Below are 410,031 nucleotides of genomic sequence, written 5' to 3'. Positions count from 1 at the left end.
GTGAGTGAATGAATGAACGAGCGGTCTGGAACCCCGATACAAAGAGGCGTGGCTGTCCCTGCTTGTAAGCCAAGTCCCAGCCCAGAAGTCGCCTCCAAATCTGTCACTCAGTTTATGTGCTTCACTGCCCGTGTCAGTCGCCAGAATTGCTTTGCTCACTTCCTGCTGACTTTCTCTCCCTGACTAGCGGGTGCCCCCCACACCAGGGGCAGGGACCTGGATCCTCTTGTTCACTCTGCGTCGCCTGCACCTAGAACAGGGCCTGGCAAGTAGTAACGCTCAGTAAATGTTTGTGGAGTGAAGGAAGGGAGCAGTCAATACTCAGGTGCTGGGGAGGGCGGCCCGAGATGTGGTCCCAGGTGCTGGAGAAATCAGAGTGGGGATTTCTTCACAGAAGATCTTCACAGAAGATCACATGGCATCAGCGTCCGTTTTCTGGGGGCTGATGATGGAATATATCCTGTTCTTAGGAGACACGGTCTGATGTATTGAGGGAAGCAGGTTAGAATGTCTTCAGCTTACCTTCGAGTGGCTCAGAAAAATGCATATATGCAACACCCCAACCCCCCTCATGCAGGACCTCCCAGCAGTGTCCTGTGTCCCCTGGAGTGAAAGGCAGGGACTGAGTCCCTGTGTGTCCCAGCACCTCATCCGGAGACTTACTGACTGAATGAGGGAGCCCTGAGTTCGCCTCTCACTCTAGCCTGAGTGTCCACCCTGTAAAATCCCCCATCTGTCCCTTTGCTCCTCTGGCGGGTGACTGGTGCCAGGTGTGGAGGGATTCAGACAGGGACAGAGAGTTTGTTCCTAAGCGTGGCCTTGAGTGATGTGGTCAGTGTGGACCCGAGCAGGTGCTGCCCAGCTCCCTGGAGAGGCCCAAGGGGGCCAGCATCTCCGCCTTGAGCTAATTCTCCCCCAGGTGCAGCCGGAGCCGCCGCTGCCCTCCAGCTCCACGGATGGTTCTCTGACCGTCACCGAGCAAAATCTTTCCCAACCAATTTCAAGGGGTTAATGGGAGGGCTGAGTGGAATTTACTTAAACATCAGCTCCACTTAAAATAGCTTTTTCAGGCATTTAGCGGCAAAGTCCTTTGATTTCCCCATCCACATCCTTTCTCGCTGTTATTAAATACCAAGATATTCTAGTCCAAGTTCCGACTCCCCCAAGCCCTGATTCATGCAGTTGTACATGCCGGGAGTATGAGACATTGTCACCTGCCACCCGTGAACTTGGATGGGCGGTGACACAGACAAGGGTGCCAGCAAGCGGCTGGCATTTGGGCTTAGAACAGCTCGGTCTGCAGACGTGGCCAGCACCCCAAGTTAAAACATCAGAAGCCAGACATGTGACCAATGACAGCACCCCCTGTTTAAACTACTTCTTGGATTTTCTTTCTCTTACCTCGATTTACATGCATTTCTAAATTCTGGCTCCTGGGCTATTAAGAGTCTCAGCCACTTTGAGGGCAGGTGCTCCGAGCCCCTCTCCTGGACAGGACTTTTTGCCTGCTCTTTGGACATTTCACTTTGTTTTGGCCACTGGTTTCTCATTTCCACCCAATTTTGAACTTATCTACTTGTCTTTCAACCTGATACTTGGATTGGGGTAGGCATGATGATGAGGCTGATGATGGTGATGGTGGTGGTGGTGATGGTGATGTGACAGGACTAATAGGACACTCAGGGAGGCTCGCCGTGTGCCTGGCACGGTGCAAAGCCCTACTGTGGCTTGGGTTCTGGAAGCAGGATCTGAGATGGATGCAAGATGTTTCTTAGCGATCAGCACCTGCGAAGGGGAGAGAACAGAAGCAGGACTGGGCGGAGGGAGTGGCTGAATGGTGGCACTGGCCCTGTGAGGACTCAGCCAGCCCGGGGGGAGCTCAGACGAGCACTGTCTTTCCAAGGGTCCCACGCTGGTCCCAAACAGCCAGACCTGTACGCCTGCCTCTCTCCGTCACTGGATGCCGACTGTCCCCAAGAACACAGCCTGGGGTGGAGAGGCAGGTCTCTGCAGCCCAGGCCCCCATGAAGAGCCGGGCCCTTCTGGTGACCACACTGCAGCAGCTGGGCAGCAGGTCCTTCCTGAAGATGACACGGGCAGCGCCTTTCCATGTCCGCCACAGGCCCTTTGTCTGCGTGATCCAACTCTGCCATCAGAACAGAACCCTGAGGTGCTTTTGCAGATGAGGCAGCAGGCTCAGAGAGGTTAAGTCACTTGCCCAAGGTCACACAGCTCGCATGCTGCCGGACATCTTCCTGGCTGCAGGGCCCAAGTTCATAACCACCATCGCACTGCCTCTCAGGCTGAATAGTAGGATTTTAAAGATGAAATTGAGGTGACCGGCCCCTCCTCATCCTAAGGAGCAGACACCATGCTCTGTCTGACCACCTGGCTCCCTCCTGGGAAAGGGGTTATCATGTTCTGGGTTTCCCTTTCCACAGGTTGGCCAGCCGGTGATTCCACCTTTCTTCCTGTGCCACGTCTTCATTCTACAGTGAAGCTGGGATCTTGGCTCCTCCCTGCTGGGTGACTTCTAGGACAGATGTCACATGGGTCTTTATCTTCTCTCTTGGTTCCAGACCTCTAGAAGGAGCGAAAGGCAGTCATTCAGGCCCTCCTTCGTACCAAGATGTTGGGTTTGCTGCGACCACTGGGAAACATGAGGCCAAAACCATGAGAAACAATCCTGAGACAAAACCCCCAGGGAAGCCGGGGCAGGCAGCACATTGACAGGCTCTTTTCCTGCCCCTCCAGATAACCCGCTGCTTATTTCAGCATGTGTATTGTTCTAGTGATGGAAGGAGGCTGTGTCTGGGGAGAAGGGTGTCACGTAAAACTTGGTCCGACTTGACCCTCTGGCCTGGGCTGTGGTGAGGCCAGTAGTTGCCTGGGAGCCCGAGTTCACCCATCCTGCTCGGGGTTCCCAGCGTGTGAGTCCTAGAAGGACGCCGGCTCTTCCTGTCACCTCCCGCCCCCTCTTCCCCACCTCCCGCCCCACTAACAGCTGGGCCAGGCATGGGCCTGGCTCAGCCAGTCGGAGGCTTCGGATTCTGGGAGAATGGAATGAAGATTCAGGGACAGTTGAGTGCCCATCCGGTGGCCTTGGTGCCAGCCCAGGTGCCGGCAGCAGCAGCAGCCTGCCCGGCTGTGGTTCCAGCTGCCCCGCCAGCCTCGGCTCCTGCCGTTCTCTGCTTCTCCTATTGATTCTGGAAGCTTCCGACATCCCTCCAGTCCCACCCTTTCCTGTATGAGATGCCGAAGTCCATTTAGGCTGTTGCGACCAGGAGCCCTGCTGTCTGAAAGCAAAAGCGATGCAGCATCTGCCAGCACCCCCGGAAGACACTGGGCGCACGCGCCTGGAATCCTCTAAACTCAGTGGCTCGCGGTAGTAAGTTCCCTCTTGAGAGAGGCAAACAAGCACAGCCTGGAGGCCGCTTTGACAGGAATGATACCTCGATTTTGTGCAGATTCAACAAACATGTTAGATAAAAGTCAGCTGCTGCTGTTGTTTTGTTGTTACTGTTGGTCGTGGCTATGACAGTAATTTGGGATCAGTTTAAAGCAAAGCACTTGGATTCTTAGCCCAGCCACATGTTTGGTTTCCAGGCTGAAAATGGAACGTCCTTCAGAGGGAAAGAAAAGGGTAGGTCTGTCCTTAGCAAAATCAGCCTCATTTTACGCAGTGAGCTGGGACAATGCTCCAGTGAGTTCGGGACTGGCTCCATCCCAAACAACCAGAGGACCCAGGCTTTTGAGATGTGTGGACGTGCTGTTTTCTTAAAGAAGAGAAAGTGGGGGGAATAGGAAGTGAAATTGCAGATCTGTTTTGGCCCCCGGATCATCAGTTGTAATAAAAGCCGGAATTTTTCATGAATGTGTTTTTCAGTGTGAATGTGTTTCCCCTTTCAAGGCCAGTGTTCATAACGGAACCGCCTCCTAGTCCTCGGCTGGCTAGTACAGGGAGGGGGATGGTGAGGGGGAGGGCAGTGATACGACCTCTGAGGTCGCAGGTCGAGGGTGTGAAGGAAATGAGACACAGAGACACCGGGGCCTGACAACTTCCAGTGAGGTGTCATCACCAGAAGCACCATCCATGGGGAACTAGAAGTGGGGGGCAGGCCCCCCAAAGCTGTACCTGTCCCTCCTCCCCAAGCTCAGCTCCAGCCTGGGTCAGGGCAGGATCCTGGGCTCGGCTGCCCACCAGCTTCCCCCTTCCCTCTCTAGGGGAACCTTCCCCCTGCCCACAGTCTCACTGCCCACCAGCAGATAAGGGACTTGCCCTAGGTCACAAGCTATAAGGTAGAGGAGGTAGGGTTTCACCCCAGAGCTGTGTGCGCCAAAGCTTTGCCACTTCTGGGGCTCGGGCCCTTCCCTCTGGATGCATGCAGTCCGGGGGGGGGGGGGTCACAAGGCCCTCAGGAAAGAACAGACAAAGGCTACGGGGAATTGAGAAAAGGGTCCTGGGTATCCAGGAGGGCTTCCTGGAGGTGGTGGCGTTTGAAATGAGCCTGGAAGTACAGGTGGATTTTGAGCAAGAGGCGCTGGGGTTGTGAGCATCTGTGGGAAACCTTCAGGCTGGTCCAGAAAACTGGGACAGGAGCTGCCATCACTGAGAGCCTGGCTCACCCAGCACCTCCTACCAGAGGCCGAGTCCCACAGCTAGAATTCAAAAAGCCCTGCCTTCCCCCTACCCTAGGAGAGAGGTAGGGTAGCAGGGAAGCCCCGTGTCCAGTGCCCCGTAGAGTAGGGAGGCCATCTGAATCGGGGATCCGTGGACCCCAGGGGTCTCTCCCAGCTCCAGGGCCCCATGACAGACAAGTTGACTTCATTGGCAAACTTGCACGAGATGGGGGGTAAGGTCTACAACCTCCATCAAAGGGGGCCAGGACCCAGAAGGTTCCACAACTCTGGGATGAGAGAAGGGCCCCAGACACTTTGGATCATTTCCCACTAAAGAGAAAACACAGCTAATTGAGCAGAAAGGTTCACTCTCACACTTTGGAAAGCTGAAGGTCGGGAATTGCGAATCCCTTAGTCACCAAGCACTTTCGCATGGTCTTCAGAAGTTCTGGGAGGGGACACCACCCCCAGGAGCAGGGGCTCTTCAAGCCTGCATGGGACTTCTCCCCTCTTTCCAGAGGAGCCTCGGCCGCGATGGACGACAGGCCCTCTCAGGCCTGACACAGCCTTTCTTCTCATAAAATTTCCGGCTGAAAATACCTTCGTCTTTAAGGGCTGCCTCTCCCGGTGGAGCCCGAGTTTCTCGCCAGGCTCCCTCTGACAAGTCTGCCAGCTGCGTGGATAGTTTGTATCGATTCTGCTCTGTGCAGGGAGAGGGCGGGGGTGGGGGGGGGCACCCTTCATCTGCCCCCAGGCCAGTGGGCCTGCAATGGGGAGGGTCAGTCTGGCAGGACTGGAAATCTTCGGCGACCAAAGGCTGCTCGCACCTGCAAGGGGGACAGAACAAGCCGAGGGGGAGAAGAGGGCCGCCCGGCCCAGGGGCTTGGGAAGAAGGGTGCTCCAGAGCCCCCAGGGACTGGGGAGAGGACCCACAGCTCACCTCCCCCAGGGGACAAGAACTCTCAATGTCAAAATGTGGACAGAGGACAAAATACCCAAGATGGGCTGAGGCTGTCGCACAAGGACTGAAGTATTAAGCCTCGGCGCTCCAGGCCGTGTTTCCTTTAGGCTAAAGTCGCCTCCTCCTCGTCTTCCCGTCCAGCCGGACTTCAGCCTCCTGGGATGCATTGAATTATTGGTCCCGATCCTCTCCTCCCTGCAGCAGTGCATCCTCACCCCTTGCTGTGGCCTCCCAGTGGGCGAAGTGGACTTCCTCCACCCCTTGACCCTGGGCATGGCCTTGGGACCGGCTTGGGCCCGTGAAGATAAGCAGATTCACCACAAGCACCGGCTAGCATTTTGCTTGCGCAGCAGGGCTTGCCTCTTGCGTTCGGGTGACGCACCTTGCGAAGAGCCGCCCCAGAATGAACACGGATAGAGCAGACCTGGATCTACCCAGCAGTCAAGCCCAGCCAGATCAGCCAGGAGCAGAGTCGGCCAACTGAGCCAGCCCAGATCAGCCGGTCCGGAGCCGCTGCCCCGCTGTGCCGCTTACCACCTATCCATCAGCTTGGGCAAGACATCCTGTGCCTCACCTGGAATGTGGGCCTGATAATAGCATCTCCCAAATTAGTTAAGGGAACACCAGCACCCACACAAACCCCAAAATGTCAATGACGTAACATAATAGAAATTTATTTCTCATTCATAGTTCTAGTTATCTACCACTTTATTTAAAACAAAAAACAAAAAACTACTTTGAAAACTGTGGCTTACAACAGCAACCATTTTATTAAATCTCATGATTTCGGGGGCCAGGGATTCAGGCAAAGCTTGGCTGCGTGAGCTTGTGTTCCATGTGGCATTGACTGAGATCACTGGTGGCCGAGCTTGTCTGGAGGGTCCAAGGTGGCTTCACTTGCCAGCCATCTGGTGCCTTGGCATAGACGCCGGAAGGCTGGCCTCTACTGGTCCTCTCCCTCTCCGTTGTAGTAGTCTCTGGGCCTCTCCTTATGGTCTTGGGGCCTCTCCCTGTGGTCTCTCCAGCAGGGTAGACCCTCTTCACACAGCAGCTCAGCCCCGAGAGCCTGTGCTCCAAGAAACAGGATTGGAGCCAGAAATAGACATGGTATCATTTCCACTGTATTCTGTTGGTTGAAGCAGTTAGCAGGCCCACTCATTTCAGGGGAGGGAATATAGACCCCTCCTTTCAATGGGAAAAGTTCACAGAATTTGTGACCATCTTTAATCTACTACGTTCGTGAAAAGTGCAGTCAGCAGCCAGGAAGAGCTCTGTTCCAAACAGTGACTCAGGGACCCAGACCAGGAGGGTCTCCACTCCATACAGTGACTCAGAGACCCAAGCTTAAAGGCACTCTGGCATTTTCTACATGTAGCTTCCAAGGTTGCCCTGGTGTCAACGTCCAGCTGGCAGATGCTGGCAAAGAGAAAGCAGGGAGTTGACACAGGAGGATTTTATGAGCCAGCCCTGGAAGTGGCATCTACCACTTCCACGCATGTTCCATGGCCTGAATTCAGCATGTGGCTCCACCAAACTGCAAAGGAAGCTAGGAAATGTCGTCCAGCTATGTGCCTGGGAGGAAAGGGAGACAGGCTTGGCCAGCCCACTGGTCTCCCTCTCAAGGTTTTATGAGTAAATGGCCCAGTACGTGGAAAGGGTGCCTGGCACACGCTCAGCAGCCCTGCACGGCCCTCCTCCATGCCTCTGAATGCATCGCAACGTGTGCAGGATTTGCATCGCTGGTCTGCGTCACTCCGTGGTTTCCTTGGACATGGTGGTATCTGCCAACCCCCCAGCATCTTCAAAGGGAAACATCTCCCTGTGCATGGGCAGCTGTAGGTGTCCATGCCGTGTATCTCATGGCTCCCCCGCCCCGGCCATGCTGAGGGGACCAAGAGTGGCTAGACCCTTACTGGTCACTGGCCCACAAGGGGACCTGGTGTAAGAAGCTTTGCCTAGATAGGCTGGACCAACCAGAGAGCCGAGCTGAGAAGATGCAGGGAGAGAGGGTCATGAGATGGAGCGAGGGCCTGGAAAGGGCCAGGAGCAAGCTGGGACGATGAGGAATCAGAAACTGCGAGAAAGCAAAAACCCAGAGCTACGGAGAAAAGCTCTAGAGAAGACAGTAGAGAAGCAGGTGGGTAGCAGAAGCTCTGATGAGATGCAGGATGAGAAGCAGAGGCCAGGAGACACACCTGAGACATGCTCAAAGCAGCTCAACGTGAGGACCCGGAGCCCGTCTCTGAGAAGCCGTCTTACATCCTGCCTGGGCATGAGCCCCAGAAGGTCCCATGGTCCTTACGAACGAGAACAACGAACAGGGTATGGCTGTGGCTGGAGGGAATCATCGTTCTGGGTCAGGGGTCAGCAAACTTTCCATAAAGAGCCTGATTGTAGATATTTACAACTTTGCTCATCCCTGTTGAAGTTGCCATCGTCGTGCAAAAGCAGCCATGGACAATATGTGATGTGGCCGTGTGCCAATAAAACTTTATAGACACTGAAATTATCCTTTCATTACATTGTCACATGTCCAGAAATACTATTTTTCTTTTAATTGTTTTTTTACTACTGTATTTAAAAATGTAAAGCAATTCTTAGCTCACGAGCTATACAAAAACGGGCTTTGGGCTGGATTCAGCCCACGGGCCATAGTTTGCTGACCCTGTTCTTGGTTCATAAGGACCGAGGATGCCATTCTGTTTGGTCACCAACACCTGAAATGCCTTCCTGGGTCTGCGGAGGCCTCCCCCTTCTACTGTGAAAGCTGAACACGGCGGATGTGCCCCAGACTCAGCCCATCAGCGGCACCCACCCCGACCTTGACCAGAGGCGAGCGGTGAGGACCTTGCGGAATCAGTCCTGGTGACAGGTGATGGCGCCCTGGGGGCAGCGGTAGTCAGAGCGCCCACGGCATCTTGTGCCCAGCGTCTTCACTAACCCATCCTGTTGGCTTTGGTTCTTCCCTCCTGGCTTCAGGGGCTCTGAGCTGGGTCCTCGGCCTCTTCCGGAGAGTCTGTGAGCCCTGCACCCTTCTAATGAATCCATGTTCTGCTTAAATCAGCTAGAAACTAGTTCTATTGCTTACAAATAAGAACACTGTCAGTTGTTGGAATTTCTCTTCGTGATTTTCTCTAGTGAATTCCCAGGGCAATAAAATGTGCTATAAAGTTCTTCTTTAATAAGTTTTTTAAAAGTTATTACATAAATAATACATGTTCATTATTTTTTTTAATTTTATTTATTTATTTATTTATTTATTTATTTATTTATTTATTTATGGCTGTGTTGGGTCTTCATTTCTGTGCGAGGGCTTTCTGTAGTTGTGGCAAGCGGGGACCACTCTTCATCGCAGTGCGCGGGCCTCTCACTATCGCGGCCTCTCTTGTTGCGGAGCACAGGCTCCAGACGTGCAGGCTCAGTAGTTGTGGCTCACGGGCCCAGTTGCTCCGCGGCATGTGGGATCTTCCTGGACCAGGGCTCAAACCCGTGTCCCCTGCATTGGCAGGCAGATTCTCAACCACTGTGCCACCAGGGAAGCCCCGTTCATTATTTTTAAAGGCAAGAAATAGAAAATATCACAAAGAAGAAATAAAAATTCCTCATAAGCACGACACTCAGAAAGAAGCACAGTTACTATGGGGATACAAACCCTTCGAGATATAGATACAAATTTTTTTCTTAACAAATATCAGGTTATACTACTATATGCCATAGTGTAACTACCTCTTTTACTCACGAGCATCGTGTGAGCATCTTTAAACATTAATAAGCATACGTTTCTGTCTTTTCAAATAACTACCTAGTGTTCCATCACATGCGTGCCCCCCAGTTCACTCCACCAATCCCCCATTAGTGGACACATAGGTTGTTTTCAGTTTTTCATTACTAGAGACAATGCTTGGATAAGATAATGTGGGCTGAATTATGTCCCCCCCTCCCCAAATTCATGTGTTGAAATCCTAACCCTCAATTCCTCAGCATGTGGCTATTTGGAGACAGGGCCTTTAAAGAGGTAATTAGGTAAAATGAGGTCACATGGATGGGCTCTAAGTCAATATAAGTGCTGTCCTTATAAAGAGGAGATTGGGACACAAACAACACAGACTGATGGAGGGCCATGTGAGGACACAGCAAGGAAGTGGCCGTCTGCAAGCCAAGGATAGAGGCCTCAGAAGATACCGATCCTGCCCACACCTTGATCTTGGACTTCTGGCCTCCAGAACTGTGAGAAAATGAATTTGTGTTATTAAAGCCACCCAGTCTATGGTTTTTTGTTATGGCAGTCCTAGCACAAAAATATAGTATCCTTTAAACCTTTGAGTACGTTTTAATTTTTTCTTAGGCTGGAATCACAAAAACAGGATTACTAAATCAAAGGGTGTACACTTTTTAAAGACTTTTTATTTTGAAATCATGATGACTCACAGGAAGTTGCAGAAATAGCAGAGAGAGTCCTGTGTACCCTTCCCCCGAGATTCCCACAATGGTGACATCTTACGTAATTACACTACAATATCCAAACCAGGAAATGGGCATCAGTACAATGCTGTTAAATAGACTACAGGCTTGTAGTGGCAGGTCTTGTATGTCTTTCCATAGATTGATTACTCAGTATTTTATTTTTTATTTTATGGTAAATGTTATTTTCCATTTCATTTCTTTTTTGTTTGTTTCTAGAATAAGGAAAGTGAGTATTCTGACATTGTTTCCAGAATCTTGCTAAATTCACTTATGAATTCTGGTAGTTTGTTGTAAATTCTGTTGGAATTTCAATGTATATGGTGATATCATCTATAACTAATGACAAGTGTGCATTTTTTTCCTTCACTCCTTATATTTTTTTTTCTTGTTTTACTGCATTGTTTAGAATTGCCAGTACAATGTAGAATAAAGGTGATAGTAATGGGAAACCTTGTTTCACTTCCAGTCTCAGGATTGGGGTTAGGGGAAGTGGAAGTTTCTGTAATCTACCATTAAGTATGCTGTTTGCTGTAGATTTTTAATATATATCATTTATCAAGTTAAGGACGTCCTCTTCTATTTCTAGTTTGCTAAGAGCTTTCTTTTCATGGGTGGTATCGAATTCCATCAAATAATTTTTTAGCATCAATGAAGATGATCATGTATTTTTTTCCTTTATTATATTATGATTGATTTTTGAATGTTAAGCCAACCTTGCATTCCTAAAATAAATTCCACTTGGTTTTGATATTGTTTTATTTGATATGGTAATATTTTGTTAAGCATTTTTGCCTCTATTTTCTTGAAAATAATTGATCCATAATATTCCTTCATTGTAATGTCCTTGTCAGGATTTAGTATTAAGGTTATGCTAGCCTCATAAAATGACTTGGAAGTATCCCTTCTTTCTGTACTCTCTGGGAGATTTTGTGTAAAATTGGGCTTATTTCTTCCTTAAATGTTTAGTAGAATTCACCAGTGAAGCCATACGGAAATTTCTTTGTCAGATAGTTTTAATTTTGGATTTAATTTCTTTAATAGATAGGTATTTTTCTTGTGATAGTTTTGATAAGTTGTGTTTTTAAAATATTTTGTCTATTTCGTTCACTTTTCAAATTTATCTGCATAAAGCTATTCCTGATATCTTCCCCAAATCAGTTTAAACATTAGATCTCCATATGATCACAGTAGGTTTCTGTGTGATTATCAATATTACTCCATAATACCCCTATCATAGCACTCAACAAATTATATCTGCATGTTCTGTGCATGTGTCTATCTTTGTCCCCTTCTTCCCCCCCACTGAGCCGTGAGCTGCCCCCTTCCTAGAGCAGGAACCAGATGGAACTCCCTGACTAGACAGGACACATCACGGGCACTGCTGAACTGGGGCCAAAGTGAATGATTGCACTTCAGCATTTCAGGGGCAGCCCCCCACTGCCGCTGAAGCAATTGACTGCTATTGAATGAGTCTCAGACATCTTTGAAATGAAGCTTTAAAATGTTGTTTGCATGGAAATATCTAAGGGCTCCCCAGGTCCACCGAGCCCGAGAAAGTCATTGATAGATTAGTTTGAATGAAGATTAATCAATAATTTATGCTGATGTTTTTCCTCCTGCAGCAGGGAGACCTGCTTTGATATGATTTGACAGGGTCAGGCACGCCTTGGTTTAATTAAACCTGATACAGAAAATTAAAAGGAAAAGAAAATGCCCAGCAACGCACCAGCAATTGGTTACCCAAGATGGACTCAATCTACAACTGATGAAGAGGGCTGGAGGAGCAGACGGGGATGTGGACGAAAGTCCGGACTCAGCAGATGCTCCTACACGGCTGCCCTGGTGGAGCAAGGGCGAATGTAAATACGCTTATTGGCGTCTTCTCGTAATGTGGCCTTCAGGAGGCAAGCCGTTTGCACACGATGATGGATGATTTTGCTGGCAGGAGTGAACGCCACGTCTAGAAACCAATATCGCTTAGTCCTCCCTTGGAGGAGCCAGAATGCTGAAACCGGCATCCTCAGAGCAGCCATCAAAAGGAACATGCAGAAATTGATGATCGTTGTCTTCCCAGCAAAAGGGAGGCAGTCCTGAAACCCGGTGGGGAAGCATCATCAGGGGGAGCTTCTTGGTGGGACTTTCCGAGTTTTCTACCCTCCAAGCTCAGCAGGATCTCCTCGCTTTTTGTCACGTTCTGTTAGAGAGATCTCAGTGGATTCTTTCAGTTTTCAACCATATCCTCCCCGTCCTCTGGACATGGGTGTGAATCTTTGAGGAGGTAGGCCTGGGGTAAACTCAAGTAACTGTCCAATTCAGGATGGTATCTCCACCTGGGGACACTGAGGTTTGTTGCTCCATCAGGCTAGTCACCCGACGCCCTCTCCCCAGAGGACAGCTTCTCACTCAGGGGTCCTCGGTCCCACCCAACATTTGCTAGACATGGCCAGACATGTCTCAGAGCCAGACGTGGATAAGCCCCAGGTGGCAAATGAGTAGCACACAGACCTGCCTCCTCACTGCCTTGTCCATGGCAGACATTACCAATCCATCCCTGCATGCTCTCTTGATGGAGAGGAAGTGGGAAACCTGAAGCCCAGCCCTTCCTGCCCATGCAAACTAGAGGAAGTTCCAAGTAGACAGGGAAGGGCAGGAAGTGGAGAAATGCAGAGGAGAGGTAGGAGGGGAGCACATGTGTCCCCGTGCCCCCTCTCCAGACTTTGGCCCAAAGGGATGCTACATTGGTCCAGAGGAAAACTGGGAGCAGGGAGGTTTCTGTCCAAGTTCACATTTGAGACTCTGGGAAAAGATCACTTCCCAGGCTGCCCGCAGCCAACCTGGGAAACCTGCAGCTCCCCTATGGCCTGGATGGGTTGCAGCGACCCCACATGGCTGGAAGCAGCTGAGAGTCTGTGGGACCAGCTCGCAAAGCGGTGAGGACCCTGCAGCTGAGGCTGCGGTGGTTGATAAGAGGCCAGGGGTCACTTGGAGCACACGGGGGAGACACAGAGGGGCTGGGAAGGGGGACCGGGCCAGCCAGAGAGCAAGCACCCCAGGGCCCAGGCAAGAGGGACCGCCGGGACATTACCTGAAGCCTCACCAGCAGTGCTCAGTCCTGAGGGCTCCTGGGCAGCCACTGCCAGCGGAGAGGGGTGAGGATGGAGCTGCTCTGCACCCACAGGCCCCTGCGCTCAGCCGCCATCCCATTTCCTGCACCACAAGCAGCCAGGTTGGGAAGGAGTAGGGCCGTGTGGGACTCGGAAAGTTCGTTTGCCCAAAGCGACTGGTTGATTGTTGGATGAGGTTGGGTCTATCTGATTGGAGCTCCCGATTCCCACTCACAGAGTGAGCAGAGGAGAAGTGTCTCAGTTTCCGTACAGCAGGCAGAGGCGGCCAAATAGGAGGTCCAACCAGCAGTTCACCCAGCTCCAGCTCCCAGGCAACTCGTGCAGCTGGCCTTGCACACGTCCCTGGAGCCACAGCTGGTGTCCCCGAGTTCAGACTCTGCGGTGACGGTCGGCAGGCTTCCAAGTGCTGCTCGTCCTCTCCCGGCACAGCCCTGCTCGTTTCTGCTGGCCCAGCATCTGTCCCACCTTATTTGGAGGCAGCACTCCGAGGTGACCTTGGGAGCCCCCAACCCAGGCCAGACACACGTATGCTGCCTTGGAAGGGCTGTCATTGGAGGCGCCCCCTTCCCCTGAACAAGGGATGGACACAAGACTCTGACCAAGCCAGCTGACCCCCGCGCCCTGGGATGCTGACCCCTGAGCCGAGTGATCCGAGGGCTGGACGCCGGCTGGAGCCTCTTCTCCCTCAGAGCCAAGAAGAGCCTGGCCTCGCTCTTGTTCCTCTCGCCCCTGAGCTGCCTCCCACCTGCCCTTTCCACCACCGACTTCTTCACCTTTGCTTTGTATTTTTCAGTTTAATTTTTCTTACTGTAGCAAAATATACATAACATGAGATTTACCATTTTAACCATTGTTTAAATGTTTTTTTAATTATTTTATTTATTTTTTTATTTTTTTAAATTTTTTTAAAAATTATTTGTTTATTTATTTATTTTTTTTTTGGCTGTGTTGGGTCTTCGTTTCTGTGCAAGGGCTTTCTCCAGTTGCGGAGAGCGGGGGCCACTCTTCATCGCGGTGCGCGGGCCTCTCACTGTTGCGGCCTCTCCCGTTGCGGAGCACAGGCTCCAGACGCGCAGGCTCAGTACTTGTGGCTCACGGGCCTAGTTGCTCCGCGGCATGTGGGATCTTCCCAGACCAGAGCTTGAACCCGTGTCCCCTGCATCAGCAGGCAGATTCTAAACCACTGCGCCACCAGGGAAGCCCCCTATTTTATTTATTTATTTTTGGCTGTGTTGGGTTTTCGTTGCTGCGTGTGGGCTTTCTCTAGTTGCGGCGAGTGGGGGCTACTCTTCGTTGCAGTGCGCGGGCTTCTCATTGCAGTGGCTTCTCTTGTTGCAGAGCACGGGCTCTAGGCACACAGGCTTCAGCAGTTGTGGCACACGGGCTTCAGTAGTTGTGGCTCGCGGGCTCGAGAGCGTAGGCTCAGTAGTTGTGGTGCACGGGCTTAGTTGCTCCGCGGCATGTGGGATCTCCCCAGACCAGGGATCGAGCCCGTGTCCCCTGCATTGGCAGGCGGATTCTTAACCACTGCGCCACCAGGGAAGCCCAATTTTAACCATTTTTAAGTGCACAGTTCAGTGGCATTAAGTACATTCACGGTGCTGTGCAACCGTCACCACGATACATCCACAGAACTTTCCATCTTCCCAAACTGAAACTCTGCCCGCATGAAACACTAATTCCCCATCCCCCTCCCCCCAGCCCGTGCACCCACCATTCTACTTCCTGTCTCTGAGAATTGGGCCACTCTCGGTACTCCACATCAGTAAAATCATACAGTATTTGTCCTTTTGTGTCTGGCTTATTTCACTTACATAATGTCTTTAAGGTTCATGCACGTTGCAGCTTGTGTTGGGATTTCCTTCCTTTTTAAGACTGAGTAACATTCCGTTGTGTGGATGGACCGCGTTTTGTTTATCTATCATCCATCAAGGGACATTTACGTTGTGTCCGCCTCTTGGCTGTTGTGAATAATGCTGCTGTGAACACGGGTGTACAAATATCTGTTCAAGTCCCTGTTTTCGATTCTTTTGAGAATATACCCAGGATGGAATGACTGGATCAAATGGCAATTCTACGTTTAATTTTTTGAGGACCCCTCCACAGAGGCTGCACCATTTTACATTCCCACCAGCAGCGCACAAGGGTTCATGGTTGTCCACACCCTCACCACACCTGCTGTATTCTGGCTTTTTGATCATTGCCGTCCTGGTGGGTGTGAGACGTTTACTGCTGCTTTGGATTCTGTGAGCCCCATTTCCTTCCACAAATCCTTCTTTATTCTTCCTGATATTAGCCAGAGTCACTTTCTGTTGCTTAGACCCTAGTCACCCTGACTGATCCAGGAGGGGAGACTGTCACGTGTGTCCGAACCACGGGACCACGCGGAGCTCATCGGAGCCAGCCCCGTGTCAGCTGCAGTAGGCCCCCCTGTGTGCAGGGCCCTGGGGGCGCGGGGAGGGGCTACACCCGTGCTCAGAGGACTCGCCTGCTCGCCAGGAGCACGGGGCTGTTTGGAGGGTGAACTCTGTGCCGGAAAGCACACACCCCACTCTCTTCAATCGGAATTGCCAGGGCTGGGAACCCGAATGTACGGTAGCGTTGAGAGCCATGGACCACAAAGAGGTGGCGGTGGCTGGCCCGGAGGGTGTGGCTGAGGGAGGGCAGACGAGGCGGGGGGATGGGCACGGCTAGAAGCTGCATCACAGATGATGTCCCAGGACGATGGAGCACAGAGGGCCCGGAGCACAGCTGGGCGGCCCAGAACGGGAGAAGGTAGTCCCCAGGTCACCCAGACGCCGGCCGTGACCCAGCAGCCACTCCCTGGCCTGGGTCTCCGGGAAAGTCACTTCCTCTGAGTTTCACAGCCCTCGTTTGCTAAGTGGTAATAAAACATCCCGTCCCAGCCAGAGCAGCTGGAACCTGGGCGCGGCGGGCTGCCGCGGGGAGCTAGGCCAGCAGCGGCTCCCAGAGGTTTCCTTGCGGGGTCCTGGGACTCCATCCCAGGCGGGGCTTGGGGCCCAGCTGTGCCCTGAGAGGAGGAGGTCACGGCAGGCGGCTCTGGCCCTGTTGTACCTTGTGCTGCTGTGTCTCTCGCTGAAGTGGGTTGAATGGTGGCCCCACCCCCCCGCCCCGCAAAGATGCGTCCACCCAGAACCTCAGCTCAACCTTATTTGGAATAAGAGGCTTTGCAGCTGTAATTAAGGTAAGGATCTTGAGGTCATCTTGAATTAGGGTTGGCCCTAAATCCAGTGACAGGTGTCCTTATAGAAGGGAGAGACACAGATACAGAAACACAAAGGAGAACACAGCGTGTGAAGGTGGAGGCAGAGATCGCAGTGATGTGTCCACAAACCAAGGACGGCTGGGGCGTGCCGGAGCCTCCAGGCGCTAGGAGAGGGGAAGCAACAGATTCTCCCGCGGAGCCTCCGTCTGCTGACACTTTGGACGCTGGCCTCCTGAACTATGAGAAGACTGTCGTCTTGAGCCACGCGGTCTGTTGGCATCTGCTATGAATACATCGCCCTCCCAGCTCCATCTCCAGCTTCTCCGAGGGCAGGGGTGCCCAGCGGCCGCCCACCCACCTCCGCTGCCCTGCTTTGGCTCTGCCCTGCCCTCTGCTTATCCAGCTGTTGAGGCCTGGACGGAGCAACTCAGGACCTCCTGTTCAGGAGCCAGACCACCCGCCGCTGGGACGGGGGGCGTGGGCCGGGAGTGGCCGTCTCGTCGGCTCCACAGGAAGCTTGTGATGCGGCTGAAACTATCCCCACCCAAGGTGACCGTCTCATGACAAGCCTGGCGCTGGCGTCAATTATTCACAAGGAGCATCTTGGAACGCGCTCAAAACACACGGGCCGGGGTTTTTTGCTGTTACCCCCTCCCCTGCCTTTAAAGACATTTGTCAGATCTGCGCCTGGCAGAGAAACAGAGAGACGGGGCACTGGGGAGGGGCGGGAGCAGAGCGCCCAGGGCTCCGCCGGCGCGGGCAGAGGGCTCTCACGGCGGCCCCACGGTGGGCCTCGAAAGCCACGTCGCTGCTCCTCCGCGCAGAGAGAGCTGTCGGCCCGCCGCCGGGGGCCTTTGATTCCTCTCTGACAGGGCGCTGACAGATTGATCTGGCGCCCGTACATAATTCATGAGCCCCTTAGCAGCTGTGAATTCTGAGCAGACCTCTTCCACCGCGAAGCTGGGCTGGAGCAAGGGCTTTGGGGAGTGGGTATGGGTGGGGAGACGGGACCTGCCCCTGCCTGTCCCTCTGCTGGTCCCCCCACTGCTGTCGCCCCCAGAGGTTTCTCCAGGAGGTGGGGAAGAGCTAAAGCGGGGTCCCGGGGCTGGGAGAGGGCGGTCCTCGGAAAAGCGCTCCAGGGTCTGCCGTCTCAGAGACAAGGGCCACGGGACACAGCCCGCTCCCTCCATGTCAGCCTGACCCCTCAGTCCTGCAGACCCACTAGCTGGATGACCTTGGACAGGTCACACGGGCTGCCTGAGCCCCGCCCTCTCCCTGGTAGAATCCCAGTGACAATGTGGGGTGAGGCGCTTTCCCTCCACGGGCGAGCACCTTGGGCCATCGCTGTTAGAGGTGATGGATTCTTCTAGCACATCCCATCTTTCCCACTTGGCTCCCTGGGGGTGACAGTGCCACTTCCTGGGGTCTGGCCACAGACAGGCTTTAAGGACCCAGTTCACACTCGGATCAGGATCCAAACCAAACAGGAATAGAGCCACAGCAGGTGAAAGAGGCCTTTGCAAACGCAGCGTCAAGGAGCCTAGAGACAGGGGTTCCCAAGCCCAGTGTACCGTCAGAACCACCTGGAATTTTTACAGTGCAGCACCCGGGCCCCTAGGGATTCCGAGTCGGAGGTCTGGGTGGCCAGGAACCCACACAATCCTCCCAATCGTGACCCCGGTGGCCACTGCCCGGCCAGAAACGGGTTCCTCAGAAGAGGCCCCGGCACGTTCCACAGAGTATTTTCCAATTGGAGTATGGCTTGAGGTGTTTTTGCGAAACAAGTAGGTTGTCCTTATTTTTCCAATATTTCTTTTTTTTTAATAAATTTATTTATTTATTTATTTTTGGCTGTTGGGTCTTTGTTGCTGCGTGCGGGCTTTCTCTAGTTGCAGTGAGCGAGGGGTTACTCTTCATTGCGGTGCACGGGCTTCTCATTGCAGTGGCTTCTCTTGTTGTGGAGCACGGGCTCTAGGCACGCGAGCTTCAGTAGTTGCGGCACGTGGGCTCAGTAGTTGTGGCTTGCAGGCTCTAGAGTGCAGGCTCCGTAGTTGTGGCACACGGGCTTAGTTGCTCCGCGGCATGTGGGATCTTCCCGGACCAGGGCTCGAACCTGCCTCCCCTGCATTGGCAGGCGGATTCTTAACCACCGCGCCACCAGGGAAGCCCCCTCCAATATTTATGTTTGGTTGAGGACATTGATTTTTTTCCCCCTTTATAGTATTTATTGTTAATAGAATTTTTTTCCATATTACAAAAGTAATATGTACATAAATGTTTGTTTTATTTTTCTCCACGCTTCTCTGTATTTGATATTTTTCACATTAAAAAAGCAATATATATCCCATGCAAAAAAAAAAAGTGGGAAATAGAAAAGCAGAAAGAGAACTATCTCCCACAATCCCTTCACCCGGAGGTGACGGCCATGAATGAGCGGGTCGGTCTGCACCTTTCTAGGACTGTGACCGTGTGAACACAGGGACATCCTATTTTATTGCATTCTTTTTTTTTTTTTTTTTTTTTAACTGTGGTAAAATATACATAGCACAAAATTTACCATTCTAAGCATTTTTAAGCGTACAGTTCAGAGGCATTAAGTACATTCACATTGCTGTGCAACCATCACCCCCATCCATCTCCAGACCTTTTCATCTCCCCAAACTGAAACTCTGCCCCACTAAACACTAATTCCCCGTTTCCCCTCCCCCAGCCCCTGACAACCACCATTCTACTTCCTGTCTCTGTGGATTCGATTTCTCTAGGGACCTCATACACTTGGAATCATACAGTGTTTGTCCTTCTGTGTCTGGCTTGTTTCACGTAGCAAAATATCCTCCAGGTTCATCCAAGCTGTAGCATGAGTCAGGATTTCCTTACTTTTTAATGCTGAGACATCCTATTTATGAAATGAAATTATGTCGTGTGGTACAGACTGCTCTGTACCCACTTCTTTTTCTCACAGCGTTAGATTGCAAACATTCTCCCGTCAGAAAGTGAAATGTAACTTGCTTCCTCCTACCTCTTCTCCCACCAGTTACACCCTCCTGGAAGCAGCCCTGGCCCAGGAGCAGCAAGCTCTGATCCTCTGTGTCGGGAGTCCTCAAGGCCACCCCCAGGACAGGTGATTCACTGAAAGGCTGGCAGGACTCAGCATATCGTTGTATCACAGCTATGACTTATTACAGCAAAAGGACACAAAGCAAAATCAGCAAAGGGGAAGGCGGATGGGACAAAATCCAGAGGAAGCCAGGTGCGAGCTTCCAAGAGTCTTCTCCCAGTGGAGTCATGCAGGATGCTCTTGTAGTGTTGTCCCCCAGGGAAGCTCCTTAGAGACTCAGCACCCAGAGTTTTTCTTGGCAGCTGGTAACGTAGCCACCTTCTGCCCAGCACGTGCCAGAAATCCAGATTCCCCGGGACTTCCCTGGTGGTCCAGCAGTTAAGACTCCACGCTCCCAGTGCAGGGGGCCCGGGTTTGATCCCTAGTCAGGGAACTAGATCCCGCATGTTGGTGCAAAACACATGGTTTGCACCAACAATTTGGGCACAGTGAGCCACTCTTATACATTAGGGAGTGGTGGGCACTCTCCCAAAATCGAGGTTCCCAGATGCCAGTCCAAGGCCCACCTTGCATGCAGGCCTTTCAAAGGGTAGCTGTCCCAGGCCTGCTATGACACAGCTACCTCTTTCCTGCACACACACCAAAGTCTAGGGTTTTTAAAGTCCAAGATTTAAAACAAAATTGAAGACCATCTGGCCATGATGGGCCCCTCTCCCACAGGCCGACTCAGCTGGGGCAGAACAGCTATATCTTTAGGGCAGGTGGGCAAGGTTTAGAATTGCCATTATTTTATTCTTGTGAATTAGCTGTAAATTTGAAAGTTGGAAGAAGTCTAATGAAGACACCCAAGACCTTTACACTGAAACATACAAAATGTTATTGAGAGAAATTAATGAGGTTATAGAGGAATATACTATGTTCATGGATTGGAAAACTACAATACTGTAAATATGCTTTCCCCCTGATTAAGACCTAAACTCAATGCAATGCCAACCAAAATCCCAGTGGGTTTCTTTTTGGTAGAAATTGACAAGCTGATGTAAAATTTTATATGGAAAAGCAAAGAGCCAAGAACAAACAAGAAGATCTTGAAAACAGAGCAAGATGGCACCTATTATGAGGCCGTGGTAATTAGGACAGCATGGGATTGGCACAAGGATAGACATTCTGACCAATGGAACACAGAGAGATTCCAAAAACAGAAACTCCCCCCGCCCCCACCCAACACAGTCAGCAGGGGCACCCCTACAGGATAATGGTGAAAGGAAGTCACCTCGAAAACATACCTCACAAATTACAAAAAACACACTCCACACGGATCACAGCTCTACATGTGAAAGGTAAAGCAATAAAGCATTTAGAGGATACATCTTTGTGACCTCAGAATAGGCAAAGATGTCTTAAACATGGCAAAAAAAAAAAAAAGCACTAACCATAAATTTAAAAAATTAATAGATTGGACTGTTGTAAGAATATCTACTGAACAGAAGAACCTACTAAGAGAAGGAAAAGGTAATCCACAGAATAGAAGTTATTTGCAGTAAAAGGACTTGTATTTAAAACATGCCTATAAACCAGTAAGAAAAAGACAAACATACCAGGAGAAAAAAGGGCCAGAACCATGGCCCAGAAAAATGGTCAATAACCATATAACAAGGGGCTCAACCTCACTGGCCATCGGGGAAATGCAAAGAGCAGCCATGGTGTGATCCCACTACACACCCCCCGGAACAGCTAAAATGAAAAGATGGAGAATACCAAGAAGTTGGCAAGGATGTGGAACTGCTGCTGTCATGCATTGCTGGTGGAAGGTAGATTGGAACAACACTTTGGAAAACTGTGTGGCAAATCTAATAAAGCTGAACATATGCATACCCAATGACCCAGCAATTCTGCTCCAACCAGAAATGCATAAACATGTTCAGGAAAGACATGCCTCAGACCATTCATAGCATGTTTATAATTACCCAGAGGCCCAATAACAGTAGCATGGGTAAAATGTCGTATTCTCACCCAAAGAATACTATACAGCAATGAGAATGAGTCATCTACCATGACAGGCAACAACATGGGTGAATCTCCCAGGCATGATTTTGAGTGATACGGGCCAGACACAAAGAGGACATGCTGTACGATTTCACTTACAAGAAATGCACACATAGATGGGAGGGGCCTTCTGGGGTGCTGGTTACACGGGCGTCCAGTGTGTGTAAATTCATACACTCGTGGGCACTCATTCACATACTCACGTATGCTCTGGGCACTTTTCTATGTGTGTTATACTTAAAGGCAAACAAAAACTGGGGGGGAAAAAAGTGGGGCATGCTCTGGGTTACCATACCCCACCAGGAGCCTTCTTCCTTGACATTGTGACCTCTGACCTGGGTGACCTCTGAGGTGCCTTCACCTTGTCCCTGGAGGCCTCCAGTAGAATGTATTTGTTCCCAGCTGCAGTCCAGACTCATGCCAACAAGCCAGTGGATCAAAGTGTCATCATTTTTTGCTACATTCTAAAGGTTCTGGCAGTCCAGAAAGTTCTAAAACCTCCTGGGTGAGACCCAGCCCTGGCTCAGGGTCCAGTTCCAAGACTAGGAGTCCAAGAGGGACCAAGGGAAGGAATTGGGAAGACCCCACCTATACCTCCCCTGGGATAGAGGCTCCAGCTCCCTCCTGACCCGGGGCTGGCCCTATAGCCTTACACACCAAAGCCAGGGCAGCCCAATCCCACCACAGATGCATCTAGTAGCAGAAGCTTTAGAAGCCAGCAGCAATAATCCCAGCCCTGCCTCTTACTGACTGTGTGACCCCTGGCAAGTCACGTACCCTCTCTGGACTTCCATCCCCTCATCTGTGACTAGTAACACCACCCACTGATGGGGCTGCTGCTGAAATTAACCTGAATCACTTAGCACAGAGCCTGGCACGAGGTCAGCCCCTGGCACGTGGCACCTGGCACGTCACTGTGATTACCATCACCATTGCCTTTCTTACTCTCCTGTTCATTTCCACTTCCAGATTCCTCTGCTCTGGATGAGGACCGTGAGCTCCCGTTTCCTGAGCCCTGTAAGGTAGGACAAACAAAGGCGGAAAACCGATTTCCGAGACGAACTCTTTTTAGCCAATATGGTCAGCGCAGCTAAGCAGGTCCAGTGCCGTACTTGCACACTTGTTCCTTCCTTTCTCTGACACACATAATATACCCTCGATGTCGCAAGGACCTGCGCTGCCTCCCAACACCCACAGCGGGTCGGGGAAATGCACCTCTGCACGCTTCACGGAGGAAGATTTATTATTGCAGCATTGAGATGCAGAAGCAGCCCGAGGCCGTGGTTTGGGAGCCAAAGGCAGCTGGAGCTTGCATTTCATTTGGCTCTTATGAAAATGGTGCAGTAGATTCCGAATGGCCCTCCTCGTCTTCAGATCCCAGGGCAGTTCTTCTATGATAATACAGACCAGCTCCAAAAGCTGTTCTCTGGAAAGGTTTATTAAAACCCCCAGCATTCTCCCTGCTGTGGCTCAGGCTAAAACCCAAAGTGCAGAAAGCCTTGGGCACCAGGGCATCACCGCTAATGCCCGGTGGATGCGCCAGCTCAGGTTCTCAAAGGCTGTCACAGTCCCCTAAGTCCCTCCATGAAGCCCCCAGACTGTAGCTCTAGGACCGATGGGCCTGTAAGGCCCCCAGGGAAATCAAATTGACTTCTTGACTGCCAGGGTAGAAAGGCGTCCGTCAGCTCAGGGCTAGCAGGGTATAATCCAGCAGGGCAACGTGTGACAGGCAGGCCACTGCTCCCCCGCCCACACCCTTGGCAGACATTGCTAATCAACCCTAGTGCCCTTTCCCACTGGGCCCAAACATGGCTTCTGAATCCTTCTTAGCCCAGGGCTCCAGGCAGCCAGATCGACGCGTGGCAGGCAGCCAGTGAAATGTCTGCCATGCCCGGTCAGGAGGAAGAACCCCAGGCTCTTGATCTACCCGATTACCCGTGATACCTCGAGGTGGTCATTGAACTCACTGGCCTCTATTTTCTGGTCTCTAAAACGGGGATGAATTCAGGGGCGGGGCTGGTCATTCAGCTGGCTTCGAACGCTCCCCATTGGCTAAGAGCCAGTTCCTGCCATGGCTGTGAGGCCCTGGGCCACTCCCAGGCCTCTGTTTCGTAAGGTGGGGACAGTGTCAGGCCCATCTCAGAGGTGCATGCGTAGGAGGCACTTAGCCTGGTCCCTGCAAGTAAGAAGTGCTGAAAAAACGGGGGACAGCATTGCTGTTTCCTTACTCAGGTACTGAAGGGCGATCTTGCATCATTCGTGCCACTAAATCAGCCTAAGAAAAAGAGTCAAAGCCTCTTCCTCCCTTCCCCCTCCTTCCCTGCCCCCAGTGTGTCCGACACACGCAGAGGAAAGACTGGTCCATCTCAGGATGCTGACCAGGAACTTGGGAAGCTGCTTGGACCCCGTCAGGCCCTCAGAACCGGATGGTTCACTGTGAAGGGTCCACTATTCCATGGATGTGAAATGACCCACGCCCCCTCCACCCCTCCATATGCCTCATGGCAACTGCTTGTAGTGTGGCAGGGCCCAGAGGGGTAAAGGTGCTCAGTGGAGCTGAGGGCAATCCAGGAAGGCTTCCTGGGGGAGGAGAGGTGGGCCCCACCTGGGACAGGGTCATAGGAGTGTGACCCTTGGAGTGGCCACCATAGTGGCCACTTGGTCTCCTAATTACTTCTTCTACCAGGATGGTGTCAAACCCCAGAAGAAGATGGCATTGAGGGAGGGGAGGAAACCCTGGCCATTTCACGGGAAAAGCACTGCTCCCGGGCCGTGACAGCGTGTGATGACATCCATGGGGACACAGCCAGGCCACCTCCCTCACTCCTGCTTAATGGCCAAGGAGGCCCCCCCTACCTTGCCTCTCTTTCCCCTCCCCCTCTCCATCTCCCTGCTTTCCCTCCTCATCTTGCCCTTCTGCTTGTCTGTAGGAAAGGGAAACAGGGGCAGAGATGCCTGTCACCCAGCTGTGCCCTCGCTATCTCCCTCTCCACGCCAGGCCCTGGTCAGCCTTCCCCCTCCGCCTTCTGGGCAGAGACAGGCGGCTCCCCTCCCGGGTATCGGGGGAGCCTGGGCCACCTCCCAGTGCCCTCCGCCTAAGAATGTTTGAAAGCTGCCTCTGGGTCGGTGCCAGGAGCTCTGCACAGACTGGCAGATTGGCCAGGGTCGCTGCTCCTGCAGGCAGGTCCTGGAAAATTCCACCCGTCCCATGGCCTCAAGATGCTGGCTGTCCAGAGCTCCCCCCTCCCCAGCGCTCTCACCGGCCAGGCCCTCCGGAACACCAGCCGCACCGGGAGAAGGCAGCTTGGCTTGTGGAGAAACATAGGTTCTGGGGCACAGTGACCTTGGCCGAGTCCCTCGGCCTCGCTGGACCTCCACTCCCTCTAGAAGCCAGTCCAGCCGTGAGCACGGTTGGCCAGTCCAAGGTCAAAAAGTTAGGTATTTTCTCAAAGCAGCCAGGTTGGTAGGAGTCTGGAAATGTCTGCCCCTCCCCAGGCCTCGAGCTGTGTTCCCGTAGCCCTCCTGCTGCTGCTGGGGAGACGAGGTTTTGGAGCTGATGAATTTTTCGAACACTCTGCCAGCTCCTGGAATAGAAAATAAGCGCAGCAGCAGCAGCAGCAACTAGGAAGGGCAGGGCGTGCCACATGCCGGGCACCACCCTAAAGGCTTCACCTGTGGAGCCCATGTGGTCCTCAGAGCAGTCCTGGGGGATAGGAATCGGCACCAGTTACCACCCAGATTTCACAGAGGAGGAAGCTCAGAGAGGTCAAGAGGCTTATCCAAGGTCACACAGCCAGGGAGTGGAGAAGCTGGGATTTCACGCCTTATCTTGGGGAACACCAGCCCCTCCTCACTCTCCCTCCCCCCACCCCCTCATTCGTCACATTCAGCCTGAAAATCTCTTGCCCCAAGAGCCAGTCCTGAAATGTCACCGTTACTGCCCAGTTCCCATGGCTAATGGCAAAGTCTTTCTCATCAACGCTGCCTCCTGCTGGGGAGAAGCCGTTCTGTGCCTGAAGTCTGCCGTCGGAAGGGGATTGGGATCCTCTCCTAAGACCAGAGAGAGGGACCCTGCTTCTAGGATGGAGGTGAGGGGACAGGAGCACAGTGCAGGGAAGCTGTGGGCTGAGAGTCGGGAACCGAGACTATTAAGGACCTGTTTCGTGCCAGGCAGTTTTGTGCGTGTCTTCTCATTGCGCGCGGTAGGGATTTCCACCCCCAACCCACAGATGAGGAAACTGAGCCTCCAGAGGTTAAGTGAGCCCCTCGAGATTGTGCTGCTGGCTTCCGTCCCAGCTGGGCATCTCCTGGGGTCTGAGCAGCTCTGGGGAAGCCATGGGCTCCCGGGGGCAGCGGGTCCGGGCAGGCATAGGTAGCCGGCTTCCTGCAGGGCGCCCAGCCCCCCTTGTTCTTCCCAAAGGCTCCGCTGGCCCGCCCTGGACACAGAGGGGCCGGTGGTGAGTGCCAGTAGCTCCTCTCAGAGTCATCGGGCTGGACTGGAGCCACTGCCACCGACTGTGCCTGCAGCCCGGAGCCTTCCAGGTCTCCACAGGGCCCCGCCTGCCCGGCCAGCTCAGGGCAGCTGCCGCTTGGCATGGCTCCGGGGCAGCCAGAGGAGGTCCCCTGCTCCCACCCTGGGGCAAGAGTAAACAGCATCCAGGCCTGCAGAGAGAGAGACTGGCAGAATCGCTGGCCCCACTGCCAGCCAAGCCCGCCCCATGCCAGGCCCTGCACCCAGGGCTCCTTGTCCTGTATATTCTCACTGACTCCTCCCACTGCCCTGTTCAGGGAACAGGTGACACCACCTCTCAGAGAGAGAGGTTACCTGACTTACCTGAAACCACCACTAAGTCAGTCAATGGCAGAATGGAAATTTGAACCCAGGGCCGGGTCTAGGAACACTCTCTAAACCACTGAACCCCCTTGTCAGGAATTCTGGCCACTCCAAGGAGCACGGGCTCCTGCTCTGGTGGCATCACTCTTTCCTTTGAGAAAGCCTGTGAGCCAAGCCTGTGCTGGCCTCTGGGGATAAAACAGTGACCAAGTAAGACAACGTCCCCTCTCCCAGGAATCCTACAGCCAGGCAGGCACATGGCACATGATTCAGAGTGTGGCATCAAGCTGGGAGTCCTGCTCTGAGGGAAAGTGGTGAGGTTTGGTGAGAACCCAGGACGAAGGGCCCTGGGCCAGCCTAGGAGTCAGGGAAGGCAGGAAAGGAAGGCTCGATTTGACATCTGATCATGTCGGCATCAAAAGACAGAGGTCGGCAGCTGGGGGAAGGGAGGAGAGAGCCCTGGAGCAGAGGGAACCGTGTGTGCAAAGGCCCTGTGGTGAGGGGTCACGGACATGGAGGATTCAGGGAACCACAGGCCAGGGCAGCTGGAGGGCAGGGCCGGGCTCTGATAGGACGTGGTGAGGGTCCTAAAAACAGCAGGGTTTGTTGGAGATTTGTTGAGCACATTAACAAGTCGACTGTCCTGCGAGGTGTCTCCCCTGCAGAAATGGCCCCCAGTGTAGTGTCCTCTGCCCGCTTCCTTTGCTGACAGATGTTGTCTCTCTGCTACTGGGGGCCGCCCACTCTCACAGGAGCCGAGGCCTTCTCTGCTCAGCTGCGGGCCGGGCACAGACCCCTTCGTGTCTGCCTGTTGCTGGAAGAGCTCTGTCTGAGCAAGACGTCTGGTTTTCGCAGCCACTCTTCTGACCCCCACGAGGGATTCTGCTTACTCTTTGCTGGAGCCTGGCCTCTGGGTGGCGCCTGCCCTCGTGAGCTCCCGTCTTTAGGCACACACCCTCTCACAGAGAAGTCAGGTGACGGCCCAGCAGCAAGCATCCCCCACCCCCACCCCCTACCACCGCTCCACACACACCCCCTCCAGCAGCGTGTCCGGCCTTGGGGAATCCCAGGGCGCTGCCATCCGCCAGCTGCCGTGTGGATGTCCTCCCAGGGTCCCACCAAGAGATTGAACACCCATAGGCGACCAGTCCTGGTGACGCCCTGGCTCCCTCCCTGGGCGCTTGTTCAGCATCCCACAGTTAATGACAAGTTATTAATTATTAATGACAAGCGTCGAGTACTGTGCTCAAGGGGCCCGTGGGCGAGACGTCCAGGTGAAGAAAAGCTCACACGACCATGGACCAAGTGCTAAACCTGAAACAGGCCCGGAGTGCTGTGGGTCCTCCGTTCCAACCTTGAGCAACGTGGTGGAAAACGCCTTCCTTGCATTTAGCTGACAGCCGTCTCCTTTTCGCTTTCCGCCTCCTGATACTAATTCAAACGCCATCCAGGCTCCTTGGCTGCAGGATCCTAGATTCATTCTGGAGGCAGGACCCAGAAGGGCAGTCAAGAGGCCTCTCTTCCACCGAGGGAAAACAGAACACTCACAAAACTAGTTGTCAAGCAGATTCATGCTAAGCTGGTTTGGTTTTTTTAATTGGCCAGGGGCCTAGAATCCGACTGGCAGCAATGGAGCGGACAGATGGGATCCTATATGAAGCTACTGACGCATTCAACTTAGAAAGAGAAGAAAACCTTATTAGTCAAGGTTTCAAAGGCTGTGACTTCACAGGAAGCCTTCTCCGGCCCAGCCAGCTGGGCCTGCATCCCTGGCTGGTACCGCCCGGCTTTGCCAGGCCCTGCTCGAGGCTCCCAGCGTCTCAGCCCGGTGCCAGCAGCCGAAAGCCGGCCCCATTCTTGTCCCCCAAGAACTGCTGCTTCCTGAGTCCCCGGGGGCTTCTGTCTGCCCTCCCGCGGGCTGGACCAGGCAGGAAGCTCTCCACAGCCACTCTCACTGTCCCATCCTTGCTCTGAGCTCAGAGTCACCTGTTCTAGGTTGAAGTGTGTCCCCCACCCAAATTCATATTTTTTTGGAGGGGACACCGAAATCTCTTTTATTGCGGCGGGGAGTGGAGTGGCCTCTCACTGCACGGGTTGTTCATTGGCGCGGCTTCCTGAGTCCCGCGGCTGCGTCACAGCCAGAAGCTCGCGTGCGCTGGAGAAGGGCTTGATGCGCAGGGCCTCAAAGGCTTCGTGTGCCCTGAAGGCTAGCCCCGCAGCGGCCGGGGCCCGAGGCTGTGCCGTCTGGCTGGTGAAGCCACACTCGCCCAGTGTCTTGCCATCGTCCAGAAACCGGTTGTCCTAGTACAGCCGCTGCTCGTCTGGCGGCCGCTTGAGGATGCCCTCGACGGCGCGTTTCAGCTCAGACACGGCGCTCGATTCCCTGGCGTCCGTGAAGATGGTGGTCTTGGGGCGCCGGATCATGAGGCACACGTCCATCGCGGCCGCTGCCGCTTCCCCTCGATGCGCCGGCGCGGCCGCACTTCCGGATTCATATGTTGAAGTCCTAACCCCGAGTATCTCAGAGTGTGACCTTGTTTGGAGACAAGGTCTTTGTAGAGGTCATAGTTAAAGTGAGGTCCTTAGGGCGGGCTCTACTCCAAGATGATGTCCTTACAAAAGGGGGACACGTGGACACAGACACACGCACAGAGAGAAGAGACTCAGGTAGAAGGCGGCCGTCCACAAGCCAAGGAGAGAGGCCTGGGGCAGATCCTTTCCTCGGGGCCCTCGGGAGGAACCAGTCCTGCCGACACACTGATCTCAAGCTTCTGGCCTCCAGACAAATGTCAGTTGTTTAAGCCGCCCGGTTTCCAGTACTGTGTCAGAGCAGCCCTGGCAAAGGAATACATGACCTTACCCAAGAGGCCTCCCATCTCATGGGCTCCACCCCCCAGGATCCCAGCATGTGGCCTGGACACGGACATCTGCCCAGCCCAGGGATGCTCACCAGGCCTGCTCTCCTGTCACGCCCACCCGGCCCCCGCCACGGCCATCCACTGGTCCGTGGATCCCCTCGCTGTGGCCAGGTGGAAATCTCCCTTCCGAGGAGCTGGAGGAGTGGTCTGGGCTTGACTTCATCGTCACCTTCTGAGAGCCCTGGAGGAGGCGTCCCAACCCGCAGGGCTGAGCCAGGCACCCTGGGGCGGAGCCTGGGAGCACCCTGAGTCCCAGATGCCTCACCTCGCCCGACATCTGCACACCTGCAGTGTTCCAGGTACTGGGCAGCACTACCGATGACGTTAGGATGGATGAGACTGGGCTTCCCCGTGGTTGCAGAACTCACAGTAATCCTTTACGTTTGTTTTCAAGGCACACGTTTGTTTTCAAGGCACATGCTTTCAGGAGGTCAGTAAGCAAAGCGTATTATACGTTGTATCCTCGCTCACCAGGGTGAAAACTACCAAGTCAGTCGTCCTTCTACGGCTCATCGTGAGGGCCCACTCCACGCCACACGTCAGCGATCTCGCTTCAGCCCTTCAAAGATCCTTTCAGGGTAGTTAATGTCATCCCACGTCACAGGTGAGGAAGGCGATGCTCAGGGAGGCTGTGAGCTTGCAGAAGGTGACAGAGTTGCTAAGGGACCCACTTGGGGTTCAAACTGGACCCCAAAGTTTGTGCTGAGACCACCCTGGCATGCTCCCTCTCCAGGCTCGGCCCACATGCTGTGCACAGGGTGTCATTCTGAGGACCAGGAGGGACAGTTCCACCAGGCCGTGGGCTCTGGGGTCACCCCCTACCCCCAACCTCTCTCAGAGCACCTGGCGTTGCCGAATTTTGCTTTATGAAAAAGTTTCGAGTCGCACAGCCACTGAGCAAATAGAAGAGTGGCTTCGTCTTACAGTGTATGGAGCTAGTTTTCCGTACTCTTGACAGCTTCAAATCATTCTCCTCCGGGAGTTGGGAGGGGGGACAGGCAGCCCTCGTCCCACTACACAGTGTTTGTGCTGGACCACAGGTGTGGATAAACCAGGGACCCCGCCCTCAGCCCCCCGATGGCTGTTTGACAGCCGTCACACAAAACTCTCAGGTCCTGTGTGGGTGCATATCAAGGTCTGTGGGCGCCCCAGGGGTGGGCCTGGACCTTCCAGCCACGCCCGGCTTTTCCGTCGCCCACACCCCAGCAGCTGCCGCTCTTCTCTGCGGGACAATGCGGGTGAAAGTACTTGGAAAGAGGAAGGAGAGTTCAGCTTAAGGGGGCTTCCAATCCAGGTGGGCAGAGGGGCTGGGAGGGTGGGGGAGATGATGAAGAGTTTGGGGAGGCAAGGGCCCCCCTCTTTTCTGACTCGGACAAAGCTTTCTTAGGAAACACTGCACTGAATCTCCCCATTTAGAAGCGAGGAAAACTGAGGTCCACTGGTCACAGTGGAAGGTCCTGGGCCAAGCCAGGTAAGGGGTCTCCCCCTACACTCCCCCAGTCCCGGCCCACTTGGGCACTGGGAAGCCTCAGCTCCCCCTGACCCTTGCCCTGCCCCTCCTCTCCCCAGGTTCCCATTTCCCGTCAGGCTCGCTGATCCATTCAGGTCAGAGCCACCGGCCAGAGGCCAGGCAGAGAGGTCACTGCTAACTGTATGCTAATGACAGCAGGGACCAATCAATCTCCCCCTTAATCAGGCAATCAATGTGCACTGCAGGTGTGTCCGATCCAGGCCTGCAACTGAGGAGTAGGGAAGGGGGAGGGAGGGGAGGGAGGGGAAGAGGAGGAAAGGGAGGGGGAGAGGAGGCTGGGTAGTCGGGGAGCTCGCTCCCCGCCCCGTCCTCTTCTCCATCCCGGAGAGAGTCAGCTGCAAATTGAAATCACTGCTCAGGAAAGTACTGAGGGGGGAAAGAGAAAGGGAAAAAAAAGATGGCATCTTTTTAATCAGGCTCAGAGCTGCAGTCGCTAATGAATTCAAGGTTCTCCGGAATCCCAGGGCAAGTCAGGGTGGATGGAAGCCAAAACACTTCCTCCTTCCCCTCCCCTGCGTCCCCTCAGCAGGAGGGACGGTGGGACAGGAGGACCAGGAGGTTCCCCACGTCCTCCTGCCTTTTAGAGTTGGAAGGGTCACCCAAGGTCACGGCCAGGCCCCTCCCGCCCAGGACTTCTCTGTCAGGGTCCCTCTCAGCCTTGCTTTAGGAGGGACTGTTCTTAGGAGAGGTGCCAACAGGCTGTTTCCTGGTTCTTTCTCTGAACAGCCCTCCTCTGCACCCGCTGGAGTTTTCAACCTTTACCACTGATTGCGTACCTACTGTGCACCGGCTTTAGATACAACAGCGCCCTGAGTTCTCACAACCCCCTCATGTATGTAACCTAGTTGCTAAGATTATCCCATTTTACAGATGAGAAAACCAAGGCTCAGTCAGGATCATGGAATCTGCCGCCATTTCAGCCCAGGTGGGAGGGTGGGGACACGGCCCCCTGGCCTCCAAATTCCCTTCCCAGGAGCCCCACAGTCACTCCGGCTCCAAGATCCTGGTTAGGATCATGGCACCCCCCCACCCCCCATGCTCTGAGGTGCCCTGATGCTGCCCCCCAGCTCTGCAGCTCCTCAGCCCCCCATCACCTGCCTCAGCTTTGCCCCTTTTACAGATTAGCCTAGGATTCAGATCTAATTGTCTGTGGAGTTCCTTCATTTCCAAAGTGTGAAGGTACCGAATTATGGCAGTTGGCACTTAGGCTGTGTTTGTTCCTTAGCGGCTGTGTGCTTATAAGCAGGTTGCTGGCTGTCTCTGGGCTCAGCAGGCAATGTGTGGCGTGACCCAGCTACCAGGCCCTGGCCCACTGTAAGGCCTTCCCTGTGCCTCACTTCCCCATCTCGACAGATGAGTCACCTGAGACCCAGAGAGGTTAACTAACTTGCCCAGGGTCACCCAGCAAACCCAGGGCAGCACAGGCGCTGAGCCCGTCTCTGTGCCCAGAAAACCCGAGAACCTTCCACTCCCACCTCTTCTCTTCGCCGCCCCCAGAGCTGTCAGATGGAGGGGCAGAATGAAGAACTGGCCAGAGAAGGAAAGGGGTAAATGATGCTGGTTAAGGAATTCATGGCCTGGGAGACGTATTCCCAGGGCAGCTCCCTTCAAAAGTTCTGTCGTTAAGGGCTCTACGCAGGGAAACTACGCAAAAACTGAGGTTCCAGGCCACGCCCATGAGGGGAGAAGGTGGGCCTCATCTGCTTCTCCATCAGGCCTGCCTGGCCTGACCTCCCTCCCCGAGTGGCATGCTCTCCCACCGTGCACAGACTCACACGCACGCAGCTATAGCCTTGGGAGGCCCTGGCCCCCAGCCTGAGAAACCCCACCCGGGGCAGCTTAACCGCGGTGGCAGGGGTCGCTCCCGGCCCCTCTACCCAGGAAAGACCTCGGCCTGGGGGGACGGCAGCGAGGCACTAGAGCTTCGCTGTCCGAGGTGACCGCCAGCTGCCGCATTTGAATTAGAACTAACTTAACGAAATAAATGTGAGCAGAGTTTACGTTTCTGTCACGTAACTGAAGCGCACCGTCCATTGGCTCAGCTGCACTTGTCACACCTCAGGTGGTCAGTAGCCACACGTTATAACCGAGGCTGAGCCTGAGAGCCGCCGCCCGCCCCGGCCGGCCGTGCAGACACAGCACATCAGAAGGTGCTACTGGACAGACTGTCTCCTAGAGACGTGGCTTTTCGTCTTCCTGAGTCTGCTTCACTCTTCTCTCTCGTTGGATAGTCCTCTGTTTGCTCCTCTGGTACGTGGTCCAACATGACCGTCAGCAGCACTTCATCACGCCCTCTCCGCTAACACGTCACCCCAGTCCCTCCTAGGTCAGAATCCCAGGAGAGAAAGGCGGATGGCTCAGCCCCATCTGCAGATGAGCACGGGCTCCCCGGTGCAGGCAGCGGTGCCCAGGGTGTCAGGGCTGTGCCTGGGAACCCAGGGCTGCGGGCAGGGTCTCCTCAGAAGGGATAGGGCTCCAGGGGCCAAAGCACTGAGAAGACGAGCGAGCGAGAAGGGACACCATATGTAAATGCCGCTGGGGAGGGGGAGGAGGAGGGGGGGACATGCCTCCCTGCCGAAGGTCCCATATTACCAGCAACTCTAGGAGAGAGGTCCTCTTGATCACGTTTTACAGATAAGAAAACTGAAGCTTGGGGAGGGAGAGTTAAGTAATTTATCCAGCATCACACAGCCAGTAATTGACAAACCCTCAAGGTCACGTTCCCTAAGATGATCGTCCTGAGAACAAGGTTGCCTCTCCAAGACCAACAGGCTGGCACCAGTACGGGCTGCCCATGGGCTTCCCTCTCCCCACACTCAGGTCTTCTTCCTATTTTATCTCCCATGAGGAGAGAAGGGTCCCCACCACTCTGTAAAAGTAACCTCACCCAGACCACACTTCAAGGTCACCAGGCCTAAGTGACTGTGGTCCTGCAGGAGCCCTGGCCTGGAGACAAGCCTCCTTCCCAGGGTGTGCAGGGCACAGGGTGAGAGGACAGACTGGCAGCCGTGTTTCTGCTGCTGCCAGAACCGGAGCTCCGGGCAGTGTGTATTCACGACCCCCAACCTCGGTAACTCAACACACTGAAGGTTTCTTTCCTGTTTGTGGCACATTCCAATGAAGCTTATTGCAGGAGGGGAGCCTGTGCTCCGCAGTCATCCAGGGACCCAGGCTTCTTCCAACTAGTGGCTCCACCATCCCCCAGAGCAGGAGCCAGCAAGCTTTTTCTGTAAAGGGCTAGATAGCAAATATTTTAGGCTTTGCAGGCCATACAGTGGCAACTACTCAATTCTGCCATTGTGGTATGAAAGCAGACATAGACAACACACAAAGGAATGAGCATGACCATGTTCCAATAAAACTTTATTTACAAAAACAGAGGGAGGGTCATAGCTTTCCCACCTCTGCCCTAGAGCCTTGGAGTCCCTCATTGGGCCCTCTGTATCTGATGAGGAGACCAAGAAAGAGAAAGCTATGGGGGATCATACAGGAGGCTTTGGGGGCCAGGCCTGGAAGTGGCATACATTACTTCCACCCACAGAAATAAGTGCTTATTTTTGCATGCCACTGAGATTTGGGGGTTGTTTGTTATGCAGCATTATTGTAGCAATAAATGATACACTCTTTTTTTTTTTTTTTTGGCTTCTTTGGGTCTTCATTGTTGGGTCTTCGTTGCTGCACACGGGCTTTCTCTAGTTGTGGTGAGCGGGGGCTTCTCTTCATTGAGGTGCGTGGGCTTTCTCATTGCGGTAGCTTCTCTTGTTTTGGAGCTCGGGCTCTAGGCACGCAGGCTTCATTAGTTGTGGCACACGGGCTCAGTACTTGTGGCTCGCGGGCTCCAGATCGCAGGCTCAGTAGTTGTGGCACACGGGCTTAGTTGCTCCACGGCATGTGGGATCTTCCCAGACCAGGGCTTGAACCTGTATTCCCTGCATTGGCAGATGGATTCTTAACCACTGCGCCACCAGGAAAGTCCCGACGATACACTCTTGTTCTCTCCATTTTGAAGATGGAAAAAAGGAGGTTATTTGCTCAAGGTCTGACAGCTGGTAAATGGCAAAGCCACTCCAGGAGAGCCAAAGATTTTGTCTAAAGATTCGACATCTACTTGATCCCCTCAACTATAATGGTGTCTAGTATACAGTAGGCACTAATATTTGTGGAGTGATAGAATCCTGCTTTTGAGTGATCGTGACTGAGAGGCCCTTCTCACTCTCAAGGACAACATGGGGGCATTGACTTCCCCACAGCGGGGAGAGGAGGAGGCCACTGAGCCAGCAATCGAAACTCCCCCCATCGACAGGAGCCTGAAATGAAGGCTGGCACGAGGGACCCGTTCCATTCCCGCTCACTCATGCACTTTGTTCTCTAGCAGACCCGGGGAAAAAAGGGGCAGAATCAAAGGATGAGGAGAGAAAGGCTTTTTTAAAAGCCCTGGGCTTCTGACATGATGACAGCCCCTTTGGGAAGGATACAGAGAAGAGGGTGCAAGGGGCAGGGGAGGCTCAGAGCAGGAAGGAACTGCCCAGAGGTCCATGTTGGGGGATAATGGAGGGAGAGAAGCTTGACCAGGCCCCTTCACAAGCATCTTACTGGCCCCTGTTCACCCCAACCTTGCAACTCCAAGAGCTCCCCAGATAGCCCCTGCTCGGCTCAGCATCAGCTCTGAGAGCAGCCGAAGCAGCATTTTCTCATTGGCTGGATATTTTACACACACACACACACACACACACACACACACACACAGGGAAGTGATTTTCACTTATCTTATTTTCCCCATCATGCACCCATGCTCCAATAACCTTATGATTTCATCGTGTTCCTGCACCTGTTCCTTGTCAGGATTGGTGTATCTCCAACTGAAAAGAAATGCAGAAGTGCACAGGCACGCGTGTGCACCTCTCACCACACAGACACCCCCCCACACACAGAAACCCATCCTGATGGACCGGCTTGGCTCCCTGGCTGGTTTGATGTTATCCAACAGCCTGACAATGCAAAGCAGCCACCAGATAAGGCGTATCTATGGTTCACTGTCTCCTGAAAACTCCAGAGCCCCCGTCCCAAATGTCCCTCTTGTCTCTCCAGGAGTCCATGCAATTTTCAGAATACTCCAAGGTCTCTCTGAAAGCAGAGAAGCTGGTGCCACCTATTGGCTGGGCCTCCAGGAGAAAGATGGGGCTGGGCCACCGACTCCTTTCCTGATTCTCTAAAATCTTCTGTCACAGGCTGACAGTGTCAGCATGTGTTGTATTTATGACCATCTGACTCAGTACACATCATACTGCATAATGCATGGCATGCAATGGGGACTCCATAAATATGTGTAGAAATTAGTGCAACTCTTAGAGGCAGGGGAAGATTGTAGTGCTCTGCTCCATCCCGGTAAAAAACGGTACTCTCTCTGATTCTTCTAGCGCTGATTCCCTGGGGGGTAGAGTTTCACCGTAAGTAAAGAGCAGAGCCGAGCTGGTTTCAGTGTGTGTTTCAGTTACGGGTCATTGCTGTGAATCTGATGCACTGGCGGTTAAGAGCTGGTCTCCGAGGTCAGACAGACCTTCTCTTGAACCCTGGCTCTGGTGCATCTATGGCTTCCGGCAAGTTACTCGATCCCTCTGAGCCTCCCGTTATAATGACGATAATAACTGGACCTGCTTCAAAGAGTTATTCTGAGTTTTCAGTGAGATAAAGCGTGAAAAGTGCCAGCACGGCCATTGCACGGTGTTAGCGCTCATTCATGGCGGTCGATGGTCTGCTGATGGTGATGATGGTGATGATGATGAGGATATTCTCGCCCAGTCCCGGCTCGGCTCTTCTGGACAAGAATCAGGTCCTCTGAGAGCCCACGGCTGGGTGGTGAGAAAGAGAAAGCTCACGGGGAACAGCTAGAGAAGCACCGCTTGCTAAACTTGGCTCTAAGTTCAGTAGGAGGTCAGAAGAGCAAGAGGGCAGAGTGGGCTGAAGTGGTCAAGAGGGGCTTCCTGGGGGAGGCTACACTGAGCATGGGCCTGGAAGGATGTAAGGGGTGGATAGATGAGACAGTGCGAAGGTGAGCAAAAGGCCTGGGCTGAAAGGAACAGAGTGAGTGCAATGGCCTGCAAAGAGCCGGCGGGCAAGGGGAAGGGGTGTGAGCCCAGATCCTAGGTCTGGACACATGGGATGGGTTTGCTTTTCACCATAAAGGCGTTGTCGGAGCACAGTGGGTGGGGGAGAAGTGCCCAAGTTTCCCACAGTGGGGAGTTATTGCTTAGGGGTTGCAGTAATGTAAAAAGAAAAGTCCCACCCTCCAGTAGTCCGGCATTGGTTGTGTCTGACCAGCAGCCTTTGTCTGGTGTCACCTCTCACTCTCTATCCTCCCTTCGCCACCCCGCCACTTCTTGTCTCCCCTGGCTCAGAATTCCTGAAAGAAGGCGGAGAGGCTTCAACTGAGCCCAGGCAGAGGCGAGGCTGCTGGGCCCCTGGTCCAAGGTGGTGGTTCAGCACCACGGAGAGTACCCAGGGGGCAAGCCCCGCCTAGACGGTGGGCTCGAAATGCCAGTGATTTCCATGCCCCCATAAAAGCCCCATCTCCTCTGACTGCTGGTTACCGCTCTCCTACCATGCCCACTCTCAGACCTCCACTCCTGGCGTGTGTGTGTGTGTGTGTGTGTATCTCACACTCACAAAGCCTAGTTCTCAGTCTCCCAAGAGGTCAACAGAAACATCTGCCCATCCATTCCGCAAGCATTTGCCGAGTATCCTGTGTGTGTCAGGCAATGTACTGATGCGAGGCCTCGGCTTACCTGCCAATGGCAGTGGGCCACAGAGGACCTCTCTGGTATCAGCTGATGCGCATTTTCCCCAAAGTCTCTGGAAGCTCCGGGGTGCCTTTACCAGCAAAGCAACTCTGAAGAAGCGAGTGCTGGGCAAGCCAGCAGGAGAGCCACACCCTCCCAGTGCCCCTGTGAGTTGCTAGTTAATGCTGCTGAAACAGCTGCTGTTGACTGCGCCCTGCTTCTGCGGTGACCACCGCGGCAGGTGGTGATGCATTCGGGTGCAGGGAAGCTGCGTGCCCTCCCTGGGAGGCGGTGCCATGATTACTCGTGCTCAACAAGCAGGCGCAGAGCAATGAGGCCAAGCTCCCTAAGCCGCCCAGCTGACCAGTAGTAGAGCAGGACCGGACCTGGTTTCTGACTCCTTTCTCCTCCTCCTGCCCTCCCTCTCTATAGGAGCAACTTAGATGGTCCTATTAGGTTGAAATGCCATTTTCCTGAGTCGACAAATGGCTGAATATCAGAAATATCATATGGCTCGTCTTAATATCTTCTCCTGTGAGAACATCCCACCCCCTGCCAGGTATCTGCTTCCCGCCACAGATTCCAGGCCACTGGGTCTGGCCAGTAGTGACCTTCCAGTCACTCCCCACTCTCCCAGTGGGCAGGCTTGGGAGAGCTTCCCTCCAGGGGGACTGTGTGCTCAGAGGTGGCCTCTCTGAACCAGCGAAACTGTGCGACCCTTGCAGCAGCTAATGAACACGAGTCACAGGGGAAAGCAGCTTTGTGAAATAATCCTTGATCTGGGAGGCTGCCTGGCTCAAGCACGCGGCTTCATCAGAACGTTGCTGGAGGAGAATTGATCGTGAAACTCGCTGGAGTCACCAGCGGTGGAGAGGCGTGAGGAAGGTGGCAGAGTTTGGGGTGGGGGGCTGTTCCATCTCAGCAATCAACACTAGAAAGGATTCTGTGAATATCAGTTGTCCCAACGCAGTCAGGAGGCTGGTCGAGGACACCAGAAAGCAGGAAGAGCCAGTCGAGTGAGAAATAACCCATCGTCCTCTGCAGCTGGAGAACAGAAGGGTTGCTGGCATTCATTTATTCATTCATTCAACTTCTAGTCAATTAAACAGTATTTATGGAGGTCCTTCACGCGCTGGAGCCTTGCTGGGTGCTGGGACGGTTACACGGGTGACCGGACAGGCATGGCCCGGCCTTCAAGACTGAATGGAAGAGCCATTTAGAATCCAGCTCGGAGATTTTGAACCTATTTACAACGCCCTGAGTTCCCCCACCTCTCCCCTGACCGCTGTTGTGTTTCATCATCATGATGTATTGAGCCCGTACCCTGTGCCAGGCACAGTGCGGTGCTCTCGGTACATCCTGTCGATGCATTTTGGGAGGAGACACAATTATTCTGCTGTTACAGTTCGGAGAACAAGGCTCTGAGAGGCTAAAGAACTCACCCAAGTTCCCCGACTTAGCAAGTGGCGATCTGGGTTCCAAACCCAGGCCAGTCTAAGTCCAGAGCCCACTCTCTTAGCCACGCTGACCTGCTGCCTCCTGGAGGGAACAAAACTTTTTAATGCTGTGACCAGACTCTCCATTTCCCTCGGCCTCTGCATCCCCACATCCTCGCCTCTTCCAGCTCACAGCCCTGAGGTAAGTTTCTCTTGGCCCCCCTTAACCCTTTGTGTCCTCTCACTTACTGTTCACCTGGACGATAATTAAGCAAAATGAAAAGATTTAGAGGAAAACCGAAGTTCTTTGAAGACACGGAGAGGAAACTCCTGATGTCTAAGCGTGTGGGAGTGCCTCTGGCCTGTGGTACCCTCTCCTTGGCACCCCCATCTGAGAGCCCCTCGGGGCCCCCCGCCTGTGCCCTCCCATCCTGTCCTGAGGACTTGCCGACAGCCAGCCAATCTGCAGGAACCCTTCTAGCTCTTACTATCTGTGGGACCTCCTGGACACTCCTCACTCTGGGATCCGAAGACGCAGCACAAGGCAGGGGTGGCCCTGGCTGTGCCCTTTCTCACCTCCTTTCCAAGAGCCTGCCAGCCTCAACATTCATTCTGCAGACAGTCACAGTGTGCCTGCCCTGGCTGGACACCGCAGAGGCAGCAGGAGTAGCCCAATCCAGTCTTTGTTCTCATAGACCTGCAAGTCCAACCAGAAAGACAGGCATCCGACAGATAATTACACCAATAACGGATTATTTCCAGTTGTGATGAATTTTCTACAGCCAGGGGATGAGTTGAATAGCGTCCTCCCAAACACCGTGTCCACCTGGAACCTCAGAATGTGACCTTATTTGGAATAAGGGCCTTTGCAGGTGTAATAGGGTAAGGATCTTGGATTGAGAACACCCTGGATTAGGGTGGGCCCTAAAGCCAATGACAGTGTCCTTATAAGAGACTGAAAAGAAGACCCAGACACACAGAGGAAAGGGTGATGTGAAGATGGGGGCAGAGATTGGAGTGATTCGGCCAAAAGCCAAGGAACGCCAGTGATTTCCAGAAGCCACCAGAAGCTGGGAGAGAGGCGTGGAACAGATTAAGTCAGAGCCTCCAGAGGGAACCAGCCCTGTAGGAGTCAGGGGCAGTCCCTTGAGGAGGTGACGTTTGAGCAGAGACCTGAGGCTGTATGGGAGCTAACAGCAGAGAGCACGCCAGGCAGCAGAAATAGCAGGTGCAAAGGCCCGGAGCCCGGAGGGAGGAGCTGAAGGAAGGACCCAGGAGGCCGGTGCCCCAGGGAGGGAGGAGGTCATGCCAGACATGTCCGGAGAGGGGGCAGAGACAGCCCCGGAGGAGCGCGGGCTTCCTGCCGAGAGAAGCAGGATGGTGCTTCAAGCTGGGAGTCTGACAGATCTCGGCCCCGTGGGATCCGAGCCTTACTGGTCTCTGCCCTTTGCACACATGAGGTGCTGGAAAAATATTAGTTGACGGGTTTCATCGTGTGTTTGAGTGTGTCTGCAGTGTGCATGCCACGCCACCTCCCAGGACAGCAAGTCACACCTATCCCCGAGCTCTGGCTTCACCCTGTGGGCTGCAGCTTCATTCCACCCTTTCAAACACGTTTCCTGGAAGCCCCCTCGAGGTCCCTGCATCCCTGCATCCATCCTGGGTCCTTTGTCCGTGTTAGACAAGTTCTGAGTTCCTGTCACCCCCTCCAAATTCCTGTCCCCCAAGCTCATCGTGTTAACAGGGGACTTTCTCTCCTTTGGTCATCCTCAGACTGAATTAAAATAGCGTCGCCACGGAGCCGAGTCAGATGTGCCCAAGGAATTCCGAGTCTCCGGTGACTTCATTAGCTCCAGTGCCTTGAGAAACTGAGCCACAGTGCTTTCTTGTCCCAGCCCCTCCCTCCTGTAGAGGGGGCCTCATTAGCTGGGAAAGATGAACCACTAAATAGTTCCATTAACTTGGTGCTTCCAACACGTTTCATCTCTGCCTTTCTTCCCGCTCTGCCCTGTCACCTGTGGTTCTCTGCCTCTCTGCTCATTAGCCAGAGGTGCCTCTGAATGACGACTCCCCCCTCGCTCTCCCTGTCTCTCTTCCCCTTCCCCTCCTGATTCCCCATCCATTTCAAACCTGAACACTTGGACATCTTGAACCAGCACCTTCTCCCGTAGTGAATCTAAAATGCCCACTGGCTGGGGGGTTCAGAGTTTGGGATGTGGGGAGTGGGGTCTGGGTCAGAAAGGCCTCCGCTACCATTTTGTCTCTGCCGCTTCCAGGCTGTGTGACCCTGGGTAAGTTGCTTCACCTCTCCGGGCCTCAGTTTTGTCATCTGTAAAATGGGGGGTAGCAATGACCCCGTGTAGTTGTAAGAATGAGATGAGGTGGCTTGTTCAGGACCACTGCTCAGTGCCCAGCACTCAGTTAGCACCTCACAAAGGTCTGTTGCGGCCGCTGCCCTCACAAGGGCGTACGTGGATGTGGGAGTAGAAGCGTGGACGTGGACGTGAAGGAGGGTAACGTTCTGACCGGCGCTTGAGCTGAGCCTAAGAGGACCCGGACGTTCCATTAGGTGAGAAGCATTTGTGTGCCGGGTCCACGGATCAGCCAGGAGGGTCAGCGAGTCTGAGTGTGGCAGCTTGAGCATCCCTCCTCGGTGGCACATCTACTGAGCTCCTGATTCATGCAGGGACCAGCCCTGCCAAGGTGCACAAGCCCAAGGGGCACCGTTCCCACACAGCCCGAGGTGATGGGCACCCCCTGGGGTTGTGCCACATGGCAGTCCTGCACTGGCTGTGCTGGCTGGGCACTGGGACGCCTGCGATGGGCAGAGCAGCTCCTACACTCACGAGAGCCAAGGCTATGCGGGAAGGAGACGGGAGACCCGTGACATGGAGCCCCAGCCGTGACTCGGAGCTTCCCCACCATTTCCCAGGTGTCGGGCCCCCAGCGTCCCCGCAGAGGCGGCTGTTCTTCCTGCGTTTCAGTTGCGTGGTCCCCGTGGGTCAGGAAAGTAGCAAGCAAGCTTGCCCTCCCCTCACTTAGCCCACGGCTCTGTGAAGCCAATTAAAGCGCATACTAATCACCTACACAGGGAAGAGCAGACCTGGGGTCAGTTGAAGCAAAAATATCCACATGCTTCATTGTGGGGAGGGGAGTTGTCACCCTAAATCCGGCTCTCACACCCGTGCCTTCTGGGCAGGTTTCCTTTGCAGGAACTCGGGCAGCTGAGCCTCGCAAGGGGTCTCTATGGTGCTGCAGGATGCAAACACCCCCCCACCCAGCCACCCATCCATCCACCCACCCATCCACCCAGCCATCCACCCAGCCATCCACCCACCCATCCACCCATCCACCCAGCCATCCATCCACCCACCCAGCCACCCACCCACCCATCCACCCACCCATCCATCCACCCACCCAGCCACCCAGCCATCCACCCAGCCATCCACCCACCCATCCACCCATCCACCCACCCATCCATCCACCCAGCCATCCACCCACCCATCCACCCACCCATCCACCCATCCACCCAGCCATCCATCCACCCACCCAGCCACCCACCCACCCATCCATCCACCCACCCAGCCACCCACCCACCCAGCCATCCACCCACCCACCCACCCAGCCATTCATTCAGCAGATACTGATGGGGGCTCCTCTGTGCCAGATGCTGGGGACCCAGCCCTGCCATGAGGTGCTCGCTCCTAGGAGGAGGCAAGCATCAGTAAGGACATTAGAGAGAGTGTTGAGAGATGATTCACTCCAGGGAGAGGAATAAAGCAGGGCCACTGGGTCAGGAGTTGGGGGGTGGGTGCTATCAAAGAGGTGAGTGGGGAAGGTGTCTGAGAATCGAGGTTCTAGCAAAGTCTTGAAGGAGGTGAGGGAGCTGGCTGGTGGGATCTGGGTTGAAGGCATCAGGCAGAGGGGGCAGTGGCCCTCCTGGCTTCACGTATTAGTGCCCTAGGACCGCTGCGACAAAGTACCACAAACTGGGTAGCTTAACACGACAGAAAATTATTCTCAGTCCAGGAAGCCAGAAGTCCAAAGTCAAGGTGTTGGCAGGGTTGGTTCCTCCTGCAGGCTCTGAGGGAGGATCTGGTCCAGGCCTCTCTCCTGGCTTCTGGGGGCTCCGGACAGCCCATGTCTTATGGACGCGTCACTCCACTCTCTAACGCCGTCTTTCTGGGGCCTCCCCCACATGGCTCTGTGTCTCTTCTCCTCTTGTTATAAGGATGCCAGTTTTTGGATTCAGGGCCCACCCTCATCCAGCAGGACCTCTTCTGAGCTAATTACATCTGCAAAGACCTTATTTCCAAAAGAGGTCATATCCACGCGTGCCTGGGGGTTAGGACTCACGCATACCTTTTGGGGGACACAGTTCAACCCACAGCACTTTGGTTTTCTTGAGTGTGGCTTCAGCCCAAGACTGGCTTTGGACACACTGAGCATCCTGACCCCGGTCACGAGGAGATGGTAAGGATGAGGACGATAACGAATTCCCGTGCCTGGCACCCTCCCCCCAGGCCAGGCCCTGTGCTAAGCTGCCCATCAGACTCACCCAGAGTTCACAACAGCCCATGAGGCAGGGCAGGGGGACCCACTGTACACAGCTGCCCGTTCCTGCACCCACAGAGCTTGGGGGAGGGGGGTCCCTGCCTTTTCTCCCCTCCACCCCGTGCCCTGTGGTCCCCCTCAGCCAGGGACAGCCTTGGTCTCAGGGGGTCACAGGGGCCACAGTGCCCAGCATGGAACCCGCCTCCTCGGGCATCTGTCACGGTTCCCAGTTCGGGTCCCAGGGCGGGTCTCGGTGAGGTAGAAGGAAGCAGCCACTGCTGTCACCTGGACCTGGTGGCCCTGGGGACAGAGCTGTGAGGGAGGGCTGGGGAGAGCCCTGGCTGACTGCGTGCATTATGGCACCGAATCCTCTCAGTGGCCACGAGTCAGGGATTGGGGTTACCCGGCTCTGCAGAAGAGGGAGCCGAGGCCCAGGGCGGCAGCACCGCACCCCCAGCGTTTCTGCTCCCGGCCTGCAGCCACACCCCCTCTGTCGTGGTCACAGCCCCCGCTCGCACATCAGCCCAGCGCCTGGCACGTAGGACTCAGGTGGTAAACGGAAGCTACGGTTATTACTATCATCACCTCTGGTTCTCCTGTTCATTGGTATCTGGTGTTTTAGCTCCTCGGCAGCGTGAGGGCGGATCTGACTGGTCCCCCGCTGACCCCCAGTGCCCAGGGCAGGACCTGACTCCTGGTGGGCCCTCGGACACATCTGTCACTCCCCGGAATGGTTTCATCCGGGCTGCCTACCTTGGAAGCTCCTAGAGGGCAGGACCCTGGTTCTAGCCTCACCGGTCTCCCCAGGGAGCCCAGGACAGCGTGGAATATTCGGGGAGCCCCAGAGAGCGCCGCGTGGAGCAGGAGGCGCCTCGGTGGGAGCTGCAGAGCTGGTGGCGGCGCCTCCCCTACAAGTGGGGCAGCGTCCCTGCCTGCCCGGCTCGCCCGGCGGGGACCGAGTGAGACAGCGACCTGCCGAATGAGCCCAAACCACTGGGCTGCCTCGGGGTCCTCCACGTGGGTAACCACCACAGGTTGCAGTCCTTGGCCTGGCCGGACACGAGGCCCTGCTGGGTGCTGCTGCCGCCTGCCGACCCCCACCCGCCTCTACGCCCCGCTTCCCCGGCGGCCTGGCCTGGTGCAGGTACCACGCCCACCCAGGGCTTCTCACCTCCACGCCCGCGCTGCCCTCCTTCCAGCCCCTCTCTGTCTCCTGGGAAGCCCCAAGTCGTGCTCTGTGACCCACTCAGCACCCAGCGGAGCGGCTAAAGGCCAGGAGGCTGACAACACCAAGTGCTGGCGAGGCTGCAGAGTGGCTGAAAGTGGCGTGTGTTCCCACAGGAGCACGAGATGCCCCCTCATGGGAGGGCTGACCACCGTTTCCTGCAACATCCAGCATCCACCTGCCCTGGGACCGGCAGTTCCACTCCTGCGAACTCACCCAAGAGACTGGAAGACACGTGTTCACAAAAGACGTGCTTGAGAGTGTCCACAACAGCCTGCTTCATAACGGCCAGAAATGTCCACCAACAGGTGAAAGGCTAGACGTCCTCATTACCGGATGCTGCTCAGCTACGAAAAGGAAGGAACTGCTGGCTCGCAAGCATCACAGACAGCTCTGGAGACAAGCCCAGTGAGTGTGGGGGGGGTACGTTTAAAGAAACCCTAGATCAGGCAGAAGTGGTTTACGGTGACAGAAATCAGAACAGTGGAGGCGGGGGCGTTGACTAGAAGGGCTGATGGGGACGGTTGGTATCTTGCTCTGGCTGCCAGTCACATAGGCGTAGAAACTTACCCAAGTGAATGTGTAAGATCTGGTACACTTTACTGTACCTGAATTATTCCTCACGTACCTATCTGTATGTATCTATGTGTGTGTGCAGGTGTGTAAAGACCCCCCTCCTCAGGCCTCACCCTCCCAGGGCTGCTTCCCCGATGTCCCCCCCCACCGCCAGCTGAGGCAGGAGCCCCTCCTTCGTGCTCCCCCGTCAGCACCTCTGTCTCGTCTTTGCTCCGTTGTAATCATGGGTCTGGCTGCTCAGCAGCCCCAGCCCTCAGGGCGCCCCTGGTGGACACTGGTGGTGCTGCATCCTTTTCACCCGTGCGTCCCCCTGAGCCCAGCATCACCCCTGCTGCCTCTGGGGGCTCAGTAGGCGTTTACTGAACAGACAGATGAGGAAATGATTGCTGTGTCTTTATATTTATGGTTTAGCTACAGTCTAGATACATGTTTATATCCATAACCTCCATTTCCTGTTTGTATCGATCTCTACTAAATCCATATAGAGCCATAAACTCAATTTCCAGTGCATCTGTGTCACTAACTCTCTCTGTGAACCTAACTAAGCTCCTGGGATGGTATAGGCACCAGTCAACCCACGGGTCCTCAGGGTCCCCGTGGGCTGACAGATCAGCAGCCTCTGCCAGCCCCTCCACCCAGGCTGGCCTGCTTCCAAAGACCCTCTGCCACCTCCCCCTTCTCGCCTTTCTTGTCCCCTGCCAGTGTGGGTGTCTGCCCCCTGCTCTAACGTATTGCATAGAGCTCAGGGATTCTGAGGTCAGGCTCTGAGCTGAAGAGTGCTCGGTTTGATTTCTGGCTCTGCTGTGTGACCTTGAGCAAGTCACTTATTCTCCAGGCCTCAGTTTACTCATCTGCGAAATAGGACAGTATCAGCACCAGCCTCGTAGGGATGTCAGGGGGACCAGGTGAGGTTTTGCTCGTAAAGCTCTGAGCTGGGTGCATGAGGGGAACTGGCCAGCCAGGCAGCCCCTGTGTGCCCCCCAGGGGTTGTGTGAGTTGAGGGGGGTCTCCAGATGCAGAGTGATGCCAGCCTTGCCCCACCCCTGCACCCGGGCAGCCTCCGGTGCCTTCTCAGCACAAAGAGTGTTTTCAGCTCAGACCAAATAGCCCTAAGCTAGTTTTAAAATAAGGCTTGCATGGTGGCTACAATTAATAATACTGCTATATACTTGAAGGCTGCTACGAGAGTAGATCTTAAATGTTCGCACCACAAAAAAAGAGATGGCAATTATGAGAGGTGATGGAGGTGTTAGCTAACGCTATGGTGATAATCATTCTGCAATGTGTAAGTGTATCAAATCAACACATTGTACATCTTAAACCTATACAATGTTATATGTCAATTATATCTCAATAAAGCTGAGGAAAAACATTTTAGTACAAAAAATTAGAAGGACAAAGGTTTTTAATAAGTCTGTCATTTAAATTAAAAGAAAATTAACAAAGTGATTTATATTTTAAAAAAAAATTGTGGGGCTTCCCTGGTGGCGCAGTGGTTAAGAATCCGCCTGCCAATGCAGGGGACACGGGTTCAAAGCCCTGGTCAAGAAAGATCCCACATGCTGCGGAGCAACTAAGCCCGCGAGCCACAACTACTGAAGCCCGTGCGCCTAGAACCCGTGCTCAGCAACAAAGACAAGCCACCACAATGAGAAGCCCGCACACCGCAAGGAAGAGTAGCCCCCACTCGCCGCAACTAGAGAAAGCCCACGCACAGCAACGAAGACCCACCGCAGCCAAAGTAAAAAAATAAAAAAATAAAAAATAAATTGGGAATTCCCTGGCAGTCCAGTGGTTAAGACTCTGCGCTTCCACTGCAGGGGGCATGGGTTGGGTTCAATCTCTGGTCGGTGAGCTAAGATCCTGTGGGCCATGAGGCTCAGCCCCCCCCAAAAAAAGAAGGCGGATTGGAGACCGCAGACCGCCCACCCCCACCCAACTACAAGAGAAAAAGCAGAAATGAAAACTTTGAAAAAATAGTGGCCAAATGCTGGTGTGAAACTCGGTTCTGGGCAGAAGGGGGAACCTGTCCTGAACGTGGCGAAGCTCATTTCTCTTTTGTGGTGGAGGCAGCAACCAAAGGCCATTTACCTGAGGAAGGACAGAGAGGCAGGGCCATGTAATCAGCCCACAAAGCTGGGACCTGGGTTGTTGCCCGGGCTCCACCCCTTCCTCAAAGCTGTGTGACCTCTAGTAAGTCACTGAACCTCTCTGAAGTGTTTGTGTGTTTCGGTCCCAGGTCCCTCCGCAGGGCTGGGCGTAAGTGGGATACTTGATACAGACTCGGTAGAGAATGAAGGACAGTCTGAGCTGGGGGGGAAACTGAGGCATGGAGGAGTTGCTTAGGGTGACTGCAGAGGAGCATGGAGATGCAATGCCAGATGTCACCCCAGACGCTGAAGGCAAAGTCCCTGTGGGCATGTGTCTTCCCTCTCCTGTGTACTCTTACAGCCCTGATAATCACACAAGAAATATATGTCCAGGAGAAATTAGGAACTATAGGAAAATACAAAGAAAAGAAAAATCGCCCAAATCCCACCACCCCAAGCCAGGAAGAGGTGAGACTGCAATGCACCTTCTCGGCCCTTCGACGCATGTGTTCACATATGCCCTGGTGGGCACAATTTTATATACATGGGATCAATCTCCTCCGGCTTCAGGCCCAGCATTGTTCACACAATGATAATTGTGCACATCTTTTTACATCAATAAAAACGTACCTCTGGCATCATTTTTACTGGCTGTGTAATACTCTGTAGTGTGGACAGATCCTAATTTAATCAGTAAATCCCCAGTTGGGGTAGAGATCCCTCAGTGGTGTTTGTTTGTTTTCAGATATAAACACTGGAAGTAGGTGCCCCTGGCAGGTGGACATCCTTCTCTGAATCACCCCAGGTGACAGATGCTTGCTATTCCCAAGGCAGCCTCATTCCATTGTCAGGTGGCCCCAGGGCTGGGGAATCCTTCCTGAAGTGGACCCCAAATCTGTCTCCCAAGAACCTCCACAAGCTGGTGTCAATTCTGCATTGGGGTGACTCGGACTGTCCACCCCTTGGCCTCGGCCTTGGCCTCCTCCTCCCCACCCGAAGACAGCCAGCATTTTCCCAGCTCACCGCACACCCGTCCTTTTCTCTCACTCAGTTCCAGGGAAGGATGCCTTCCCCACAGGCCTTGGGAAGCCTCCCAGGTGGGTGTGAGGTTTGCAGGTTTAGAGGTCCCTGTCTTTAGAGCCAGGCAGAGCTGAATTCAAACCCAGCTCCACCACTTCCTGGCTCTGTGACCTGGGGAAAGCCCTTGACCTGCCTGAGCCTCACTTTCCTCATCTGTAAAATGGGTTTAATAACAGTGCTGACCTCATGGGGCTATTGCAAGGATTTCACAGTGCCATCCTCGTAAACCACTTGGTTCTGGACCAGCTCCTGGTAAGGACTTAATAAACAGTGGATAATGATGCCCTAGACAGCGGGAGTTCCTGTCCACGAGAATCCTGGGTGGGCGGGCTCAGCCGGGCTGTGGGGTGTCCCTGAGACACGCAGCACTGCCCCCTGCCCTCTGGCTGTCAAAGGCCAGTGATGAGCTCATCTCTCATATTGGGGAGGACCCCAGTGCGGCTCAGGGGCAGGGGAGGGCTGCAGACACGGAAAGCGATCAATACATTATTTAACAGCGAGAATGCAAATGAGGAGAAATTAATGAAGGCACTTCCTCCGCCCCCGCCCCCCAGCCTCCACTCTTCCTCGACTCTGCGATTGCTGACAAATTCTCTAGAAAATATCAAAACAGCCTCCGGCTGGAGCCTGCCACAACGATGCACCGTTATCTATTATTGATGTAAACCCTGACAAGTTCTCTTTTTGAGGAAGGGGAGCTGGGGAGAGACCTGCTAATCCGTGTTTAAAGGGAGAGGCTCTCGTTTCCCCCTCCCCAGGGCCACAGGAGCAGCTGCAAACTGCAGCCTCCGCCATCTGCCCCCTCGTCCTAGCCAGGCAGGGAGGAGGAGAGGGGTGGGGACCTGGAGAGAGCAACAGGTAGGCAGGGCTCTTGCCTCTCACCAACTTTCCCTTGGCTGTGCCTCAGTTTCCCTTTGTGTGCATTTGCCAAGGCCAGCAGTTAACGGCATGGCCTGGGGACAGTGGCGGGTGGGGGAGAGCTGCGGGGGTCCTGCGAGAAGCCGGACAGCTCTGACTCTCGCCTCTGGGCAGTGGAGGAGGGGCATGCCCGGGGCAGAGGACTGTCTGCGGTGCTCCAGCATCTCACTCTAAGGACCGAGGACCCTAAGGTCCATTCGGCAAGATGGAGTCCATCCAAAGCTGGTGATTTTTAAATGTTTAATATTAGAAATACCTCAGTCATCCAGAAATCACTGGATGAACAACTCGAGTGGTCTGGAATATTGAAAAGAATCCAAAAAGGAAGCTGAAAAATCCTCCAACGGGGCCATTTCAAGGTTGCAAAACCCAAGAGTTCAAGTACGTGCCCTTGACCCACAAGTGAGTTCCTCGGGCCCCATCAGTCTTATCTCAGACTCGTTTCTAACAAGCATGGGATTTTCTTCTCGTTTTTTCTCGTGGGTGTGAAACGGCGATACTTGGAAAGGCAGAAGGGGGCCGTTGTGGAGATCAGACGCTATAAACAAGCACAACTCGACAAGAGGCAGCCAGACCAGAAGGAGGGGAGAGGGTGTGTAAGAGATGGAGGCCAGAGGTGAAGAAGCAGGGCCAGCCGGGGCCACTTACGGGGCCCAGTGCCCTTGCAGGACCTCTGGTTTCACAAAGGAGTTGGGTATTAAGCAAGTCTGACTTGCTTGAATTTAAAGCAGTTAGAAAAAGAGCTCCAGAGACCTCACTGCTGTCTTATAGCAGAGGGATCACAGGAGGCAAAAGGAGAGAATTTGACTCACAAACTCGAGTGCCTTTGTGGGACCAGCCAGGTCATATAAGTGAAAGGAACAGGAGGGGTGTGGTCACAGGGAGGAAGGGTGACTGTCACAAGCTGGGGACCACAGGCCTGGTCTCAAAAGGGCAGCTGGCCCTGAGCTCTGGTCACCCCCGCAGTGGAAGAACTGGGCCCATTTCTTCAAAAGAAGGTAGAAATAGAATTTTAAGATGCGATTCCCAATTTTCAAACCTGGACAACTCATTTTTATTTTCTAAACACTGAGCAGGCTAAATAAAGCCTGTCTGTAGGCTGAGCCCAGCCTGAGAGCCGGGTCTGCAGTGTCCCATCTTCACAGACAAGGAAAGTGAGGCCTGGAGAGGGTTGATGACATCTGTGGCCAGCTGCCCAGCCTGGTGCCCTTTAAACAGTTTGGTACCTTTTCCAAATTAAGCAAGAGGAGCTTGGGCCTGGGGCACCTCATACGAACATCAACGCGTCAGGCCTGTGCTGCGGCCCGTACACATTCTACCTTGTGAAACCTCCACAAGGGCCCTGTGGGGTGGGGATTACTCTTCTCCTTTTACTGATGAGAAAAACAGGCCCAGAGGAGTCAAGCGGCTTCCTAAGGTCACATAGCTACGGGGTATCACTTCACTATAAAATGGAAATCAGGAACTTCCCTGGTGGTCCAGTGGTTAAGGCTCTGCACTCCTAATGCAGGGGGCCCAGGTTCGATCCCTGGTCAGGGAACTAGATCCCGCATGCTGAAACTAAAAGATTCCTCATGCCGCAACTAAAGATCCCGCATGCCACAACTAAAGATCCCTCACACGGCAACAAAGATCCCGTGTGCTGCAGCTAAGACCGGGTACAGCCAAATATGCAAATAAATATTAAAATGGAAATCAAGGGTGGGGGGGGGGCGAATACAAAATTGCACAGTTGTTATATATATTAGTTGCCCAGAGGTGCTCTGACAAATTACCACAGCCGTGGTGGCTTGAAACAACACATGTTTGTTGCCCTCCAGTTCTGGAGGTCAGAAGTCCCCAAATCAAGGTGTCAGCAGGGCTGGTTCCTTCTGGAGACTCCAGAGAGACTCTGTCCCTTGCCTTTTTCAGCTTCTAGAGGCTTCCTTGGCTCCCGGCCCCTTCCTCCACGTTCAAAGTCAATCTCTGTCTCTGACCTCTGCTTCTATCATCACATCTTCTTTCTCTGACTCTGACCCTCCCGCCTCCCTCTTACAAGGACCTCTGTGATCACATCGGGCCTACCCACATGATCCAGGATAATCCTTAACCTTAATCCCATCTGCAACGTCGCTTTGCCGTGTTAGGTAACATACTCACAGGTTCCAGGGATTAGGATGTGGCCTTCTTGGGGGTAGCGCTGCTCTGTCCCCCACAACTGTCTTCCCTGCAGAGTAGAGAGGTGGGGAAGAGACCAACGGTGGAGGGTTCCTTTAGAAAGCTCGGGCTGCAGTTTGAGGGCAGGCAGATCCCCCTGAGAGGGTGTGGGAAGCCTGCAGGGGGCCAGTCCCCGACGACCCCAGGAGCAGCTCAGGGAAAGCTGGGGCAGAGGTGCTGCCACCTCGTCCTGCCAGCCCCGCACCCCAGGTTGGAGCGATAGTTACCCAGTGTCAGGTGAGGCCTTTATCACCTTTTACCCCCCCCCCGTCAGCCCTGATGCGTCACTCCCTGGGGAGAGGGGCTGGGACCTGAATCCCACATTCTCTGTTCCAGTACCCGCCCTGGGCTCGAGGCCTCATCTGAGCCCGGCTTCATGGTCCTGGAGAGCTCGGGAAGTCCAGGGGTGGGCAGGGAGCGCCAGGTCATTTCACCCAGGGATGAGGCTGTAATCAAGGCAGATGGGGCCCAGGCCCACGTAGAGCTGTCGGTTTGGCAAGAGAGATGGGTATTAAGCACGCAGTCATTTAATCGCAGATATGAAAAGGTGGTTGGGGACATGGAATATTTGAGAAGTGAGAGCCCTCATGTGCATTTTCTGGAGAACTGGAGGTCCCTCCTTGAAGGAATAATACAGGCAGTTGGAGAAGGAAGAGGAGAAGGAGAAGAGGTGAAATCTCTCTGAAATGCACCCCTCCCCTTCCCCATCCCACAGCTCCCATCCCAGCCAGTACAGCTGTCAGCACTGTGGTCTGGCCTTTAACCTCTGATTCACACTTGTTCTGGGCTGTGAGGTGCTGACTCCCTTCTCTCGTTTTGGGTTTCTCCCGTTTTTTGCTTCTACATCCCTTTCCTGACTGCTAACCCCACTTCTCCCAGGGGAAGGGCTTTTGGAGCGTCACCTCCACTGCTCTGCTGCTAGTGTCCAGGGGACCAGGTGGGGGACCTGCATGCAAGTCCCCCCAGCCGGGGTACACCAGGCCCGAGCTTCTCCAGGAGCCCAGGGCCCTGGAACTCACGAAGGCCCCGTATCACTCACAGCCCGAGAGCCATGTCCCAAGTCTGCCTGGTGGTGGACAATGGCCCTGGGCAAGTCTCACCCCATCTCTGAGCCCCAGGGTCCCCATCTGAAAAGTGGGGAAAATGGATCAGCCGGTGCCCAGGGCCCCTTGTAGAGCCCTTTCTTGTATCATAAAAGGGACCTCGTGGGTGTCGGGCTGTCTTCCTGGACTGGACTGCAGGCTCTTCGGGCAGAGGGTGGCCGCCCCCCAGGAACACTGGCATGAACAGCCTGCGAGCTGCTGCGGGGAGCTCGGCCTCCCGACGTCCGATGATGCTCGCGGTAGGGCTGGCACCGCCCCCGTGGCTTTGGCCCAAGGCTGCAGGCACCCCGCGGGGATGTGCCATCCTGCCACTCCATGGGGAACTGCAGACACTGTGTCCTTGTCTGTGGCAGGGAGAGAGCCAAGGCCAGCTTGGGACTCCCAGGGCTGGCGCATTCCCTGAATTCCTAAAGGGCTCCCAACCCGGCTGCACGATCTCACCCCCTCCTGCCCAGAGGAGAGTGGTCTGAGCGGGGCAGCCTTCAAAGCTGGCACTTGGGAATCTAACAGCTCTGGGTTCAAGTCCTGCTCTCTCTCTTGCTAACAAGCAACCTTGGGCAAGTGGCATAACCTCCTACAGCCTCCGTTTTCTCATCTGCAGAAAGAGAGATGAGAACCCCCTCTCAGGGTCCTTGTGGGGCTAAATGAGACAGTAAGGTGCGGTAGAGTGTTTAGCATGTAGTAAGTGCTCAGTAAGTAAACGGTGCCTATTAAAATGATTAAACTGATCAATCAGCCTACTGGTTTCAAGGCTAGGCTGCTACTGACTCACTCGGTGACCTTGGGGAAGTCCTTCCTCCTTGGGGAGTGGGAGAGGGGCAGCGGTCCTAACAGTCTCTCCGTCCCTTTCAAGCTCACATTCTGTGACCTGTACCAGCAGTTACTCCCCTGTCACTCCTCTCTAGCACTAGATTGTGGCCTTCGAAAGCCAGGACCACCTTGCCCCTGGCTGCCCAGCAAACAGTCAGTGCCCAGTAAGGACTGGTGGGCAGAAGCGGGCAGAGCCACTGGGGGAAGTGAGCGATGGCTTAGCCGGGGTGGTAGAGGCAGGCGAGGCCACCCACAGCAAAGGGAGGGGGCGACAGGGGGAAGCCCCGCAGCTCCTGAACAAAGGTCACCCTTTCCCCCATCAGAGGTCATCCCTCTCTAAATATCAGAGCCCAACTTTCAGATGAGCCAAAAAAGCTCCCTGGATTTAAGAGCTTATGGAGAGTTTAATTAAAGAACCTCGTTGTTACTTTTGGAAAAAAAAAACCCTGCCTGCATTGATCCTTTTTTGAAAGGTGTTTTCTCCAGCAGAGCATCAGGGGAAGCGGAGGGCGAGAGGAGGAAGGGGCCGCCCGTGACCTGCATGGGCAAGAGGCCCGGCTCCCTAGGCGCCCAGGCCCTGCCGTCTGGGAGGGGTTTGCCTCCTGGAAAGATGACTCTGGGTTCAAAGAGGGCTGGAAACCTCCCCGCCCCGCCCCCAGGGCCCGGCTGGCCCCATTGCCATTCTGTCTGTCCTCTCCCTCCTGGAGAGGCTGGGTGTGGCCGCAGTGACACAGCAGATGGTCTGGGACCTGGGCACGGAGCTCAGGGGCAGCGAGCTCTTTCCAGCGGGGAGTCTCCTGAGACCGCACAGACGGCCCCCAGCTCCCCTCCGCACGGCGGGAATCTGGCTCAGCGAGGCCCTGAGTTACCGCAGCCCCTGCCTGACCCCTCCTTTGGAGCCCCTCTCCCCACGGCCACTGGGGCCCCCAAACCCTGGGGCTGGCCGTTAGACCCCTCCGTGTCTCAGGGGATGGAGTCGTCTGTAAAATGGGGGCTTTCACAAACCGCGGCAAGAGGCAGCGAGGCACCGGGGTACCGCGGAGGACTTCGCATGCAAAGAGCGGAACCCTTGGGCACACGGGGATGCTGGGAGTCACCGCGCATCTCCGGGAAATCAGGGGCAGGAGGCTGCCAGGCCTGTGGACAGGGCAGGGCCTGAGACCCGCAAACCAAGCCGCCCGCCCACTGGCTCCTTTCTTTGCCGAGCCTCCCTCTGGAGGGGCTGCCCTCTTCCCTCTTGTGTTCTTCAAACCACAGGGAGGAAAATGGCCGCTCACCAACCCCAAGTGGACCTAGTGCCCTTTCTTGGTCCCGCCTCCAAGCCCCTGGGAAAGCAAGTTGGATTGGTCCTCCTTGGGTCACGTGCCCACCTGGCCCAATCAGCCACACACACACAGGCTGATTGCTCCCCTGAGAACCCAACCCTGAGATGAGGGAAGAGGGGTTCCCAGAGTCCCTCATCCTCCAGCAAGGAAGTCGCTCCCAAGGGGTCCCTGACAAGTGGCCTGTGGCCATGGTCTGGGAGTCTGGAAGGGCTGGGGTGGGGGTGGGGGGGAGTCTAGCGCAGTTCAGCACCTTGGACAAGACACCCCAGTTTCTTACTTGGCAAAAGGGAGTGTGATACCACCTGCCCTGCTGCCCTGCCTTCCTCACAGTGAGGCCAGCAAGGGGCCACTGAATGGCCAGAAGTAGACTCACATCCTAAACTCCTTACCCAGGGCGTGGACAAGAGCGGAGTGTCTATCCAAGGTAGAGACTGATGCAGGCGTTCATGTGGGAGAGTGTTCTAAAATGTAAGTTTTCTGATTATTCAGGTGTGGTTAGGCCAACAGATCAGGAGACAACTGCCATTGAAAAGATGGTTTGTTATACTCACAGATGGGAAGAGGAAGGACATGCCACACCGTGCAGGGCCACACCAGGAAGCACCAGCGTTGCTCAGAAGGCAGAAGGAGTGAGGGGAAAACATGGGCAAGGGTCTTTTTGTGGTTTCTATGGGAAGGAACGGGTGAGGCAGCATAAACAGGCTTAGGATTGGATAGTTTGAATAATTTCAGTATGCTATGGGGCATATGGGGCTATGTTAGCTGGCACCTGGCCCTGGGGAGATTAGGGCAGGTGGACAGAGGCCCAGAATATGAGAGCCCCATAAAGGAGGTTGAGGGTGTGGACTCTGGGTTGGGTGGCTGCATATGTAAGGTGTGCTCACAGGTGAGTCCTTTACTGTCTCTAGGAATTGGCTAACCCTGGAAGGGGCAGTCCCTCCAGAGTCATCAAGGCCCCAAGATGTCAAATTATCAAAAATACAGACAATACAAAGACATGATTAATACAAAAGTGTGGATGTCTGGGCAGAGAAACCCCAGGGTCCAAACTCCTGAGCAGTGACTGGCCCCTCAGAGGGTCCCATCTGCCCAGCTGAGGAAAGACTGAGGTGCCCTAAGGAAGGGTGCTGGCGTGGGATGACTCAGCCCCGCTGTCCATCCCCAGGGCCCACGTTATCCTGCCTGACATGCTCTTATTCAACTCTCCACACCCAGCCTTGTTCTTCCTCACCATAGTGGCCTGGTCCAGCAGCACCCAGGCCAGTGCTAGGTGGGGGCTGGCAGGGGCGGCTCTCTGGTTTGACTTCATATAGCCTGGCTGGTGAAAGCAAGGGTTCAGGAGTCAGACTGGGGGTAGAGACTAGGGTGGGGAACCTAACCTCTTCAGACCTCAGTTTCCCATCTGCAAAATGGGGCTAATGACATCTAATCACTGAGTACTAGGGGTGTGCTGTGGGTGAAATGAGATGGTGCTTGCAAAACTCTTAGCACAGGGCATGGCACAGAGCAAGCCCTCGGTAAGAGGTAGTTAGTAATAAGATTATTTTAAAGGCTCTTTATGGCCTGTCTGCCTCACCGGCCTCATCTCTCTTTGCTGCCCACTCACTCACCCCTCTGCTCACATGGACATCCTAGAGTTTCTTCATGTAATATGCTATCATTTGCCTCCCAACCTTTGCACATGCTGTCCTCTTTGCCCAGAATGCTCTTCCCTCCTCTGCTCCCGACTCCTTCCCTAGCTCACTCCTGCTCTAGCTCAGATATTCTCCTCTTCAGAATGTCTTCTCTGACCCCAATTCCTCACCTTGGGAGATACCCCTCTCACAGGAACCCAGAGCACTCTGTCCCCATCCCCTGACTCGGCACTGACCACAAAGGATTGTAACCACATGCCCTCCTCCTAGACCAACTAGACTGAGAGCTCCCAAATTTGTATTAGTTTCCTGTGGCTGCCATAACAAATTACTCCAAACTGGGTAGCTTATGATAAGCCCACAGCTAACATCATTCTCAATAGTGAAAACCTGAAAGCATTTTCTTTAAGATCAGGAACAAGACAAGGATTCCCACTTTAGCCACTTTTATTCAACATAGTATTGGAAGTCCTAGCCACAGCAATCAGACAAGAAAAAGAAATAAAAGGAACGCAAATTGGAAAGGAAGAAATAAAACTGTTACTGTTTGCAGATGATATGATACTATACATAGAAAATCCTAAAGATGCCACCAAAAAACTACTACAGCTTGTCAATGAATTTGGTAAATTTTCAGGATACAAAATTAATATATGTAAGTCTGTTGCATTTCTATACACTAACCACAAGGAATCAGAAAGAGAAATTAAGAAAACAGTCCCATCTACCATCACATCAAAAAGGATAAAACACCTAGGAATAAACCTACCTAAGGAGGTAAAAGATCTGTACTCAGAAAACTATAAAACACTGATGAGAGAAATTGAAAATGATGCAAATATATGTGAAGATATACCATGTTCATGGATTGGAAGAATTAATATTGTTTAAATGACCATACCATCCAACGCGATCTACAGATTCAGTGCAATCCTTATCAAAATATCAACAGCATTTTTCACAGAACTAGAACTAATAATTCTAAAATTTGTATGAAAACCCAGCCAAAACAATTTGAGAAAGAATAACAGAGCTGTAGATATCATTCTCTCTGACTTCAGACTATACTACAAAGCTACAGTAATTAAAACCATATGGTACTGGCACAAAAACAGACACATAGATCAATGGAACAGAATAGAGAACCCAGAAGTAAATCCACGCACTTATAGTCAATTAACCTACAACAAAGGAGGCAAGAATATACAATGGAAAAAAGACAGTCTCTTCAATAAATGGTGCTGGGAAAATTGGACAGCTACATGTAAAAGAATGAAATTAGAATACTTCCTAATGCCATACACAAAAATAAACTCAAAATGGATTAAAGACCTAAATGTAAGACCGGACACTATAAAACTCTTAGAGGAAAACATAGGCAGAACACTCTATGACATAAATCACAGCAAGATCCTTTCTGACCCACTTCCTAGAGTAATGGAAATAAAAACAAAAGTAAACAAATGGGACCTAATGAAACTTAAAAGCTTTTGCACAACAAAGGAAACCAATAAACAAGACGAAAAGACAACCCTCAGAATGGGAGAAAATATTTGCAAACAAATCAACCGACAAAGGATTAATCTCCAAAATATACAAGCAGCTCATGCAGCTCAATATCAGAAAAACAAACAACCCAATCCAAAAATGGGCAGAAGACCTAAATAGACATTTCTCCAAAGAAGACATACAGATTGCCAACAAATACATGAAAAGGTGCTCAACATCACTCATCATTAGAGAAATGCAAATCAAAACCTCAGTGAGGTATCACCTCACACCAGTCAGAATGGCCATCATCAAAAAATCTACAAACAATAAATGCTGGAGAGGGTGTGGAGAAAAGGGAATCCTCCTGCACTGTTGGTGGGAATGTAAATTGATACAGCCACTATGGAGGACAGTATGGAGGTTCCTTAGAAAACTAAAAATAGAATTACCATATGACCCAGCAATCCCACTACTGGGCATATACCCAGAGAAAACCATAATTCAAAAAGACACATGCACCCCAGTGTTCATTGCAGCACTATTTACAATATCCAGGTCATGGAAGCAATCTAAATGCCCATCAACAGATGAATGGATAAAGAAGATGTGGTACATCTCTATAATGGAATATTACTCAGTCATTAAAAGGAACGAAATTGGGTCATTTGTAGAGACGTGGATGGATCTAGAGACTGTCATACAGACTGAAGTAAGTCAGAAAGAGAAAAACAAATATCGTATATTAACGCATATATATGGAACCTAGAAAAATGGTACAGATGAACCAGTTTGCAGGGCAGAAATAGAGACACACATGTAGAGAACAAACGTATGGACACCAAGGGGAGAAAGTGGTGGGGGGGGGTGATGGTAGTGGGATGAATTGGGAGATTGGGATTGACATATATACACTAATATGTATAAAATAGATAACTAATAAGAACTGCTGTATAAAAAAATTAATAAAATAAAATTCAAAAGAAAACCAAAAACACTAAAAATAGAACTACCATATGACCCAGCAATCCCACTACTGGGCATATACCCTGAGAAAACCATAATTCAAAAAGAGACATGGACCACAATGTTCATTGCAGCACTATTTATAATAGCTAGGACATGGAAGCAAACTAAGTGTCCATTGACAGATGAATGGATAAAGAAGATGTGGCACATATATACAATGGAATATTACTGAGCCATAAAAAGGAATGAAATTGAGTTACTTGTAATGAGGTGGATGGACCTAGAGACTGTCATACAGAGTGAAGTAAGTCAGAAAGAGAAAAACAAATACCATATGCTAACACACATATGTGGAATCTAAAAAAACGGTACTGATGAACCTAGTGGCATGGCAAGAATAAAGACACAGATGTAGAGAACGGACTTGAGGACACAGGGCAGGGAGGGGAAGCTGGGACAAAGTGAGAGAGTAGCATTGGCATATATACACTACCAAATGTGAAATGGATGGCTAGTGGGAAGCTGCTGCATAGCACAGGGAGATCAGCTTGATGCTTTGTGACCACCTAGAGGGGTGGGATAGGGAGTGTGTGAGGGAGGCTCAAGAGGGAGGGGATATGGGGTTATATGTATACACATAACTGATTCACTTTGTTGTACAGCAGAAACTAACACAACATTGTAAAGCAATTATACTCCAATAAAGACATAAAAAATTTTTTTTAATTTTAAAAATGAAAACAAGTAAGTGTGCTGGGAAAACTGGACAGCTACATGTATAAGAGTGAAATTAAAACTTCTTTTCGCACCAGACACAAAAATAAATTCAAAATGGATTAAAGACCTAAATGCATTCTCTTTAAATTTACAACTATAAAACTATAAAACTCCTTGAAGAAAACATAGGCAAAACACTCTGACATAAATCATAGCAATATTTTTTTGGATCTGTCCCCTAAAGCAAAGGAAACAAAAGCAAAAATAAATGGGACCTTATTAAACTTAAAAGCTTTTGCACAGCAAAGGAAATCGCTGACAAAACAAAAAGACAACTTACTGAATGGGAAAATATATTTGCAAATGATATGACTGATAAGAGGTTAATATCATATATAAACAGCTCATACAACTCAATATCAATTAAAAACTGGGCAGAAGAACTGAATAGACATTTTTTCCAAAGAAGACATACCGAAGATGACCAACAGGCACACGAAAAGCTGCTCAGCATCACTAATCATCAGAGAAAGGCAAATCAGAACCACAATGAGATATCACCTCACACCTGTCAGAATAGCTGTCATCAAAAAGACCGCAAGTAACAAGTGTTGGCAAGGACGTAGAGAAAAGGGAACCCTTGTACACCGCTGGTGGGAGTGTAAATTGGTGCAGCCCCTATGGAAAACAGTATGGAGGTTCCTCAAAAGACTGAAAATAGAACTATCATATGATCCAGCAATTCCACACTCCTGGGTATATATCCAAAGAAAATAAAAACACTAATTCAGAAAGATACATGCACCCCAATGTTCTCAGCATTATCTGCAATAGGAAAGACATGAAAGCAACCTAAGTGTCCATCAACAGATGAATGGATAAAGTTGTGGTATATGTATATGATGGAATATTATTCAGCCATAAAAAAGAATGAAATTTTGCCATTTACAACAACATGGATAGACCTGGAGGGTATTATGCTAAGTGAAACAAATCAGATAGAGAAAGACAAATACTGTATGTTATCACTTATATGTGGAATCTAAAAAATAAAACAAACAAATAAATAGAAACAAAAAAGGAAAAAAAAAAGGACACGTGATGCATTTAGGGCCCACCTAGAGAGTCCAGGATGATCTCCTCATTTCATGATCCTTAACTTAATCACATCTACAAAGACCCTTTTCCCCCCAAAAATCAGTATTTGCTCTTTTGCCATATAAGGCAATATTCACAGGTCCTGGAGACTGGGAAGTGAATATATCTTCAGGGACCATTTTTTTCACCTGACCACAGGGCCCATGTCTAGTTCACAGCTGGAATGCCAGTGCTTATCGCAGTGCCTGGCACATCGTTGGTGCTCAGTAAACACCCGTTGCTGGAACGAGTAGGGTCGATGGTAGACAGGGTGGAAGAGGGCTTTTTCCCCTTGGTCAGGCTGGACGGGGCAGGAATCATAGGCTCAAAGCTGGAAAGAGCGTTTGATTCAACCTCTCCATTTTTTCTCCTCTTTTGAAGCCCAGAGAAGTAGAAACAGGCCAAGGCTGCAGAGCTAATTTGTGCCCTAGACACTGGGGAGCATGTTTCCAATGCCAGGGTCCCCATCATTGGCACCAGCCTCACAGTTTCGCCGGCCAAAAGTGACACAGGCCTCGTCCACCGGCCCCCAGGGGCACTGCTGACTCCTGCCTACACAGGAGGGATGGGCAGGGCTTTCCACCACCACTCATGCTGGCCCCCTGGCCGCCCTGCCTTCTGAACCCCATTTTTGTGGCTTGACTTTGGAATACGGACTGTACGCCCTGCTGGCTTTCCTATTTGTTAGTCAGGCTTTTGGTCGGACACATCCTCCTGGAAGCAGCCTGGGGTCACCTTCACATCCCGCCCGCCCCCACCAGAGGGTCTCCTGGCCACAGAGAAAGACGGGGAAGAAAGGCAGGACCCTGGGGAGACCCCGATCGATGGGGGTCTTTCTTCTGGCGCAGCAGCGGCCCAGCAGTGCCCGGCTTCCAGGCTGCCTGTGTGCAGCCGTGGCTCTGCTGGCTGGAAGAGAAAAGCTGGACCCCGCAGAGGGACTGAGCCATTGTGGAGAGCCTGGGCGGAGCTCACGGTGCCACAGAAGTTCAGCACAGGCCAAGCTGGTGTGGGGAACAGGCCTGGGCCAGGGGTCCGAAGGCTGGGCGTGCGGCCTCCAAGGGGCGTACACTTGCTGCCCAGTGCCCTCTGGATAAAGCCAGGCCCCTGGGACACCAGGCTGTTCTGGAGTCAGGCAGGCCTGGGCTAAACCCTTGGGCGACGTATTCCACCCCTGGGTCTCAGTTACCACATCTGTAAAATGGGGATAATAACAGTACTTCCTTATAGGCCACAGGAGGAAGGAATGAGGTGAATACACCTGACTCATTGTAAGGGCCCAATTATCAGGCATTCCCATTACAATAACACCCCCAGGTTTCTTGCTACTCTCCCACTCCACACTCTAGCCAGACTGAACTGTTTTTGCTTTTGGAAGCTTCCACACTCTCTCTCCTGCAGGCTTGTGTATGTGGAATACTCTGCCAGCTCCTCTTACCCAGCTTCTAGGTCTCAATCTCCATGTCACCTCCTCCAGGAAGCCCCTGTGTTAGGCACTCTTGCTGTGTGCCTGTGCTTTCTGCATCCCAGAGCTCCTCACGGTCATGGTGGCGTCTCTGTTCGATTGTCTGTCTCCTCCTCTAGGCTGTCAGCCCGCTGGGGCTGGAAGCATCTGAACGGTGCGCCCCTGTGTCTCCAGCACCAGGTACCTGAACGTAGTTACACGTCGCAAATGAATGTGCTTAGCACAGCGGGGAGCTCCGTCTCCAGTGTCGGGGGTTGTTACGACCGAGTTGGGCTGACAGGGGATGAAGTAATGAGACTGAAAAGTCCCAGGTGTCTGGGAGGGGTGGAGGGAGTGATGCTACCTTATTTACTTGGAGTTTTCAGCGGAAGGTGAGATACTTCCTAGGAAATAGGGTCATTCCCCACGAGGCTCAAGAGACCGCCTCACACATGGGAAAGATGTGGATTCCAATCCAGATCCCTCCTCTCCCACTTCCTCCTCCAAGGCCGATGGACTCCCCTTTGATAAAAAGCACACACCACAGAGGACTTTTGGGAGAGTTAAATGTAATGTTCGAGTACCTAGCGCAGAGTCTGGTGTGGAGCAGGTGATAAATTTTTTAAAAGCAACAAATGTTAATTTTTTAAAAGACACCATAACTCAGAATCGTGTTTTACATCTTCTCCCTCTGATTTCTTTTCGCCGATCCCCAATACGCAGTTCATAATTCCTTCCCCATGACATTATCTTCAAGAAAATGTTTTCAATTTATAATTTATTGGGGTTTTTTTCCCCCTGAGACAGACATCTTCTAGTTTTGATCTAAAGGATACAATCAATGAAATTAATATTTAAATCTAGAAAAATCTAAATTTAGTGACTGATCTCAGGGATTTGAATTAACAGGAAGATTTTTAAGACCTTCCAGGCTCTGCACATTTTCTGTGATTCTCCTGGGCCAAGGAGGGCAGGAAAACTGCCCCGCTCCCACTGCCCCAACCTCACAGCCAGAAAGCTCAGCGAGGAAAGGGGCTGTTAGTGATTACACGGGGACGACAGCCATGAGCCAGGACAGTTGTGGCAGACAGGGAGCCCTGGTACCCCTCCTGACAGCTGTCATCGCTAAAGACTCACAGCCTCCTCCCCACAGAGCCCCACCAGCCTCAGAATCCTCTCCAGTCCCAGGCTGCCTGTCTCAATGCACCTTCCAGACCGCTAGACGGGACGCTCCACGCGGTCAGCAAGTATGTCCATTTTGTTCGAAGCGTATCCCCAGAACGTGGTCTAGAACGGTGCCTGGGTGTGGTCGGTGCTTAGTAAATGCATGTGGAATAAATGAACGAGTCAGGGTTGGCACGCAAGATGAAGCCCTTTGCCTAGCCTGCAGCAAACAGCGGTGACTTCTGCTTTAAAATCATCATTACCTCCAATAAACTCTGTATTTCTTCACTTTGGGTCTTCCTACACACGCCTTTGAATTCATTGATGAAAACTGATGTTTGAAAAAATCCTTAGCAACCAAGAGGCCCTTCGGTAGATGACTGGATGAACAAACTGTGGTACATCCATACGGTGGAGTATTACGCTGAGCCGTCCAGCCTGGAAAGTTAAATGCATATCACTCAGTGAAAGAAGCCAATCTGAAAAGGCTACATATTATATGATTCCAAGTATATGACATTCTGGAAAAGGCAAAACTATGCAGACAGTAAAAAGTTCAGTGTTTGCCAGGTGTTGTGCAGAGGAAGGAAAGAATAGGCAGACACAGGATTTTTAGGGCAGTGAAAATACTCTATATGGGTACATGTCATTATACCTTTGTCCAAACCCACAGACTGTACAACACCGGGAGTGAACCCTCATGTAAAATAAACTATGGACTCTGGGTGACAATGATGTGTCAGTGTAGGTGCATTGATTGTAACAAATGTACCATCTGGTGGGGATGTTGATAGTGGGGAGGAGGTATACGGGAAATCTCTGTACTTTCTGCTCAGTTTTACTGTGAACCTAAAACAGCTCTAAAAATATAAAGTCTATTTAAAAAAAAAAAATTCAGTTCTTACGCTTGTTTTCTAGCCAAAATTGGAATGACTGTAAGAACACTTACCACATCTGAACTAATTACTGAAGTCTCCTGGCATTTAGAGAAACCTCTACTCCCCTACCAGGATGCCCTGAGACTGGCCCCTCTCCCCCTTTTAAAGTGCTTCTTATCATTCAAAATATGGAACAATATAAATGCAGAATCAATCTCCAATGTGTGTCTCCAGCTCTGCCCTCTCCCAGGGGGGCTCCCCCATCCTGGCTTCTTTCCAGCTCTGTGCAGCGGGTCCTCACCACCCCCCCTGCCACCCTGCGGGCTCTCCCCCCTCACGGCACATATCACCCCCTAAGTGTGACATATTTGTTTACTTGTTTTTCTAACGGCTCTCTGGAGGAGTAATTGACATACACATATTTAAAGTGTTCAATTTGATACTTTTTATGCCTGTGAAGTCATCACTACCATAAAGATAGTGACCATACTTGTTATGGGCTGAACTGTGTCCTTCTAAAAATTCATATGTCGGTGTCCTAACCCTCAGGACCTCAGAATGTGACCATATTTGGAGATGGCGTCTTTGTAGAGGTGATTACGTTAAAATGAGGGCACTAGGAAGGGCACTAATCCAACATGACTGGTGTCCTTATAAGAAGAGGAGATTAGGACACAGACAGGCACAGAGGGGAGACCACGTGAGGACACAGGGAGAAGACGGCCGTCTGCAAGCCAAGGAGAGAGGCCTCAGAAGGAACCAACCCTGCCAACACCTTGATCTCAGACTTCCAGCCTCAAAGACAGAAAATAGACTTCTGTTGTTTCAGCCACCTGGCCTGTGGTGCTTTATTACAGCAGCCCAGCAAACTAATATGCCACCCCTCACCCCCCAAAAGTTCTCTCGTGCCCCTGTGTGGTCCCTCCCAGCCCCCAACGTCCCCGCACAACCACTGGCCTACTTTCTTTCACTATTAGTCTGCATTTTCTAGAATTGTATATAATGAAATTCTCTAATAATACTCTTTTTTTTTTTAATCTAACTTCTTTCATTCAGCATCATTGTGTGGTTGTGTGTATCGGTAATTCTTTCCATTTGTTTGCTGAGCACTAGTCTAGTGAATTGATATGCCGTACCTTTTAAATTCGTGACAGCCAAAAACTGGGGGGAATCCGAATGTCCATTAACAGATGAATGGACATGTACTTGGTTTAATCTCTTTCTCCACTTGGAGTGGACACTCCATGATGTCAGGGACTTGGTTTATGGCTATACCCATAGCACCCAGGAACCCGTGCTGGCACATAGTAGGCCCTCAATAACTAGCAATTGCATTCATCATTTAAAGGCTCATTCCCGTGGAGAGGACATGCCCTCCCCCCTACCCCCCGCAGCCGGGCTGACCTCTCTCCCTGGACGACAGCCCCACTGGCACACCAGCCTGAGCCATCTCTGGGCTGCCTTGCACCGTCTCCTGCCCGTGTCCTCATGCCCCAGATGGCAGGTTCATCTCATCCCCTGTCTGCCCACCATCGCCCCCCACCCCCAGAGGGCCTGGTCCTGGGCTAGGCACAGGGTGTAGCCCCCCGGGGAGCGTTCCTGTCAGCTCCTGCCCACGAGGATGCCCCTTTCGCTCGTGCTCCGCCCCTGTGGCCCAGCTGCTCAGTTAGCTCAGCTGCTGATGTTTGCATTTATTCACCAAACAATCACTGGGCACCTGTTGTGAGCCCTGGGCTGGAGGCTGGGGCAGACAGACGCCGAAGTCACGGTCCAGTCTGGGAAGCCAGGATTGAACAAATAATACATAATCACCATCTTCGAGCTGCTGTCCTGTGCCACGAAGGATGAGGGTCCTGAGAGGGGATGATGGCAGTGGAGGAACTTAATTTCCTTTGGGGGTTCTCTGATGGGTGACGGTCAGGCCAGCGAGGGTTGAGGGGAGACTGGGGGCGTGGGGTCCACGTGGGTAGGGCTGGAGGGTACCAGAGGTTGGCCCATTGCCATCGCTGAAGGAGAGTCCGTGTGGCCAGAGAACAGTGAGCAGAGGTGAGGGGGCCCCCAGGGAGGACGGGAGCTCAGGCATGGCCTTGAGGGTTGGGGCAAAGATGTGGCTTTTGTTCTAAACACCCCCTCTCTTAGCATTCATGCTGCATTTCATGCTGTGCCCAAAGCCAAGGCCGTGTCCCTCTCAAGCCACAATTCCGTCTTGCGTGTTGAGACCCTCAGTTTTCTTACAGCTCCTAACACTACGAGGTCCACGTGAGGCAGACGACGTGCACTTCTGGACTGATCAATGGCTGATGTGATTGATCATCTCATTCTCGTGCTGGGGAAGGGGAGACTGTCGTGAAGGACGCTGTGTCCTTCAGAGGACGGTGATGTCTGTAGAAAGGGTGAGACTCTCCTTCAGAGCTGGGCTGTGGGTTAGGCTGGAAGAGAGTTTATTTACAGGTGAAGTGGGCTTTCTAACCACGTTACTTTATTCCCCAGCAGAATAGGAGCCATTAAAATGCTCTCAGAAGTTCTAGGGTCAAAATTCACCCTCTTTCTCATATATCCTGAAAACTGCTTAAAATGTGGAATTTATTCAAGTAAAATGGATTCACCTCTGCATTCAAAAGAGAAGGTTGGAAGCATAGATCAGAAAATGATGATGAAAAAAAATGTGCATGTATATGTGAGCCTCTTTTTCCTTTGTTTCGTTTTCCTTTTTCCTCTTTCCGGTCTCACTTGTTAATAGCAAATTCTCTTCCACCAGACCCTGGTGCCCCGTCCCTGGAACGCCACGTGGGCTTCTAGTAGCTGTTCTGTGAGAAATATCGCAGATTTGGGCTAGGAGAGGGCCAGATCGATTATGTTAAAGGTTGGTCTTGTGAAGAACCCCAGAGGGGAAGGTTAGGCTTCCAATCCAGAATGAGAAAACAGGAGTGTGGCTGGAGCCAGTGAGGTCATGAAAATAGAGCCAGAAACAGGGTAGAATAGAGACTTCATAGAAAAGCTGGGGCCTCCAAAACTGGATGTGTGGGTTGGGAGTGCCTGCAATGCAAGAAGGAAAATTTCAAGATTAAAAAAAAAACAAAACAAGACAAAAAAAGAAGTCTGCACTCAGTAGGGAAAAGGTAAATGGAACTTACCAGCTAAAAATAGAAATAGGTTCAAGAAAGGTTTTCATAAAATATTTAGAACTCAGAGGGACCTCAGGAATCATCTAGTCTAGTGGTTTTAAACATTTTGGGGGTTAATTTTAGCATCAGAACTCTTTTTCCAGAATAAAATATACAAAGCCTGTAAGAGCTGCTCTGGCAGGAAGTGGGGAGGAGGGCGTGACACCACGGGACTCCTCACCTACCCCCGGTCCCTCTGACCTGCAGGACCTTTGGGGCACCTCCAAGGGGCATTGATCGAAAAGCACTGATTCTGGGCTTCCCTGGTTGTGCAGTGGTCAGGAATCCGCCTGCCAATGCAGGGGACACGGGTTCGAGCCCTGGTCCGGGAAGATTCCACATGCCGCGGAGCAACTAAGCCCGTGCGCCACAGCTACTGAGACTGTGCTCTAGAGCCCTCGAGCCACAACTACTGAAGCCCATGTGCCTAGAGCCCGCAACAAGAGAAGCCACTGCAATGAGAAGCCCGCGCACCGCAGCGAAGACCACTCACTGCAACTAGAGAAAGCCTGCATGCAGCAGCGAAGACCCAACGCAGCCAAAAATAATACATAAATTAAATAAGTAAATTTATTTAAAAAAAAAAAAAAGAAAAGAAAAGCACCGATTCTCCTCTAGCTCCTCACACTGCGGGGAGAGAAGCAAGGTTGGGGGTTGTGGGTGCAGCGAGCCCCGGGAAGCCAGCTCTGGGTTTGCAGCTGCCCTTGCTGCCCGACATCACGATAACAGTAGTACCGATGCCACCTGGGGAGGTGACAGCCACGTATGCACACGATGCCTCAGGCCCCACAAACGACCCAGCGACTCTGATCAGGGGCTCTGTGGCCAGACTGCGTGGGTGGAGTCGGGGAACCCCAGCCTGGCTCCTACGACTCGGTGGGTCAGTTTGCCCCTCTGTTTCCCCCTCTGTGCAGTGGCGATCATTACAGCCCCCATCATGGTGGGCTGTGGGGTAAAGGAAGGAGCTGAGTGCATGTCCAGCAAGGAGCAGGGCACCTAGCATGGGCTTGCGGGGGGTGGGGAGGCGTGTAGATGTGGCTGCTGCCGTGGCTCCTCGCCCCCCTCCCCTCCCAGGTCCTCCGAGGGCAGAGGTGAGGATTCTAGGGGAGAATGCTTCAAAGCACCAGCCCGAAGTGCCGCACAGGCTCCAGCTGAGAGTAAGCACCTGACACATCATAGACGTTACCAATGATTATTACTGGCACTAAGCCTCACAATAGACCCACAAAGTGAGCAAGACGTTATTATTGCCATTTTACAGGTGTGGAAACTGAGGCACAGAGGAATTGAATGATCCTCCCAAATCCCAAAGCTGGTGAGGGGCAGGAGCCAAGCGGGCCTTGGATCTCCTGCCCAGGGCCCAGTGCACCACCCCAGGGTGGGAGGCGGGGAGAAAGGCGGGTCCCTGAGGAGTGAGAAGCAAGGTCGGCCACTGCCCGCCCAGCTCCTCTCCGTGTGCCCGGCCGATGCGTGGAGCCAGGCCGTACGGTCCTTCTGCGGGGCTGTGTCGCCCCCTAGTGGTTCCACACAGGACTGGCCACAGCCAGGCCGTCCAGAGGGACACTCGCCCTTGCCCTTCACACCCTAGAGCTGCAGAGACTTCTCGCGTTGCCCGGTCCTGTGCGGGCAGGACCACTCAGTGACCCCCATCCAGGACATAAGTCAGCCGCCCCCGGAGCAGCCTGCAAGACCTCACCAGGCGCTGGGGAGAGTATGTGACTACAAATTGGGCTGGATCAGGTGCCTTGGCTCAGGTGTGCGTGGGTGTGTGCGTGTGCGTGTGTGTGTGGACCACGTGGAGGCGGTGTACATAGGTGAGAAGGAAAATGGAAAGACAGAACTCCAGTGCATATGGTGTTCACTCTAGTGCATTTAAGGTGTCACCTTAAATGGAGTTTAGGGAAATAGTGGGACTCCTTGCAGGTGTGTGTTTTGCGATTACCTACATCATCACAGCACGTTCTAAGAGCCAAGAGACAGGCAGGAGTGTAAACTGACGCAACCACTTGGGGAAAATGTTTGGCAGTACCTACTGAAGCTAAGGGTACATACACCCTAAGACCCAGCAACGCCGTTCACTGGGTATGTACCTGGACTCAGGAAACACACACACTCTGTCCACCAAAAGACAGGTACAAGGTCCGTGACTGCTTTAGTGGTAATGGCCCGAACCTGGAAACAACCCAAATATCCATCAATGGTAAAACAGATGCACAAATGGTGGTAGTTGTGCACATTTCCTGTAATGGAATATTAGGCAGCAATGTAAAAGGGCTACATGCACAGCATACATGAATGTCATAGGCATAGTGTTAAGCAATGGAAAGACCCAAACTTCCCATTTATATGAAATTCAAAACGAGGCTAAGTGAATCTATGGTGGGAGAGGCCGAAGTAGCGGTTGCCTCCAGGAGGTTGGCGGGGGACCTGTGTGTGCACTTAAATGTTGTAGATTTCATTCTGGATGATGCCTATACAGGTGTGCACCCGTGTAAAACATCATCAAGCTGTACGCTTAAGATCATCCTGCTTTACTGTATGTGTGTTAAACCTTTAAAAACTCTAGCAATAAAATGAAAGCCAAGAGACATGGCGGGAAGGGGGGAGTGATAAGCACGTGGCAGCGCAGGGCAGTGGTGGGTAGGACTCTGAGGCCTGATGGGCCTGAGGACTGCTCTGGGTTCCTTCTGGGGCAATTCATGTGAAGCACGGACAAGTTCCCAGGGATGTTGGCTTTTGTTCACTGTTTTCAAAACCCCAAAGCATCCTGCTAGATGGCTTCCTTTCTTGAAATGTACTTAGTTGATTTCCTAGTTCAAAGCTATAGGATAGGGTTGTGGCTTTTTGCCCCTTTCTTTTTGCTTCTCTGTATTTTTACCTTTTTTTCCCCCCTATATTGAAAGTGTTATAGCTTTTGAAATATGAAAAAAAAAAGCCAATAAAAGCTATCTTAATTAGAGGAAAAAAGCTGTGAGTGCAGATTCAGGTTTGTGGATTTTACACGAAGGCACATTTGGTAGCAGGGCCAGACTCTAAGAGCATTCAAGTCACGTGGGTTGGGAAAAGGGTGGGGGATTTTGAGCCTTTTGGCCAAAGCTGCCTCTACCTGCTTCATCTGTCTTTGAGGTAGCAGGCTTTTTATGGACACAAATGCAAAAACATGGCATGCCTCCATGAATCGCCATGCTACGTCGTTTCTTGAGCGCTTACTCAACTAAGTCACTTTTCCTCCCTTAGGTTTACAACAAGGTAGATGGCTCAGAGTGGCTTTGGTGACAGTGGGCTTTGATGGCCATGGGTGGGAGTCAGGAGCGCTCTCTACCAGTCCTGACCTCTCCCTTGACAAGTTGATATCCTGTGAATCACCTCCTTTCCTTGGACCTCCCTGTCTCCATCCTTCCTGTGAAGGCATCGAGCTATAGTATCATTCCCCGCCTTACAAGAATGGTCACTATTATTATATCCATTTTACACTCAAGGACACAGATTTTAAAACATTTAAATAACTTGACCAAGACCTCCCAATCCATAAGTGACAGCATAGGGAGTCACAGGTAGAACTCTTTGGCCCGGTACTGACTTCGCCAACCCAAGCCGATGGTCCCTCCGGTTCTGACCTTCGGGTTGTCTTATTCTACCTTTCTGGGTAAGGAAAACTGTGAAAATTAATGTTTCCCCCCCCTCTAGCAAATGAGAGGTTACACAGTTTGTTTTTCAGAGCAGCAAAAGTGAGAGTAGAAAGGATTTCAAGAAGACTTCTCAGATAAAGACTAAAGGAAATGTTATATCAAAGCTAGCAATGGTGGATTTTTTTTTAAAACGTCTTTATTGGAATATAATTGTTTTACACTGTTGTGTTAGTTGCTGCTGTATAACAAAGTGAATCATCTATATGTATACTTACATCTCCATATCCCCTCCCTCTTGTTTTCAAAACCTAGAGCATCGTCTTTTCATTTTAAAAAACAGTCTAAGTGATGAGTTGGTGCATTTGCCTCGTAGGAATTTGTAAATAAGGAAAGTGTGCCTCTGTTTTTCATTCTGACACCCTGGGTTGTATGTAATATAGAAATAAAGTTTATCCAGGATGTTTGTTGGCTATGCCCTTTCTTAATTTAAAGTGTGGATTAGTAAGGAGAGAAAGGGATTGTTAGAGTCAGAGGATGAATCCGTCAAGTGAAAGTATAAATTGATACAGTCTTTCTAGAGGACAATATGGCAACATGTATCAGTGTTTCATTTATGCATACTTCCTGACCCAGAAATGTCGCTTCTAGCAAAGATATATACACAAGGATGCTCATAGTAACATGGCTTGTAATGGTAAAAATTAGGAACAATGTAACTCTAACAATATGGAATTGGTCCAATAAAATATGGCACATCCAGCCAATGAGATACAGCACAACTGTTAGAAACAGAGGTGCAGAAACTGATCAGTGGGTGTTTCCCCGGAGGGGGGGGGGGACGACCTACTTTTCATTGTCTAAATACATTTGTGATTTTTTTTTTAATGCTTTATTTTGAGACAACTAGATTCACACGTAGTTGTAAGAAATAATACAGAGAGATCCCAGGTATCCTTTATCAAATGGTTAACATCTTGCAGGACTCTAATACGATAGCTCAACCACCTTACTGACATCTACGCAGCCAAGATACAGGGCATCCCCATCGCCACAACGTTCCTACCTGTTTTCCTTTTATAGTTACACCTGCTTCCCTCCTGCTCCCACCCCCTCTTTAACTGCTGGCAATCACTAATCTGTTCTTCACCCTTATAATTATTTTATTCCGCAAACTTCATATACATGGAATCATACAATATATAGCTTTGCGGGACTGGCTTTTTTTAATTCAATGTAGTTCTCTGGAAATCTATACAGCTGGTGTATCAAGAGTTGATTCCTTTTTATTGCTGAGTTGTTTTCGATGGTGTACAGGTTTTTGTGTGAACACAAGTTTTCATTTTTCTGGGACATATGCCCAGGGGTGTAACTGCTGGATATGACGGTTGCATGTTTAGTTTTGTAAGAAACTGCCCAACTGTTTTCTAGAGGGCTGTACCCTGTTCCATTCCCACCAGCAATGTATGAGTGAGCCAGTTTCTCTGCAGCCTCACCAGAATTTGGTGTTCTCACTTTTGTCATTTTCACCATTCTGATAGGCATGCCATGATATCTCATCGCGGTTTTAATTTTCATTTCCCTAATGGCTAATGGTGTTGAACATCTTTTCATGTGCGTTCTTGTCATTTGTATATCCTCCTTAGTGAAATGTGTTTTCATGTCTTTTGCCCATTTTCTAATTGGATTGTTCATTTTTTAACTTTTTTTTAAACTTTTAAAAAATTTTCTATTTATTTTTTGGCTGCGTTGGGTCTTTGCTGCTGTGCGCGGGCTTTCTCTAGTTGTGGCGAGAGGGGGCTACTCTTCATTGTGGTGCTTCTCATTCCATGGCTTCTCTTGTTGTGGAGCACGGGCTCTAGGTGCATGGGCTTCAGTAGTTGCAGCACGTAGGCTCAGTAGTTGTGGCACACGGGCTTAGTTGCTCCGCGACATGTGGGTTCTTCCCGGACCAGGGATCGAACCCATGTCCCCTGCATTCGCAGGCGGATTCTTAACTACTGTGCGACCAGAGAAGTCCTGTTCATTTTTATTTAAATGTTGAGTTTAGAGAGTTGTGTATTCTGCATACTACTCATTTATCAGATATGTAGTTTGCAAATATTTTCTCGCAGTATATAGCTTGTCTTTTCATTCTCTTAAAAGGGCCTTTAGATCCGAATGGTTTTCCCTTTTTTTTCCTCTAAAAGTTTTATAGTTTTACATTTTACATTTAAGTCTGAGATTCATTTTGAGCTAATTTTTGTACAAAGTATGAGACTTAAGGTGATGTTCATATTTTTGCATATGGATGGCCACTTGCTCCAGGACTATTTGTTTAAAAGGCTCTATTTCCTCCACTGAATTCTTTTTTTGCACCTTTGTCAAAAATCAGTTGGGCATACTTGTGGGATCTATTTCTGGGTTCTCAATTCATGTGCATTTATCATCTATTAAAATTCATTTTAAAATTGCATTGATGATATATCCTTATTAATATGGGAAAATGTAAGATAAAATCTTACCAAAGGGCAATTTAGTATATTCTGATTTTTGTAAAGCTTTTTTTAAAGAGTGCTTTTATGCCTGTACATGGGGTCAACTCATTAGAAAGACCCTGAAATAATGTTTTCCAATCTGGGTTCCTGGGGTTACTCTCAAGGGTTTTAAGAAAGCCGAATTCAGCGCCTTTACCTTGCTTATTAGCTGTGATGTTCCGTGAGTATAATGTAGCTCTTCCTGGGGACTTTTTTGACTATGGAATCCCTTTCTTTCCCTAAGAAGCTTTTCTCAGGGCTGTCGTTCAAAGGAATACACTTTCAGAAACAGGTTTGAAAGGTTCCCTGCCAAAATATTAATAGTGATTATCACAGAATTGTGGGATTTAGGGTGGTTTTTCCTTTTCCCTTTCTCCTTTCTAAGTTCGGTTAGCTGAAAAAAAAAGTTACAACAAACGTGTTCATTTTATAAACCAGAAAGATAATAAAGATGTTTGGGGGTGGAGGGGGAGCAACTAGGTGCCAGAGGACTAGAAGGGAAGGCAGATGTGAGCTGGTTTGCAGAAGCTGGAAAGAAAGCCAGGCTGGCAAAAATCCCTGGGAGGATGGGAGAAGCAGAGAACACAGAGGGCGCACTGCCAGTTCACCTACAGGAGGGAGAGAGAGGGAGATGGGGGCTCAGATCCACACAGATCACAGCAGTGCTGCGTGGTGATGGAGAATGTTGTCATACACGAACACTCCCAGCATGCCCTTGGGAAGACCTTGCAGGGGGCCACTGGGAAGGGCTGGTCCTGACGCCACCTGCACGGGGGGGGGGGGGGGGCATGAGTATGAAGGTATGTGCGATGCTGGGGGCTGTTACGTCTCTGAGACTTCATAGCAGAGTATTTTGATGAAGTCAGCTTAAAATGAGACTCCTGCCAATTGTATCCATAGACCACTCTTTTTTCAATTTCTCATTTATTTATTTATACCCTGCCTTGTTCTGGGGGAAAAAAAACAATTAAGAATGGCTCACAGGGTTCATAAAATAAGACTGAATAGTGTAAAATTAAAAGCAGATGGAAGAAGACAGGAGAACAAGGATGGGTGCCAAGAGGATCCAGCAAGGAGGCTTCTTCTTGGTCCTCTTCTCATTGTCCAGGTGAATAAGATGGCGCAGTGGAATTCCTTAGGGTGCAGGCAAGGGGACGGCCACCCTGAGCTGGGGTATCAGGTCCCGCCATGGGCCCAGGCCCTGTCCGAGATATGCTCTCAATACATATCTATTGAATGAATACGCACATTTGACATCAAAAAGTCAAAACTGCCTCAGGATTCCATTGGTGACTCTCAGGTTGTGGAACCACTGTTGGGACAGAGCTGAGATTTCCCAGGATTAAGATTTGTGTGGCTTGGAGACCAGGGTTCTCTCAGGAGAAGACCTTGAAGAGGGAACAAACCAGCCCTCAGAAGTGGACTTTCCCTCATATCCATTAGGATGGCTATTATGAAAAGAAAAAAGAAAAAAACAAAACAGAAAATGACAAGTGTTGGTGAGGATGTGGAGAAACAGGAAGCCTTGTGCACTGTTGGTGGGGATGCCAAATGGTCCAGCCACTGTGGAAAACAGTATAGTGGTTCCTCAAAAGATTAAAAATAGAATTACCATATGATCCAGCCATTCTACTTCTGGGTATGTACCCAAAAGAGTTGAAAGCAGAGACTCTGAGAGATATTTGTACACCCACATTCACAGCAGCATTATTCACAATAGCCAAAAGGTGGAAGCAACCCAAGTGTCCATTGATGGATGAATGGATAAACAAACAACAAAGGAACAAAAAATATATATATATAATAATTATTATTATTATTCAACATCAAAAAGGAAGGAAATTAGTTAGATGCTACACATGCTACGACTTGGATGAACCAACCTTGAGGACATTATGCAAAGTGAAACAAGCCAGACACAAAAAGACAATGCTGTATGATTCCACTTATATGAGAGACCTAGAGTAGTCAAATTCATAGAGACAGAAAGTAGAATGGTGTTTGCCAAGGACTGGGGGTGGGGGCGGAGGGTGGACTGGGAAATTAGTGTTTAATAGGTACAGAGTTTCAGTTTTGCAAGATGAAAGAGTTCTGGAAATGGAATGTGGTGATGGTTGCACAACAAGGTGAATGTACTTAATGCCCCTGAACTGTACACTTAAACGTGGTTAAGATGGTAAATTTTATACTGTGTGTATTTTACCACAAAAATAATTAAAGAAAAAAAGAAGGTGATTTCCAAAAGGAGGCTGTGAGCCGGGAACTATGGGTCTACCAGCTGTCACATCTAGGGGGTGTGGGAGAGCAAGGGGTGCCAGAGAAGGCTAGGGACTTCCAAGAAGACAATTTTAGCAAGGTCCCTGCTCTCCTGGTTGGCTAGAGAGACTCAAGGTCTCCCTGATCAGCATAGCTCCTGGGACTTCCCTGGTGGTGCAGCGGATAAGACTGCGCTCCCAATGCAGGGGGCCCAGGTTCCATTCCTGGTCAGGGAACTAGATCCCACATGCATGCCACAACTAAGAGTTTCCATGCCACAACTAAGGAGTCCTGGAGCTGCAACTAAGACCAGGCTCAACCAAATAAATTAAATAAATAAATAAATATATTTTTAAAAAACAAATAAACATAGCTCCTGCCCCAGAGAAACTACCTAAGGTCATAGTGTTTATTGATTTAGTCAACAAGTATTCATGGGGCACCTACTATGTGCCAGGCATCATGACACAAACCCTGTCCTTGTGTATCTTGCACTCTTTTAGGGGGAGATGCCCCCAAAGCAAACAAGAAAGTATAAAATTGAGATAGGAACCAAAAATACACAACAGTATGATTCCATTAGATAGCATTCTGGAAAATGCAAAAGAATCTAGAGTGACAGGAAGCAGATCGGTGGTTGCCTGGGGCTGGTGGTGGATGAAAGGGTCAAGTGCCAAGGGCACGAGGAAAGCTTTGGGAGTGATAGAAATGTTCTGTATCTTGATTGTTGATGGTGATTTCATGGGTGTGTGCATCTGTCAAAACTCATCCCACTGTACACTTTAAATGTATGCTGTTTACTGTGCATACATTCTATTTTGCTTGATAAAATATTGTTTTAGTTGAGTGATAAGCTACAAAATAGTGGGTTTCTCAAAGTTCACATTTCAAGTGAGGCCTGCAGGAAGAGATGGGGCCATCTCGACAAGGATGGAAGGAGGGGAGGAGGGGGGGAGAAGTGTCCTAGGTGAAGGGAGCAGGATTTGCCAAGGTCCAGAGATGTCAGGAGAGCCCAGCACATCCAGAAAGCTCGAGTGGCTGAGGATGACCAGGGGTCCTGGTTGTGTCTGGTGGGCCTCGTGAAGGAGAGATGAGGTTGAAGATGAGAGTGGATGGTTGTACTTTGTGCTGAGGGTGATGGGGCATAGCTTAGGCTTTTTAATTTGGAGATTGACACAATCAGGTTAGCATGGGGAAGATTTCTCTGGCCGCAGTGTAGAGAACGAATTGCCAGAAGGGCAAGAATGAAGGTTGGGGCCCATTAGGGCGCTGTTGGCATAACACAGGTGTGAGATGGAGGCCCAGATGAAGAGCAAGGAGAGTGGCGGTGGGGTCGGAGTGGAGAGGAAAGCCTCGGTGCATTTGTAATTGAGTAAGTGGGGGTTGAAAGAAGGCAGAGGCAAGATGGACGCCCAGGCTTCTGAACTGGGCAACCCATGGAAGGAGGTGGCATTTCCTGAATAGGAAACCCTGGAGGAGAAGCAGTTTTAGGGGCTGAAAGGCTGGGTCCAGGTTTGGACATTTGAGTCTGAGCTGCCTACAAGACAGGCTGGGCAGGTGTTCAGCAGGCCGTGGACACTCAGGAGAAAGTCTGAGCTGGAGACTCCAGGAGGCATACACATGGGGTTGGAAGCAGGGGCTAGGGCAGATTAACCTCCCAAAGATGTTCACAACATCATCTTCCATCCCAGGTGGTCCTTTTTAGTGACCTTGGCAACCCCCACCAAGCAGTGCAGTCCATTGCTCCACCCCCTTGAATCTGGGCGGATCCTGTGACTGCTTTGACCAGTAGGATGTGGGGATGGAAGGTTTGACCAATGGGACATAGGGATGAAAAGTTTGACCAATAGGATATAGGGATGAAAAGTTTGACCAATAGTACATAGGGATGAAAAGTTTGACCAATAGTACATAGGGATGGAAGGCTTGACCAATAGAACACAGGGATGGAAGGCTTAACCAATAGAATGCAGGGATGGAAGTCTTGACCAATAGAACGCAGGGATGGAAGGCTTGACCAATAGAATGCAGGAATGGAAGGCATGCCCAGCCAGGTCCAGGAGTGGCCCTTAACTGTCCTGGTAGCTTCTGCTTCCAGGCTCTCAGAGGCCAGCCACCATGTTCCAAGTGCATGTTTTCCAAGACCACTGTTCTGCAAGAAACCCAAGCCATGTGGAGACAAAGAGAGTGGTCGAGGAGCACTGAGGCCCAGCACATTCCTGAAGAAGCCACTTTGTAAGTGAATCCTCCAAACCCTGACCCTGACTGATGCCACTGAGATCAGATGCAGGCTTTCTAGGCGAACTCTTGCTGGTACCCAAGAGCTGCACAGATTTAAGTTATTAAATCCGGAGATAGTTTGTTATTCAGCAAGATAAATAATCAACCAAGACAATAGCAAATGGTCCACTGAGCGAGCGGATCCTGCGACAGGGGGACAGGTAGAGGAACGGAGGGTCCAGACTCACCTCTCAGAATAATCCCAGAGCCAGGAGGAGAGCTTTGAGGTATGATTGTCGACAGTATTGCTTCTTCTTCATTTTTACACCACTCTTTCCTTCTAGATGGAGAGAGCTCAGATAACATAACACTCGTAGCCTCTCTCTGCTCCTGCACCAACTCCCACCCCCCACCCCCAGGAGGAGTTGCCCAATCTGGTTGGTCAGTTTAGAAGGAGAAAGTGGACACGTGTGACTAAGCCCTTTCCCGTCTCTTCCCCTGCTCTGTTCCCCCCACACCAAGTTTTACAAGGTAACCCTGCAGTTCCCTGTGCATCTCCCCTCTGTCCTGTGAACTCTGGCTACCTTATTCTCCCCAGACTCTCAACATTGTCTCCTCAACTCAGGGAGTCTGCCAGGCTCTGCCTGGGTCGCCCTTCCCTGCACTGCGGCCTGGAAACTCTCTCCAGGCATTAAGCTGGAACAATCTTAAGGCTCACTTCATTTGTATCCATCCTTCAGGGGTCACTGTCCTTCCTTCCTTCCTTCATCATTGAACCTTGATCAGTTTATGAGGTAGGTACTCATATCCCCATTTTATTATCCCCATTTTACAGATACACCGATATGAGGCAGGCACCAGCATCACCCTCATTTCACAGATGAGTAAACTGAGGCTTAGAGAGGTTAAGTGACTTGTACAAGGTTACTTAATAAGGAGCAGGACCAGAACTTGGACCTGGTTCTTTCTTTCTTCCAGGATCTGAAACACCGCACTCTACTACCTCTCCAAATGCATGCCATAACCAAATGTAACTATTCCAGGTCATTCTCCACTGCCCAGGTTGTTGTACTTCTGTGTCCTTATCTAAAACAATAGGGAATAAGAACCTGCCCTGCAGAAATAATAACATGAATGAGCAAGATATACTGACCTTGATATTTATTGCAGTTTTGTTTATAATTTTAAAAAATTGGAAACATGTGCCCATCAAGAAGAGGATGCTTAGGGACTTCCCAGGTGGTCCAGTGGTTAAGACTCCACACTTCCAATGCAAGGGGCGTGGGTTTGATCCCTGGTCAGGGAACTAAGATCCCACATGCCCTGAGGTGCTGCCAAAAAAAAAAAAAAAAAGAAGAGGATGCTTAAATACATTCTGATACATCCATACAATGGAGTGCTGCACAGCTGTTAAAAAGTATCAAGAAGATTTATATGTATTGGGTATTAAAGATGTTCAATCTCTCTCTGTATATATATACACACATACATATATATGTAAAATGATAGTACGTTGCTTTTTAAAAAAAAAAATCTATCTATTGATACCTCCAGTCCCATGCAGGTCCATGAGGAGGAACATTGCTCTGCTCCAGGCAGCTATTCAGGGACCCAGACTCCTTCTATCTTCCATATTTCATCACAGCAGGAAGAGAAGAGAGAGAGTAGAGGATCAGGTGTGGGAGATTTTTATGGACTGGGCATGGAAGTGGCAGTCATTACTTCGACCATATTCCATTGTCCACCCTTGAGCATATGGCCACTCCTCACCACAGGGGAGGCTGGGAGATGTCGTCTAGCTGTATGCCAGTAGGTGGGCTTGGTGAGCATCTAGCCAGCCTCGGTTGCACCAACTGATGTACCTTTTAAACCAATTCATATAAAAAAACATAAGTATGTGCATGGATATATTTTTAATATGGAAAAGTCTGGAGGGATGTACATTAAGCCGTTCCCTCTCATGAGTGAAAGGGAGACTTTGACTTTATATGTCTGTATGTTATTTTTCAAAATGATGGCACTTATTTTCTGTGATTAACACTTAAAGATTTGTATGGGACTTCCCTGGTGGTCTAGTAAGACTTTGTGCTCCCAGTGGAGGGGGCCAGGATTCGATCCTTGATTGGGGAACTAGATCCCACATGCATGCCGCAACTAAGAGTCTGCATGTCGCAACTAAAGATCCCGCATGCCACAACTAAGACCAAGCACAGCCTAAATAAATAAATAAATAAATATTTTTTAAAAAACACACACACACTTAAAGATTTGTAAAATGATATTACGTTGCTTTTCTTAAAAATGGCTTTGAGCTACAGTAATCAAGACAGCATGGTACTGGCACAAAAACAGAAATATAGATCAATGGAACAAGATAGAAAGCCCAGAGATGAACCCACACACAAATGGTCACCTTATCTTTGATAAAGGAGGCAAGAATATACAATGGAGAAAAGACAGCCTCTTCAATAAGTGGTGCTGGGAAAACTGGACAGCTACATGTAAAAGAATGAAATTAGAACACTCCCTAACACCATACACAAAAATAAACTCAAAATGGATTAAAGACCTAAATGTAAGACCGGACACTATAAAACTCTTAGAGGAAAACATAGGCAGAACACTCCATGACATAAATCACAGCAAGATCCTTTATGACCCACCTCCTAGAGAAATGGAAATAAAAACAAAAATAAACAAATGGGACCTAATGAAACGTAAAAGCTTTTGCACAGCAAAGGAAACCATAAACAAGACGAAAAGACAACCCTCAGAATGGGAGAAAATATTTTCAAACGAAGCAACTGACAAAGGATTAATCTCCAAAATATACAAGCAGCTCATGCAGCTCAATATCAAAAAAACAAACAACCCAGTCCAAAAATGGGCAGAAGACCTAAATAGACATTTCTCCAAAGAAGATATACAGATTGCCAACAAATACATGAAAGGATGCTCAACATCACTAATCATTAGAGAAATGCAAATCAAAACTACAGTGAGGTATCACCTCACACCAGTCAGAATGGCCATCATCAAAAAATCTACAAACAATAAATGCTGGAGAGGGTGTGGAGAAAAGGGAACCCTCTTGCACTGTTGGTGGAAATGTAAATTGATACAGCCACTATGGAGAACAGTATGGAGGTTCCCAAAAAAACTACAAATAGAACTACCATACGACCCAGCAATCCCACTACTGGGCATATACCCTGAGAAAACCATAATTCAAAAAGAGACATGGACCACAATGTTCATTGCAGCTCTATTTACAATAGCCAGGACATGGAAGCAACCTAAGTGTCCATCGACAGATGAATGGATAAAGAAGATGTGGCACATATATACAATGGAATATTAGCCATAAAAAGAAATGAAATTGAGTTATTTGTAGTGAGGTGGATGGACCTAGAGACTGTCATACAGAGTGAAGTAAGTCAGAAAGAGAAAAACAAATACCGTATGCCGTATGCTAACACATATATATGGAATCTAAAAATAAAATAAATAAAAAGGTTCTGAAGAACCTAGGGGTAGGGCAGGAATAAAGATGCAGACATAGAGAATGGACTTGAGGACACAGGGAGGGGGAAGGGTAAGCTGGGACGAAGTGAGAGAGTGGCATGGGCATATATACACTACCAATTGTAAAACAGATAGCTAGTGGGAAGCAGCCGAATAGCACAGGGAGATCAGCTCTGTGCTCTGTGACCCCCTAGAGGGGTGGGATAGGGAGGGTGGGAGGGAGCCGCAAGAGGGAGGAGATATGGGGATATATGTATACGTATAGCTGATTCACTTTGTTATACAGCAGAAACTAACACAACATTGTAAAGCAATTACACTCCAATAAAGATGTTTTTAAAAAAATGGCTTTGAGCCAACGAAGTTTAGAATTTTAAATGTTCACTAGGGGGCAGGAGAGATGTGCGTTTTGTGTGCTTCTACTATTTGCTAATCGCCATTTACCACATTTCTTGCATAATTTCCTCCTTCAGCAGGCCATCTGTAACGTTTGCTGAACTGTTTAAGAAAATGACAGCATGGCTTCCCTGGTGGCTCAGTGGTTAAGAATCCGCCTACCAATGCAGGGGACACGGGTTCGAGCCCTGGTCCGGGAAGATCCCACGTGCTGTGGAGCAACTAAGCCCGTGCGCCACAACTACTGAGCCTGTGCTCTAGAGCCCACGAGCCACAGCTACTGAGCCTGCGTGCCACACCTACTGAAGCCCACGCACGTAGAGCCCATGCTCCACCACAAGAGAAGCCACCGCAATGAGAAACCTGTGCACCACAACGAAGAGTAGCCCCTGCTCGCCACAACTAGAGAAAGCCCGTGTGCAGCAACGAAGACCCAACACAGCCAAAAATAAATAAAGCCAAAAATAAATAAATAAATAAAATAAATTTTTTTTAAAAAGAAAGAAAATGACAGCACCCAGGCCTTGCACACTAGCGGGCTTCAGCTATGGGCTCAACCATCCCATTTTAATCGGATCTTCAAGGCTGTGGTTACCTTGTGTCAGGATTGAAAATGCGTGTGTTTCATACTAGCTTTCGAGCACCCAGAGCAAGAAGTCTGTTAACTTGCCCGAGAAAAGGCCAAAGTACCGTGAAGCCAATGTACTGCCTGCTCTGCTGGGATCAGTCTGGGAGATGCCACATTTAGATCATGGAGTGATGACCCAGACATCTGTCCCCACCTTTTTGAGGAGGTATGTGGACACTTCCCCAGTCTCCTGAGCACGGCAACCAGATCGGGGACTAAACCATTTGGGGGGGCATGGGGGAATGTGGGGGAACTCATGCTCACAGGAATGAATAATGAGCAAAATTTCAATGAAAACAAAATCACTAATGTCATCTAAAGTCACTAAAACATTTGTCTCCTCTGTTTGGACTTTCCTGATGCTCCGAATCGGGATGAATACCCTCACACCCAGACAACATGGTGGGCACCCCCGCTGGAATGTTCATCATAGCCAGTCTCATAGAAGAGTTTGCTGGGGACTGTGAGTTCCACCCCCAATTCCCTTGCAGCTCCTGGAGACGAGGAACCAGGTCTTGTTTGTCTTTGTTTTTCTCATGAGGCCAGTACGCTGAGGACATGCAATCTATGTGAATGGAATGGAACTGAACTGAACAAATACGGAGCATCATGTAAAATACTGCGGGGTATCTAAAGAGAAGTCTGAGTTAGGGAAGTTGTAGCGCAGTGGTTAAAACATGAGCCTGGGGGGAATAAAGTTAAAAAAAAAAAAAAAGAGTGTGGAGCAGACTGACTACTTACTAGAAGTGTGTCTCTGTGTAACCCACTCAGCCAAGGGAGGGGAGAAGATGGACGTGGCTGCCCTCCTTCACCAGACCAGGAGGGTTAGACCCTAGCAGCTGTTTGGACTGTGTAACCCTATCCACCTGGCCAGCCCCGATTGGACCGGGGGTGAGCCTCTGACTGGAGCTGGGCCAATCAGATCATCTCTCTTGGAACTCAGGTTTGGGAATGAGCATCCTTCATGGGTCTGGTCTGTTAGCTGAGGTGGGAGAGGAAGGGACCTGGGGGTGGGTGGATAAGGGGCCGTGTGGGCAGTTCAGGTGCCAGTGAGGTATTGCACTTCCTGCCCTTCGGTTCTACTCATGAGACACCCGCGTGCTTTCTAATAAATTCTTCTTTTTGCCAAGCCATTATTAAATTGGTATCTGTAACATGTGACCAAACAAATACTCCCTGATCTAGATCCCACCCTCCCAGGATTACTGTGAGGGTTGAAGCAATGACCAGCCGCAAGCAGCCCTCATACCATTGCTACTATTATTAATGGACTCCACCTCCCCTTCTGATCTGCAATAATGATATAGTGAAGAGATCATCTCTGTCCTCAGGGAACTGACGGTGTGGTTGGGGAGTTCAGGCAGGGACATGTGACGTGATTATCAACAATCCAATCTGAGATGAGCCCTGGAGCCACCAGTCTCACTTTGGCTGGTTTTATTTATTTATTTATCTATTTATTTATTTATTTTTGGCTGCGTTGGGTCTTCATTGCTGCACGTGGGCTTTCTCTAGTTGTGGCGAGCGGGGGCTACTCTTGGTTGCGGTGCACGGGCTTCTCGTTGTCGTGCCTTCTCTTGTTGCGGAGCACGGGCTGTAGGCACGCGGGCTTCAGTAGTTGCAGCACGCGGGCTCTAGAGCGCAGGCTCAGTCGTTGTGGCTCACGGGCTTAGTTGCTCCGCGACATGTGGGATCTTCCTGGACCGGGGCTCGAACCCGTGTCCCCTGCATCGGCAGGCAGATTCTTAAGCACTGCGCCGCCAGCAAAGCCCCGTCTTAAAAAGGCTCTCTTAGCAGGCTCCTGGCCACCTCGCTGTTCCTTCCACTGTGGATTCTGCAGAGCTGTGTAGTGGTCATCTGGTTCATCCTTCCCTGGACTGTTGGGAGAGGGCCCAGAAGCACCCTCGCAGGTACTGATTGAGTTCCTTCCCTGTGTTGCTGCCACGTACATAAGCCAGACATGGTCCTAGTACTAATAATGTTTTTCATTTTCTGTATCTTATGATGTGTTTTTTTTTTACATTGAAATTTTATTTTTATATTTACTTATTTATTTATTTTTAATTGAAGTATAGGTGATTTACAATGTTGTGTTAGTTTCAGATGTGCAGCAAAGTGATTCAGTTATGCGCGCGCACACACACACACACACGCACACACACACACACACACACACACATATATATTGAGTATAGTTCCCTGGGCTATACAGTAGGTCCTTGTTGGTTATTTATTGTATATATAGTAGTGTATATATGTTAATCCAAACTCCTAATTTATCCCTCCCTCTCCCTGTCCCCTTTGGTAACCATAAGTTTGTTTTCCATGTCTGTCTCATGAAGTTTTGACATCTTAAAAGTCTTGCTGGCTTGGGAGAGACTAGCCAATTCTTAGAGATAGGAAAGGGAGCACACTTTCATATGCAAACCAACGCATCCCGGATCACCTTATGAGAGGACATGCCTGCCTTCATATGGTTCTCTAATTTCTTGTATCTGTTATGTTACTCTCACACACCACACCAATATTTCCTCTGCCCTAAGTTATCCCAGGGCCAGGCAACTAGAGTGCACCCCTTTTTCCAGAGCCCATTGGAATTATTCACACTAGTCAATCCTAAACTGTTTACCCTGCCCTGCCTTGCCTTTCCTGAAAAAAAACCCAATAAAGACTCTGTCCTAAGCTTTCCTCTCACCCCTGCTTCTGCCTCCTGACCACCCTGGTGCTCCCCATGTGGTCCTGCATGGTATGGTGTGCCGCCTTCTCTCAGGAAATGTAAGTAATAAATTCTCAACGGCATTGGCCTCTCCTTGTTGTCACTCAGTCACCTCCATAAATTAAAATCCCATGGGTGCAAATGAGACAGTCCCTGCTTGTAGGAGCTCACAGTGTCCTGAAGGGGACAGACATTAAACAGATACAAGAAATTAAAGAACTATATGGAGGTGTGTGCTATCAAGGAGACATATAAGATGCTGCAAGGCTCTTAACCCTCCAAGATGCCAAGATGAATGTCCATGGATTTTGCCTCATCAGCATCTCTTCCCCAGATATTGCTTTGAGCATCACCCGTCCCCACTCCCAGTTGCTGGTTCTGTGGCATCCACTCCCAAGCTTTCTTGCATTTGGTGCAATTCTCAGGCCTGGCCGATTTATGCACCCTACCCCCCCCCCCACCCCCTGCCTGCAGTCATTGGCTCAGGGACAGGCATGTGACTCAAACTAGGCTAAGGAGAGTCAGCTGGTGCCCAACTCAGCCACTGCACAGAGAGAGATCACTTGGGAATAGAGCCAACCCAGAGGAGTAATGTCGTAGTTTGAGAGCCTAGAGGTAGCTGTTGGTCCTGGCTGTAACCCTGGTTTGCTAGTTATGATGTCCAACAAACTCCTTTTTTGCCCTAACCGAGCTGAACTGGGTTTCTGACAGTGAAATCAAGCATCTTGACCAGTACAGGGAACTGGCCCTAATGGGGGGGGGGGGTCAGGGGAGGGTTTCCCGTGGAAGTGGCAGTTAAACTGAGAAGTGAAAGATGACTAGGAATTAGCCAGGTAGAGAGGAGGGAGAGAGAATATTCTAGACAAAAAGAGCAGCATGAGAGAAGGCTGTAAGGTAGGAAGAACAAAGCTGTAGGAATTTGTTTGCTTTCACTACCTTGCATGTGTTCTCTTATAGCTATAAACACCTTTGATGAATAACCTTTATTAAATAAGCTCCATGACCCTTATTAACAGTAATGTCCATTTATAAAGTACTTTTAAAAAAATTATTATTATTTATTTTATTTATTTATTTTGGTTGTGCTGGGTCTTAGCTGCGGCAGGCGGGCTCCTTAGTTGCGGCTCACCGGCTTCTTAAGTTGCGGCATGTGTGCTCTTTAGCTGTAACTCACCGGCTCCTTAGTTGTGGCATGCATGTGGGATCTAGTTCCCTGACCAGGGATCGAACCTGCATCTTCTGCATTGCAAGGTGGATTCTTAACCACTGCGCCACCAGGAAAGTCCCTATAAAGTACTTTATTGTTTGAAAATGTCTTGTCATTTGATATGTCATGATTTATTGAATATATTTGGTTCCACTCTCACGAACCCCTGACTGGGCCTACTATTCAGACTGATTTTCTGCTTTGCACCCAGACATTTGGACCTAAAAGACTGACTCGGAAGCCTAGAAGGACTGGGGACAGCTTTGGGAGTGGGGGGGGCGGTCTGGGGCCAAGGGCCAGTTTTGCCTGACGATGCAGCTGCCACGAGAGCTGAGCAGTGCGGCTCTGGCTCAGAGCAGCCATTCATCAGCTCGAAAAGAGAGATGAATTTGTCAATCTTTGGCTTTGCCTTTGACCCCTAGAGAGCTGGAACTGAGGACTCTGGAAATTTGGCCACCACCCAGGGCCAGCTCTCAGTTACAGAATCAGCGAGCCCGCCAGAGTGTGCCGGCAGATGCGAACAGGAATCTCTGCAACGTCAATTACCTTTCCTTCTCCCTCCACCTCTTCCAAACCCTTTTCCCATCACCAGATTATTTAATTTATCTGAGGGAAACAGGAGGGAAAACCGAGTTCGTTTTGTGTTACTTCTTTGTACTCCATCTTGGGCCAACAATAGCGAGCAGGGGGCAGGATGTGAACATCCCTTGTGTTACTAAAATTTGTTGTTATTTATACTTGCATTATATGATTTAACTTTGACTCCCCAAGTTACAAACTCTTTGGAGGGAAGAACCGATCGTGCACATTTTTGTAGGACCCATAGCAGCTCACACAGTGCCTAGCCCTAAGTAGGATCTTTGATTCTTAAACCAATGACTTTTTCTGAACTCATCGCCGTGCTAGAAAAGGCCCACAGCTGAGACCCAGGCTGGAGGATAGCCTGGTCCCCATTTGGGGGTCAAATGAGTAGAGCAGGCAGGGGTCGCTGTGTCCTAATGGGTTGGGCCCAGACGTTGGCAGGGAGACTCTGGGCCTCTGGGGACACTGAACCTTCAGGGGAGTCTGGCCCAGACCTAGCCAGGTGGCTCCTGCCCTCAGGGGCTGCTGAGTCTCAGGTAAGGGGACAGGTCAGGTCAGGCTGAACCCCTGGTCAGGTCAGTCCCCGGCCTGGAGCCTCTGGGAGGGCAGGGCGCACTGGCCAGGTGACTCAGCCAGCAGGGGCTGCCGAGACCCAGATGGAGGGAGGGGGGATTGGTCCCAGGCCTTGGCATGAACTATGGGCCATCGAGGGGCTCTGAATCCCGGGTGGTGTCAGTCATAGGCCTGGCATGGAGGCTAGAGTTCGGGTGGGAGCTCTGTGTTCCAAGTTGTGAGGGGGCATGCCAGGCCCTGGGCAGGGGAGGGCGCTGAACCCTGGATTGGGGTGTCAGTCCCAAGCCATGGTATGGAGACTACAGGCCAGCAGCGGGGGGTTGAGGGGGTGGGTGTCTGAGTCTCGGGAGAGAGGGTCACGATAGCCTTTCAGCCAGCAGGGCAAGCTGAGTCCTGGTTGGTATCAGACTCAGGCTTTGAGCTGGAGACTCTGGTTCCACGGCAGAGGATGCTGAGTCTGGGGTGGTGTCCAACTCCAGGCCTTGGCGTGGAGGCTCCGCGCGGGCAGGGGACGCTGAGTCCCAGGTGCAGGCGGGGTTGGGGGGGGGGGTGGTTGTCGAGGGGGTGGGTCCCTCGCCCTGGCTTGGAGACTCCGGGCCGGCAGGGGGCGCTGAGCTCGCGGCGGCGCGGCAGCCGCCCGGCAGGTGGCGCTCTGGCCGCGGCCGAGGCTGGCGGGCGGGCGGCGGCGGCGCGGCGCTGCGGCCGGCTCGCGGGCCCGGGGAAGCGGCGGCGGCGACGGCGACGGCGGGAGCGGAGGAGGCGGAGCGGCGGCGGCTGGCGGCGGGAGCGGCGGCGGCCCCGGGCGGGCTGGGGTGCCGCTGGCCGAGCGCACAGGCCGCGGCCCGCAGAGCCCGCCATGCCGGCGCGGGTCTGAGGCGCGGCGAGCCAGGGCCGAGGCGAGCGGCGGCCGCGCCGGCCTGTGGCCCCGCAGCGGCCCGGCGCGGGCCCGATGAGCGGCGGCCTCGGCCTCCGGCGCAGCCCGGAAATGTCCGGCAAGATCGAGAAAGCAGGTGAGGCGCGCGGCCGGCGCGGGGCGGCCCGTGCCCGGGGCGGACGGGCGGCCGGGCTCCCGGGGGGGCGCGGGCCCGTCGCCGCGCCGGGAGCAGAAGTGAAAGCGCCGCCGGGCCTGCCGGGGCGCGTCTCGGGCGGGCGGCGGGCCGGGCCGCGCGGCGCTCCCCGGGGCGCACGGCCGGCGGGGGCCGGGGTGCGGGTGCGGGCGCAGGGCCCCGCGGCCGGGCCGGTCGGTGCCCGCCGCTCGGCCCACGGCGTGAACTTTGAGACAACGGCGGCGACCGGGGACTGGGCAGGGACCGCGGCCGCGTGCCCGAGTGGCTCGGCGGCGGGCGGTTGTCTTTCAGGCAGTGAACAGAGCAGAGCCATAAAATGTGTCATTTCTGATGAGCCTCGAGTTTATATTTAACCAGAAGTATCCACTTCGGAGGCTTCAAAGGAAGTGGGCAGGATGTGTCTAGGCGTTTTCAGGGCGCGGGCGAGCTCTCCTCTGGTATCAAGCTGAGCCCTGGAAGCGGGGCTTGTGGGGAGCCGGTTGGGTTGGGGGTGGGTTGGAAGTCTTGATGCCAACCCCATCCCTTTGTGTGCGCCTGGAAATCCCAGAGCCTCGCCTTCCGGTTAGCTGGGTTTTGCCCGGACGGGGAATAGAGTCTCCAAAGATTCTACTCGGGCCGTGCACCTGGGGCCCAGGGCTTAATTAGCGACACCTTGCAGGGCGCATCCTTGAGTCGCAGGTGAGGGAAGCGGGCGGTCCTGGGCTCCCTAGCGGGGACATCACTGGTTGTCATAACCTGGTACCTTGTCATCACCTTGGCAGCCAAGCTATGGAAGGTGGGAGCTTAGGGGAATGGATAGGGGGAAGGTTACACTGATTTTGGAAGTTGCTGGTTTCCCAGGTTGAACCAGGACACTTTTCGGAGAGGCGCCTCGGAAGTGGACCGACCCGGCCGTGTAACTTGCAGGCTGTGGCTTGAGCACAGGAAGGAAATTTTCGTCGCCTTCTTTGAGGGTTTTCTGTGTATCCGGCTCTGTGCTGAGCACCTTAAACGTATGGCTTACTAAATCTTCGTAGATTCTCTGTGACAGAGAACGTGGTCCCGGTTTGACAGGCTTGGGGGCTCAATGGCTTCTCGTAGGCCGCCCGGCCAGACGACAGCGGGCCGGGCCCTGATGCCCTGCTCTCTGAGTGGAAGCCTGGGTGCCTTCCTTGGGGGCAGGGCCCTTGGCTTCAGGTGCTGCTTCTTGGGTATTTCTGTCACTGTTCTTCAGGGCCAGGGCCGTGCCCAGTGACCAGGAGTTTCCTCCCAGCACACATGCCGTTCCAGAAATAACCTCTGGTTAATATATGCAGTGTTTCTCAGGATGCGTCGCATCTCTGAATGGTATTGATGGGAAACTTGGCTGGTTTATTTTCAAAATAGCATTAACAGGGTTTTGTCTAATTATAAGGATAATTGAAAAATTTGTCAATCACGGAAAGCCAAAAGAGCACAGTGAAAAGCACCTGCCACCCCACGGGCTGCTTTCCACAGCTCAGCCCTCTCAGAGGAGCTGCCACGTGCATCCTCTACTCCCTGGAGAAAGGAGGCCTGAGGCCAGTTCTTTTCGGCCCAGGTTATGCCTGGGCACCTCCATCGGCCAGGGGCTGTAGCAGATGCAGAATCCAGTGGTACCTGCCTTCGGAGAAGCTTGTCTGTGGGTGGGAGAGCTGGCCCCAGCATCACCCCTGGGCTGCCAGGCCTCGGGAACTGTGGGGCAGCAGGAGGCGGGGCCCGTGGGCACAGGTGAGGGGTGGCCTGTGCGCTGAGGGCATGGGGAAGGCTCTGGAGGAGGGCGAGGGTGCCCCACGTGGAGGTGGGGGAAGAGGCCAAGCAGGGGTTGTGGAAATCTCAGGAGGAAGATGCATGTGGTGGGAGGCGGCTGAGCTGAAAGTGCTGAGGTTGGCAAGACCAGAGATGGCAGCTCACGTGGAGCTAGCGGGAGTTCTGTCCTTCTAGTGTAAGGTCTTCTGCTGCGATTCACACACAACTGTCGAGGAAGCCTGGGACACTCTGGAATGAGGGGTACACCTTCTCGGTGGTTTCTGCTGGTCATTGTGGGTGGCTTTCAACTTTGCATTTTGATGAGATTTCCCGTTCGGTTTCTAAATGGACCTACTGTGAAGTCACCCGCAAAGTGTTTCCTGAAGGAAGGGTCCTTAGGTGAAGTGGCGCCTCCTGTTAGCAGGTGAACAGTCTCTGGGAAATTACAGAGCCTGACACCCAGTCAGTGCTCATTGTTGTTAGGTTTTGCTGTTTTCTGTTGACTTGAGCAGAAGAGTTGCTTACATGTGTTCATAATCTCTTCTCTCTGATAATAGGACCAGTGCTTTCACTTCTCAGGGCTTAAGGGAACCAAGGTTTCTTGAGTGTAAAAGAAAACTTTGTGTATCCCTTACAGCCCCGAGACTCTTGCCCATCCTTCCCACCTGATACCTCTCGTGAGCCGCAGCCTCTTCAGCCTCTGGGGGAGATCTTTTTGAATCTGTCTGTGCTGCTTTTCAACCTGTTTACTTACTGAGCAGTGCCTGCCTGGGATGGGGGTGTCATACATACTGCCCTCCTAGGAGGGCCTACCCTTCTGTAGGGACCAGATTGGCTGTCTTCAGTTATCTGCTCTGGGCCCAGTGGGGGATGAAGACAGTCTGGGTTCCAGAGGGTGGCACAGGATCAGCTTGCTAGCTGGTTGGGCCAGTCCAGTTAGGCTTGGTGGAGAAGGGTTGAATTTGGAAGGCCAGGAAGAACGCTGGAGTGGAGGGGGAGGCTCCTTGGTGTCTTCCAGAGATAATGGGGAGGCGGGGAGTGAGTGGAGCCAGACAGATTAGGGCACTCCCGGGGTGAGCTTTCGGGCAGGCCTGGCAAGGAGAAGAGGCGCTTCCCTGGGAACTAAGAGGGACTTGTTCTGGAGGACCCACACTGGCGGGAGATGTGTGCAGTGCTGAGGCCACTTTGGGGGACCAGTGAACCTGGTTCTGGCGTGTACGCGTTACGGTGGGTCTCAGCGTGCTCATGCTTACTCCCAGCAAATGCACTAAGCGGAGGGAATTGAAGCCTTAATGCTTCTGGAGCTGAAACACCTCTCTGGCCTGGTGAGCAGAGGTGACAGACTGGTGGCTGTGGGCTGGATTCAGGCAATGGATGTGTTGTGTGTGATCCATACATGTTCTTGGAGAAAAAGGAAAGAATTGATGGTCGGTATTTAACAATCAGGAAATGACTCACAAATCTCAGGTTTCTGGTTCTTTTGGAAAAGGAGCAGCTCTAGTAACCCTGGGCGCTTGTTCCTACGAGGCCACTGTGGCGGGGACCTCCCACTCCTGCTGCCAGCCCCAGCGCTGATTCCTGCTTCCCACTTGGACTGTTGACGTTTGAGTTTGCATCCCTCTCCTTGCAGAAATCACTCGTGTTTGTTTGCTTTTTATCTGGACTTTGAAGTCTTTGCCCCATTCCTTCATGGATTTATTCTTTGATCCCCTTGCTTGGCACTGATCGAGGTCCTGTCCGGCGCTGTGCAAGGCTCTGGGGAGCCAGCGGTGAACTCGGCGAGCATCATGCCGCCACACAGGCCTTACCTCTCTGGCAGTGTGGGGAGCGCTGGGGGGGGGTTACAAGGGATCCCATCAGACTCACGGTGGGAACTGCCTCTGTGAGGGGCTGAGATTTCAGGTGAGCCGTTAGTTGGGTGCAGCAGGGCGGGTAGGGAAGAAGGTGGCCTCAGTTTCACCTGTTGTACTCATCAGAGAGTCTTAGGTGCTCATTCCTCAGTTCATTTATCAAATAGTTTATCCAGAACCTCCCAAAGGCCCAGAGTTTCTAGTGTTTGGGATACAAGAAAGATTTGTTCTTCCTGGGCCATACCATCCAACTGGGGCAGACAATAAAAGTAGACGTCATAAAGATATAAATTACGCAGGTTTTTCTATTTGTTTGTTTGTTTGGGGGGGCTCTTTCCCTGCTGTGTATTTCCAGCAGACCACTGGGAGTCTGTCTAGGAGTTTCATCAATTACCGAACCCTCTGGCCACCCTCTAGGCCCCCTGTGGCCTCGGGCTACTCCGAGGGGCTGCTGAAGTGGCAGCAGACTCAGCCAGTGCCCTGCCCAAGGACTGAATAAATACGGTGTCTCAGACTCAGGTGTTGTGTATTTCAAATGTGTGAAGATGCTTTCATTATAAATTAAAATGAAAAATTCACACTGTCTGCTGTCATAGTAACTTTTTGTCATTATGTATTTTCTCAGAACAGATGAAAAGTACAAGTGCAGTCTGTCACATGAGGCTGCACATTTTTGGCCTAGGAAAGAGTCCTTGTAGATCAGCGGTCACTGTATTTTGATCAATTTTAAACTCCTCTCAAATTTTACACTTCCTTTTTTTCCCCACAATTATCAATCTTTGCGCTCAAAATGTATCCAATCAATAAATACAACACTCTTATGGCACCTGCTAGTCATTCATTCCCTCACTCCTGTGGCACTTACTGCGACCCTCCACCCTCCTCGTTGGCAAACACTGTGCCGCCTTGTGGTGGCCCGGAGCCAGCAGGAGCCTGGCCCGCCCGGGCTCTCGGTCCAGGGGTAACATCAAGATGGTCTTGAATATTTGTGCAGTTTCTATAGTTTCCGCCCGGAGTGCATTGACAGATGACCTCATTTCAGTTGATCCCTACAACAAGTCCTGAGGACTAGAGCAGGGCCAGTTATCCCCGTTTTACCCTGAGGGCAGTTCCGGCCCGGGAAGGTTGGTGATTTGCCCAGGGTCACAACCCTGGTGTGGTGCAGGGCAGCGGGGCGCCCACCTCTGCTCCGACTCCTCCAGCCCTTTTCCAGAGCACTGCTTAGAGCTTCCCACGTTGCTGGAGACACAGTAACTTTATCTTAATTATTGTTCATGTTTCTAAGTTTCTTTTCTGGTGTTACAAAAAAAAAAAAATCGCCGTTAAATTAGGGTAGGCCAAATGCAGTCTTTAGGCTGCATATGATACTAATATCACCGGCAGTACTGTACGGAGGTAAAAAATAGCACAGATGCAGAGGCTAAATACATCTTAAAAAATCAACCACAGCAACCCCAGTGTTTCCTGGTCTCCTGAGCAGCTGTTGGCAGAGGTGGTTTGAATGGGATTCCTTGTAGCCAGCAGACCTGATAGGAGGCCTGTAAAGATGAGTCATGTATGAGTTTGCAGAAAAATCATCTCCCAAACCAGCCCGGATTGGAGAATGCCTTGAGCACAGGGCTGGGGCTTACCTCAGTCCAGCTGAATGTGTTCCCGTTGCCATAATAAGATGACGCGCTGGAAGGAGTAGCGGCCTGGCAGGCCGCTCCGCTACCGCACCCACATGGCCCCGACTGGGCGCCCGGCTGCCGGGACAGGTGTTCCTCTGACTTGTCATCCACCCTGCCCCAGAGGCTGTTTTATGATTTAAAAACAAACAAACAAACAAAAAAACCAGTTTGTGAATTATTAAGGGATCTGTCATCTTAGGTTGTGGTCATTTGTTTTAGACCATTTGACCATGTACGGAATTGTGACCTTGGGAGATTCGTTCCCTTTTCTGGGTCTCATTTTCTCCATCAGTGCCAAGAAGCGGGGAGAGGGAGAATCTAAAATTAGTGCTTCCTTGTTTTGTTTTGTTTTAAAGCATCAGGCCTTTTATAACATATAGGAAAGCTCTTAGCCAACCATCAATGGGGAGCACTTTGGACACAGCAAGTCCTTACCACTCAGCTGTGGCCCCTGAGGCCCCTCCTTGGATCCTCCACCAACACAGTGTGGAGACCCACTTCCTGGATGCGCTCAGCCTCCTCTTCCAAATCCGCCTTCCTTTAGGCTCTTCGTGCCTTCTCTTCCTCTAGCAGATAGTGAATTCCGTGCGAAGACCCCAGATAAACCCTTTGGATAGAACGATATCGTTTAGCTCTTTCAGAAACCAAAGCCCCAGATTCCTTTCCTCAAGTTAAAAATCAACAAATACAGTTTTAAATAGACCGTTAGCCCCTCGAGGGAGTGTGCCTGTCTGGTCCACCACGGGGTTGCCACCACTGTACCTACAACGTAGTAGGTGCTCAGAAACTATTTACTAGTGAATTTAATTAATGTTGTCAAAGAATGAACTTAGGTTTCTGATTCCAAGTCTCAAAATCAACTTTAAATGGAGCTTCTTCTGGGTTTTGAATTGCCAACTGAGATGTTTCTTGGTGAGTTAGTAGGACTAATACTCTGATAAGGGTATGCAGTTGGTTGGGGTTCTGTGTTAACCATATACATTGATCAGTGTTCTGGTGTATTCTTCCGAAAATTGATGAGGGGGCTGAGATGAAATTCCCAGCACACTCTTGGGGGGGGGGAGAGCTCTAGGGAGTGACGAGAGGCCGAGGCCCGTGCAGCCCGGACAGTCTGGAGCTCCCGTTTGTGGTGACTGTGCGTGGTTCTGGGGCTGCACAGGAGCGAAGTACTCTTAGGCAGCGCTCATTCGCGTCGAGCAGTTGTGATTTTGCCTTTCATTTACAAACCACAGCACATGCCAGCTCTGTTCTGCCTGCCAGTGTGACCAGCGCCATGATGGGAGGCCCTGTCTGTACTTGTTACTTTTTTCATTTGGCCTCTGAGCGTTATTTCGGACCAGCTCCCTGCACCATCAGCTCTCTGTTTATGGAGTGGTCGTACAGTACACGCTGTCTTCGAGGGGCTGGAGAGGCAGGCTGTTGGTGTTCTGTTGGCGCCCCCTTTCTTCTATATCAGGGGGTTTAAGCAGAGTCTCTCTTGCCACTTCTTCCTCTTTGTGAGTGAAGATGCAGTGGAGAGACTTACCTAAATGGATTAGAAATCTGGCATCAGATGGTCACAATTCCTCTTTCTCCCCACTTCTTTTTCCAGGCTGTGGGGTGGAAGATAGACGATAGTTCTCTGAGCCTGTCCTGTCCTGCAGTCTGGACTGTGTCTTCCTAAAGTACTGTTACTATGTCATAACAGCTCAGACCCTTTGTTCCCATTGGTCCCTTAAAGATGCTCTTTCTCCTTGCTTTTCATTGGCTTGCTGGCTCCACACAGTCATTTTACTGCAAATTAAGTTTCAGGATCAGGAAACTCTACCCTGCTTTTACAGTGTAGACGAAATGGAGCTGTCAAACCCAGGATGGTGTGTGGTGCCTCCTGGGCCGGGCACAAAAGGGCGGAGTTCAGGCATTTGGTGTGGACTTGACTGGACGCACACTGTGCTGTTAAGGATGGGAGCAGCCCGTGGGCCCCCTGAGCAGAAGTGTGGTGCTTGTAGTCTTTGGAAGAAGGAAGGCGCGGACATGGAATGAGAAGACAGGACAGCGGAAGTTCAGTGGAATGAGATGGCACCGCATAGCCACTTAGTTGGCCCAAAACAAGCAAACAGAAAAACAAACAAAACCTCTGGCTTGCAAACAATGGTTGTATTTATTTGCTGGGTCTGGATGATCACGTGTGCCCTCTGTCCTTCAAGTGACTATGAATAAATAGACGGATGGTTGTGCATGGGTCATGGATTTGGCTGCTCTCAACCTCTCCTTTCAATGATAAATACAAATAAGAGTAGTAGCTAACATTCATTAAGCACTTACCACGTGCTGGTACCAGGCTCTGTTCTGTGTATTTTACACACATGGTCTCCTTCAATGCTCACAACAGGAGAAAGGTACTGTTACGTTCTCCTTCTACAGAGGACAAAACTCCGACACAGAGCTTTTCTTTTGTGCGTGGGATCCTGAGATCCAAAATAGCTGAGACTTGCCTATGGTCATACCAAGTTGAGGCCAAGACAGGACTAAAGCCCATTTGACTATGTCCCATTTATCCATATTTTCATTGGCTGTGATGACATTGGACATTGTTCTCTTGGCTTTTGTGACTTGGCTCAAAATGAGCATCCACATTTCCAGGGACTTTTCCATCACTGAGGTGGCTGCTACACTGAAAGGGCCACCTGATAATGTTGGAGAGGATGCTTGAGATGACATTGGTCCCCTGGCTATCCTGCTCCAGCTCTCAGGGGGCCAGGAAGCCCTGCTTCTTGCTGGGTGACCTTGGGCAAATTGCTTAATCTTTCTGAGCCTCTGGTGCCTCTGTTGTAACCTGATGAGGGGGACAAACCCATCTCCAAGCCCTTTCTAATGCTGATTCTTTGTGAGTCTAGTCTGCAGTTTAAAGGGGAGTGTGTGTTAGGGTTGTTTTGTTGGTTTTTACTGACACTAGTGTTGCATGGCATGTAACTATTCATCATCATGATAAAACTTACATGATCCTTTGTAGCTTTCAAAACACTATTATAGGCATCAGTTTTTTTGCTCTTGTTTTAGGTTTTGTTTGTCTGTTTGTTTTGTTATTAAAAGGTGTTAGAGTAACACAGCATTTTTCCCAGATGAGAAGGGTGACTGCTCACGATTGTTGAGTACTTCCTGTGTCCTTGGGAGTTTTACCTTTTTATTTTTTAATTTTTTTTAATTTATTTATTTGGCTGCAGCAGGATCTAGTTCCTGGACCAGGGATCAAACCTGGGCCCCCTGCATTGGGAGTGGGAGTCTTCTTCTTTTTTTAAGATTTATTTTATTGTTTATTTATTTATTTAATTTATTTTTGGCTGCATCGGGTCTTAGTTGCAGCACGCGGGCCCTTTGTTGCAGCACGCGGGCTTCTCTCTAGTTGTGGAGTGCGGGTTTTCTCTTCTCTAGTTGTGGCGCGTAGGCTCCAGGGCACGTGGGCTCCATAGTCTGTGGCACGCGGGCTCTCTAGTTGAGGCGGGCGAGCTCAGTAGTTGTGTCGCACATGGGCTTAGTTGCCCCGTGGCATGTGGGATCTTAGTTCCCTGACCAGGGATCGAACCCGCATCCCCTGCAGTGTAAGGCGGATTCTTTACCACTGGACCACCAGGGAAGTCCCTCAGAGCTTTACCTTCTGATACTTGTATGATTTAATTAGGTCTATTGTTATAAAGAGAGAAATGGCAAGTATTGTGCCATCTGACAGCTGAAGAAAGGGAGGCAGGTGACAAGTTGAGTGAGAGGTAGAACTGGTTGGGGAACTTGGGTTTCCTTCATCCCTTGTCTTCCTGCCTTCGTGTGTGCTCCTCTGGTCCCACTGAGAGTCTGGATCTGGGGTCTGCTGCTCTTCTACCACAGAGCCACAGGGAGGCTGGCTGGAAGGCACTGTCATTGTCTTTGGTTGGAACCTGCTCTGGGATTCCCCTGGGGCTTCCCAGCCTCTCTGCAGGACTGTTAAGGTGGCTTCACATCTGCCTACAGATTTATGAAGCAGCTCCTGCTTTTTCCGTTATAGAGGTGGCTTAAAAAGTGCATTTGCTGAAAATATCACAAGGGCATCTACTTTGGATGTATACCAGTGGAAAGTAGCTCTTAGTCGACATAGCTCTATCCACCCACCTACACACTCACCCACCCATCCATCCACCCACACACCCATGCATACATGCACCCAACACCTCTTCATCCATACAGCATTGGCTGAATGCTCACCAAGTGTCCAGCAGCCCTCCAAGGCAATGGGGGTACTGAGAAGTTTGGAGGCATCTGTGCCCTTAGGGAGTTGAGAATCTGGCCACCGCATGTGCTGTGTGCAGGAGACTTTTGATCTAGGCTTTCATACTTTTCTTAACACTCATCCATGTTAGAGGCAGCATGAGCCTGGGCTGGAGGTCAGGAGACCTGCTTCATGGCTCCTGGGTCTGCAGCAGTGGCCTGGATCAGTGTCCCTCTGAGCCCTCGGTCTCCGCATCTGTGAAGTGAGAGGGTGGCCTCATAGAGCAGCGATGGGGAGCTTCGACTGAGTCCTAAAGCTGTAGTTTCGGATCCCGGCTCTCCCTGGAACAGTGGAATCCTGGGCAAGTTGCTTTGCGTGTCTGAGCCTCAGTTCCTTTTCTGTAAAATGGAAAAAAGTTATAACAGTGCCTACCTGATGGTGTTGAGAGAGGATTAAACGAGGTGATGTACAATAAAGCATGTTAGCAGAGTCTTGACACAGTAAACATTAGCTTTTGTTCCTACCTCATGTCCCCTTCTGCTCTAAAATTACCGTTTCCTTTAAAATGGTCATATGGTAAGTGAAGTTCGGACCTCAGCACTCACAGAAGAAGGGGAGGTCTTTGGGTATTGAGGTATTTCCTTGCAGGGTGTCTGTCTGTCTGTCTGTCCGTCTCTCTCTCTCAAGTTGAATTCCAGGGAATAGGTTTTTAGAACTAGTAATAAACCTCCAACGAGATAATTTATGGGAAGAGTTGATGGCATTTCATTTCAGCTGCACGCGTGGTCCCAGCACGTGCAGTAGATGGAGGAAAAGTCCTGATTATATCCTTTTGTAAGTCTGTCTGAAAGGAACGGGCCTGTGCTCGTGGGCAGCGGCTTATCTCAGAGCCAGAGCAGGGCTGAGCAGGTCACCAGCAGGTAGGCTTTTGCTCCATCCCTAGAGACACCACCTCAGTTTCTCCTTGTAGGGGTGACTCTCAGGATTAACTAAACCATCTTTGTTCAACACTGAACGTGAAATTATCACAAGATGTTGCTTTTGTTTTGTGACAGCTAAAACACCACAAGCCATTCAAGGGCCTTGTGTACAGGTAACTTACAAATTGCATTGAACGTGGCAAGTGGGGTGGTTTCATACCCTATATTCCCCTTCCTTGATTAATTTTCACAGTTAAGATAAATGCAGAAATTCTAGTGTATTGTTCTGAGTCTTCCTTAACCTGTGCTCTCTTGGGCCTTTCTGATAAGAGAAAGTAAATGTGTGTAGTCTGCTTGCAGTTTTGTCAGTTCAACAAGCTCAAAGCACACAGCTATTTGCAGAGAGACCAAAGCCCAGTCAACCCTTTTCACTTGCTTCAGTCACTTGGTCCTGGACCTCTCATTTAATTACCATAACCACACCAATTTGTGCTTCTGCCTCAGCTTGTCAAGAGTACCTTGCAAATACTAATTCTCTGAGGTCATCAGAAAACCAAAGGTGCAGATCAAAAGCATGCTTTCCTGCATGAGCTATCCTTGTTTTATTCTGTTTATGGGGAGCTGTCTATTACTTACCTTAAATGTGCAAGATTGTAGAATGAAGTTTTTATATTTGACCAAGATAGGAATTGGACTAGGAACCTGGGCTCTGTTTCAGGCCTGTGTTGCAGGGAGGCCAAAGTACTGGTCCCAGCTTGGTAGTGAAAAGCACCTACTACTGGGGAAGTTGTGTAGACTAAAATCATCTCGGGGAACATATGAAGTCACAGTCACCAGAAATGCTTGGAACTGTGGCATTTTTTGGATGATGGAGAGAGAACCAGCCTGAGTGTCTGGAGCCTTCCCTTCTGGCCTGGCACTGTCGCAGATGTGCTGTGTCCTCTGGGGCAGGCCACAGCCCCTCCCTGGACCTTGAACGGGAACGGTGGTTCTTGAGCTTTTTAAGATCCTAAGTGCTGCTAAGGATCTGATAGAAGCCCTGTGGACCCCATCCCCAGGGAGAAAGATTATGTGTGGATGTGGTTCTACCAACACTAAATTCCTCCTACTGTATGATAGATAGTAATTTACAAACACCCCAGGTCTTGGAAAGATCGAATGGAATCTAGGGTATCTGAATAATCAGGACTTAGTTTCTCCTAGTTCAGTCAGACCTGGGCTCAAGTGACAGTCAATATTTATACATTTCTGAAGTTTTGTAAGGATTCCATGAGATGATGCTTATAAGCTGCTTAGCATAATGCCTGTGTGGTTGAAGGAGAACCCTTTCCCCTTCTGCATGAGAATGTCTTAGAATTGTACGTGTAGTAAAATTGACCCTTTTTTGGGTGTACAGTTCTCTGAGTTTTAACTCATGTGTAGATTTGTGTAACCACTACCACAGTCAGGATTGAGAACAATTCCAACACCCCGCTTTTTGCTGTCCCTTTGTTGTCAAACCCTTCCTCCACCTCCGGCTCCTGGCAACCATTGATCTGTTTTCCATCCCTATAGTTTTGTCTTTTCTAGAATATCCTATAGCATGTAACTTTTGGGAATTGGCTTCTTTTACTCAGCATACTGACTTTGAGATTCATGAAGTTATTGTTTTTATGAGTAGTTTATTGCTTTTTATAGCTGAGTAGTATTCCATTGTATGGATATAATCATCGTTTATCTGCATAGAATTTGACTTTGGTTAACTAGCTCTGTTTCCTAGAAATAAAGATGGCATTTGACCAACAAAAAATCAAACAACTCAATTTAAAAACTTGAGTAGACATCTCCAAAGATATGCAAATGGCCAATAAACACATGAAAAGATGCTCAGCATGACTAACCATTAGTGATGTGCACATCAAAACCACAGTGAGATACCACCTCACACCCATTAGGATGTCTGCTTTCAAAAAATCAGACAGTAGCAAGTGTTGGCAAGGATGTGTAGAAATCGGAACCCCTGTGCATTGTTGGTGAGAATGTAAAATGGGGCAGCCATTATGGAAAACAGTGGCAGTTCCTCAAAAAATTAAAAATAGAATCACCATATGATTCAGCAGTTCTCCTTATATACCCAAAAGAAATGAAAGAAGGGACTCAAAAAGATATTTGTATATCCAGTTTCATAGCAGCATTAGTCACACAATAGCCAAAAGGTACCCATCATCAGATGATGGATAAACAACAATGTGGTATGTACACACAATGAAACATTATCCAGCCTTAAAAGGAAGGACATTCTGACACACATTTCAACATGGATGAACCTTGAGGACATTATGCTAAGTGGAAGAAGTCAGACACAAAAGGACAAATATCGTATGCTTCCACTTGTATGAGATACCTAAGAGTAATCGAATCATAGAGACAGAAAGTAAGTGGAATGGTGGTTGCCAGGGGCTGGGAGAAGGGAGAATGGGGAATTATTGTTTAACATTTAATTAATGTTTAAATTCAGTTTTACAGGACAAAAAGAGTCCTGTGACCTCAGCAGTCCCCAACCTTTTTGGCACCAGGGACAGGTTTTGTGGAAGCCAGTTTTTCCACCGGGGTGGGGGGCAGGGATGGTTTGGGCGGTCACGTGAGTGACGGGGAGCGGCGGGTGAAGTTTTCTCGCCTGCCGCTCACCTCCTGCCCTGCTGTGACTGGATAGTAGCACAACAGCATGAATGTACTTATTACCACTGAACTGTGGTAACACTTAAAAATGGTTAAGGTGGTAAATTTTATGTATATTTTACCACAGTTTGTTAAAAAAAAATACTGTGGATACCAATTATTTTTCAATATTTATTTGTGTAATAGTTATTTAATCTTAAATGTCTTATAATAAGTTATATTAAAAACATTTAAAAAGTGATGGCATAAGCCAAGTATATTCCTAGGGAGCAGTGCTTATGGTAAAAATGACCTCTGGTTTAATGAATTACATCTGGGCTGGGAGGACCTCTAGGTGAACGATAAACACTTGGTGGGACACAACACCCTGGGCTCCCTGAGTGCGGTGGCTCTCGTAACTGGGTGTGCTGCTTTTTTTTTTTTTGCTGCGTTGGGTCTTCCTTGCTGTGCACGGACTTTCTCTAGTTGCAGTGGGCAGGGGCTACTCTTCACTGCGGTGCGTGGGCTTCTCATTTCGGTGGTGGTGGCTTCTCTTGTTGTGGAGCATGGGCTCTAGGCACGTGGGCTCAGTAGTTGTGGCTCGTGGGCTCTAGGCGCGCGGACTTCAGTAGTTGCGGCACACAGGCTTAGTTGCTCCGTGGCATGTGGGATCTTCCCGGACCAGGGCTCAAACCCTGCATTGGCAGGTGGACTCTTAGCCACTGCGCCACCAGGGAAGTCCTTGGGCGTGCTTCTTGAGAGAGCCTGTGAGATTATGAGACGTGGGCTCCTGTGGAGCGGGAAGCTTTTAAGCCAGGGTGGATCCCCTCCCCACCGGATGTGGCACTTCTCAGCTGTGCTGGGCTCCTCGAGGACCCTGACAGAGGGAATTTGTCCAGTGCTGCCCTCTGGCAACCTTTGGTTCCCGTCGTTTATTCTTCTGAGTAGAACGTTGCCAGGAGTGGAAGAGAAGTCCAGGAACCTCAATGTCTAGTTGAGCCCCAGAGCCTGGGGGTGCTATAGCCTGGCGCACAGTGAGTGCTCAGTGCATGTCAGCTCTTAGTAAAGACCCTCACAAGCCTCTCAGTGGCTTCCTTCTGAGACTGCCTGGGTACCATCGTCGGCACTTACTCTGGGTTGACAGCACAGATGGCATTCAATCTAGCGCTGTTCGGCAGGATTCCAGGCTACTGGCCACATTCATGAGAAGGTATCACTGACTTGGGGGAGGGGAAGAGAGAGGACGATCTATGGAAGCAAGATCAAGGCTTTCTCTGAGAGTTTTAAGGCCAGGAAACTCTGTTAGATGGAATGGTGCCTCCATTTGGGAATTGTCGCCTCGAGATTGTCACAATAAGGTCTCTGGTCCCATGAGTATCATTAACACATCTCCGCAAATCTGTGATGATAGGCAGTCGCTGTTGTTTTTTGATACTATGGCACCAACACATGTAAGACATTTTAGTGATACAGTAACATTCTCAGGAAACAAAGAAAAATAAAATACATTAGCAGGGTTGATTATAAAACAACATATCCTGATTTTAAAAGTTAAACTGTGAAGAAGTATACATTTTAGAATCAAGGAAATACAACAGGAAGCATTGCTTCATTCTTTCAGCTGCTTTCTTGAGCAGCTGCTGCCTTTAGTTCGTGAAGGTAGATGCTGGGGACACAGTGATAAATGAGCCAGGCTGCTCTCGTGGAGCTCACTGTGCCTGTCCAGGTCTCCCCTCTAGGCCAGGTCTAGCCTTTGATTGAAGAGTCAGACTCTAGAGTTTTGCTTGTAAATGTAGCTCTCATCTAGCCTCACAGTTAGGTGTCTGGACACCAGAGGAAAATTACTTTGAGGATCACTGGGCTCATGCAGACATGACAGATGGGGTAATGATCACACATCCCGGCTTACACCTGCTGTCCTGGCATAATTATTAATAGCGCCGTCCCTGTCACTCTCAGAAGTGTCCTGATTTGGATGGGAAAACACTGAGGGAGGAATCATTTACAACTACTGAGTTCCACACATTTGTGTTGGAGAGGGTCTTGCTTTTGCAGTGAGAGAACTATTTCAGAAATATGGCCTATTCCAAGGCGGGATCAGTCCCATGGAGTCCACAGGAGGGTCAGCTGAATTCGGTTTTCGTCCCCTACTCCCTGTGGGCATCTGCCACTTCGTATGTTCCAATCACTCAACTCATGGAAGCATCAAAATCTGGGACAATTTGGTTTCTAAAAACAATAAACGTGTACATAAAACAACCAGAGCATGTTTTCCTTATGAGAAAAATTAGATTAACCAGATCTTAAATTCATATTCTTTGGAATGGATGGAAAGGATCTTAGTGTTCATGTCAAGAGAATTGGAAAAATAATTATATAATAATTACATAATTATATAATAATTATAAATATGTAGTATATAACATATAGTAATATATATTATTACTTATATATAATATAATGATATATATAATTATATAGTAATTATATAGGAACAGTAATCTGGGTTAAGTTAGAGATTTTCTTTTCCCTGTTGCTATAGAAAGGAGGGTAGGGATTGAATTTTTATAAGAAGTTTTATTTTTATTCAAGTGATATAGTTGATGTTTAAAGAAAACAGCCAGAAAGGTAGGAAGCTTTGTGTTTATAACAGATTGGCAGCCTGCAGCCTGTTATATTAGCAGGTATTGATGACAGGATCGTCTGGGTCAGGTGGTCCCTGTCCTGAGGACCTGCTGGGTGTCCCAGAATGCCGCCCGCCTTCTCCAGTAGGTCTCAGATTTTAGCACCTGGAGGTTGCTGTGCTCCAACCCCCGGTTTCTACTTCAGTAGGTCTGGAGTTGGGCTGAGAATTGGCATTTCTAACAAGTTCCCAGATGATGTCGATGCTCCTGGTGGGGTAGGTGTTTGGGGGTGGGGGCACCCTTTGGAATCACTGCTTAAAGTTAAGTATGGAGAGGAACGGAAAAGCTCCTAGGGATTCGACCTGAAAAGTTGCTCTTGGCGGGGGAGGAGGGATATAAAAAACAACTTACATGCATTGATGCCAGGAGCTGTGCTGAATATATTTAATGCCTTCAACAACACTGCAGGGAGGTGATAGTGGCTTCATTTTACAGATGAGAAAACTGAGGTTTATATGACTTGCCCAGTTGGCATGTGGAAGAGCTGGATTGAACCATTGCCCGGGACTGAAACAAACCCTTTTTAAATGGATAAGTGGCAAAGACACCACAGATTGAAGAAGATTCTAATAATACACGCACAGGTGAACAGCAAGAGAAAGACGATGTTCACAGTTCCTCTACTCCCAGTACCTGCTTTTGTCAGCAGCTTTGTGAGGTAAAGAACAGCAGTCTAATTAGCTCTGACAAGAGGATGGCCAGGAGATTGGCAGCTGTGAAGAAAACTCTTTGATGAATACCACACTAAATGTATATTTTTCCTTGGGATATCAGCTAATTCATTGGTTTGATATATTAGTCGTCATGATTAGCAAGACAGTTTAAAACTAGTATCTAGGACTCGAGAACCAAACTCTAAAATTTAAATTATGTTTAAAGTCAGTACTTTAAAAACATCGTGGTCAATGTTTACAAGCTTCTTCTGAATTGTCTTAATGTGTAAGTGTTCTGGTAGCACGTAGACACGTCCATCTCAGCCCTCCTTTTCTGTATCCTCTGCTCTTCCAGACTCTCAATTTTGGAATATCCTAGGGCTGAGCCCTCCAGTCTCTTCCTAGGCAATCTAGTCCCATGTCTAAATGCCATCTAAATACTGGTCATTCCCAAGTGTATGTGTCCAGACCCCATCTCTTCCCTGAACTGCAGACTGCCCACTTAACATCTCCACTCGGATGTCTTGTAAGCGTCAGACTTGATGTGCCTAAACCAGGGCTCTTGGTTCACCACCTAACCTCCTGCCCAACTGGCTCCTCCCTGGGTGCCCATGACGGTAAATAATGCCATTTTTGACCTAGTTGTTCAGGCTCAGAAATCTTGGAGTCCTCCCCAACTCCTCTCTTGTAGCCCGTATCTGATCCATCAGCAGATCCTCTTGGGCTTACTTCAAATATATCCTGCCTCCGGTCCCTCTTGCCAGCTGCTCTGCTGACTCAGGCTCCAGGCCACCGCCGTCTCTCCCTGTACTGCCGTGGTGCCCTCCTAACTGGCCTCTTGGTTCCCACTTTGCCTCACAGCTCTCTAGTCTTCCTTCATTCAGCAGCCAGAGCGTAAATTAGATGAAATCAGGCCTGATCAGGATTGTCCCGTGGCTTCCCTTTACACTGTGAATAAAACCCAAAGTCCTTACCACGGCCTGCGTGTGGCACCCTGTACTCTGGCGCCTGGCTCGCTCGTACCACTGTCCCTTGCTGCTCTGTCCCAGCCGCTCGGGTTTTTGAGCTTTTCCTTCGAGTGTTCTTGGAAGATACCAAGCCTACTCCTGCCTCAGAACCTGCACTTGCTCTTCCCTCTGCCTGTTCATCCCCCCAGGCATTGGGGTTAATGGCTGCCGAGAGCCTGTGGTCAGAAGCCACTTGCTGGTTATGTGACCTTGGGAAGGTCGCTCACGCCTCTTCCTCTTAAAAATCTTCCTCATGGAGAAAATGGAGCCAGTGGTGGGGTCCTTATGAGTTCGCGCACAGGAAGCACTTAGGTCCTGAGTCTCGGGAAACGTGAGCTGCCTTTCTGGGTGTGTTTGCTCCCTAACTCCTTTCGGCTCTTTGTTCATGTGTCACCCCCGAGCGGCCCCCTCTAGCCACGGGGGTCCAAAGTAGTACTCCCATCACATTATCCCCTCACTGTCCCCTAACCCTGCCTTTGCTTTTTTTTTTTTTTTTTTTAATATAGTGCTTATTTGCTTCTTTTTTATGATCTTTCTCTCTCATTAGGAGGTAAGCTCCTTGTCAGCTGCTGTTTCACCAGAGCTCAAAAGGCACACAGGTGAAGCTCACAAATTCTTGTTGAATGAGTGGATAAAAGCACACTTTGGCTGTGGGCTCAGCTTCGTAGTGGAGAAGGTTGTGCGGCTTTAAAAGCCTGGAGAGCGTTAACTTGAGGGCACTGCTGTGACTCCCGCGCCGGCCCCGCCCCAAATAGAGGCCGCTTAGTCCATGTGGAGGACCGCGTCTGCAAGTCGGGTGCTGTAAAGGGCAGGAGGCCACAGACCCTGGGGGCTTAGTGGGCTAGCGGAAGGTGATGGGGGCCTGTCCCCAGTGAGGGCGTTGCCTCTTCTGACCCCGCCATGTTCCAGGCAAAGCAGAGAATGTGCTTCCCCTTGATGGTTGCCCATTGAGAGTCTGCTGGGTGTTGACTCTTAGGTTTCATCTGCTTTGCTGGGGAGGAAGGAGGTGGGATTCAGTGCAGGCAGGAGCAGGTTCACACAGGGTATTGAGTCTTTAGCCAAAGTAAAAGCCCCTGAGGGGGGATGTGGGAGATGGAGGTGGGAAAGGTAGTTCAGGGGCTGGACTCCCAAAGGCCTCAAATGGCCGTCTGGGCACTTGACTTCCTCCTTTGGTTATTCCAGGAAGCATCAAGAGCTTAAGAAATGTTCTCCACACATATTTAGATTTTTCCCTGAGTATTCCAAACAGTATGAAATAAATGGCAGAGGAGAAAATTACTATTTTTGTTCACTTAAAAAAAAAAATAGTTCCTTTCTCTCAATCCCAGGTGGAATTAATAAAGTTGAGGGTGTGGGCTTTCTCCCTTTCATGTCCTGCAGGCTAGTTCCTGGCCCAGTCCTGACTTTATGTATGTATGTATGTATGTATGTATGTATGTATGTATGTATGTATGTATGTATGGCTGCGTTGGGTCTTCGTTGCTGCGCACGGGCTTTCTCTAGTTGCCATGAGCGGGGGCTACTCTTCATTGCGGTGAGCGGGTGTCTCATTGCGGTGGCTTCTTTTGTTGCGGAACACGGGCTCTAGGCGCATGGGCTTCAATAGTTGCGGCTCGCGGGCTCCAGAGCGCAGGCTCAGTAGTTGTGGAGCACGGGCTTAGTTTCTCTGTGGCATGTGGAACCCTCCCGGACCAGAGCTCGAACCTGTGTCCCCTGCATCGGCAGGTGGATTCTTAACCACTGCGCCACCAGGGAAATCCCCAGTCCTGACTTTAGAAAGAACAAAAAATAAGCAGCTTCTTTAAAAGTCTGGATGCTGATTTAGCAGCAAGGACTCTGCCTTAATTGCCCTTCCTTTAGTGAACCAGCATCATCTGCCAGGGTCCCTGAAAACCCAGAAGCTTTCTCATGGGGGTGCCTTGGAATTGGAGGTTCTGCCCCCTGTATTTTGCAGGTTAGGTCACACCCCAAGAAAGATGGACTGGCCGACTTTACAGTTCATTCTGTAGAGTGTCAGTTCTGGGGCTGCCTGGACAGAAACAGAGTAGCCTTGTGTGGGATACAGTATCAGTATTCAGTGAGGATTAGCACTTTGTTGTTGTTGACACACCCCTGCCAGAAGTAAGGCAGCCGGCTAGCTGTGGAAGAACACCAGACTGGGATCCAGTGATTAGGGTTCTCTGGCTGTCTGTGAAACCGTGGGGAAATGTCTTTCCCTCAAAATGAGAAACCTCAGTTTCCTTGTTTTGGAATGAGAGGGTTGGACTAGCTCTGTGGATCTTAACCTTTTGGAACTCTTTGAGACTTTAATGAAAGCCATGGACTTCTCTTCCCAGAAAAATGAACACACATGATTTGGTCAACACTTTAGGCACCCCCTGAAGCCCATGAGGTGAAACCCTGGACCTCTAAGGCTCTGCTTCATCTGACCCCCATCCACCTCCCCCCGTTCTCATACCTCCAGCTGCACAGGGCCTTTGCACGTGCTGCTCGTGCCCAGAATGCTTTTCACCCATTTGCTTGGTCAGCTCCTGCTCATCCTTTGAGTCTCACCCTTCCCTGACCTCCCAGATTAGATTACGTTGCCCTGCTAGACATGTTTCCCCTCCCGGAACTTCTCAGCACTGATTACAGTGGTAACTAAGTGATTCTTTGCTCATGTTGTCTGATTCTCCCTAAACTCCACGTCGACATTTGTCGGATGAATCTGAGGCCACTGAGGCCGTGACATTCTGAGACTGATCTGTGAGTGTGCAAGTGTGTCGTAAGAGAACCCCGGTCTCTGTTTCCTGTGATGCACTACTCGAGCTGTGCATTCTCCTTCAGTGATTTCCGCAGCGCTGGGCAGGAATGTCACTTCAAAGCAGGGACTAGGGCACCCAGAAGAGTGGCTCCCAGACTTTTTGCCTCAGTGCTCTGCTGGCCTGACCTCCAGGCTGGTCATTCCCCTTTGTTTATACTCTGGACTGAGCTGGAACTCCCACTTTGGAACATTCCCACAGTGCTTGGTGCTTCCTTGTATTGTTGTATTTTTCTCTGGAGGGGAAGTGACCAACATCAGACTTTCCTCCCAACAGACAAATTCCATGCACAAAGCTTCAAGTCAGCTACTGGGCACCGGCTCCAGAGCCCAGCTTCCATCTCCCGCCCGCACACCTGGGGGCGGGGGTGGGGAGGAGGTGGTGAAGGTGCACATTACAGCGATCACTGGCCTTTCCCTTCTGAGCAGTGAGCGGCGCCTTGCAGGACTCCCTGACGCAGGTTTCTTTTGAATCCAGTTGCATCTTGCATTGAGGACAGGACTCCGTAAAATGTTTCAAACTTCAGTAACCACAGTGTTACCTCCCTGGTTTATGTCACTTGCATTCCATAATCAAAAAAGTATTCTGATGATACAAGTGTTTGGAAGTGAAATTTTATTTTATTTGCGCTAAGGGAATGAGTTATTTACCAGAATATTGCAATGGATCTTACTGGGATATTTAAGAAAACAAAAAAATCTCTGTGACGGTAAATAATTTTTCTTTAATGTATTGTCTCTAAAGCTGGATGTTCATAGATAATGAAATTAAAAAGGAAAAAAACAGCAATGGTAACTATTCTTTAAGTGTGCCAAGCACCTTTAAAACATCATATTTAAGCTTTAGACTGCCCTATGAAGTAGGCAGCATATTAGTACATATTTTACAGAGGTGAAAAAATCAGGTCCAGGGAGGTGAAATTCCTATCTCAAAGTCACCCTGATGGGAAGTGCCCACATAAAGATTCAAACCGGCTCAGCTCTCCTCCAGAGCCAGCACTTTCCACTCCTCCCCTACCTCGTCCCTCTGGTCAGGAGGAAGAGGTAGCAGGTTTCCCGGCTAAGAATTAAAATTCTTGGGCTGGATCTGGCTCTCTCATTAAGTGTGTAACCTTGACCCCTGCCCTGCCCTGCCCCAAGCTCTTAGGAGGAGATGATTTTGTCAGTCTGTGTCCTTAGGCCCTACCCTTCTTTGAGTCCGTGATTTGGGGCTTGCAGTAGTAACACCTCAGGAGTAACTTGGTAACACGCGGTCAAACACGGTCTGATTGGAAGCAGTCCATGCACCCACAGCACCCTTGGAGGATTTGCGCAGGACGTGGAGACACATAATACTGGCCGTGCAGTGAGCTTTCCACTTCTGGTGGCCTTTCACTTGTGATTCGTCTCATCTGCTTGAGTCCCATGTTGTCTCCCTAAGGTGTGGACGGGATGGGTCACTTGCCCATCTTGGATGGTGAGCATATTCACCCTTGGGGACGACTCTGGGAGACATTCTTTCTGAGATGAGAATTAGGGAGGAATTCTTAAGAACAGGCTGTTCGATTTGTCTTCCCCAACCCCCCCAGCCCCCATCCAGTTCACACGGAATCATTTTGGGAGGCCGTGGTTACCCGAGAAGCAGTTGAACCACAGGGTCCTCACTTAAGAGCTGCTCTCAAGGAAATTTCTAGTTTGTTTGGAAGGTTCATCAGAAAATTAGCTGTTAGAATGTGGCAGCCCCTAGCTGAGAAATGGCAGCGTCGGCCTCGAGCCCAGGTTTCCCTGGTGACCTGTTGTCCTGTGCGCATGCAGGCACATGGGAACTGACCCAAACCCAGTGCCTGACTTCAAAGGCTTTACAGACTAGTGGGGATAAAAAAGATACGGATGAAACTCCAAGTTGGGGACTTTGCCTGAGCTGAGGGGTGGGGAAGGTGGATGAAACAGTGCTCTGGTGGGCCCACGCCCCTGGCGCTTGCAGGAAGGAGAGTTCATTTATGGATTAGAAACTCCGGTTGGGCTTCTCTGGTGGCAAAGTGGTTAAGAATCCGCCTGCCAATGCCGGGGACACGGGTTTGAGCCCTGGTCCGGGAAGATCCCACATGCCGCGGAGCAACTAAGCCCGTGCGCCACAACTACTGAGCCTGCACTCTAGAGCCCACGAGCCACAACTACCGAGCCCGCACGCCTAGAACCGGTGCTCTGCAACAAGAGAAGCCACCATGATGAGAAGCCTGCGCACCACAACGAAGAGCAGCCCCCGCTCGCCACAACTAGAGAAAGCCCACGCACAGCAATGAGGACCCAATGCAGCCAAAAATAAAATAAAAATAAAAAATAAATAAATGTATTAAAAAAAAAAGGAACTCCGGTTAACACATTGTAGGGTGTGTTTGCGGGGGGGCGGGGAGCCTTCATTTGTTCATCCATTTGTTTATTCCTTCATCTGTCTGCCCATTTATTCAAAAATTATTAAGCACCTACTGTGCGTGGGTATTCTGCTGGTGCTGGGCGGCATCTTGTGCAGAGCATTTGACAAGTTAAAACTTTCTTTAGGTGAAAAGAGACATTAAGATGCAGGTTCAAAAGTAGAGCCTTTTTGATCTATTATGCTTTTGTAGATATTTTGAACTAAATGTCTTCTGGAAGAAATGAGGTCAGATATAATATCTGGCATTGAAAACTTGCCTAAGGAAAATTGTTACGGTTTTTGGAAAGAAACTGAAGTCTCTTCAGAGTGTATCGAAAGGGTGGGGTGGTTGTTGATGAGTTGGGGTGGGTGCTGAATTTGAACTGGATCTTTTACCAGCTCTTAGGTTTCAGCGGCCCCCTCTGGCGCGGTTGGGGTGCAGGCCTTTGCTCTTTTCCGGTTTGTGGTTGCAGTTTGATTGGAAGGTGAGTTCAGCGTACAGTGTGAGGGAAGCGGGGTTGGCCGTGGCCTTCACTGAAGCATTTGCTCTCTTTCCTGCCTGTCATTGGAGGAGTGAAACGGACACGTGCTATTTGCTTTAAGAAGTTTGGAATCTCAGGCTGTGATTTTGTAAAAATGATTTCTGTATTGGTAGATCAAAATAGGAAACCTTAAGATCTTGTAGAGATTTGGATTTGGCTTCGTTCATTTTGCATACATTGGCAGGATTATTTGTGTTTCCCTCAGAATGGGCAGTGGCTGGTGCAGCACGCTGGCCATGGCCCTGGGAGTGGTAACAGAGCACACTGAACACTTGGAGCACTAGTGCATTTAGTGCCTCTCCAACTCCATTTCTTTGGTTCTGTGGGTCTTTTTTGGAATATTGTCTTTAAATTTTACTCTGGCTCCCACCTTGTACCCTCCAACCCCAATAGAACGAAATTCACTGTGATTATGTGCCTTTGGCTAAATTGCCTGAAGCCAGATATCGGCCATCTGAGCTAATACAGTTTCACAGTCAGAGTATAACAGTGTTGGTGATAACGATTTACCAAGGGATTCCTAAGTGTCCCTTTTTTTTGATCCTCATTATGTTGCAGGAAGGGGGACCCCTTCCAGGGCCCGAGAGTGGGCTCTTGCCTAACACTCGGAAATGAACTGTCCGAGGAGACACATGTGCTGACAAAGCAAGAGACTTTATTGGGAAGGGGTGCCCGGGGCGGAGAGCAGCAGGGTAAGGGAGCCCAGGAAGACTGCTCTGCCATGTGGCTCGCAGTCTCGGGGTTTATGGTGATGGGGTGAGTTTCAGGGTTGTCTCTGGCCAATCATTCTGACTGAGGGTCCTTTCTGGTGGCACGCGCAACCGCTCAGCCAAGATGGATTCCAGCGAGGAGGATTCTGGGAGGTTGGTAGGACGTGTGGACTGGCGTCTCCTCTCTCCTTTTGACCTTTCCCCTATTCTTCTGGTTGGTTGTAGCTTGTTAGTTCCCTGTTCCTTACCAGGATCTCCTGTGGTAAAATAACTTATGCACATTGTTACTGTCTTTGCCTGGCCAGGGCGGGCGGTTTCAGTCAGTGTTTCCCCTAACGATTACAGCCGGGGAGGTGGGACTACTGGCATTATGCCCAATTAACAGATAAGGAAACTGAGATGGCTGTGCTCTGTTGGCAGAGGCAGAATTTGAACCCAGGTGGTTGGTCCTGCAGCCGGTCTCACCCACTGCATGTGCTCCAGGGATTCTTTAAGAGCTTTTCTACCCTCAAACTCTGGTATCTAAATCAATGAAATCTTTCCATGTACCTTGCCATTTTCTTTGTTTTTACCAAAAAGCATATGAATTCATGCCCTTCTTTCTTCCAGGAAACCTGTTGTTCAGAATTTAGGTGGTGCCACATTTTCTCCAGAAAAATTAATTCCAAAATAGAGTGTAAGATTGGAGCTTGAGGTTACAAACTCCTAGCTCCTTGTCCTCTGAGGCCTTTTCTTCTTTGGAAACTAAAGTGCAGCTTGCATTTTGATGTTTGTTTGTTTTTCCCTTGGAAACACAGGATTAATGAAGTCAGCTTGTTTTCTCTCTGATGGAACTTGTCACCTGATGCACACTGGTCTGAGGGCCAGAACCTTAAAAAGTGTGAAAATGTTTCTTGTGGCACACCCCCAAATTGGTCTATTTTTAACTTTCAGCTTTTTGATCATCTCATTTCCCACTCCTCCCCCCAAAGAAAAGCAGTGTCCAAAGTGTTTGGAAATTAATCTGAGGCTGCTGTGCCAGTGAGTAACAGAGTGTCAAAGGAGGGCGGAGGAAGAGCTTCCTAGTATAGACGGTACCGAGACCCACCGCCAGGGCGATAACAAGCCTTTTATTCTGATTTCCTTCCTGGGAGTGAAGGGAGTTTGAAAGGCAGAGGCAAGGACCTTCCAGAGTAGAGTTCAGGTTTTTCTTGTGAGGGTTTGCCAGGGCTCGCCGCTGGGTGATTGGGATGTCTGAGAGATGAATCCCCTTCCAGCTAGTGACTTGGTCCGTATTCGCTGTTCAACAAAGACACCTGGGCTTGGAAGGGCCCTGTGATCCTCTGGCTTTAGAATGGGAAATGCTATTGAAAAACAGAAGCCCCTGAAACGAAGCCATCTGTGCCCCTGGAAACAAGGTAAGAAGGCCCTGCGCTTCATCTCCAGGAAGAGGGAAGGAGGCAGCCTTCTGTTGGGAAACTTTGGTTTAAAACCAGAGCTGAAACTGCTTGGGGAAATACCTTTCACCAGAAAATGCTTGCAGTTCAGCATATTTTAAAGAAAATTAACAGGCACTTCCCCTAAGGAATAAAACGATTTGCATCTCAATGTGATGGCCTGGTTTGGCTGAGAACTTAGTTCAGTTTGAGATTTTTATTTAATACAGCGCACGTCCGTTGGTTGAAAATTTTCAGCTTTAAAAAATACCCCAAGTAAAAATTTTGATATCCAGGAGTTTGAATCTTTTGTGACAGTTTGGTTTAGAGAATGTTATTAATAGCTTTCAAATATATAGCGCCTTTCTTCCAAAGAGTTCAAAGTACCTTCTATTAAAAAAAAAAATAAGTCTCATATTTATCCATCCTAGATGTCTGTGACACGGGACAGCAACACCTGTTAAAACCTACTCGGTGTCACTCAGGCTTGTGTTAGCGTCAGCGTTGAGGAGGAGGAAGCCAGAGGGGCCACACGGCGGTGCGCTGTGGTGTGCCTGGAACTGGAGGACCCTTCAGCAGCCCCAGGGCCTTTGGGTCTCCCAGTGCACTCGGCTGCCCTTTTCACTGGTACTAACCTAGCAGACCAGCAGTTCGCAGACCTGGCAGGCACCAAAATACCAAAGATGGTGCCCACAGGACTTCATCAGGTATCGGCTCTTTTTTTTTTTTTTTTTTTTTATAAGTTTATTTATGTATGTATTTATTTGCTGCGTTGGGTCTTTGTTGCAGTGCGCGGGCTTCTCATGGTGGTGGCTTCTCTTGTTGTGGAGCACAGGCTCTAGGCGCGCACGTTTCAGTAGTTGTGGCACATGGGCTCAGTAGTTGTGGCGCACGGGCCTAGTTGCCCCGCGGCATGTGGGATCCTCCCGGACCAGGGCTTGAACCCATGTCCCCTGCATTGGCAGGCGGATTCTTAACCACTGCGCCACCAGGGAAGCCCCAGGTATTGGCTCTTTTATCTCCACTTGCCAAAAAGAGGGGAGATAGCACCTGACCTGTAGCAAGACAGTTTGAGCGCAAGCGTATGTATGGGTGTGTGTTTATGAACAGAAAAAATAAACTGGAAGAAAATGCATGGAAATGTTAATAATAGTTGTCTTTTGTGGTCAGATTATATATAATTTTTTTTTCTTCTTAATAGGGAAAAGTAGGTCGGATGCTAATTTACTCTTCGGTTCCAGCCCCTCTGACTTTCCATCAGTCATTCATTCTTTGTCCAACAAGTTACTTTGAAAAAGGTACTCCTTACTGGTCCTTGATCAAATCCTGGTGTGAACAAAACAGTAATAAAAGACATTTGGGGGACAGTTCAGGAAATTTGAGTATGAACTGCGTGGTAGATGATATTTGGGAACTGTTGCTTATGTTATTACGTGTGATGATGGTAATGAGTCATGTAGGAGAATGTCCTTTTTGGGGTTGTCATGCTGAAGTATTCAGAGCTAAAGGGTTATGCTGGCCATAATTTTACTCTAAAATGGTTCAGGTGACTGAATGAACACATACATACAGATAAGAAAAACAGGATCATTTTAACAACTGTTAGAATCCAGGTAATGCATATATGAGGTTTGTTATATTTTCTCTAATGTACTTTACTCATTTGGGGGAGAAAAACATTAAAAAAAAAAAAAAGCAGTTGCTGCTTACATCATAGTACCTTGTCCTTCAGAAGAATGAATCTCAGCAGACATGGGTATTTACTGGTGGGTCAGGATGTAACACTCTTTCAGTGCCATGTGGCCTGGTATCTCCAACCACCAAGAAGAAAATTGGCATTGATCCAATAACTCAAATCACTTTTATAACAGGAATTTAATATTTTACTTACTTTTAAGTTGTCTCTGGTTTTCCTTAGAAAAATGTGTGAGTTAAAACTTCTTAATACTTCCATAGGAAGCAGCTGGGCTTACAGACAAAATTTAAAGCTTTTGTGTTTTGTTGTGTTGTTTAGTTGTGTTCAGAAATTTAAACGAGAGGAGTTGATAGTAGGGATTTCAGGATCCACAGTGAATTGGGGATAAAGAGAAGAGCAGTTAATTGACACTGATTTCTAAGTCTTCACAGATCCCATTTACCAGGGCTGTGTCTCTCCCAGTGTAAGATTTGTTGGTTTGAGCAGCGTAGACCCTGGACCCGCAGTTTGTTCTCCAGTCCAAGGATCCGCGATAACAATGGTGTGTTTATTTATTCTTCACAGTTTGTCTGTTTGTCTTTGTCTTTAAAGTTGTTTATATTTTGGAACTGGGATTTTGGAACAGTGGTTAGGAATGATTTAGTGCAGGGGTCCCCAGCCCCTGGGCCACGGACCAGTGTCGGTCCTCGGCCTGTTAGGAACCGGGCCGCACAGCAGGAGGTGAGTGGTAGGCGGTTGAAGCTTCATCTGCCGCTCCCCATCGCTCACATTACTGCCTCAACCATCCCCCCTCACCCCCCGCCCCCCGCCCCAGTCTGTGGAAAAATTGTCTTCCGTGAAACTGGTCCCTGGTGCCAAAAAGGTTGGGGACCGCTGATTTAGTGGATCCCAGCCACCACCCTGACCCTGATCTGAGTGCATTTTTCAAAGTCCAAGCTCAGTGGATGACTGATGGCACCAGGCTCTAGAGCAAGCAGCGTGGTATCTGTGTCTGCTTTAGGGGCGAGTGAAACTGGGGCACGTCCTTGTGTGCATTTGCTGCAGGGAGCTGGAACTGCCCAGCCTGCCCCTGACTTCTGTCCGGTCTGTGTGTTGACCTGCGATGGCAGACTTTAACCAGAGCCAGACAGTCGTGATTAGGAAGGTCAAATGCAGAATAAATTCTGAAGGGACATTTAAAGGAAATCATTATCTGCCTTTTGGATCATTTATGTTTCTGTTTCCATGTTGTAGACCTGGAAAGTTGAAAAACTGAGGTGACAGAATACTAGTTTGAGAAACATGAATCTCACTTCTGCTTGCTGTCACCCTAAAGAGCATTTTACACCTAGTAGAGAAATGTCTCTCTAATGATTTTAAACAGTGTGGGACGTGCACCCTTTGAAGGGACCAACATTATATACTCTCTGACTCTTATGGTTCTAGTTTTCCTTATAGCTCTCAGAACCCAAAACATAAGAAAGAAACGGTACTGCCTTTTTGGTTTTTACAATAATGAATGCTTGCAGTGGTTGATAAATTTAAGTCATTTGCATTACCATAGTGAGTTCTAGCAGGCCCTGTCCAAAAAAATAGGATGGGAGGTAGGATAAGGCAGTGGCTTCCTGTGATCCCGAGTGGTCCATCCAGCCAGAGCTCTGCTGCACCTGACTTTCTGTCTGACCCTGAACAAGTGAATTTTGTAATCGCAAATCGTTTCCCCACTGTCCTTACCTCCAGTGGCCTTCCAATGACTGCATTACAGCCCTCACCACAGGGATGGGCCGGTGGAGGGCCGGCGGAGGAAGGGGAGGTCTGTTTACTACAGTACCTGACCAGAAACCTGAGGGCTGTCTCTTGGGATCATTGTTCTGTCCTCCATACTAGCACAGCGTATGGCACTTGGTGCCCTCCGTGAGTGCACTCAGTAACCAAACTGAGTGCTGCCTGGCCTCCAGTGCTGCCGCGGGTATACGTGAGGTACGAAGGGTGCAGCGTGGTTCCTGGTGCACGGTAGGTGCTCAGTAAATGGTGTCTACCAGTGCTGGCGGGCGTGTGGTGGCAACGTTCCTTCTTTGCCTTTCTCTGCCCAGAGTAGAGGCGTCGGGGGGTGAAAACAGGTACACCCTCCTCTATCCCACAGTAGTTCTGAATTTACGAAGACTAAGTAAATTCATTGATGATTGTTCACACTGCAAAAGATTGCTTCACAAAAGGCACTTAAATCACAGTCGGCATTTCGTTATTGATTCATTGACCCAGGCATCTGGGGAAACCTTCATTTTAGAGCTAAATCGAACTGCTCTGAAATATACCTACTATCCCGTCCAGTGCTCTCAGAAGAATTCTTTGTTTCTTCTGGTCTTTTTTTTTTTCATGAATAACTTGAAGGGCTGCTTACAGTGGTCATTTTGGCTTTTGGGAATATAACACGGGCAGAAGTTTCCTTGGGGATTAAAAATTGCAGCCGTAGTTGCAAATAGAATTGTTATCTCCTTCAGAAATCCCAGCAGCTCAAGGCCATACCGGCCTGGTAAATGGAAATGTTAATGATTTGCATGTTTGTGCACAGTTGGGTGTGAGCAAATGAAATTAACACCCTCCGTGGAAGAGCTGAGGCTGAAGTGTCTTTCCCAGGCCTGGGCTGACTATGGGCTTAGCAAGGCTGGGAAGGAGATTGCCTGGCTGGGCGGGAGTGGGGACTCAAGGATTTGCATAAATTCCACATGCTCTCTGGTTCCTGTGCTGTGGGGGCAGATTTATAATTGTTTGGATTCCAGTCAGCAAGGGCGCTTAGACTTGCCTCTACAAGCTTGTACCTAGCTAGGTAGGTAGTCAAGAAGCATCTGGGGCCGCTGGATGCCTGTGTGCCAGATAATTAATATTGATGGCTTTTCTGGCCAGAGCTGGAGCCGGCCTACCTACCCCCATGCACTCACTGTGTGGTCTTATTCCATTGCTTTGGGGCTGCAGTGCTCCAGAATGTGCAAGGGCTGGGTGCTGCACTCCGGTCACCTGAATCAGGGCCTTCTAGCTGAGTGAGGCGAGCCACACGACTCCACGTTTCCAAGCCTGTTTCCTAGTCTCCACGTGAGATTAATAATAATGCCTACCTCGAAGGACTGTGGCGCAAAATTAAATAATTGACGCGAAGGGGTTATAGCCCTTAGCGTACACAAGCACTTAATGAATCATAGTCATTCTTGTTATCACATGTTGCATAATAGAAAGAAAGAACCCGGGTTTTACCAGGTCCACGGGCATGGATCATGGGCCTGGATCTGTCCCAATCCCAGCTAGCAGTGTGAGTTTGGCTAATTCTACCCATTTCCTTCCCTCAGTTGAAGGGATCCCATGCCAGATGATCTCAGAGGTGCCTTGTGGGCTGTGAATCAGTGACCATCAGCACTCATCACTGCTGTTCACATCTGCAAGCTCCCCTGGTGTTCAGTACCTGCAGAAAGCATCAGTTCTGCTGAACAGCATGGTCACAGGGGCGTTTTTATGGTGTTGAATTTCTTTGAAAATAGTTACTGCAGGACCAGACATAGTTGAGCTATTCCTAGTTAACTAGAATATTGAACTAAGCAGGACAGTCCATTTTCCCATCCTGAGTAATGCTGAAATGTTTTTTCATAATTACATAGTGGTTAAGAGCCTGTACACTGGAGCCCAGATGCCACGGTTGACTCCTTGCTTCCCTACTTCTAGCTGGCTGATGGTTGGCGAGTTACTTAACTTCTGGACCTCAGTTTTCTCACTTGTAGATAGTACCTACCTCATGGGGAGGTGTGAGGGTCAAGGGGTTTATACATGTAAAGTGCTTAGAACAGTACCTGGCACGTAGTATATGTCCAGTAAGTGTTTATTAGTGTTGTTATTTTTAGGCTAAGTACAGAGAAATTTCATTTTATTTTAGTCAAAAAGATGTTGTTATTAAAGAAGAAATTGGAAAAAAATTGGCAAAATGCGAAGAAGAAAATGCATATTGAGTGACTAGATCTAAAGGGCCTAAAACCTAGTGAGTGAGCAGAAGAATTAGCTGTTACTGTTAATTTTTTCCAGAGCTGCTGCACATGCGTGCATATTTTTCATATGTGGTCTTCAGAGCTACTGTAATGACTGTGACATTCTATCATGTTGCTGTCCCATAACTTATTAAGTCATTCACCTGCTGCTGGATATTGAAATTATTTCCCCTTTTTGCTGTTACAGGTAAGGTAACAATAAGTAGCTGTATTCATATATATTTGTGATTTGCTGGATGATTTCCTTAGGATAAGTTCCCAGTCCAGGAACCTGCCGTGGACTATTGCCATGTTGTTTTCCAAAAGGGATGTATCTGTTAACATTTTCCTGAGTGATGCATAAATTTATCAGTTAGCCATAAGCACGTCAGTGTTGAGCATTATCATTTTGAAATTGCTTTTCTTGTGAAACTTAAACTGTATTTACTAGTGCCATCGTGATGAGTTACCTAAAGGCATGGGGCTCAGAGAAGGGAATGGGAAGTTCAAAAACCATTATTAGGGCCGAGAATCTATTTTTGTTTCAAAATTCTATTTTCCCATGGTCTTTTGCATTGGACTTGGCTCAGTCTCTTTCAAGTGCTGAGTTTCACATAAAAAAAGGCATGAGAAGACTTTATTTAAGGATACTCATTTACCATCACAACTTTTTGTCTTCTGTCTCCCAGGGAGCAATGATTATTAAATACTTTAATTTCCTCACATCAAAGGGACAGAGTGAGCCCAGAAGTGTTATTAACATTTTTAGTGTAATGCTTACTGTTCGGCGGCATGACTAATGACCCAGCGTGACTAATGACCCAACTCTTCCTCTTTACTGTTTCTGTTGAGGGATGATTCGTTACCATTTTCCCCAGATGTTTGTACATCATGGGGCACCAACCCAGTTGTTATTAAAATAGATAAACTGCTATTAAACAGCTTGCTTCAAACCTTGCTGCGAGGGCGGCTTGAATCAACAAGTGCATAGCATCAAGATGTTGATGTAATGAACGAAGATGATTCCCATGCCTGTCCATTGTGGGGTTCCAAGCCGTGATTGGGTGTGACCATGCATAGGCTTCAGGGTAGGAGAAGAAGTTTTCAAAGGAAAGGTTATTTAGCATGCTTTTGGCGTTAGTCTTGAGCTGGAAGAGAGCGGTAAAAACCTAAAATGATTACCTAATTTTACCAGTGAAGAATTGAGGCTTAGAAAGAAGTGAAGTGACTTGTCTGAAGTCTCACAGCTAGTTTGTGGCTTAGTATCCCCTGTGTTAGGATAGTAATATAACAATGATATATAATAATGTGTGTAACAATGATATAAAACAATACAGCATATTGTATATATAATGATTATATATTTTATATTTATATTATATATTTACATGTTATAGAATATAACATGTTCAATATGTTGTGTTACAGTACATTATATATTGTGTCTACCATACTAAAGTATGCAATGTGATACAATAACAGATGTAATAATAATACAACAATAATATGTTGGGTATACTATTAAAAGAATGCTGATAGCTTCCTATATGCCAGGCGTGGTACTAAAAGATCTGTATACATCATGGGCTTCCATTAGTCATTTTTTTTGTTAAGTGAAAGATCAAATGTAGGAAATGGAAACCATAAGTGTGAAGGAATTTTTCTCATGAGAAAGGTAGGGTGTTGTTTTGGGTGTGGTAAGAAAAGGGAAGGAAACTTCGCTTTGTCATCGGATATTTCCAAATTTAGAACAATATCTATCCCTAGCCATTGGTTTTAGGATATGCTTTACCCTGGGAACGTGCGTAAAATACATTTCCGTATTTGGCTGTTTCTTTTCCAGCTGTATAGAGGGTGTCACCGATATGGAAGATAATAGCAGTGGCCACTGGCCACTTTATATCTAATTACCTTTTGGCAGTTGCTTATAGGGCACTTGGTTTTGGAAGTCACTTCATGCTGAAATACCCAGGTGACTGTTTCTGGGGATTTTGTGGTCTTCAGCTGAGGAATTGGCCCCAGGATGGCACATCTGTGTCAGGGGTGGGTACACTTCTTAAAGAGCCAGATAGTGAATATTGTAGGCTTTGCAGGGCCAGGAGGCACAATCAAGACTATTATGTAGGTACTTACATTACCAGCTAAAATGAAACCATTTAAAAATGGGAAAACCATTCTTCACTTGCAGGCTATAAACAAGGAATCTGAACAAACAACCAGGAGGCTGGCGGGATTTAGGCTTCAGGCACAAGTTTGCCAACCTCTGACCTATGGGGTCTTTTTGGTTTGGTGCTCTCTGCCATCGTTACTTGGGAACTCAGAAGCAGGTCACTCATCAGTTACCAAAAATATTCACATTTTCAAGCCAGAAAAAGGACTTAAATACCACCCTCCAGGTGACTCGTTTTAAAAATTGGGGTTACTTAACCTGAGCCTTCTGGTTTGTAGTCTGTCACACACCATTCAGGTCTTTATCTGTAAGAATACTTCTCATCACTACAGTGATAAGAAAGGAGATCATGGAAGGTTTGAAGAACCCGGTGCTTTGCATATAAAGGCCTTAAATAGTCTTCCTTTCCCATTGAAGGGGGCACTATCCTAAAAACATCCCAAGTTTCTATACTTTCATTCATTCATTGATTGATGGATTTTCATTCGTTCAACAACATTCATTGAATGGGTCCTATGTCAGGCACTATTCTAGGCACAGGGGGTACCTAATGAAAAATTAAGACATCATTGCCCTCTGAAGTGTATAGTTTAATATAAACAGTAAAATATATAGTCTGTTAGATGACAGGCATCATAGAAAGAGGACAGGGGAGGGGATGGGAAGTCCAGGACTAGGAGGGGGATTGTTAGTTTTACAGAGGCAGGAAAGGGAGAGTGCTCAGCTGTGAGGAATTGGGGCGGAAGTGCTGAGCCTTCCGGACAAGCGCACTCCAGGAGAATGGGGAGCTGGTGCAGGGGGCCTGAGCCGACGGGAGGACGTGAGGTCAGCATGGCTGGAGCAGAGGGACCCGGGAGAGACTGGTAACGCACGAGGCCAGGGAGAAGCAAATCACGTAGGGCCTTGTAGGTGATGGTAAGGAATTTGAAGGGAGAGCCAGTGGGATTTGCTAAGGGGTAAAGTATCGGGTGTGAGAGAAAAAGAGGTGTTTTGGCTTGAGCATTTTGTCTGTTAAAAACAGAAGAGTGCCAGAGGAGCAGATGGGGGCGAGGGGGGAGATCGGGAGCTGTGTTTGGCACAGGTTGAGTTTGAGATGCCTATTAGAGATCTAAAAGGAGGTGGCCGTTAGGCAGGGTGAGTGTCAGAATCTGGATTTCAGAGAAAATCTAGGCCTTCTTCTTGAGTTTTTGAGTTTTGAGACTGGATGAGATTACCAAGGAAGTGAGTTAGAGAAGAGAAGAGGCCAAGGACTGACCTCAGGGCACTCCAGCATCGGGAGGTTGAGGTGACCAGAAAGGCCCTCTGGTGAGGTAGGAAGAAAACTCGGAGACTGTGGCGTCCCAGGAGCCAGGTGCACAAAGTGTTGGAGCAGAGGGACCAGTGGTGACAGATGATGCTGATTTGAGCCAAATCACATAAGGACTGAGACTTGTCCACGGGATTTAGTAACATGGTGTTCACTGGGGACCTTGACGAGACGTTTCAGTGCGGTGTTGGAGGTGAAAGAGGATGTGAAAGCGAAGGGGCAAAGGGGAATTAGACGCAGTGAGCTTGGGCGGTTCTTTGAGGAGTTTTGCTGCAAGACAGCAAAGACAAGGTGGTAGTTATTGAGGGTAGTGGGGTCAAGGGAGAGCTTTTTTTAAAGGGAGAAGTAATGGCATGATTGAATGCAGATGTGAATGATCCAGTAGAGAAGGAAGAATTGAGGACTGGGGGGATTACTGGCGAAGAGAAGCTCTAATAGCTTCGTGTTGTGAGTGCTGCTGTAGCAGTCAGTCAGTGCTAACACATCACCCCAGTATTTAGTGACCTAACAACGGTTAATTTAGTTCACGCTTCTGCAAGTGGCAGTTTAGGCTGGAGTCCTGGTCTCAGCTGGGGTCCCTCCTGTGTCTGCCGTCAGCTGCCAGGAGGGCTCAGCTCTGCCTCTGGCAGGCAGCCGGGATCACTCACCTGGCAGCTGTCGGCTTCCTAGAGAGCGAGGCGCACACGGCCTCCCGAGGCCCAGGGTCGGAACTGGCACAGTGTTGCCTCCGCTTCATTTCGTTGGTAAAAGCAAGTCCCAAGCCAACCCAGATTCAAGACGGGAGAGAGACCCCATCTCTTGGTGGAAGGTCCCTGAAGTCAAGGGTCGGGGTGGTTATACTGCGGCCATTTTTGCAGACGGGCGGCCACAGCTGTCTGTGAGCCGAGCATATTGCATTGGAGCCTCACAGGAGTTTTGTGTGGTAGGTAGTGTTTTATCTTCATTTCACAGACGGGGAAACAGGGTCATTGAGGGTCTGCCATCTTGCTCAGTGTCACATAGCTAGTCAGTGGCAGAGTTGGGACCCAAACCTTGGTCTCTCTGATGTCAGAATCCCTTGCACTCTGTTCTACATTCCTGATAGTGTGGGTTTACAAGCAGACCAGAGTGTTGCTTCCTCTCTTTCCTTGTTAGGCAAGGGAATAATATTTTTGAAGATGACTGTTATCTCATAATTAGAATGGACTGAGGGAGGCGATTATCTTTTGATTTGCATGTTTACTGTGGGGATTGGACAGCTGTATTTATTAGAATCCCAGTGAGGTCACAGTTGTGTATGTAATTAGGGCCATTATTGACACAAATTCATATCTCCACTGCCAGCTGGACCCTCAGTGCCCTCTGACAGTCTCTGTGCGTGTCCTTGGTCAGGTGACTGTCCTGTTCCTTGTAGCAGCCTGTGCAGATAGTCACCACTGTCTACAAGACCCGATTCAAGCCCCCTTTGCCTCCAGGCCTTCTGACTTTCTATGTCTGCCTTTATCCCTGCCTCTCTCTTTCTGTCCCTGACACAGACACCCTGCCTCTCTAGTCCAAGGTCAACTCCCTCTGCTCAGGTCCTCCTCCCTCTAGAACCTGTTGTAATCAACATCTGTCTCCTCAAGCAGCTGGACTTCAAGCTTTCCAAGAGCAGAGTCCAAAAGGTGGAAAAATTAGCCTTAGCATCAGGGAACTTTGGCCCTTCCACTGGTTGAATAGCCTCGGGCAGTTATTTCTCCTAACGTTCATGAATCTGAGTGGACAAGCTGAGCTATCTCAAAGACCACTCAGGGAGAGTGAGGTCTGCTTATGTTCACGTAGGAAGCCCTTGGCCTAGAGCTCAATTCTCTCTGCAGTGGCTACCAGTGTGTCCTGAGCCCCGTGTGTATCTGACAGCCCTTCTGTTTGCTGCAGGAGCTGCAGCGTTCTCTTTGCCCTGTCATCATTCCAGTGTCAAAACTTTGTTGGCCCCGGGGCTCGAGCAGCTGCCCTCCACTTAGCTCATTAGGGAAGCAGCTGGAGAGAGGGCTGGTCTGGGTGCTGATTCCACAGTGTCAGAAAAGATATTTGGTTGGAAAGCAAAGACCATGGTGAAAACATTTTTTAAAGCTCTCTTTGGATAAAGGGAGCACATAAATGAGTAATTAGGTTAAATCTAGCATTTCAGGTCTCTATAACCTCGCTTATAGGGAGCCCAGGAGCTTCGCTCTTCTGTGAAGTCCTTGGGTTGGGATCCCAGCAAGCTGGGCTGGAGGCAGAGCTTCCCTGGAGGAGAAGCCTGGGGCCAGTGGGGAGGGCTCCGTGTGTCGGCTGTGCCCTCAGCAGGCTGCAGCTGAGGCATGAAGCTTCAGGAGGAAGTTGGTCTTTATACTTACATACTTTGCTGTAAGAGTAAATCGTCCTGCTGTTTATTTATCATGTAACCTTGGGGAAATTACATAATTTCTGTCAGCTCTCACTTGCTCATCTGTAAAAATGGAGGCAGCTAATAACCCCTACCTCATAGGGCGTGAGGATGCGCGAATGAGGGAGTATTTGGCAGGGAGTTAGCTATGCTTGTAACTACTGTGTAAAATTCACCTTTGGTCTTATGTTATAAGTCACTGACTAAAGATTTTTCATACTTTCGTGGTTACTCTACACTTTCAAGATGTGTCCTTATAGTATTTCTTATTTCTTTAGTCATTCATTCACTGAGTTTACATTTATCAATCTTCTTCTTACGGGCAAGGTGTGGTTGATTGTTTTCTCTCTGCTCAGGTTACGATGGTGAGCTGATGGTGAGCTGTCCGTTTCTTAGTGGCTGACGTTACAGTGACGTTCAGAGCTGCGGTTGGCGGAGTACCTACTTCAGTAGGGTTGCTTACCTAGGAGTTAGCTTCTAAAGTCAGGGCATAAGGGAAACATTGCCTATAGTCAAAATAACCCTTGAAAACCCCTTAAGTCATCTATAATAAACAGTCTGCATTGGGGCAGGGTCATCAAACTTTTTCTATAAAGAGCCGTATAGTAAATAATTTGGGCTTTGCAGGCCATGTATGGTCTCTGTCACATATTCTTCTTCATTTTCTCTTTTACAGCCCTTTAAAATATAAAAAACCATCTTAGCTCTGGGCCCTTTAAAAACAGGCCTTGGTCTGCATGAATAACCTGTGGTTGGTTAGCAGCCTCCAAGATGGCCCCAGAGGCCCCCCCCGCCCCCCCCCACCCCCAGTAGTCACAAGCCCAGGTGCAGCCCCTCCCCTTTTGTATCAGGGTTGGTCGCATGACCAGTAGAAGAACGTGGCAGAAGCGATGGATGAGTTGTCACTTCTGACTGTGTGTGGGTGCTGCCTTCCTGCTTCTCTCTTGAATCTGCTGCTCTGGGGAGACCAGCTGCCCTGTCGTGAGGAGAGGCTCACAAGGTGAGGACCTGAGGCCTGCTGCCGCCAGCACGGGGTGGGGGGTGAGCTTGGAAATGGCTCCTCCAGCCCTGGTCAAGCCTCAGATGATGCCGCCCTGGCCACACCTGAGACCCTGAGCCAGAACCACCTGGCTCATTTAAATCATTCTGTCTTTAGGTAATTGTAAAATCCTCAGCAGCGCAAGGGGGAACAGTGAGAAATTCTAAAAAATGCCTGCTTGCCTGCAGAGTTTAATCCATTCATTTTTAATATTAAGTGTTTTTTACCAATTCTCCATGTCAACAAATCTGTTTATGGCTGGGATAGTTAAGTTATCTGAGAGTACGATGAAGCTCCTCTGGGTGGGCCAGACATTGAAATGCACCACTTAATCCCCACAACAACTCTTGCTAAGGTCAGTGTTGGGAGCTCAACATCTACTCTGATCTGACCCCTTCTAGGCTTTCTCTGACATTCATGATGGCACTCTGCTATAATACAGCAGTGCTCTTGTGATCTATGGAGAGCTTGTGCTCCCACAACGAATAGCTCCAGATGACTTTGCTCTTTTTCAGTTTTGCCCAGAGGACCTTCTCTACTTAATGGCTCTTCCTCAGGCAGCTGGCCTTTGACCTATGTCATGTGGCCTGCCTTAGAAAGATGAGCTGGGCCAATTGGTTCTGGCTCAGGAATTTGAACCAGCACTCAGAGAGACAGTCTAAGCACTGGTGGGCACTGGAGCTAAAGAGTCTTAAAGAATTGCAGAGTTAAATAGGGCGGACAGGGGTGGCCTCGTTGGGAAGGCGAGATTTGCGTCAAGACTTGGAGGAAGGGAGTTGGCCCAGCAGGTATCTGAGGGACAGACATTCCAGGAGGTGGAATGTCAGGTAGGTGTGTTCAGGGAATAGTGAGGAGGCTGGGATGACTGGAACAGAGAGAGAAGATCCTCTCAGGCCTTGAGGATCATTATAAGGACTTTGACTTTTATCATGAGAGAAATGGGCAGGTGTTGCAGAGTTTTGAGCCGAGTTTTGAGCCGAGTGAAACCATCTGACTTAAGTTTTCCTAGGATCACTCTATTGTGTGTATAGGGGAATAAAGGGGCGCCGGAGCACAGGTAGGCAGCCCTGCTAGAAGCTGCTGCAGTGATCCAGGGAGGCGCAGTGCAAATGATGCAAAGTGATTGGATCTGAAGGATTTTGAAGATTAGGGCCAACAGGGTTTCCAGACTGCTTGGATAAGGATTGTAGCATATAAAGAGGAGTCAAGGATGACTTCAAGGTTTCTGGCCTGAGCATCTAACTTTAAGAATGGAGTTGCCATCCACTCGGATGGAGAAGGCTGTGGCAGTGATCAGGAGTTCAGTTAGACGTGCCTTCTAGATCTCCACATGGAAGTACTGAGTGGACAGTTAAGTATATGCCTTGAAAGGAGAAAGATCTGGATTAGAGGTGTAAACTTGGGAGTCTTGGTATAAAGATTGTATTTAAAGTCGCGAGAGTGGACGAGCTCCCTAAGGGAGTGAGCCTGGATGAGGCGTGGAGCCGGCGCAGAGGCACCGCAGCAGAGAGAGATGATGGACGCTGCTTCTGAGCCGCCTTCTTGGTTCTTACCCTTCCTGACGGTTGGATGTTGAGCTTTCCTTGGATTCCCAGGAGTCTCATTACACTCATACTTACCTTAAGCCTTCCTTTTTACTTGAACATGATTCATGAGGCTTCTGTCCCTTGCTACCAAAGAGCCATGGCTGAAATGGTGGTATCAGCCCCCTTTACTGGAAGGAAACAGATTCAGAAGTTAAACTTACTTAAGGTTTTACCCAGTGGCCTAACTGGGATTGGTGTCTACATCCCTCTGGCTCCAGTATGTGCAAAGTGTGTGGGATCCCATTGTCGTTCCCTGGCTGTGGATGACTGTTGGGCTGTGGGCAGTGATTAGTGTAATTTGAATGGTTTAAATTATCTCGTGCAAATTAGGAGGCAGGGCAAGTCCACCCCCACCCCCACCCCCAGCCCCCGTGCTGAGACTGTCATTGGCTTGAGTTTTAAATCTCAGGGGTCCCAATGCAGTGAAAGGAATCGAAGCATGGGTGGGGAGTTCATTGATTAATTTATTTCTTCATTTTCTATCGACAAATATTTGAGCACCTGCTATGTGAGATACTGTTAGGCACAAATCTTTCCAAACCTGAATTTTTCATCTGAACCACAGAACACAGAATTATTTGAGTGACTGTTTTCTCAGATATTCCAGGATGGTACATAGCTAGAGTCATTCTGGATGCATAGGAGAATTCAGTTCATCCAGTATGCCTTAGGGTCTTAGACTTCATTCTCTCCTCTCAGTTGAGAAAGGCAGAAACCAAAATAGTCCCCAGGTAGATACTAATTACAGACTGACAAATACTGTGAAAGAGCAGAGCTGAAGTTGGAAGGGTTAAGTCAGAGTTAAGCAGGTGAAATGAGGTGGGCCTTTGGGTGGGGGTGAGCGGGGACACACCACTGTCTGATGAGGAAACACCGTGTAAAGGCCCCGAGGGCAAGGTCTGGGGGTGGTGAGAGGGCCACTCAGTGGCGGATGACATGTACCTATCCAGTCAAAGCCTTGAGTTTAAGAGCACTGACAAGCTGAAAAGACACTCGGTGTTTTAAGTGGTATGTGTGTGTATTTGCGAAAGAGATTGAGAGAGGTGAGATTTGTGCTTTGAAGATTACCCTGACTTCAGTGGGAGAATGTACTGGAAAGGGCAAGAATGGACTCGGAGGCTGAGTTAGTCATCCCTGCAGGTGATGGCTGCATGGATGAGGGTGGTGGCAGTGGGACAGATTCGCTGATAATTTGGAAGGTGAAATGGACAGGACTTGGCAATGGAAAGGATTTGGGGATAACAGGGTTGAAGCAGGTCAAAGATGACAGCCGGGTTTTTGGCTTATGTTCACGAGTGGTCACCATCCACTGAAATAAGAAGTACAGGAGGAAACCCATTGCTGTTTATTTGGTTTACATATAAACAGTGAATTGTGGTTCTTTTAGGGCTTTTTCTGTTTTTATTAACCACAGGAGTTACAACCATTGGTTGCAAGTGTTTGCAAACTCAGACTAATTGACTGAGTTCTCCCTGAAATTCCTTTATTTATTTTATTTTATTTTATCTTATTATTTTTTTGGCTGTGTTGGGTCTTCATTGCTGTGCGCGGGCTTTCTCTAGTTGCAGTGAGCGGGGGCTACTCTTCGTTGCGGTGCGCGGGCTTCTCATTGCGGTGGCTTCTCTTGCGGAGCACAGGCTCTAGGCGCACAGGCTTCAGTAGCTGTGGCTCGTGGGCTCAATAGTTGTGGTGCGCGGGCTTAGTTGCTCCGTGGCATGTGGGATCTTCCCAGACCGGGGCTCGAACCCGTGTCCCCTGAATTGGCAGGTGGGTTCTTAACCACTGTGCCACCAGGGAAGTCCCCTGAAGTTCTTAACTTATGGGATTTGGGAGCTTTTAAAGGGAGTGACTTAGAGGGACAGTGTCCCAAGTCCATCTTGAAAGGTCTTCCTTTTGCCTGGCATGGCATCTCTAGCACCATCTCCTCAAGGTAACTCTTCCCCGGGGAGATAACCGCACACATCCTGACCTTCAAAAGGGAGAAGAGACCTGGCTGTGGCTCATTTTTATTTCTTTTCATGGGCAGTTGGGCTCCTAATGAGAATGTTTTCCATTAGGAGGTCCCAGGAAACCTCCATGCATGAGTGACTCCCATGACTATTGGGAGAACTGCTGTGTCGGATGTGCTCTTGTGGGTAGCTAACACTTGTACAAGCAGCCAGAAGGGTGTTGTCGTCCAGCAGTTGGGACCTGTGATGATGGAGTATCAAGATGGACAAGTTAATTTTCTATTTATATGAAAACTCACTTCTTTTAAGGCTTGGGGATGGAGAGTCCTGGGCTGGATGGCACGGAGGGAGAGAAGACAGGGTCTCCTACTTGGCGTTAAGTATTTGCCAACTACATTTAAGCTTGTTATCCTTGGCACCAACCCAGGGGCTGGGCAAGCTCTGAGTTCTAAATAGGAAGGCGGTTGTGCAAATGGCTGAAGTCCTTTTATGTGTCTCCTTTCCTTCTTCCAATTAAGAAAAATCTGAGGACCACCTCACTCTTGAGACATTTTAAAAAATGAATTCTAAAGAGAACATACTCAGTTGAGAACAGGCTTGTGGGGAGGGGTGAATAGAATTCCCTCTGTAAGTTACTCAATTGGCCACTCAAAAATAATTGGTTATTAATTGAATCCTTTGTTCGGGCTTGCCTTCTCAAATTTTCCAGTATTGGTAAGAAGCCAGCGGCTAGCAATTTGCTTTAACATAACTGATACTGTTGGTAATTTTATTTTTGTATGATTTTGAACCTCAGCAGTTGAAATGTTCAGTTTATTTTGTATCTTCCTTTTCACCCCCATTCATACTCCATTCACACCCCATTCATAGTTCGACTAAATAATTATAGTACAACTATGTAATTACATTCAAGTGCTGTGAATGAAAAGTATCTGGGGCTGAGGAGGCATGTAATGGGCCCTAATCTTTTACTTCATTCAGCGTTTGTTAATGAGGACTTCGCACGTGTCCAGCACAGTGCAGGGCCCTGGGAATACAGTCACGAGCAGGCGAGACACTGCCGTGCCTCTCACGGCCTAGTGAAAGAGAGGGGTGGTCAACGTACCCTGCAGTACAGAGCATTGAGCTTCATGCATGGCCTCTAACTGAGTCACCTGGTCTAGGAGGTCAAGGAAGGTCAGTGAGAAACAACAATTATTTAAACAGGAGCCGAGCGTATTGTATGTAGGTAGTCTGGGTGGTGACTTTACTTGGATTTCAGGGCTGATTTGACAGCTCTGTGTGTTGATGCTCAGTTATATAGTGGAGTTGCATTTTATACAGAGGAGTTGGGTTTGAATAAAAGTACGTAAAACGACAGTTACGTATAGCCAAATTACCCTTGAGAATCCCTGTTGGAGACCAACAAAGTGAGCTGTCCTTTCGGCATTGATACAGAATGCTGTTTCTTTAGACCAGGGGAGTGCAAACCACCACCCCTGGGGCCAAATCCACTTGGCTGCCTGTTTCTGTAAATAGTTTTATTGGAACACAGCCACACCCATTCATTTACACATCATCTGTGCTGCTTTCCCATTAAAATGGCAGTCAAGTAGTTTGACAGACTGTATGCCCCACAAAACCAAAAATATTTACTCTACTGCCCTTTAAAGAAAAACTTTGCTGACCCCTGCTTAGAGCAAATGTAGGAATTAGTTTTATATTTGGGCACCACATGGTAAAAAGAAAATTGTTATCTTTAAATACCAGAATCCTGTTAGTGAGGTGAGATGTTCACACCACAGAAGGCATGAAGGAACTGAGGAAACAGTCATTTCACCTCTCCTATGTTACTTTCACCTGAGGTCATGCGCTCATTAACAGAAATGGAGAGTGATTTGCCTAAAATATGTATCCTCCTTTTCCCGTCCTCCCTCCCTCTTTCTGTCTGTTTTTCAAGTGTACATAATTGAATTCATCTGAGGTTAATGGAGTCCATCATATCCTCTTTGTGCTTCAGTTGTGCGGGCTGAGGAGAAAAGAACAGGTAGACTTAGTATGTAGATGGTGCGTTTCTACGACCTGAAAAGCTAAATGATGTCAAAGCTAAAATGATGTCATCATGATTTCACTGGAGAGAAGTGGTAAGAATGAGTCATCAATTTGACATAGTTAAGCATCTTGAACCCAAAACACTATCGTGCAGCTTTCCACACTGTGTCTACATTGTAACTGGTGATGTAGTCTCAAGAAACCATTGTCCATGGGTTTAACCAATATTCTTAAATGTTTTGAATTATAAATTTAATTTGATTTTATAATTGTATGGGAGCTATAAGCATGTGGCAGACAAACTTTCAGGTGGCCCTCATGATTGTTACCTCCTGGTGTTCACACCTTTGTCTAATCCCGAAGTGTGAACGGACCTGTGACTCACTTCTAACCGAGAAAGTATGGCAGAGGTGATGGGATGTCTCTTCCTGATTATGTTCTGTGATAGCAGACCCACTAGAGGCATCCTCCCTTGCAAGCTTTAGAGAAGTCAGAGGCGATGTGTGTCAAGGAGCTGAGGGTGGCCTCCAGCCTACAATCAGTAAGAAGCTGGGGCCCTTAATCTGATGGCTGCAAGGAAATTAAGTCTGCTAGCTGGGCTGCCTGAGGGAGCTTGGACACAGAGCGTTCCCGGGTCAGGCCTCCGGATGAGGTCTCAGCCTGCCGACACCTTGACCACAGCCTTGGCAGAGGGTGCGTCTGAGCCGTGCCTGGGCCCTGACCAGCAGAGACCTCGTAACAATAACATGCGCATGTTTTTCGTTACATGGCGCTGGAGAACTACGACAAAACATAAGCAGTTTAGAGCAGCTTTTACTGGTTCATACTTAACATTGTAAGAATCCAGGCTAACCCTGGGAATCTGCAGTAGGTTTTTTTCCTCCTCAGAGCTTGTCCTTAAATTATTGGGCCGCTTGACAAAATTGTAATATGAATGGTAGCTTAGATAACAGTATTGTGTCAGTGTTAAATCTTATGAAGCTGATTACTGCACTGCAGTGATGCAGAGTATCCCTATTCTTAGGAACTACTCAGTGAAGTGTTTTAGGGAACCCACTGACTCTCATCTGGTTCAGAAAAAATCTGCACGTGTGTCAAATAAATAAATGTGTTTGTGTAGTATTTCTCCCCTGCTTTTTAAATGTGAAGTCAGAGAAGGTCTAGAAGGTCTTCCCTCTTAGGGTAGAGCATTTTACCTTTTGATTTTGCTTTTGCATTTCCTGTATGTAATACCTCCTGAAGCAAAATGGGCAGCCAAGAATGTCACTTGGCGTTTGTTATTGTTTTGCCTAAGCAAAAGAGGCTAGCGGTTGTAGGACCCCTATCTGATATGGTTACTTGTGTAAAAAAGCTTAATTCTCAGGTAAATACATATTCTGTCATTTATTACTCACAGTAGCCCTTTGTAGTGGGTGCTATTGTTTGTCTACATTTTGCTAATGAGGATGTTAAATTAACGTCCGAGTTTTCAGAGCTAGTTAGTGGTGGAGCCAGGCTTGACCGCAGCCCTGTCCCTGCCTGGTTACCACAGAACTTCAGCCCAGGAGGGCTGTTCCTGCTCCTTCCCTTCTAAACTGGCCCTGGGAAGAGGCGGACCGCTCACACGATGCTGAGTCCACAGCAGTTCACCTCCAACAGCACGTCTGATCCCAGCCTGGTGGGCTTTCGTTCTTTAGTCCCTTTCTTTCTTTTATTTATTTATTTATTTTGTTTATTATTTTTGGCTGCATTGGGTCTTCGTTGCTGCACGCGGGCTTTCTGTAGTTGCGGCGAGCCGGGGCAACTCTTCATTGCGGTGCACGGGCTTCTCATTGCGGTGGCTTCTCTTGTTACGGAACATGGGCTCTAGGCACGTGGGCTTCAGTAGTTGTGGCTTGCGGGCTCTAGAGCGCAGGCTCAGTAGCTGTGGCGCACGGGCTTAGTTGTTCTGCGGCACGTGGGATCTTCCCGGACCAGGGCTCGAACCCGTGTCCCCTGCATCAGCGGGCGGATTCTTAACCACTGCGCCACCAGGGAAGTCCTAGTCCCTTTCTCGTCTCGCCTGGCAAATCCAGAAGCGGCTCCTGTGGTCATTTCTACGGTCCTGACAAGGTATCTCTGGCAAGGAGCTAATGAGAGATGCCCTGGTCATGATGTTGCCGTGGTCATGGTGGAGGAGATGGGCACCTCACACTGGCTAGCCCAGTGTTCTTCGGCCAGGGGACACACGGAGGATGGGCCTGTCCTCGTGCGTGTCCTCCCCAGAGTCAGTCTCAGCTTCCAAGGTGTTGGTACCTGGAGACTTCATAATCCATCCTTCACACAGCTGCCTGGGTGCCCTCTTCTTGTCAGTGATGAGGTTTCGGCCTGACTTCTTCCCTTGAGTTTCAGTGGGGCCCCTGCTTCCCACACTTGGGGGCCATGTTGGTGACGGCCTTCTTGTTCACCCCTTAACCTCAGTGCCGCTTCTCCAGTCTGACGGATTGCTGACTTCTTGATCTGTCTTATGCCTGCTGTCCTCTTTGTCATTCTACTGCCCTTCTAGACCTTATCCATTTTACTCACAAAAAGCTGCGGGAAGTGGTAAAAGCAAACCTCCAGCCTCCCTGTGTAATCTTGGCTGCCTGTGTGAATGTGGGGCTCTTTGAAGAAAGATTCTCTGAGAAGGAAGTGGGCTGCTGGTTCTCCTTCCCCAGCCCATCTCCCTCCCCCCGGTGGGGGCCGGCTCGCAGGTGCACCATTTGATTGGTTTTTCTTTTGCACCCAAAGTCCCCGCTAGTGCCAGGAGTGCCTGATAGTCCTGTGGGTGCGGACGTGGGCCAGGTCATCAGTACTTCAACCGCACCGAGTTTAGGCCTCCGAGTGACATCTCATTTCTGCCAAAAATAGGTGGGGAAAGACCACATTTCCATTAAGTTCTTTAAGGGTTATTTCTATATTAAGCCGGAGCTCCTGGAAACAACACACCAAGGCTATATTAGTAGCTTACATTCCTAAGAAATGTCTTCCCTGATAAAGTTATTGGGTTATTGATTTTTTAATATATAGCAGATATTAACTGGCTATATGAAGAACATTGTAGATCTTGTAAAGCCAAGATTGAAGACTCAATTCACAGTGTTACTTCACATCCTACTTGAAATTTCTTTCTAGAATGTTGTATCCGGAAAAGTTTCCCTCTTCTGTTGAGTTCATATATTTTCTTTGGATGGTCCAAAATTAACCTGTCTTTTTGCCCTTTTACCTTTGCTACGAGGAAATTTAAGAACTGAATGATCATGGCTCAGTCACAGTAAATATTGTGTTCCAAGCTTTTGGTTATGTTCTCTTTTAAACTGTCTTATTAGTTATGTGTTTAGTGTTGCCTAAATAAATACCTACCTAGGGGAAGAGTTGCTTTGTTCCTGCTTCTGAGTAGAAGCAGCTGTGAGGGTGTTACATTAATTATTAGGTACGTGTTTTAACTAATGTAGACAAGAGCTTGTTGACTTGTGCTCTGGGTGAGATCTCTGATTTCTGCTTCTGCTCTAGGGGTCAAATCCCATGATGTAATTTTGCTTGAGGAGAATTCCATTCTGACCTGGAGTGTATCTGTGGGCTTGGTGCAGACCAAGGCTCTCTTCTGCAGCCAGCGTTGAAGACAAGGTCTGCAGCAGCCGGGCTGTTTGTTTGCCTTCTGGCCACGTTTCATTCACCCTCCCTGGTCACTTGGACCGAGGGGGGAGGAGGAAAAGCTCTTGGCTCAAGCTTTTAGCAGGACCCTTAGGCGTAAGGGAGGAAGCTAATTTTAGTTGTTTTTAATGTTATGGTAGTTGGGTTGCATCTTACCTCTTAAGAGTAGAGCATTTTAGCTTTTGTTTTTGCTTTTGCATTTCCTGTGTGTATACCTCCTGAAGCAAAATGGACTGCTAAAAATGTCACTTGGTGTTTATTTTGTGCCTAGAATAACAGTCAAGACTTGTAAACACTGTGAGCCACTAAAATAGTTTCAGGAGGAAAGAAATGTTATCTGTGTTACTCTTTTCTATATGGAAATTTTCCAGTAGATTTTTCTATGCTTATTTTAATTGCATAATCTAGTTCTTTCATCAGTAGCCATACAGTAACATTTTATTTGCTGGCACCTTGCATCTCTGCTTGTATGCAAAACACCTTATTTTTAAAAGTGAAGCAAGTTTTGGAGGAAGATTGTGGTTAGAGAGGCAAGTTGCTGGAAAACGGGGTTGTGCTGCCGATCCAACAACCAGGAACAAGCCACGTGCGCATCCATTGTCATCAGAGCGCGCTCACCCGCCTGCTTTCCACAAAGTGCACTTGGCCTTGTTCACCAGGTGTCCCCTAGCACACAGTAGAGGCTGCGTAAGTATTTGTTGAGTAAATGAAGTCAGTAGCACGGCAGGTAGGGAGAGGGTAAAGAATAGTGGACTTATAAAACAATGAAGAAAGAAGGGAAATCAGCTAGGCCAGTGGTTCTCAAACTTGGTGTGTAACAGGATCACTTGGAAGGAAGGCTGGTTAAAGCAGAGCGCTGGGCCCCAGCCCCAGAGTCTCCCATCCAGTTAGGCGTGGCGCGGGGCCCAAGAGATTGCACTTCAGACCAGTCCCTCCTGGGTGAGGCTGCCACTGCTGGTGGTTCAGGGCCGCGCTCTGAGAGCCAGTGATCTATGCTTATTGCCCTTGTTTTCCAGCTGAGACGACAGGCTTGGAGAAGTTGCGCCGGGCCTAACTGACGAAACTCATTAGTGGCAGGACTGACACTAAATGCCGGACCTTTCCAACTGCTTTCTGGAAAGAGAAATGTACAGGAAGTCCCCTGTATACGAACAAGTTCCCTTCTGAGAGCACGTTCATAAGTCCAGTTTGTTCGTAAGTCCAGCAAAGTTAGCCTAGGTACCCAACTAACACAATCGGCCATATAATACTGTGATAGGTTTATAATACTTTTCACACAAATAATACATAACAAACAAACACAAAAAATAAAGAAGACATTTAAAATCTTACAGTACCTTGAAAAGTCCAGTAGTACAGTACAATAGCTGGTATACAGGGGCTGGCATCGAGTGAACAGGCAAGAAGAGCTACTGACTGGAGGAGGGAGAGGAGGTGGGAGATGGTAGCATACTACTGTACTCTGTACAGTACTGTACAGTAAAGTACCCAAAAGCACAACCACTTGTAGAGGATGCACGCACGTGACAGTGTATATGCCAGACACGTGAACTAACTTACATGATTGGACATGCGAACGCACATTCACATCTTTGAAAGTTCGCAACTTGAAAGTTGGTATGTAGGGGACTTACTGTATTCTGATGTCTGTAAATTGGCAAACTGCTATGGTGACCACATTCCCCAGTTTCTTTCTTGGGAAGAAAGACAACTTGGGACAGAATAAGAGGATAAGAGGTGTTGTTCCATATATTGGTTAGTTACTCCTGCAAAAGTGCCCTATAGCAACTGCCCGTTTGTGACCGGATGGTATCCGCCACCCAGCAAAGGGAGTGGTTTGTTTGGGAGCTGAGTAGTGTCCTCGCATTGTTGCCAGTTCCTCCCTCATGTCTCTTGACTGTCTGGGAGATGTTAGCACCTCCCTCGTGCTTGGTCAGCTGTGGATGGGACGCTGCCTCGAGGGAAAGTCAGCCACCTGCACAGGTGATTTCTGCGCTGTGCTGTTGGTACTGAAGTTGGAGTGGAGGAGCACCCTTTTTTTTCTTTTTGGTAATTTATTTTTTTGAAGTATAGTTGATTTACAAAGTTGTGTTAATTTCTGCTGTGCAGCTAACTGATTCAGTTATACATATTTCTCTTTTTTAAAGATTTTATTTATTTATTTTTTTATTTTTGGCTGTGTCGGGTCTTAGTTGCGGCACGCGGGATCTTTCGCTGTGGTGTGTGGTGCGTGGTGTTGTGGCGTGTGGGTTTTCTCTTCTCTAGTTGTGGCGCGCAGGCTCCAGGGCACACGGGCTCTGTAGTTGTGGTGTGGGGGTTCCAGAACGCGTGGGCTCTGTAGTTTGCGGCCCGCAGGCTCTCTTGTTGAGGCACGCGAGCTCAGTAGTTGTGGTGCACGGGCTTACTTGCCCCAGGGCATGCGGGATCTTAGTTCCCTGACCAGGGATCGAACCCTCGTCCCCTGCATTGCAAGGCGGATTCTTTACCACTGGACCACCAGGGAAGTCCCCCATACTTCTTTTTATGTACATTCTTTTTCATCTTCTTTTCCATTATGGTTTATCACAGGGTATTGAATATAGTTCTCTGTGCTATACGGTAGGACCTTGTTGTCTATCCATTCTCTGTATAATAGTTTGCATCTGTTAGTCCCAAACTCCCAGTCCATCCCTCCCTCACCGTCTCCTCCTTGGCAACCGCAAGTCTGTTCTCTATTCTGTAAGTCTGTTTCTGTTTCATAGCTAAGTTCATTTCTGTCATATTTTAGGTTCCACAAATATGTGGACAAATAATGGTATTTGTCTTTCTCTGTCTGATTTACTTCAGTTAGTGTGATCATCTCTAGGACCATCCGTGTTGCTGCAAATGGCATTATTTCATTCCTTTTATGGTTGAGTGATACTCCATTGTATATGTGTACCACACTTTCTTTACCCATTCCTCTGTTGATGGGCATTTAGGTTGTTTCCACGTCTTGGCTGTTGTGAATAGTGCTGCTGTGAACATCGGGGTGCACGTATCTTTTCAAATTAATAGTTTTTTCCAGATACACGCCCAGGAATGGGATTGCTGCATCATATGGCAACTCTATTTTTAGTTTCTTGAGGAACCTCCAGACTGTTCTCCATAGTGGCTGCACCAATTTACATTCCCACCGACAGTGTAGGAGGGTTCCCTTTTCTGGAGGAGCACTCTTGTTGGACCTCTGAGTTCCATGGCTCTTTGACTCACAGCCCTTCTCTCTTTCCTCTGGCTGGGATGGTGAGGATCCCTGATGGGCAGCCAGGCTTGGAGCAAAAGCTGTTCAGTGTAGGCAGAAACAGGTTATTGTAGGCGTTTCCTGTGCACACTTTTTCATTTTCCATCACCCTGGTGCCACCTTCCCAGCACCTTCCCACTTGAAAAGACACAGTCACTGATAATGCTTAAAGAAGACACTTTCATGCATGATTGAGTCAGCTTGCAGCAAGATGAGCAGAGTCTGAGTTCAGGCTATTTCCCCAATTGCTGAGTGACTTTGAGCCTAGTTATTTTCTCTGAGCCTTAGTTTCTTCATCTATAAAATGGATTTTACATTAGTTTCTGGCATAGTAAGTGCTCAATAAATTATGGGCTGTTTTAAGGAGAATGTGATGTGGAACAGGTTGCGTTATAGGCAATACATGACTAACAGTTGCCTTAAATTCCTGTTTACTCTTCCTGTGGTCTCTGCTGGCCTAAGGACAAGACAGGTGTGCCTGCACACTTGGATTTTGCCTTATGGCAATTTGCGTTAAGACGGGGTTGGGGGAATTCACTTTGTCTAAACAGCAAGACCACCGGTACATTCGTAATGAATCTCCTTGTTGAAAGGAAGATGGCTTCAGACTGGTTGGCTTCTCACCCTGTTGTGGACCATATTTAGATTTCTGTAGCAAGTGAAGAAAGCACATGCTGGACCCTGTGCTGTGTCACCCGCTGTAAAACGCACTTCCCAGCACCCTCAGGGGCTTCAGGCTCCCTGATCCAGCAGGGCCCATCTCCCCGGCCTCGGCTGCCATACTGACCTCCTGTCAGGTCTCCTGATTCACCTTGACCCTGCTGACCCTGGCCTTCTAAACCTGCCCTTCCCTCTGCCAGGAACACTTTTCCCCAGTCCACTCCTCTAGCCCCACCAGAAAGAAAATGAAAATCTGGCCAACCGCTGTGAATCTTTCAGGCTTCAGTTTAAACCGGCTTCCTTGCAGGGCTGCGTGTGGTTGCCCACCGTGAAAGAGGGCTTTAAAGCGCGCCTTTTAGTGGCTGTCTTTCCTTCCCTGTCTTCTGCCCCACTCCCCTGCCAGCACCTCCCACATAAGCGACTTGCACCTGAACCCTGTCTCAGCCTGCCTCTGGGGAAACCCAGGCCAAAGTTCAGGCATTCACCACCCTCCCCTGATTTGGTTAGTGGGCTTTGGCCCCCCTTTTGTAGCAGTTGTCATCCTTGTAATGGTGTGTTTCAGGTTTTCCTTCCCTGTTCCTTTTAAGTATTGGTGCCATGTCTGTCTGACTCACTGCTGCATCCTGGGCACTGAGTACTTAGGGGTTTGAAAAGTGCTGTGTTAACCTCACGCAGTCATCCATCTACACAGGGTTCCTTCTCCTCTGAGGAGGAGTGAGGGGAATGTGACAGAGGATCTTCCTTGGCAGGCAGCCAGCTTGGATTGGACTTTGCTTACAGGGCACTCTCTTCAGCTTGGGGCCTTATGGAACAGGTGGGGCAACATCAGGGGACATTTACGTTCACCAGACGGATGCCGTCAGTTTACACCTCTCCAAGCTCCTGCCACGCCCAAGCCAGCAGAGTTACGTAAGTGCCATGGGCCTCGCGTAGCTATAGCCCTGAAAGAGGGAAATCACGCAGGAGAAAAGTTTTTTCCTGAACCAAGTGTGGAGCTCTAGATTTCTTCGTGCCTGGGGAGAGGCCCAGAGTGGGACCTCTCATGCTTTGGGGAATTGGCCCAGGGCCAGTTGTATAGCACAGAGGTGTGAGCTGAGTTTTATGAGGTTGACTTCTTTAAGTAGGAGATCAGAATTTTAAAGCCAAACAGTGCTTCATGAGACTGGATAGAAGAGGCTGCCTGTTTCAGCATTTCAGAACTGGCTTCTCCGTGGTTGGATTTGGTTCATCGCCTCAGAAATGAATGTTGAAGATAAAGTGGGGGAACCCCATACAGACGGACTTTAACCAAGCTTCAGGACACACAGTTGTGTGCTAATATTTTTGTTTTGATGAAAAATTTAAACACACTACTCTCACCTCTCTTGCCTTCTGAGATGGCCCACACTCTGTAGAGTGTGTTTCTCTCTAAATAAATCCACTTCTTACCTATCACTTTGTCTCTTACTGAATTCTTTCTGCGATGAGACATCAAGAACCTGAGCTTCGGGGCTTCCCTGGTGGCTCAGTGGTTAAAAATCTGCCTGCCAATGCAGGGGACATGGATTTGAGCCCTGGACTGGGAAGATCCCACTGCCGCGGAGCAACTAAGCCTGTGCGCCACAGCTACTGAGCCTGCGCTCTAGAGCCCGAGAGCCACAACTACTGAGCCCGCACGCCTAGAGCCTGTGTACCGCAATAAGAGAAGACACCACAATAATAAGCCTGCACACTGCAACAAAGAGTAGCCCCTGCTCGCCACAACTGGAGAAAGCCCGTGCACAGCAATGAAGACGCAATGCAGCCAAAAACAAACAAATAAATAAATAAATAAAATTGAAAATAAAAACACTACTCTCAACTTCTACCACAAAGAATACAAAAATATTATTACAAAGAAACTAAATTTCTTTTGATCCCTGCTCTGTGGTGATGTTTCAGTTTGTAAAGAAAGTTCGAACCAAAAATGTTTGAAAAGGTGGCCTTAAAAAAATGTGCCAAGCTTTCTGCAGAACGTAGACCCATTTACAGATTCAATCCACTGATTTTCATGCATTTTTCAAACATATCCATGAGCTTTTTGGAAGCTGCATATTTTATTATTAAGGTGCCCTTAGTTCTGAGGACACCAGTGGCTGGCGGACACCAGTTGCAGAACAAAAACTATCTTTTAGCAGATTTAAGTCATGATGAGTACATGACGGGCCCACGCTTCCTGGAAGAAATGAAGTGACATGTTTTTCTCTATGGCCGCTTGGTGGCTCTTGGAAGCTTTGGTTGAATACCACCAGACTTTCTTCTGCCATACCCTTTCCTCCAAGGAAGGGGTCTTTGTAGACCCCACACAGACTAGGTGACAGGAACATACTGCTAGCTGTCACATCTGGGGGGACCTGTGCTTGGGGAGTCTGGGTCCTGGGCAAATTCATTTCCTTCCCGGTTGATTTTGTTTTCCTCTTTACGAAATATAAGATTTCCCATCTTGAATGTGAAATGTGGTTTTCATCTTAGAATGTGCTTGAATTTTAAAGATACTTTAAGGACTTTAAAGATACTTCATTCTCCGTGGAGGAAACAGTTCATTCATGGTTGGGGTCAGTGTGGTGACCTCTCACCCCCGCCGCCCTAACTGTGGTCGTTTGGACACCTCAGCCCTTCCCCTTTCAGCTTCTGTCTGTTTTGTCCAGGTTTGCTTTCTTCTGACTGCAAATGGGAATGTGTTGTATAGGTGTCTTGTTTATGCTTTTTTAGACCAAAACCTTGTCATTACCCACCTCTCTACCCTCTTGAGAATCACTGTCTTAGAGCAATTACTTGAGGGCAAAAATCACAGATTTTTCTAGCACAAAGTAGATGCCAAATATAAGTAAGCATGGCATTAAGCTGAAGGAAGAGCAATGATTGATCGCTTTGGTCCACCGGTTCTGGGTGAAATACGTTGTCCCAAGAACTCTGCACATGGTAGGTCCTGTTTTATTTATCAGTTTACTTGTGCTCTGAGCCTTGTAGCTAAAGATTCTTGCTTGGGGTGGCTGATTGGAATTTGTCAGCTGAGACTGGTGGTCACCCCTTTCCCCCAGGCCCCCCGGCTGTGCTAATGCAGGTCTGTTCTAGGTACAGCGTTTACAAATCCATCTCCCCGTCAGGAGGGGCTTATCCTGAGGAATGTTCTGATCTGAGATGAGACCCTCCCCTTCGGTCAGAGTCAAAGGATCCGCCTGCCTATCACTTCATGTGTGCACTTGGCTCTGCTGGGCTTGCAGTCAGCCCCTCCCCCTCTTTGGCCCAAGATTTGGAGTTTCTTATCAGTTTCACTGCTTTCCCCCAGATCTTTGTCTTCCAAAACAGAGCTTCTCAAACTTGAGTGTGCTGCAGAGTTACCCGGAGGACTAGTTAAAGCCCCACTTCCTGGGTCCCTTCCCCATAGACCTCAATTCATTAGGTCCAGGTTGGGTGGAGAGCCAGCACTCTGACCAGCTCCAGGTCACGGTGATGCTGCCATCGGCCACACAGTTCCTCCCCCTGCTCCTTACTCTCCGTCAGGGGAGGGATTCAAACACTGTTTGGTCGTAGAATCAACTCAGTGGATTAAAAAGTGAAAAAGAATTTAAAACTTGTAGATTCTTGATGTATTCTGTGTACTTGATTGCAAAATAAAATACATTTCTTACTGTGGTCAGAAAAGGTTTGAAAGCTACTGATAAGCCTCCACCTTAGAAATGACCCACCTATTGGCGCTACACCTGTGCATGATTCTTAGTTCCAGACCCAGGTCAGGAAGCTCAACCAATGTCCTGGTGACTTCGGGTAAAGGCTAGATTTGCAGTCTTGATTGCCCCGACAGGACCCCTGACCTGTAGCTCCTCTTTGTCCTAGTGAGAGGGTTTCTCTACCCCGTGCTCCCCAGGGAGAAGGGTCTTCAGCGTGTCAAGTTGGTCGTAAGTGAAATAAGTTTCATGAAATATTTAGCCTTACTATCTGCAGTGCCCTCTGGTATTTTGTATTCTGTTTCATGTTTTGATCCAGGAAATTGATCTGGGGACCTACTAGTGGGTTGTGACTTGCAGTAAACGTTAGCAGGAGGAGTAGACCACACATCTGCCCCACTGGGTAGCCAAGGCCCATTCAGCTTCGTCTCTCAAGGATGCCTTTTCACCCAAGTCAACCCTCATCCCTTTGCATTTTTCACAGCTGGATTCTGCAGTGTCTGCTTGGCTTACAACTCCAGGGCTTCCTTCATGAATGTTTTGTGGCTATGTCAGGAAGTAAACCCTTTAATTCTTCAGCAGCTGTCTCGCTCTGCTGTGTGTTGGAGCCCTGGGTGTACGGCTTTACTTCGTTGTTAGCTGATAAACCACTTGAGGGCAGGACCTACATTCCTGTTCAACCACAGACCCTCTATGGTTCCAAATGCCTAGCATCTGGCTGGTGGAAGGGGCCACGTTGTGCCCCATGGCCAGGTCCTGAACTCGGTTTTTAATAATGTTCCAGTGGAAAAGTGAATTCTGACCGCAGACAGCTGACTTTGAGAAGACATGTCTCTGCCTTCCCCTCGCCATGTGGCCTGTGCGTGTTCTTCCTCCTTGGCTTGCCGAGATGGAGGCCTTTAGACAATCGGCAGGAAGCTGCCTCCTGTGCAAATATTTGGTCCTTTAAAAAGAACTTCAATTCTAGGACACTTAAAGGATACGGCTGCTGAGGGAGAACAAGGGAAAATGAGATGTCTTCTCAAAAAATGCACACTGTTTCCTGCTCTGAGGATTCTAGAATGAGACAATTGGATTTTTACTAAAGGCACTCACTGGGGTGGGGTGGGTTTTCGGAGAGTTCTGAACAAGAGAGAGGATTTGGAGGGAGTTAGAGGAATGTTGTTTGGCTGAGTCCAAGATCCAGGAAAGGGGCTGGCCGCCACTGAAGAACTGTCTTTTAAAAATACATATTGTGAGGCCATTTGTTATTTATCACAGACTGTAAAGGTATAAATTCCTTGAGAACTGAGAGGCCTTTTTGACTTCAGAAAATCCCCTTCCAATCCTTTCTAGCCAAATGTTGGCAACTCCAGCAGTCACCAAAATATGTATTCTTCAGCGACCTGTTGTTTAAAAATAGTGTCTCGGTTCCATCCATAATCCCACCTCCGAAATTGAAAGAGTCAGTGTATAACTTTGGCCTCTCTCCCGTAGGCTAAGGGACTGTGCCTGAGATTTCATCACTGAGGGTATTTTTAGCCCAGGTGCTAGCACGGCCAGGAGGTGGCCACATCTTTGATGTGATGCTGTGAGTGAGCCATCTTGGTCTTGGACTTTTCCAGAAGGGCGTGATTCACTTTTACAAGCAGTACTGGCCTGAAAGTCTTTTCTTCTACTCTTGTGGTGACTTGCTTCCCTGGTGATCAAAGTTGTGAACACATCTAATAAACGGCATATTTGCTAGGCTCTGGCTTAAAAAAGAGGAAGAGGAGCCCACGCTGAGATGTGCCGTCTGAGTCGGAAGCCGGGGTGGGGGCAGGGCAGTGGTGCTCGTAGGCGAGCACAGGGCCCTGCGCCCATGGGCACTGGATTGTTATGAGTGGGACACACGAGCCCTCCTTCCTCTGAACCTGTACTCTGCTTCATTTGAGCCATCTTTAGGGTACTTAACTCACTTCTCTCTCTACTAAGTTTGGAGACTGCGCGGCTGGCGTGTGAAGCTGCACTGGGCTCAGATCCAGTCTGTCCCTTGTTCCTCAGCCTCAGTTTCCCTGCCCTGGAGGGTCACCGTGAGGATTGACTGAGACAGACCCACAGAGTGCCGGGGTGGCGCTGGGTGCTCCCTGCAAGCGGCGGCCCCAGCGGCTGCTGTGTTGCTGTTGTCGGCTTCACGTGGTGTGTGCAGCACCTTGTGCACGGGGGGCCCATGCTTCTGACTGGAAACAAATTGTATTGGATTTCAGGCTGTAAGCTAATGAAATTCTGGCTTTGACTAAACCAGCCTGACGTCAGATTTTCGAGGCCGCTCAGAGCCTCTGGTGGGCGGTTAGACCATCTGTGGCTGAAGTAATTCATGAGCAGAGAGTAGGTGGTGTCCCCAGCACTGGAGCGGCTGTCTCACTTTCTGTCTTCTTTGCATTTTTACTTACTATGCTGAAGTTGTCCCATGAGGAAGAGAAATGACTGGAAGCTGGTTAATACTTCTCAGCCATTACTGAGGAGGGAGCCCTGGACCGGCTTTGCTCAGGAGGCCTGGGTCCTAGGCTGGCGGGAAATCAGTTCCCAGCGCCTCGGCTTCCTCTGTCAGTAGACTCAGATCCTTTCAAGTTCCCACACTTCATGGAAGCTGAGAGCCCACCACTCACTTGGCACCTGGTGGGGAGTGGGGCCTCTGAAGCCGGGCAACCAGGACCACCTTGGTCCTTACCCTGGAGTGACTGGGATTGATCAGCGCTTGATTCTGAATGTATAGAGCAGAGTGGGGTTTGTTTTTTACCCCATGCATGTATGAACCGACATGATGGACGTTCTTGTGAGAACAGAGCCCTGGCCACAGATGTATTTGAGGGACAGGAGCAGAGGGCCAGGGTCTGTCAAGAAACGCTCGTCAAGGAGCAGCCGAGTAGCCTTTGCTCATTTTGTTCCGGAGAAAATGCGCTGCCTCTGGTTGGGTGAGAGCAAAGGCTGCCTCTCCTGCATACCTGCCCCCTCCCACTCCCGCCCCCATGCCTGGGAAGCCAGAAGCGCGTCTTTGGAGAAGTGGTCATTTTCAGATACCTCTGTGTCCTTCAGAGTTTTTTGCAGCCTTTTCCAAACCAGCTCCTGTTTGCCAACTCTGATGTTTTTCATTGGTCCCCATGTGAAACGTCCAAAGCCTGGAGTCTCAGCCCTTTTTCCTGCCCTGAGGAGCAGGCTGGGTTTTCACTCAAAGACCGTGGGTTCCAGGGTGCTTCCACCGGCACCCGGAACCGTCCTCCTCCTGAGCGGGCTGTGAGCAGCTGGAAGGGTCCTGCCTTTACTCAGCACGTCTCCATCCCAGGAGTCCTTGCTGCATCAGGACTGAGGATTTTCCTGTGTCTCCCCCACAAGATTAGGGGCTCCTTGGAGGGAGGCTCCTCTTTCTGACACCAGCACTTTGCAAATGCTTGGCATATAAATATGTATGGAACGAACGAGTGAGTGAATGAATGAGGGCGCCGTTTGTGCCTGCCCTGCATTATCGGATGCACCCTGTTTCTCTGAGGTGATAGGGAAGGGAGGGGAGTTTACAGGTGACCCTTGTCCCTTCGCTTTCTTCGATCTTTGCCCAGCGAGAAATTCCAGCAGTGTCCCAAACTGCTGGGGATTGTGACTCCCAGCTGCTTCTCCTGTTGCCTGGGAAATAAATAAGTGAACGTGTGCTCACTGACAAATGCAAATGTTGTTTTTCCTCTGGAAGCCCAGAGGGTGGCCTGACAAATCATGCGTTCTCGGGGGTCCCTTAGCTGGGCCTAGAGCAGCCGAGGTGGATGGAGCCGCCGTCTGCTGCGGCCGTGGTGCTGCGGTGCCCCGTGCTGGGCCTGGCGCCTCACAAACACGACTTCCTGCCCCCAACTCGGGCTGCTGGGCGGGCAACACCATGCTACACAGTAGGCTCAGCTGCCCTTGAGGAACGTTGTTTGAATTCTGAACTGGCACCAGTCCTAACATACAAGTTCCTCTGAGGGACAGAGGCTGCTCCAGACAGCTCCACCTAAAGGGCAAAGGTTAGGGTGGACCTGCTTCCTGCTGTAGCTGGGATCCTGATGATGTGATGCGCTTTGGCCCTGCCTGCTTTCTGCCCAGCGTGTTGGTATGTTTACTCGGAATAAACTGATCTCTCTCCCTCTCTCTCTCCTCTCTCCTCTCTCGTCTCTAGAAATAACACTCTGGAGAAATGACTAATTTATATCTCTGGACATCTGTGAAGCCTGTGGCCTTAAGAATCTCTGGGTCAATTCCAAACAGTCATAGAAAAAAAATCCTTCCTTGGGAGTAGGCCACCCTGGGGACAGGCTGACCTTGAGTGGTTCACAGCACGTGTTAGGGCTACAGTTGCCTTGTCTGCGATGTGTGTGTGCATGTTCTGGGGGTGGGAGGTGGGGGATTAGGCCCCTGTGACTTGGTTTCCTCATTTGCCAAAGGGTGCTAAGAATCCTTCCCGTCCAGTGTTGATGTGAGCGTGGCCCTGGGCAGGGCCTGGCTTCCAATAGGGTGTTTAAACACACAAGCTGCTGATTTAGCCACTTGATTGGGCTCCAGGAGGGAAGCAGCTCTCAATCCCAGAGGGTCCCCTTTCATCTCATGGGATATCTGTTCGTTATTTGACGAATTTTTTATAATAGGAGTAAGTGTTGGGAAAACTCTTTGTTCAGCGCCCTCTCTGACAGGTAGCGGGTGGGAGGCTCCCCAGGAGGTCATCTCCAGGCTTTGTTCACATCAGAAGTTTACCTGGTGGAGGCTGTGGCTTCTATTTAAATCCTACAGGGTACTTTAGTTACTGGATTCTCCTCTTTTTCTACTTTTTTTCTTTTTTTTTTCAAGTTGCTGGCAGTTGAGAGGCAGTTGAGCCTCAGACAAGTAAAACTGTATCTAACAGCCCAGACAGCATCACCAAGAGTCCAGCTCCTCTCATCTCTGCTCTACCTTTTTTTTTTTACTACAACTTTTTTTAAGTTAAAGTAAAACACACATGTAGAAAAATGCTCAAATCATAAGAGCACTGGCTCAATGAATTATCTCCTCTATTTAAAAATTCTACAGTGTTAAAAAATAATAATTGCCCATTCAAAATGGTGGCAGTTATCTCAGAACATTTGGGTAACAGCAGATAACATTTATTTAATGTTTACAAAGTGCCAGTACTGTGCTAAGTGACTTTACTTGGAGTACTTTATTACATCCTTATAACAGCACCATGAGGTGAGGTAAGGATCATCATTCCCATTTTATAAATGAGAAAAGTGAGGCCCCATTGGGCAGCTTACTCAGAGTCACACACATTGAGAGTGTTTCACTTATATCTGAGCTGCAGGTGGGGTGGGAATGAGTTCACAGGGCTGTCCTTGGCCATGTGTGGAGGTCAGTGTCACTCCTTTTGCCCCCAAATCATAGCAGAGGACATGATGTCACTGCCAGCATGAATGTCCTTGGTCCCTGCTGCCAAAGAAAATCGGTTTGCATTGTTGGGAAGCGATGATTGTCAGAAATTCCTTCTGTTCAAACAGAGTCTACCTCCTTTGCCCTACACCTCCTGCCTTGCACAGCAAGTTTCCTCACTCTCTGTCCCTGTACCACGTGGTGGCTAGAATGAGATCCTGCAGTACCTCCACGTAGGCAGTGGTTAGTGGAGGGTCTCAGAGCCTGGAACTCACGTGCTGCCCTGGAGCCCAGCCTGGGGGTGAGGGGTCCTCCTGTGGTGGGCCCTTCTGCAGCTGCACACTGTCTGCCTTTCCGGGGGAGGCGAAGCACCCTTAAAGACCTCAGCGGCACAGCCCAGAAGCACTGGAATCCAACCAGCCCAAGGCGCTTTCTTTCAAGAGACCAGTGGGCCAGCCTTCCTCACAGGGACGGGGAGGGCCAGCCACTCCCAGGGCCTCGAGCTGCAGCAGTGCTGGAAATGTGTCTGGTCCCGCTGGAGACTGGATTCTGAAGACTTAGCATGAAAGAAAAAGAAGAGTAAAATGTCTCGTTGATGGTTTTTATTTAATTGCATATTGAAATTATAATATTATGGATAATTTAGGTTAATTTAAAATCATATGTGGCTCTTGTTGTATTTCTGTTAGATAGTACTGGCCCAGGGAGTCCGTTGTCCTCTGGAGACCTAGACGGGGAGAGGGAAGGGTATGGTTTCTCTCTTGTCTTCTCCCTGGAAGTGGCTTGAACAACATTCTCTTAACCCAGATGACCCAAACTGAACCACCACAGCAGAGAAAGTTCTTGATTGAGTTGTCTCTGACTCACGTGTTGGCATTCCTCAGAGAATTGTATTAAAAATCAGTATAAACCGTCCCATCTGCATCACTAATCAGATACTACTCTCTGGTTTTGGTTGAATGTAGTAGTTGTTAGTTGTTGCAGAATTCATTCATTGATTCTTTTGTCTTTGTGTTCACTAACAATCATTTATTTATTTTCACTGTGTGCCGGTTTTGGGGCTAAGTGCCGGATTCCAAAATGAGTAAGATTTAATCCTGGGCCTCCAGGAAGCGTGTGCTCAGCTCTCGTCCTGCCTTGCCCTCTGCAGCAGTGGAGAGAGGGTGCCCGTTCCTCTTCATCCTCACCAATGCTTAGTGTTTCCTCTTTTTTCTTTTCATCCATTCTGGTATGTGTGTAGTAGTATTGCTTCATGGTTTTAATTTATTGTTTCCTGATGACAAATGGAACTGAGCACCTTGTCGTCTGTTTATTGGCCATTTGGATTTCATCTTTTGTGAAGTGTCTGTTCAGTTCTGAATCTGCTTTTAATCCTTACCAGTTATGCAAGTAAAGCGAAACTGGTAGCTCTGTCCGAGTTGAGCCCAGATCCACAGTGAAGCCTGGGTTCTTCTGTAGGTGGCAGGGGCCCCCAGGCCTGGTCTCTTTCCTGCACCCCACCTCTTCTGCTTGCACCCCGAGTCTCGCTCTCTGGCACAGTCCCTGCTGGCCTGCCTCCAGCTCAAGGCAGCTGCGCGGTCTCTCAGCAGGTTTTCAGTGCTCATGCCGTTTGGCCTAACAGTTGCATTTCTAGGAGCCTGTCTCAGACAGGTGCTCAGAGGGCTAAGCCTGAGGGGCTTCTTCCATGTGCTGTTGTTTGAAGGGCAGGGGCTAGGAACCGGAACCATCAGTCAGGAGACTGGTGGACTGTGTGTGGTTGGCCTTTCAGCAGAACATGATTCACCCGTTAACTGTGCTCACGTGGGAAAATGCCCACCGCATATCGCTCAGGTGAAAAGAGCAAGTCAGGGAAATATTTCAGCTCTGCCATACGTGGAGTTATGAGGGATTTTCACTTTCTATACTATATATTTTTACAGTGCTTGGATTTTTATAATGAGGTTGTTTTACTTTTGTTACTGAAAAAAAAAAAAGGATATGCTTAATATTTCCATTAGCACCCACAGCAGCATCGTAGCGATCAGTCGACTTCCTGAACCAATGGGTAACATGAAAAGATGTTCATGTCAAAGAGCCTTTGGTGTTGCAGAACTAGAGAAATTGTTTTCCCTAACACGAATAGTTCTATATTAAGAAAGAAGATCTTTTAATATGGAAATTGTTGGAAAAAATGAAACATCAGGTTACTTTGCGCTCTACTAGGCTGGGATTATTTTTAGCCTTTGCCATACTGAGTGTCGGCAGAGGCTTGGCGGTGTTACCCCGTAACAGTAACGGGTGCCGTGTGCTGAGCATTTGCTGTATATCGGGTCCTTTGCTAAATGCTTCACACACAGGATCACGTGTAACCCTCGCAACAGCAACCCAGGCAGGTCGGTCCTGTGGTTATGCTTGCTCCACAGGCGAGGCACCTTCAGCTCAGAGAGGCCAAGCGCAAGTGAGAACACCAGCTGCCTGCTTCCAGAGCCCGCGGGCCGCCTGCCGTGCCCGCGACCCGCTCACTCTCACGCTGCCTCCGTCTTTACATTACAGTCTGTACGATTCTAGATAAGCAAACACACCTTTAAAAATCTGAAGTCCTTATGTTTAAAATAGTTCTTCCTAAGGTTCTCGTGTCACTTCTCCACTCTAGTTGTCCTTTTAACACATTTGGGAAATGGTGTGGATGAAGGAAGCGGAAGTGTGCAACCAGAGCTCGTGCGCGGATGAGCGGGAGTCCTTCCAGTGCCCAGCTCTGCGCCCTGCACGCCGTCGGTACGAAGAATGAGCAGCCGCCGTGTCTCCCAAGGCACTGCCTCAGAGTGTTATCCACCCTGACCCTGACTTTGTGGTCCCTTGTATGGTTGATGTGTAGAGACTCCCCCCATCCAAGGCGAAATTAAGCCCTGACAGAAACCACTGCTAAGTTGGGATCCCAGCTGCTGCTACAAATGACGTCTGAAAGGCCAGTTGATGTGTACATTTGTCAGCACCAAGCAGAGATCGTTGTTAAGCCTGGCCAAGGGGCAAATTGAAAATTTAAGAACGAAATATTGAACACCTGGCAGACTACTTGGAAGAAACTGGTTTGGCTTTGGTGTGTTTGGTTTTGGCTGAGACGTGATTTTGTGAGCAGGCTACGTGCCTCTCCTCCGCCCGTTCTCTCTCCCTCTGGGTGGAGAAGGCCGTTCAGCTGACAGCCTGTCTGCAGCCTGTGACGGCTGCCCAGGAGAGTGCTGCTCTTGGCGACATCGCGGCCATCTCCACAGAAACTGATTGTGAGGTCAGGTACGCTGTCCTCCTCTGGCAGAAGTGACTAGCAGATTGGTCATTGGGAGTTCCAGACCTCCTTGGTATAAATGCCATACTAAGTGGCGGCTGAGGGTTTTTCTTAAGTTCTATCCATGAGCTTTGAAGTTGTTCTGGCAGATTTGATAGAACACAGTAAGATACACCAATTTATAGCATTTCCATGGGAAGGAGGGCTTTTGTTTCCTTTGTTTAGGTATGGCCCTATCGAAAAGTGTGCAAGTCTGGCAAGCCCAGGTGTTGGGAGAGCAGCTGGGACTCAACCTTGCCCTTGGGGCTGCAGAGTGGCACAGACCCTTTGGAGAGTCATCTGGCAACATCCATGGAATGAGATGTGGTGTGTACTCTGTAGCCCAGCGGTTCTAGTCACAGAAAGCTCTTGCATGTGCTCCAGAAGGCAAGTATGAGAAGGTCCATCGCCGTGTTGTTTGTAAAAGCAAAAACGCTGAAAATGACCCAGTATTCACTGGCAGGGAGGGGGTAAGTAAAACTGCTATATGTGGAACTTCACAGCACTGAAAACAAAAGCACTTATATACACTTCACCTGGCCAAACGTCAGACCTACCACTAAGTGAAAAAGCAAGAACATAGGAATATTTACAATGAAATTCCATTTAAGTTAACTTCACAAACCTATACATTAAACTATACTTATAGATATAAACTATGACAAAATATAAGGGATGAGGGACTTCCCTGGTGGCGCAGTGGTTAAGAATCCGCCTGCCAATGCAGGGGACACGGGTTCAAGCCCTGGTCCGGGAAGATCCCACATGCCACGTAGCAACTAAGCCTATGCGCCACAACTACTGAGCCTGCACTCTAGAGCCCGTGAGCCACAACTACTGAGCCTGTGTGCCACAACTACTGAACCCACGCTCTAGAGCCCGTGAGCCATAACTACTGAGCCCATGTGCCACAACTACTGAACCCACGCTCTAGAGCCCGTGAGCCACAACTACTGAGCCCACGTGCTACAACTACCGAGCCTGTGCGCTCTAGAGCCCACGAGCCACAACTACTGAAGTCCATGGGCCACAACTACAGAGCCTGCGCTCTAGGGCCCGTGAGCCATAACAACTGAGCCCGCGCTCTACAGCCCATGAGCCGCAACTACTGAGCCCACGTGCCACAACTACTGAGCCTGCGCTCTAGAGCCCGTGTTCCTCAGTTACTTAGCCCGCGTGCCAAAACTACCAAGCCTGCGCCCTAGAGCCCGTGAACCACAACTACTGAGCCTGTGCTCTAGAGCCCGTGAGCCATAACTACTGAGCCTGCGCTCTACAGCCCATGAGCCACAACTACTGAGCCCACGTGCCACAACTACTGAGCCTGCGCTCTAGAGCCTGCACGCCACAACTACTGAGCCCGTGCTCCAGAGCCCGTGCGCCACAACTACTGAGCCCATGTGCCACAACTACTGAGCCTGTGCTCTAGAGCCCACGAGCCATAACTACTGAAGCCTGCGCACCTAGAGCCCGTGCTCCGCAACAAGAGAAGCCACTGCAGTGAGAAGCCCGTGCACCGCAACGAAGAGTAGACCCTGCTCGCTGTAACTAGAGAAAGCCCCTGCGCATCAACAAAGACCCAACGCAGCCATAAATAAATAAATAAATAAATTTTTTTTAAAAATAAGGAATGATAAGCACAAAAATCAAAATCACAGTTACCCATCGTGGGGAAGAAAGATATGATTATGATGGAGCATGCGGTGGCAGCAGTGAGATTGCTAACATTCTGCTTCTAGAGCCGTGCTGTCCAGTACGGCAGCCACCAGTCTCGTGTGGCTGTTTAATTACATTTCAATAAAAAGTCAGTTTCTCGGTCACACTAGCACATTTCAAGTGCTTAATAGCCTCCAGTGGCGGCCACGTTGGGTAGTGCAGATATTCTATCATTGCTCACGGTTCTCTTTGATAGTCTGGGCTGGTGGATGCATGGATTTGATGAATTCTCTGTACGTTGTACATGTGTATGTATGAAATCTTTCAAAATTTTGTTTTAATTTCAGTACTGGAAAATATCTAAACACATACATTTACAACTTCCCAAGTGAAAAGTCAGAGAGTGGTCATTAAAGTCACCTGAAACTCTGCAGTAGTGTGAGAGCATCTCTTTAGCATTGCCCTCTACCCAAGATGATTGATACACATGAGGAATGTGAGAAGAGGGGCAGGAAGTGTGTGTGTGGGGGGGTACTGTTGGCAAGATTACCCCAACATAGCTGCCACCTTTGCTTCCTTCCACTCTGCTGTCACTGGTCGTTATAGTGCTTTATCAGCACTGAAATGCATAGTTTGAGTGACCTTGCAAGTCTCCTGAAACCTGTGTTGAAGTCTGTGTTGCTAAGCTGTTGTTTCAAGGAAAAGGTGACAAGCAGCCTCCAAGTCAAAATCTGCCCTAGTTAGTGCTGTCCTTGATTTCCAGGCTTGAGGAGGTTGGCTGTCATTACAAAGAACCTGCTTCCTCCACTTGATTTATCACATCTTGTGCTAGAGCTGGCTGCTTTGAGGCTGTTAAATACTACAAGGAGAGAGATTTATTGGTAGATATAACACTTTCTTTAAATGCTGATGTGGGTTCCCAGCTGTGCCCTAAGACAGACCAGAGTCTCAGGCTGTGCTTGGCAAAGCAGAGGTTGAGAGAGTATGTTGTGATATATTTCCTGGGCTCTGTTTGCTCTCAGGCGGAGGTGTCCTTACTTGACCCCTGGGTCATGATCAGGGGTTTTGGGGAGCCCCCATACCTTGTTTGCCTACCCTAGTTCTACCCTGGTCATGATGGCAGAGATGTGAACCTGGGCAGTCCCTCAGCCCCCTGCCTACCCATATAGCAACTCGGGGCAGCAGACCAGAGGAGGCAGAAGTTGGCTCGCCCAGCCCATGTCTCTGAACATTTTTGACCACCAAAGAAACCGTGCATCCTGCCTTTACTTCCCCATTTGTGTCTGCTTTTCTTGCCCCGCTTTCAGTCTTGCTTGCCAGGGTGGAAGTCACACCCTAACATCTGACTTGGGAACCTGTCTGGTGAGGGATGTGCTGAGGCCAGCATCCGAAGGAGGAGGATGGGGGCAGCAATAAGGGCAATATGGAAGGAGGCACCAGAGAGGGGCACAGATGAACTTCTGGTCAGGACTAAAGGAAGAGGAGAGGGGCATGTGTAAGGCCCGCAGTTCCTCGGGATCGTGGGTCAGATGTTCAGTGCTGCAGAGTATCCTGATTCAGATCTGTTAGCAGTTGGGAAATAAGAATTCAAAGTTTGGTCAGACTTGCTACCCATCCAAATCATATAGTTAGGTTGATTAGCTCCCTGTATTGAGCAGGTACCGTGTGCCCAGCACGTGGCTGAGTACCTCACCACGTCGTCCACAAGCAGCATCTCATTTAACCTACGTCACATCAGCCATTTCTAGAACAATGTTATCAGCCCCATTTTCCAGACAAAGAGACTTAGACTTGGAGAGGTGCCGCTGAAGTCTGTTAACTCAAACAGACTGACTGCAAAGCTCACCCTCTTAATTACCACATGAATTATTACACTGGTCACATCATTTCGAAGTATAAAGAAGGAAGTATAAACTGTACATGGGGCCCACGCTGCTTGGGTGGGGAAGGGGAAGGAGGGGAGCTGGAGCAATCAAACCATCCCAGTTTACCTGCTTTGAATCCCAGGGGTGATGCAGCGTTTGAGGACTGGTGCTGAGAGCCCCTCCGACCCTGCGCTGAGCCGTTCCAGGTGAGGAGAGAGGTGTCTGAGCTTCCTGTGGACTTGTGTCCACACTGGGGCTCTAAGAAGGGCTTTCTGCAGTTCTGGCCAGCAGACAGACAGCTGTGAAGCTGTGTTTGGTTTGACTCCACTTGTGAACGAAGGTCAGACCCTGGCTTTTTCTCTTTGGTCCAGAGTGCAGTGGGTTCCTAGATAATTGCAAAGGGCAGATCATTTATCTGATCCTGCCTGCCACCTGGAAGGTCTTTGACAAAAGAATTGAACTTTGGCCCTATTAAGTCATATGCAACACTAATAGACACAGTGACATGCCTGTAATACAAGATGCTGTGTCATTTATTTGGAAGGTTTTTTGTTATTTGTTTTTTTAGTACTTAATTGCTGGGAAAATTGAAAGGGAGTGTATTTTTTATTTTAAAGATACAGATAGGGGACTTCCCTGGTGGCGCAGTAGTTAAGAATCTGCCTGCCGATGCAGGGAACATGGGTTTGAGCCCTGGTCTGGGAAGATCCACATGTCGCGGAGCAGCTAAGCCCGTGAGCCACAACTGCTGAGCCCACACTCCACAACTACTGAGCCCACGCACTGCAACTCCTGAAGCCCGCGTGCTGCAACCGCGGAAGCCCACACGCCTAGAGCCCATGCTCCACAACAAGAGAAGCCACCGCAATGAGAAGCCCGCACACCACAACGAAGAGTAGGCCCCGCTCACCACAACTAGAGAAAGCTTGCGCGCAGCAACGAAGACGCAACGCAGCCAAAAAACAAATACAGATACTTCTTTTTCCATTGCATAGGATCACGTTCTCCCTAATTTTCAACCAATTTCAAGTATTTCCTGTGAATTTCTGACATTACCTAAAGAAGCAGTCCTTTTCGTGGGTTTTTTTTTTTTTTGGCTGCATTGGGTCTTTGTTGCTGTGCGTGGGCTTTCTCTAGTTGCAGCAAGCAGGGACTACTCTTCGTTGTGGTGCACGGGCTTCTCATTGCGGTGGCTTCTCTTGTTGTGGAGCGTGGGCTCTAGGTGCGTGGGCTTCAGTAGTTGTGGCACACAGGCTTCAGTAGTTGTGGCTCGAGGGCTCTAGAGTGCAGGCTCAGTAGTTGTGGCGCACGGGCTTAGTTGCTCCGCAGCATGTGGGATCTTCCCAGACCAGGGCTCGAACCCGTGTCCCCTGCAGTGGCAGGCAGATTCTTAACCGCTGCACCACCAGGGAAGCCCTCGTGGGGTATTTTTTCATTGGTTGATTTGTTCATTTGTTGAATTAATGTTTCCTGAGCATCTTCTGTGGGCCAGGTACCATGTTAGCACTGGAGATGCAGGCTTGAACAAGGCAGGTACAGCCTTCAGCGAGTTTGCATTCTTGTGAGGAGATAAACACATAAGTAAATAATTTAATAAGATGGTTTCAAACACTGGAAAGTGCTGTGGTAAATGGCGGGTGGTAAATGAAGGAAGGCTGCTTATTGGGTTAGTTTTTTTTAACAGCTTCATTGAGATATAATTCACATACATGACTCCTTTAAAGTGTAGAATTCAAGTTTTTTTTTTTATAGTAATTCACTGGGTTGTATAATCATCACCAGATTCTAATTTTAGAACACTTTTATCCCCCACCAAAAAAAACCTCTTACTCACTAGCAGCCCCTCTCCGTCCCTCTCCGCTCTCTTCAGTCTTAGGCAACCATTAATCTACTTTCTGTCTCTATAGATTTGCCTGTTCTGGACATTTCAGATACATGGAGTCATACACTGTGTGGTCTTTGTGACTGGCCTCTTTCACTTAGCATAATGTTTTCAAGATTCATCCATGGTATAGCATATCAGTACTTCACTTAAGTGTAATTTTATGCCTAAGTATTTTATTCTTTTTGATGATTGTGAATGGAAGCTTTTTAGACATTCGTTTTGAATGTTCCTTGCTAATGTATAGAAATATTGATTTTTGTATATGATCTTGCATATGATTTTGTATATCATCTTGTATCCTGTGAGCCCACTAAATTTGTTTATTAGTACTAGTAGTTTCTTAGTGGATTGCTTGGGATTTTTCATATACAGGATTATGTCATCTACAAATAGAGATAGTTTTATATCTTCCTTTCCAATCTGGTTGGCTTTTAGTGGAGTAAGAGAGTACAAAATTGAATAACAGTAGTAAGAACGGACACCCTCATCTTGTTCCTGACCTTGGCGAGAAACCACTTAGTCTTTCACTGTGTCCCCGAGGGTTTCAAACACCTTAGTTCTGTTTCAGTCTCCACTACCAGCTCTGAGGCCTTACCCATGTCACTTGTTGCAGTTCCCTAAACCAGAAAACGTGAAGGTTGATTCAAAAGGGCCTTCCTTTCCAGTTCTTACATCCAGCACTTCTGTGATTCTACTTTGGTATTCTTTCATCTTAGTCAGTTCCCTTGGACATTGGTTAGATCATCAGACAAACTCTATAAGGTCACTTGGAAATATTTGCACGTTCGTTTTCCAAACCCATTTTGACTGCGTTCAACCTAGACTAGATGGAAATGGCAAAAATTGAAACATGCAAGCAGAGATGTTTAATGGATCCATATTTCCTTTTCTTTGTAACCCTGAACAGCTAGGGGGAGAGATTTGTTTGAGGACGATGCTCACTTCCACAGAAGGTCAAAGAACCACAGCTTCTTCCCACTCTACCTCTAAAAATCATTACCTTCTTTGTTTTCAGACTCTCAGCGTTCTCATCTCTCCTCCTTCACCATGAAGCTGATGGACAAATTCCACTCACCCAAAATCAAGAGAACGCCATCGAAGAAGGGAAAACCAGCTGAGGTGTCTGTGAAGATTCCAGAGAAGCCTGTGAACAAAGTAAGCTGACTCTCTAGGTGTTTCTCCTGGCCTTCACCTGCTTTGAGCAGTGAGTTTGTGCTGTTTTTCAAGTTTATTCCCTGGGGATTGAACTTTCAGTACAGAACACCTATTCCATAGCATTCCACGGTTCCAGGCGGGGCCTTCATTGTCCCTGTGAAATATGAACCTTTAGGTTGGTGAGTGTTTCTCCTGTTAATCAGAGTCAAGCTTGGTTGGCTAGAACAGTTCTTTTCCAGCTGTGTCATCCTCTGGGCATTTAAAACAGCTCAGCTCGTCATGTTCACACTCCAGGGTGCTGCCTCTGCCCCAGAGAGGCCCACATTGCCCACACATTCTCTCTCTCTCTCTCTCTCTCTCACACACACACACACACACACACACACACACACACACACACACGGAAATTTGTGATGTCCAGAACATCCATCATTCGGCTTTAGGGCCCATGCTCTGAAACTTGCTAAACCCTTGAAACCCAGCCAAAGATGTCCTCAAACACCAGTAACCTCAGCAGGGCCAGTCAAGCCAGATGTGTTGGAACAGCTGTTGGTTTTCATCAACCTCTCCCTTCAGCCTAAAACGGCCATTTCAAGCTCTGTAGGAATCCAGGTTTCCTCTCTTCCAGGAGGCAACAGACAGATTTCTACCAGAGGGCTACCCTATCCCCTTGGATCTGGAGCAGCAGGCAGTAGCATTTATGTCCACCAGTGCTGTGGCTTCCAGGTCTCAAAGGCAGAAGGTCAGTGTGATGTTAAGAACAATTGGGTTTGCCTTGCCTTCTACTGCAGAATCCTGGCCCATGGTTTTGGGGATGGAAAAAAAATCTATTGCAATATCATTGTGTTCAGCTGGGTGGCAACTGTGGGCTTAATTGTTCAGGAGACAGTCCAAGGAGCCTTGAATAAATGTAAGAGTTTATCCAAGCCCCCATGGCCTTTGGAGAGAGCTCAGTACTCCATGTCGAAAGCTCCGGGATTTTTGGGATTGGTTTGGGTGTGCTGCTTGGGTCCAACGGGTTCGGGGGAAGCGGGTGAGTCTCATCTCTTAAGACCAGCTGTTCTTTCCTTGAGTTGCTAAGATGATCTGGATAGTTGAGAAAAGGAAGGGCATCTAAAGTGTAAGGTACTCTGTTAACCATCTCCCGAGACTCGTGAGTGTGATGATACTGTGCAGAACCAGCGCTCTCAGAGCCAGGGACACCTTTTGTGCCGCTAACATGTACCAAGCCTTTTCTTAGCCCCATGCTATGTGCTTTACACTCGTTCTCTCACTTAATTCTCATTATAACCCTGGGAGGTGGAAACTTATCTTGCAGAAAAGGAAACTGGGACTATGGAGATATTAAATGTTTGGGCAAAGTCACACAAAGAGTGGTGACACTGAGATTTGAACACAGGCCATCTGACATCAAGTCGAAACTCTCTCGATGCTACAGTTACTCTTTATGAAAGTCAATTTCTTTTTTAATATCTAACAAATCTAATGTTAGCTCCCACACGTAACTGAACATGAAAACAAAATTAAACTCAGCAGTGTAAAATAAAGACAAGCCTCACAGTTAAGTAGATTCTGAACCCTTCAGTGACTGTCCACAGCGTAGTTTGTAGAACTGTTGTCACAGCTGTCAATTTAATGCCACTAGCAAACACTACCCTGTTATATAAACACATAACTCTTGAATTTTGCAGTGCATCTACTTTTGTTTTTATGTTGACCAGCAGAATATCTTAAAAGTCTAGTTAAAAGTGGAGAAAATAAAGGTTTTAAGTCCAAAGTCTTTGTTGAATAATCGTTTTTCCTGCCCCATCTGTTAAGAAAAAGAGGCTAGAGAGCAAGAATGAAATACACGGTGTTTGCCAGATTGATCTAAATTCCAGATTGAAGAAGAGTAATAAAGTGGAAGATTTGGTCTGTACCGCAATTATTTTTTATTGCAATCTGTTTAGCAACCCCTTGGAACTGGGTTTTATATTAAACGCCAAGAAGAGTGCCACTTGTCATCTGACACTAGTCCAGGCGGCCCGGAGTGAAATGATTTACTAACCACTGTGTTTTGCTAGTGAACTCTGATAAGGGACTGTTTCAGCCGCTCACTTCTTGGAACTTTTCCCCCTTTCTTCATCACTCCAAGAGAGGTCATAGGGGAAATTTGATGCTAAAGTACCCTTTCCTTAGTGGGGGTTTCTGCAAACTCCAGGGGACATTTGGCAATGTCTGGAGACATTTTTGCTTGTCACAACTAGGAGACTGAAGCAGGTGCTACTGGCATCTGTTGGCTGGAGGCCAGGGATGCTGGTAAACATCGTACAATACAGAGGACAGCAACCCCGCCTCACCCCACCCCACAAAGGATTTTCTGTCCTAAAATGTCAGTGCCATGGCTGAGAAACTCTGTTCTCTGGGAAGGAGCTATAGATGTGATCTTCGCCCAAGGAAGAGTGTTACCCTGGTTTCTGGTCATTGCCCTTTAAGAAGGGTTGAATTACTGTGCTCTGCCCCAGGTCACCTGCATGAGTCAAAGTGAGTGTAAACCCATGGTGGGGGCCCACAGTCAGAACAGGAAGTGTTGGGGAATCTGCCAGGGTGTGTGAACTTAGCTGACTCTGTCATTTGCCATCATCCTTAATTATTACTTACTAGCTGTCTTACGACTTAGTATTTCCATATATATTCTCATTTTTCCCAGGTTATTACATGGGAAATTGCAACTCAGGTAGACAGAAATAGATTTGGATCCATCTACAACTTAACTGCAGGTCTCTCTTTGCCCGGGCCCTATCCTGGGTGATTTCACACACCGTCTTACTTACTCCTCACCTTGACCATGTGCACAAGCTTTCACTCTTCCCAGTATACAGAGAGTGTGGGCTCTGGCCCAAGTTTTCTTACTCAAAATCTCTTTCTCCCTTAATTTTATGAAGCACTTCCATATGCATTCTCACCCAGCCCCCGACACGAACCTCTTTAGATCACCCAGGGCAGGCATTATTCTCCCCATTTTGCAGATGAGGAGCCTGAAGCCCAGCAGTGCCTTTGGATCGAGGCCCTTCCCCAGCACCGCTGGCCTCATGTAGTTTCCAGCTTTGTTGGCACCAGTGGTGGCATCTAACCCCTGACGCAGGAGCCGTGTGCAGCTGCCTCTCTGAGGCCTCGGCCTCAGCTTCCCTGTTCCTGGGGGCGTTCGGTCTGGGTGTCTCGTTGTAAACTCTTCCCACTGCTGGCTGTGTTTTGCGAGAAGCCATAGTTTAACAGCTGATGGGCTAGGGGAATGCACAGCGTTCAGAGGCCATTAATTCTGGGAGTGGAATTTGCTGGAGAGTTAATGGATGAAACCTGACTCTGCTAGGTTGTCGGCTCCTTTATTAGGAGCCCAGGGCAGCCCGGCTCTTCAGTGGCTCATTTGATCTCTCTGCAAATGACAGGAGAGTTCTCTTTTTTTCCGTGAAGTGCCTTGCCGCTTTTGGACGGCTCCCATCTCCAGATTAGCCCCTTTCTCCCTAGCAAACCTCGTGACACATTTTCTTAAAATGTTTCCTGCTTCCTGCCCACGTTTTGTCTCTGCTGGCTCCTGATGTGCTGAGATGGCAGTGCTGGAGCCATAGTCCTCTTGCTCAGCTGGCCAAAGCGGTCTTAGTCACATTTGATGTCTGCAAGGCACCATGAGTTCCTTCATGCTGAGGTTCCTCTCAGCCCCGTGTAGGCCATGGTGAAACAGAGCACTCTGGGCCACGAGGTGGAGAAGCAAGTGCCTGGCTCTTGGAAACAGACAGTAAATAAACAAACGTGTCAGGTAGTGAGAAGAGAAAAATAAGTGACGGCAAAGAGGCCACAGTGATGGGGATGGGGAAGGGGTGTTTTTTTCCTCCCTTGGAGAAATGTATCATGGTGGTCTACAGAATACCTTTTGGGAAGTACCCCCATTGAGAGAAGTTAAATCGGGTTTTTGAAAGTTGTCTGACGAAAGGAGGTAATTACTTCTTGATTCCATTTATTTGTTTTTCCTTTGATATTCCCGTGAAATCCACTATTGAGATTTTTTATTTAAAATGACATTCCTCATTATTTTAAAGGAGCTGGTGTTCAGAATCATAATCACTTTTTATTGTGTATCACTTTTTTATATATTTATATAGTTTTAAATCTACTTTTCCTAGAAATTATCTTCTTGTTCTCGGTGGTTTTTATTTGAATATTCTCTGGACCTCACAGAGCCCACAGGTGGCAGTTTTCCTCATATGTACCACTCTTAATTTGCCCTGGACATGTAATCGATTCTACTTGAGTAGATTATGCATTTTTGGATTTATCCATTTTATAGATTATTCTTCATCTCCCTTTCCCTGCCAGCCAGCTGGGACCTGGCTTGTTGACATTAGGGTCAGTATAAGGAGAGGTTGGAGAAAGAAGCCAAAGGGGTGTGTTTACCCACTGTCTGTGGATTCAAGGTATCCCACAGTCAAGGAGAAAAGATTTGGGTGTGGGAATGTGAGTGCTGGGAAGTACAGGGCTCTGTGTTTTATTTTCCTCCTAGGCGGGCTTTCCTCAGGGGCAGAGGGACCCTGCGTGCTGTTAGCACACGCTGCAGGAGTAGTGATTGAATCATTGCCATCTGTCCAGCTTCTTCACCTTTTCACCCCAGCACATCCCGCCCCTTCTAACCCTAGGGTTTCCAGGTCCTTTGGGAGAGCCATATCATTTCATTGAGAGGGGCTGCGTCTTTGGTCAAATGTGGGAATCTAGTGAAGAGTCCTGGGAGAGTGGGTTTTGAGCACTAATGCCTCTGACCAGTCTTACACAGCCCCTAGGACCTTGAAAGGCCTGGGGTTTCTTGATTTGATTTACTGGATAGATATACACGTTGGGACTTAACTGTTGGTTCTGTAAGCATCCTGCAGCCATCAGCAAATTAGTCCTCACTACACTTACTGAGATTAGTGGTGATATCTCAGTGTGGTTGAGGCAGAGACCCCAGGGCAAATCTGTCTCTGTCCGGGAAGGGAATTAGGAATATCTGAACAACCTTTCTCAGTCAGCCCCTTCTTCTTCCTTCAAGTCTAGCCTCTGTATCCTGATTGCAATCCTTAGAAAAACAATTTGGCTTGCTTTCTGCAGCAAGAAGCCTTTTCCATTGGTGTCAATCTCAAACTAGTTTGCAGGAAATTTTATTTTATTTATTTATTTTAAAATTGCTCCCTTTAATCTCTCTCCTCCCTCCTTATGCTTAACATTTCCTTTCAGAACCTGAGCTGGCTGGAAGAGAAAGAGAAGGAAGTTGTCAGTGCCTTGCGCTACTTTAAGACCATTGTGGACAAAATGGCTATTGATAAGAAGGTACTGGAGATGCTTCCAGGGTCTGCCAGCAAGGTGCTGGAGGCCATCTTACCCCTGGTGCAGAGCGACCCTCGAATTCAACACAGGTGAGTTGCTCTGGGCTGTGTCAGAGCAGTGGAGGCCTAGTGGCACCTTGGTTCGGGGGCATTTCACACTCAGTGTTTCTAGGACCAGTGAGGAATGCCAGGAGGAAAAGGAGCCCTCCCACGCCCTGCCCCCACCCCTACCCCATGGCTATCACTTGGTATTCTTCCAAGGTTGAGGTCATTGTTACTCATGAGGCCTCAACACTGAGGAAGATCGCCACCATTGCTAGGGGTGTATCCACAGCGTAAGTCTGTGGTTATTTTTTCGTACTAGCTAGCTCATTGGCAATAATCGCATTGATTTGGACACATTTTTCCCAGTACCCTATGTTAACCATAGTTTATTATGACATTAAATCCTGCCAATATCTAACCTATTGGAGACCTTGGCTGCTTAGATTATTAGGCCAAAAGAGGTAGAGAAGAATCCCATTAGAGCATGGATTAGTGAAACATTTAATTGTATCAAGCCAGGTCCTCCCAAATAGCACCTGGATTCATTGGAAGCCAGGTATGGAAGTGTAGTCAGCTTTTGTGGGGTAATGCTTTTATTGCTAGAGTTCGTTTTCCTCTGAAAGGTTAGTGAGCGGCTTGCCCCTATGTTTGTTGTTAAATACAGAAAGGAAAGCAGTATTAAAAGTAATCTTCAGTGAGAGCGTATCAGGAGCTTCTTCTTGAGAGGCTGTCAGATGCCTGCTGGCTTTGTTTTTCTTCCCTGGTACCTGTTCAGGATAAACATCTCTCTGTTTCAGTTCCTCAAGATGATTTAGTGTCCTCGTAGCCCCATGAGGCTAAGCTTTTGTGAAGTGCTTTCAGAACTTGACAGTGAAGTGCATAGTTTTCTTCTTCTGGGAGATAAAACAGTATCTTTATTTCCAAGAAGCTCTCTGCCCTGGAGCTTCTGCTGACCCCTGTAGATGGTGGTCTTTTGGCTGGAAGCGCACTGAGGCCACTTGGCGGGGAAGGATAAGCCGTTGGTAGGGCTTTGCTCTGCTCTGTCTTCACTTGCCAGGCCAGGCTGCTGTCATGTGCAAGAGGCCTCTGAGGAAGCGAGTCCCTCTGGGGCCTTGTTCAGTTGCTCCATATGGAGGACTCTGTGAGACCAAGCACCATGCTTTTCCAGTAGGTAGCCCAGTGCCCAGCTCGTAGACAGGCCCGGTGCTGTTCTCCTTTGAGGGAACGTGCTTAACAGTGTGCTGGGTCTCAGACGCACAGGTAGCTTTTATGAAATGCTCTCATACGCTTCTTCTCATGGGATGGGCCTACCGGGGGAGAGTTAAGATCTGAGAAAATCAGCTCCCCCACTGTATGACAGTGCTGATTTGATGGTACCGAGTGGGAGCTCTGTTGGACTTTGAAGGAGGGAGAGTTACAGGAGAGTTGCACTTCCTGGGGGAGGATACGCTGCAGCTGCGCCTGCAGGAAGGGCAGGCTTTGGGTGGGCAGTGGGGGCAGGAGAAGGAGAAGAGCAGAGGAGCTGAGGCCAGCGGGCACAGTGTGCCCGGCAGGGACGAGACCCGCAGTCCTGTGAGCAGAGTGTGGTCACACCAGGGCGCCGACGGGCGGCGCTGTGGGAGACGAGGGCGCATCCCCTCACGTGCCAGGCCTCTTTGGGAGAGTCCAGGACAGTCAGCTTCACTGAGCCCTGTAACAGCGTTGACGGGGCGCTGCTGCTAGGACTGTCGCTTCCTGCAGTGTCAGCCAGCAACTCTGCTTGCGAAGTTACTTTCTAGACATGCAGGCTCTGGAAGAATTGACCAAGTAATAGGACAATGGTGTGGGGCATTTTTTGTCCGTGGGGAGGTTTTGTAATTACTTTATAGTTGACAAAAATTACTTACTGTCTATAACAGTTTCCTAGAGGGGAAAAGAGAAATGCCTGGGTGTGGCCATAAGGAATAATGATTTCTTTTTTTTTCTTTGTAGTCCTTTGGCTAATACCATTTAAGGGATTTTTTCCTCCTGAAATTCTTCCAAAGCCCATTGATGATACTTTATTGATCTCCCTGAGATGATCTGAAATGCTCCTCAAATGTTTCTTTTAGCTTCCTTCCATCATCTCATCCTCCTGTGCATTTGTTAGCTGGGAGGATGTTTTCCTGCCTCTTCTCTGTGGGTTGGGCCCTAGCGGGTAGGCTCTTCGCCACGCTCCCCTAGGTTCCGAGGGCAGTGGTGACGGGCCTGTGAACAGGCGGCTGGCTGTTCAGTGTGGGCAATGAATGGAGGCTTTTCCTGACGGTGGAACATTCAGAGATGTTTGAGAGCAGGATCCCTGCTTGCCCTCAGTGCAGACAGCTTTGCTCCATTTCAGAAACAGACCAACGACTGGTCCACTGGACATTTTTATGGTACAAGACCCTCCTTCCTTTTTTAATGTCCTTCCCGTGACATTAAGACACAGGAATATTCTTCTTGCAAGCTCACAGTGTGAAGGGTGGACACAATTACCAACATTTTTAGGTGCTTTCAGGGAAATGTTAACATCCAGTGCAGGTAGGAATTAAGTATCATGTAAAAGTGACCCCTCCCACCTCTTTCATTTAATTATCGCGGGCGGGAGGCCACAGTCTTTGTTTCAAGAGGCCTAGCCTGGCCTTGCCAGGGAGGAGGAGCAGAGCTGCTAGAAGCACGCCCCCCTTCAGGACGACGCCATCTATGGTCCGGCCCCCCGGCAGGTCTGCAAGTTTTGTTTTATTCTCTCAGTCCTCCTTCCGAAGAGAATAGGTCTGACACCGAACACTTTTCATTTGTATCATCCTCTAAAGCAGCCAAACCCTGGCTTTCTTGTGGCTCCTTTTGTAAAGTTTTCTTGTTTGTAATGGGGCTTGAGGAGCTGCTTTCATTCTTTCTGACTCTTCTTTCCTCTGCCTGAACATGCACGGAGCCGAGTGAATGGCTAAGTGGAGACTTCAGACCTCCTGGAAATTCTCTTCCTCCTTACCTGATTCTGAAGAGCTTCTCATTAGAGCATTGTTTGGTTCAGGCTTCTTTTTTTTTTAAATGTCTTTGTTTTTAGAACCTGTTTTAATCATATCTTACAATATTATATATTTTTCTCAAAATTATATCTTTGGGGAAAAAGTATATCTTTGGCTCCTAAATGTCTGCCTCATTCTTTTTTTTTTTTTTTTTTTAGTGGAGGAGGTAGCATCCCACAAATTTTCTACATTTTTGCTCTACCTCTGTTGTAATACAAATATTTAAAATGGAAAAATAATCCTTTCCATAAATCCTAGGGAAAATTATCTTTAGTTGTTTAAAAATATGTGGAAGATATAAAACTTCTTCATTTTGGCCTCCACTCTACAATCATTGGGGCCTCCAGGTGTGCTCAGGGCTTCTGTTTTGAGTTCTTGGCATCACGGTGAAGTTAGTACCTCCTCCCCCCACCTACCATCACCACAGGTCACCTCGCCTCTGACTTGTCCTCCTTAAAATACTCCTCATTAGTGCGTTCCTCTGACAGCTCAGCCATGGTTTATTGCAGGCAATGGTGAAGCTGAGCCCATGTTAGAAGGAATTCTAGTAAATTTCAGATCTCTTTGAGCTCATGTTTAAAGACTGTTCCTTGGGACTTCCCTGGCAGTCCAGTGGTTAAGGCTCCGCGCTTCCACGGCAGAGGGTGCAGATTCGATCCCTGGTCAGGGAACTAAGATCCAAAAAAAATTTTTTAATAAAAATAAAGGCTGTTCCTTTAAAGGATCCTGCCTGCTAAAATTCCACAAACCTGTTGACTCCTTGTGACGCAATATAACATGAATTTTTATCTAATTCAGAACAAGAAGTGTACAACAGTCTGATCTACTAGGAGGAGAGGAAGATGAGGCGCTCCTTGAGAGATGTTATCAGAATCTCATGGAGGATGTGAAGTTTGAAAAAGCATATTAACTATCATGGTGGAATTTTTCTACCTTATATATGAGAAATGCAAAAAAATTTGTAACAGACTGGAAGATAAAGCTCCACAAAATCTTCATTGGACGTAAGGAAATAGATTCAGGGAGGAAAAGTTTATTAAAAGGAGGTGCAGATCTTATAGAAAGAAGGATTGAGAAACCCTAGTCACTGAGAAACTAGTTCTCTGCTAAACAGATGATGTAAAGTGATGGTCATGCTTTAGATTTTTAATATTCTTTTAAAAATCTTCTCCTACCTCTAGCTCAGCCCTCTCCTCCTGCTATAGCCGAGTGTACCAAAGTCTCGCCAACCTCATTCGTTGGTCTGACCAAGTGATGCTAGAAGGTGTGAACTCAGAAGATAAAGAGATGGTGACAACTGTGAAGGGGGTCATCAAAGCCGTGCTGGATGGAGTGAAGGTACGTGCAGGTTCCAGACGGTCCTCATCAGGGACTTGGAGCACCCTCCCTGCTGGGTGTTTGTCACATGAGAACTTGTTCCTAAACTTTGTACATTAGAGTGAACGTCTTCCAGTGTTTCTGCTGTTGGATGCTGCTCTGTCCCACAGCTGTTTCTCTGTGGTACAAATGACTCTTACAGGAATATAACCTTTGGAGTACTCGTCCTGATAGTTAGAAAAGCTGCCAGAAGCAGTCAGCCTTTACTGGGCCTTGTATTAAATCTACAGGTAGTGTTTATACTACAGCTCTGGCTGTGCACGCTTGCCGGCTAGACGAAGTCCAGTGGAAATTGTTTTTGCACTGACTTTTAGCAAAACTCCCAGCATGTCAACTGCTACCTTTTCATGTTCTAAGAACTTCTGGGATTCTTAGTAGAAAAGCAGGATTGACATGAGTAAGAGATGAAACTAACTGTACTTGAAATCCATGATGTGGTCTGTGAATTTACTACCCAGGGAAGTCAGAAATGGCATAATAGGAAATTATGAATCATTGTTACGGTGGAAAGTGAAGTCCTTGGAGGTCCTGGAATTGAGGTCCAAGGGACAAACTCTAATTGAGAAAATAAGTCCCAGTGGATGAGGAGCAAGGCAGAATGCAGGGCGTGAAACAGGTGAGATCCTGTGGGTTGGGACGAGGGCTGTGAGCAGTGGGAACGTGAGGCCGTATAATGTAGTAGAAAGAGGGCTAGACTAGAGTAGAGCCCAGCTAGATTTGAATCCCAAGTTCACCACTTACTAGTCTGTGAACTTGAGCAATTTACTCAAGTGCTCTGTACCTTAGTTAACTCACCTACAAAATACATGCAGTTGTTGTACCCTGTGTCATGGGGTTGTAGGAAGGATTAAATTAGTTAATACATATAAAGCTTTTAGAACTATGCTGGGCATACTAAACACTCAGATCTTAGCTGCTGTTTATTATTAATTATGTGGTGCTAGATGTATGCTTTGCAAACAGGTCTCTTGGCTTGAAAAACTGTGTTGTCTTCCTTTCTAGACCCTCCAGTACAAAACTGTAACCAAGGTACTTACCCTAGGTCCAAAAAATTCCTTACCCACTCAACCATGCCATTAGACTCCTGAATGCTGCCTCCTTGGATTGACATTCCCCAGAAGCTCTGGAGAGTAGAATAAGGACCCCCAACGGGTAAAAATTACAGATGGGAGGCTAAGACAGCATTGCTGGACGTTATACACGGCTCCGGAATGAAGCGTGTTGGCGGGGGCTGTCTGGGTGGCTCCCCACCTCCAATACTGTGTCAGCAGGGCTGCTGTGTCTGCTGGGCTTTATGGAGCTCATTCGGAGGGAGGCTTGACGAGACGGCATCACAGTGTCCTCCGACAGCTCCCAGTTCTCTTCACTCCCCACAGTTACCAGGTCCTGCACGATCGGTTTCGGCTGGTGAGACTTAAGGATGTAGCCCAGGGTGGCTGCTGTGTGGGACCTGATGTTGCTTCCGGGCCTGGCGCCCAGTCACACATTCTCCCATTCCAGCCTCCCGCTCGCTGTCTGAGGTCGGCAGGGCAAGCGAGACGCGACCCGGGTCACACTTCACCATCGGGGTGTGTGCGCTTCGGGCTCGCCTCGCCTTGCTCTTCCTGTCCGGGCTTCTGGAGATGCTGTTATTGACAAGTGTTATTTTTCAGGTGACATCGTTAAGGTTTCCTTCTACCAAATTGATTATAATTAGATGTTTGGAAACAAGTCAGAACATCCAAAATAGAAGAGAGAGAGTTAAGTGTAAAGCTTTGTAACATTCCCGAGTGGATTTCCTTTATGGAATCATTAAAGTGCCACTGTATCAGTTGAAAAATTGTCTAAAAGAAAAGTTTCTCAGATTTTTCAAATTGACCAGGATAAGAGAGGGGGAGGGCGAGAGAAAGCGAGAGACACCTATTGATTATGAACCTGTCAGCGTCTGAACTTTTCCATAATTGTTTTTAAAATATTTTAACCAGAACAAAGATTCTCTAGGTGAGGAGCTCTGTACATTAAATTTTGTTTCATTTATTCAAGAAGCGTTTATTGAGAAACTCCTGTGTGCTGGGTAGTGTGATAGAATTGGGAATATCACGATAAACAAAACTGGCACCGTCCCTGACCTGATGGAGCTTAGAATCTAAAGGCGGAAAAGGACAGCAATCAAAAACTTGTAATTGTATAATTATAACCAGGACTGGTGCTATAAAGGAAGAATGGCGTGTGGTCTTACTTGGGTGTAGGGGGGACCTTCAATTTACAGAGTGATCAGAGACACTTCCGCAGAGAGAGACAGGCAGGCGAAAGCGTAAAGGATGAGCAGGAGCTGGCCTGTGTCGCTAGAAGTTTTTCATAGTTGGAGTCAGTCAAGGCCACAGGGACGATTTAGACACTGTAATGCTGGCGTTTGCTGTTAAGGTCTCAACTGTAATCATAGCTAACGTGTATTACCCACTTAATGCTTATAACGACCTCCAAGGTGGGTGTGATCCCCTCCTTCACAGGTGTGGAAACAGTCTCAGGCAGACCAGTAGTCAGTGGCAAGGGCATGATTCACACCCAGGCCTGCTGGACCCCAGACCCTGTGTTCTCACCGTCACCCTCAGCTGCCTCCCACAAGGAGGAAGATTCATGGTTCGGCCCAAGGGCTTCAGTGTGTCTCCCCTCCAGGCCAGCTGGCCCCCATCCTTTCTCACTGTCCCCATCAGGCTTAGGACACCTTATAAGCTCCTGTCCTCATGGTGTGAGGGAGCCTCGGTGGGCTGGGAGGGACAGGACTGTGCAGAGGTGAACTACATCCACGAGGGTGTCGTCATCCCACTTGGAGGGAAAGTGTTGGCATGTCCTGTAAACTGACTCACCATCTTCCAAGTTACTCATTCACTTGTTAAATGGAATTTTGCTTTTGAGGGTAGAAAAAGTGTTGTAAAGCAGGATTACTTTGTTTTTGTCCCTGAATGTGCAGTACCGTCTATCATTTAAACCTCCATGTAAATGCCACTTGTTAGCTCTGTAACCTTGGGCAGCTTAACTCAGGTCGAAGGATGGACCTCTCTTATTATCTAATCTGACCCAGGCAAGTGCTTTACCAATGGGAGCCTGAGACTCAGATGGTCATGGCTCTCTGGAAGGAATTCAAAGGCCCTCACTTTCCCTTTGCTATAGGAACCACCTCCAGCCTAGGTCTTGGCTGTTGGAGGACTGAGCTTCTCAAGGTCAAACAGATACACGAGTTTGTCCTTTCAAAACCAAGACCCCAACTCTTCCTAATTTCACCTTTTCAGCTTTTCTTCTTATCTCAGATGTACAGCTTCTTACCCATCTCTCTGGACTCTGCTTTACCATCTCTGCAGACCTTCTTGGATCTCCCTTCTAAGACCTCCAGCCTCTTCCCCTGACCTCCAGCCTCTTCCCCCACAACACACACGCACACACACACACACACACATTTTTTAATTGGAAGAAAAAAAAACACTGATCTGGGAGGAAACTTTGGAATACTTGCAGTTCTGTCATTTAACCATCACCATCCAAAAATTGGGCTTGTATACCAGATTCACCTTGAATAGCAGGAATATTTTGAAAGAAATATTTTCCTGACTGTATCAGTTAGGGTTAGACTTGACTGCAAGAAAATCCAGCATAATACTGGCTTCAAAAGATAGAACTTTATTTCTCCTTCACGTGTAAGAAGCCTACAGATAGGCAGGCAGTCCAAGGCTAGCATGGCATTTTCACAAAATGGCCAGGGATGTGGTCTCCTATCCTGCTTTCCCACCATCTTAACACATGGATTCCACCTCATGGTCCAAAATGGCTGTTACAGTCTCCATGAATTATGACTACATTCCACCTAGCCAGGAAGAAAAGAGAGTAGGAAGTTGTGGCTTCTCCATTTAGGGGTGCTTCCTCAAAGGCCTCACAGAACTTTCACTTAATATTTTATTGGCCAGAACTTGGTCATATGCCCAAGTAAAATTCTGTTAATAAAGAAGAGCAGATACTGTGGGGCAGCTAGCTATCTCTACCACACTGACATTTCAGATGAGCCACCTCTTTTATTCCTTTATCAGCCTATTTTAAAATTTTATTGACGACGAATTTCAGACATTTGCAAAAAGGAGAACAGTATAATGAAGCCCCATCACAGAACTTCCACAGGTGGCCAGCCTTGTTTCTTCCAGACCTCTTCCTACTCCCCTGGATTATTTGGAAGCGAATTCCAGGCATTACGTCCATTCATCTGTAAATACCTTAGTGCATATCTCTAGAACAAGGCGAACTTTTCCTGTAAAGGGCCGGATAGTAAATATTTTAGGCTTCTGGGGCTACACATAGTCTCTGCTGCATATTGGTCTGTTGCATATTCTTTGTTTGTTTTAATTTAATTTTTTTAAACAAAGCATTCTTACTTTGAGGGCCTTACAGAAGCAAGCCCTGGGCTGGATTTGGCCTGCAGGGTATATATATAGTTTGCTGTTTTCAAACAGTTTGGTTTTCAATTTCAGATCCAAATAAAGTCCAAACACTATAACTCATTAATATTTGTCCAAAGTTCTCCCTTCTCTGTATTTTTCTCCTTGCAACTTATTTGTTTGTTTGTTTTTTAAGGAAAGGTTGTTTCTCTGAGAAGTCTCCCACAGTCTGGTTTTGCTGATTACATCTATGCGGTGTTATTTAACATGTTCCTCTGTCCCTTGAATTTCCTGCAAAACTAGGCTGAATCAGGTTCATGTTTTTGTATCTAAAAGAATGTTTCCTAGGTGCTGCCCTGCACTTCCATCTAGAGGCATCTTTCCTTTTTTGATATTAATAGCCGTTGATGGTTATTGCCTAGATCGGTTAATTCCTTGGAGTTGCAAAATGATGACATTATAATTCTTTCTGCCATCCCTTCCTCATTCCTTAGCCGGAATACACTAAAAGAGACCTCCCCTTGTCAATCAAGGTTATCCTGTGTTATAATTCTCAGGGGAAAGGCAGGATCAGTGCTTAATTCCTTCCTTCATTTACCAGTTATCAAAATGAGTGTTTCTTAGCATCATCTAACATGAGCATTGGATTGAGGTTTTGGTTTTTTAAAAAATTTATTTATTTGTATTTATTTATTTTTGGCTTGTGTTGGGTCTTCGTTGCTACGCACAGGCTTTCTCTAGTTGCGTCGAGCGGGGGCTACTCTTCGTTGGGGTGCGCGGGCTTCTCATTGCGGGGGCTTTTCTTGTTGCAGAGCGCAGGCTCTAGGCACGCAGGCTTCAGTAGTTGTGGCACACGGGCTTAGCTGCTCCACGGCATGTGGGATCTTCCCGGACCAGGGCTCGAACCCGTGTCCCCTGCATTGGCAGGCGGATTCTTAACCACTGAGCCACCAGGGAAGCCCTGGATTGAGTCTTTTAATATAGCATTCTGAACTCAGGGATGTAAATAAACATAGTTTATATGTCCAGTCCATTGCAGTTATTATCCTTAGTGATGCTCAAGTCCCATCTTTGAACAGTGACAGCTTCTTCACATTGTTTCCTGAGTTCATTTTGACATGACCCCAAAAGTCTTTGATCGTTTTCTCACTTGGGGATATGAAAAGGTGTTCCAGGTTCACCTTGTACTTACTTGTGTGTGTTTGCGGTAATAGCTTTATTGAGATATAACGCCCATACCATACAGTTCCCCCGGTTTAAAGCAATTTAGTGATTTTTAGTATATTCACAGAATTGTGCAGCCATCACCACAGTCAACTTTAGAACATTTTCATTGCCTCAGAAAGTAACCCCATACCCTTTGTACTCTCCCCATACCCTGCCCTCATTTCTCTCCATTCCCCCAGCCTTAGGCAGCCACTAATCTAACTTTCTGTCTCTATAAATTTGCGCCTTTCTTTTTTTTTTGACCATGTCACGCAGCATGCGGGATCTTAGTTCCCTGACCAGGGATCGAACCCGTGTCCCCTGCAGAAGCGCAGAGTCTTAACCACTGAACCGCCAGGGAAGTCCCTAAATTTGCCTCTTCTAGACACTTCATATAAATGGAATCATATACTATGGGTCCTTTTGTGACTGACTCCTGTCACTCAGCATAATGTGTTCAAAGTTCATCCATGTTGTAGCATGTATCAGTACTTCATTTCTTTTTATTGCCAAATAACATTCCATTACATGGATATACCACATGTTATTTATTCATGGACATTTGGACATCTCAGTTGTTTCCACATTTTGACAATCTTGAGTAATGCTGCTGCAAACACTCAGGTACAAGTTTTTGTGTGGATGTATGTTTTCATTTCTCTTGGGTATACGCCTAGGACTGCAATTGCTGGGTCATATAATATCTCTGTGTTTGATCTCGTAACAAACTACCAGACTATTTTCTAAAGCAACTGCACTGTTTTACATCCCTACCAACAGTACATGAGGGTTCCAATTTCTCTACATCCTCACCAGCACTTGTTATCACTGGCTTTTTTTGACGCAGCCATCCTAGTGGGTATGAAGTAGTATCTCACTATGGTTTTTGATTTTCGTTTCCCTGATGGCTAATGATGCTGAACATCTTTTCATGTGCTTATTGGCCATTTGTATATCTTATTTAGAGAAATGTTTATTCAAGTCTTTTGCTTACTTTTAAATTGTGTTATTTATCTTTTTTTTGTTATTGAGTTATAATTACCTTGTACATTTCTTACCACCGACCTGGAATCAGCCATTCCTTTAAGGAGCTCTGGTTCCCTTTATTGGGGAATGATGTTTAGAGACCTCACTCCAGGGTTCCTCATTGCTACTCATTGATCACATGTTTAGTTTCTTTAAGAGAAAATACATCTTGAGTTTATACTGGTTTTTACTTAACCTCATCAAGCTTATATCTTAATTTTCTTCCTCTCACACTGAAAATCCCTGTTTTAAAAAATATCAACATTTGTTTTTGACTCATTTGTTTCTTCACAATACAAACACAACAGTCTCGGAATAACACTAACCACCTCCATCAGTATGATTATTAGAAAGTATTAAAGACGTTTCAAAGTTATTTTTGACCTGCAGGTTACCCATCATTTTGCAGTCATTTGAAATAGTTCTTCTTGGTGTGTCTGCATGGTCCATCTTATGTGGCATGTATTTGAGTATTTCCTGTGTGCAGTGGTCTGAGTATTCCACTGCTTTACAAAGGAGGAGAAGGAGAGGGAAGAAGAAAGGGGGAAGAGACAGCGGGTTATGTGTAGTAGGAAATTGCCATGTAGGAATGTTGTGGATATACTTTCATAAGTCAGAGAAATCATCATGCTTCTATTCCAGCTTCATACGCTCAGGGTTTAGGGGTACTTTTGTTGTTAACGTTTTTTCAAAATAATAAGGTGGCTTAAACGAAGATAAGCCCTCCCCAGCCTACTTTCTGAGCAGTTCACTAAGTATTTTTTCTAGTAAATCTGCTAACCTGAAGAACTGCACCGAACATTTACTGCTTTTTCATTCTCAAGGGTGTTGGGAGTAGAAGGACATCTTGTCCAGCTAGGATTTGTAGCAGCGGCATCTCCTTTCTGGGCCTACACGTGTTCTGCTTAGTTACAAATGTCAAGAGAAGGTCTTTCAATAATCTATAAGCTTGTTTAGGGCCTTTTTTGGGGTGAACCCTGAAAACTTTTATTGTTCGAGTTGTAGTGTTTGGCCCCAACTCGTTATTTTGAAGACACAAGTGCCCAGTTTTAAAATTATGCCCCTCTCCCCATGCCAACCGGGCCTGGCACTGCTTCTGGGCTGGTCTCTTCAGCATCTTTCAGTGTGGAATTCGAGATCTCCTCTGGCTGCCTTGTTTTTAGGCTGCTGTGAGCCTCCAGGAGCTGACTTGAGGAGTCACCCGCCAGGCCCGTGCACTCTGGCACCTTGTCTGCTTAGTGCTGTGTCTCCTCCTGAGCACATGTGAGAAGGAAGGCACTTCCTCTGCTCTGTCGCTGCCTCACCCCCGCTTAGGATGTGGGCAGGGAAGGTCCCCTGTTGTCACCATAAAGGTCACACTGGGGCTGGACAGTCCTGTGACTGCATTATGCCACTTCAGTTACAGGAAACTCCCCACTGGCCTGTACCCAGTGTCTTTGGTGAAGAACTTGTCTTAGGACCGCTCACCGGTAGAGGGGCTGTGTCATGGCCACGAGCACAGGACCCCATGGTGATAGAGGGTAGACGGTGGCAGGTCGGGACGCGGCCTGAGCAGGAGCAGCGGGCCCAGGCTGCAGGGTGGGGCGCTTCCAGTTAAAGTATGTGAACCTGGAGGACTCGGGCCTCTCCTCGTGCAGCCCGTGTCCCCTCTGCCTGGCAGGGGCCGAGGAGGCAGAAACAGATAGGACCGTTTCTTACCTGAGCACCGAGCTGTGCTTTGACTGGATGAAGGTCATCTAAGATGGAAGTGTCTCTGTGATTACTCTCAGTATGAATGAAATGAACATGGAAATAAAGTATTGTGTATTTAGAAAGGTACTCTTCCTGGTACCTTTCGGGCTTTTGAAAACTGCTTTTCGGTGAACCGGCAGTTGTGTGGTTTACAGCTGCCGGCTCTGGACAGAGTCTCACGTGCCGTCTCTCTCAGTCCTTCCGAACCTGTGCCTCAGGAGGACTGGAAAGTCTGACATCCTCTCAGAAATCTAACTTCAGTAGGGGGGGTTGGGCTCTGGCCAGGTTACAGACGGTGGGCTCTGAAGGAGATGAGGGTGCTGGCACGGTCGCCGCGTACGTGCACATTCTAAGGGTGCCCTTCTGCCTGTGAGCGAGAAGCCAGGTTGAGAGTGAAGACCTTCTGGCCGGTGTGTTTGTGTTTGGGCTGGAAGGTCGTGGTGCATATGGAAAGCTGCCCCCTCCTGTGATGGTCTTGTTGGGCCTGGGGGGAAGGAGGGTAAGTGCTGGGATCTGACTTCGTCTTGGAATTCGGGTGCACACTTGCACATGTGTGCCTGTCATTGCGTGGTTCTTTTGCCATTGTTCTTTAGTTGAGTTCACACAGCTGCCTCTCCAGAAAGATGGCATTCTAATTATAATTGCTCAGGACTCAATGAAGAATTAGTGGAATTTTGTCCTGCCTCAGCAGATGCACGCGTCCAGGCTCCTCCCTTTTGCTTTGCCCTGCTTGTAAGGAGAGTGAGCTGAGTGTGGCGCTTCCAAGACACTTTGACTCCCTCTGATGCCGCGATGCTCTTCTGTGTGGCCTGGTGATGGGCTGGATGGACGGCCTTCCCCACCCTGCTCCAGGTGATGGGGTGCAGGGGGCCTGCCTCCACGCCACTTGCTCTCTCTTCTAATTACGTCGTCTCTTGTCTCTCCACCTTGTCTGTAATCACCAGCTAGTTAGCTGTTCCTTACATATTTGCGAGATTATGTTTAACTCCTGGATGGTGATAACAGGAAAATGCCAACCTTCTCCTTTCTTCTTCCAGTACTTGATTCTTGGCGATCTCAACCCTCCACGTTTCTCCAGGAATAGGCATCGAAACTATTACAGAGTGGGGTGACACTGATTCTGATTATATGGAGTATGCCTTCTTTTTCTTTTAATTAGTATTTCAGAAGTAATACATGTTCATTGTAGCAAAGTAAGAAAAAGCAGAGAAGCAAAAACAAGAAAATAAGGGGTGTTTCATAGCCATATTTTTTCCTATACGTGTGTTCTTGGTTTTGTTTTGTTTCCAAAACATACTGTGTATACACCAGTGTACCATCTGGGCTGTTTTTCCACTTAACATTGTGTTGTCTTTCCACGCTATCATATATTCTTGTTGTGAGGTTTTTTTAATGGTAATATAATGCTCCATTGTTTAATTCTATCTTAATTTATGTAATCAGTACCTAGTATTGAATATTTAATTATGGAATATTGAGTAGTCTGATTTTACCTGTTACACATAATGCTGTGGTGACCATTCTTTGTGGCTTAATTTTTGTACACATCCGTGTCATTTTCCTTGGGCTAAATTATTATAAAATGTATGCAAATATTTAAAGCTTTTTATGTATACTGACAAGTCATCTTTTAGAAGGCTATCCAAAGCATTACTTCCATCCATCATATTAACTCTTTGCCTTACCACACTTGTCAGGGTTCCTGTGTGGGGTGTTTTGAGTTGGGAGAGGCTTTGCAGTCCGATTTGGGGGCACACTGCTGTATTACCCACCTTCTTCCATTGCTGCCTCCTCTGTAACTTTAGAAATAGACGTTCATACTGAAAGCCTGAACTTCTCATGTGACACATGTAGGTCCTACCCAGGTGTGCATCAACAGGACAACGAGTGAAGAAATTGTGGGTTTATCCGTATACTGGAATACAACTCAGCAACATCAAGGAACACTACTCATGCACACAGAGACGTGGGTGTTTACACTGAGCAAAAGAGGATCGACGAATAGAGATAGAGAGGGGATTAGTGGTTGTGGGTCCGGGAGGGCTGGGGAGACATGAGGAGGGACCATTGAAAGGTCCAGAGTTTGTTTTGGAAGTAATAATGAGTCCTAAAATTGATTGTGTTGATGGTTGCACAGCACTGTGAACAGACTAAAAACCATTGCATTGCACGCTTTAAATGGCTGAACTTTATGGCATAGAGCTGTTCAGAAAAGGAAGAGGGACACCAAAGAGTACATGCTGTATGGTTCCACTTATTTCAAGTTCTAGGCAGAAGTGATCCAAGAAGCAGAAGTGGAAAGTGGTTGCGGGGGGGCAGATTGACTGGAGAGGGCGGTGGGAACGTTCTGTATTTCTGAGTGATTCTTATATGGTGTATGCAATCACCAGAGCTCATCAAACTGGGGGAAAATGCATTCTAGTTGAAAAAACCAAGTAGGCCCTAATCACCTCTTTTTTTTTCCTGTTTAAAAAAATATTTTCTAAAGTCATTTCTCTGCTGGGTAATGTGCCCTAAACTTTCTGTCCATTGACAAAGATTCCCACCAGTCATTTCAGGACACCAGCTGCTGCCACACCCACGGCCGGCTCGCTCTGGGAAACCACCTCCCCCAGGACCAGAGGTTTGATTGTTAGTAGGCAGCACCCTGCACGTCGTGTAATGGCTTCAGAGAACTAAAGGGTAGTACTTCTTCCTCCACAAACCGACTGGCGGTTGTTCTGCCAGGAGTTTGATCTGTGTGATGAACTTAGTCATTCTGAGACAGTGGGGCTTCTCATTTCCCCCTTCCAAAAGGAAGTGCCTTTATGCACTTGAAACTTTCGACATGCTGTGCAGGTATTTTTGGAGGGTAGGGGACGTTTTGGGAAGTCAGGCAGATTACCTAAGTCAAATCATACTCGCACTTATGGTGAGTGAGGAATCTGTGGGCAGTGGAGGACAGACAGCTGACCCACCTGGTTGGGAACATTCACGGTGAGGAACCTTCCTCGTGTCTCACTGCTTTTTTCTTGTGTGGCGTGTAGGAGCTGGTCAGACTTACCATCGAGAAGCAAGGGCATCCGTCTCCAACAAGCCCAGTGAAACCCAGTTCCCCAGCCTGCAAACCCGACGGGTGAGTGCTGACCAGACCCTCCAGTATCTGGGGTCACGGTTGATCTACACTTGAGAAAGAAGGGGAGCCAGGTCCGGAGCCCACATCAAGCAGGCCCTGTGAGGCCCACATTCCCTTCTCAGTGAATTCTGGGTAAGACCCTGCATTACTTTAAAGTGTGTGTAGCTCACACCCATTTTGAAGAATTGCCTGGTCTCCAGGTTAATAGTCAGCATGACCTTTTCTAAGGATAGTGTGTGATGTCAAAACCCACCTGCACTTTTCTTGACCAGCTTCCTCCCATAATTAGAAAGAACTTTGAAGGGTTGAGTTTTAGGGGTTTGACTTGAGAGCATTTAGCTTTATCAAGAAAGGAAACTGAGGGTAATGTGGACAGTTATAAGGCCTTGCAGTAATTTCTAGTACAAGCCCCTAGTAAAAACATAAAACCTACACTTGGAGCATTTTAGAACATCGTCTAGTCCAGAGATTCCTCTTACAGATGAGGAAACTGAGGTGCAGAGGCAGGGGGACTTGGCCAAGCTTCCGCTGTTTGTGGGTGATCGAACCAGACTTGAAACCCCATCTCTGCCTTGGAGCCCAGGGCACAGTGTCTGCTCTGTGTCCAGGGCACCTCCGTCCCTGTCCCCCCATGACTTCCCTGCCCTGGTCACATCCTCACGCTCTCAGGACCTTCTCTGTGGCCTTCTGTAACCCCGAGTTCTCTTCAACTCTCCAGCCAGTCTGAGCTCCCCCTGACAGATCGAGAGATGGAGATTCTAAACAAGACGACCGGCCTGTCGCAGTCGGCCGAGGGGCTCCCAGATTCCACGGATGAAGAGGTCGCGCCCCCCAAACCCCCCTTACCTGGCATTCGTGTGGTTGATAATAGGTAATTTTCTGTTTTTCTAGCACCCTCCTCTGTTTATGTCATAAGTTCATGAATGGATGGGTAGGATGAGCCAAAAAGAAGACGGTGCCATTAGGGTCAGCACCTGCTCTGTAGGCACCTTGGCGGGTTGACCTTCCTCCGGAGGGGCGTCTCCGGAGGACACAAGCCTGGCCCAGCGCCCTCCCTTGCCCCACACCCTGAGAACTCCCAACCGCTTGCCTTTAGCCTTAGCCAAGCAAAAACTGGTACCATTTGTTACGAAAAGAAAAGCAAGGACTTTGGATACTAGTTTTTTGGCACTGATGGGATGGGAGCTGAAAGTGTGAAAAGCAGGTGTGAAGTGTCTGATAATGAAAGAACCCACCTCCCATACCCCAGTATCTGTTTAAAGCATTTTGTGGGGTGTCTGGTTTGATAGGGTTCCTTGCTCTGTTTCAGTCCTCCACCAGCATTGCCACCGAAGAAGAGACAGTCGGCTCCATCCCCTACCCGAGTGGCCGTCGTGGCCCCCATGAGTCGAGCCACCAGTGGCTCCAGTTTGCCTGTTGGAATTAATAGGCAGGTAATTAGCCCCATCTAGAAAGGCAGAGGAAGGCTTCAGGTTTGGGGATTTGGTTCCTGAAGCTGAGAGAAACCCAGTGGTCTTCAGTCCCTGGCGTTGGTCACAGGAGGAGCTCTCCCCCCTGGGGTGGAAGTTCCCTCACGGGGTGGGGAAGCTGAGACCGGCCCCAGGGCCTCCCTCGCACTGAGCTCCGAGCGCTTGCAGAGGCCCTCTTTCTCGGAAGGCACGGAAGTGGGGCCTTTCCAGCGGGTTGCTGAGCTTGCCAGTATTTCCTTCTCCGAGTAAACGTACCGGCTCCCTCCCCTGGTCTCTGCCACCATTTCCCAGGAGTGACTTGGTTTGTTTTCGTTTTTGCCCGGGAGGATTTTGACGTGGACTGTTACGCACAGAGACGACTGTCGGGAGGCAGCCACTCATATGGCGGCGAGTCGCCCCGCCTGTCCCCCTGCAGCAGCATAGGCAAGCTCAGCAAGTCGGACGAGCAGCTGTCCTCTCTGGACAGGGACAGCGGGCAGTGCTCCCGGAACACAAGCTGTGAAACACTAGGTGAGCTGCCGGCGCCTCCATCACCATTGCTGGCTCGTCGTCTCTCGGTGGCTTTTTGGGCTCAGACAGTGATGCCAGTCACTGGCTCTGTTGACCTTGGCCAAGTCATTCAAAATCCGAACCTCAGTTTCCTCGTCTGCAAAATGAGGATACCAGTGTCTGTCTGTGAAGGGGGTTGAAAGTTTAAATGGAGTAGCAGTGTGAAACCCCATGGGAGCTACTGAAATGGTAGCTGTCACTTCGATTAGCCTGTCCGTGTGTCATTTGACTCCCTTTGCCAGAATTCAGAGCCATCTGTGCTCAGAGCCCCTGACCACTTTTGACGGAGGGCGAAGGCGAGTGAACAGCACGTGCTGACCTCGGGCGGTGGGGCCCGATGAGGGTCTGGCATGCACTTTGGCAGGAGGCTTACAGAGCACTGAGCTGTTCATGTCCCGCGAACTAGATACTTCACTTCTGAGAGTTTATCTTAAGAACATAGTCAGAGATTTATGGCAAGATTTCTGTCCAAAGACATTAATCTCAGCATTATTAAGAGTAATGATGATAAACTGGAAAGAATCTACTACTCAGTGGTAGGAAATCAGGAGACTTAAGATACATCCATTTGGTGGAATAATACATAGCTGTATTAAAAACCAATTATGATATAGTGATCAGCGGACAAAATCCAAGACCACTTATATAGTATTTTCTCAGAGTTTAAAAAAAAAAAAAACAAAAGAATCCAAGGGAAAAAAGACTTTTAAGGAAATGCATCCAATGGTAAGCAGAGATTATAGTTAGATTATGGGATTGTGGGTGATTTTTATTTTCTCAATAGGGTTTTTTGGCCACCTTTTCTACAGTGGTCATGCATTTTTCTTTTTTTAAGTAAGAAACTTTTAAAAATCCAAGGAAGTACAAAGAATTGGATAGCAAACAGTCAAATTCCCATCTGGTTTTACTTTTATAAGCAGGAGAAAAATGAAGAATATAAAGTAAAGTGAGAGTCTTTGCGGATGAGACAGGAGATGTGTTTTGGTCACTCTCTAATGAGCAGCATTGGGTCAAGGAAGAAGGGTGGGATCTTTTCTTTCTGTGGGGGCTGGTGGCTCACAGTATGTTTCTCCTGTTGTGAATGCAGATCATTACGACCCTGACTACGAATTCCTCCAGCAAGACCTCTCTAACGCAGACCAGATACCTCAGCAAGTGGCCTGTAACCTCAGCCCGTTGCCAGAGTCCTTGGGGGAGTCTGGGTCTCCATTTCTTGGCCATCCTTTCCAGTTGCCTCTGGGCAGCTGTCCCCAGCCAGAGGGGCCCTCGGCCCCAGGGCAGCAGATGGACGTGCCGCCTGCTCTTCCCGAGAAGAAGCGCAGGAGCGCGGCCTCCCAGACGGCGGACAGCTCTGGCTGCAGGGCGTCCTACGAGCGGCACCCCTCGCAGTACGACAACATCTCCGAGGAGGACCTGCAGAACCCGGCCTCGGTCCAGTCCGTCCCCTTCACGCCCTTTGCTGCTATCCTTCCCTTTCAGCAAGGAGGTTCCTCAGCCTCTGTCGAATTTGTGGGTGATTTCACTGTTCCTGAATCAACGGGTGACCCAGAAAAACCTCCTCCTCTACCAGAGAAGAAAAACAAACACAGTAAGCTTTTGTTGAGCTGTTGTCGGGAAGCACCTTTTGTAACCTAAAATGGTGTTTTATTGAAACGTTAGATCAGAATCAAACCAGTGGCCTCGTAATTTCATAAAAGGTGGAACCACAGGTATGTGGACACTTACAGGAGCCTTGTGTTGTCAATACTGGGGATCATTTTTAAAGCCTGATAAGCTGACCTCTCCTTTTGGTCTCGACAGAACCTCAGGTCTGGTCTCCACAGAGTATTTGGCCTCTTGTAGATGGCAGCCAGTTGACCTTCTGGCCCGAACACGTGGTGACAAAGAGAAACAAATATCACGGCATTATATCTGGGTAAAGCAGAACAGACATTTGAATTAAAATAGCCTTGATCGCACCCACAGGGGTTTTCTAATGCTCCGTGAAATGCAGGCGACTGTTTAGAGAGAACCCTGGTACCGCTCTGTCTTCTGTGTGCAGACACTGAAATGTCACATAGCGACTTGGAATCTGGGATTGCCTGGTTGGAGTTGCTGAGGACACTTCTTGGACCAGATATTATGATATATGATGTCATTAGGGCCCAGGGGTAGAGCTGAAATTTTGGATTTTTGTATTTTGAATATTTTCCAAGGTCCTAAGTAGAGTTCTGCAGGGATTTGCTTTTCTGCTGGCTCCCTGACTGCTCTGTGTTGCCTGTCTCTCTGCCCCACCCTCTCCCCGCGTCACTCGCGCAGCTCGGCCTCATCTTCCTTGGGCAGACAGGCTGTCAGTGTTCCAATACGTGTGTGGCCACATCAGCCCACAGCCCCAGGATTCCCTGGCCTCAGTGGAAACATCCATCAGATGACTTCTGTGACCTGGAAGTTGAGTATCCATTCCAAATTCCCAAGTGAGAGCGTCTCATTGGCCCTGCCGAGAGCGGCCCGTTCTCAGAAGGGGAGACCTGGCCTTAGTTACTGCACTGGGTGTCGCCCAGCTTGTATAATGGCCTCGGTGGTATGGTCCCCCAGCTGGAGGGAGAGCTGGCTCTGTAAGGCTAATGATGTCATTCCCATCTGTCATGTAAGTTCACTCACTGGAAAGCAGGCCGCTAGCAGAGGGAGCTGCAAACAGCAAGGCCAGGAACGTCTCCTTCTGCGCCTCTCTGTCTACACGCACAGGTGTCTAAAGAGCTATGGGCCTCTCCCCTGCACCCACCTGGCCTTGACTTGAGCAGCGTGCCCTTGAGGGCTCGCACCCTTTCCTGTCCTTTCCTAGGAATCTTCTGGACCTAGACCAAGAGCAGGCTTGTACCCGTGCAAACCACAGCAGATTTGTGGTGTCGCCTGGCTGGGGAGCCAGGAGCCTCGCGTCTGAGCTCTTAGACCAGGTGTGGGCAGCCGGCTTCAGGCAGAAAAGAAAAGGAAAGGGGGAGGCGTCCACTGTTGCCTTTTGACTAGCCTCAAGTCTCCTGTGGCTAAAAATACTTCCTATTAATTTAGGCATCCATTTTTAGGCTCTGTGTCATCCGTCAATGTCTGTAGCTCTTGTGCCTGCAAACCTTTAAAATCTACTGAGCGCCTCCGGTGTGGCACCCTGGGCTGAAGCTTGACATACTCTGACGTACTCTGTCGTATTCGTCCTTACCAACCTCCTGGCTGGCCAGGTGTCATTAGCCCCCTTTTTATAGCTGAAGAAACTGGAGCTCAAAGGAACTGAGCCTCTGCCCAAGATCAGATCAGCAAGGAAGTGGGTGGCAGATGTGGGCTTCTGAGCAGTGTTTTCCTAGCTCAGCTCACTGCCTCCCAGGCTGAGGAGGAAGGCCTCCCCCCACCTCCCTGAGCCCTGTGCCAGCTTACAGTTGTAACCCCTGCGCAGCCGGTGGTCTCCTCAGTGCCCTGTGAAAGGACCCCTGACTTGAGGCTCCCCGAGGCTTAGTCCTAGTCTCAGCTCTGCTCTTCGCTTCCCGAGGGGACCCTTGAAGAGCTCCAATCTGCAACCCCGTGGAACACTCCTCACAGAGTTGCTTTGAAGGAAAGGAGGAGGCCATCATCATCTTTATACTTGGCTAGTGCTGGACAAAGCTTGTGCGCGCGCAGCCTCGCGTCAGAGCGCATCCCCGTCCTTCGGGTTGCTCTGGGGGTCCCCGGCCCTGTGAGCCCCTTGTGCCAGACGAGCTTCCTCATCACCGTCTGCCCACAGCCCCCGGTGCCCACTCGGCACTCCCAGTGATGCCGGCCGCTGTAGTCTCTGGGCCCTTGTGCTGGGCTGCCTTTGAAATGGACTGGTCCTCCTTGTTTCTAGAAGGTGGTGACCATCGCTGCTGCTTCTCTGTGCTTGGTTAGCAGTTCTCTACAAGGACTTCAACATCAAGGAGTTCATGGAGCTCCTGAAAAGATCGCAGCCTTACTGAAGCTTTCCATTTTGGTCAGGCAGAGGTGGTTGCATTCAGGCTCCTTAGGGAGAAATTTGTGGACATTTGGGATCGTCTTCATGGTTTGCATCTTCCCCTGGAACCCAGTGGTGTTGCTTGTGCAGTGTTAGAGAAGAGGTGATGTGGGGTTCCAGGGGGACTGCAAGCTGTGCTTCTCTTTGAGAAGCACCGATTTTATGGGGGAAATCACCTTTTACGGCCAAGCTCCACTCTGTGCTTTTTGGAGCTGAGATGTTCTTACTGATTCCTTTAAATAAAGAAGGTAACGTTGAACCCCCTCTTTCAGTGAAGGGTGCTAGAAAGACGTATTTGGAGAAAGGCATTTCCTGTCTACCTTGACCCCCAGTGAGGTGCAGAGAAGAAAAAGACCATCTCCCTACCTTCATGGCTGCCTTCCCCAGCAAAGTGTCTCTGTCCTTTCATTTCTGACTGGTTTAGGTCTCCAGTTAAGCCCAACTTTCTGGTTATTTGAAAATACAAAGTTAAGCCCTGCAAACTTGTCCTTGCTATGGTTTCTTGGTATCTGAACTTTGGCTTCACCTAGCAGGTGCTCGCATCCCTTCACCTCCCTCTTAGTTCATGCGCGGTCACTCTAAATAAGTTAGTACTTATTCCTGACGCAGGTATTGAGGGGCGCAACGGTGCCTTTCCCTCCAAACACGCGTCTGTATAGGGGATGCCCTAACACCCAGGAGCTTCCTTCGCTACCTAGAGAAGGGGAAGAGCGGAGCAGTTTGGGCCTGCCTTGAACTCGACTTTGCGACAGGGAGTGTAAAGTGCGAGATCCCGTCCACACAGGTAGTTTGGGGTTGGAGAAAGGGCTTCTGCTCCAGTCCAGCCCTCACAGCTACGGACGCCAGATGACGGCTCTGTCAGGTCCAGACTGTCACTTCTCCCAGAGCCCTCTGGAGTCTTCAGAAAGGCCTGGCTCAGAAGATGGGGCTTGGATCACTAACCACCAGAAGTCAGAAATAAAGTATACGCTGGTGCCCTCACATGAGGGCTGAGGGCTTCACACCTGCCGCGGAGCCGCCGTCTGCGGCCGAGGGCTCCGTCGGTGATGCCACACTGCCGGTGAGGGCGCCTGCCCGCCGTGCGTGCCCTGTAGGTGCAGGCAGCTCCGCCGTGAGGCCACGGCTCCGCGACACATGGCCGCGGTGGCAAGGGCTAGGGCTGCTTTTTTTTTTTTTTTTTTTTAACATCTTTATTGGAGTATAATTGCTTTACAGTGGTGTGTTAGTTTCTGCTTTATAACAAAGTGAATCAGCTATACATATATCCCCATATCCCCTCCTCCTTGCGTCTCCCTCCCACCCTCCCTATCCCACCCCTCTAGGTGGTCACAAAGCACCAGGGCTAGGGCTTCTTCAAGGGCTTTTAGAGAGGAGAGGATCCTTATGTTTCAGTGTGAGCACTTCTTTTCTCTCTGTTCGTCCCTCTGTACAGAGGATGTTCCATACAGCCTCTGGGCTTGGAGGGGGAGAGCTTAGTGACTGTTATTTCTTGCCTACCCAGCGGGTGCTCTGCAAGACCCGCCCCCGGGGCTGCAGCCTGGTTCAGCAAGTCACTGAGCAGGGACAGATGCTGGGGGGACATGCGTTCTCTTCATTCATTCATTCTGTAAATATGTGTGGATGCCTGCTGTGTGTTCGGCACCGGTGAGACAGCAGTGGACAGGACAGACAAGGTCCCTGCCCTCCTGCAGCTTCCGCTCTTGAGTGAGAGGCAGTAAGTCCTGCTGCACCTGCTTTGGAGATTCTTCCTGAACCAAACCACTCTCACCCCCCCACCACCCCCCACCCCCCCCGTGGCCTTTCACCTGAGCAAGCACAGCCGCCCAGAACTGTCTTCCCAAGACGAAGCAGCTCCGGGCACACTGGGGGGGGGGGTGGGGGGGCGCCCTTCTGTGGGTTCCCGCCAACTCAGCATCAAGCCCGCTTCCTTGCCCCATTCACACAGCCCCATGCGACCTCCTGGGTCGTCCCTCTCCCCTCACCGGCTGTGCTCTGCCCACCGGACCTTCGTCCTGCCTGTGGGCCTCTGCCTGGCCGGGAAGACTCTTCCACCCGTCCTCACCCTTATTCTAGAGAAGCACCCCCATCGCCACCCCATTTCACTGTCCTCCATGGGACACACATACCCCACCTCGGCCTGTTTTCTGTCTCCCTGGGGAGGGTGTGAGCGCCATGCAGGCGAAGGATTCGCTTTGCTGGGCCCTGTGTAGTCCCAGCACCTGGGTCAGTGCCTAACACATAGTAGGTGCTCAGAAAAATCAGACGAATGAAAAAAACCCAGCTAGCTCGTGACACGCTGTGGGAAAGCCTCCAAAGGAAGGGAACGTGGGGCCAAGGAGGGGCTGCTGGGGCAGGGCCGGGGGTGAGAGGCCTCGATGGAAGTCAGGGGACCTGAGCCCGAGGCCCAAAGGAGGGAAAGAGTCGGGCCTTGCAGCGTAGCAGCAGGGTTGTGGGAAGAGCAGCCGGAACAGCACTGCGGAAAGCCCCGAGCGTGGTCCGGGAACTGAGAGAGCCAGAGGAACGGGCCGCGTGCGCTGGGCGCCCGGGCCACGGCCCTGGAGAGGCTGGAAAGCCCCAAGGGCTTCTCAGCAAGGAGTGGAGTGCCCCCTACGCCTTTCTAAAAACAGACTATTGCCTCGAGCGGTTCTAGGTTCCCAGGGACATTGAGCGGAAAGTACAGGGAGTTCCCGTAGGTCCTTGCCCTCCCCTCCCCCCCACACACGGCTCCCCCACCCCGGTCACCACCTCCGCTGTGACCCCGCGTGACACGCCATGGTCGCCGAGTCAGGGTTCACGTCGCCTTGACATGGGTGTCCGCGTGGTAGTGTCATACAGGGTGGGCTCTCCGGGCCCTCACCCCGGCCGCCGTGAGGGGGCAGGGTGGGGGTCTGGACACGGCGGTCCCCAGCCCAGTGCCCCGTCTGTGTCCGCAGTGCTGGCCTACATGCAGCTGCTCGAGGACTACTCGGAGCCGCAGCCCTCCGTGTTCTACCAGACGCCGCAGAAGGAGCACGTCTACCAGCAGAAGAACAAGCTTCTCATGGAGGTGTACGGCTTCAGCGACTCCTTCAGCGCCGGGGACGCCCCGCAGGAGCTCGCCCCGCCCCCTGCCCTGCCCCCCAAGCAGCGGCAGCTGGTAAGCGGCCCCCCCCCGCCAGGGTGGCCCTCGCTGTTCCACCCCCAGCGACCAGTCTCTCATCCTCACGGGTCTCTAGCAACTGGGATGGTCCTGGGGCAGGTTTCGGCGCCTCTCCTTCCGGGCCAGGGCTCTGGACCGTGCTCCTGTGCCCTCACTGTGGCCTGTCTCCTGCTGCACCATCTCCCCACCCTGGGGGGTGGCGCCTTTCTTTTCCAGAGCAGCCCCTGCAGCTGGGGCTGGCTTGTACTCAGAATGTTTGCTTTCTCTGTTGACGGTCCTTTTTCTCTCTTCTTTGGCTCCAATATAGACCTCCCAGAAAGGAGGGACTCAATCAGAGCACAGGGCACTGTCTGTGTAGGGCCATCTGTGGACTTGATTTACATAATGGGCCTCACTCTGCCCAGTGATTTAACACCCCGCCCTGGCCGGGGATGACCCAGTGAGAACCAGCTCTATTGAAGCAGGATGGCTTTGCACAGAGCCGCTTTGTGTTTCAGGCATGGCGCACCGTTCCTCCTTCAAAATCCCCTCCTGTGTAAGGACTCCGTGTAGGTGGCACAGAGGCAGGCTGTCCAGCCGTGGGCAGGCTGTGAGGCTCGGGGACCAGACGAGGGGCACGGCGGGTGCGCCTCTCAACCCGTTTCTCTTTGCCACCAGTTTACTAACCGAGTGGGCTCTGGTCAGGTTGTGGAATCCAAATGTCCCATCCAGCCGTGTTCTCCAGGAGAGGAGTCCCGACTTTATCAGAGCTGCATGTGCTGTCTTGCTCTTACGCTGGTAGTGATTTAACCAGCGAGGGGCCCAGCGTGGCTGGCCAGGCCACCTTTTATCCATTGCGAGAGGACGTGAGGTGCTGCCCCAACTTTTCTGGGAGGCAGCTGCCGACCGGACGACAAAGGCCCCTGGGTGACTCCTCGAAACTGTCTGGGCCTCAGCAGTGCTGTGATTGGGCCTCGAGCATGCCTGGCCCCAGGCGTCCCCGAGCCTTCCTACACTCAGCGGGCTCTGGGGCTGGCCCCGCAGAGCCACAGCCAGCCTCTTGGGGGACAGCCTGGTCTAGTAGAGGAAAGGCCAGGCTCGGGCTGGGGGTCATGGGTCGCAGTTCTGCCACCAGCTAGCTGTGTCTCAGCAGTTGTGCTCAGGGTCTCAGCTTTTCACCTGTCCTGCTCACCCCACAGACACCTGAACATGCCCGAATATGAACAAAAATTGAAAATTGATTCTAGGATTTCAAGAAGGAGTTGTCACCACAGAAATATAAATGCCTGCCCCCGGGACCTCTGACCTAAAATGTTTGGTTGGACAGCTGGGCCAGTTAGGTTGAAATGTGAAGTTTTCTCATCCCCTCCTGCTGGAGTGCACGCGTGCCTCTCGGCCGGCCTTGGGCATCTTCTCTGTACCGTGTAGCCCGTAGGCGTCAGAGCACTGGGGAGAGATCCCTAAGGAGCGCACGCGAGTCCCAGCCCACGTGAGAGAGCTGTCAGACGGCCTCACCTGTGGCAGGGCGGCGGTGAGGGCAGCTCTGGGGAAGAGACCTGCCAGGGGGCTCGGGAGGTGGGCCGACACCCTGTTGAACACCGCCCTGTGTGAGCACCGGGGCTTTCGTATGGTGTCGCACGATCCTCCCCACGGCCCCCGGCACCCCCATTTTAAGTCAACTGAGGCTGAGAGAGCTGGAGAGACTGACTCAAAGCCCACTGCCAGAAGTGGAAGATGGGGAGCCACGCCCAGCTCTGACTGAAGCCCGGGCACACACGTGCCATGCCCTGTGCCGGCTGCTTGGCATCCCTTCTCCAGCGCAGACGCAAGAAGTGTGACCCCATTTTTCCAGACAAAAGTGAGAGTGCTGGTTACACCTGCTGGCCCGCGTGCGCTGAGGGAGGCTGGTTCTAAGTGCTTTCCACGCATACCGCCCCGCACCGTGTTCCCCACCTCCTACGGATGACAACCTGGGGCACAGAGAGCTTTGAGTAACGCCCGGGGCCAAGCAGGTCACGAGTGGCGGGGCTCAGATTAAGCCCAGGCAGCCTGGCTCCCGCTCTGCGCTCTGCCGGAGCACGGCCACCCCACAGAGGGGGTCTGGGGGCCGAAATCAGCGGAAGAGCAGGGGCTCACCCAGGTCTGCGTGGCTCCTCCCACCTTACCGCCACTTCCAGCGGACCCAGAAGTGAAGAGGGTGCCCGCTCACCCAGGTCGCCTTTGGCAGGCATCCTTAACCCCTGAGCTGGGCCGGGAAGCCATCCCTCTCCAGAATGTCCCAGCAGAGTCGGGTAGCAGCCTGTTTAGCCTTTATGTGTACATGCCTGACTATTCTCTGCTTTTCTCCCTCCTTCCCTGTCTTCTCTCTCCTTCCTCTGTCCAGCAGGCCTCCTATGCTGCTGCTTCCTTCTCCTCTGTCTCCTACTGTGTCCAGCAAACTAAAGTGGCCTTCACTCCCGAGGACGGCAGTGCCACTCAGGGCATCAGTGTGTCCGTCTCTAACTCCTTTCTCAGCCGGCACGGCAACTTACCTGTGCCCTCGGTGAGTCGCTCCCTGCTGCTCGCTACTGGGAAACTGGGGAGCGAGATCTCTCCCTTGTCGCTCCTGCCTCCCGCCGTGTGTGCTGCTGCCCAGCGCCGGCTCTGTCTCTCCGCAGGCCCCGGCACTAGATGGGAAAGGGTACGCGTGGTTGGCTGGCTGTGGCCCGAAGGACTGTGGGAGCGGGTGGGGCGGGGAACGTGAGCGGCCACGCTTGGAACGCCATCACCCAGGCATAAACGGGCAGGGATGTTTTGGCCTTTTTATTCCATTGCTCACACTGGGCCTGGGGTCAGCCCTGTGGTGCTCTGTGTTTAAAAAGGAGTAGTCCTCACGTAGGAAGCAAAGCCCCGGAGAGCAGGTTATACCCGGCATGACGGAGTTTGAGTTTGGGAGCTGTATCAGTTAGCTTTTGCTAACCCTTGCTACGTAACATACCACCCCAAAACCTTGTGGCTTAAAACAACAGTAACTGTTTGTCATTGCCTAGGACACAGCTTAGTAGTGTTGCTGTGCTGACCCAATTAATCTGTTCCAGTGAAACTCTGGATGTCAGGGGAAAGAACTTGGCAAGGGGGCACCTTTGGGCTCCACTTAAAATCGGTGTATCCTCCCCAGGCCTCAATTTCTGTCCTTTGGGATTGTACTTTTCCTTGCTTCTTACAATAGTTCGTGAATGGGAGGATTAAGTAAAATCATAGGAGACTTCCAGGCACGTAGTAAGCTTAGAAAGTTTATTACTATTGCTCTTTCTCTTAGAGTTCTGGATTCTGGTCTGGGCTCTGCTCTAATTCTGTACAGGAGAGCTTGGGCAAGTGGCTTAACCTGCTTGCACTTACCTTTCCCTCTGTGAATGACGAGGTTGACCTGGTGACTTTTGGAGACCTCTCCAAGCTTGGGTTCCCAGTGTGGTCTTGTCCGGTTTCCGTATTTGGGAGCCATCCAGCGCCCGGTTTAAGCTGGGCCTGCCCGTTGTGAGGCCCTTGGGACGCAGTCCTCCCTTCAGTGCTAGGGCCTAGCTTTGTAGAGCCTGCGCCAAGCATACGTGCTGTAGAAAGGCTAAACACCACTCGCCCCACCCCCACCCAGCCCTGCCCTGCCGCACAGACGCCCTCTGTTTCCTCAGCGTGCACCTCTGGCAAGCTCCTTTCACAAATCTTGCAAAACTTGGCCTGTAGACAATCCCAGCTCTTGACAGTTTTTCCCCCTCTGTGAACAGAAAGTAAGTGTGAGTTTTCCTAAGAGTGTCTACAATATCCCTTTTGAGTAGTTTGGGGTAGAAGACTGTCAATGCATTGGACTGTTTACTAGAGAATTAAAGAAGATTTGAGGGCATTTTAATTAAGTTTGGGTATGAGTACGTCATGGTTTTCACCCCTGGCATGTAGGGGAGTCTTACGGCATCTTGCAGCAGAAATGTTGTGTTCTCAGCGGCAGCTCCACAAAGGAGCCTGAGGGGAGTGAGCTAAGAAAGGTGCTTTATTTCACTTAAAGGAAAGTCCCTCCAGGCCTCAAGAGCTGTTAGTAATGGCCTAAATGTATGCAACACTTGACATTTGAAATGCTGAAACCCCGGAGAAATGATTTAGTGTAATACCAGCGTATTCTTCGTATATTCTCTACTACGTTGGAAGATGAGCCCCAGACAGAGGGCTTTGACATGCTCTCAGAGCAGCCCTTTATTCCCGAATGTCCCTAGGCCCGTGTCGTCAGTCCAGCATGGAATTCCCAAGGGCTGCCTCGTAGGAATACAACAGGTGCCAAATCTGAAGACACCTCACACAGTTCTTGGTCCAGTGACCTGTTACTTCTGCCATGTAACAGGAAGACTGAAAACCTTGCCAAGGGAATTGTAGAGCAGTAAACCTGCCTTGATCAACATAAAATGAAGTAGGTGCTGAAAAAGCATTCTTGTTCACTCTTCCCAGGATCCCAGGATAAGTTTAATCCAATAAGCACGGAGCCTCCCCTAGTGCGGGTCAGGCAGCAAGAAGGATCCAGAGCGAGTAGGATGGCCCCATCATCCTTGAGAAGCCCTTGCAATTGAGTAGGCAGAATAAGTTGAGCATAAAGGAGACTCGGGCCCGGGCAGAGTGCGAGTAACAGCGTGAGAGTCGCAGATGGTCTGCGGAGCGAGGACAGCGTCAGGCAGCGCTTCGTGGGGAAGGGGCGCTTGAGTGGTGGTGTGAAGGACAGTTAGGATCTCAGGGAGATAAAGGTCAGGGAAGTCTAGTCAGAGTTGCTCACACCGAGGGCCCTGCCTGAACATGAGGCCGGGAAGGCCTGGCGTACACTCTGGAAGGTTGTCTCCAGTATAAGCACGCGGGACTGAGGTCCTGGGCGAGCGGGCTGGAGGGTAGCGGCAGCGGCCAGCCCTTCCACGTGTCTTGCCTCTTCGCCCAGACCAGCTTGCCCCCCGAGCTGCTCCCTTCTGGGCGTGGCCCTCTGGGCCTCAGGCCCCGTCTCGAGCTCTTTCCCCACTTGTCCGCCAGACGCGTTCCTGCCCCCGTCCCTGCCTGGCGCCCACCCTCCTCTTCGCGGTCTCCGGCTGGGCCTGCTTAGCCCCCAAGCCCGCAGACTCCCCCCTCCTTCCCGCCACGCGCTGCGATCCTAGGAGACGCGCAGCCGGACTGGCGTGTGGTGTCCAGGGTATTAAGACCAGTTTGATAGGAGAAGGTGTTGAGGGCAACGATGAGTGACCGTGAGGCCAGAATGACGTGGAGAGCTAGGTGCAGCCTCCCCCGGGCTGGGAGGCCGACGCCCTCGTTCCTGTTCTGATTCTGCCGGGCCTTGCAATGGGCCTGCCCCTTGGTGACACTGGTAAGGGTTTGAGTGACGGGCCCTCTTAGAAACAGCTCTCAGACGTGGTGCTGGCGTCTGCTCCTGTCCCTGGATTCTCCTCCATCACTTGTAGCCCCTGGGCTGCCTGCCCTGTTCTCACTGCGGCCGAGCCCGTGCTCCTGCCCGCCTTCCACCTCCACCCGCTTCTCGGCCCTCCAGCACCAGCCCTTCCCCCCACACTGAAGTCCCACGTGCTGGTTCCTCACCATCTCCCTCCTCTGGCTTGCGTTTTCTGTCATTCTGAACCCTAGTGGTGCCAATCTTGAAAGTTTTGGGTTGGGTCCATATTCACCTTACCCTTGACCAAGGTGTTACTGAGAGTCTGTCAGTAACTGTTGGGGTTGCCAGTGCCCTCCAGGTATCGCAACGGCAACGTTAGAAAAATCACTTTCCGCCATCTCCTGAACTATTTTCTGGTACATCCTTTCTTTGCCAACTGATATTTACTATCACCAAGAGATCTATCTGGGTGCTAGGAATCTGTTGAAATACTTTCTTTACCATCTTGGCTTCCGAAATGATTCTGGAGAAGTAAAACTACTAGAAGACCCAGGTTTTAAGAAGAACTTCAGAAATACCCATAATAACTGTCATCTGTTTTTAAAAATCTTTCGTGTAACAAAGTCAAGGGTGTGTCATGTTGAGGGCTTCAGTCTAAAGGGGGGAGACGTGTGGAGCCGCTGACAGTGACCCTCTGAGGGCTGGGCGCAGGCTCTTGTGCCGCAGCACGCGTGCCCTTCAGGGCCCACCCGGGGGAGACTCGCTCTGTCCGGCCCCCTCCTCGACCTCCCGTCACAGGCATCCCGGAGACCGGGGCACCCTGACAGGTCTGGAGGCCGGACGGGGAAGGGGGAGGAGACGGGAAAGCAGAGAGGACGGAGCCGGGTGAGAAAGGGATTGTGGGCTGGAGTCACGAGGGGGCCGGCCGCTCGGCACAGCACAGCATGTGCCCTCCTGCTGGGAAAAATGTGTTCCTGCCTCCCGTGCCTGCCTCTTGTTTCTTCCTGATGCCACCTTCTCCTTACGGTTCCTGCCCTGCTTAGAGAGAACTCACTCTGAGAGAAGAGGGAGTGTCCGTGGGCAGCACTGGGGCCCAGGGACGGGCAGGTGTGTCTCCAAGCTGACCTCTCCTGGGGGGCGTTGTTCCGTCGGCCTGCCCGACTCTGCGGGCTTTCCTGCAGAGCAGCCCCGGTGCCATCGGCATCGGGCAAGCCAGGGCCGTGCTGCCGCCCGCCAGGGAGTCTCTGCGGACCCCTCTGCGACCTGCTGCGGCCCAGGCAGCCCGGGGGCCACTCAGGTGCCCGGAAGCCGTGGACTCTCAGGCTCTGCCCCATTCTTGGGGGCCAAACCACAGAGCGTAGTGGGCGGGTGCCGGCGTCTCCTCGCTAGACTCTGGGCCCCCTGGGATTAGGGATCCACCCCCCCACACACACGCCTGCCGCGCGGGACGGGCCAAAGCCCTCGGCCCCCCGTCCCGGTGATTTCCGTGCGTGTTCCCCCTGTCCACTGAGTTGCCCAGGCGAGAACTGAGCTCATCGTGTCCCCCCAGCCCCACGTACACACCTCGTTTTCACGGGGCACGTGCACGCCCAGTCAGCAAGCCCTGTGGCCCGGCCCGTCGCCCACCCCACGCTGGTCCTTCTCTCCACCCCATCGCTGCCCCCGGTGTGGCCACCGTGGCCTCCTTTCCAGCCTTGCCGCCACAGCCGGCCACCCTCCTTCCCCACAAAGCAGCACAGGCAGACTGAAGTGTCACCCCGTCCCTGCAGAGCCAGGCCTTCCGAGGCCTGGCCGGCCCGTCCGCCCACCTGTCCCGGGCCCCGCCTTCCCTCCGCTTTCTCCTGCCCCGGCTCCTCATCACTGCCTGCCCCCCTCCCACCCCACCCCCGGGCTTCTCTCCTCTGCCCCGGCCCTTTCCCACTTCCCCCAGTCCCTTCCCCACTTCCCCCAGTCCCTTCCCCACTTCCCCCAGTCCCTTCCCCACTTCCCCCAGTCCCTTCCCCACTTCCCCCAATCCCTTCCCCACTTACCCCAGTCCCTTCCCCACTTCCCCCAGTCCCTTCCCCACTTCCCCCAGTCCCTTCCCCACTTCCCCCAATCCCTTCCCCACCAGGCTGTCTCCTTACTTGCTGCATGGACCTGAGCATACCACCCCAGCTCCGCTTCCTCCTCTGTCACTGGGGGCGTGAAGTTGTCGGGAGGATTAAAGGGAAAACCCACATAAAGAGCGTAATGTAGTGCAAGATGCACACTGGCATTCAGTAAAAAGGGAGGAATTATCTCGGTATTGCCGCATTGGGTGGTTTTTCTTTCTTCTGCAATGTTCAGGCTCTTTTTCTCTGCGAGTAAGGACTGGGCTTTTTATGTTCTTGCACCTTGTACCTGGGTCAGGGCCCAGCAGCGAGTCGCAGGTGCTCTGTGACGCTGACCTGACTGGGAGCGGTGACAGGGAGGCGTCCAGCTCGCCCGCACCCGACCATCCCGGCCGTCTTTTCCTGCTTCCGAGCATTTCATCAGAACAACCTGAGCGGACTCATCACGGGAGAGCCTCTCTGTTCCCATGAATCAGAGGCACTGATCCCAGGCTGTGGCCGAGAACCCTCTTTCTTCCTCTTCTTCCTTCTCTGCTGACCCAGGAGGCTCTGGCTGCTGGCTCTCTGGCCTGAGAGATTCACAGGCACTTCTTGTCTGCTGGGCCCTTGAAATATGATTTGGCTCCTCTGGGAAGTTCACCCTGTGCTTTTCCGCCCTTCCTCAGTGACCCGGGGTGCTTGTGTGGCCGTCGCTTCCCTGAAGTGTGACGCCCAAGTTCACTGCCCCTCCGAGCCTAGACACGGCCTTGAGGCAGGAGGCACGGGCAGCCAAACACCCGCCGCGTTTCTGCTGCCCGCAGGGGGCGGTAGAAGCCCGGCTCCGTGCCGAGCCCCCGCCCTGGAGGAGATGGTCACCGCCTGAGTCCAGGAGAGAGCCTGGCGCACCTGCCGTGGACAGCAAGGGCCGAGCGAGGAAGCGGGACTGGTCATAGCCCAGAAGCAGGACCGGGGCTTGGGGATCCTTGCGGCAGCAGCCGCTCCAGCCAGCTGTTTCTGCCCCTCCTTCTGAAGACTCCCTGACTCTGTTGTTGGTGCTCACGGCATTGTGGATGGTCAGCGCCCGCAGGCTGCTTCACACACAGGAACTTCCCTGCAGCCCCTCACTGCACGTGTACATCTGACTCAGTCCGTGACAGTCGACTGGTCAGGTACCAAAAGGAGCCCCTGGTCCTCGTGAAGGTCCTGTGTGACGTGAACCCTAAGGGTGCTGTTCCTGCATTGACAGTTGCCTTTACATTCATGTTGTCAAGCTGCTTGTCGACTTGTCAAGGGCCCTTCCTTCCTGCTCTGTGACGGAATGTTTACCCCTGTTCTGGAGATGGAGGCACCAGAATAGAGAAGCTGAACCATTTGATCAGAGTTTTAAGTCAGAGCTAGGGTTAGAATCCAGATCCCCATCCTGTGAAATACAGTGTCAAGTTGACGTTTATGAATTGCTTAATGGCCAGTAAGCATTGAGACCCAATGAGGCTCAGTAGAAAGAAAAGCCCATGCACGGGCTAGACGTTGAGAGGCGTGCTTTTGTCCTGTGTGTTCTGACACAGAGTGTAGCTACAGGCTCTACATAGTGCTAAAGATAAGTATAAGTTAGAGCCCTTGTCGTGCTGTTTAAATCCAAACTGAGTAAAAAATAGTTGAGTCAGATTTCTAGAACTAAGTTCAGATCATTTTGGAATCTATACTGAATTTTCTTATGAAGAGTTGATATTATTAAGGTTAATATTTAATGAATATACAGAGCATCCTAAAACATATTGGAGGTTCTTACAAGAATATAATTAGCCACAAAACCATGGGCCAAAAATGTAGTGTTTTCAAGGAAGATCTTGTGATTCAGCTTGCAAAAATATGGAACATGAGAAGAAACATAGTAAATTTCTATTATATCTGTCCTAAAATTCTCCTGAGCAGAACATTTTTGTTCTTTTACATCCTTTGTTATAAAATTACAGATTGGAATTTTGAAATGAGTTTAAAAAATAGACTCCACCAAGAAGTTTGTGCAGAAAGAGAGAAGGTGTGTTTTGAATCCAGCATGATGCTGATGTTGCCTTTCTTGGGTGAGCTGAGCGCCGTCTCATTGTTCACGTGATGGGACCAACAACAGTGTCTGGCCTCGCCTTGAGCAGGGAAATCGCAAGTGCAGAGGCTTGCGGCATTGGCCTCAGAATCTGCCTCTTGGCTTCAGAAACTCATCTTTGGACATTATCTAACATGTAGTTGTTATAAATTAACAGAAGCGCATCAAAGAAGGAAGTTCCCTCTGGACCTAGGATAGACCCGAAGGATGGCTTTCGTAAACACATAATTAACTGGGACCAGGAAGGAGAGAGGAGACGAGCAGTCTTCCAGCCAGTTTGCCACATGGAGTGACAAGGACCGTTATCAAGGGTCCTTCCTGGTGACCGAGGAATGGTCACGTCCCATCTAAGAACCAAATCTGATGTAGTTCTTTCCAGGAGATTCCTCCCCAGGAAATCATGGACGTGTGTGTTTTGCAGCGGCTAAAAGCTTTACTTCCTTCCAAGAGAAATAACTGACACCCATATTGTGTCAACACTCGCAGGCCCTGGTTGAAAGAAGCATCCTCAGAGCCCAGGACTGGCCCTGGGCTGTGGTTTCCACTGGCTCTCCATAGGGGAAGGAAGCCCAAACCACCCTAGAAAAGCACCTTCCCTTGAATATGTTTTCTCACAAATGATGGATAAAAATTTAAGCCCCCAAACAAGCTGTCCAGTAGCTTATCTGTTTTGCTAAGTAGCGTCCAAAAACAATGAAGTCATAAGCCTTGCTTGAGCCAAGAGGATACAGTAATGACTGATCTCTGGAATTCTCTATACTTCCAAACACTTGCCCGCGGCAATACGTCCATTCACTCCGATGAGCGCGTGTTCCCCATGATCGGTAGAGCTGAACGTTCTCCAAAGCTTGGAACCCAAGTCACCGTGGAGTAGCTGTATACCAGTCAAGATCCTCTGGCCTGTGGCTCCAGCTCTCAGCTGCTGGCTCGCTGGCTGCCCCGTCTGGCTCCCCCCTCTGGCTCCCCCAGCTTTCTGCTAATCAACGGAATTAAACGGAACGTCTGTCATATTGAGGAATCAGAATTTTTCATGTGAAGATCTGCTTTCCTGTTTTCTTGCCAACACAACACAGGGCCTGTCCCTAGTCGTTTTTCATGCCAGGATATGATGGAAAGGAAGTGGCACTGAAAACCGGTGACTGGCCAGCTTCAGGTGGCTTTGCTTTTTAGCATGTGACTGGCCACACATCACATCAGCCTCCCTCATCCTTTATACCCAGAAGACTCTCTCGGCGGTTCTTTCAGGTGTATGTTTTCAAAAGAGTGGGGTGCTGGCTCCTGTGTCTCTCATGAGGGCAGATCTTTTCGCTGCGTCCCCGGCTGGTATATCAAGCCGTGGCTCACTGCCTTTCGCAGGCTGGTCACCCCTCAGGAGATCTCCGAGTGGAGTGAGCCGGCAGGATTCTGCAGAGCTGCGGGACCGCGCGCTTAGGGCCTGTCACGTGCCCAGGGCGCTCCCTGAGTGTGAGATGGCCGCCCCAGCACCGTCTCTGCTGAGCCGAGCCACGTGTTACTAGGTACGTGGCTTCCCCTTCCAGCCCGTTTCTCCATCCTTGTAATAAGGATCATAACAGCACTTCATGCGGAGTAAACGAGGTGATTCAGGTAAAACCTTTAGCACCTCACCTGACCAGCAGGAAGTACTCTGTAAGAATAGCTGTCGTCGTCGTCGTCATCATCATGAGATGGTTCTTGCTGGCGCTTTGATTGTGTGATCAGGGCTGGTGTGGGGGCCATGTGCCCCCTCTCCTGACTGCTCTCCTCCCCAGCAACTTGCTCCAGCACGCCTAGATCTTCTGCAGAAATCTGCCGTCTCCAGACAGGCAGCCCCTCGTGTTATAAACTCCTCCTCAGCCCAAACAGTCTTACTCTGGCTATAAATAAAAATTCCTGCCGCGGAGCACAGCAGCAAATCCGGGCACCAGCCAGATCCTAAAATAAACTCCAGGCTGTGGTGCAGGGGTGTTTCTGCTCAGCGGCCAGCCCTGCTTTCTCCCTGCCCGTGTGAATAAGTATGATCTTAAAGGGCCTGGAAACATTTCTCTGGGAGTCAGTGGAGACCGGGCTTGTTGACCGGTATGGGAACGAGTGTGCAGGGCAGCCCGAGGGACCGCGTCTCCCCGCCCACTGGAAGGTGATTTTCAGGCTTGGCTCCTGTCCCAGCAGGACTGCGTAGCTTGAATACCAGAGCTGCTGCAGCCTTGTTGCGGAGGGCGGGCTGGCGGGCGGGGCGGCCTGGACGCTTTGTCCAAGAGATGCGCATCTTCCTTCCCTTTTCCTTGGCGGCCGCCCCCTCCCCTGCAGTCCGCACCCTTGGTGGCCTCCCCCGCCTCCCACTTCGGACCCGCACCTGCACAGCGAGGGAAGCTTGTCCAGTACTGTCCACACCCGCAGTCGATGCTCTGCTGAGTCAGGTGATATTCTAGGCACTTTAGTTAATAACGTTAGAATCTATTCCTAAGTATTCCCTCATTCAGTAAATATGTATTGAATTAATTAATTAAATGCCTTGGCTCTGTTTTTAGAGGAGTTCCTGAGGGTATTTTGGAGGGCAGGAGAGGCTAGCTGACATCGATTGCTTGTCACACAGCAGGACTTAGGGGGCGTCTCAGTAAATCCACACAGAGACCCCGTAAGAGAAGAACTGTTGTTTTCATCGCCATTTTAAAGAGGAAGAGACTGAGGCTCGAGAACTTACTTCACCTGCCCAAGGTCACACAGGTAGAGAGAGAGCCCAGGACCCAAGCCCAGGTCTATGTGACTAGAGAATGTGCCCTCTAGGCAATTGTTCTGCCTCCCAGAAAAGGCACTGCGTGCGTGTGTGTGTGTAAGTGGGTGCTTGGTTACTGCAGGGCCCACTAAAGTGCTCAACATGGGGCATGGACAAGAGGGGGGCGTCAGTGAGGACGTGTCAGGACTCCAGAGCTGGCATTTGCCTTACTTCGTTCAGGCTGCTGTAACAGAATACCAGAGTCTGGATGGTTATAATAACAAGTTTATTTCTCACAGTTCTGGAGGCTGGAAGTCCAAGATCAGGGTGCCAGCATGGTTAGGTGAGGGCCCTCTTCCTGGTCACAGATTTTTCGTTGTCCTCACGTGGCAGAAGGGTGAGGCATCCCCCTGGAGCCTCTTTTCTGTGGCACAGATCCCATCATCCCTGGGGGTTAGGATTTCAACATAAGAATTTGGGGGGACGCAGACATCCCGACCATAGCAGCATTGACCATGAATCGTAAACTAGATGGAGTCATGACCAAGGGAGAGGTATCTGTTAGCACATCTCATAGCAGCACCTGCGTGCTGGGAGCGAGCATCTGACAGGCCTGGGGACCGGGCTCCTGCGTGAGGCCTCAGCCACTGCCCAAAACAGGCTGGCCTCCCAGGACTGGGCCATCCCATCCCTCCATCCCTCAGCTGATGCATTTCCCTCAAGGTCTTCTCTGCGCACCTTTCCAGCCAGTGAGAGAGCCTCACTGTGAGGGGAACATCCTCCAGAGGTGAAATGGAGAGTCCCCAAAGCCAAACCCGTCACCCGTCTGCCATCCCCAGCAAGGCCAGGCCTGGATGGCTGCCCTGAGAGGTCAGGTGAAACATGGCACCTGCCGGGGGAGGGCACTGTGGACGCTCAGGCCCCACAGCCCTCGGGGGGAGAGCAGCCGAGCCAGGGGTCCACCACCCCCAGCTTCTCTCAAAAGAAGGGATGTGGACAAATCGGAACCAGTAGGAATCTAAGCCTTCAGTGTCGGTACAGCACTTCCACTAATTCACCTGCCTGTGTCCAAGGGTCGACCTTGAGTTTGTGAGTTAGATGGGGAATAAAATGTGTAAAGACGAGTCGGTTCCCAGGCAGTATCCGGGGTCTGATCTAAACCAGCAGCCAGTGGGGCTCATGGGGTGAGAGGGCCTTGGCCTCACCAAGGAGGGGGGAGGAGCTCTAGACTGATCTGCACAGCCTAGGAGGGCAGGGCGGGCAGCAGGGGGCAGAGGGAGGCTGTGCCTGTCCCTTGAGTGGCAGCAGCTCTCCGTCCAGTTAACCTGTAAGCATGTAGCTTCGCAAAAACACCTAAGGGTAGGAGTGGCTTTGACCTCTGGTTAGTTTAAAACTTCATTTCTTCTTCTTCCTCCTTCTTGTCCGTGGGTTTCAGAAATCCTATGCCAAAATGCAAAGGACATTTGAGTGAGCAGTGTGCCTGTTTGTGCTGGGCGGGCTGTTGTCAAGTTCCAGCACCTGGGGTGGGAAGTGAGCCTGGCAGGGACTTCAGATTCAGGCCCTGCCTCACGCTCCTCCCCGTTTGGCAGGTGTCGGCAAACCCTTTGCAGGACATGATGACACTATGGGATTCTTGTCCCAAAGCTCCTCCATCCCTCCTGCCGCAGCAGAGCCCAGGCCCGAGTGCGCTCGCTGGCTCCTAGGAGCTGTGGGCATCTGCTGTCACGCCCCCGCCTGACCTCAGGCCTTTCTCCCACGATGAGAATCTCTCGAAGAGCGTAGCCTGGCGGTTCTCAGGTGGCGTCAGAGGCATCGCACTTCATTTGTTAAAAAAAGAAAGAAAACAGGTTAGGCAGAAAGGGAAATGAATTCAGAAATTTTTAGCATTTTGGTAGCACAGTTCTTTCAACCATTTTTTAAGGCTTATGCCCTTCCCTTCCAAAGGGATTTGAAGTGATTACAACATTTAAAAGGCTGCAGTGTTTGACTTCCAAGGAATAAAACCAGAGAGATTCAACCAAAAACATCAAAATAAGTAAACATGACCAGGTGTCTGCCTACACGCACTGAATTTAGCCACCAGGTTCCTGGAAGGACAAGAGGCATAGATGGGGTTGCGTGGGTTTAATTTTCTGACAAAGAGGACGGGGCCCCCATACAGTGGGGGGCGGCTTGCTCTCCTTTGGGGCTACCCGCGTCCTGCCCCTGAGGACAGGGTAGACACTGCCCCTTAGACACTGAGGACAGCACTGGTCGGTCTTCAGGCCCTTCTCAAGGGACCCGTGCCAGGGTGGGGGGACCTCAGGCCAGAGGAGCACGGGGGTGGTTTGGCCTGAGTGGTGGTCCTGGTTAGAATGACTGTGAACGGCCTGTCACGGCTCAGCTGAGTTAATCTAATTACTTTTTCTTTTGTCTGTTTTCTTCTTCCCATCCTCTCGTGTTCGTGTCTGTGTTCCACTCTGATTCTGTAGTATAAATCTGTGTTTAGGTCCTACTCGCAGGATTTCGTGCCTCACAGCCAAGCTTCCGTCCAGCCTTTCCTCCCGTCTACCTCCTCTTCCTCTCCACATTTCCCACCTGTGCACCAGTCTCAGAGCTCTGACTTAGCGGTGCCAACCGTAGCCAGTCCACCTCCCAGCACCCTGGACGGGCCTCTCTCATCTTCTCAGGAGAGCAGCTTTCATGGGAACACTGTCTGCCTTCCTTCCGAAACCTCTTTCACTGACTCGCCCCAGACGCCTTCGGTGAGAACTCAACACACACACGCCTCCCCATGGGGCTGCGCCTTCTGAGAAAGCCTCCGCCCTCACGAGCGGTCAAGTCTGTTGCTGGCGTGGGCCAGTCGCGGCGTGGCTGGACTGAGGGGTGCACAGGTCACCAGGTGAAACCGTAGCCCGTCTGTTTCCAGAACAGAAAATGAACCTTCTCTGCAAAGTTCCCATCAAACTAGGGATCTGATTTTCCACAAATGGGTTAGTGACCATTTAGAGACAACAGGTTGTCATAAGCATAAGATAGCAAATGCTACTGGTTTTCTGTGTGATTGGTTGTTTCTAGAGAAAGGTGCAGAGATCTGCGACAGCTCAGAAGGCAGTTGCGTGTTTAGTTGCCGAGGTGCTGAGGGTGGAGGGCCTCTTTGCTGTGCTTCGAGATGGGCCGCAGCGCTTCGCCCGGGTACAGGGAAGTGCTGCCGTGCACGTGGGCGGGGACACGGACAGGGAGGGGGCAGGGCAAGCGCAGGCACGTGCAGCCAGTGCTCCGGCCTGGAGCTGTCTTGACGTGTTGCCTCTCTCCCTCCATGTTTGGCCCCAGCACGGCAGAGTGGGGAGGAGTACGCCTCCCCCAGGACAGCTTGAGTGGCCCTTGACGCCTCTGGGGAAGCTCCAGCAGGAAACGTGGGTCCCCTCTGACAGAGGCAGGAGGTGGCAGAAGCAGCTTTGTTTCCCGACCCTGGGAAGGCGTCCCCGGAGAACAGAGGGCATGCCGCCGCTGCCATCCTCTCCTCCTGGTGAAAGGAGCGTCCTGGCCAGGGCCAGCCCCATGGCGGGGGGCCGTCACATGTGCGTTTCCTCTCGTCCTGTCTCCCCCAGAGCGAACGCGCCAGTGAGGGTGAATCCGTCAGTCTGTATGCCTCTGGCCAGAGCAGCGAGGAGTAAGTAACCGCGGGCTGCCTTGTGCCTGCGGCCTAGCCTGGCAGGGGTCGGGCCCTGCTTCTGTCTGGCTGAGCCTCCTGGTCACCAGCAGCCCAGCCGGGGGCCGGCTCGGCTCCGCGGGGAGAGGACAGGGCTTCCAGCGGAGCCTCCTTTGCTTTCGCTTCAGCGGTGTACTGCTCCTCCAGCCTGGCCGGTGGGCCGTCTGGAGATCACGGGAGCAGCCTGGCCTTGGCCCTGGCCACGTGTCCGGTTGCTCTCAGGGATTTCTTTCTACCCCATCTTCTGGTGTTGGGGCCCGTCTTCTGTCCCTCCCCCAGAGGCAGGGACTCCTCTTTCCCACACTGAGCCTTCCAAGCCGACATCCCCCTCCCACCCAACAAGCTCCACGCCTACAGTCCCTGCTTCCAAGGAACCTGGTGAGTCCACCAGGCCTCCCTCCTATCGTGGTTGCCCTTGTTTTACTGCCCTCCCAGAGGCAGACAGTCAAGGTACAGCAGTTCTGTTAGGCAGTCAGCTTTCCAGGTTTTGCTGCAGCAAAACATGAGCAACTGCAAAACCTTCAAAACTAATTCTCGCCACCATCCTGAGAGGGGGGCCGAGTCCCTGGAGGGGAGGTGCCATGTGGACTCCATCCTCCTCAGGGGTCAGCTCAAGGGCCCAGTCCATTAAAAGCGTGGTCACTCTCGTGAGGATGGCCCCCTAAGGGGGCCCCCATAGCACCTAGATATCCACATGAGGCAAGCCCCACTTCAGGTATTAGCACGTTGTAGAACACTGTGGAATTTTCACTCCAGTGGGTTCAGCCCCGTCCTTGGGAGCTAAGCTGTTTCTCGCCTGGTGTTCCCACCTCACCTGTCCCCTCTGGTGACCTCCCCCACCGTCGTCCAATTCAGCCTCTGCCCATGGAGTCCATTCCAGGCTGGCCTTGCAGAGCTCTCCCCTCCACCTGTGGCCCCGTGAGGTGCTGCAGTGCCCTCCGTGAGGACGTTCCGCATCTTCACACTCCCCCCACCCCACCCCGTTCTCTCGTGGCCTCGGTGGCAGACGAGGGATGCCGGGGGCCGTGTCGTCATTGAGTGGGTGGGCCCAGGTTCCTAGGAAGAAGCAAGGCTGCTGGAGGAGGGAGGGGTTGCCTTTGTGCACTCGAGCAGCTAGGCCCTTGGGTGCTGAGGGCGTGCTGTGACTGGGAAGCTGGCGGAGGCCTGCTGCACTCCTGCAGGGCGTAGCGGCCAGGGCCACAGCCTTCCAGCTCGGGGGTCTGGGGCCGGGCCCTTCATTTCCCACAGCCCCTGTTTCTTCGTGTGACCGGGTGTGGTGATGTCGGCCAGCAGGCAGGGTGTTGGTCAGGGCCCGGTGAGGAAAGGCACGCGCAGCGCCTGGCGGAGCTTGGCTGAGCGGTAGCTCCTGTGACGGTCCTTTCTTCCAGGAGGTGGTTGGGATGGCTTCCTCTAGGTCGGCAGCTGACAGAGGTTATAAGTAGTGGTGCTCTCACTCTCCCCAGAGGCAAGGTGCTAGTCTGAAGAGGGCCCGTGCTTCCTGTGTAATGGACCGCGGTCACGGTTGACGTGTTTACATCTCAAGTTCCTTAGGAACTGGCACTCAAAAGCCACTTGCAGGCAGGAATGCTGGGAAGCAGAGCAGCCCGGCGGGGGCACCTGTCACACACCCAGCACTGCCTTCTCTTTTTAGGAATCACCAGCGTCGAAGGACGGACATCCCAGAGACGCCTCGTCGGCCGGCAGTGCACCTGGGAAGGAAAGCAGGGACGGCGGGGACAGGTAGGAAGTTACCCACGTGGAGCCGGGTGCCCGGAAAGCATCACGTCTGCCTGCCCAGTGAGAGCTGCCCCAGCTGCCCCTGCGGCGAGCACGCCAGGCCTGCTGGGGCTTTATGTTTACACTTGCGCTGCGCCAGATGTGTTTTTTACAAAGTGAAGGTTTGTAGCAACCCTGCATCAAGCAAGTCTGTAGGCGTCATCTTTCCAACCGCATTTGCTCACTTCATGTATCTGGTAATTCTCCCAGGATTTCACATTTTTTCATTATTATATTTGTTACGACGATCAGTGATCTTTGAGGTTACGATTGTAATTGTTTGGGGGCACCACAAACCATGCCCGTATAAGATGGCAAACAATCGATAAACGTTGTGTGTGTTCTGACTGCTCTACCAAATGGCTGTTCCCCCATCTCTCTCCCTCTCAGGCCTCCCTATTCCCTGAGACACAGTATTGAAGTTAAGCTAGTTAATAACTGCACAATGGCCCCTAAGTGTTCAAACGAAAGCAAGAGTCACACATCTCTTTCACATTTTTTTCTGTCTGCGTTGTGTCTTCATTACTGTGCGCGGGCTTCCTCTAGTTGTGGCGAGCGGGGACTACTCTTCGTTGCGGTGTGCGGGCTTCTCATTGCGGTGGCATCTCGTTGCGGAGCATGGGCTCTAGGCACGCAGGCTTCAGTAGTTGCAGCACGCGGGCTCTAGAGCACAGGCTCGGTAGTTGTGGCGCATGGGCTTAGTTGCTCCGTGGCATGTGGGATCTTCCCGGACCAGGGCTCGAACCCGTGTCCCCTGCATTGGCAGGCGGGTTCTCAACCACTGCACTGGTTCTCAACCACCAGGGAAGTCCCTCTCACTTTAAATCAAAAGCTAGAAATGAAGCTTAGTGAGGAGGGCATGTTGAAAGCCAGGATAGGCCTAAAGCTAGACCTCTTGTACCAACCAAACAGTTAGCCAAGTTGTGAATGCAAAGGAAAAGTTCTTGAAGAAAATTAAAAGTGCTGCTCCAGTGATCGCACAAATGATAAGAAAGCAAAACAGCCTTATTGCTGGTATGGAGAAAGTTCGAGTAGTCTGGATAGACGATCAGACCAGCCCAATGTTCTCTTAAGCCAAAGTCTCATCCAGAGCAAGGTCCTAACCCTCTTCAGTTCTGTGAAGGTTGAGAGAGGCGAGGAAGCTGCAGAAGAAAATTTTGAAGCTGACACACGTTGGCTGAAGAGGTTTAAGGAAAGAAGCCGTCTCGTAATGTCGAAGTGCCAGGTGAAGCAGCAAGTGCTGATGGAGAAGCTGCAGCAAGTTATCCAGAAGATCTAGCTAAGATCGTTCATGAAGGTGCTACACTACGCAACAGATTTTCTATGTAGACGAAACAGCATTCTATTGGAAGAAGACACCAACCAGGACTTTCATAGCCAGAGAGGAGAAGTCAATGCCTGGCTTCAAAGGACAGGCTGACTCTCTCATTAGGGGCTAATGCAGCTGGCGACTTTAAGTTGAAGTCAGTGCTCATTTACCATTCCCAGAATCCAAGGGCGCATAAGAATTATGCTACATCTACTCTGCCTGTGCTCTGTAAATGGAACAACAAAGCCCGGATGACAGCACATCCATTTACAACATGGTTCACTGAATATTTCACGCCCACTGTTGAGACCTACTGCTCAGAAAAAAAGATTCTTTTAAAAATAGTACTGCTCATGGATAATGAACCTGGTGACCCAAGAGCTCTGATGGAGATGATATACAATGAGATCAGTGTTGTTTCCTTGCCTGGTAACACAACATCCATTCTGCAGCCCCTGGATCAAGGAGGAATTTCAACTCTCAAGTCTTATTACTTAAAAAATACATTTTGTAAGGCTATCAGTACCATAATTTGTGATTCCTCTCATGGATCTGGCAAAGTAAATTGAATCCCTTCCAGAAAGGACTCACCATTCTATATGCCATTAAGAACATTCATGATTCATGGGAGGAGATCAAAATATCAACGTTAACGAGAGTTTGGAAGAAGTTGATTCCAACCTTCCTGGATGACTTTGAGGGGTTCAAGACTTTAGTGGAAAAAGTCACTGCAGATGTGGTAGAAATAGCAAGAGAACTAGAATGAGAAGTGGAGCCCGAAGATGTGACTGAATTGCTGCAACCTCATGATAAAACTGTAACAGAGGAGGAGTTGCTTCTTATGGATGAGCAAAGGAAGTGATGTCTTGAGATGGAATCTACTCCCCGTGAAGAGGCGGTGAAGATTATTGAAATGACAACAAAGGATTTAGAATATTAGCGGCAGGGTTTGAGAGGACTGACTCCAATTTTGGAAGAATTTCCACTGTGAGTAAAATGCTAGCAAACAGCATCGCCTGCTCCAGAGAAAAGTGTTTGTGAGAGAAGAGCCAGTTGGTGCGGCAGACTCCACTGCGGTCTTGTCTTAAGAAATCGCTGCAGCCCCAGCCTGATCGGTCAGCAGCCGCCAGCATCGAGGCAGGCCCTCCACCCCCAGAAAGATTACAGCTCACCAGTGGCTCAGATGGGGGTTAGCATTTTTTTAGCAATAAAGCATTTTTTAATTAAGGTGTATGTACACTTTTTAAATTTTTATTGATTGATTGATTTTTAAGATTTAATTTTTATTTTTTTTGGCTGCATTGGGTCTCCATTGCTGCGTGCAGGCTTTCTCTAGTTGCGGCGAGCGGGGGGCTACTCTTGGTTGCGGTGCGCGGGCTTCTCATTGCAGTGGCTTCTCTTGTTGCGGAGCACGGGCTTTAGGCACGCGGGCTTCAGTAGGTGTGGCTTGCAGGCTCTAGAGCTCAGGCTCAGAAGCTGTGTCTCGCGGGCTCTAGAGCGCAGGCTCAGTAGTTGTGGCGCACGGGCTTAGTTGCTCCGTGGTATGTGGGATCTTCCCGGACCAGCGCTCGAACCCGTGTCCCCTGCATTGGCAGGCGGATTCTTATCCACTGCGCCACCAGGGATGTCCCTACTGTTTTTTTAGACATAATGCTATTGCACACTTAACAGACTACAGTATAGTATAAATATGCCTTTTATATGCACTGGGAAACGAAAAAAATTCATGTGAATCACCTTATTGTGATATTTGCTTTATTGCAGTGGCTGGGAACCGAGTCCACAGTATCTCTGAGATATGTGTGTACACTCTTCCCTTTATTCTGATTCTCAAAATTATGCATGCTCAGGGTAGAGAACATGGAAAGTATAGAAACGTACAAGAAAATAAGAAAAATCACTGATAACTGCACCCCTCATAAGCCTTCCTGCTGGCACACAGGCTGCCACTGCTTCTTGAGCATCTCCACGCATACTCTTCACCTTACAAATTACCCACAACAGTGTTTTCTTTCTCAAATCCTAGGCCAACCTTCCTTCTGCCTCTTCCAAGTTCAAATGTAATAAAGGAGTGTAAAAGATTCCCCCCCACCAAACTTTTTATTGTGAGTTTCTAGAGATAGTGTGTAAATTGTATGTAGTGTGTATTTGAAAGTAAGTCACAGACATGACACTCAGCCCCTAAATATTTTAGCATGCCTCCTAAAACATTTTAGATGCCTACCTGATTACAATATGATTATCGCACCTAAGAAGACTAATAAATTCTTCACATTATCTGATATGCAAATGATCTTCCATTTCCCTAGTTCTCCCTAATATGTCTTATAAGGCTTATTTTTTGGAACCAGGGTCAATCAGGAGTCATCTCTGCATTTAGTCATACGTCTCTTTAATCTTTGGTAACATTTTCCACATTAGCATGAGTCAAACCTGCCCAGGTTTGGAAATATGTAGTAGATTTCTCCAGTCCACACATAGAAAGGATAATGTGCAGGACCTGTGAATCAGCCCTGCCACCTGCGACTTTATGTTGACTTCCCCTTCTTTGTGAAATGCTCCACAAATTCAAGCTTTTCCTCCCTCTTTAGGCTAAGGTTCGGCTACTTCTGGAGTCCTGGGTACAGAGCTAAGCAATACCCACTTGCTATTGTCAGGCCTAAACATAAATGGTTAAAGATGTGGTAAAAATAGCAAGAGACAGGAAAAAAAATAGAAAGCATTCTCTAGGGGCCTGTTGACAAGGGCTGCCTGCCCAGCCTACTCTGGCCGCCCCTCAGTACCGTCCACACGGAGTCTGATTCAGTGGCCCAGGCTCAGGTCTCCCCAAGTGTTATGGGGTGATGGGTTGTCTAGTCTATCACGCAGTAGCAGAGGCGTCTGTGCCAGACAACAGCAGCTCATGGGCTCTAGCTCCGCTGGACCCAGGGGTGCCATCTTTCAGCGTTCAGGCGGCCCCTGCACAAGAAGCAGAAGGGTGCACACGCTGACTGGCTAGGGGCGGTCACTGGGATGTTGTCCTCTTTCCACGAAGGCCAGGCCACAGACCGGACGCTGACGTGCAGTGAGTCTTCGTCCCGGGACTGCGCGTGGTTTTGCTCTGGCCCATCCGTGTTGTCTTACTGAAGGCCCGGGGGTTCTGTTTGTTTGTTTTGTTTTGATTTGGGTTTTTTCGCCCGTACCGTGTGGCTTGTGGGAGCTTAGTTCGCCAACCAGGGATTGAACCCAGGCCCTCAGCAGTGAAAGCACAGAGTCTAATCACAGTCTAATTCCCTGGACTGCCAGGGAATTCCCAAAAGGTCCAGGTTTTAATGTCTCAGATGCTTAGGGTTAAAAATGAAGCCTGCGACCACAAGGCCAGTCAGTAACTCACAGGATCAATCATGAGAATGATGGGAATATGGGAGAAAATGCTGGGGGAAAGCGTGGTGCCCGCAGGCCCCACATCCATCTGCCTGCTGTCCCCCCTCTGCAGGCTCCCCATGTGCTTCGTCTGTTGGAGGTTCTCTCCTCCTCCCCCTTCACCCAAACTCCTACTCAGCGCTTCATTCCCAGCTTGCCTGTCCCATCTTCACGCCTTCCCTGCCCTTGGCTCCGGCTGGACCCCTGCTCATGCTGCTGTCCAGCGGCGCCCGCGGACAAGGGCCTGCTTCGTGCTCCTCTTCAGTCCACTAGAGAGGTGGCCCTGGGGAAAGACCTGGGGGTGGCATTGAGATCATGCTGGCTCGTTCCCCCGTCCCGCTGGCCCTTTGCCATTCTCTCCTTGAGTACTGACAGTCCGTGCAGTCTGTGGGCCTTGACACAGGTGACTGAGACCATTACTTTTTCAAATTGCTCAGTGGAACCTTCTTGCTCTGCGTGCTTAATCCCTTCCACTTACTGCTGGAGTGTCCGGAGAGAGCAGGGACTGTCCCCAGGTCACACAGCTTAGCAGGAGCAGAGCTAGAAACCCAGTCTGCATCCCGGCCTCTTGTCCACCCCCCGGGCCCCCTGTGGAGGGGTGGGAAGCGGGTCTGGGCTTCTCGCTGGAGCCGCAGTCCGGGGAGGACTCGTTCAGGGGAGCGGCTGTGCCACACAGACCCTGCGCACGGGGCCACGCTCCCTTGGCCCCCGGGAGCCGTGGAGCTCAGGGTCTGTTGACACAACGCAAACCGTTTCTCTCTCCAGGGCCCTGAAGTCACCAGAGGCTCCAGAGGCTCGGTCGGAGGAGGAGGTAGACGAGCTGTCCCTCATTGACCACAGTGAGATCATGGCGAGGCTGACGCTCAAGCAAGAGGTGGGCTCCTCACAGGCCTTCACGTGCAGGGTCTGGCCCAGAAGGAGGGTGGGGGGCTTTGAGAAGGGAACCTGGCGGTGTCCCAAACAGAAAGGCCCAAACCGAGTGCTGACCCCCCCTGGTGGCCCTCCTGGGCGGCGGGCTCTGGCATCCCGTTCGTCCTGGCCCCATGCCTGGGCCACCGTGGGTGCTCTAAGACCCTGGGCACATGGGTGACTTCCAGGAGGAAGTGTGCTGTCCCCTTCTCTGACACTTCTGGAGAGTGATCTTGGGCAAGTGACATGTCCTCTCTAAGCCCCAAATGACAGGACTCTGGAGGGTGTTGTGAGAAGGAAATCCACGAGGGTGCTCAGCACGGAGCCCGTGTGTGATAAGCCCTCGCTAGTGCAAGATATTTTTATGTTGTTAATGACAGAATGACCCCAGTGTAGTGTCAGCATGGGAAGCACAGCTAATTAAGAAATTTCAGGCCTGGCCGCCGAGGCTGCCTCCGTCCCATGTCTTGTCAGGAGAGCCTCATGGGTAAACACGGTGCCCAAACCCGGCACAGTAAGAGGAGCTAACCTGAGAGGGCCTCCCGTCTCCCTGCTGCCGAGCGATTCTGGGGACACAGAGGAATGGCTCCCGGTGGTAGCCTTGACCCCTGCCGAGGAGGCGTCCGTGTTCTACACACACGTGGCTAGGCTGCAGCAGAGAGGAAGCAGGAAGGTAGGGCTGGCTCCTCTGCAGAGAGAATGATGTTTCGTGACTCTGGCCAGAAATTTCTTCTGAAAGATCAGGTCCTGGGCGGAGCTGCCCTGTCTTAGCTGGAAATCCAAGACACTTCCAACGTAAAAACCTTGAAGCTTTGGAGAGGCAGGTGCATCTCCAAGAGCTAGAGACACGAGAAAGCTCGCGGGGCGTGGTCTCCTTCGGAATTACAGCGTATGGGGCTGGTGGCTGCAGGCCAGGTTTATGGGTTAAAGCCTCAGTTCGCTCATGTGAAAATAAGACTTTTCCCTTAACTGGCAGGCCACGGTCAGTGCAAGCAACATCGGATATAATTGAGCATCTTTGTGACACTTTTCACTCCTCTAAGAAGGGCTCCTGGAAGAACGTGTGATGTGACAAATGATTCCCTCCACCTGAGGAAGCAGGTTTAGATTTAGGGCAGCTTGCTGCAGTTTTGGGAACATGTGCGTACCTGGAAGTGGTCTGCCGCCTCCACCATCATCCTGGGAAGGGCCGGTGCCGGTCCTGCCTGCCTCCCCGTCGGCTTCCTCCGTCCCCTCTTCCGCCCTGAGCCGTGGGCTGGTGACCAGGGAAAGACTGACTGGAGCCATGCCCCCCTGAGCCAGTGGTGTCCTCAGAGCGCTGTGCCATGCAGTGGGTGGGCTGGATGGGCGCACCTGGCCTCTGCAGCCCGGCCACGCTGCTCCCAGAGTGAGGGAGGGCAGGGCAGAGAGGACCTGGCGTCTCTGCAACACCGTGTCTTTGTCATCTCGTCCCTGCTTGTGGCTCCCTAAACGGACTTTCTTACAGCTGCATTCTGCTTCACGCCCTCCTTTGCTGTGGTTTTGCAGGGCGACGACGGACCAGACGTCCGGGGAGGATCTGGTGACATCCTACTGGTCCACGCTACTGAGACGGACAGGAAAGGTATGGCAGCGCCGGCCGCGGTGGCCTCTGTGCCAGAGCTCCCTGGAGGGGGCTGGTCCCTCTGAACCGAGACATTGCTCGGCTCCACTGCCCTGCCCTCTCCTCTCCTCCAGCCCTGAGCCGGTCAGAACAGCAGTCCTGGTGCTGCTGGGTCACCGTAGGGAGTGCCCACATGGGGGACAGGTGACCCGCATTCAGAGCCAGACCCTCCGCTTCCCAACCCCCTCAGAGTGTGTCCTCTGGTGGTGCAGGGTAGTGAGGACCCCAGGATCATCAAGGGGGCAAGTTTCAGGTGCAGAGTCCGGCACCTGGTAGGTGCTCCACAGACGGTACCTTGAGTAGCGACACGTCCAACGATAGTGCTAAGATTACGTTGATGTGCGGGTAGCTTTTTACGCTTTTCCTTATATTTTGCCCATTATATTATTCCAGACCGCTGGATTGGGTTTCCTTTATTACCCTCTGGGAGCTTCCTGGGGCAGAGGTTCGGTCAGGAGCATCCAGTCTTCCAGCAGCGTTCCCTGCACAGGACAGGGTTCCCCACTCTCAGCGCAGAGACACCCCTTCACGTCCTGATCCTTCGAGAGGGCTGGAAAAGCAGGGCCTGTTTTCTGTTGGGTGGACTCTGCTGGCAGAGGAGCTGTCTTTCCAAGTTGTGTTCTGGAAGGAGGAGGAAAAGGAGGGGCTGGAAGGCCGGTGCCCGTGACCTTGGTCAGGCGGGAGGGGCCTGCAGTGCACACACCCCGCAGCTGGGCCCGGCCTCTCCCCGCACACACACTTCCTTTTTACGTTTTTTAAATTATTAAAAAGATGATGGAACAGCAATGTTAAAGTAAGGTGTGTAGGAATTAAAACACCCCCGTCATGAAACCCTAACCCACCAATTTCATTTCTGTAAACAACCTGGTCCCTATGTTTTTACAGCAGATAATCCCAAAGTATGTTACACAGATGATTCTGGGAATTTTTAAATTATGAAAGTAGTACAAAAATAATTGTTTGCATTGCTGAAAATTTGAAAAATAGAAGAAATGGCTCCCACAAACTCACCACAGCCACGCTTTTGCCCTCCGGGTTTCTTCTGACCCGGGAAGAGTGCGGTCCTGGAGACTCTGAGTTTGAATCCTGGCCGTGCGTTCTCAGGCTGGGCCACTGCTGGGCACGTCCCTTCTCGGCCTCAGCTGACTCAGCTTTGTGGAGAGGTTCAAAGTGCCCAGTGGGTGTGAAGACTGAGTGAGTTGGCGCATAGGAATTACTCAGGGAGTATCTGTTTACATCCCCCAGGAACAGCCCCTGCTCTGCCTTCAGTAAACCCTCCGTGCCGGACAGGTCAGAGCTCCATCCTCAGCCTGGCATGAGAAACAGCTCTCATTTTTGTCCAGTAGTGAAAGGCTGAAGTGGGAGCTGGCCCCAGTTCTCAGCCCTGAGCAGTAAACTGCTGATCTGCCAGGTGCAGCCGGCTGCGGCCAAGGCCAGAGGGAGCCCTGTAGGCAGGGCAACCCGAGGACCTTCCAGTCGGTGCCGACCGTGCCTGGGAGAGGAGGCTCTGCTGCCCGCTGGGGCTTCCGCTCGGTTTTATCAATGGAAAGATTTTGAGGCTCCAATCATTTGTCCCTGGGATGGGCGGTTGAGGTAGAGGCCCTGGGCCACACGGCAAGCTCCTTGGGCAGGTGGCTTCCTGCAGACCAGAGACCACACCAGTGGCTCGGAGACCCCGTGGCTCAGGGGGTGCAGCCTTGGACCCCTTCTTCCAGTGGGCCTTGCCCTCCCCTGGACCCATCTCTGCTTCCTTGCCCCTCTTTGAACAGAAGCCCAAATTTGACAGTAAGCTAGGTGGGCTTGGGGTCCAGGAAGGAGCCTGAGCCCAGCACTGCTGGCCCCCTGCTGCAACTCCTGTCCGTGAGCTTCCCTCACGGCACCGCTCCGCCAGCCGGGTCACCTGAGCACGCCCCAGATGCAGGCTCCGGTGTTTCTTTTCCTCTCGTTGTCCAGGGGGTGAGCAGCAGGGGCGGGGACAGGGGCCAGGGCTCTGCAGGGCTGGGCTGCCCAGCCGGAGAAGCGGGGTCCTTGACGTTCCTCCACCCGATGAGTTGTGGGAGGAATGAGAGAAGACGGGGGAAAGTGGTCTGTGTCCAGAAAAGAACATTTAAATAATGTGTGTGCATGTGCTCAGCTTCACGGTGAGGACCACAGACTTTGGAGCCGAATCAGGACTCGAACCTCAGCTCCAGCACAGACTAACTCTGAAGTTCACAAGCCTGACCAGGTCATTTGTCTCCAGCAGGGACCTGCGTTTAAAACATGCCCTCTCTTTTTTCCTTAGTGTCGGAGACTGCATAGTGGGGAGGGTGTGTCATAGCCATAAATAAATGGGTCTGTTGTGAATGTGGAAAGGTTGGGAATCCCTGGCTAGAGCCAGCCCCTCCAAAGGGAAGGAGAGGCGTTGGGTGGGAGCTGCCAGCCCTAATCCCACGTGACTTCCAGGCTGGGCTCCTCCCAGTGGGCCCTGCCCTCCCCTGACACCAGAGCCTGCACTCCTGAGTGTCCAGCAGCATGCCAGGCTGAGCCCCTTCGGCCTTTTCTTAGGTCTCTCACTACGTGGAAATTCCCAAGATTTTTGTTCCTGGGCCCTGCCACCTAAAGTGTTACCTATGATTTAGCTTCAGAGTCCTGCTGATGAGTTTGAATTGTATTCTCTATGCCCATGATGATTAAGACTCTGTGAATCGTCGTCTTCCGGCAAACAAGAAGCTCTCAGTGTGTAATCAGAGGTGGCATGTACTTGCAGCAGGTGTACTGCCTGTCTGTGCCCTGCGCCAGTGGCAGGCCTCACTAATCAACTGCTCTTCCCTCCAGATCTGGTGTTGTACTGTGAGGCCTTCTTGACCACTTACAGGACCTTCATCACCCCTGAGGAGCTCATCAAGAAGCTGCAGTACAGATATCCTTGCCTGTGCCTCAGCCCTGGCGCCACACCTCTCACTGCACAGAGCTTCCTGGAGCCGGGAGAGGGGGCTTCGTGCCCACACAGCCCTCGCGCAGGGAGCTGCGGGCAGGAGTGATGGAGGTGCTCAGCCCAGCTCCGCCGTGGCCCAGCTTTGGGACCTCAGGCAAGGCTTCTCTGAGCCTCGTCCCTCGTCTGTAAAAGGGCTGAGTGACGTTATAGGAAGTGCCTGGAACACAGGGTGCTGCCAAATGGCAGTTGTGATCACTGGGTGATGCTGGGAAAGAATGAGAAAGAACTGGCCCACGCTGAGAGGTGGGGGGGTGTGCAGGCCCCTGCGGAGACCCAGGGCACTGGCATCTGCAGCTTTGCGGAGCTGAGCCCCAGGGCATTAGGGGTGATGGGTACGAAGTGCGCAGGGTTTGAGGGAATCAGGACTCCAGAGAACAACCTCAGGGGCAGGCACGGCCACTCCCCCAGGTGGCAGACCCAGCAGTGGACGGAAACTCCACGTCCACAGCACAGTCGCCTCCGGCCCCTCGACCACATCTACCCCACGGGCTCACCCTTTCAGATACGACTCCCCACAGCAGTGGCCAGGGAAGATCCCGAGGCCTGGAGGGACACACTTCCATTGCCTCTTTCTCGGGTCCAAACCTGCCCATCCTGCCAAGGCTAAGGAGCTGCTGTTCCAGCCCAGGGTCCCTGCTCTCAGCGTCCTCCTGCGTCACAGCCCGTGACTGCCATCTGCTGGACAGCCGCTGTCCCTTGGGGCAGAAGTCCTGAGTCCTCCCAGCTCTCCCACCGCCTCCCGTGTGCCCGAGCCTCCTCTGCCTCCTGCCCTCCTCTATCCCCTGGCCCCCCCCCCCATGTGCAGAGACTTCATTCCCTCCCGCCTCACACCTTCAGTGGCTCAGCGGCCTGGGTCAGCGAATGATAGTAACTCACACTTGCTGAGAACGTCCTGGTGTCGGTTATGATGCTGAGCGATTGCATGGGTAAGCTCGCTCCGCTATACCATTTTATACACACATCACTACCATTTGTTATGTGGCACCATGATATTATTTCCTACTGTGTAATTAAGGAAACTGAAGTTCAGAGAGGTTAAGTGACCCGTCTGGCAGCTTGGAGGGAGAGTGCCCCCCAGGCCTCTCTGACTCGGCACCTCAGCATCTGCCCTGCTTGGCGCTTCAGGCATGTTAACGGGCGTGTTGCAGCATTGAGATCCTGGGCGCAGCTGGCCAGTGGGTCCTGTGTGCTGCCGGCCCTCGGCGCCATCCCTGGTGCATGGCTCCTTCCAGAGAGCAGGCGGTATGGAGCCATAGAAGTGTCTGGAGGCTTGGTGAACACGAGGGCAGCGAGAAGTCGTGACCCTCAAGGTGGAACCCACGGCCTCAGGGAGGAAGTAGCCAGGTGTTTGAAGGGCAGATGTGCAGGCAGCCTCTGAAGCTGTGGAAGGGTGATGGGAACTCGTGACGAGAGCGGAGGGAGACCCCTGTTGGGGGGCTGTGCGCCTTCCCCAAGGACCTGGGGATTTTAGGGCAAGTGCTTTCTGACCACCTTTCTCTGCCTGAGCTCAGCGATGCAGCCTTCAGCGTTTCAGCGGTCACAGGAACCTTGGGTTGATCCCAACAGAGAGGCAAGCCTGGAGCGCAGGGAGACGGTTCTGCAGGCAGGAGAGGGTGGTGGTCGAGAACAGTCCTCGGGGTCAGAGAGGTCTGGGCTGAACCTCACTTTGCCGCTCCGCCACCCCGCACAGGTCCTCTGCCCTCCCCATGCCCTTGTTCCCAGGGTTCGCTCAGGGAAGGGGGGCTGGAGGAGGGCGGCCCTCCCACTCACTTCTCCGTCCCTACCTGTGAGGACGGTTGTTTCTTTAACCTGCGCCCACGTACGAGAAGTTCTCTCCTTTTGCTGACACATTCAAGAAGCGCGTCAGCAAGAACACGTTCTTCGTGCTGGTACGGGTGGTGGACGAGCTCTGGTGAGTCCTTCCGCCCGGGGGATGGTGGCCGGGGGTACCCAGCAGGCCGTGGGCATCTCGGGGTCCCTGCCGGGGCACAGGCTTCCCCGCAGAGATCTGGGCCTCCTGTCACATTTCACCTGCATCTCCTGGGCTCTGTGTCCACAGAGCCCTGCCCAAGGCCCTGGACAGGGCTCATTCCTCCCTGCTTTAACATGACCCCTGGGGAGAATGGCTTGTCCCCTCAGACCCGCCCTGGCCCGGCCCAGCCCTGATTTCCTTGTGGGGGCCATCCCTCTGGCATGTGGCTTAGACCTTGGCTGCCCTCCTCATCTTTCCACGGTCCCCTGACTGAGTGGCATTTGCCATTTCCAGTCATTTAACAAACACAATGCACAAGGTCCCTTTCCTAGGTCTAGAGAGCCCTTGGTAAGGAAGCCACCCAGGCCCCGCCCTCAATGTGTTTACCTTCTGCTGGGGGGTGGCCTTAGTGATTACGGGGTGGGGCTGTGAAATACTGCGTGTTTATAGAATACTGTGCAGGGGCGTCCTAGGGCTGTCTGGTCTGTGGAGCCTGGACCTCGTCATGATTCATCACCCCCGTGGGATCAGGAGCTCCCCTGGGGCAGGATTTGTCTCCATAGCCCAGGCCGCAGCATGGTCCCTGGTGCTTATCCAGTGCCAGCGACCATCTGCTGAGAGAATGGCAGTTATTTGTTACCAGTGGGACCACTCCTGGCACTCTGTAGGATGCAGACAGCCATCCCAAGACCTTCTCTGGCTCTCTTCCCACGAGAGGTTTCCCAGCTCTGCTGGTGGGTGTCTCAGGTGTCTTGAGGGGGTTCTGGACCCGGTGGCAGCAGCCCTCTTCTTATGCTTGCGTCCCTGCCCCTCACCGCATGGCGCTTGGCCCTTCAGCCTAGTGGAGTTGACGGAGGAGATCTTGAAGCTGCTGATGGAGCTGGTCTTCCGCCTGGTGTGCAGCGGGGAGCTCAGTCTGGCCCGTGTGCTCCGGAAGAACATCCTGGACAAGGCGGAGCAGAGGAGGCTGCTCAGGTGTGCCGACTCCGACCAGCCCCTGGCGGCCAGGGGCGTGGCAGCCAGGTGCGCCGCCCGCCGTCGTCCCGGGCTCCTCCGGGCCCTGCCTCTGCCGAGGGCCGTACCGGCAGCCGTCGCTCCATTCCATTTCCTTCAGTGCCCCCCTCCCCGCCCCCAGCCTCACCGCCTCACCTCCCGGTCCTGCCCGGGCCCTGTGACGAGGTGCCTCAGGGACAGCCCAGGGGTTCCCCCGGGGCTGGGCCTCTTCTCCAGGGTTACGTTGTATGACTGATCACCGCTTTAGTAGGAAGTGGGGCAGCAGGGCGTGTAGGGGCTTACCAGGACAGGGGACAGGAATGCCTTTCAGGCTGTGGTCAGCACTTCATTCTCTTCCCGGCGCTAACGTGGCAACTTAATTCTAGCCGCCCCTGTGCCATCCTGACTGTTCCTGAGAACCTGTGTATAGGTTCCGCCTGTGTAGAGGTTCCACTGGCCCTCTCCCGAGGCCGTGGAGGTTTGTTGATTTATCACCTCATTGTTGGTGTCTCAGCTCCAATCACATGGCACCGTCTTTGTCCCCACTGGGCCCTGAAGTGGGGTCGGGCTGTGCGTTCTCAGGCAGCTGGGCTCACGGGCTCGCGAGTGGAGCCACCGAGCCTGCCGGGCAGAGGCAGGGAGGAAGGCAGGCCCCGTGGTCCCAGGGAGACGAGTGCAGGCTGGTCCTGACCCGCCCCCGCCCCCGCCCCCGCCCCGCTGCGTGGCCTCCGTGCTGCTGTGAAGCAAGTCGTGTTCCCTCAGCTCTGAGGCCTGAAGTGTGGCCCCCACCCAGCCCCCGCCGTCCCGTCCACTGACCACTCATCTCGTGCCTCTGTCTTCCAGGCCCGGGACCTTGCATGACTTTCACAGCCATGAGATAGCCGAGCAGCTGACACTGCTAGATGCTGAGCTCTTTTATAAGATAGAGGTATGGGCACGCGTGGGGCTGGGGGAGGGCTGTGCCCGGCCCCGGTGAGTGCTGCTGCTTGTCGCCGAGTGAGAGAAGCCACCGCGTCACAGCAGAGCCAGAGGGCCCAGGCTCTATCCGGTCTACCTGCTTTTTCAGATTCCTGAGGTTTTGCTTTGGGCAAAAGAGCAGAACGAGGAGAAGAGCCCCAACTTGACCCAGTTCACGGAGCACTTCAACAACATGTCCTACTGGTAAGAAGGGGCCTCAGTGCAAAGCACTTCTGGATCGGGGCCTGTGTGTCCTTCGCAGAGAGCGCCCACGGCAAGGAGAAAGAGGTGCCCTTTCATTCCTCCCAGCTCCGTCTGGGGCCCTGTGGGCATTCGTTGTGAACCAGAGACAGGACAAGGGCAGGGACAGGACAGGGCGTCCTTGCACGTTGGAAGGGGCCACCTGGGGGGCGGGTTGAGGAGGACTCAGCCGGGATTTATTAGTAATGTCTGCCATCGCTGGCGGCAGGGGAGCAGGTGTTAAACTTGCCATCCTGCACTGGCCGTTGCCAGCCTCCCCACTGCCAGGTGGCCTCAGGACTGAGCCTCACGCTGACTCTGCCTGAAAGAGAAGTAGAGCAAAGGAGTGGCTGTATTAACGCTTTTATTTAGCCTTCAATTCTTAAAGCAAAGTGAAGCCCAAAAGTGCATTTATGTTGTAACATACAGCAGAACTGTTGACTCTGAAAGATGCAACTCAAGGGTGTCCACGGCCTCTCGGCCTCAGTAGAGGATGGTTGGGTGTGGCGGCCAAGCAGTCCCATACTGACCCCGGACACACACACAATCCATCCCCACCACCAGGGAAACGTCTGTTTTTTAAGTGCTCTAGGGACTGCTCTTTGGAGGAGAATTGGGTCCTCTCCCCCTTGCGCTGCTTCTCTCTGCACCACAGGAAGCGCTTCACTCATCAGCAACACGTGCTCAGCGTAGCAGCCCGGCAGAGGACGAGGTGGTTTCCAGGGCAGACAAGCCGTGCAGCCCTGAGCACGGCCTCCAGCCCCGCCCCTTGCTGGGCCCGGGGGCTCCAGACACCCCCCTGGGGCCTGCCTGGGAGGAGATGCGGGTGGAGCCCCTTCAGAGCCCCGGTGCTCAAGGTGGACTCGGTGCCGGTGCCCTTTAATGGGTCAGAAGAGGGGCACGTCCTCTGGGTGACGGGTGGTGGCCCCTGTGAAAGCACAGGGGGTCGAGGCCACCGTGAGGTCCTCGTGCAAGGCTGGCCTTTGGCTTTGGTTGCTGCTAAGTTTCTGAGAGGTGCCCTCCCTCGTGGCCAGCAAGGTGGCCTCTTAGCCCACACGCCCACTCGTCTCTGAGCTAATCGTGAGGCCACTCACTGAGCGTTTCCAGCCGCCGTGGTGCTCAGGCTCAGCGCCCGCCGGGAGCGCATCCATCCGCACAGTCAGAGGTCCCAGCCACTGGATCTCTCTGTGGCCTCTTACCTACCCCTGGGATGCCATGAGCTCCTTCAGAGCAGAGAGAGGGGTACACCTGGTGCCTCGTGAGCCCGGGGCACTCCGTAGGCACGGGCTTCTGGCCAGCTGGTGCAGGTGTCCCCGTCCCATTGCCACCAGGACCAGCCAGAGGCCTGAAGAGAGACGGGTCAGCTCAACTGTCTCTTTCTCCCCTTGGTCCGTGCAGGGTCCGGTCAATCATCATGTTACAGGAAAAGGCCCAAGACAGGGAACGGCTGCTCTTGAAGTTCATCAAGATCATGAAGGTAACTGTCGGCACCCTCCCCAGAGCCTGCCACAGGAGCCCCTGCCTGCCCACCCACCCGCCCATCCCTGCCCCCACCCTCTCTCTGCAGCACTTACGGAAGCTGAACAACTTCAACTCCTACCTGGCCATCCTCTCGGCGCTGGACTCGGCCCCCATCCGCAGGCTGGAGTGGCAGAAGCAGACCTCAGAGGTGGGCGGCTGGGAGGGCAGCCAGGAGGGCAGTTGTGGGACGCGAGGCCCGGCTGTGGTGGGACGTGTTCTGCCCCGCCCTGCCCTAGTTTCCTGTCTCTAATCTCCAGTCACTGGGCCCTACGGGGCTTGGTGTTAGCGAGTGCCGGGGTTGTCACGCCACGTCACATCCTGCTGCCTGTACCGCAGAACCGTGCCTGGGTCCCAGCTTCACCTTCTGCTTCCTGCGCTCGACCCAGGCTTCTAGAGGGGCTCCTTTGGGTGTGGGCCGCACTAGGCATTGGGATATACTCTGAACAGGCTAGATCCGTTATTAGGTGGAGCTCTTCAGGGCAGGTACTACAGGGAGAAGGATGGGGATGGGGTGCTGAGCAAGCATGTGAACGAGGAGTCTGGGCCAGCCTGGGGGTCAGGGAGGCTCCTTAAGGAGGTGTCGATCACACCATGACCCAAATAGGAGCTTCCTGGGAAGGGAGGGGAGTTCCCATCAGAGGGGACAGAGGCCAGCGTGGCCACATCACTAGGGAGAATGGCTCTGCATCACAGGGGTCTTGGGGGACCTGGCAAGGAATTGGACCTTTATCTTTGTGTGGGTGCTCTTCCTGGAAAAGAGACAAAGCCCACAGGGCTGAGCGTCGCCTGGGCTACCTGGGGGTCGTCTCATGGGGCAACATAAAGGGACAGTTATGAGACAGTGGTGTATGGAGAAATGGGACATTCACACCAGCTGCTCCAGGAACACATAACAGGCCCTGAGGAGGCAGGGAAGGCTTCCTGGAGGAGGTGACACATCAAGGCGAGAGGCACATAACAGGCAAAGGGGCAGGACAGGCAAAAACCCCACCCACGCTGCGTGCAGGAGCAGCGAGCTCACCCGCCATCCCTGGTGGACTCCGCCTTGAGAGCGGTGAGGTGCGAAGGCAGGCTGGGGACCGGGAGTGACATGGTCCAGTGTGTGCTTTTGAGGTTCAGGCGGGCTGCAGCGCTGGGCACAGCCAAGCAGGAGCCCAGCTTGAGGTCCAGCACACGGGGCGCTGGCTGCTCAGAGACGCGGTTCTTTGTCGGCACCGCGGCCCCATGGGCCACTTACCCACGGAAGGCCTGGCCTGCCTGCGGCTGGGGCAGGGCGGGGTCTGGCTCTGGGTTGGTGGGGGGGCGGGGGGCTCGGTGCCCCAGCGTCGGCGCCGTGCTCAGGGACTGCGCCTCCCTCCCGCCAGGGCCTGGCGGAGTACTGCACGCTGATCGACAGCTCGTCCTCCTTCCGCGCCTACCGGGCCGCCCTCTCGGAGGTGGAGCCCCCGTGCATCCCGTACCTGTGAGTGCAGCCTCCCGGCTGGGTGTGCCCCTCGCGTGCTCCGGGGGGGGTACAGTGGGCCCCCGTGGAGAAGCCCTCCCTTAAAGGGTTCCAACCCAGACGTTTGTGCTTCTATTTGAACTTTGAAAATAAAACATGCGCCTTGTTAAACAATTTCAGTGAAAGCGGGGTCCAGTGAAAATGGTTCGGTCCCCCCCTCCCAGTCCTGCTCCTCCTCCTTTCTTCCCCCATCGGCCAGTGGGCTTGTTGAGGCGCACGTGTGGACAGCCGTGCAGCACCTCTCCTCCCCCGCCAGCGGCAGCGCGCTATAGTCCCGCTGTCCTCAAGCTTAGCTGCACGTCACAACCACCGGAGGGCCCTCCGGCCACCCCAGGAACCCTGAGAGTACTTGGCGTGAGGCAGCTCAGGGAGCGTGTCCCCAAGTGTGGGCCACGGACTAAATGGGTATCTCGCCAAAAAGAATCCCACGTCACGTAAGCTTGGGAAATAACAGAAAAAACTGAAGCTAAACAGTTTTGCGCGGGACTCACCGGACCCCTTAATATGCTAGTGGACAGTGGGAATCTCCGAGAGAGACAGGAGACAGCGCTGTCCCGGGCTGAGTGTGCGGCGGCACGGCCCTGGCCTCCACGCTCCGAAGCGTAGGTCTTGCAGCCGACGGCCCTGCCGTGCTTCCTAGCCTTCCTGCCCCGGCCGAGCACACCACCCTTCCCCAGCCGGGCTGCTTGGGTGGGCGTGGCTGTGCCCCTCAGGCTGGGCTCTCCCTGTGCAAGAACTGCCCCCACTCGCCATGGGGCTTTGCGCCCTGTTTGATGACAGCGTGTGACCCCCACCCCGCCACTCAAGTTCAGGGTGGTGTCATTCTTTCCTGTTCATCTGTTACTTGTACCGGAGCTCTGCTGGGCTGGGACGGCTGTTGAAGAGGCTCCGTAGCAAGTGGGCCTGAGCCCGCTTTCCAGAGACCAGAACCTGAGTCAGGAATTCACGCCTCCCCTCCCCGCAGACGCGCTTGTGGGTTTGGCAGCTGCTCGGGCTCCGGCTCGCCCATCAACCGACTACCCGCCAGGTCACCCTCCAGAGTCTAACCTGCTTCTTCGTCCTTCCAGGGGGCTCATCCTGCAGGACCTCACCTTCGTTCACCTGGGAAACCCAGACTATATTGACGGGAAGGTGAATTTTTCCAAACGGTGGCAGCAGTTCAACATCCTGGACAGCATGCGGTGCTTCCAGCAGGCGTGAGTGCTGCCGCCCTGAGGGACCGGGCGGGCGGGGTGCACTGAGCAGAGACCCACGGGGATCCAACAGCTTCCAGCGTGGCACAGGGCCTGCACCCAGCGCTGGCCGCCAGCTTGTCCTCCGCGAGCCCTGGCCCTCCTGACTCCAGCGCAGTGGGGTCTCCCTGGGACCTCGTGCAGAGGGGAGCCTGGCTGCGGGGTGCTGCTCCGGGAGCCCTCGCACAGAGCAGAGCACAGCTCTGGGGTGCAGCTCACGCTCTGAGCGCCAGCGTCACACGTGGGCGCCCCTGCCCCAATGGGTCTGCTGGGGCGGCACACGTGGCACCTCCAAGGGGTCTTGGGGCTGTTTGGCCCACACTGGCTCTCACTGGCCACCTTCCTCTACCAGGCATTATGACATCCGGAGAAACGACGACATCATAAACTTCTTCAACGACTTCAGTGACCACCTGGCTGAGGAGGCGCTATGGGAACTCTCTCTGAAAATCAAACCCAGGAACATAACACGGAGGAAAACAGACCGGGAAGAGAAGACCTAGGAGCAGGTGCCGCAAGCGAGGAGAACTCGAGAGGCTCAGAGGGCCGCTCCGAGGCCGGCAGGGACTTTGGACCTGTTACGTGGCGGTGGCACGTGTCCTGGCCTCAGAGCCGCCGGGCAGGCGTCCGGAGCCGCAGCAGCTTCCTGCCCCTCCTCCGCAGGAGCAGACCCCCGGCCCGGGGGAGCCAGCGGGCGGTCTCACTGCTGATTTGTGAACTGGGGGTTGGGTTTGGTTTTGGTTTCTGCTTTCGCTCTGTCTTCCGCTCTCCCTCTCTCCCCTCCCCCCAAGCCTGGGAGCAGCGCAGGGACTTCAGCAGCAGCCCAGGAATGGTGGGAATCTTCTGAATCTCCTGAAATGACAGATGAGTAGAGGCCCAAGGACCCTCGGGGCGGGGGCTGCTCTCCCCGTGACCTTCAGTTGGGTGGGCAGAAAGTAGAGGAGACCCGGGGAAGACTCCTTTCACTTTCCATGTCCTACTTTTTAAGTGGAGGATGGTGTGAGCTTCTCACCTGGCCTAGAAGGGTACAGCAGGTGGCCTTTCAGGAGCCCTGGGGCTGGTGCTCCCGTCGCGGTACTGGCCCGCCCTTGCTGGGTCACGAGCAGCAGCCGTGGCTGTCATGTTTTCCCCCCTTCACTTCCTCTGCCCCGTCCCACCGGCCCTCCCCATCCTCTGGCACCGTGGGAGCTGGGAAGCAGCAGCTGGAAAGGAAGGACTTGACCATCCAAGAAACACACTTTATCTGAGCTGGGGCCAGTAGCTCTTGGTGAGTTAATCCAGAGAGAGGGGAGAGGGGAGGGGCATTTCTGTCGGGGGGAGGGCCGGCAGCCCCCTCCTCTGTCGCTTGCCGTGTGCCTTAAACTCCATCTCCTATCCGTCCCGCCCTGCGGGCCCCCCTCCTCCCTTGCGCTGAGCCTGGTGGGCCCAAAGGGGCTCCTCTTTGCTCATCAGACCTTCTGCCAGCCTGACCGGCTCTCAAGTGGGAAGGACAGGGTGTCCCTGCGAGGCCAGGGGCCTGGCGCAGAGGCGCCCCCTGGGGTTGGCGGCCACGGCTCACCTGCCACACGGCAGCGAGGCACAGCGTCTTCAGGAGCAGGTGCTCTTTCCATCCTCCTCCTTCAGAACCACTCCCGCTGCTGAGGTTGACAATCTGAGGTGAGGTCTGCAGGGGCTCTCCACACCCACTGGCCTCCGTGCCAGCCAGACGTGGGCCTGCGGGCAGGCTGCCATCAGAATCTGGACGGCTGCCCCCAGGCCGCCCGCCTCCTGTTTTGTTCGTTTTACATAATTGAGAGCTCACTTCTCCTGGGTTTGGGACTGGGGCAGGTGAACACCAGGCTCAACTCGGGCTTAGCCCAGTTTAAACAGAACAAAAGAAAAGTAGAAAGCAACATCTGTTAACTGTTTAAAGAAACAGCCACGTCACTTTGAGTCCTTCATGGGTCTTCTTTGAACAGCTTTTATCAAGAAGCTGTTTGTCCTGTGCACAGAGGGGAGGAAATCTGTGAAATGTCAGTTACGACCCCTCAGGCAGCGATCCTGCGGCAGCGGGCGGAACGCGTCACTTTATTATTTAAAAAGAGTGTGTGTATAGAGTCGCTGGTTATGAACAATATTGTGTGTGGGGTTGGGTTTTAGTTTGTTCCCGCTTTTTTAAGTCCTCTCATTTCAGTCTTTCCCTCCTTCCCACCTTCCTCCTGGCCTGGCCCTGCTCTGCTGCTGCCACTGTGTGCAGCCGCTGTGTGCTCAGGGCCCACGGGCTGTGTGGACTGCGGTTCCCTGGGGCCTCCCTCCATAGGCGGGCAACTGCCGACGCCATGCTTCGGGCTCAGCGTCCCAGCCGCGAGCTGGACGGGGCTCGGGGGCTTCACCGTCCCTCAATTCAGAACAGACCCTGCACCCACACCTCCCCTCCTTGCTGGGAGCCCTGGCTCTGAGCCGAGGCACTGGGCAGGCAGTGCAGGTGGACAAGGGGCCGGCGTGGCCAGGTGACCCTGCATGAGGACAGCAGGTGCAATGTGTGTTTTAACTTATTGGCTGACAGCCTTCCCCACCTTGACCTCATTGAGACATTCTGGCTCTGGGAGTTGCCAGCCTGGCTGTGGTTTGTCTGTCTCAGGGGCCAGATCAGGTGTACGAATCAGTCTTTACGACAAAGACACCCTCGGGAGGATTCGTTCCCTGCAGAGGCAGTTCTCACCTGCAGGTGTGGGTGGATCAGGGCAAGGGCAGGCACGCGCCAGGGCTGAATTAAACCCCGATTCTGAGCAGCGCCTCCCTCCCACGGCCCCGCGCCTCCCCAGTGTTACATTGTAATATATCCCCGACTAACCTGGCTGATGGTGGCATCTTCCTGCAGACATTTCAAACCTGTAACTTTTATATGAAAGGAAAATAAACACAGATGAAAGCTGTGGCCACCTGTGTACCACATGCCACGTGTGTCAAAGTGACAACTGAGCTGTCTCCTTTCTGTGACCTCCTCGTGGGCTGGGCGCCTGGCAGGTGTAGGGGGTGTTGGGGGGGGGGGTCTTTTGTCCCCATCTCTGTGGTCCCTTCTCTGTTCCCCAGTTTCTCCATCTGGAAGTGGGGGTAATGACAGCTCTACCTTATACAGTCTGTGAAGGCTCAGCAAGTTATACCTGGAACAGTATCTGGTGAGCTGTCACCACTATTGTTACTTAGCATATATTGAGTACCAAGCACTTTGCAGGCAGCTTTACCTCACTGAATCCTCTTAATTTAAAAATCATACAAGTGAAATATTACAACTATAATAAGTACTACAAAGAAGAGGTACTTTACTTAACATTAAAGAAATTAAGTTGGATTTGAAATCCACTCACAAACATCAGGTCCAGACGGGCTTAACAGGTAATTTATGCTAAACAAACAGGTAGCTTCAGTCTTAAGCGAATGCCCCTGAGAACAGAAGAAGGGAAACACTTCTCAACTTGTTTTATGAGTGGAATACAACCTTGACACCAAATCCAGACAAGGACAAGAAAGAAAATTATAGGCAAAATTCATTACTGATGCAAAAATTATAATCTTAGCAACCCCAAACCAGTGATGATAACGTAAAAATCAAGACTCCCCATTGGGCACATCCTCAAATGCAAAGATGGAGTGATGATTGATAGTACTTGATTCCTTTTCTTAGACCCTTATTTGGGCATTCCCATCTGGTACACCTTTCCTTCCTGGGGAACTGAGAACAGGTGTGCCACCTCCATGTGCACTTTCTCCACCATGGCATACTTAGATTCCAGGTGTTGAGATGGCAGAGCCCTAACTGGAGGGAACCCAGTCAGGGACTACTCCCACTGTTCCACACTGAGCTTTACACGAATGAAAAATGAATTTGGGCTTACTAATAAGCTGCTGAGATTTCAGGGCTTGTAAGTTTTCACAACGTGGCCTAGCCTCTCCTGAATAAACTACATTAACAGATTAAAGGAAGAACACCATATAATCACCTCAGTAGTCAGAAAGACCACTGTTAAAAAAATTAAAACACCCATTCATAATTTTAATTTAAAAAATAACTAACAGTCTTAGGTAAGTAGAAATCAAAAACTTCCTTAATCTAATAAATGTTACTTTCTAAAATCCTATGCAAACGTTATATTTAATGGTGAAATATTTAAAGAAGTTCCTTTAAAATAGAACAAGGTAAGGATCCCACTGTCACTTTGTCTTTCATTGTTGTACTGGAGATACTAGCCAATGCAACAAGAAAAGAAAATTAAGAGATTAATAAGAAAATCACAGTAGTTGACAACGAACTACTAGAAAACATAATTCTTAAAATATCCAGTTTATACTAACATCACAATTCTTAAGGTACTAGGAATAAACCCAATAAGAGATGTATAAGACCTTATAGGAAAAAGGGTAATCTAGCAAGAGAATATAACATTTGTAAATATTTACGCACCCAAATAGGAGTAACCTAAATATACGAAGCAAATAGTAACAGACTTAAAGGGAGAATAAACAGCAATACAGTAATAGTAGGGAACTTTAGTACCCCACTTAACATCAATGGATAGATCATCCAGACAGAAAATCAATAAGCAAACATTGGCCTTAAACACATTAGACCAGATGGACTTAAAGATACATACAGAGCATTCCATCCAAAAGCAACAGAATACATTCTTCTAAGAGCACATGGAACATGCTCCAGCATAAGTAACATGTTAGGCCACAGGTCGTTGTAAATGTACAAAGATTGAAATCGTATCAAGCATCTTTGCCAGTCACAATGGTATGAAACTAGAAATTACAAGAAAATGGGAAGATCCAAAAATAGATGGAGATTAAACAATATACTACTGAGCAACTAATAGGTCAAAGAATAAAAAATACATTAAGACAAATGAAAATGGAAATATATCAAAACTTACGGGATGCAGCAAGAGCAGTTCTAAAAGCGAAATTCATAATAATAAACACCTAAATCAAGAAATAAAAAGCTCAAATAAACACTCTAACTTTAAATTTCAAGGAACTAGAACAAATGAAACCCAAAGTTAGTAGAAGGAAGGAAATAAAAGATTAGAGTGGAAATAAAATACAGACTAAAAAGACAATAGAAAAGATCAAGGAAAGAGCTGGTTCTTTGAAAAGATAAACAAAATGGACAAACCTTTAGCTAAGCTCACCAAGAAAAAAAGAGAGTACTCAAAATCAGAAATGAAAGAGGAGCTATTACAACTGATACCACAGAACTACAGAGGCTCCTAAGAGACTTCTGTGAACAATTATATGTCAACAAATTTGACAACCTAGAAGACACAGATAAAAACCTAGAAGACACAGATAAATACCTAGACACATACAACCTGCCAACACTGAATCATGAAAAAAATCTGAACAGACCGATTACTAGTAAGGATATTGAATCAGTAATCAAAAACCTCTCAACAAACAAAAGTCTGGGACCAGATGGCCTCACTGGTGAATTCTACCAAACATTCAAAGAAGAAGTAATATCAGTTCTTCTCAAACTCTTCCAAAAACTAGAAGAGGAGGGAACACTTCCAAACTCATTTTTTTTTTTTTTAAAACAAGGCCAGCATTATCCTTCCACCAAAAACACATGAGAATGCCACAAGAAAAGAAAACTACAGGCCAGTATCCCTGAGGAACATAGATGCAAAAATCCTCAACAAAAAATATTAGCAAACAAAATTCAACAATACACTAAAAGGATCATACAGCATTAGCAAGTTGGATCTACTCCAGAGATGCAAGGATGGGTCAACATCTGCAAATCAATGTGATACACCACATTAACAAAATGAAGGATAAATACCAAAAGACCATCTCAATAGATATTGTAAAAGCATTTGATAAAATTCAACATCATTTATGATAAAAATCTCACAACAAAATGGGTATGGAGGGAACATACCTCAACATAATAAAAGTCATATATGACAAGCCCACAGCTAACATCATAGTGGTGAAAAGCTGAAAGCTTTTCCTTAAAGATCAGAACAAGACAGACACTGGAATGAATGAATGAATGAATTAATTAATTAATTAATTCCCTGGCAGTCCAGTGGTTAGGACTCAGTGCTTTCACTGCTGTGGCAGGGGTTTAATGCTTGGTCAGGGAACTAAGATCCCGCAAGCCACACAGCGCAGCCAAAGAAAAACAGATCAGGACAAGACAAGGATGCCCACTGTCACAACTTTTATTCAACATAAGTATTAGAAATCCTAGACAGAGCAGTTAGGCAAGAAAAAGAAACAAAAGGCATTCAAATTGAAAAGGAAGATATAAAACTATTTGTAGATGACATATTATATATAGACAACACTTGACTCCATCAAAAACTGTTAGAACTAATAAACAAATTCAGTAAAGTTGCAGAATGCAAAATCAATGTACAAAAATGTTATGTATCTATACACTGATAGTGAATTATAAGAAATTAAGGGACTTCCCTGGTGGAGCAGTGGTTAAGAATCCGCCTGCCCATGCAGGGGACATGGGTTCGATCCCTGGTCCCGGAAGATCCCACATGCTGTGGAGCAACTAAGCCTGTGCAACACAACTACTCTAGAGCCCCCGAGCCACAACTACTGAGCCCGTGTGCCACAACCACTGAAGCCCACGTGCCTAGAGCCTGTGCTCTGCAACAAGAGAAGCCACTGCAATGAGAAGCCCACGCTCTGCAACAAAGAGTAGCCCCCGCTCGCCACAGCTAGAGAAAGCCCACGCGCAGCAACAAAGACCCAACGCAGCCAAAAATTTATGAATTTTAAAAAAAAGAAAACCATCTCATTTATAATATACAATTTACAATTGCATCAAAAAGAAGAGAATGCCTAGGAATAAATTTAACCAAGGAGGTGAATGACCTGTACACTAAAAATTTTAAGACATTAGTGAGAGAACTTGAAGAAGACAAATAAATGGAAAGATATTCTGTGCTCATGGATTGGAAAAACTAATGTTAAAATGTCCATACTGCCCAAAGCAATCTACAGATTCAATGCAATTCCTATCAAAATTCCAATGGCATTTTACACAGAAATAGGAGAAACAATCCTAAGATTTGTGTGGAACCACGAAAGACCTTGAATAGCCAAAGCAATCTTGAGAGAGAAGAACAAAGCTGGAGCCATCATGCTCCCTGGTATCAAACTATATTACAAAGCTACAGTAATCAAAACAGTATGGTATTGGCATAAAAACAGACACAGATCAACGGAACAGAAGAGAGACCCCAGAAGTAGATCAACACATATATCATCAATTTATGGCAAAGGAGCCAAGAATACACAATGAGGAAAGGACAGTCTCTTCAATAAATGGTGTTGGGAAAACCACTATCTTACACCATACCCAAAAAATTAACTCAAAATGGATTAAAGACTTGAATGTAAGACCTGAAACCATAAAACTCCCAAAAGAAAACACAGGCAGAAAGCTCTTTGACATCAGTCTTGACAACGATTTTTTAGATTTGAAGCCAAAAGCAAAGGCAACAAAAGCAAAACAATACAAGTTGGGACTACAACAAAGTAAAGTTTCTGCACACAAAAGAAACCATAAACAAAATGAATTGACAACCTATCAAATGGGAGAAAATATCTGCAAATCATATACCTAATAAGGGGTTGATATCCAAAATACATGAAAAAACTCATACAACTCAATAGCAAAAAAAAAATACTTTTCGAAAATGGGCAGGAGATCTGAACATTTTTCTAATGAAGACATACAGATGGCCAACAGATACATGAAAAGATGCTTAACATCACTCATCATCAGGGAAATGCAAATCAAAACCACAATGAGATATCACCCCACACCTGTTAGAATGGCTATCATCAAAATGAAAAATAACAAGTATTGATGAGGAGGTGGAAAAAAGGGAATCCTTGTGCACTGTTGGTGGGAATGTAAATTGGTGCAGCTACTATGGAAAACAGTATGGAGATTCCTGAAAAAATTAAAAATAGAACTACTGTATGAACCATTGATTCTACTTCTAGGTATTTATCTGAAGGAAACAAAAACACAAACTTAAAAAGCTATATGTAAGTGGTGCTGGGAAAACTGGACGCTACGTGTAAAAGAATGAAATTAGAACACTCCCTAACACCATACACAAAAATAAACTCAGAATGGATTAAAGACCTAAATGTAAGCCCAGACACTATAAAAGTCTTATAGGAAAACATAGGCAGAACACTCTTTGACAAAAATCACAGCAACATCTTTTTTGACCCATCTCCTAGAGTAATGAAAATTTAAACAAATGGGACCTAGTTAAACTTAAAAGCTTTTGCACAGCAAAGGAAACCATAAACAAGACGAAAAGACAACCCTCAGAATGGGAGAAAATATTTGCAAACAAAGCAACTGACAAAGGGTTAATCTCCAAAATATACAAGCAGCTCATACAGCTCAATATCAACAAAACAACCAACCAAATCAAAAAATGGGCAGAAGACCTAAATAGACATTTCCCCAAAGAAGACATACAGATTGCCAACAAACATATGAAAAGATGCTCAACATCACTAATTATTAGAGAAATGCAAATCAAAACTACGATGAGGTATCACCTTGCACCAGTCAGAATGGCCATCATCAAAAAATCTACCAACAGTAAATACCAGAGAAAAGGGAACCCTCATACACTGCTGGTGGGAATGTAAATTGATACAGCCACTATGGAAAACAGTCTGGAGGTTCCTTTAAAAACTAAAAATAGAACTACCATATGACCCAGCAATCCCACTACTGGGCACATATACCCAGAGAAAACCATAATTCAAAAAGAGTCATGTACCACAATGTTCATTGCAGCACTATTTACAATAGCCAGGACATGGAAGCAACCTAAATGTTCACTGACAGAGGAATGGATAAAGAAGATGTGGTACATATCTACAATGGAATATTACTCAGCCATAAAAAGGAATGAAATTGGGTCATTTGTAGAGACATGGATGGACCTAGAGAGTGTCATACAGAGCGAAGTAAGTCAGAAAGAGAAAAGCAAATATCGTATAATAACACATATATGTGGAATCTAGAAAAATGGTATAGATGATCTTATTTGCAAAGCAGAAGTAGAAACACAGACGTCGAGAACAAATGTATGGATACCAAGGGGGAAAGGGGTGGGGTGGGAGGAATTGGGAGACTGGGATTGACACATATACATTACTGATACTACGCATGAAATAGACAACTGATGGGAACATACTGTATAGCACAGGAAACTCTACCTAAGGCACTGTGGTGACCTAAATGGGAGGGAAGTCCAAAAGGGACGGGATATCTGTATGTGTATGGCTGATTCACTTTGTTGTGCAGTGGAGGCTAATACAACATTGTAAAGCAACCATACTCCAATAAAAACTAATTTTAAAAATTTTTAAATTTTAAAAAGCTATATGTGGGTGTAGGAGGGGTTATGAAAGCAGATACATTTTTATCTTTCTATAACAACAAACAAAAAAAGCTATATGCACCCCAATGTTCATGGCAGCATTATTTACTATAGCTAAGCCATGAAAGCAACCTAAGAGTCCACCAATGGATGAATGGATAAAGATGTGGCATATATATACACAAGAGAACATTATTCAGCCAGAAAAAAATGAAATTTTGCCATTTGCAACAACAAAGATGATCCTGAGGGCATTATGCTACGTGAAATAAGCCAAAGAAAGACAAATACCATATGGTCTCACTTATATGTGGAATCTGGAGAAGAAAAAAAAAAATGCGACCCAGTTCACAGGTATAGAGAACAGACTGGTGGTTGCCTGAGGTAGGAGAGGTGGGCGAAATGGGTGAAGGGGGTCGAAAGGTATAGATTCTCAGTTATACAATAAGTCATGGGGGTGTCATGTACAGCTCAGTCACTATGGTTAGTAATACTGCATTGCATATTTGAAAGTTGCTCGTAGGGTAGATATTAAAAGTTGTCATCACAAGAAAAAAATTTTTGTAACTATGTGATGATGGATGTTAACTTGGTTTATTGTGGTGATCAATTCGCAATATATATAAACATCAATCGTTACATCTTACACCTGAAACTAATACTATATGTCAATTATGCCTCAATAAAATTATGTATTTTTTAAATGAAAAAATAAGGTTTCATTTAAAAATAATAAAGACCTTAATAGTTGAGAGATACACATATTCATGGGTAGGAAGATTAAGTTTCTTAAAGATGTCAGTTATCCCCCATATTAATGTATATATTTCAAAACTATTCCAAAGAAAGTCCCAACAGGATTTTATATGGTTCTTGACAAGTATATTCTAAAAACGTTTAAGAAGGAATTTTCCACTTCTGGGAATGGCACACTAGGTAATTCAGACCAGCCATCCTGCTAGGAAAGCTATACCAAGTATTTTTAAATCCCTGCCTGAATTCATCAGAGAGAGGGCAGGTGAAGGAAGAATTACTGGGCCAAGATTCAGGAGGAGACAGAAATCCAGGGAGGAAGCCTGACATTTGGGGTCACATTCCTGCCAATTCCAGAAGAGGTGTCTGAGAAGCTCGGCAGCACTTCTGAGAAGAGGGAGGTTTAAAAAAAAAAAAAAGTCCAGAATTCATATTTTGAGACCCCAAAGGAGATACCTTCCAGCTGTGTGACTACGAGTATACCAGCCCTCACAGCCCTGTACCAAACCAGCTTCAGTCTGGATTCCTAGCACCCAGGCGCCTGCCAGGAGCAAATGCAAAGCCTCACTGGAGGAGGTTGACATCATCCTAGGCCTCAATATATTTAATTTTTCATATACAACAAAAAATAACCAGGAACACAAGGGGACAAAGAAGCATGAACAGAAGAAGACCAGAAACAATGGACAGAATCAGACCTGCAGGGGCTGGGATTCTGGAGTTACCAGATGTAGTTGTGAAAGCACAACACACACTCTGTCTAGGTGTAAGAGAGGACTGAGAAATTCAGCAAGTAATTGGAAAATAGAGGGAAAACGGAAATTCTAGAACCCAAAAATGCATTAACTGATATAAGGAACTCAGTGAATGTGTTTAACAAAATTGGGACTTCCCTGGTGGTCCAGTGGTAAAGACTCCGCCTTGCAATGCAAGGGACGCGGGTTTGATCCCTGGCCGGGGAACTAAGATCCCACGTGCCGCGGGGCAACTAAGCCCACACGCCACAACTACTGAGCTCGCGCACCTCAACTAGAGCCCGCGTGCCGCAAACTCTAGAGCCCACGTGGCCCGGAGCCTGCACGCCACAGCCAGAGAGGGAAAACACGTGTGCCACAACTAGGGAGACGCCCGTGCTCCACAATGAAGAGCCTGCGTGCCAACGAAGATCCCACATGCCTCAACTAAGACCCGATGCAGCCAAAAATAAATAAAATAAATAAATAATACATCTTTAAAAAAACAGAATCAGTGAACTGGAGATAGATTAGGAGCTAGGGGTGGAATGAAGCCTGAAGAGAGAAAAGTATGGACAAAACACAAGGCAGGAAGAGATGGGATGAGAAGCCTAACCGGAGTAGCAAAAGAAAAGGAAAAAACAAAGTAGAAGCAACGTTCATAGCGGTGTTATTCACAATAGCCAAAAAGGGGAAATAATCCAGATGTCCACCAACCGGTCAAAGGATGAACAAAACATATTTCCATACAATGGAACACCAGTTAGCACTGAAAAGGAATGAACTGACACACAACATGGATGAACCTCAAAAACATGGGTATGAAGGATGCCAGATGCAAAAGACGGTATATTTCCTGCTTCTTTTTAAATGAAATGTACAGAGAAAGCAAATCTAGAGACGGAGAGCAGACCAGTGGTTGCCTGCGAGTGGAAACAGACTGCAGGTGGCATGAGGGATCTTTTGGGGTGATGGAATTGTTTAAAAACTGGTTCATGGCGATAGTTACACAACTTTGTAAATGTACTAAATTTAACGTTATACTCAGAATGATATGTAGATCACACCTCAGTAAAGCTGTTTATAAAGAAGTTTCCAAAACTGATCGTGCCGGTTTATCAGTTTCTCATTCCTCATGTCCACGTCTCCCGTTTATCTGCTGCTCTGCAGGGAGCATTTCCCGTGTGCGGGGAGCGCAGGGTTTTGTCCCTGGAGGGGTCCTGCAGCAGGCGCCGGCTCCAGGCGTGGAGACCGCGTCTTTCTTCTCGCTCTGACCGCAGGGCTACTAGAGGCACGTGTTGGGAGGAATCCGGTGCATTCTGCCCCAGCCACGCCCTCTACCCACACCTTGCTGTCTTCTCGGCAAGCCTGCAGCCCAGCCTGACCTGCTCATCCTCTCACTGTGGCCCCCAGGCCTTGTGCCACCCTGTACGCATGCCCACCTGCCAGCCTCGGCTCACCCAGCTCTGAACCAGCTGTGGCCTGGGTGACCCAGTGTGTTTCTCAGCACGCCCAGTGGACTGACCACACCTTCTGCAACGAGCTCCGAATCCCAGCATGGGGACTTGGGCCCTCCTGAGATCTGCTTTCCTCGGGTATTCACCTTCACCCTTGGGTAACTTTAGCACTCCCTCTACACCCTCATAGTCGCTCTTCTCTCACAGTTAATAATTATATTAATCTTTCTCTGTTCAAATTACTCCATAGTTTATGCCTTCTGATTGGTCCTTGACTGAAAAACATCAAGCCCTAAATTCAAGAAGACTTATGAATCCCAAGCAGGATAATTAAAAAGAAATACAGTGGTCCCTCAGTAGCCCCACAGGGGATTGGTTCCAAGACCCGCTTTGGATACCAAAATCCACCGAAGTTCAGGTCCCAGAGTCAGCCCTCTGTACCCACGGAGTCAGCACCAGAGTCAACCTCAAATCTTAAACAGTATGTGACCCCGCAGCTGGTTGGGCCCACAGATAGGGAGGGCTGACTGTACACATCTAAGCACAGCGTGGTTAACCTTCGGAAAGACAAAGACAAAAAGAACATCTTTAAGCAGACAGAGAAGGAAAAAAAAAAGGACACATTACCTTCAAAGGTAACAGTGAATGAGACTCCCGAGTAGAAGCACCTGGGGAGAGAAGTCGATGGAATACCTTCAGTACTGAAAGAAAATCACCAGCCACACTTCTATACTCACTCTAAATCTCTTTCATGAATGAAGGTAAAAATCACGGTACTGTCAGACAAACAGAAACAGAATTCATCACAAGCAGACCTACACCAAGACAAGACTGAACAGTGTTTTCAGGCCAAAGGGAAATAATCCCAAATGGAAAGTGAGACATGCAGGAGAGAAGGAAAAAGCCACAAAAAACAGTCAACATGTGGGTAAACCTAAATGAGCATGAACTGTATAAATAATAATCGTGTCCCATGGAGGCTTAAAATATGGAGAATTAAAATACCAACCAACAGTGTGTGATTCAGGAAGAAGACACATGGAGTTAGAGTATTCTCGAATTAGTTCTTGAATTGTCTAGAAAGGAGAAAAAGTACTAGGCTTTCAGAAGTCAAGAATGCAAGTGTGTAGTCTCTAGGGCACCACTATAGAGTGAAAGAATGCCTAACTGCCAAGCCAATAGAGAAAAGATATAAGGTACACTCATCAAAAAGATTTAACAATTTCTAAATATGTATGCATCTAACTACATAGCCTCAAAATATCTAAAGCAAGGGCCGACATGGAGAAATGGACAAATCCGAGATGCTAATGGGAAGTTTTAACACACCCCTCTGAGGAACACTGTAAGAAATGACTAATCTTACGCAGCACTTCCAAAAAGAAAATGAGAATCCCTTCCCAACTCTTGTAATGAGACCAACATAACCCTGCTACCAAAACCATAAGCAAAAATGAAAATTACAAATCAATTTCACTTATGAACACAGATGCCAAAAACCCTAAACAAAATATCCACAATCTTCGATACAGAAAAAGGATAATACATCATGATCAAGATGGGTTTGTTCCACGAATGAAAAGTTACTTTAACATTTGAAAATCGACATTAAGTCACCATATTAACAGAATTAGATAATTTTCTCAGTGGATATGTGAAAGTAATTTAACAAAATTCAATATCCATGCATGATTTTTAAAAACCCTTAGCAGGGCTTCCCTGGTGGCACAGTGGTTAAGAATCTGCCTGCCAATGCAGGGGACACAGGTTCGAGCCCTGGCCCGGGAAGATCCCACATGCCGCGGAGCAACTAAGCCCGTGGGCCACAGCTACTGAGCCTGTGCTCTAGAGCTCGCGTGCCACAACTACTGAAGCCCGCGCACCTAGAGCCCGTGCTCCGCAACAAGAGAAGCCACCACGATGAGAAGCCTGCGCACCACAATGAAGAGCAGCCCCCGCTCACCACAACCAGATAAAGTCCGCGCACGGCAGCAAAGACCCAACACAGCCAAAAATAAAAATAAATAAATTTATTAAAAAACAAAAAAACTCTTAGCGAAATAGAATACTTCCTTAATCTGAAAAAGGATGTCTATCTTTTACAAAAAAAACAGAATGTTGAAGCCTTCCTTTTGAAACAAGGAAAAAGATAAGGCTGCCCACTGTCAGCACTGCGATCCAGCATTGTACTTGGGGGGCCCCAGCCAGTGCAGGAAGGAAAACACACGAAAGAGTAAGGGCTGGAAAGGAAGGTAAGAAGCTCATTATATATAGACGGTAATACTGTGTAAAGAGAAAATTCAACAGAATCTCCAGAGAAGTTACCAGAATAAGTGAATTTAGAAAGTGTGCTGGGTTCAAAGTCAATCATCTAGAATCAATTGCATTTTTGTACACTAGCAAGTAACAAAAAAATATAAAAGTGATCATATTTATAATAGCATCAAAAAATCAAATACCTAGGGATACTAACAAAATGTGCAAACTTTCTGCACACACAAAAAAATCAAGGGAACTGTTTAAACGACCTACTAAACAAATAAGGAGATTCACCATGTTTGTTGGAGAACAGCACTGTTAAGACGTCTGTTGTCCCCAAATTCATCTACAGATTTAAAGCAGAGTCAAAATCCCAGTTTTTTAGGAGGTAAAAATTGACATATTAATTCTAAAATTTATTATAAATACAAATGATTTTAAATGACCAAGAATCTTAAAGATGTCGGGAGGACCTGACCCACTCAATGTCCAGACTTACTATCAAGTCCCAGGCATGAGGTATGATAGTGGTAACAAGAGTAGACAAATGGATCTCTAAGATCTAGTCCAGGTGGGTGGCAGACCTAAATGTGAAGAAAACCCGAAAAGCTTCTAGATCTTGAAGACAACATAAGAGAATATCTCCATGACCTAGGAGTAGGGAAATTTTTCTTAAGCCTTAAAAAAGCATTATCCATAAAGGAAAAGATAAATTTGAATATATTACAATTGAGAACTTCTTTTCTATCAGATGACACCATTAAGAGAATGAAAAGGGAAGCTACAAAGTAGGAGAGGATGTTTGCAATCCCTGAATCTAACGTAGGACTCATATCTAGAAAACACTAAAGAACTCCTCTGAACTGAGAAAGACATAAAAATGGGCATAAGACTTAAACAAGTACATTATAAAAAGAGAGATCCAAACAGCTGATGAGCATATGATAAAAAGCTCAGTAGCATTCATCAGAAAAATGCAAATTAAAGCCACAATGAAATACCACTACAGTTTTAACGACCAGAAGCACTCAAATGTAAAAGATTGACAAACACCAGGGATTGATGAGTTTGTGGAACCACTGAACTCCCATCTGTTGCTGGTGGGAATGCAAAACGATGCAACCACTTTGGAATGGCAGCATCTGATTGAAGCTTTATCTTACACACTCACAACTTCCTCAGGGGAGCCTTTCTTTACCACTCTCCAAGGCCAAACACCTCTAGGCCACACCGGAGTGATTCTAAGACACATATTTGAGCATCTCTGAAATCAGGGTGCACCCTAATGTAATCAGAGCGCTCATTCCAGATTTGCCCCAGTCACCTCTCCTTCATGGCCCTTTAGCCACAACACTGACAAATGTCTGTCGAAATGGACTGCCTTCTTCACTCCTGTGAATCCTGAAACTGGAATTACTGGGTCAAAAGACATGCACATTTTTTCCAGTTATTTTTTAATTACACAACACATGAATACACCCGTATTTTAAAATTCAGCACAAACCCTCCTAGTCCCGGCCCCTCCCCAAAGGCAGCCACTCTCAGCAGTCTGCAATATATCCTTCTAGACTCTGTTCTTTGCACTTACATGCAAATTAATATATGGTACACATATTACTAGTAGCTACCATTAGCCTACTTTCCACAAAGATGGTAGCAATACACATCTACCAGTAATAAATGAGAGGGGTCAGGCCTTCGCCACCTCTAGAATCAATCTTTCTAATTTTTTCCCAATCTGATAAGTAAAAATCATCTCATGGTTTAAGTCTGTACTTCCCTTATACACAGAACTCAAATCCATCTCTTCCTCAGATCTGGAATTCCAGATTTTAGGAGGTCTCCCCTTCCACACTGCCTAACACCCTGAAGTTATACAAATATTCTCCTAAGCTTTCATCTGTGATTGGTAGAGCTTTATTTCACACTACTTAGCTCTTTAATCCATCTGGAATTTATTTTTACATACAATAGGAGGAGAATAATTATTTTTCCAGCCAGAGCTCCAACTTTGCTTACTGTCGGCCCTCCCTGACTCACTCAATTAAAATGCCATTTTGGTCAGATGTTAATGTCCCATATATACTTGGAATGTTTTCTGGACTTTGTTTTTCACTGATCCATCTCTGTGGCAAAGCCAAACTGCGCCTTGTTTATTGTAGCTTTATCATAAGTTTCAAAATCTGGTGAAGAAAGTCCTCCCTCATTAAACTTTGAAAAATTATTAGCAGTTTTTGCACATTTTCCTTCCATATTAATTTTTAAAAACATCTTTTTCAGTTTTAAAAGCTTGGCTTTCTTGTTGGAAGTTCATTAAATCTGTTTATTTAAGAAGGCTAGATATTTTTATGATACTACATCTTCCTATCCAGATATTTTGTTCTTTGCTCTTTTTAGAGGAGTTTCGGCCTTTTTGAGTACTAGCTGTCCTGGACTCCTTGTACCTTACAATACATGCACTTTCCTTCCAAAAAAATAAAATAAAATAAAATAATTCTCTTCATTTGGATCTGGATCTTTCCTGTTAAGTTTATTCCTAGGTTTTACTGTTTTTATCACTATTGTGAGTGGAATTTTAAAGTTTTTCCACTTTTACCTGAATATTGCTATTGACTGTTGTATGCTCTGTATCCAATCACTTCTCTGAGTTCTCTTATTTTGATTTTTTCACTGACTCTTGGATATTCTGGCTAGAGTATCACTTTGTCTCTTCTAGTTTTCACACTACAAATTTCACTTTGCTGTTTTTTACATTAGCTAGAACCTCAAAACAATGTTGAACAGAGACTCTAGGGGGCACCCATGGCTTGGTCCTGGTTAGTGGTTTTAGTAATTTCCCACTTAACACACGATACGCTGTTGGTTCATCTACCAGCTTCAGCGGCACCTGGGAGCTCATTAGAAATGCAGGATCTCAGGCCCTACTTACTGAATCAGGATCTGCATTTTAATAAGATTTCCCAGGTGTTTCATAATGTACTTTGAGGTTCAAGGCACACTGGTCTAGATGGTTTCTTTCTATTCTGATTTTAGGTAAGAGTTTAGCAACAGGAAGAGCTATGGCAGTTGGGGTCTACCAAATGCTTCTTGGCATCTACGGACCCCTAAAATACAGCTTCCTCCTTCTTTTTCGCGGCAATCATGCATTTTAGGGTTTGATATCCTAATTCCGGGCCACGCCAGGTCCTAGACCGTGAGGCCACCTCTCAGGCTCCAAGCGTCATCACTCCTCACCTACTTCCGCATCCCCATCTCTCCAGCCCCTGGACCATTTCGAGGGCTGAGATGGGCTGTCGTCCTGCCTCAGCTCCCAGTGCTGGTCAGTGCTCAGAAAGCACCTGATTTCACTTGAGCTCTCAATCTTTTACGGCTCAGCCAGGGGGCCCCCTTCCTCCTCTCTCCATGCAGATGGATTTCCTTGCTCTCTCATCACCTTTGGCCCGCGAAAGACCTTACAGAAATTCCCGCCATCGGTACCCAGCGGCTCCACCGCCACGTGCACAAGTCAGACACCGCGCTGGACAGACTGGGCAAACCCCAGCATCTCAGAGGGGCCGGCGTGGGAGCCCCAGGGCCCAGCTGTGGACAGATGCGTCCCGCTCACCCTACAGTGACCCAGGGCGAGCAACAGCCCCGACGCAGCAGTGAGACGCTCTGCCCAGGGTGTTGCTGTTTGTTTACTGACCGGACGTCGTGGCCTTGGTTTCTGGACACGGGGTCATCAGGAGAGAGCCTGCCCCACCAGACGGGGCTGGGACGCAGTACGACCGGCCAGGAGCGACCCAGGAAAGAGGAGGCCGCTCCTCTCAACTCCCCAACAGGGAGAAAGAAAGCCCAGCAGCTCTGCCCTTCGATCCCAGGGCTGGGCTGGGCGATGGGGAGGCCAGAGGTGGCGATGTCCTTCCAGATGGCGCTGAGGACAGTGAGGGCACTGGTCCCTCTGCTGGTCTCTCAGGGGTCAAGTGAAGGCCAGGGGCATGGGGGCACTGCCAGCACAGTTCCAGGAAGACCTCAGGCCCCTGTACCACAGCTGGGCCCGGGCCCTGGGGCCACCTCGGGCTAGGACACTGCCTGAGGCCACCTGCAGGGGCAGAGGCCCAGCCAAGAGCGTGCAGAGGGCTGCAAAGCCCACCTTCTTCTGAGCCTGCCCCGGTCCCCTCTGGGTGACAGATGGCCACCAGCAGGGATCCAAGTCCGCAGAAAGAGTCTGGCCAGGTCAGGAGTCCCTGGGTGTCCCGACGTCCCCGAAGGAGCCACCAGCCCTCAGGGCAGGTAGAGTGCTACCACCACGTAGATGACCCAGCTGGTGGACACGAAGACCCCGAAGAGCAGGCTGAAGAGCACGAGCGAGCGGGCCTTGCGTGAGGCCTCCTCAGCCTGGGCCAGGTCCCCCCTGCCCAGGGCCGCACGAGTCTGCAATGAGACGGGGGGGTGAGCGGACACAGAGTCCCCGCTCCCTCCCGGAGGCACCGTCGGGCCCAGCCCCAGTGCGCAGACTGGACCGCTGAGCCCGCGAGGCGGTCAGGGGCCTTCCCCGGGCCACAGCTCGCGAAGGAGCAGGAGCGATGGAGGTGGTGGCTGCCAGCCACGGGCCTGCGCCAGACCCGCGCCCTCCGCGCCATCGCCTGCCATCCTCACAACAGCCCTGAGTTTGGTGTCATCGTTGTCCCCACTCTGAAGAGGAGGAAACGAAGGCTCAGAGAGGTTAAGTGACCCCCGTAGGGCCACACAGCTGGTGGTGGAGCCAGAAAATGGACTGGCAGGCAGCAGCCTCCAAGTCCCGCCTCTGAGCTGTCCTGAGAGCTTCTTTCTCCCCACAGTCCTGCCTTGCTTATGACGGGGGAGCCTGACCATGGAGGGAGGTCAGGGCTGTCACCAGGTCAGCCTTGAGCAAAAGCCCCAGGGCCTTCCTACTCTATTAGAATGTCCTCACACTGACATCGTGCTAAGTCCCCAGGGTCTAACCTCTTGCCTGGCCATGGTCAGAAACAATCAGGAGGGAGGGACGGAGGAAGAAGAAAGAGTGTTATCGAGATGGTGGGGGGGGGGGGTGGATGGATGGATGGATGGACGGACGGACAGGGATAGGGGGTTGGATGGGTAGACAGATGGGTGCATTAGTGGATGAGCAGAGGGGTGGATGGATGGATGAATAGATGGAGACTAGAGAGATGGTGGATGGATGGGTGGGTAGTGGGTGAACAGACAGACAGGTAGCTAGACAGATGGAGGTGCATGGGTAGAAGTGAGTGGATGGGTGGATGGCAGTCTCCACCCAATTAAACACAAGCCCCCACCGGACAGGCAGTTCCCTGGGCCTTAATCATCCACACCCTCAGTGTGAATTGTTTCAGTTGAATTTTCTAGGGCAGATCTTGAGTGGTAGGGAGCACAGACAGCAGAGGAGAGGGCGAGGACCGCACAGACAACTGGGCACCGATTTCCCAATCCTGCCACCATTCTCAGCAGGAAACGCCAGGGGCCCAGGGGCTGCAGGCTGGGAGGGCTGTACCGAGGACCGCCCCACGCCCGCCTACCTCGTGGGAGTAGACGACGGCAATGAGCCCGGTGAGCAGGCAGCAGAAGAGGGTCACCAGCACGGACTCCATCATGTAGTCCTTGGGCAGGGGCCTGTGTTCCACAGTGGCCGGGGCTGGCACACCGGCCACGGGGCTGTTGTACTGTGAGGGCAGAGGCCACGGCGTGGTTAGGGAGCACGCAGCCTGCGACAGCCGTGGACCCATCACTCCACCCACTGCCAAGCCCCACCCAGTGAGGCTGCGGGTCGCCCAGGGGTCAAGGCCCCCCTTCTGCCCGCTCCCTCGGCACCCCCAGCCTGTCACTCAGCCCCCAGGAGTCTCAGGGTTCTGCCCTCTACAAAGTGCTCAGTCCAGGGTCCAGCCACCAGTGTCTCCATGTCCCCACTGGGTCCCCACCAGGGGGGACCTCGAAGCTCTCCTCCACAGGCAGCCAGTGTTTGTTTTGTTTTGTTTTTTCCTAAAAATCTAATCAAGTCATCTCCTACCAAAGGCCCTGGGGACCCTCACAGTGGATCCCACCTTCCTATCCTCCCCTCCCCACTAAGCTGAACCAACCACCGTCATTGCCAGAACACACCGGCCTTGGCCCCCTGCACGCCTGTGCTGTGCCCTCCTCCTCTCCTCTGCCTCAACTCTCCTATTCATCCCATAGAACCCAGCTCAAATGCCCCCACTGCTGGGAAGCCTCGCGCTCCCGCCCAATCCCCAAGCTGAGGGAGCCCTTTTCCATTGCGCCCCTGGGCACAGAAGCGTCCCCTGCTGGGTGCTTGTGGTGACTTCTCACCTCCTGTGCGCCAAACTCTCCAGCCCAGGGAGGGAGGGACGGAGGGAGGGGCGAGGGGGAGGAGGGAGGGGCGAGGGGGAGGAGGGAGGGGCGAGGGGAGGAGGGAGTGGGAGGAGGGAGGGGCGAGGGGGGTAGTGAACGGGGAGGGGGCGGCGCCCGCGGCCTGACTCACCACCGGGAAGGGCGTGAAGAGCGGCTGCGCGGTGGGCGCGGGGAAGAGCGGCGCGGGCGGAGGGTACAGGGCGGAGGCGGAGGGCGCGGGCGGGAAGAGCACGGGCTGCGGGAAGGGCGGCGGGTAGAGCAGGTGCGCGGCCTTGGGGTCGGGCGGCGCGTAGGGCGGGGGCTCGCCCACGAAGCCGATGTTGGGGACCCCGCCGGCCGCCGCCTTGGGCGCCTGCCTGGCCTCGCCCGCAGCCTGGGCCTGGTCCTGGGCAGGGGGCGTCGCCGAGGCCTCGGCCGGGGGATCACCGGGGGTGCCCTCCAGCGCGGGGACGCTGCCTCCATCCGCGGCCGCTTCCTCGCTGGGCCCTCCGTCCTCCTCCAGGAGCTGCGGGCGGCGAGGGAGCTGCGGGAGCTCGGGGCGCGCAGCGCTCCCGGCGTCCTCGGGGCTGCCGCCCCCTTTCGCGTCCGCTCCTGGGAAGAAATGGCAGGGGTGGTGAGCCCCCAAGAGGCTGCCGGGCCAGGTGGGAGTCCTCCCCCCAAACGCCAGAACACAGCGCCTCCAAGGAGAAAGTCACAATGACCGTGCCGATCCTGACCCCTGGTGAACCCCGCACTCAGGCTTCTCCAAGCTGGGCCCTTGAATCTTTCCCCAAAGTGCAACAGTAGGACAAGAAAACCAAGGCTCAGAGAGGTGAAGTGCCTTCCTGGTGATCACACAGCCAGCACATATGGCCGGCTGGGGTGGAAGGCAGGCCTTGCCCACACTTGCCAGCCCCTGGCTCCAGATTGCCCCTGCTGGGAGGTGGCTCCGCCCCCACGGTCCTGCTGCCGCAGCCGATTAAACCAGGGAAGAAGCTTCAGCACAGGGCAGCCCCCTCATAGGCTGTGCTGAGACACCATCCAATGGGGGCTGGTCTGAGGAGATCAGCTGAGCCAATCAGGTTCTCGGCTCTGGAGTTGTCGGACCCCGGCCAAGCGAGTGACTTCAAAGAGCCAGGAGGTCTCTAAGGGCCAAGTGCCTACTGAGGCAGAGAAGGAACAGAAACAGGAACGGGGTGGGGGAGGGGCAGGGAGCAGCCAGGAGCAGTGGGCAGAGAGCAGCTCACCCAGCAGCTTGGAGGGCGCTCAGAGACCCTCAGCTGCCCAGCTGCCTTCCCTCCCTGGTCCTGGCCTCCAGCATCCATACCATAGACTCTGGAGGCACCCCAGCTGGTCCCAGCAAGTACTGAAGGTCCCCCTGCACCTCCTGAGAGCAGTTCTGACCAGCTGAGCACCTCTAGGCCTCAGGTAGGTCCTGGAGGAACAGCCTGGAAGGGTCCTGGGGCAGACCCCGTGGACCTGGGTGGGCATTCAAGGACCCACAGCAGTGACAGGCAGCCCAGAGCCCAGGGCCCAGGGTGTGGCTTTGGAGGTTCATTTCCTGAGTGTCTTGAAGGGTTACAGAAGGCAGAGAATTAAGTAAACCAGACATGACAGTGACAGCGCTGGTGAGGGTGGAGGAGCCTTGCTGAAATCCCCCTCCCATCCCTCCCCTCACCTCCACCTCCCATACAGCTGGTGGGTGGAGTCAGGCCAGGGATCCTTAGGGAAGGGATCCCCAATGGCAGGGAGTACTGAGCCCCTGAGAGCTCCCCACCCACTTCCTCCAGCAGCCAGGGTCTCACTCAGGGCATTTCCTACACACGCATCTGGTGTTCATGCCTCCACACCTCTACCCATGCTGTTCCCTCTATTTCTCTACCTCTTGAATCTGGACTTGGCCATGTGACTTGCTTTGGCCAATTAATAAACATCTTGCACACAGAGGCTTTAAAAACCTACATCTCTCCACATTACCAGGGGCGGGTGAGGGATGAGGAGTTCGTGTTTAATGGGGACAGAGTTTCAGTTTGCGATGATGAAAACATTCTGGAGGTGGAGGGTGGTGATGGTTGCGCAACAGCATGAACGTACTTAATGCCCCTGAGCTGTACACTTATAAATGGTTAAAATGGTAAATCTTACATATATTTTACCGGTTTTTTAAAGCCTCTCTCTCCTGCTGATCACTACTAAAAACGCTAGACAAAACACAGAAGAAACTACCCAAAGACCCTGAAAAGTGAACAAAAGCAAGCAGATTGTGGAGTGCAGTCAGAACGCAGAAGTGACCATAAAGGGGGTGAATTTCCCATTTTTTTCCTCTCATTTCCCTTGAAGCTCAAAGCTCCAGTCACAGAGCCACGTGATAGAGCACCAGAATGAGCAGCTAAAACTCCACTGGAAACTCTGTCATTCTAGCCAGAGGAACCAGGAAAGGGCCCCTGCAGAATGGAAATAGTGGGGAAATCCTAGAGAGGAAGTAGCTTCAGAGGGGGATCCCCTAGTTTTGTATGTGAACTGGGGTGACCAACGTATATCAGCTTGCCCAAGACTTCCCCGGGTTTACTACTGAAAATCTCGCATCCAGGCAAACCCCTTAGTCCCAGGTAAACTGGAACGGTTAGTCATCTTAGAATGGGTCCACACAAGTCTTAGACTCACCCCCAAGCTGCATGTGAAGGGGACAGACTTAGACCAGCATAAGAAAGACTTTAAAAACTGGACCACTAAAAAAGCCAGAAAACGATTAACAAAATGGCAATAAGTGCATACCTATCAATTACTTTAAATGTAAATGGACTAAATTCTCCAAAAGACATAGAGTGGCTGAATGGATAAAAAGACAAGATCCATCTCTATGCTGTCTACGGAAGATTCACTTCATATGTAAGCACACACACAGACTGAAAATGAAGGAATAGAAAAACATATTCAATGCAAAAGGAAACCAAAAAGCCCGGGGTAGCTCTACTTATGTAACAAAAAGAGACTATAAAACAAAGACTGTAAAAAGAGACAAAGAAGAGCATTACAAAATGATAAAGGGGTCAAATCCAACAAGAAGATATAACATTAGTAAATATTTATGCAACCAACATAGGAGCACCTAAACATAAGAACAAATAATAACAGACCTAAAGAAAGAAATCGACAGCAATACAATAATAGTGGACTTTAATACCCACCTTACATCAATGGAAAAATCATCCAAACAAAAAAGAAAAAATCAATAAGGAAACAGCGACCTTAAAGGACATGTTAGACCAGATAAACTCAACAGATATATACAGAATATTCTATTCAAAAGAAACAATACACATTCTCATCAAGTGCACATGGAACATTCTCCAGGATAAATAATGGTAGGCCACAAAGTAAGCTTTATAAATTTAAGAAGATTGAAATCATATCAAGCATCTTTGCCAACCACAAATGTATGAAACCAGAAATCAATTACAAAAAGAAAACTGGAAAATTCACAAATACGGAGATTAAACAACATGCTACTGAACAACCAATGCGTCAAAGAAGAAATCAAAAGTGAAATTTAAAAAAATACCTTCAGGGACTTCCCTGGTGGCGCAGTGGTTAGGAGTCCATCTGCCAATGTAGGGGACATGGGTTCAATCCCTGGTCTGGGAGGATCCCACATTCCACGGAGCATCTGGGCCCATGCGCCACAACTACTGAGCCCACACGCCACAACTGCTGAAGCCTGCGTGCTTAGAGCCCATGCTCTGCAACAAGAGAAGCCACAAGAGAGAGCCCAGGCACAGCAACGAAGAGTAGCCCCCACTCGCCGCAACTAGAGAAGGCCTGTGCACAGCAACAAAGACCCAGTGCAGCCAAAAAATAAATAAATAAATAAATACCTTCAGACAAATGAAAATGGATAGAACATACCAAAACTTATGCAATGCATCAAAAGCAGTTCTAGGAGGAAAGTTCATAACAATAAATACCTATACAACATCAGAAATCTCAAAAAAACACTCTATACCTCAAGGAACTAGAAAAAATGAAGCCCAAAAGCTAGCAGAAGTTAGGAAATAACAAAGATCAGAGTGGAGATAAATAAAATAGAGATTAAAAAGACAATAGAAAATATTAAAGAAACTAAGAGCTGGTTCTTTGAAAAGATAAACAAAATGGACAAATCTTTAGCTAGACTAAGAAAAAAAGAGAAGATTCAAATAAATAACATAAAAAATGAAAGAGGACACGATACCACCAATACCACAGAAATACAAAGGCTCATAAGAGACTGCTATGAAAAATTACATGCCAACAAATTTGCCAACCTAGGAGACATAAATTCCTAGACACATACTATCTGCCAACACTGAATCATAAGAAAGAATATCTGAACAGACTGATTACTAGGAGACTGAATCAGTAATCAAAAACTTCACAGCAAACAGAAATCCAGGACCAGATGGCTACCAAACATTCAAAGAATTAATACCAATCCTCAAACTCTACCAAAAATGTAGAAGAGGCAGAAACACTTCCAAACACATTTTATGAAGCCAGCATTACCTTGATATCAAAACCATAAAAGGATGCCACAAGAAAAGAAAATTACAGACCAATATCCCTGATAAACATAGACGTAAAAATCCTCAACAAAAAATATTAGCAAACAAAACTCGACAATACATTAAAAGAGTCATACATCATTATCAAATAGAATTTATTACAGAGATGCAAGGATGATTCAACATCTGCAAAAAAATCAATGTGGTATACCACATAAACAAAATGAAGAACAAACATCATATGATCATCTCAATAGATGTTGATAAAGCGTTTGACAATTCAATATCTATATATGATAAAAACACTCAACAAAGTGGGTATAGAGGAAATGTACCTCAACATAATAATAAAGGTCACGTATGATAAGCTCACAGTCAATATCATATCAATGGTAAAAAAAAAAACTGAAAAGCTTTTGCTTTAAGATCAGGAACAAGACAAGGGTGCTCACTCTCACCACTTTTATTCAACAGAGTATTGGAAGTCCTAGCCACAGCAATCAGACAAGAAAAAGAAATAGAAGGAATCCAAATTGCAAAAGAAGAAGTAAAACTGTCACTATTTTAGATGACATATTATATACAGAAAACCCTAAAAACTCCACCAAAAAACCTTTAGAATTAATAAATGAATTCAGTAAAGTTGCAGAATATGAATTCAATATACAAAACTCTGTTGCATTTCTATACACTAATAGCAAACTACAAGAGAAATTAAGAAAATAATCCCATTATCAAATAGAATAAAATACCTATCAAATAGAATACTTAGGAATAAATTTAACCAAGCAGATGAAAGATCTGTACACTGAAAACAATAAGCCCTCAGTGAAAGAAATTGAAGAAGACAAATAAAAGATAGTCTGTGCTCATGGATTGGAAGAATTAATGTTGTTAAAATATCCATACTACCCAAAGCAATCTATAGGTTCAATGCAACTCCTATCAAAATTCCAGCGGCATTTCTCACAGAAATAGGAGAAACAATCCTAAAATTTGTATGGAACCACAAAAGACCTCAAATAGCCAAGGCAATCTTGAGAAAGAAGAACAAAGCTGGAGGCATCATGATCCCCAATTTCAAACTATATTACAAAGCTACACTAATCAAAACAGTGTGGTATTGGCATAAAAACAGACACACAGATGAATGTCAAAGAAGAAAAAGCTCAGAAGTAAACCAACATATATATCATGAATTAATTTATGACAAAGGAGCCAAGAATACACAATGGGGAAAGGACAGTCTCTTCAATAAATAGTGTTGGGAAAATTGGACAGCCACATGCAAAAGAATGAAACTGGACCACTATCTTACACCATACCCCCAAATTAACTCAAAATGGTTTAAAGACTTGAGTGTAAGACCTGAAACCATAAAACTCCCAAAAGAAAACATAGGCAGTAAGCTTCTTGACATCAGTCTTGACAATGATTTTTTTAGATTTGAAGCCAAAAGCAAAGGCAACAAAAGCAAAAACACACAAGTTGGGATTACATCAAACTAAAAAGTTTCTGCACAGCAAAGGAAACCATCAGCAAAATGAATTGGCAACCTACTGAATGGGAGAAAATATTTGCAAATCATATATTTGATAACGAGTTGATATCCAAAGTATATAAAAAACTCATAAAACTCAATAGCAAAAAATAAACCCACAATTAAAAATTGGGCAGAGGGGTCTTCCCTGGTGGTCCAGCGGTTTAAGACTCCATGCTCCCAATGCAGGGGGCTCAGGTTTGATCCGTGGTCAGGGAACTAGATCCCACAAGCATGCTGCAACTAAGAGCCTGCATGCTGCGAATAAGATCCTGTGTGCCACAACTAAGACCTAGCGCAGCCAAATAAATAAATAAATTTTTTTATAAAAAACTGGACAGAGGATCTGAGCAGACATTTTTCCAAAGACATAAGGGGGGCCAACAGGTACATGAAGAGATGCTCAATCAGGGAAATGCAAATCAAAACCGCAATGAGATATCACTCCACACCTGTTAGAATGGCTATCATCAAAAATAAATAACAAGTGTTGGTGAGGAGGTGGAAAAAATGGAACCCTTGTGCACTGTTGGTGGGAACATAAACTGGCGCCACCACTATGGAAAACAGTATGGAGATTCCTGAAAAAATTAAAAATAGAACTACTATATGATCCAGCAATTCCACTTCTGGGTATTTATCTGAAGGAAACGAAAACACTAACTCAAAAAGCTATATGCGGGCTTCCCTGGTGGCGCAGTGGTTGAGAATCTGCCTGCCAATGCAGGGGACACGGGTTCGAGCCCTGGTCTGGGAAGATCCCACATGCCGCGGAACAACTAGGCCCGTGAGCCACAATTTACTGAGCCTGCACGTCTGGAGCCTGTGCTCCGCAACAAGAGAGGCCGCGATAGTGAGAGGCCCGCGCACCGCGATGAAGAGTGGCCCCCGCTCGCCCCAACTACAGAAGGCCCTCGCACAGAGACGAAGACCCCACACAGCCATAAATAAATAAATAAATAAACCCAAAAGTTAAAACAAAACAAAACAAAAAAACAAAAAAACTAGCACGGCACATATTTAAAAAAAAAAAAAAAAAAAAAGCTATATGCACCCACACGTTCATTGCAGCATTATTTTCAATAGCTAAGACGTGGAAACAACCTAAGTGTCCACCAATGGATGAACAGATAAAGAAAATGGTATATATCTAGACACACACACAATAGAATATTATTCAGCAGAATGAAATCTTGCTATTTGCAACAACAGGGATGGACCTTGAGAGCATTACGCTAAGTGAAATAGGTCAGACAGAGAAAGATAAATACTGCATGATCTCACTTACATGTGAAATATGAAAAAAAAATTAAAAAATAAAAAACCTGAGTTCATGGATATAGAGAACAGATTGGTGGTTGCCTGAAATGGGGATGGAGGTGGGCAAAATGAGTGAAGGGCGTCAAAAGGTACAAACTCAGTTTATAAAATAAATAAGTCCTGGGGATGTAGTGTACAGCATGGTGACTATAGTTAATAATACTGTATTGTTGGGACTTCACTGGTGACGCGGTGGATAAGAATTCGCCTGCCAATGCAGGGGACACAGGTTCGATCCCTGGTCCAGGAAGATCCCACATGCCATGGAGCAACTAAGCCCGTGTGCCACAACTACTGAGCCTGCACTCTAGAGCCCACGAGCCACAACTACTGAGCCTGTGTGCCACAACTACTGAAGCCCACGCGCCTAGAGCCCGTGCTCCACAACAAAGAGAGGCCACAGCAATGTCTCAGCCCGCACACTGCAATGAAGAGTAGCCCCCGCTCGCCGCAACTAGAGAAAGCCTGCACACAGCAACAAAGACCCAACGCAGCCAAAAAACAAAACAAAAAACCTTAAAAAAAAATACTGTATTGCATATTTGAAAGTAGCTAGAAGAGTGGTTCTTGAAAGTTCTCATCACAAGAAAACAATTTTTCTAACTATTATGGTGATAGATATTAACTGGACTTATTGTGGTGATCATTACACAATATATACAAATATCAAATCATTACATTGTATACCTGATATTAATGTAATGTTATGGCAATTGTACCTCAATAAAAAAACAGAAAACTGGACCAAGATTGGAAAGGCTACTCATAGAAGGTGAAACAACTAGTGATCTGAAACAACCCAGGTTGATTGCCTACTAAAACAAAACATATCAAGACTTTCCAGGGAATTATAACAGGACTGAGAATCTACACAACATAATATTCGCAATGTACAGGACACAATCCTAAAATCATTCACCATACAAAGAACTAGGAAAATGTGACCAGTCCTCAAGGGAAAAGACAATCAACATATGTCCACCTGGAGATGACCTAGACGTTGGAATTATCAGAAAAAGCAGCTGTTATAACTAGGCTCCATGAGGAAAGATAAACACACTTGAGAAAAGCTCTCAATAAAGAATTATAAAGTTTGATGGGAAAAAAACACATAATATCTGAATTTTTTTTTTTTTAATTCACTGATTGGTCTCAATATCAAAATGGAGGTGACAGGGAAAAAAAAGTCAGTGAACTTGAAGAAGCACCAATCCAACAAACAGATTAAGGGGGGAAAAAAAAAAAAAAGAATAGCGCCTCAGGGACATGTGTGGTAACACAAGAGGGTCTTCACTCTGTGTGCCAGTCAAGTCCCAGGACAGATTTTAGGAAAAATATATCTGAAGTAATAATGGCTGCTAGCTTCCTAAATGTGGTGAAAGACAAATTCATAAAACTCAGAAAATCCAGAACAGGCACTCTGTGGGAGCAAACCACCCAGATACATCATCATAAAACTTCTCAAAACCAAAGATAACAACAAAGCCTTGAAAACAGGCAGAGAAAAATGACACGTTATATACAGGGGAACAACAATTTGAATTTCCATAGAGGCGACCGAGGTCAGAAGACAGTGGATCAACCCAGAAATCGATATCTAAAGGAAATGTCCTTCAGGGACTTCCCTGGTGGTCCAGTGGTTAAGACTCAGTGCTTCCAGAGCAGGGGCGGGCGGGTTTGATCCCTGGTTGGGGAATTAAGGTACCACATGCCACGAGGCCAAAAAAAATAAAATAAAATAAAACATAAAGGAAATGTCCTTCAGGAATAAAGGCATGTATTCATTTTCTATTGCTGTATAACAAATTATCATAAATATAGTGGCTTACAACACCCATCCACCTCACATCCATTATAATGATTACAATCAAAAATATAATAAAACCCAGAGGCTAGGATATGGAGAAATCAGAGCCCTTGTGCACTGTTAGTGGGAATGTAAAACAGTGCAGCCATATGGCAATTCCACAAAAAATTAAAAATAGAATTTCCAGGGAATTCTCTGGCAGTCCAGTGGTTAGGACTCGGCCCTTTCACTGCCGTGGCCTGAGTTCAATCCCTGGTCGGGAAACTAAGATCCCACAAGCCTCACGGTGCGGCTAAATAAATAAATAAATGTTTTAAATAAATAAATAAATAAAAATAGAATTTCCACATGATCCAATAATTCCACTTCTGGGTATATACCCAGAAGAACTGAAAGCAGGAGCTTTAAGAGATATTTATACACCCATGTTCACAGCAGCACCATTCACAAAAACTAAAAGGTGGAAGCAACCCAAGAGTCTACCAACAGATGAATGGATAAGCAAAGTGTGGTCTGTCCATACAACGGAATATTATTCACCCTTTAAAAGGAAGGAAATTCTGACAACAAGGAGGAAACTTAAGGACATTACTCTAAGTGAAATAAGCCAGTGACAAAAAGGCAAATATTGTATGATTCCACTGTCTGAGGTCCTTAGAGTGGTCAAACTCAGAGACAGAAAGGGGAATGGTGGTTACCAGGAGCTGGGATAGCGGGGGGAATGGAGACATTATTTAATGGGTACAGAGTTTCAGCTTGGAAAGATGAAAGAAGTTATGGAGATGGATGGTGGTGATGGTTACACAACAATGTAAATGCATTTAGTACCACTGAACTGTACACTTAAAAATTGTTAAGATGATAAATTTTATGTTATGTGTATTTTACAACAATTTTTTTTAATGGGGAAAAATTACCAAAATGCTCATGTACTAACTCACAGTTCTGTAGGTCAGGAAGTCCAGGCTGACTCAACTCAGGGTCTTACCAGGCCAACATCAAGGTGTCAGTTGGAATGGGCTCTTACCTGGAGCTCTAAGGAAGAATCTATATGCAAGTTCATTCAGGTTGTTGGCAAATTCCAGTTCTGTGGGTCTGAGGTTCTCTGCTCCCAGAGGCTGCTCACCGTCCTTCCCATGTGACTATTTTGATCTTTAAAGCCAGGGATGCACATCAGATCCCTCTCATGCTTCAAAATTCCCTGTCTTCCCTTCTACTACCACGTAGAGAGATATTTCTGCTTTTAAAGGGCTCACCTGATTAGGTCAGGCCCACCCAGAAAAACTCTCTGTATTTTAAGATCAACTGACTTGAGACTTTAATTCCATCTGTAAAATCCCTTCACAGCAGTACCTATACTAGTGTTTTATTGAATAACTAGGGAAGGGAAACCTGGGTGTCATCTTTAGAGCTCTGCCTACCACAAGTAAAATAAAGTCATTCTCAGATGAAAGAAAACTAAGAGAATTCCTTGCCAGAGACCTTCTGTTAACAGAAAGGCTAAAAGAAGTTCTTTGGGCTGAAAAGAAATAATACCAGAGGTAAACTTGAAACTTCAGAAATAAAGGAAGAACCACAGATGTATAATTATTGGGGTGAAAATAAAAGATAATTTTTTTCCTCTTAAATCCTCTAATATATGACGGTTGAAGGCCAAAATTATAACATTTTATGATGAGTTTGCAATGTGTACAGATGTATTACACATGAAAACTATAACACTTATTAAGCTTATAAATGGATGGGCATGAGGGTAAAGAGACCTCTAAGGTTCTACATTTTACTGGAAGTGATACAATACTAACTCTAAGTAGACTATGAAAAGTTAGGTATGTATTTTAACCCCTAGAGCAACCACTAAAAAAATAACATGAAGCTATGCAGCCAAAACACCAAGAGATAAAATGGAATACTAAAAAATATTTAAATAATACCCAAAAAAGGTAGGGAGTGGGGCACAGCACGGGAGTGGAAGAGGAACAAAACAGAGGCAAAGAGAAAACAGTAATAAAATTATATACTTAAATGCAACCATATCAATAATTACTTTAAATGCTGATGGTCTAAACTTTCCAGTTAAAATGCAGAGATTGACATAATGAATAAAAACCAAGACTTACAAGCAACCTACAATAGATAAACTTTAAATATAAAGACACAGAGAGCTGAAAGTAAATGGGTGGAAAAAGATATGCCAAATAAACAGTAAGCAAAAAAGGCTGGAGTGGCTCCTTTAATATCAGCTAAAATAGGCAAAGCCCGGGCGCCTAGCACCCATGCTCCGCAGCAAGAGAAGCCACCACAATGAGAAGCCCGCGCACCACAACGAAGAGTAGCCCCCGCTCGCCGCAACTAGAGAAAGCCCACGCGCAGCAACAAAGACCCAACTCAGCCAAAAAAGAAAAAAAAAAGTCAATGTTAAAGAAGATGTGGTGTATATATATGTGTGTGTGTGTGTATATATATGTATATACGTATATATATGTATGTATGTGTAATACACACATACACACACAATGGAATACTACTCAGCCACAAAAAAAAAAAGACAGACAGAATGAAATAATGCCATTTGCTGCAACATGTATGGACCTAGAGATGATCATACTAAGTGAAGTAAGTCAGACAGAGAAAGACAAACATCAGATGGTATTTCTTATATGCAGAATCTAAAATATTATACAAAGGAACTTATTTACAAAATAGAAACAGACACATACACAGAAAACAAACTTATGGTTACCAAAGGGGAAAGGGGGGAGGGAGGGATAAATAAGGAGTTTGGGATTAGCAGATACAAACTATAATACTATATATAAAAGAGATAAACAACAAGATCCTACTGTACAGCACAGAGAACTATATTCAATATCTTGTAATAACCTATAATTGAAAAGAATCTGAAAAAGGGTATATATATATATATATATATATATATATATATATATCTCTCACTTTGCTGTACACTTGAAACTAACACAACACTGTAATTTAACTATACTTCAATTTTTTTTTAATGGCTTAAAAAAATTTAAAAACCGGGAATTCCCCAGTCCAATGGTTAGGACTCCATGCTTTCACTGCCGAGGGCGTGGGTTGGATCCCTCGTTGAGGAACTAAGATCCCACAATCTGCACAGCCAAAAATGTTTTGAGAAAGTACAAATTTCCAGTTATAAGATAAAATTATAATTATAAAAATATTTCCAGTTATAAGATGGGTACTAGGGATGTAATGTACAACATGATAAATTAACACTGCTGAATGTTAAGTATGAAAGTTATTAAGAGAGAGGATCCTAGGAGTTCTCATCACAAGGAAAAAAATATCTGGGGAGTTCCCTGCCAAGGACACGGATTTGATCCCTGGTTGGGAAACTAAGATCCCGTAAGCTGCACAGCGCGGCCAAAAAAAATAAAGGTTTAAAAAAATAAACAAAAAACTCTTTAAAGGATGAAAGAGCATTTTAGGTAGGAAGGATCTGGGGCTGACCACGTAATTCTCGATTCCAAGCAGGTGAAAAAATATGTTATATATGATGGTGTGAGGAATGGAGGGATTAGTGGGGAAGACTTTTTTTACCTTAAAATTCTTCTTAAAATGGACATGTGAGAATAGAGTAAATGTTCTCAGTGATTGTAACTATTTGAAGATTTCCAGAAGGTATAATTCTAACCTTTCAAATATGACGTAGATTATCGAAGTTCAGTAAGAATTAGCATAAAATATTAGCATTATCGTAATACTAAGAGGATGAAACACAGGACAGAGTATAATAAATTCATATAATCCTTTTGAAATAACTGTAAAGAAGTTGAGGAAAGTTTTCTGTCTAAACAAAGTTTTCTAGCTGTTGTAAAGCACTAAATTCATTTTAAAAATATTAATTATGCATGCTTATTAAAACAAATGCTTGGCTTTTAAAAAAATAAATAAAAAGGACATTCTTTAAAAAAACAAAACAAAACAAAATTGGAGGACTTTACCTGATTTCAGGATTTACTATAAATCTACAATAAACGAGACAGTTCATATTAATGAAATGATAGACACATATATCAATGTAGCATTAAAATAGTAGAGCATCAAAACAGACGCACATATCTATTTGGTCATTTGATTTTTGCCAAAGGTTCTAAGGCAATTCAATGGGGAAAGGAAAGTCTTTTTAATAATTGGTGTAAGAGCAACTGGCTATCTTTGTGGGAAAAAAGTGAATATTGACTCTTTCCTCACAACACAGAAATTAACTAAAATACATCATAAACCCAAATGTAACACCTAAAACTATAAAACTTCTGGAAAAAATATAGGAGAATATCTTTGTGACCTTAGACTAGATAAATACTATGCATGACACCAAAAGCATGATCCATAAGAGAAAAAAATGCATATATTGGACTTCAAAATAAACAATTTTCTTCAAAAGACATCACTAAGAAATACAAAGTCACATCACAGAGTGGGAGAAAATATAACACATATATCAGACAAAGGAGTTGTATCAACACTGTATAAAGAACTCTTAAACTCAATAATAAGTCAAATATCCCAATAAGAAAGTGGACGAAATATTTGTCTACTTCACCAAAGTAGACACTCAAATGGCCAATAAGCACATAAAAAGATGCTCCATGTCTTTAGTCATCAGAAATGCCATCAAAATTAGAAATGCCAATTAAAACGAGATATCACTACACATCCATTAGAATGGCTAAAATTAAAAACAAAACCAACCAACCTAACCTTAGCAAGCTTTGGTAAGTATGTAAAACAATGGAAGCAGGAAACAAACACTGCAAGTAGGAAAATAAAATAGTAAACCACTTTGGGAAACAGTTTGACAATTTCTTAAGAAGTTAAACATACATATACCATAAGATTCAGCTATTCCACTCCTAGGTGTTTACTCAAGGGAAATAAAAATATATAGCCACACAAATGTGTATAGAAACTCTGTTTGCAGTAGACCCAGACTGGAAACAACCCAAAAAGTCCACAACCAGATGAATGGATAAAGCAATTGTGCTGTATCCATACACTGGAATACGTCTGCAGAGGCAGCTCTATGATCCCTGCCTCCTGACATGTAATTCTCTCCCCTTGAGTGTCCCGGACTGCATGACTTTTTTACTGCGTGACTTTTCTTTTTTTGGCCATGTTGCTTAGCTTGTGGGATCTCAGTTCCCTGACAAGGGATCGAACCCGCACCCTCGGCAGTGAGAGCACAGAGTCCTAACACTGGACCCCCAGGGAACTCCCTGCATGACTTCTAATGAAGAGACTATGGCAGCAGGTATGGGGTCACTTCTGAGATTAGGTGCTTTTTTAAAAAATATTTTAGTTATTTATTCGTGAATTTATTTATTTTGGCTTTGCCGGGTCTCAGTTGCCGCATGCTGGATCTAGTTCCCCAACCAGGGATCGAACCCAGGCCCCTTGCGTCGGGAGTGTGGAGGCTTACCCACTGCACCACCAGGGAAGTCCCAAGATTGGGTTTTAAAAAGATCATGGCTTCTTGTCAATTACTCTCTCTTTGTCTCCAGCAACTCCAGGAGGAAGTGAACCACGGCGGGAGGGGCCCACGTGACACAACAGGACACTGAGGCCCTAGCCAACAACCCAGGAGGCACCGAAACCTGCCAACAACCAGGTGAGTGCGTTTGCAGGCAGCCCTTCAGCCTCTGCTGAGTCTTGAGGTGACTGCATCCCGGCTGATGACTTGGCTACAACTTCAGGAGAAACTCAAGCCACAGGCACCCAGCCCAGCCACACCAGGCTGTGCAGTAATAAATGGGGGCTGTTTAAAACCTAAGTGTTGCGGGTACAGCTCTTCCTCAACTCACGATGGAGTCACCTCCTGAGAAACCCATCAAAAGTTGAAAATATCGGGCTTTCCTCGTGGCACAGTGGTTAAGAATCCGCCTGCCAATGCAGGGGACACGGGTTCAAGCCCTGGTCCGGGAAGATCCCAATGCCGCGGAGCAACTAAGCCCGTGCACCACAACTACTGAGCCCTCGTGCCACACCTAATGAAGCCCAGACGCCTAGAGCCCGTGCTCCGCAACAAGAGAAGCCACCGCAATGAGAAGCCCGCGCACCACAACGGAGAGTAGCCCCCGCTCGCCACAACTAGAGAAAGCCTGCACGCAGCAACAAAGACCCAACGCAGCCAAAAAAAATAAATGATAATAACTTTTTTTTTAAAGTTGAAAATATCGTAAGTCAAAATAGCGTTTAGTACACCTGACCTCTGGAACATCGTAGCTTAGCCCAGCCTACCTTAAACGTGCTCAGAACACTTACATTAGCCTATAGTTGGGCAAAACCATCTACCACAAAGCCTATTTGATACTAAAGTGTTGAGTATCTCATGTCATTTGTTGAACACTGCACTGAAAATGGAAAATAGAATGACTGAATGGGTACAGCATGTATCAGGTGTTTACCCCCGTGATCCCGTGGCTGACCGGCATCGTGCCACTGCATGTCACCAGGGCAGGAAAAATCAAAATTCAAAACAGAAAATATGGTTTCTACCGAATGCACATCACCTTCGCACCATTGTAAAGTCGAAAAATCAGAAGTTGAACCATCGTAAGTTGGGGACCATCTATAATTTGTTCAACAGTCACAACTACTCAGCAGTGAAAAGGAGTGAACTGTGGATACGCACAGCAGCCCACGTGGAGGCATCGCTAAATCATTAGGACTGAGGAAAGGCAGCCAGTCAAAAGGGTCCAGGCTATATGACCTCACGGATATAAAATCCTAGAATATGCCTTCTTGGAGGAACAGGAAGCCATTCCATAGTTGCAGGGAGGGATTACCAAGGGCACAAGGAAGCTTTTGGGGGTGATCAAGATTCTTATTCTGATGTAGTGATAGCTTGACAGATACGTAATACATCAAAACTGATCAAAGCGTACATTTTAAATTGTACCCCAAGTAAAGTTAAAACATTCTTTAAAGAAAAAATGTTTTAAAACACTTGCACGCTAGGGCTTGCTCTCTCCCACTTCTGGGAATCCTTCTGTCACTGCCGTGAGGGAGCCCACTGGATCAGCTCCAAGGAGGAGAATGGGGGCTCCCAGCCAATGGCTTACCAACCCCTAGACCACCCAGCCCCAGTGAGCTGGCCCCGACCTGCAAAATCATGAGAAATAATAAATGTCTGTTGTTTTAGGCCACTCGGTCTGGGGTTGGTTTGTTCCGCAACAAAAGCCAACTGATAATTGACGCAGAAAGTTTCCTTTGGGAGCATTGGAAGGGAGGAGAGGAGGCAAAGGCGGAATAAAGGGAGACACAGCAGTAGCCAGAGCCAGAGGGCTATGGACAAGAGGACGGACCTGGGCAGTACGGAGGCGGTGCACCGGGCCTGGCAGCACCCGGGGGGAGGAGGGGAAGGGAGCTGACAAGAGCAACAGGGCAGATCAGATCTCTCCTCTCCCTGCTCAGTGCCCAGGGCAGAGCTGGCCTGGTGGATACGGGATGAGGTTCTTTTTTTTTTTTTTTTTTTTGGCCATGCCACGCAGCATGCGGGATCTTAGTTCCCCGACCAGGGATTGAACCCGGGGCCCCAGCAGTGAAAGCACCAAGTCCTAACCACTGGACCACCAGGGAAGTCCCTGGGCTGAGGTTCTGGGTCATGATCAGGAGCTGGAGCTCAGGGGCCAGACCGCCCGGGCTGCTTCCTTTCCCTGTGCCTCCTCAGTCTCCTCATCCTTAAAATGGGGACACCACCACTTCTCGGGGTTATTGTGGGGATGAAATGAGTGTATGCATGTACGGTGCTTGGGCGCTCCACTAACCCTGGCTACCGTTATCTGAGGTTAGGAAGCGGCTGGGAGATGAGAAACTGGAAGGGTGTTCCGGCCAGTTTGGGGAATCGGTAACAAGTGGGGGAAATCAAAGCCAATGAGGAATGAGATCACACGTAACGTCAGCAAGGTTTGTGACTTCTGAGTTTGATCCAGAGAGCTGGGCTCTTCCAAGAGGACCTCCGTGGGGGTCTTCAGGGTTGCTGATCTATTGGAGGGTGGGTGTGGCCTAAATGTCCCTGCGGGAGACACCAGGGCAGCTCCCAACCTCACCGACCCAGCCAAGGGCTGGAGTTTTCAAATAAGGCAACAAGAACAAAAGGAACATTGTGGGGAAAATGAGAAGTTGTGTTTGCTGTCTACGCTAGAGGGCCTTCCTCTAAGCCCAGAGGCCACTTGCTGACCTACTTATGAAGCTCTCAGCCAAAATCCACCACCCTTGGTACACAAAGCCCCCAAACGACCCTCTGAATATGCAGCTAGGCAGAGGGACCCAGCCGCCAGCCATTCAATCCCACACGTTTCCACTGGGCAACTCCTGTGGACTAGTGTTTTAGGCTCAGAAATACAATTCTGCATGGACCGAGAGATGATCATACTAAGTGAAGTCAGTCAGACAGAGAAAGACGAGTATCATATGATATCACTTATAGGTGGAATCTAAAAAACTGATACAAATGAACTTATTTACAAGACAGTAACAGATGCACAGACATAGAAAACAAACTTATGGTTACCGAAAGGGATGGGGGATAAATTAGGAGCTTGGGATTAACAGCTACAAACTACTATATATAAAATAGATAAACAACAAGGACCTACTGTAGAGCACAGGGAACTATATTCGATATCTTATAATAACCTATAATGGAAAAGAATCTGAAAAAGAATATATACATAACTGAATCACTTTGCTGTACACCTGAAACTAACACAACACTGGATATCAACTATACTTCAAATCAACTATACTTAAAAAAAAAAAAAAAAGAATCCTCTACACAAACCCCACAGAAATACCATGATTTCAGCAGGGTCAGGTGCCTGTGGGGCTGCTAAGTGGATGAAGCTTTGCCGCTAAGATGTCCAAGTGAATAGCAGTGATAGTGCTTGGAACTGCAGCTACCATTTTTAAGCATCTATCAGGTGCCAGGCCCTGAGGAACAGACATGACATCTGCATTAACCCTGAGCCAGCTGTGCCACCCCGTGAACGCTGGCTCTGCGACCTTAGAGACAAATTCTCCATGTCTCCCTTTCCTCATCTGTAAATGAGGATAATAATAGTAACGATCATTTAAAAATAATAACAGGGACTTCCCTGGTGGCGCAGTGGTTAAGAATCCCCCTGCCAATGCAGGGGGCAAGGGTTCGAGCCCTGGTCCGGGAAGCTCCCACAAGCCGCGGAGCAACTAAGCCCGTGAGCCACAACTACTGAGCCTGTGCTCTAGAGCCCGCGAGCCATAACTACTGAAGCCTGCGCACCTAGAGCCCGTGCTCCGCAGCAAGAGAAGCCACCGCAGTGAGAAGCCCGTGCACCGCAACGAAGAGTAGCCCCCGCTCTAGCGAGAGCCCGCGGGCAGCAACAAAGACCCAAGGCAGCCAAAAATAAATTAATTAATTAAAATAAAATAATAAAAATAATAACAGTGGACACAAGCTCAGGCTCTGTTCTGAGAGCTTCCTTACAGTAGCTCAGGTCAGCCTCAGGTGTGTCTTATTATCCCGTTTCACAGGTGAGAGAACTGAGGCTCCCAGTAGGTAACCTGAGCCTAGGAGGCGCTCCCTCGGTTGCTGGCACGGGAGTGCCCCGGGGAGACGCCGATCCCCTGCCCCAGTTATCATAACAAAAACCGCAGCTACCCGGGCCGCCTGGGTAAATACCTGGCCCGATGACGCGGAGATAGGGCTGCAGAATAAATAAATTTGCTGGCGGGGCTGCCCGGCCGTGGCCTCGGGTTCTCGGGTTCTCGACACCCGAGCCTCGGCGGGACATTCCAGCCGGAAAGGGGGGCCGGGAGTTTGGTGGGAGGTGCTCGAGGGCCCGGGGTGCGGGCGGCAGATGAAGTCAGGCGGGGCCGGTCCCCATTCGCAGCAGCAGCCCCTCGGGAGCCCCTTGAAGAAGAAATCTAGGTGCGCCCGCCCCAGGTTCGCGGGGGCGGTGGGTCAGGCGGACTCCGCACCGCCTGCGGCTCCGGGTCCCGCCGCCGTCACCACGACCCCCTGCCCGGCCAGCCTGGGACCCCCGAGGGCAAGGCCGGGGTCTCGGTTCACCGCCCCCCGCCCCGCCCAGGGCTGGCTGCGCCGCGGGCCGCCGGAGTTGCCGGGCTGAGCCTCCCCGCGCCCCGCACCCCGTCTGCCCAGCTACCTAGCACGCCCCCCGCCCCCGCCCCGCCTCTCGGTCCCCGAGTCAGTCTGCGGGGTCTCCTGCCATCTCTTCCCGGCTCTCTCTCCCTCCCTGGCCCTGTCTCTGCCCCCCTTGCCAGGGTGGCCCCCTTCCCCGCTCCAAGGACTGCAGCCTAGCCCGTTCACCACCTTTGCCCGGTGAACAGTCATTAGAGGAAGGACGGGGTGTGGGGGAGGGAGGGGAACGTGCCCCCCACATCGCCACTGCCGGGCTCCTGCTGCCCGCCCGGGGGCTGCGCCGAGGGCTGCCCCTCCCCGGCGGAGGGGGCTGCGGCCAAGGTGCCCGAACTCCCCGCAGCGGCCTCCGGGCCCCTCAGTTCCGGGTGCGAGGGAGAGGCGTCCCAGGGCAGACCAGCCTCGGGGCCCGGGGCGGGGTCGCCCTCGCCTTCCCCGGGAGCCGGGACCCCCGGGAGCGCGCACCGGGCCCGCCGCCCTTACCTGCGTCCATGGCGAGACCAGCTGGGCTGCACGCCTCCCGCGCCCGGCGCCTCCCGCCGTCGCCGTCGGGCCCGGCTCCGCTTTCACGGGCGGCTCGGGTTTCCTGGTGCCGGCAGCGCGGCCGGTTAATCATTGACCGCCTGGATTGCCCGCGGCTGTGTCAACAGGCGGCTCCACGCGCGCCCCGGCGCTGGGGCCCGAACCTGCGGGCGCCCGCCAGCCTGGCCGCCTCGGCAGGACCCGCGCCCGGCGGCCCCCCGGGGAGGAAGCCGAGTTGGAGGCGGGTGGGAGGAGGGGAGCAGCCCAGGCCCAACTGGGAAAGGGCAAGGGGAGACTGGGGCAAGCCGGAGAGCACGGCTGGATGGATCTGTGGCCAGAAAAGGCCTTGGGGATCCGAGTTGCCGAATCCTTCCTTTTATTTTGCCCAGCAAGAGAAGCCAGAAATACAGATTGTCATATGAAATCTCCTGGGTTTTAAAACAATGTGTGTGTGAGACTTCTAGTCCCTGAAACTTACCAGACTGGAGAACTCAAAGCAGGTCTCACTCCAAACACCGAGAAATGCTAGACTACGCAGGCAAGCCAGACGGCAATTTAAATTCATGGCTGAGCTCCCAAGATAGTAAGGGAGATCCCCAGGGACCAAGGAAGAGCGGACACCGACACAGCCTGGAGGGGATGGAGGCGGGTGCTGTCTGTGCACTGTGGTGGGTTAGTGGTCTCTTAAGCTGGTCTCGGCTTAAGTTTTGCACCCAGATGTGCAGGAGATGAAACCTTGGGTCTGCGAAGCAGGGAGTTGGGATGAAGACCGATGAACACAAAATAAAATCTGCCCATGGCTCACAGAGGAGACAAGGAAGCCAGTCTGACCCAGACTAGGTTCTGGATGAGGAAACAAAGTCTCCCTAGGAGTTGTAACCACAGGCCTATTCCTCACATGGGTCTGGGTTTCAAGTTCAGCCCGTTGTTGTGGTCCAGAAACCCCGACTTTAAAAAATTGACATTAAAAAGAAAATAGTGGCTCCAGGAAAGAGCGCTGGGATTTCTCCCAAGCAAAACTACTCTGGTGGGACAACCCCCATCCAAGATGACAAGATTCCCACAGAAGAAGCGCCCCTGAAGATAAGTGCACAACCCCCAAAGGCAAAACGCACAGGCAAACAACCCACCATGAGAGAGTCTCCAGACACGAAAGCAGGACTTGATTCTGGGGCAATCAGGATCCAGCTGGGAAAGCAGAAACCACCTGGAGTATTTAAAAGAAACAGGGGACATTTAATGCAGGGAGCTGGCTTTGGTGATGACGGAAGAGGCAAAAGCTAACCCGGAGAGGGTGAAACAACCCAGAGCTTAGCCCAAGGAGGAGGAGGTTACACACCACGGGCAGCAGGGTGGAAGGGGTCCACCCTGGGTGGGTGCAGGCAACAAGGGGGTGCATTGTTTGAAGACAATAATAAAACTGGCTAAAAGCTGCTCTGCTTTTAATAACCGTGGGACAGTAATTCTAAACAATGTCAGTGACAAAATACTCCTCCCTGAAAAGAATATTTTGTTGGTCTCAGTTCTAAAACAATTGCTGTGGTGTTCATTTTCTGTGCTCACAGGAAGCCAACAGTCAGGATAGACCAACAGACGTATAGAAATATCAGGGTTTCCTCAATGAATGTACCCAGGCAAACAAACCTCACCCACACACTCAGAACTTCTAACCATCTTTCGAGTCCCCTGCTCTAAAATATCAACAGGGACCGGGTTCATCCACCTTAGATGGGAAGAAAGAATCTCATTGAAAGAGACAAAAATAAACAAATGGGAAAAGTAACCATGAGGAAACAGAGGTGGTGCAGGTATTTTGAAGCTCTGATGTTGTATATTCCTTCCAAGAATCCATAAATTCAATCACAGGAGAGAAAAACCTCAGACAAACCACACCTGGGGGGGGTGGGCTCTGCAAAACATCTTGATGTCTTTACCTTTCACGGTTAGAATTTTCATTTGGTTCTTTTAAAATCTGCATGTTTTTCATAATGTCTTTTCTGTGGTGATGCACTCTATTCCATGTGCTTTCTCTTCAAATGGTTTTTAAAACTTTTTCTTGGAAAATAATTTCAAGCTCAGAGACAAGTTGCAAGAATGGGACAAATGAGCCAACAATGCCTTTTCCAGCACATTTTTTTGCCAGGACAGAATCCAGTCAAGGATTATGTGTTGCATTTAGTTGCCATGTTTTCAAACACTTTTATAGACTTGGTTTTAAATCCTTTTCAAATCACTGTAGTTTCTTAGATGCGATTCGGCCCATTTGCCACACCTGCTGACTGCTGCACAGTAGGGGGGTTTCCTCGTGGCCTTCAGCAGCATCATGATTTCATGGTCGGCAGGAGTTGACTTCTAAAGGCACCCTGTGTGTACCGCACGCGTGCCCTGGTGTATGAGGCAGGTAGCTTCTATGGTGGCTTCTAAGGAAGTCACTGGCTGTGGACCATCTTTTATTTCTCCACTTGAGGTTTCTGCACCATGTAGGTGGCCCACGTGCTGTCAGGCCCAGCGTTCCACTTTCTGGGAGAGGACTCTACTCAGAGCCATTGGGGTAGCAGTTTGCTTCAGTTTCACACAAGCACAGACCCTTTCAGGCTCCCGCGGAATGCAGAGGGCCAGTTCCAGAACCCTGCTGCTGTGCGTGGGGCTGTGGCTTTGACTCCCACCCCCCCACGGCACAATCTGCTCCTGGCTCCTTTATGGGCACTCGGCAACGAGGACCTTCTTCTCTCAAGGGCCTGGATACCGTATTTACATTTCTTGTCTTGGAACGGGACGATGATGTACTCCTCCGTGTCTGGAGCTTGTATCTGTGCAAACACACCAGCTCAGCTATCTTGACTGGAGGTCCATTTGCAGCCGCAAGCCTTGGGCGAGCCATGTAATCTCTCTGCTCCTCAATTTCCCCATCAGGAAAATGGGTTTGTTAAAATAAAAAACAAACGAAGACCAGCCTTGAAAGTTGCCTGAGCAGACAAAACCAATTTTGTAACCAAGCAGGACCCTACAGGGCCTTCCCAAAGAAGACCCCCCCCCCCTCCACCCTAACCCCGCCATGTCCTCCACCTGCGTCTTGGCTGTAGAAAAACGTTAGCTTCCTAGGCCTTCCCCAAGTTCCAAAGAGCAAATTTAATCAGAGAAGTGAGAAAATGCAGAAAGGAAAACAGTCAAGCAGAACAAAATAATAGTTTAGCTATTAAACAAAGTCAAGGACCTTTAGTTCCTCCTCAAGGGCTACAGTTAATATTCTGAGCCACGTCCTTTGAGCTGTTTTGCAGATACTGAAACCCTGACCAGGTGGAAGAAGTTAACTGCATGCTGCCCACAAGCACGTAGACCCCAGACCGGTTGGAACCAGAAGGCTGATGATGTTGACTCCTGATGACCTCACCACCAACCCATCAGAAGAATGTCCACCAGTTGATCCCACACCCCACAGCCCCCCTCCCTCACGCTGCTTTAAAAACCTTCCCTGAAAGCCAGTGGAGAGTTTGGGCTTTTTAAGCACTAGCTGTCCCGGACTCCTTGCTTGGCGCCTGCAGTAAACGCTGTATTTTCCTTCACCACGACCCAGTGTCAGTAGATTGGCTTTGCTGTGCGCAGGCAAACAGACCCCGGTTTGGTTCGGTGACAGTTTACCTGTGCACATAAAGTTTAATTTAGCTTATTTTGCAAGAGTAACTTGACTGGGGTCATTCCTTCCTTCTGCCTCCGGAAATCATAAGCACAACTGAAACTGTTTCCCGAAATTGGTATGAGGTAACCAATTCCCTATCATTTAAGAAAATCCTAATATTATAACCAATCATGGTGAAGAATAAACAGACTGCCTCCGCACTATATGAACTGCTTTATAACAACGTACCCTGAGGCTTATTCCATGTTTTGAGAGCTCTTGGTTCAAGAACTGTCTTTTGCACAATCGACTTTTACTAATTGCCACTTTGGTGATTCGTGGGTTCACTCCTGCTATTTCTGCCCTTTTGACAGATTGTGTGAGGCTGTACTGCTATTCAAGATATGTGACCAAACCTTGTTTAACTTTGCACTATCTAGCCATGGCCATATCAGACCAGAAAAGCAAACACCAGAATACAAAACCATGGTTTTCCCTGGGTGAGGGGTTATGGCTGATTTTAGTTTTATTTGTGTGTGTGTTTGTGCGTATGCATTTTCTGCAATGAGCATGGGTTACACCTGTGACTGGGAAAAATGGCAATAAATACTCTTAAAACGACGGACACCTGGTCAACTCTTTAAGTGCTGAGCGCCAGCTTGTGTTCAAACAAAAGCTTAAAGACCTGAGGGGAATGAACTGACATTTTTGCAGGTGGTGGGGCTGGCTAAGGGGATTGGGGGAGGAGGGCCATGTTGGAAAGCTGTGTTTCCTGTGCTCCTGTGAACTTGACGTGGTGGGGGGATGGTAAAGATGGGAGCCGAGAATCCCAGCGTTCTGCCTCACCTGGTTCTGAGAAAGCCAAACCTATGAGTCTCAACCCCATTGCTCATTCAGCAACGATAGGTGCTTCCTGTGCGTGGCAGAGAGATTCGGCAGCACAAGCCAGCCACCGCCCTGCCCTCATAGGGCTCAGCTCTAGGGACAAACATCAAGCCCATGATTGCAGAATCTGCTACATAATTGCAGCTGTGTTCCATGCTCTCCGGGGCTGCAGAGAACACTGACAGGGGCTAGCCTGGTCCAGCTGGGGAGGGGCTGGAGCATCCTTGGGGAAGGGATGGTGGGAAGAGTCATAGACAGGCCTAGGGTGGAGTGAAGGGTCTAGGAGGGTGTCTGGGCCTGGGGCCTGGTGGGAGCGTGTAGGGTTAGATGAGAGGGGGTTGGGGATTGGCTGGTGCGCATGGGAAAGATGGGCTCCCTTTGCTATCCCCAAGAAGTGGCTAGCCTTGGGGGGGAAGCCCCCAGATGCCAGAGCATCAAGAATACAAAAAATAACGGGAATTCCCTGGTGGTCCAGTGGTTAGGACTCCGCGCTTTCACTGCCGAGGGCCAGGGTTCAATCCCTGGTGGGGGAACTGAGATCCCGTAAGCTGCGTGGCACGGCCCACCCCCAGAAAAAAGTGTCAGCATTAAAAAAGAATACAGAAAATAAGAAAATATAGTTAATATAATTGGCCCCGCGCGGCATGGATGCCAAATAGACAAATACACAAATGAAGAAAACACATAACAGGCACCCCACACCCGCTCTGGGCCAGGCCTTACACCAGGCCCTTTGTGTGCCTTCTGGCATGGAAGCCTCACCGTGGTATTTCCCTGTTGAGAGTTTAGCTAAGCTACTCCATGGTACTGCTGCGCTGGCATCCAGTCTATTTGGCTAAGCGGCCTGCAGAGGCCTCACACTGACAGTAGGTCCCTTCATACACGCGCACGCCCTAGACAGCAGCCTGTGGAGCCACCAGCCCACGTATGCTCCTGTGATCAGCAGTCTCCCCTGCCTGTATGCCTTATCCGCCCCTGAGATAAGACCCCCCTGGACCTTACCAAAACCCCACTCTTTCGGCTTGAATTAACCAATCCAGCCCTAGCCTGGGAACCCCAAAGCACTCCACCCACAGACCCTGATAAAGGAATATGCCCCAGGGCCTGCCTCTCTGTCTGCACTCTGCCTTGACCTCCTGTGTGGCCCCTTGAGGCATGCCTTGTACCTCCTCCAAGACCTGTGAGTAATAAACTTCTCTACTTCAGTTTCTCTTGTGGTCTGTTGTTGAACCTCTGCCCGCCATCAGATTCCTCAAGCTCCACTCACACATGTTAATTTCACTAAGTCATAACACTTCCCCCATAACACCTGGGAAGTAAGGAAACACCATGACCACATCACTGCCCGAGGTCACTCGGCAGACGCAAGGTTTGAACCCAACTCTAAACCCAGAACCAAGTGCCTAAACTTGCCTCCCCCGTGAACGTGTGAATGGCCCTCCCTGTTTTGAGCTTCTGTGTAAGTTCCTCTCAGGTAGGGGGTGGCTTTCTCATGCCCAACCAGCCGCTCCTTCCTCGGCTTCCCTCTGTCCAGGTCCACAGGGCTCAGGAGGCCCAAGTTCCCTTGTACCCTCTCCCCCCGATCAGAAGAACCATCCTGTAACCCTTCCTGAGGTGGGTTAAGGCCTCTGAAGTTACATAAACAGTGACTTCGCCTGATGTCTGCACATTAGTCTCTCCTGCATCATATTTCAACGTCATCAAATATTCATGGAGTGCTCACAATGCATTAGGAGCTAGACCTGCAAAGAGAGACTTGATGCCTTGGGGAAACATAGGTTGGAACAGGCTGGTGTTTGCCTTCTCTGTGCCAGGTACTGGGGGTACAGGTGGAATCCAGCAGACAGGGTTTCTGTCTTCTTGGCTCACAGCCTGTCTAGTGCTGAGTCTAAAAAGTCATTCCATGACTTCTGCCCACCACGTACTGGGAAGGTTGAGGAGGCCAGGAACTTGTGCTGGAGGCAGCACTGAAGGCTCTAGCGGGGGAGTGGGTGGGTGACACGATCAGGGCAGTGTCAGGAAACTCGGGTGGCCAGCGTGGAGGCTGGGCTGGAGTGGGGGGGAGCCGAGGCGGCGCTAAGGGTGTGCCCAGGCAAGAGGCGTCGGAGCCAGGAGGTTGGAGGCAGGGGCGGAGCACGAGGGGCAGGTGCATAGGCGACAGCACACTCTCGGGGTGACCGCACGCGAGGAGGCAGAACCCGTTCTAACTTCCGACCCGGGTCACAGGACTCAGTAGTCTGACTTGCCGGTGCGGGCGCTGGCCCACGTCCCCACCCCGGCCCTGCAGTCCCGGGGGATCATTCTGACGGCCCCAGGCAGCGGAGGTGTGGCTGGAGGGAACCTTCCCGGAGGCCGCCCGGCGTCTGGAGACTCCTGCAGCCAGTAGCCATATTGAGTTGCTTCTGTCCTTTGCAGCAAAAACAAAAACCGGGCGTCGCCGCAGCCGATCCAGCTGCCTCCGCAGCCTCCCGGAGCGTCGGCCCCGCCCACGCATGCGCGGCGCCCTCGGACGCGAGGGACTACAACTCTCGCGGTGCCCCGCGCGCGCCCGCAGCCCCGCTCCCACCGCGCCGCGCGCCTCCCGGAAGTGGGGCTCCGTGGGGGGCGTCTCCGATCTTTGCGCGGGGGCGGGCCGGCAGGTTTGGGGGAGGCTGCGTGAGCTAGGAAGCCGATGCGGGCGAGCGGCGCTGGGGATGGCTTCGGCTGTAGGCGGCGACTGCGAGGGCGCCGCGCACGAGGCCGACCGTCCTCACCAGCGGCCCTTCTTGATCGGGGTGAGCGGCGGTACCGCGAGCGGCAAGGTAAGGGGCTGGGCGGCGCGGCGGGGCCTGAGTGTCACCCCGACCCCCTGGAACTCCGGCCTCCGTCCAGAGAGAGACCCCAGCCCCTGGCTGCCGAGGTGCCCCCTCCCGGGCGTGGGCTGCGGCCACGGCTGGCCAAGCTTAGGCTGGGGCGCAGGCGGGGAGCGGGGCGCTGGACCTCGGGGCCCCCCGCAAGCCTCCCGCTGGCCTGGCCTCTAGTGGCCTCCAGGTCGGCGCTGCCCCTGCCAGTGCCCCGAGGTCTTCCCGCCAAGCGCAGCCCCACCCGTCACTGGCCGGCCTGGCAGCCCCTCGGAGCTCGTGGGTCAGGGGGAGCTCGTGGGTCAGGGGGAGCGTCTCCAGGCGGGGATCCTGTTTGTGTGTTTCCAGTCAACTGTGTGCGAGAAGATCATGGAGCTGCTGGGACAGAATGAAGTAGACCACCGGCAGCGGAAGTTGGTCATCCTGAGCCAAGACAGGTTCTATAAGGTTCTGACCACGGAACAGAAGGCCAAGGCCTTGAAGGGACAGTACAATTTCGACCATCCAGGTGGAGACCCTGAGGGTGGGGAGGGAGTGGGGGAGGAGGGCAGACCACGGAGACTGGGTCCAGGGTTGGACCTGGATAGGGAGAGACCTAAGCGGTTCCATGAAATCACGCTCCGCGGTGGAGCGTCTTTCCCGCGCTCTCTGGGCCCTGGGCGGCCCTGCCGGAGCTCCAGGCTCCCCTGGAGCCAGTCAGGGAGTCTGCGCCTCAGAAGGGCCTTCGGGACCACCGCTCTGCCACGACTATGGTCACGGAGAAAGCCATGCATCTTCCCACGTTAAGGGTCCTCTGCACAGACCGCGTCCACTGTGGCCTTTCATTCCGCCACCTGCCCTGGGGCAGAGTCCTCGAGAGGCCAGCAGTGGAAGCAGTGGGTAAACAAGAACCAGAGGCCTTGAAGCTCCGTTTCCTGGTCCGGTCAGGGGCCGGGGAACAGGTGGAGATGGGGTGGGTGAGGGGGAACAGCGAGGCTGCCCCTCCCTGCTGCTACGAGAAGATGCCACCCAGTGGCTGGCTCCCACCTTCATTCCTTCCCAGGGGGCGCATGGGAAGAAGGTCCGAGAAGCGTCAGTCTGTGTTATTTCCCAGAAATAGAGGGAAGCAGACGCCTAGCCCACCTACCTCCCAGGGCTGGCCGATCCCTGGGTGGTGGCACTGCCCGAGGGCAGCGAGGACAGGTCCGTTCTGTGGTTTGCAGAGGGCCCTGCAAACGTAAACTGTACAGCTGTTGCTTAGGGCCATTGGTAGCACCAGCACCCAGCTGTGCTGACCACAAGGCAGAGCGAGTTCCCTGCGGTCCCCAGCACCAGGACACGGGCTTGTCTTGCCTTTTGTTCCATCCCTGCAGATGCTTTTGATAACGATTTGATGCACAGGACTCTGAAAAACATTGTGGAGGGCAAAACAGTCGAGGTCCCAATCTATGATTTTGTGACCCACTCAAGGTGAGCAGGTGGCTCCTGGGAGGAGAGGGCTGTGCGCTGGGGGCTGGTGAGGACCCCCCCCCCCCCGCCGCCACCAGGATCTGTCCCCAGCATGGAGTCCACCCCCGGGGACTGAAGCTGATGGCAGGGCCCCTTCCTGGTCGCACCCTGCAGGTTAGCAGAGACCACGGTGGTCTACCCCGCAGATGTGGTCCTGTTCGAGGGCATCCTGGTCTTCTACAGCCAGGAGATCCGGGACATGTTCCATCTGCGACTCTTTGTGGACACCGACTCTGACGTCAGGCTGTCGCGAAGAGGTAAGGCGGACGCGGGCCTCGCTGCCCCTGGCCAGCCCGGCCCCGGGTCCCGGGGGTCTGAAGGTCCCCACCCTGCTCCTGTCGCCACAGTTCTTCGGGACGTGCACCGCGGCCGGGACCTGGAGCAGATCCTGACGCAGTACACCACCTTCGTCAAGCCGGCCTTCGAGGAGTTCTGCCTGCCGGTACCGCCTTCCGCTTGCTTGGGGACCTCCCTTTCTCCCTTTTCAGAAGGACCCCCGGTGCCCTGTTCTGTAAGAGCCAAGCCGTGGAGGGACGTGGTCTGCTGTATAAATGGAGAATTAGCTCCTTGTACCCACGTTCCCGAGGAGCCGTTCTCAGCTGTGAATGTGTCCTCTGTTCTTCCCGTCACCCCTTCCCCACTGCCTCCTCCTCCCCGGCCCCCCCCCCCGCCACCAGGCTTCACCCCTGGCACCGGCACCGCCTCCCTCCTGGCCTCTCTGTCTGCATTTCTCCAGGGCGCTGCTTCTCCCCTGACCCACACTGTGCATTTCCTTCCCCCGCCTTAGAACGGTGGGCTCCGCAGGGGCAGGGATTTTTGTCTGTTGGCTGCCAAAGTGGTGTCTGGCACACAGTAGGTGCTTAGAAACTTCATCCATGCCGTGTGTTTCTCTGGGCTGCCTTTGGCTGGCACTGGAAGGTCCAGCTGGCCTATAGAGGAGGAATTCACTGTTTGTGGCCACCTGTCTCTTCCTCCATCTCACAGTCTTCACTGTCACTAGATAGGACTTGCGTAAGGATTTAAAGGGGAATTGAACAATATTTTGCTTCTTAAAAGGGAAAAACAAGGCACAAAGGAATTAGAACCAGGATTCCTGCTTTAGATAAACAGGACGAAGGAGTTCTGTTTCTGCTATTTCAAGAAAACATTTTTTATTTTACATTCATGTTCTCTGAAGTCTCTGGAAAGTGATCAGAAAAGTAAATTGACTGCTTTGCAGTCTCTCTTATTTACAGAAAGACATTTGGCAAAGTAGGTCGTTTACGGTAAAACTCTGGATTCCAAATGTGACCGGGTGCCCCTGGGTGGAAGCAGAACCGCCCTGGGCCGGAGCCTCCATCTCTCCCTCCCCTTTACCGGTAGCCACACAGCGAGTTGACTAAGCTGGCCGTGTCCCCCGCGTCCCCGAAGGGAAGACCTTTCTCAGCTCTTTGCTGGGCTCCACCCCTCCTGCCCCCCGTAGCCCACTGTCCACAGCCCCATGGGAGGCAGCCCTGGCCCTCTCATGCTCACGTCTCCCGTGGGTCTCCACTGCCTGCAGACACAGCTGCCCGAGGACCTGGTCCCGCCCGCCCCCGTGGCTAATCTGTGTGACAGGCCTCCTTGGCCCAAATCCACATGCTGGCTACACTCAGCGGTCTGCAGGTCTGTCTCTTGGCCCAGACCGTTTCCTCCCTTGCCTCCCTCCGCTGCTTCAGATTCGGCCCCGTCAGCAGCATCTGGTTGGAGGTCCCTCCTCGGTGGTGCCACAGGGTGCCCCACAGGGAGTGAGTTCCTCGGCGTGGGAGCAGATGAGGGGCGGGGAAGGAAGGGGAGCAGGTCCTCGCGTGGAGCGCAGCCCTGCTGTCACTGGGTCAAGAACCCTGTGTGTAGTGGGAGGGTGCCCCACTTCACTCGGCCCAGAGAACCAGGCGGTCAGCACAGAGAACTGGCCCCTACAGCAGTGCTCATGAGAGACAAGCATCTCAGAGGCGCCGGGAGACGAGCACTGTGTCTTCCTCGGCTGCCTCGGCTCACCCCCGCTCACTTCTGGGGTCACCGGCTCTCCCCTGGCTGACGGACGCCTCGACTCCCCGCCCCCCCCACACCCCCCATGACGGGCCTGGGCTTGCTTCCCTGCGTCTAGCCCCCCGCAAGCCGAAATCATCTGGGGGACGGATCCTTACCAGACGTTCCTTTTCTCGCCTTGCAGACGAAGAAGTATGCTGATGTGATAATCCCTCGAGGGGTTGACAATATGGGTAAGGACCAGGCCTGCCGGCTGACCCCACTCCTCCCAGGACCATGAGGCAGGCACTGCCCATCCTGTCGTGGTCACTGAGACACCCCCAGCGCGTGAGGCCTGTCTGTGTACATCTGTGGCACAGGTTTCAAATGCACTTAGAAAAACATTTAACACATTGTACACCTTAAACTGACACAATGCATTATGTCAATTATATCTCAGGGAAGCTGGTGGGGAAAAAAAATATATGGAAAAGTGACAGGGAGTCAGTCGTTAGCAGAAGGCATCTTAACCAGGGTTAGTTAACAGAAACCCTCGCGACCGAGCCAGGTAGGTTTTACTGTGCTCAGGCCCCAGCGTGCACTTGTCTGTCTGCTGAGACTCAGCGCCACACAGATGCCTCAGGGAGGAAAACCGTGTGCTTCACCGGTAACGCCAGGTTGGCGCTGGGCGGGCAGCCCTCCCGGCGTGTCGCGATGGAGGGTGGGGCAGCTGACCCAGCTCTGTCCGTCTCTGCTGCAGTGGCCATCAACCTTATCGTGCAGCACATCCAGGACATCCTCAACGGCGACATCTGCAAGTGGCATCGCGGAGGGTCTAACGGGCGCAGCTACAAGAGGACGTTTCCTGAGCCGGGAGACCACCCCAGGGTGCTGACCTCTGGCAAACGGTCGCACCTGGAGTCCAGCAGCAGGCCCCACTGAGGAGTGGAGCGCTCAGCTCCCGGCGGGTCCGGAGATGCCCTCCCGCCCCTAAACACACAACCGTGGCCGGGGTGGTGCTGGAGTCCAGGCGTCCCTCGCTAACTCGGGAAACCCGGACGAGTTACTCAGACTGGGTCTGACAGGATGTCTGCAGGCAGCCCTGACCTTTCCACCCGCTTCCTCACGTTACAGAGGCTTAAAGGTCTCTTTAGTTACTGAGAAATGCCACAGAACGTGTGGTGAGCAAGTCACATATTTTGGGGAACGTTGAAGAAATAGCCCAGACGCTGTGATTTTGACGGTGAACCCACAGCAAGAGAGACTAGTATGATCTGGTTCACACACGTGTAACTGAGAAGTGTGAAGAGGTAACACTCTTCCTTTTTATGTGTTATACAACCACATGTTTTCTGTTGTAGTCTGTCTCCTGACACCATGCTCGTTGTGACCTAGTAACCCAATTTCATGACCCACCAGCAGGGTCGTGCTCCTGGTACACGCTGACCTGGTACACGAGGGGCCATAGAGAGGCTTCCTTCCTTCCGGCCTGTGCTCTGAAGGCAGAGCCAGGAGGGAGCCCTGGGGAGCAAGCTTTTCCGTAACCAGCACCAAACACACGGGCGGGGCCCCCACTTGCCCAGCCTGAGTCTGCCTGCTTGGGGGTCTGCCTTCTGGCGGGCACAGTGTCCTCATGCAGTCCTACTCTGGGCCCCTGAGCCCAGGCTGCTGTCTGGACAGGTCTTTCCTGGTGTCGCCCTCGGCCAGGTCAAGGGCACGTCACCTACAGTCAAGGCGTGTGTGGACCAGAGAGGCGTGAGCAGATGCCGCGGGCCAAGGGTGGCCAGTCCCCTGTGCCCACGCAGCGTCCGCGCCTCACCAACAGTCATGGTCTTGTCCTCGTTTGTCCTCCCTCCCACGTGGCTGTTTCTGTAAAAGCCACCAGCTGTCGAGTTCTAACTGTAGTTACACAGAGACATCAGTTGAGCTCAGCTGAGCACGGTGGCTGATTTCTGATGACTGTGAAAGTTTTGTCAAACTTATTGTGCCCTTTCGGAGAGATCCAATAAATACCAAATATGAATGTCAATTTGTCCCTTTTTAATTACATTAAGAAAAGGCAAAATCAGGACAAGAAGAGGTATGGATGACACAAACCTTGACGGCTGAAGAGGCTAGTCGCTCACGCACCTCTCAGCAGGCTCTCTGGGCAGCGGTTAAAGAGTCAGCGATGGTGAGGAGGAACGGCCAGCCTTCCACAACCTCCTCAGGCCGGCGTTCCAGTAGCTCGTGTGCCACTGAACCATGAGGGTGATTCCCCACGGCCTCGCTGGGTCAGCAGGTCAGTGGGCCGGTCAGCCAAAGCCCACCACCAGCCTCTGACAGCGAGATCGGGGCCTCGTCTACTTAGACCCGAACCGGCCCCTCCCTGCCGTCATCCAGGCCAACAGGAGCCCCGTGCCAGCCACTGCACACTCAGCTAGCTCACGGGGCTCTCAGGAGTCAGCAGACGTGGAGGGCGTTGTTCTTTACGGTCCGGGAAAAACAGACTTTGCTCAAAACAAGGTGCTCATCAGAGGACTGTTTCAACAACGAAACCAGAACAGAATCGCTGCCGAGCCTGAGTCTCCACCAAGCTCAGAGCCACTCTGCGTTGTCAGAAGTAAACATGCTCATAATAAAAGACGGTTCTACTTTGTCCTGACCCGGCCCTGCCGTCCGTCACTGTGTCCGTGTCCTGCTAGTATTTCCGGATCAGGATATCCCAGCTGTCTTTCCAGCGAAGGGCCTTGAGTTCGCTGGGTGAGAGTGACCTGTCCCCGTAGGTTAGCGGGCGCAGCGTATTGGACACATGACAGGCAGAGGCAAACCACGCCACGACCAGCGCGCCGAAGAAGCTCCTCTGGAGCTGGGACCTGCCGGCCAGGGCAGAGCACGGGCGTGGGGAGGCCGGCCCCTGCCCACCACGATGTCCTCTGGGCATCCGTCGCCCACGTGGTCACCTACCCCGGCCCCTCCTTCCTCCGGCCACCCCCGGGCTGACCACCAGCCCTCACCACGTCCTGCCCGAGGCGCTAAGCCCCGCCCTCCTCACTCGCTCTGCTTCCAGAATTCCACAGTTTCTGCTCCATCTAAGGTCGGGTGCCGGAGTACTGCCCCCAAGCCCCCCCGTGAGCACAGTGCAGCCCTCCTGACGTACTACCAGGCTCCTGGGGACCAAAGAGAGGGCCGCCCTCTGCCCTGGCCTACAGAACTCGCTCCGGTTTACAAAGCTTCCTGGTTTATCTCTGCCGTGCACCACGCAATCCGGCCACTAACCACTGGCTGCTCCGGGACACGCCCCATGTTTCCCCTTCCTTTTCTTTGCTCCTGGTGTTCTCCAGGCCCAAAGGGCCTTCCCCATTTCCCACACACCTCAGCCACCTTCCTCTCCCACCAGCCTCAGTTAGCTTCATCCCCTGAACCCCTGTAGAGCCTCGCCTGTGCCTCTTTTGTGACCCTAACCCCATCTGCATCACACTGGAATCGCCATTCAAGACCCCCCTGGACCCGGACCCCAGGGGGCGTGGCTGCCAGGGCCCGGTACCTGCACAGGCGGCCGCTGACGTGCTCCAAGACCACAGGAAGCAGGAGGATCTGGAAGGCGAGCGCCGGCAAGTAGTGGTAGAGGAACAGCGTCTTCTCCATCAAGAAGAAGGGCACGTAGTTCACGGCCCAGCCCCCGGCGCACAGAGCCCCGGCCAGCGCCCAGCGCAGCCAGCAATCTGCGGGAAAAGGTCATCTCGAGCCAGCGCTGCCGACGGCTCCAGCTGGGAAGCTCCCAGCGGTCCCGCAGGCTGGCCTCCTCATCCGCAAAGTACACGCGAGCTCCAGCTCCTGACTTCTCTATGTCCCCTCCCAGCCTTCCCACATTTCTGGAGGAAGGACAGACCGTGTCCTAAGAACCTCCTGTAGCTTCCTGCTGGTACTACCGTCCCCTTCCTGAGAAATGCCAGCTTCCTGGGGGCCAGGCCCAGCTTATTCCCGACTCCCCGCTGGCCTTGGCTCACCCGGAGATTCCGAGCTGGGTCTCACTCCTCAGGGAGCAGTGGAGGGGCTGGACCCGTGCACCCGCCCAGGAGAGCCGGGAGTCGGTGGAGAGAATGACCAGCTCGGAGCTGAGCCCAGAGAAGGCGCCTCCCTGCTCCTGATGGCCTTCGGGGCCCTGCCTTGCCCTGGGTGTTTGCTCCTTTCCTGTTTCAGGATGGTTTGAAGGGGGTCTCTGTCCTTGCAAACCACCACCCCTGACTAAGTGCCCGCTGGCGCCTCTGTCCCATCAGCCACTTCCAGAGTGTCCTGGGGTCAGGAAGCAATTCCTGCCTGACACCTGCACGTCCCCGGAGAAGCCTTGAAGGCGATGCGGGGACTGGACTGCAACATTCTGTCTCTGGGGAAGAGACAGAAGTTCCCTCGAGGCAGAAACAAAGAGGTGGCCTCAAGGCCCTGCTTGCTGGTGCGGCCGGGCTGACACCCGAAGCACAAGGAGCTCCCGTCAGAACCAGAAGGAGGGGGCGTGACACACGTGTGGGCGGCTGCACAGACCCTCAGGGAGGTCGCAGACTCTTCTTCGGCGTCTGAGCAGGTACCAGACGAAGAGCAGGGCGTACACCAGGGTGGCAAGGCTGGCCGAGGCCCAGATCACGATGTTTCCGAGCAGGTGGATCTGTGCCTGCGGGCGCACAGAGAGACCCTGTCACCTCAGCCAAGACGCCACAGCCCAGAGCTGACACAGGCACCCACCACACCCTCCGCCCTCGCTGCCGGGACGGACGTGTGAAGGTTCTCAGCTCTGTAAGCTGAAACTGAGAACCGGCAGTAGACGGGACACTCTTCTGACAGCAGAGCTGCTCCCAGGGGGGCTGATGCAGAGTTGCAGGGCACTGAGGACCCGCTCATCTCAGACCCCGCTTCTCAGCGAGCCGTGGCCCCCCACTTCCGGGGGGGAGGAAGACGGCGAGCATCTTGAGCACATACCCCCCCTCAGCGGGTAATTACTGGGCACCCGCTACGTGCTGCGATTGCTCTCCCAGGTGAAGAGAGACGATGTACAGGGAAACAGAGCACTGACCGGCCCAGACGCCACGTGCCATGCGGGAAATCAAGCAGGGCTATTTTAAAAACCACGTCTGCCAGAGAAGGGGAGCCACGCGCCCCCACCACAGCCACCAAGCCTGGTTTCCCTCCGCCTGTGGACAAGCTAGGACCCGACTCCTTGGCATCTCAGGGGAGCTCTGGCCTCGAGCTGCCAGAGCACTAAAAACAAGTCCCAGGCTTTCGTTAGGGAAGCGCAGGAAGGCTGGGACTTGGTCGGATGCAATGGCTGCTCTTAACATCACAGAACTCTCAGGCGCGGGGCAGCTCTGCCGCACAGACGCTCCGCTTACGCTGGTCCTGGGGTGCAGCCAGTAGGCGATGCTGGTGTCTAGCGTGACCCAGTCCAGCGGCGTGGAGCTGTATTTGTGTTCGGAATCATCGCTTCTCACCGTCAGCATCCGCCACTGCGGAAAGCAGAGGCCGCTGGGAGTCACACGGACAGCCAGCCGCCTTCATCGCTCAGGGATCTGCCAGGGGGCAGAGTAAACTGCTGCCCCTCTCACGTGGGCGTCTGACCTCAAGTTCATTTAGATCATGCCACAGAGGCAGCGCACCGGGCTGATGAGCCCAGGAGGCGCCTACCCCAGGGCTCCGGTCGCCTCGTCTGTTTAAGGGACGGGACTGGGCACTAAGGGTGCTTTTAGATTTGGGACCCTGAGTTCTCTGGGGCTGCACCGTGTTGACCGTGGCCTGTTCTGCCCTGACCTGTGTGCAGTGCCACTCTGCTGCGCAGTCTCCTTGGCTCCTGACTGTTCCTGCCGGCAAAGCCACAAGGCAGGACAGCCAGGAGGCAGGGGACCGACAGTGCCAGGCATGTCACTTAGAGTGGACAGAGGGAAATGCTCCCTCCCTGCCGAGTCAGGTCCCAGTTTAAAGGCTGACAGTGGGCAGGTGGGAGATCTACAGACTGCAGTGCCTTCCCTGGCGAGGAGCCAGCACCTGGTGCGCAAGGTCGCCCAGCCCTCCAGCCGCCCATCACCTGCAGCTCTGAGAATCTGGCCATGAAGCTGAGGTTCCTGCTGGCGTCCATCTGCGCAGGGGAGCGCAGCTCCAGCTCCCTCTCCTTCTGCTCCTGGCCTGGCAGGCGCGGCCGGAACCCAGAAGACACGAGCAGAACCAGGTCAGGGAGCTCCCAGTGGCAGCTGCCAGCTGCTTTTCTGACAACCCGCCGGGACTCAGTCGGACTGCGCCACTCCACGTGGTCTTCCCCACCGTGCACGGCCCACCCACCCGCTCAGCCCTGCCTTCCAGGGACACCCGCCCCACCCCGAGTCCTATCACCGCTTCAGCTACAGGGGGAGGGGGAGGGGGAGGGTCTGCAGTGGAGCCTGGAGCGCACATGCGGTCCCCTCCATCGGGGGCCGGGGCTCACTCCTGCCGTAGCGGTGCTCCTCCACGTTCCACACGGTGCTCCCGTGGTAGCCCCGGGACAGCTTCTCCCCGACCACCTCCAGCTGCCGAAAGCCCCAGTCTGGGAGGGGCGCCCCGCTCAGCTGGCGAAGCCAAGTGGGGAGGGTGTGAGGGAGGGATCAGCTCCGCCTGGCCCGGGGGGCCCCACCCCAGTCACTTGGCCAGCAGCTGACAAGGGCGGCCGGCTCTCCTCTGGGGAGCGTCACGATGGGGTTCGGTTCTGAGCAGTTACAGAGGGCCCTCACCGCTCCCGCAACACTTCATCCTGTCCCACCTGGCAGGACCGTGTGAGGCGGCGTCACTGACCTTGAGGATGGCTGATGTGTTCACGTGCACGAACCGGACCTCCGACAAGATGGTCTTCCAGACGTCCGTGTCTGACTCTCTGTTCACGATGTCCTGTAAAAGCAGGTCTGGTCCGTTATTTCACTCTTTTTCAGATTTCCTTAAATGTAAAAATGAAGACCAGTCACCACAGTGAGACTGACTTGGTCTGATACAAGGGGACAGTCCCCCAAGGGGAGCCGCCGGCTGATCCCGGACGGTGCCATCAACTTTATTGCTGACGCCTGTGCAAGGTGCTGGAGGGGGGTGGTCAGGGGGAGGGGGACACTGCCCTCCTCCAGAGACTGCACGGGGCAGCCTCCTCAGTGGGGACTTAAAGACAGATGCTCACCCTTGAGCTTCTGCAACGCCTGATGGCGCGCAAAGATGGTGCAAAGGAAGGTCAGAGACTGTCCCTGAAAAGATGCCCTTAGAGGGTACTCCTGACGCTGGGTAATAGAAAACTAACGTCTGAAGAGCTTGGCGCTGCTGTATTTAACTTACTGGAGCCTGGCGACGACCCCGGGAGGTCATGTAGCTACTGACAAGAAAGAACCCGAGGGGCTAAGTGCGGACAGGACGAGGAGGCCGGGCCGGGCCTCACCCTCCGGTCAGCCGTCCTCTCTGCCTGTTCCTGGAGCTTCAGTTCCTGGAAACGGGGGCGTGTGGGGCTCAAAGTGCCACCAGAGGGGCTGAGGAGCAGGAAAGGATCGGCAATGGGCCTTAGCAGCAAGGGGAGTGGGCGGGGCCTTCAGGAGAACCCTGGTGATAAGGAGCTGGTGCAACAACTCACGTCAGAGGAGCACTGGGGGAGGGGACAGAGGCAGCTGCACAGACAGCTGCGCGCAGCGCAGAGCGCCAGGCCCCGCCGTGCACAAAGACAGAGGCGGCCTCCCCGGCCCCTGGCTGCGCTGAGGGCCAGCAGCGCCTGGCCTCACACCACCGAGAGCCCAGCGGGGGCCGGTGCTACAGGCGCGCAGCCCGTGGCGGCTGAAGGGGAGCCCGGCTCCCCCGGGGGTTAGCCCAGTGCGGCCACTGCACCGCCGCTGCGCTGCTCACGCGTGTCCCGGACTTCAGACGGTCCAACGGCCCAGTGACAGAACCTTCCTCCTGCCACGTTGCCCAGGGCGCTGCCTGACCACAGGCCCAGGGCCCAGGAGGGCAGTGCCAGGAATCAACCCCCAGATGGCCCTGCCTGTCCCAAGGGAAACCCTTCTTAATCCCGGGTGAGGGTTGACAAAAGAGGCTCCCAGTGTGCTCAGGGCGCTGGTTTGGAGGCCAAACAGTGGGAGGGACCTTCTGCCAGCAGTGCCACGTGAGCCCCATACGGAGTGCCCACCCATCCATCGTACCATAAGCTCCTTCCTCTGATAGAAGAACACTACCCAATTCCCCCTTTCCGTAGAACAGGCAGTTGCTTGTCCTAAGGGGCGGCTTGGAACGGGCTGTGCTGCCAGAGCGCATGGTCGCTGGGGTTACGCTCACCAGCCTCCAGAGGTTCTGGGCGGGCATGGAGACGTTGTAGTCGATGTAGCAGGACACCTCCTGGGAGTGAGGGCTCAGGGGGGCCGCGACGTCGTGCCTGGAAAACCAAACAGAGCTGCCGAGGGGCTTCCCGAGCTCCTCTGAAAGGCGCTCACTGTGCTTTTACGGGAAAAAAACCGCTTTTCAGGAAACAAAGCCAGCTCAGCCTTCAAGCACCACGGTTGCCACTCCAAGGATGCAGCACCTAGGAGCTGGGCGATAAATCAAACACGACAGGGCAGAGACTCTGCAGTCATCACATCTCTGGGGGAATCTGGCAGACACCCATCTAAACCGTGGGGCCTGTCATCCCCCTTTCAGAGGACGAGCTGAGCCCGGGAGCTCACCCGGCCAGCCGGCAGCAACCTGAGGTCAGGGCTCGGAAATGGCTGGGGCGCCACGACTACTGTCGGAGGACAACACGCCCAGAAACCCCAGCTCCCCTCGCCCACGCACTAGGAAACCGCGCTTCACCAGACTCTGTGCGAGGCCCCGCAGAGGACGTGGGGACCCTGAAGTGAGCAGGAAGTCAGTCACGAGCGCAGGCCCTGTGAGTGCTACGAATGACACCCAACCAGGGCAGGCACAGCACACAGCAACGCTTTTGCTGCGGGGACATCTCAGCTGACACCTGAATAAAGTGAGCGACTGGGCCACGGGGTGGGGTGTGTGCGTGGGGGGATCTGAGTTGAAGAACATTCCAGGCAGACGGAGCAAGTGAAGGCCTCAGGGGGGCGGCATGTGGTCATTCTGGGGGTAGTGGGGGGCCAGGGTGACTGGAGTCACGGGGCCAGGTCCCGGGGGGCCTGCAGCCAGGGGAGGGCTGGGGTGTGATTCTGAGTGTGACAGTCACACTGGGAGTCGCTGGAGGGACCTCCGCAGAGACGTGAGGTCAGTGAGTAGAGTGTGTGTTTTTCAGAGGGAGCCGTGGCCGCCGTGTGCAGAATGGGGCAGGCAGGGGGGTTCCCAGCATCACAGGACAAAGGGAACGGGGCCTGGGCGGGGCTGGGAGTGCAGAGAGAAGGAAGCGACCTTCGTGGATTTCCCGACACAGCGACTACAGGGGTGGCGGAAGAGGATGAGGACTGAGCAACCGGCTCCTTCCCCGGGAAGCAGAAGGGGAGGCAGAGAGCCCAGGCATCCAGCGGGGAGGCCGGGGCTGGGGCGCGAGTGTGGGGTCACTGAGACCCACAAGAGGACCCGAGAGGCCGGGTGGAAGGAGAGCAGAGGCGGCCCAGGCCCGTCAATATGCGGAGGCTGCCCAGAGGTCAAGCCAGGGAGGGTTCCTGACTCCATCCCCCAGCTGAGATCCTTCCTGAACTCACTTCTCCTTTCTGCGGGTCCCCCATCTGCAAGGGCGCCCACACTTCATTCCAGGCAGGACTCTCCTCATCACCCCGGCCCCCCCTGCAGGACGGGTGAGAGGCTGCCGTCCCACTCAGATCACTAAGGCTCTCCCCCTACCCTGCGACCACCACTAGGGGTCCCCTGCCCCCCAACATCGAGGGCAGAGCCAGGCCAGGGGCGGTGACGCACGGCAGCGGTCACGCTTTGCTCTGAACAGAGGAGGGGACTCACGTGTTGAGGAGGCGGGTGGTCATGCCGTGCACCAGCTGCACGATGTCGCCGTGCCGCACGGGCCTCGGGGGGTTGTTCACCACCAGCTGGTGCCTGGAAGAAAGTGCGGCTGCGCTCACGGGGCGGCAGGGGCCCCGGTCCTCGCTCGGGCAACGTGGAATCGCACAGCCGCCCGGTCACCGGGTTCCTTGTACGAGGTGAACGCGTGTGAAAACACAGCGCGTACGTTTTATTTAACTCTCTTCTGAGACCTCAGGTCACTTTCCAAGCTTCCTGGCATGGCACCACTAGTAGCCACCTTCACACTGACCGCAGCTGCGCAGTACTTGCTACGAATGCCCGCACCTGCCCCGAAATCCTTCTAACAGAGACTGTGGCTCCACGTTCGCTCAGTGAAAGTGGACCAAGGGCCTATCAGACCCTGCCCCGCGGCTGGGAGCTGAGCATCTGGCGGAGCCAGACGGACGTGGCCACCACCCTCAAGTTACTGCACTGAGTGGGAACCAGGGAGCAAACGTGTGGGCAGCCGGACAGCGGACACGCGGAAGCCAACGGGATGCTGACAGGGGGGAAGGCGGGGGGCCTGGGAGGCGGCCAGGCAGCGTCCCAGAGGAGCTGACTTTCAGGTGCTGAGTAAGAGGGCCCCGGTGGGACCCTTCCAGGCTGCGGGGACAGCGGTGCAGAGCCTGCGGCAGGAGACTGCCTTCCTGCAGAAATGCGGGGCAGGGTGAGCGCTGCGAGGGGAGCGGGGCTGGAGCCGGAGGGCGCAGCCCTGCAGACCAGTCGGGGACTGGATCCGTTCTAAGGGCCGTGGAGCTCGGAGCTCAGGGAGGGGTTTGAGCAGGAGCCTGACCTGACACCTGGGGGGCTGTGGGGTGTGGGGGAGGCAGGCGTGGACAAAGACAGATGGGGGAGACGGACACCCTGACGGCAGAACCAACAGGACTGGCTGGGACTGGAGGTGGGGATGACGGCAGGGAGACGGGTGTCTGCAGGGCGGCGGTGAGTGGGGGCAGACCACGGGGTGGGGGAGAGTCGGGACACGCCTGGAAACACCCAGAGGAGATGCTGGGCCCCTAAGTCCTGGACCGCGGGCTGCCCGGCACAGAGCCGGTCCCAAGGCTTCGCGGACGGAGCATGGACAGAGAGGAGGCCGGGACCGAGGCGAGGCATCCCCGGACCTGTACTCACCTCCCGGGGTCCTTTACAATCCACCAGTTGTTGACATCCTTGAAGGGGTAGCAGGTCACCTGCTGCTGGTGGGAGCTGCCACGGCCATTCTCGTATCTGCGAGAAGAGGGTGCATCTGCGGGTGGGGCACCAAGGGGCCTGCGGCCTCCCCCTCCCCCCCACCAAGGTCCCTACAGATGCCACCCAGCGAGCTGTCCAGATCCATTCGTGTCCCAGCGGGGCTGAAGATGTGAGCCCAGGCAGCACCAGTCCCTCTAGTGGTTTTACACACAGAAATAACGAGTCTCATCGATAATCAGGATCTGAGAGCTCAGTTTCTTTTTTGTCTCGCAAACTTACTCACATAAAGTAAGAGTTGGTAACAGCAAAAATGTGAAAAAACAAAACACGTCATAACCTTCGAATTAAAAAGTCACTTTCCTTACATCATGGGGTAGGTGCTCTGGTGGGAATGAAGCCAGCAGGGCACGGGTTGGCCAAAGACGTTCTTCAGAGTGACCTGGGAACCGTAGGCCACCTCCAGGGGCTGGCCTTGCGTGATCCGCGCCAGCCCCCCCTGAGACAGGAGCAAAGGGGTGGCCGGTGAGAGGGAGAGAGAAAGCGAGAGCGTGACACCTACGCCAGCCCCTCTGACAGCCCCTCCTCCAGCCGGGGTGTATTCCGGGTGGGGGTAGTTATCACTGTATCTCACAATTAGCTACGACTGCATGTGATATAATCCTGACATGTTACGCTGTATGACCACCGACTGGAGGCTGCCCTGGGCCAGGAGCTCACCTAGCCCCTCCCCGCTTGTCCTAGCGGCTTGCTGGATCTCGGCTCTCCGACTAGGGGTTGAACCCGGGCCCCAGCAGTGAAAGCGCCAAGTCCTAACCACTGGACCACCAGGGAATTCCCCCCATTCGTCCTTATTTATTTCTTACAGGCATCCCGTGATAAGAGCAATTATGTCCGTCTAACTCTGGGATTTGGGTGAGTGAAGAGATTTGCCCAAACACACAGAACTGGCTGTCGGCAGAGCCGGCCCTTAAGAGCAGCTCTGTCCGACTTCAGAGTCTACATTGCTGACACCGCAATTGGAGCATTTTATTATTTTTGCAAAGTTACTTGAGCGAATGCCAGAGTCGCGTTTGTCCTGTGCAGCCTGGCACCTGCCCAGCAGGTCACACTGCAGAGAGCGGACCCCTCGTTCCCTCCTACACCGTCAGCATGTTCAGAATTCGTGTAGTAGCAGTGAAGCGATGCCTCACGTCTCGATTTGGCTTTTCCTCTAAGGCCCACTTGGTGGTGTTTCATAAGAAAACTCCGAGTCTAGTGTGGCCTTCTTTCTAGGATGGCTGGGCGTCACTTTTACCTCCAAGCTGGCCTGGAAAGCACTGGACATGATCTGGTCATGGGGCCCGGAGCGGCAGAGCAGCAGCAGGTGGACATAGAAGAACAGCAGGTACACGAGGACCGGGATGACCAACAGGGCCACCGCTCGGGCGAGCAGGTGACAGAGCACATGGACCTGCCAGAGACGGAGGGGACGTCACCCCCGCTTTGGGGAAGGCGGGCCCAGGCCTGTCCCCCTCCGAGGCCTGTCAGCAGGCACTCCCTGCCCCCCGACCCCCCAGGGCCAGCCTCGCCCTGCCCAGGACGTCAGCACCTACGTTTGACAGCGTCTGGTCTCCTATCAGGTGCCAGGCGTGGGCAGCGGCAACCCCGAGCACCAGTAGGTATGTGAACACACCCACATACTTGGTGCTGAAGGGACACAATAGGGAGAAAGTTAAGACGAGACACGCACGGAGGACACGGCTGCTGCCCCAGACCCGTGGAGCAAACTCACCCGACGGCACAGGAGCAGGCCACACCCGTCAGCATCAACCAAAACCACCAGCTCGGAGAGAAGGGCCTGGAGCAAAGCACAGACGCCCAGCTGGGAGATCAGAATGTCTCCCAAAGGCCAGAGAAGGTGCCCTCCTCAGAGATCTCGGGGTCAGCTCGCTGCACCGAGCTCCAGGTGCAAGGAAATGACTCCTCGTCTCCCCAGAGAGCAGCCAGTCCTGATAGAATTTTCCTCTTTGGCCAGAACATTTTTCCAGTTAGTTTGAGTTATAGAAAGATGAGGATTATTTATAAAGTCAGCCAAGAGCCAGTCGAGGTGCCTGGGGCAGCTCCCCTGCGTGGAAAGGTATCAGACCTGCTCAGGTCGACCACCCCCTGGACTCCTCTTTCTTGGTAACTAGGAAGAGCACGTCCCATTTTCCATACCTGTGTTTCTGGGAGTTGGAGAACTTCAGGTAAGACAGCACGGCCAACAGATTGAAAAATATCAACACTGATTCCAAAAGCATCAGCCTTGACTGAGTGATCAGAGAGTTCTCTGTCGGGGAAATGACACGGGCGTCAGGTGTTGGGCAGTGAGGGCAAACGTCCACCAGAAAGGGCCCTTGTCAAACGTCCCAGAGCGTGAGGGTGGCAAGTTCGGGCTCGGGGTGGCTGGAAGGGGACACGCCCCGGAACCACGAAGGCCAATTCTGAGGTGTGAATCAAGCCTCCCGAGACCTGGGGGACTCTGGGGAAGTCACTGCCCTTCCTGAGCCTTCGTTTTCCTCGTCTGAGAAAAGAAATACAGATTCTGCAGGCCGCGTGGACGTTCTAACACTCTGTGGGCTCAGGGGCCCAGTTAGGGTCGTCACTCAGCAGACATGAATTCTTTTTATTTTCATCTGACTTGATGTCATTTGTTCATAGACCTGGGCCAAGAGATCCCTTCTGAGGAATACTCACTAATTCCTGAGCCCATCTCCACTGGTCAAGGCCTGGGAGGTGGGAGTACGGGGGAGCTTCTCATTCAAGGACAGACTTGGTTGCAGGGGGAGGTGCTCACGGCAGGCGCGCGTAGGAGTGTCGTTTGGGGCAGGCCCGCTACACACGGCTGCACCTCCATGACGTCACAGTCTGCACACACAGCTCCACAATCCCCCGGTCTGGGAGCGGGGTGACTCCCAGAGTCCAATCTGGACACACTGGATGTGTGTCCTTCCGTCCTGCGAGCAGGAGACACTGCAGGGGGCACGTCTACTAAACCCTGAGCCCTCCGGGACCGCACAGACACAAACAAGGGCCGGCGCTGGGATCTTCCCTGTGCCCCAACCAGGCCTTACCGATCAGAATCAGCAGAGCGGCCCCCACGGCGGCACAGTGAGAGAAGCCGAGCTCCCACACGATCTGGTAGGCCATGGGCACCGACAGGGCCCCTGCAAGGGCCGGCAGCAGGCGCAGGGACCACACGGGCACGTTGGTGCTGTATTCTGGAAGAGCAACCACAGCGGGGCTGAGAGCACTGTGCCCACACCATCTCCCTACACTGCAGTATCTTTTCACACAGACTGCCACGCTCACAGACTACGACACAAGTCTGCAAGGCTGGGGGCCCCATCAGGGACGGAGTGTGCAGGCCACGGGCAGAGGCTTTGAAAGAAGCTCCGTGTGGTCAAGGGCCAGTTCTCAGTAAGTACGGGAGTGATGCCGAGGACTCTGAAATGAGCTAATCCTTATTTATAAGTTTACCCTATCTAGTTCCAAAAACACTGTGGCAACACATAACATTTATACGTACAAAAGATAACGGCAATCAGATGCCACACATGGCGAGCGTGCTATGCGTACCAAAAACCAGGGATAAAATACTTACGGTAACTAAACACTAAGGAATTTACCGGACTTTTTGAAAACCTTTCCCTTGTACCCAAACATTTATCATACCTTGGATTCAGATGAGTAAACCATAGTTGTTAATCCCTATGAAAGCTACGACCTCTTCATTCCAATATATGCAAGTTAATAAGGGAAACGAAGATGATATTTTACCTGCTCCAATTCTGTTCCACAAAAAGTTACCATCGAATCCTCCTAAATAACCTAAAACAGAAGATTAATCAGTAACTATCCTGTTCAGTAAATATTTCTGAAGCACCAAACCGCGGCAGTCAATAGGGGAACAATAATAAAGAAAGAATAAGACACCGCTTCTGCCCTGAAGAAATTTCACCTATAAGTGTTAAAGGGCCACCTGTCTTACTAATGAATCCTACCTCCCAAGGCCAGCAGCATGTGGCCAAACGGTGGTCCACTGCCATCCAAAAAGAAGATCCGCTTCATGTAAAAAGAGATGTACTGCCCATAATATACTTCATCAAAACTGCAAAGCAAACCCACGTTATAGTCAACTAGAAACCTTAACCGTACACAAAAGGCATGAGGATAAACGTACACCTGTGTCTCCAAATGACTTTGGAGAGTGACCAGCAAAGGTCAGACTTTTGTCCCAACTACACGGCGTCCCTGAATATGAAGACACATGTGCAGCATCACACACCCATAAGGACAGGAAGGGAAACGCCCCACGAAAGTTGGGCATTCAGGAGGCTTTCCTGACACAGGTTCTATTTCTCTCCCTATGTTTGGGTTTAGGGTGTACCGTGAGCCAGTCTCCAAAAGGCCTCCTGAACGCAAAGCTAATCTGCCTGTCCACCAGCGTGCCTGCAGCTAAGAGTCGGAATCAGACCTGGTGACCCGACAAAACAGGTGTAAAAGGGAGGCACGCAGGCGCCGGCCGCAACAAACCTCTTTCAATCAGGGACTTTCGCTGACATTAAGGAACCGCTGGCAACTTGTCAGGGGTGATGATGCTACTGTCGTCACGTGATTTTTAAGAATCCTGATCTTTTAGAGATAGATACTGAATTGTTTATAAATGAGACACAGTGTTTATGATGTGCTTCAAAAAAATCCACTGCAGGGAAGGGGTTGGCTATGAGCTGGGTGATGAATATACCATTCTCTGTATATTTGTATCTGTTTGACATTTGCCATAATAAAAAGTTAAGTGAAAAGGAACACATGTGTTAATCAGATAATGAACAGCCCTTTAACAGTAACAGCAATCATTTCCCATTACGACAAAGAACACACTCTAGTATCAGGGAGGACTCACTTCCAAGTGCCTCAATCTTCCGCCCACCCAAGGCTACTGCACCCACTACTGACCTACGGGGCAAGACCAAACAGGTGGCCTCTGCAGGGGCTGTCCTGGGGACAAGCTGGTCTCTCCTCTAACTGCCAAAGACACCCATCACCAGGAAGCCCGGAATTTTACTCTCCCATTTACGCTGTTCAAAAAGGCACTTCCTGTCACCAACGCACTGAACAAATTACAGTTCCTTCTGATGCACCCAGAATGGAGTTGCTTGGCTTACACCACGGCCCTTGGATAGGAAAGCTGCCAGAGTCGGCTCAGCAACCCCACCGCAGTCAGAGCCACGACATTCAAGTTGATGTCAGCTGTCACCACCACAGGGCGCTGCAAAAATCCCAACATCTTGTAGAAAAGCGGGCCGGGGAGGATGCCCTGGAAACGCAGGGAAGAGTTGTCATCAGAACACAGGTGGCCCCCGACGCCTCGAAAGAGGCTGTGACAGGACCCTGCTTTCACCAGCGGTCAACCGAGGTGGGAAGCTGAGAACTGAATATTCACTCACTCCACCAACACCTGCTGGGCACTTCCGGTCAGTGAGACGGCCTCCTGGCCCCTCCCCACCTGGGCAGTGCGGCCAGCTCACAGCGCGGTGACCTCCACCCCTTGAGGCTCAGAGCCTCCACATCTGCGCCAAGATCCTCCCTCCCCTCCCCTCCCGCCGCGAGCCAGCACCGTCCCCGGGGCGCCCGCTTTCTCACCCCGAGGGCGCATCTGCACTGGGCACCCCGTTTGCTCCCCGAAGCTCCACTTTTCTTAAGGTTGCATCTGCCTTGGGCACCGCCTTTCTCGCATCAAAGCTGCATCTGGCCTTCGGCGGTCCCCTTCTATCCTCAAGGCTACATCTACCGTGGAGGCCCGCTTCTCTCCCTGCAGCTACATCTGCCCTGAGCAACCCCTTCTCTCCAGAGACCCTGTCTGCCCTGGGAGGCCCCCACTCCTCTTCCCGGCACTCCCCTTTCTCTCCCGCAGGCCGCTATCTTTCCCGAAGGTTTCACCTGCTCCTGGGCGCCGCCCTTCTTTCCCCGGGGAACGCCTGCCTCGGGCGCCCCCTTCCCCGGGTCAGGCAAGACCGGTCGCCCCCGGCCCCAGTGCCCCACAGACCGCGCACGCGCGTTCCACACTGACTCTCCCGCTTCCGCCTGGGCTCTGGTCCCCGGCGCCCCAAACGCACTCGCGTTTCTTCCAGTCCCCTCACAGCCGCTCCCCGTGCCGGGCCACGCCTCGGACGCCTGAGGGCCAGGGGCTGGGGCGCCGACCGTTGGGGACGAGGCCGCTCGGCACTCTTCGCCGCCCACTAGCCCGCTCGACGCTCGATTCGCCGCGCCTGCGAGGCCGCCCGGGGTGCAGCGTGCGTGCGCACTGGGCGAGAGCGGCGCGCTTGCGCACTGGGCGAGCCCAGACCCGGACGCGAAGGTTATGCAGGGGACCGTCTGCAGTCTGTGGTTCACGGCTGGGCAATCCGGGGTTCCTGGGCACACTAGACACACGGCTGCCTTTTTAAGACGACACAGTGGGACCGTATGGGCATTTCGCTCAGTGTGGCGCGGACGCGCGCGCAGGTGGAGGCGGGCAGGGTCTACCCTCCGGCCCGCGCGGCCGGGCCGAGCCTGCTCTGCAGCGGGACACGGCCCCAGGTCAAGGGAGTGACCCGGACGATTAACCGGCACGAAGGCACCTCTGCTGCCCAGCCCCACCCCTTCTTCCTCCCCTCGTCTATATGGGAGTTAATACTCCTGGACAGAAGGGTACTGCAGGTTTAATAACTGGAATTATGGTTCTTTCCTGTTTTCCCACGGCCGTCACCCAGCATTAGCGCAGTGCAGGTGACTCTGACTTACCCGGGTTGTGGAGAGGGAGGGAGCGCGGGCTCACCCGTGCCTGCGGCCGGAGGGCGTCCTGGGCCCGGGCTCTCAGCCTGTGGTCTTTCATACGAAAGCAGGGGCCGTCTGGTCTTGAGAATCCAGAGCCTCCATCCTGCGCGCCCTCGGGCTCCTTCGCGGTCAGGCCCCTGGAGGTCTGTGGATCGCCGGTCCCCAGGAGCAGGGAGTCCAGGGGGTGGGTGTGGCCCTGAGAGCTGTAGGCCGCGCCCTACCTGGGTCCCCTGCTTCCACAGTGGTGAGGCTCAGACGGAATCAGCCGGCGGGGTTTCCTTTCGGAAAGTGTTAAATTTACTCGGGCATAATTTATAAGTTTCCTACATTCTGACCTGGGACCAGGCACTGGGCTGGATGCTGCCCATGACCTCTGTGCATCCACACTACCCCACGACGTAGCTACTGTTTACAACCCACGTTTTACAATTATGGAAACTGTGACTCTGAATGAAGTGTCCTTCCCAAGGTCACACAGCTAGTGAATTGCAGAACGGAGAACTACCGCTTGAACCCAAATCCAAGCTCTCCATGCTTCACTGCCCACGCCTGGCTTGCTCTTCTTTCCAAGCCCAAGTGCAGCAAAAGAAAAGGGACATTAGAAGTGGCAACAAAACATGACACATCAAACGCTTACCTTCTCTGACCCACCCACTTCTCATGGGGAGTTGGGGGGCGTGGGGTGAGGGAGGGCAGGGGGCAGGCAGTGCTAACGCCCACCCACTGGGACGATGCACCTTAACCTCGGGTTTCACCCCCTCCTCGCCCTCACGTTGCCGTAGGGCACTTCAGCCCAGTCACTCCTATCTCCCACGTAAAAGGAAAACTCTTCCATCTCTAAGTCTCTGGTCAAATGACAGAGTCGAGGGACACACAACCTGACAAAGCATGTTCAGTTTCAGTGGGTTTTGTTTTTTTTTCTTACTTTTTTTTTTATTTAAATAAGGAGAATTCTTTCGTATGGAAAGAGCTAGTACAATCACATATTTGAAAGGAGAAACAACAGGTACTGAACCAGAGGGAAGGGTGAAGGGTGAGTGTGCCACCATGGCCTGGTGAATCCACGGTTCCATTTCCCATCCAAGGTAAAAGCTCCCCCAAACAACGTAGAAACAAGCTGCACGTTACACCTTTAGCCATCGTCTGCCCTTTCAAATATCTGGTCTACATGAAAAGACAAAGAGAGGAAAGGCCAAAATAAGAACAAAAGGAAACAAAACACAACCCTCTCAGGAACAACAACAAAAAACCCAAACCCTTTTTACTATGCAAGGCATGAGGTCAAAAGCTTGGGAGTACAGTAACCCCTTTACACAATGGAAGAAAGTCATCCACAGAGAGCCTTAACAGAAAGTTCCACTCCGAGGCTTTGTAGCATGCTGAAGATGGGGCCCCGGGGACACTGTACCATCTTGGAGACCACCTAACTGGGATGGAGAAATGGTGAACAGCAGGTTGTAATATCACTAGCCAAATATGCGCTGGTGGTCCCGGTGGAGGGCACGGCTGGGGGACAGAGTGTCTGACCCCAACACTGAGCCATTCCTGTCCGGGTGATCTGTTTGTCTTAGGTCCAGTTCACTTTTCAAACAGGAAGAGCCGGCTTTCTGGAAGTCTGCATTTCCCAGTCATCACAGAACAGTACAAAGTACAAACAAGTACGCTAGTGTCCTTGGTTGCCGAAGGCCATTTCCAACAGACCTTCGAACCTAGGCTAGCTCTGCAGGAAGGGAAATGCGACAAATGCAGATTTGAGAGGCAACATGCAGCTACTTGGCGGAGGGGAACCACACAGCAGGGAGGGGGCTTCAGCAGTTGGCCACACACTGCCTCGGCAGGCCAGTTCTGGGCGTGCCCGTGCCCTCGTGTGCACACCCTTGGCCTCCTCGGCCCTTGACCATCAGTCACCAACCTCATCAACCATCCAGAAGGCAGGTCCAGAAGACAGGAGGGCGAGGGCAGAGCTGGAGAGAACTGATGCCCGTTATTTAACGACAAGATGCCCCAATATCCCCTAGAAGTGGCTGGAATGACCATGGCTTTGGAACTGGACCAACCAGTTCTTCTGAACGTGCAATAGTCGTACTTTAGTTTGCCCCCTGAAGGAACCCAGAGCCAAAAGCGTATGAATTCCAAGTTTGAAAACAATAATAACGTTGATTAAAAAGGGGAAGCAAAGAGAACCAGACCAAATACAGATGCCAAAGAAATCTTCAGTGGGTGGACAAGGCCACAAGGATACGTGAACCCATACTCTCGGATTTTACCCCACTGAGTAATTGATGTTGGACATACTGCAGGGTCACTGGTTGCTGAGCAACAGGCTGCACCATCAATGGGCCAGGGCAAGGCAGCCAGCATGGGAAGGGAGGGTAATTCTAGCAGGCAGAGGCGCAGTGAGAAGACTCTGACACCCCACCCCCACCCCCAGCAGCAGAAAAGGTAAGTGCTAGTCTCCAGCTGTTCCCGCCAAAGGCCCAAGGCATCCTGCCGGAGGCCTCTGCATGGACATGCGCTCTGAGGATGGGGATTTGAAGGCGAAATATGACCCTAAGTCCTATTACCTTGAGCTTGGCTCTAAAACCACATGAAAAGAGGAGAGATATTGCACCTTAAGACAACTCTGCACTAAAAACTGCATTTCATCAGACCAAGGAAGGGACGGGGTATTGGTTGGGCCCAAGGCCTGCCCTCTGCCTCCAGAGTTCAATTTAAAATCTGTATCTCAGCGGGGAAGAGACTGCAGCTTGGGCACACGAAGGTGGTAAACGCACTGAACTTCACATGCAATTTCTTGGCCTTTCCTGCACAGAATAATTCAGACATTATATATAAATAGAGCAGTGAAACATTTACTTATTTTTTCACCTAGACCTACAACATCAATACATATAAATAAATTCTAGTGTTTTCTGTTTTTATTGGGGGGTGGGGTGGGGAAATACAGGGGTAGAGAAAAGGGCTGGAGAACAGGTGACCCTTTCATTTTTATTTTTTCTCAAACAGGAAGTACCGTCACTCTGATGGCAGGTTCACCTGAAGGATACATCTTGAGAGTTTGTAACAGCATCCAGGACTGTCCTGTTCAATTTCAAAATGAGAAAGCCTTTTTTCCTTTTGACAATGTGCACTGGAGTTAGGTGTGAGGGGTCTGGCCGTGTTTCTAAGTGTGAGTGTGTGGCCTCTGCAGGGGCGGCCGGAGCGGAGAGGAGCTCGGTCAGGGCGGCTGGGTGCGGGGACGGCAGCTAGGCACTCGCAGGGGAAGTGAGACAAGAGCAGGTGAGCCAGTGGGCAGCCCTTCAAGAAGGGCCTTCCGAGTAAAGATTCAGGGGATGAAGGAGAAAAAAAAAACAAGCTAGTGAGAAGTAAGGCCTGAGGGTGGAGGCAAGGAGGGGAGTGCTGAACATTATCGATCAAGCGGTGAAGCATCCTTCAAGAAAACTGGCCTCCCCGGATGACACGGGGAGGAGCCCTGCACCCTTTGCCAGGAGGCTGTTGTTCCCCCACTTCCTTAAAGCAGTGAAGAGCAACAAGTGACTTCCGCGGTTCCTAAGGTGCGTCTTTCCCCGTGTTCCACACTGGACAGAGTTTAGAACCACTGCCCGAGTGACTGTCACACACCTGTGGCAACGCTGCGGGTGGACTCTGTGGGGCACGCCCCCGATCGCCTACTGCCCATTCTCCGAGCCAGGTCTTCCCTGGACCCGCCAGCAACGGCAGGTAGATGGCGGGTTAGTTACTCCCGAGAGCGTGAGCAAAACTTCAAATTTCCCCTCGCCTTTCCTTGGAATGACAGAATTTGGGATGATTTCCTTCTAATTCTTACCTTAAAAACAAACAAAAGCCTAGCATAAAACGCCTCACACAAAGACTTTGATAACGGCAGCTGTGCAGACTTACGAGGCTACCCAGGCTGTTCTGGGAATCACCATCAGCCCTGCAACCCACCCTCCCCTTGGACACTGCTCTGTCCTTGAAGAGACCCACTGCCCAGCTCAGGCCTCTCTGTCCCCACAGCCTGGGTCTGCTGCTGGGAGCGGAGAAAAGGAGGCCCTCCCAGAGCTCACGCCTCTGTCACAGACCCAACCAAACCCCCGTCCACGCGCTCACTGCCACGCGGATGAACTGCACGGTCTCTAGTGACAACCGTCCACGCGTCCGTCACCACAGAGGAAGTGCGTGGCTTCCAGTGACGAGCTGTGGGAGAGGTGGAGGGACAGGAGGACCCAGAGAGACAGAGGCAGCTCAGGAAGGACGAGGGAAGCTCGGAGGAGAGGGAGCACGTGGGAAAACATCAGGCCCCGCGGGTGCTGGAACCCCAGAAGCAGACACTGAGGGGGCTCATGCTGCCAGTTCGCACCGTCCAGGCCAAACTGGAAAATGCCAGGGCCTTCTAGCTCCATGATTCACCTCAGGTGCCCAGCGGTCAGTGTCCCCACCAGTTTTGAAGAGTTCAAAACAGAAATTCTGTGTAATTCTTATGCTAAAAACGTCGTCAGCTTCACTGGGCTGCCCGTAAGTCCCTGTGGTCATCAGGCCAGGGGCTGGAAGCGACTGAAACGCCATCCCCCCTCCCCCCCCCCTCCCACCACCGCTTCCCAAGCTCAGGAGCGGTGTCTTAAGTCACCACTTCTTTTTGCAAGTAACCTCAAAGGTTAACCAACTGAGAGAGAGAGAGCAGGAGAGGGCACGTTCCCAAGAGTCATCTCTTAAGGTATCGCAGTGATGTATCAAATTAAACAGGAGAGACGTTAAAAGGAAACTACCGAACAGAAGAGGAGTCAGGAGAGGATGGCAAAGAACATATAAAAGTCCAGCTCTACAGACGAAGCTTGTGTTTTTCTTTTCCTTTCTCTTTTGTAAAAACCTTTAGCTGCTTTTTAAAACAAAAAGCCTCAACTAAAACGGCCCTGCTGCCAGACCACCGTGCCCGGGGACGGAAAGCGGGGAGGGAAGGAAGCTCGGTGGAGGGCGCCGTGGCTGCCAGGAGCAGGATGAGGAGGGGAGGGCGGGGTTAATCTGCCCGGCATGACGGCTCGGTCACTCCACGGTCGTGGCGGAAAGGAGGCGGGAATGGAGTCATTTGCTTTTTCGTTTGTTTCGTATTAAAGCCAAGCAGGTCAATGCCACAGATCCACGGGTGCAAGCTGGTTGGACAACGGAGCTTTCAGGGTGGAGGAGAGCAGGGAGGTCTCGCAGTCCGGGCCAGGTCGGTGGACGGTGGGTCCACCTGGGAGGCTCCCCAGCGTCCGGTGGCAGCGAGGTCGAGGGGCAGCAGTCCTTCCGGGCAGGCCGGGCCCAGCATCTTCAGGCCTTGCTCTCCTCCACCTTCACTGCCCGCGGCTTGATCGCTCCAGTTCGCTTCATCTGGGAAGCGGCTGAGGGGGCCTCCTGCAGCTTCACGGCTCCCAGGCTGGGCTTTTCATCCACTCGTTGTTTTGCCTTTGGACAGACGGATGGGGACAAAGAAAGTTACCCTTACGCAGACACACCTGCTAGGATCCGCGGTCCCACCACCCGCTTCCTGCTCCTGAGTCAGAGGAAAGCCACCCTAAGAAGCCCATCCTTCGGTCGAAGGACCAAACTCAGAAGTGACTGTCCTGGGAAGGACGCTGGCATGAGGCTGCTCTGGTCCCTCCCACGGGCGCTGAGTGCAGTGATTCGGAGCGGCGGGAGGACCCCGGGTCCTCCAGGAAGCATTCTGCACTGCCCAGGGGCCTCTGCAGGCGGCACACCCAAGGCCGCTTGGAGGGACCTTTTCACATCAGTGCACCCCACGCCCCTCAGAGCTCCCGACTGTGCTGAGGGGGCGCGGGGCCTCTCGCCCAACTTGGTCTCCCAGACCTTCCACCCTCCCCGACTCCCACGGTGAGGAAACCTTTCCCCAAGCCCCTAGTTCGACCTCCAGAGTCGCGGTCAGGGTCCCGTTACTCTGCAGCTCCGCACAGTGAGGTGTGTCGCAGAGTGAGCAGCCTGCCTTCGGCCCCTCATACAGTGGGGGGAGCTCTGAAGAAAGCTCTAGAAGCTCAGTCCAAGCAACTCAAAGAGCGACCCTCGGGGAACCAAGTTAGGAGACGTGAAATGAACAAGCTTCCACCTCCACCATCCAGGAGTGCTATTTTACTAACATCCCCCGCCTGACGTGTCTGAGCTCTGGAGCCTGGTCACATTTTAGAGGAGTGAAGAGAATCACGCTGAAGGCAAAGACGCCGAGAGATCCGTCTCATTATAAAACGGGGAAACGTCATTCCGTCTGGATCCCACCCGGCCAAGACGAGGACGAGACACAGCCCTTACGAGGCCAGCACGCGCAGGCACGCACACCCCCGGCCTCTAGAGCTGACCCACGAGCCCCAGTGCCTTCAGAGCCCAATGGCTGCGGAGGGAGAGTCCGCCTTCCGGCATCACCTCCTCCGAGGAACCCGCACCCTCCCTCCTCTGCGGACAAGGAAGGACCCAGACGCCCGTCAAGAGGAGAAGTGCCTCCTCCTCCAGGGGGGACTCGGGCTCCCCGGCTCCCACGCCACGCTCTAAGCGCCAGGGCACGTCTCTCTTTCTAAGAGGAGCACGCAAACGGCTGGACAGTCCCTCCTCTTTTGGCACTTGGAGACGGGCCTAAGCGTCCGGGGCTGGAGGGTCTGGAGAGCCATCTTCTACCTGTTGAACGTAGTGTCCCTGCACAGAGCCCATGTTAACTGCTGATCCAGAGGGCTTCCCACTGGGGCTAGCAGAGCTAGGCCTGAAAAAACCAAAGGAGGGGGTGAGAACACACGCGTCACCACGGAAACGGAGTCAAGCCTCCAACAGAGGAAACAGACCCAGACAGCCAGAGCGCAGGGGGCGAGGGTGTCGCCACTGGGCCCTGGCACCTCCAACCCAGCTCATGGGGACACACCTGAGGGGCAGAGGCCAGGTCCCCACCACGGGCAGACACTGACCGGTCAAGACGACGGACGGACACCAACTGTCTCTCAGGTTTGGAGGGTCTAGACCAACATGATGCTCCAGACAAAAGGTCTATTAACCTGACACATGAGGGAATTCCCTGGCGGTCCAGTGGTTACGACTTGGTGCTTTTACTGCCGTGGACCCAGGTTCAATCCCTGGTAGGGGACTAAGATCCCGCAAGCCGTGTGGCACAGCAAAAAAAAAAAAAAATTAAGAAAGAAACAAAAATGAACTTTAACTCCAACAGGAGTTTAGACTTCAAAAAAAAAAAAAAAAAGGAAATTCCCTAGTGGTCCAGAGGTTAGGTCTTGGCACTTCCACTGCGGGGGCCTAGGTTCGATCCCTGGTCGGGGAACTAAGATCCTGCAAGCCGCACAGCGCAGCCAAAAAAAAAAAAAACCCAAACAAACAAACAAACAAACCTGATACGTGAGTTATGCTGAGTATCTTTCCAGTCTTCACTTGCGGGGTGGAGGGTAGGGGTGGTAAAGAGAGATACCAAAAGTAACAAAAATGTAGAACATCTTTCTAAATGTGTTCCACTGACCAGACAACTAGCTCCCGGGATGTTAATCAGGCGCTATGTGGAAAAAAGATTCTGGGGTCAAAAATCGTGAAGTAGTTATGTGTGCAAAGTTCAACAGGACTTTCCCCTGAGGGCCAGGGGGCTGCTCAGGCCCTATGCTGAGGTGCACCCCAACTCCCCAACAAGCCCTCTCGGGCATGCACGCCCCCCAAGTATCTGACCAGGGAACGCTTTTTTGACAGGGCATGCCTCAGAAGCCCTGTTTCCAGAAAATTTAGGCAACACTGTACTGTAAAAATATACCAATTTTCCCAACCCCACAAAGACACCAACAATACAAAGGCTACTAATTAAGGCTTATATTTTCTAAATATTCTCCAAAGAATAAAGCTGCTGCAGCCATTCCTACAGTGAATGGACACAGGCGACTCTTGTTATGTGAGCATCCCTTTCTGGATTTGCCTGTGAGGAAGGCTCTGCAGCCAGATGAGGCTAAAACCTGCCTGGGGCAGCAGGGGAACGACAGCCTCTCTTTATGCTTGAAACTTCCTTTTTCCTTCCAAATCACACTCATTGTCTGGTGCTGCTGTCCATGTATATTTTTCTTACAGGTCTGTTATTTTGGCCTATGTGAAAAAAATGGTTGGAAAGCAAAACAAAAGTCAAGTCAAGCCAAGAGAGTGAAAATAAGAACAGGAAAGATAATGACACGGGGGAAAATTCACAAAAAGCCCTCTCTCGGGAAATGCAGCTGGAGTACGGCCTGACGTGACAGAGGAGGACTTGCCCTCAACACTCTGAGCGCGATGGGGCAGGGCGGGCGGCCGTGCGGGCGACCTTGCCCTCAGCCACGCCGGCAGCCTCGCGCAGGGCACTGCGGGGCACGCACACCCGTTTCACTCGTGTGCAGACAGGAGGAATCTCCCACACGTAACAAGAGTCGACTGTGCCAACCCTCGGGCCCAGCGCCGTGTGCTGCCTCCCCGGCCGCACGCTTCTCCGCGGGTGAGAGAGCCATCAGAAGCCGACGCTCCCTGGCTTTCTAACACGCTGAGTCCTGCTGACCCTTGAGCATCACGGGTTTGAACTGCATGGGTCCACTTACACGTGGATTCTTTTCAGTAAGCACGTACTACACGATCTGCAGTTGGCTGAATCCTCGGATATGGAACTGTGGACACGAAGGGCTAAATGTAAAGTTATACTTGAATTTTCAACTGCATGGAGGGTCAGCGCCCCTAACCCCTGCGTTGTTCAAGGGTCAACAGTAACTCAACATCAGGACTGATACAAAGCCCCCTCTGAATCCAGCCAAGGGACCCGGGACAGTTACTGGAGGCGGAGACAGATCCCGAGAAGGCAAAGAAGGTACAGCTCACGCCCTACGAGCCCAGCAGCAGCAAGCCCTGGTGGGGACACAAGGCCATTGAAGGGACATGTGGCCCCAGGAAAGGAAACCCCGCCCCCCCATAAGGGTATCTGCCCTCTCTGCCAGTGAATCTTTTTAAAAAAATCTGGTGAGAAAGCTGTTAGTAGCCAGGGTCTGTCCTGACGCTATTATAACATTAGCCTTTCCTTTCCCTGCCTTTCCAGAAAGTTCTCCCATACCAGAACATTTTATGATGATGATTAAAAGCAAAACCACGCCCCAGAGTTCCTGAGTCTCCTGTGTCCCAGCACTGGAACTTCAGGGTGACACACGGGCTGACAAAGGTGACCCAGCCTCAGTGCCCTCGCGCTGGCTCTCCCTGGGCCCACGATTCCACAGCGAGGGCTCAGCTGTGAGCATCCGACCCCCAGGGCGTCTCTTTACCTGTAGGTCTGCGGTGATGGCATGGAGCCTCCTGAAGAAACATTCTGTTTACTGTCGGCAAAGTGGAAGCCCTTCATCTCCATCTGAGAAGACTAAAGACACCGGGGAGCGATGGGCTGTCACTGGAGCGCCCTGGGGACAGCTGCCCCCGCCACCAACCACCCTGGGCAGAGCCAGTGGGGGCCACGAGGGCTTCAGGACAGAGAAGCATCTCGTCAAGGAGCGTGCACGCCTGGCCTTCCGGTGCAGGCTGGAGGCAGGAACGACCACGTGTGTTTGTTCCCTTTGTGCAGGTGGGAGGGCAGACTGTGCGCCACCCCTGAGCACTGGCCGCGGTGAACGTGCCCTCTCTGCCCCGGAGGCCACCCTCTGCAGAACCCCGGGAGCTGGCAAGGACTTCGGCCCCCGCAGACCTCAGCCGCAGGCACCTTCCTCCCCGCTCTGCTCACCCAGGCCTGTTCACGCTGCTAGTGACACGTGACCAGGGCTTCCTGCCACGGGACCGAGAGAACTCGGCAACGAGTGGGCCACCAGTGGTCTGGCGAGGCCCGGAGCCTGCGTCCCAGACCGCCGGCACCCTCCCCCGCGATAGTGGCTCCTGACTGGCCAGAAAGGGTCCCCGAGACGGGAGCCCCGCCCCGGGAGCCCCACCCCACCCCAGGGCCACAGCAGGACGGAGTCATCCTCACCTCTCTGCTGGTGTTAAGGACCGAAGGCTGGGACCCGGGTGGGAGCATTCTTCGGGGCGCCCCGACAGAGAGGCTCTGCCCCTGTGGCAGCTGGATGGACTGCGGCAGGAGCAGGGGCTGCTGCCCAGAGCCGTACCGAGGCAGGGGCAGCTGGGAGCCAGGCAGCGGCATCGTCAGCTGCTGGACAACAGGGACAGTCAGGGGAGGAGGCCACAAACCGCCGTTCACACACGCATCCGAGCGCAACCGCGCGCCACACTTCACGTTCTCATTCCAGATCAAAGGAAGCAAGGCCTTCACACAGTAGGACAGATTCTGGATAGAACACAGCAGAGATCACCCTAGACTTCATACTCTCAGTGGTAGGGGGCAAGCCTTAGGTGGTGAGAAAATAACTCGGATGGCTAGAAAATGAGCAGGACAGCTACGGGTGTCAAGTGCGGAAGGCGGGCGGCAAACCCCGTGTGCATGTTGCGGGGCGGGGGGCGGGGAGAAAGGTCAGGAAGGTCTAGAAGCCTTCCCAGGAAGCAGTGTCCAAGCGAGTCCCAAAAGATGGGAGCTAGACAGGAATGGTATCCTTGTGCCCCTTTTTGCAGCACAAAAAGGCAAGACTACTTCATGCTCTGCCTCCGAAGGTGACAGAAAACAACTGGGGTCTGGGGTTTAGGGCTCCTGCAGTCTTGGAGCCTTCTGAAGCCTGTTACCCTGAAGTCCAGAGCGAGGTGCGAGAAGGGAAGGAGGTGGGCCAGGAGACCCTCGGGACGGGGCGGGTGAGCCACCTGTGGTCTCTCGGTCACCTTCCTCTTCATCTCCCTGCTAGTGAGTCCACAGTGGAGGATCAGAAGGACCTATTGGAAGTGCATCACTGAGACGTGGGGCAGCCAGACCTCAAGGCCCAGGCCCCTCCTTGCGCACAGCTGGGTGCGGGAAGAAGGTAAGGATGGCACAGCGTTTCTGGAGCGCCGGCTCGGGGTGCGGTGTGTGAGCTGACGTGAGTCTTAAAGAGGCGCCCTGGCTGCTGTGCTGAGAACAAACTGGCAGCCGAGAGCACGAGCTGGGCAGGGGGTGGGTGGAGGGGGAGGGAAAGGGCCAGAGACTCTGAATACTTGTCAAAGGCAGGGCTGACGGGATGTGACGAATCAGCGGGGGCGCGGGGAAGCAGGGATCCAGGGATGACCCAGGCCGGACACGAGCAGAGACGGCGGGCAGCCCACTGGCTCTGAGTTCAGGTCCAAGAGACAGAAATTCGGGAGAACTGGGAAGCGTTGGATTTGGGTGAGGCTTAGAGCCACAGGTCTAGAAAGAGGCCCGAAGACGGAGCGCAGAAGGCACAGCGACTTACTGCCTGGGGAGGCAAGGGGGAAACAGCAAAGGAGACTGGGAAGAGGCCTCAGGGAGGTGGAAGAAAAACCAGGAGCAGTGTCCTCGGAACCCAGAGAGCGTGAGTCGGGGGAAGGAGTGACCACTGGGTCAAATGCTACTGACGGGTCAGCAGGAGGAGGGTGAAGAACCGTCAGGTTCAGTAACGTGGAATCTACCAGTGTCCCTAAAGAAGCGTCTGTTTCTTAAAAAACGAGGAAAGACCGGGCTGCCTGGGGATGTGGCGGGAGGGACCCTCACAGCCGGAGGGCAGCACTGCAGCACCTCTACGTGCTGATGGCGGGCCGAGGACGCTAGCTGGGGCAGCTCCCGGGTGGGCGGAGGGGATGGGCTGCCTGCTCTCACCCCAGGGCCCCTCGCAGGCTCAGAGACGTGGCGCTGGGAGCTTGCAGATGTTCTCTTTTCCTTGTTACGACTCATTTCTTTGGCTACACAGGATGCAGAATCACGGTGGGGGAGAAGGCAATGAGGAGGGTGGGGAGGTGCCCAAACGTTGGCTTTCCAGAGGGCGGCTGTATTTAACCTGAATCCAGTCTGACGGGGTCGGTTTCCCTCCAGTCTCAGGAAGCTGGGCTGAGGCGGGCCAGGGTTTAACCCAGGTGAGCACAGGGAGGGAGGGGTGGGGCGGAGCTGAGTGCAAATGACAAGGAGCGGGGGACTTCCCTGGCGGTCCAGTGGTTAGGACTCCACGCTTCCACTGCAGGGGGCACGGGTTCAATCCCTGGTTGGGGAACTTAAGATCCTGCGTGCCACGGCGCGGTCAAAAAAACAAAAAAGACAAGGAGGGTGTCTGGGGCTCTGCTGAAGGGGGCGGGGGGCAGGGATGGGGGAGGGAGAATTAAAAGGTGGTTGAAGATGGGTCACTAGAGGGAGGGAGTGAGAAAAGTCAGAGGTGTTGACCAGGTAGGACCCTTCAGCCCGAGACGACGGGAGAGGTACAGCTACTGGCAGTGACCAGTCCAGACTGGAGGCGAGCAGGCACTGGTGGTGAGGCCGTGGAACTGGGGGCAGAGACCTAGGGGTGAGAGGTCACCTACAGAGACAACAAAACCCCTGAGAACTACAACGGGAGACGTGCTGGAGACTGAGCCACGGGCCAAAGGAGGGGAGTGACCCTCAGAACCGTCTAACGCGCCCACGGGTCGGGGGGAGGAGGATGTGGAACCGGACACGGGTTCAGCAACGTGGCGCTCGCAGCACACAGGGGCCAGTGGAGGCACAGTCTACGAGGGGTGGGGGGGGCGCTCCAAAGCCAGGGTGTGAGGAGCAGGCGGGGAGAGTGGCCTAGAAGCACAAGTGTGCACGCAGAGGAGACACGCAGCCACCCCCAAGGCCACAGCAGGAGGGGGGGAGGCTGCAGGAGAAGCAGCGCCCTCGCTCTCGGGGAAAGCCAGGTCTCGGGACTGTTCACAAGAGGTGGAGGAGCTGGCCCTGGCCTGGCAGCCCAAGGACCAGTGGCAGTGGCTACAAGCAGCATGTAAGTCAGTGGGCATCACAAGGCAGGTAAAAGGGGAAACGATCATGAAGAAAAGAGACCTAGTGTTTTGAGGTGGGAGTGAGTGAATTCCTGACCTGTGGGAGCTGGGAGTCCAACATCTGGGAGGCGCCGAGCCCGGCGGCCTGGCCGAGCTGGCCCTCGTAGACCAGGGCTTGGTTTCCACTCATGGGCTGGTAGGGCGAGCCGGACTGGGGCTTCACCATCTCTAAGGGCTGCATGCCTGGGAACGCCGAGTAGGGGGGCTTCAAGGCTGTGCCTCCGGAGAGGATCATGGTGCTGGGCGGTGACAGGCTGGGGTGCATGTACACCTGAGATCTGCAAAAGCCAGACAGACGGTCGGGGCAGGTGCACGACTGCACCAGCTGATCTCGCATGTGGGCACGCCTCAGAATCCCCCGAGGGCTCGCTCCAACACAGGCTGTCGGCTCACCCCCAGGGATTCTGACTCAGAAGGTCTGGGATGGGCCCTGAGAACTTGCACTTAAACAAGCTCCTAGACGGTGCTGCTGGTCTAGGGACCACGGTTTGAGCGTCACTGGATTAAACAGACAGCACGGGACAGGAGACACTGAAAGAGTGGGCCAGAGGCAGCGAGATGCAGCAAGGAGGGAGAGCAGGCAGGGGGCCGGAGGACACGGAGAGAAAGGACAAGGCCGGGCCACAGCTCTGCCACAGCGCAGCTCACCCTCACACCCGCCCCAAAGCAGGGGAGCGCAGAGCAGCAGCCGGCAAAGGGAAAAGGCCCACAGGCTGGGAAGGCTGAAACCCCTGTTGCGAGCTGCCAGCCCCCCAAGCCCTGGCACCTCACCTGAAGGGCTGTAAGGAGCTGAAGATCTCCTGAGACTGGGAGACGGGGAGCCCGCCCCTCAGTCCGAGCTGGGCTTGAGCTTGCAGAGACGTGTGAAGGGAGATCGGGATCTGCTGGGCGGCGGCGGCCTGCGGGCGGGGAGCCAGCCCGTCACCGCGCTGCCCTCCGGGCTGGCGCTCAGCCCCGCCTGCCAGCCCCCCCGCCCTTCTCCACGGGCAGCCAACACCGCCCACAATGCAAACTCATGTCCTGCCTGTGCTTCCTTCACTCTCGGGAGAAAGCAGAAAACTGGCAGCAATCCCAAACCAGGGCACATCCCTATACTGGATTCTGTACAGTGGTGGGAACACTAGCTACACGTATCAACAGAGGTGGGTTTCAGAAACGCCAACGGTGGATGGAAAATGTGCATGAAGAATAATACGTGCAGTATGATCCAGTTACACAAAGAGCAAGATCTTGCAAAACCAAACAACATAATACTTAAGGATATGTTATGAACAGAGATCAGGACAGGCCAAGTCCTCCGTCCCCAAAACAGCACTTCATCCTGGTCTGTGCGGGAACACAGGTCGGTGGGGCTGCAGGACGATTAGGAAGGCCCAGCACCAGCTTCAGGAGGAAGACTTCCAAAAAGCATCCCCTCGCGGCACAGAAATTATGCCAATTCTGCATAAAAACAAACACCTGCTCGCTTCTACAACTACCTCTTTCTAACGCATCCATGCCTGGGAGTCTAGGCCTTTCTTCTCTTCATCAGAAGGATACCTGATCACCAAAGAGAATTCCGTTTCAGTGAATTCCCCAGCTAGGGCACAGGAGAGCTTCGAGAAGGGAAAACTAAGCAGAGTCTGGAGCACTCAGCTCCATTCCTCCTCCTTGTCTCTCGTGTACTCATCCAATAAATACTGACTGGCTGCCATACGTGCCAGGTACTGAGCATTAACGTGAGGGATACAAAAAATGAGACACACCACGAACAAATAATGAAGAAGGTAATTACGCCGTGTGCTGCACCCCTTCCCCCACCCCCGCGGGGCCACCTGGCTCGCCGTCATCACCTGTTGGTAACTCTGCTGCTGAGGTATCGTCTGAGGAACCAGCCGGGGCTGACTTGCAAACACATGGCCATCCAGGTAGAGAGGTGGCAGGTGGTTGCCTGGAAACAGAATCCGAGGGGGAGAAACGGGATCAAGTCTCACTGTTCCAGAAGGTCCCGGGAATCAGTGGGAGGAGGGAGTGTGCACGGCCCAGCGCCCAGGAGGAGGGGCTGGCTGCAGCCTGCCTTCCCCAGCTCACCCATTCACCCACTGCCCCGCACATGGGGGCCGCGGGGTTCATTATAAAGGAGGGCTGCCTTGGTCTCTCAGTCACCTTCCTCTTCATCTCCCTGCTATTGAGTCCACAGTGGAGGGTCAGAAGGATCTATTGGAATTACATCACTGAGACTCTGGCAGCCAGACCTCAAAATCCCCACGGGCTCCCTTGGGGCACCAACACAAGTGACGAGGACGGTGACAGGATAAAATTGGGCTCAGCTGATACAAAGCACTTCCCAGACGTGAGCTCGTCTCATTGGCGTGGCGACCCCACCCAGGGCCACCATCACCCTGTGTTATGTCACGGAGGAGGGGGCACAGCTCAGAGAGCTTCTCATGCGACACGGTCTGACCCAAAGCCAAGTCTCTGATCAGTCCCCTCTCCAGGAGGCGGAAGAGCCTCACCAAAGTCGCACGGTCCTGCTTCCCAGCCTAGGAAACAAGTGACCTGAGCACGTGGGAAGCTACGACCCCCAGCCTAGAACGCGCCCCCCTCTACACACTCCTTAAGTCAAGGCAGGGGTGGCGCTCAGGGCTGCGAATCCAGCCTTTCTCTCGAGTGAAGGGAGGAGGCTCCCTGAGCTGGCTCGCGGGGGAAGTACCTGGAAGAGACGCAGAAGGTGCGACCGAGGCCACGGGCATGGGGGGCATGGAGACCCCGCCGAAGGAGCTGTAGCTGACCCCGCTGGAGGCTGCCCCGGAGGACGGCGGCTGCAGGCCCGAGCCAGCGCCTGCTGGAGAGCTCTGCTCCGGCAAACTGGGCGAGTTTTCCCAGGCCTTGCGCGCAGACTCCATCTTCGGAAGCAAGGAGGTGGGGGAGACGAAAATCACCGTCCGGGAGGCAGCGGACAGCACAAGCTAAGCCCGGGGAGGGAGGGCGGGGCTGCCCGCTCCTGCCCCTTCACAAGCCAAGGCACTGGGTGGCCCCGCCTTGCTCAGGGCCAGTGTTACCTTCAGAGTGAGGTCGGCGGTGGGGAAGGACATCTGTGAGAGGCCGATGGCCCTCTGGATGTGATGATCGCGCCGGAGGATGGGAATACTCTGTGCCAACCCAGCCTGAAGGGGAAGGAGACCACGGAACACTGACAGGCCCAGAGAAAGCGAGACGACGTGTCCAAACACGCCTTCCGTTTTGGTCGTGTGCACTCGAGACCCCTGCAAATAGCTGCCTCCACCGATTCTCTCGAAAGAAGGCCGTGGAGAGCCACCCTCATCCCCGCACCCCGAGCCCTCCAGCGGGGCCGCCGTGTTTTGGCAACATAAACACAGTTGGCTGCCAGCACGCAGGCACCACTACACGGCATGGAGATACCAGGTCCTGTCTCAGCCCCCTCCCCCAAAACTGTGAAAAAGAGGTCCTGGTAACACATGTTCGGAAATGCAACCGCTAGGCCCTCCTCCTGCAGTGCCCGGCACCCATCAGCACGATACAGGGATTCTGAGAAACTGCAGAGTAAAGAAACCTGGTGAGCGCAGCATTCTCAAACATGTGCGACCACAGAACCTAGGAGGTTTTAAATCACAAAGTGCCAAATAAACCAGACCTCAGGAGTTACACTATCCCATTTTAAGCTCACAAAACCAGAGCGTGGAACAACTTGCTCAAGGACGCGTAAGTAGCTAGAGACAGCATCAGGACTCAAACCATGTCCGCCCAACCCCAGAGCCATGGCTGGTTCGCCCCCTCTGGTTTCGGAACACCTCACGAGGCTCTTGCTCTTTTTGCCCGGGGCCTGCTGGCACGGGGACGACAGAGCTGGAGGTGGAAGCACAGACTTACGTTACTGGCCAACGCGTCCTGAAGTTTGACAACTGGATTCCCCGCGGGACCAGAGGCAGAAGCGGGCTGCAAGCTGAAATCAGAGTCCTGGAAAAAAAGGAGCAAAGCCCACAGGAGTCACCATGGCTCACCTTCTGTCAGAGACACACATTAATGTGATCTGCCATCTCAGCAACTCAAAAACCCACCAAGCAGCATTCACCACATGAGCAAGATGGCCAGATGTTTCCCGATGGCCCCCGAGAAAGGAGGCCCCCCGCTTCTCTCTGCCCGGCTCCCTGCTCGGCCTGAGAACCTGCCTGGTGTCAGCAGGGAGACCGAGAAAGCAGCTCACAGCACCTCTTCACCTGCAAAGCCACCCGCCACGCTCCCCTGGAGCACTGCCAGCGCCCATGTCCCCGCTCCTTCTAGGAGCCCACCCTAACAAGCATCAAAGGCGGGGGGTGGGCCACAGGTAGAAGAAAACAAATCAAAGCCTCACCTTTGGATTGACTCCAAATTCAATGGGTGGCACTGGCAGCACGGAGTCCACGTGAATCTCCACCCCATTAACAGGGGGGACCACAGCCCCTTGCAGCCGCTCAGCCCCCTCGGAGCCCTTCCTGTTTTTCAGAGACCGCTCATTGCCGATGGGTCCTGGTCTGTGCTCCTTGCTCTGTCCCGAGCCTTGTTCGGAATCCTTGATGGAAAAGCAGAGAGGCTGAGACGCACAGCCTGGAATGACCCTGATCTCCAGCTTCCAAGGCACCGGGAGTCGGGGAAGAAGACAAAAGACACCAGCCCTTCCGCCCAGCCCGGCCCCTGAGAGCCAGACTGCCAGGTTACCTTCGGCTCCGACTGCTTCTGAGTCTGCTCCTTGTGGCCATCGGCCTTGGGCTCCAGGCCGGGCCCGCTCACCTCCTCGGGTTTCAGAGTGCCGTACGGGGAGCTGCGCTGCGAGGAGGTCGCTGAGGACTCCCGAGACTCGGCGCTCAGGTCAACGCCGCTGTCTCCCTGGCTGCTCTTAAAGCCCTGCTGTGCAGGACACAGGAGGGTCAGAGCCCATCCCCTCTCCGCCTGCCTGCCTGCAGAGTGAGACTGGGCGGCACGACACGTCCCCGGCCCAAGCCCATCATCACAGGCACGCGTGGGCCCTGCACGGAGACCACAGACCCGCTGCGCTTGTGACCACCGCCCGATGCCGAGGAGAGGCCCTCACGCCGCCTACCCAGGGTGGGTGCTCCCTGGCCATCCCCGCTCTTCCTCCCTCCCACACATCCAAAAGCAAGACTGGAGACCAGTGACGAGCCAGGCTCACTGCCCGGCCAGGGAGAGCACGGGCGGGCCTCTGGGACGGCGGCGGACATGAGCACACGCCTGGCGCCCGGCGGCCACTCACCTCGGCAGAGCCGGGCTCGGTGCCGGCAAAGGCGGTGGCGGCTTTGGCCCAGGAGTCGCCGGTCGAGGCCTGAATGGGGAGGGCTGCTAGGGAGGAAGACAGAGAGTCAGGACGTCGAAGAGGACCCACCGAGCCAGAAAAACAAGCACAGGCGCAGCTCACACAAACCCAAGTCTCTGAACCGCCCCTACTCCCACCGCAATCGACCCGTTAGCGAAAGAGGAGCTGGTCTGATACCTTCACCCGACTTTCCAACATCCTCAGGCAGATCTCCGTGAACGTGCTTCCTGTGATTGCACTGACTATGTGCTCTACTAAACACACCAGCAACTTTTCACTCACACCGGTTAGAATGCTCTATCACTACCTCTGCTGTGGTGAAGCTTTTTGCACATAAACCATTTATTTCTACAAGTTGGCACCTCTACAAGTCTCTGAAAAATTCAAGCTGATGTTACTGAACTTTTATTAGCTCACAGACCACCCTGAGAACCCAACAAAAGCCATGGACCCTGTGTGTGCACATGAAATCTCACATGCTCTTTTTAAGATCCAGGGGCCCTGTGAAGTCACCCACAGACCCCTGGTCTGAGCAGCCAACGAGATGCTGCAGAATCCTGGAGGGAGAGCGCGACTCCTGAGTTAGCCCACTCTGCTTGACCAATATGGCGCGTAAGTATTTTTGGACATTTGTACCATGACACCCACCACTCTCACAACCAAACTGACTGATCAAAATTTTATTAAAAATTATCGTACTTTCAGTCAGAGTTGACTATTTCCCAATGTTATTTTGCAATGTGTTGGAACCAAGGTTGTAACCAGGAACATGAAGATAGGCCATGAGGTAAAACTGAAAGAATCAGGTCCAGAGCCTAGGCTCTTGGGTGTTTGTCACGTGGCTCTGGGGTTGTCACTTCACTCTGGAAGCCTCGACTGCTTGGAATAAAAGACTTGGAAATGGATGATTTCTCCAAGCTCTCCCCGTATACCCTGCAGGGCCCTGCCGAAAGCAGGCGTTCAAGAAGAATCTGCTCAATTAAAATGGTTTTGTATTTTAAAATGAAAAATTACCAGAAAAAAAGCACTGGGTAAGAAATTTTTTCAGGGAAACAAATTTTCTAAAAGGTAAGGGCTACCCTAGCCTGGTTTCAAACCTAAGACAGCATTCGGGGAGGAGCTGACAGAAACTTCCTTCTGCTGAGGAAAGAGCACACAGCACAGACAGGAAAGCTTCTGGACTCCTGCTCTCCTGAGCAGTCGCCTGCTGCTCTTCCTCAAGGGAAGAAGAAAGGATAACCGGTGTGGGCAGAGTCAAGCCAACTCCCCGAGTGACCTCAGCTGGGCGAGGGTGGGGGCCATCCTTTTCCATCACTGGATACGGAATGCTCTCCTCTCCACCAAATTTCAGGCAGGGAAAATCTGACATCTGTTCAGAGGCTGCAGCAGCACGTGGTGCTAACGTGGCATCCATCGTCCCGACCCAGCAGAGGAAGCCAGGGAACAGGTAACACTCCGTCTGCGTTCACAGCCCCAAAGCAGGACGCTCCCTCATGAGAGGCCCCGAGCCCGTGAGGCGGCCGTGGGCCGCGCGGCTGAGCCCAGACCCCGAGCTCTTACCCTGGCCGCTGCTCTCCCAGATCTCGGTGCCCAGGCTACTGCCAGGCACAGTTCCATCCCCTTGCTCCAGGCACAGGTGGTTCTGCTTTTTCGCAAACCGAGGAGGAATACGAGAGGAAAGACTTCGGCCTTTGACAGGTACCTAAGGAGAAGAAAGGTGATGCGGTCCGGCCTCGACCTCAGACATGAAGGGTAACAAGCTCTCCCCAGGAAGACTATCCCAGGCGCCAGAACCACACCCCCGGAAACTGCTCCAGTGACGCTACAGCCAGCGGCGCTACAGCACTCGTCAGCCAAGACCTCAACCACGTGGGAACTGCAGTGCCGACCAAACCGCCCCCGGAAGCGACCCGTGGGCTGTGACCTGGGACGGCAGGGCAGGGGAGCAGTGCTCGGCCCCAACTCCGTTTCGAGTACAGAGTCGCCAGCCCTCGTGACTCCCAGGGTGATGAGTCTCGTGCCACTCAGGCCGGAGCGCGGTGGGAGTGGGGTGGGCTTCGGGGTGGACGGAGGCCTGCGTCCTGCTCGGCCCTGTTTCAGCGGGTGTCACCCTGGACCAGTCCCCCTCTCGGAGAGCAGGGAGAACACCATCTACTGCCACGGAGCCACAGGGATGGCTGGCCCGGGGAGGCAGCGCATGTTTAATAAACACGCCTTCTTCCTCTCCTGTCTTGGGCCTAATTCAGAAGCCCCGTCCGCCCCGGCCCCGCCCACGCCTCGCACCCCGACCTGCACAGCTGGCTCCTTCCTTCTCCTCTCTTCCTCCAGCACACGGCGCTGCTTCTTGGTCAGGACTTCGATGAAGCCTTCCCCCACCACAGAGCCCACCTCAGTCTCCTCTCCGGGGTTGGATCCGCAGTTTTCAACGATGGCATCTGAACCAAGATTCACAAGGGAAGACAGTGAGTGGTTCCATTTACTGGGAGCCAAAAGTAACCCAACCCTACGGGCACCAGATATCTAAGGACCGGCTCAGCTCAGAGGCCAGGCTCTTAGCTGGCTTGGGCCTCAGCATATTCACCAGGGTCTAGGAAACCCAGCTATGATTTCTACACCCTTCTCACGGCCCCTCTAACACAGTGTTACCTCAAATCAAAGAGGCTACGGTTAAGAAAAGAGTCTTCGGAGACAGACACACTTAAGTCCCAGCTCCGCTCCTAAACAGCTGTGTGACCTTGCACAAACCACTCAACTTCTCTGGGCCTCAGCTTCCCCATCTTTAAAACTGGGACACCGCAGGGCTGTTACGGGGGTTCAGCAAGGTTGTGAGCGACATGAAGGCAGGAATCCTTTCTGTTTTGCTCTTAACCCAGTACGTGCCCAGAAGCTAAGATATTCAATGAAAGGGCAAACTCAGCAACCCACAGAGGTGGCCACGGCTCCCCATTTTGCCCGGATTCTTCTTCCCCTGAAGATGTGAGGTGACACTCACTTCCATAGTTCAGGTCAAACGGTTTCATGGTCTCTCCCTGTTCGCCTGCCCTCTGGGCAGCCAGCTGGGCCTCCTTCTCTGCCTTCTCACAGGAGGCTTTGGGGATGTCAGAGGTGGCGTGGGCTGCCCGCTCCAGCGTGTAGTGGCCGCTCCCACTGCTGCAGCCAGGACCTCCAGGCAAGGTGTCATCCGGGGACCTGTAAAGGAAGGAGGACCTCGTTAGCTCAGAAGGAACCCGCGGCCGGGGAAGGAGAGAGAAGGACAAACCGCACATGCACGCAGAGCACGCACACAAGCGCAGCGCCCCGATCTTTGTCACTCCCTCTCAGCGTCCCCTCCGTGCAGCAGAGGCCGCGTGCTGGCGGCAGCGCGCTCTGCAAGCCCGTGTGGAGGCTGCCCCAGCAGCACTGCTACGGCAGAGCCCACGGGAACACTGCTCTCTCTCCAACCCCTTCCCAGGGCTGACACTTCTGTTCTTTCCCACTGTGTGCCAAACCCAGTAGGGCTACAGAAAGGAGAGAGAGAAGGGGGAATGCTTAGAACGGGGCTGCAGAACTTCCTGCTCCTCTCGTAAGACTGACCAGAGAGGAGCCCAGGCCCCGCCCTACTGCCAGCCCAGTTACTGGGGTAGAAATCAGAAGCAAAGCCAAGTCTTGGCATCTGGGGCCTAGAAAGCTAGTCTAGATGGACACCTAAAAGAACCCGCATTCTTCTGTGGTTCCTTCTTCGGGGGTATGGATTAATTACAGGCCAGGCTTTGGTGCCCTGAATTCTAAGGAGGCTGAGAGGCGGGAAGCCGTCTTCCTCAGCACGCTGGGGCGTGGCCTGTGCACGATGAGGAATGCAGGCTGCACAGCGTCTGCCCTTGCCCTGATTCCGGGCCAGGCTCGGGCACTGAGCCGACACTGAGCACCGATCATCCCCCCCGACCAAAGCCTCTAATTCCAAACGAGAGGTGCTCACCAGGCCTTGGGCAGCTCACTCCCTTTGCTTACCGCCTGGCTCTCACCAGGCCGAGGTGGCAATCCCAAGCGGCGCTGCTTCTCTTGACTGTCGAGAAGCAAAGCCACTCAGGGAAGAGCGATCTCTGCGGGGCCAGGAGGCCAGCGATGCCCCACGTGTTTCTGGAGGACACTGCCTGGCAGCAGCCTGGAGCCAAGGGGTCCTGGACTGACCGGTACTCACGAGGCGCCGTGAACAGGGAGCGCCCCTCTGTGGTGGGGGCCCCTCGGCTGGACTCCGACGAGACACACGGGGGCTGAAGTCATGAGACACGGACGGGGGCGGGCACCACAGGGGGGCCAGCGGGGCGGGGACTCTAGTCTTAGTTCTGAAGCCACAATAGCAGCAGCAGCAACAGCACGCCACGAGAGAAGCAGACAGCAGCGCGAGAGCCAGTGACGGAGACGCTCACGTACAATGGCCTCGGCGGGTGGGCACCCTCCTAGAGCGCAACGAGGGGGAAGGAGTCGGGGCCCTGACACACGGAGGGACACGCATGCATGAAGTGCCGCTGGGACAACCGGCTAACAGAACGACAGCAACAAAAAAGAACCCGGGACTCTGTTTCCGGTTTACCTTTTGGCTTTCAAAGGCGTCCCACTCTGATGGCTCTCATAACGGGGAGAAGTTTCACCGCCACCTGGCCTAACAGACTTCTCCCCAAACCCTCCCGGCTCCAGCTTCCGGCTCTGTCTGTCAACGAGGGGTCTCTGGCCGGAGAAGCTCCGCTTGGCCAGCTCCTTCTTCTCACCCGCGCTCGCCCCGGGCAGGCCGTCGGCCTGGGGCTCGGGCTCGGGCCCGGGCCCGTCCCGCCTCTCCCGCCTCTCGCTGAAGTCGCTGCTCTCGGAGGCCGTCTCCCACTCCTCGTTGGCGTGGTCCGAGGAGTTCTGGTAGGCGAGCTCGGGGGACCTGCGGCCCGTGGTGCCGCTCCTGTCCCCGGGACAGGGTCTGGGCCGGCCCGGCCACTGGCCCGCCGGCAGGGGCTGCTCATCCTCCGGCCCCCACAGGCCCAGGGCCTCCCGCTCCTGCCGAAGGCGCCGGAAGCGGGGGGGCTTGTCCTGGCGCGGGGGCCGTCTTCTCCTGAAGGGCCGGTTCTCGGCATTTTCGGAATCTGCCGCGTGGTCATCTTGGAAGAAGGCCCTCTTGTCCTCCACACGGCCATCCTCGAAGCCCCGGGTGCCCAAGGCGTCGGGGTGTCTGTAGGTGTCCGGGATATAGTCTCTGTCTGAGGGCCGCCGGGCCCCGCACGTGTCGGGGGGGCCGGACTCCTGCCAGGAGGCGCCCAGACCCCGGCTCGGCCAGGGGGCCGCCTCCTTGGCCGCGAAGGTTCTCCGGCCATATGCGCAGTTGCTCAGCCGCGGGGGGAGGGCGCGCCCGAAGGCCCGCGGGCCTCGGTTCTTGGCCTCTGGCCCGCCGTGGTCCTCGGGGTACATCCTGCCGGACCGCCAGGACTCCCTGAAGTCGCCCTTCCTCCCGGCGGCCTCCTCCCTCTCCGGGAGCGCGCCCTCGTCCCCGGTCTCGGCGCCCCGCTGCCGCCGCCGCTTGGGAAGCTCCTCGTACTCAGAGCCCTCGCTGTGGGTCTCGCTGGCGATCCTCCGCCGGGGCTTGGCCCGGGGGAAGTCGTCTGCCAGCCCGAACTCTCGCGGTCCCCGGCCGCGGCCGCTCCTCTGGCTGCCGCCGTAGAGGCCCCGCGCCCCAAGGACGCCCCCGCCACAGAGGCCGCCGCCCGCAGGCCGCCCGCGGAAAGTGAACTCTCGGAACCCACGGCCGCGGCCCCGGGCCTGCCCCCGGCCCCCAAAGGCCTGCTCCTCGTCAATAAAGATCCAGTTATTCCTCTTGGTAGGCGGTGTGTGGCTGGCCTCCCGGGAGGCGCTGGCCTCCCGGGCCCCGACGGGCTTGTCATCCTCCTCCGGCCGGCTGGCCCCGCGGCCCAAGGCAGCACGGGCCGAGCCCTGGTCCTCCGAGGCAGCCGGGGCCACGTTGGCCAGCGCGGGGTCGTTCTCTTGGTCTTGGTCCTCGGCCGTCTCGCAAACGGGCCCCGTCTCCCGAGCCGGGCGGGCGCTCCCCTCTCCCAGCTCTGGCTTCACCTTGTCGAGCTCCTTCTCCTTGTCTTCCACCTTGAGGGCCTTCAGGACGGGCTTCTTGATGGGGCCGGACCTCCGGGTCCTGCTGGTCTGCTCAGGGTGCTGGCTGCCGGCGCCCCGGGCTTCTGGCGTCCACGCGGGCTCCAGGGCTGGCTGTCTGCCGGGGCTGCCTTCCTTCTCCCAGGAGGAGACACTGAAGGACAGTTCCTCCTGGGGCGCCTCCTTCTCGACCCTGGTGTCTGGGTCGGCGGCCTTCGGCTGGCGGCTCATGTCCCAATCGCTATACTCTGGTTTTTTCTCAGCCGGGGCAAAGTCGGGCTCCAGTGTGGAACACCTGAGGTTTGGGGTGTGACTCCCAGGTGCGCCTGCTTCCTGAACATTTTCTTGGGGTGGAAACAAAAGCTCCTGGCCTATTCTTTGAGAAGAGACACAGCTGTCAAAGTCTGCTGGGGCCTTCTTGTCAAAAGCACTCAAGTACTCCTCCCCTCTCTCCTCAAGGAGATTGCGCCGGGCACTTACGCCCCCTGACCTTCCAGGTGAGGCAGAGTAAGAGCTTTCATTCCTGAAAAGGAACCAGAAAAATCAGTCAATGTGATTGGAGCCTGGTTCCTGGGTTCCATGCTGAACACAGTTTAGTTTTAAAAAGAAAAATTTAAAAAAAAAAGAAAAAGAAAAAAACATAGGCACCAACATTCGCTCTATCTTTAAACAGGTCTCAGAGATGCTGGGCCATGGGCTGGTGGCGGCCCCTGGAGTCCAGAGAGTGAAGAAGTCAGTGGCCGGTGGACTCAGCGAGCAGCCGGGGATCCTCTGGTTCACACAAGCTGGAGCCGGGGCGTCCGCGGAGAGTCTGGGGCGCTGGGCCAGCACAGCCAGCTCGCCTTTACTTTCACAGGAAGGAGCCACGACACACGCACTCAGCCCTGCCTGCCCTGTGAGGCCCCCACCCCTCGGCCCTGCCCAAGGTTCCGCAGGATTTGCCTCTGACGCCAGGATTTCTCCTGGGCCCTCAGTTGCCATCAGCGCCTCTCACACAAAAGCATCCGGCCATCCTTATCTCACTCTCCTTCCCCAGGGGGCACCATCTCCTGGGACAGGGCCTCTTCCCAGAGCCCTATCTCAATGAGGACCTGGAGACCCCTCCTTCAGTTGCAGGTCAGGAGGACCAAGTTTCGCCTCACCTGACATGCATGTCCATGGCCAGAGTGTCACTGGATTTCGGGGGGGGGAGCGAGTAGCCCTTGCTCTGCAACGCCATGTAACCCTCGGGGCTCCACACGGGGGCTGCATCGATGGTGGTCACTTTCCTTTCTGGCAGTGGGGGCACACAGCTCTGATCCTCAGAGCGACAGCCAGTTCCACTGAGAGAATCTTGGGCCATCATGGGTTTCATCAATCCTGAAGAAGGCAAAGAACCAATCAGTCACCTCGTTTAGCAAGCCATGGGTCAACCACAGGCCCAAAGGAGACAAGCTGCCCCAACTATCACATGGACACAGCACCCCACCTGCTTAACATCACTGAGGTCCCATCTTTCTGATCACAGAACCTCTGAAGGCACGCACGCATGCAATCTGAAAGGCCTGTTTAAAAACCTCTGAGGTCCAATCCTAGTTCCCGGATGAAGAGCCCCTGTGTTGAAGGCTATAAAAAACTGGCAAATGGAAACTGGAACCATCAAACGGGAGAGCTCATGGGTGTCAGCGGAACGCTAGCGGGGCCAGTCAGTCAGCAACGCAAGATGCCTGAAGGTCTTCTGCACAGACACAAGGAAGACGAGCTACGCTCCAGGGAGCCTACATGCAACACGGAGCCAGCGTCTCCCTGCTTCCAACCCCCTGCAAGAAGTTCAGAAAAGGACTGGGGCTTTAGCTCCTTTTATTTCCACCCCTAAGCTCGACAGTAACACTCCACATTTTGTACATGGAAGGGCAGTGGGGGACACACAAATGACACTAAACTGTTATCTGGCCCGAGAAGACTGGGGCATGCTGACGTCTCGGTCCTACCAGATATAAACCAGTCGGGGAAATGGCACCCCCGCCCTCCCCGGGCCCCTCTGTGCATGTCTATCAAACAAGGGGGCTGGGCGGCTGCAGACGACATTAAAGGTCTCTCACGGGGCCAGATTCTGTGGAGAAAAGAAGATCTGATTTTTCAAATACTTCACAAAGCTAATTATTGGCCCCCAGTGTTTCTGTGCCCATCTTTTGAGATAATCTGACCAGGAAAATGGCTCGGCATTAGGCCAACGGCTTTAAGCTTTCTTTTAGCTGTGGAGTGCTCTGTTCCAATGCTATCAATATATGACTCCAGCACAAAGTTAGTATGAGTCAGGTGGTGGTGGGGACCCTCTCTGGAATCCTAGAATTACACACCATTTATTAAGTACTGATTACAAGGTGTGCGGAACTGCTCCACACTGTACACGGACCTATTTTTGGCAATATGGCAGCTCATATTACCTGAAAAAACCTCCTGTCACAAAAATGCTGGACAAAACACATTAAACATTTCACTCGCAGAGCTCCGTTCCCCCAAAACCGGGAAACCCCCTGGGAGCTGAAACCACAGCCACGGCCACAGCCACGAGCTGGTGCTCCCTAGAGGGGAGTCAGGGACACATCTATCAGATTTAGTAACCTACGGGCATGCTCCTAAATGCTCCCCCAGGACAGGAGACGGGGCTTTTCCACACAAGGCAGAGAGCTGCAGCTGAGATGCTGCTTAAACAAAGACCCTCAAAGGGCTATGCCCTCAATTAAAAGGTGGATCAGAAAAATATATGCTCTTTAGTACAGGGAGATGACTGAATTTGTGTCTTGGCCTGGGCTAGGGTAGGGAAAACAGTCCTCCATGAGGAGTTCATAGCCACATGCCAGCTTTCATGCAGGTTTGGGGGCAGGAGGGTGAAGTTCAGATTTATACCCCTAGAATGTTCCAGAAACTTCCTGAGTTAAAATAAAGGGTAGTTCTAGGCTGGCAGAAGAAAACAAAACCACACTGGAGGGATATACCCTCAAACCAAGCTATACTAGATCCCCATGATAAATAAAGCTCTGCTGAAAATGAACTCACAATCCAAAATTACCACAACACTGTGTGGAAAACAATCCACTATGAGTCCATGGTAAGCCCACGGGATTATATACCTTCCTCAAGAACTTCAGGTAACAAATTAAAATGTGAAGCACTAGAAAATTATGTTTTAAATGATTACAAGCATAAAGGAATTAAAAACTTACGAAAAATATAAGACACAAGAAAAAATAATAGATTTGAGGAAAAAATTCTAGTAATAAAAATAGAATCACTGAAATTAAAAACTCATTGGACAGTAAAAAAAAAAAAAAAAAAAAGAGCAGATCAGACACAGTTGGAGAGAAAAGAGAATAGGAAAATAGCTGAAGGATTTTCCCAGCAGGCCCCACAGAGGTTAGCTCTCTTATATATTTAAGAGACTTGGAAGGCAGAATGAGAAGGCACAAAATAATCTAAATGGGCGACCTAGGAAGAAAGGATATAAAGAATGAGGAAAAAGCAACATCTGACATGATAATTAGAAGAGAATTTTCCAGAAGTGATGAAAGACATACATCCTTAGATTTGAGCACTGTTGAGTTCTAAGCAGAATAAGGTAAGGATAGATATAGATATATACCTAGACACAGCATACTGAGAAGGAACTACAGGAGACCAAAGACAAAGAGAAGATCTTAAAAGCAGCCAGAAAGAAAACAGTAGATTACCCAGACACGAATCAGACACACGAGCCAGAAAACAAGGAATACTATCTTCACAGTACTAAAAGAAAGTAACTGCCAACCTCGAGTTCTATACCCAGCTACACTATCATTCATGAGGAAAGAGTGACATCAAGACTTTCTCAGGCGAAGACTATCTACTGCCAAAACAATTTTCCTGAAGACCTGGAGAGAATGTACTTCATGAAGAAATAAATGGAACCCAGATGGAAGGATAAGCAGCAAAGAAACTAGTAAACATACAGACAAATCTCAACAAGAACAGGTCAAATAAAACAACAAATAATAGCTGATTTGGTGGGAATAAAACAAGGTGGAACTAAAATTCCAGGCCAAAATAACAAGACTGATGAGGAGGTAGTTAAAGCTCAGGTTCAGGGTAAAGATATTGAATAGCCTTGGCGAAGTCAAGGGTGCATGTTAGAATTTAATGTAACCATTCACACAGTAGAAATAGAATGTAGAAGGAAAACAAACAAAAAGAATAGGAAAACTTGCCACCAAAAAAAGAAGAAAGAAAAAGAAAAGCATAGAAAAGAGGGATAAACAGAAAGCATAAAATAGGAGAGCAAGAAATCTGAATATAATAATCCCAATAAATCAAAAGGGAACAACTTCGGCAACTGAAGTCACAGAGCTTCAAAGTGGGTAAAACCATACACATCTTACACGTACAAAGATATTCTCCTCCAAAAAGGGCTCAGAGAGGCCTGATGGTAAAAAGTTGGGGGAAAAAGATACCACATAAATACTAATCAAAAGAAAACTGGAATAAAATGATTACCAGGTAAAGTAGACATTAAAGGTAGAAAGCACAACTAATGATAACAAAGGTGCTGTAAGAAGATAAAAGGAACAAGATGAAGTACGGCTTCCAGAGAGATAAAGCAAAAACTGACAGGTTTACAAGATTTGCCAAAATCCACATCATGGTGGGAAATGTTCACACACCTCTTAGTAACTGAACAAGGGGATAAAACATTGTGATGATACAGATATTTGTACAGCGCAATTAGCAAGCACGATGTCATGGACCACGTCCAATTGCAGAATACATTCTTCTCAAGCCCTTGAGTGAAATTCCACCTGCCACTTCTTCTAAAAATAAAGTTCTACTGGAAAGCAACCACAGCCATTCACGCACTATTGTCTACAGCTGCTTTTGCTCTACAACAGCGAAACTAAGTAGCAGTTCAAAGCCTAAAATATTTATTATCTGGCATTAATAGAAAAAGTTTGTGACCGCTGGTCTGTATCATACAGACCACGTTACCTGACCACGAGGCAGCCACGTTAGAAATTAACACCAGAAAGATGGTATTAAAACTTTACATTTGGAAGTTTTACAACATACCATAAAAAATCACTCAAAAAGGATAAAATCAGACTAACATTTAGAACTGTACAATAATAAAAATGTATCTTAAAACTCATAGGGCTTCCCTGGTGGCGCAGTGGTTGAGAATCTGCCTGCTAATGCAGGGGACACGGGTTCGAGCCCTGGTCTGGGAAGATCCCACATGCCACGGAGCGGCTGGGCCCGTGAGCCACAACTACTGAGCCTGCGCGTCTGGAGCCTGTGCCCCGCAACGGGAGGGGCCGCGATAGTGAAAGGCCCGCGCACCGCGATGAAGAGTGGCCCCCACTTGCCGCAACTAGAGAAAGTCCTCGCACGAACCGAAGACCCAGCACAGCCAAAAATAAATAAATAAATAAAAATAAAAGTAGCTATTAAAAAAAAAAACAAAAAAAAAACTCATACAGGCTCATAGCTCAGGTGAGACTTAAATACATGAGAAAAGTCAAACTAATGAGCTCATCAACATAACCAGATAGAAAAAGAACAAAATACTTTCAATGGAAATAATGAGGGGGGAAAAAAGGCAGAAGTTAATGAAATAAAAACCAAATAAAATACAGGAATTAAAAAATCCAAAAGATGCTTTTTAAAAATAGCTTTAAAGGGACTTCCCTGGTGGCGCAGAGGTTAAGACTCCACACACTCCCAATGCAGGGGACCTGGGTTCGATCCCTGATCAGGGAACTAGATCCCACACGCGTGCCGCAACTAAGAGTCTGCATGCCACAACTAAGGAGCCCGCATGCTGCAACTAAGACCTGGTGCAACCAAAAAATAAAAATTAAAAAATTAAAAATAAATTCAGTTTATTAAAAAAAAAACAAAAAAAAACAAACAACAACAACAACAAAAAAACAGCATTAAAAACATGGCATTAGGACTTCACTGGTGGCGCAGTGGTTAAGAATCCACCTGCCAATTCAGGGGACACGGGTTCGACCCCTGGTCCGGGAAGATCCCACGTGCCACGGAGCAACTAAGCCTGTGCACCACAACTAGTGAGCCCACACGCCACAACTACTGAAGCCCGTGCGCCACAACTACTGAGCCTGAGCTCTAGAGCCCGGAAACCACAACTACTTGAAGCCTGCGCGCCTAGAGCCCGCAACAAGAGAAGCCACCGCAGTGAGAAGCCTGCACATCACAACAAAGAGTACCCCTGCTCGCCGCCAACTAGAGAAACCCTGCACGCAGCAACGAAGACATAATGCAGCCAAAAATAAATACATAAATTTATTAAAAAAAAAAAAAAGGCATTAGACAAACCTTGGGAAAGACTAATCAAGGAAAAAAAGAGAGAGAAAACACAAAGAACATTAAAGAATGGAAAGACGGACAAAACAACATAGCAGAGATATAAAAATTAATTAAAGCAATTTACAATGCATAATCTTAAGGTCTCTTCCTGACAATTCTTTGTGCGAGGTACTATCATACCCTCATTTTGGGAAGTAAAACTCAGACTGGATATGTGACCTGCAAAGAGGTCAGACTGGAATCCAGGTGGGTCTGTCTACCCCCCAAGGCAATACCCTTAAACACCACACTGTCCTGAGCTCCACAGGGATGGCCCACGGGACCACAGTGCTTACCCGAGGGATGCAGGGCTGAGGGATAGAAATCCACCGGGGTCCGCGTGGGCGGGATACGTGGGTCCACGTAGGAAGGCATCACCATCCACCTGGGGTCGAAGCCCAGCACCTGAGGCTGGTGCGGGTAGAAGGTGCGCTGCGGGTGGGACGGCGGAGGGCACACCGGCTGCCAGTGCTGCATCTTGTACAGCTGCTCCTGACCAGGCGAGAGAGATCCGGTCGGACAGGCGCCGCGGGGCAGAGGGGCTGTGCGTGCGCGCACACACACTCTTCCAGCTTTCCATCAGGCGGCAGAGACAACCCACCCAGAACAGAAGACCACAGAGGGGAGGCCCCAGGGCATGACAGCCTTCAGGCTCTGGCTGTCTCCCAGGACTGACGGACAGGACAGTCATGCCATCGTCACAACTGGGCCCTGAGGCTCCTCTGCAGACGGGGCTTTCATTTAGATCAAACGCTCTCCTGGAGCTGACACGTGACCAGCACAGCTCCCAGGGCGTATCTCCCAGGGCGTATCTCCCCGTCCGCAACCGCCACCAGACGACACTCCTCCTCCTCCCCTCCTTCTGTCCCTTCAACCCACCCTCCTCACTCCGACGCCCTGACCACGTCAGGAGCCTTCAAGGGTCCTCCACAGCTCTGCCTCTAACAGCCCGAGTCCGACAGGGCGTCACACGACCTACAGGGCCCTGCGGGTGCTGCCCCATCCGCCTCTCCAGCATTGCCTCCTACGACTGCCCCGGCCCTCCACTCCACACGCCTGCCCGCCCGCCCGCCTGCCCGCTTCTGGCCTTGGAAACACGCTGGGCCCTCTGTTCCCTCCAGCCCCAAACCCGCTCACCCCTACCCATCCTTCAGGTTTTGGCTTAAAGAGCACTGCGCCTCTGCGAACCCGCCACAGTTCCTGAGGTAAGATCAGGTCCCCTGTCCTCGGCTCCCACAGCACTGCGGCTTCTCCTGTGTAACTCTGTTGTTGGTTGTTTCCCTCCCTAAACCAAGAGACTACATGCCAAGTTCACTGCAGTATCCTCACCTCTACCACCAGACTTGGTAGGAAGAAAATTCACTGCACAGAAGGACACACGTAAAGCATCACTAGAGCATTAAAAATCAAGAACCTGGACCCAGTGAGGCTTCATTTCAGACACTGCTCCACGGCACCAGTGACCTCCAGGGCTGCCCTCACAACTGCATCCCGAACCAGCATTCTGGCAGAGATGCAGGTGCAGAGTCAGACAAGGAGGACACACCCTTTCCTGCCAGCCGGCTGGCACAATCCCAGCCTGGGCTGGATTCCCTGGAAGGCTCGCCAGGGCTCAGGGCACTGCTTAGGAGCACTCAGAACTCAGTAAGCAGAACTCCCCTGGTCTCTGCCCACAGCTCCTCCTCCCGTCTAGACCCCAGGTCCCCAGGGCAGCTGACCAGACAGTCTGTTTGCCAGACTCCTTCAGGCTGCTCTGACACGTCAGACTTCTATCTAGTCTTAAGGATGGATTTACCTGTCACTGCCCCCCAGAAGAGTTACCCAGAGCAACTGTTACTACTGTGTCTGGCTCGCGTTACTCCAGAGATCTCTCCAGTCAGCAGTAATTCTTCACCAAGCCCGGGAGTAACTGCACAGTGCCTGCTCACAGTACAACGCTACAAAAGCGCAATGAATGTAACTTACTGTTTAGAGCACAGGACGTGGGGAGCTTCTGGAATGCTTCCTAGGAGCCCAAGGAAAGTAGGGTCTGGGGTGAACGTTTTAAAGGCAACTAAAAGAGATTCTGGGGAAAGCTGGAGACTTTGACCTGTGTCTCCAGGGTACCCCCACGTTCTGAAACTTTTTTGATTATTAACAATAATTTACTGCACACCTAGCTGCTGAACTAAGTAACGTCCATGCATGATCTCAGTTTCCCACCAAAATGCATTGTTCATCAGTAATAAGCTTCACTGATTATGCCTGTAAGACAAACAACTGCCAATGAGTGGTTCCAGCTCAGCAAGATCACCAGGCCTGTAAGAGACTGTTGGGATTACAACCATTACCCATATGATCTTCTTAAGAGCAAACAGTAGGTCTGTTTTAAGATTTATGGAGCGCCATTAAAGATGATATTGATCACACCGATAAACCAGTACAGGCATAACAGAACCCTCACCACCATGCCGAGGCAGGGACTCATTCCTTCCGCTTTACACTGACCTGCCCAAGGCCACACACAGCTGAATAAGCTGCACCAGTAGCACCAGAACCCAAAGCTGTCTGATTCAAAACCCACAAACCCACGCTCTTAACTGAACGCTAACACGCCTCTCTCGGAAGCTCTCCAAGCAGCTCCCAGGCCTTCCTTACTCTTTGGGAGGCTCCCAGGGTGGGGCCGCTATCGGTGTAGGGAGTGGCCACGGTGTGCAGCTCTGGATGAAAAACCACTCAGACACCACTCACCAGTCCTTACGGGCATTAGACAACAGGGTCCATAAACTGCCAACAAGGGTTTTCATCCACAGGGTAAACTACCTGGAGGAACTGGAGGCAGGGCTGACGTCCCAAGGCCCTCACTCCCGGCATCCCTGCTGGTGACTGGCATACACGAGGGTGGGTTTCTATTGTTTGTTTTACTGGAAGGGGGCGTGGGGAAAAGGAAAGGGGACAGCCACTCCATGGGCAGGTCTGTTACGACACCTGCTAAGCGACCCCTGTTTACCTGCTGCTGCTGGCGCTGGAACCTGGGCGGAAGCGACTTCTGGTACTTGCTGAACTCCTGCGCAGGGGACCCAGGCTCCCTGGCCCCCTCCTCACTGCCGCCGCTCTGAGCCACAGCTGCAGGGGCTGTAGGGGCTTCCTCCGAAAACGTGTTGGGGGCTTCCTGGGCAGAGAACTCAGGGGAGCCTACGGAACAAAGAAGCAGAGAAGGGGCCAGGTGAGCCCACAAAAGCTCAGCCGAGCGATGTCTAGGGCAGATGCTTTTTCTTGTTGGCAGTCCTCAAACCCCGGCACCGTGCTAAATGCTCCCCACGCACAAGCTCATGGACTCCCCCACACCGTCATCGCTCCAGAGGGGAGAAAACTAAGGGTCGAGAGATCAGAGGAACCGCCTGAGGTCACACAGTCAGCAGGAGAGCCGGGATGTGGTTCCGGATGCGAGGGGCTCTGTTAAAACAGACCCCAGTAAATCACAGTGGCCGGGGCTCAACAAGAGCCCCACATCCACCCTCCACCCAAGGCTGTGTGAGCCGGCCGGCCAGGAAGCTCCGCTGGCCCGTGTCCTCAGCTGTTCAATGAGGACGACAACTGCACCTACCCCACCAGGCCTCTGGAGAATTAATTCGCTGAGATGATCCACGTGATGCACTTAAAATAGCGCCTGACAAGAAGTAAATGCTCACCACAGTCTCCCATATCACTATTCTCCCTGAAATTCCCTTCTTTCTTGCCCCATCCCAGCTTTGCATTCTTTTTTTTGTCCAGCTTTATTGAGATATAATTGACAGTTGTGCTCTTAAATCTACTGCAGAAGGCAAACAAACGCCAGTGCAAAGCCTGGGGACCCAGCGTCCCAGAGGAATACTGACAGGCAGGGCAGGTGCAGAGGGGCTCGGGGCACACCCCACACCCAGGCCCAAGCTCGCTCCCCGCCATCTACTTCCTGGACTCTCCACTGCCCCCACCTCAGTGAGTCCCTGACACTGGGCCCAGGCTTCGCTCAGACTTCAGTGACAGGACATTGATTTACAGGAGGACAAGGGTCGATTTCTCTGAGTTCCTCGGCCAGAAGGGCACTGATGACCATCGTATCACCAATAAGACCTCCATCTGAGAAGCTCTCAGCGACTGAAACTAACATCAGGCTCTTCTCTACTTAAGAGAGTTGATTTTAGTTGATTCAAGAAAGTCACAAAAAACACAGCTGATCACATTCTTTAAAACTGCAGCAAGAGACACCCTCCACCACCTAACGCTGTTCAGCGTCTCTTGCGCAGCCGTGTGACCCACTCCTCTTAGAACAGCTGTCAGGGAAAAGGTATGCTAACAAGCAGGCGGGCTTCTTTCAACGTCCCGAGAGAGATCCCGACTCCTGCTGAAGTCCTCCAGCACCTGCGTCTTCAGTCGAGCAGGGCGGTAACACCGGCAATGACAAACCCGGCGGCATGGCCGTGAGTACGCGTGTGCTTTCTGCATCTAGAAACCGCTAAGCGCCTCGTGCACACGCTCCCCCGTGGCCCCTCAGCGTGCGGGGAGGTACAGGTTCCCATCAACCCACTTCACAGACTCGGGCCTGCGCGCCAGAGAGGTGAGGCGCCTGGACAGCTGGTTTAAGCAGCAGAAACGGGACGTGAACCCAGGCACCTGGCCCAGGCCGAGACTCCTAACGACCGGGACCCCCACACATCAGCTGCGAGCCACGGTGGTGCTCAGAAGCCAGGGAGACGCGGACAACCAACCAGCGACACAGCGCAGGGTTTCCAGGTCATGGGACGGGGCCCTACAGCTCACCTCTGCGGACAGCTGGGCCATTCTCCTGTGGGGCGCCTGGAGAGCGGGGCGCCTCCTTCCCCGCCGGCTCCTGGGCCCCACCCGCCTTCTGAGCCCGCCTGCACTTCTGGTCCAGCTGCTTGAGTTTGGCGGCACAGGCGGCCAACCTCTCCTCCCGGGCCCGGCGCTCCTCCTCTTCCCGGCGCTTTCGGGCTCGCTCCACGGCCTCGGACATCTCCGACTGGACGAACTTCTGCCTCGGGGGTGGCTTGTCCTCTTTGTCCTCGACAGACTGCTGCCGGAACACGCTGCCCATGGAGGACTTCTGCCGGGAGAAGACGGTCTCAGATGAAACGCACATCACAACCCGGGCACAGGCGCCCCCAGGATGGGATGGGCTCTCCTTCCCAGGACCCTCACACACCTTAGAGAGGCAGCGCGGCCCCGCGGCAGGCGGACCTGGGTTTCGATCCTGCTCTGCCCTTTACTATATTTGGAACGAGGCTTGGGTGAGCGCCAACGTTCTACACCTTAGTTTCTTGTTTTGAACGATAATAAAGGAAGCCCTCGGGATTGTGAAGGTACATTGAATCGTTTGCAAAGCACTCAGCGCCGTGACTGACACATGGGAAACACTGAGAAAACGGGACGCTCTCACCACCACTACTGAGCACACAAGATTAGGGCCTCCACAGCTACATACCAAGAGCAGGAGAGCACACACTCACCATTTCTTAGCCACAGAACTGCTCTACTGCTTCTCCCACGACAATATATATAAACCTCTGGATATGAAGGGCCGCGAGAAATTGAAATTCACACTCAGACATTAAGGTTTCAAAGTGATTCTTTATATATAAAAATAAATAAGCATCTCTAAAAACATCTCTTTTGGATATTTCATCCACTTTTGAATCTCTCGTTGGTTGTCAGTTACTGGACAAACCACCAGGGTGCCACCAATGCAGCGTGAAAAACTATCAACACTGGGAAGATTTCTCACTGATTGGCGGGAAGTGAAGCTGCAGGCAGAATATGCAATAATAGACGACGGGCATGTTTAAGTGGACCCCAGCCACTGGAATTCCAACGAGGTATGACTAGCAAAAAAAATATACAACGTCCCGTTTTAAGTGGTAGTTACACAGATGTATATAATTGTCAAAAAGTCATCAAACATAAAGAAACAAGATCTATGCCTTTTTGTGTATGTTAATTATACCTCCATAAAAGCAGTATGTCACACAGAGACTGTAGCCAAGGAGTTTTCTCCTAAAAACTAACTCCTCATAATCCAGAGACAATTGCTACAACACAAGATTATAAACTTCTAATTTAGAAGCACGAAGGTACTTTTTACCAAAGTGTGCACTCTTCTCCTTTGCCCTTGACCGCTGCCATCTGTCCATGCTCCATAATGGCTGTGCCCTGTCTCACCCCACGGCTTATCTATCCCATGACCTACCTTATCTCCTGGTGTTCAATACGTCCTTGCAGATGATCCTTAAGGCATATCCCTGACTATTATTCCCTTCAGAATTTCCCAGAAATGAAATAGCAGAATCAAAGGGTACAGTCTTGAGGCACATCATCAAGACTACAGATGTGCCTTTCAAAGCTGCCCAAAGATGAGCTATCATTTTATAAACTAAATGTTCTGCAAAATATTTAAACTGTGACAATCTTTTCAGAAATTTGGACCCATAAAAGTTATAGAGATTTTATCTTTGTTGACTCTATTCAGATAATTCAGTGTTGTTACGAGCAGATGAAAGTGAAACCTTCTTTTGAATACTGAGCAACCCCAATATATGAATGAAATCTGGATTAATTGCAAGGTAATTTACAAGAGTCGTGTTGTGTCTATTTTCACTTGTGCCCCCTGTACCGAGCGCAGTGCCTAGCACGATACGTACTCAATAAAAAAGACTGAAGACCGTTACTTTATACCGAGATGTGGAACAGGAGCCCTTTAAATAGCAAAGTGCATTGAAAATGGCAATTTTGCCAAGTGCATTTAAATTAACGCCTTCCCATCCCCAGCTCTGCCCCTCCTGCTCAATTTAGTCCGAAAGTCACGCGAGGCGGCAGAACAAGGCAGGCACCTGGTGCCCGGGAGTCAGAGAGCTCAGGGCAGGTGATGAGAGTGTGCACATGGAGATGTGGCTGGTGTGGGAGCTGGGGCCCAACCAAGCAGGGTGAGGAAGAAACCCCTAGAAGAGGTGGCCCAGCAGGGAAATTCAGGGCCGCGTGGAGGTGGGGTGCACTGACATCTGAGTGGCTCAGGAGGGCACCTGTGCAAGGCAGAGAGGGTGGGGGCAGAAACAGGGAGCCTGACCGAATAGGTACAAATACCAGGGACAATGGCAAACCGCTAGAATAACCTCTGTGGAACTGGAGATATCCCTGTGCTTCATGCGTGTGTATCACGTACCTACGCTTCCTGACTGTCCCCGGAGAAGGGCCAGGAGCAGTGGCGCTCTAACAGCAGTGAGTACTCCTGGTGCCCACATATTAGTTCCTAAATATCACTGAAGGCTGACTCCAGGGCCAAGGTAGGATAAGGACAAAAGGAGCTTAAAAAAAGCTTGTTCTATCAGAAAGCAAGGGATTCCTCAGAAAAGAATGAGGATGTAAAAAGCACACGGCTGCCAGCTTGAAGAAGCTCCCAAATCAAAGACAATCTGAACATCAAAAGAAACAATGAGAGCAACAGACTATAACAGACTATAACTGATATTAATTAATTAAAAATTTGATGAGAAACAGGCTATTCGTAGTCTCAGAGTCACTCCCCACAGAACTGCTACCCATTACAGATCTGGAAGAGTGTGTGCAAGTTCCATGGTGGGAAACATGGTAGCCACCACCTTAATCAAGAGATCCACGTGAAGGTTGTCAGAGCGGGCAGAGTGGAACCACGGTCACCCAGTAGGATGCAACGAGAAGAGTCAGTGACAGTTCTGAGAGATTCTAGCCAAAAAAATGGAAACCTTGAACCCAATCATGAGGAAGCACCAGACAAACCCGATTTGAAGTGCATTCCACAAAATAGCTGGCTTGTCATCTTCCCAGGTATCAGTGTCATGAAGGTTTAGCAAAGGCTGACAAGCTGCTTCAGACTGAAGGGAACTCAGGAGCAGGACACCTGAGGCAGCGTGTGACTCTGAACTGGATCCTTCTGTATGAAGAACATGAATGGGACAGTGGGTGAAAGCGGGATGGAGTCTAAGGATTAGACGGCAGTGATGTATCAATGCTAACTTCCTGGATTTGACTGTGGTTACCTAGAGCGAATGTCATGTTTTGGTAGGAAATAGATACCAAAGTGTTCTGTGGTGACAGGGGCTGATCAGGCTGGCAACTTACTCTTCAAATGGTTCAGAAAAAATATTCTTTGTATTACACCAACTTTTCTGTAAGTTTGTGACTGTTTTCAAAATTTTAAAAGAAAATTTTCATATTAAAAAAAAAAAAAAAAAAACAGGACAGCCAACTAGATGACCTGCTGGAGTCTTTGCCTTGGATCTCCGGTCAAATGAACTTGAAAGGGCTCGTGTGTGTGTGTGTGTCCCAGCTAATCACAGGCACAGAACCCCTGCAGTGCCCACGGTACCTGGTAGTCAGGGCCTGACACCCAGCTGTGAAGCTTCCTAGAAGGCGGCTGAGGTTCTGGCACCTTCCGGACGACACGGGTCCTGCCTCCTGTTTCGCCCCAGTCCTTTCCTTCCTCTTGGGTGCGCTTGGCATCAGCACTGTCTGCAGAGCTCACTGACAACTGCCGCTGCCTCCTGGGGTCCCAACTGTTCCTACGACAAACCGCACAGAGCGTTAGTTCTCCCAGGCGGCCCAAGCATGGTCTGGCCTCACTGGTCAGGCCCTTAGGAATTCCAAAGTTGGCTGTCCGCGTACCAATTTCCTTCATGAGAGCAGACCTACCCCGCACCCCCTCTACAGGTGAGAGGATATGCCCAGAGCACCAAAAGCAGCACCAATGTTTACCAAGTCAGCCTTACACACCTGGCTCCCGGCAGGATGCCTCACACCCATTACTTCATTTACTGCAAAAAAAAAAAAAGTCTCTACTTCCCCCATGTTAAAGAGTTGGTAATTGAGTCTCCGACAGGTTGGGGAGCTGTTTTCACACGGAGGAGCTAACAGATTTGAACCTAGGACTCCCACTGAAGGCCCTTCTCTTTACGCCACAGCTCCCGCCCTGTGCTCTGCATAAAGGAGTTGCTTAATAAATGCTCCTCACAACAGCAAAAGAGGGCTCACTGGATGATTCATTATAAAGAGCAGGAGGAACAAAGCAAAGCGCACACAGCATGGAAAAGGAGGAGAGATGCCCAACGGAGGCGATGGGAAGGCTCGAAGCAAAGGGAGACCTGTGCAGTGCTCACCTTTACATGCGCCAGTGTAACCAAAGGCACTGGGGCAAAACACACATGTGCATCTACTCAGCACCTCTTCTTTAGTGGTGCCCACTAAACCCAGCAGGAGTGCAGAGAAAGGCAGGGGGTCAGACCTGGCTAATATACGTGTCTGCGCAGGTGCGCACGCACACACGCACGCGCACACACGCGCACACACACACACACACACACACACACAAGCATGCACGCACGGGAGGTGGAAGGGAGATGAGGCGGGTGAGGATCAGGAGACCACAGACGGGGCAACAACTGCTAGCGACTCCTGACTGCAGTCAGAGGCGGGGTGCCCACACGAAGCCTCCTGACCCACCAGGAGAAATCAAGTCTGTAGAAGACAACTAAGGGACAGTGTGAGGGTGAGATGGAAGGAAGGACATGAGCTGGCCAGCCTCTCGATGGTGCAGCAAAGAAAGGATGTGGGTCCCAGTGGCCCCCAGAGACAATGAACAGGAAGGGATGGAACAGGAAAGTTTCAGGAACCCACTGTGGATGGGAAATAAGATGTCAAAGAAGACTGCGGAGCTTGTAGTAGGAGTCTCAACCAGCTCAGGGAACACTGAGGTCGTGGCTGGTGGACTCAATTTGATGCGTCCTTGGTCACAGCCAGTGGTGAACTGGGTCCAAAACCCAGGTCTAACTCTTTCAGATGAACATTCAATTCACATCAACTCAAAGAGACAAGAAGACAGTGGCCTGCTGCTCCAATAAATCTGCAAAACTTTGCTTGCCATTGATTTAAATTCTTGATCACATCTCCTTCTGAGCTTAGTGTTCCAAAAACTGACCCATAGATATTTATTTCCCAAGTGCATCCAAAGCTTCAGTTGAAATCAAGCAGCATTAAAATGAATTACAGAAGCCTCAATTCGTTAATTGTTTGTGTATCATCTGAGAAAGAGTGGCAGAAGATCATCACCAGCTCCCTGCGGAAGAGGAGCTTTGAAGCCAAAGATGAAATAACAAAGACTTGCAGACCCAACTACATAAACATTCAATTACTGACAATAAAAGAGACAAAGAGAAACATATTAAAGCACTAACATCTAAGCAATATAAAACAGTAATCACATTTTAAAGGAAAGCAGAGTAAGTCTAAAAGATAAATATACAAAGGAAATAGGCCATTTCACGCAAAAAGCAACATTCTTATTTGCCAGTACTGGGGCAGGGGGGAGCAAATTAAAGCAACCATAGGTGCTCTCTTAAAAGTACTAGCCAATACTACTGGTATCATGCTAAAAACTAGAGGGACTAGACTACAATGAAGTATTTTCCAAAAGGTGTTGTGAGTAAAAATCAGTCCAATGGAATGATCCAAAACAAAAAAAAAAAAAAAAGAAGAGATTAAAGCAGTCAAATAAGTTTAGGAAGCGTGGCATACCTGCCTCCCCCCAGATTCCCAGCGCCCTGCGGTATGCATACCCTAGGCCCTGGATGACCTTGGAATAAATAGTTAAGTGGAGCCCAGGTGGTTTCCCAAATTTGCTTGGCCAGAGAAGCCTTCTGGGGCACTACACCCTAAGCAATCTACGGAACAAGCAGTCTATAAGACACGCTTGGGAAAATACTGGCACAGTGGTTAAATCACTAGGACCCAGCCAGCCAGCCAGCCAGCCACGCCTGGGTGCAAATCCTGGCTCCATCCCTAAACAGCTGTCCTCAATAGCTATGGCCCTCTCATCTGCAGATGGAAAGAGTATTTGCCCTTGTGAGGTTGCTGGGGTAACCAGGAAATGCACTTGGCATGGTGACGGGCACACGGCAGCACCAAGAACACTGGTGCATTTACATCCCGCTAAGGTCACGTTCCTTGGGAGCGGAGTTACCAGCGGGGACAGGGACACTTACCACTTTGGCCTGCCATCCTTCACAACTTCCTCCTCCTCCTCATCATCACTGAACTTCAACTTTTCCGAGTAGTCCACTTCTTCATGGAGGCCTGCAACAGGAGGACAGCCAGGGAAAGTGAGACAAAATGAGAATCTCAACAATGCTAAGGTCGCCACTGGGGAGCTTCCTCCAGTCAGGAACTGCACCAACCCAGCTGGGTAAGGCACACCACCCAGCTGCCACCACCAGAACAAACACTGCAGATAAAAATGAAAGACAGGGCTTCCCTGGTGGCGCAGTGGTTGGGAATCTGCCTGCCAAGCCAGGGGACATGGGTTCGAGCCCTGGTCCGGGAATATCCCACATGCCATGGAGCAACTAAGCCTGTGCGCCACAACTACGGAGCCTGTGCTCTAGAGCCCGCAGGCCAAAACTACTGAAGCCTGCGCGCCCAGAGCCCATGCTCCGCAACAAGAGAAGCCACTGCAGTGAGAAGCCCACGCACCGCAACAAAGAGCAGCAGCCCCCCCCTCGATGCAACTAGAGAAAGCCCGTGCGCAGCAACGAAGACCCAACGCAGCCAAAAATAAGTAAATAAATAATTTACTTAAAAAAAAAAAATGAAGGACAGTGCTGGCTCTGGTAACAGCAAAGTAGCCTAGTTAGACTAACAGCCCCTGGTTAGACTTAAGATAACAGCTCTTAAATCTAGACAAAATATTCTGCAAGTGTATTAGGAGGTGAGGAGAGTGAGCAAAAGCAGGCAGCAACCAGCCACGAGGCCACCCTAGCAATACAGACACCTGAACAGTGAGATTCGCGGGTGGCCGTTTCGCCCCAGGGCCCTCCGCTACCCGAGTGGCTCAGGTGGCAGAAAGTAACCATCAACTGATGAGTGGGTACACAAAACGCGGTAGAGCCATACAACGGAAGAGTATTTGGCCATTAAAAAAAAATTTAAAAAGAGTTCAGACACATGCTGCAACATGATGATCCTTGAAAACATTATGCTAAGTGACAGAGCCAGATATGAAAAGCCACGTATTCTACTGTGTGATTCCATGGATATGAAACATCTAGAACAAGCAAACCCACAGAGACAGAAAGTAGATGAGCGTTTGCCGAAGGGTGTGCGTGGAGGGCAGGTGGTAACTGGGAGTGACTGCTAATGGGTATGGGCTTCTTCCGTGGGAGACAGAAATGTTCTGGAATCAGACAGGGAGGATGATTGCACAAACCTGTTAATACACGAAAAATCTCTGAATTTTAGACTTTAAAAGGGTAAATTTTATGTAATATGAAAATCTGTCATGTGAATTATATCGTTAAAAAAAGGAGACGACGACAAAAAGCCCAATCCAATTAAAAGGCGAGTTAGATTTGATGATAAAGCAAGTGCAATTACATGCTGTTTCCCAGAGCATCACTTTATATACAAACACAAAAGTGGGTTAAAGGGAGTGGATGGAAAATACACATCATGACAACAATAAATAATTTAAGTCAGAGCAATGATACTAACACAGGACAAAACAGACTCCAAGACAAGAAGTGTTACGAGAGATAAAAAAGGATATTTGAAAACAATATAAAGGGACAATATGTCAGAATCATAAAAATGATAAATGTGCATAACAGCTTCAAAATAAATGAAGCAAAAACTGACAGAATTAAAGGGAGAAATAGATAAATCCACAATTATAGTAGACAGTTTAACACCTCACTTTCAGTAACTGGTAGAACTAGACAAAAATGTAAGTATATAAGATCTGAACAACACTACCAACCACCCTGACTAAACTGATATTTACAGAATGTGATATCCAACTTACAGAACACACATTCTTTTCAAATGCACTTGGAATATTCACCAAGACAGACCATATATCTTGGTCATAAAACAAGTCTTAATAAGTTGGAAAGAACTGTAGTCATACAGAATATGCTCTCTTGACTACAATGGAATTAAATGAGAACTCTAGAAAGCTCCAATTAAAACGATTGGTGAGCTAGAAAACAAACAATGGAGAAAACTAAAGCCAAAAGCTGTCTCTTTGTAAAGATTAATTAAACTAATAAGCCCTTGGCAGAAGTGAACAAGAAAAAGAGAAAAAATACAAATTACCTAATTATCAGGAATGAAAAAGGGTGATACCTGTATCACTACAGACCCTACAGACATCAGAAAAAAAAAAAAAAGGAATATTATCAACAACTTTACACCACTAAGTTCAACTCAAAAGAAAGGAACAAATCCCTTGAAAATCACAACTTATCAAATACTGACACAAAAACATCAGAAATCTGAGCAGCCCTATAACTAATCAAAGAAGTTAAATTTATTATCACAAACGTCTTTAGAAAGAAAATTCCAGGGCTAATCGGTTCCACTGGTGAATTTTATCAAGCATTTATGAAAAAAATAATACCAATCTAACAGAAACTCTTTCAGAAAGTAGAGAAGGAAGGAACATTTTCCAACACATCTTATGAGCCCAGCAAAATCTGATATCAAAACCCAAGGACGATATTAAAACAAAATTACAGACCAATATCCGCCATGAACACAGGCACCAAGAATCTTAACAAAATATCAGCAAATTGAATCTAGACGTAGGTGGAATTTATTCTAGGGATGCAAAGTTGGTTAGCATTAAAAAAATAAATCAGGGGGACTTCCCTGGTAGTCCAGTGGTTAAGAATCCACCTTCCAATACAGGGGACGCGGGTCTGATCCCTGGTTGGGGAACTAAGATCCCACATGCCATGGGGCAACTAAGCCCGTGCGCCACAACTACTGAGCCTGTGCTCTAGAGCCCACGAGCCACAACTACTGAGCCCGCGTGCCACAACTACTGAAGCCCACGAGCCTAGAGCCCGTGCTCTGCAACAAGAGAAGCCACCACAATGAGAAGCCCGCCCACCGCAATAAAGAGTAGCCGCCACTCGCCGCCACTCGAGAAAGCCCGCGCACAGCAACGAAGACCCAACGCAGCCATAAATAAATAAATGTATTAAAAAAAAAAATCAGCAAACTAGAAATAGAAGGGAATCTCCACAATCTGATAAAGAACATCTCCAAGAACCTTACAACTATCATCATATTTAATGGTGAAACACTAAACACTTTCTCCCTAGGATCAGGAATACAGAACTTGAATACAACATTGTACTGGAAGTACTACACTGCAATAAGGCAAGAAAAAGAAAAGGCATTTAATCTGTCCCCCCTATTTATAGGCAACATGATGGTTTATGCAGAAAATTCTAAGAAATCAACAAGAGCTAGTAAAACTAATGAATGCATTCAGCAAATTGTCTGGTACAAGATCCACACACAAAAATCAACTCTATGTATGTCTATATAATAACATCAAATACTAAAAAACAAAACTATTTTTTTTTTAAAAACCAGTACCATTTACGATAGTGTCAAGAAACATAAAATACTCAGGAATAAACATAACAAAGATGTTCAAGACCTCTATACTGAAAACTATAAAACACTGCTGAGAGAAATGAAAGCCCTAATAGAGAAAGTTTCACCAAGTTACTGGACAAGAGATTCAAAATTAAGATTTCATTTATCCAGAAATAAATTCAACACAATCTTAATCACAATGCCTGCAGGCTTTTAAAATACTGACCAGTTGATTCTAAATTTACATGAGAATGAAAAGAACTTAGAATAGTCAAATAATCTTAAAAATGAACAAAGCTGGAAAACTTACACCACTGAATTTAGAACTTACTATAAAGCTACAGTGTGGTATTGGCATAAGGATGAATAAACAGATCAACGGAACAAACAGGGTCCAGAAATAGACCCACACTTATATGATCAACTGATTGTTGGCAAAGGTGTCAAAGCAACTCAACAGGGAAAGAAAAGTCTTATCACAAATGGTGCAAAACAATCAGACAACCTAATGGATTAAAATGAACCCCGACCCCTATCTTACACCATATACAAATTAATACAACATGGATCACAGATCCAAAAATAAGCGTTAAAACTATAAAACATTAAGGGAGTATCTTTGCCACCAAGGAGAGACAAAGATTTTTTATAAAGGACACAAAAGTAAAAACCATAAAAAACACAAATTTGTAAGTTAAACTTCATCAAAATTGAAAACTTCTGCTCATCAAAACGCAGTGCTAAAAAACGAACAGACAAGGCAGGCAGCTGGAGAAAATATCTGTGAAATGTTAAGTCTCCAAGGACTTGTATCCGAACACACACACACACACACACAAAGATACCAGTAGCCAAATCGACATGAAAACGTGTTTATCATCATTAGTCATCAGCAAGATGAAAGTTAAAAGCACAACGAGATACCACTACACACCCACTACAATGGCTAAAAATAAAAAAACTCACATCAAAGGGCTGTGAGGCTGCAGAGCAACTAAATTCTCAAAATCGAGGCTGGGAATGGCATCACCAGCCACCATGGAAAAAGGTTTGGGTGCTTCTTATAAACCTAATCACACACCTACCCTTTAATTCAACAATTCCACTCCTAGATATTTACTCAAGGGAAATGAGCATATTATTCATAATGGAACTTTTGAATGGGTAAACAAATTATAGTATTTGAACAAATTATAGTATTTGATACAATGAAATATACCTCAGTAATTAAAAGCAACTATCGATATACAGAACAACATGAATGAATCTCACAAACGTCACAGCAGAAGGAAAGCTGTAGGACTCCATTCGTTTGCAGTTTGCAGTTAAGATTCATCGTAAGACAGGGAGGCCTTGGGCAGAGTCTTGGACACAGTCCGGGAGGGAGACTCGCTAGGGAGGGGCTGGGTGGTGAGGCAAGTGCTCTGTATTGTGACTCGGCTGTGCTACTCAAGCATATGCATCTGTCAAAACTGTAAAATTAAACGTGTGCCTTTCAATACCATTAAATTTTACTTGAAAACAAACAATCCAAAAGAATTTTAAAAGAAAATAATCAGGTTGGGGGGCGGGGTTGGGTGAAGATAAGAATGCAGAATGTCGGCACTTTGTTGAAACTCGGTGACAGGGAGCTACCTGGGGTTCATTACACTCGTTTGTTTTAACTTTTCCATTATAAAAAGTCTTTCTCCCTCTAAGATCAAGACCAGAGACCAAAGGAAGACATGGCTCTGTCAGGAAGCAACTGCTCGTCTGAGTGCCAACCAACAAGGATCTCTTCAGGGCACCGAGGCTGCTCCCTGCTCCACGTTTTCATTCCAACTTGCCGAGGAAAACAGTGGACTTGGTGTCAGAGGACTTCCAACCTTGGTAAGCAGAGACAGACCGCAGTCCTCCCTTCCTAAACCCTCAGCTGTGAGCCCACCAGCAAACACCGCCACCCACCTGCCCAGCCGTCATCAGCATCGGTGTCCAGGTCGTCAAGGCCCCTCAGGTTCTCCGCGTTGATGATGGTGGGCCTCGGCGCCCGTTCCACCAGCTGCCTCAGTGGACGGATTGGGCGGGTCATTCCCAGCCTGTTTTCTTTTCTGATGAGAGAGAGAAGGGTAAAGATGCTGGACTCGTGTCAAGTATACATATGGAAGCAAACCCAAATACTTTTCCAAACCTAAGTCCTACACTGCAAAGGTTCATGTGTGCCCTTAATATTAAAACCGTCTCCTTTTTAAAGAACACACAGTGAACAAATATATCCTCGAGAGAAGTTCTGCTTCATTCTTCAGTTTTATATGCTCAGGCTAATGTCTAGGGTAGCAGCAATAAACACTGGCCACACCTTCACCTGCCAGGAACTTGAAATCTCTTGTCCTGCCCCAGCCTCCTCACACACCCTGGGTCTTGAGCTGGTTTCTCTGAGGTCTCCAGAAGACAAAGCACTTTCACATGTAAGCCCACTATCTTGTCCAGTATCACCAACCAGGCTAATTTCTACATACGGGACTATAATGCAATAGCCTTACCCGTCTTGGTCATTCATCTGGAACTGTCTAAAAGGAACACGGGGTTCAAGACGGAGCTGGGGAAGGGGAAAAGTTCCTCGTCCCACTGCACTCTGGCTCTCGGATGACTGTGGCGAACACATCTGAAACATAACATCAATGAACAGGGTTTTCTGGTAAAATGACCCAGATTCTGAGTTCCACCTGCATTAGAATTTGTTTTGGAAAATGGGAAAAAGAAACAGGAAAGTCTTGGGGTTTCCCAATTAATCCTATCACCATCTCCCCCATTTCTTTCCTGCTGTCAGTACACAAATCTGGGGACCTGTGTCTTGGGGAACATACCTGCCTCTCCTTCTTCTAAAGAGCTAAGGCTAAGATAACACCCACATCACCAGGGAGAGAAGCCAGAGGCCCTTAAGATTTGAAAAGGAGGAGAGAAAATACAAAAGTAATGGAAGCCTCCAAAGTAGGGTATCAGGGCAAAGAAACTGGGAGGGAGAACCCAAGGTGGACATTCAACCACGTGAAGTAGGTTCTGCTGGACATGAACAATCTGACCTCACGGGGAAAAAAATGCACACTCCGAAGACTTACAAAAGCAGGAAGCATGTCATGGTATGTAGGTGGGTGGTATACATTCCCCATGAACTGTGAAGCCCCTTTTCGGACAGGCTGAGCCGGGCGGAGAGAGGGGTCCTTAGAATCGCTGGTACATGACGAGGAGGGGGCTCCGTCTCCCGCACTCGAGTTCCTGCTGCCCAGCTCAGTTGGGGAGGCGCTCAGAGACGTGGCAGAAATTATGTTTCGCCCACCGCCCTCCCTCCAGCTTGTCACATCTGGAAATTGAAAGGGGGCAAAAGGGGAGAGGAAAGAGGAGGGGGAGGAGGGATTGTATGAGGTTCTGAAGGTCAAGGGACCCCCCTCACTCACCAAAAAATTTTAAAAAATTAAAAAATAAAAAAAACAAAAGTGAAGAATCAGGTTGACTGGTCAAATCTGTCAGGGAAGGTGGGGGGCAGACGCCTGGGCCATGAATATGAACTTGCTGAGGGAGTCTGACTGTCAGAGAAACACAAAATAAGGTCCACTCAGAGAGGAGGCAAGTGGAAATGAGACGTGGTCTTCATCGACTCACAGAAACTACACCACCTCAGACCTAACACCCCAAAGAAACCAAGATGGTCCCAGTGAAAGCAGCCTTGGGTCATCTCTTCCACAAATACTGACCCCATTTCTTCCACAATCATGCTGACCTCAACAGTGCTCAGCACTGGACTTGACTTTAGAACCAGAGAGAGTTCCTGACACGTGTTCAAGCTCCACTCAGCACTGGCACCTCTAGTCAGAGACTCCCCAACTGTGAAGTGAAGCAGAGCTGCTCTCCCCACCGAGAGGGGGGCTGGAAGGGTCTGGGGCCCTCCCCACCAGGCCTCGCCCCACCTGCTCTGGCAGCGGCCTGTGGGGCCCTCCCACAGGTCACAGATTGAAACCTGCCAACCCTCTCTGACCATCTTTTTAAGATGATGCTTTCCACTGCAAATGTAGCAAAGCCTGGCAGAATTAAGAGGCCAACGAGGAATCAGCTGAGCCAAAAAGACTCCTCTTTTCAGTCAACTTGTAGTTAGGAGTTGAAACACGAAAGGTCCCTGAATACCTGACCCCTAAGAGAATGGAACCCAGGACCGGAGCCACAAAGCCAGAGACTGCTCCCAGCTCTTCAGGTACCTCGTGTGTGATCTTGGCCAAGCCCCGGTCACCCCTCAGGCCATCTGCTTCTTCATCTTCTCAAACGAGGAGATGGAAGTGATCCCAGAAGCTTCTTCTAGTTCTAAACTGTTATAATCCTACAGCAGCTCATCTTAATTAATCCCAGAAAGTTAAAGTTCTTGGCCTAAGGAATTTGATTATATATTTGGAGCAGCCAAAATAACCCAGCATAGGCTGCTGAAAAGGCAGTATGTTTTATGAGAGTTGCACAGTGATCGTTTCATTTATAGGATATCTGTTCTCACTTTGGGATACCTTGGGGATTAATCAAAACAAGCAGATAAAAGTCTCTCATATTTCAAAACCTGATCAACCCCCCGCCCCAAGGGCTACTTCAGAATCCGTGATTAGAACAGATGGAAAATCCCATTCCTAAACAACACCTTAAATATTAACCACCCAAGGCCACGAAGAAAAAAATAGTACCAGTAAGAATTGCTACACAATCCTGCTGACCCCCTTGGCCAGACCCCAGATGAGGGGTCGTGGAGACTAGTGCTGGGCCGGCTACTCAACCAGGGGAACGTGTTTTAAAAAAAACCAGATTCTAATTTGGCTGGGGATGGGCGAGGGATGGAAATCAAGACTTTTTAACAAACGCCCCAAGCGATTCTGATAGGATTCGGCCAAGTTTGGGAACCACTGATTAGAAAACAAGCTCCTGAATCGGGAATCACGTTAATTGACCCTTGGTCCGTCTGTCCTTGCCGTGACCACCCAGGTACAGCAGAACTAACATCTGATGACTGCTGGGAAGGCGGACAGGTCTGGCCCGACCCAAAGGACAAGAAAGGAGGAGTGACCTCCAGCCCAGCCCAGGGAATAAGTCCAGCAGATGCATGGATCAGGTACAGGATCAACGGTCGTGCTTTCCAGGCAAGGAACCTGGCTCCTCGAGAAACAGCATGCTTCTAAGAGGGCAGAAAGACAAGGGGAAATTCTGCTGTTCCCATGGGTGCCCAGACAGGGGCTGCAGTTCACTTACTCTGAGGGCGGAGGCTTGGTCCTGGCCCATACGACAGATCTAAGACGCCCTTTTCTTTGCCAGCCTTGTCCTGCCCTCCAGCTGCTTTCAGCGTCGGAAATTCCTCGGGAGAGAAGGATAACAGTCGGCTTGAGGCCCTTAAACCTGTCAAGAGAATTGGAAAGACGTATGGAGCAAGTGAGACCGGCATCCACAGTTCTCTGCTTTAACAACGGCACACGCTGGCAGCCACGCTGCCCGGAAGGGAGCTCCTTCCTGGGGTGCTGTCTGCGCTGGCCTTCTGTGCCCGCAGTGGCACTAGGGTTCCCTGAGGGTGACAAAGGGAGGCTGCCCGCAGACCGCACCAGGCCCCTTGCCAGCCACCCTGCCGGAGCTGGTCACAAAGGGCAGGGGGTAAGGTATGGCAGCGGTTCCAGCCCAGATCCTTCCCTCCCACTCCTGGAAGAAGGCAGTAAGGTCCTTCCGGTGGCCCTGGGGGGCGGATAAGCACGGTCTTTGGTGAAATCAGCCCAGTGAAGCCAACTGCTTTTGGGTGGAGGTAATGCCCTGCCCCCCAACGCCTCCACCCTAGATTTACACCCTCACCCTAGATTTATGCCTCTTCGTTTGTCCACTCCAGTTTACTATTTTCCACAGAGATCCTCAAGCCCTACAAGACCAAACATTTCACTCTTGCAATCTGGGAACAACTTCTTTGTTCTTTCATTCATTCCCCTACACTATGAACTCCTGCAGAGAAGAAGCCTTTTCTTAACTTTGTTCCAATCACTCACAGCACTTAGCACCGGGAACCTGCAATCATCTTTTCGATGAATAGATAATAATAAACGATGCATTTTAGGGTCCAGAGTGGGATTTGGTCCCTCTCCTGGAATACACAGCACATGTCCCGCACCACACAAACTTAGTAACAGCAATATCACACAGTAAAATGTCCAACTGTGACATGCCTTGATCCCTAGACAATACAGCCAAATCTGTCCCTAGGTATTACTGATTTGAGGACCTGCTAACTCAGGCAGACTTTGCCGGAAAGATGCAGCAGGGATTAGTGCAGATGCACAAGGTGGTGACTCATTCACCATCCCACTTAGTAAAAAGGTCCAGGGTCAAATGAACATGCCGGGGGGATAACTGGACACATTACCAACCAATGATTAACCTGAGAGACGATCGCCAAGTGTCGCAAAGGAGCACGACTGCTCACAGAGTGGCTTCATTATGTTAAAAGGTCATTGGCAAGAATGAAATACAAAAGTCATGCTTTAAAAATACGGTAGAGGGACTTCCCTGGCGGTTCAGTGGTTAAGACTCCGCGCTTCCACTGCAGGGGGAGCGGGTTCCATCCCTGGTCGGGGAACTAAGATCCCACATGCCGTGCAGAGCAGCCGAAAGAAAAAAGAAAACAAAACAAACAACAGCAAATGCCTAGTACTTTTTTTCTGCCTCAACAATCATGAAGGTATTATTCTAATCATGAATTAAACTTACCCTCCACAGATGAAAAAGATAAAGTGAAGAACTCAAAATCTCAAACCAAAGTAGTAGTATTCCTAAGGTTTGAACACTCTGTAATGTTCACCCACCAATTCCTCCTACCATCTGTTCTCTGCCATGAGAAACTGAGGCAGTGAAATCAGAGGCTTCTTCTGAGGCCCCAGATGGAGCCGCCGGTGGTGCTCTGGCAGCACAGCCCACTAGCCATGTGCCTCTGGTCTCTGCCTGAACCACACAAGCAGGCCTCCTGGGCCTGATCCAGGTGAAACAGACCAAACGACCACCTTCTACATGGAGAGAGTCTGTCAACTCAGGAAGAACCCTTCTGAGTTCCGAAGAGTCATGAAAATGTTTGCGGGCCACACCCCCAAATCCCCACAGCCCTGGTGGCATCGCGGGCTTGTGACCCCGGCGTAGGAGGGGAACCAGAAGCCGGGTTCCCGCCCCGGCCCCACCTGGTCGGCACGTGTCTGTTCTCTCCTCTTGGGCTACTGGGCTCTGCCATCTCCCAGACGAGCTATCACATGTTTACAGAGTATTTTACTGTTTTAGGATTATTTTCTAAATCAAGTTTTCTTTTGATAGGTAATACAATCAAAAGGTTCAAAGGTAAAAAGCCTTAAAAGCGTAAACAGAAGCCTACCTCCTACCCTCGTGCCCCATCTTCCTACTTCAAACACCCTCACAAAACAGGTAGTCTTCTGTTTCGTTCCTTCTCTCCCTTCCTCTTATGTTTCCTTCCAGAAATTTTTTTTTAATGCGCATACAACATTTTTAGAAGCATACTTTCCCTCTCCCCAGTTGTTTGCACAAATCGTAATATACTCTGCGTACTATTCCACACTTTTTTTCACTTAAGAATATGTCCTGGAGATCTTGCCAGAGCGGTAGAAAACTACTTTTTTTCCTTACAGCCAAGTAGTGTTTCATTAAAGTACCATCCTTTGACGGACATTTCAAGGGGCTGTGTCCAATCTTTTGCTATTACAACGTTGCAATGAATAATCTTGTGCGTGTCATTTCACACAGCTGTAAGTATCATCTACAGGGTGATTTCCTCCAAGTGGAACCGCCAGGTCAAAAGGTATCTATCCGTGCTGGTGTGTGACGGGCAGTGCCAATTTACACTAGTTTTTTTTAATCTCTGTAAGTTCTTGTTAAATTAAAATGAGTATTCCATTTACTTAAGGAAATCCCAACCTTATGGAAATGAAGGCTCTAGAAAGCAAAGAACCACTGTTAACAGTCTAGTGAGTCGTCTTCATCACGCCTCTGTGAAGACCTTGCTTCCGGTCTGAAGTGCCTTGTTGCATCCCCGCCCCACCTGGCCCCCCTCACCCTCCAGGCTGGGGCAGCCGGCTGAGCTCCCCCTGCCCTTTCTCCTCTAGGCGAGCTGCGGCTCCAAAGCCCCCAGCACACCTACGGGCTGAGGAAGGGGTGGCCTTCAACCGCACAGCGACCCGAGGCCAGAAGGGCCCGTCCTTCGGGCGTCGGAGTGGCAGGGGTGTGTGGGGAAGGCGGTGCACGGAGCTGGTTTTCTACTCTAAGCCATAAAACGTAAAGTCTGGCCAGGCCTTGGCTGACAGGGATACGCAGAGGGCAGAGGACAGAGGGCAGTGCCGGGACAGGGGCCAAGGGTGAAAAAGGCAGCCCGTGCTGGTTTACAGAAGAAAAAGCAACTGCGGTGTAGCCACTCACACCACCGTCCCTCTCCATCCAGCTCGGCGCGCCGCCCAGCGTGCTAGAAATACGCACGCCAACACTGGAAAATCAGGAGAGTTCATGTAGAAAAATCTGGATTTTTGGCTGCTCTCAAGAACACCCGCTGACCCTGGGCCCACATTCTCAAGGGGCTCCAGATGCTGGAGGGGAGCCAGATTTCCCTCTGCCCCAGCGCCCCCCAGACACGCCGCTCGGGGGCCGCTCTGCTCTGGGCCTGCCTCGGAGCCATTTCAGTCTGTGGCTCGGCATTCACTTAACACCCGGGGTGCTTCCCCCTTCCGCTCACCCCACATCGTCCCTGTGCTGCACCACTGCAGCCGTCGGAGTGCTTCCCCTGTGCCAGGCGGGACGCCAACGCTAACAAATACCACGCAACCTCCGCATGCTCTGGTGGCACTGCCCAAAAGCAAGCAGTTCCCAGGGCTGCTGCTGTACAGACCCAGGTCCAAAGCCAGCGCCCCGTAGGCAACACCTCCTCCCCGGGGGCCGGGGACTCGCTCCAATAGCGGCTCAGCCGACGAGGGAGCGCAGGCCCAGCGCCGCCGGGTCTCCTCCGCACACCTCGGGAGGGCTGTCCTTAGCAATAACGTTCAATGAAACCAAAGAGCTGACGTGCTCTGCAGAATCAGCACTTCCACCGCCGGGGCAGAGGCAGTAACTCGCTCAGGGACGAGAGTCCACAAAGCTGCAAGCCCAAGACTGCCTGGACAGAACTGAGCAGTCCAGAAAAGGCACACATCCCTCCCACCCGCCCAGCACAGCGCCACACACACACTTACCACCTTCGTGTCCTGCTGGCTTTCCATTCAGCTGTGCCCATGACTTTGGTCCACCTGGCGCTGAATTTGTATTCTGGAAGAAGGAAGACGATGAGAACAGGCCAGCCCAGCGGTCTGCTGTCCACTCCCTGAGCGAGTCAGAACAAGGTGCCCGCCCTCGGGTCCTCACCTTAGGTCCAGACCCTACACCGATGTACCCACTACCACCAGCCGGGCAAGGTCCAACCACGCGGGCTTTCCACGCAGCCTCCCACTCGGGCAGCAGCCCGGGGTCAGGACCCACGGCCACATGACAGACGAGGAGCAGGCCGGAGGGCAAGCGGCCAGCTCAGTCACACGGCAGAGCCAGCGCTGCGCTCGGAACATGCTGCCAAGCTGCCTCTCATGTCCACACAGAGCCACTCTGTCTTGCTCCAGGGACAAGACCAAACCCCAATTCTAGTGTGTCTGAAAAACTGGGTGGCGCTGCTAACAGAACACGCGCGCGGGAAAGCTCACGTGCCTGACGAGTCGCTGGCCGGGCCACACCACTTTCCACAATCACTGCCGTGCCACAAGGCACCACTCCCCAGGTGCGAGGCCTTCCGCCTCCACTGATCTGGGCTTGCCCGGCCCGGCTCGGCTCTGCTGAAAGCTCACCGCGCGCCAGGCACGGTGCTAGGCACACCAGGGTCACTTGGGTTAGACACTCAGCTAGGGAGGCGGGACCAGGACTTGCCCCCCCCCCAGGCTGTGCCCAAAGCCCCTTCAGGTCCCCAACCACTGAACTCAGCTACCTTCCCAACAACATGCTACTTCACAACTGAAGGTAAAGATACACAAATCCAAGCTGATGCAGCATGACGTTCCATCACGTACTGGACTAGATCCCGGGTAAACAGTTACCCCTTCTTCCCATCCTCCCCCTGCCGCTGCCACCACACACACTCAAGGCAGACGGCTGTCTCACCTGCCTTCGATGCAGAGCTGGGCAGGTGCAATAACCCATGTATTTATCACAGACTCGCCCTGCGTGCTTGACCTGAGTGGCCTGGAGTGCCCACGGTCCCCCGTGCAGACCACACAAGGGAAGTGCCAGCACCGTGACAGGGGCAGGGCAGCCCCTGTTGGGGTTGAACAGCCCCTGAGGGAAGGGCGAGGCTCCAGGCCAGCAGGAAGCAGAGGGGCCCCGGGGCACTGCCATCCCACAGCCTACAGCTTGGGGTCTGCAGCCGCAGGGACGGCCCCCGCCCTCACCCACCGAAGGCACTAAACCGGAAGAGAAGGCCTAGGGGCCATGAAGGGGTTACTAACACTGTGGCAAATCTCACCCCACAGCTGGGAACCTCCGGGGGTCTCCTCCCCACACCGTCCCCGCACGAGAGGAGAGCTGGTAAGTGCCAGGCGGAGGGCCCGCGTGCCAGCTCCAGGACAGGGCCCGACCCGACCACAGTCCCCGCGGCACCCGTGCTCCACAGGTGCCCAAGCCGCACACAGGCCCCGCCCAGGCCTGTTCGTCTCTAACAAGCTTGGAAGGTGAGTCTGACGTAGAGCCAGGGCTGTAGAAACAACCACGGCTCCTTAATCGCACTCAGCTTCAAATTCTGGGAAACAGACACGAACTCCACACTACGTGCTCTGACTGATCAGCAGGTCCCAGCGGATTTAGGCCAATGAACATGCAGTCTCGCATGAATGTGGATTTCTTCTTGCTTCTCCTTTAATTTCAAAGCACAGTTCAGTGTTGGGTAGGGAGGGTGTCCGTCTGGTAAAGCCATAAGCTTTCCCCGCAGGTGGGGACGGCACCTCAGTCCTTCTACTGCCCAGGCAGCAATGCGAACTGAGTCGTTCTTTCAAGGGAGCCAGTGAACGCCAGGTATCTGCCCAGGTTTCTTCTGGTCTTCTAAAAGGTTCAGACACCTCGTCTAGATTTCTAGCTACCGGATACTGGCCTCTGTAACCCACAGACAGACACCAACGGACCAAGTACAATCTGAGCTCTTGATTAAATCATGACTCTCTGTTTAGAGGCATATGAAGTGCATCGACAAATAAAGGATTATAGCTCAGTATTTCCCAGAGGATGTTCTGAGAGACACTAGTCTCTAGAGACATTCAATGAAAGAGGTTTCCAAGGACAAATACATTTCGGGACCGCTGTCCATGATGTCCTTTTCTTGGAGACTCACAGGACACATTAGCATACCGAAGACCCCGAGAGAAAGTATGATGTTAAGAAAACCAAGTGAAGGAGCTTGCTTCATTCTGTTTTCCAAACTCACCAGACCGCCGAACCTTCTGTAGCCTAACACCTGCTGTCTCCTTATGGCACTTGCCTCTGGGGAGACACTGCGGGGGCCCGATCTAGCCTGTAGCTGCCAGAGTGACTCGCCTCAAGCTAAGGCAACTGGAATCAAGTTAGGCGTCGATATTCTATTCTGCATCTGGGGTCTTTCCCAAGAGGCACTCGTCAGGTTTGCCTCTGGAATGAGCACGTCACGCAGAGCCACGCTTCTCAGCGACAGCTCCCATAGGTCCCCAGCGCCAGGGAGCTCAGAGGCGCCACGCCTAGGCAACCATTGGGACCGGGTCCCCAGCACCTACCTCCTGACTGATGGACTGTGTCGGTTTCTGCAAATTGGAGACAGATTTCTGCAAACCCGGCTGCGGCAGCAACTCCGGCGGCTGAGAGGCCGTCGCACTGGAACTAGATAAAGGCAGGACACACACAGGAATTAGACAGGCACCGGCCATGCCCACAAGGTCCCTCCACATTCCCGAGAGACAGGGCTGCTCGCTGGCTGGGAGCAAGACCTCCTCTGGCCAATAAAAATACCTTCCCCGGCAGACTCCTAGGCTGGCCAAGACAACGAGAAACTGGACCACGTGTGAGGTCTGCTCACCGACACCTGATAGGACAGGCCAGCCCTCTGCCTTTCCGCAGAGCCTTCTGTCTGCAAAGACTGAAAGCTCACGGCAAACAACGAAGTGATGGAGGATGTGCCACGAGGGAGACTGCGTCGGGGCAGGGAATGGGCTCTGAGCTCCCGCCCCTCACTCCTGACCAAGAGCTCACAGCTCCTCAGGGGCTGATCTCTTTGAAGCATGAGCAGATTTTTTTTTTTTAAAACCTTCTCTTGGCTTATAAAAGAAACATATGCTCGTGGTAAAAATAAATAAATACATGTAACAGAATTTGTCACGATCTCATCCTCCAGAGAGAAACTCAAGCAGATTTTTCTACGTATATTAGCATAACATTTTGTAACACAAGTAGGGTAACACCATACATACAGTCCGGTTAACTCGTGTTTTACTCAATGCCCTTGACATCTTTTCGTGACAACACATATGGATCTACTGCTTTCTTTTAATGACGCAGTACAGGTGGATGGGCCACAATGTGCCAACCTCCAATTTTTCTTCTATTACAGATAAAACTGCAACGAGCATTTTTGTGTACACATCTTGGCACACCTGTGTGTACGCAATTCAGTAGTCTAAGTTCTTAGAAGTGGGACAGCTGGATCAAAAGACGTTTTAAAGTTTAAAAGGTACCGTGGAGCTACCCTCCAGCAAAGGTGCATCTGTGGATCTATACCCCACAAGTCATCTTCTGAGAGCAACAAGAAAAGGTTCTGAAGGAAGATTTCTGCCAACTCACAGCCTTCCAGTCACTTTCTGTTCAACCTTCCCCCCGACGAGCTTCACGGGGGACAGCAATCCCCTGGCCAGAATCCGCCCGATGCCGGTGGCTCAGCTGAAGCCAAATTCTACACACATCCAAGGCTTAGTCAACCGAGCAACTCACCACCTGTGATTATTACACAATGAAGGCCACTGACCCTCCTCTCTCACATCACCTTCCACCTGAAATAGACGCTTCCAGGTGGTGTCACTTCTGTGGTCTCCAAACACTGAGTCCCAGCAGGTGTGGCCTCCCTACTCGGCCACCTCCCTGACAGCCTCGTGAGGATGTGGCCCAGGGGCAGCAGAGAAGCAGCACCGGGGTCTGCTGCCCCCCGCAACACTCACTCTTCACCTCCGGCTGGCAAACATGTTGCAGCACACTGGCCTCGTTGAAGATGCCTGATGCTTTTGATGCCACTGGTGCGTAAGACTGGATAGAAGGAGGGAGCAAGGCTGTGTCCTCTCTCTCTAGAACTTTCAGTAGCAGAGGCCTTTCAACGCTTGCGCTGAGCTGTCTGCAGCGTCTGCACTTGAGCAGAACGAGGACATCCGCCACGTGCCACCGCTGTGCCAGGCCCTGTGCTAAGTACGTGACCCGGGTCATCTCATCCCTTTCCTGTGGCCACCCCCAGAGCCAGGTGTGACTTGTACGTCACAGGAGGACAATGACGCTCAGAAGTCAAATAAACCAGGTCCCATAAACCAATAAACACCTGGCTGGAACTCACACACACCTGTCCAGTCCTAGAAGTCACACTATACCGTCAGTCAGGATGATCCCTCAGCCAACTGTTAGGAAATGTTTTAAAATTCAGTTATTACTGATCATCTGACCGAATTATTGGCTCACTCTCTACATCCTGTCTGAAGTAACTACAGAAGTTTTACAAAAGCTATTGGCCACTTCCAATTAGACAAAAGGACCCTGGTTAGCAGGCTGTGCTCTGGGCCACTTTTACTTTCTGGGTCCTGGCTATCAGCAGCCAGACTACAAGGCAGACAGGGCAAGAAAGGGTATGAGGCTGGACTGTTCTGTGTTCATGGCAAACCCCAGCAGCAGGGCTCTGCCTGCCAGCCTCAGCGAGGCCCCGTCCTTCCCCAAGCCCCTCCCAGCGCAAACCCCAATCCTCTTTCCTGGACACCCTACCGCTGGCTGGAACGCAGCAGGGCCACGGGCCACGGAAGGAGAAACGAAGGCTCAGGCGGCACACGCGTGCTTTCAGCGCCACCACACAACAGCGGCCACGACAGCCGCGCTGTCCCTCTAATGATGACTGCGGTGCCAGACCCCGGGCCTCCCAAGGCCCCCGCAAGTGCTGTGCTGGCAGGGGGCGGGCCTGCAGGGAGGCTGCGGCTGACCCCGAGTGCCTGGATGGGGGAGGGGGGGCGCGGGGGGCTGTCCTCGGTAACTGGGTCCTGCGGAGCACGTGCAGGTGCCTGTGTGGGGCGCTGCTGCCCCACAGCTGGGACAGCTCCTCCTCCTCCACCTGGGGCCCGGCACCCAGGGACCCCAACCAGAGTGAGGCGCTCAGCTCCGCCCACAGCGGCTCCTCTGGGAGAGATGAGCCCTGCTTAACAAGGCACAGGGGACGCCGGTCACCAGGGAAAGGCAGCTCACAGCAACACTGTTGCATCGGCTCCCAGAGCCAGGAAAAATGAAGGCAGGGAGCAAGAAACCGCGAAGCAGCAGGAGCCGGGGTGAAAGAAGCTTCCTTTGGAACCTGCCCAGTTCTCCAGAGCTGCCCCTGCAGGAGGAGAGGGTGCCGGGCCATGGACGAAGCTCCGGCTCCCGCCCCTCTGCCCGCCCCTCTGCTCTCACCTCTTTGGGTCTTGCTGATCCTGCTTGTTTCCCCATCCCGTTCCGTCCTTGGGTACTATAACGATGTTGGGGTCGTTTCCTTTGTTTTCAGACTTCAAGCTTGGCAGGTTTGCAGGCGGTGGCATACGCCGGGCTGTGGCAACTTTCCCGAGACTCTGTAAGCCATGTCTAGGAATAACTGCGTGGAGGGAGAGGTGGAAAGAGATGTTGCACAGAAAGTCATGGAAGGAAAGACGCCGGGTTCATTCAGCTGCTCTTCCAAACTCTAGGGGATAATGACAGAGGCAACCAAACAAAAAACAAGGGGCAGACCCGCCAAGGAAACACACAAAAAGCGTTTGGAAGTCACTTGCAGTCAGTCCTTTTACAAGCTCCTCACGGAGGACTGCAGAGACACAGGAGCCGCTGAAGTCTGTGCGGAGGCTTCCAGCTCACTCGTGGGCATAAGGCTCAGGGCGTTTAGGACGTGGGGGAGGGGCCAGGCCTAGAAACCTCCATCCCACAGAATGACAGCAGGACTGAAGGGACAGCCTCGCAGAGACCCAAGCCAAGCCTGAGCAGGGCCCCCGGCATTCGTAAAATCCTCAAGGAGTGTGGACAGAATCAATAGGAGCTTTCCCCACCAAGCTCCGGAATATCAGAACCATGAGACCCCCAAGGGGTAACTCTAATGCAAATTAAATTCCATTCTACCCATCGGGCTCAAAGTATCCATGGCTTCAATAGGATAAGACAGATGAGGAAATAATCCTAGTACAGCAGAGTCAGGATATTCTAGGCTCTGAAATCAGACATCAAATAGGAGCAGAGGGTGACGTGTTTCCCCTGAACTCCAGGATGACCACCACGTGCCCAGAAGACTGGTCTGCATGGACCATTCCTGTCTGACCAGGCAGGGGACTCTAGGTTTTCCTGATCCTTGACCTGGAGCTTCTCACTTAAGGGAAAGCATAAGGAACTGGCCTCCAACCCCCTCTTACCTGAGGATCTGATCGAGTCTACTGATTTTCCTTTATACTTATCAAACAGGCTGAGAGTCGAATACTTGCTTTTCCCATCCTTGCCCTTGGTTATTTGCCCCAAACGATCGGACATTGCGATGAAATGTCATCTAGTAAGGAAATTTTTCTCGGCACCGCTCCCGATCTGCCTTTGAAGTGGGGGAAGAAAAAAACAAAAAGAGTGTTAATCCACCAGAAGCTCTGATCCAGTGGACGGAATCCTTTAGGGATCATGGATCTCCTTGAAGATCTGAAGAAAGCTTTGGACTCTGTCCCTAGAAAGATGCCCTTAGCACGCACAGGCGGTCTTGCTCACGTCTAAAGAGCAACGCTAAGAACTCTCCCTGCCTGAAAATCAGCTGACTCTACCTACCACTCACCAACCACACTGAGATGTAAACTGCTACACACTGAGTCCTCTCCCTGAGTCAAGAAAAGCTCCTCAAGGTGGAAAAACAAATGCTCGTCCCTTGTAACACATCCACGTAACATCGAAAATAAGGTCGTCCTTATGGAAGGCTACTGTCCATTTCAAGGATGAGCAAACCCAAACCAAAGGGAAGCACACAGTCAGGAAATCACCCAGGAACAGCCGGGTGCAGGTACCTTTCAAACTAAAGAACCAGCACCCAGAGGGAAACACCTGCTCGGGCAACAAGAGCAGGGCTCTCTGAGGTGTAGACGGGGCAAACAGAGAGCAGGCCTCCCGGGGCAGAGCCCACGCGGCTGCACCGTCCACTCCTGCTCTCCACTCGGAGAACATCTTGAAAAACCGAACAAGGAAGAAGCTTCTCCCCTCTGCCGCCTTCTCCCTTTCTACAGGCTCCTCAGGAGCACGTTCCTCACTCACTTCCTCGCTCATCCACTTCAATACTCAGCGAGGCCACGTGCCAGCTCCAGTGCCTTTTATTCCACCCTCACTCTTGGCCTCGCTGGTTCTAAACTTGACCGTGGAAAATTAAAACTTGTACAAGTGACCATTACCTCCCATTAGAATTAATGTATGGAAAAGAAAGCTGAAGCATCAATTTGGGCATGTCGGTAAAATGACAAGACGGAGGTAACTGTGAAAACAGCCATGACTCATAACAGGCACTTGGTGTAGCTGCAGCAGGAAAGTCTGTCATTTCATCCTATCCTGAAGCCACGCTGGCCAGAAGAGCACATCCAGTGAGCTGGGTACATCCATCCTTTCATTCATTTCACATGAAACCTGATACTCAAGACCCGCTGGTCACTGTCCCAGGTACAGGAATAGATAAGCACGCAATCTGTATCCGGAAACACTCATGCACCTCAACGGATGCCTAGGGGTGAGCGTCGTGAGCTGCATACGATGGGCGGGGGTCACCTACCAGGTGCAGCTACAGCCAGCCAAGGGAGAGGCTCACGTGCAGCACCCAGTCCCCAGGAGGCGAAGCACGCTGCAGCGTCCAGGAGACAGGGCTCCGTGAAGAAACCAACCAGCAGAAATGCTCAGGTGCTCACCAAGCTCACACGTCAGAGCGCGCAACGCCAGCCACCCTCCCCAGTGCCTGCCCCACATACCAGGAGCAAGGGACAGCGACGACAGGCAGGGAAACCAGCCACAAGGGTCCAAATTCAGGTTTTGATGCCAAGGGTTCCAGGACACACCCCTTTATCTTTAAATCTCCCTCCCCGAAGCTGGATCCAGTGAGTTTCTGCCAAAGTCAGAACTAGTAATAACCTCCCCCCGCTGCTTCCCCCAGACTAGGCTGTAAGCCCCTCCTCCAGGAAAGGGACTGGATCGTGTTTGTATCAGACCAGTAATTAATAGGCTTTCAAATGGAAAACAACCTGAAATTCTCCATTGAGACAAGATGAGATCTAATTTTTAGACACTTGTCATATCAAACCAACAGAAAAGATCACTGGGGTAGGAACATGAATCCCTTCCAACACACAGGCGCACGCACCCATTCCACTATCAACAAAAGCCCTTGAGACTGCCACCAAGGTGACAGCCACACGTGGCCCCAGCCTGCACAGCTCAGTCTAAAACAGGGGCTGGCAAACACTAGTCAGGGCCCCAGCCAATGGCCTGTTTTGTAAGGCCCTCAAGCTAAAAATTATTTCTTTTTTTACAGTTTTCATACTTGTTTTAAAGAAACAAAAAATATGCAACAGGACAAGCGGCCTGCAAACTTTGCTGACTCTGGGTCTAAAAGGAAAAGGCTTAATAAACAAGCACTTTTGAAGGTCTCCAGGTGGGAAATCTATGGGTAGCCTGAGAGGGCAGCCCTGAAGAGGCCCTACAGCTCCAGCGGGGGTCCAAGGAGGGGCCCCGGCAGAGGCATGGAGTCTTTTATTCATCCGTGGGAGACCATTCCCACTGGGCTATAACTGGGATACTGAGGGACTCCTGGCACTCTTTACAAACTCGTGTGACCTGCTGAATAACAAAAACGTTCATGTCCTAATTCCCAGAACCCGTGAATATGTCCCCTTCTCAGGCAAAGGTGTGATTAAATTCAGGATACTGAGCTGGGGGGTTATCCTGGATTATCTGGGTGGGCTCAAGGTAGTCACAAGGGTCCTTACAGGAGGGAGGCAGGAGGGTCAGACTCTAAGCGGCTGACGACAGGAGCACAGGCTGGAGGGGTGCTCTTGAAAGTTGGAAGAGGGCCACAAGCAGAGGGATGCAGGCCGCCTGGAGAAGCTGGAAAAGGCCAGGGAACGGATTCTCCCCCAGAGCCTCCCCCAGAAGGAGCACAGCCCAGCCGACGCCGCGATTTCAGCCCAGCAAGATTCATTTCAGACTTCTGACCTCCAGAACTCGGAGAGAACACATCTGTGCTGTTTTCAGCCACTAGATCTGTGGTAACTTGTCACAGCGACAAGAGGAAACTATTACAATCGTTTATTCAACACGTTTTTACTAGGCAGGCACTGCCATGTGCCCAAGCCCTGAGCTGGGACTGGGATACAGCAGAGGATAAAATGGACACAAGCTCCACCCCCACATCCAGCCTACAGAGATGACGGGACTCACCCACGGTCACACAGCCGATTAATAAGAAGCATGGTCCAGAATCTCTCACTTCAGCACAATGATGGAAAATGCTAACTCACAGCTACATCTCTGCTGTCCCTGACCACAACTTTCACCTGACCACTGAACCTACAAACACCTCTGAACAAAGCCAGTGATGCCCCCTTCCCAGCCACACAACTTGCAGGACTACAGATGCCGCATCATTTATTTAAATCCAGATAACTAGTTCTTTACTAAATTAAAAACCAAACCAACAAAGAGAAATAAAAATTATTCACCAGACATTCTGGGCCATCAAATTGCTACATTAAATCTTAACATGCTTGATTTTTTTTTTTAATTTATTTATTGTATTTATTTATTTTTGGCTGCGTTGGGTCTCTGCTGCTACACGCGGGCTTTCTCTAGTTGCAGCGAGCAGGGGCTACTCTTCGTTGCGGTGCACGGGCTTCTCACTGCGGTGGCTTCTTTTGTTGCAGAGCACGGGCTCTAGGTGCATGGGCTTCAGTAGTTGTGGCACGTGGGCTCGTAGTTGTGGCTCACGGGCTCCAGAGTGCAGGCTCAGTAGTTGTGGCACACGGGCTTAGTTGCTCTGCGGCATGTGGGATCTTCCCGGACCAGGGCTCGAACCCATGTCCCCTGCACTGGCAGGCGGATTCTTAACCACTGAGCCACCAGGGAAGCCCAACATGCTTGATTTTTAAAAATCAAATGTCCTATAATTCTGAAACTTGACCAGAAAAATTCTTGTTTCTATAGATACTACTAAAAAGTCTTCTTAAAATCTGTTAATCCATGGGAATGTAAATTGGTGTAGCCACTATGGAAGACTGTTATCAAGTTTCCTCAAAAATTAAGAACAGAACTACCATATGAGCTGGCAATCCCACTTCTGGAAATTTATGCAAAGAATATGAAAATACTAATTTGAAGAGCTACATGCACCCCTATGTTCATCGCAGCATTATTTACAATAGCCTAAATGGATGAATGAATAAAGAAGATGTGGTATATACACACAATGGAATACTATTCAGCCATAAAAAAAGATGAAACTTTGCCATTTGCGACAACATGGATGAACCTTGAAGGTATTATGCTAAGTGAAATAAGTCAGACGTAGAAAGACAAATACTGTATGATTTCAACTCATATGTGGAATATAAAAAACCAAACCAACAAACAAAAAAACAAACGAACAGACCAAAGCAAACAAAAACACATAGATACAGAGAACAGAGCAGTGGTTAGAAAGGAAGGGGTGGGGAGAGGGCGAAATGGGCAAAGGGGACCAACATATGGTGACAAACAGAGACTAAATTTTTGGTGGTTGAGCACACACCGGGGCATACAGAAGTAGAAATATAAGGTTGTACACATGAAACATATAATGTTATAAACCAATGTTACCTCAATAAAAAATAAATCTTAAAAAAAAAGCCTGTCAGTCCAAATTTCTGCCAGTTCACTGATACAAACCGATCTTTCTCTGATTCTGTACTTCCTGGGCCCATGGGCAGAGGTTAGAGTAGACACAGAGAGCTCTCAGTGGGTCTTCCTGGTGACACCATGCTTCTCCGAACTCACCAGTCCCCACACTCACCCTCAGGGAGCACCAGGAGACCAGAGCCTGACCGCACCCCCGCTTCTGGCATCCCAGAAAAAAATAAAGAAAAACTCTGGCCAAGGGGAACTAAGAGGTATTAGTTGGTCAACACCTGTTGCTTGAACTATGTCCTCTAAATAAATTCAGCCATTCAGCAAACACCAATTGAGCACCTACTATGTTTAGGGAATATGCTTTCTATTCCTTTTGACAAGAGCCCCTCGGTGAAGCCAAAACAGGGAACACACTGGACTAACGTCTGCAACTAAACCCATACATGCACTTTTTGGAGGGACCCTTCTCCCACTTTTTAACCAAGTTTTGCACACTACTGGCCTCTCTACACCTCAGTTTCCCCACCTACAGAACTGAGGGGCCAAGACAAGATTTCACAAATGCCAGAGGGTTCTAAAATCAAACATGTCAACGTTAATAACCCACAGCCATGGAACTACACGATTTATTGTCAAAGCAGCCATGTCTCACCACACATCGGGACTGGATTCTGTATTTCTATAGAAATCTGGGGTGCTAACAGGCAACGCTACTTAGCCACCCTTGCTACGGAGACAACACCTGTGGGGAGGGGGCCTGATACTTGTTCACTGTAGGGCTCCACACTCAGACTGCACAGATGGACATCCTCCAGCCCCAATTCTCTCTTAGAGCAGGGTGGGCAAATTACAGTCAGCCTAAAGAATGTGCAAGAGGCCACGCATGTTCCACAAAGGAACAACTATTTACTACCTGGCCCTTTACAAAGCAAGATTACAGACACCAGCCTCAGGGCATGCAAGGGTTCATTTATTAAGCCAAATTTCACTGGACTCAAATCCAAAATACAAATAAAAACACTCTGGTTTCCCCAACGGTATGCAGGTATGTATCTCCTCCAGCAAATCGGTGTCAAGTGTGGGGCCCAGCTCTGCCCCACACCCATCTGGCTACTCTGCTTGCCCCTCGCTTTTCACAAACATCACCAGCTTACAAATATCTGCTGCGTTTCTAATCGTCAAAACACACACACACACACACACACACACACACATGCACACGCACACGCACACTCCACTAGCCTGTCAGATAACAGAGAGACTTGCAGACAAACATGTGGGTGTGACTCACGAAGCTGGGGAGGCGAGGGAACACGCTTCTGGGTGGGTCAGAGGCGTGTCCATTCCAGCCGGCCTCGTGCCTGGATCCGGACGAACCCGGCTGAGACACCGGGTTCTGCAGGCAGCACAGACCAAGCCTGGAGCACAGCCACGGCTTTCACGCTGCTTGCTCTTCCTTTTCTAGGCAACAGAATTCATTTCTGTTTTGTTTTTTTTTTTCCCTAAACAAGATCTAATTTGGAACCTCAGTATGACATATAAAACAGCTACAAGCCGAGGGAGTGCCGTCCGCCCGTCCTGCCCCCACTGCTGGAAGCCTGCCTTCCCACGCAGCCACCTGAGGCCCCGCCTGGGCCCCGACGCATGTGAAAATGGCTCACCTAAAAGAAACACAGGAAAGAAGGACCCCAAATCCGTGTGAAGACAGCTTTGGGGAACGAAGAAAAGGACATTTTAACACAATTCCAGGTCTGCCCATTTTGGCAAGTTACCTAAAGAAGTGCTGAGAGGCCCAGCCTCTGCTGCAGCAATACAACCATTAAGATTCACCAACAAAGGCAACTTAGTCACCAGGCCCCAAGCCTCCAGACGGGAGGCCCAGCCGTCCAGCAGGTCACCAGACGCCTGCACTCGGTCCACCAGAGGGAGGCCCTCCCGCCCTCCAGCTTATCAAAAGCCATTTCCGAGTAACAGGATTCACTTCACTCCCACTTGGGTACCAGCCAGCGGCAGCCAGCCGCCCGCCCAGCCGGGGCCTCCCCGGGGAAGCGCTCCAGGCAGGCCGGCATCCTGCTGACACTCACTGCCCTCCACCCTGGAGAAGACACTACTGTCATCCGCCTGCTTTACAGACGAGGACACTAGGGTGAGGTCAGGGCAGAGGAGTCCCTGCCCAGGGTCACAGGCGGGAGCCCGGGCAGGAACACCAGGCCACAGAGGGGCCCTGACGCCAGGTTGCTGAGGCTCCGTCTATGGGGGGGGCGAGTGCACTGGTTCTGACACGGGGCAGCGCCAGCTCAAGGCTGCCTTCTGGGCGACTGCACGGATGACCGGACCGGACAAGCCGTTCAAAGATGAACGCTTTATACACGCCAGTGCTGCCCCCAGCCAGATTCACACCGGGGCAAACCCAGGTCTCCCTGAGTCCGGTAACATTCGGTCACGTCACCTGCTTTCCTAAGCAGTCCTCAATCCTCAGGACACCTGGAGCCATCACCACCGACAATGAAGGACCCAATGCGAGCTCCAGCCCGGACCCCACCTGCTCAGAGGGGAGGTGGTCGGTCACCGGGGAAGACCCACGAGCCATAGAAACAGCACGTTCAGCCTAAGTGCCACCAGTTCGAGACACAAGCAGAAGCCTCCAACCGGGGTGGGGGAAAAGGAAAGCATAATCCAACAGGAAGGGAAGCTGAGAGCAGCCCGGATAAACAGGTCAGGAAACAAGCACGTGGGTCAGTAAAGGACCTGGTCGTCAGACAATATGCTTGTCCAGTCTCAGTCAGAACATAAAGAACCATCCCCCACAAAATCCGGGTACAAGATGAATAAACAATTCCATCCTTCTCCAACACGTCAATGTCTGCCAAAAAAAAAAACTTCAACATGGGGGAGGCGCCACATCACCTAGTTCAAGTTATCAGATGTGTGCTGCCCGCTCTGTGTAGCAGACACGGGGCTACTAGCTGCTGGGGGTGTGGAGGCAACGACACCCCAGCCCGCCCTCCAGAGCAGGCTCCAGACGGCAGCATCTCCATCACCGCCACTCAACCGCCCAGCGCTGCTGCAACCACAGACAACATAAACAAAGCAGCAGAGCTGGGTTCCGATAAAACTTTATTTACAACAACAGGAGGGGGGGCTGGATTTGGAGCTGCAGTTGGCTGACTCCTAGTCTAAAGGGAGAATCAGATGCGGAAAGGAATACATCACAGTAAAATGCATTCAACAAAAAGGGGTTCACGTATCCCCCAGGACTACGCCCCAGGACGAGGTAGGAGTGGGGGGCGGGGATGGGGAATCCCACCTGGGTTTGCAGGGAAGCTTCTGCTCCCTCACTCAGCAACAGCATGACCAGCTCCACACCTCCAGCTTCCAGGGGCTCCCTACAGGGCCCCAGTCAGAAAACCAGGGCGGCCCGCCAGAAGCACAGGGCCCCGCACCTCTCCAGCCCCTAGGAGGCAGGAGCTAGCCCACCTGCAAAGCTGGAGCCTGGCTGGGCCCAGGCATCCCACCTGCAGGAGCCCAGGCAGGTGAGGTTTCTGTGGGACAGGCCAGCACAAACCTCTCCAAGAACAAGCTGCCTGCAAATAAAGGCCTGAGGGACCAACAAAGGGCTGGGGTTAAAGGAGATTCGAGCCACCACCCGAAGAGGTCCACACCCCTGAGGGAACAGCACACCTTAGGAAGCTACAGCAATTAAAAATAAGGACGAAGGCCTGAGCTGCAGCGACCAAAGCACTTCCCCGTCCCCAGCTCTCCTGAACACTTGAGGGGCTGCAAGCCCCATCCCTGCGTCCCTGAGCCCCAGAGTCAGCGCTCCCCATCCTGCCCTGAACCCTCCGCCAGAGCCAAACCAGGTCACAAGCATCTGCTCAGACACCTCCAGCCTCATCCCACTGCTCCGGGGTCAAATCCAAACCCTCTAGGCCAGGGGTCCCCAACCCCTGGGCCGTGGACTGGTACCAGACCGCACAGCAGGAGGCGAGCGAAGCTTCATCTGCCACGCCCCCAGCGCTGGCATCACTGCCTGAGCCATCCCCCCCACTCCACCCCCCAGACCCCGTCCGTGGGAAAACTGTCTTCCGTGAAACCGGTCCCTGGTGCCAGAAAGGTTGCGGACCGCTGCTCTAAGCCAACACACGGCCCCAAAGCACCACCCAGTCTCATCCCACCCCATCCCCCACCACTTTCATCTCTCCAAAACAGGGGTTTGCATCTTGCCTCCACACTCGCCTGTTTCCCTGTTGACTTAACGGAGATGAATATACTGTTACCCACCTCACAGGTCGGTCTGACATCAGGAATAAATGAAAGAACGAACACAACACGTGACCCAGTTCTCGCTCGCCCTTAGAAGGCTCTCGACCGCAGGCAGCTACTACCCTGGCTCTGCCCGACCATCAGCCCTGCAACACTACTTCCCCCTTCCAGACTCCTATGCAACCAGCGAAGCCTCCAACTTCCCACCTACCTCTGGGCTCCTGGGGCTCCAGGGACCTGACCCCACTTTGCCGTCTCACAGCTTAAGGGCCCTGATGCAGAGAGCAGACCTTCAAAACCACGACTGAAAATTCACGGGTGTTTAGGATCTGCTTGTGGACCCCTTTAGTTAATTCTCAGGAGACAGAGATGCACGCTAACGCTCAGAAAACCCTCGAGATGAGCACTCCACTGCGAGCACGTTTTAAACAGCACTCAACTGCCCCAGTCTCAAGGTTTCCCATTTGAGGGCAACAAGCAGGGATATGCAACACAACCACACGCTGGGGTTAGGACTGACTGCCTTATGGAGGTGGATAATCCCGGTCCTGCTCATTTGTTCACCCGTAACATTTTTAGAACAAAAGGAATATACACTTGATATAGAAGAACTGTAAAGCCTTAAAAAAATAAGAAGTGATCACCCGTCAGCCAGCTCCCAGTTACATTGCTGGATGTCTCTTCACCAGCACAAGTCACTTAAATTCAGGGGCCACCATGCTGCAATGCTAATTATCCTGCCTCCTGCTACTCTATTCTACTGTGGTTTTGTTTCCTATTTCAAGAGTTCAGCAATGAAGGTCATAAAACACTATATAAATTCTAAACAGATTTGCTCTTTGTTTAAAAATATTTTGAAACTGATTTTAAGGAAAGCTTGGAGAGTACTGCAGACAGGGCAAGCACAAGCACATGGGGGATGCCGTCCCAGCCAGCGGGGACTTTGTTTACACCCAAAACCTATCCCTAGGAATGACGTCACCTGTAGCAGCTAGAATCTGGGCGCTAGAAGAGGGAGGACTACTTGGCAGGAAGTGCTTTTCTTTAGCCCAGGAGAAAGCATTCCTTCCACCTTCCCAAACCCCAGGTCCTCACAGATTCATTCACTGCTGAAAAAACACAGGAGGGGAGAGAGAGAGAGACTGGTTCCACCATCCACCAAGTAACAGCCACTGCAGCCTACATGAACTCCCCGGCACAAGCCCTCCCCACAAGGACGAATTTCCTCCTCCAGGCAGTAGCTCTCTCTCCACACACACTGCCAGGACGGAAAGAGCCTGTGAGTCCAAATGCCACAGTGGGGACAGAAGCTCTACTTTGGAAGGCTGTTGCGGGAACTGGAGGTAATGGCCCCAAGGTGTGACGAGAACTCGGTGGCACAGACAAGGGATCCGTCAAACAGGCCCTGTCATCCCCCCCCCCACCCCGTCCCGCTACACTCCCTGCACCTTCAGGCTCCCTCCCTTCTCAAGAAAGCAGGGCCAGAGAGCTCACTCTCTGAAAGGAGGTAGTGACCAATGGCCAGACATCCCAACCCCCCCTTCCTTCAGGGCCTCACAATACTCTGCAGCCTCTACAGCAAACGGTAGCTCTGGATGTTCTGACTCAAAAAGACAACCACCGCTGATCACGTGGCAGCTGAGTGGTATAACTGACAAACACACACACAATTACGCAAACACATTCGTACATAAATGTGACTGTGTACTTATCTACAATGTGCACACACACCCCAGAAATGACCCTAATTTCAGTTCCACTTGATTCACAGAAACTATCTAGAAAACAGGAATGTTCTGTTTAAACATGGCAGAAGGACCACAGGCATTTATAGCTCACCTTTCCAAAACCCTCTAAAATGACAACAAATAGACCCCAAAGACAGGGACGATTTTGGCAGAGAACAGACGTAAGTAGTAATAGATTTAGGAGATCATAGATCCTAGGAACTGAGGACCCCAGAGAGCTGGGAAGGTCCTAAGAGTAGCAGGTGCCCTGTAACACTGCGGGGGGGACGGGAGTGGGGGTAAAGCTGGGAGCACTTGCAGAAAGGCTGCATGTGCAAGAGCCAGCCTCCACATTGCCTCCCTGCCCGCCCCACCCCCCCGGATAAATTAAACAAGAGAAATCTAGACTTGAGAACACCGGGGTCAAAGGGGGTGGGGGTGAGGAAAGGAGCTAAAAAAAGAAGCTAAGTACAAACCTGAGGAGCAAACCAGAGGGTCCTGAGGCTCCCTCCGCTCTTGGCCTCACAGGAGAGTGGTAGACAAACCAATTACCTCCCTCCCTCCACACCCCTGGCAAAGAGGGAGTCTTCTCTTGAAAACCTACAGAGCAGACCTTGGGGCTGGAAAATAAAAGGTTGGCTTCTCACCCATCCACCCCACTCCCAAGAGCCCCCTCTGACCCACCCACCCAGTTTCCAATCAGCTGTGTCTGAGACCTCAACTGAAAGAGAGAAACCAAATAAACAAACTAAAGAACCTGGAGGGGGGCTTCCCCGGCGGCGCACTGGTTAAGAATCTGCCTGCCAATGCAGGGGACACAGGTTCGAGCACTGGCCCGGGAAGATCCCACACACCGCGGAGCAGCTAAGCCCGTGCGCCACAACTACTGAGCCTGTGCTCTAGAGCCCGCGAGCCACAACTACTGAGCACACGCGCCTAGAGTCCGTGCTCCACAACAAGAGAAGCCACCGCAACGAGAAGCCCGCGCACCACAACGAAGGGCAGCCCCCGCTCGCCGCAACTAGAGAAAGCCCGCATGCAGCAACGAAGTCCCAATGCAGCCAAAAATTAATTAATTAATTAATTATTTTTTTAAAAAAAAAATTTAACTTCAACTTCAATAGAAGAAATGCAAGATAAAGTCAAGGATCTCTCAGAAAAATTAACAAGGAGATGAATTAGATTAATACAGGAATCCAAATCTAACTAGGATTTCTAGAAACACAGAGGCAAAAGGAGGGAAACTATCAAATAAAAATTACAAGAGAAATTCCCAGAGCTGAAGTACCCAAGGCTGCAAGGGCCCCCACCGAGTGCTCAGAGTAAGGCATGTAAAAGGAACACAAGGTACAACATGAAACTTCAGTGCACCAGGGATAAAGACAAGAACCCAAAAGCTGCTGAAAGCCAACCTTCCCTCCACTCCAAAAAAAAGGTCCCAGGGAGGAACAAGGGGAACAGCAATGAGTCCTCAGGAGCCACTGTGACTCTCATCAGCATCATCCCCGCCTCCCCCCGCCCCCCCCCCCGAAAACAATTTTCACTCGAAAATCCAGTACCCAGCTGACCAAGTCAAGTGCAGGGATAGAAAAAGACTTTTTCAGATGCACCAAGGACTCAAAACATTTATTTACCTTCTTAGAAAGTTGCAGAGAAAGATACTCTAATGAACAAGAGAGAAAACCAAGACAGAGGTAAATGCTGCAGTAGCCATTCCTGCCTGCCTTTCTGGAAGCTAGTTCTCCGTTCTTCCTTTCCAGAGGAAGTGACCTAGTCCTTTCCCAGGCAGACAGCAGCTGGGAGGCTGACCCACACCCAGCTTGGGGGAGGGGCATGCCTGTCTAAGGGAGAAACCCACCCCCCTTGCCAGTGGCTCACCCAGACAAATAAGATACCTGGTTCCATAGGGACAACACCTCACACAGGACCAACCAATCCGGAACCTGCCCACCTCTAGAGTTCTACTTACTTGAACCAATAAATTTCCTTACTCTTTAACACAGCTTAAGACAGTTGTTATTTGATGCTCACATTCCCCAACTGATATACATACACATAGGATCAAAGAAACAAGAGATCCAACACAGAGGGACAACACCAGAGTGACAACCACAGAAAGCCCAAGATGGCAGCTGCACTACAGCAAGACAGGAACGGTCCTGATGAGAGCAGGACAGAGGGTTCCAAGGGATAAACGGAACAGATTATCTAATGTATCTGGGCAATTATAAAACAGTATTTGTTGCATTTTATGGAAGCATTTGTAAAAAGTAGAAGATATAAGGTTTAAGATAGTTCAATTTGTCAATCTTTTCTATTTTGGTAGTGCCTTCTGTATCCTATTTAAAGAATTTTGTCCTCTCCAAGATCGTACTCTCCTGTTTTCTTCTAGAAGCTCTGTTTTCTCTTTCATGTTTAGCTCTGTAATCTACCTAAAATTGATTCTGGATACGATTTGAGGTAGAAAATTCTTCCCCCCCCCCACCCTCATACAGAGAATCCAATTTTCCCAGTACCTTTTTTTTGAAACGGCCACCTTTTCCACCTGTCATGTGGCACCTTTGTCATAAATTAAGTGACTACTTATGTGCAGTCTGTTTCAAGATCTCTGTTCTATCAGTCTATTTGTCTATCCTTTTGCCAACATTGTGCTGCCTTACTTACGGTAGCTTTTACAAAGTCCTGACATCTAGTAATATGTCCTTTCAGCTTTGTTCTTCAAGGATGCTTTGACTATTCTTGGCCCTTTGCATTTTCATATACATTTCAGAATCAGTTTGTCAATTTCTGAACAACCAACAAGGAAAGAAAAGCCTGCTGGGATTTTGGTTGGAATTACATGGAATCTAGAGATCAGTGTGGGGAGAACTGACATCTTTACAACGCCAAATGCAAGTGAGTGTGTGGAGGGAGGACACGGCTCCTGCACTGCTGGTGGGCGTGCCAACTGGTACCATCTCTGGACAACAGGCAGCCATCCACTAAAGCCAAACATATGCCTCCCCTGTGACCTGGCAATTCCATTCCTAGATATGAACCCAACAGAACACATACACACACGTGTTGAAAGACATGTGTGAGAATGTTAATGGCAGCAGTATTCAGAATAGCTCAAAATGGTAACAAGCTAAAAGTCTGTCACGGCTAGAATGAATAAATATTATATTCACGTAACAGAATACTACTTAACAATGAGAAGGAACAGACAGATGGTAACTAGGCTTATCGTGGTGATCATTTCGAAATGCACAGAAATACTGAATCACTGTACTGTGTACCAAGAACTAATACAGAGTTGTAGGTCAATTATACTCCAAAAACAAAGTAATTATGTAACTAAGTAACTAACTAACTCATAGAAAAAGAGATCAGATGTGTGGTTACCAGAGGTGGAGGGAAGGGGAAGGGGAATTGAATGAAGGTGGTCAAAAGGTACAAACTTCCAGTTATAAGATAAATAAGTACCAGAGACGTGACGTGCAACATGGAAACATAATTAACACACTGTATGTTATATATGAAAGCTGTTAGAGAGGAAATCTGAAGAGTTCTCATCACTAGGAAAAAAATTTTTTTCTATTCCTTTAATTTTGTATCCATATATTCAATAAAATGATATTCACTAAAAAAAAAAAAATGATATTCACTAAACTTACTGTGGTAATTATTTCATAATGTATGTAAGTCAAATCATTATCCTGTACAGCTTGTCAACTGCATCTCAATAAAACTGGAAAAAAAAAATAAATGAGAAGGAATAAACGCCACACAACTACATGGGTGAAACTCACAAATATATAACACTGAACGAAAGAAGCCAGACACAAAAGAAGTAAGAAGCAGAACAAAGACATGGGTCGGGAGACAATCCATAATGAAAATATAACTAGCATGAACCTGTATTTGCAGAGCAATTTTAAAATGAAAAAAAAAAAAAACATTTTAAGTGGAAAATACAGCAATCGCTACACATTGATAGATCAAAGCCCACTCAAAACAGTAACAGAGACAGTAATAGATGATCTGATCAAGGTAGATCAGCAAACATGTTCAAAAAGTGACTACAAATGAGACTTTAAGGAAAACCCCAAATTCTGAAAAGCAAAAATCTCTGACCACAGTGCAACAGAATAAGATATAATGAAAGCAGAAGAAAAAATAACCCTATCAGTTGGAAAACTTAAACCTCCATCTTAAAAAACTTTTGACTCAAAGGGGAATTCAAAACCATAGCTGCAGAATACCTAGAAAATAACACAGATGGAGAAAAGAACACTACACACCAAACTTTTGAAACAGAGACAAGTTTGTTCTCAGAGGAAATTTAATCATCTAAAAACTTAAAATTCCTAACAGAAAAGAATGAAATTAAGCATCTGATATGAGGAGTTAGAAAAAAGGACACAACTGAACACGAAGGAAAGCAGAAACAATTCACAAAGAAAAAAGCCAAAAGTAATTTAATGAATACATCTGAATAAAGCTGAATTTTAAAACAGCAGTTCTCTGAAACAAGAAAAAAATAGATAAACCACAATGAGAAAGGTATTTGTACCCTCAATTTACAGACAAGACACCAAGGCTCAGTGAGGTTAAATGACTGGCCCAAGGTCACTATCTTCAAGTTAGGGCATAGCAAAGCCTGAACTTGAACCCAGGTCAGTCTGACATCCAGGCACTGCTCCAGAAGTGTTGGGACTCAGTGGGCACTAGAGAAACACCTGCTACCGCGATTATGAGGTCCACGATAGCCACCAAGGGGCCCTGAGGCCCAGAATAAAATATCCACAGTACGCCCAGGCTCTGGGTGTACCCTTGGGCTGTGGTGAATGTGCAGGGCAAGTCTGGCCCGGGGTGCACCGCATCAGGTAGGAACTCTACTCTCAACACAGGGTCCGGTGGGCCCAGGGTGTACGCGGGCTCTGGGCTCCTCACCCACAGGGGTCTGTCTTGAGTCTCCCCAAGCACAGCACTTGCCCGATGGTTCCAGTGACCAACGTCATCACTAGTGACCAACTTAAACTGCTACGGCTCCTTCCTTCATGAGCAGTGGGGTCAGTCCCTACCCACCTAGCTCACAGGCACACAGGCTTGAGCTGAAGCCTGAGAGGACTCCCGCTAGAAATCTATTTGCAGTCTGCAAAGAGCTACTGGACTATCTCACCTTTTGAATATGCAGTTAACTTAGCAAGTAGAAAAAAATTTTAAATAAAAAACTCAAAAAGGCAATTTCAGTATACAGCCAGGGATGGACAGCTGGACAGACGTGCCACACACAGGCCTCCCTGCCCAGGGTCAAACTTTACCAAGGACGTGGCAAATCAAAGAAACACATGACACACAGCTCTACTTCCGTTTTTCCCTCCTTTTCCACCTCCAAATAATGGTGAATTAGCAAGTGAGAAGCACTCTGCAAATGCCATCAAAATCTATGCTCTATATTGTAAAATCCGATTTAGGAGAGAACAGAAATCGGAGACAGGATTTGTACTGGATTGTTCCTTCTAACCAGATCAACAAAGCAGTTTCCGAGGACCACTGACACATAAACAGACATGACTGAATTGGTTGGATTCCTGTGAACCATCAGGGTCCCAGCACCAGAAGCCAAGGCACTCGGGGTGGGTCTGAGTAAAACAAGGAGCCGGGAGGAAGCTCTTGCCAGGAAAAAGCCAATAATGCACCAGCCCCTGGGCCTGGCCCACAGGCATGTCTCTTTCTTTAAATTTATGAGTTACCTCTGTAATTAGTTATATCTGTAAGTAATAAGTGTTTCTAATACACAATCACTGTAACAAATTCAAATGATATTAAAATATGCAAAAATAGTCAATCCAACTCAAAAGGTAACCAATGTTAACTTGGTGGATATCCTCCACGCCTTTTTTCTCAGCCCACATAAAACTGTCAGCAATTTGTGGTCTTCAATTTTTATTCTACAAATGTGGGTTGTTGCTACATTATGCTGCAACTTGCTTTCTTTTATTAATACACTGTGGTCATCTTTTCAAGAAAACATATACCAATCTGAGACTCTTTAATGCCTTCCTAGTATTTCACTGCATAGTTGTGCCACATTTTACTTACCCATGTTCTACAGACAGACGTATAAATCATCAACCGTGTACTGTGACAGACAAGGCTGCAACCCAAGTCCCGGTACGTGTAACTTTACGCTTGGGCCAATACTCGTGTACCACCTGACATTTCTACGAAGCATGTTTTTAGTTTGTGCCCAGAGAACTGAAGGGCAGACAGAAAGGTAAGGAAGGAGATGAGAACTGCGACCCTGCCCTGAGAAACCAGCAGTGCTCACACCCCGACCTCTAACCAGGCACCCACCACAGGAGGCAGATGCCCTCCAGGAGCGAAAGCCCACAGGGGAGCAGGACCCAGTTCACTCAAAACAACAGGACCCTGGCGCCTTCCAGGAGCCCTCCTCCACCTGCGGCCTCCCACCTTCAGCCTGCACGAGGCAGAAGAGGTGCCCCAAAGGAGACTTCTTATCAACAAACCATTCCGCCTAGATGGTAATGCCTCCCGCTAATCCGAGTGAGGAAGTACTCCATCAGGCTGGGGGAACAGCGATTACAGCTGTGCAGAGCATCCTGCCAACAACCGCCGGGGTGGCTGTCCTCACTGTCGGCCCCACTTAGATGGGGAGACGGAGGCTGAGAGGTGAAGTACCAGGCCGAGGTGTCGCCCTGCGCCCTTTCCACTCTTATCACGCCATCTCAGAGCTGAGCCACGTGCAGGAGGTTGTCTGCTGACACAGAAATGGTTCTTCAACAACTAACCACCGCCCCCCCCCCAAGCCACCTTCTCTTTGAAGAAAATAAAACCAAATATTTATTTTCTTCAGAAAATATACTGAAGGCGGGGGGGCTAAAAGGGCTGGGTTGGTTTAAATGATCTCCAACAAGCCCAAAGGACTACAGCCCCGGAACCCATATGCTATTTATTCTCCAAGCCTCAGACTCTAGAGGAAACCCAGGATGGTGATAGTCCCTGGGCCACCAATCAGGCAAGAGCAGGTCTGAAGTTATGAAAAGGAAGAACCCAAAAATAAGGGCCAAGTGTTGCTCAGGGGCTTTCAGAGGGATGCCAACCCGTCACTTCAGCAAAAGAAAAGAGGAACATGTGCCTCCACCTAAATACACCAACTTTACTCATTGGTTATTTACGATAAACGGGCATTACAGGACCTTCCCCATCCTGATAGAACTCTGGTCCCACAGCCCCCAGTCCCGCCCCACTCCATCATCTCTCCCCAGTCCCTGAACTATCACAGACTCTGCTGCCCCTTCCCCTAACAAGTCCACATCACAGAGCACACGGCCCAGCCTGCCCCCGTACCCCAAGCTCCCACATCAAAACCTCATCACATTGCCTTAAGATCTCTGGAGGGCAGCACTTGGTTAAAGCTACTCTCTGCCGCCACTAGTATGACCAACACAGCGTTAGGATTCATCCAGGTGGACAAAGAATTACCATGGCCCTTTCTTTTTTCCTTAAGACAGGAAAGGACTGAAGTGACAATGCTGGGGAACCACAAATGAAATGTCTTAAGTACACCTATAAACATTCATATCTCCTGTTTTCCGGTGGTCACTTCAGGGATGAAACTCACACGTTCAGTCAAAACATTCCCGTCACTGGAAAACGAAACTGTTTTCAAGACAGCACTCATCATCTCTCCATCTGAAGGATAGCGGCAAGAAGGAATGACTTTTACTTTCTACTTTCTGTACTTCTGACGTGTTTGGGTTTTTTGTAACAAGCCTGTATTGTTACTGTTACATTGTTTTAAGAGCTAGGTAAACTGAGCAACATAGTAGCAACATTATCATGTTTCCGAGCTGACTACCTGCCATCATCACAGCAACACTGAGAGGCAGGTTCCAGCCCCACCCGGCAGATACAGAAACAGAGGCTCAAAGAGGTAAAGGAGGCCTGTTGAAGGTCCAGGAAGGTGTAAACAGCAGAAATGAACACTCCTGTCTGCCTGATGCCATGAACTGTAACAAACCTTATCTTCATTCCTCTCAAGACATTTACCTAAAACTCTCCAAGAACAGAACCAACTCAGGGAAGGGCAGCAGCCAGTGATCAAATGCTCCTGCTGGGGGTATTTACCTTAGAGAGAGGTGGACGGCAGAAAGAGCCCCGATGCCCCCGCCCCAAGGGGAGGCCCTTGGTAAGGTGTCTGAGCTCCTGGAGGTGAGGGCAGGGGCTGTTTGACTTGGGTCTAAATCTTCAGCATGTAGCACAGGGCTTAGCACACAATTAGAAATGCCGGCGTCTAGTAAACAAAAGAGCCCCAAGTGTATAAGCCTGCCTACTCCAACCCCCCAGGCCCTCAGCTAGTGCTGAATCCAGGAACCATTAATAGCTACTGTTTACTGAGAGCCTGCTCGCCTTGTGCCAGGCACCTTAGAAACACTTCAGCGTAGGACCCACTGAATCCTCCCCCAACTCTAGGAGGCAGGTGTTACTATGATATTTTGCAGAGAAAGAGAACAGAGACTCCAAAAGATTAAATAATCTTAATCACCCAGCTTGCAAGTGGAAGAACCTGGATCTGAAGGCAGCTGACCATCAAAGGCAAGGGCTACTCTCCCTCAGGAAAGGAGCAGAGGAGGGGGGCGAGGCATCCCCAACTCTCCCCGCGATTTCAGCCCGCAAGGGCCAGCGCTGCCGATCGGCACCTCCCCGGGGCACTCACCTCACCAGAGCCCCCAGCCTGATGAAATACCACCCAGGCGTTTCCAGGGGCTTCACTTCCGCAGTCACTTCGTCCACTAGGTGTGATTTCCTAGAATAACCAGGCCGGGAAAGTCGGGGCTGGAGGCCAAGTGGTTGAGTTGAGAACTGAACACAACAGGGCACAGGCCTCCAGATAAATCCCACAGTAAGATGCATTAACAACAACAAGACCACCGAGGGCTGTAATGCGAGCCTCAGAAATCTCCAGAAGGGCTATGTGAGAACTCCAAACGGAGGAGGTCTCTGAATTCTCTCTGCCAGGCTCTCTGTGCCAAGTATCATCATTTTAGTTGATAAGGAAAATCAAGCTAAGATCTGGCTACCTGTGCCCCTGCCCACAGCCCCCCGCCGGTCCCCCTACTGGCCTCACCTAACAAGACGCCCAGGGCCACTTCCGCACTGGGAGCCCACAGCAAATGCCATTTCTGATACACGTGTCCACACCCATCCCAGCCTGAGATCCTACACCGACTACAGAAAGCCTGAAACAGTCACTGCTTTTAATTTGGGAAATGTGCATGCCCAAAATGACCCCAAAAAGCTGTTCACTTAGGAAAGCCCACAGTTCAGAAACACCCGCTCTCATATACTATTGTATATAAACTGGCACAAAGTTTTTTGAAAAGGAGTTTAACAGAATTCTTACCAAAATGCTATTCAACAGGAAGAGTCCACACTACGGGAACACGCTCTCACATGCTATTATATACAAATTACATGTTTTTGAAGAGAAACTGACTGAACTTTACCAAAATTGTGTAATATCCCAAAATTAGAAACAGCCCAACTGTCCACCAATAGGAAACGGGATAAATCAAGTATATCCACAGACTATTCTCCGCAGTTGCTAAAATAAATGATGTAATCCATCTATAAAGGCCCTCGAGGAGCACACCAAGACATTAAGTGAAAAGGGCAACCTGCTTTAAGAAGAATATACATATATATGGATGGATAATGTGAATAATTTTTTTTTCTATTAGGAATCACAAAAAACTTCAAATAATGGTTTCCTTTCAGAGAGATTGGAGAGGAACCCTTACGCTTTTCAATACAGATTGAATTTTTCTAACTACTTTTTAAAAAAAGTCAACTGGGAATATCTGGGCCAAGGGATTAAGAACTATTTTTGTTTTCCTCTTCCATACACTTGCATATTTTTAAAAAACCTCCTAAGTATTATTTTTAAAACATTAACAGTATGATAGATCTGTATATGTTAGTATGGAAAAATGCTCATGATAAGTTTAAAAATGAAGAAAGACTAGTATGATCCCACTTTTGCTCTTCAAAAAACCTGCCTACAAAGGGCCATATTCACATGAAGGATAAACACACCAAACCATAAATAGTGGCTACCGCCTGGGAAGACAGAAGGAAGAGCTTTCATTTTTCTATGTACCCTTGCTTTTTCTTTTCTTTTTATTTTCCAGTAAGTATACTTTTGTAATTAACTTTGTATCAGAAAGAATTCCACTTTATGCTTCAGGGCATCGTTCCACTCTCCCCAACTATTTCTGAACACTCAGTCCATTCAGTCCCATTGACAGGTCAGCCCTCCCAGACTGGCCTGCATGTTCTGCACGGCCTGGAACAGAGCAGTTCTCTAAGCTCTGAACTGGATGTAAACAACACCTGCCGAAAAAAGCTCTAAAGACACAAAGGAACCATGGAAAGAGCGCAGGAGATGACCTCCTTTTTCCAGTTGGCCCTGCAGTGAGATTCACCCCCCATTTCACACAGAGATGAGCTCCAAGCAGGCTGGGAGAATCAACTCAATGTCTGGAGGTGAAGTCCTACCTGCCTCCTGGGTGGCCCCGGCCCCCGCCCCATCAGAGCACTCCCACCATGCCCACAGTCAAAGGGCCTGGGGCTCTGGAAAGCAAGCTGACCCCACCAGCTTTCTTCTGTGGCCCATGCATTTCTGACTTCAACTTGGAAACACATTTTTAATACTCCAGGGCTCGCTTAACTGTTTGCGAGAGGTGCTTGCTTCAAGTCTGCTACGTTCTCCAGAAGGCCTTCCCTGACCACTGGAACCCAGGCTGAGCTGGGCTCGACTTCTCGGTGGGCTCCCACCAGGCCCCCCTTAAGTAGCCCCATCGCTCATCCTACACGTGCTGATGGAGTGCCCTCTGTGTGAGACGCAGAGCACAGGGAGAAACGGAAGCGAAAGAATCTGCTTCACGTGACACTCATTCATTCACTCCACCGGGGCAGAGGGACAATTCAATAAATTAAAAAAAAAAGTCTATTTCCAAGTTGTCGCCCATCGATAGATGAATGGATAAACAAAATGTGGTGTGCGTGTAACAAAATATTATTCAGCCTTAAAAAGGAATGGAATCCAGACACATGCCACAACAACACAGACAGATGAACCTGAAAAATTACGCTAGATAAAAGAAGCCATTCACCAGAGGACAGAGATTGGATAATTCCACTTATCTGAGGGACCCAGACTAATCGAACTCCTAGAGACAGGAAGTGAAATGACACCTGCCAGGGCCGAGGGCAAGGGGAATGGGGGCGGGGGGGGGGGGGCGTTTAATAGGTGCAGAGTTCCAATTTACTGAGATGATAAAGTTCTGGAGATGGACAGTGGTTGCACAACACTGTGAATGTACTTAATGCCACTGGACTGTACACTTAAAAATGGTTAAAATGATAAATTTTATGTTATGTGTATTTTACCACGATAAAATAATTGTTAAAAAAAACTGTAAAGTTGTGGAAAGAGTTGTAAAGAAAAGCAAGAGGGGGGACTTCCCTGGTGGTCCAGTGGTTAAGACTCCACGCTCCCAATACAGGGGGCCCAGGTTCGATCCCTGGTCAGGGAACTAGCTTCCACACGCCGCAAGTAAGAGTTCGCATGCCGCAACTAAAGATCCTACACGCGGCAACTAAGACCCAGCGCAGCCAAATAAATAAATAAATATTTTTAAAAAGAAAAAAAAAAGAAAAGCAACAGGGCTAGGAAAGATGATGCAACAGGCGGGTGATGATGGAGTTGGGTAGAGGAGCTCCCGAAGGCCTCTGTAAGCAGGTGCTTGCCTCCCCCCACTGGATCATGAGCTCCTGAGGAACACAAGTGGGGCATCCACATCTGCGTCCCCAGAACAATAAACATTTAAGTCAAGACACTTGTCCAGACTCATAACAGGAAACGGAGTAAGACCCCAAGCCCCACCCATCAAAAGGCTTTGCCAGGACTGAGACACCCAGAACTCAGTGGTCCACGAAGGAGGCCGCCTTGTGCCCAAGGGTGAAGATGGAGTGACCAAGGAGGACACTGGTGCTGCTCCAGAGAGAGCCAAAGCAGGAGCCCCCCCGACCGGGAAATTCCACTTGCGGGAAATAATCAGCAATGCGAACCCAAGGTTTACACGCAAGGATGCTCCCTAAAGTTACGTTTATAATAACAAAAAATGGGTAACAAACACCTCAATGTCTAATAACAGAGGAGTAAGCAGATCATGGCATCTCCATATAACAGCAATTACGCAATTATTAAAAAATCATATTTTCAGTAACTTAGAGAAACATACTATAACGTTAAGAGGAACTATGATCCGTGAATAGTGTATATAGTATATTTTTCTAATTTTGAAAAAAAAAACATAAAATCAAAGGAAAGAAATAAACCAGTCTTAATGTAGGTATCTCTGGATGGTGAGGTTACAGGTGATTTTTGTTTTTATTTTTGTCTTTATACTTTTCAGTATTTTGCAAATTTTTTTCAGTGAAAATGTTCCTTTTATGAATGGGGAAAAACGCACTTAAAGGGCCTCGCACCATGCCTGGCCGATGTTCGGCAGTGACTTCTAAAAGCAATACATACTGCTTCTGCACCACCACAAGGAGGAAAAGGCTGGTAGTTTTCTTGAAAGGAGGAAGAAAGGATACAGAGCAGAGCTACAAAACCAGCTGTAGAGGTGAGAGCGGAAAGAAGTCATCCGAAAAACAATGTGAAGGACCAGGACAGCAACTTTAGACTGCACTTTGCCCACAGACACGTCCTGCTGCATGCACAAGCTTTACAAGCCAACCACGCTGCTGGCACCTTACAGAGCAACCCAGCCCTCAGCTCAGGCCACGGGGGGGGGGGGGAATCAACAAGTACAGTTAAGAACGAACTCGACCAAGACTTTTGGCTCAAGTCACGAGGGCACGCCTCCCTCCCAGAGCAGGCTCCGACGTGCCACCCACAGAGACTTGGTGATATCACCGACAGCACAGCCCAGGTCCTCCGCGCTCCCAGGGGAGGAGGCCGGTCCAAATGGCACTTTGTACACCCAAAAGCTTGTCATAAACAATTTTATTTCACCGGAAGGCTCACCATCTCTCACTTCGCTCTCATCTCCAGCACCACAGGCCACGCCTTTCTTTCTTTTCTTTTTTTAATTGAAATATAGTTGATTTAAACTATGTGTTAGTTTAAGGGGTACAGCAAAGTAATCTACTTATATATATTTTTCTTTTTCAGATTATTTTCTATTATACATTATTACAAGATATTGAATGTAGCTCCCTGTGATATACAGTAAATCTTCGCTGTTTATCTATTTTTTTAATTGAAGTATAGTTGCTTTACAGTATTGTGTTAGTTTTAGGTGTACAGGAAAATGACTCAGTTATACATACATATATTTTTCAGATTACGCCTTTATTTATTTGTTCAAATGACAGACCCAAGGTTCCCAAGTCTGTACAAGCCCCAGAAAAGGATCTTCAGAAAGAAATCAAGTTATGATTGGAAAAGAAGATAGTCTAGGGGCTTCCCTGGTGGCGCAGTGGCTGAGAGTCTGCCTGCCAATGCAGGGGACACGGGTTCGAGCCCTGGTCTGGGAGGATCCCACATGCCACAGAGCAACTGAGCCCGTGAGCCACAACTACTGAGCCTGCGCGTCTGGAGCCTGTGCTCCGCAACGAGAGAGGCCGCGATAGTGAGAGGCCCGCGCACCGCGATGAAGAGTGGCCCCCACTTGCCGCAACTAGAGAAAGCCCTCGCGCAGAAACGAAGACCCAACACAGCCATGAATAAATAAATTAATTAATTAATTAATTAAAAAAAAAAAAGAAGATAGTCTAGTTTGCCCTGACTAAAATATGAGATTTCAGGACACAAACCCCGACAGATCTCTGCTGGAAATTTTATTCTTCAGAGGGAAACGCATCAATTTAAAATCTAGTGTAGATGGGCCCTATTTAACACCTGCCCACCCATAACAAGATACGCACATTTGACAGTAGAGAAGCCTCATTATCAAATTTAGGAATACGTGTACTGGCCCAACTGGCCTGTTCTGGTTTGAAACAGAAACAAACATAGAAATGAACAATCCTAAACCGGCAGAATAATGAGACATACAACCAGCATACAGCCATTAGCAACATGAGTCAGTACTTTGTGCAAGGCAAAAAAAAAAAAATCTTGAAAGCACGATAAAATAATCCTTCAGGAAAAAAGAACTGAAATTTAAAAGGGGGTGGGGGGAATGGACCAACCAAAAGGCATAACAAACATCCCTCGCCCGGCTCCAGGCAACTACACGGTGCAGGAACTGGTTCTGACTTGCCATTCCTGAAATTCCTCTCTCCCAAGGTTTTCCGGCTCTTCCTTCCCCAGGCTCTCCTTTTACCCGTTCGCGCTTGAAGGAGCCCGGAGAGGACCCAGAATGTTGTAGGGCATGACAGGCCCCTCACCATGCAAGCAGCATTAGGGAGCCAGTGGTAACTGAAATTCACAGGTAATCAAAAAGGCTTGTGGGAGAGGAGCTAATTCATCACCTCCCCTAACCAACCAGCTAACCAACAGTGCAGAGCCAGGCTGAAATCAAATAGAAAGGATGGGCCAAGAGGCAGGAAGCAGGAAAAGGAGGACTTGACCCGCTAAAATGTCTCAGTCACACAGCCAGGAGGAGGTTCCAAGGAGGTTTAACAAAAAAAAACAAAACACAACACAACCAACATGTCTGTGGGAATAACAAAATGAACCAAAACAAACTTCCCACTAAACTGCACAACCACCGTATGTCCAAGCAGAGTTGTCTCCAAGGCCCTTTACAAACAAGCTACAGGTTTGGCCCAGAGGTAACCTGGGTCTCAGCCCTCACCCGTGACCAAGACTGGGGTCAGTCTCCCGAGTATTAGCCTCAGTCCTTCCTATGGTCTCCCATAAACAGCACACACCCCAGATTTGGCTAAGTAGCCTAGCTCTTCTAGGCCATTCTGGTGCTTCCAGGCAAAATCAAAACATTAGCTGCGGATAGAATTTGGGGTGGTTCCACCAACCAAGGTAACAGGAGAAAAAGATCAGGAACTAGGAGAAACAAACCAGAAAACTAGGTAACCAAAAACATACATTTTCATCATCCTCCCGTGGACGGAAGTGCTTTGCTGCAAATAGTATGTGAGGCTCCCAAGGGACCCAACAGATACCCAAGGCAAGACATAATTATTCCCATTTTACAGATGCAGGAGCTGAGGCTGAAACCTGCGTACGGTAACCCAGTGAGGACCAGAATCCAGGCTCCAAGAGACACACTTGCCCAAACAAGCAAATGATTATCTGCCATTCCCAAAGGAAAACAGTTATCCTCAAGAGGCAGGACTCCCTGGGCCTCTGCTTGTTGTCCTTGGCATCTAGTGTCTTGTACTGTTCTGCTGTGCCTTAACCCGAGCTGCAGGAACAGCCTCAGAAGAGGCAGGCACCTCGGATCCAAGGACAGAGACCTACCACCACACAGCCCAGGTCTATGTAGTCCTTGAGGGTTCCAAATGCTGCTCTTTCCCATCCTCGTCTCCCCACAGAGCCCCAGCACGGAATAAGCAAGAACCCGGTGATGTTTTGTGCCCGGAAGTCTTCCCCTGGCCATGCCTTAGCCCAGCACCTGTGGCATCCACCTGACGGCTCAGCACAACGGGTGGCACCACAAGTGGCTAACTTCCACTCTAGGACTCGATGGCAGGCATACGAACAGCCATAGGAGAAGCAGCTATTAAGCACCAACTGTGTGGCAGGCCCTCTCCTAGGCCCTTCACCATCTTCAGGGGGAGGATGCAATGTCCCCACGTATGCCAATGAAGGCTCTGAGAATTCCAGAGTTCTCCGACAGAAGCAGGATTTGCACCCCAAAGCCTGGGCCTCCCCAGTCCCACCTTCCACCACAGCACTGCGCACACAGGGCTAGATGGCTGCAATTGTATTCGGAGAAAGCACGCTAAGACTTCAAACGGATGATTACAAAAACCAAACTAGATTAGGATATACAAAGCACTTAAAATGCATACCAAACCTTAAAGGAAAAAAAAAAAATCTCAGGGGCAATTCAACAATCCTGTAAACCAAAGCCTTCTAAAGGTTTCTCCCGGGCAGCCATTTAGCAAATGACACACTCCGGAGAGGCTCCCCCAGCCCCCCTTCTCCCACTTCCTTCAAGCGAACCATTCCCCTGAAAAACACCTCCTCGGCTTGCCAAAGGTGGCTCGGACCTCCCACGATATTTAGAAAGAGGGAGAAAAGAAAAGGAAAAAAACGCCTTCCAATTTTATGTAGGCAAATCCACTCTTCAGAGGCCCGCGATTTCAACAGTGCTAGGTTTTACTTAGGAGGCAGAGGTAGGGGGGGCGGGAAGAAAGAAAAAGGAAAGGAGGAAAAAAAACCCATCTGGCAGGCCCTGAGCAGCGACATCCTGTTTATTATTAAACATTTTCAGCAACAGCGCATTAAGTGTTTTGAAAATAATCCTCTTCTTCCCGCACTCAAACCGCGGCCGTCTGGGCGGCTGTTAACCCCCTGTCCCTGGCACACAGGCCGGCAACCCCTGACCATCAACTTCGGGGACCCCCGGGGGAACCCGAAAAGGCTAGGCGACTCCACCCCCGACCGCCGGCCCCGAGGGTCGCCGCGACCCCGGCTCTGCACCCCGGAGCCGCTCTCGCTAGGAAGCAAGATGGGGCCGGGCGGCAGGAAACCAGCCCCGACGCCCCCGAACGCCGAGGCGCTCGCGGCCGCCGGAATGTGGGGCGGAAAGGCGACTCCGGGGGCTCCGGGGACCCGTCCGCCCCGACGGCCCCTCTCCCGGAGGTCCCCAGCCGCGCTGCGCCCAGGCCCGGCCCCGGGGTGCGGGGGCGCCAGGGGCTGCGGGCCCGGCGCGGGGAGCGGCCCGACCCCGCAGTCAGCCGAGTCCAAGCCGCGCGGCGCCGCCACAACAATGGCGAGCTGGCCGCCCGCCGCCCCCCGGCGGCCCCCGGCCCGGCCCCGCGGGCCAACGGCGGCGGCGCGGGGCGGGCCGAGCCCGGCGCTCGCGGACAAAGGTCGGCCGGGCCCGGGCGCCGCTGTCAGTCAGCCGCCGCCGAGACAAAGCCGGCCGGGCCGCGCCGCCTCCATCTTAGCGCCGCGCCCGCCGCCGCCGCCGCCGCCGCCGCCCCGGCCCCGCGCCGCCCCGCGCCCCAGGCCCACCTGGTCTGATTCCGCGGGCGCGACTGGGCCGGGCGATGGCGGTCGGGCTGCGGTCGGGCGCGGAGGCGGCGGGATGGCGGCGGATTGCGAGGCGGCGGCGCGGCTGCTAGCTCGCTCCCTCCCTCCCGGGCTCGCTCGTCGCTCGCTCGCTGGAGCCTCGGAGCCTATGTCTAGCCGCTCGCCTCCCTCTCGCGCTCGGCTCCCCGCCCCCCGCCTGCCACCGCCCCCGCGTCCTCCCGCCTCCTCCTGGCGCCGCCGCCGCCGCCCGCAGCCGCGCCTCGGCCAGCGCAGCGCCCCCTGCCGCGCCTCCCGGGATCCGCGACGCCCGCCCCGCCCCCGGGCCTGAGAGGGGGCTGGGGTCCCGGGAGGGGGAGGGGTATGAGAGAAGGGGGGCCTGGGAGGGGGAGGGGTTCGCGGGAGGGGCCCGGAGGAGGGGCTGGAGGGCCTAGGGGACGGAGCCGGGAGAAGGGGCCTGGGAAGGGGACCCGGGGTGGGGGGGGTCCTAGAAGGGGCCCCCGGAGAGAAGGGGGAGGGGTCCGTCGGGGGGGAGGGCTGGGAAGGGGAGGAGGCCCAGAGGAGGGGGTTGGGGCGAGAGGCGGGGAGAGAGGTCCGGAAGAAGGGGGGCTGGGCTGGAGGGGGCCGGGGCGGGTGAGGCCCTGACGCAGGGAGGGTTGGGAAGGGAGGTGTGAGAGTCCGGATCTCCGCCCCCTCCCCTTGCAGAACCGCAGCGCCCGCTGCCTGACCGTGAGCCCGGATCTTGTTAAAGTACGTATTAGATGTAAGCACGGAAAGGAAACTGAAGTAATAGTACATTGTTACTTCAAAAGCAAGGTTGTTGCACAGTCTAGATACTTTATTCCATTTTCGTAAGATGAAACATAATAAACCAATTCTCTTGAGTGTTTGTGTATTTGTGTGAATGCAAGACAAAAGGTCAGGGAGAATGCGCTCTGTTCTCGGTTACCTCTGCGGTGTGAGGTCGCGAGGGCTGAGGGGGATACTCACTTTTAATTCTAGATGCTTTGGCAATTAGAAAAACAAACAATTTGAAAAAGCAACGACAAAAAGAAACGTATCTGGAGCTTGGAATCCAAATCATTTCTGGCAATTGTCCATATACACCGTAAACACCAACGGTGAACGCCAGCCGCAGGGGAGTGGTTGGTCTCATTTAATTCCAACTCGGTGTTAGATATTATTGTTCTAGTTCACAGGTGAGGAATGGAGACTCTGAGAGGTTAAGTAACTTGCCTGAGGCCACACAGTCAGACCTGGAAGGAAAGTTAACCCATTTCAGCCTGAGTAGGATTAGGGTTAGGGTTATGGTGAGCACTGAGCAAGGTGCCTGGCACACAGTAGGCGCTCAATAAATGTTTGAATGTAGTTGGGGACTTCCCTGGTGGTTCAGTGGTTAAGAATCTGCCTTCTAATGCAGGGGACGCGGATTCCATCCCTGGTCTGGGAGCTAAGAGCCCACATGCAGTGGGGCAACTAGAGAAGATCCTGCATGCCGCCAACTAAGACCCGACGCAGCCCAATAAATAAATATGAATAAATAATTTTTAAAAATATTTGAATATTGTTGAATGGAGGAATGAGTGTCTGGCCCTTGACCTTGTTGGCTGGGAGGTAATGGACTCTGGAACTCTTTAAGAACCAGGAGGTTACCTCTTTTTATTATCCGGTGAGAGAGAACAAAAAAAAAAAGATGAAAAGTTTGGAGGGCTTTGAGTGCTCTGGAAGACCGGTGAAGAGATATCACAGATGGCAAGCAGAGAGAAAGTCAAGTGGGCAGGTGTTCTGCTCCGGTGGCAGATCTAGAAGGGGAGTGACGCCCTCTGGGGACAGCAGAGGCTGCTAAGTCCGTGGGATTTAAATGGCAGCGGGCGCTTCACTTGTATCACAAACCCCAGGTTTTGTCCCGGATTCAGGAAATCATTCTCATTCTGCACTTCTCTGGGGTGACAACAGCCACGATGATGCGTACTGTTTATTGAGCACTTTTCCCAGCTGGGCAGGCTGCTAAGCACTTTACAAGAGATAATTCAATGCTTGGGAGACAGTTATTATTGTTCCCACTTTATGGATAAGGAAATCGAGGTCACTAATGGCATGGGTGGTGGAGCAAGGATTTGAACCCAGCAGTGCTACTCTTTGACGTTTGAGGGTTTCCTGGGGAAAACAAGGCTAAGATACTGGGGCAGGTAGGGGGGCTGTTGTCTGTGATCTGATGCTGTCAACCGGGGCGGGCACCTGGGATTTCTCTAGGACTGTGAAGGTGCCTGTCCAAACTCTCCCAGAACTCAGGACCCAGAGAGGACAGAGGTAGGAAGGGGGAGGAAGAGAGCAGAGCATGAAGGCTCGACCAAGGCTGGACCTTGCGGTCATTTAGCTCCAAGAGACTGCCTGCGATGTAGAGAGGGACATTCAAGGAGACGGTTTCATTTCATTAAAGTTACTAAAAAGTAAACAGCAATACCCAGGGCTGGAACACTGAAAGGAGGTATGGAATGAGTGCACCGAGCAGGGCAAAGCTGGGGAGAGCTGGCATGAACCAATGGGCAAGAGTTTGTTCCGTTTAGGCTCTTTTTTTCTTCTGCTGCTTTTAAATATCAGGAAACTTGCAACTCTGCTTAGGAGTGGAGGAATCTCTTCGGACCCCCAAACTGAGCCCAAGGGAGAATTTCATCTACCTCTCACAGCGAATTACAGATTTCTTGAATACATAATTTTATTTGTCCCAAAATGTGATCACTGTTTTTTGTTACATTGAAATTTAATATTTTTGCATAATACTTGGGACTTCCCTGTTTGTGGCACAGTGGTTAAGAATCCTCCTGCCAATGCAGGGGACAAGGGTTTGAGCCCTGGTCCAGGAAGATCCCACATGCCGTGGAACAACTAAGCCCGTGTGCCACAACTACTGAGCCTGCGCTCTAGAGCCCGCGAGGTGCAACTACTGAGCCCGCGAGCCACAACTACTGAAGCCCGTGCGCCTGGAGCCCATGCTCTGCAACAAGAGAAGCCACCGCAGTGAGAAGCCCTTGCACCGCAAAGAAGAGTAGCCCCTGCTCACCGCAACTAGAGAAAGCCTGCATACAGCAACGAAGACCCAACGCAGCCAAAAATAAATTATTTAATTTAAAAAAATACTTATAAATATATTTCTTTATTCACAATTTTCTTTTTTAAAACCACGTTATGGCTAGATATGGATCTCCTTTGCATTAATTTCACGTGGAATATGGGGAGCCCTGTCATTGGTCAGATTCAGGTTTTATTTTTCCTTTCACTCCTTTGGAAATTTGCCTCCCTTTGTATGCTCCCTCCCTTCTCTCTCTCTCTTTCTCTTTCTCTTTCTCTGCTTTTTTCTTCTCTAACCCCCACTGGCACACTCCAACATTCCCTCTGTCACAGTCCCAGGCTTGCTGATGGTCGTCATTTTTATACATATCTGTGTCCCCTACAAGACTAGGCGCTCATCCAAAGAGACTCACTGAATTATTCATTTTTTAATTCCCCAACACCTGGACCACAATCTGTGACACTTCGTAGGTGCTTAATGAAAGATGATTGAATGAAACAAGAAAAAAATGAAGGGAGAGAGAATCTTGAGACTCTCAGAGCAAGAATTTGACCTCTGCTAGTGCTCTGTCCAGCCCTGGCCTCAAAAGAAAGCCAGGAAAGCTTCCCCTCATCAATCCACTGCCTGGAGAGTCTAAGACTTTGCTGGGTTTCTTTCATCCCTCCATCAAGAATACTCCCCTTTTGGGGCTTCCCTGGTGGCGCAGTGGTTGAGAATCTGCCTGCCAATGCAGGGAACACAGGTTCGAGCCCTGGTCTGGGAAGATCCCACATGCCGCGGAGCAACTAGGCCCGTGAGCCACAACTACTGAGCCTGCGCGTCTGGAGCCTGTGCTCCACAACAAGAGAGGCCACAATAGTGAGAGGCCCGCGCACCGCGATGAAGAGTGGCCCCCGCTTGCCGCAACTAGAGAAAGCCCTAGCACAGAAACGAAGACCCAACATAGCAATCAATCAATCAATCAATCAATCAATCTTTTACTGAGCATTTTCGGGTAAGGAAATTAAAACACAGATTCAGTGATTTGCCTGAGTTCCCACAGGGAGCTGGTGACAGAGTTGGGTAGGAAGGAGAATGCACATTTGTTGAGGGTTTGTTGTGGCTGCACCCACTTTCTGTATATCCCAGCCTCTTCACCATGATTTTGTGAGTTAGGGTCTATCATCAACCCCATTTTACAGATCAATCGGTTGAGGCTACTGGATCTTCACCCACCACCGCCTGGCTGTCAGATGGATAGGAGAGCCTCTCTGGCCATCCAGACCTCAGAAAGCTCAGGAAAATCAGTGTCCAGCTGAAGGGAAGGGAAGTGGAGGACCACTAGACACTGACCACAAACAGGGAGCCAGCCTTAAAGCGCTGGCTCAGCCCAGAGCCTGGGGGCAGCCCCAGCAGCCTCTCCTGGGGGCCCCATCTAGCTTCAAGGCCAAGCCACCCTTCACCCTTCAGAGCCTGCATCTTGTCCACAGCATGGCCATGCACACCACCCACAGGCTCCAGAAAGCACAGAGGCCCAGCCAGCTCACCTCAGCTCACCTCCTCAGTGGGTGTCCAAGCTAAAGCCAGAAGCAGGCACTGGGTCTATGCCTTTCCCCTGGACTTGCCCCCAGCATGGAACCATGGTTAAAAAAAAGTGCAGGAGTTGGAGTCAGACGGACCTGAGTTAGATTCTGTCTCTATCCTCATTTACTGTGTGTCTTTAGACAAGTGCCTCTGATTTGTTGAGCCTCTGAAAATTGGGGAAGGGGTCTGTCGTGAGAAGTTGAATGAGATGATGTATATTGGCTGTTAGCACAAGCTGGCATCTAGTGGGCATTCAGCACATGTTGGTTATTACTGTTATTCCTTTTTCATCTCAGACACATTGGAGCTTCCCTTGTCAGTGATCACTTGCTGTGTAACAAACAGCCCCAAAACTTAGTAGCTTGAAACAACAAATTGTAATTTCTCACCACTTGGTGGTGTTTTGGAAGGGTCTTCTCTTCCACCTTGTATTGACAGGGGTCACTCATGCTGCTGCACTGTCTCTTCCACCATGAGGTGTCTCACGCTCCAGGATTCTCCTTGTGGCCTCTCTCTCCAGCAGAACAGTCTGGGCTTCCTTATAGCATGGCAACTGGCTTCCAAAGGAGTGTACGTGGAAGCTGACAGGCCTCTTAGGAGTGCATTCTGTCAGTCAAAGTGAGTCACAGGGCTACCTCAGAACTCCCCCCCGCCCCACTGCCGATGGAGGGAGCAGCATATGTGTACAGAGACGGGAAGATTGATGGCAGATTATTTGTAGATAATCTTCCTGGTTCTCAGGACCTCCTGTGCTTCCCTACCCCATGTCTTATCCAAACCTCCACTCATTCTGTCTAACGAAGACATTCCATCTGACTGCAAAAAATATTTACTGAGATCTAGTATGGCAAGGCCAGTCAGAGTGCTGAGAAATGGCAAGATGAGAAATAAATCATCTGGGACATCCCTAGTGGTCCCGTGGTTAAAAATCCGCCTTCCAATGCAGGGGATGCAGGTTTGATCTCTGGTCAGGGAACTAAAATCACACATGCCGCAGGGCAACTAAGCCCGTGCACTCTAGAGCCCACACGCTGCAACGAAGATCTCAGTGCCACAACTAAGACCCCATGCAGCCTCATTAATTAATTAATTAATTAATTAATTAAAAATAAATTAATCATCCCTCTGTTCAAGAAACTCTCAAGTTAAGGGGTTTTCAAAAAAAAAAACCCAACAATAATAAAAACTGATTCATCAAGCTCTCACTACCTCCAGGTGTTACCAAGTCCAAGCTCCTACTGCTTGTGGCAAGACAGGCCAATAAATCAAGACATGAGTTGTTGGCCCAAGAAATAGTGACTTTATCAAGAAAGCCAGCAGACCGAGAAGATGGTGGACTTGTGTCCCAAAGAACCACCTTGCCTGACTTAGAATTCAGGCTTCTTTTATACTGAAAGGGGAGGGAGTAAAGTCAAATATTTCCTGGTTCAGGTCAGCCTCCAGGAGGGTTGTGTTAATTTCTTCCTTCCTGCAGTCATTCTCAGGTGGGCCTGATCAGGATGTTTCCTGTGAGCTAAATAAAGATATTTTAGCTTAATGCTCATTACCTGGGAGGCAGGGTCTCCAGAGATGGGCCATGATGTATAATTTAAGCTTATAGGCAACATCGCTTTAGTGATCAACTTGTAATAGGATACAAAGTTTCTTCCCTATTACATAGGCATGGGCCTGAGCTGGGTCTGAATCATTGGAGCCTGGCTCTGGCCTGGTCTAGTGCATCCTCCTGGCCCAGAACTGCAGTAACTTGCAGTACAATCTAGGAACGTGAGGCCTACAATTTGTGCAGTGATCGTATGTGCCAGGATTCCTGGACGGGCCTGCTTTCATACTCTCTGCACCTGTTCTCCAAAAGGCAATTGTACTAGTGACAGAGAGTGTGAGTCCCAATTACAGTTCAGAAAATGTAGTCATCTTAACTGGAGGGAAAAAAGAATCCTAGTCTGGGGAGAAATCAGTTCCACCTGGGGAGGCTAGGGGAGCCTTCTTGGTGCAGGTGCTTTTGACACCAGGCTTTGAAGGAAGACTGGAGTTTAATCAGAGGAGACTGGGGAAGAACATTCCAGATGGAGGGACCAGCTTGAACAAAGGCCCAGAGATGGGAGCATCTGGGCACTGGGAAGGGACCACGGGCTGGCTCGTAACCATCAGAAAAGTGGCCACATCCCAGGGAATGTGCATTCCAGTAGGAATGGGAGCCTTGAGGTAAAAATACGACACTTGGATCTGAACAGGCAGCAGGGGGCCCAGCACAGACCTTGGCACTCACATCAAGGTGGACAGCATCTGGGTCTCAGTACCTGACATAGGTGGGCTTAAAAGCAAGGTCTCCTCTGAGGGGCTCATGCCAAAGGGAGTTCAGGGCAGGGAATGCTGGCAATTTCTCTTCACATCACACCTGAGTCTTAGGAATTTGCCCTCCATTTTCATCTAAGGAGAAAGACCCAGGAGAAGGAAAGAGCCAAGACTGGGGAATAAAAGAAGTGTGAGGATAAGATTTAAAACTTGGCAACTTCGGGCAAGTAAAAGAAATCACCACTTTACACAGTGGAAAATGTTGGGCACCTCATTCCATTCCTTTTGCTCAGCACTCGGTGCGATTGTTTTTCTGTATTATTTCATTTTGTATTGAAAATTTCAAATGTATATAAAAGTAGAAGGAATATTATGTCAGTGTATATCTCTAGAAAGGTAAAGATCTTTTAAAAAATATTCACAATACCATGATATCAAAATCACACCTAAAAACCCCAGCATTTCTTTAACATTGTCATATATCTCATGAGAGTTCAAAGTTGCCTGATTATATTGTTTCATGAAAACAAAACTTGGCAACTTTGGCTGAGAAAAGGCAGTGAAAAATTATTGAGGGACATGGCTTGGGAAGGGAAAGGAAAGAAGAAACTCACTAAGGAGGCTCCTAAATAAAGGATGGGATGGCGAGTACCAGAAAGTCATCCTACCTGCTCCCCTTCTGTACCAATGGCAGAATTCCCGAATTGTGGTCCTCCTTCCCAAGGAACCATGTCAGAATCTTCCTCAACATGGAGCCCTGGGAAGCCATACCAACTGAGGGATCTGACACGTGATGGGAAGGTGAGGATAAAGGTAGAATAAAGGCAGGTCATTGGCAGGAGAATTTAGGAATCAGGTCTTGCCCTCTGTGTCAGGATCCCAGAAATGTAGGTACTGGGGAAATAATCGATTTCAAAATATAACTTTCTATCATGAAAGGGAGAAGAAAACCCAAAATGGGAAAAAAATATTTGCAAACTATATATCTGAAAAGGGTCTAACATCCAGAATATCTAAAGAACACAACTCAACAACAAAAAGACAAACAACCCCATGAAAAAGCGGATAAAGGACTTGAATAGACATTTCTCCAAAGAAGATAAGCAAATGACCAATAAGCATATGAAAAGATGCTCAATATCATTAGCCATCAGGGAAATGCAAGTCAAAACCACAGTGAGATACAACTTCATACCCACTAGGATGGCTATATGGAAAATAACAAGTGTTGGTGAGGATGGAGAGATACTGGAACCCTCATACATTGCTGGTGGGAATGTAAACTGGTGTACCTGCTGTGTAAAACAGTATGGTGGTTCCTCAAAAAGTGAAACATAGAATTATCATATGACCCAGCAATTCTACTCCTAGGTGTATACCTAAAAGAGTAGAAAACAGAGGTTCAAACAAAAGCGTATACAGGAATGTTCATAGCAGCATTATTCACAATAGCCAAAAGATAGAACCCAAATGTCTGTCAACCGATGAGTGGATAAACAAAATGGGGTAGATTCATACTGACATATTATTTAACCATTAAAAGGAAAGAAGTACTAGGACTTCCCTTGTGGCACAGTGGTTAAGAATCCACCTGCCAATGCAGGGGACACGGGTTCGAGCCCTGGTCCGGGAAGATCCCACATGCCGCAGAGCAACTAAGCTCGTGAGCCACAACTACTGAGCCTGTGATCTATGGCCCATGAGTCACAGCTACTGAGCCCGCGTGCCACAACTAATGAAGCCATGCTCCTAGAGCCCATGCTCCGCAACAAGAGAAGCCACCGCAGTGAGAAGCCTGCACACTGCAACGAAGAGTAGCCCCCGCTCGCTGCAACTAGAGAAAGCCCGCGCGCAGCAACAAAGGCCCAATGCAGCCAAAGATAAATTAATTAATTAATTAATTAATTTTTTAAAAAACTTTAAAAAATTAAAAAAAAGGAAAGAAGTTCTGTTACATGCTATAACATGGATGAACCTTGAAAACTTTACGCTAAGAGAAAGAAGCCATATACAAAAGGCCTTATATTATATAATTCCATTTATATGAAATACCCAAAATAGGTAAGTCCATAGAGACAGAAAGCAGATTAGTGTTTGCCAGGGGCTGGGAGGAGGGGGGATGGGGACTGACTACTTAATGGCTGTGGGATTTCCCTTTGGAATGATGAAACAGTTCTGGAGCTAGAGGTGATGGTTGTACAACATGGCAAGTGTACTAAATGTCACTAAATTGCACACTTTAAAGTAGTTAAAATGGTCAATTTTATGTTATGTGGGTTTTACCACAATAAAAATAATCTAATTGAAATGGCACTTTTGCTGGTATCCTGGTCAGTTCCGTTACCGTCATTTGTTCACATGCGTTATCATTTAGATTTCCAACCTTCCTGGTGATATTTAAGTTTTAAGGGAGATACACATTTTCTGTTGTTTGTTTTGTTTTTGTTTTTTGGCCACGCTGCAGTTTATGGGATTTTAGTTCCCCAACCAGGGATTGAACCCAGGCCCTCAGCAGTGAGAGCATGGAGTCCTAACCACTGGACCACCAGGGAGTTCCTTCTGTCTATTTCTAAAATGCTCACTTGTCTGGGTCCAAGGGGAAGTGGGGTTTGTGGAGCCAGTGACCCTTCATCCTGTGGCATCTGAGGAGCCTCCTGGGTCCCCATGTGGGTTTAGATGCCCCAATGATGACAAGGCCGCCAGGTTGAGGGGCAGTCAAGTGGATGGCAGATCTATTTTATACCTCAGTCTGAGTAGCCATAGTTTGTCTTTCAGCTAAAAATGGTGGTCCTGGAGAAAAGCAGCTAGTTCAGCGGGCAACTGAGTCATACAAGTCCTCTTCTTGGAGACAACCATCGTACCTTGGTACACCTCAGAAAAGTGCCTTTTGTGTACTTCCCATTTTGTCGGACAAGATACTAAAAAGGTATGTCCTCAAGGGTTAAGCTTTAATAAAATCATTTTTACTGCTTCATCAAGGACATTCTAAAGTAGAACTGGCCTTCCTTTTTCTCTGCAAGAGCATGGTGATGAAGAATGTAATGGCTAATAGTACCATTTAGAGCCACTGCTTTGATTCATGCTAAGGGGCCAGCAGTTTTACCCACCAACCGTACAAGTGTCTACACAGTGAAAAAGGCAAATAATGTCTTAGTATTATTATGAAAACGGTTTTGACCCTTGCAGTTCCCTGAGAGGACCCCCCCCCAAGGGTCTGTAGACCACAATTTGGAAATTATCTGCCTAAGCATATTTCTCTCCTGGTCATTTTTTTTTAAATATTTATTTATTTATTTATTTGGCTGCGCCGGGTCTTAGCTGCCGCACTCGGGATCTTCAGTTGCAGCGTGTGGGATCTTTTAGTTGCAGCATGCGGGATCTAGTTCCCTAAGGATCGAACCCGGGTCCCCTCCGTTGGGAGCATGGAGTCTTAACTATTGGACCACCAGGGAAGTCCTCCTCCTGGTAATTTAAAAGCAGAACAGATAAATCTACCCAGAAGAAGCAGGCTCATGTAGAGTTACCTTTTGAGCACGTGATTCTTAATAGGTGCTCAATAAACATTTTTTGAATCTTGAGTAGTGGCTGCCACCTACAGGGCTTACCACATGCGAGGTGTTGTGCTAAACATTCTACAAACATTGTCTCATTGAGTCTAGCACCCCCATTTGACAGATGCGAAAAGCGAGGCTCAGAGAGGGTAAGGAACTAACCAACACAGCTAATGATGACCAGATCCAGAAGTCAAACCCAGTTTTGTCTGACTTCAAACCATTGTGCCATACTAAATCTGTCTGGCAGAAAAATCTTCGGTCAAGGGTTAGATTGAGAAAAAGACAGGAAAATAATTAGAGGAAAATTTAAGAAAGTTTTGGAAATAAGTTTGAATAACTAGGCTGCCTACATAAATCTATTGTTTACTTCCTAGTCTACAAACTCAATGAAGACATATCTGTCCCATTCGCCTGGGCCGGTGGGTTAGCAGCTAATTGCAAGGCTGATCTAAAGAGGGTATATTAAGAATGATGGGGTACTTCCCTGGTGGTCCAGTGGTAAAGAATCTGCCTTACAGTGCAGGGGACTTGGGTTCGATCCCTGGTCAGGGAACTAAGATCCCACTTGCCGTGGGGCAACTAAGCCTGCATGCCTCAACTAGAGAAGAGAAAACCCGAACGCCACAACTAGAGAGAAGCCCGAGCGCCGCAATGAAGAGCCCTCGCGCTGCAACGAAAAATCCCACGTGCCTCAATGAAGATCCTGTGTGCCGCAACTAAGACCCAACGCAGCCAAAAATAAATTAAATAGATAAATAAATAAATAAATCTTAAAAAAAAAAAAAAGAATGATGGGGAATTCCCTGGCGGCCCAGGGGTTAGGATTTGGTGCTTTCAGTGCCGTGGCCCGGGTTCAATCCCTGGTTGGGGAACCAAGATCCCGCACAAGGGCTGGGTGTACAGGCCTTTTTCACGCCAGTGGAGGACTAGACACAAACAATAGCCAGAGGCAGAAAGACATGTCAGTTGGGCCCAGGTGTAGAATCCAAAATGCAGCAAAAATAATGGGACAGTTGGAATGCCCTGGGCTGGGTCCCCACAGGTCAGGGGCCACACCTGCCAAAGTTCTTCTAGAGCAGCTAGGCTGCTCTCAGGCTTTTCCCTGAGAAGCTAAGCTGAATCACTCCTGAGGTTACGCCTATTCTTTTCACCAGTGAAACACCAGCTGATAGTCTTGCCAGGTGTTCGTTAATGCCTTGGGCCAAACTCCTTGGCCTTCTGGAATATGATCTGGCCCCTACTGACCTATCCAGGCTCACCTCTCACCTCCTCACTTTCCAGAGTCATAGCCTGCAGACTTGGTACCAACGGTTCCCTCTGCCTGGAAAAAACTGTCCCCAGCCCCACACAACCTCCTTTGCTTGGGGGAATCCTACTCAAACCTCAGGACTCAGGTTGGACTTCACCTCTCTTTTTTTTTTTTAATGTTCCCTGTTAATTAATTAATTAATTATTTTAAAATTTATTTTTTTTCAGCTGTGCTGCGCAGCATGCAGGATCTTAGTTCCCTGACCAGGATTGAACCCGTGCCCCCTGCAGTGGAAGAGCGGAGTCCTAACCACCAGACCACCAGGGAATTCCCATGGACATCACCTTCTTTAAGAACCCTTTCCTGTTGATACCCACCTCCAAACACCATATCTCCATCGTTTGTTAGGCACCATTACCAGGGATGTCAAGGCTCACAAGAAAGATATGATGCTCACAGAGCTTATGGGCCAGTGTTTTACATTCAAAATCCTGCTTGTTGTCTTACTTGCCCACTAGGCTGTAAGCTCCTCTGGAATGGGATGGCGTTTGCATGTTCACTGCTATATCCCTGAATCTCACACTGGCACAGAGTACGAAGGAGCTCAGTCAACATTTGCTAACTCAATGAGCAAATGAAAAAGGAATCCATAGAGGGTGTGGAGAAAAGGGAACCCTCCTACACTGATGGTAGGGATATAAATTGGTACAGCCACTATATAGAACAGTATGGAGGTTCCTCAAGAAACTAAAAATAGAGTTGCCATATGATGCAGCAATCCCATTCCTGGGCATGTATCTGGAAAAAACTATTAATTTGAAAAGATACGTGCACCCCAATGGTCACTGCAGCACTATTTACAATAGCCAAGATACGGAAGCAACCTAAGGGTCCATCGACAGATGAATCGATAAAGAAGATGTGGTACTTACATACAATGGAATATTACTCAGCTGTAAACAAGAATGAAATGTTATTTGCAGCAAGACAAATGGACCTAGAGATGATCATACTAAGTGAAGTAAGTCAGACAGAGAAAGACAAATATCATATGATATCACTTATATGTGGAATCTAAAAAAGTGATGCAAATGAACTTATTTACAAAACAGAAAGAGACTCACAGACTTTGAAAACAAATTTATGGTTACCAAAGGGGAAAGGTAGGGGGAAGGAGGGATAAATTCGGAGTTTGGGATTAGCATATACACACTACTATATATAAAATAGATAACCAACAAGGACCTACCGTATAGCACAGGGAACTCTACTCAATATTCTGTAATAACCTAAATGGGAAAAGAATTTGAAAAGGAATAGATATATGTGTATGTATAACTGAATCGCTTTGCTGTACACCGGAAGCTAACACAACATTGTAAATCAACTCTACTCCAATATAAAATAAAAATTAAAAATAGAAAAAGGAACCCATGAAAAGGAGAGGAGAGGAGAGGAGAAAAATAGGTGAAATAGGAATGTGATGAAGTAGGGAACAACATTTGCACCCACCTATGGATACTTACACTCTCATCATTCCCCAGGCGGTGCTGGAGGAACTGGGCTCTGTGGATATAGGGCATAGGGCTGGGGGGAGGGTGCGTAAAAGAAACAGCTCAAAGAGGGGTTTACAATCCTGTTGAGGAGCAGCGTGCACACATTTAAAATGCCATCACCAAACAGCATACCTTCGAAAGGTACAACGAATCTTGTGCCAAGTGAGGTCAGAAGTATTGAGAGATCAAAAAAAAAAAAAGTACAATAATAAGAGAAATGGCTATGCGTCAGGTTGGCTAATGGCTGTGACAAGCAACCCCCGCATTTTAGCGGTGCATCTCAATTATTTTTTATTTCTCCCACGTGTGTTTTCTTGATTGAGGCACTCTGTTCCAAATGGTGCTGTGGGGATTCAGGAACCTTCCATCCGCTATCACTATCACTAGTTCCGCTATCACTGGTTCCACCCTCACTCCAGAGAAAGGCACACCTGGAATTGTGCGCATCAGTTCTACCCACTGTGCGCATCTAGTTCCATTGGCTAGAACTCCGTCTTGTGGCCCCACCTACCGGGAGGGGAGGTTGGGGATTGTAGTCTAGCGGAGTGCCCTGGAGGAAAAGGAAGTGGGAACTGCTAAACACTTTAGTCTCTGCCACAGCTCTTTTTTTTTACTGAGGATCTACTACATGTCAGGCACCGTGATAAATAAGCTACATTCATGTTGTCATTTTATCCTTACATCACCTCTCATTTACAGAGAAGGAAACAGAGGCTCATAAAGCTTAAGTACATTTTATGAGGTGAAAGGCTCATGCTTGGAGAATCAATGCGGAACCAGATCATTCTGACTCCAAAGGCTGTAACTGAAAAGAAGTAAGGACAGGTTAACACTAGGGAGCTGCTGTGAGACTGCACCTACTCATTCAACATCATCATCATTTAAGAGCTTATTAGTGTGCTGGTTAGGCATTGATCGAAGCACTTTAATATTATTAACTCACTGGATTCTCCCCAAACGCCTATGAGATAAATACTGTTAATCCCATTTTATTTATTTATTTATTTTTAATTTTTTTTTTTTTTTTTTTTTGGCTGCGTTGGGTCTTCGTTGCTGCGCTCAGGCTTTCTCTAGTTGCAGTGAGCGGAGGCTACTCTTCGTTGCGGTGTGCAGGCTTCTCACTGCAGTGGCTTCTCTTGTGGCAGAGCATGGGCTCTAGGCGTCTGGGCTTCATTAGTTGTGGCACGAGGGCTCAGCAGTTGTGGCTCGCGGGCTCTAGAGTGCAGGCTCAGTAGTTGTGGCGCACGGGCTTAGTTGCTCTACAGCATGTGGGATCTTCCCCGCCCAGGGCTGGAACCTGTGTCGCCTGCACTGGCAGGCAGATTCTTAACCACTGCGCCTCCAGGGAAGTCCCAATCCCCCTATTTTAAAGATGATGAAATTGCACAGAGAAGTTAAGTGATTTGCCTGAGGTCATTCTAGGCAGTCTTTCTCCAGAGCCTCCAGCTTTGCCCCGCTCCTGCCTCCGCAAACAAAAGGAATTGTTGTAGGGCACAGTCTCCAAAGTGAGGCGCTAGTACCCTGGGGAGGAGTCCAGCTGGTCCACTGGGGTGCGAGAGGGAATTATGATCCTTCTAGGCATCTTTGTCTTTATTCTTTAAAAAAAAAATCACACAGGGAACTATATTCAACATCCTGTGATAAACCATAATGGAAAAGAATATGAAAAAGAATATATATGTATAACTGAATCAATTTGCTGTAGAGCAGAAATTAAACACAACATTGTAAATCAACTATATTTCAATAAAATTAAAAAAAAATCAGTGATATTAAACTTTGCTAATATGTATTATACAGCTTGACCCTGTCGCCCTCTCTCAGCTGAGGATCGATCTGCATAATACATACTAGTAAAATTTAATATCACTGATTTTTTTTTTTTTTTTTACAATAAACAGAAACAGAAAGTGTCACCTACACACCTTCAGTGTTTGGATAAATGGATCAGTGTGGTATGTTTAGTTTTAGTTGAGGTAGCTCTCACTGTGTGGACCAATGGTTTTAAAAGATTCCTGTAAAGAATTAACGATGACTACACGCCCACCTCAGGTACCGCCTCCACCCTACACACCCCAGGCTCACTCGAGCATGCCCAGAACCCCTACATCGCAGAGTGGGAGGCGGGGCCTGTGGCCACACCCCTTCTCTTTCCCCCGCCTTCCTTGTTTCTTCCGGAGGCGTCATTGGGTGCTTCACGTTGCGATTGGGCGAGCCGCGGGTTGTCGGAGGGACACAATTGGACAGAGTCGCCGCCTCTCGACCGGTGGCCAGCCTCGATTGGCCGAGGTTCTGTGATGGGTTGGCCGAATTTACTCGTCAGCCAGGCTCAGACGCTAGGAGTGGTCCTGCGCCGCTCTGGGCGCTCGCTTCCGGGTACCTTGATTTGGGAGGCGCACGGCGAGCCCAGGGCCCAGGGGGTCGGGGGGCCGGTTAGGAGGTGCGGTCAGAGGGTGGAGGGGCCGGGAGAACCCGGGGCTGCAGGCGAGGCGGGATGGCGGCCGTTGTCCCGGGAAGGACCTGCGTGGATGCCAGTGGGCACCTTGGTGGAGGAGATTGCGATTAAACTAGACGTCGTGGTCTGACACGAGACCCCTAGCAAAGACCACCACCTTGCCACCCAGTCTGGGAAGCCCTAAATGGATTGGAACCCAGGATTGGAGGCTTCTGCTCAAGCAGATGGCCACCACCCGTCAGGAGCAGTTAAAGAAAGAGTCTGACTGAGCTGGTGGAGCCTCTACGGCGGAACAATGACCTGCGTGCCAGAGGTTTATGAGCAAGGGAACTGGAAGAAACAAATCAAAAAGCTAATTGCTAACAGCGAGGCCTCAGCCTACAAACTCATCTCCAGAGCCAAGTGGGGGGAATTGAAGACATTTGGCTAAGGGAGAAGGATCCAGGAGAAATAAGACCAGAACTCTGTGCACAGCTTCTCCTGTCTGAAGCTCTGTGACCTGGGGGCAAATAAACCCTGTCCTGGACATAATTCTTGCAGAAGAACAAACATCCGGGGGGAATGAGCTTATCTGCAAAGGTCATAATAAAGTTGTTGAAGAAGTTAAATGGAAGACTCCATACATCAGTACAAAAAGCCAAATGTTTTTCTGGATCAAGCTTTTTATCTGTGAGATGTCTGAGGCTCGAGAGAGATGCGATTCACTTTCTGAGAGAAGTGTTTTTGCAAACTTACTCCCAAGTTCTCGGTGACTCACAGTGTACTTGCCTGTGTGATTAAAGTGGTAAGAATGGCAACAGCAACGGCCTGAATACAGGGCAAAATTTCCACATTATCAGAGGTAACAGAAAGCAATAATGATAGATCTTGTGATGCCACTTGATTACTTTTAATAAGGTGAAGCTGACTTTCCCATGAAAGTGAAAATTCCTGCAAAGGGTGCTCCCTGGCCTTGAACCAGCATAACATACCATCAGAAGGACATAATGATACTACAAGGTGAGGTCCATTAAGCCAGTCACCTTCATGATAGTATCTCCAAGAGACCCGTGGAAACAGTGAGACTGATGCACATAATGGGGTGCCATATAAGATAGAACTAAGACAACTTGAGCATTCTGCTTTACAGTTGTTTTGAAAAGGCTCACAAATCAGGTCATTAAGAGCATTCCAGAGCATTAAATTTTTCTAGGAAGATTAAAAACACTTGAGGACTTCCCTGGTGGCACAATGGTTAAGAGTCCTTCTGCCAACGCAGGGGACACGGGTTCGAGCCCTTGTCCGGGAAGATCCCACATGCCACAGAGCAACTAAGAGCCTGCACTCTAGAGCCCGTGAGCCACAACTGTTGAGCCCGAGTGCCACAACTACTGAAGCCCACATGCCTAGAGCCCGTGCTCTGTAACAAGAGAAGCCACCACAATGAGAAGCCCATGTACTGCAACAAAGAGTAGCCTCCGTTCGCCACAAGTAGAGAAAGCCCCACACGTAGCAAAAGACCCAATGCAGCCATAAATAAATAAATAAATAAATTTAAATTTAAAAAAATAAAAACACTTGAGATTATTCTGTGAGTACTGTATAGGACTACTCATATTTTTACTTTTGTCAGATAACCAAAGTTGACAAATCTGTGTGTTCTTCAGAACCAGCAGGGGGCGTATATGCTGAAACATCAATAATAATAACTAATACTACACAAATAGCCAAGGCTCTCTGTTTGCATCCAGGCACTGGGCAAGTGCTGTACATGCATTAGTCCATTAGATCCGTCCAACAACCCTACGAAGCAGGTACCTCCACTTTAGAAATGAGGAAACTGAGGGCTAGAGAAGTTAGGCAATTACTGTGCTACACCACCTCTCCAAGATGGCACACAGGGACATGCTCTGGCAAAGAATGGAGGCCAAATTTGGACCAAAGGTTGTAGTTTGCCCAATCCTGCTCTAGCATTTGATAATCTGAAATCTTTTGCAATCAGAAATTTGCAAATTACTTCACATAGTTATGATAAATGCCTTCAGATGGGAAAGAACCAACTCTTGGGTAAATTACATGAATACACTGCCAGGGGAAAGAAAAAACTCTGTCCCAGTTCAGACAACAATGGGGGCCCCATCCGCCCTGGGCTAGGTAAAAGGTCATTTCTGAAATCCACTCATGAGGTAAAAAAAACTTTAGTAGAAAATGAAGTTGAAGTTCAGCATTTAATTCCCTAATGTTGTAGAATAGGCCAAAGCACAGGGATTGGTTCTTATACGTTTCATTTTCTATGCAGAGGAATTCTTCCTTTTGTTAAAAATTTAAAGGTTTAAAAATGCACCCTTTGCATGAGTATAGCCGATGAGTGGCACATTTCCACTGGGTATTAGTATGTTTATTTTGTTAGTTTATACATAAGTACTCCATGTTTTTGGTGCTATTGTACACAGTACTTTTTTATTTTTATTATTTATTTATTTATTTGGCCGTGCCATGTGGCTTGTGGGATGTTAGTTCCCCAACCAGGGATCGAACCCAGGCCCTCGGCAGTGAGAGCACAGAGTCCTAACCACTGGACCACCAGGGAATTCCCCTACACAGTACTTTTTATTTTATTATTATTTTTTTCCTTTAAAATTTTTTTTATTATAGTTGATATACAGTGTTGCATTAGTTTCTGCTGTACAGCAAAGTGTATCAGTTATACATACACACATATCCACTCTTTTTTAGATTCTTTTCCCATGTAGGTTATTATATTAAAAATTTTTTTTAATTGTGGTAAAAGTCATAATATAAAACATACTATTTTAACCCCATTTAACTGTACAGTTTAGTGGCACTAAGTACATTCACATTGTTGTGCAACTCTCACCATCATCCATCTCCTGACTTTCTCACCTTCCTAAACTGAAACTCTGTCCCTGTTAAACACTAATTGACCATTCCTCCCCCACTACCCCTGACATCTACCAATGTTGGCCCCTGACATCTACCAGTGTACTTTGACTCTATGAATTTGACTATTCTAGGTCACAGTACTTTTTAAAATGTCAGTGTCCAGTTGCTCAGTTCTAGCCTAGTAACAAGCCTCTATGATGGCCCTCAGTGATTCTCTCCCCCAGTGGCCATTCCCTTGTGCAATTCCCTTACATGCTAAGTAGGACCGATCTATGCAACCAGTAGGATAATATAGGAATGACAGATTGTGGTTTCGAGGTTAGATCATAAAACAGAAAACGTTTCAGCTTCTACCTTGCTGTCTCTTTGTTGTGAGGATGCTCAAGCAGCCTTAGGGAGTGGTCCATGTGGCAAGGAACTGAGGCCTCCTGCCAACAGCCAGCACCAACTTGCCAGCTCCATGGAAGCATATCCTTCAGCCCCAGTCAAACTGTCAGATGTTTGCAGCCCAGCCAACATCCCGACAGCAGCCTCTTGAGAGCACCTGAGCCCCATTTCAGCTACTTCCCAATTCCTGACCCATAGAAACTGTGTGAGATAATGAAAGTTTACTATTTTAGGAAGCAGAATTTTGGAGTAATTATGTAGCAAGAGATAACTGATAAGGGCAGTATACAGAAATACAATTGACTCTTATATACTGACCTTATTTTTTTTATTTTTTAATTTTTTGGCTGCGTTGGGTCTTCATTGCCACACGCGGGCTTTCTCTAGTTGTAGCAAGCAGGGGCTACTCTTCGTTGCAGTGTGTGGGCTTCTCATTGCGGTGGCTTCTCTTGTTGAAGAGCATGGGCTCTAGGTGCATGGGCTTCAGTAGTTGTGGCTCACGGGCTCTAGAGCGCAGGCTAAGTAGTTGTGGTGCACAGGCTTAGTTGCTCCGTGGCGTGTGGGATATTCCCGGACCAGGGATCGAACCCATGTCCCCTGCATTGGCAGGTGGATTCTTAACCACTGTGCCACCAGGGAAGTCCCTGACCCTATATTTTGTGAACTTGCTAAGCACACTTATCAGTTCTAGTACCTTCCTCGTATATCTTTGGGATTTTCTATGTAGACAATCATGCAGTCTGCCAAGAAAGACAGTTTTATTTTTTCCTTTCCAATATGCAGGACTTTTATTTGTTTACATTATTGCATTAGTAAGAGCAGATATCCTTGCCTTCTTTTTTATTTATTTATTTATTTATTTTTGGCTGTGTTGGGTCTTTGTCGCTGTGCCTGGGCTTTCTCTAGTTGCAGTGAGCGAGGGCTACTCTTCGTTGCGGTGTGCGGGCTTCTCATTGCGGTGGCTTCTCTTGTTGTGGAGCATGGGCTCTAGGTGCGTGGGCTTCAGGAGTTGTGGCACGCGGGCTTCAGTAGTTGTGGCTCGCAGGCTCTACAGTGCAGGCTCAGTAGTTGTCGTGTATGGGCTTAGTTGCTCCACGGCATGTGGGATCTTCCCGGACCAGGACTCGAACCCGTTTCCCCTGCATTGGCAGGCGGATTCTTAACCACTGCACCAGCAGGGAAGCCCCCCTTGCCTTGTTTTTGATTTTAGGGGAAAACGTTCAATGTTTCAACATTAAGTATGATGTTAGCTGAAAGGTATTTATAGATGCTCTTTATTCAGGTTGAGGAAGTTCCCTTCTATTCCTAGTTTACTGAGAATTGTTTTTGTTTTTTTTAAAATTATGAATAAATGTTGAATTTTTTCCAATGAAAAAGCACAGACTGGGAGAGAATATTTTCAAAACATATATCCAACAAAGAACTCATATCTAAATATATATAAAGGACACAATTCAGTAATAAGACAATTCAGTTTTTTAAATGATAAAAGATTTTGATAGACAATTCATCAAAGAAGATATATGGATGGCAAATAAGCCCATGAAAAGATGCCCAACATTATTAGTCACTAGGGAAATGCAAATTAAACCCCTGTGAATTACTACTTCACACTTACTAAAATGGCTAGAATTATACAACAGAACAAAACAAAAGAAGCTGACCATTCCAGGGATGTGGAGCACCTGATCTCTCATCCGCTGCTGGTGGGAACGTGAAATGGTACAACCACTTTGGAAACCAGTCTTGCAGTTTCTTTCTTTCTTTCTTTTTTTATAAGTTTGTTTGTTTATTTATTTATTTATTTATTTTTGGCTGCGTTGGGTCTTTGTTGCTGTGCGCGGGCTTTCTCTAGTTGCGGTGAGCCGGGGCTGCTCTTCGTTGCAGTGTGTGGGCTTCTCATTGCAGTAGCTTCTCTTGTTGCAGAGCCCAGGCTCTAGGCATGCGGGCTTCAGTAGCTGTGGCTCACAAGCTTAGTTGCTCCACAGCATGTGGGATCTTCCCAGCCCAGGGCTTGAACCCGTGTCCCCTGCATTGGCAGGCGGATTCTTAACCACTGCGCCACCAGGGTAGCCCTTGCAGTTTCTTAAAATGTTAAACATACACTTATCTACGGCCCAACTATTCTATTCATAGATAAATGCAAGCATATGTTTACACAAATACTTGTACACAAATGTCCATAGCAGCTGTGACAGAATGGCCCCTAAAGATGTCTATGTCCCGATCCCCAGAACTTATGAATATGTCACCTCACACGATAAAAGAGACTTTGAAGATATGATTAAATTAAGAATCTTGAGGTACAGAGATGACCCTGGATGATCAGGTGAGCCCAAATGTAATCACAAGGGTCCTTAGAGGAGGAAGGCAGGAGGGCCAGGGTTGGAGAGGTGTCACAACGGGAGCAGAGGTTGGAGGGATGCTCTCTGAAGATGGAGGAAGGGGCCACAAGTCAAGGAACCATAGACACACTCAGCGTTTCTGAATCTCTAAGTAGGCTGAATGAAAGAAGTAAGACAAAGAGCCCATACTGTATAATTCAATTTATATAAAATTCTAGAAAGTGCAAACTGATCTATAGTGACAAATGAGTGGTTGCCTGGGGGTGAGGTGGGGAGGAGGGAAGGATGGATTACAAAGGGACACGAGGAAACTTGTGAGGGAGGTGGAAATATTATATCGGTGTGGCAGTGGTTTCATGGGTGTCTACCTATGTCAAAACTCATCAAATTGTATTCTTTAAATATGTATAGCTTACTGTATATTAATTACACCTCAGTAAAGCTGGGAAAGAATCATGATGCCATCTAGGAAAAAGAAAGGAATAGGTGAGGATAGTACTGATGATACAAACAGGAGATACAGGGGCTTCCCTGGTGGCGCAGTGGTTAAGAATCCGACTGCCAATGCAGGGGAGATGGGTTCAAGCCCTGGCCCGGGAAGATCCCACATGCCACGGAGCAACTAAGCCCGTGTGCCACAACTACTGAGCCTGCGTGCCACAACTACTGAAGCCCGTGAACCTAGAGCCCATGCTCTGCAACAAGAGAAACCACCACAATGAGAAGCCCGTGCACCGCAATGAACAGTAGCCCCCGCTCACCACAAACCACAACTAGAGAAAGCCTGCGTGCAGCAACAAAGACCCAACACAGCCCAAAAAAAAAAAAAAAAAACAGGAGATACAATTAAAAAATGTCAGAGCACAAATGACAATGAAAACACGACGACCCAAAACCTATGGGATGCAGCAAAAGCGGTTCTAAGAGGGAAGTTTATAGCTATACAAGCCTACCTAAAGAAACAAGAAAAATCTCAAACAATCTAATCTTACACCTAAAGAAACTAGAGAAAGAAGAACAAACAAAACCCAAAGTTAGCAGAAGGAAAGAAATCATAAAGATCAGAGCAGAAATAAATGAAATAGAAACAAAGAAAACAATAGCAAAGATCAATAAAACTAAAAGTTGGTTCTTTGAGAAGATAAACAAAATTGATAAGCCATTAGCCAGACTCATCAAGAAAAAGAGGGAGAGGACTCAAATCAATAAAATCAGAAATGAAAAAGGAGAAGTTACAACAGACACTGCAGAAATACAAAGCATCCTAAGAGACTACTACAAGCAACTTTATGCCAATAAAATGGACAACCTGGAAGAAATGGACAAATTCTTAGAAAGGTATAACCTTCCAAGACTGAACCAGGAAGAAACAGAAAATATGAACAGACCAATCACAAGCAATGAAATTGAAACTGTGATTAAAAATCTTCCAACAAACAAAAGTCCAGGACCAGATGGCTTCACAGGTGAATTCTATCAAACATTTAGAGAAGAGCTAACACCCATCCTTCTCAAACTCTTCCAAAAAATTGCAGAGGAAGGAACACTCCCAAACTCATTCTATGAGGCCACCATCAACCTGATACCAAAACCAGACAAAGACACTACAAAAAAAGAAAATTACAGACCAATATCACTGATGAATATAGATGCAAAAATCCTCAACAAAATACTAGCAAACAGAATCCAACAACACATTAAAAGGATCATACACCACGATCAAGTGGGATTTATCCCAGGGATGCAAGGATTCTTCAATATACGCAAATCAATCAATGTGATACACCATATTAACAAATTGAAGAATAAAAACCATATGATCATCTCAATAGATGCAGAAAAAGCTTTTGACAAAATTCAACACCCATTTATGATAAAAACTCTCCAGAAAGTGGGCATAGAGGGAACCTACCTCAACATAATAAAGGCCATATATGACAAACCCACAGCAAACATCATTCTCAATGGTGAAAAACTGAAAGCATTTCCTCTAAGATCAGGAACGAGACAAGGATGTCCACTCTCACCACTATTATTCAACATAGTTCTGGAAGTCCTAGCCATGGCAATCAGAGAAGAAAAAGAAATAAAAGGAATACAAATTGGAAAGGAAGAAGTAAAACTGTCACTGTTTGCGGATGACATGATACTATACATAGAGAATCCTAAAACTGCCACCAGAAAACTGCTAGAGCTAATTAATGAATATGGTAAAGTTGCAGGATACAAAATTAATGCACAGAAATCTCTTGCATTCCTATACACTAATGATGAAAAATCTGAAAGAGAAATTATGGAAACACTCCCATTTACCATTGCAACAAAAAGAATAAAATACCTAGGAATAAACCTACCTAGGGAGACAAAAGACCTGTATGCAGAAAACTACAAGACACTGATGAAAGAAATTAAAGATGATACCAACAGATGGAGAGATATACCATGTTCTTGGATTGGAAGAATCAACATTGTGAAAATGAGTATACTACCCAAAGCAATCTACAGATTCAATGCAATCCCTATCAAATTACCAATGGCATTTTTTACGGAGCTAGAACAAATCATCTTAAAATTTGTATGGAGACACAAAAGACCCCGAATAGCCAAAGCAGTCTTGAGGCAAAAAAATGGAGCTGGAGGAATCAGACTCCCAGACTTCAGACTATACTACAAAGCTACAGTAATCAAGACAATATGGTACTGGCACAAAAACAGAAACATAGATCAATGGAACAAGATAGAAAGCCCAGAGATTAACCCACGCACCTATGGTCAACTAATCTATGACAAAGGAGGCAAAGATATACAATGGAGAAAAGACAGTCTCTTCAATAAGTGGTGCTGGGAAAACTGGACAGCTACATGTAAAAGAATGAAATTAGAATACTCCCTAACACCATACACAAAAATAAACTCAAAATGGATTAGAGACCTAAATATAAGACTGGACACTATAAAACTCTTAGAGGAAAACATAGGAAGAACACTCTTTGACATAAATCACAGCAAGATCTTTTTTGATCCACCTCCTAGAGTAATGGAAATAAAAACAAAAATAAACAAGTGGGACCTAATGAAACTTCAAAGCTTTTGCACAGCAAAGGAAACCATAAACAAGACAAAAAGACAACCCTTAGAATGGGAGAAAATATTTGCAAATGAATCAACGGACAAAGGATTAATCTCCAAAATATATAAACAGCTCATTCAGCTCAATATCAAAGAAACAAACATCCCAATCCAAAAATGGGCAGAAGACCTAAATAGACATTTCTCCAAAGAAGACATACAGACGGCCACGAAGCACATGAAAAGATGCTCAACATCACTAATTATTAGAGAAATGCAAATCAAAACTACAATGAGGTATCACCTCACTCCTGTTAGAATGGGCATCATCAGAAAATCTACAAACAACAAATGCTGGAGAGGGTGTGGAGAAAAGGGAACCCTCTTGCACTGTTGATGGGAATGTAAATTGATACAGCCACTATGGAGAACAATATGGAGGTTCCTTAAAAAACTAAAAATAGAATTACCATATGACCCAGCAATCCCACTACTGGGCATATACCCAGAGAAAACCGTAATTCAAAAAGACACATGCACCTGAATGTTCATTGCAGCACTATTTACAATAGCCAGGTCATGGAAGCAACCTAAATGCCCATCGACAGACGAATGGATAAAGAAGTTGTGGTACATATATACAATGGAATATTACTCAGCCATAAAAAGGAACGAAATTGAGTCATTTGTTGAGACGTGGATGGATCTAGAGACTGTCATACAGAGTGAAGTAAGTCAGAAAGAGAAAAACAAATATCGTATATTAATGCATGTATGTGGAACCTAGAAAAATGGTACAGATGAGCCAGTTTGCAGGGCAGAAGTTGAGACACAGATGTAGAGAATGGACATATGGACACCAAGGGGGGAAAACTGCGGTGAGGTGGGGATGGTGGTGTGCTGAATTGGGCGATTGGGATTGACATGTATACACTGATGTGTATAAAATTGATGCCTAATAAGAACCTGCAGTATAAAAAAACAAACAAAACACCTAATACTAAACTTTCATTGGGTTATTTGTATGGAAATATGTTAATATAAATGTTTCAGACATTACATGAAATTTCTAAAAATCTTATATTTGTATTTGTATGGAAATATGTATGGAAATATGTTAATATAAATGTTTCAGACATTACATGAAATTTCTAAAAATCTTATATTTGTATTTGTATGGAAATATGTATGGAAATATGTTAATATAAATGTTTCAGACATTGCATGAAATTTCTAAAAATCTTATATGTTCTGGTATAATGTTATAAGTAATAATCCTAATTATTACTTTAAAATGTATATCTCAGAAATAACTAATTTTCTTGTCAACTGCATTATTATGAACTTTCATCAAATCTTTAACCGTGGTCATTTTTAAGTCTTTTGTCATTTACAGACAGTTCTGGGTGTACTCTGATGATTTTGCAAATATGTTCCTATAAAAGGGTTTCATCTTCAAGAAATTCATGGAAAAGACTCTGACAAGTACAGGTTTCTGGTAACTGACTGTACTGCTGAACTGAATGAATAAGCATGTTCAGAACTCTAATGAAAAACTGATGAACTCATAAAAGTGCTAACAAAAGATCAAGATGAAAAAAAAAATTAATTACATGGGACTGAGTGAACTGATGAGGATGAGTATAATTTTTGTGACTTTCTGCCTGAATTAAAAAAAAAAAAATCCCACAAGGACTCAGAGGCAAAGAATATACAAATCAATTTTCACTGCAAAGTAAAGGAGCTGTTACAGTGGAGGATTACTGGACTGAATGTCAATATTATGACACAGTATGAGTGTGTTTCATGTTTGGTAATTGCAATCATTGTTGCTTTTGTTGTGGTCATCCATGTACAATGCTTGGTGTCAGTCTATTTATCTCTTGTAAAAAAAAAAAAAAAAAATGTCAGAGC

The 410,031-nt window shown here is 50.3% G+C and overlaps 5 protein-coding genes, 4 long non-coding RNA genes and 1 pseudogene across 61 annotated transcripts; 3 read left to right on the top strand and 7 right to left on the bottom strand.

The window, feature by feature from the left end:
- Positions 1 to 27,152: 27,152 nt before the first annotated feature.
- On the bottom strand, positions 27,153 to 29,650 carry LOC309633303 (elongin-B pseudogene; annotated as a pseudogene). Its single transcript, XR_014249602.1, has 2 exons — positions 29,285 to 29,650; positions 27,153 to 29,169 (listed from the first exon to the last, which is right to left on the bottom strand). The product of XR_014249602.1 is annotated as an elongin-B pseudogene (transcript).
- Positions 29,651 to 88,420: 58,770 nt separating this feature from the next.
- RAPGEF1 (Rap guanine nucleotide exchange factor 1) lies at positions 88,421 to 228,380 on the top strand. 15 transcript variants are annotated; one of them, XM_082400708.1, is made up of 27 exons: positions 113,986 to 114,000; positions 114,450 to 114,725; positions 158,519 to 158,658; positions 159,287 to 159,400; positions 163,900 to 164,078; positions 168,238 to 168,394; positions 179,823 to 179,911; positions 180,630 to 180,782; positions 181,221 to 181,344; positions 181,707 to 181,890; positions 183,017 to 183,517; positions 188,854 to 189,056; positions 191,422 to 191,580; positions 203,773 to 204,045; positions 206,644 to 206,732; positions 212,245 to 212,353; positions 213,916 to 213,991; positions 216,848 to 216,932; positions 218,827 to 218,919; positions 219,817 to 220,002; positions 220,816 to 220,900; positions 221,039 to 221,133; positions 222,568 to 222,646; positions 222,737 to 222,838; positions 224,055 to 224,152; positions 225,259 to 225,387; positions 225,776 to 228,380. In XM_082400708.1, exons 3-27 carry the CDS (start codon positions 158,551 to 158,553, stop codon positions 225,924 to 225,926), a joined length of 3,621 nt encoding a protein of 1,206 aa, XP_082256834.1. In that variant the 5' UTR covers positions 113,986 to 114,000; positions 114,450 to 114,725; positions 158,519 to 158,550; the 3' UTR covers positions 225,927 to 228,380. The 15 variants fall into 15 exon arrangements, with proteins under 15 accessions (XP_082256833.1, XP_082256831.1, XP_082256838.1 ...); XM_082400707.1 differs by lacking the exons at positions 113,986 to 114,000; positions 114,450 to 114,725 and adding an exon at positions 88,421 to 88,719 and having other exon boundaries at positions 191,425 to 191,580; XM_082400705.1 differs by lacking the exons at positions 113,986 to 114,000; positions 114,450 to 114,725 and adding an exon at positions 88,421 to 88,719.
- On the bottom strand, positions 191,588 to 213,908 carry LOC309632869. Its single transcript, XR_014247097.1, has 3 exons — positions 212,918 to 213,908; positions 196,545 to 203,118; positions 191,588 to 191,704 (listed from the first exon to the last, which is right to left on the bottom strand). It is a non-coding gene; the product is annotated as an uncharacterized lncRNA (long non-coding RNA).
- LOC309632866 lies at positions 217,901 to 218,884 on the bottom strand. Its single transcript, XR_014247093.1, has 3 exons — positions 218,792 to 218,884; positions 218,499 to 218,604; positions 217,901 to 218,387 (listed from the first exon to the last, which is right to left on the bottom strand). It is a non-coding gene; the product is annotated as an uncharacterized lncRNA (long non-coding RNA).
- On the bottom strand, positions 221,517 to 222,856 carry LOC309632867. Of its 2 annotated transcripts, XR_014247095.1 has the most exons (3): positions 222,770 to 222,856; positions 222,264 to 222,514; positions 221,517 to 222,097 (listed from the first exon to the last, which is right to left on the bottom strand). It is a non-coding gene; the product is annotated as an uncharacterized lncRNA (long non-coding RNA). The 2 variants fall into 2 exon arrangements; XR_014247094.1 differs by having other exon boundaries at positions 221,517 to 222,514.
- PRRT1B (proline rich transmembrane protein 1B) lies at positions 227,188 to 269,443 on the bottom strand. Of its 6 annotated transcripts, XM_082400810.1 has the most exons (11): positions 269,376 to 269,443; positions 268,244 to 269,275; positions 267,440 to 267,516; positions 266,788 to 266,939; positions 266,271 to 266,373; positions 246,551 to 247,011; positions 245,592 to 245,735; positions 243,740 to 244,467; positions 238,423 to 238,463; positions 228,771 to 228,846; positions 227,188 to 228,300 (listed from the first exon to the last, which is right to left on the bottom strand). In XM_082400810.1, exons 2-8 carry the CDS (start codon positions 268,294 to 268,296, stop codon positions 244,318 to 244,320), a joined length of 1,140 nt encoding a protein of 379 aa, XP_082256936.1. In that variant the 5' UTR covers positions 268,297 to 269,275; positions 269,376 to 269,443; the 3' UTR covers positions 227,188 to 228,300; positions 228,771 to 228,846; positions 238,423 to 238,463; positions 243,740 to 244,317. The 6 variants fall into 6 exon arrangements, with proteins under 6 accessions (XP_082256936.1, XP_082256940.1, XP_082256935.1 ...); XM_082400814.1 differs by lacking the exon at positions 268,244 to 269,275 and having other exon boundaries at positions 269,376 to 269,385; XM_082400809.1 differs by lacking the exon at positions 269,376 to 269,443 and having other exon boundaries at positions 268,244 to 269,344.
- Positions 269,444 to 271,474: 2,031 nt separating this feature from the next.
- UCK1 (uridine-cytidine kinase 1) lies at positions 271,475 to 279,153 on the top strand. Its single transcript, XM_082400817.1, has 8 exons — positions 271,475 to 273,134; positions 273,226 to 273,611; positions 273,999 to 274,158; positions 275,003 to 275,099; positions 275,253 to 275,395; positions 275,486 to 275,580; positions 277,330 to 277,378; positions 277,885 to 279,153. Exons 2-8 carry the CDS (start codon positions 273,303 to 273,305, stop codon positions 278,064 to 278,066), a joined length of 1,035 nt encoding a protein of 344 aa, XP_082256943.1. The 5' UTR covers positions 271,475 to 273,134; positions 273,226 to 273,302; the 3' UTR covers positions 278,067 to 279,153.
- POMT1 (protein O-mannosyltransferase 1) lies at positions 279,144 to 295,271 on the bottom strand. Of its 10 annotated transcripts, none has more exons than XM_082400724.1 (20): positions 294,246 to 294,739; positions 293,471 to 293,622; positions 292,307 to 292,413; positions 292,083 to 292,133; positions 291,377 to 291,523; positions 290,481 to 290,592; positions 290,056 to 290,121; positions 289,877 to 289,970; positions 289,579 to 289,734; positions 288,650 to 288,780; positions 288,225 to 288,320; positions 287,034 to 287,126; positions 285,417 to 285,513; positions 283,914 to 284,006; positions 283,570 to 283,690; positions 283,177 to 283,274; positions 282,488 to 282,601; positions 281,646 to 281,772; positions 280,651 to 280,828; positions 279,144 to 279,979 (listed from the first exon to the last, which is right to left on the bottom strand). In XM_082400724.1, the coding sequence occupies exons 2-20, from the start codon at positions 293,590 to 293,592 to the stop codon at positions 279,805 to 279,807; spliced, it is 2,178 nt and encodes a 725-aa protein (XP_082256850.1). In that variant the 5' UTR covers positions 293,593 to 293,622; positions 294,246 to 294,739; the 3' UTR covers positions 279,144 to 279,804. The 10 variants fall into 10 exon arrangements, 9 of the variants coding, with proteins under 9 accessions (XP_082256850.1, XP_082256852.1, XP_082256853.1 ...); XM_082400726.1 differs by having other exon boundaries at positions 294,352 to 294,516; XM_082400727.1 differs by lacking the exons at positions 293,471 to 293,622; positions 294,246 to 294,739 and adding an exon at positions 295,089 to 295,169.
- Positions 295,272 to 296,012: 741 nt separating this feature from the next.
- PRRC2B (proline rich coiled-coil 2B) lies at positions 296,013 to 383,849 on the bottom strand. Of its 23 annotated transcripts, XR_014247075.1 has the most exons (34): positions 383,680 to 383,848; positions 355,983 to 356,152; positions 355,003 to 355,180; positions 352,098 to 352,200; positions 349,515 to 349,587; positions 345,517 to 345,660; positions 343,359 to 343,600; positions 342,783 to 342,904; positions 342,208 to 342,350; positions 336,861 to 336,951; positions 334,193 to 334,385; positions 330,598 to 330,901; positions 328,808 to 328,992; positions 326,115 to 326,310; positions 320,580 to 320,796; positions 317,891 to 319,960; positions 316,313 to 316,509; positions 315,610 to 315,755; positions 314,881 to 315,022; positions 313,261 to 313,346; positions 312,708 to 312,896; positions 312,364 to 312,561; positions 311,883 to 311,969; positions 311,054 to 311,158; positions 310,705 to 310,897; positions 309,845 to 309,942; positions 308,784 to 308,911; positions 308,050 to 308,290; positions 305,098 to 305,277; positions 304,409 to 304,500; positions 303,701 to 303,766; positions 303,099 to 303,221; positions 302,492 to 302,649; positions 301,773 to 301,860 (listed from the first exon to the last, which is right to left on the bottom strand). XR_014247075.1 is itself a non-coding variant. In XM_082400665.1 (33 exons), exons 2-33 carry the CDS (start codon positions 356,095 to 356,097, stop codon positions 300,429 to 300,431), a joined length of 6,741 nt encoding a protein of 2,246 aa, XP_082256791.1. In that variant the 5' UTR covers positions 356,098 to 356,152; positions 383,680 to 383,848; the 3' UTR covers positions 296,013 to 300,428. The 23 variants fall into 23 exon arrangements, 21 of the variants coding, with proteins under 21 accessions (XP_082256791.1, XP_082256805.1, XP_082256806.1 ...); XM_082400665.1 differs by lacking the exons at positions 302,492 to 302,649; positions 303,099 to 303,221 and adding an exon at positions 296,013 to 300,563 and having other exon boundaries at positions 301,779 to 301,860; XM_082400679.1 differs by lacking the exons at positions 302,492 to 302,649; positions 303,099 to 303,221 and adding an exon at positions 296,013 to 300,563 and having other exon boundaries at positions 301,779 to 301,860; positions 305,098 to 305,274.
- A 111-nt stretch (positions 383,850 to 383,960) lies between these two features.
- Positions 383,961 to 400,987, top strand: LOC309632873. Its single transcript, XR_014247101.1, has 2 exons — positions 383,961 to 384,055; positions 384,400 to 400,987. It is a non-coding gene; the product is annotated as an uncharacterized lncRNA (long non-coding RNA).
- Positions 400,988 to 410,031: the final 9,044 nt, after the last annotated feature.

Source organism: Balaenoptera borealis, assembly GCF_965194805.1.
Source record: "Balaenoptera borealis genome assembly, chromosome: 8".
Lineage (NCBI taxonomy): Eukaryota > Metazoa > Chordata > Mammalia > Artiodactyla > Balaenopteridae > Balaenoptera > Balaenoptera borealis.
Note: the sequence above shows the minus strand (reverse complement) of the source record. Positions and strands in the feature narration are given on the sequence as shown.

What these genes read in the sequence shown, in the direction of transcription:
- RAPGEF1 (XM_082400698.1), top strand. Translation starts at nt 113,937, where the DNA reads ATGGGAAATGCTATTGAAAAACAGAAGCCCCTGAAACGAAGCCATCTG. An exon ending in AGAGAAGAAAAACAAACACA is followed by an intron (nt 183,518 to 188,853) that starts GTAAGCTTTTGT and finishes CTGTGTCCGCAG; the next exon opens with TGCTGGCCTACATGCAGCTG. An exon ending in TACTGAGACGGACAGGAAAG is followed by an intron (nt 213,992 to 216,847) that starts GTATGGCAGCGC and finishes TCTTCCCTCCAG; the next exon opens with ATCTGGTGTTGTACTGTGAG.
- PRRT1B (XM_082400810.1), bottom strand. Translation starts at nt 268,296, where the DNA reads ATGAAAAACATGCAGATTTTAAAAGAACCAAATGAAAATTCTAACCGT. An exon ending in TGTCTGGAGACTCTCTCATG is followed by an intron (nt 266,940 to 267,439) that starts GTGGGTTGTTTG and finishes CATCCCCTCCAG; the next exon opens with GCTGTGTCGGTGTCCGCTCT. An exon ending in TGGTCTCGCCATGGACGCAG is followed by an intron (nt 247,012 to 266,270) that starts GTAAGGGCGGCG and finishes ATTTCTTCCCAG; the next exon opens with GAGCGGACGCGAAAGGGGGC.
- UCK1 (XM_082400817.1), top strand. Translation starts at nt 273,303, where the DNA reads ATGCGCGGCGCCCTCGGACGCGAGGGACTACAACTCTCGCGGTGCCCC. An exon ending in GATTTTGTGACCCACTCAAG is followed by an intron (nt 275,100 to 275,252) that starts GTGAGCAGGTGG and finishes CGCACCCTGCAG; the next exon opens with GTTAGCAGAGACCACGGTGG. An exon ending in TCGAGGGGTTGACAATATGG is followed by an intron (nt 277,379 to 277,884) that starts GTAAGGACCAGG and finishes TCTCTGCTGCAG; the next exon opens with TGGCCATCAACCTTATCGTG.
- POMT1 (XM_082400724.1), bottom strand. Translation starts at nt 293,592, where the DNA reads ATGTTGGGATTTTTGCAGCGCCCTGTGGTGGTGACAGCTGACATCAAC. An exon ending in TCCTATCCAAGGGCCGTGGT is followed by an intron (nt 292,414 to 293,470) that starts GTAAGCCAAGCA and finishes TTTGCTTTGCAG; the next exon opens with TTTTGATGAAGTATATTATG. An exon ending in AGTCTGCGACCTCCCTGAGG is followed by an intron (nt 280,829 to 281,645) that starts GTCTGTGCAGCC and finishes CTTTTCCCGCAG; the next exon opens with ATTGCTGGCTGCGCTGGGCG.
- PRRC2B (XM_082400665.1), bottom strand. Translation starts at nt 356,097, where the DNA reads ATGTCCGATCGTTTGGGGCAAATAACCAAGGGCAAGGATGGGAAAAGC. An exon ending in GTTTGACCTGAACTATGGAA is followed by an intron (nt 315,756 to 316,312) that starts GTGAGTGTCACC and finishes ATCTTGGTTCAG; the next exon opens with ATGCCATCGTTGAAAACTGC. An exon ending in CCGCCGACCTCACTCTGAAG is followed by an intron (nt 310,898 to 311,053) that starts GTAACACTGGCC and finishes TTGCTTCCGAAG; the next exon opens with ATGGAGTCTGCGCGCAAGGC.